This window comes from Lynx canadensis, chromosome A1, assembly GCF_007474595.2.
Source record: "Lynx canadensis isolate LIC74 chromosome A1, mLynCan4.pri.v2, whole genome shotgun sequence".
NCBI lineage: Eukaryota > Metazoa > Chordata > Mammalia > Carnivora > Felidae > Lynx > Lynx canadensis.
The window spans coordinates 228,851,550-229,428,265 of record NC_044303.2 but is presented as its reverse complement, the minus strand read 5'-3'; the positions used below and the strand labels follow the sequence as shown (position 1 = coordinate 229,428,265).

At 40.7% G+C, this 576,716-nt stretch overlaps 1 protein-coding gene, 2 long non-coding RNA genes, 1 other non-coding gene and 1 pseudogene across 4 annotated transcripts; 1 reads left to right on the top strand and 4 right to left on the bottom strand.

The window, feature by feature from the left end:
• Positions 1-269,377: 269,377 nt before the first annotated feature.
• Positions 269,378-293,925, top strand: LOC115525321. The gene is made up of 3 exons (XR_004344081.1): positions 269,378-269,795; positions 287,840-288,278; positions 293,180-293,925. It is a non-coding gene; the product is annotated as an uncharacterized LOC115525321 (long non-coding RNA).
• A 3,413-nt stretch (positions 293,926-297,338) lies between these two features.
• DNAH5 (dynein axonemal heavy chain 5) lies at positions 297,339-529,744 on the bottom strand. Its single transcript, XM_032594188.1, is given in 80 exon segments — positions 297,339-298,040; positions 306,513-306,744; positions 307,404-307,556; positions 309,936-310,148; positions 312,249-312,464; positions 314,612-314,815; positions 315,431-315,636; positions 316,925-317,144; positions 321,092-321,337; positions 324,864-325,013; positions 327,038-327,159; positions 331,448-331,638; positions 332,134-332,248; positions 333,250-333,493; positions 345,856-346,038; positions 347,189-347,344; positions 347,908-348,224; positions 349,033-349,168; positions 353,219-353,356; positions 357,267-357,446; positions 361,809-362,012; positions 365,723-365,899; positions 366,143-366,257; positions 367,377-367,608; positions 377,844-378,111; positions 379,456-379,609; positions 383,735-383,865; positions 388,949-389,121; positions 391,520-391,718; positions 393,997-394,220; positions 395,500-395,713; positions 395,891-396,013; positions 406,672-406,806; positions 407,522-407,664; positions 409,218-409,419; positions 409,821-409,997; positions 413,574-413,815; positions 416,193-416,339; positions 422,464-422,617; positions 424,571-424,678; positions 425,520-425,654; positions 429,076-429,270; positions 429,603-429,790; positions 430,403-430,581; positions 438,924-439,096; positions 440,912-441,136; positions 441,892-442,104; positions 445,697-445,853; positions 451,294-451,457; positions 452,952-453,105; positions 456,217-456,416; positions 458,474-458,714; positions 459,453-459,691; positions 459,984-460,046; positions 461,059-461,277; positions 464,397-464,632; positions 465,187-465,388; positions 469,789-469,922; positions 476,095-476,182; positions 476,270-476,460; positions 477,958-478,194; positions 478,808-478,973; positions 484,604-484,749; positions 487,188-487,359; positions 492,214-492,420; positions 493,361-493,682; positions 494,750-494,835; positions 500,253-500,360; positions 504,090-504,305; positions 504,861-504,983; positions 507,599-507,706; positions 508,893-509,006; positions 509,996-510,172; positions 510,987-511,124; positions 513,759-513,980; positions 515,187-515,307; positions 515,309-515,345; positions 518,570-518,654; positions 522,047-522,176; positions 529,656-529,744. Coding segments are annotated over 80 exon segments (13,896 nt in total). The 3' UTR covers positions 297,339-297,888.
• A 2,767-nt stretch (positions 529,745-532,511) lies between these two features.
• LOC115514486 lies at positions 532,512-532,879 on the bottom strand (annotated as a pseudogene).
• LOC116738354 lies at positions 532,880-549,504 on the bottom strand. Its single transcript, XR_004344214.1, has 3 exons — positions 549,493-549,504; positions 540,114-540,116; positions 532,880-532,938 (listed from the first exon to the last, which is right to left on the bottom strand). It is a non-coding gene; the product is annotated as an uncharacterized LOC116738354 (long non-coding RNA).
• On the bottom strand, positions 539,613-539,675 carry LOC115526784. The gene has a single exon (XR_003972758.1). It is a non-coding gene; the product is annotated as a U7 small nuclear RNA (small nuclear RNA).
• Positions 549,505-576,716: the final 27,212 nt, after the last annotated feature.

Below are 576,716 nucleotides of genomic sequence, written 5' to 3'. Positions count from 1 at the left end.
TCTGTGGGCAGTTACTGGCCTCTTCTTGTCAAGTTTCATCCCATTGTTTTGTAACTGATGGATATCCCAAGTGAATTAATGAGGGGAAAATTCATAATAACATAAACATTCTCTCCTATGTACATATTTAGAATGGAGTGCTTCCTATTTAATTAAAGTAATTCCACCATTTATAAGTCAAATGGCTATCATAGTAAATGACCTTCTTTGTGCAGAATGTTTCTAGGTCCAAAAAAAGGGAACATTGACAATAATTAGGAAAAACTGTCATAGCTTCTCATTCGACCAGGTGTGATCATTAGATATTTTTTTCTCTAAATATTCACTTCCCTCCTTTTCACACCAAGGACAGAGAATACTTTATCACATTACAGATGTTCAGTCCAACCCTGTGACTATTTTGGCCAGTGGAATGTCACTAGACATGGCACGGACACGGAGCTTGCAGATTTCGGGTTGCCTCTTCCATTCTGGTGAAGAACTATAAGATGAGTTTGCAGGAAGTAATTTTTGCCCCTGACACCTAGACCCCAGGACAAACACCTATGTAGCAGGGCTGACTCAAGCTGCTGCCTGGATCCATGCCCAGCCAACCCACATCTCGAAGCAGAGCCACCCATCCTGGATAAGCTAAACATCAGTTCCTCTACAGAGCTGTCTGCATAAAAATAAATGTCTGAGGAAGCCACTGAATGTTTGAATAATTTGTGATTTAATGTTGTCGTGGCAGCATTTGACCAAAATACCAGGTATAGTCAAAAGCATAGTTAATTGGATGGAAACCAAAGGGCCACCAATTATGGCCCAGAAGCCAAATCCATCCTGCAGCCAGTTTTTATGAATAAAAGTTTTATTTATGTATTGTCTATGCTTGCTTTAGGGCCTCAACGGCAGAGCACAGTGATTGTGACAGACACGGTACGATCCACAAAACTTAAAATATTTACTGTCTAGCTCTTTGCTGGAAACATTGCTCAAGTGTAACCAAATATAAAAGGATCATTCACACACAGAGCGATTAAAACTAAGCTCGTCTATTCAGATAGCACAGGTGTTGGAAGGGAAACAGCAGTAGGAGTGCAAGAGAAGCTTAACCAAGGCAAAGCAGAGCTCTGATAGATTTACCTTTGACCATAGTTCTTTACTCCTCCCTGTATCTACCTTCTTTGCTTTCTGACTTTGCAGCTTTTCCCACTAAAGGTAGAGAAAATATTTCTCTGCCCCTTGACTTTAGCTATGTGACTTGCTTTTGCCAGTACAATGAAGACCAAGTGACTGGTACAAGAAGTGCCAGCTCTGATTCCAGACCATAAGACCCTGTGTCTTTCTGCTCGCTCTTTTGCTCAACCATTAACATGCCCAGCTAGCCTGCTGGTCTCAGGCAGAGGATAAGAGACACATATAGCAAAACTGCCCCAGCTAAGGTACCCAAGCTAAGCCTGACTTCCCCCCCAATTTCATCACACATATGTGTGAGTCAAATATTTAGATAAGGCTGCATGCCACTGAGCTTTTATGGTGGTTTGTTATACAGCATCAGTGGGGCCACAGTCAACTGACTATACTAGGCAAAATTTAAGATGGCTGCCAAGATCTCTCACACCCAGCTGTTCATGATCTGCATAATTCCAGAATGTAAATATGATGAATATTACTTCCACAGTTAGGTTATATTATATGGTACAGTTGACTTTTTAAAAGGGAGATTATATGAGTAGGACTAACCTAACATCTGGATCTCAATATCAGAGAATGGCAAAAGTCAGACATCTGGGGCACAGGAAAGATTTGATGTTTTCTTGCTGGTTTGAAGGTGGAGGGAGCCAGGTGGCAAGGAATGCAAGCAGTCTACATACTCTGAAAGTGATCTCCTGGCCGATGGCCAACAAGAAAATGGGGACCTTAATCTTAAAACCATAAGGCACTGGATTCTGCCAACAACCTGAATGAGCTTAGAAGCAAATTCTTCACCGGAGCCTTAGGACCAGAACTCAGTCAAGATTACTCCTTGATTTCAGCCTTACGATAATTCTGAGCAGAGACTCCAACCACACCCTACCAAACTGCTTACCTACAAAACAGTTAGCTGATAATGGACAACTGTTCCAAACCACTAAGTGTATAGCAATTTGATATACAACAATAGAAAGTCAATACTCTGACATGATCTCTTTGTACCCATTTTCATCATGTGTACAATGGGGATTCAAACTCTCTCTGCCTCACAAGATTGTCCTAAGGATTAATAACATAATGTACATAATTTTATTACAGTGCCAAGCCCATAGTAAACACCCAACTGTTTTTAGCATTCTTGATCGCACCATTAGTAGTTTGTAATCCAATACAACCATTAGTGTTGAACCAGACTAATAGACAATGAAGCAATGATAAACTCTACAAAGCACAAAATTCCAATAAATATTTGATGAACAAATTAATTAGTGCATCTGGGAACTGGGAAGTGGTTCGAGCCTACAAGAGGCAATATGTTCTACCTCTGGGAAGGAAAGGGGATAAAGCATCTAAAATCTACCCTTTGATTATGTGAAATGAGAATATTATTTGTTGATGTAGTTAGACTCCATACTCTCAGCAATTATAATTACAAATTTCAGTGTAACTATATCTATCATATAATATATCCAAATTAATGTTCATTAATGTTTATTCAATAGTAAGAGGGTTGATTACAATGGGAAAATTTTATTTCCAAGATTATATTTATTAGACAGTGTTATGGGCTAAATTTATCCAAATATATGTTGCAGTCCTAATTCCCAAGGACCTCAGAAGTCCTTGGGACTTCTGAGTGATTGTATTTGGAGACAAGGTTTTTTTAAAGTGGTCATTAGATAAAATGAGGTCATTAGCCTAAGTCCTAATCCAATCTAACTAGTGTCCTTAAAAGAAGAGATTAAGACACAAGTGCACACAGAAGGAAGACCACGAATGACACAGGGGGAAGACCGCCAACTACACGCCAAAGAGAAGGACCTCAGAAGAAGTCAACTCAGCTGACCACCTTGATCTCACACTATTCACCTCCAGAAGTGTGAAGAAATAAATTTATGTTAAGCTGCCTGTTTAAGCCACCTGGGCCATGATTCTCTGTTACAGCAGCCCTAGCAAACTATTTAGAGCAGAATACAGATTGAACTTAAGAGGGTATTAGTCTTTTGGGGGGGATTTTTTTACCTGAAAAAATAAAGGACAACTTTCTATTCTATTAGTACTGTCTTAATGATCCTTGCCGAGAAGCTTCCTCTAGAATGTTGAAGTCTCTCATATTTCGACTTGAATATGGCTGAATGGCAAAACTCTCCCAGTGGAAATGTTCAATCTCATGTTTAGAGCCATACAACAACCCCCTGCTGAATATGGTCTAACATAAGACTTCTCAGACCACGTCAAATATACTGAACAATGCCTTGCTCATTTAAATACATGCATGCATATATTACAGTGAATGTTAAAAATGGAGCATATACTTATGTATTAAAGTAATGGTTTTCATAATTTTTCACATAATAGCTTTAAAAAAAATCTGTTCTCCGATTATGTGTGGTATGATTAGCACATAACATTTGAGATCAGTTTATTTTGCATTTCTCTACTGAACTACATTTGCCATCTGCTGGCTTACTAAAAAATTATCAAGGCTTTCAACCAGCTTGCACCGTGCTTTAGACTTGCCATTACTTTGAAACACTGATAATACAAATATTCGATTATGAATTCCATTGAATAAATCATCGTGTGGGGCCCAGTCATTTGCTAGGTTTGAGATATTTCACCAAATTTCTTGATAACTGGAAATCTACAACTCGTATCCACCTCAATCAGATTCTTTGCCACCTGAGTCAGTGTACTTATTGATACGAGAGGACACAAGTCAGACTTGAAGAAAACTCCTCCATTTAAGTGTCTCAACAGCAGTGAAGCGCATAGGGAAGGTAAGGAAGCTGGAGCCCAAGAAATGGTAGGACGCAGTGAAAAACTGAGACAAGAATAAAGGTATGTTCAATGACAACATACACATATCTTTGTTCTTCTGTGCCTTGAACTCCATGTCTCCAAAATTGGAGATATAAAGATGTTGGATCGGGGTCTCATCCAGTCAAATGTTGGAGGACTTCAGCATTCAAAGAATGGGACAGTGTCAAAATGGAAAATGCATTTACTCTTCTGGTCGTAACCCAATACCTTGATTTTCTATCATAGCATATTCACTAAACCCATGCCCTTTGGGACCAGGCAGGCCTGTGTTTAAATTCAGACTCTGTCACACTGTTATTGACTGGTTTTGAACCAGCCACCAGTATCACTCAGTCCCAATTCCCTCATATAGAAAATAGGGATGATAATAGTCCATGTTTCATAGTAATTTTTTTTGAGAATTAAATAATCCACTTCAGTCTTTATAAATATAATGTGTGCTATAATATTAAGTACTTTTTCGCATTGCTTTCATTATACCTCCTCTTAATAATATTTATATGAGGGATGGCACTCAGAAGTAGGTCCTCTTTAGGTACCATTTTTATAAGAGATTTTGTTTACCATTGGTTTCAGCTTTCTGGTTTGAAAGACACTGATTTCACCCAGTTCATATCTCCTCAAAAACAATTATCGTAGGACTTATAAAAATGGAAAGTATTAGTAGAAAATAAACTCATTCTATGGACTTCAATACATATAATGATCTATCCATCTAATGCAATTAACTCGAGCATAGAGAGATGTAGACAGACACCTGTACACACAATGCATTGTCGCAGGAACTACAGCTAATGAGCACATGATAGTGCAGAGTGGTTCCACAATTAACAGTTCCTGCAAATCACTTTATTAGAAGGTCCTTGTTCATGAGAGGAGAGGATAAACTCTCTGTCCTTCTGATGTTGACTACTGTGTCATTCTCTTATTTGTTACTGCATCCAACACTAAAATATCCATGTAGGTCACCCTACTTAATGCAGAATGAGTCACTTCACAAATGAGAGATTGCACACTAACTGCACAGTATCCTGGGTCCCCTAGGCTTATATTGCACATGCTTCATCAGATTCACTTCTAAGACTACAGCTAGTTCTCTACTTTTTCTTTCATATGAAAGATGGCTGTCATTCTCCACCAACATACATTCATGCTGTGGATTGCTTGTCAACAGAATCCACTATAAAAACGCCTAGAAAAATTATCTACCATGTCTTTCTTGTTGCATTTAGACAGGAAAAAAGATAACCTTGAACCCAGGAAATATTAGAACATTACTTATATAACCTTTGTTCTATGGTATTCCATCTCTTTCAGAGTCTCCCTGTCTCCCTAGCTGCAGAAACTTGGTTTCAAGATTATCCATTGATTGCCAGGGCAAGGATTTTCACTCCTTACCTTTTCTGTGGCCAGTCACACATCAATTATTCCATGCCTGTGTATGTAGATCTCTTGGTCATGCCTGTTTTACTCCAAACAAAATTTTTGCTCTAAAACTCTATGAGGTGGCATTTTCCATTTAGTACCTTCAAAGAATTGAGCAATGATGGGCGAGCTGTCTTGCCCTACTATGACAAAACTAAAACACTGTTAATCTATACCTGTGCTTTCAATCTGACCCAACCTGAACTCAGCTACCTAAAATTGTCTGAATTCTTGCTCGAATTACAGTAAATGACACTTCTTGTTTCCCTTCAATATATAGTCACCTGGACCTCTGGAAGGTACCCACTCATTCATACTGAATTGTATTAGAGAACACTTGTCAATGGCTCCAATTAAGGTGCATTAACCAAAAAGCGTGAACTTTAGATAAAGATACCTAGAGGCCAGTTGGAAAAGTATCCTGAGTTCCTTTATTTTCTGCTCAAAACATTCTGTGCAAGTTCATATACCATCACGCTGATTTTCCCCTTGTATTAGTTTTCCATTGCTGCTGTAAACAAATTGCCACGAACTTTGTGATTCAAAATAACACATATTTATTTTCCTATAGCTCAGGAGATCATAAGTCTGAAATGGGTCTTATTTGGCTAAAATCAAGTTTCTGGCAGGGTGCACCCTTACTGGAAGCTCTAGAGGGAATCTGTTTCCTTGCCGTTGTATCTCCTAAGGGATGCCCACTTTCCTTGGCTTGACCTCTTCCTCAGTTTTCAAAGCCAGTAAGATTGAGTTCAGTCCCTCCCAAGCCTCTGGGACTCTGGTTCTTTTCTGTCTCTCTCTTCCCCATTTAAGAAACTTTGTGATTACATTCAGATTCATCCAAATAATCCAGGATAATCTCCCAATTTTCAGGTCAGTTGATTAGCAACCTTAATTCCCCACTGCCTGGTAACCTAACATATTCATAGATTCTAGGGATTAGGACATAACATCTTTGGGAGGCCATTATTCTGCCTACCATATCCCTTTATGTGCATAAATATTTTAAAATTTAAGTAGTTCTGATACCCTAGTTCTAGGGAGAAGTAGGTGCAAAGAGTCTTATCTACATGAACTGTTGCTAAAAAACAGTTCAGGGAGGTATGGCTCTTTTTGTAATTGCCTTTGAATAGAAATGATCTGTAGACATGAAGTCAACTCATAATTCAATTCCATTCAACAAGCTGTTCTCTATAGCAATTTGAAGTATCTACTTAGCATAAATTTTTCAAAATGTTTTCTCAAAGGAACTTTGCAACATTTTAATAATTACAAAGTTCTATTAATTGAGATAATGTGAAATTTATTTTTCTTAAGGAATTAACAGTAAGTTTTCATGTGAGTTGCTTGAGTGCAATAGCTTATCAAAACGTATTTCTATCTTTCTTTCAAGAAAATATTTTAAAACACTTCACTGAATGTTTTCAGAAAGACAGTCTATAAGATAGAGTTTGAGTGAGAGTCTCCCAACATACAAATCTTTTAAATTGGCACACATTATGTATAAAACCTATTGGCAGACTGAGGTTTCTAAAAAGAAGAGTAAGGTATACAACATCTTAAAATCTATACTTACTAGGAAACTTTAATCTTAACAATAAAAAAATTGCAAATTATATTAAAATACTAAGAATCAGAAGTCTAAATCAAACCAGAAGCACGTGAAATTCAAATGTGATATTAATAATCACTCTTTGTGGGGCGCCTGGGTGGCGCAGTCGGTTAAGCGTCCGACTTCAGCCAGGTCATGATCTCGCGGTCCGTGAGTTCGAGCCCCGCGTCGGGCTCTGGGCTGATGGCTCAGAGCCTGGAGCCTGTTTCCGATTCTGTGTCTCCCTCTCTCTCTGCCCCTCCCCCGTTCACGCTCTGTCTCTCTCTGTCCCAAAAATAAATAAATAAACGTTGAAAAAAAAAATAATCACTCTTTGTGCATATGCATAAGGAGTTGTCCCTGAAGCTTCATGGTTTGAGGAGGAATTGAAAAGATTCGAAATTAAACAAACACTTGCTTATTCACCAACTTCCAGCCTGAAGCAGTACAGCTGGCTAATGAATTTGTGCTCAGTAGTTTGACACTTGTCAATATTCCAAAAGTAAAATTAGTAGTCTTGCTCTCATTATGATCATATAATTCTATATGATCTATAGATATAATTTGCCACAAACACTGTTATCTATTGGAATATTTTCCATGTTAAAGTAAAACCTACAGAAGGATAGGTGTATATCTAGAAAAAAGTGCTATTTTCCAAGCCATAATATATGATATATGAAGCGATAGGAGTCTTCTCACTTCCTCCTCAACACCTACTTCATTCATGCTTCATATTTGCCCAAAAGAAATACACGTCTGAGCTAAGTATTATACTCCAGGGAGTATCCTTTTTTAAGGGAGATATTGTTGAGATGGCATGATACAGTCATAAGACAAATGATAACGATGATATTGATAGCAATAATAATTAAAATTTACTGAGTAGTGGTGTACCTGGGTGGCTCAGTCAGTTAAGCTTCTGAATTCAGCTCAGGTCTTGATATCGTGGTTCATGAATTCAAGTCCCTCATTGGGTCATCAGGCTCTGTGCTGACAGCTCAGAGCTTGGAACCTGCTTCAGATTCTGTGTTTCCCTCTCTTTCTGCCGGTCTCCTGATCAAGTTTTCTCTCTCTCCCTCTCTCTCTCTCCCTTTCTCTCTCAAAAATAAATAAATAAACATTACAAAAATTTAAAATTTACTGAGTGCTTATCATATAACTGGAATTATGTTAACAAACAAAACATAAGCATGTTTTTCTCATTTTCCCTATAAGAAGTTTCATTCAGGCTCTTGGTCACAAACAACAGAAATCAGTCTGACTAGTTTAACTAGGAAACCAACGTTGACAGAAACATTCTAAAAAGAACATAACTAAAGTACTGGGCACAGTTTTTTTTAAAAACATATTTTTAAAGTATTAATGAGCTAGTTGGAAGCAATGATAACAACATCAAAGGTAATTGATTATCAAGAGTCAATGTTGATGATGAGATTTATGGTTATCTCTACTACACAGATTGCTTCTGAAGGGACACAAGGAAAGAACAGGAGAGAAGTAAGGAGAAAGGAAGGAAGGAGGGAAGGAGGAAAAAGGTATAAGGATTAGAGAAGAAGCATAACACTTGATATACGTGTGTACATAGAAAATTGAAATTACTATAAAATTAATTTGTCTACAGACAAATTATTAGAAAAAGTAAGGTTTTAATGAAGATCTATAAAACGACATTTCACCATCACAACAAATGGTGCTGTGAAAATGGGTATCCACATGGAAAAGAATAAAGCTGGATCTTTACTTCATGCCATATTCAAAAATTAACTCAAAATGGATAAAAAGACCTAGACTTGAGATCTAAAACTATAAAACTCTTAAAAGAAAACATTGGGGAAAAAGTCTTCATAATTTTAAATTTGCAACAATTTCAAGGTATGACACCAAAAACACAGGCAAAAAAGAAAACATAGATAAAGTGGACTATATCAAAATTTAAGGCTTCTGTACATCAAAGGACACAAACAACAGAATGAAAAAACAACCTACAGAATTAGAGAAAATATTTGGAAATCATGTATCTGATAAGGGGTTAAAATCCTGAATATATAAACAACTCCTACAATTCAACAATAAAAAGCAACCTGATAAAAATGAGCAAAAGACTTAAACAGACATTCTTAAAAGGATACACAAATGGTCAGTAAACATTTTAGCAAATATATTTAAAGTCATTAATCATTAGGGAAATGCAAATCAAAACTGTAATGAGACATGACTTCACATCTACTAGGATATATTTTGCCATAGATAGATAGATAGATAGATAGATAGATAGTGAGGGTACAGAGAGATTGGAGTCATTGTGCCTTGCTGGTGGAAATATAAAATGGTGTATTTTCTGTGGAAAACAGTTCGGTGGTTCATCAACAAGTTGAATATAAAATTACCATGTGATCCAGAATTGTCCATCCTAGGTATATATCCAAAAGAATTGAAAGCAGAGACTAGAACAGATATTTGTATACCAATGTTAATAGCAACATTATCCATTACAGTCAAAAGGTGCAGCAACCAAAGTATCCATCAATAGATGAATGGATAAACAAAATGTGGATAAATTATATATTATGTGGATAACATATGAATTTTATTCAGCATAACAAGAAATGAAATTTTGATATATACTACAAAATGGATGTACTTTGAAAACATTACAGTAAGTGAAATTAGACACAAAATGACAAATATCCTATGTTTCCATTTATATACTCATACAAGGTACCAAGAATAGGCAAATTTGTGGAGACATAAAGTAGGATAAAATTACCAGGGGCCGTGGCGCCAGAGGGGGCGGGGTTAGGAGGTTATTGTTTAATGGGTGCACAATTTATGTCAGGGATAGTGAAAAAGTTTTGGGTTTAGATGGGGGTGATAATTATATAATGTTGTGAATGTACATAATGTTACTGCATTGTACATTTACAAGTGGCTAAAATGGTAAATACTATGTTATGTATAGTTTACAAAAATAAAAAGTGACATTCTACACCAACAAAGAACTATTAGAAAATTAAATTAAAACACCATTTTACTAGCAACCAGAAAATAACATATTTGTAATTAAATTAACAAACTGTATGCGTGAACATTTTGTAGGCAATTATAAGATATCGAAAGCCATTAACAAAAAATAATATATATATCCATAGATGGGGAAATCCACTTATTATATACATACTAATTCTCCCCAAATTATTTATAGACTCAATGCAATTCCAATCATAATCACACAAGTGCTTTTCATAGAACTTGGTAAGCTAATTCTAAATCTATTTGGAAGAGCAAGGCTCAAATAGTAGTCAACACACTTCTGAAAAAGAAGAATAATGACAAATAACTTTCACTGATATTAAGAATTGATAAAACAATCTATTGTTACTAAAACAATGTAGGATTGGCACAGGAAAATACAAGCATATCAGTGGAACAGAATGAAAAGCTCGGAACTGGAATGCCTGGTTATCTATAAAGCATAAAAATTAAATGATATCTCTAGCTGATGCTACACACACACACACACACACACACACACACGCACACACTACAGATGGATCATGGACTTCTAAATGTGTAAGAAAAACCTTTAATAAAGGAAAATATAGATAAATAACTTCATGATTCTAAGGAAAGATTTATTTTAAAAAATACATTTTAACAGTTAACTCATAAAGGAAAAGCTTGATACTTATGACTACATTAAAATTAAGATTTCTGTTCATCCTAAGACACCATAAATGGAGCAATAGATAACCTACAAATGGGAACATTTTCAAAGACAAAGGCAGAAGACTGATTTCCAGAATATATTAAGAACTTGTCCAAATCTATCAAAGACAAACTTCCCAAAAGAAAAGTGGGTGAAAATATGAACAGGAAATTCACCGGAAAACACCACCACCACCACCAACAACAACAACAAATGACTAAAAGACATATAAGAAGATGCACATTTCCAGTAATATTAACAGAAGGGAAATTTGAAATCATCACAATATGGTATTGCACATCTACTGTGCTGACAAAAATCCTAAAAGTCTGAAAATAACAAATATTGGCAAGATGTAGAGAAATAGGAACTTTCATAAAATAGTTTGTCATGATTTAGTAAATTTGAACATGAATATCTTGTATGAACCAGAACACTTTATTCTTACATGTATTGTATACAGGAAATATTGCATAGATCCTCAGGAGTTGTGTTTTATAAGACTACCTACACCAACATTGCCTATAATAGTAAAAACTACAAGCAAGTGAAGAGAAAACTAAATGTGGCTTAGTTAACAATGAAATGCTAACAAGCAGTGGGTATCAACTTTAGCTACACATTGGAAACGGGAGAGAGGTTTTTAAAAATACCAACAACTAAGCCTACCCTGGAGATAAGGCTCTCATTGCTTTTGGTAGAATCCAGGCACTGATGGCTTTGAAAAGCTCCTCACTGCCTCAAATTGTGTATTAACCACCTGCGGTACAACATTGGAAATGAAATGAAACTACACACAAGGTCATGAACAAGTTCAAAAAACATAATTGAAAAATGAAAATCACTAAAGAATATGTAGAAAGACTTCATTTATGTAAAGTTCAAAAGAAGACAGAAAAACCACACGATACATTGTTTAGGGATTTGTTGATATGTAGTAAAACTACAAGGGCAGAACGATAATATAAATTTCAAACAGTACTTACATCTGAGGAGGAGGAAGATAATGCAAGTGGCAAAGGATATAAGAGGATTTAAATGTATTCTTAATCCCTACTTTAAAAAAAAAAATTATTATTTATTTATTTTGAGAAGGGAGAAAGGCAGAAAGAGAGGGAGAGAGAAAATCCCAAGCAGGCTCCACACTCTCATCTCGTAGAACCCGACGCAGGGCTGGAACCCACAAACTGTGAGATCATGGCCTGAGCCCAAATCAAGAGTTGGACACTTAACCAACAGAGACACTCAGGTGCCCCTTAATAGTGGTAATATAGGGGTGTGTGTGTGAATGTTCATTATCCATTAAATTACATGTTTATAGATACTCTTTAGGGCATATAATATAAAACAAATGCTTTGTGTTTTTTTTTTTTTTAAGGTTAAATAAAAGCATAATGGAAACTCATACAATCGGTAGAAACTCTGAAGTCCTGGTTTGAAAACTGGAAGTCTGTTGTACTGAGAACACACTGTGATTGGACACCAGATGTGGCTCTGGCCCTCGCCACCAATATGAGACCCCACTGACAGTGATATTTTGTATCTTTCTCTTTCTCTGTATGTTAAAAACAGAAACAAAAACAAACAAAAGAGAAAACAGTAAAATTCACTGGATGTGCTGATGCACTGGCTGCCAGTGCTGCAAAACAAATATTGAGGCTGGAAAACAAATATTTTTTGCTTCCGTGGTGGGAAATGGGCCCTGCCAAAATACAGTAAATAACCCCTACACAAGGCAACCCCAGTGCGTGGGTAGGAGCATCGAGACCTAGTGCCTAAGTAACTTGTCCACAGAAGCCAGCTAATGAATGTCAGAATTCAGGTTATTTACCCTGGCAGGTGCCACACTCCCTCCCTTATGGCTCTGTGTTTTATGAGGGCAGGATCATTTGTTAAACATAAGGGAGGGTAGGACCCTAAGAATAAAGGGTTTTGGTTTCCTTGGTCTTCAAAGGGGAATCATCTGTTTATGAAGGCAGAGACCTGCTACTTTAAGGAGCAATTTCTCTCTGTTGTCACATTTCTTTTTCTTTTTTTTTTTTTTTTAGTGTTTTTATTTATTTTTGAGAGAGAGAGAGAGACATACACACAGAGTGCGAGTGAGGAAGGGACAGAGAGAGAAGACACAGAATTTGAAGCCAGCTCCAGGCTCTGAGCTATCAGCACAGAGCCTGATGCGGGGCTGCAACCCATGAACCGCGAGATCATGATCTGAGCCACCCAGGCACTCCTCTGTGTCACATTTCAATCTCTTCCATCACAGACACTGTTGGGTCGCCAACTGGCCACATACACGGAGGACAAGGAGAGATGAAGGAAAGAGGCAGGCCACTCCAGAGTGCTCAGTGGGAGTTCTGACAAGCAAGGGAACATACTTACAATCCTTATCTCAGGAGGTCACAAGAGGAGTGGATCTCATCACCTGCAGGTCAGAATCTTTAATACAGAGGCTTTCACTGAGTTCAGTCACCTGTGCCATCCAGATGGTCTCAGGAACAAATTGCTCTCTCAATCCTGCGTCCTGCTCTCAATCCTGCTCTCTCAATTTCCTGTGTCCTGGGAAACAGCTCCCAATGTGGGAATGGTGAGCAGGGTGTACATTGCAAGGACAGGGGAGAGGGTGAAAAGCCTCTGATTGCCTGGGTCCAGCATATGGGTCAACCAGAGGTAATGTCTTCTCAATGACATCCTCCAACACACACACACACACACACACACACACACACTTTTTTTAAATGTTTTTATTTTTTGGTTCATTGCTTGTTGAGTTTGTTTTTTCTGCCACCCTTAGAGACACTGCCTTTGGGATATTATTATATGAAAACATTGGATTCTTATTTACAGTTCTTTTTTACATGTTGACATTTGAAATTTTAGTAATTATAGAAAACAGAATCATTCGGGTGATGCGTTACGCAATGTGTTGTGTATACAGACACACACGTGTGCATGTGTATGCTGTTGGCACATATTATCATACAAAAAATGATTAACAGTATCTTCTGGACCAGTATCCCTTTGGGGATGGTAGTGATGTTTCCCTGGGAGCATCGTGAGGATGTAGAAACTGGGTTTTCCTCAACACGAGCGTGTGCCCGGGAGCTGGCCCCAGCACAGCACATGAAGAGGCGCCTACCCTTAAGTGACAGACTGGCAGCAACCACAGCCTCCGCAAGCTCTTCACTGAGTACTGTGTTGAGAAGCCAGAGCCTTGCATGGAAACTAGTTGCTAATGGCCCATGAAACTCAAACTATACTCCACACAAAGTCATAAAACCAAGACTGTTATTCTGTGAAAAGGGTCCCAAATCATGACACCTGCATCATCAAGGCAGACCGTGTATCATGAGATGTCCATCTTTATCCCCAGAAAGGAGAACCTGGCCAATGTCATCAGAACTAACTATGCAGCTTTTTTGTTCCATTATATATAAACAAAGGTGATAAAGGGTATGTCATTCAATCATGGAGTGGGAATGGCATTGCACATCGCATGAGCAAAGCCTCTTAAAGTGGATTTATTACATTTAATTAGACACAGAAATAATAAACGGGCCTTTTTGATGAGTGTAAATTCACCAACGTCTTTCCACTTAGACTCTGCAATAACTAATCTCTTTAGGTCATATAAATGACACCAGCTAAAACCAAATCTCATTCTTATTTATGACAATCTCAGAAAGAAAAACTGCACAATATTAAAGTTATACAAACAAGTGAATAAATCCCATTTGAAGCTAAAATCATTGGAAATATTTTCAAAATGAAGGAGAAAAGCAATATTTTAAAAACATTTTCAAAAAATATAGTGTATCAACCAGTTAAAACAAGTACATTTATTTTAGTTTTTAATAAATTAAGTTTTACTGATAAGTTAAAATTCTAGGGAGGTAATTTTATTTTATTTACTTATTTTTTTTCAATATATGAAGTTTATTGTCAAATTGGTTTCCATACAACACCCAGTGCTCATCCCAAAAGGTGCCCTCCTCAATACCCATCACCCACCCTTAGGGAGGTAATTTTATATAGACATATACACATGTAGCAAACTGAAATATACACATAGCTCTATGTAAGACTGTGACATGTTGAGAGGATTCTAGAAGACTTCATTTGAGTTAAACTATATCTTTAGTTAAAATAATATGCTTTCTGTAAGCTACAAAAAATTATTGTAACAAAATATCAGATCACATTCACACTCTTCGTTCTATTTCCCCACTCCTCAGTGTATGAATGTGTAGATCTCGTTAAATTTAAATTTTACATAAAAACCGAAACCCAATGAGTCTCTATCCTTTTGAAGATACAAGGCTTATGCATCTTCCTCACGAATATGTCTGATTTTCACTGATTTGGTGAAGAGACAATAGAAAACCCTGTGCCTACGTGTGTGTTTATTATCAGAGCCTTCAAGGTGTATGGCTGAGAGAAGTCACAGAACAGACATGGAAAATAGTTACACTGATTTGTTGGGGTGAACATTCTAGCTCAACTGTGCTGCTATAGTTAATATGCTTCTCGGATTCCTTTTTTGACCCTTACAAAGTGAAGATGTTGCCACCTGCTAAATATAAGTGTTTGCTCAAAACCCTCAGCCAGCTTTGCCGAAAGCAGAGTCAGTAAAGATTTAGGCCAGTGTCTTGTCCATCTGTTTCCAAAAATGTTTGTCAGGTAAATACTAGGTGAGTGAGTCTAGGTGAGGATGAATGGATGAAGTTCAGCTACCTTATTCCTTCTTAGAAGAGAAGAGCTGACTGTAATATATAATTTTGAAAAGGCACAGTCACTAAGAGCAAGTCGTTTTTAGATTCTTGGGAAATACATGCTGGAAGAGGAAGCAATTACAGAAGGGTGAGGTAAGATGACAAAGGGGGTAAAAAAGGCATTGTGAGAACAGGAAGTGTGAGGGCATTTGAGAGGTAGACAAGAAATCCGGTCATGCAACCCTAGGCTGAGGTGCTGCTTCCTACATGTATGTTCTTTTTTTCTAATGTTTATTTTTGAGAGAGAGAGAGAGAGTACAGCAAGAGAAGGGCAGGGGTGGGGGGGTGGGAAGTGGATTCGAAGCAGACTCTGCTGACAGCAGAGAGCCCGACATGGGGCTGGAACTCACAAACTGCAAGATCATGGTCTGAGCCAAAGTCGGACACTTAACCAACAGAGCCACCCAGGTGCCCCTCTACCCATGTGTTCTAATCAGCAGTGAGGTCTGTAATAAGCATGTGTTACCAACATGAGTGATGGTTGTGAAAAACTGACATGGTTACATTTAAAGCAGTCTTCAATGACTCCCTATAATCTCTTTGATAGAAAGTGCACTTGGTTACATTCTCTTAAAGAAAAGAAAAAACAGATCTACTGAGAATGGCCAATAGGGGCTTCTTCCTTGGAAACGCATCTCTCATGTTCACTCCACAGAGAAAGACATTGAGAAGTACTATTCTGGAGGACATACGCCCTGACTGAGGCTCCCAGGAACTACTTACATTTTCTGTCACATAACCTTACACAGTTGAAGTCACGTAGAACTCTACATACATTAACTAGCCATCACAGCCTCTGCACACACATATGCTGCATCCAGATAACATATGAATGTCCAAATAATCCGCCCAAATGTATTTTGCATGTCAGTGTTGCATCTGGGGTGGGGAAGGGGCTGCGTGGAGACAGGGTGAAGGTGTCTAAGGAGACAGAAGTGCGGGAAGAGTAAAATGCAGAAGACCTGAAGGTGTTCCAGTCAGGCTTGATGGCTTGAAAGGAATGAACAAAAAGGCCTGTGTGATCCAGCGTAAGGCTGGATCAGGGCCCCATGATACCCCATGAAGGCCCCATGATACTCTAAGAAGGTTAAAGCAAAACTGAACATGCCTCTCTGCAGAACTTGCAGAGGTGGGATGGATACAGGCAATAGGAAAAGAAAAGATCAAAGGTCTCCCCATCTAGAGATTTCATATCCTTGGGGAAGCAAATCCCCACTACAGTCACGTGGAGAATGCGACTCTGTGAATCTTTAGAAATAATCTTTGTGAAAGCTTGTGAAAATAGAGTGGGGGATTATAGGTAGAGTGATTTTTCGGGAAAAGGGGAGTGACAGCTGGGACAGAATGCAGGGTGCAATTGACAAAAGGTGAGGGCAGCAAAGGAAAGATGCGTGCCAGGCGATGGGAATCTCAAGACTCTCTGGCTCATTGTCTCCTGGAGTTGTTAATGACTTGGTAGGTTACCTGGGCTTGACATATCCATTGTAAAAGAGACAACTGAAGAGAGCCATAATTCATCAAAATAAATTATAACTGAATGGTACAATTTAAGGCACGGTGGCACTTGGGATGGCACTTAAATACTTGGGATGTATTTAAGCATACAGAATCCATCCTGTTCCAAAGTCCCAGGCAGACAATTATACTTTCTTTCACCTTCCTCTCCTCCAACCAGTTTTGACTTTTGTTCTCATTACAGATCCACTTTCTTTCTATTCTTTCTGATCCTTCTCTTCCTTATCTCTTCTATCACTCAATCTCTCTATCAAGAGATTATAAGTGTCAGCAGCTGTTTTCTTAGACCCATTTTTTACATCAGATTTTGGAGATGGCAGAGAGAAGACCCAACAGCACCAGACTGACTCACTGCTGAGTCCTGAAGTAGTTTATTTGGACATTGGCCACCTTGGGCATCATCAAGAGATCTCTGGGGAAAATTTTTCTTATTTTTATTCCAAGAGAAATGGCATTCTGTCATGCATCATGATAGAAAGCTCCACTCCTCTAGCAGAAAAAGTTTGTCAAAAGATAAAGGAGTCAGATTGCTGAATCAGAAAGAATTCTTGGATGTAAATACGAGAATTCCCTCTTGTTAGTTGAAGCAGAAATAAACTTACTAAGCAATAGAGATAGCTCACAGACTTTCCAGGAGGGTCAAGACCTGCACTTGGAAACTGTACAGCTAGCTTAAGGCCCAAGTCACACCGTCAGGGGCTACAGTAGAGCCCAGTTGCTCCCACCAAAGACGCCAGTTCTTGAGGGGCGCCTGGGTGGCTGGGTCGATTAAGTGTCTGACTTCGGCTCAGGTCATGATCTCACAGTCTGTGAGTTCGATCCCCACATCGGGCTTTGTGCTGACGGCTCAGAGCCTGGAGCCTGCTTCAGATTCTGTGTCTCCCTCTCTCTCTGCCCTTCCCCCACTCATGCTTTCTTTCTTTCTCTCAAAAAAAAAAAAAAAAGGTGCCAGCTCTTGAGCTTGTACCAGTGATGCTGGCTGAGGAATTCCTCTGCCAGGATCCATCTAATTGCTGCTTTGTCAAGATAGACGTCGCCACCACATGGATGCCTCCTTCAGCTCGCTCTCTTCTAAAATGAAATTTGGGCAGATGCATCTGAATGATGGAGTCCAGGTCATGTGTTAAACTCCAGATGCAAAGAAAGTGAGGAAATGGGTTCCTAGTTCCTACCCTGAGGCCATAGAACTCCTAAGGTGGAAAAGTCTCACAAAGCAAAACATTCACGTGGTGCTAAGTATATCTAAACATGTATGCTAAATGTCCATTACTGTAAGAGAGGTTTAAATAAATACCTCAAGGCCTTTTATATGCCAAGAAAAAAATATCAGAATGTGTATCAAATATCTGTACTCATCATTGCTTTCTAGTTGGTGTCACTGACAATGACATATGCGTGCATTTGATAAAGTGCAAATGGATTCTAGCATCAAGTGACAACCAAAGTGGTCATGTCAGACCTCCAGCTTGTATTTTAAGCTGTAAATAGGCTTAGAGAGCCTCTGAGTGAGCCATTTCATTTGATATGTGCCTGGAGAGTGAATGAATTGGCAAAGATGACCCAAATAATCAGTTGCAGAGGCAGAACTGGAATGATGTAATTATGCATGCTCGACATGACCTCCATGTTTGCTTTTCTCTAGAATCACGTGCTGGCAGAGTCAGTCTGTTGAATTCAATTTCCATTTTTCATCAGCTTTATAATCCTCCAGTTCCCTGTTGTTTGGATGAAGTGCCCGTGCAAAAACCATGCAAACCAACTTTTAGCTATACCGTGTGTCCCTCGTACAACCAGTTCTTTCTCTAACCATGTCTGATGTGTGCTGGGCCCTAGATTGTCCCCGCGCTTCTATACTTTAGACTTTTGTCTTAAGCTGTTTCTTTGCCTAGAATATCCTTCCAGATGTTCTGACCGAATTGATCTAATAGTTCTTAGAAGGTAAATCGAATGTAAACTTAAAACTATTCAGACACACCAGACTCAAGCATTTACTAAACGTGTGTGCTTATGTGTATTACGATATATCTTTATTATTCATTCACACATATACCTCCTGGAACAATGTGCCAGTGGCATTGCCTTTTTTGTCTCTGAATCCATAGTATTTAAAATACTGCTTTATTCATAGGGCCCCATTAAATGTTTGATTCATGAATGATGTTATCCTTCAGTCCATCTTCTATGTCAAACACCCTCATAACAAGATTCTGGGTAAATAAACACATAAATTTAAAATATCTTGTGAGTGTGATTTTGGTAAACATGTTATACTTACTAAATCTTATATGTCAAGAATTATTAGGCCAGATTTTACTATACCTAATTTTCAGGGGTATCATAATTTGGGACTCACTTTTAATCATTGCCAATAGCATTGGCCGAGAAATTAAAACATAGCTTACTATGTAAATTTCAGTTCTCTCAAGGCTATCTTTCAATTCGTTCTTTGAATAAAACTAGTACATATCCAAAAATCTTATAATGTGAATCCAGATAAGCATTTTAAAACTAAGGTTTTGTATCCATACTATGAATGAGTGAAATGCATGAGTTAGTGAAGCAAGTCTTGGATAAAATCTTAATTGGAGAATTTACAGAACCAACTTCTATATTCCAGTTTGATTCAATAGCCATATTATAAAATAAAAGAGATAGAATTTTCCAGGACCAAATTAAGATTACAAAGAAAATGATTTATAGGTTCCCAGTGTAGGACCTTCAAAGTGTGGTTAAATAATAAATATTTCACAAGGCAATAGTCTATCAACTATTGGGCATTAAAATTTAGTGTATGCGAGTTTATGAGTATCAGTGACCTAGAGCCCTGTATTCCTATAAAGATTTTCTCACATCACCTTCTGCATTCTAGAATTTAGAAAATAGCAAGTAAAAATCTCTAATGCAGAGGCCATTACTATTAGGTAGGAAATATGTGAAGGCCTGTCAGCCTTTTTTACCTTGATGCCTTTAACTCAATCACTGATTGTAAGAGATTTCAATGAAGCTAGATGTTAAAGTAAAGACTGTATTCATCACAACGAAGGGCTTTTTTCAATTAAGCAGAATTCTGGGCTGTCTGGAGTTTTAAAAATGTAACCTTCTTATTCCATCTTTCAAGGTAGAGCTTTTGTTTGCAAAAACAAATATGTTAAGCTTTACGACCTGTCTAAAATGAGAAAGGAGACGATCAGTAAAGGATAAAATGCAAATTTCCACAAAAGTCAGTTGGTTGGAATGATGAACTCTGCCTATACACTGAAGAGCAGAAAGTTACTCCCATGCTTCTGATTTAATTTAGACAATAATGGAAGTATATATAAGGGGAAAGGGGAAGTCTGAAATCTTTAAAGATGAAAGAGGTTAACATTTAAAAACACTTTAATAGCTATATTAGTTTGCTAGGGCTGCCGTAACAAAATACCATAAACTGTGTGGCTTGAACAGAAATTTATGATCTGATATTTCTGGAAGCCAGAAGACTAAAATTCAGGTGTCCCATGACTGGTCCCTTCTGAAGACTGGAGGGAAACATCTCTCTTTGGCTTGCAGAAAACCATCTTCTCTCTGGCTCTGCACATCATCTTCCCTCTGCGTATGTCTGACTCGAGGTCAAATCTCCTCTTTTTATAAGGACACCAGTCATATTGGATGGGGACACACCCCAATGACATCATTTTAAATTGATTCCCTCTGTAGAGACCTTATTTCCAAATAAAGTTACATTCAAAGGTATGAGGAGTTAGGATTCGCACAGATCTATTTTGAGGGGACACAATTCAATGAATGACAACAAGGTCATGTGATGATCCCTTGCGTACAAATCTCTTCATCTTGACCTCTGTATTGTTTCTACAAGATCTCTTACCCTCTCTTCCCATTGTTGCAACCCTAGTTAAAACTCATGCCCTCACTTTGGCTACAACAGTGGTCTCCTGTTTAATGTCCTCACTTGGTTATTGTACTTCCTCCAACTCACTCTACAGAACACTGCAAAACAAATCCTCCTAATATGTAGACCAGACAATCCCATCTTCCTATTAAAAAAAAAACCAAACAACAAAAATACTAATGGCTGTATACTGTTTATAATGTAAAATCCAGATGTCCACATATTTTTATGCTATTCAAGCATTGAATGATTCCACCGTAAATTGTTTACCTTATCTCTTATTCTTTGTCTTCACATGTTCTATATCCAGATGTAATGGTCAGGATATGTTAGGTTAGGTTGCAGTAATAAACAACCCCCCAAAATCTCAGTGGATTAAATCAGATAAGCTTTATTTCTCTTTCTCTTATCATGTCCACTGTGGATTTGTCAAGAGTCTCTACTGATCATAAACAACCAGGAACATAGGCCAACAGAACAATCACCATTGCAAACATCATTAGGGAAGAATGCAGGGAATCAGGCTGTTCCCTTAAAATTTCACTTGTATAAATCCATCACATGACCACACCCAACTTCTAGGGTATGCAGAATCCTACCACATGCCCAGGAAAAACTGGAGCATTTATGATCATAATCTAACTGAATTTCTTGCTTGATTGTTGATTAATATCTCCCTCCTTCTGAAATGCCTGCTTCCTTCATATTTACCTGAACACCCTACCCATGAAGATTTATACCAAAATCACCTCCTCCACAGAATGCTTTCTCACTGAACTGCCTCCAATCTTATGTAAACTCCATTACCTCCCTCATGACATTCAGCACAAGTTATCTGGTGTAGTTATTTGGGACATTCTTCTATTCCCTACCCAACAACTTCCACTGGAACCAAGAATAAGGTTTCATTCATTAGAAAATCCGCAAGACATAGAACAAGTGTCTTATGCAAAATATGTGTTCAATGTCCTTTATCATTAGGTGGTAGAGGCTGCTTATTACTGGATGGTAACATTGAAAATAATTTTGTTTTTAACTTTTTTGGGCTTTGTTGCATTTCCAATCTTTGTAGAAATATATTATTTTTATTACACAAATGGAATGATTCAAAATGGTTTTGTTTTGCCACTCATCTTAATATGGATAAAGATTACCACATACAAATAAGCAGAAGCAAAGCAAAAATGTCCTTTTGAGTAAAGCTTATCTCACATAAGGAATTAAGAAATCTGAAAATATACAGCACAGCAAACCATATCAGCCATCCTTCTGGTTCAGTTCTTGCCTGAATTCACTTGATTTGATACTCGCGTCCTTTAGTTGTATAATGTATTACTGAATCGGTTCTTAAAATATAGTCACAGCTGATTATACATATATTTGGTACACACAGTAGCTATATTAGGGTCCCACTGACTTCACTCAATCATGTTCCTCAATTCTAAAATATGCTTCTTTAATATTTGAACCTCTTTGATAGCCGGACATGTCTCACAGTTGGGTTCTTTCCTGTTGCTGTTGGCAATGCAACAGTTGGTATTGTCTGTGAATGCTTTACCATGGATCAGAGTGGTTCAATTGTCAACTTAATTGAGTCTCTTCATTTTACTGATACTGTGTGTTTTGTATGCATTGAAAACATATTCTAAAATATTGCACTGTGATTCAGCATTGAATCACAAATTTACTATTTAAGCGAAAGGCATAGAAATAGAACAGTAAGGCATACAATTGGTGGTAGTGAAATTGATGGAGGAATGACTACAATTTCATAATTTCTTTTTATTATATTTTCCAGTTTCATTAAGACATAATTGGTGTATAACATTGTATAAGTTTAAAATAATGATTTAATATATTTATATATTGTTAAATGATTACCAAATATATTTAGTTAATATCCATCAACTCACATATTTACCAATTATTTTCCTTGTGATGAGGACTTTTAAGATATACTCTCCTAGCAACTTTCAGATGTACAAAATGGTATTGTTAACCATAATAATCATGTTGTATATTAGACCTCCAGAATGTATTTATATTGTGGAAGTTTGTACCTTTTGACCACCTCCACCCATTTTTTTTCACCACCCCACACCTCCTACCTCTGACAGCCACAAATCTGATCTCCGTTTCTAGGAGTTTGGTTTTTTTAGATCCCACGTATATGTGAGTTCATGTAGCATTTGTCTTCCTCTGTCTGACTTATTTCACTTAGCATAATACCCTCAAGAATCATCCATGTTGTTGCAAATAGTAAGATTTCCTTATTTTTAATTGCTGAATAGTATTCCACTGTGTGTGGGTATGCATCATATACATATCACACACACATAAAGATGATAGACAGACAGACATATAGATAACAGATAGATATTACATATACATCACATTTTATTTATCCATTCACCCATTGATGGACACTGAGGTTGTTTCCATATCTTGGCTAATGTAAATATTGCTTCAGTGAATATGGAGGTGCAAATATCTCTTCAGGAGAGTGATTTTGTTTCCTTTGGATTTATACTGAGATATATTTCCTTGGAAAAAAAGTTTTATGGAAACTAAGGGAGGGTAGAATCCACGGGAAGATAAAGCTTTGTTAAAATCTTATTACTGAGATAGGCACAAATTACTGATGTTGGGACTGCCCAACACATACCAAACACCGCCACTGAGAGCGGGACAAATGGCCTCGCCCCTAGAATGGATAAAAAGATATTTCAAGGTAATGAGAGGCTGGTGTGACCAATTAATTAAAGTATAAAAAAACCTCTTGCAAAAAGCATAAAATAGAAAATCTCAATGAGAAGTCATGATTGTGTCACAGTTTAATCGGAAGTGGTTTTTTTTTTCTTTCTCAGTGGAAATAAAATAAGCTCTCCCTTATAATTGATGGCAGCTCAGATTGAATGAAATACAGTAACTGCCAACAAAAGAAGCCAAGGAAATATTTTGAGACTAACAGCCTTTTTCTATTACTCTCAAGGGATGAGGAGTGTTCCAGGGCAACATGCAGCTTAGTGGATTTGCCACAATGCCTCAAATTCAGAATAGTGAATTCCCCACAAATGTGTCCTCTCCCTACTTTTCCATCTCACCTACATCTCATTTCTTGCTGGTCCTTGGTGGGGCATCCACCGTGAGTCTCTGTTACGTGCATTCAGTATTTGCACACTACACTTTGCAGGACACAGACTGTACCCAGTTGTGCTCAAGGCTACCAAATGTAAAACTGTCACCTCTGTTCAAGGCTCTTGATTCTGCAGGTGCCTCAAATAAAAATAGAATAAATATTTTTAAGTGATACACTCATCAAAAAAAAAAAAGGAGATCAATTTTCAAATGATGGTCTAAATTTTGAAAATTCACCACATTTTAGAGAATCTTCTGTTTCATCTTTCATGTCCTCTCTCCTTAGAATCCACGCTTAACCAAATGATAGTTACTTGGAGCACTGGGATTTTTCATCTTTCGTGTAGTTTCACAACATCAACCAAAAAAAGTTGCAGTTCGTGACCACCTATTGCCAAGAATTATTTCCTGAAAGAAGCAGTGTTGCCATTTCTAATTTTTCCTTATCTTGTTTCCAGGCTTGTCTTACAAAGTACACACAGATGTTAAAATTACTGGACTGGGAGAAGTAAGAGGTAGAACAGCCTACAGACTATATGTATACCCTGCCTCCAGATCAAGGAGAGAATTTGCTTAGCAGTCAGAGGCTTGGCTGTAGAACAAGTTTTGAAGCTATCATGGTATCACACTGTAGAGCAAATGTTTACCTTAATAGCTAACCCTGCTGCCTCAACTTGAATATTTTCTGCACCAAAACTTAGTCCCCAATCAATCCACTCATATGGTAATCATACCATAGGCATTTACTTCTGACATAAAATGCTAAAACCAAGAGGTCCAACAACCTCCTCAATATACTTTCCATAAACAGAAAAATAACAGAGGGTAAGGGTGCCTAGAGGCTCAGTTGAGCATCAGACTCTTGATTTCAGCTCAGGTCACGATCCCAGAGTCATGGGATCGAGTCCCACATCAAGCTCCACACTAAGCATGTAGCTGGCTTAAGATCCTCCCTCCCTCCCTCCCTCCCTCCCTCTCTCTCTCTCTCTCTCTCTCTCTTTGAGTCACCTCTGTTCCCTGCCAACACCTTTCATCCCTCAAATTGAAGTAAGTGTCTCCAGGAGTGAGCACTTGAAAAATTCTAAAAATAAATCAAACTCCAAAAAACTCTTAAATAGGAAGAAGATGCTTTTGTAGGAAAATGGGAAAAAGAACACAATTTTATAGCCCTTTTTTAAACATTTCTATTCTTTCTCCCAAATTTTCTGCCTCAGCAGCACCATCTTCTCATTCTCGGTCACCAGCCATGGTTTTTGTCCCCAGAAGTCACTGCCATTCTTCTCATTTTTGCAAGTTGCCCAGACTACTGACTGTGATATATACAGATATAGGTGATGATCCCAACGGCTGTTGCAGCTATGATATTTGTGTATTTCTACACAAGGGAGTCATACTTCAAGCCAGAAAAGATATTTTCCTTACTGTATCTATGCACTAAGAAATAAAGTAGTCAAGAGGTCATTACCACACGAACAATACAGTGCAGTGAAAGGACTATCATGGAGTTAGAATAGCCATGTGCATATATAAACATTACCTATGGCATTGTTATCAAGCGTGTCTACATCCTCATACCATCTACTGGCAGTGTGGGCCGTGGGTGGGGCTGTACAGTAGATGAGGCTCGTCTGCAGCATCGTTACTTAAAGTGTGGTCCGTAGACTGGCACCGGTCTGCTGACTTTACCTATCTCTCGATGAGATAAGCACAGAAATTGGAAGTGGGCATTTAGACACTTGTATAGCAATTTGACAAGCCTGATATTCAAGTGCATCATCATTGTACACAATCTTACTGAACAGGGAGCAAGCCAGTTTGTTACTGTCGCATCTGATATGAACCGACACAAGCATTGGTCTGCAACAATTAGGGGAAAAATAACTGGTTCTTCAGATAGCTTGAAACACTCGTCCGCAGCACTCTCCCATTTCCTTTTCAGGGATCTTCCATTTTATTTCCCCACAGAATCTCCATATTCTTCAGAGGGACTAACACCGACAAATGAGATCCATGTTATGAGCAGTCATTATAAAGATGTAGACATTCTTGATGTGATGTCTTACTTGATGCTTAATTATGTACAAGGATCCTCTGACTCCAATCTAGTCCTTATCCAACACTACATACACGTGCACACACCTATGAATGTAACTCTGTTGTGCCCACCACCTACTTCACTTGACGATCCATAATTTAGCATGCTGGTTTCAACAAATCTCTGATAGATGTGCCCAGTCTAGATACAACCTTCTCCATCCCAGGCATATGACTGGCACCCCGAAGTGGTAAACACACCCCAGTTACAATACCAACACCTTAAACTAAAGGGATAAATTTGAGAGCATGAGTGAAACTAATCTCAGAAGGACACAGGTGTCTGCTGCTCACATCAGATCCTGAGCAAGGACCACAAAGAAGAACCAGACACCCTCACCCCACACGATCAGTACACGTGCACACACACCCATGCACACACATGCGCATGTATAAGGAGACACACACCAGCTGCAGGTTCATACTAAACCAATTGTCTTTTTAAAAATCACCACATGATACCAGCAGACTCAGATTTGGCCTGGGTACTTCATAAGCATAATAAAGTTCACACTTCCATTTAGACATTGTCATTCTGGATTGAAATGGGTATTAACTTTTTTTGCCTAACTTGGTTCAAACATTAAAAATTAGGGGTGCCTGGGTGGCTCAGTCGGTTAAGCGTCCGACTTCAGCTCAGGTCACGATCTCACAGTCCGTGAGTTCGAGCCCCGCGTCGGGCTCTGGGCTGATGGCTCAGAGCCTGGAGCCTGTTTCCGATTCTGTGTCTCCCTCTCTCTCTGCCCCTCCCCCATTCATGCTCTGTCTCTCTCTGTCTGAAAAATAAATAAACGTTAAAAAAAAATAATAAAAAAATAAAATAAAATAAATAGTATTAATATGTTAATATTAACACACTTTGCTACTATTTATATTCGTATTTATGTATTTACATCATTTATGTGATTTAAATAATTCATATTAACATAAATAATATAATAATAAATAATATGAAAAAATAATATATAACAAAAATAACAACATAAAAACTTGGGCATTAAAAATAAACATTAAAAGGAAGGCTGTGTATGAGCCAAAAGACTTGCCTCATCCCCATTCTGTTACTTACTAGTGTATGATCTCAAGCAATCTGCTCAATTTCTCTGAGGACATTTATTCACCCTTCAAGTCAGGATAATAATACATGCTTCTTGGAGTTATGGGGGGAATTAAATTAAATGAACAAACTATCTAGCACATTTCACATGTGTTCAATAAAAACTATCTGCATTTTTAAATTTATTTTTTCTACTAAAATATCTTTTCAACCAAGACTTCTTATCTTATACCCACCCCCTCAGATGTGTCTGTGAAATGCATAATTGGTAAATTTTTCATGTTCAGACAAACATCCACTGTCTCCTCTAGCAGAGCTGGCCCACAAGATAGGCAAAGGATAGGGGAAGAGAGAAGAAAGGATCCATCTGAAAATCTTGGCAGAGAATGGCATCCTGCCCTCCCCAGATTCTGACCAAATACCCCAGGGTCCAACACTGAGGAACCAAGAGGAGTCTGCTCGGTTTGGAACACGACTGAGCTCTTCCTGTGTTTGGATCCCAGATGGAGCAGGTATTTGAAAAGCTCTTCAGGTGGTACTGACATGTTTTCACCCTTGAGAACCACTGACCCGAATGAAAACATGGATACATGTGGAACCTGGTAGCCGCTGGTGATGATGCTATGACAGGACAAGCAGGGAACAGAGGAGAGAGACATGGGATTCTGCTGAGAGCATCCCCACAAGTTTTGCAGAGATGACATTCAGGCTGAATTTCTGGGTGTGACCAGCCCACCAAGATTCACCCAAGAAAGAAGCTCAGATTGAATAAATTTCCCATAAGAAAGAAAAACAAGTTTCGGTGGAAATGAGACCTCGGTGTTTAGAATAACTTTATCAGTTTATTCGTTTCTGCATTGATGTAAGTTTCAAAGATATTAAGAAGACATTAGAAAAGGATTGGCCTCAGGCAAAATGTAAACTCCTTTCCCAGACACCTGGCAAAAAGAAAGATCATTTCCACTTATAGCTCTTTGTAGAATATTTTTGTTTGAGTTTTAATGGTTTCTTTGTTGACTTGAAAAAAAATGAATATTCTTGAATGCAATTATATGAAAGTATTATGGTCTCCCAGAAAAACAATAAATTATCTGAAAAACTAAATTCAGAAAATCTTCATTGGAATGCAAGTAGGTGTACATAATGGACTTCTAATTTGTGTAACCCACTTGTTCCCCACTATGCTCCATGCTGGAAGAAGAAAGATTGCTGTGGTATATACACTTCCCAAAATACATTTCAGCCAGGTCAGTATCTTTATGCTGGCTGTAAAGTATCTCAATAGGAGAAGGTGTATTATTGAAAGGACAAAGTGGTCAGTACTTTATTGGCTTTATATATATATCAACAAGGTAGGATGTTTTCAAATTTAGGATGAATAGTATGTAACTAAAAGCACTCATCCAGACCGTCTGTTTTCTGAGTAATGATATGTTTTTTATGATATCTTTGCAGTTTGTTTTATTGAGAATAAGCCATACAATTCATCAGATTTTACTTTGTCACCCATTTTGATTACTAATATTACCAGCCTAATGACCAAATATTTAAGCCCTTGGAACATACAAAGGATATACACAGATATGATGTCAGCATCACAGTCAAGAGGGACAATGTGAGAGAAGAAACAAAAATATGGGTAAGTGGAAAACTCACAAAAAGATATCCTTCAGAAATTACCTCCTGTGAATGACAATAATCTAAAATACAGAAAATAACAAGTGTTGGTGAAGATGTGGAGAAACTGGAATCCCTTCTGCATTGCGGGTAGAAATGTATAATGGTGCAGCTGCTTTGAAAACTGACTGTTCCTCTAAAGGCTAACTAGAGCTACCATATGACCCAATAATTTCCCTTCTAAGTATATGCTATGGGCTTGTGTCCCCTCAAAATTTTTATGTTGGAGTCTTAACTCCTAGTACCTAAAAGTATAACCCTATCTGGAGATAAGGTCTTCAAAGGGGTAATTAAGTTAAAATGAGTTCTTTAGGGCAGGCTCTAACCTAGTATGAGTGGTGTCCTTATAAGAAGAGATCAGGACACAGACAACACAGTGACTAAGGGAAGAACATATGAGGACACAGCAAGAAGGCTGTGGCAGAAAGTCCAGGGAGAGAAGCCTCAGACACCTTGATCTGCAGACACCTTGATCTTGAACACCCAGCCTCCACAACTATGACAACATAAACTTCTGGTATTTAGGTCACCTGATCCATGGTAGTTTATGGCAGCCCTAGGAAACTAACAAAGGCTATATCCAAGATAAATGAAAACATATCCACCAAAAAATATGTTCATGAATGTCCATATTAGCATTATTGACGATAGCCAAAAGGCAAAAATGACCCAAATGTCCACGAACTGATGAATGAATAAACACAATGTTATATCCATCCATTGGAATATTATCCAGCTAGAGAAATGAAGTACTGATACTTGTTAAAACATGGATGAACCTTGAAAAAATTGCATTAAATGAAAGAAGCAAGACCCAAACCCAAAGATCACATAGTATATGATCCCATTTATATGAAATCTCAGAAGAAGAAGATCCAGAGAAACATAAAGTAGATTAGTGGTTGCCAGGGGTTGGGGAAGAAAGGAATTGGCTAATGGGTGTGAGGTTAATTTTGAGGGTGATTAAAATTTTCTGGAAGTAGATAGTGGGGATAGTTATACAACTTTGTGATACATTTAAAAACCACTGCAAAGACAGTACACTTTAAAGGGGAAAAATTTATGGTATATGAATTATATCTCAATAAAGATGTATAATATAAAACAGAAGAAAAGGAGACAAGTCCCAGATTCTTCATTCTTCATCTAGAAAAAGGATCATATTTCAAAAGAGCTGAAGCAAAGGGAAAAGTTGTCCCCTCTAATATTTGGAAGTAAATACAAAATTACAAGTGACTAGTGAGATTGTGGCTTTTTATTTTATAAATTTAAAATAATATTTTAAAAGTTTTCTTCTTTTTGTTTCAACAAAATCACAAAAGTAAATGTGAATTATAAGAACAAATGCTAAATGTACTAAAAGAAAACAAAAAACCCAAGTTGACCTCCTGTGAACATGATACTAAATAATAAAAGAAATTGAAGGAAGTGTGGGGATGGATATCCAGGGTAAAAGAAAAAGTTGTGAAATGGAAAGGAGAATATCAGCCAGTCATTATTGTAAGAGCTGATGGGGTGCTTGACCAGGTTTTCTCTTACCATGAGAACACAAATCAGGTATTTGCCATCTCTAAACTGGGGACTTCCACAATACGAGTGACTGGAATTATTTTGAGGGCTGGCATAACTATTAGACAGCATCACCTTGTCCTCAAGGTAGCTAGACAGAGTAATGACCTGTGGAGTCCTTGAGGGACAATTAGGAGAAAACTGCCAGTCTCGTGGTGCGGCCACTACCGTAACTCAGTCCTGGGGATCCCAGCTCCTTTCTTCTGCCCCAGCTGCCCAAGGTCGGAAGGTTATATTAGGTCTTAGTGTGTCTTCTCCAAATTTGACTGCCCAAGCATGTTAGCTTCCTTACTACTTAGACCCTTCTTTCCTAAATGATGCCATTTAGACCCTCTTCAGGTCACTGTTGGTGTTCAAGGGTCTCCACTGCCATTTTTGCCTCAGCCACCATCTGGCTGAGCTACCCTGAGGAGGCAGCGCTACCCTGACTGGGACGGGAATAGCACCACTCTCTCTTCAGTGCTGGGGTCTTACCCTGGTCCAAAGTATCAGCTGTATTGATACTTTCAGGTCCTGGGCACTGCTCTCCCACCTCACACCTTCTCTTTCTAGAACCATCAGCTTGCCGCACCTGTCCGTCTATCTCCCTACCTGGGCCACACTTCAGAATAGACAATAATTTTCTGTTTCTTCCTAGACTTTTGTGTCTTTTTTTTTCATTTGAGAAGCAGAGAGAGAGAGAGAGAGAGAGAGAGAGAGAGAGAATGAATCCCAAGCAGGTTCCACTCAGCGCAAAGCCCAATACTGGGCTCGATCCCACAACCCTGGGATCATGACCTGAGCTGGTATCGAGAGTTGGATCCTCAATCGACTGAGCCACCCAGGTGCCTCTAGACTTCTACTTCTTGATAAATGGGCCCCTACCCCACTTCTTTTCATGTCTCAAAAGCATTTCTTCCTATCTCAATGAGTGACAGTGCATTTAAAAACAATAAGAAATTTGAAAGTGTTTTGTGTATCTAAAAATGATTATTTTCTTTCTAGTCTTTCTATTAAGTATTTCATGCTTTTTGTGTTTAAAAAAAGAAAACAAACAAATATTTTACTCTCCTTTTGCCAAAGACTAATGAAAATTAAATGTATACATCAGGCATCGATGCAAGGTAACTAATAGTATACAGAAAGTTTTAGGAAGTTCACAGGATATCTTTTATTTTCTTTTGGTATAGCATATGGTTAAATCACATCTGTCTTCTTTTTTGCTGTGTTATTGATTTCTATTATAAGATGCCAAGGGGTGTTTATGTGATAAGTTGCCCTATAAATGGCTTTGTATTCAGACAATGAAATGAGAAATGTTCATCTATAACCATAGTCCAGATGCTTCCTTGAAGATGTTGGAAGATGTTGCATTTAATTCTGTAAAAAAAAAACAAAAAAACAAAAAAACAAAAAACAAAAAACTTGGTTTCAGAAAAAAACAACAAACTAGCTTCCCTTTAACTGACATACCTTGTCTTATGAAACCACTGTCACGCAGACTGTAAAACTGCATGAGAGAAAATGCAATTTCCAGAGCGGGTATGGGGGGAAAACCTAAGAGAAAATTCCAATATTGAAATATTTAAATTCTGTTTTAAATTAATTTTTTGTAACCAGTTGTTAGATTAAACTCAGAGTTATTACTATAATTTATAGCTTCCAATAAAATGCCATTTCTAATGGCCAGGTACTTTGAGGGCCAGATTTATTTTTCACTTAATTATTTGGCAGATCTGTTCTTGACACATTTCAGAATTAGATGCATTGCAAGTGCACAGAAAAAGTTGAGAAGAATCTAGATCCAGAGCATCCCACAACTTTTAAGAAATCCTTCCTCCCACAGAAACAATGAGCTCAGCATGAAGGGAAGAATAGACAAACTGGTTTGCCATAAAAATCCTGCTTTCTTTCATCTGTGAACATAACCAAAAGCAGTGAACCATGTAGTTATTTGGCTATTACTTCACTTAAAAATATGTGAAAATCTATTCTTATTTCCTCTTTTCATGATCCAACACATTGGACAAAGCTTGTGCCATGCTTTTGAGGCACAGTGATGAAACATGCTGTCCAAATAAATGTCAGAAATGCACCAAGTCCTTATTTCTTTTCTAAAACCAAGAACCTTCCTACCATGTATGGTTGCTAGGTTCTGAATTGGCAAGGAAAGTAAAACACTGCAGATTTCTTAATGGAACAAGGCACAAACAAAGGAAGATGCGACTTAATAAGGGGGTTGGTGTCATCTCATAAAAGTAATGCCAGTTGTGAGGGAGGGACCAACAATACAACTAACACAGATAGTGCCTTGTATACATTGACTAGGACATTACTCATTTCATATGTATAACATGTAGCAGAAAAATACAAAAGAAAAGTGAGCCAATGATGATGAGCCAATGAATTGAGCCAATTTGCTGATGTGTGAGAGCATATTAAACTCATATGCAGATAAGCTTAATGGGCTGTAACAATGAAATCTATTACAAATATCATAATCCCTCAAAAGATTGACTGATAATAGAGATTGATGAGTGATGTATAACTAAGAGGTAGGGAACGTTTGGTATTGCTGAAAGGCTCAGGTTTCAAAGGAGCAGCATACCCACAAGGCTACAAAGATTAGTTTCTTAAAACCTCAAACTATAACACATAGTTGTGTCGATAAAACAATAGAATAAAAAGACAAAAAGGTAAAAGAAGGGTGAATTCATTCTCTGCTTGAACGGAGATATCTGCTGCTTCTAGATATTGGTGCTCCTCCTGTTTCTCAGACTTTCAGACCCAAATCAGGATTTTTTTTTTAAATATTTTTTAAAATTATTTTTGAGAGAGAGAGAGAGAGAACAAGCGCATGAGTGGGGGAGGGGCAGAGAGAGACAGAAACAGACAGAATCTGAAGCAGGCTCCAGGCTCCTAGCTGTCAGCACAAAGCCAACGAGAAGCTAGAACTTGTGAACTGGGAGACCATGACCCGAGCCGAAGTCAGACGCTTAACTGACTGAGCCACCCAGGCGCCCTCCAAATCAGAACTTAACACCATCGGCCCCCAAGCCTGCGGACTTACACTGAATTACACTACCAGCTTTCCTGGAATTCCATCCTGCAAAGTGCAGATTGTGGGACTTGTCAGCCTCCACAACTATCTGAGCCAATTCCTACAATAAATCTATACATGATAGATAGATAGATAGATAGATAGATAGATAGATAGATAGATGATAGAGATACAGAGATAGATGATAGATACATAGAGATGATATAGCTATAGATATAGATATAGATATAGATATAGATATAGATATAGATATAGATATAGATAGATATAGATAGATATAGACAGATATAGATATAGAGATACAGATAGATATATATAGATAGATATAGATATAGATATAGATATAGATATAGATGATATAGATATTGGTAGATTTAAGCCTGTGGCTCAGGGTCTCCCACAAGGCTGCAGTTAAGGTATCAGCAGCGACTGGAGTCATCTCACCCTCAGGCTTGAATGTGGGAGGATCCTCATCCAAGAACAGTCACATGACTGTTGGCAGGGCTCAGGTCCTCATTGGCCAGTGGCCAAAGATACCAATTTCTTGCCATATGGGACTCTCTATCTGACTCTTTGCCACGTGGAAAATTGCTTCTCCCAGAGTGAGGGCTCTGAGAGAGAGAAGGAGAGAGGGTGCCCAAGACAGAAGCCACATTTTATAATCTAATCATGGAAGTGACTTGCCATTCCTTCCGCCGTAGTCTCTCCCTTAGAAACATGTCCATCAATGAGACCACTGTCAAGGGGCTTGTGTAGGGTTGCAAGTACAGGTGTCAGAGGTCACCGGGGGCCATCTCGGAGCCTACCTACCACATTCCACTTTTGCTTTCCTCTCCTTTCCTCTTTTATCTCCACTTCTCTTCCTTCCCTCTCCATCAGGAATTCAGAAGTCAGCCCACTGACCCACACCTAAAGCTGAGTGAGGATGTGTGGAAATGTGGCTAGGGTCCATTCTTGTAGGTCCCCTCACTCCAAACCTCCTGGGCTCTCTATTGTAACATCTCAACTTTTTCCTTCATGACATAAGATCACAAAGTAGAACCTTCCTGAGGCTCTTTATCAACTATTTGTAACACAACATTGCCTCTGAGTGTCTACCCTAAAACTCCCACCCTAATTAAAATAAACAAAGAGAAGGACATCAACAGAGCCGGAAAGGGTTACTGAGATGCAACTCCTTTCAACTGCTCAGCCAAAGACTTTTTTCACTGTTTTTATAGACTATTAAAAATAATTACCTGCTTTAATATACGACTCAGAAAGAGAAGGGACATTTTTATACTGTTTAATTTGTATGCTTTAATATCTAAGTTCCTAGTCAAGTCCTCACTCCGCAGTGGATCTCTGAGAATCCTCCATGTCACTAAAATTTATATTAGATTTGTGCATGTCCAATTTTCCGACCAGCTGCCTCCTCTCAGGTCCTCAGGGTGTCCTTAACACCTTATTTCCCCAAGACTGATAGACTGGAATAGAGACATGAACATAGCCAATAGCAATTTATGTTATTGGCACATAACAGCTAATTTGTCTTCATGTTCGAGCAACTACCACTCTGGCCACCCAATCCTGTCTGGTTGTAGCCAGTATTGGCATTTGACAAGCATACATTTTTTAAAAAATGATTTTCAATGAAGAGCTGACTGCTGAAGCTAAAAATTCAGGAAGTTTTCTGAGGTAAAATGTGGTGATTATCCCATAGGAAACATGAAGCAGAGTGATACTTGTTAGCACATATTCCAAATTTTTTGAAATATGCTGGTGATATATTTCTAAGCTTGTTGGTAAATAATTGCTAGGGTTATGATACAAACATTTCTCTTGGTGTATTTACTGATTAGTAAGTGATATATTAATTCTAATTAGTATTATATACGATAAATCCATGAAATAGGGAAGTTCATTAACTACTGGAGCATTTTATATAATGAGTGGCATGAAATGTCATGTATCTAAATACATTTTGGAGAACACTTAAATTATAATTAGGATTATTGTCACCTATTAATACTGACCAAATACCTTCCAGTGCTAAAGTTGCCTTTCTAAACTTTTTGGCTCTTTACTAATGAAGAGAAACAGAGGGAAATAAAGAAAGGCAAGAAAAATAATATGGAACAAAAATGAAGAAGGAGGAAGAAAAGGTTAGAATGTAAAAGAGCAGTAGAAAAATGCTGTGGAGTAATCAAAACCTCTCTGGAAAAATTGAAAAGAGAACCATGATTAAAATCTAAAAAGATATCACCTCACACTTGTCAGAATAGCTAAAATCAACAACACAAGAAACAAGAAGTGTTGACGAGGATGTGGAGAATCCTTTGCTGGGAATGCAAACTGATGCAGCCATTCTGGAGAACAGTATGGAAGTTCCTCAAAAAATTAAAAATAGAACTACCCTAAAACCCAGCAATCGCACTACTAGGTATTCATCCAAAGGATACAAAAATGCTGATTCAAAGGGGTGCATGTACCCAATGTTTATTGCAGCACTATCAACAATAGTGAAATTATGGAAAGAGTCCAAATATCCATCAACTAATGAATGGATAAAGGAGATGTGGTATATATATGTGTATATATTCCACATATCTATACATATACATATATATACACATATACATATATATATATATATACATATATACATACATACAATGGAATACTACTTAGCAGTCAAAAGAATAAAATCTTGCCATTTGCAACAACATGGATGGAACTAGAGTGTATCACGCTGAGTGAAATACGTCAGAGAAAGACAATATGATTTCACTTATACAGTAAAACCTTGACTTGTTAGTAATTTGTTCTGCAAGTGTTCCACAAGACAAGCAAACATTTCTAACAAATTTTAACTTGATAAACGAACAATGTCTTGCAATATGAGTAGCACGTGTTACCGAATGTCACTTGATCACAACTGAGACATTGGTTCTGGAAATTCGCTTTGATATAAGAATGCTTTGGATGACAAGTTTGTTTCCAGGACAAATTGTGCTCCCAAACCAAGGTTTGACTGTATGTGGAATTTAAGAAACAAAACAGATGATCTTAGGGGGACAAATGAGCGGGAGGCAGACCAAACTATAGGGAACAAACTGATGGTCACCAGAGGGGCGGGGTGGGGCATGGGTTAAGTGGGTGATGAGCACCAGGTGTTGTGTAGAAGTGTGGGATCACTAAATTGTACACCTGACACTAATGTTACATTGTATGTTCACTAGATTTTAAATAAAAACTTAAAAAGAATTTTTTTAATAAATGAAGGAAAAAACCAGCAGAGTTACGTTATTTACTTCATTTCTTCCTCAATTTCCAATGCAGAATAATTGCACTCAGATATTTATTAGAAATATTAAAAGCATAGTTGTAATTGGCTTACTGCTACCCTGTGAATATTATGTATCAGATAACAGATGGCCTGGTCCTCTTCCTATCCGTTGTTGTGCAGCTCAGAACTAAATATTTGACTTGCGGCACCTGGATTGTTCAGTCAGTTGAGCAGCTAACTCAGTTTCAGCTCAGGTCATATCTCATAGTTGGTGGGTTCGAGCCCTGAGTCAGACTCTGTGCTGACAGCATGGAGCCTGCTTGAGATTCTCTCTCTCTCTCTCTCTCTCTCTCTCTCTCTGTCCCTCCCCTGCATGTGCACTTTGCCTATCTCTAAAATAAAAGTAAATAAACTTAAAAAAATTAAACAGGGGCGCCTGGGTGGCGCAGTCGGTTAAGCGTCCGACTTCAGCCAGGTCACGATCTCGCGGTCCATGAGTTCGAGCCCGGCGTCGGGCTCTGGGCTGATGGCTCAGAGCCTGGAGCCTGTTTCCGATTCTGTGTCTCCCTCTCTCTCTGCCCCTCCCCCGTTCATGCTCTGTCTCTCTCTGTCCCAAAAAAAAATAAACGTTGAAAAAAAAATTAAATAAATAAATATTTGACTCACCTCTAACAAACGCATGGATTTTGTATGGTATGCTTTTTACTCTCACTTTTCCCTGGATTTAATTTATTTTTTTCTATCTTTATTTTTAGCTTGGGGGGATTTGTATTCAACGACTTTATTTTTTGTTTGTTTGTTTTTGGAGCAATTTTAGATTCACAGCAAAACTGAGAGGAAATTACAGAGATTTTCCGTACATTCCTTGCCCCCACACAGAACCTTCGCCTTTGTAAATATCCCTCACCAGAATGGTACTTTTGCTACAATTAATAAACCTATATTGACACACTGTGATTATCAAAAGTAAATAGTTTACATTAGGGTTCATTCTTTCTACTGTACATCTATGGGACTGGACAAATGTATAATGACATGTATGCATCATTATGGTATAGACACTGCCCTATTTTCTCTGTGCTCTGCCTGTTCATCCCTTCCTTTCACCAAGCCCTGGTGACCATTGGTAGTTTTACTGTCTCCATAGTTTTATATTTTCCAGAAGGTTACAGAGTTGAAATCATATAGTATATAGCCTTTTCGGCTTTGATCATTTAGTAATATGCATTTAGCTTTCTTCCATGTCTCTTTATGGCTTGATTTTTTTTTTTAAATCACTGAATAATGTTCCGCTATCTGGATGTACCACAGTTTATTTGTTCATTCACCTACTGAAAGATATCTTTGTTGCTTCCAAGTTTTGACAAATATGAATAAAACTAGTATAAACACCTGTGTACAGGTTCTTGTTCGGGCATAAGTTTTTAACTCCTTTGGATAAATACCAAGGAACATGATTTCTGGATTGTGCAGTAAGAGGATGTTTAGTTTTATGCGAAACTCAAAAACTGTCTTCCAAAAGTGACTATACCATTTTCCATTCCCACTAGCGATGGATGGGAGTTCTTATTGTTCCATATCCTGTCAGTATTTGGTGCTGTCAGGGTTCTGGGCTCTGGCCATTCTAATAGGTTTGTAGCGGTATCTCATTGTTGCTTTAATTTGCATTTCCCTGATGACATATGATGTGCAGTATCTTTTCATATGCTTATTTGCCATCTACACACCTTCTTTGGTGAGGTGTCTGTTAATGTTTTTTTTGGCCCTTTTTTTTTTATTTTTTTATTTTTTTTTTCAACGTTTATTTATTTTTGGGACAGAGAGAGACAGAGCATGAACGGGGGAGGGGCAGAGAGAGAGGGAGACACAGAATCAGAAACAGGCTCCAGGCTCTGAGCCATCAGCCCAGAGCCCGATGCGGGGTTCGAACTCACAGACCGCGAGACCGTGACCTGGCTGAAGTCGGACGCTTAACTGACTGCGCCACCCAGGCGCCCCTTTTTGGCCCATTTTTAAGTTGAACTCTTTGGTTTTTTGTTGCCAAGTTTTAAAAGTTCCTTACAGTTTTTTAATACCAGTCCTACATCAGATGTGTCTTTTGCAAATATTTTCTTTCCATCTGTGGCTTGTCTTCTAATGCTTTTGATTTTGGCTTTTGCAGAACAAAAGTTTTTCATTTTAATGAAGTCCAGCTTATCAATTATTTCTTTCATAGTTGTGCCTTTGGTGGTATATCTAAAAATTCATCACCATATCCAAAGTAATGCAGGTTTTCTCCTATATTACCTTTCAAGAATTTTATGGGGTTTTTTTGAGAGAGAGAGAGAGAGAGAGAGGGAGAGAGAGGGAGGGAGAGAGAAAGAACACGTGCATACATGTGAGCAGTGGAGGGTCCGAGGGAGAGAGAAAGAATCTTATGCAGGCTCCACACCCAGTGTGAAGTCAAACACAGGACTCGATATGACAGTGAGATCATGACCTGAGCTGAAATCAAGAGTCAGACGCTTAACCACTTAACTGACAGAACCACCTAGGCGTCCCTGTGATTTTGCTTTATATTTAAGTTTATCGTCCATTTTAAGTTCATTTTTGTGAAGGGTATAAGGTCTGTGTCTATATTCATCTTTTTGCATGTGGATTTCCCAGCTGTCCCAGCACCATTCATTGAAAAAAATATTTTTGCTCCATTGAACTGCCTTTGTTCCTTTGTCAGAGATCAGTGGACTATATTTATGTGGGTATATTTCTGGGCTTTCTATTCTGTTCTATTGATCTATTTGTCTGTTCTTTCACCAATACCACACTGTCTTGACTACTGTAATTTTATAGTAAGTTGTTACATCAGGTAGCATCAGTCCTCCAACTTTGTTCTTTTCCATCAATATTGTGTTGACTATGCTGGATCTTTCAATCTCCATACAAAATTTAGAATCAGTTTGTTAATATCTACAAAATAAATTGCTGGAATTTTGATGGGGATTGCATTGAATATCTACTTTTATTTTCAAAGGTGATTTTATCACATGTATCCGTTAGCTGTTGCTGCATAACAAACTACCAAAATGCAGTGGCTTAAAATAACAAGCAATTAATATATAAGTAATCGTCTATAGGTCATTTGCTGGTTCTTCAGGTCTAGGCCAGATTGGTTGATCTCAATTAATTTACACATGTATCTGAGGTCACCTAGAGTGTTATATGGGAGCTGGCTTGTCTAGGATACCTTAGAACATATCTGACACTGGCTGGATGCTGAGGTACCAGGCCAAGTGTATATTCTCATGATGAGTACCAAGACAGAATGCAGAATTCTGCAACGTCTTGAGATTTAGGCTTAGAACTACTACATCACTTTTGTAGTGTTCTGTTGGCAAAACAAGTCACAAAGCCAGTCCAGATTCAAAGGGGAAATAGACTACTTCTTAATGGCAAGAGCTATAAAATCACCCTGCAAAAGGTATAGATGCCAAGAGGAGTAAGAAATGTGAAGGGATGTGTGTGTGTGTGTGTGTATGTGTGTGTGTGTACATACCATGCAAGGTATTTTTAAAGCTATCTCAAATAATTTTTAATAAGGTGGGAAAAATAAATTAAACATAGGAAAATACATACTCCTTCTTCCACGAATGGCTCTTCTTGTCATGCCGATCTCAGAAAACTCTTGCCCTGTCTCTCTGTCACCAAATTAGAACCAACTCAAATATCATCTTTTATATTACCATAAAGTACTGATCATTATATAAAATTATCTTGTTTTCTTGTTTCCATATAGATTTAGTTTCCCTACTAAAATATGTTTCTCAAGAACAAGGACCTTCTCTGCCTGTTCACTGCTAAATCTACAGCAACTAAAACAGAGCCTGTTATGTAACAGGTGTGAAGGGGAACAAATCCATGTACACTTTTAGCTGTCTATGGGGCTTTTCTCCTTCCCATCTGATGCCAGGCAATAAACCAGCTCACCTAGACCAAGATGGCTTACAGAGATAGCAGGGCTTTTGAGTTATATTAACACTTCCTAAGACTCTCAATATGCAGACCTTAGTCCTTAGTATGCATACTCCCCAGCACTGTTTCGGGGTCTGTAGATTCTTTTTCTGAGTTTTGTTACTTAAGGAAACTAGGTGTTTTTTATCTTCTTGTTAGGAGCTGAATTGTGTCCCTTCCAAAATTCATAACTGCTAGTACCTCAGAATGTTATTGTATTTGGAGATAGACTTTTTAAAAAGATCATTAAGGGGGCAGCTGGGTGGCTCAGTCAGTTAAGTGTCCAATTTTGGCTCAGGTCATGATCTCACAATGTGGGTTCAAGCCCCATGTCGCTCTCTGTGCTGACAGCTCAGAGCCTGGAGCCTGCTTCAGATTCTGAGTCTCCCTTTTTCTCTGCCCCTCCCCAGCTCTACTCTGTCTCTCTCTGTCTCAAAAATAAACAAACATTCAAAAAAATTTTAAACGTCATTAAGTTACAATGAGATTATTAGAGTGAGTCTTAATCCAATACAACTGGTGCCATTTTAAGAAGAGATTAGGACACAGATATGCATAATGGGAAGACCGTGTGAGGACATCAGAAGAAGGCAGCCATCTAGAAGTCAAGGAGGGAGTCCTCAGAAGAAATCAACCCTACTAACATCTTGATCTCAGACTTCTAGCCTCCAGAATTGTAAGAAAATAAATTTCTGTTGTTTAAGTCACCTGATTAAGTCACACAGTCTGTGATAGTTGGTTGTTATGGCAGCCCCAACAAACTAATACACCCCTTCCAGACCGACACGCAAACATGGAGCTCTGCCTGAGATTGACGGTTCTCTCATTGGGTGTTCTCTGTTGTGTGTTCAGGGTTTTGGCACAAACATGCTCCTGAGGAAGAATTATAAAAAATCCCATACTTCTCTCTTATAAATTACCATAACTAATGAAACTTGTTGTCACCAACATCATATGTTTTGGGGGCATGGATAAATTTTAATTAGATAGATAGATAAAAAAGGTACTGGGTAGAACTGGGAATTGGATGAGGCCATTCTGGTATGTGAAAATTGATCAAGACAATGGATAGGAAACTTGTCACTCCTACCAAAAGCAATATTTTACTTACTTGAATCCTGATTTGCTCTATCCTACAAAAAGACATGTTTGATTTATGCATTTAATGAAACCTGCACTGAAGCAGAAGAGTAATAACTGCATGAGTTTAAAAAATTTGTTTTATAGGCTAAAATTGAAGGAATTTGACCCCTACATTTATTAGAAAATGATAGATAATCCTAATAGATAATATAATGCAACTATCATAAATTAGGGTTTTTCAGAAAAGCACAAATCAGATAAAATGTTTCCCATAGGATTAGTCTGTTAACTAAGGGGGAGTACTGAATCAAGAATGTACAATGAGGAAAAAGATCTAAATTATAGAACATGCATTCTCCATGCTTAATTTGCAACAAGAATATATACTGTAAAATAGAATAGTGAACTATTATTAGCTATTAGACTAAATAGAAATAATAATGAGGTATTATAGAAATGAGGTATAATAGAAAAGTACACACACACACACACACACACACACACACACGAGAGAATAAAGTGCTATCATTGGAATTCCCCAGGAACAGACTGAAATGAAGACTTGCATGGAGGAATTTTATTAAGGAGTGTTCTTTGCAGCAACAGCTGTGAGGGAATGAAGTAAACATGGATGGGCAGTGAGAAAAATTGAATTCATATTTAGGCACAATAAAGGCCTCAACTGATCGCATGGAGAGCTATGGGACTAGAATGATCCTTCAGGATTGTTTCCCATTGACATTCTCAAAGCCTACAGAAGGAATCAGAAGTTTGATCTTATAGACCAGTCATTGGATATAGGCTACCCCTGGGGAGGAGCATAGCCTTAGAAGAAGCATCTCCTTTGGCAAAGGGCAAATCTCCAAGATGGACTCAGTTTGGAACCTTGGCAGCCATTACTCTCAGCAGCTGATGAATGAGCACCTTTGTTCTGAGAGAGCGATATGAACAGTATGTCACATCACCCACTACAGTCCACTCCTTGCACGGTTAATTGCTACTTGCTTCATAAATATGTTAACTTTATCAGGGAATACGTCCTTCAAGGTTCAAACTTGTCTCTTTTCCTGGGAAAAAAATTGTAATAGAAAAGATACTGGGATAAGCTACAGCCTACGCTGCTGCTGGTCACAGACCTGCAACCAGTATTCATCATCTTCCTCCTCTATTATCCATTCTGGACTTTGTTTTATCCTTCGTGAGCAGTGTTCCTAGCCCACATAACTTGCCAAATGAATTGACCTCTACTCTTATTCCTGAGAAGTTGGGAACTACTAGACTCTGTGCCCTTATGAGATCAGGAGGGTTTCTCCATTGGGAGGGGATTTCAAAGGAAAATTTTGGTGAGCCATGTGGATGCCAAATACAGTGATTTCCCCCTTATTCCCAGGCCCCCGGTGGATGCCTGAAATCATTCATAGTACCAACCCTATATAACTCTTTTTCCCTGTACATACATACCTATGATAAAGTTGAATTTATAAATTAGGCACAGTAAGAGATTAGTAGTAAGAACTAATAGTAAAATAGGATGATTATGATAATATACTGTAATAAAAGTTAGATGAATATAGTCTCTCTGTTTCTCTCTTAAAATACCTTGTACTGTCCTCATCTTACTTCTGATGATGATGATGTGAGATGACAAAATGCCTACATGATGATATCAAGCAAGGTGAATGACATAGGCATTGTGATGTGGCTTTAGGCTACTATTGACCTTCAGAGGACCATCTGCTTTCATACCACGGTTTACCATGGGTAGCTAAAACCACGATAAGTGAAACTGCAGATAAGGGAGGACTACCATATAGTCTGTCTTCCCTTACTATATAATAGCAGTCCTGTGTACTTTTGATATTCAGAGTCAATAACTCTTAAAGAATGATCATACTTTTCCTTGCCTACTGGTCCTTTGGCACAAGAAACTCAAAGGGATGGGTAGTAGGCATTGCTTAAAATTTAATGGCACCTCGTTTTGCCAACTAGTAGATTTCCCCCACAGGAAGAAGAGGTTTTACCCTACAAAGCCTACAGGTATGTGGCTGAAACATACAAATTCCCCAAGAGGATCATTGGGAGCTATGATAAGCTAGCCAATTCTATCTCCACATTTGATTCTGAGACTATGTATTCTGTCTATTGGGGACACAGTAACATACAATGTGTCACTAATTTAGTTGACCGTTTGGTACTATATTCTAGAGGGAGGATAGCACCCCATTATCACAGGGTATCTGCATCTTCAAAATCTGTTCCAGACCCCAGCTTCTGAATGGTGTAACATGCAATAGAACCAGTGGATACGCTTTCTGTCACATTTCCTTTACTGCAGATTTTATCTCTTGGTCCAATGTAATATTAAACAGGGTCCTGCATTAGTGGATCAAATCCTCTGTGAGCCCTCAGGGAGTGGTGCTGGCTCAGGCGGTATGGGTGGGAAAGAGAAACACATACCTGAAATATATATATTGGCTCCATTCAATACCAATTGCTGTCCCTTCCAGGATGGAACAAATACATTGCAATCAACTTGCCACAAATGGCTAATTGGTCTTCTCAAAGAACAGAGCCTTCTCAGGGGCTCAACACTGATCTCTGTTTCTGGCCAATCGGACACTCAGTGGAGAATTAACTAGATCAGACTTGGTGAGTGAAAGCTTATATTGTTGGGCCTATGCATTGCCTCTTTCTCTGCCACAATGGCTAATCTGTTCATGTGCCAATTGTGCTACCACTGGAGTGGGCAATATTAGAGCTGCCTGGCATATCTGGCCAAATTCTTCCATCCTTGTCATTAAGTGCCTCTTCTAGATTAATGCTTTCCAATGGAAGATAAACATGCGATCCTAAGACCTTCACATTTTATACCCACTCCCATAGGTAGATCCGCATGACTTCACAGGATGTCTTTGTCCTTGACACACCAGTTTTGATTCCTCAAAGCCCATGAACAGCCACTCTTCGTTCACCACTGCTCTTGGGTCTATACAGACTCTGCCTTTGCGATCTTTCTTTTTCCAGACAAAGCAGATTATCATAATGCCTCACAAAGTTCTCATCATTAAGAATATTTTCCTTGATTGCCATTTTTAGGACCATATCAGACAGGAGCTGTAGTGCAGCAACAGTCCATTTTGGGTTTGCACCAAATTACAATACTTATCTATCCATGAATTTTGACTTTTTTTCTTATTCAGTTCGATGGTCACAAGAACCGCCCCCCCTCCCCCCCGTGGCCACAGGTGTGAGCTAAAGGAAAAGTACCTGTGCAATAGTCATAGATGATATAGGGGACTGGGATCCTTGCTCAATGACTTTATTGGTGCCTTCTATCATAGCCTGTACATTATATGAGTTGTATTGCTTTCACCTTACCAAGATATTCTCCTAGACCAGCATGATCTTATGACTTAGGGTGTCTCCTGGATCCCAATTTTTGTGGGAGCCTTTGGATGCACATGGTTAGTTTCTTATTTCTACCAAATCAGGAGCTTTGAAGAGTGTATAACTCTCCATTGAAAAATGCAAGGTCTTTCCTCAGGAAATCTACTGGGTCTAAGGTAATCCTACTGGAGGATTCTACATATTTAAATTCAACACATTTTTTTCCATCACAGACACATCTAATACCATAGGATTGGCCAGATTATATGGCTGTAATGGCAGGTCTGCTGATACTGTAACTTGGACTGGCTGCAGAACACTTTTTTTGTTCTGACCCCACTCAGAGACAGTAGTCTCACTTGTCACTGGCAGTGGGTCACAGCAATATTTCTAAGTTGTAGGAAATACTATCTCCAGATCTTAAATCCTTAGTTGTCATTGTGTTTGTTTGTTTGTTTGTTTGTTTTTGTCTGTCTCTTAGAGTTGGAGGCATGAGATGCAGATATTTGTCTTTTACTTCATATGTTTCAGTATATCCCAGACAACTGAAATCCTTAAAACTTCAATAATGTGATGGCTCCCTTATTTGTCGTATGGCTTATCTTCATACCTCTGGAGTAAATGTGTCTTACCAAGACCTTGAACACAATGGTCACTTATTTTACTCTTAGAGTTGCTTTGTTCTAATAACCATCTTCATTGTTCTTTGTTGGCCAGGGACCCCTGAGCATCACATCAACTTTGCCTTTTTGATTATCATTGTCCCCGTGTTGGTTTTGGCGGTTAAGTTCTGCCATCTGTCTTCTCTTATTTTCTATCATCATATCATCCCCATTGCTATTAGGGAGTCCAGTTCTGTAAGAACATCTCTCTTATCATCTCTGGTGTTCTGACTACAGTCACCAATGGGCTTCTCCACAATGTTGGTTCTCCTCCCACCAACACATACTTCATAGCTTGACGAATCTAAGTGCCTTCATGCCATCCATTAGCATGGATAGCTAATAGATTTTCCAGTTATTTATAGCATATCCTCTCTACAAGCCCCATTTATCTGAGATTTTTATTCCTTTCTTCCACTATTCTCACAGAATTCTGGCATTCCTACTTAGCTTTCAACAGCTGACATAGAAAGCATGTTGGCACCATCTCCTGGTATCCTTTCCAGGTATTTAAGTCCTGTACATGGGAAGGTCCTCAATATATCCTCTCTTATCTAACTTTATGTTCTGTTCTTCCTTCTACTTTGATCCAGCCTTTTAGCATCCAATCCAGCTCAGTACATTTTCTTCTGGCTGCTATATTGTCTATTTCCTACAGCCTGATTCAGGGTAGAGTCTATTTTCTCATTTAGCAGGTGCAGCAGTGCCTTGCTGAGTTATACTGTGACTTAGCCTCAGCTTTTGGTCTGTTGGCTAGAAGGGAGGTGGAGGTAGACCCTAGTAGAGGATGGAAAGGACACATGTTCTCTTGCAAGGAATATGCTCTTGCATCATCTTCAGTAATGCAGGCTTCAACACAGAGGAATAGATCATTTCTTCAGTTCTACAACAGTCAAGAAAAACGAGGAATTCAAGATTGTCAGGCACATCAGCACAGATGTCTCCATCGCAAGTCTGAGTCCTCTCCTTATCAAATTGCTATCACTGGCATAGCAGACTTTCTGAGTTTGGAATTTGACCTTCTCTAGAGCCCCGGAGCCCTTATAATTAAGTTCTGAGACTGATCCTTAGTTTTTTCTGTCCTTGGATTCCAGAATGTGAGACTGTTTATGTTCTCAGGAAGGCTGTGGGAATTTCACACTTGAACCCAAATGGGTAATTAACCACCCTAAGTGCTTAATTTTTTCTTTCTCTAATACATCAGTAGCACCCAGCATGGGCCATTCTATTCTATGGTCCTATTATTATTAATCATCCTAAGCACCTCAAATCCCTATTTCTAAAACCACTGAACTCCTTTCAACTGCATTCCATCTCAATTCAATACTGGTGAAAGTTTTACCATTGCACCATTACAGTATAACAGTTAAAATAGAAAGCTTAGCCCAACCCACAGAAATCTCTGGAGTTTATATGCCCTTAAAAATGTCCTCATTCAAATACAGAGGGCAAGGCCTTTGAAGACCTTCTATCATTAAGACATTTCACGTGAACCTCCCTTTGGGAGTGCACACAACTTCCATGAGGCCATTCCCTTCAGCTTCAGCCAACACTGTATAGGGACTCAGTTGTGAACCGTTGGCAAGCAGCCACATTTTAGAAACTGAGAAAATGAGTGTCTTGGAATCTGGATGCCATGTCATAACATCCACTATACAAGGTTATTAGTAAATATGCATGGGCTGAAATCCACAATGAGACTAAACAAATTTAGCACTGCAACAGAATAAATAAATACGTTTTCAATAGGGAAAAAAATGTCATATAAGCAGTTTGGAACAATGGCAATGTTAATACTAACCTGAAAAAAATAGGTAACAAGTTTCAGTGAAGTCTTACAAGATGTTGAAGCAGACTCTTTTATACTTTCAAAAATATCCTGTTGGGAGAAATCTTACATGGTGATAAAAAGAAATTCAACAATCCCACAGAAGAAATTATAGAGTAAAGGAGTCTTTTAAAAAATCTTTATTTTATAATTAAACTATATCCATTTATCTCAGTTTTTTCCTGGAATGGATTTTTTCAAAAAGTGTGGGTTAATCCTCTCTTTCTCTCTCTGCTCAAAGGGTCATTAATTTTTCTATGGAGGCAATCAAAGGAATATTACAAAAGAAAATTACTCACGTCAGAATGTAAAGGTATTGAAAGCCTGTGCCATATGTAGAGTATAACGGGCAATGATATTCCTTCATGCAACAGTAGTCCACTTGGTTGTGAGTTCTTTGAGAGCAGGGATTATGCCACCAATCTTTGTATACCAAATGGCCTGCCACAATACCCAGCAAGGAAAAATGCTGGATAAATATTTTGTGAGGTAGCTGATTCATTAAGGAATTGAGGAATATCAATTCTGTGCTTACACTCAAAATTTGTTCAAGTGTCTAGTAAATGATTCATCTGGGGTTGACTTAAATGAAGTTTCAAATGTAAAAAGTATCCTCATAGGCTTTTACTATGGGAATTATATAGTTTATTAAAGGCAATTTAAAATGATTTTTCTAAAAATGGGTATATGGTAGCCTGTGTTGCTCAATAAATGCTATCAGAGTCAGTATATATTGGTTGGGGATGAATTACAGGACAAGACGGTGCTAGATGGTGGGAAGTAGGATAAATAATGTACAATTAATTCCTCCAAGGAACTTAAAGTTTTCCAGTGATGGTGGCATTCATGTTAAAGCTAATTATGATCAGGCAAGATAACATAAGAAACAGAGAGTATATAGTTGAGATTGGTAATTCTCTACTCAGCTATCGGTTTTTCCTCCCTGACTAACAGAGTCCAATTTTTAGCTGAATATATAGCACCCCAGAATAATTGTTGCCCAGTCTCCTTTGTAGCTACAGCAGCCATGTGTTGTAGTGCAAATGTTTGTGACACCCCCCTCAAAAAAATTATTTTTGAAATCCTAACCTCCCAGGTGATGGTATTGGAAGTGGAGACTTTGGGAGGTGATGACATCATGAGAGTTGAGCCCCTGTCTATAAATGAGATTAGTAGTACCCTTATAAAAGAGAACCCAGAGAGCTCCCTCAGCCCTCTTAACATGTGAGGACACAATGAGAAGATAGCCATCTATAAAACAGGTAGAGAGTCCTACTAGACATCAAATCTACCAGTGCCTTAATCTTAGACTTGCCAGCCATAAGTGTCTGTTGCTTAACCATTTCAGGCTGTGCTATTTTTGTTTTAGCAGCCTAAGCTATCATGTGACCAATGTCTGGTGGATGGAGTATAAGCAACTCTTCTACAAGAATTCCAAAAAAGTCTCTTGAAAATAGCTCTTTCCCCTCTGCTGAATCCTCAGAATGGGAATATAATGGCCAGAGTTACAGAAGCCATCTTGCACCTGAAGTAACATAAAGGAAGAAATCCACATGCTGAAAACAGTAATTGGTGAATAGCCTGAGCCCCTGGTGATTACAGAACAACCACACTACTCATGGAAAGAAGTGTCTGTCTTGCTTATGCCACTTCAACTTGTTTATATTCGGTTGCATACTCTATTAAATAAAGGCAGACAAAATCTAGTGGATACCAGAGCAGTGAAAAGCAGTCATTTGTTCATGTAGGAGGACTGGGAGTTTTAGGGAAGAGGTATCTTTTGAGTTAGACCTGAAAGGATGAGAAAAATTTGTCTTTCTTAAATTCTGACTCAACTTTTACCATTAGCCTGAAAAAAAAAAATAGAGATGTTTGTCAAAATTTTGTGTCAAACCAATTCCAAAGGAATACTTAGTAATAAGAGCTATATTTATTGAGGTTCAGTTGTTCCAGGCTTCCTATTTAGCAAATGGATATACTTAAAAGTTTTCTTTGAACCCCAGAAATGAAAGCCATAATTTATTTGCCTGTGAAAGATAAAATTACCATTGTAATTTTAAAAGCACACCGTAAAAATATACATAAGAGCCAATTATACTTTCAAAGTAATTAATTTCGAGAGCAAAAATATATAAATGTATATATTTTCATGTGTATGTGAAAATGACCTACTTGATTCCATTAAATATAGAGTGAATTATTTTGGTATCATACTAAATGCATAATAAGCTATGCAGAGCCTTCTGCAGATACTGGTGCAGAACCAAAGGAAAAGTATATGGAAAACCTCTTGCTCTGTTGACACTAATTTACAGACTGCAGCAATTTTTGCAAAGTAGGTTATTGTCTTCCCTGACATATTTTCCTAGACATATGAGTATATATGATGACATGTATTCCTGAAAAGAGCGCATGTGGTGTTTGGAAAAAAGGGGAAGGAGAATATTTGGGAACTATTGCAAATCATATAATGTCACACCTAACTTAAATGTGCCCTTGGAAAGGACCCTGAGGTGAATATTTTTACAGAAACAAATAATGTTTCTGTAATTTTTTTTTGAAATCGTCAAAGCCTATCAAGAGCTGTGTGAAGACTCTGAAATTACCCTACTTGCAAGCTAACAGGTCGCAAGGTAACCATGGTTTGATGGATGCTGGCAGAAGATTGGAGACTCCTGGATCAGAAACAAAGGATATTATTACTCCTGACAAATCCCATGGAGGCAATGCAGAAGGGCACAGGAGGATACTATACACACAACAGGCTGGTGTCACAGAACCCAATTTTTTTTTATAAAGTGCTGCAAAGTTTCCTTGGCCAGTGAGGAGTATATTGTCTTTATTATGCTGGACAGCAAACAAATTTGCTCTGTGCTGCACAGAGAGACAGTACCTCTATTTTCCAAGCTATACAAACATCCTTGAGATGATAGGCAGTGCTTCTTATTATGAGGTGTGCAGAAACGTGAGGAACGCAGGGAGAATTGTCTCTCAGAGCAGTATATTCCCCATTGGAGCAACATGACAAAACCAAATCTTTGGGAGAGGAATCAGACTAGCAAGTACAAGGAACTGAAAGGAGGCCAGGAGACCTATATTTAGAGTAGGTTAAGGAGAAAGAGAGCATGGAATAAGACAAGGATATATAAGTTGGATATATAGGATCAGTCAGGAGCTAGATTGGGAAAGGAGAAATCTATTTGGAAGTCATAGGTAGTATGGTATGTAAAGACACATGAACAGATGAGGATGTTACATAGAGAAAAGAACTGGGGCACCTGGGTGACTCAGTCAGTTAAGTGTCCAACATTGACTCAGGTCATAATCTCACAGTGTGGGTTGGAGCCCCGCATTCGGCTCTGTGCTGACAGCTCAGAGCCTGGAGCCTGCTTTGTATTCTGTGTCTCCTTCTCTCTCTCTGCCCCTCCACAACTCATGCTCTGTCTCTCTCTCAAAAAAAAAAAAAAAAAAAATTAAAGAAGTTTAAAAAAAAGAATAGAGAAGGGAACCTTGAAGCAAAGGCACACAACATGATCAGCTAGGATTGCATAGGAAATAGGCATGACAAGGAGAGGGAAAAAGAGCCAGTAATTAGGTATTCAAGATACTCAAAATTCAAGATAGTTTGGTGCCATGGAAACAGAGTAGAGATATTTCAAAGAGCTGTGTCTCAAGCTTGTGAGAAGTCAGGTAACACAAAGATAGAGAAGTGCCCGCTAGATTTAGCAACAAAGTTTTTTGATGACCTGGGCAAGCTCCGTTTCACTGAGGGCCAAAGCCAAATTAAGAGCAGATTTCACTGTTCCCACCACTAGAAGAAATGATAATCATGTGATGAGATAGAGGTGTCAGCCAATGCTACAATGGCAATCATAGTGCAACATAAATGTATCACATCAATATACTGTACACCTTAACATGTCTCAATGTCTACTCTATGGTACATATCAGTTATATCTCCAAAAAAAAGTGAGAAGCAGGGCAGAGTTTATAAATTGACATTCAGTGGACACTTCCATTCAATACATAGTAGAATATTTATTATAATATGGTCCCATCTATTTTATCACTAAACTAAGATATCTTAGAAGACAGAAGTAGTACCTTTCACCTTGGTATCCAAATGCTGATACGTAATAAACATTTAATAAAGATTTTAAATGAAACAAAGAAAAGGGTGGGTTGAGGCGAAAACAATAAATGAGTAGGTGAAGGCTGAAGAATGGTAAGCACAGACAGCCCTTTCTGCAGATCGGCTCGGACACGAGGCAGAGAAATAGGACTCAATAAGTATATGAGGCCAAATAACTTCTTTAGTGGGAGGTGGTAGAGTGTATTTTCATATTATTGGGAAAGATCCAGAAAACACCAGGATGCTGGGGCTCAGTGTGGAGGCCAGTCTTTGGAAAGGCAAAGAGGATAGGTGGAAAAATTTGTATTCCAAAGGCTCAGAGGCAGTCATTTCACAAAATAGGAGGGTAACTATACCTGAACTAACTAACTATACTCCTAAAATCTGTGCATAAGGGAAATTATATTTGTATCTTTGGCAGGAAAAATAAAGAGCTCTACTATAATAAAACTCCATTTCCTCAATGAAGTATGTTCCTCAGATTTTTTCTTATCAGGGGTTTTATTTTCCCAGTGAAAAATGGAGACCAGGAGTTGAATGCATGGGCGAGGGACAGGTGGGAGGATGAGGAAGAGAAGAGAAATATAGAAAAAATAACATACTAGCAAGAATCGTTATTTTTGGAAGTTATAAATTTGTTCATTTCTAAAGAATGAGCATGACTAATTCTCAGAAGGTTTGACTAGAAGGCATATCAGGATTAGAGTTCAAAGTCAGGGGCACCTGGGTGGCTCAGTCAGTTAAGCTCTGACACTTGGTTTTGGCTTGGGTCATGATCTCACGGTTCATGAGATTGAGCCCTGGGTCCAGCTATTGCTGACAGCAGAGAGACTGCTGGGGATTCTGTCTCCCCTCTCTCTCTCTGCCCCTCCCCTCCTAGTGCTCTCTCATTCTCTTTCAAAATAAATAAACTTAAAAAAATAGAGTTCAAAGTCGGAAGGAATTAGAAGACCTTGATGACGTAAGTTGTTGTTACTGAACCCTTGCTGCTACTGTATATTATTTCAAATTTCACAAATTAAGAGGAAGGGATGATTTTCCCATTTTACACTTGAGAAGACCAATGCTCAGAAATGCAAAGGAGCTTTCTTTAGGTTAACTAAAACTAGTAAACCACAGAATTTGAATTCAGGATCAAGTCTGACTCAAAGCTCACATTCATCCATAGCAGTGGGGAGCCATCAAACACCTTTATTCAAAGAAGGTATGTGAGGAGATCTCTATTTCTGAAATATACTTTTCCAGAAGTGTGGACAAATCAGAGCAACACAGACAAGAGGTAGAACTGAGCTTTGAGGAAGTTGCGTTTGGCTAGTTATTGGTAAATGTGTAATCATGGAGGGATAGAAACTAGGTATCTGTAAGTATGTTAAGTAGATATTGAGGTGATAGACCCCACATCTACCTAATTGTCCTCTTTCTTCCATGTCAGTTTATTCTCTTTTTAACATTTTATTTTTAAGTAATCTTTACACCCAACCTGGGACTCGAACCTACCACCCCAAGATCAAGAGTTCCACACTCTACCAACTGAGCCAGCCAGGCGCCCTCATATCAATTTACTTCTATTCTGCTACCAATGGCTCTAAAAAGGAAAAGTTGGCACCAGTTCACTCTCCCTTTCCTTTTCACCTCCCTCAGCTTTAGAGGAAGGGGTTGAGAGGGAGCAAGGTGAAGAGGGAAAGGAATGGCAGAGGGTGATTACAAAACACTGGGACAAGCCCAACTGCATTGTCTCAGGAAGATTCAAGAATAAAAGTTAGCGTTGAGTAACCTGAAGTAGCTCTGAGTATTAGAAGGGGGTATACAGGGGCCCCAGAACATTAGCAAAACAATTCCACTTTCAAATCCATCCTCCTGGGTTGCGTTGCTTGAAAAACACATTCCCCTATCACTTTTTTCTAACTTTGTGTGTATGTGAGATTTGAGAAAAACTAAAGAGAACAGTATTTGAAGACAGATGATCCAATATTAATTTAAAAACAATCACCTTATGTGGACATGGCCTCGATGTTGGCCAAATGTTAGTAATAAACAGAAATGTTCTCCTAACAGGTGCAGTTGCTGCGATGAACATCACAGCAGGCACGTGTGGCATTTCCTCTACAGTTTGGCCATCGAAACAAAGTGCAGAATAATGAAAATATATGACTGTTCAGATGTATTGGGAGAAAATCATTTGCCCAATTGTAATTGATGCTTACTGAGGACAGGGAAACACAAGAAAAGCATTGTGATGTGGCCCTTATTTCTGTTGCCACCAGTATAATTACTCCACAGGCAGAATAGAAATAGAATGTGAATTTGTCTTTGGGGCAAACTCACATATACCTTCATGTATTTTTTTCTGTATTGGGTTGCCTTTTATTCCTTTTTCACACAACACCTTTCTTTGATTTTTTTAAATGTGCCATGTAGTATACATTTATTTCTCTCTTTCTTTTCCCCTCATGGTGCAGGGGGGAAAAAAATCCCTGAACAGATGTTGCTTTAAGATTGCCAAACTCATTTTGCTTTGATGTGTCATGCTCAAAGCTACTTTCTGGAGAACACATTGGAGGAATGTATTTTGTGTACTGTACATTTAATAGCAGGAAGACAGTTGGAAAAGGATTATAACACCGTTCCTGAAAATGCCATTGTCATTGAGCATTCAAAAATGAGCAGAGAGAAAAATCTGGAAAGGGTTCACATAATGAAACAAAAATGGTTGCATTTATAAGTCTGCTAAGAGTAGTTGAAAACAGATGATCCAATAGTAATTTTAAAACAATCACTTTATGTGGACATGGCCTCCATGGTCACCAAATGATTACAATGAGCAGAAACTTAAGAATAATGCTATATTTTATTTATTTTTTAATTTATTTTTGAGAGAGAGAGAGCACAAGCAGGGGAGGGGCAGAGAGAAGTCGAGAGAGAGAATCCAAAGCAGGATCTGCACCATCAGTGCGGAACTCAATGCAGGGCTCAAACTCACAAACTGTGAGATCAGGACCTGAACCGAAATCAAGAGTCAGGTGCTTAACCGACTGGGCCACCCTGGTGTCCCACAAATAATTCTATATTTAAAAAATCTATATACCATAGTGATAAAATGCTCAGGGCAGGGAAGAATTTAACAACAACTCAAAGATGCAGTTGAATAAGCATTAAAAGTTATAATAAAGTCCATGAAAAAAATTACCAAAATAAACAACAAACAACTAGCAGCAAAATTTGCCCTAAAACCAGTTGGAAGTAAAACTGCCTAAGTTAGGTCTTCATCCTCCTAAACATCGACACACAAACACACGCACACACACACATGCACACATATGCACACATCCCCATACTTTCTTCCTAGCTCAACTGATACTGACACTCAAAGCTATGATAAGAATCCAACTGAAGGTAAGTACTGTATAACCAGTGTATACATTGGTCTATATCGTCTGTAGTGAAAAGTGGGAGATGAAAAGGAGCCATATTGAAACACAGTGTGTCTCTACAGGGAAGCACGGCCAGCCTGGCCATTTTTAGCTGGGGAAACACTGACGTGATGGACAGAAAGGTGAGATACAGGGCTGGATTAAGGATGCCTGAGGGTTTTATTCAGAAATGTATTAGATGCACAGGTGACAGAAAATATTTGAATAACGGGAGGTGGCTATGGAACGCAGATCCTTTGAATGTTTTCAAGAGAGAACTGATGGTATTCTAAAACCGTAGAAATGGTATAAATGGGCACTGTCTTCACTTGGTAGGACTGCTCTAACACAGTACCACAGAGTGGGTGGATTAACAATGGAAATCTGTTACCTCACAGTCCTGGAGTTCAGAAGTCCGAAATCGAGGTGTCAGCAGAGTTGGCTTCATTTTGTGGTCTCTCTCCTTGCCTTGTACATAGCTATCTTCTCACCATGTCTTCACATGATCAACCTCCTGTGCTGTCTCCGTGTCTTAATCTCTTCTTACAAGAACATTAATCACACTGAATTAGGACCCATCCCAAGGATGCTATTTACCCTTAATTATCACTTTGATGACCTCATCTCCAAATACAGTCACATTCTGAGGCACCAAGGGTTAGGGCTTCGACATATGAAATTTTGGAAGGACACAATTTAGCCCATAACCTAACATTGAACTCCTGTGTCCAGAATGGAGCTACACGTGAGGCGTACACGGAGGTAGTCTCTGTTCGTTGTCTGTAAGGAGCTTACAAATGAGTGTGACGTGCGGTGTCTATGGATCCCTATTAGAAGCACCTAAAACATCCTTCACAGAGTTCTAGTCGATGCCAAAGAAATGCAAATGATTGAATAACCAGGTTGATGAAGTCAAGGAAGACACACAGAACACGTGACAGCTGTGCTGTGACTTGAAAACTGAGTAGAAACTCACTAGACAGAGAAGAGTTATGAAGACTACGTCAGGGAGGAACCGTAACAATCCGGGAAAGGCACAGATGTTCCAGAGACATAGTCAAGGCCTACAACATCCCCAAGGAACCACCAAAACACAAGCGAATAAAGCACAGAAGTTGTTCAAATGCCCCCTCTAAGAGCTGTTATATATATTCAAGACAATTAAGAGAAAGCCTACGATATGTGTAAAACTAACTTTAAGGTTGGGTCTGTCAAACTTTGCCCCAACCTTGGAGTCTAGGAACAGTATTTAAAATGAGACACGAGGAATTTCTACTTCTCCTGGAATCTGGAACAAAGAATTCGGTCAGAATCAGGATCAGGCTAAAGCGGTCATGTACGTATGTGAAAGTGGCTTTATGCGCACACTGTACTTATCTGTCAGGGACTCTCATCACATTCAGATGAGACTTGGGAAGGTTTATGACATTTTTGCTCTCAATCATCTTAGAAGAGAAAACTCAAGATTTGGCTGCTTCATTAAACAGAAAGATAATTTTTTTTAGTAAAGATGGTGAACATGGCTGTGTTGTGTGACGGTATACAATCATCAAGTAAAAACATACTCAGATTTTTAGGTTAGTCTATTTCCATTCAGTTTGTTTCTTTGGCCAAGATCAGTCATACAGCCCTTGGAATCCTATTCATGGAACTCAAATGGATTTCAGAGAAGTAGAAACAAACAGGGCATCATGTTGATAAGTAATTTATATCCGATTCCCGCCTTAACTGTGCGTATTAATTTTCACATTCTAGCTCAATCTCTCAAAAACCACAATATTTATTTGTAACATAACTTGTGTCAAAACACCCAGAAAAAGAAAAAAAGCCTGGTTGGTGATTCCCGATAAGGAGCTACCTAACCAATTACTTGTCTGAGGCCTGTGGTTCCTAATTATTTGCCTCTTCTTGTGGCCATTCAACCTAGAGATAGGAATAACTGGAAGATCTTCCCATCGGGACTCTGTGAAGTGACAATAAATAGGTCGAGAAGAACTGAAACTGCTATGTTCACAAAGATCTAAGCACACAAACCACTAAGCATATATAGTCAGTTCTTCAACGTTTATTTATTTTTGGGACAGAGAGAGACAGAGCATGAACGGGGGAGGGGCAGAGAGAGAGGGAGACACAGATAAGCATATATAGTCAGTTCTGATATTCGTCTCAGGTTCTCTTAAAAAAATATACACATATATATTGTGGCTAAGGAAAAAATTTTGAGGCCTGGGCGTCCGGTTTTCCTGATCTCATATGATCTAAGTGGGATGCAAGCTTCCTGACTGAGGGCCACTTACTTAAGCTTTCTATTTGAAAATGTCTGCTTAAAGTACAGACTTTTAAGTACTGCATGTTTATAAGCTGAGTTCTTCAGGATAACTTACTTCCATTTAATGAACTCAGCAAATCAAGATACGTGATGCCACGATACCGTGGTGTTCTTTCTCTTACCCAGCGTGTTGGATGTGGGTCTCCTAGCCCTGCTAACAGGGTGAGATAAGCAAAGTGTAAGAAGCAATTGCAGCAATGCAGGGGCAAAGGATGACAGCTGCTGAAAACCATCTTTAAGATCGCCATCATTTTAGGGGCACCAGAGTGGCTCAGTCGGTTGAGTGTCGGACTTTGGCTCAGGTCATGATCTCACGGTCTGTGAGTTCGAGACCTGCATCAGGCTCTGTGCTGACAGCTCAGAGCCTGGAGCCTGCTTCGGATTCTGTATCTCCCTCTCTCTCTGCCCCTCCCCCACTCATGCTCTGTCTCTCTGTCTCTCTCTTTCTCTCTGTCAAAAATAAATAGTAAAAAAAAATTTTTCAAAAAAAAAAAAAAGATCTCCATCATTTTCTATGTGCCTCATACAACATGTCACCAAGATTATATTAGAACTTTAGTGTTTAATTGTCTGGCCCAAAGTGAAGGATCAATCCAAGCACTGAGGCTTAGTATATTTTATTCAGTAAGCACAGACTGTTTCTTTTTTTTTTTAACTGGGGATATAAGCCTTGATGCAGCCTGTAACAGAGGCATTTCAAATATTTTTTAAGTTAGCAGTAAATCCCACCATCACCTAGGGTAGTGTCTCATTTTTTTGGTCCAAACACAGGACATTTTAAAATGCCAACAATGTTAAAGACTATTTCAGACGTGATATGAAGATTTTATACCTATCTGTATGCGCACAGACAATTGTGTATTTCTAAACAGTGACAATTGATCAGAGAAGTAATGCTTATCTTTCTAGTTAACCAAATTCCAGAAATACATGGGTTTTATTTTTTTTAATTCACAAAGTTACTAAAACTAATTAGAGATAAGTGCTATTTAACCATTAAGTATTCAAATCTGAGAACGTGGAATAGAGAATGTAAGAACTTTCCAATTACCTATATAAATGGCCTTCTCATTTGCACTATTATCCATTTTTGGCAGCCATTATTCTAAAACTTCCTTCCTACTTAAAAAATAAGAGAAGAAAAGCACGTAGATGTGTAAGCTACACTGAAGGAGTGTTGTGATGGCAGAATCTCCAGTTGCTGCAGAAACCAGATCCTTTGTCCGCCTGTCCAAACGGCTTTCTCCGTGGTAAACTGAGACTGGCCTTGCGACATTCATGAAAAATAAGAGTTGAAATTATAACAGATTTGCATATATGTATTAAATGAACGGTACAAAGTTCTACTGACAGACTATGGGCATTCATATTCAGTCAGCACATTGGTTAAATGATCTCACTGTTGTTCATAAACATAGATAATACTACCGGGCATAGCTGAAAATATCAAAGCATTCGTAGATGTTACTTTTACCCTGCAAATTGGTAAATTTTATGTTTTCAGTGGACAAACATTTCTGAGTACCTGTTCTGTGTAGGCCCAGAAGTAAGTATGATACTCATGGTCAATCCTGAATTTGCAGGGATCTTCTTACATACACTAGTCGATATCAAATGAAGTACAACATAGAAGAATTCAGGGGCATATAAAGTCATTATGAGCAACACCTCCTAAATGAGTCAGGGTCAGGGTTAGGGTCGGGGTTAGGGTCAGAATCAGGGTTGGGGTTAGGGTCAGGATCAGGGTTAGGATTAGGGTAAAGTATTGTCATTCCTACTTTCCAGGCAAGAAAGGAGATGGTCAGAGGAATTAAGTAACTGAACCAAGGGCCCCTCTAATCAATTTGTGTACATTAGATGTTTTTTTTTTTTTTTTCCAACTAGATGTATGACTTGGAGAGTATGAAGAATGACCTACCCTGAAAAAGAAAAACAAGAAAAGGCACATAATACCATCGAAATATTTGCTGACTCAACTATGACCTGCAAGTTAGCTTTCTGACTAAGGGTCTCATGATGGTTGGATCACAGATCCAGTCTTCTCCATTCAAGACTAAACCCGGCCTTTGTGTGTTGCTATTCTCTTCCCCTTGATTCCCTTTGTGTATCCTATCCAGTGTGTCTAGCCATCCCGTAACTAATCCTTACCATCATTATGTAACCATGTAGCTGACACTTACCACCATGTGAATATTTTTATGCTTCAGAATTCTTACTAAAAGAGATCACCAAAAAAAGAGAGAGATCACAAGCTGAGTTTCACATTATCTACACCTGCTGTCGAAATTTTCAAGCACTAAATAATTCACTTCCCCGTGCTCTCTCCCCGTTGGCCTTTAGACCCTTCATTCTCAGTGTGATGCATCCTTCATCCATACAATGTTGTTCTCCAGGTGAAAGATGGGCTGCATTTGAATTCTCCACCTGAGATTAACATTATTTACATTGACAATTTGGGTTTTCTTATGAAGAAAAGGAACTTTGTATGGTTTAAAGATCATTACTTTTTTTTTTTTTTTTTTTTGTTACACTCTATGCAAGTGAGCTTTTACAATTAATGACTTGGGGGGAAAAGAATAATGATCCGTTTAGGACAGAGGTATTTGCGCCTGTTTGAATGACCTAAGTTTCGGTTCAAATGGGCTCAAAGCTCTTGTGCATCAGGGCCAAATCATTTCTATCTGAGGGAATACAAAAGAACAGAAATAAGGAAAGAAAGTGATAAAAGAGAGGAAAGAAATAGACAAGAAAACCAGCCACAGGTCATGCATACAGCGAAAAAATTGGTCTTCTGCAGTGAAATTATTTTTCCCTTTTTGCTGTGTGACTTGGCAAGGATAGAAGGAGTTGTAAAGAAATAATCTAAAGGAAAAAATTGAAATCTTTCTCTGAATAATCTATAATCAGGAAATTTTCATTTTCTCCTCCAGGAATGGAAGGATCTAGAACACTGAAATATTATTTGGGCATGCAGAAGAATCTGACAAGAAATCTGAAAAGTCAAGGTGAACTGATGCTCTCAAACCGGGGAGTAAACTAGAGAAAAGTAAACTGCATGAAACAACAACTCATTACAGTGTAACTGGCATTAGTAGTTCATTTCAGCATGTTCGCCTTTCTGTATAATTTTCTGTAAATGTTTCATTTTTTTAATAACTGCAGTATTTCAATGGAACGTTCATTTCTTAAATAAAGAATTATGATACGTTTTGCAAACAATAATTAAGCAGTTAATTATTATATTTCAATTGGAGTTACTCTGGAAGTACAGTTGTTGTACCAGGATGTTATGGCATAAAATGTGCTGTCTAACCCTTGATGGCAAACCCTAATTATGGAACAATCAGAGTGGCATGAACTGCCTCAGGGGTACAAATGATTCAAATCCAAGACTATAAAGAACAACAAACATTACACAGATCAAGTTCCATTCTATAGCTGAAAATGTGTATGGTGTGGAAACACCAGTGTGTAATACCTAAATGCAGCAGAACTACAAGGCGTTCTTGGCCTCAGAAGACGTCATATTGCTGCACCTGGAGTATTTAATCTGTCACAGTTAAAGATCCTCAAGGTCAAATTATAAGAGATGTATTTCTACAGCTATTAACACCTGGTACATCTCCAATAAACTTTAAATAACTTGTAGGAAATGCTTTCTCATAATGAGTTACTATTTATTGTGAACCATGAAGTGCTTTAAACACAAATTACGATTAATAGTAACAACAATCAAAATACAATTATCCTTAGTTTACAGATGTAGAAAATCTCCCTGGGTTTTCCTGTAACTAGAGACGCAGCTGTGGTCCCGGAGACAGAGATCCATTAGGTCACTGTTCCCCAGGGGCCACACAAGGTGACGTCTGGTCAATCCCTTCAGGTCCCACATCAAGCAACTCCTTGCCAGAAGTTGTGTCCTATGATGGCACTGTGAAGTATAAATCAGGGTAATCTGTGTTCTCCCTCCTTTAATCCATCCAGACTTTACATTCTCCTGATCTCTTCATCCATGTATTCACCAGGAAGACTACCCCTGCAGAGTCTTGGGCTTCTAGTTCTGGCTGCCCATTCAGCTTCTCTAGAAAGGAAACGCTATTGCTCATTGGGGGGTATAATTCTGAGTCTGTGGAAGTGTCTGGGCCATCTGTGGTGGTTCCTACAACTTTCCATTTTACAGCATGTAAATGTTTTGGAACTCAAGTGGAGATTTACGACTCTGCTGTGGTCACTTGAAAACCTGAGGAACTAGTTACTGATGCTGGAGATTCCTAAGAACATATTAATGTCTCCACCGTTCTGAAAATTAAGTTACCTCAGAAAGAAACACTTTGCCATTTGGTGAGATTCCTGAGTTGTCAGTGGTATCTTCAGGAATTCATTTACATCTCCACTGAAAGGGAAATAGTGTTTTACTCCTGAAAAATGACCAGTAATGTTACTACTAACGGAAAGAGAATAAGTTTGGTCATAGAGACAGGTGGGCTACCTCCACTTTTCCATTTACTACCTGACTGAGAGTACAGGAAAGCCCTCAATGTCTAGGCTTCAGTTTTAGCATCTGCAAAACGATGCCTCCCTCACAGGATTGGTGAGCATTAACTGAGGTATGGGGCTGCCACACTCTTTATATACATAGGTATATAGCTTAACAGTTAATATAATATCTAAGTGGCTAACCCTACTGTTCCAAATAGATGGAAAGTTGGTGGAGAACAAGCCATGTTTTAAAACTCTTTAGATCTCATGGGACGCCTAGAATGCTGCTAAATGTAAAATAGGCACAAATCAACTATCAGTAATTGGCAAATCCAAACAAAAGATGGCGTAACAATTCAGTCTCCTAATCACTCACATATGTCACGTTCCTTCTCCTACATCCCTTTCATGGACTCTGAGAAGTGACTCAAAAAAGTTACAGTGGCATTTATATGGGAAATTCTTATAAGGGAGACTTGGAAAAGGGAAATTCAGAGAGTTGCAGTGTTCAAATGGCCAGGCTAACACTGTCAGTTCTTGAAGGAAAAATCAAAAGAAATCAGGTGTTTAAGAGTATCCAAGATCTGGCGAAGGGTCAGTCGTGGAAGGGCAGGCCTAGATGAGTCTTCGGTATCATATCCGTGTGCCCAGGGTAACCTCAGCCCTCACACAAGAGGCTTCTGGGAGCTCAGAGTGAGTCTCTTCCCTCAGAAACCTCTTTTGTTCTTATTAATCAAATTCCTCAGTTATTCTACTAAAAGCTGGCAATATTAATCACATTCCAAAAGACAGTGAGCATTAGTAGCACTATTTTTAAAGAAATGAAGAATCTGAAGTACACTGATGTTGCTTTCCTTTTTCAAGGTCACTGAAAAGTCAAGACCAGAACCCCAATGGTGTCAGCTCTCTTGGCCAAATTTTTCTTCATCAGCTTAGGTAGAAGCTATTACTTTGGATAACATTAGCACTAGAAAAACAATTGCAAGATTTAAAAATATCCTTAAAGATTTGAATAGTTAGATAGATAGAAAGATAGCTAGCTATGATGTGGAGGGAATCAATTCTATTTCTATGGTCAATGTAATAATCAGATATAGGAGAATAATAGCTACTCTAACTCATGCAGTATCGGTATTCATTAGTGTTTAAGGAAATGCTCTAATTCCCATGAGCTGTTTCATAGCAAATATACTTCACTAATTTAATTTTTCATATGTGTTTCAAAAAGGTTTTAAAAGATTATCAAGTAAATTACAAAACTCTTTGTCATATTAAAACACAAAAAGAGTTTTAAGTTTGTTAGCTGTTTTTCAGAAAGCTTTCATTTTATTTCAGAATCAGTCCAGTTTACAGCAAACTACCCTCAGCAAACCTATGACAACAACAAACTTCCCTTTATATATGGGTGATTGTGGCATGATAGATTTAAAATCACTTTTCAACCATATTTCTTGTTTCTTTACACTTTTTAATGTTTAGTATTTACTTTTGAGAAAGAGAGAGAGACAGAGTGGGAGTGGGGAGGGGCAGAGAGAGAGGGAGAAACCGAATGCAAGGCATGCTCCAGGCTCTGAGCTGTTAGCACAGAGCCAGATATGGGTTTGAACCCACAAACTGTGAGATAATGACCTGAGCGGAAGTTGGACGCTTAACCTACTGAGCCACCCAGGCGCTCCTTTCTTGCTTCTTTACATAGAAAAAAGTCATAAAATATCTGACTCATAAATCAAGTATACATGATAATTTCCCTTAGTGTGTCAAGAGCCTTTCTGCCCACAGGAAGGCAAACACAAATGTGAGCGGATATGGTTCCCCACTGCAGGTTTAAAAGGTAGGGAGCTTTGAGGATGGAGGTAAAGAACCCAAGGCTGGAATCTCACACTTTGTAAAAGTGTTAGGTTTACACATGTCTCTCCTCTGCAGCTCAGTGACTATCACCTGCCCACACAACCACATCTTTAAGGGCCTCAAGTTCATGTATGTACATAATCACCAAGCCTTCTAGCTTAGTGCATTCTTGAGATGGGTGGTAGAGTACAATTTGACTGTGGCCAAGAGAAGCTAACTAACTTCTCTGGACCACTTTGCACAAAGTTCCAGAGGAGCTGGGGGAGGGAAGCCAAGTGCAGACTGGGTTACTTGCTCCCCAAACCTTCAAAGTCTTCAAATTCCACTGTTCTCAGCTGAGGACAGAGCTAATGTCTGTATATAACCATTTGCTCTCTGATTCAGGGGAACATCAAGAAACGCTTTCCGTTAACAGATGCTCTGCTGTTAGAAATTCATTGCAAAGACAGCTAAAACCCTGAAAAAAATCACAGGAAAACTACCAGCTTCTAAGAAGACATATGAAGCCAAAAGAAACTCTTATTTGTCTGGAAAAATTCCAAACGCCAAGAGACATTCATTTTAATGAGGTGTTAAGAGGTATAGAGATCTGAGCATTGCCAAAATTTGCCCTTCTTCCATGTCTCTCCCTTCTTCCAGAACTTGTACTGCTGGATATAGAAGATGTTTTTTGTTTGTTTGTTTGTTTGTTTGTTTCACTTAGGTCAGTTGTTCTTCATCTAGCTTTGGTCAAAAAAATGAAAACAAAAATAAATATATTTTTTAAATCAGTGCATCTCACAAAACTATTAACTTGGTTACAAAAAAACCTTAAGTCTCTGCTTTGTCCATCTTTTGCACAAAATTTACTTTTGTTTTCTCCTTTTATGCTTTGAAATGTAAATTTTTTGACTACCCTTTCCCCATTGCCTTTGTGAAAATCAGACTATTGATTCAGATCCCAATGGAACTGAACTATATATGCTTTATCATTAATTCCTGTAACTGGCTTGACTTTTACCCATATCATTCTCACTCCTGGTCCTTTTAACTCACTCAACAAAGCTGGTTAAGCACTTAGGATGTGTAAGGCACTATGAAGGAACTCAAGGAAGTTCCATGCACTAAGAGGAAGGCCAATCCTACGGACCACCATTTGAGCTAAATCCAAGAGCACAAAGCACACATTTATGGAGGACTCCAATGGGAAGATAGAACTCTTCCTGCTTCTGTCAAGTTGGCTCTGCAAGCCCCTCCCTCTGTTCAACCCCTGCAGCACCTCCATCACTCTGTACCTTGGACCAACTGGACTAATCTAATTTTGTGCTTTACTCCTGCTCATATTAACTGCCACAAAATACCCATGACACCAAGGTCATCCTTCATTTCTTGAAGGCAAATCCTCATCTGGTTCCATAGGCTGCCTTTTCATAGACCTCATCTACCACCTTCCATTTCCTGAAGCCTTTTTTGTTCACTGTGCCCCTGAAATTCTAGGTCAATCACAAACCCTCTACCTTAAGTTCAGCATCTTCTCTGAAAGTCCTTACTACACTCTTAATTTGTCTGCAGCTCGTTCCCCCTAAGGACACTGATTTTATTCCAGCCCTCCCCAGCAGGGGCTGTCTCCCACTCCCTGTGTGCTGTGGAGTCTAGAGCTGGATTGAGTGCCCCTCTCATGCCTCATGATTATTTCCAGAATATTCTCTCTCCTACCCCATTGCACCCCACCATTCAGTGATCACATCAGACACTTCCGCTGCCTGTTGCAGTCACCTTCCACACCCTCAGGAGTCTACCTCTTTATTTCTAGAAGAGGTTAGTTTCTGGCGACTGTCATTCTTTCCCAATACTTTCCTATTAAAACCCACACTGGCCATCCTTCCAATAGCCTAAACTCTCAATTCCTTGAATTCCTCTTCTCTGAAGCCTTCCCTTTAACCCCACCTTTGCCACTTATTCAGTAGTCATCCCTTACAGTTACTTAATTTCAGTAATCCCCAAACACCAATCACTACTTCTTAACTTTTAGCCCACGCTCTCTACTAACCCAAATCTAATGTCATGGACTGAATGTTTATGTCCTCTCTCCAAAACAAAAGTCATAATTTGAAGCCCTCACCTAACCTGTAATGTGATGGTATTTGGAGGTGGGGTCTTTGGAAGGTCGTTGGGTTAGATGAGGTCATGAGTCATGAGGATGGAGCCCCCATAATGGGATTAGTGTTCCTAGAAGAAGAAGAGAAGCCAGAGAGTACAACTCTCTCTGCATCCTGTGAGGACACGGCAAGAATGCAGGCTGTTTGCAAGCCAGGAAGAGGGTCCTTGCCAGGAACAGAATGTACAGGCACTTCGGTCTTGGACTTCCCTGCCCAGAACCACAAGAAACAAATGTGTGCCGTTCAAGCCACGCAGTCTGTAGTATTTTCTTTTAGAAGGTCGTGCTAAGACATCTAACAATTTAAATGCACCAGGACCTACAATCTATTGATTCAACCACCTTTTAACTTTTATCCAGCTGGGGCGCCTGGGTGGCTCAGTCGGTTAGGCGACCGACTTCGGCTCAGGTCACGATCTCGCGGTCTGTTAGTTCGAGCCCCGCGTCGGGCTCTGTGCTGACTGCTCAGAGCCTGGAGCCTGTTTCAGATTCTGTGTCTCCCTCTCTCTCTGACCCTCCCTCATTCATGCTCTGTCTCTCCCTGTCTCAAAAATAAATACACGTTAAAAAAAAAATTAAAAAAAAAAAAAAAAAAAGAGTTGAAGAGTATGTGCTTTTTAAAGTGCCTGGCCCAGGACCCACAACTTCGTGTCCTGATTTCGCATTCTAAGTCCCAAAGGCTCCTGGCCTCTCTGTGTCACCTTGGAGGGAGATTCTTTGGGTCACAGAGTCGCAAGGACAGACACATAGAAGCCCCTTCCTCTTTGGGACATGAAGTAGGCCCCCCCTGGCCAATGAGGCTGCGGACAGTGTCTCTCCACACCCACAAAAGCCTGGCGCCACAGGACTTACCAGTAACAGCAAAGAGTGACTTGAGCATAAGAAACTCTTCTTGTCTCTCCCCATGGAGTTCTACATAGAAACTCTAGTTCCTGAGAGACGTGGAGCCAGGAAAAGATGTGCCTTTTTAAGCAATCAACTCAGCAGAGAGTGTGGAAAACAAACCTTCAAAGGGGGAGACGGGTTTCACCATGTTTTTCACATTTATTTCTCTCAAAATGGCTGACCAATCTTAGGGAATGGTGCAGAATTTCTGGGAAGCAAGAAAGAGGTTGAAAACTGCTCGCTCAGAGCATGAAGTCGAATGAAAGGAGAAGGAGTTCTTTCCTTGTCTCTAAGAGGAGTAACATTGGAACTGTTTTTGCTTTCAATAATAATGTGAACATGCCGACATAAATGCATCTTGTCTTCAAGCTTGAGATTTCATGTCATAGTAATCGAGGTTTAGGCAGTGTTTATAATTATATAAAATTGCATGGCTCAGAGGGAAAGGGACTAAGTCATCCTACACTGACAAAAAAACAACAGATTAGGAATCAGTGCAATCCCTTGTGAGATACAGCATTTCACACACAGGGACATGTGAACCTGGCCCACTGATGACATTCTCTGCTAATGCCATGGTAAAGGAATCGTGTCATTTTGTTTTGCACAAAAAGTCACTTCTGTGACTAAATCTCAAAGATGTCATTTTTAAATGAAGAGAACACTGTATTAAAGTAACTCAGATAACCCTAAAATTCACTTCCAAAAACAAGGATTTTACTGAAAGCAATTAACAGCATGTTTCCCAAGGTACTTTCCTTTGCAAGAAAGCTGGCCAACCCACGTGATTATGCTTTATATGCTCAAAAAACCCAGAAGTTGTTGCCCAAGGGTAATGTTTGAACAGAGAATGAAACTTCAGCATTTTTATTATATTACATTTGCACACAGTTACATACATATCTATGTATTTACATATGTGTGTGTATTTATACCTAAGATATGCTCAGTCATTGACTGATACCACACATAACTTGTGTCCTATTCATCTTGGAACCCTAGCATTCAGTACAGTGCCTGGAATGTAGTTAGGTGATCCATAAATTTGCTCTATTGACCTGTAATCTTTATAGGTTGAGTTCCATTTCAGGATTTAACAGATTCAAATATGGCAAATCTCTTAGTGAGATAAGGTCAAAAATTTAGAAAACTGACCTCACCAAGTAGGAAATAATTACATTATTTTTTCAAAGGAACAAATTCTTGAGAAATGTGCATAAAGAGTGACTCTTGGGTGCCTCAGTGGCTCAGTTGGTTGGATGTCCAACTTTGGCCCAAGTCATGATCTCAAGGTTTGTGGGTTTAAGCTGCGCATTGGGCTCTGTGCTGACAGCTGGGAGCCTGGAGCCTGCTTCAGATTCTGTGTCTCCCTTTCTCTCTGCCCCTCTCTTGCTCACACTCTGTCTTTCTCTGTCTCTCAAAAATAAATAAACTGTTTTTTTTAAGTGACTCCTGAACAGGCCATAAGCTTCCTTCTAATCTACCAATTTTTGGTTTAATGAAAACTAGTATCCAGAAAATATAGTTTTGCCCCCCCAAAGATAATCTACATTAATTCCTACAGTAATGTCCCTGTGTGTGAAATGCTGTATCTCACAAGGGATTGCACCTGTTCCTAATCCATTGTTTCTGAGCTTTCTCTTCTTCTGTATTTGTCAGCGCAGGATGGCTTAGTGCCTTTCCTCTCTAAGCCATGCAATTTTATATAATTATGAACACTGCCTAAACTATTATGGCATGAAATCTCAAGCTTGAAGACAAGATGCAGTAACAGAAGCCATTTACTGAGATCCCTGGTCAATGTACCATGAGCCCCAGACCAGCAATGCAGGGGGACGGCAGCACCACAGATCTGGTTACTGCCTGACAGAGGGGATGCCCAGTGGGAGAGCAGGTATAGTCGACACTAAGAGGAATGGCTAGAGAAGCAAAAAGTTTACTCACTGTTCAGTGTTTGCATACATACTATGTTCCAGGTGGAATGCATTAATAAACACAACAGGCAAAAATCTCTAGAAGTAGACCAACAGAGGACACAGCAATGAAATAGAAACACAATCGATAGGTTAATAATATAGCTAGAAGGTAATAATTGTTTTGGAAAATAGAGCCGGACAAGCAGAGTCACAGTGGGGAGTGGTTGCAAATTCAGTAGTGCACTCAAGTCAGCCTCCCAAGGAAAGCACCCAGGTGGAAAAGCCCCTAAAAGGGAACAGATCTAGGGGTGAACAAAGCATTAAGGCGAAATAATTAAAAGGGATGAGTGTTTGGATCTAGATATACAGACATAGCGAGAGAAACTGAAAAATAAGCAGAAGTAGAAGCGCATGAGTAGTAGCAAAGAAGAAAATGGAGGGTGGAATAGTAAAGCCTGGAGCTAGAACACCCTAAATGAAGGTTCTGTATAGACTGGATGTCGTGAGGGGTGTGGTGAGATGGTTCTTTATTTCCCCTAGTCAGGCTCCTGGGACAGAGGACAGGGCACTGTACATGGCCACTTGGAACTCTGATTTTGGTTTCTGCTCCTTGTGATATAATTGAGCGTTTCGAAAATTATGGCTAAACCAACTTGTGCGTATGCCAGGATGCCCAGATATGTCTGCACTGCATAGTAATTAAAAGAGGAAAAATAAAGCACTATATTCTGGGAAGAATTCATATTGCTGAAGGCTGACCCTTCTCGAGGAAGTGCCAGCCAACGTTAAGGTGTAAGATCAGGGGGTCTCACAGCTTCAGTGGACTTTTTATGTCTTTCCATCTGTGTCCATCACAGCAAGCAGGGTTAGACCTCCTCTGTTCCCTGCCTGGGATGGTGCTCTCCAGCATTTCTCCGGCAGTGTTCAAACGTTCATTCTGTGCCTATCACCGCGAAGCCCAAATGACATTGCATTACTGTTTTCAGTTACGAAGGCAATCACCGTGCGGAAGGACAGGAGGTGGCGTCTTAGGGAACCTGGAATCTGCATCTTGTTAATGGGGCTCCCTTCAGACTCACTGCAAGGCCAAAACAGCCAACAGATCAAATGAAGAAAGGGCACATGCTCAAGTCGCTTTTTATTTTTGAGAATCCACTTCTGGGGCCTAAGAGGGATGCAAACAGCCAACGGGATCATCAGACAGCTGATGTTATGCCTTTGGGGAGATGCCAAGTGTGGAAAGTTAGACAGACCCGTACTCGACATGTCACAGTCCAATGGGAGATTTAAGAGGGATCCCAGTACAAGTACAGAATGCTACAAGATGTGTGCACAGAGCATTTTTCAGTCATAAATGGAGAAAGCTACAACCTCATGGAGGACAGGGGAGAGAAAAATGACATAGAAAATAATCTTGATAGGCCTTGAAGAATAACTAGTTCACCAGGCAAATAGAGAAGAACATTCCAGACATGCATGCATAGGGTATGTGCATGCACGTGCACGCACGTGTGTGTGTGTGTGTGTGTGTGTGTGTGTGTGTGTATGTGTGGTGAAGGGGATGGATTTGGGGTGGTAGAGGAGCTGTAAGTACAGAGACCAGAAAATGCATGACCAGAGAAAAGTTAAAGGGTTTAGTGAAACTATTTTCCTTCTTTAGCCTCGTTTCAAAAATGTTATATAAAGGGTTTTGCATAGATAGGTGTTTGGATTTTATTTTTAAACTATTAAAATATTTTGATGCGTGTCCAAAGGCATTCTATGCAAGTGTTAATAATGTGTTTCTCCAAGGTGAGTAAACTTGCAGAATCTGGAACAATGTTTAGCACTGAAGTTTTATATCTCACAGAGCCCCAGCTAGTTAGAGAATGAACTCTGCTCCAATCCATCTTGTCTCCCACTTAGTCTGGTTGATAAAAGGCAAGACATCAATCAGGAAAGAGCATAACTATCCAGCGCTTTAGGGAGAAATATGGACACCTTAGCAAGAACATGAAACCATTATGAAATAATTTGAGTTTGGATGAGCATAGGTCAAAAACATAACTTCTTGAAAAATGTCATTGGCGTAGAAATCAGACTCTATGCTGAAGGGATATAGTTCCCTAAGACATTTCAAACTTTCCTCCTCTTAAGACTGAAATGGTAAATAGACTTAAAAAGCTATGCTATTTAGATACACAAAATCGAAATGCTCAATATAAACCAATTTCCTTGCATAAGCACACATATCCAACACATCCACCAGTTCAGTCTTCATGTCCCTTCTCTGTAAATGGCTTCAGCATTAATCCAGTTAATCAAGGAAGGTGAACTCCAATGTCACTGACTCTCCCCTCTTCCTCCTACAGCTTTCCTCCTTCCAACAAAAGTCTCTCCTCCTTTCCATTCCATTTCAGAGCCTCATCTCTGAAAAGACAGTAAGGTAGTTAAAATCTGGTGTTCCTGGATTCTGTAGAGGTGTATTTGAATCTTGGTCGGCTACTAACCCACCCGTGACCTTGAGAAATGACCTTGTTCTTCTGAGTTTCCGTGTCCTCATCTGAACTGGAGATAAAAACAAAACCTATTTCAAAATATTCTTGTGGAAATTAATGAAAATAGCATACACTAGGTATTTGGCACATGTTAAATATTCGATAAAATTTAAATTATATTACTGAACTTATTATTACTCCTAGACAATGGGCTAAGAGGGAGTCAAAAACAGCACATGTGAATTCATGTGAAAAATATTAGAGAGTAATATGTAGAATTGCCAGATCAACATATCGTACAACTGAAACTAATATAACATTGTATGTCAAGTACACTTCAATCATAAATTTTAAAAACATATTAGATACGCTATTCCATATTTTCATTATAATGTCTACAAGCTATAGATACAAGGCATATTTATATTTTCCTGCCTTCTGCCACAATAAGATATTTTGACATCTAAAAACCACAATTCACTGTTTTTGGTTCGGGCAAACAATTGAACACTAAGTGACCGCCCATCCAATACATGCCATGTTGCTTCGCATCTCTGCACGTTCATTGACATTTGTTGTAACAGGGGTCCAATGAAAGAAGGAATGGAAGAGACCCACTTTGAAGGGTTGAGCATGACCCCCTTATGTGGCATTTGCATGACTCAGCATTATTTATCTCTCATTTCCTGCCTGGTGAAAAATCCCAAAAAAGTAAATCACAACACATTCTCCTGTGCCAACAAGCTCCCTGCACCTCCCCTGGAGTCATCTCTCTAAAATGCAGAAAGAAGCTTAATCCCCAACTGCAAAGGTATCACCTGATTCTGTAGAATTTCATTTGAATTCTTTGGCACAGCTTCCAAGGCCATTCACACCCCAATGCTGTGCCAGCCTTGTCTATTGCTGTTTCCAACCATAAAAAAAAAGACTCTAACCATCCCATATCAATCAAAATTGCTTCATTCAAGTACGCCATGCATATGCATTGCTTGGCCCATGCTTTTCTTCTGCTGAGAGTGCCGGGAAAAATTGTTTTCCTTGAGCTGGTAAAATCCACATTGTGGATCTCCTTCTCTGACTGTCCCATCTCACTTTGTATCCGACTTCATCTCCTACTGTATGGGCCTGGCTGACAGACCAGAGTATGGGCACAGAAAGTGGAGGTAAACTTCTTGCTTTTGGATTTTGTGTCTGAGACCACAGTGTAAGTCCCCAAAGTAGTCTCTGGGCCTGACAGTCACATTTGGGAAGTCCAGTCTGCTTTTCCATATACTAATAGATATAAATTATCAAAGACAATCACAAAACTAAGTCACAGAAGGAAAAAGTTTGGGGGGAAGTAGTTGTCAGGAGCCACAGTAGCTGGAAACGCAGAGCAGCTATAGGCTACAGAAGGTCAGGTGACTGCTGGAGATAGTAGTGAATGAGATGTGCTGCCCAGAATCCTTCAAGAAGGACTTTCTGCTAGCTACCAGCAGGCAGCCCCCAGCCATCAGCTCCTTGGGTCTACTTTTCAGCTGCAAAGAACTTCCTTACGTAAGGAATTTTGCAATCATCCTTGACTCCTCTCTGTCCATTATACCCCATATTCAATTGACCAACAAACGTGGCCATTCTGCCTTTAATGTATATCCCAAATCCAACCTTTCTCATCACCTCCACCATTGCCATCTTAGTCTAAGTCAGCGGTTCTCAAATGGGAGTGATTTTCCCCCAAGGGACATTTGACAATGTCTGGAGACATTTTTCATTGTCACGACTGCAGAGATGCTAGTGGCATCTGTGAATAGGGGTCAGTGATGCTGCACTAATTTAGTCCCACAATGCACAGGACATCTCCCCACAGCAAAGAATTAGCCAGCCTCAAATGTCATTACTCCTAAGGTTGAGAAATGCTAACCTGAACCACCATCATTTAGTACCTGGATGATTTCAATACTTTCCTCCAGACTAGGTCCCTGTCTGCCTCATCTGTCCACTCTTCCACTAGTCATCCTTAGAAAACATTCATTGGTTCAGAGCATACCATTCAAAGCTCCAAGGCTCTTCATCACATTTAGAGTCATATTCGAAAAGCTTGCCTTGCTTTCAAGGTCCACTTGAGTTGGCCCCAGACTACGGCTCCAACTCTACTCTGCGCCCATCTTTCCTTGCTCTCTAGAGCGTGGCTCCCAGGCTCACCGGCCTTTTTGCTATTCTTCCTAATGCATACTCTTCCTGACTCAGGGCTTGACTTCTCCCTTCCAGTTTTTCCCAGCGTGTGCCCTCATTTACATCATCTCTATACTTCAGTGGCCTTGTTGAAGAGGGCTTCTATGACTACCTTGCCTCCATCACCCATCACTCTCATTCTGCCGTATTCTTCATAGCACATAGCACCAACTGTGTATATTGTAAATGTATTTTACACTTGCTTATCATTTATCTCCTGCACTAGACAGTGGGGACTTCATCTTCTTTGGTTCCCACTATAGCCCAACACCCCAAACAATGCTGGCACATAGTTGGTGATCAAATATTCACTAAATGAATGAATGTATGAAGCTACTTGCGACAGATCTATGAACATCTGTACGGGTGGGTTGCATTATTTTAAGGGTGGCAAGGAGGGCATAATGGATTGGTAGAATCTGAGTCTCCAGTATAGGCTCCTAGGTCATTTACTGTATGGCATAAACTAGTAAGTTGTATGGGTATTTCCACTATTAAATTGTATGGGTCTTAAGAAGAGGAATTGCTACTTTTTTCTGTTTCCCAAAAAACCGAGTTCTACACCTGAATCACATCAGCTGGCTAACAGTTTATTGAAAATAAAAAGGAAAACATTGTTAGATATTTTAGTCCACAATATGATAATGTGATAAATTTAGTAGATAAATCAAGGAAAATGGCTATTTAGAAATCTCTTTTTAAAACAGTATCTTGATGTGATCCTGAGAGGTTAATTATCTCACCGTACAAGATTCACTACAGATACGTATTTTTTTCTTTAATTATATGTTTGATAAGATCTGCGTTCCTCTGCTGCAAATGTGGTATTTTTATATCAGCACACATGACAGTGGTTATCTAGAAAAAATATTGTCATAAACAAGAGAAACGATGGCTCTTCTGTAAAGTTTTAAGTCTTTAGCAATTCTTCCTTTCAAACCATCTTCTAATATGGAGTATTTCCTAAGGAATTCTAAGGAACTGGAGCCACATGTTATCTACAACTACAACCATTCTGTATTTTCTTTGAGCTCTTATATTCCATTTAAGCTTATTTTCTGACTAGAATTATGTTTAGAATGTAGACTGCCACCTATTTTCCAGTATGTATAGAGTGTAAGTATATAATAATGGCACAACGTCCGCCTACAATCTCCCAAAAGTTTCTTCGGTCTTCTTTGTCTATTCTCTATCTTTCTATCTCTATGGACTTTCTTATTTCAATTTCAGAACACGTCGAATCTTAAAGCAAAACCTGCACTGGATCAAGGTAAGCAGGCAAGGAAGACATTATTGAAGCTATTGCAACAGGCAATAAAAACTAACTGAACTAACGCCACTGAATCAAAAGGCAGGAAAGTTTCAAGCACTAGGGTAAGCTGATGGAAAAGTACTGGAGGGCATCAAGGGTGAGGTTGATCAATAGGATGGGTTGAGCACGTTTAAGTTATTGCCGAGTTTGCAAATGGTTTTTGCTGCAATTACACCCTCTGTGTTTGCTAATTGGCATCCACCCAAGTTAGGCTCCTACCTCCCACAGAGACAGGAGACAGGGGCATAGAGATGCTACCTTATTTGATGTTTAAGTTTCAAAGAGATGGTTCCTCGGGTCCCTGAGGAAGACACTCCCGGGGTTGTAAAGCTGGAATGAGGCTGGAAGATTTGCATACATTTCAAGAAGCAGAGAAAGAATTTTCAGTTGCAACTGTTCTAAAGAAAATACTCTAAGAAAAGGAAGGTCAGGGGCCTACAGTCAGGAAGAAATCTGCCTAAAGTTTAGCCAAGACAAGGGAACAGTAAGACTGATCTGGTCAAGACTTTATCGTTAGAACACCCACACATGCATACATCTCAGTCACTAGAGTTGCCACCTAGAAGACCCCATTATTGAATTCCTGTCCTCATTTCCTAAAATCATCCAATGTGGTGACATATACATATTTGCATGTGTGTGTGTGTGTGTGTGTGTGTGTGTGTGTGTGTTTATAAAGTACTATTTGGGATTTTGAAAGGGTTGTTTTTTCCTGCTTGCAATAGACCTAACATCGGTGTCCCCCAAACTCCATACGTTGAAACTCTAACTTCAATGTGATCATATTTGAAGGTGGGCCTTTGGGAGGTAATTAGGTCATGAGGGTGTAGCCAACACGCGGGATTACAGCCCTTATAAGAAGACGCCAGAGGGCTAGCTCACTCTCCTTCTGCCATATGAGTACACAAGGCAGTCTTTAACCCTCATCAGAAGTGGGCCTTCAGCAGAAGCCATTCATGCTGGCACCCTGATCTAGGACTTCCAGCTTGCAGAACCGTGAGAAATAAATGTTTGTTGTTGAAACCACACAGTCTATGGTACTTTGTTACTATAGTAGCCTGAGCTAAAACACTACTACAAGCTCTAATGTTGCTTTATTTACAACTATCTTATCTTCAATATTATCATCCATATTATCAATAAGTGGACTCCAGCAGTGGACTACCATACTTCGTTTATAAATGATCCAAAACAGAAATTTCCAGGGCAGCAACAACCCCCATCCCCACCCCCTGCCACACACACACACACACACACACACACACTGAATTCCCTCTCCTCTACTTCCTGGGCCTGGAGCATCACAGGTCTTGCATCTTATAAGACTACATTCAATTAGCTTTCTAAAATTGAAAAGCCACTGCCAATTCTGTAATTTAAGTAATTGAGTGCCTGAAGAAAGAAGGACACTGCAATGGAAAGGAGGGGCAAACCTTCAAGCTGTTCTCTCATTTTGGCTGAGTGATGCTCTGGAGCTGATAATGACGATGTGTGCCCTCATGCTTCTCAGAGAAGCCAAAAAGACTGATCCCTCGGTTCGAGAGTAGAGCCTCTTGGGTTCACAGTACACAAAATGAAGTCAGCCAAGACTTCGATTGCTGACCTCATTTTCTACCTACTCAAGAGGAAAAGTAATATACTCTGTTCATCCTAATTAATCTTCTAAGTCATTAAAAAAATAAATTTCATGCAGGCAGATCTTCAATGCAATGATAAAATTAACTGGATAAGGATGAGGGAGAGAGGTTTTCAAGATCATAAGAAAGAAATAAAAGACAATATACAAGAGGCAGCAATATATTTTTTTTCTTTTTTCTTTTTTTAAAGTTTATTTTGAGATACAAAGAGAGCATGAGCAGGGGAGAGGCAGAGAGAGAATCCCAAGCAGGCTCTGCACTATCAGAGCACAGCCCGACATGGGTCTTGATCCCACAGAACCGTGAGATCATGACCTGAGCCAAAACCAAGAATTAGATGCTTAACTGACAAAGCCACCCATGCACCCCATGTATATATTTTTCTTATAACCCCAGATTTCAATAGATGGCAGTTAACAAACAAAGAGAGCACTTTTCACTCATTAGCTAATTAATTCTCAGTACATGCTTCTCAGAGATAACCATCCCCCTCAACCCCTTGCACCTGCCCATGGAGAGATATAGTTGGGTGTTCAAAACACACTCATACATGGTAAGAACAGAAAATTGAATTAGGTACTTATATTTCTGCCTGCTCATTGGAAACTTAAGAATTCCATTTTAGGATGTTTTCTGAAATTGGACCTTCCCAAAGCTTTCTTTTACAAAATGATAAAAATCGATGCCAACTGAGATGACCTCACGCCAATATTAATAAGCTGTTTAACAATGATGTGGAGAGTTGTACAGAATTCCAAACGGGATTTACATCTGTATTCCTCCTTTTTATGATAGTAATAAACCAATTTCTTGTCATGCAATCGGTATATAAATCATCTATATTCTTGCTAATTCTCTTCCCTAATAATAGCATTTAAACATCAATTATGCCATTGCCTAAAATAAAGCAATAGCTATGAACAACAAAATCAGCAGGTAGACATTAGGTAAGGCTTTAGGGTCAAGATTTTACCTCACCCGAAAATGTTACTTTCAGATAATATTTACTAAATGTCATAAGATACCAGCTATTATGCTAAGCATATAAAATTATGTAAATCGTGTAAAGGTGTGAAATTCTGCCTGAGCTCCCCAATTTAGTTTCTATCCTAAGTCATAAACTTTACATTAAATTATATAAAAATTTTAAAGAAGGAATACAGTCACATGATTCAAAGATAGAAAACCTAAAACCAAAGTTTCTTTTTGCATATCCACTATTGATTTTCATTTAATAAATGCTGGTGTAATACAGAGAATAAGCTGATATTTCAAGAGAAGCAAAAACTAATTTTATGACAAAGCATTCTTTAATTAAAGTAGTTCAAATTTTTCCACACCATGTTTTTTTTTTCTTAATACAGCTGAAGCTTTCTAATTATTACTTCCCAGAATGCCATTATAAGCTAGTGGTTCATTCAAGAAGCATACCCATTTGTCTCCAATGGGTAAAATGGAGTTTGGCAAATAACTGAGTCAGACCTGAGGAGTGATCTATTTTCTGGCTAACAAGCATAAACAGAAAAGAAATGTGCAATGTTATTGTCTATTCTAGCTTTGGTGTTTCACAGGGATGCTAATTAATTAGAGGCTAAGACCTTATCAGACCTGCAAAGTCCTTCGAGATTGTGTCTCAAAATAGAGTTTGGTAACTTTCTGAGTTACACTAGTAATTGAGATAGTAACTGCAGAAAAGGTAAAGAAATTATTAGTAATTATCAGCTAAAGTGATAGAATAATTTTCATAAAAAGAAAGTAGGACAGTTTCATACTTCACTGTCAGTAAATTTTTATTGAGCATTGATTTAATGTCCAATATTTATTTAAAGACCACCATTCAAATAGATATTGTTTCTGACTTCCAAAGAGTTACAATCTAGATAAATTTGTGAAAAACTAGAAGTCTGATAACAATTTGTCAAAATTAAAATATGTGTCATAAGAACATCAATGTTCCCTCAATTTGTGATTGTATTTGTCAGCTATTGCTGTAATAACCTCATGTAACAAAACACCCTCAAATTCAGTGGTTTATAACAGCATTGTTTTTCTTCCTTATATTTCTGCAGGTTGGCTATGATGGCTCAATTTAGGCTATTGGTGAGCTCAGCTTGGCTCTAGCCCACAGGTTGAATTCAAGACTGTCATTAATCACTTTCTTGTCCTTGGGCCAGTCTCAACAAAGAGCATATTCTTCTGATGGTGAATGGCATATCCTTGAATAACTATTTGATCATGAAACATCATGCTAGCTAAGGTAATAAAAGTTCTTATTAAACATTAAAAATTAAAATCATGAAAAAGAACCCAAAGGAGCTGTTGATGGGAGAGCTTTGCACCTCTCCCTGGTCCAGGAAGAAACCTGATGACAACCTCAGGTGTAAGGAGGGCAAAGGAAACAGGGTCCCAGTCAGAGGTTAACAACCGCTGTGCTTACTGAGACACCATTTAAGCCCTCCGTACTTCTATTTGCTTTATTCCTTTTTCCCTCTACCTAGACCCTGGCCTCAAAGCAGACATGATGGATGCTCTTGTCATATTGTGAGCTGATAACTGTCACCTCTCCCCTCCCTTCTCACTGTAATTTCCTTTAGGAGGTTTGGCTTGCTCCTGGCTGAGTTTGAAGAGAGCCGTTCTTGACAAACATAGGAGAAAAGAGAGAGAAGAAATATGGATTTGTGACCAGTTTAAATGAAGAGGTAAAACTTTCCCTGAAAGTATTAAATGAAGAGGCCACGATTCAGGCTTCGGGTCTTACTCAAATTACTCAGCTTTCTCATAAAATGCAGGACTTGGAGAAAAAACATGATCTCAATATTCACCAAAACCATTTAGGGAAAACCATTCCAGCACTCCAGTAATAATTAATGAGAAACAGCATAAAAATACATGTTATTTCACAGAATGCCAAGTATCTCAGGTGCCAAAGGCCTTTGGAATCATTAATTGTGAGCATGACCTTCCTAAGGGGACTATGTGAGCTTAGGACAAAAGCATCCGTAGGGCATGTTTCGTGGATCACAAAACAACTGGGAACATCATGGAGGGTATAACTGTTGTGATCAAACCTAAAGCAAGTCTTAGAGGCAGACCAATTAATTGATCTCATTGAAAAATTCAGGGCAGCTCTGACAGGCAATCTGAAACGGACAAAATAGGGAAGATAAAGGTGAGTTTGATTCTGTTTTTAAGATACCATGAAAGCAACTGATCAAATGACATTCAGTATCAATGGGTGCTTACAGTTTGATGTTTAGATGCTACCACAGATGTGTCTGTGTAAAGCTGACAAACATGGAAGCTATGTGGGTGGTCACTGTGGTTCATTAATATCAGAGGAGTGAACCCCTGCTTAAAAACCTCAACATATCCTTTTGACTCGGGGGAAACGTCAGCTTCCAGGTAACCAAGGCAGACAATTCTGATCCTTCAGAAGAGGTGATTTCAGATTGAAGGGGTAATTTCAAAAGGTTCAGAGAGTTTGTTCAGGTAAGCTCCAGTAGGCACCATCCCAATCCTTTGGAGAAACAAAATTATGCTACAAACCTCACCCAGAAGAAACAAAACAAAACAAAACAAAACAAAACAAAACCCTCCTATGAGATGACCTTTCATTTTTTTCAAAACTTGTTCTGTTTTCTAGAATTTTACAGATTTTAACTCAGAGTGGACAGAAAACATTAATATCGAGGTTGCATTCTGAGTGGTAAAGGAAAACTTTGCGTCAGTATCTCGTTGGCTCTGGCGTACTGTTAACACAATTCAAAGTTAAAGACGCTATCTAAAATCCAGGCAGCAATTTTATTACAACTGCCTTCTGAAAGTTCACAGAAGGCTGCAATCATAAATGTCATTTTTATTAGAATAATGTGAAAGGTTACATGCCACATAGAATAAGACAAGGCTCTCCGCCCTTTTCGAATTTCCCAGCATGCAGAGCTGTACCCCGACCTCAGAGCCACAACACCTCACAGGCAAGCCAGGCTGAAGAGACATGAAAGAAAGCTCTAATGGGCAGAAAGCAGAGTCTTAGCAGCAGAAATCCTCCAGAAGTTAAACATTCTCTCAGTTTAAGCAACAACAAAAAAACTCGCCCAATCTTGGGCATTATCCCTGGGAAGACACCTCCAAATCTGCAATGCGTGTTGAGCCCAACAGTAAGGGAACAGCAAGGACGGTCTTTTGGGAACACATGAGGTTATTTAAGACCACAGAAAAGACTACTGCAAGTACGTGGGTGTGTGGGCGTGTGAACGTGTGCACACTCAGGTGTGTGCTGTGCGTTTGTGAGGATTCCTGACAAATGTTCACAATTCTAAAATGTCACCCAAGTCTGATTTCTTGTTGAATCATCTTAATAATACGGATACTCTGTACGAAGATTCCAGGGCAAAACAAAACTTCCTGTGGTGGAAACAAAGTAAGTGAGCACCACTAGGGGGCGTCATTATGATGCGCAGAAGCTGGACTTCACAAGTGATCACATGTCATCACTTTATCCTTTTACATGACACTTTCTTTTTAATTTTTTTAACATTTTTATTCATTTTTGAGAGAGAGAGAGAGCGAGAGAGAGCAAGAGCGAGCACAAGCGGGGGAGGGGCAGAGAGAGAGGGAGACACAGAATCCGAAGCAGTCTCCAGGCTCCGAGCTGTCAGGACAGAGCCCCGATGCGGGGCTCGAACCCACAAACCATGAGATCATGACCTGAGCTGAGGGCGGACACTTAACCGACTGAGCCACCCAGGCGCCCCTATATGATACTTTCAATGAGATACTTCAAGCAACTGAATGGGTTAATGTATAAATCTGAAGATTTTAAGAGGTATGATGGAAATGGAGTAACTTACCCCCAAAAAGGTGCAAAATTATTATCAAGACATAGGTAAGTGGGAGACCCTTACCAATGACAGCCAATGTGTATTTAGATTCCCCCATCTCAAGGATGCTCCTCTCTGGTTTTGTGTCTCCAGTATCTGCACGCTCCCTCTTTTAACTTTATTTGGATCTCATTTCATATAACACCTCCTCAGAGAGCTCACATCTGACCCTCTAACAGAAGGGAATATACCTCTCCTGTGGTGGCTGACTCATAGGTCAACATTGCTAGGCTTCGGTAATGAGTTATTTGGACAAACGCTAATCTAGATGCTGCTGTGAAGGTATTTTGTAGATAGGATTAACATCTACAATCAGTTGACTTTAAGCAACAATTACCCTTGATAATGTAGGTGAGTCTCAGCCAACCAGTCTGAAGGCCTTAACAACAAAACTGAGGTTTCCCAGAGAAGAACAAATTCTGCCCCAAAAGTGTTAAATAGAAACCCTGCCTGAGTTTCTAGCCTGCCGACTTGTCCTACAAATTTTGGACTTAACGACTATAACCTGAATTCCTCCCTGACTTTCCAGCATGCCCCACAGAGTTCAGACTTGCCGGCCCCCACAATTCCATAGTTGTGTGAGCCAGTTCCTTAAAATAAATCTCAAATAGAAATGTGTGTGGGCGTGCGCATCTCCTTTCTCTGCTCCATCATTCTTCACGACAGTTGTCAACACTAGCTAAGATACACATGTATTTGTTTGTTTTCTCACTGGTACCTAGAACAATATCTAGGACTTGGCAGGCACTCAACACACATTTATGGGATGCTTCACTGGTGTGAATTTCACCAGTCACTGTTTTAAATGCTTTGCATGGCATAACTCATTTAGTGCTCCCAATTACTATGTCGGTGGTTGAGGCTGATGTTTTGCTCTCATTTGCAGATGCTGAAACTGGGACATAGAGAGGTAAAGAGACTCCCCCAAATCATGCAGCTGATACTGAGTGCAGCTGACCATTGAAACCATGCAGCCGGGCCCCACAGTCAAGAGTCTAAGACCTTGCCTTCTAAAACCTCTCGTGGGACTTTTCAGCTTCAGGAAGATCTCATTTGGAGGGGGGAGAATCATCTTTTAGAAGTTATAACAACTAATGATGCATAATAATGTTAAAACACACTCTATGTCTGTAATCTTGACACCGTATAACTTGGGGATGTTACAAATCACTCCGTTAGACTAGAAACAGGGAATTTTTAATCTAAAGAAGAAAGAGAAAAGGAAACAGAACACTGAGAGTCATCAGCTGTTCCAAAGACTTCAGTAAAAATAGATTTCAAAAAAATCAAAAGAGCAAATTGGTCCATTGCAAAGACTTTAAAAGGAAACACAGCTGAAAGAGCAGGGGAGACATTTGAAAATGAAACTACATTTACATCATCACAAATATCCTAGTGAGAAAGAAACCAGAAAGGTAGTGAGGGAAACAGAGAGGAGGCATAAGCCCGGAAAGAGTCTGTAGTGAGCCCCAGACTATGAAGCATGATGGAAATAACGGCCACACGTAAAACAACTTTCACTCAGACCACACCTTCCACAAGGTCCTATAGCCCAGATCCTGGTTCTGAGTCTCCAAACCCGGCTAAAAAATCTGCAAGAGTTTCTGGGACTCTGTCCCCACCTAGAGGTCTGACAGTAAATAAAATGAGATCTTTGTAAAGCGCCCAGGGTAGAGCAAAACTCAGTTATTGTAGCTATAATCACCATTGTATAAGTCCCTGATAAGAAAGCATTTGAGTGTTTTGTAATCACTCAGCAGAGAAAAGGGCAATGCCTAGGAAGCAGCAGTCAGAGACCATAGGTTTCTTTCAGGATACTGGGTCTTGCCTTTAGCCAGGTGTTTGACAAAAATTACATGGATAGCTGTTTGGGCACTATAAAAAAATAGATGTGCTTGATTATTAGATGGTTAGTCTGATAACTGATTAAGTGATAGACTAAAAACACTGTGGACTGTCTTTGACAAGCTGATGCTGACCCTCAGTGATAACTGGAGTGGTGTAAGCCATGGGCACTGCAAGGCTGCTGTGGGATTGCCTGTATCTGATCAGAAAGCAGCCATATTTCTCTATTAATAATAGCTGCTCACTCTTAATGCTTCCCCTCTCCTCCTCCTTCTCCTGAGCTTCTGTCTAATTTCTTCTATTACTGGTAGAAAGGGAAGGAAAGTCAGCTTCTGTGGAAGAGGTGAGGTTGCATGTGTGGAGCACATCCACTTCTGGACTTCTGGATGATGTCCAGTTACAGAGATCCAGGATGTCAGGACTGGCTTTATCGACTGATGGAATATTTGCTGTTGGCAAGTTAGCCCAAGACCTCAAGGAGCACTGCCTGTGAAACCTTCTGACCTTGATGGTCTACACGGTGCCATGGTGTGACCCATGCCTCGCCCCTAGCAGAAAGCCCATCCCAAAGCTTTCATATGGAACCCTTTTGTCTTTTAGGAGATCCAGTGGGAGCTGCCTGGACGTCCGGACCTGCCCTAGGTAATCTGCTGCCATGGGAAACCTAGAAATTCTAGTTCCCACAGAAAATACGGAGGAGATGAGGCTCTGGACACGGCCAAAGTCATCTCTTAAGCAGTTCTGCCACCCTGCCATCTTCTACAGGACGTCCCTAATGCCACTGGAGTTTGTCTTCAGGTCCTGCCAACAACCGTCAGGTGAAACTGGACCTCAGGCCCTAAGTTCAAAAACATCACGGTCTTTAGGGGAAATGCATCCAGGGGCTCCTTCCTTGTGGAGAGAGAACAAGGGTAACTTCCCACACTGGAATACTCTCTGAACTCCCTCATAACACTCTTCATCTAGAGACCCCTACTTTTCCTTCCAAATCTCTTTTATTGTTCTTATTTTATTGGGTAAGAACAGTTAACACGAGATCTACCCTCCTGGATTTTTAGGTGCACAATCAAATATTGTTAACTATGGCCGTAATACCGTACAACAAGTTTCTGGAACTCATTTATCTTGCGTGACTGAAATTTTATACCCATTGATCAGCAACTTCTCATTTCCCCTCCGCTCAACCCCTGACAACTGCATTCTGCGCTTCTTGGAGGTGAGCCTGCCTGCTTGTTCAGCAGGGCCAGCTCAGGTTGGCAAGGTTTTCTTGAAGTCAGGGCAAGAGTGGTCAAGATCAGTGTTTAATGTGTCGAGTTGTTGCTACCAAAAAAACTCTTTATAGCACTATGTTACTCAGCTTAACGTAAGCCCATGTGTGATGTGGCTGACTGTTAGTTAAACACTGTAAATATACTGGCATGCTTACATCAGAGCTCTTCCCCTCTTTGACCAGCATCCCTCACTGTTAAATTACACTGTTCTGTGTATGCCATAAATACCTGTCCCCTAGAAGAGTTCAAGAGAGCAGAGACAAGTTCTGGATTGGGTGCTACCAGGAAGGCAAGGTGGGAGCAATCCCCAATCCTATAATAAGCTTCTCCCAGTCTCCCAACTCCCTCTTACCTAGATGCCCCCCTGGTTTCTCTGAGGTGCACTTTCTCACATTGTAACTAAATGAATAAACTTAACCTGGTATGACTCAGGTGTATTCCTATTGATCTTTGGCTGAAGAGGATGGAAAGGATTGTGACATAGTGATTGGAGAGAGGGTTTAGTCTTCTTAATTATCAACGTGCCTATGAATTACCCGAGGATCTCATTTCCTTGCAGATTTGGTCTTAGCAAGAAGGGAGTGGTACCTGAGATTCTGCGTTTCTAGCAAGCTCCAGTGATGTTCCACCCTGCTGGTCTGAGGCACACACTTTAAGTAGCAAGCGTCTGGTCCACTGGCTGTCAAATCCATAGGCTGCCCATTTAAATAACCTGGAGAGCTGCAAACAAACACTGAAGCTTGGGTCTCACCTCCAGGTGTGATTCCAGTATGAAGTAAAGCTTAAGAAATATAGCCTACTATTCTGTGGTAGAATGTAGTGGGCATGGAACAGTTAAATTAGCAATTTCAAAGGAAACTGTACTAATGAGCTAGGTTATGTCCAGATGGAGAGACCAAAAAAAATAAATAAATAAAATAAGGAGAGAAAACATGCAGAATTGAAAAAATAGTTTTCATTCTTTTGATCACAAAAGCAGGTAAGGTGAGCCAAGAATAGGATGTCACTAAGTAAGGCTATAGCTGTAGAGTAGAGTGTTTACTCCATTCTGTGTTACTTTATGATAACGATATTATGATAATAAATCTACATGTAAATTAAATAAAGAGTAATTAGAGGTAGAGTTCTAATTATCTAGCCAGCTGCACCATGGAGAAAGGTCAGGGGAGACAATGGAGGTTTTGAGCCACAAAAAAAGAAGGAAGACATAAAGAAGATAAATTATGTATAAAAGAGCCCAGGAGCCTGTGTTCTTCGAGAGCTTCTGGGTTCCGCTGACCTATAGTTTCTCCCACTTCCTCAGGTCAAATCAATATATGTAATAAATTATGTAGTTGCATGGCTTATCTTTCTGCTCTCCAGTTACCACTCCTGGAAAGCAAAAGGCATGTGCCTACTCTCTGGCGTCCCGCGTAAGTCTGCTTCTTGACTTACTGCCTCAGTCCTTACCTCACCCAGGACACTGGGCTTGACCAGAGTAGGAATATGCATCAGAATTCAAGAGAGTTATTGGGAACCACAACGATGAATCTCCAGCTCCACACACCCTGGGATGGTTAACCCTACTCATGCAAGCATGAAGAAGGTGTAGGAGTTTCTCTACCAGAAGCATCTGCAAAGACCTTTGGGAGGAGATATCTGTGCAGGAGCCCCAGGGTGAATTTATCCCTCTCCAGTAAATCTGTGTTTTAAATCAGACCCTCCTAAACATATGCTCCAATTCCTATAAAGATCTATCCTCTCCTGAGCCAGATAAATGAACTGATACAAATACATGGAGAAATCTCGTATGTCTAGTGTCAGATTCTTATAGATATGGAGAGTGGTATGCACACCAGTGCTGTCCCTTTCCCTTTCCTGGGACCTTTGCTGGTTAAGACCAGCTTGTGCCTTATCCCTTCTGCAACACAACAGGTACAAATAAGTACAAGAGACAGTTGCCTTCCAACATCAAAGGCTCTCCCTTGCTCTCACACTAAAGGAGGACTCAGCTAAATACTCTGCAAGGACCTCAGCCACTTAAGGGAAAGTAAAGGTGACATATCTACTCTAACACTGTTCTGTTCCCCAATTCTCATTTTCTCCACTGATTACGTGCATAATCCCAAGAATAACTCCCATGGCACAAAGATCATTCTCTGATCATGGCTGCCAAGACCAAGCCTTATTTATCTTGATGGTGATTTCAGTTTTGATCGGGATGACAAGACCAGCCTCGTGGGAGGCACAGATGGCCACCTGGGGGCTCAAATTCTACATCACCCAGATTTCCAGTCTTTTCTGGTTGATCCCTTACATTTCATTCTTGAGTGATGATCCCTCCCTCACCTGGAAGCTCCCATTAGTGCTGTACCCCTTATTGTGAGTGAAAGCCTGGAACATGTGTTTTGACTTCTGGCTCAGGAAAGGCAGGAAGATGAGCAGGTGGAGGTAAGTGGGAGACCCTGAAGAATGGCTTTCCCTCTCATAAACTATCCAACTCAAGATGCTGACCTTGTATTCCGTGCACCTATCTCTCTCCCCCAGTGCCCCCTCCCATTCCCAACTGGATAAGAAGCAAGCAGAGGGGCTAGCAGAGACCCCAGGCTGCTTGCGAGGGACGGTGCCCAAGAGGAATGCCAGAGGCTGCAACGGTGACAGATACAACTCATCCTCCAGTCCTCCCAAAGGACAGTCATTCACGGCACACTGATATGTTCTTCCTTCCTCTCACCAGTCTTCGCTGCTTGTACTTAATGGGAAGAAGAAAAGCCTTCGGAGCATGAACAGAAGTGAAAGTCTCAGTGGCATCTCCTCCTCAGCTGCCACAGTACTCTCCTACCTTTCCGCCTTTACCTTGTTCACTCACGGAGCCCACTTCCTTTCCCCCACACCTTGCTTGCTGGCCACGCCCACCCCACCCCCCACCGCACCCCATCCCTGCTCGCTCACTCACCAGACTTCCAAAAGAGACCACTAAAAAGAGCACCAGTTGTAAAACACTGTTTTATGTGTTGTACCAGATAAATGTCTGTCTCAGAGCAGGGAAAGCATTTCCAAGCATAGAGATAAAGAAAGAGAACATAAAGTAAAAGATCAATGGGCTTGATGACATAACAATTTAAAATGTTTATGCAACAAAAGCTGCCAAAAGCAGGATCTGAAAAGCACAAACCAGAAGGAAATTGGTACACCATAAATAACAGACAATGGGTCATTATTCCTAATATATAAAATCCTCTTCCATAAAGGCACGTATATGCCAGTAGGAAATTTGGCAAAATGTGAAGACCTGATGTACAAAAGGAAAAATCTACATGGACAATGAAAATATTTCTCAGAGTTCAAATTATATGCATATCAAAGAAAGGCACTGTAACCAAGAGTGTCATTCCTATCCCATCATATAAGCAATTATTTTTATAGTTCAGGGTAATATTTGGTAGTAATGAAGTTATGAGAAAGTGGATTTTTATATGCTGCTAGTAGAAGTGTTATCTGCTACATTCTTCTTAATGGGAAATACACCAATATTCATTAAGGTCCCTAATATATCTTCATGATCTTTGCCTTCCTAATTCTACTGCTAGTGATTTACTGTGAGGAAATAGTCAAAGATAAATAGACAATTATTTATTAATAAAGATATTTACCATAGGGCTAGTTACAAAGAAGAGAAAGAGAAACAACTTATAGATGGGATGGCCTAAATTTCAAAATATGATGAAAACTCCATAGCAAGGAATATTCGTCCTCCATTATAATTTATGTTTTAAAAGAATATTTGATGACATGGATAAATATTCACATTTTAAAGGATGACTTAAAAAGTTATAAATAGTATAGACCATAAACTTGTGTTTGCATGTTTATGTGAAATTGCGTGTGTGTGTGTGTGTGTGTGTGTATGTATGTGTGTGTGTGTGTGTGTTTAGCCACAGAAGGCTTAACACATACTCGGTGGTGATCCAGGATTTAGGCTGTGACCATTCAAGACTAAAGTTTCTCCTGAGAGCTTTTTCTTGTGTAATTTCCCAATCTGTAATAAATATACATTTATTTATAAATATTCTCAGAAAAAAACAAATAGCATTTAAAAACAATGTACATGTGCTGGGGCACCTGGGTGGCTGAGTCAGTTAAGCATCCAACTCTTGATCTCAGCTTAAGTTTGATCTCATGGTCATGAGTTCAAACCCTGCACTGGACTCCACACTGGGCATGAAGCTACTTTTTAAAAAAAGCATATATATATATATGCTTTTAATTGATAAAAATACCATTCTCTATTGTATTATAAAACAGATTATTCAATCCACTTTCTACAGCATTCCTATCAAGATGCCCATCCAAGATGCATCAGTCCTGAAGGAAGAGAATAATTCTGCCTAATGAACCCAGCAAATGCTACACCCACTACATGTGGTCACATCAGCAGATAACTCTTGGAATAATGTTTGGAGCAGTTATCAGCCTCTGGACAATGAACGTATGCTGCCCAATATCCAAATTAAGGTCCATGAATGACCATTGAAAAGATCTCAAATATTTTTGAAACATTGGCTATATAAAATTAAGTTATAACTACAAAGCTATTCATATATGGCAAAAAGTAAAAACAAAAACAAAAACAAGACTTAGAAAGCACATGGCATTCTATAGGTGAAAAATACCCAATGCAACTGAATTGTGATGTATTTGTGTTTCTTCCTCTTTATTTAGAATTCTTTGCCTAGCATTGTCAGATTGAAAGTGGTTTAGAGACTGAGACTCAATATGGTGAGGAAGTAGACTGTAGGGAGAGGTACTTTGTACACGTTGCAGCTCTAAACACCATTCCGCCGGGCTTAAACATGGCATTTTTATGTATCATGATCCAACCGAAAAATACAAATCATAAAATCATTCTAGGTCTGGTGATAGTACATTTTCCACACAGAATTCTCTGTCAGATGTCATTTAAGATACAATCTCCCAATTGACCTAATTTAATCCAGTTTTCCTCTCATCCTTTGTCCTTCTGAGAAATAGCAGTACCTTCGCAGTTTGTCTCTTATGGTAAGCTGCAACTTCTCCAAAGTGCACTGGTGCGTCGTCCCCCAAAATGTGTTATCCTGGTGAGATTTACCTTTCTCTCCTAGAGCCGTCACTAAATCACCATCCTGCTTCTGGTATTTATCATTTTAATAAGGAACCTTGGAGAGCATGTAGTCAAAACAGACTTCCAGTTAGCACTTTTTAAAAAGTTAATGCCAATTTACTGATCCTTCAATATTTAAGGGTATTTCACTAAAAAAGATTTCTTGAGCCATTTCAAAAAACTTATGTAAGGGCTCTGATTTTTATCTCACATTGACAACAAAAGACTTGATTTAGTCTGATAACCAACCACCTCTCTGGGATTAAATTTCTTTCTCTGAAAGATAGTAGACTGTGTCATGTGTGTCTGTGTGTGTGTGTGTGTGTGTGTGCATTGTATGTGTTGTGTGTATGTGTTTCTGGTGTGTGTGTGTTTTGTGTGTGTGTGTTCTGTGTTCATATATTGAAGATAGCCTAGGAAGAGATAATGAAAATGTTAGCAGCGATCACCTCTCAATAATGAGATGATGGGTGATCTTTTTAAACATACTTTCCCCAAGTACAAGAAATGCTTAAGGAAACAAATAATAAGAAAAAACTCTACTTTTGTATAATCTACATTCCTTTAAAATTTTTAGTTTATTTAGAAGGTTTTAAAGGTCTGTGATTTGGTAAAATAATAGTTTATATACAGCTTTTATTACCAAGGAACAATACAATATTATAATTGCAGTCATGAATTAGTTCCTATGTATGAGGGTAAGAATCCTGAATATTGAATAAAAAAATAAAAACCTATGTAGGTGAGCTAAAAAAAGAGAGAGAGAAAGAGAGAAAACAAATCATTATACACATTGTCCAGAAAGAACAAGATACATTTTCTTTTTTTTTCTTTTTAATATCTGTGGCATAAAATTATAGAATATCGTTTCCAAGTAAAATCTGGAAAAAGAAAGATTATGTGGTGTTTTTTTTTTTTTGTATTATTCAGATTCAAGGAGATTTGGTAAATTCTACCCCTCCTTCTTGCAAGTTATAAACCAATTTAAAATGAAGACAAAACAGGCAGATAGATAAGCAAAATATTGCCAATATTGCTGATAAAGCTAATATAGGATAACATGTCCTGTGTCTAGTATAAGCAACTTTCTAATGCTGCATCCCAAACGTAGGATGACTCATATCTGAACCGCTGCAGGACTCCTGGCCTCCAGGCCTGAACCACAGGAACAGGGCCTCCCTGCTAGGCTAACTATGGCTGCAAATGAGGGAGAACATTCGATCTCGGTAGACAGGCCAACTCCCAAGAAGAAAGGGAGATGACGCAGCAAGTATACATGCAGTGCCCTCCATCCACAAAATTTTCCACTCAGGGACATTTAAGGGGAGGAATAAGTGAGGGAGAGAAGGAGATGTGACTATTACACAGGAAGTAATATAGCAGGGATTAATAAGTTTCTCCAACCAGTTAAAGCAGGTATCTTTGTTCAGTACTCTGGCACCACCGGTGATTAAAATATTCCACATCCAGGAATTTCTCATCTGGCTGAATCTGAACCATCCAATAATCCACATACATGGTTGGGAGACCATTCTAAAATGTGACTCATCAGGGGTGACCGGGTGGCTCCGTCAGTTAAGCATTCAACTGTTGATCTCAGCTCAAGTCACGATCCCATGGTTTGTGGGATGGAGCCCCATGTTGGGTTCTGTGCTGTCAACACAGAGATTCTCACTTGGGATTCTCACTCTCCCTCTCTCTCCCTCTCCCCCTCCCCTGCTCAGGCTGTATCTCCCTCTCTCAAAATAAACATTTAACAATAAAATACAATCAAATGTGACTCATCCTTTCATGCTTTCTTAAATGGAGTTTAGCAAGCATGATAGGAAATTCTTCTGTTGTGAGGTTCGTGGGTATTCCAGCCAAGTGGCTCTTCCTGACTACACAGGAAGGTCTACCTATCCTTATGGATTGGGCCAGTCAATGTACAAACCTCAAAGTTATCCTCACCTAGAACCCAGTGAGTTAGGCAGAACCATGTCTCCTAGAGACGATCCCTTACGGCCCAGCCCAACCTGACCTTAGTTTTCTAGCTTCTGCTCCCTTTGCAGAAGACAAACCCAGTCCCAAACTGGGCACCTATCTAATATTAACAATTAAAATAAAGAGTAAGAAATCACACTCCCCCCCCCAAAATTATTCCCAATAAAGTTGCTTCCTCCAGGACTCCTAGATTCACGTCATTCCACTGCTCTAGCCGGGAATCTCACATCCTTGGACTTAAACAAAAGGGGGGTTCTGGGAGGAGACTCCTCTGTTCACTGGATGGTACAGTTTTACTTTTTCTTCTAATTTTTATTTCTCTGGTGTCTCCATGTTTGCCCTTGCTGCCTCCAGGGACCCCTCACCTCTGTGGGCATGGGAGAAAGAGGAGAAGGTCTAGAATCATAACCTTGCTGTTCTTTCAGACTATTGTAAGTATTCATTACCGCCATGGGTTATTTGTGTTTTGTAACTTGCACAATGAGGCCATGTGATAATATTGGGGCAAATGTTTAAACCCAGACATCTGGAATAAAATTCTTGCTCCACAGATTACTTGGATACACAATGATGTGACCCAGAGCAAGTTAATTCACTTTCTGAAGACTTTCTTTTATAAAATAACAAAAAACACCTCCATCCTAGCAACATCCTAATGATTAAATGATGTGGCTTCCAGCATACAACAGAGCACTTAGTGTGGTACCTTTATCCCCTCCCTGTTGCTTTTAATATTATAAAATACACAGACGGTCTGCGTCTATACATCATGTCCTCGGTAATACAAAATTTCCTATTCTTGCCTCCTCTCCTGCTGCAAGATGTCACTGCTATGTGTATTCAAGCACTCCTAGCCAGCGGCTCCCCCTCTACACAGCAGTTGTTGACTGAGGGCTAAGGATGCCCAGCTCTCCTCTCTTGGAGTGGAGTGCGTAGACTTAGTAGTGGATGATTGTCATTCAGGTACTGTCCAGTGCCTTTTATCACCTTACCCGTGTTTCATGAATCCCCCCACTGGGTCAGTTACTAAGAGTCTATCTCATCTACAAGCCAACCTTGTATATTCTGTTTTGTGATGCTGAATGGGGACCCTCTGAACTGATATCTGCTTTGCCTGGTGTTCCCTGCTGGGCACTACCCCAGGTTCAAGAGGGAGATTGCCAGGATCAAAGAGTGAGAAGGGACATTGTCACTCCACCTGACTCTTGCTCCAATGTGCCTCACTCGAGCAGGGCTTCTTCACCATGGCCGCAGCACTTTGCTCTGGTAGTGGTCATTTGTTTCCAGTTTGCAGTTTTCCCAACATTTTTTTTCTTTGTGCTTTTTTATTTTTATTTAAATTTTAGTTATTTAACATACAGTGCAATATTGGTTTCAGGAGTAGAATACAGTGATTCATTACTTATATACAACACCCAGTGCTCATCACAAGTGCCCTCCTTAATGCCCATCATGCATCTAGCCCGTTCCCCATCCACCTCCCTCCATCAACCCTCAGTTTGGTCTCTGTTCTTAAGAGTCTCTTTTGGGAGCACCTAGATGGCTCAGTTGGTTAAGTGCCTGGCTTCAACTCAGGTCATGATCTGCCGGCTCATGGGTTTGAGCCTCACGTCGGGTTCTGTGTTGGCAGCTCAGAGCCTGGAGCCTGCTTCAGATTCTGTGTCTCCCATTCTCTCTGCCCTTGCCCTGCCTGTGCTCTGTCTCCCTCTGTCTCTCAAAAATGAATAATTGTTTAAAAAAAATTTTTTTAAGAGTCTCCTGTGCTTTCTCTCTCTTCTCTTTTTCCCCCTTCCTATATGTTCACTGTTCTGTTTCTTGCATTCCACATATGAATGAAATTGTATGGTATTTGTCTTTCTCTGATTGATGTATTTTGCTTTGTATAATATATTCTAGATCCATGCATGTCATTGCAAATGGCAAGATTTCATTCTTTTTGATGGCTGAGTGATACTCCATTTTGTATGTATACAACATTGTCTTTATCCATTCTTCAGTTGATGGACATTTGGGCAACCAGACAACCAAAAGAAATAAAAGTCAGGAAAAAGTCAGCAAGGAAGAAGTCAAACCTTCACTATCTGTAGACAATATGATGCTCTATGCAGAAAATACAAAAACTCCACCAAAAAATGCTAGAACTAATATATGAATTCAGCAAAGTTGCAGGATATAAAATCAACATGTAGAAATCTTTGACATTTCTATACACCAATAACAAAGCAGCAGAAAAAGAAATCGAGGCATCAATCCCATCTGTGATTGCACCAAAAACAATAAGGTACCTAGGAGTAAACCTAACTAAAGAGGTAAAAGATCTGTACTCTGAAAACTATAGAACACTTATGAAAGAAATCCAAAAGGACGCAAAGATATGGAAAAACATTCCATGCTCATGGGTTGGAAGAACAAACATTGTTGAAATGTCTATACTACCCAAAGCAATCTACACATTTAATGCAATCCCTATCAAAATACCACCAGCATTTTTCACAGAGCTAGAACAAACAATCCTAAAATTTGTATGGAACCACAAAGGACCCCCAGATAGCCAAAGGAATTCCAAAAAAGAAAAACAAAACCGGAGGCGTGAGGATTCCAGACTTCAAGCTGTATTACAAAGCTGTAGTCATCAAGACAGTACGGTACTGTCACAAAAACAGACACACAGATCAATGGAACAGAATAGAGAACCCAGAAATGGACCCACAAGTATATGGTCAACTAATCTTTGACACAGTTTTTCCAACATTTACATGACTGTTTTCATTGCTTCCCCTCAGAGATACGGTAAGCACTGACCAGCTAGCACTCCTTCCAGGAGTCTGGGTCCCCATCCAATGGGACCCCACCCCGAAGCACATTAAGCATCTACACATAAACAGCTCCAACTTCTTCCTCTTGTCCCAAACCCTAGGGGAAGCCCCCATCTTCTGCAGTTGCTACTCTATGATACATTCATGAATTTTTTTTTTTTTTTTTGCCATTTTAGTTTCTTAGTCAACAATTCTTTATCCCGAGTTAGCAATTCTTTGTACTAAAATATCTCTACCAAAATGACAGTGTGATTGCTTAATCGTAACAGGACTCTGACCGGTAAATACCCCTTTTCAAGTCTCGCCCCTTGAAGGTAGGGATCAAAACTCACTTGCCCAGTGGCCATGCCAGCCAGAGCACAGGCCTGTACCAGAATGCCCAATGTGTCCTAGTTTGTCTGAAACAACCCTGGTTTTAGCACCGCATGCCCCACATCCCAGAAACTCCCCCAGTCCCAGGTAAACCAGACAGTTAGTTGGTCACCCTACCTGTGGCCCACGTGTCACTAATCAGATGTACCTTAACAATATTCAGAAGAGAGCAATCCAGGGATTTTACTTGTAGATCTTTGAATTAAGATGAATAGAAAAAACAGTCTGGCACTTCATTGTTTTAAATGGCTTTGTTTAAATATACAGTAATTGACATCGTAAAAGTTGCACATTTAATGTGTACAATTAATGGCACACTTCAGCACGCAACCAATAAAGATACTACTCTTAAACTATTACAAGTCTATTAAATCTACACTGTAGGATCCTTAGAGTAAGACCCATATTCTGTATGTGCTCTCTAACCCCAGCATGATTTTATTAGTTTGTTGAGGCTGTCACAACAAAATCCCACAAACTGGTTGGCTTAAACAACAGACATTCATTTTCTGGTGGCTAGAAGTTCAAGATGAAAACTCCAACAAAACTGGTTTCTGGGGAAGTCTCTCTTCCTGGCTTGCAGACAGTATCTTCTCACTGTATCCTCACATGGCCTTTTCTCTGTGCACATGTGGACAGAAAGAGATCGCTGGTGTCTCTCCCTCTTCTTATAAGGTTACCAATCCTATCAGATTAGGACCCCACCCTTAAGCCCTCACTTAACCTTTATTACACCTTTAAAGGCCCCATTTCCAAATAGAGTCACAATGGGGTATATAGGACTTCAATATATAAATTTTGGGGAGACACAACTTAGTCCATAATATTGATCATTAACAAACTGGGGAAGGGTGGGAGTATTGTTGAAAACTTATGGACTTGTATTTTGACACTAATACATATGAAATGATGAGGAAAAATCCTTATTTTTAAAACACAGTTTATTTTTTTACTGATTTCAGCATATTAGACCTTACACTTTCTTCCCAATTCCATAACAAACAATTCTCTCTCTTCGGAGATTAGTTTGGGATCCATATCTCTAACACATGCGTTTATACCACTTGTCTGGAAGAGCAACACAGTTTTCCAAAGATTGAATGTGAAGTGTTTTTCATATCCTTTTAGCAGAACAGAAGTAAAATTTAATGGTTTCATGTAATTTACAATCCTCATATCATGTATTCAAAGTGAACAGCATGGGCATGTCTAATCTTCCTGTGAGTACCTGTCTGGAACAGTCCCTGAAATTACTGAAAAGTAACACTGTCTATTGTGCAAAATGCATTATTATGATTACAGTCCCACTTTGGGTACCATTATGTGGTATTTGTCAATGTGAGGTGTCTCATTAATTAATTCTTTCTGAGCTTTCAAATGGGTACCAAGGGATGCCATCGATAGCAGGAAGGAAAACAACTTATCCCATGTAAAATGGGGTAATTCCCACCTCTGCCAGTTTCATAAAGCTTAAAATGAAAATATGGACATTCTGAAAGCATTGGCACACTTGAATCGAAGGTAAATCTTGGGGTGTATATTTTGCAAGTGAACTATGTGACAAAATTTCTGGCAAGCAGGGGAAAGAATGATGACCTAATTTTATCAACACATTTTTCTTAAAGTTAAGGCTTCCCCCTGCCCCCATCACTGCGAAGTTGGGCATTGTGTTAATAATCCAAGACAATTAAAATCTCCCCAGGACTAAATGATTCATTAAGATGAGGGCAGAGTAAAGGGAGTGGGCATATTGGAATCACAGCCCAGGGTGTTACCAACTAGGAGATACGATTTGGCCCTGAAGGATGTGACTGCCCAGTGTGTTACCAATGGAAAGTTCTGAGGACTATAAACGTCACCAATTTCATAGCTATTGTCTTGGCAGGGACAACTGCCGCCCAATGACCAAACTTACAAAATTGTAGTTGAACAATTTACTCAGCTTAAAATCAGTGATAATGCAGGTACTAGTATTAATTCAGGTAAGAGGGAAGCAGTACCAAAAATCACATTCAGTCTTTCAGCTGGCTCAGCTTCCCCGGCCTTTATCAGCCCTGGCATACCCAGAGGTCCATGCCTTGCATGACGTGTTAACTACTCTTCGTCATTAACGTCTCAGTAGAGATCTCACCTTCTCTGGAAAGATGGTTCTGGCAATCACAAGCTAGGAGAGAAATGGAGCTCCAGAGTCCTCTGCTCCATTCTCACCAGGGATCTTCCCATGCTACTTGCCTATTTACTTCTCAGAATCACCCCACTGGACTGCAAGCTTTATGAAGAAAGAGAATGTGTCTCATTTCTTCATTCTTTATTCAGACAGCCAACAGATATTTACAGAGCATGTGTTATGTGCCACAGGCTGTTCTGGGAACAAGGACAGCACAGTGAACAAAATGGTGAAGTCTCTGACCTTGTGAAGCTTCCACTCTAGTAGGGAAGGCAAATAATAAATAAATACACATGTAATACTAGCTCTCAAGCAATACTAGCTCTCAAGCATGAAGGAGATGAGGAGGTGAGTGGTCAGAGAAGATCTCACTGAGGAAGCAGGAGACAGATGGGTGTCATCACTTGCAGATAGAAAACCAAGTGCAACAGTGCTAAGGTAGGAGCAGGCTCTAAGAGCTGAAGGCATAGGAAGAAGGCCAGTGTGATGCGAGAGCAAGAAACAGGAGAAGAACCAGACAAATAAGGCAGAGAGGAAGTCAGGGACCAGACCACATGAGACCTTGAGGACCATGATAAAGACACCGGGTTTTATTCTGGCAATAATAAGAAGCCCATTCAGGTTTTCTACTGGCTGGGGATTAGGCTAAAGATGGAGAAAGAAATGGGACCCCTCAAGAAGCTATTGCAGGAGTCAAGGAAAGAAGGGATTATGGCCTGGAAGGAATAGGGCCTGTAACAGTGTTCCAACCAGTCTTGCGGTTTAACTGGCTTCAAATTAACACACTCTTTACTTGCTGACCTAAGTCCCTTGATCCATAGCAGACAAATCACTCGCCTTGAGGAGAGAAGGACCAGAACTTTCCCAGGCCGCGGAGACAAGCAAGTCTGTATGAAGGCACCTCGGCTTTCTGATTAACCTAGCAATTTTTTAGCAAAAGGTCTTTGTATTGTATTGTTTTATAGGTCACACAAATTATTTTCCTAACCTCACTTTGTGCATCTGTAGACCTTGCCCTCCTTTGCAAAAAGAACAGAGTTCTCCTACACATCTCAAAATGGAAACAAGATCCTCTCACCTGACCCCAGAGCACGGAGATAACCTTTGTAGCTGGCACCAGGGAGTCAGCACAAAATCAGGAAATGTTACAGACTACTGCACTCCCTTTTTTGATCAGCTACCCTGGAACCCCTTTAAAAGCCCCCCGGGCCAGGCCGAAACCTCAGAGTTGGCTTTTGGACAAGAGTCCACCTTCTCCCAAGGTGGCTGGCCTCCTGAATAAAGCTAATATTCCTTTCCATTCAAAACCCATCTCTTGAGTATTGGCTTTTTGAACAACGGGCAGCCATACTGGGGGTTCAATAACAGACCCATAAGAAGCAGTCAGATTTGGAAAACATTTTAAGGGTAGAGCCAATGGCATTGCTGATAAAGTGATAAAGGGCTGTGAGAAAAAGTGGGGAATAGAAGATGACTCCAAGTTTTGGGATTTGAACAACTGGATGGACACAGATGCCATTTACTAAGATGAAGAATTCTAGGGAGGGATCAGGTTTGGTTGGACAAGGAGGAATCAGAATTCTATCTTAAGAATATTAGGCTTGAGGGGCCCCCTGGGTGACTCAGTCGGTTAGGCGTCTGACCTCAGCTCAGGTCATGATCTCACAGTTCATGGGTTCAAGTCCCACGTCGGGCTTGGGTGGATGGATATTGATGGATGTCAGATCAATGAATAAATAAAGTAATGGTATTAATAAAAAAAAAGATTGAAAATATTTTTCATTCCAGTCTACAAATAAATACTTCAATACTATTCTATGACAAATGATTCTGAGGCTACCATGAGATTTTTAGGGGAAAACATAATATTTTTAAACTCATATATGGGTAAGAGGAAAACAGCAAGCTCCAGTCAACTTTCGGTCCAGATTTCCCTCTTAATCCTAATAACAGGTTCCGTATATGTTTAGTGTAGGATCCAGAACAGAGAAGATACTGGCCGAAACAAAAGGACCCAGACTAACACTCCTCTTCACAATCTATCACAGGAGAACATGGGCATTTCAAAAGCTAATCTGTATACTGTCATTTATTCCAGCTTCCCCGGTGGAAATAGGTAAACCTCTTGGCACCTCTCACGTTGCAAGATTATTTTTTAAGACGGACAAGCATTTCTCACATCCTTCAGCTGCATTTGGTATCTGATAGAAAAATCTGCCACCCAGGAAGGTTATGCACTCTGTTTCCCAAGATCAGGCTTATCACCAATCATTCTGTGTAGCAGGTGACCTCTCTCCCTGACGTCACCTGATAGCCTCCCTCAAAAGGGAGACCAAATGACAGAAAGGTGAATAGGGAGGGGGATCTCAGTCAGGGACCCCTTCATTCTTTTCCAAGCTACCTCTGTGTAGTACCCCACCTAGAAATATTAAAATTTCTGTAAAATATAAGGAAATGTATTCAGTGTCAGCTGTAATAACCATCAGCCTGCACTGAGCCCCCTTCTTGCTAAAATGTCTCAGAAAATCCTCACAGGGGTGCCTCTGACTCTTGATTTCAGCTCTGGTCATGATCTCATGGTTTGTGGGCTTGAGCCCCGCATGGGGTTCTGCACTAACACTGCTTGGGATTCTCTCTCTCTCTCTGCCCCTCCCTCACGCTCTCTCTCAAAATAAATAAACATTAAAAAAGAAAGAAAATCCTCACCATTGCCTTTGGAAAAAATTTATTTTCCTTTTATAAAGAAGGTCACGTGGACTCAGACCAAGTGCACCATGGTAAACTTCTACCCTATAATGTAATTTGTAAAGAGCCAGATTTTCCCCAAAGTTTTGTAGGGTTTTCTGCACATCCCTTTAGGCCCCACAAGACACACCACTGAACTATAAATAGATTAAAAAGAACACAGACAATGTTTCTTAGGACTGCATTAAGCCATTTAGGTGCCCACTCAAAACATAGGTCTCATTTCCTTCTGACTTGTGTTAAAAGGTAAACTGAGGCACATTAAACAAAAATTTTTTCAAGACTTTCTTTGAGTATACGTGGATTCCACTCAGGCAGCACTAAACCAGAAGTGCTTAGGACAGGAGCTGTGGCGGAAAGCGTTTATTAAGAAGCTGCAGACACAAAGCAAGGAAATTGATTGGCTCTAGCTTTTTAAAAGGGTGCCTCATTAAGAAGAAGCCTAGTTGGCTGTTTGCAGTGGCTGTTCTTAAATTTCGTTTTCTCAGGTTCACATGCACTTGACTCTGGCTTAGATTTGGGTTTCAGCTTGCAGAGGCAACCAGGGCATTAGGGCCGAGGCACCCTTTGTTTGTTTGTTTGTTTGTTTGTTCTCTTTGTTTCATGGCTTTAAGGCTGTCGTGGGTGGAGAGAAAGACCCAAAGCCAATACATTTGGGAGTAATTAACTTAGGCAGCTTTTAAAACCCACACAAGCTGTCAGTTCATCTGATTGGGTGAGATCAAATAACATTCCCTAATTTAAAAACCAGGCATGGTTACATTGATAAGCTTTTTTTCTTCTGAAATCCATGCCAAGGAAATATCACGAACCAAGAAACTTCAGGGTGCATTTCCTTAATCTTTACTAATTATTCTGTTTACTAAGCACAAACCAAAATCCTTATCCAGAACAAGCCTATTCTGCAAGCACTTTCTACAAATCATCTCATACTCCCTCGGAACCTTTCATAGGCAACAGGCATCTCACCTGATCATCTCTGGCAAAACTTTTCATCCTTTAATCTGTAGGTTTTAAATCCTGTCATTCTGGTTTTTAATCATCATTTAACTTTTGTTCTTCCTGTTTCATTTATCCTGCAGTTCAGAGTGGGGCCATGCGATCCTGCAAGTAATACTCCCTAGTGTGTAGTCATTAAAAAAAAAAAAAAAAAAAAATAGGAGGGGCGCCTGGGTGGTTCAGTCAGTCAAGCGTCATACTTCAGCTCAGGTCATGATCTCCCAGTTCATGAGTTCAAGCCCCGCATCAGGCCCTGTGCTGACAGCTCAGAGCCTGGAGCCTGATTCTGATTCTGTGTGTCCGTCTCTCTCTACCCCTACCCTGCTCGTGCTCTGTCTCTCAAAAATAAATACATGTAAAAAAAATTTTTTTAATAAAAAAATAAGAAAAAAAATACTTCCTCATGCTCTTCAAGTTTCTAAACTCTTCCGATGTACCTATTTGCTCCCAGCCTCAAGAAACACCATTTTTTGTATATCTGTCTTTTAACACAATTTTCTTCACTAGTCTTCATTTATTCATCAGATCCCAGTCAACAGTGTTAAAAGAAGTGAAGTGTGGGCTCTTTCTCTTCTATTAGAAGACACTGGCTAAATTGATTGTAATTCTATAAAACTTTATAAAGAATCTATGATGTACTTTGCATAGGGACAAGAAGTTTGGTAGGAAAGAAATATGTGTATTTCTTTCATAGACATTTATGAATGTTTGTGTCCCTCCAAAAGTCATATGTTGAAAACTGATCCCCAACGTAATGGTATTAGAAGGTGGTGCACTTGGGGGTGAGTAGGTGATAAAAGTGGAGCCTTCATGAGTGAGATCAGTGTCTCTATAAAAAAAACGAAACAAAACAAAATGCTTCAGAGTTCCCTCACCCCTCCTGCCATGTGAGGACACAGAGAGAAGGCAGCCATCTGTGAGCCAGGAAGCAGGTCCTTACCAGACACAAAATCTGCCAGTGTCTTGATCATAGATTTAATAGGCTTTCAGAACTATGAGAAATAAATGTTTGTTGCTTATAAGCCACCAAGTCTAGGTGCTTTGGTTACAGTAACCCAAACAGTAACACAGAAATAAATTTATATAAGTAGTTAGAGTAAACCTTGGATTGCGAGTGTTTCACAAGACGAGCAAACATTTCTAATAAATTTTAACTTGATAGAGGAGCGACATCTTGCAATATGAGTGGTACATGATGCCGAATGTCACATGATCAACAACTGAGCCAATGGTTCTTCTCTCCCTTTCCTCTCTCTTTCTCCCTCTCTCGCTTGCTGTGGGATTGTAGGTGATCGTCTCCCGTGCTCAGATGCTCAGTCTCAGGCCATGGCGTGTGGCAGAAATCAGTGATTTCTCAGAACGTTGGAAGGTGCCCAGAACTGACACTAGTGTATTTTTGTCACTTCTAAGCACTTATGGGCAGTCTTTTTTTTCCATACAAGAGTGAGCTTAGGAATGCTTTGCTTCATTCTAGATCAGGCTGCCCACTGATATAGACCCTTTCCTCTGCTGCCTTATTGCCAGTTATATTAAATACAGTATATGACAAGAGTTTATTAATACTGTACTATAGTCAACATCTGTGTGAGTATATACAATGGCCCCCGTGCAAGAAAAGATTCTATTGAGCCAACAGATAACAGTAATTCCATTAGTGACAGTGAAAGTTGTCCTACACACTAACCCTCCTCTCTCTTGTCTCCCTTATACCAGCCACAAAGGTTTTCAAAGATAAGTGCAGGTTAATTTGTTTATTTTTCTTTATATTTTGTATTTTCTTTATTATTTTGTATTATATTACAGTACTGTAATCATTTTTATGTGAATATTTTGGGTTGTGAAACAAATCATCTGAGTTTCCATTATTTCTTACAGGGAAATTCACTTTGATATACAAGTGCCTTAGATTACAAGCATGTTTCTGGAATGATTTATGCTCACAAACCAAGGTTTTACTGTATATATAAATACATCTTAAATGGGTATTATATTACATATTTATACATAGGTTACAAGATTTGAGATTGTAGTAGAGATGCTCAACTATTCCTGTGAACTTGGTTAAAAAAAAAAAAAAACTTTTTTAATTTCCTGAAAAGTCATCATCTTTGTAGCACTTAGCTGAGGGAGGAAGAGACACCTATATATCTATCCTTTTCTTCTATCGTAGGCAGAACAATGCACTCCTCAACAATATCCACATATGGATTTCTGGAATCTACAGTAGCAGATGTGATTGAACTTAGAAACTTGTGATGGGGAGATCATCCTGGATTATCTGGGTGGTCCAGTGTGATCAAAGGGTCCTTATCAGGGGAGGCAGGGGGGTGACAGATGGGATGTGGTGAGGATAAAGGCAGCGCAGCAACAGACGCAGAAAGAGAGTGGGCTTCTGGCTTTGAAGATGGAGGATGGGCCATAAGTCAAGGAATCCGGGCAGCCTGTTGACTCTAGAAAAGGCAAAGCTGGATCCTCCTCCAGAGTTTCCAGAAGGAACACAGCTCTGCCAACTCCTTTTAGAATTCTGATCTCCAGAGTTATATGATAAATTTGTATTGTTTTGAGCCAGTAAGTTTGTGGTAACTTGTTATAGGAGCCGTAGTAAAGTAACACATCTACCAAATCAACACTGAAGTGACAAGTGTCACAGTCAGATTGCCTTGACAATAAAGACTCATGTGCATAAAGGAGAAAAAACCTCCACTGATGTCCACTGGTGGTGTCTTATGACTGTTGGGTTCTTGTGTAATGTGTTTATTTCAGCATTCTGTGGTTCTGCAAGTGCTGGGCTCTATCTCAAAACACAGAATGCATGGGTTTACCTAACAGGAGAAATCATTGCCTATGTCAATCATACGAGCAGAGGCAGGTCTTCAATGCTATCAGGGCAAGCAAAGGAACCCAGTATCTCACCCTTGATCTGGACTTTGAAGTAACTAACCAGAGTGATGGGAATCAAAGCAAGATTTCTCCTGGAGGATCATGCCAGAGGCCAGCAAAGGGCAGACCTTGGAAGTAGGTGATTTTTCCCAGGACCTCATGATGACATTCTTGGTCTACAATCATTGGAACCAATCATATTTTATAAATGTATTTATACTCTGTCTGTTAGTTATGAGTAAACTAAAAAGAAAAAGAAAGACATTTCTCATGTAAGTCTATAGGATATTTACACAGGATCTATAGAAGATACTTATGAGTGGTCATCATCCCACATTAGGGATGAGTTTTAAGGAAAAAGCCAGCCTGACTGCAGAGATAGCAAGTCAAGAGTAAAGCAGTTTTCAGCGATCAGTCAGGCCAGGGGGCTGGGTGCTCTTTGCCACCAGTTCATTTTCTTTCTTCTGGCAACCTTGGCTATGTCAACTTTGTTTTTATTAAGAAGAACAGCAGTTTATGGAGCTGTGGGAGAAAGAAGCACTATGAGCATGGACTGAAAAACTGTTGAAGGGAATCAGGGAGATGGATGTGAGGCGGGTCTTCAATAGTATAAGGATCTGGATGGGTGAAGAGGAGGAAGGAGAGTTCTGGGCAGAGATGCACGTAGGCACAAAGAAGGCAGCACATGGGCTGATTCACGTGGCGACTAACGCAGGCCCAGGTATGACTGTAAACTGTTACTAACAGGACCACCGCATTGAGCCAATTCTCCCTGAAGACAGTGAAATGATAGGATGGCATTCACATGCCAGGAAAGCAGGTGGAGGCTGAGAGAGAACACAGCCTGGATGGAGACACAGACCAATCTCAGAGGAAAATGCTGGTGCAGCAGTTCAGTTATGAAGAGAAAAGGCTGCAAGACAAGCAAGGCAGAAGTGGGAATAGAGGAGGAGAAGGGTTGAACTTGAGACATAAATAGAAGAAAATTTGCTAAGGTTTACACTGGATATAAGAAAAGGTGGAAATAAATGGTGATGCTTTGGGCCAAATAGGAAGAATTTAATAAGGTAGGTGCATTAGTTTTCTAGGGCTGCCAGAAAAATGTATCAGTCTGCGTGGCTTAAACAACATAAATTTATTTTCTCACAATTCTACAGGCCAGAAGTCCAAGATCAAAGTGTAAGCAGGATTGAGGTCCTTCTCTACGGCTGATAGATAGCAGATTTCTCCCTGTGTCTTCCTATGGTCTTCCCTCTGTAAGTGTGTGTACCCTAATCTCCTCTCATTATAAGGACACCAATCCTACTGGATAGGGCTTACACCAATGACCTTATTTTAACCTAATGACCTCTTTAAAGATCCTTCCTCCAAATACAGCCACATTCTGAGGTACGGTGCGAGGGTGGGGGTGGTTAGGACGTCAGCATATGAATGTGAGGAGGACACAACTCAGCCTATAATATAATAGTAAGATAGGTCAGGAAGAGAGAGGAAGAAGACGGCAAGTTCAGCTTTGGGTATGTTGAATTAAGAGGATGTCAAGATAGCCTCCTATACCTTCCTGCTATGAAGATTTCTAAGTAGCAAGCTTATTTTCAATCCCCAGGTAATGATTCATTTGTTTTAGGAACTGTCAGTGCAATTAAGTGTTGGGAACTCTAGAAGCCAATTTCCAATATATATGCTTCAGTCCAGAGAGGCTCCTAATTCTTTTCAGGGCTCTAAAATATATTGTATATCAGAATGTCTCACAGCGTGTTCCACAGATCATTAGCCACACAAAATGCTCTGCAAAACAAGCTTTCTGGAGCCAAATAATCTGGGGGCCCTGTATGCTGTGGTAGCCTTCCTGAAGAACCACAATGCACAGAAAGAAAGTTCTTTAAAGTCTTTCTGCCATGAAATAGCAGAATTAGTTTTGCTTAATCTGCATTCTCAGTGTGATTTGACCATGAAACACCTTTTTTTTTCCATATACGGTTTATTAATGCACTGCAGAATAGATTTTTGTGAAGAGCTGTCCTTAGGCCTGTTTCAAAACCCACATTCTTGTCTCACTCTCATAAATCAACCCCAAGATTACGTTTTTGAGTGTGACATTGGCTCAGCAGGAGAAAGCCCTCTAACCCCGGACAGTAATGTTGTACCTCATGGGAGAGCACCCATGGCAGGCAGCGTAAGATAATGATGCCACCTGTGTTCTCCAACTCTACAACAGCAGAATGATAATGGCCTCCCCAAGATGACCATGTACTATCTCTGGAAGCTGTGATATGTTATATGGCAGGAGGAAATTCAGTTTGCAAACAGTTAAGTTTGCTAACTAGCTAACTTTAAGAAAAAGAGAGTAGCCTGTATTATCCAGGTGGGCCTAATGTAATCACAATTCCCTCTAAATGGGTAAGAAAACAGTAAAATGTCAGAACCAGAGAGATGGCAGCAGGAGAAGAATTCAAGTGGCCATTGCTGGCTTTGAAGGTGGGAGTGGGCTGGCCATAAGCCACAAAATGCAAGCAGTATCCAAGAGCTGGAAAACGTAAGGAAATAGATTCTTCCCCTTGGGCCTGCAGAGGGAACACAGCCTTGCCCACAGAGCCCAGTGAGGCCCACTTTAGACTTCTGACCTCCAGAACTGTAGGAGAGCAAATTCGTGTCACTAAATTTTTGGTAATTTGTTATGGGAGCAATAGAAAACTAATACAGAACCTCACCAGAATAATTTAGATAGATCTTACAAATTGCTGGTTTCCAAGTGTAAGTCAGAAGCTTGCTAGAGAAGTTAAAAAAATATCTAAATATAAGTGCTTAGTATTCATTTTGCATGCCAGTTATGTGTTAAATATTTATAATCCAGTTTTGATTATATGAGAGCAACAGCAAGGCCATCCTAATTATCAGATATCCTTTGCAGATCAGAGCATAGTATATCTACCATTTGGGGATGGTTTATTTGTTGATTGGAGGTCACATTCCAGAGCAAATCTGTGCTTAGCATTAGTATGCTTCATTTGATTCAGTCAAATCAGGACTCCATGACTCCTGCATTTGTCACTCCCATGCTAGGCCCAACAGCAACAATTCAACAAATATAGATTGTGGTGCACCTACCCAGGCACAGTTCTAGGTACCACAATGGAGATAAACAAGGTACGCAGCTTATGTTCCAGTCAATGAAGGAAGCAGACAAGTAACTATCAATATTTTCCTCTCTAGCAAAGAGTGATATATTAATTTCCTGAGGCTGCCATAACAAAGTAACAAGACTGGGTGGCTTTAACAACAGATATTTATTGTCTCACAGTTCTGGAGACTAGAAATCCGAAATCAAGATATTGACAGAGTCGGTTCCTTTTGGAGGATGTGAAGGAGAATCTATTCCATGCATCTCCCTTAGCTTCTGATAGCCTCAGATGTCTCCTGGCTTATTGACGGTATTCCCCCTATTGATTGAAGAATCATCTTCCCTCTGCATGTATCTATCTGTCTCTATTTCTAAATTTTCCCTTATAAAAAAAGGATACCAGTCATATTGGATTAAGGATCATCCTAATAATCTTTACTTGATTATCTACAAAGACCCTATTTCCAAGTAAAGCCACTTGAAATCCTGGGGGGTTAGGACTTCAACACCTTTGTGGGTTGGCGGGAGACACAATTCAACCCACAGCACGTAGGCAGGAAGGCCCTGAAACCAAATACCTGGAAGCACAGAGGTGCCGACTGAATCACTCCAACCAGCTCTCCCCGGGGTCACACTGGGAGAATGACCCTTAACAGCACCAGCTCCAGCTGTTCTACTCATTCACACTCTTTCAGTTACTCATTCACATTCTCCCCAGCATTAGGTTCTCTCAAGTTTTCCGAATGTCTTCCTCAAATTACTGAGTGGTGTTCACTTTCCCTTGATTTCACCATGACCTTGGATCTGCACAATAAAGATCCACCTTCCACTGGAGGCAAGTCTTACACAACTTCGCCATTCAGATCACAATTAACTTAGGTGTGGCTTACATTACAGTTGGCTTAAGTTATCTTTTTCTTTGAGCATTTACAAATATTGCCTTGTCATGTCTGAAAGTGAGAGGGCAATATAGCAACAAGGCACATATTTGTAATGCCTATAGATATTTTGCATTGAGTCTTCTCAATAACTTTACGAAATGTAAATTAATATCCTAATATAATGAAGACAATCAGCCTCAAAACTCTTAACCCCCAGGTCTGAAGTCACAAAGCTTCTCAATGGAAGGTATGGGATTCAAACACAAGTTGCTAAAATATGGCTTAAGATCATCTGTGCCTTGAATTAGAAAAAAAAGGCGGGAAAATAAAAGAATATGATCCTACTCCTCACTAGACAAATATTTCACCAAAATTATTCTTTCTGGGTACATCACACTCCCTTTAAGTGAACTGAGAAACTGCCTCTTCAGGATCTGACTGTAGAGCTGATAAATCTTTCTTCCCTAGGAGAGACATGTCAGGATCAATATTTTCCTACATTGAAACACCCTATGTTTTATCACAAAGATCTAGCTTCTAACTTAATTCCATTTAGTTCACTTTTATTCTCCTCTTATTCAGACTTTTAAAAAAAATACATATCAAACAAAGTTTTCAAAAGGCAGATTATCATTCCCACACGGGGGGCTGCTCTAAACGGCCTTCAGCGAGAGCTCGATGCTACTGCCGGAGTCATTCAAAAGGCTACACCGTCAGTAGGTGGTTATTAATTGAGAAAGAACACTGTCTGTGTGTTCTAAAGGAGGGGGGAAAAAAGGCTCACTTTTCATTACAGCTCTACCTCTGTTTTTTTCCATGACATTTGTTGGAACTTGCCAGGTGGCAGGGCAGTGGATGAGCTTCAGGCAAAAGGAAGTGAACACTTAGTATGAATAGGTCACAGACTGTACCCCCCATAATGAAAACTCAGACAGAATCCCTTAATTCCAATGCTGGAAACTTTGAAAAGGTTAATAGCAGGGAAAATCCATGGCCAGCAGTCAAGCTCACACCTGGAGAGCATGTACGCTTACGTTAACTGAGAAGAAATCTCTGTCAAGCCTCAGTATGAAAGCCAGGAATCAACTCTCTAGCATGCATGATTCATGCTTCTTCATTCCTTTGATTTTCACCCAAGTTGAATATATTCTTGGGCTTAGTTGGTCTCTCAGCCCTCATTCTGAAAAAATTGCCTGATTTCTGCAGTGAGAATGGTATTGGTTTCTCCATTTCTTCATGTCATACCGTGTCGTGCTCATAAAACAGACAAGAACTTCAGGCAAAGGTTTTATTAGAAAGTTTTACAAACAGAACACCTACTTGTTATAAAAGACAAAATTGCACTGGAAAAATTTCAAAAATGGCTTCTAGGTTCCCCCTGGAAGTAGTACTAAAAGATGATAAGAAATGCAATATTATCAATGATTTAGGAAGAGAAGTTGATCATGAGCTAAGAGCCTTGACTTGCAAAGATCTCCCTATGTAGTGTGCAAATAACCATGATATTTAAAATTTGTTTCTAAAAAAAAAATTGACATCCAATTAAACCAGAGCCTTTAGAAAGCTAAGCAGTTAGGGATACCAGTTTTTAAGTGAATTTACTTGGTAGCACTAAGCAGTGACACAATGGATGTCTTACATCTCTGTAGCTCTTTACAGAATACAAAGGACCGTATAATGTCCTCTGATTTATCCCTCCCCATCAAACCTAAAAGATAGAGAAGACCAGGGCCATTGCTATCCCCATTTTACAGATTAGAAAATTGTGGCTCAGAAGCTAAAACAATTTGCCTCTGTTTCAGTTAGTAATTGGCACAGCCGGGCCTCTGGTTCTTCATCTAAGCTACACTATAACTCACAGATCAATACTATTCTCTTAGCAAAAGTACTATCACACGCTTCCTATATCATCTGCTTTAGTTACTGTTTAAAGATTGATGATACCCAAGTCCATACCTGCAAGCAGACCCACACACTGGACTTCTTACTGGATATCTAAACTTGGGTATCCTACAAGCACCTCAAATTCAACAGGTTCAAAACTAAATGCCCACCACCCAGTGGGCTCCTTCTCATAGCACCGCCACTCACCCAACTGGTAAAGATAGATGCTGCTAACGAGCTGTTGGAGGAATACCCCAGCACTAGGCAAATGTAATCATCCCCTCTCCATGGTCTCGGCATTCATATTGTGTAGCATTATGCCATTCTATATCTCCCCACATCCCAGTGTGTGTTTACACATGTGCCCCCTGAATATTTTAAAATCTTTGAGATCAAGGACTATGTGCCTGTCACTTGGCAAGCATGCCATATGTATCTGCTGAAACTGATCGGAAAATTAACATGATTTTTAGATTAGAAATTCTTTTTTTAATGTTTATTAATTTTTGAGAGAGACAGAGACATAGTGGGAGCAGGGGAGGACAGAGAGAGAGGGAGACACAGAATCCAAAGTAGGCTCCAGGGTCTGAGCTCACAGAGCCCAACATGGGGCTCAAATTCATGAACAGCGAGATCATGACCTGAGCCAAAGTCAGACGCTTAACTGACTGAGCCACCCAGGTGACCCTAGAAAGTCTTTTTTAAATAAAGTTTTTATATCAGAATACTTTTTAGGGAAAAAGTACAAGGATAATACAAAGAGTCCTAATATGCTTCACATAGTTTTCCCTATTAGCATCTTTCATTAGTATGGTATATTTGTCACAATTAAAGAACCAACACTAATCACTATTAATTAAATTCCATACTTCATTCTGACTTTCTTAGCGTTCACCTAATGTCCTTTTTCTTTTCCAGCACCTCATCCAGGATTATATTTACTTATCACATCTCCTTAGGGTCTTCTTGCCCATAAGACTCAGAGTTTCCTTGTTTTTGATGACCTTGACAGTTTTAGGGAGTAGTAGTAAGATATTACATAGGCTGTGCCTCAATTTGGGCTTGTCCGATGGCTTTCTCTTGACTAGACTGTGCCCATGGGTTTGGGAGAAAGACAAAAGAGGTAAAGGGCCACTCTCGTCACATGATATCAAGGGTACCTATTATCAACATGACTTGTCACCACTGATGTTGACTTTGACCACCTGGCAGAGGTAGTGGTTGTCAGATTTTTTCCACCACAAAGTTATTCTTCCCCTCAACCCTTTCCATGTGGTACTTTTAGAAGGATGTCTCTAGGGGCAGCCCACACATAAGAAGAGGAGGTTATGCTTCATCTCTTTGAGGGTAGAGTATCGCATGAATTATTTGGAATTCTGAACAGACTTGTCTCTTCTCTCGCATGTATTAACTCACTCCTTTATGTCAGTATAGACTCAGGGATATTTATCTTATACTCTGAGTTATAGTCCAATACTACTTTATTTATTTTCTTGCTCAAATTGTTCCAGCATTTGGCCACTGGGAGTTCTTTCAGTGACTTCAGGAAGACTTCAGGAAGAAGTCTTTTATTCATAAAAATAAAAATATCATTTAAGGATGCAAGGTAGTTTTTACAATTTGAGAAAATAACATAGGCCATGTAATTTAGATGCTTAGGACCTGACTTTAATGAACAGTAACATTTGGCTTCTGTTCTTTCCTCATGCCTTCTTCCTCCTTTTCTTTTTTTAACAGTTGTAAAAATTTATAACCCTTACTCATCTTCGTATTGCACCTAACTAATCCCCACATCCAGCTTTGCAAGATAATGAAGGATTTTTATCTCTATTTTACAGATGAGAAACTAAGACACCAAACAGCTAAATGGCATGCCCCAAGGCTTTGCGTGCCACACTAGGGAAATCAAATCTGTGATTCATCATGCCCAACCCTCCTTCAGCGAGCTGGGTCACCATTGCCTCCCTCCCGTCTCCAATTATGGAGGGCTTTGCAATCAATGCGGTGGTTATCGTGCCCTTTGCGAAGGCTCCAGCTCTCTGGCAAAGGTTAGCCTGGGTTTTGCAGTTCCTCGGGCATGTATTGCCTTCTCCTGCATGTAGAACCCAGTAGAGCAGGGAAATTTCAGCTGCTTCTCAGGACCACCTGGAGTTCTCAATTCCCAGGTCCCCCAAGAAGCTTCACAAACAAGCTTTTTGTTTTTGCCCTGATCCCACAAGACCTTTATTCAACAGCCAGTTGCCTGTTCAGTTTAGCTTTCCTTTCAAAACAAACAGGACTCATTTCTGTTCTGAAAAGCTAAGCCCTATTAAGCCACTGTCTAACACTGACGGGAGATGAGATTTTGAGCTCCCAGTGCTGTATTACAGAGGGATCGAAAAGGAGGACAAAGAAAGAAGAATGCACACACGGTAAAACAAAAAGTGCCTTCGGTTCTATTCAGGGCTTTGCTGATAATTAGCTTTGTGACCTCAGACCACCCCCTCACTCCCTGTGGACCTCAGTGTCTCCATCTGTGAAATGAAAAGGTTGTGGATATCAAGACATTGTAGCCTTGCATATTAACAATTTGATTCCATACATTTATAAGTGAAAGCAAAGCTCACTAACCAGTACTTACCCTTTCTACATGTGGTTACTATGATATTTTATATTCTCTTCCCTATCACTTTTTTCAATGTGGGTGGTTTGCGAGCCAGTAAAATTGATATCCTGGCCCATGAATGGATCATGGTCTGCAATTCTAAGAATCCTGGGGATGGATGGTATCCGAGATTTTGACCAACACTCCTTCCCCAAACTTCTAAATTGGGGTTGGAATAGAGCTTACTGTCAGAGCCACTAGACGCATCCTAGAATTCTGCCCACTTGGCCCAATTTTGTCCTGACTCTGCGTTAGCTGTGTGACCTACAGCAAGGAACTCTGAGCCTCAGTGTTTTCATCTCTAAAAAAGTCCTGTTGGTAGGATTGTATCAGATAATGCAAGCAGCGATGCCTACACATTACATGCAAAGTGGATGGTGTCGTTACTATTAGAAAAGATGGGGAGAAAAAAATCTAGGATGAGGCATCTTCCATGGGAAGGGAAGATCAGCAGGGGAGACTTCCACACCTGGGGATCACGGAGCACCATGTAAATCCTTGTTGCACTGTTAGGCATCGTTTGTTCTCTCTTAGTTATGCCAACTGGCCCCACGTGAGGATGCTGTGGGTTCGTGGGTGCTGAGTGTTAAATACTCCTCAACTATGTACATGAGGTTGCCATCAGATCTGCAATAACAATATCTAATTTTATCAGGTCATTGTCTGTCATACCTTATAAAATAGAGAAATGTAGACTCAAACAACAGAATCTCTTTTTTTTTTTTTAATTTTTTTTTTCAATGTTTATTTATTTTTGGGACAGAGAGAGACAGAGCATGAACGGGGGAGGGGCAGAGAGAGAGGGAGACACAGAATCGGAAACAGGCTCCAGGCTCTGAGCCATCAGCCCAGAGCCCGACGCGGGGCTCGAACTCACAGACTGCGAGATCGTGACCTGGCTGAAGTCGGACGCTTAACCGACTGCGCCACCCAGGCGCCCCAACAGAATCTCTTTCAAAGCCCTTTTTGCTTTGCCTGGAAATCTCTCTCACCCTGTCCAAGGCCCTTCTTACATGTCCTGAAACCCTTCTTACCATGGGTATTGACTCATTCCAGACCCATCAATCTCCAGGTTCTTCAGCCATCAGGAAGAGTTTTCTAGGAAGAGAACAGCTTGGCCCAACCAAGACAACCAGGCCGGCTGGTATCACCTTTTCTTTTTTAATGTGTATTTATTTATTTTGAGAGATAGCGAGTGTGGGTGCACATATGGGCCAGGGAGGAGCAGAGAGAGAGGGAGAGAGAGGGAGAGAGAGGGAGAGAGAGAATTCCAAGCAAGATCTGCGCTGTCAGAACAGAGGCTGACATGGGGCTCGATCTCCCAAACCATGAGATCATGACCTGAGCCAAAATCAAGGGTCAGTCACTCAACCAACTAAGCCACCCAGGCGCCCTGGCAGGTGTCATTTTAAATGAAGTCTTCTACAGGGAAGGAGAGTTGCTTCTACTTCCCCGAAATGAACAGATATGAGGGTAGATACAACAGAAATGAGAAAAAACTCCTTCCTCCTCCCTTTTCTTAGAGCAATTTTTTAAGGAAAATTTACAATTGTAAGTTCTTTCTCTATCTCTTTGAAATATATGTAAATCTTTTTAAAAGCTAAATGGGCTTCTCAGCTTTAGGCCTCACAGTCTCCCTCAAGGATCTGGAAGCCATCTCTCTGAAATGAGATCACGAAAGAGCCAACCTCTATGGGAGGGTTGGCACTCCAGAGGGGAGGAGTGGGCATGACTCCACAGCTGCCCCCCCTCAGTCGATACTGATGCCCAGGAACCTGGCCAGGGAAAAATAACCGGTGGTGCAATGAATTCGCAGCCTGCTGTAGGGAGCTTAAATAGCGTTGTGAGGAGATGAACTGGGTTTTGAGCAAAAGGCCATCGTGACCCCTTGGACAACTTTAATTCTATTCAGTTGCTTACGAAAAGGACCCTTTCTTCTACCTTGCTCCTTCTCCAGCCTCTGATTCCAGAGGTCATGCTGGGATCAAACAGAGACAAAGTCTGGAAAAAGAGCAACAATGGACAGCCAGCCCTGCCCTGGCTGGTGCCATCCACTAGATGCTACCTCTATGACATACACTGCGCTGAGTGTCATCTGATTGCCACAATAAGCCATGAGATAGAACTCCTAGTCCCATTTTACAAATGAGGAAATCAAAGCTGGGATCCCTTATGCAACCAGCGTTAGTGAAAAATCCAATCCCAGGCCTGGTGATTTCACAGTGCAGGCAGTCACCTGTGCAGTAGAGCAGTAGGGTTCAGAGACGTGGCTTCTTTCCGGCTCAGTACAAACTTGGGAGAGCACTGAACATCTCTGGCCCTTGCCTGAGAGGCGGTGGGTATGCTGACCTGAGTCCTGCTGCCTCACAGGATCAAGTGACACAGCAGATATGAAAGTGCCCGGGAAGGCCTACAGGGTGGTGCCAGTAAAAGCACTGTTATTCACCCTGAAAGCTCAGAGGATAAGAAATCAGGGGAGGGGCCTGCTGAACAGAAAATTTACTAGCACACTCAGAAGCCAACAGAGTGAAGGAGTTCCCGGAGAGCCTCCCCTTGGCTTCCCAGGCACCATGGAACCGCAGAGCAAATTCCAGCCACGGGGCCATGTCCTCCCCACAAGCTCCATCAGAAGCAGCTTCCAGAGGACTCTTCAATGTGCAATCCACATGAAAGACCTGCCAGTCTGGGAAGATCAAGGCCGTAACCCTGTGGCAGAGTCTGTTACAGGGATATTTGATATCTGAGACCCGGCAAGTGGATCCTTTTCAGAAATACAAGGGGGAGAAGATAAAGTTCCCAGACACTCCAGTGCAGTGTCTTTCAGAGTGGTGAGGCAGTCAGAGTGGAGCACCGAGGGAGTGTGTAGAAGTCGGGCAGGTGGCCCCCAGCTCAGAATTCTGGGCCTGCCTTAGAGTAGCGGCTGAGCTGCTGTACTAAGACTCTACCCGCCAGGGACTGAAGTGAGATGGATGGTGTTTCTCACCTATGTGGCCCTTGGAGGTAAGCAGTCCAGGTGAGGAGTCTGTCCCTGCAGATCCAGACTGGAAGGTCAAGGTTGCAATCCTCAGCATAGCACTTTTATCTGGTGATATTGCTGGTAAAAGTTTAAAACCAGCTCTCAAAATAAGCAAAAAAAAAAAAAAAAAAAAAAAAAAAATCCTGATTTGTAGCATTTGCCAACTTCCACGGTGTAAATACTCAGATGCCAAGCTACCAACAAGATGCTACTGAATGCAAAGCGGGGGAGGGGGGGAGGGGGGGGGCGTGCACCGCTGGCCCCCGGTGTACCTTGTGAGCAGTCCTACACATTTTCTTTCCCATCTCTGCATTCCAGGAAGTAGCTCCAGTCTGCCACTGCCCAGCCAATGGAAAGGGAGTGAAGGAGAGTGACAGTAACCATCTTCTTATAAAAAAATGTGATCCCAAAGCTGTGCTCACTCTACACGGTCTAAAACAGGGCCATGTGGCCACCCCTAGCTGCAGAGGAGGCTTGGAAATGTAGGAGTCACTGGATGGATGACATGTTGCATACATTCAGTTGAGCCTTGAAAAAGAAAGAAGGGGGGTACAGATATTGCCCTCTTTTGATTTGGCCCTAGATCCCCCCAATGACAATTTGCTCCCCTTCCCCTCCTATTATCTGTAGTGGAATTATGTGAATGTCAGCATTGGGATCAGAGAAGCCACATCGCCATCCCTACAGGATGAAATGAGCCTGATGAGCAGAATTATCAAAGTCCTCGAGGAAACATCCACATAAACACTAGAAGCTTTCCTTAAATTACTCAAGGTGGGAAATATGGCTGTGATTATGCAGTGATAAATAACCAGGTGAAAACTACAAACGTTTAGCCAAACAAATACTCCTAACCTGGATGTTGGATAAATCCCCAACTGGACAACTTTTTAAGCCAGTGGTGTTTCACGCTTACTCCCTGTGTGGTTTTCTTTAACAGAGGCTGAAGGTGGCGCTCTTAGAGAGTCATGGTTTCCATTGCAGTCTGAGTTTACATTTCATTCATGTAGCAAACTTTCTGAGCATCTGTTACGTTCTGTGCGTGAAGACCACATCAGGTGTTCATGATGCCACATGATTTGAACGTGCAATAATCCAGTTAGTTGAAATTTATTCTGTTGAGAAAGGTCACTAAAAAATTGATCAATTTAGGCAACCCGTATGGAAGGATTTATAGGCAGTATTTTTCAATGTAGCTTCCATTGACATGGAGTGTTGTTACATACTGAATGTTTCTCTCTTCCAGAATCCATATTTTGAAATCCTAAACCCCCATGTGATGGCATTAAGAGGTGAGACTTTGGGGAGATAATTAAATCGCAAGGGTGGCACGCTCATGACTAGGATTAGTGCCCTTACAGGAAGAGGCATGAGAGCCCACTCCCTGTCTCTGCTGTCTACCACATGAGGAGACAAAGAAAAGATGGACATCTGCAAACTAGAAAGCAGGCTCTCATCAGACACCAGATCTGCAGACACCTTGATCTTGAACTTCCAGCCTCCAGAAGTATAAGAAATAAATGTCTCTTATCTAAGCTACTCAGTCCACAGTATACATGAGAGCAGCCTACAATGACTAAAACAGGTTTGCATTTGTTATTTATTTCTGAACAACCAATTACCATAAACCTGAGAGCTTCAGACGGGGAGGGGCGGGGGGAGCCAAGATGGCGGAACAGCATGGAAGTCTTTTGTGTGTATCGTGTCCATGAAATACAGCCAGGTCAACACTAAACCATCCTACACACCTAGAAAACCGATGGGAGGATTAACACAACAATCTGCAAAACCTGAACCACAGAATTCAGCAGGTACGTGGCACAGAGTGGTGAACTTGGGGAGAGAGAAGCCGACGGCGGGCAGGGAACTGCTTTTGCAGGCAGAGAGAGGATGGAGACTGGGGGAGGGGGGCAAGGAATAGGGGAAAAGCACCCCTCCCCAAAAAGCAGCTGGAGAGAAAGTGGAAAATTGGAAACAGCCGCAGGGACTAAAGTAAAAATGGAGAAAGGAGAAGGGAGAAAGGCGAGGGTTTAAATTCCATTAAGACTGTAAACAAGGGGAGCGCAAAGGCTGCAACTCCGCGTTTCCATACCTGGCGGTGCTCTGGTGGGAAGGGCGAATCCCCGGGAACAGAGTGGGGTCTGGGAGGTTCTCTGGCCACACGGGGAAAAGCGGTTCCACTGCCGGAAGGACGTTTGGTGGAGACCGTTGAAGCCACCTGGTCCCGGCAGACCCCAGAAAACGGCCACATTCGCTGGTGCTGGAACAAGGTCGTTAAGGGTGAAGGCTGGTGCCAGGTGTGTGTTGCGATTTTCCATAATCCCTGAAAAGCTGCTGCTACGCTGTCTCGAGAACTTTTTCTGGGGCGGTCTGGCACCCGGCCGCAGTCTCGGGGCACCGGCACCAGCAGGGTCCAGCAGGCGTTCCTGGGCGCAGCTGACGTTCGGCCATCATTCGGCCATTGCTCGGTGAGACCCTCCCGCAGAGGGGCGGGAATGGGTCAAAGCCGCAGTCCTTGGGAAGTGAGGGGCCGGGAAAAACAGCCACATCTGAGTCAAAACTTGGGAGAGAGGTACTACTGCCTGGGGCCTGGTCACGGAGAGTGAAAAAGCCGGGAGTGGAGGAGAGCTGAAGACGGAGGACCAGTGCGCGATTGCAGATCCGGAAGAACAGACCGGGTAGCTGAATGGTGCCAGTTTCACCCCTCCTGCGCATGCGCATAGGCACCTACACCTGCCACAACCCACTCCAGCAGGCTCGCAGCGCCATCTAGTGGAGAATGGAGCCATTACACTGAACCCCGCCCAATTGGGCCAACCTCGTTCTGTGTCAGGAACACAAGTCTCACCGCCTACTTAGTTTATAGACTATAAACTGCTACATAGTCTGACTTCTAGGGGAAAACGAAGTAATTTCAGTCTTATTTCAATCTGTTAGCAGGTCTATCTATTCAATTTTCTTTTTTTTTCTCTTGTACACTATTCTTTTTCTTGAATACAGAAAGAGAAAAAACTCATTTTTATTTTCAATTTTTATTAAAAATATTTTTATTTGATTTTTTTTCCTATGTTTTTTACTTTTCTGAAAAATTTTTCAAATTCTATATCTTACTTCGATCATTCTATTTTAGTCTACTTCAGTGTATTCACCTTTTCAAATTTTCAAACGATTTCTTTTTTGTGTCTTTTTTCTCTTTTTCGTTTCTGTTCTTTTTCTTGAATGAAGAAAGAGAAAAACTTCATTTTTAGTTTCAATTTCTATTAAAAATATTTTTCTTTAATTTTTTACTGTATTTTTCGATTTCATGTAAATTTTTTCAAATTCTATTCTACTTCCACCATTTTATTTTAGTCTACTACATCCTATTCACTTTTTCAAATTTTCAAACGATTTCTGCTTTTTTTCTCTTTTTTCTTTTTTGTTTCTTTTCTTTTTCTTGAATACAGAAGGAGAAAAAATTCATTTTTATTTTTAATTTTTATTAAAAATATTTTCTTTAAATTTTTTCTACTATTTTTTTACTTCTGTGTAAATTTTTTCAAATTCTATTTTACTCCCATCATTTCATTTTAGTCTACTTCAGTGTATTCATTTTTTCAAATTCACAAACGATTTCCTTTTTTTTGTCCCCCCCCCCTTTTTTTTCTCTAATCTGTCAAACCACTTTCAACATCCAGACCAAAACACACCTAGGATCTGGCATCATTTATTAGGTTTGTGTGTGTGTGTGTGTGTGTTTAATTTTTTAATTTTAATTTTTTTAATTTTAATTTTTCTACCTCATTAATTCCTTTCTCCCTTCAAAATGACAAACGAAGGAATTCACCCCAAGAGAAAGAACATGAAGAAATGACTGCAAGGGATTTAACCAACACAGATATAAGCAAGATGTCTGAACCAGAATTTAGAATCACAATAATAAGAATACTAGCTGGAGTTGAAAATAGAGTAGAATCCCTTTCTGCAGACATAAAAAGAAGTAAAAAATAGCCAGAATGAAATTAAAAATGCTATAACTGAGCTGCAATCACGGATGGATGCAGCGGCAGCAAGGGTGGATGAGGCAGAACACAGAATCAGCAACATAGAGGACAAACCTATAGAGAATAATGAAGCAGAAAAAAAAGAGGCAGATTAAGCAAAAGGGCATGATTTAAGAATTAGAGAAATCAGTGACTCATTAAAAAGGAACAACATCAGAATCATAGGGGTCCCAGAAGATAAAGAGAGAGAAATAGGGGTAGAAGGGTTATGTGAGCAAATCATAGCAGAAAACTTTCCTAACCTGGGGAAAGACACAGACATCAAAATCCAGGAAGCACAGAGGACCCCCATTAGATTCAATAAAAACAGGCCATCAACAAGGCATATCATAGTCAAATTCACAAAATACTCAGGCAAGGAGAGAATCATGAAAGCAGCAAGGGGAAAAAAAGTCCGTAACCTACAAGGGAAGACAGATCAGGTTTGCAGCAGACCTATCCACAGAAACTTGGCAGGCCAGAAAGCAGTGGCAGGATAAATTCAATGTGCTGAATCAGAAAAATATGCAGCCAAGAATTCTTTATCCAGCAAGGTTGTCATTCAAAATAGAAGGAGAGATAAAAAGTTTCCCAGACAAACAAAAATTAAGAGTTTGTGACCATTAAACCAGCCCTGCAAGAAATTTTAAGGGGGACTCTCTGAGGGGAGAAAAGATGAATATATGTATATATATTCAATATATATATAAAAGCAACAAAGATTATAAAGGACCAGAGAACACCACCAGAAACTCCAACTCTACAAGCATCATAATAGCAATGAATTCATGTCTTTCAGTACTCACTCTAAACGTCAATGGACTCAATGCTCCAATCAAAAGACATAGGGTAATAGAATGGATAAGAAAACAAGATCCACCGATAAGCTGTATACAAGAGACCCACATTAGACCTAAAGACACCTTCAGATTGAAAATAAGGGGATGGAGAACCATCTATCATGGTCAACAAAAGAAAGCCTGAGTAGCCATACTTGTATCAGACAATCTAGACTTTAAAATAAATACTGTATCAAGAGATGAAGAAGGGCATTATATCATAATTAAGGGGTCTATCCACCAAGAAGACCTAATAATTGTAAACATTTATGTGCCAAATGTGGCAGCACCCAAATATATAAATCAATTAATCACAAACATTAAAAAACTCATCAAGAGTAATACCATAATAGTAGGAGACTTCAACACCCCACTCACACCAATGGACAGATCATCTAATCAAAAAATCAAAAAGGAAACAATGGTTTTGAATGACACACTGGACCAGATGGACTTAATAGATATATTCAGAACATTTCATCCTAAAGCAGCAGAATATACATTCTTCTCCAGTTCACATGGAACGTTCTCCAGAATAGACCATATACTGGGACACAAATCAGCCCTAAGTAAGTACAAAAGGATCGAGATCATACCGTGCATATTTTCAGACCACAATGCTATGAAACTCGAAATCAACCACACGAAAAAATTTGGAAAGTTAAGAAATACTTGGAGACTGAAGAACATCCTACTAAAGAATGAATGGGCTAACCAAGAAGTTAAAGAGGATATTAAAAAGTATATGGAAGCCAATGAAAATAACACCACAACCCAAAACCTCTGGGACGCAGCAAAGGCGGTCATAAGAGGAAAGTATATAGCAATCCAGGCCTTCCTAAAGAAGGAAGACAGATCTCAGATACGCAGCCTAACCTTACACCTTAAGGAGCTAGAAAAAGAACAGCAAATAAGACCCAAAACCAGCAGAAGACAGGAAATACTAAAGATTAGAGCAGAAATTAATGCTATGGAAACCAAAAAAACAGTAGAACAGATTAATGAAACCAGAAGCTGGTTCTTTGAAAGAATTAACAAAATTGATGAACCACTAGACAGTTTGATGAAAAAGAAAAAGAAAAGGATCCAAATAAATAAAATCAAGAATGAAAGAGGACAGATCACAACCAACACAGCAGAAATAAAAGCAATAATAAGAGAATATTATGAGCAATTATATGCCAATAAAATGGGCAATCTGGAAGAAATGGACAAATTCCTAGAAACATATACACTACCAAATTGAAACAGGAAGAAATAGAAAATTTGAACAGACCTATAACCAGTAAAGAAATTGAATTAGTAATCAAAAATCTCCCAAAAAACAAGAGTCCAGGGCCAGATGGCTTTCCAGGGGAATTCTATCAGACATTTAAGGAAGAGTTAACACCTATTCTCTTGAAGGTGTTCCAAAAAATAGAAATGGAAGGAAAATTTCCAAACTCTTTCTATGAAGCCAGCATCACCTTGATTCCAAAACCAGCCAGAGACCCCTCTAAAAAGGAGAACTATAGACCAATTTCCCTGATGAACATGGATGCAAAAATCCTCAACAAGATATTAGCCAACCGGATCCAACAATACATTAAAAAAATTATTCACCACGACCAAGTGGGATTTATACCTGGGATGCAGGGCTGCTTCAATATCCACAAAACAATTAATGTGATTCATCACATCAACAAAAGAAAGGACAAGAACCACATGATCCTCTCAATAGTTGCAGACAAAGCATTTGACAAAATACAGCATCCTTTCTTGATAAAAACCCTCAAAAGTTAGGGATAGAAGGAGCCTATCTCGAGATCATAAAAGCCATATATGAACAACCAAACGCTAATATCATCCTCAATAGGGAAAAACTGAGAGCTTTCCCCTTAAGGTCAGGAACAAGACAGGGATGTCCACTCTCACCACTGTTATTCAACATAGTATTGGAAGTCTTAGCCTCTGTAATCAGACAACACAAAGAAATAAAAGGCATCCAAATTGGCCAGGAGGAGGTCAAACTTTCACTCTTAGCAGATGACATGATACTGTATATGGGAAACCCAAAAGATTCCACCAAAAACCAGCTAGAATTGATTCATGAATTCAGCAAAGTTGCAGGATATAAAATCAACACACAGAAATCAGTTGCATTCCTATACACCAACAATGAAGCGACAGAAAGAAAAATCAAGGAATCAATCCCATTTACAGTTGCACCAAAAACCATAAAACACCTAGGAATAAATCTAATCAAAGAGGTGAAAAATCTATACACTGAAAACTATAGAAAGCTTATGAAAGAAATTGAAGAAGACACAAAAAAAATGGGAAAAGATTCCATGCTCCTGCATAGGAAGAACAAATATTGTTAAAATGTCAATACTACCCAAAGCAATCTGCATAAGCAATGCAATCCCTATCAAAATAACACCAGCATTCTTCACAAAGCTAGAACAAATATTTCTAAAATTTGTATGGAACCAGAAAAGACCTCGAATAGCCAAAGCAATCTTGAAAAAGAAAACCAGAGCAGGAGGCATCACAATCCCAGACTTAAGCTATACTATAAAGTTGTTATCATCAAGACAGTATGGTACTGGCACAAGAACAGACACTCAGATCAATGGAACAGAATAGAGAACCCAGAAATGGACCCACAAACGTATGGCCAACTCATCTTTGACAAAGCAGGAAAGAATATCCAGTGCAATAAAGACAGTCTCTTCAGCAAGTGGTGCTGGGAAAACTGGACAGCGACATGCATAAGAATGAACCTGGACCACTTTCTTACACCATACACAAAAGTAAACTCAAACTGGATGAAAGACCTCAATGTAAGATAGGAAGCCATCAAAATCCTTGAGGAGAAAGCAGGCAAAAACCTCTTTGATCTTGGCTGCAGCAACTTCTTACTCAGCACGTCTCCAGAGGCAAGGGAAACGAAAGCAAAAAATGAATTACTGGGACCTCATCAAAATAAAAAGCTTCTGCACAGCGAAGGAAACAATCAGCAAAACTTAAAGGCAACCAACAGAATGGGAGAAGATATTTGCAAATGACATATCAGATAAAGGGTTAGTATTCAAAGTCTATAAAGAACTTATCAAACTCAACACCCAAAAAAACAACTAATCCAGTGAAGAAATGGACAAAAGACATGAATAGACACTTCTCCAAAGAAGATATCCAGATGGCCAACCGACGACACATAAGAAAATGCTCAACATCACTCATCATCAGGGAACTACAAATCAAAACCACAGTGAGATACCACCTACACCTGTCAGAATGGCTAACATTAACAACTCAGGCAACAACAGATGTTGGAGAGGATGCAGAGAAAGAGGATCTCTTTTCATTGCCGGTGGAAATGGAAGCTGGTGCAGCCACTCTGGAAAACAGTATGGAGGTTCCTCAAAAAACTACAAGTAGAACTACCCTATGTCCCAGCAATTGCACTACTAGGCATTTATCCAAGGGATACAGGTGTGCTGTTTCGAAGGGACACATGCACCCCATTGTTTACAGCAGCACTATCAACAATAGCCAAGTATGGAAAGAGCCCAAATGTTCATCGATGGATGAATGGATAAAGAAGATGTGGTATATATATACAAGGGAGTATTACTCGGCAATCAGAATGAAATCTTGTCATTTGCAACTACGTGGATGGAACTGGAGGGTATTATGCTAAGTGAAATTAGTCAGAGTAAGACAAAAATCATATGACTTCACTCATATGAGGACTTTAAGAGACAGAACAGATGAACATAAGGGAAGAGAAACAAAAATAATATAAAAACAGGGAGGGGGACAAAACAGAAAAAACTCATAAATACGGAGAACAAACTGTGGGTTACAGGAGGGGTTGTGGGAAGGGGATGGGCTAAGTGGGTAAGGAGCACTAAAGAATCTATTCCTGAAATCATTGTTGCACTATATGCTAACTAATTTGGATGTAAATTTAAAAAAATAAAAAATAAAACAAGTTAAAAAAAATGAAGGCAAAGTAAAGGCATTTTCAGACAAACAAAAACTGAAAGAATGTTTCCAGAAGATTTGAGCTACAATAAATATTAAAATTAAAAAAAAAATACCTTAAGACAAAATATGTTTATTTTCTCAGTTTCTCTGGGTCAGTAGTCTGGGCACAAGTTAGTTTGACTCTTCATAAGGCAGAAATCAAGGTATCAGTAAAGACTGGGTTCTCTCCTGGGGCTTGACTGGTGAAGGATCCCCTTCTAAGCCTACCCAATTGTTAGCAGCATGCAGTTTCCTGTAGGTTTCCAGACTGAGGGCCTCAGTTTCTTGGTGACTGTCAGCCAGAGGCCACACTCACCTCCTTTGATACAATGGCCCTCTCCATAGGGCAGCACACAAAATGGCAGCTAGCTTCTTCAAAACTAGTAAGAAAGAGTTCCTTGCAAGACAGATACTACAATCCTTTATAACATAATAACATTCACCTAATCCCATATATTGTGTCACCTCTGCTGTATTCTACAGTTAGAAGTACATAACATGTCACTCCCACACTCAGAGGGTGGGGATTACACAAGAGAATGAATCCCAGGAGGCAAGGGTGCATGGGGGCCATCTTAGAGTCTGTCTGCCACCGGGTGGTATAATTATTCCTTGGGTGTTACTATCCCCTAGTAACCTATCCCCTACCTATCGCCTAGTGCCTCAGTCATTTCGACAAACAAAACATTCCCTGTGCATTTCAAATGCATGTCACGTGGCAATATGGCATTGGCTGAGAACCACTGTGGCCTCTGGTTATGAAAATGATCACAAAACTGCTCAATTTCTATTCACTTTGTGTCCTAGGGATGTGACCGATGACTGACTAGAAAATATATCTTCATCTTTTCACCTCATAAACAATATATCCTAGTGAGACAGTATAACCAGTGCACCAGCCATTGAGTTACATTAAGTAAAGCTCAACTCAAAGGAAGACCTTTATATAAAGTCACCCTAGAAATACATATTGCTTATTTCACCATGAAAAACATAGCTTTTTCACGTAAATGTAACACAAGAGATAATGAATCCAAAGAAATTTTAATTCATAACATATCCACAAACCGAGACCCACCATTTTTTCTGGTAAAAAGCCTCTGTAAACGTCTACTCAGCTCTTTTGAAACCAAAGTATTCACTTCCTCCCACAGCATGGGGATACAATTGGTAGAGCACAGGTTTAAAGTCCCCAAGGGACACGCTTCATTTAATGTCTTTCCAAACTCTCCTTACAATCCTTGATACAAGAAAAGATAATTGTGTCATTTTCCATTCTCATTACACCGGAAGATTGTTCTGACAATGGATTTATTTGATGCCTTTGAGAGCTCCCCTCAAAGACACAATCAAAAGAAGAAGGAGTGCATCAAAGAACTTGGGGCGGTTTTTGTTGTCCTTCATCCTTCACCATGAGGCAAATTAAAAATAGAAAGAGACTCTAAATGAGATCTATTCTTGTTACCTTATGATTCTTCTGGGACGAACCTGCTTGTGATAAAAGCCACCTTTCTGTGTTGAAATCTATTTCTGCACCTGTTTAGGTTAAAAAAAAAAAAGTAGACAGGATTTCATGGCTAACTCTAAAAGCTAGTTGCTGTATAAATACATTTCGTATAAGCTGTGTAAATGTAGAGGAAATTTAGGACCATATTCATTTTAGAAACTCATAGAACCACAAACCTGATAATTCAACATTAAGCAAAAAGTCTTCTTCCAGAACAAGATGAGACACAGACCGAGCAACTCCTGTTTGAAAGCGTGATCTCTTAGGGACATCTGGCAAACTTTAACGTGTGCATGAGTCACTCCGTAATCTCTCTCAGATGCAGATTCTCATTCGGTTAAGTCTGGGATGGGGCTTGAGATCTTCCATTTCTTTTTTTTTTTTTTTTTTTTTTTTTTTAACGTTTATTTATTTTTGGGACAGAGAGAGACAGAGCATGAACGGGGGAGGGGCAGAGAGGGAGACACAGAATCGGAAACAGGCTCCAGGCTCCGAGCCATCAGCCCAGAGCCCGACGCGGGGCTCGAACTCCCGGACCGCGAGATCGTGACCTGGCCGAAGTCGGACGCGTAACCGACTGCGCCACCCAGGCGCCCGAGATCTTCCATTTCTAAAAAACTCCCAGGTGACACTTCTGCTCCTGATCAGGGCTGGGATTAGGGTGGGGAAAGTGAGTACTTGCCCGAAGCACAAAATTTAAGGAGATGCCCAAAACTCACTTATCAACATAAACATTTATTGTATTAAAATACTGTTAACACAATGTTTTTAAAGATCAAAATAAATGTAAAAATATTCCTGATTACAGTGTAAAAAGTGTTAACAAAAAAAAGGCTGTCATTTGCTGGGTGACTCCACACTATTGTGTGACAGGACCAGTTATTTCCAACTCACGCTTCCTTGTAAGACTCCACCACGCAGGATCCCAAGGACAACAGTGGCTCGGGGACAGGTCGGACATGGCAAGGCTATTTATATCATAATCCTTTATTATTATTGTTGCTGTTGTTGTTTTAGTGGTAGAGATTTTATCAACGTTTTCCACACGGTTTGAAATGTGGTAGGATATTGGTAAGTATATTTGGAGGCACGTTTTTCCTTTGGCCTTGAGCTCCTAAATGGCCTGGCAGGAGACTGCTGCTAGTGTTCAGATCACACGTGGGATGGCAAAGCTATCACGGCTCTCTGAGCACACAGCTTTGTGTATATCTGTCTGTATCCGAGGCCTGGCTACTCAACATGCCCTCACCCAGCCAATAGCATGGACATCATCTGGGAGCTTTGCAGAAATGCAGGCTCTCCAGAACTTCTGGAATCAGAATCTGCATTTCAACATGATCCACAGATGATTTTAGACATAACAGAACCTGAGAGACATGGCTGTATGAATTTCCAATCAAGAGACTGGGATCTGTAAGATGGTGAGCTCATCTTTCTCCACCCCCTAAATGTGCTTCTCGGTAGTTCTGGGTCTCCGCATATTTGAGTGGTTTCTGCATGTCTTGGGTAAAGAGGAAAGCAAACATTTATTTCCTGCAGTATCCTTATATCTTTTATATTCCTTATTGTATTTCTGAGCCAACAATGATAAATGACCTCAAGAAAGAATCCTATTCTCATGTGGAAGAAAGAGAAGAAATAAAAACTAAGCAGGCTTTATGGGCACAGGAATGTTTGACATCTGCCCAACACCAACTTCTCTCATGTACAGAAACTGATAATGTTTCAAGAAGAATGTCAGGATTGACTGCATTAACCTTGAAAGATGGGTCCGTCTGGGTTGTAAATTTCTGCAATCTCCCGGGTGAGGCTTTTTGAAAGAGAAGAGCAGGGGGAAGAGAGTGAGGGTGGAGGAAATAATCCCCTGCCTCCCAAGCAGCAAGGAGGGCTTCCTCTGAAGCTAAACTTATGAAGTTTCATGGCCCAAAACACCATTTATCTCTACCGGTCTGCTGGATGAAATGAATGCATTTGTTAGGTAGAAATACAATAATCTACCGCTCCCTCTAGGAAAACCACTCTTATTAGAAAAGGTTTAAAATAAAATGCACTTGTTCTTTTTCATCAATGGGGAAAGAGAATCCTGGCGCATTAAGCAACTTAAAAATCAAAGAATTATAGAACTTTAACGTCAAAGAACCCTTAGATGGCAATGTTCCCGTGACTATTTACGACCCTGAAACCAAACACGGGGTGCCTGGGTGGCTCAGTCTGTTGGGCGGCCGACTTCAGCTCAGGTCATGATCTCGCGGTCCATGAGTTCAAGCCCTGCGTTGGGCTCTGTGCTGACAGCTCAGAGCCTGGAGCCTGTTTCGGATTCTGTGCCTCCCTCTCTCTGACCCTCCCTCGTTCATGCTCTGTCTCTCTCTGTCTCAAAAAAAAAAAAAAAAAAAGAGTCTATTTCAAACATGAGTTTGCCATTACAGGGGATGGATATTTTCAGAGTTCATCGGGAAAAGTGCTATTCAGACAGTAGGACACCATATTACATGAACTCTGCAGTCTATCCTCGGAGGACTAGCCACAATGACACAGATGAACAGTTGAAGGGAGGTGGCCAGAAGAGAGAAGAGAAACCGGATAAAGAAGCTGGGGAGTGGGGCGAGGATGTGAAATTGATGAGGTCCTGGATACAATCTATTTCTCCTGAGAAAAGTGACAAACACGGATGAAAACACAATTTTATTTATATAATGTGCCCCAAAAAGCCACAATTTAATTGGTGAACAACTTTTAGAAACCCTCCACTATCACACTTGACATAAACCAGTTCGTAAAACCTAATATGAGAATGTAAGAAAATACTCACTGATTTAGAGTAAGGTAAATCATCTTCCACTTAAAGAGCTATCTAACAAGGAAGGGTTAAATCTCACAAACCACAGCTGGAAAAAAAAAAAAAAAAACCACCATTTTTCTTTTGACAGTTTCGGTCACGAGCACTGCTGTTCAGTAACACATTTTAAACCTGCAAAATCCACTTTTCCCCTCCAGCATTCTTTCCTTTTATTGCGGTAGATATGCCACTGAGTTTGCTTTGTCTGATATTTGCTTTGACTGTTATCCACTTCATGTTTGCCCTCCCCTTCCTACTTTTTTTGTTGTTTTATTTGGCTCTTGCTGAAGGAGTTGGACTGACAGCCCATGAGACCAAAATCCTCTGTTTATCCAGAGGAAAAGTAAAGAGAAAAGCAATGAGACTGATCTTCACTGACACCCAGCATGCCCTCGGTCTCACTGCTGAGCCCCCAGCTTATCAGAAAGCTCATCCACTGGGCACTCTGATGTTATCCCTCAAGATATTGGTGACCTGTGGGGCAAGGCACAATACCGACTTCTAAGGAAATACCTAATGTCTTGGCATTTAATGTGGGTGGTAGATGAAGACTGCAAGAAGGTATGGAACATACAGATCTCTTACTGTCCCTTTTCTTACCTCCAAACTGGAGTGGATTTGGCACAGCTTGGGTAGCAAGCTTTCAAAGCTGTGCATGTGGGTATAGATATGCCTCTGGTGAATTCTCAAACTTTCCATGTGTTGTATTACCTGGGGATCTTGTTAAATTTCCAAACTTTAAGTTGAATGATCTAACATATGCTTGAACTTCTGTATTTCTAGTAAGTTCTCGGGTGATGTTGGTACTGCTGTCCAGGGACCCCATTTTGAGTGACAAGAGTTAATATGCATTTGGGAAAGACCAGGGTTACTTTGCCACAATCAAGTTCCCTAATCATTTCTACAGTTGGTCTCACAATAGAAATAAGGAGGGTACCTTGATACCTAAGCCACTAAATCCCTCCAGAGTAGACATCATCGCCTTGTGCATCGGTTCATTTCATCATGGTGACAAACATTGATGGGATAAGAAATCTGTGACTCAGGAAGAATGCCAATACTTTATTATTTACAAATCCCTGGATTAAGAATACTAGACCCGTACAGTTTGTAGAGTATAGGATGTGCGTTCCTTGCCCACATCCTTAAATTTGGGCTATATGTTGGTTGGTATAAGCCCCTTAGCTGGTTATGAACTTGCCCTAGGAGTCTCCAGCTGTCATGAATCATTTATTATCCCAACTTCAGCTGGAGACTAGACCAAATTTTATTTTCCAATAACTGTTTTTTGTCTGCTTTTATCACAGACCTCAGTGTGCTTCCATTTTAAGCAACAATGAGAAATATGCATACATTTTTTTTTTAAATAGCTAGAAATGACTCTTGCCCAATAACTAAAGGCTAATGTTTAACTTTGGAACCATCCAATGCCTGATCTCCTAGTCTATTCTCAAAAACAAACAAACAAACAAAAAAATCCGAGGGCACTTGTTTATATCAAGATGTAACAAGGTCTATTTAACATTCCTTAGTCAAAAATTTAAATTTGTTTCCTCATAATTGTGGGTCATAACAGAAAGTTTGGCCCATAACAGAATTATTCAATTTGTCTCCAAAGAACTTCTTTTCCAATGTGTCATAAAATCTATGGATCAAATAAAGAATATTTTTAGGGTTGGAATGTAACAGCACTCCAACTGGTCATAAGGGTTATTTTGCTTCAAGCTTATACACTCTGTGTTTGCTGACCTAAGTCCCTTGATCTGTAATGGAACTAACTTACTTTCTTTGAGTTTTGCAGACCACTGGCCTTGAGGAATAAAGGACCAAATTCCCCAGAAGGCCCGACTACATTTGAAAACAGCTGAGTAACATTCTTTGTGTACCGGTGGACCTTGCATTCTTTTGTAGAAAGAACAAAGTCTTCCTGCACATCAAGAAACAGGAACCAGACCCCCTGGCACATCTCTCCAGCACTGAGATAATGTCCGTACCTGGAACCATCAAATCTGCACGTAGGCAATCTTACAGACCACTTTACTCCCTTCACTGATCAGCTACACTGACACCCCTTAAAAACTCCCTGGGCCAGGCAGAAATTTCAGAGTTGGCTTTTACACATGAGTCCACCTTCTTCCCAGGTGGCTGGCCTCATGAATAAAGCTCAAATTTCTTTCCAATCAAAACTTGTCCCTTGAGTATTGGCTGTTTGAGAGATGGGCAGCTGAACTTGGGGTTCAGTAACAGGAAGTTGAGTTTCTGAATGGAGAATTATCCAAGGGAATGGCAGATCTTTTGGAAAATAATGAGAGACATCCTCTTTCTCCACTTCTAGAACCATCAGAAACCCTGACATATATTTATGAGAAAACAAAATCAAAAAGTAAGCAAAATTTCCTGTCATTTCCCTTTTTTTAAATTTTTTTTACCTTTTTTCATCATTCTTATGTTTTTTAAATCGACCATCACCTTCCGAGACTAATCAACAAGACAATCTTCATGGCACTGCACCCTGTATCTCATGCCCCTGTCTTATTTCCTCTGGGTCTAATTCCCATTTTTTATGGTCTCTCAATGTGACACTATTGTCCATTTATGTCAAAAGAACTGACTTGACCTTCTCTCTGCTCTAGAAAAACAAACATTACATTATGTTGCTTGAGGGTTTCTTCTCGGAGAAGCAGGCCAGATTTTTGCACTTTAAAATCTTTCTAATATTTTGTTTTAAGACTCTTTCTTAAAAACTAAGGGAAACACCTCCTGACTTATGCAATAAACTCTGTTAAGAATAAAGCTATAATAGCTCCTCATATTCAATAGGTATTAAACCTATTTTCAGACACCTCCAGGTTTGAGATCACTGGGTTAGTGAGGTTGTAATTAATACCCTAGAATATGACCATATTATATCTTAAAAGGAACTATACTATAGGTATCAATTTTACTGTCTTAAAAATGTTTATTCATTTAGGTCTAAGATCTTAAAGTCTTTACTTTAGCTAGTGCTCCAAAAAAAGGTGCTATATAACCAAAAGTTTCTAAGAGAGATGCTTAGGACTATTTTCCCAAATTATGTACCTCGTAACACCAGTTATGAGAATTAGCAATAGGTACTCTTCTAAAACTAAAAAATCATGATCAAGTAAGTTTGAAAAGCATGAAGCCAAACACAGCTAAATAGGCATTTAATGCAAGACTTCTCTGAGTTTTTAGAGTTCCAGAGTAGAGACTGCTAGGTGCCAACCACTTGTTTTCTGCTCCTAGACACATGATATTGCCACATTTCCAGCTGCCCTATGACTAAGGTTGAGGCCACGGGATTGGTTCCACCCGATAGAACGTGGTTATGGCGATGTAGGCCATTTCCAGGTCTGACCATCAAATGTCCCACCTCATTATCTTTCCTCACTTCATTCCTTGGGAAGCTTAATGCAGAGGGTCCACTGGGGACTCCCAAGAAGCTGTAGAAGATGGTAGCACCACAAGAAAAAAAAAAGGGAACCACATCCTCAAATCACCACGTGGAGGGCCACTTACCAAACTCCTGATCACATTATGACCAGAGTGAAACTGTGCTTGATTAAGCCAGGAAGATGTTAGGGATGCTTGTTACATCAGATATGCAATAGCCTTCCAATTGTCTTTCTGCCTCCATTTGGCCATTAATCTTTCATAAATCTACTTTCATCACTGGCTTCCCTCTTCAAACACCTTCGTGGCTTTAACCTTATGAAGGATTTGAACACCTTTATTCAGCCTTAAGAGCCCTCCTCCATCTGGGTATAGCTTTACATCCTTCTTCTCAGGGTGAAATCTCTGTGCCAACAGACCCATTGTAAAGCAAAAGGTCATGCCCACATTCATCCATTTTGGTTTTCAACATGAAAGGCATGGTTTAGAGCATTCTAGCTCACAGTGCTTTTTCTCTGCTTGAAATTGTATTTCTGTCCTTTCATTTATACATTCACACCTTAGAAAACCATTCAGTCAGCCAATCAAAAGAAAATGTTTATTAAGCATCCATTAGGTAGATGCTAATCCATTAAGCATCTATTAGGTAGATGCATGATCCATACTAAGTCTTGAAAATGGAGTAGGAAACAAAGAATCTGCCTTTCCTCTCATGAAGCTCACATTCTAGAATAAAACTACAATTTCCCTGAATAGGCAATATCTTACTGACTTCTTTTAATACCTACTGTTTAACATAACTCACTGAGGGTACTCAAAATACTGAAATGCCATTGCAGTTATTGTCTTGGTGTGCTGATAACTTTCCCTTAATTATACATTATCTTGGATCTTTTCTTTGCATCCGTGTATTTTTGCCCAAAGAGACTATGTAGGCACGGTTCAAAATATGTCCCCAGAAGATCCCCCTTATTCAGTAAAACACTAATCTAGGTACTGCTCTGAAGGAGCTCTGTGCATATAATTAAGGTCCTGAATTAGCTGACCTGAGACAGAGAAATTAACCTGGACTACCAGGTTTACCAATATAATCACACAAGCAGTGGAGGAGGGCAGAAAAGTCCATGAGAGTTGCAGCAGAAGGGGAAGTAAAAGAGGTGTGAAGAATGGGACCCACCATCGCTGGAGCAGGTCGCATAGTAGGCATGAAGAGTAGACACTAAGAACAAGGACTGCACAATCCACCCCACCCCGGATGACAGCCAACAAGGAAACGGGACCGGTCCTACAAATGCAAGAAACTGAATTCAGCTGGTGACCTCGAAGGTGATCAGAAGTGCATTCTTGTCAAGGACTGCAGTCCTGACAAAACCTTGATTATGCCCTTAGTACACAGAGATGCCCACACAGCTCTGCTGTACCTGACTTCTGACCGACAGAGCTGGGAGATGATACAGTTGTGTTGTTTGTAAGTCACTAAGTTTGTAGTAACCTGTTATGACAGTGACTAAAAGTTAATGCAGAGATTTGCGTATTTATTTATTCCTTCAACCACACCTGCAGGGTGACTAGTCTGAGCAAGGCTGTAGATGGAAATAAAAAGTTACAAAGACACAGCCACGGACTTTCATCCTGATAGCCATGGCCCCACGCCCTGTGGTGTCAGAGGTCACCCTGGCCATCACGATGTGCCCTCTCCACTCCTGTTGGGGTGGTATCGGCAGTGACCACTCATGCAACCCAAACTCCCAAGCCCAGCTGGTGGAAATGAAGAGTCCCCTCCATCAGGGGTCAGCGGAGGCCAAATGAGGAATCTGAGCCAAGCAGAAGGAGAGTTTTAAAGAGGGTTTGAATCAATGTTTTAAATCAATATCCAGTCTGGCAGAAAAATCAAGTAAAATTATGACTTAAATAACATGTACTGTTGGGGCACCTGAGTGGCTCAGTCGGTTCAGTGTCCAACTTTGGCTCAGGTCATGATCTCACTGTTCATGTGTTCGAGCCCCATGTCGGGCTCTGTGCTGGCAGCTGGGAGCCTGGAGCCAACTTCGGATTCTGTGTCTCCCTCTCTCTCCACCCCTCCTCTGCTCACATTCTGTCTGTCTGTCTGTCTCTCTCTCAAAAGTAAATAAACATTAAAAAAATTTTTTTTAATGTCTTTTAACAGTACCTTAGATTTTAAGTGATTTGTAGCGGATAGTGGTGATGTAGTAGATGACGCTATGACTGTAATAAATTCTGTGTAAAAAAATACAGAGTAGAAAGTGGTTTGTCTTTTTGTTTCTTTTGTTTTGCATTTTATTTTTAGGAAACTTGGCTGTGAAGGAAAGGCATAGGGAGATAGCTGAAGGTAAACAGAAGGTTGTTTGTTATACAAGAAGGTAGGGATTTCAGTGTTTCTATCATAAAGAGAAAGATTCTTCAGAGAACAGGGGCAGAACAACAACAGAGCAGGGATGACTGATTGTGAACTTCTCCAGGAGACCGCAGGACTCCAATTACCAGGGGATTAGCCTTGGCTACGAAAAGGCTTCTACCCCTCCCAAGATCTCAGAGCAGAGAGGAGGACTGAGCAGAGAGACATATGTTTTTAGTGGCAGGGAGTCCAATCAACAGAGTGCTCTCATGATGATTTTGGGATTTTCTCAGTAGGTCAGAGGCACAGTAATTTGCAAATAGAAAAGAGGGGGCGATGTAAGTGTCTCGGCGATAGTCGAGGGCAGTTATGCTCAACCAATACAATTAAGGAGTCATTCTTTGATCAGTAATAATAAATTGAAACAATGATGTCTCAGATAGTTGTTGTTTCTTTTGAGTATTCACATTAGTTTTGAAAAAAAATCATTTCTTCCTTTCCTTTGTAATAATTTCCTTTACTAATACATTAGTAAAATTGCAGTGCTTTCCTACTGGTTTTAAAAAGTGAATTATAGTTCTGCCATCTCCCAGGTATTTTCAGGCAATTTTTGTCATTTATTTGGGGAGCAAAAAAACAAAAAACAAAAAAAAAAAAAAAAAACAAAAAAGAAAATGAAAAAAGTCATATTTTCAACTACACAATCAAGAAAGAAAAATCACTGAATATAACATTTCTCTACTTCAATCAGTGCTGGGCTGGGCATCATCACTTATTGGTAATAAATGTCATGTTCCCCCTTTTTATCCCTCTCTTCATTATTTTCCTTGTTAGAAACCAAATGCTGATGTGTTTTCCTGTTCTAGAGGAAAGGGGTCCAACCCTATTCTCAGGCACTGGAGACACACAGATTGTTCTACAACTATTTGAGAGACAGAATCAACACATGGGAGCTCAGACTGAAGCAGGGAGGGGGCGTGTTACCATCACAACAACCAGTCTTAATCAGTAAGCCCCAGGAGAGAACAGAACGGAATAAAAATGTGACTGAAGACGTGGAAAAGGGCAGAAGCCTGGTTAGAAAGCCCTTTGACCAAAAAAGAAAAAATATACATGCTAATGTCACCTACCAGCATAGGGATGTCTTATACTCTTACCCTGTGGCCTGGCTGAGCTTGAGAGGGATGCCATATACATTTCCAAACTATATATATTGGCATGTTTAAGTATATGAGTCATGTCTAAGATATTCCAGATGTGGTGTCATGCTCTATTCAACTTTACTGTTACCATGGATTAGAATTGAACACCAACCCCAAAATGAAGTCTCATATGGAACACGTTAGAGGCAGGCTGGAAACAGGAAATTCTAGCATGTTATTCCATGCAGTGATAGAGCACCTCTTTGGATTATTACTCTTTCCACTTTATGCACCAAAAAAAGGAGTCACTGGATGATTCTGGAAGAGTCAGGTGATCCTTATGCTAAGTCCACCATGATTCAGTTCAAGAGCTTCTTCAAGTAACTCAGACCTCTTTAGAGCTCAGACTTTCCTTTAAAAGGAAATTAAATTAGATCTTTGAATCATTGAGGTCAAGACACATTCAAAACCCTATTAACAGTGATAGGCCCAACCCCTGAAATATGAACTTGTGTATAGATACACAGATTTCAGATATTCCATGAGTCAGTGCAGTCCAGTTACAGACCATATTGTGGGTTTAATTGTTTCCCCTACAAAGATATGTTCAAATCCTAAGTCCAAGTCCCTGTGAATGCAAATTGGGTCTTTGCACATGTAATCAAATTAAGATGAAGTCATACTGGTAAGAGGGAGGGGAGTGTCCTAAATTCAGTATGTTGGTGTCCTTATATGTGGAAGGAAGACACAGATACCTAGGGAGAACACCATGTGATGATGGAGGCAGAGACTGGAGTGACGAATCTATGAGCTAAAAAATATCAAGTATAGGGGCACCTACGTGGCTCAGTCAGTTGGGCATCTGACTTCAGCTCTTACCCTGTGGCCTGGCTAAGCTTGAGAGGGATGTCATGATCTCACAGTTTGTGGGTTTGAGCCCTGCGTCGGGCTCTGTGCTAACAGCTGGAGCCTGGAGCCTGCTTTGGATTTTGTGTCTCCTTCTCTCTCTGCCTCTCTCTCTCTCTCTCAAAAATAAACATTAAAAAAAGAATAAGAAATGTCAAATATTGCTAGAAACCACCAGAAGCTGGAAGAGGCAAGGATGGATCCTCCCCTAGAGGCTTCAGAGAAAATATGGCCCTGACAACACCTTATTCCAGACTTCCAGCCTCCAGAACTGTGAGATAATAAATTTCTGTTGTTCTAAGCCCTCCAGTTTGTGGTATTTGTTATAGCAGCCCTAGGAACTAATACAGACACTATGTAAGACACCCCAGACAAAATGACTATAAGTCCTGTCTGTGTCACACTCACACATACTCCATCAGCAACTCTGTTGGCTTTACCCGCAAATTATATCCAGAGTCTGACCATCTTCAATACCTCCCACCATGGTTTTCTGGTCCAACCCACTGTCAATCATCACTTGCTTGGATATCGTATTTCTCCACCTTAGTCAGTACAAGGGTACACCATTACTCGTTGCCAATACATGTCATGGTGCCCCTGTTTGCTCACCTCTCCATTTTCGTCCTTACCTGTTACAAATCAGACATATTTTTGTGTCCTTGATATTTGCATCTCTTTGTTCCCAACAGAGACTCGTAAACTAGAGCACATGTGCCCCACCCCAACCAGGGATTCTAGTTAGAGATTTTCTGTTAAACTCCAGGATCCACCTGGCTTTTATCCACTATGCCCCAGCCAGTGTCAAGGCTCCGAAGAGTTTATACAGAAGCTGCTTCCACCACCTGGAATTCCTTGTGTTTGCAAACAAACTTTATGTTTAAATAAATTTACTGGAACACAGCTGTGTCTGGTCACTCATGTATTATCTATGTTGCTTTCATACTACAACAGTAGAGTTGGATAGTTCCAATAGAAACTGTATGGCCCGCAAAGCCTCAACTATTTAGTGTCTGACCCTTAATAGAAAATGTTGACCCCTTATTCTAGACTATCTGGGACGCTTGAATTCTCTGTCCAAAAGTCCAGAATCTCTTTCCAGGGGCTGCACAAGCCTCTTCGACTTCAGGTTCATCCTCTCAAGGACAGATGGCGCCTCAGGCACGTGCACCCCTGTGTGTTGGCAGGGACAGTCAAGAATTGGTGATTTGCTCGGGTGTGGATTATTCTTGGACACACAAACTCCTGTGTTCATGCATACAGGCCTAAGTTCCCAGAGTGGAGGAAGGAGCTGGAAAGAGAATGGCCCCCCGTGCTACCACGTTCCATTAAGAAAATCTAAGGAGTATAAGAATTCTAATTTGAACCTGATCTTCTTGAATGTTACGAAGACATATTCGTCAAGGTCAGAGGAGAGAACACACATTATTTAACCTATTTGAGCATGATGTATAACTTTAAATACAGAGCTATATGGGATATGAGCCTTCTTTGCACTGTGCCCTGGTCCTGCGAGTGGTATTGGACCTGCATGAGGAAAAGATCCTGGTAGAACTGAATTTCCATTTCCTGTAGGTTAAAGTGGGAGTTTAATTCAATAACACATATAGACGTACACACTCTTAAATAGATATTGTATAGAGCCGTGAACTGGACAGTTGATCTAAGGAAGGTAAAACTCCACTGTTTTGTATGAGCCCAGGAATCATCATCGTATCTGCCTTATCAAAAAAGAGTGTTTATAATTAATATTTACAGATATTAACACCTGGCAAAGTTGGAACATGTTTGGCCCCAGAATGAGAGTCTGTTAATCTACAGATGTCATGAAATTCAGCTGATAGGAACAAAGACTGGGGGAAAGACGGTTTTATGTAACCTTCAAGCTAACTTCTTGTTTTGTTGGCATCTGTGACCCCACCAGCAGCCCATCAGAATGTGCTAGTTATAGACAGGCAGCTATAAAAATGAATCAAATCTTAAGATACTTTATTTAAAATGTATTCTTTCTTTTACTTTGTTTACCAACTAGCCATCTGGCAAAGGTAGATATAAATCACAGATGATTATACATACATAAAATGAACACTTAGACTTTGCCAGTCACTACCTTTAGAAGTTACTCTGGTGAAATATTCCTGACATTTGCTATGACAAGAGCCACTGTTGAATTTCCAGCTACAGACTGTCACAACATTCATTCAACAGATTTTCAACGACGATAGCCAGGCTGTGCACATAAATAGAATTGCTAATTATGCACCAGTAGGGACATATCAGGGAACAATATAGATGCACTTCATGCTGTCACGGAGCGTATGGTCCAATGGGTAAGCCAAAAATTAAACAAATTATTAGTATAACAAACACCTACTTGAATTTTTTCTTACATTCCAGAAAGACAGGATTTGAAAAGCAATTAGAAGAGATGAACCACTCTCAGCTGGCAGGGAGGGGGTAGGTCACAGGGGGCTTCTTTAAGGAAATGACATTTAAACTGAGCCCAGTAGAATGCATAAATGTTAGCAGAGAGAAGACGGAGCAGTTGTCGGGGCCCTGAAGCAGAAGAGCTTTGATGAACTGCAGGAAGACGAGTATGGCTGGAGAGGAGTGACCAAGGTGGCAATAATGTTAGACAAGACTGGGGAGGGCCGCTGGACCAGATCAAAGACAGTCCTCTCTGCCAGGCTAGCACACTTTTTCCATAAGGGGCCTGATGATAGGTATTTAGGCTTTGTGGGGCAAACAGCAAAATTAAAGATATTATGCAGGTAACTTACATCAGAAAAGAGAACCAATTCCTGAATTTTTACTGACAAAAATCAATGTAGAAAAATTGAGTACAACTTTTATTTGTTAATACAGACCTAAAATTAAGAAGAATGGAATTCTTTTGGGGGACGGGAGGACAATATTTTGCTTAGCACTCCAAAGTCAGTGTTTCCTATGATCAAATTTGGTTGGATTTCCCATATTTCATCTCTGAAAACATGTTTTCACACAAACAGGGACTACCAAATACTGATATAAATCCATGAATATATGATTTCACCTGAGCATGTCCATCACTTGGAATCAGTCATGTATAGAATTCCCTGAGTTTCCTCTCTTGATATTCGCCTTTCAGCGTATCATTCTGTCTCAGATTAATCACGTCCAATTGAAGGTCAGGTGGAAGCTCCTTAAATGCATAGTTAAATGGATTTTGAAACACTGCGTTTCCTTTGCACACGCATTGAAGTCTGAAAAGCGCTGCTAGAATTAGAGAGTCCGTGGAAATGTCATTTATTATATTAAATGACGTTGGATCATCTTTCTTATCAAGTCCTGAGAGGGGACAAAATCTAAGATTTGAGGCCACAATTAAATAGTAGTTTATCTTCTATGATATGCAGTTTGTCCATTTGTTAAATCTTTGCCTGATTCCCTTCATTTACCAAAGTTTTGGCTTTCCACAATCCAGTGTATATGGCACACATTATATGGAATTCTTTCTGTTTTAGTTAAAATTCGTTTTTATATTTACCGATTATACAGATAAAGCAATCAAAAAACACAGGGGCAACAATCCCATTGTGGAGGAATTCGAACAAAAAATATGTCACCTCACAGATCCACATCTTTGTCGGCTTTTTTTGCACAGCATTGCTCATCAAGGGTGAGTTCTTAGCCAGGACTATCTTTTGCTCTAAATTTTGTTTCAAGAATCTCAGAGGAACTTTCTACCAAATTATCCTAAACACTTAGATGGCAATTGAGACAGCAAGGAAGTGTTCATTATAACAGTTTCACAAGACTCAATCCTACAGACTTTAATGAAGAAGAGAATTTAATGAATTTTTTCAATCTTTGCTGGAAAACATCCCACACACTGACATCACTGGGTGAGAGATTTGCTGAGATACTGCTTCTCAGCCAAATCTTCACCTGCTCATGAGAAAGAAAAGCAAAGGAACATAGATAGATGATAGATAGATAGATAGATAGATAGATAGATGATAGATACATAGATGATAGATGATAGATGGATAGATGATAGATAGATAGATAGATAGATAGATAGATAGATGATAGATACATAGATGATAGATGATAGATAGATAGATGATAGATAGATAGAACATTGGTGGATGGACTTGAGACATGAACACTGACATTAGAAAGAGGCCCTTGATAAATATACTTTGATTTTAGTTTTCTAGGACTGCATAACAAATTACCATAAATTTAGACATGTAAAAAGCACCCATGTATTAACTCACGGTTCTGTAGAAGGTCTAGCATGGTATGAGTGGGTTCTCTGCTCGGGGCTGAAATCAGAGGGGTTGAGTTCTCATCTGTAGAAGCTATACAAAAATCTGCTTCCAAGCTCATTCTTGTTGTCATCATTCAGGGATGTTGGGTTGATGGGTTGGGCTCCACATTTCCTTGTTGGCAGTTAGGGGGTGCCACTCACTGTCTGTCCATATAGGCTGACACCTGCCCCAGCAGGCCCATCCAGAGAATTGTCAATTATGCCATATAACAACCTAGTCAAAGGAGGAAAATCCATCAAAATCATAATCGTGAAGATTATGAAGGGCGTATACACAACAGGAAGGAGAACTAGGGGCAGCCATCTTAGAATTCTTCCTATCACAACAACCATTAGGATTCCAGGAGAAAAACAGAAGTTCAGTACACATGTATGTATACATACATCAGAGTGCAATTCTTTTTCTCTTTTGACTTTTTAGATTTTATTTTCTGAATCTCAAAAAGTAATCTTCATACTGGAAATGGTTTTTCAGTACAAGATTTGTAGCTAAGCACCATGATGGTTCCGTAGATAAAAATGATAAAATATCAGAGGGCAAAAGAGCTTTGTGAACATGAGATCTCAAATAATAATTTCATTTCTAAGGCTAAGATCACTCTTCTTTCAACTAAAAATTTCCTTCTCACCTAAATAGTTTCCTTACAAGGATTATAGTAGTTGAGAGCTTTTAGTACACGTATGTAAGAGTAAATTTGGGGGTGTGTATGTATTCAAAATATTCAAATATTCAGAAACTGTGATCCTGTTTTTTTCAGGAGAATAAATATTTTTGAGTCATAAAATGCATTCTTTTATAGGGAATACATGTTTAATATGTAAAGAGAATCCATTACTTCCCACAAAACACAAACTTTTAACAGAACATTAAAAGTGTGCAGTTTTTAAATTATGGGTGTCATGAACAAATTTATATAGACAATATACATATATGCATATGTTTATTTTCAAGGCTAAATTCAAGGATAAGTCAATGTATTAAGGATCTTTCTATCTATTTACCACTCAAATTCTTATCTCTTTTCTAAAGTATATACATTAGACAGAAGAAGTCATACCGCTATTTTATTTTTACATGTTAACCTAGCTCATATTTGGTGTTCAACATCAAACTGTTTTATTATTTTATTATTTCAGGGCTTTGACTGCACCCAACCCACTTTAGGTATTTGAAGGTAGTTTTATAGCTGAATTGTCTTTCTTTTTTTTTTTTTTAGATGACAAATCGTCTTCTTTTTTTTATAGTAATCTAGTATCAGGCCATTAAGAAAACATTAAAATATTATCATAGGAAATATACAAATTTCTTTATCAATAAAATCACTCAAAATGTTTTTGCACATAAAATACTTCACAGAAATTTTGCTATGGCTATTCAAATTTTCTTTAAAAAAATCAAGGTATAGTTGGTCATACTCTTGTGGGTCCATTTCTGGAGTCTCTATTCTATTCATTGGTCTATGTGTCTGTGTTTGTGCCAATACCATGCTGTCTTGATGATTACAGCTTGGATCCTGAGAAACTTAACAGAAGACCATGGGGAAGGGGAAGAAAAAAAAAAGTTAGAGAGGGAGAGAGCCAAACCATAAGAGACTCTTAAAAACTGAGAATAAACTGAGGGTTGATGGGGGGTGGGAGGGAGAGGTGGGTAGGTGATGGGCATTGAGGAGGGCACCTGTTGGGATGAGCACTGAGTGTTGTATGGAAACCAATTTGACCATAAATTTCATATTAAAAAAAATCAAGGAGTCACCATACATAAACATTAATTTCTGAAAAAAAAATTCACAAGAAGAGAAAGATTGAGTAAAAGGAAGGAAACTGTATTAATCAAGTCAAGATTATGAGGCTTTGCTGCAAGGTTTTTTGCTTTCCACATGAACTTTAAAAGCAAGACTTCATCTCAGTTGCCATGGAAAGTCAGCTTTTCTGTGCTAACATTTGTTTGCAATCTATTTGTTTTTCTGATTAACACGCTCTCAGCTAATATAAGGAAAGTCTAAAAAATTAACTTTTTTGGAGTGAGAAAGCAAACTATTATTAGATATCTCTACATTGCCTGGGAGGAATTTTTTTTTTTCTTCTCAAAGAATAAAACCTATAGGAATCAACTGGCTGCCAGTTTGTCAGTTTCTAGTCTTATTCCAGTTATCTATTGCTGCAAAAATTATTCCAAATCTTAGTCATGTGAAAAATTAACACCTTTGATATGCACATGCATCCTGGGGGTCAGAATTCAAACGGTATATCGTGGCAATGATTGTGTCTGCTCTATGAGGTCTGGGGATTCAGCGGCAAAGACCCATATGACAGGAGGTGCCTCCACAAAGTTGGGGGTAGAAGTCATCCAGAAGCTTCTACACTTACAAATCTTGTGCCTAGGCTGGAATGATATGAAGGGGCTTCTTTCACAGTGTGGCAGCTTCATGGTTTCTTATATGGCAGCACAGCATTCAAAGAGAGAACATTCTAGCAAACAAGACAAAAGCTTTATGAGCTTTTATGATTTACCTCAGAAGTAACATGGCATTATTTCCTCTAAACTTTACTGGTCAAAGTGGTCACAAGATCACCCAGCTTCAAGGAAAAGGGACATTAATCCATCTATGAGTGGGATCAATAAATATTAGGGAATCTTTTGCTAGGTTTTAAAAACCAACACTGTTCACCACTATCAATTCCCTACTAATTATTTTCCATTGCTGTGATTACAAAAACAAGTGCCAAAAAAATAACCGAGTTCTATGTTTATTAACCGTACATCAAACACATACTGCTTGGACATTCCCAGAAACGTGGCTGGGTCTTGAACCCACACAATTTGTTTGATTGTTTTAACTGATCAAGTGATTCACTTTAGCCAGAACAGTACAGTTAAACTGGTTTTTAAACAACTAACATCAAAATAAGTCGGTCAATATGTGATAGACAATAGAATGACTAGCACATAGTAGGGGAATTAAAAAAAAATAGTATCTGAAAGAAAAAAATAGTAATAGTAGACATTCAGTATTTGTTGAAATAAGACCTGAATGTCAATACCACCTCAGCTGTATTTGAACTTTTTTTCAGAAGGATCCTGAACCCGATCTGACCCTCATGCTGATAGTTCTGCAACTAGTCTAATGAAAATGAATAGAAAGTGAACTAAATTTATGCTAAGATATGATTCTAGTCTTCTTCCATTTATTATGTAACCATGGTCATGCCATTCACCTCTCTGGGCCTCAGTATTCTTATCTGTAAAATGAAGCACTTGATCATTAAAAACCTATGAATTCCCTTCTAATGCTGCCAGTTTTTGTTAATTGTTTTCCTTTTACTGACTTTTGTTATATAACTTTACCTATGAAAGCTGGCATATCAAAACCATTTAAAAATTTTTTGTTTAATGTTTATTTATTTTTGAGAGAGACAGAGAGAGAGTGTGAGCAGGGAAGGGACAGAGAGAGAGGGAGACACAGAATTCGAAGCAGGCTCCAGGCTCTGAGCTGTCAGCACAGAGCCCGATGTGGGGCTCGAACCCACAGACTGTGAGATCATGACCTGAGCTGAGGTTGGACACTCAACCGATCGAGCCACCCTGATGCCCCTATCAAAACCATTTTTTGAGAGTTGTCTAGGTGGCTCAGTTGGTTAAGCATCTGGCTTTGGCTCTGGTCATGATCTCATTGTTTGTGGGTTCGAGCCCTGTGTAAGGCTCTGTGCTGACAAGCTCAGAGCCTGGAGCCTGCTTCGGATTCTGTGTCTCCCTCTCTCTCTCTCTGTCCCTCCCCTGCTCTCTCTCTCCCTCTCTCTCAAAAATAAACATTAAAAAAAATTTTTTAAAGCAGTTTTTGAAATGGGTTCACCAATAGAAATGATAATAAATAAAGATGGCTCCCACACTGTCCCACACAACCCAGATGCATAAGATTTCATTTCACCTACTTACGAGTATAAGGCTTTGTTTGGTCTTCCATTTGGGGTAGAAATGGAATGAACTGGGAACCTACCCAAAATGAATAAGATGTGTTTTTGAGGAAATGTGCTCCAAGACAGAACTGAGGACACATGAGACATACAACCTCTTTCCCAATCCCCAGCCATGTTTGCATCAAGATCAGAAATCAAGTAAAATTACATTTTTGTCTTGAAACAACCAGCAGAAACTTGCTAACTAGCCAAAGGGAAATCCCTGCAGAAACTCATAGGGAGACTGGTCCAAAGAGAGAGAGTTTTTATTCTCCAATAACTACCCCACCTCCTTGCGTGACTGCTGCTCACTGGTACCCTGGAGAACATGTGCACCTTTGGGAAGTAAAGACTGCCCTATCTCCCACCTTCATGGCAGATCGCCACTGACCAATTGTGTAAACTTCTCTGTATATCACTCAGCCAGTCCAGTGCCGCTACCCCTCTTTACAGTCCGAGACACCAGTTAGAAATCAAAACTGTGCCTTGAAATCTGAGTTTCTAGAAAAGGGTTTGGTGGTAGTCAATAAAATGATGGTGGATTCATATTGAACAAATCTATCAATGTATTTTCATAGAACTTCTAACATAGATCAGACAAGGATGACAAATGGTACCAGATTGGAACTCATCTTGAGTTCCACAAAGACAATAGGAAATGTGGTAATTTGACAGCAAGGATCCAAACAAGAATTGCCACAATTCTATTCATTGTCCAAAATAAGTGAGCCTTGGCTGCCAGAGTCCAGAGTTCATGTCTCAGGAAGTGTGGAAGAGGGCATCGTCTACCTTGGTCTCCACTACATCCCTAGAACTTAGCACAGTGCCTGGTACCCAGAAAACACTCGATACTTCTGTTGAACTGGGTAAATGTAAAAGGAAGGGAACTGGTCATGTGTATGATGAGCAGAGACACAGGAGACCTGAATTTTAATTCTAGTCCAGAGCTATGAGAAAGGTTTTGAGGCTGTTAATCTATCTGTAAAATCATAAAGTAAAACAAGACCTTCTAATACCTCCTTTAGTACTAACTCATCTGACGATGCTATGCCCTTGAGTTTTGGTTAAAATTTGAGTGAAACCGAAGTACTGAAAATGACCCTCAATCAAAATGCTCATATTTCACAAAATTTAAGACAACCTAATCTCAAAGTCATGTGGGAGGGAATGACTACCGTGGGTTCTGTGTCAGACCCCACTTGCACTGCCATAAACCACAACCCAGGTGAACCCAACGACCCCTCTTCTCTAGAGGGAGACATCAAAAACCCCTTTGCTGTCGTGAAACGAAAACTTCAGAGTTGTATTTCTGGTAGTCTTGAAATCTCTCCTTTACAGAAGCAAATTTTTGTAAACACGATGAGAAACCCTAGAAGACATATCTAACTATCCAGTAAAAATTACAGTTATTCTACACAGACATATCCCTTAATTGCGTCTACTTTCCCTGTAGAGTAGTTGTTGGCTTGCTATTCATCTTTCGTTTATTCTTTTACCTCACACTGATATTAAAGCACAAGATAATTTAATTAACATCATTCTGTTATCACGGTGAGGAATCACTGCATCGACATCTCACCCTTTTCCCTAATAGTCATTTCATGTAAAGCTTTTTAATGAAAATACAGTGATATGAAAAACACAGATGGGGGCGCCTGGGTGGCGCAGTCGGTTAAGCGTCCGACTTCAGCCAGGTCACGATCTCGCGGTCCGCGAGTTTGAGCCCCGCGTCAGGCTCTGGGCTGACGGCTCAGAGCCTGGAGCCTGTTTCCGATTCTGTGTCTCCCTCTCTCTCTGCCCCTCCCCCGTTCGTGCTCTGTCTCTCTCTGTCCCAAAAATAAATAAACGTTGAAAAAAAAATTAAAAAAAAAAAAAAAAGAAAAACACAGATGTTGTGGGTAATGTCATACTGAGGAACTAGGGAGGTAGAGATAATTTTCAATCTACCAAAATGTATGCCTCCCCACAGGCATCGAGAAGTTGCCACCACCATGTCCCTACAACTGGAACTGTGAATCCCAGCTCCCCTTACACCCCGATGGCCATTTTGCGTAAAGAAGTTGCTCTTGTCTATGGAATATGAACCCACGTTCTACACGTCGCTCTTGGACAAGCGTGTCTAAGAAGCACTTCTGCCTTTGGCACCCTCTTCCCCTCTATGCCAGATAAATTCACAAGACTCTGAGTCTGTAGGGGATGATTGGGCCACAAGATGAAATAAATCCGGGTCCCTGAATCCCAGCAAGAAGACAACTGACCAGGAGCACCAATGTTGATTCACTGGACAATGAGAAACCTACTTCCAGTATGTTAAGTCTCTGAAATCTTAGGGGTTGTTTCTTACAGCAACTGGTGTTACCCCAACTGATAGATTTTGAAAGGGAACACAAGTGTCTACCCTCAATTTCCTGACCAGTGATGTAGAGACAGTAAAATCCACCCTGGAGCATTGCTGTGAGAGCAGATGAGGTAACATGGAAAAGCCGGTAGCCGGGTTTCCTGCATACTGCAGGCACTCAGTAAAGAACCGTCACAATATCACCCGTGCCCTTCACTTTCCCAACCCCTTCTCCCACCTGGTTTTAAGAGGAATCCTTCAAAAATGATTACAATTAATTTGGCCAAATAATGATAGTGTTAAATTACTCTGATACCTTCCTTTTTGGACATTATGGGAAAATGTTAATGTAATATAACAGACCACCACCCACTCATCCCCCCCCCCACACACACACACGCACATACGACACGAGCATAAAACCCTCCTTTTCATATAAAGGTGTTTGCAATTGTCAGAGGTTTGAACTGAAAGCAAGAGAGAAAAAAATGAGAAAACAAATAGGATGTTCACAAGAACCCCCTTATTATTAGTTTCTTTCTCATTATTGTCAGTCTAAGAGATTTCTGCTTACAGCTTCATATTAACACACACACACGCGCACACACACACACACACACACACAACTGCAAAATAACAACAATGACGACGACGAAACACGGTTTCCTTCTCCTCGGTCTTGATTACCGTAACTACATCCATCTGTCCCAGTAGCTTCAATCAAGATAACTAATTTTGTGAGAAAATTGTTAAAATATAAATTCTTAAGCTATTTTGAGGGATCGTGTGCCTAAGAAGAGTACTTCTGAATTTTAAAGTTATGCTAATCTTAAATTTCTCTTGCAACACACGACCGGTATGGTATAGAAAATTCAGTTTGTCCTAAGTCCATTTTGAACCCAGACAATGCAGTGCATAGATCAGCAGTAAAACCAGGTATCTCCTTGTGTGGTCTTGGCTCAGTTTACACCAGGCCTGACAGTCCCTTGTCCCCTGCAAAGCTGGCTGACCCCCCAGAGGCATGATGGGTTAGGATTTGGGGTTGGTCAAGTCCCACACATGACTGATCAGTCAAGCTTTTTAAAAGGGAAAACACTATGTAAATTACACACTGGGCTGATGCTTATTGGGTATTTACATTCTTTTACGTTTCTTTAATTTAAAGTCTTTAAGTATGTACTATTTCCAACTTGACTAGAGTATGTATTGGATAAGTTAGAAAACGGAGGAAGAATAAAAATTCCCACTCTGATGTCATTACTGCCAGAGTGTTGCAATTTTTCCTCATTATGCACACGGTTGTCCATTTGCGTCAACGTGGAGTATATGTAGTGTCTTACAGTGTGACACGTACTGGCAAGTCACAATTAGGTGCTCTCTAAAGATCGCCCCAGCAGATGGTCTACAATTATTCCAAGAGTAAAAAATTTACTTTCCAGAGTCACTCTGTGTGCCACAGCAGACCGGTATTACAGAGCTCATGCTGTGTGGTTGAAAGTTCCTTTTTTTAGAAACACCCTACAATAAAAATGTTATTTCTTCAGGCCTGGCATCATGCTGGGTGAGGTCAATCTCTCAGGCCTTCCTCTCCATGGAAAACCACCAGATACCATCCCCTATGGATTCATCTAAAAAAAAAAAAAAAAATGCATGTTTATATTCTCTCTCCAAACATCTTCAAAGTAATTGTATATGAAAGGAAATTTTCCAGCACAGTTCAACTTGTTTTCAGGGTGTGTGCTGATAAACAGAAGGAAATGATGCTCCTAACAACAATAAATGCCCAAAGAAGGAGAAAATCCTCTGTGTGCGAAACTCTCAAATGATGGTAAGTGGTATCTTAAAAGCAACAGTAAGTGAACTCTTAGGAGCAGAAGCTTGGGCAGTTCTTGGATCACATAGAACTCCATATATAACAAAGAGGAATGATTAAGAACCACTTAAAAATCTGCAAAAGGAAACAGTATTCAAATCAAACATTGTAATCACACCATACAAGATTAATGTAACAATTGTGGGGAACCACAAGGGCAAAGAATTAAAAAATTTCAAGAACCCACATGTACCGGTTTCCTGGGGCTGCCATAACAAAGTCCTACAGACTGGACAATTTTAACAGCAGAAATGTATTGTTTCACAGCTCTGGAGCCTAAAAGGCTGGGATCAATGTGTGGGCAGCCTGGGCTCTTTCTGAGGGTGATGAGGGAGAGTGCGTCCTAAGCTTCTCCCCTAGCTTCTGGTGGCGTAAGCCATTCTTGACTTATAGAGGGTGTTCTCCTGGGTCTTCAGGTCACCTTCTCTATATGTGTGTCTGTCTCTGTGTCCAAATTCCCCCCCTTTATAAGGACACAGTCATATAGGATCGGGACCCACTTTAATGACTTCATCTTACCCGGACTGTCTGCAGAGACCCCATTTACAAATAAGGTCACGTTCACAGATACTGCAAGTTGACCATGCTCACTCCTGTGAAATTCCATAAAGAAAAAAAGGGGAATCAGGTGCATACCCGTGGCATTTCAATACCATTTCATTGAAAGTATCATATCACAGAACCAGCACATTGTCTGTGTCAGATTATTTAATAACCCAAACCAAGCACAAGTCCCCAAAAGGAGGTTTTGGAGCAACAACCTAAGACACTTTGTACTATTTTTACTTACTAGTTTCACCACCTATAGGACATGCTGCTGACAAGTTATTAATTCAGAAAAGTGCATGTACAGCCTATCATGAAACTTTCCCTCTTTTTGATAGCCAGCTGAATCTTACGATTTTTTTTCATGGACAAACTCTCAGCAGTTCCAAAAATAGCTTTCGAAAATTCAAGATCTATGTTCTGTCTTTATCTCAGCAATTATTTTACAAACACAAAGAAGTGAGTGGCCAAGTGGTTTAATTTCTCCCCATGGATCTGGATGAACCCCTCTAAAAAGAGATTTTGACATCTGTTTAGGACTCATAATAGGAAATGGGGCAGGTGATGTCACTGCTGCTCAAGAGGCCTTAAACAGCATCTACTGGGACTCTCCTACTTTATAGACGAGCTGGATCCCCCACGCTACAGCTTGAGCCAGACTGGAACACCAACATCTAGAAAGGTCCTGGGATCTTTGTTCGACAGGACCCCAAGAACACACTTCAGGCAGGAGCACTGAATTGCAGTAGGCTTATGTTCCATGCATGCTCTGCCTAGCATCCAGAACTTAACACGGCTTTCCCAGTTTATGTCAGTGTCACCTGTCAAACCCAAGACAATGTGATCCTTCATGATTTGCTGCCACAGAGATTATTTTAAAAGAGGCTGAATGAACTCAGCAACCTTCAGAGCAGCAATTATCACTACATTTTCAGAAGCGGTAAATTGTCAGAGAAAAATTGTGAATTGTTTTTCTCATGCGTTCAGAAATTCTGTTATTGTTTTTTTTTCGTGGGTTTTACCACTGTTACTACAGAGGTGCATGTATACATCCACATGCACGTACACCCCTAACAAGCACCGAAAGGATGAGATGGGAGGGAAGGGAAGGGGAGGCAAAATTCTGAGAAGGCAGATAAGGTTCCCAGGACTGGTGGACACAGCCCATACAATCCCCCCTCCTTGAGTGTGGGCAGGACTCATGAATATGAATGGACATCACCTCCATAATTAGGTTACCTTCCAGGGCATTCTTACAGACATAATCAAGGTCGCCCATCAGTTGACTTTGAGTTCATCAAGTGGGAGATTATCCTGGGTGGTCTGACGTAATAAGATGAGCCCTCAAACGGAACTGGGCTCTTACTTTGAAGCCTAAGAATGAGATTCTCCTCCTGGTTCTGAGGGAGCGACTGCCATGTTGTAGAGAGGGTCTGTGAGAGGGTCACATGGCTGAGAACGGTGGCAGGCCTCTAGGAGCTGAGAATGAAACTCAGCTCACGGCCAGCAGGAAGGAGGAGTCCTCAGTCCCACAACTGCAGCCAAGTGATTTCTGCCAACAACCTAAGAGCCTGGAGAAGGACCCTGAGCCTCAGATCAGAATGAACCCCCCGTGACACCTTGATTTCAGCCTGGAAGGACTCTGGGCCTAGCACCCCGTTAATCTGTGTCTGGCCTCCTGACACCTGGAAACTGTGTGAGGCAACAAATGTATGTTGCCTGAAGCCCCTCAGTTTGTGGTATTTGATATGCAACACTAGACAAAGTACAAAGGCAGTAATAGAAGTCAGAGGTCCTGGAGGAGAGGGGAAGGAAAAGTTAATCAACAGACAGGGTTCGCCTTCCTCCTCCGTTCTGCCTTAAAATTTCCCACTATACGGCAGGCTTCGTACAGCCTGGGTCAAGAGATACACATCTGGGGATCTGGTGAGTGTCTTACTCCTTTTGTCCCCGTGCCTTTTTTTTTTTTTTTTATAATGATGAATGTTACTGTGGCAACATCACAGGATTCCAAACGATTTCTTCTAATTCGTTGAAATAGTCAAAGAGGGCATGCAGTGAGCAATGCTTAGGCTCAGTGAGAGCTCCAGTCACTGGCTGTGATAAATCTGTTTCCATTACGACACCTGCCATCCGAAAACATCCCAATAAAAACTTCAACATAGACTGAACGGTTTTTACGTGTACAGAGGAACCCTGCCTCCCACAGGAGAAATACAACTGTCCGTATTACAGATAGCTAATTATAACCCCGGAAATTATTCTTCATTAAGGTATCTTAAAACTAAACTCCAGTGAAACTGTTGCAATTCTCTTTAGTTCACCGTCAACAAGTAAAAGTCATCCAGGTGTTTAGCCTTTAGCTAATTGCTTCCGTTACAAAATGAGCACTTTTATTAGAAGACTTCTTTTAAGCAAAACTAATAATATCGGAAGGTTTTAAAAAGTTAAATGGAGCTCCCAAATAAGTGAGGTACCGTTCTGAGAGGCATTTGACCACACAGTTTAATAATGGCTCGGTCCTTAAAATGTCTCTCACCATCACGCTAGAAAGAAAAACCTCTAAAAGCCTGCTTGTAAAATGGACTACTGTGTTGCATCCCAAACATAAAATCAAATATTGAGGCCTCCCACGTGGGTTGCTTACCCATCAATCACTGCTCATTCCTTCTGTGTAAACCAAATCTTGTTTTGCGCCTATGCGTTTGGGGAAAGCTGTGTGTCTCCCCAGGACCCCAGGTGAACAGCAACCAGTCTCAACCAGAGATTCTCAATCTTGATCTGTCATCGGCTTCACCTCCAGGGCTTGTGGAACAGTTTGCTGGGCCTGCCCCCAGAGTTTCTGACCCAGCAGGTCTGAGGGGGGCGGGGGGGGGGGGGCGGCGAGAATATGCATTGCTAACAAGTCCCATGTGATGCTAATGTTACTGGCCCCCGGCTATCCAATCTGAGAAAGAAGCAATCATTTCTCTCTCCAGTGAGTGCTTTGTTTAGCTGGGGACCTATGTTACCATTCTGAGCACTCAACCAGGAGGCCAAATCTGCTGAGGGCTTTGGGAAGATTTATTTATTTTTTTAATTTTTTAAACGTTTATTTATTATTAAGAGACAGAGAGAGACAGAGCATGAGCATGGGAGGGGCAGAGAGAGGAGGAGACACAGAATCCAAAACAGGCTCCAGGCTCTGAGCTGTCAGCACAGAGCCCGACGCGGGGCTCAAACCCACAAACCGCGAGATCATGACCCGAGCCGAAGTCAGATGCTTAACCAACTGAGGCACCCAGGCGCACATTATTCATGTTCTAGGTCCTATTGCCTTAGCTATTGAAATAATCAGTCTCCTGCTATGAAAACTGAGCAGAGTCCAAACATTATTTTGGATGGATTATTAGAATTGGAGGAGACAGTGTGGGACAAAAAAATTATTAAGGTGTAAAACTAAACTTAGAAACACTTTTCAAAATATTAGTCTTCCAGACATTTGTAAGCATCTAGTTTATTGCCAACAGAGTAGGTTAAAACGAGTTAACTAATTAAAATTAAGGGGTTAAACAGTGGGCTTGTAAAAGGATGCCATGATCAGTTCATTTTTCTTTCCCAGGTCGTCTGTTTTTCTCAGGTTTGCTTGAGTCCAAGGCGTCAGAGAAGCTCTTTTGCAGGAAAAGACTTAGCACCTGAGTGTGCCCCATCCTACCTCCCCAAGAACCTGTCCCTGACCATGGGTTATCAGCTTCCATCCTTCATGTCAAAGTGGGACTATTCTCCAGCTTCCAAGTCCGGGAAGGGGCCGCACTGCCTCCTAGTTAAGAATTATTCGGGCTGCAACACCAACAATGGGAGTTTTGGCTTTGTGCATTTTGGTGAAGACATTGTCCCTCGAGAGACCGGTAGTGTCACAGGTGAGTTCTGCAGGATCCAAGAAAATCCTGACCACCTCCTCTAGTGGAGTCTTTCCTGGACGAGAAACTCCTTTCAGTAAGTAACAGCAAACACCCCACCTTTCACTAAGCTGTAAATGGAGTATCTTTCTCCTCCCTGCAGTAGTTGGGAAGCAACGATGGCCCAGACTAGCTGTGGACAGTCCCAGGGTGGCATTAAGTCCTGGGCTTGGGACCTGCCATAAGGAGAGGGAAGCACACAGAGCCTGGCAGGTGCAGCCAGGACAGTGGAACCTGTGCATTCCCTCCCAGAGATCCTAAAACCTGGCCCCACATGCATGTCCTTTTGACCTTTCATTTCGAGCCTACTGTAATAAAGCCTACGTTGGCAATCCAACGTAGCCAAGGTGTTTGAAAATGAAAGCCTACGGGGTGATCAGTTTACTACTCTAATTCTGCTAGACTGATCAAACCCCACCTATGAAAAAGACCCTACAGAGTTCATCATGAATCCTCTACTATGGGAAAGACAATAGAAACTTCAGCTTGAGTTCTGTCCCAGTTAGTTCAGTTATTGCAAGGCTACAAGAACCTCATTACTGAGCAGCTCTGGGGCTTGCCGGGAGGCTTCCATATACTAATTACTGTCCACGTCTTTAAAGAAAGGAGCTTAGACATCTTGTCTAAGTTGCCAAAAATGACAGCACACGTACCTGAGTACAGGGAGAAGCTTGGAGGAGTTGACCTCCTGAGGTACGTTTAAATCAAGTTCTATCATTTTTAAGAAAACAATTTATTCTGAAGTCTTCTCCTAGACAAAGCTTTCTTTTGATCTCTGTACATCATTGCTTCTTTATTCTCTATTGCACTTTTGAATTTTCATAGAATTCCCTTTGCCACACACTGTACCATATATAGTTATAAACTACAATGGAATTAGAAAAAATGAATAGTCATTGGGAGCCTGAGATCAGTGTTTTTCAAACTGATGCCCTACAGAAGAGCTTAGGCATTCCCCCAAAGAATAAAGCTTTTTTTTTTTTTTTTTTTTTTTTTTTTTTCAAACAATGACTGTTTGCATAGCCTGAAAAACCCACTCAGTGAACCTACCATATTTATATGTTAGAATTATGAATAATATTTCACTTACTTTATTAAGTCTTCTGCTAAAAAATTTTTAAAAAATAAATTAAATTAAAAAAGGAAAACACAGCCACATCACCAAATCAGTAGACTGAGTATCAGTCAGTTTGAACACTAAGCTTCTTAAAAGAGAGAAACTTCTCTTTTATTTAACTCATTGCTTGTCTGGACTTACAGACTGTAAGTTTTTTAGAATGTGTCCTATTTCCAGGGTTTTTTAAAATTTTTATCTGTACCCCTTTTCACCCAATGACTTCGGAAAAGTCTTGATCAGTCATTCTTCTCAAGGGAAGAAAAACCCTTAAAAAGTATATCTTTAAGCTTAGTTTATTTTTACATAAAATAACCACTCATATCCCTAATACCCAAAGACACACAGCACTAATTCATAGTTTGATAAATCCTCTTTCAAGTTTTTTCTCCTTGTGTTAGTCTCTACATTTTTCAAAACTTAGAAATTTAGATTTCTCTCTGTCTTTGGCTGTGTTTTCTTACAGGGCCTGCCTGGTAAACTCTGGTAGTCTTCAACTTCTGCCCTTCAATCCCTTTTAGTTTCAGTCAACATACCCTCTGGTTCATGTGATCAATATGCCTGGCTTTATCCCATCTATAAGCTGGTAAGTCCCAGATAAATGTCTTCTATTTACACAACTTTCCGATCATTAAATCCATTTTCTTTTTTCATTTCCTTACTGGGTAACTCCAACCGAATGTCTTTAACCTTAAGCATCCAAGCCTTCCCTTTCTTCCGTATTCTCCTAAGATTAGTTTGGTTCACGTAAAAGAACACCAAAGTTAAATGTGTCTTAAATAGAAATAAAACTAAAAATAACGTATTGCCTCCAGGATAGGACTGGCTGCCTGCAGAAGCCCCAGCAGTGATCCAAAGTCTGACTGATCCTTGCCCCCTCTTTGTTGTACTAGTTCCTTTTTCTTTCCTTTTTTTTTTAAATTGCAACTTGAGACTGATCTCCCCAACTCCCCAAACTATATGCTTCCCAAAGCATAGCCTTCTAGGTCCTAAACAGGCAGAAAAGAGTAAACAGACCGGGCAGCTGCTGTTCTCGTGATCTACCCAGGATCCTCAACAGAGCCCTCAGAGGCACGCAGGTGGACTGGCTTCGGTCACATGCTCGGCACTGAGCCAATCACATTTGGCCAGAGGTGCAGTGGGCGGGGTCTCACTCTTCCCAGGGTCCCCGGGCACCTCCCGCTGGACTGAGAGCAGAGGAAGGAGGAACAGAAGCTCACAGGGAAATCCGAGCCGCTGCTGGAGTAGAGCAAGGGGATGCCAGGCGTCAACAGACGCCGACTGCCCCTCCTTGGCTAACGGCACTCACCCAGTTCCCAAACCTGACATCGGGCGGCCGAGACACCTATGTCTGCGGTGCTCGCAAAGGTCCACCAACACCGTCACTTCTCTTTCTGCAATCTAATTCAAAGCCATCCTCTCCCTGCGTTCCCCCTGCTGCTCCCTCACACCCGGGCCTTCCCAGATCCCCACAACCGGTTCTTCCTGCCACTGCTCATTTAGCTACAACTTTAATGGAGCCGCCAGTGCTTCCTCTAAAATGTGCATGTGAGTCAGCGGCTTCACCGGTGGGTGGTTCCCACCGCCTCCCAGAGGCCGGCAACGCCCGCACTGGCCTGCAGGCTGCGGCCTCGCCCAGCCTCGCCACACCGCCTCTGAACACGTCCTCCACTCAGACCCAGGGGATTGTGAGCTCCCGAAACAGCACACACCCTCCCTCTTCGCTGTCTTCTCCCTGCACTTTCTTTCATGCCTCCTCCCCGACTCTCATTTCCCACCACCAGTTGGGGCCATCCAATGTCCACTGTGTAGAGGCTGCTTTTAGGCAACAGGCTTGAGCAGTGGACACCTGAACAAGGCAAAAGGGCCCACGGCGACCACAGAGCTGAACGCAGACAGGCTCATTAAGCGACCCACCTCGAAACAGCCCTTGGCCGTGGCTGACCAATGGGCCGCTTATAACCGGGCACAGTTACCAAAAAAGGGAAAATGCCACTGGTCCCCATACCTTCTCACTGCACCCTATTTGTGACTGTGGCCCCCACCACCACTGCCTCTGGCGCACAGTCTGTCCTTAGCGGTCTTGCCCGAGGATCCCTTGCAGTGTATTCAGTAAACTTCTGTCGCCTTTGTTCCACCCCAGGTGAATTCTTTCACTGCCCGCACCCCCCCCCCACCGGATTTGGAGCCCCACACATTGTATCCGTTTTCTACTGCCCCTGGAAGAAATACCACAAACTCAATGGCTTTGAACCACACAACTGTATTATCTTCAGGTTCGGGAGGTCAGAAGTTTAGAATGGGTCTTATGGGGCTAAAATCAGCAGAACTGCATTCTTTCTGGAGGCCCGAAGGGAGAATCTGTTTCTTACCTTTTCCAGCTTCTAGAAGGTGCCCACATTCCTTGGCTTCTGGCCTCCTTCCATTTTTTAAAGCCTGCAACGGCATCACTTAGACCTCCGCTTCCACCACCATATCACCTTGTATGACTCTCTTCCTCCTGTCACCTATAAACACCCTTGTGGTAATGTTGGACCCAACCACATGATCCAGGATAATCTCCCCGTCTCAATATCCTTCATTTCATCATTCACACAAAATCCATTTTGCCATATAAACTGACACTAACAGGGAGGACGATGCAGACACTTCTGAGGGCGTGATGTTGCGTACCACACTCAGATATTCCTGAAGAACCAGCTTCGGCATGACTTGATTTTGGATCTGTGTTCTGGCCCTATGTCAGATCTGGCTGGCCCCTCTTAACTGGCCTCTCACCCTGTATCCTTCACTCTAGCACTTACCAGCCCCTCTGTTCCCCACGCAACTCTAGGAGGGGTCCCGTGCACAATGACTTTCATTTACTCACTTCTGAATGACAACGCCCCACTCTGTGTCTGATGCAGTCAAGGAAGGTAATAAACATATGACAGTTCTGTATTTCTCTAACCATCAACCTAAAAGTTCTCCACAGTTTTTCATCCCAAATGCCAACTAATCTCAATGTGTTGCATAGTGGCTCACAGTGAAATTATTTTACATTCAAATTGAATTTGGCAAAAGTTCACTTTACTTTCTGCCTCTCAAACAAACCAATTGGATCTCTGAATTTGAGTATTACATACAATGGCATGTAGTTCTTGGTCAACTAAGAAACAGAAACACTAAATCCTTAAAAAGACTTAGTGTTACTTCTTGCTTTGTAACAACAAAGTTACATGCTACAACAAAATTCCAAGGGCTTCCCAGCAAAGAAGTTCTGGGAAAAACAACCAAAGAAACTGTGGAAAGTACCTAGACACTCAGGAATGCGTGCATTAACACGAGTATGCCTTTATTTCCATACTCTATGTCCCATTGACCAAAATGCTCACTCTTCCGCCAGCTTTAGAGCTCTGTCTTGCCATGTGACGGTCACCGCTCAATTCTTGAAGCACACGTACATCAGGAGATGCAGTGGGAACCCCATCTGTATCCATGCAAATCCTAGGACTGAGTGGATAGCCCAAGTCCAGTCACCACCCTTCGGCACACTCTTTCACTGGAAGCTCTGAAGCACTTTCACTCACAAGGCAGAATATGGTCATAATTCGCAAGACAATACTTGGAGCTCAGTCAAATAACAGGAGTCTTAATCTAGATGGTTATGAGTAAGAAGAAGTTGCTGTTCCTGGAGTTTACTAAGGAGGGGACCTGCCAAAAGTGTGTAAGGAAGCTGTGTATGTGGTCATCATGATATTCCGTGGAAATAACATGTTTCACTGTAGGTTGAAAGAGTCAATGCGTCTAACAGTGAGGATGCTGCTGTACAGATTGTTCTAGTGCAAAACTATTATGGAGTCACTTTGGAGTCCACAAAAAAGGAAATGGTACAGTTGTGGGTAAATACAGTTGTGAGTAAAGTTGTTTTTGATTAATCTGCTTGGAATTACTCATTGCCATGGCATAACAACACCTGGAATTCTTGTCTCTTAACTATGATTATAATGCCTTGACATATGGTTGCCAGCTTTCTTTACGTTGCCAATGTCTACTTCCATAGAAAACAGTAGATGAAGCAGCCTAGTCCTCATTTGCTCCATTCATCAAATTAGCCAATATGTCTGACATTGTGTGTGTGTGTGTGTGTGTGTGTGTGTGTTGTGTAGTGCTGTGGATCCAGCTTCTTGGCAATGAAACAGCACAGTAAAACCTTTGATGGTGAGCATAACTCATTCTGAGAACATGCTTGTAATCCAAAGCACTCGTATATCGAAGTGAATTTCGAGAGCCATTGGCTCAGTTGTGATCATGTGACATTCATTGTCACGTACTACTTGGATTGCAAGACATCGCTCGTTTATCAAGTCAAAATTTATTAGAAATGTTTCCTTGTCTTGTGGAACACTCTCAGAACAAGTTACTCACAATCTAAGGTTTACTGTACTTTCTCTCTTTACCCAGGATACTGACCTATATATATGCTGCCTCTTTACCCTTCCATTTGGTTTCAATAGAATTGTAGGGGGAAAAACAGGATTTGTCTGAATAAGCTGTCATTATATAAATTACACAACACATACAGATAGCAATCAGTTAGTAGTGAACCACATAATTTTCAGGTATAACTAGCCCCTATAAATCTGTTTCCTTAAGTTCTTTGGCTGTTAGCTGCTTACCAACAATATGACCTTCTTTTCTCACTTTTAAAACATGTAGTATCTGTTGAGTTCCTGTCCATCCCAGTTACCTGCAAAAAAACACTAATTGGATTGTTATTTTTACCCATGACTATCATTGTAGGAAACTGTAAATGGAGAAGAATTTTGTTTTATTCCCCGGGGATGGAGTGTCATTTGTTGTTAGCTTCTGACAAAGCTAAACATAGTTTCACCATATGATCCAGCAATTAAACTCCTAGATATTTACTCAAATGAGTTCAAAACTTATGTCCACACAATAACCTGAAGGTGAATGTTTATAGCAGCTTTATTCATAATCACCTAAAACCAGAATAAAACAAGGTGCTCTTTAACAGGTAAATTGATAAACAGACTCTGGTACATCAGTACGATGGAATATTATTCAGTGATAAAAAGCAATGATCTACGAGGCCATGAAAAGACATGCATGAATCTTCAATGTATATTGCTAAATGAAATATTCAGCCTGAAAAGGCTAATACCACCATATGATTCCAATTAGATGGAATTCTGGAAAAGGCAAAACTATGGAGATGGTAAAAAGATGAGTGATTTTCAGGGATTTCAGGGGACGGTGAGAGGGTTAAATGGATGAAGCGTAGGAGATTTTTTAGGGTGGTGAAACTAGTCTGTATAACACTATGAGGGCATATCCATGGTACTATTTATTTGTCAAAAACCCACAGACCTTTATCAGCACAAAGAATAAATCTTAATCATATGCAAATTTTTCAAACATCAGTTAGGAGATTGGGGATCCCAGGATGGAACGCAAAATTTGACAAAACCGTCGAACTATATTACAAATGTATAAAACAACCTTACTGATCAGAGTGGGGACAAGAGCACTGACCAATGTAATGATGGAAAAGTATTGAGCCTATAAGACTAAAAATAAAGGAAACTATACATAAACACTGCACTCTAGTTGATAAAGTTTGTCTCCTTTGGCAGATACACATTCAAAAGTCTGATATTTCTGTACATGTATGATGGAATTGGAAAATTAAATGAATAAATGGCAGATGATGGAAGTCAGCTTTCTCACTGTTGGAGCGGAAGTTACAGATAGACAAAGACAAGAGACTATGGTGGTGAATTAGAGTCAGAAGCATTAGTATAAACTCATGTTTAGCTTAATAGAAACACAGATTGTGTTTCTAAAAGTATTTCTAGAGATACATGCATATACCAGTTAGTATATACACATATATTTCCCTGTTCTGTTCAGCTGAACAGGCCTAGAAGTAATGATATCCCAGCAACCATGAGCACACCTAAGGCTCACATCTTGGTTTCTGATACAATTTTCCGATGAAAAGAACCAGGGTTTTTGAAAGAAATGACTGATGCTAGTACTGGAGTAGAAATACACATGGTGAGACTGAAGTGTCTTCTGGTCTTAGAAAGTAGGGGCAGTGCTAGAAGAAGGAGGAGGTGGAGGAAGAGGAGGAGACAAAACAAAGAAGAGGAAACAAACAAACAAAATACATGCATACAATGATGGGGTATGCAAAGGGGCACAGGAGCCAACATAAAAGCTCCCAGTGGCCAAAGCAGGTAAAATTCAAGTAACAAAATAAATGAAAACAGATTTTACACAGCAAAAGAAACAATAAAAAAGTGTAAATTCAACCTACAGAATGGGAGAAATATATTTTGCAAACCATATATCAGATAAGAGGTTAAATATCCAAAATATATAAAGAACTCACACAACTCAATAACAACAACAACCCACAAATAATCCAATTAAAAAGTGGGCTAAGAAGAACTAAATAGACATTTTCTTTTCCCCAAAGAAGACATCCAAATGGTCATCAGGTGTAGCCACTGTGGATGGAAAACTGTATGTTCCTCAGAAAATGAAACTACTATATGATCCAACAATCCCACTCCTGGGTGTATTACCTAAAGGAAATTAAAACACGATACTGAAAAGACACATGCACTCCCATGTTTATTGTAGCATTATTCACAATAGCCAAGATAGAGAAACAACCAAAGTGTGCATCAACAGATGAGTGGATAAAGAATATATGGTGTATATATACGCAATGGAATATTATTTAACCATGAGAAAGAAGAAAATCCTGCCATTGCAACAACATGGATGGACCTTGAGGGCATTATGCTAAGTGAGATAAGTCAGAAAGAGTGATACAAATGTTGTTATGATATCAATGCGGAATCTAAAAAAGCTGAACTAATTAAAAAAGAGAATAAAATGATGTTTACAGAGGCTGTGGGGTGGAGGGATTAGGGAGATGTCTTTTAAGAATACAAACTTGCAACCAATAGATAAATAAGTCCTGGAGATCTAATGCACAGCTTGGTGGTTATAATCAACAATACTGTATTATAAACATCAAAAGTGCTAAAACAATAGATCTTAATTGCTTGCACAACAAAAAAGACATAATATTTATATGATGTGATGGTGCTTTTAGCTAATGCTAAGGTGGTAATCATATTATAATATACAAACATATCAAAGCAACACATTGTATACCATAAACTTATATACTATGTCAACATATCTCAATAAAATAAATATTACAAATATTATATATAACCCTTCCAAATAAAATAAATATCTATGAGTCCATATTGATTTAAATAAATGATTAAATAAACAAATAAAATAGAATAGACAAATCTCCCATGCAAAAAATTTTAAAATAATCTACGGAGATACTCCAACTTTGAGACTTGGAACATAACTCCCCACTTCTTAAAGGTGACCTTCACATGGTGGCTTCTTTCCAAAGAGTATACATAGTATGGAAATGGAGGAAAAAGTAAATTTACAGTGGAGAAGCCTAAAAAATGCCACCTTTGTCAGATAACCAAAGTAAACATCAACAGTGATAAATGGGATGAATACGCACTTGAGAATACATGCTCTTGATATATGATGTGATAGAAAAAGGCACTTCACTTCTGAGGTCTTCTCAAAAAAACAAACCAACAAACCAACAACCCAACAAACCAACAAAACATACCCAAACTAATAAAACAGACAAATCTCAATAATGGAACATCCTACGAGATACCTGGCCACTACTTCTCAACCTTATCAAGGCCATCGAAATTAGATAAGGCCTGAAAAACTGTCATAAGCAAGAGAAGCCTAAGAAGACACAGCAACTAAATGTAATATATTTTAGAGGGGATCCTAGAATGGAAAATGGACATTAGAGTAAAAACTAAGGAAATATAAATAAAGTAATAACTTTAAGTTGAGAATGATGTATCATATTAGTTCATTAATTGTAACAAATGTACCTTTCTGATCTGTTAGTAATAGAATTTAAGTGTGGGTATGTGGGAATTCTCCATACTCTCTTTGAATTTTTCTGTAAAATGAAAACTGTTTAAAACATAAAGTTTATTTTTTAAAATATTAGCATTAAAATTGATAAAAAATATTTTTATTCCCCATTTTATCCTAATCTTTCTCAACTGGTTCAAATTCAGGCATTTTATTTACCACCACCCTCTGCCCCTCATCTCTACAGTGGAATCTATTTTCATCTGTGATACCCATGGGTGAGATAAAGGTGGGTTTCTTTTCTTTTCTTTTTCTTTAAGTTTATTTAAGTAATCTCGACACCTAATTTGGGACTTGAACTCACAACCCCAAGTTCAAGAACTGCGTGCTCCACCCACTGAGCCAGCCAGGTGCCCCAAAGGTGGGGTTCCTAAGAACCAGTCTGAGAGGTACCCATTGCAGTGATGTCCCACAGAACTCAAGAAAGTGAACACGCTTTTGTGGGCAAAGATAAGTCAGAAACATCATTAAAAAAGAATTTATGGAGTATTTGTGACACTATTTGCATTCTCAACCACTTGGAGCATTAGCAGGTTAATAATTTCTGGTCTTCAAACACGACAAATTAAAATGGAATGTGCAGAAGTATGAATCAAGTCTATATAAGATCAGAAGTTTGGTTTCCTTAGAACATTTCAGTTCATTTTCTACACCTGTGTTTCATTTTAAGGGACTGGACAAAATGCTGAAAATTTAATCACCAGTTAGTTTTGATACAATGCAAATATTTATGATAATACAGCTTATTTACTAGATATCCAAAAGATAGACTTAAAAAGAAATGTTCCAACGGATTTCTATTATCTAGTTAATGTTAATATTTACAATTTCTTGTATTTCATTAGAGTTGATGTGTCTGTGCTAATACTTCACGTTTATGAATGATAATACATGTAGGGTGGCAAACACTGTTTAAGTCGCTTGAGGCTGAGTTTGTGGTTGATGCCTTGAGGTTCTTGTATCATTGTAAGTTATATAAGAGCTCTTCCTCAGCGGCATTGGAGAGAACATTCTGTAAAATTCTCCTGGATATTTTCTTAATATCATTGGACTTACCTTTTATTTGCAAGAGGTCTATTATTACATCTGTCATGTGTCTTCCTTGATTTGGTTGGTCTATATTTTGAAAGAAAGAAAGTTCATTAAAACATTTAAATAACATATTCTAAACTACAAAAACTACATCATTTTCTCTCAGATCTAGAGAATAGCACACTTGCTGTTTGATTTTTTGCTTCAAAAGACTTTCTCATTACTATGGACAGCTATGTGTCAGTTAAAACATTTGTCAAGAATCACTGATAAAGAATCATCTAAGCCACGGACTGAATGCAGATTGATCCTTTATGTAGCCACGTACAGAGCAATTATAGCCCCTACCCTGATTATTCAGCCACTTCATTTAGCAAACATCTGAGCAGCTCCTTTATACTGTGGGTGTATCAGAGAGAAATCAGTTAATTCCTGTAAAGGGGCAGAGAACAAATATTTCAGACTTCGGCGAGCCTTAAATAATCTGTCACATTTACTCAACTCTCTTGAAGCATGAAAGCAGCTACAGAAAATAAATAAATGAATGAGTGTGGTATGTTCCAATAAAACTTTATTTATACACAGGTATCGAGTACATCAAGTCAGATTTGGCCAGTGGACTGCAGTTTGCCAACCAGTATCATAAACAGGGAGAGTGGGAGAGAGAATGGAGAGGGCAGAGACTGGTCACTCTGAGGTCTAGAATGGTTTTTTGCTTCCTTCTCTGACTGATTTCTTCTCATTTTACAAGCTCAGCTCATACGTCCTTCTGTCATGAAGTCATTCTCAGCTTCACCATATACAATTAATTCTCTCTTTCTTGCACTGGGCTATTATGGCTATGAGTTTCCAAATCTACCATTCTTTACTACCCACTGAGTTCCTTGAGAAGGGGCCACCTCTGTCGTCCAGCTAAATGTGTACTGTGCACAAAGTGGTCCGTTCCCTTGGAGTTAACTAAGCAACACATGGCATTCCTCCTTGGAGAAGGAAAAATACCTCCTCCATCGCGGTATCTTTGTACATAGCAGAATGCCATTATCTAATTAAAGAACAAAAAAATAAAAAATTAAGTGATGAGAAAAACATATGTAGGGCAACAATGTGCTGCACGAACTCAGAGGAAGTCCTCATTCAAATGGAAGAACAAGAGAAAGTTGCATAGGAAGCTGGTATTGACACGCGGTATGTAAAGGAGGAAAGAGCACCTATTCGAGACCCTGTGTGTGACGAGCGGCCTCCAGCATAACCCACGATGATCCCCACCTCCTGGTTTTTATGCCCCGTGCAAACCCTTCCTCTTGTTTATTGGCAGGACATAATTACTCACTTCCATTGAGTAAAACACAACAAACGTGATGAGATTTCTCTTCCACATTTAGGTTACAAGAATACTGTGCCTTTCATCTCACTCCCTGTCTCCCTTGGTCACTCTGGGAGAAGCTAGCTGACACACTGGGAGCTGTCCTATGGAAGGGCCTCGTGACAAGGAACTGATGGCTGCAGCCAACATCCAGCAAGGACCTGACCCACGGGAGGAAGCCTGGACATGCATCCTTGGCCAGCTCAGCCTTTCGGGAAGACCACAGCTCTGGTTGACCCTTTGATGCAGACTCATCAGAGGATCTGAGCTCCCAGCTGAGTTGTGGCTGGATTTATGACTCATAGAAACCGTGAGATTAAAAAAAAAAAGTATGCATTGTTTCAAGCTGCTAAATTTTGACTGAATGTGTTATAGCACAATAGTTAGCTACCGTAATTGTGTTGAGTGTTTTAGGTACATTTCTCATTCAATCTTCACAATAAACCTATAGAGTACATGTTACTGACAACTTTCCTGATAAGAAAATAAAGCCTCATTGAATGTGTAGATAGCTTTGGGTAGTATTGACATTTTGACAATATTTATTCTTCCAATCCATGAGCACGGAATGTCTTTCCATTTCTTTATATCTTCTTCAATTTCCTTCATAAGCTTTCTATAGTTTTCAGCATACAGATCTTTTACATCTTTGGTTAGATTTATTCCTAGGTATTTTATGCTTCTTGGTGCAATTGTGAATGGGATCAGTTTCTTTATTTGTCTTTCTGTTGCTTCATTGTTAGTGTATAAGAATGCAACTGATTTCTGTACATTGATTTTGATCCTGCAACTTTGCTGAATTCATGTATCAATTCTAGCAGACTTTTGGTGGAGTCTATCAGATTTTCCATGTATAATATCATGTCATCTGCAAAAAGTGAAAGCTTGACTTTATCTTTGTCAATTTTGATGCCTTTGATTTCCTTTTGTTGTCTGATTGCTGATGCTAGAACTTCCAACACTATGTTAACCTATGACCCAGCAATAGCACTGCTAGGAATTTACCTAAGGGATACAGGAGTACTGATGCATAGGAGCACTTGTATCCCATAGCAGCACTCTCAACAATAGCCAAATTATGGAAAGAGCCTAAATGTCCATCAACTGATGAATGGATAAAGAAATTGTGGTTTATATACACAATGGAGTACTATGTGGCAATGAGAAAGAATGAAATATGGCCCTTTGTAGCAACATGGATGGAACTGGAGAGTGTGATGCTAAGTGAAATAAGCCATGCAGAGAAAGACAGATACCATATGTTTTCACTCTTATGTGGATCCTGAGAAACTTAACAGAAACCCATGGGGGAGGGGAAGGAAAAAAAAAAAAAGAGGTTAGAGTGGGAGAGAGCCAAAGCATAAGAGACTGTTAAAAACTGAGAACAAACTGAGGGTTGATGGGGGGTGGGAGGGAGGGGAGGGTGGGTGATGGGTATTGAGGAGGGCACCTTTTGGGATGAGCACTGGGTGTTGTATGGAAACCAATTTGTCAATAAATTTCATATATATAAAAAATAAATAAATAAATAAAAATAAAAAAAAATAAAAAAGAAAAGAATAAGGGGCGCCTGGGTGGCGCAGTCGGTTAAGCGTCCGACTTCAGCCAGGTCACGATCTCGCGGTCCGTGAGTTCGAGCCCCGCGTCAGGCTCTGGGCTGATGGCTCAGAGCCTGGAGCCTGCTTCCGATTCTGTGTCTCCCTCTCTCTGCCCCTCCCCCGTTCATGCTCTGTCTCTCTCTGTCCCAAAAATAAATAAACGTTGATTCTGACTCAAAAAAAAAAAAAAAAAAAAAAAAAAGAAAAGAATAAGAAAAAAAAAAAAACTGAGAACAAACTGAGGGTTGATGGGGGGTGGGAGGGAGGGGAGGGTGGGTGAGGGGTATTGAGGAGGGCACCTTTTGGGATGAGCACTGGGTGTTGTATGGAAACCAAACTGACAATAAATTTCATATATTGGAAAAATAAAAATAAAATAAATAAAATAAATTAATTAATTAATTAAAATAATAAAAAAAAAAGAAAAGAAAGCCTCAGCAGATTATGTAACCTATCCAAAACTTCATAGTGAATAGCAAAAGTGGCATTCAAATGTTTGCTGAAAAAGCTTGAGCTAAACAAAAGATAAAGCTGAAGAAAGAGAGTGCTCTGATACCACCGTGCAAGCTCTGTCCTATTGCAGCAGACCCTGAGAAAACAGGTGATCTTAGCCAGTTCACTACACGAGGAAGGCTCGCGGTGTTTCATCATAAAAGCAACTTTTTTCCCTTTCTTGGCGGTCGGGGTGTGGGGGCTCATACTGTGTCCTTATACCTGCTCAGCAGGGCTGTCCTTCTGCTACAGAAAGAAAACTCTGCCAAGTCTCATACATTTTTGGCCAACTCCTGGGTAATAAAAAGACCTACTTTGTCCAGACACAATCTTAACTTAGTGATGCAAAATCTCCAGTGTAATATCGATCAACCCTTCCGCCTTCATCCAGAAGTAATGCCTTGCCCTTCTCCCCAGCTGCCAGTGGACTGCCTGGTGCCTGAGGCCAGCATGCACCTGACGTTTCTCTCTATCCCATGGACCGCAGCCCCCACCAATAGCTGATGTCTCTATTCCTGCCAGGGTTGAGGGGGTTGGGGTGTGAAGAAAGGCTTGGTGACTGGAAGAATCCATTCTTGTCTAAGCACTGTTGTGAGGTAGCCCAGTCATTGCTGGACCTAACAGCTACTTAAAGTTGATTTCTGCTCAGAGCACTTTCTCCAGTCTCCCATGGGCCCTTCTACCTACAAAATCTATGTCAGGAGCTAGACTTCACCTTTTGTCAGCCTCCCTCTCTCAAGTCAGACCTATCCCCGGCAATACACCTCACACCATTTTACTTGACCCCCACCAGGAACCTAACACTGCTCCCTCAGTCAGACCCCCTTTTGAACCATGCCAGGCTAACACTCCGGCTCAGAGGGGCAGTGGCAGCCACACTCAGCCCTCTATTCTGCAGTGACAGGCTGCTTTAGCTTCCTTGCATGGGAGTCGCCGTCCTGCTGTGTTCTCCAACCACAACAGACCTGAGACCTCTTAGGGGCCCCACAGAAGCTTCATTCTTTAATCTTGAAGACATCCCCATCCCTACCTACTGCAGGCAAGTGGGGCTCATGGCACAGCTCCCATCTTCAGAATCAGCCCCCAACCTCTGAACTCATCAAAATCTCCCTTATGAGTGGAGGATTTCAGAGCTATGAAGCTGATTCTCTGTTATTTCCCTTGAAAATCTGCTCATGGCCTAAAAACTCTTGCTGCTGAAACTTCCATTTGAACATCAAGTTACAGCATGAACAGAGTCTTGCTTAGGGGGGTTCATCTGGTGTGTGTAGGCGAGATTGAGTGTGAAGGCACTGAAGGAGAGAAACTTAATAAGCAGTGATTGAGTAATCTACACTATAGACAAGTGAAATATGAACTGGGGCAGTTGTGGGAATGAAAATGGGAAGATTGTCTCAAGATGCCCGGCAGAGATAGAGCAACAGGAACCAAAAGAATGGAAACAGAAAAAGGGGCTTGAGAGCTGGAAGGAAAGCCTGATCGATGACAGAAGCCAGAATTCAGAAGGAGTGCTTTTGAAGGGAAATGGGATGATCAAGCATGGGGCCCTTTAGGCATCATTCCCATACCAGCCAGAATGAGCAGCAGGGAATTGCAAAATGGGCTTCAGAATTCAGAACGGAAGCCCAGTATCATCCGCAGACAGGCAAGCACTGAACCCACAGAAGTCGTAAGATTGACATTAGAAGTATGTAACAGTAGAAAATGACAGAGAAAAAGAGGAACATCTCCCCCATACAGATGGTAAGAACATTCAGGAAAGTGGAAACACGGGAAAAGACAGGTCTTTGATGAGCGTCAAAAGCTGAAGACAGGATAAGAAAGAAAGGACTAAATATGGCCTCAGGAAGACGTCCATCAGCAGAGATGTTTCCTGGAGTTGCTGAAACTAAGCCCACATCTCAGGAGTTGGAAACTGAAACCAGTTAAGAAGTGGAGGCAATGAGCATAGAATAATTTGGGGGAATTTGTGAACAAGAGGAGACCTCTCTAGGGAACATTTTGAATTTTTTTTATTTTTATTTTTGAGAGAGAGAGAGAGAGAGAGAGAGAGAGAGCATGAGCAGGGGAGGGAGGGAAAATCCCAAGCAGGCTCCACACCCAGCATAGAGCCCAACATGGGGCTCGATTCCACGATCCTGACCTGAGCTGAAATCAAGAGTCGGAACTCAACCCACTGAGCCACTCAGGCACGCCTTGGGAACTTAAAATCGATGCATTTGGACATGTTTGTAGGAAGAGGAGGAAGAGCCAGTGAACAGAAAGTGATTCAAAGAAGCATAAGCTAAGGGAGCCACCAGGGAATCAGAGTCCCCAGAGACATGCAGGAGACAGGACAGGCACAGGAAAATGACACATAAGCACTCCTCTTACACCTCTCCTAAAGGAAAGGAAAGAGAATATGACAGAAAGCCTCAGGTGCAGGAGGGGAACGTTGGGAGACACCAAATTAGAGGGTTTTAAGCTCGCAATAAAGTAGAAAAAGTGAGGTCATTTTAAGAAGACAGGGTAGGGGGTGGTTTCTTGCCAAGAGCAAAAAGTTTTGAAGCCATCACTATGTGGGATGGAATTTTTTTTTTGAATTTTTTAATGTTTATTCATTTTTGAGAGACAGAGAGAGAGAAAGCATGAGTCAGGGAGGGGCAGAGAGAGAGAGAGAGGGAGACACAGAATCCGAAGCAGACTCCCGGCTCTGAGCTGTCAGTACAGAACCCAATGCGGGGCTTGAAACCACAGACTGGGGCGCCTGGGTGGCGCAGTCGGTTAAGCGTCCGACTTCAGCCAGGTCACGATCTCGCGGTCCGTGAGTTCCGAGCCCCGCGTCAGGCTCTGGGCTGATGGCTCAGAGCCTGGAGCCTGTTTCCGATTCTGTGTCTCCCTCTCTCTCTGCCCCTCCCCCGTTCATGCTCTGTCTCTCTCTGTTCCAAAAATAAATAAACGTTGAAAAAAAAATTAAAAAAAAAAAAAAAAAAAGAAACAACAGACTGAGATCATGACCTGAGCCAAAGTTGGCTGCTTAACCGACTGAGCCACCCGGGAGCCCCATATGTGGGATGGAATTTTTAAAAGAGAATCAATTAGACATTGAGAAAGAATTGCTATTCCAAATGGAGGGTTTGACTGAAACCAACCTCTTCCTCACCACTCACTCCATTATTAATGTCATTTTTCTTCCAGGTCAACTAATTGGCATTGGGTTGTGACTTCCTCCAGAAGCGCTTGCCAATCCAAGAAGATCAGAGAAACAAGATAGTACCCTGGGCAGGCCCTTGGCAAAGCAGTTGTTGATGTAGGTCAGGGTGGGGAGAGCGTCCAGCATGAAGAGACAGCAGTCTTTAAGGCTGACCACTGGTCATGCAAAAACACAGTAAGAAGTAGTAAGGTAAGGGAATGGTGAAATCCACAGGGATGGCAGATGGAGATGGAAAGGTGACAGATAAGAATCAAAAAGTTGAGTCCTGAAGGAAACTGTCGAAGTCCCTGATGTTGGTGGAACAGAGAGATGCAAAGAAAGCTCAGAATTATGAGCAATCTCAAAGACCAAGAAAGCTGCCCTTTCTGTGCGGGTAGCCACAGTTAAGGAGGCCACTTCTGCCCAACTCTGGATATCGCCCTTCAGGTGATCTCTCCACTCTGCCCCACAGAGGTGGTGTGAATTTCCTGACTGCTGAATTAGGAAGAAACACCTGGGAGAGTTTAGCTTAGCTTTTACGTCTCCCTCTAAGGTGCAAGCTCCCCTTTGGAAAAACACCTTCTCAACTGCCATTCCATGGACACATGGGCACAACTGGTATCGGGCATTTTCCGTAACTGGGCAGGTAACTGGAGCCAGTCCTGGAGTTCCGGTTCATCTGACTTTTACACTAAGCTACATCCTCCAACTTAGCTGTTATCACTCATTTTACCCTCCAACTGCCACTTAGAAGGGAGGAGAAAGAAAAGTTTTTACTGAACCTTCCAGGAAATTGTAACAGCTTACTGAAACCTCCTGACGTCTGGAATGCTTCTGGTTTATTTCAGCTACAAACTGAATCCATGAAAAATTTCCACTTAAAGTCTTCCTTGTTCTTTTCCATACCCACTTCATGATGTATGTCATGAGCTTAATCTGAGAGTCAAGACTGTGCAGTGCTCTAACGAATGGCCAGGCATTACTGGCAATGCAGAATGTCTCATCCAGCCATGAAGAATACACTGGATACAATTCTTCTAGCTAAGGAAAGTTTGCCAATGAGAGAAAATTATAATTCCATGCAGGTTCTCAAAGAAAAAATATTAAAAGGATTAATATTGGTCATAGTTTAGATCAGAATAAAATATTAAAGTCGGGCAGGTTAAAAAAAGAAATTAGAATGGACACCCAAAATTTTAATGTGATGTAAGAGATAAAGAAGAAATTTTCACAACTTAAAGCCAAATTCCCTTGTGCAGGTCACAGTTAGGCCCTTGTTTTGGATGCATGGATTTATAAATATGCAATGATCTGGCCATTGCCCCAGCTCCATATAGAGAAGCACTTCTAGGTGATTGTCTTTATTTCTAACTACAAAGAGTATAAATTCCAATCCAATGCTTAAATTAAGTTCATATTATATGTGTGAGTCTTTGAAAACTCTGTTTCTGCCAATAAAATTGTTGCCATAGTAACTAATGCACTTCCAAAGAGGGAAAAAACGTGCACCAATCTTTTGCCCTGAAATGGTAAACATTAAACTCAATAACAACAGACCACAGCCATTTCATTAAAAGGCCATTCTCTCACCAATGATATTACACATCTCACACACTTCCTTGAAACAGAGAAATAATATCCTCTTCCCAATCTTTGTGTGTTCTCACTCAAGGACAAGAATAAAAGGCCTTTGAATAGTACACTGAGAGATTCATGAAGCACTCACTAAACTTATGTGAAATAAACAACTGCATGTTATATCTTAACTGCTATTTTGTTTTATGAGATAACTAATTCAATAACAATAGTAATGTCCCTCACATCTAAGGGAAACACCTACACAGGATATTTAGGCATTAAAATTATATTAAATTCTATTTAAGCTCTAAATTTCAGGGACCTAAAAGATATCCTGGACCATGAAAACAAGGATATTCCATATATACCAATGTACATCCAAAATTAATTCCTTTGCTCTTAATTTGTTTACAGCTGTTTTTTGTGTAAAATAAATTTTTGAGTAAATATTTCTTACCTGAGCTTATTTTTTCTTTTTCTCACGTTGAATCACTGTGATATGAAAGGAGACAGTGAATTTATAAATTTCCATTTAATTGTACATTTTTTTAAATTTACTGACTTGTATATTAAAAAATAGTGGGGGGGGGTGGTTTGCAGGACAAATGTTAGAATTTAGATTTTGGTTAATTGAATATGTCCTTCTCTAAAAGACTACAAAAACAAATAAATTTAGTACTCACCCTCAATTTAACAAAAACATAAAGTCCTCCTAAAGCTCAATAGTAATTCTTTCATTTGCTCTCCTATTGCTACTATTTCATCTCTCTCGTTTTTTGTTTGTTTGCTTGTTTGTTTGTTTTTTGCCATTTAGAAATAACACCTCCAATAAACATTGGAAGTATTATGCTTTATATTTTCCAAAAGTCACCAATTTTGAAATTTGTGGGATAAATCTCTACATACATCCTAGTAATCATTCCTGTTGGCATCAGTAACAAGAAATAAACAATGGAGATTAACAGAATAGGAGAAAATAAATTGTATACCAAAGGGTGTGAAAATATCGTCCTTCTTTTATTAACAACTCTAAAGGAAGAGACAGAGTTCTTTAAGCCAAATATTATAGGTATAACTTCAGACTCTAAAGCAATGATAAACTAATACAACACAAAGCAAAATTAGATTTAGATAACCGACAGATGGATGATGCACAGATGTTCCCAGAACAGCTGCTGTAACAATAATACTTGAACAGTCTTTGGGAAAATTTAGATGATTACTTTCTGTTTGTTGAATGAACTGTATTTAAGAATTAGATCTAATAAATATTGCTCCTTCACTCCTGCATGTGCCTGTTAGCCAATCTGAAGTGCAATGAATTGGGCATTTATTTCAAAATGTCTGTGGCTTAGAACAATAAAGACATTCAACCTCATGGCCACCGCTATTATTATCATATTACGTCCCTAACTGATCACAGATTGGCCACAGCTTTCCTGGGAATAATTCTACCCCAAATGTTGTTGATTACTACATACAGCATCCATTTGGAATGATCGATGGTTCCCAGTGCCGTGTACCATGTAAAAACCAGGTACCTTGGCTCCATTTTGGGGCCACCCAATCCATCAGAAATCCAGCCAAGCCCAGAAGACATTTTAGGTTTTGCCACGCATGCTGGAAAACTGACACCTGATTGAGGACTGAGGCTCCATTTTAATGAGTCTCCCTGGTCTTGAATCCATCACTGCCAAGACTGACAAACCTCAAAACTTGGCACCCTCCATCAGAAACTATTTAACCTGTAAGTCTGCCTGGCATAAAGAACTGTGAGCCTGGATGTTTGTAATAATGAAAACTTGCTTAGCTAAGCTGCAAGAGCAGTGATACATCTTACCAATAAGAACTTTGAAGATTGAGGCATTAACACTGGCGTTTCCATACGTTTAGCAAGTATAAGCAATTATTTTGTTTTTTAGGGTTACCAGGATCTATATAGCGAGTACGGAAACAAGGCATAAAAACCCATACATGTAAATGACTTGTGAGGCAATCAGTATTTATAGAAACTAATGCAAATATTCTAAACAGAACACAGTACAGTCCCTTCCAGGATGGTCTGGGCCCTAAAGCAACATCAACCCTTTCCAGTAGAAACTACTATGGATAGTCTAATGATGGGATGAGATCACCCACCCACGTGAGGCATGGTCTTGGGGGCACAGGGAGAGAGACATGTACTGGTCACCAACATCCATGTGCTTCTCCCCATGTCCCAGTTCTCTTGCATTAGCAGGGGCTTTGTGACTATTCCAGACAATACACTATGTGTAGGAATGAAGTGTGCTCCTTCTGACTTGAGGTGTATAAAAGTGGATGTGAATTTTTCATGCATGTGTCCCCTGCTGCACTGATCTACATTCTGAGATGCCAGGGTCACAACATGATGGCACTTCTGTGAGTCTGGGTCTCTGACTACCACCAACAACCTACACTGGTTACAGCATAAGCAAGAAAAAAATCTGTATTACCAACTGAGATACTAAATTAATTCACTGCAATATAACCTAGCCTTACATGGACAGCGAACGCTAGGAGTAAAAATCACCCTCAGGCAGACCGCTGATATCAGGAATGTTCCAGAAAAGAGTAACAGGTGATGTCTGAATACCAGAGCACTGTAGTGAGCAGTCTAGGCACTGGTTGCATTACAAGCTCTATGCTGATAAGCAGGCATAGAGCTTCGGTCACGGGATCTTTTTGCAGGAGAGCTTCATGAGTGGGTGCGTAAGACTTCACAACCAGGATGGCGAATTACAATGAGAGGATGTCATCACAGAAACAAAAGAGGCACTTATTTATCTGAATGGGGACACAATGTAAGGATGAGGACATCTGAGCTACTGAAAAAAGTCTCCGAAAACTCTGTGCAGGGATAAGACTTTTACCAAGGCTGGCATGAGACTAATAACTACCAGTAAAAGACTTGAAATCCCACCTCTGAGCAAAGAGCTTATTCTGAGGCAGAGAGCCAGGCTGGTCATAACAATTACTTCAAAAATTTTAATGAAAAATGTTTAAACAAGGTTCATACAATGATCAAGTCCATGTCTATCATCAACATGATCAAATAAAATGATGGTGAGTCAATTCTCTCATGCTGGGTTGATTCTCACAGACCACATAGGACTAAATCAGAAGGCGCTTCAGGGAGCAGGGGTTGATTCCAAGCCAAATTCATGACAAGGCTAGTTTATGTCTATCAGCATAAAAGACGTCTCTTGGTTCTCCTATATAAAAAGTTTTTCATAGAAATTTAATGTCTTCAGTATTGATAAGCAACTATATCATTTCATGGCATTAATAAAAACTGTTACTGAATGAAATTCATAGCATTTTTTTCTGCTCCCACCTACTTTAAAAAGACATTTTCAGGGCGCCTGGGTGGCTCAGTCGCTTAAGCGTCTGACTTCGGCTCAGGTCATGATCTCATGGTTTGTGAGTTCGAGCCCCGTGTTGGGCTCTGTGCTGACAGCTCGAAGCCTGGAGCCTGCTTCTGATTCTGTGTCTTCCTCTCTCTCTGCCCCTCCACCACTCATGCTCTTTCTCTCTCCCTCTCTCTCTCTCTCACTCAAAAATAAACAACCATTTAAAAAAATTGTTAAATAAAAGAAAAAAAGAAACAAAAGACATTTTCAAACATGTCTGATTGCCTTTGAAATGTGGCAACGTGCCGCATACACACACACACACACACACACACACACACACACCTTTACCTATTGGCTTTGGCAAAGGCAAGAAGAAGCTTCCATTCTTGGGCAAAAATGCATGAGCTCTGTTTTAGCCAATGAATCTAAACATGCCAATAAAGAAAATCAGAAATAACAAAGTGAATTTAGATTTAGACTTTGCCCAGATAAAATTGGTTTGGGCTAAATTTAGAATTGTGAAGAGAATTCAGCAAACACCCATATTGGTCTTTAAAATATTAAATCAGCATTTTGACAGATGTGTTTCTTTACAACTTTGATCTGTCATGTCATAGATAGAACTATATCTAGTTTTACAAACCAACATTCAAATGATTTACAAAAGAAGAAAAGGATTGCCAAAGAGGAAGTCACCCAAAGATTTATGAAAAAGAGGTATACATGAGAAGAAACTGAAATTTCATATGGAGCTAAGTCTTACGGTCAGTAAATCAAATATTATCTGATCATCCTTGGTTGATTTAAACTCATCCTTAAAGCAAATGTGAAAAACTGTTAGTCAGTTAAAACAATAACCAACTTGCAATTGATCAAGTACTTGATAGAAGTATTATTACACGTAGATAAACTAAACCTACATTAAAAAAATGGTTTGATTTGATTTACGATGGTTTGATTAAGTATTTAAAGTCCCTTAAATAAGTTCTTGTAGTATGTATTCTTTTATTGACTTAGTAACAAGAGTTAAGTTCTTTTACTTTATGAATTAGTGTGATACTTATAACTCTCTCAAGCATAAATATTAAAGTGTCACTTTGGTTGTTCAATAACCTGGTGGCAAATATAAATACAAGGTCATAGGTATCATATATACATGGAGATTTAAAAATACCATCCCACCTAAATCAATAGTGTAAAATGTATTGATTTAATTCCATCTCGAAGAGAAGGAAAAATGAGCAGTGGTGCTTTCGTACAGCTTATCATTGTTTCAAATTTGTTTATGATTATAAACAGAGTTTCAAATTTGTTTATGATTATAACGAAACCCATCTACTCCATGGCAAACTGATAAACAAGTGGGCCAGGGAATTATCAAGAGAACCATATCATTTTCAAAAAGTCTATAGATAAAAACCTCGAAAATATTTTGTGGTTAAGGAATTCAAGAACATTAAACTCTTTGAAAACCATATAGGTTATTTTTCTAATTATCACAAAAAAAAACACTTGGGATTTTATTCTAAGTATGGGCAAAATATGTGTGTGTGCATATGTGTTGTATGTACAGACATATACACTCAGTTATACACATTCCCTAAAGCACTGTTGCCACAAGTTTCTTAAGCAAAGTGAAATTAGTTAGCATATGTGTTGTAGATGAAATTAATGTAGCAAATGTGTTCTAGAATATCACTGAATTGTAATAAAATAAGTAACAAAGTAAGAATACAAAAATGCAACTCACCAACAAGTAAAATACTGAGGTACCCTATAGATTCAACCTTCCCACAAAGATTAACCTTCTTCTTCCATGCTTCTCCACCATCCACATGGTCTTAAAATCCAAGGCTACAGATAGGCAGATAGGTCAGCTCGACAACTTTCCTGGGACAAGACACCAGGTCTTGGTAGGTCCAGCCAAGAGAGACATGGGTTGCAGCCCGGGAGCCAAACAGACAGAAGGTGGTAACCAGATGGGAAATATGATATGAGATACCAGATATCATAAGAAAGAAGACAAAACAATGCTGGCTGAAACAAATATCCAGAAGGGAAAGCAAAGGAACCAAATTGGTTATAAGCAGAGTCTATAGGCATCACTGACTTCTATACTATGAACAAAACACAGCACTCCAGATGGGAAAGGACAGCCAATCGGAGTACCTGAATGAAAGCCAAGAATCACATTCCCCTAGGGAATCTCTCCCAGATCAGAACTAAGTCATCATAGAGAGCATAGAAGTAGCAATTCTCTCAATGTACTATCATCCAAAGTGGAGATGACGCCACCTTTTTCTCGCTTCTAGCTAAAACAAGGCTGAAGCATTAAAGACTTTATTAGGATCTAAGGAGAAAAAAAAAGTAAATTAACATAGAATGCTATAAATTTAGTTAATCTGACACCCCTGGACAAACAAGAGAGACTGAGTCCCATAGGCCTTACTAAGAATAGATGGCCAGTGTCAGGAATAACTTGTTTCAGAGGAGACCCTGATCTCAACCCACAGTAGGTCATTTTGACCATTACAAACCTCAACAGGATTCCCACATCTTCTTTCATTCTCTCCTTCCATTGAAACAATAGTTAAGCTTTAGTCTTTAAATGACTGCTATTAACAACTCTAACCTACGTTGATGTTTTTGGTATATCACATATATACTAATTTTGATGTTAAATTCCAGATTCTCCTAAATAATACTTGTTTATTTAAGGTATTTCAACAGGAAGTAATAAGTTCTTTTTGAACACTAATAACAGTAATAAGTTCTTTTTGAACATTTCCTTCATGGGTCCCAGCATATGCTAGGCATTTTGTCCACAATAAATTGAATTATATGAGATTTACATTCTCTACAAAAATTTTACTTAAAATGATCATTAGTTATATTGCATGATTGAGCAGCTTGTCAAAAGGATATTCTTTCCATGCATATTAGAACTATCTTATACAAAAGCATATTCTTATATTCTTATACTCTTATACAATGTAAAAGATGAGGCAAGGATTTCACCATGTCCTCAGGAGGGCATTTGACTACGAACAGTGACCGTATAGGGTTTTGTAATCATTCCCAGGAAATCTGACTTCATGACTTAATAGCAACCGACAATTTCGGGGGCCTATGCCATGACAAGTACTTTTGAATAGCATAGAAGAAATGTGAAAAGTGGTGGGGCACTCTTGGGACACTGGGCACAAAGAGACTAGTCACTCCTTCACCTCTCACTCAACTGTCTTTGTCTACCTCCAGGTACTCCCAAATCTCTGGGAATCAGACCCAATCTTCCTTGTCATTGATTCTCCAATTCATTCACCCACCCAATATTGATTACATGCTATTTTGTGCCAGGCATTCAGCTGGAATAGACCCATTCACAAGACTGTCAAGAGCCCCACCCTCACTTTATCATATTCTAGTGGTATAGACATAAACACATGACTGATAAATAAAAAAGTAACTACAAACTGTGGCAAGTTCTAGGAAGAAAGCTGTCCACCTGAAATGGACAATAAGATGAGGACCCAGTTAAACAGGGCGATCACGTAGGGCTGCTCTGAAACCTGAGTGTTAACAATGAACAAGCCATGCAATGAGGCTGGCAAAGAACATTCCAGGCAGATGCTGGCATCTTCAAGGTTGGACCTTGTCCTTCCTTGGTGCTCTGTATAAGAAGGGAAATTAAAACTAGGCTCAGCACACCATCTATAATGATTATAATTTCAGAGTCAGGTTGTTCCCTGAAAAGATATTTAGATGCCTTCCCGACATCACTCAGATGATGCCACAAGCCAAACTCACAGACATTTTAGTCAAACGCATACGAACGTACACAGAAAAGTAGGTGTTTCAACATAATGAGGACAACAAAGGCAAGAGAAATGTAGGCCAAAGTAAATTTCCTTACAACTTGCAGCCCATTGATAAATACCTGAGACAAGCAGGGCATGACATTCCTCAAGGAACTCATGGCTGCCTTAATGTGAATGCTTTGCTAGAAACTAAAACAACGTTATCTTGACAATGGCCAGAACTCCAAGATCGTGTTACTCTTCTTAAACACAGAGAAACCCTTTTACGGGCACCTGGGTGGCTCAGTCAATTGAGCCTCTGACTTCAGCTCAGGTCACAATCTCCTGGCTTGTGAGTTTGAGCCTCACAAACTCTGTGCGGTCAGCACAGAGCCTGGAGCCCACTTCGAGTTCTGTGTCTCCCTCTCTCTCTGCCCCTCGCCTGCTCACACTCTGTCTCTCTCTCTCTCTTTCTCAAAAGTAAATAAACATAAAAAAAATTTAACATGCAGACATCCTTTTAGAGACTTAGGTTATCTCTCTCCCTCACCCCCCAACTTAAAAGTATATAACCAGTCACTTCTTACTATCCCAGTGCAGCTCTTTCCTGCCCACGGGTCCTGTCTCCATGCTTCAATAAAAACACCTATTTATACCGTAAACATCTCAAGAATTCTTTCTTGACCATTGGGTTTAATGATCATGCATCAAATATATTGACAGTCAGGAAAAAGCTACAAATCTCAATGATCTTTCCATTATAGCCCAAGACAGTTTATAAGCAGAGTAATGCTGGACAGTTGGGCCAGCCAGATAGTCTCTCTTGGAAATAAACTGGGAAATAAATAAATCAAATAGAGAGCTCAAGTTGGAAGTAGGTGGGAAAGCCAGAGTAATAAGGAGGCAACAAAGCCCTAAGGTACAGAAGAGAGTCAGATGGTGGAGAAGTAGGGGGACTGGAATTTCCCTAGTTCCTCAAACCCAGCAGTACTGAGGTCAGAACACTTGGAATACCAGGCATCCAGGCTACAGAGTGATGGAAAAATCTCCACAGGTGGAAAAAGACAGCTTGGCAGGGCAGAGGTGCATGTATGTGAATTGGTAGAGAGAAAATGGGCAGCATAGGCACATAGTGGGGGGAAACCCTTCAGTGGAGAAACAAAAGGAAGAGAAAGAGAGGCTGTGGAAGTATGGGATTGCATGTGGACAAGAGAAAAACCACGGACCGCAGACTGGAGAACAAGAAATACAGAGAGAACCGGTTTCTACTTTGCAAGCAGCCTTAGGCCCTAAAGGTCAGAGTTGTCAGGGTTTGCACGACTTTCTCCGGTCTGGAGACCACAGTGTGCGAGCCGGCGTGGTGGGTAGTGATCTCAGAGGCACACTGAGAGAGAACAGTCCCCTCCCTTAAGTACTGTGGGAAGAGGGTAAATCGCCCCCCCCCCCCCCACCAAAGACAAAGGACCCTGCAGGCACCAACTAGAGGTCCTTTGTCGACTGGGAGGAATGGCACTACCCAGAAACAGGTCCGCAAGGTGCGGGATCCTTTAAAACATCAGGGTTTGAAATCCAGCCGAGCACCCAGGAGGCATGGGAGACTGTGGAGCAAGACAAGCTGCGCTGCTCTCGAGGGCTGCCTACGCAGCGTGGTTTGGGACACGCAGTCCGGGAGGAGAGGTAGGGGAGTCGCCATTTTTCTCCCCAATACCAACATGGTGGGGCTTCAGGGTACAGGACAGCGGCCCCAGTGGAGGGGGGGCCCGCCTACACCAAACCCCACCCCTCCATGCTGGTAACTGTGTATCTACTGGAACTGGAAGGACACTGAGCAACCAGACAGCCTCTCCTCCAGACCAGCACAGCCACCGATCCCAGGCACTGTGAGTTTTACACGTTGATCTGTTTTGTTTTGTTTTGTTTTTCACTATCATTATTTTTTTCTCCTTTCTTTTCTTTACTTCTCTTCTCTTTTCTCTTCTCTTTCTTTCTACTCCCATCTTTTTTTTCTTCCCCCTTTGGAATCAGCCTCATAATTTCTGATTTCATTTTTGATCAATTCTTATCATATATATTTCTTCTTCCTTTTCTTCTCTTCTTCTTCTTCTTCTTCTTCTTCTTCTTCTTCTTCTTTTCTTTCTTTCTTTACTTCTTTCTTTTTTTCCTTCTTTCTTTTCTTCCTTCTCTTTTCTGGTTGTTTGTTTAATCAGTCATTTTTACTCTATTCTTTTTACACTTTTTCTGTATCTCCTTCTTCTTTATTTTCCTCTCACTCTCTGTGGATTAATCCTGTAGTTTCTTTTTGTTTAACGTTTTATTTTTTGAGACAGAGAGTCAGAGAATGAGTGGAGGAAGGGGAGAGAGAGAGAGGGAATCACAGAATCCAAAGCAGGCTCCAGGGTCTAAGCTGTCAGCACAGAGCCCAATGTGGGGCTCGAACTCATGAACCAGGAGATCATGACCTGAGCCAAAGTCAGAAGCTTAACCAACTGAGCCACCCAGGTGCCAGAACTTAGAGTTTCTTTGATTCTCTGCCTGGTCTTTTTTTTTTTTTTTTTTCTGCCCCTGTCCTTTCTCTCTTTGTATGGGAAAAGACTTCTCCCTGCCCCAACCTTTTTCCTTTTTGCCAAGGCTACTTTAATGAACAAATCAAAGCACCCCTAGTGGAAGGTCCAATCCACCACTACAAGCAGTGAGATCAAGCAACCAAAGACACAACAACAGAGGGCATGCAACACACTCCAAAAACACTTCCTGAAGTGCCAGGCCCTGGACAGGGTATGATCCCTTTTTAATACAGTAGTACTTGCAAATGCGGGGCACATAACAAACTATTAAAACACATAAAAGACCGAAAACTAGCAAAAATGACAAAACAGAAGAATTCTCCTCAAAAGAAATTCCAGGAAGAAATGACAGCCAGAGAATTGTTCAAAACATATGTAAACCATATATTTTAACATTAATTTACAGTAATAGTCATAAGACTAATAGCTAGGCTTGAAAAAAGCATAGGAGACAGCAGAGAATCTATTGCTGCAGAGATCAAGGACCTAACACAAATTAAGAAATGCTGTAAGTTAGATGCAAAATAAACTAGATGCAGTGGCAGCAAGGATGGAAGAAACAGAGGGGAGGATAGGTGAAATAGAAGATAAAATTACAGAAAATGATGAAACTGAGAAAAAAAGGGATAGGAAGCTACTAGACCACAAGTGATTCAGAGACCTAAGTGATTCAATGAAATGAAATAATATCTGTACCATAGGAATTCCAGAAGATGAAAAGAAAGAGAAAGGGGCAGAAGGTTTATTTGAACAAATTGTAGCTGATTAACTTTCCAAATCTGGGGAAGGAAGCAGACATCCAAATCCAGGAGACACAGAGAACTGCCTTCAAAATCAACAAACACAGGTCAACACCACAATATAACATGGTAAAACTGACAAAGTACAAAAATAGGGAATTCTGAAAGCAGCTAGGGACAAACGGACCTTAACCTGGAAGGGAAGACACATAAGGGTAGTAGCAGACCTGTCCATTGAAACTTTGCAGGCCAGAAGGGAGTGGCAGGAAATATTCAATGTGCTGAATAGGAAAAATATGCAACCAAGAATCCTTTATCCAGCAAGACTGTCATTCAGAATAGAAGGAGAGATAAAGGCTTTTCCAGACAAATAAAAACTAAAGGAGTTCACAACCACTAAAACAGCCCTGGAAGAGATCCAAAGGGGGACTATGTGAATGGAAAGCAGCAAAGACTACAAAGGACCAGAAATATCAGCACAAGCATGAAACTTACAGATAACACAATGACACTAAATTCATATCTTTCAATAATCACTCTGAATATAAACGGACTAAATGCCCCAATCAAAAGACATACAGTATCAGAATGGATAAAAAACCAAGATTCATCTATATGCTGCCTATAAGAGACTCGTTTTAGACCTGAGGACACCTTCAGATTGAAAATGAGGGGCTGGAGAACCATCTATCAGGCCACTGGATGTTAAAAGAAAGCTGGAGTAGCCATACTTATATCAGACAAACTAGGTTTTAAACCAAAGACTATAACAAGAGATGAAGAAGAGCATTATATCATAATTAAAGGGTCTTTCCATTAAGAAGAGCTAAAAATTATAAATGTTTATGCCCCCAAGGTGCAGTGCCCAAATATATAAATCAATTAATCACAAACATAAGCAAACTTACTGATAATATTCTGTAATTATAGGTGACTTTTATACTCCACTTACAACAATGGACAGATCATCTAGACATAGAATAAATAAGGAAACAATGGCTTTGAATGATACACTGGACCAGATAGACTTCACGGATATATTCAGAACTTTTCATCCAAAAGCAACAGAATATACATTTTTCTTGAGTGCACATGGAACATTCTCCAAAATAGATCACACATTGGGTAACAAAACAACCCTCAACTGATATAAAAGGATTGAGATTATACCATGCATATTTTCAGATCACAATGTTATGAAACTTGAAATCAACCACAAGAAAAAATTTGGAAAGCCTCCAAATGCATGGAAGTTAGAGAATATCCTACTAAAGAATGAATGGATCAACCAGGAAATTAAATAAGAAATTACAAAATATATGGAAGTAAATGAAAATGGAAACATGACAGTCCAAACCCTTTGGGATACAGCAAAGGCAGTTCTAAGAGGAAAATGCATTGCAATCCAGGCCTATCTCAAGAAGCAAGAAAAATCCCAAATACAGAATCTAACCTCCCACCTAAAGGAACTAGAAACACAGCAGCAAAGAAAGCCCAAAACCAGCAGAAGAGGATTAATAAAGATTATAGCAGAAATAAACAATATAGAATCAAAACAAACAAACAAACAAAAACAAAACAGTAGAACAGATCAATGAATCTAAGTGCTGGTTTGTTGAAAGAATAAACAAAACAGATAAACTCCTAGCCAGACTTCTCAAAAAGAAAAGAGAGGGGATCTAAATAGATAAAATCAAAAATGAAAGAGGAGAGGGGCGCCTGGGTGGCGCAGTCGGTTAAGCGTCCGACTTCAGCCAGGTCACAATCTCGCGGTCCGTGAGTTCGAGCCCCGCGTCAGGCTCTGGGATGATGGCTCAGAGCCTGGAGCCTGTTTCCGATTCTGTGTCTCCCTCTCTCTCTGCCCCTCCCCCGTTCATGCTCTGTCTCTCTCTGTCCCAAAAATAAATAAACGTTGAAAAAAAAAATGAAAAAAAAAAAAATGAAAGAGGAGAGATCACAACCAATACCATAGAAATACAAACAAGTATTAGAAAACACTATAAAAAAGTATATGCCAGCTAACTGGACAACCTGGAAGAAATAGAAAAATTCCTAGACACCTACACACTACCAAAACTCTAATGAGGAGAAATAGAAAATTTGAACAGACCCATAACAAGTGAAGAAATGGAATCAATTATCAAAAATCTCCCAACAAATAAGAGTCCTGGGCCAGAAGGCTTCACAGAGGAATTCTACCACATTTAAAGTGGAGTTAATACCTATTCTTCTCAAGTTGTTCCAAACAGTAGAAATGGAAGGAAAGCTTCCATACTCATTCTATGAAGCCAGCATTACCCTGATTTCCAAATGAGACAAAGACCCCGCTGAAAAGGAGAACTACAGGCCAATATCTGTGATGAACATAGAGGCAAAAATTCTCAACAAGATACTAGCAAATTGAATTCAACAGTATATTAAAAGAATTATTCACCATGATCAAGTGAGATTCATTCCTGGGCTATAGAGCAGGTTCAGTATTCACAAATAAGTCAATGTGATACATCACATTAATAGAAGAAACGATAAGAACCACGTAATCCTGTCAACAGATTCAGAAAAGGCATTTGGCAAAATACAGCATCGTTTCTTAATAAAAACCCTCAAGAAACTCAGGATAGAAGAAACATACCTTAACATCATAAAGGCCAGTTATGAAAAGCCCACAGCTAATATCATCCTCAATGGGGAAAAACATAGAGCTTTCCCCCTGAGATCAGGAACACGACAGGGATGTCCACTGTCACCACTGTTGTTTAACACAGTGTTGGAAGTCCTAGCCTCAGCATTCAGACAACAAAATGAAATAAAAGGCATTCAAATTGGCAAAGAAGTCAAACTTTCACTTTTTGCAGATAACATGAGACGCTACATGGAAAATATGAAAGATTACCCAAAACCTGCTGGAACTGATTCATGAATTCAGCAAATCACAGGATGTAAAATCAATGTACAGAAATGGGTTGCATTTCTAAACATCAATAATGAAGCAACAGAAGGAGATATCAAGGAGTCAGTCCCACTTACAATTGCACCAAGAACCATAAAATACCTAGGAATAAATCTAACCAAAGATGTAAAAGATCTGCATGCTGAAAACTATAGAGAGCTTATGAAAGAAATTGAAGAAGACCCAAAGAAATGGAAAAATATTCCACATTCACATATTGGAAGAACAAATATTGTTAAAAAGTCAATACTACCCAAAGCAATCTGCACATTCAATGCAATCTCAATCAAAATAGCACCAGTATTCTTCACAGAGCTAGAGTAAACAATCCTAAAATTTGTATGGAACCATAAGAGACCCCAAATAGCCAAAGTAATGTTGAAAAAGGAAAGCAAAGATAGAGGCATCACAACCCCAGACTTTAGCCTCTACTACAAAGCTGTCATCACCAAGACAGTATGGTATTGGTACAAAAACAAACACATATACCAATGGAATAAAATAGAGAACCCAGAAATGGACCCACAAATTTATGGCCAACTAATTTTGACAAAGCAGGGAAGAGTATCTAGTGGAAAAAAGACAGTCTCTTTAGCAAATGGTGCTGGGAGAGCTGGACAGCAACATGCAGAAGAATGAAACTGGACCACTTTTCTTACACCATAGACAAAAATAAACTCAAGATGGATGAAAGACCTAAATGTGAGACAGGAAACCATCAAAACCCTAGAGGAGAAAACGGGCAACAACCTCTTTGACCTCAGCCACAGCAATTTCTTGCTTGGCACGTCTCCAAAGGTAAGGGAATTAAAAGCAAAAATGAACTATTGGGACCTCATCAAGATAAAAAGCTTCTGCATTGAAAAGGAAACAATCAACAAAACTAAAAGGCAACCAATTGAATGGAAAAGATATTTGCAAATGACATATCAGATAAAGGGTTAGATCCAAAATCTATAAAGAAATTACCAAACTCAACACCCAAAAAACAAATAACCTAGTGAAAAATGGGCAGAAGACATGAATAGACACTTTTCCAAAGAAGACATCCAGATGGCCACAGACCCATGAAAACATGCTCAACATGGCTCATCATCAGGGAAATAAAAATCAAAACCACATTAAAATACTACCTCAAACCAGTCAGAGTTGCTAAAATTAACAACCCAGGAAACAACAGATGTTGGTGAGGATGTGGAGAAACTGAAACCCTCTTGCACTGCTGGTGGAAATGCCAACTGGTACAGCCACTCTGGAAAGCAGTATGGAGGTTCCTGAAAAAATTAAAAATGGAATTACCCTATGACCCAGCAATAGCACTACTAGGAATTTATCCAGAGGATACAGGAGTGCTAATTCATAGGAGCACATGCATGCCAATGTTTATAGTAGCACTCTCAACAATAGCCAAATTATGGAAAGAGCCTAAATGTCCATAGGATGAATGGATAAAGAAGGTGTGGTATATATGGACAATGAAGTACTCCTCAGCAATGTAAAAGAATGAAATCTTGCCATTTGCAACAACGTGGATGGAACTGGAGGGTATTATGCTAAGTGAAATGAGTCACTCAGAAGTAGACAGATTTCACTCATATGTGGAATTTGAGAAACTTAACAGAAGACCATCAGGGAAGGGAAAGAAAATAAGTTACAGACAGAGAGGGGGGCACACCATAAGATACTCTTAAATACAGAAAACAAACTAAGGGTTGATGGGGATGGGGAATTGGGGGGGGGGAATGGATGATGGGCATTGAGGAGGGCATTTGTTGGGATGAGTATTGGGTGTTGTATGTAAGTGATGAATCACAGGAATCTACTCCCAAAGCCAAAACTACACTGTACACATTGTATGTTAGCTAACTTGACAATAAATTATTAAAAAAAAAAAAGCCCAATGGTATTGGAAGGATAAAATAGAGAAGATGCTGATGACAAACAGTATCAGTAAGAAGAACATGCACAAAGACATGAAGACCAATAGAGCACATAAATGGCAGAACATTAGTTTGGAGATCAGATGAGTCTAGCTGCTTATCCCTAGTGCTGCCTCAGATTCTGACCCTCTCAATTAGGCTAAGGCACAAGGTTTCTGTACTGGTGTTCCTGAAGCATTCCAGCTTCCTTCATTGCAACATGTACCCTGACAATAGATATAGTTTGACCCTTCGGAGTTCACTGAGCAGGAATGACTAAAACTATTTCTTGATACAAAGAATGCCTAGCAAATACACCCCATTACATCAACCTTCCCCTTTATGGAACAATGAGACAATTTAAATGTTACAGACATGGTATCATTGCTGAATCTCCGGAACCTAAGGCAGTGGCTGAAACATAAAAAGCACACAATAAAGGTTTGTTTAATAAGTTACTCGATGAGTGAATGAAAGAAATAAGAACTACTGACATTTGTATTCATTATTGAAAAACGATGGTCTTCTCTTCTCAAACCTATGTCTCTACAAAATTGAAGTTTGAAAAAAAAACATAGAAATATTATTTTATATCACAATTTCTGCTAATAAAGTACATTCAGAAATACAGAGACCTTAAGAAATCAGTTCAATATTTTTAGGTATAAACAGATATACAAACAATAAAATGAGTCCCAGATCAGAGTCTAATTTCTCCCTTCCTATCATTGAACATCCAAAGATGTCCCCCGCTTTCTCCTACAGGAAAAGGTATACTACTTCTGGGAAAGAAGGAAAGGAGGGGGAGAGGAAGGGAGGGAAGATGAAGGATCTTAAGTCCCCTTCCTCTCTCCACAACCCATATTTCTCTCCTGTCCCTTATCTCTCTTTTTCCCTTTGTCCTCTGAGAACTTTTCATTGCCCAGAGCACAGAAATGGCACAATTGCCTGTTAATGGCAATCTCTCAACCCCAAATTAGTGATCTGGTCCCTGCTGGTGGGTCTCCAGAGCCCTACTTCTTTCAAACCACTTCACTCTGTTCACTACTGGTTCTGACAATTAAGTCAAGGTCATATGTCAGTGTGAATGAGAAATAAATTGGAAATCTTGAATCTGGAGTGTTTAGATTGGAACAGACATTGGTCTTTCCTCCTTTATTACTTTGTATCTTAAGTAATATTTCTTTACACAAATGAAATAAAAAGAGAAGAAAAACTTACCATGTTCAGAATGAAATGACATTAAGTTTAGAAGTTGTGGGGGGAGGGGGGAGGGTGGAAAGCTGGGATGACAGAACAGCATGGAGGTTTTTTGTGTGTCTCGTGTCCGTGGAGTGAGGCCAGACCAACACTGGATCATCCTGCTGCGCCTAGAAGCTGATCTGGGGATTGACATGGCAGTCTGCATGGCCTGGGCCATGGACTTCAGCGGTGCGGGTTGTGGAGGGGTGAACTTGGGGGAGGGAAGCTGCAGATGTCAGGGGCCACTTTTGCATGGCAGGGGCGGGTAAGAGTGTGGGAAGGGCACCCCTCCCCAGGCGGCTGGACAGAGGGTGGAGGATTGGAGACAGCTGCAGGGACTGACCTGGGGGTGGGAGGGAGAAGGGAGAGGGTTTGAATTCCCTTGGGACTGTGGGCGGAGTGGGGGCAGGAGCGTGGAGTCTGGGGCTCTGCAGCTCCATGCCTGGCGGTGCTCTGGTGGAGAGTTGGGTCCCAGGGAATAAAGTGGGATCTGGGAGGTTCTTGGGCCACAGGGGGAGAGGCAGTGCCACTGCTAGAGGGACATTTGGTGGAGGCTGTGAGGCCACCTGGGCCCAGCAGACCCCAGAGGGTGGCCTCCTTTGCTGGTGCTGGAGCAGGGTCGTTGGGGGTGAAGCCCGGTGCCAGGTGTGTGTTGTGATTTTTCCATGGTCCCTAGGGCGCTGCTGCTACACTGCCTCGCAAACTTTTTCTGGGGTGGGCTGGCGCCTGGCAGTGGTCTCTGGGCATCAGCAGCAGTGCAGTCCCCGGAGTTCCTGGGTACAGCCGACATCCAGCCATTGCTTGGTGGGACCCTCCGGAGTGGGGCAGATCAGTAAGGGCCACAGACCCTCAGAGGTGGGGGGCAGGGGAAGGCAACTGCATCTGGGGCAGGACTCGGGAGAGGGGTGCTGCCCGGGGCTTGGTCACTGACAGTGTAGAAGTGGGGGTTGGGCGGAGGCCGAGGACAAAGGACAGGTGTGTGATTGCTCATCGGGAGAACAGGGTTCTGATGCTGGAGACTGGGTGGCTGGGTGACGCGGTCTCACAGCTCTGCGCATGGGCACTGCAGCAATCCACCCCAGTGGGCTGGCAGCACCATCTGGTGGAGAGTGGAGCCGTTGCACTGGGCTCCACTGAGCTGGGTCAGCCTCGCTCTTCAGAAGCACAGGTCTCACCGCCTGCTTGGTCTGTGAACTGTGGAGCGCTTCATGGGTTTGACTTCTAGGGGAGGTCGGAGTGGTTTCAGCTGTGTTTCAGTCTGTTGGCCGGTCCAACTGTTCAATTTTCTTCCTTAGTTTTTTCTTTTCTCTTTTTTGTTTCTTTTCTTTTTCTTGAATATAGAAAGAGAAAAAAATGCATTTTTATTTTCAATTTTTATTAAAAATATTTTTCTTTATTTTTTTTCTACTATACTTTTTACTTTTGTGTACATTTTTTCAATTCTATTTTACTTCCATCATTTCATTTTAGTCTACCAGATGTAATCTTTCTTTCAAATTTTCAGACGATTTCCTTTTTTTTCTTTTTTTCACCTTTTTTCTCTAATCTACCAAGCCACTTTCAACACCAAGACCAAAACACACCTAAGATCTAGCATCATTTATTTGATATTGTGTGTGTGTGGGTTTAACTTTTTAATTTTAATTTTTTTATTTTAATTTTTTATTTTAATTTTTGTCTACCGCACTACTCCTTTTCTCCCTTCAAAATGTCAAAACGAAGGAATTCACCACAAAAGAAAGAGCAGGAAGAAACGACAGCCAGGGAGTTAACCAACACAGATACAAGCAAGATGTCTGAACCAGAATTTAGAATCTCGATAATAAGAATACTAGCTGGTAGCTGAAAACAGATTAGAATCCCTTTCTGTGGAGATGAAAGAAGTAAAAGCTAGTCAGGGTGAAATAAAAAATGCTATAACTGAGCTGCAATCTCGAATGGATGCCGTGGCAGCAAGGGTGGATGAGGCAGAACACAGAATCAGTGATATAGTGGACAAACGTATGGAGAATAATGAAGCAGAAAAAAAGGGAGATTAAGGCAAAAGAGCATGATTTAAGAATTAGAGAAATCAGTGACTCATTAAAAAGGAATAACATCAGAATCATAGGGGTTCCAGAAGAGGAAGAGAGAGAAATAGGGGTGGAAGGGTTGTGTGAGCAAATCATAGCAGAAAACTTTCCTAACCTGGGGAAAGACACAGACATCAAAATCCAGGATGCACAGAGGACTCCCATTAGATTCAACAAAAACCGACCATCAACAAGGCATATCATAGTCAAATTCACAAAATATTCAGGCAAGGAGAGAATCATGAAAGCAGCAAGGGGAAAAAAAAATCCTTAACCTACAAGGGAAGACAGACCTATCCACAGAAACTTGGCAGGCCAGAAAGCAGTGGCAGGATATATTCAATGTGCTGAATCAGAAAAATATGCAGCCAAGAATTCTTTACCCAGCAAGGTTGTCATTCAAAATAGGAGAGATAAAAAGTTTCCCAGACAAACAAAAATTAAAGGAGTTTGTGACCACTAAACCAGCCCTGCAAGAAATTTTAAGGGGGATGCTCTGAGGGGAGAAAAGATGAAAAAGTAACTAACTAAATACATACATACATACATACATACCAAAAGCAACAAAGATTAGAAAGGACCAGAGAACACCACCAGAAACTCTAACTCTACAAGCAACATAATAGCAATAAATTCATATCTTTCAGTACTCTAAACGTCAATGGACTCAATACTCCAATCAAAAGACATAGGGTAACAGAATGGATAAGAAAACAAGATCCACCCATATGCTGTTTACAAGAGACCCACTTTAGACCTAAAGACACCTTCAGATTGAAAATAAGGGATGGAGAACCATCTATCATAGTAATGGTCAACAAAAGAAAGCCAGAGTAGCCATACTTATATCAGACAATCTAGACTTTAAAATAAAGACCATATCAAGAGATGAAGAAGGGCATTATAACATAATTAAGGGGTCTATTCACCAAGAAGACCTAACAATTATAAACATTTATGCGCCAAATGTGGCAGCACCCAAATATATAAATCAATTAATCACAAACATAAAGAAACTCATTAATAGTAATACCATAATAGTAGGAGACTTCAACACCCCACTCACACCAATGGACAGATCATCTAATCAAAAAATCAATAAGGAAACAATGGTTTTGAATGACACACTGGACCAGATGGACTTAACACATATATTCAGAACATTTCATCCTAAAGCAGCAGAATATACATTCTTCTCCAGTGCATATGGAACATCCTCCAAAATAGACCACATACTGGGACACAAATCAGCCCTCAGCAAGTACAAAAAGATCAAGATCATACCATGCATGTTTTCAGACTACAATGCTATGAAACACAAAATCAACCACAAGAAAAAAATTTGGAAAGGTAACAAATACTTGGAGACTGAAGAACATCCTACTAAAGAATGAATGGGCTAACCAAGAAGTTAAAAAGGAAATTAAAAAGTATATGAAAGCCAATGAAAATGATAACACCACAACTCCAAACCTCTGAGACGCAGCAAAGGCGGTCATAAGAGGAAAGTGTATAGCAATCCAGGCCTTCCTAAAGAAGGAAGAAAGATCTCAGATACACAACTGAACCTTCCTCCTTAAAGAACTGGGAAAAGAACAGCAAATGAAACCCCAAACCAGCAGAAGACAGGAAATAATAAAGATTAGAGTAGAAATTAATGCTATCGAAACCAAAAAAACAGTAGAACAGATCAATAAAACTAGAAGCTGGCTCGTTTAAAGAATTAACAAAATTGATAAACCACTAGCCAGTTTTATCAAAAAGAAGGAAAGGACCCAAATAAAATCAAGAATGAAAGAGGAGAGATCACAACCAACACTGCAGAAATAAACACAATAATAAGAGAATATTATGAGCAATTATATGCCAATAAAATGGGCAATCTGGAAGAAATGGACAAATTCCTAGAAACATATACACTACCAAACTGAAATAGGAAGAAATAGAAAATTTGAACACACCCATAACCAGTAAAGAAATCGAATTAGTAATCAAAAATCTCCCAAAAACAAGAGTCCAGGGCCAGATGGCTCTCCAGGGGAATTCTACCAAACATTTAAGGAAGAGTTAACACCTATTCTCTTGAAGGTGTTCCAAAAAATAGAAATGGAAGGAAAACTTCCAAACTCTATGAGGCCAGCATTACCTTGATTCCAAAACCAGCCAGCGACCCCACTAAAAAGGAGAACTATAGACCAATTTCCCTCTTGAACATGGATGCAAAAATCCTCCACAAGATATTAGCCATCCAGATCCAACAATACATTAAAAAAATTATTCACCACGACCAAGTGGGATTTATACCTGGGATGCAGGGCTGCTTCAATATCCGCAAAACAACGTGATTCATCACGTCAATAAAAGAAAAGACAAGAACCATATGATCATCTCAATAGATGCAGAGAAAGCATTTGACCAAACACAGCATCCTTTCTTCATAAAAACCCTCAAGAAAGTAGAGATAGAAGAGCATACCTGGAGATCATAAAAGCCATATATGAACAGCCCAATGCTAATATCATCATCAATGGGGAAAAACTGAGAGCTTTCCACCTAAGGTCAGGGACAAGACAGGGATATCCACTCTCACCACTGTTATTCAACATAGTATTGGAAGTCTTACCTCTGCAATCAGACAACACAAAGAAATAAAAGGCATCTAAATCAGCCAGGAGGAGGTCAAACTTTCACTCTTAGCAGATGACATGATACTCTATATAGGAAACCCAAAAGATTCCACCAAAAACCTGCTAGAACTGATTCATGAATTCAGCAAATCATTGGATATAAAATCAATGCACAGAAATAGGTTGCATTCCTATTCACCAACAATGAAGCAACAGAAAGGGAAATCAAGGAATCAATTTCATTCACAATTGCACCAAAAACCATAAAGTACATAGGAATAAATCTAACCAAAGAGGTGAAAAATCTATACACTGAAAACTATAGAAAGCTTATGAAAGAAATTGAAGAAGACACAAAAAATGGGAAAAGATTCCATGATCCTGGATAAGAACAAATATTGTTAAAATTTCGATACTACCCAAAGCAATCTACATATTCAATGTAATCCCTATCAAAATAACACCAGCATTCTTCACAGAGCTAGAACGAATAATTCTACAATTTGTATGGAACCAGAAAAGACCCCGAATAGCCAAAGAAATCTTGAAAAAGAAAACCAACACAGGAGGCATCACAATCCCAGACTTCAAGCTATACTACAAAGCTGCAAATAAAACCCATCAAGACAGTATGGTACTGGCACAAGAACAGACACTCAGATCAATGGAACAGAATAGAGAACCCAGAAATGGACCCACAAACGTATGGCCAACTAATCTTTGACAAAACAGGAAAGAATATCCAATGGAATAAAGACAGTCTCTTCAGCAAGTGGTGCTGGGAAAACTGGATAGCCACATGCAGGAAAATGAACCTGGACCACTTTCTTACACCATACACAAAAGTAAACTCAAACTGGATGAAAGACCTCAATGTACGGCAGGAAGCCATCAAAATCCTCGAGGTGAAAGCAGGCAAAAACCTCTTTGATCTTGGCCGCAGCAACTTCTTACTCAACACATCTCTGGAGGCAAGGGAAACAAAAGCAAAAATGAACTGCTGGGACCTCATCAAAATAAAAAGCTTTTGCACAGCAAAGGAAACAATCAGCAAAATTAAAAGGCAACCAGCAGAATGAGAGAAGATATCTGCAAACGACATATCAGATAAAAGGTTAGTATCCAAAATCTATAAAAAACTTATCAAACTCAACACTCGAGAAACAAATAATCCAGTGAAGAAATGGGCAAAAGACATGAATAGACAATTTTCCAAAGAAGACATCCAGATGGCCAACCGACACATGAAAAAAAGGGCAACATCACTCATCATCAGGGAAATACAAATCAAAACCACAATGAGATACCACCTTACACCTGTCAGAGTGGCTAACATTAACAACTCAGGCAACAACAGATGGCGAGGATGCGGAGAAAGAGGATGTCTTTTGCATTGTTGGTGGGAATGCAAGCTGGTGCAGCCACTCTGGAAAACAGTATGGAGGTTCCTCAAAAAACTACAAATAGAACTACCCTATGACCCAGCAATTGCACTACTAGGTATTTATCCACGGGATACAGGTGTGCTGTTTTGAATGGACACATGCACCCCCATGTTTATAGCAACACTATCAACAATAGCGAAAGTATGGAAAGAGCCCAAATGTTCATCGATGGATGAATGGATAAAGAAGATGTGGCATATATATTCAATGGAGTATTGCCCAGCAATCAAAAAGAATGAAATCTTGCCATTTGCAACTACATGGATGGAACTGGAGGGTATTATGCTAAGTGAAATTAGTCAGTCAGAGTAAGACAAAAATCATATGACTTCACCCATATGAGGATTTTAAGAGACAAAACAGATGAACATAAGGGAAGAGAAACAAAAATAATATAAAAACAGGGAGGGGGAAAAACATAAGAGTCTCTTAAATATGGAGAACAGAGGGTTAGTGGAGGGGTTGTAGGAGGGGTGATGGGCTAAATGGGTAAGGGGCATTAAGGAATCTACTCCTGAAATCATTGTTGCACAATATGGTAACTAATTTGGATGTAAATAAAAATAAAATAAAATAAAATAAAATAAAATAAAATAAAATAAAATAAAATATCAGTTATCCCTTCACAGAGTTGATTAAACCAGGAAAGTGAATATACACAACTTAGATTTTTATGCTTATGAGTTCTATTCTTAAAGAATCTTTTGATTAATTCAGCTTAAGAGTAGGATTTGATGGACAGAATTAAATGAAACCCACTAGGTATTAAATAGTCCCTATATGACCCTTATGTCTACCTTGATAAAAGAATGGAGTATTGCCCTGAGTCCATTTTATCTAAGCAATCTCTCCTAGAAGTTAATACGTATAAAAACAGTTCGGTAAACTAACATAAACAAAGTGTCTTGAAATATGAATTGTCATTTTCTTAGCTGCATTCAGTCCCAGATATCAAAGGTCTTTCTGCCTATGTTTAACATGGTAATTCACAGCAGGTAATATTAGTTACCTTTTGAACTCTCTGTGACTTACTCTAATAATATTTTAAATCTTATGATAAAATTAGTGCTCTCTAGCTGCATCCAAATAAAAGATTTTAGCTATCAACTACAGATGGATTTCCTCCACTGTATTTTATTTCAAAAAGGACAAAGTTGTTTGTGAAAAAGAATTTCTTGTTCTTGTTCTCTACATGGATGCATAAATCATACGATGTAACAAAGCCATTCTTTAAAGCTGCTAAAGAACAGCAATAAAAAAAAAAAGTCCTCCATATTTATTTTTCCCTCTTGGAGCTTAAAAAAAAAATGGTCAAACTAATTTTTTTCCAAAACAAAATTGCTTCCGGGCTTAATAGCTTGTACAATAAGTTACATTTCAGCCTTGGAGGGAAATTTGACAAACTGAGTTATATCCTTAGAAAAACAATGCTATAATGGAAAGTTTGGTAAGTTGTTAGCTACAGTTGTACTGTAGCACAAAACGATTATGACAACTAGGAACCAAAAATTATTTGTTCATGTTTTTAGTTCACTGGGCAACAAAGAGTGTATCATCTGTGAAAATTATTAATCTTTACGAAGAGCTACTTTGGTTTTCCTATAGATGCATAGGATAGTAAATACTATCCCATGAATATAACTCACTAAATACATACCAAAGGACAAATAAAGGACAGTGCGGTACAAGCATTTTACAGCATTTAATATTTTCCAAATAGTGCCCTGTGGCTGTTGAGTTGCATAAAAAATGATAACACAGGTGGCTATATTTAAAAGCAAAAACAAAGTAATAACAATAAAAACCCATCTCCCTTAGGAGGGCACAACTCTGGGATTAGTATTCATATACTTCTCATTGGCAATATGAATTTAGATTTCTTGTTATTGGCCAAGAAGAATTTCCCATACTGATTCCAGAGTCTTGCACAAAGTAGGCCAGTCAGTGCCCCACTATGCTCTGTCTTTTAGACCATAAGAGCTGAAAGAGGTCGGCCACATGTCACTGCCAATGGGCGCCCTGAGGCAGGGGTGCAATTATAACTGAGGGGTGTCATGAGTAACAGAAACATCTTGTTACACTCTCTAAAAATCCCTTAACTAATTCCCAAACACAAGTGGAGGAGAATTTTCTCAATAGTAGCTTGTTCCCAGGGAAGAGAAGAGTACAGGGGTTCTGACCTTGTCCTAAAGGCAGATTGTATAAGGTCAGCTATGACTCCCACGCTCACCAACTTCCCAAGTTTGGGCAAGTAACTTACATTCTGCTTGACTAAGTCTTCTCATCTGATTATGATTGCAGCATGATAATACAGTTATGATAATACACTCATACAACTTGTTTTCAATTATGGTGGTCTATTTAATGATATAAAGAAAAATATTGTAATGTTAAAAATGCAAAATATAAAACAGACCCCAAGTTATATATATAATCTTATGTATTTATAAAATTGTTTTTTTTTTCATTTTTTTAACGTTTATTCATTTTTTGATAGAGAGAGACAGAGCGTGAGTGGGAGGGGCAGAGAGAGAGGGAGACACAGAATCGGAAGCAGGCTCCAGGCTCTGAACTGACAGCACAGAGCCCAACGCAGGGCTGGGACTCACGGACCATGAGATCATGACCTGAGCCGAAGTCGGACGCCCAACCGACTGAGCCACCCAGGCACCCCTATAAAATTGTTTTAAACTATCTTGCAAGAAATACAATGGTAGTTATGTCTGGGTGCTGGGAGTCATGAGTGAGGGAGAGAGATGTCAGTGGACTTGTCACGTAAGGAGTGGAAGTGAGCTTCTGAAGGGGGAAGGGAAATAATACATACAAAAATAAGAAGCTCTAGGGGTGCCTGGGTGCCTCAGTTGGTTAAGTGTCTGACTCTTGATTTTGGCTCAGGTCATGATCTCATGGCTCATGGGTTTGAGCCCTGCATCGACCCCATGTAACAGTGCAGAGCCTGCTTGGGATTCTCTCTCTCCCTCTCTCTCTGCCCCTCCCCGACTTGTGCACACACAACCTCTCTTGCTCTCCTTCTCTTTCTCAAAATAAATAAATAAATGTTAAAAAAAAAAAAAAAGAAGAAGAAGAAGCTCCCAGAGAGATTAAAATGATTTTGGCTGGCTAATTTCATTTTGCTGTGAGAAGCCTGGAGGGGTAGGAGAAGGAGACAGGAGAAAAAATTAGAATGTCACTGCAATGTCAGGAGAAAATTAGTAGATGAAGTATTGTGAAAATTTCTATCATTTTGCTCTGTTGTTACTTAATGCTATGAATGCATCATCCATCATCTCATCTCCAGCTACTCTTATGTTTTGTTTTGTTTTCCCCTCCAATAGGCATCACTAACATCCAATAGTGATGGTGAACGTATAAATTATTTAATTGTTTTGCATGCTGGGTTTCATGTTTCTTTAAATCACACAGCATCCCTAGATGGGCCTCCAAGTAATTCTGATTTTATATTAATCATATAATCAAAAATCACATTAAAATTTGCATTTTTATTTTTTGCATAAATAGGATTATGCTATACACATATGCCTATATATACTTTTTTTTCTAACTCAGTAACATACCATGAACATCTTCCCCATCCAGACTCACAGAGGTACTCCATTACATATTTGTTCTTACTGCATAATATTACATAATATGTGTGGACCAGCACTTAGTCACTGTTTGTATTATTTTTTCAATGTTTATTTATTTATTTTTGAGACACAGAGAGAGCACAAGCAGGGGAGAGGCAGAGAGCGAGGGAAACAGAATCCAAAGCAGGCTCTAGGTTCTGAGCTGTCAGCACAGAGTCCAAACACAGGGCTCAAACCCACCAACCATGAGATCATGACCTGAGCCGAAGTCAGACGCTCAACGGACTGAGCCACCCAGTCGCCCCACTGTTTGTATTATTACAAACAGTACCATAACGAATGTCCTAGTAAATGTATATATGAGTGTATACACAAGTATAATGAGTCTGACTCCATTTTTTGATGTTTGACTGCTGACAGCTTTGAAGCCTCACATCACCCTCTTCTCTTGTCCACCTCTGGGGAAATTAATAGTAAAAACCATGTTTTCCCTTCCTTGGTGCTAGTTGAAAATCCAAAATATGCATCCTCTGTCTCCTACACAAGCACCCTCTACCCAGTCCCACCCACTAACCACAATAAAAACCCAAGCCACGACTTCACTTTGCTCTCAATTCATTTCAGACTTGCTTGGAAACCTGCCTGCTATCCCCTGAAAGCCTTATTATGTAAGTAATAAACTTTATCATACTCTCTCAGTACATGTGTGGCATCTAGGCATCTGATGCAAATTTGAGCGGGGGGTTGAACACGTCCTTCCAGAGGGGAACCACAAGACAGCAAGTATTTATGTGGAACCAATTTCTAGAAGTACATTTATAACACTTACAGGCGGTATAATGTCCTGTTTTTCCATATCCTTACCAACTATATGTACTTAGGGTTTTTTTTTAATATCTTTTGCATCCTGATAAGCCAAAAGGGAAAATAAAGATAGAATTTAATTGCATTAGTTTCTAATTCTCTGATTGATAATGAATTTGATATTCTTTTCATTTGCTTTCTGGCCTTTTGTAATTCTTTTACGATGTATTATTTGCACTCTGTTCTCATTTTTCTATATGTAGGAGCACTTTATTAAGTATGTTAATCTTTACCGGTGGTATATATTGCATATTTTTTGTCTCATTCTGACTTTAACTTTTTTTATGGTGTCTTTTTCTGTAGGCAAGTTTTTAATTTTTATATCAATTGGCCCTTTTCATTTTATCTTTTTGGTGCTCAGTCATGTTTAGGAAGGACCTCCACAACCTAAGATTATAAATTTGTCTGTCTCTATTGTCTTTTGGAATATTTACAATTCCATTTTTTGTATTTATACATTTTACTTGAAGTTAATATGTAAATATAGTGATATAATAATTTCATTTTCTTTCCTAATAGGAGCCTAGCTATCTTAAACCACTTATTAAATAATATGAATTTTCTCTGCTGATTTGAAATACCGGTATTATCATACACAAAATTGGCATATTCCAAACACACACACACACATTTGCACTTTGTCTTGTTTCTTGGATCCATGTGACTATTGTGTTTTTACAAAGTCGGGCTTTGTAATATAATCTGTTAGGATTATATTTTTTTCCAAATTTCCAAATTTTCTTGGCTATTGTTTACAATAAGCGTTGGCATTCACTTGTCAGACTCCATGCGAGTTTCCTTAGTCTTTATTTTTAGATCTTCATTTTTAGATTAATTTTGAAAAAAAATTGATATCATTATTATATTTAGTCTTTCCCTCCAGAATATGGAATAGATCTCCATTTATTTAAGTTCTCCACAATTTCTGCAATTAATTTACATGTCCTAGATTCTAATAAGTGCATATTTTCACACCTTATTGTTTCTGAATGCCTAACATATCACATGTAGATGTTTATGATAGTATTTCTTTCGGGGTTTTTTCAAAGTGCCATAATTAAATTGTACATAACATTTTAGAGTCGAGAAAATGTTGTGCCTTTATAATAGAAGCATTTCTTTACATATTTTCAAAATACCACTAGATATTTTACATAATTTTTGACATTGTTTTTTTATCCATCTTTGGCTACCTCCATAAGAGTTTGAGGTTATTTTTGTAGAAAATGCTATAAAAATTTTTTGGATTGTATTTCTAATATATCTGGTAATCAACATTTAAATTACCATGGAGAATCTTTTCATAATCAATTATTCAGCAATCATTTATTTTATAAGCTTCGTGTACACAGATCAGATTTTCTTAAATAAAAAAATCTCCTGTGCTCTTCTATTAATGTTTTCTCTCAACAGTTTGCACACAAATCAATTTGTGAGAATCAACTAACACTCATGACTGTTATTAACCCTCAATATTGCAATTAGCGGCATTAGTGTTAGGGAACAATTGTTTATGGAAAGCAGGTGCTATGACAAGAACATTAGGGATATGATGATGAGAACCATCCTCATTAACAAGGCTATTCATCCCCAGGTCAATGAGGCCAAGTAAATCCGAAGCCAGGATTCTACAGTTAGGAACAGATAAATCCAGTCAGTATCAATATGTGGTAAACCATATTAATTCTTTATAACAGGCTTAACCTGCTGTCTAAAAGAAAATTCTTACGTGCCCTTTGAAAGTTTCTCTGAACTGGTGCCATAGGTGAGGTCTAACTCTTAGGAGGTAATAGCAAATCTATTACGAAGTTTTCCTAGACCTCACAATCCATGAGTACAAAAGAATTATGTTGATATCAACGACTCGGATATCTCAGCCTCCTTCAAATTTCACTCCCAAGAATTTCTGGAGCATGACTACACATGGAGCTAGGAGTCAGTCCACTCAGTTATATGTGACTTTCACTGTTTCTACCATCTGCCTTTGTGGGACTCCACCCACCATCTCCCTCCAGGACTGCCCTAGGTGTCCAGAGTTCCTGGAAACCAAACTTGTATGTCTGATGCTGAGCAGGGACTCTATGCTACCCTCTTGGCATATAGTGGGTGAAATTATCTTTTCAGGAGGTTGAGGTCTTATGTGTGAACAAGAACATACAATGTGTCACTCAGTTATATGTCCATGCTTCCTTTTCTCTCTGACCAGGCATAATATAGATAGATTTCTATCTAATAATTGTATCAAGCATACACACGTGTCAGGGATTGGGCTAAGAGCTACAGATGCAAAAATGAATAAGACACAAACTCTGAATTCCAAAAGTTTATGGTCTAGTAAAGTCGATGCCTGTGTCAGAAAATAAGTTCCATATAAATACAAATCAAAACCACACTCAGGTATCACCTCACGCCAGTCAGAGTGGCCAAAATGAACAAATCAGGAGACTATAGATGCTGGAGAGGATGTGGAGAAACGGGAACCCTCTTGCACTGTTGGTGGGAATGCAAATTGGTGCAGCCGCTCTGGAAAGCAGTGTGGAGGTTCCTCAGAAAATTAAAAATAGACCTACCCTATGACCCAGCAATAGCACTGCTAGGAATTTATCCAAGGGATACAGGAGTACTGATGCATAGGGGCACTTGTACCCCAATGTTCATAGCAGCACTCTGAACAATAGCCAAATTATGGAAAGAGCCTAAATGTCCATCAACTGATGAATGGATAAAGAAATTGTGGTTTATATACACAATGGAATACTACGTGGCAATGAGAAAAAATGAAATATGGCCTTTTGTAGCAACGTGGATGGAACTGGAGAGTGTAATGCTAAGTGAAATAAGCCATACAGAGAAAGACAGATACCATATGGTTTCACTCTTATGTGGATCCTGAGAAACTTAACAGGAACCCATGGGGGAGGGGAAGGAAAAAAAAAAAAAGAAAAGAGGTTAGAGTGGGAGAGAGCCAAAGCATAAGAGACTGTTAAAAACTGAGAACAAACTGAGGGTTGATGGGGGGTGGGAGGGAGGGGAGGGTGGGTGATGGGTATTGAGGAGGGCACCTTTTGGGATGAGCACTGGGTGTTGTATGGAAACCAATTTGTCAATAAATTTCATACATATAAAAAAAAATAAGTTCCATATAGAAATTAACCAAAATTACTTGATTGCTTCTCAAATATTTGAAGAAATCATCTCACTGTAAATCACTATCGCTCATCTTGTCTTGGATGTGATATTACTATTTCATTAATATCTTTGTTTTGGACCCTTGGGAATTATTACCAGCTACGGTACAATTTGACCTTCAGATTCAAATCTAGTCGTGGTCTCTGTTATGCAGAAAAGGAAAAACCAAGCCCACCTTGTTTGTTTGTCCAAAGCTCACCTCTCCATTGGCTTACTCTGCAATCAGGAATTGCCCAGAGAAAAGAAATAATAGTTAATATTTCCAATATTCCTATGTTCTGCTGTATGTTTCCATCTTTATTTTCTTGCACATTATTTGCTCCGGGTATGGATAAATGCTAATGAATGGGAAAACATAACAATAATATCATGCAAATAATTAAAGAATATGCCTTTTTTGTAGCCACTTATTTTCTCTTTCCAAAAACTATTGATAGTGTAGGAGGAAAAAACAAAACAAAACAAAAATAATCTTCTAGTATCCATTTCCACACATAAAAAGGTAAACAGACTGGCCCGAGGATTCAATTTACCACTTTTCAAACCAAGTTTAAGTGCTGACTCCAAATCTGCTGTTAACATAAAAAAGTTAAAAAAATAAATGAAAAAAAAGTCTTTGCAGTTTGGGTTCTTGGCATATGGCCTCCTCCAGACTCCCTAGACTCCAATTTCTAATCTACAATACAGCCTCTGAAAAACAACTGTCAAAGCTCCATACACATTGGAAAAGAGATTTTCTATCCACTGCCAAATGAAAAGTTAAATACCACGCTGAAATGCATAGCAAAATCCTTTATCACTAGAGGGCAAAAGGTGCTTTCAATACTTTATTTAAACTTACATACATTATTACTGCTGGCACAGTGAGTAGCTCTAAAGCTTTCTAGATGTTTCCTTCACTTCTTAGGGGGAAAAAAAAAGGTCTGTTATTTGTTTTTCCTTCCACAACAGCCCCAGACTATAATTACACCAAATCTCCTCATGCTATAACTAGGGGAAAAGATTGGGGGTGTTTGCATGTTTAAATGAAAATCTTAATTCCTTCAAATGCTGCCACAATTTTTTAAAAAATTTTACTTCATATCTGAAGTCCCTCATGACATATGCTACCTAAGAATAATATTTTTAAACCCACATATGCCAAATATGCTGTTACTGTTCTCACATTATTAGTCAAGTAAAGCTCTTCACTAATTCTGCATCACAAAATGTTCCCAACACTTGAAGACACTTGCAAAATTTTATACTTCTAATTCTTTTTTACCTGGAAGTTCACAATATTAATTTTTAACATGCTTGGGGAAATCATGAAACCAAAAGCAGATTTAAGTAGCAAAATTTTGTAACACGTGTTAGGCCTTTCAACCATCGCCTAAGCTGGCTATTTTCATTCAATCTTTCGGTTCACTGCTGCATCAGCTTCTATTCCAAGGAAGGTTTTGCCTTCTCTCTGGGTCTTTTTGTAGGCGGACCTCATTTACATAACACTCGACAACTTTTATTCCAGTCCATTTAGCCTCTAAGATTCCATTAAAACTCTAAAGGGACCATGGCTGAGTTAAGGTGAGCTAGAAAAGCAGGGCAAGTCTGCACCCCTCCCCCCCCCCCACTTTCTGCCACCCAACCTCCCAAAGGACAGAAGCTTTACCCCCTCGGTCCTCTCTGAACACCTGCTTGGCTCCCCTTCCTGGCACCTGGTTTTGCATTTTGGTTTTTCTCATTTGTGCCTTTCTATCTACTTAACCCACTGCCCTATTTCATCTTTCACCTCCTCACTCAATTCCTCTTCTCTCTTTTCACTCAATTCCTTTTCTTCTCTCTTCTGAAGTGGAGACGTACAAAGAAGCAAGAAGTAAAGGGGAGAAAGTCAAATGTCTGTCTTCGGGCTATTAACTGAAGTTCCAGAGACTTTTGTATTGTGCCTTTGTTCCTTTTTCTCCCCAAATATCTCCAGGTTTACATGTTAGTATTTTTTGTCTCTCTCTACTCACTATCCCAATAACTGAAAACTTGTCGTAGCTCCTCCCATCCCCTGAGGGTCTCATTATTTGCCCAGCAGATTTATGTGCTGGGATGAGGGGAAAGGGGAGGCTAGGAAAGAAGAAATGGGACAGATACTGGGGCGCCTGGATGGCTCAGTCGGTTGAGCGTCTGACTTCCACTCAGGTCATGATCTCACTGTTGGTGGGTTCGAGCCCTGTGTTGCATCGGGCTCTGCACTGACAGCTCGGAGCCTGGAACCCGCTTTGGATTCTGTGTCTCCCTCTCTCTCATTTTCCTAACAACAGTTAGCCCCTCAAGGTCCTGGAAACCTTGCTTCCAAAATTCCTTAGAGACTTATGCTGTCCTTAACCCCCTCCCAACCTGAATATATATAATCAGTCACTCTTCACAATCCCAGGGCAGATCTTTCTGCCCATAGGTCCTGTCCCTGTGCTTTCATAAAATCACCTTTTCTGCACCAAAGATGTCTTCAAGAATTCTTTTTTGGCCATTGGCTCTGAACACCCACCATCACCCCAAAACCCCATCACGAAGGCTTCACCACTGCTCTAGTTCTCTTAGGACTTCAGGAACATTCTTCCCTCCATTTGTCCTTCATGATTCCCACTCTGCTAACCCCTGGGTGCCCCAACATCCTCTTCTGGTTTTCTCAACCTTGCCAGGGCTCTACACTTGTCATTAGCGTCTCTCCAGTTGATCAATCTTGAGCAGAATTCTGTTCCTTGCAGACTTCTGACTGATGTACCTGGCTTGTAAAGGGCCAGTGACAACGTTACACAGAAGGCTTAAGCATCAAAGAGCAAAGCAGGAACAGCATTCTTCCCCTGTTCACGTTGTCCAAAATGTGCTATCCAAATGGAAAGCAACATGACTATTTATTATTAGCAGTATTAAATGGAGTGTTGACCCTTTTCCATTAGTCTTATAAAGAATGGTGAGTTGATGGGTCAGTCGGGTTAAGTGTCCGACTCTTGATTTCGTCTCAGGTCATGATCTCATGGTTCATGGGTTTGGGTCCCCCGTCGGACTCTGTGCTGACAGTGCAGAACCTGCTTGGGATTCTGTCTCTCCCTCTCTCTCTCTGCCCCTCCCCTGCTTGCTTGCTCTCTAAATAAATAAATAAATAAATAAATAAATAAATAAATAAACATTTTTTAAAAAAAAGAATGGTGAGTTGATGTTAAGCAGCTGATATGAGCTTTGTTCTTCAAAACTCATTACTTCTTTAATTTTGAATCCTAGAACTTTTTCCGTGAAAAAGTAGAATAACTCTACGTGGGGAGAAGAGAGAGTACATCTGCCATCACAGCTCTTTTTGGTGCCAAGTCCCTGCAGTGGGAAGACGGCAACCTGCTGTAGCTATTAATATTGCAGAAGAAAAATGTACAGTAGAAGGAAATTGCCATCAAATGCCCTAAAGTCAGAACAAAGAAGTAAAGAATTCTTTAGTAAAGAATAGTGATGTACCCATTCTTTGCTGAGGTCCTGATTAAGTTTAGTCTAGATTTGGATTATTTTCACTAGGTTTTCATACCAAGGACATTTGGGGGGTGGGGAGGGAGGCAAAAATATAAGTCTCTAAATCATTTAAGACCTTAAGAGAAATTCTCTTGATTTTTTTTTTATTTAAAAGAATTTTTTTAATGTTTATTTATTTTCAAGAGAGAGAGACAGAGACAGAGACAGAGAGCAAGCAAGGGAGGGGAAGAGAGAGAGGGAGGCACAGAATCCGAAGCAGGCTCCAGGCTCTGAGCTGTCAGCATAGAGCCCGATGTGGGGCTCCAACTCACAAACCAACCCGAGATCATGACCTGAGCCGAAGTCAGGTGCTTAAGCGACTGAGCCACCCAGGCGCCCCGAGAAATCCTCTTTATTTATCAAAATCTTTTTAGCCAAATCTAACAGTAATAGCGCACTTCATAAAATCAAGTATTGCCACAAAATGATGGCAGGATAAAGGACAAGATCTTCTTTTGTATGAAAGCTGTCCCCATGGGAAAAGATGGGCAATATAAATTTAAGCCAATACTTTTGGGAATGCATAGTGCTTAAAAATTCTTAACATGATTGGAGATTGAAAAAAAAAATGTAATGGATTAATGATCAAGTAAACCTGTTAAAGTAGAAAAGTGCAGATATAGGCGAAGAAAGAGATTCTTTTCTGTTACATTTAGTTTGTGTTTTGTAAGTAGGAATCACTATCACTATCTCTGTTGTTGTTAAACAACAGCAACAGCACTAACAGGGATAATCTTGATTGACCAAAAGTTTTGTAAACAATTAAATTAAGGGCTTGTTCTTCACAATGCAGAAAGATTTGCCACTTTCCATAACGTGCTGCTTTCTAGAATGTGCCCAATTAGGGCATAAAAGTTGTTTTCTAGATTCCTAATTACTTCAAAGATGAGTTTTGGTTTTGAGATGAGTGTTGACAAGACAGAAACCAGACTACAGACTTTTGGAAGTTGGGACCAATAATAAGAAATTAGCAATCAAATGTAAACCTTTCAGGAATCAAATAAAAACTTTGGTGAAAATAGGTTTCAAAACAGCACACAAGGAGAAAGTCTTCTGCATAATGTCCAATCCCACCAAAACCTAAAGACAGCATTTAATGCAGATATTTTGGGGGGAAAAATAGGGTAACTTCCAGTTCTGGAGAGCTGACAGATCACAAGCTTTCACCTCTCTTTGAAATCAATATCCCACTGATGTGACTGAAGTAAAACACAACAGAGGCTAAATTAAAGCTGAGTTAGAGAGGGCTTCACCAGCGAACCAAAACAAAGAAAGATTTCTCAAAGAGATTTCTCAAACGGATGCAATCAAACTGATGACAAGTCCCCACAAAGAGAACCCAAAATACAGGCATTAAGATTGGACCAAGACAAAGAACACCTGCACGGAGAACCTGAGGGCAAGTCCTGCGGTCAAGGTTGAGAGAGAGGAAGACTCTGAAATCAGAATGCCTGAATTCATCGGATCCAGGCTCCAACACCCTGCCTGCCTCAGTGTTCTCAAATGAAGAATGCAAATGAGAATAGTATTTACCTGGAGACCTACTATGAGGGTTACATGAGATTACGGAGATAAAGCGTTTCACCGAATGTCTGTCCTCCAGGAAGTGCTGAAGCATTCAGAATGTAACAAAAATGAAAATACCAAATTTCAACACCTAAGGGAGGCAGTTAAAAACAAACAGAAAAATCTCATAGTGTTTTTCTTTAAATAATATATTTTATTTATCCCAGCGGTTCTCAGCCAGGGGAGAGTTTTAAATGCCTTTATTGTTCAAGGACTGGAATGCATAAACTAATTGCAGCAGAGTCTGTGGGTTCCCTGCCCAGATCCTCAGGGACCCTCTATCAGCTGTGGCATGTGCTCCTGCTAATGACCTACCCCTGCACAGGTCTGCAGTGGGCTCCCCTTAGATGATTTCCCCACCCACGGGTGCCTGAAGGACCAATGGCTGACTATAGTAATCCTCCCTTATTTGTGGGGTATGTGTTCCAAGACCCCCAGTGAATGCCTAAAGCCGTGGTTAGTACTGAACCCTACACATAACATAGTATTTCTATATGTACACACCTATGATAAGGTTTAATTTGTAAATTAGGCACAGTAGGAGATTCACAATAACTCAGAATAATCATAATAATATACTATAATAAAAGTTATGTGAATATGGTCTCTCTCACTCAAAATGTCTTATTGTACTGTACTCACCCTTCTTCTTGTGACGATGTGAGATGATAAAATGCCTACCTGATAAGATGCGGTGAGGTAAATGACGTAGGCATTGTGACATAGCTAGCGTTAGGCTTCTATTAACCTTCTGATCATTTGTCAGAGGATGATCATCTGCCTCTAAACCAAGGTTGACCACAAGTACCTGAAATCTTGGAAAGGGAAACCACAGAGAAGGAGGGACTACACTGTAACGTTGGGACACAAAGTTCCTGCGTCCTTGTCACAAGTTAGGACAGACCATGGTGCAATTCCTGCTTGATTTATGCTACAGAGCTCCCCAGAGAATCAGGCTGGGTGAACTTAGACCTCTCCCATTCCCTCCCTGCTACCTCGCTCCCTGCAGGCTCTTGTGAACACTTCTGTAACAAACTAGCTTTACAAGAATTGCCACCTCACGCTCTGCGGCTGGGGAGCCCAGCCTAAGTTATAAGCCTTCAGGTCAGGAACCCAGAAAAAGTCTTCCCCCAAAACTGAACCAAAATAAAAACATAAGCCAATAATAAAATGAAAGTGTAAATTGGTGAAAAGGCGGGGAATTGTGAGCTTGATAAAGTGAACCAAGAATGTGAACTTTTGAGTACTTCTCAAATGGACCTCTCTCTCTATTGACCCTACAGATCATAGTGCTTTATGTAAAAAATAAGTAATTTGGAACTCCAAATAGTTGATGTATGCTCATAAAAAGGCCTTGTCCCTACACCAAAAGTTGTAAATGTATTCCTGTGGGTATATTGTTAGAATACAGTGTGTCTAATCAAATATGATATCTGTTGTCTCTGAACATTGTTTTTCTTTTCTTTTCCAGTTAACCAATCAACAGCCAATTCCATTGAATTGGTGTGCTTCTACTCTACTCAAAAAGACTTCAAAAACCACAAGAAAGGAAAACAAGAAAATATACACATATTTGCTCATTTGTGAAAGAATAAACCAGAAACTAATGTGACTGGTGACTTGAGTAAAAACTGGGTGGAAAAATGGGAGAATGGAAATAGGATACAATCACAAGTGGGGTAATATTCTCTGAACATTCTCTTTTGTATACCTGTGACTTTTAGAATAATTTTCATGTTTCACATGACGAAAGATAAATTATTAAAGTTGAGCGGAATGTGATGGGGGGAAGTAGGGGGAGGTGCTGGTATAGGGTGGAGTCAACTGGGCTTTGTCTTACAGGGTCCACCATGCCCATGGGGAGGGGGAGGAACACACCTTTGGGGCTCCTGGCAGCAGGGTGGGGAGAGTCCACAGGCCTCTGCCCAGTAGGATCCAACGCTGAAACTTGGGATGGGGGACAAGGCATCACTTCTTTGCTGTGCTTCACCTCAAGCAGGGCGGATAAAGTCAAAAAGGTTCTGTTCCATAGATATTTCTCTTGGTCATCTCACTAGAAAGAATGGGCTCATCCTAGGGCTCTTAATGTCTTCTCCCAATAGCAGTTCTGGTTTTCAGGCTTTTCTAGCTCTCAGGGAGAGATAAGTGGGAAGCAAAAGAAAACAGTTCCAAGAACACACTGCCAGGTCATTCTGTGGGTCTAGAGATTTTTACCCAATATGGCTACTTTTTCTACCTTCCAGATTCTTCTGATAGTTGTTTTATTCATTTTGGTCCAGGGCTACTCATTGTTGCTAGTAAGAAACACACAATAAAGTACTTTTATCCCATATTACCTGGACCCAGAAGTTCAAAACCCCCGATTTTTTTTTCCCCTTTCAGAATATCAGGTTCTGCTGTCTTTGGCTCTTCTCTGGTTCTATCTGGCCATTCTCTGGCGTCTGAATTAACCTCCTTGCTTCTGGTCTTTCCTTTTAATGGAGATTCCAAAGAGTGACATTTAAACTTTATTATTCCTGTCTCACACATTGAATGAAATTCTTCTCAAAACAAAACAAAACAAAACAAAAACCTTTCTTTTATCAACTATTTGAATCCTCTGAAATACAGTATTTCAGGACAAGCCAATGAATACTTGACTTATTCCATTACATACCAGCTTTCAGAAAAATGGGTTGTTGCCTTAGCAAACTCCAATGATGACCAATAAGGCTTTGTGGCGGGGAAGTGGTGATAGCACAATATGATGCCCTAGACTTTTAACTACTTGAATCCATTGTATATCAATCCATCGAGGTGAATCTTATTTCAATCCATTGTCATCATTGTTCTTTTTGATATACACACTGCCCCACTTTGACTAAAATGCATCCTTTTAAGACGGATTCTCTCCTGTAACACAATCCCCAGCAGTCCTCGATATCTTCCTTACTTTAAAAAAAAAAAATTTTAACGTTTATTTATTTTTGAGAGACAGAGAGAGATAGAGCACAAGTAGGGGAGGGGCAGAGAGAAAGGGAAGCACAGAATCCGAAGCAGTCTCCAGGCTCTGAGCTGTCAGCACAGAGCCCGATGCACAAACCACAAGATCATGAGCTGAGCCAAAGTTAGACACTTAATCAACTGAGCCGCCCAGGGGCCCCTTCCTTACTTTTTAATGTAACAAGATGTTCTTGGTATATCTTATGCATTTTCTGTCCTCAGACCATCAATTATACATTCTCAAGTTGTTCTAGTTAGCTTCAGTATGATGTAGTACTTGCAAAACGGAGTCTAAGAAAACTGAGTTGTTCACAACTTCTGTTTCTTTTCTCTGGAAATGTACACATTGACAAAGAAAAATAAATCATGAGTTCATAGTGATACTTTTAATTTTATGATTGTATCTTTTTTTATTTTTGAGAGAAAGAGAGTGGGGGAGAGGCAGAGGGAGAGAGAGAGAGAGAGAGAGAGAGAGAGAGAGAGAGAATCTTAAGCAGAGCCCAACTCGGGGTTTGATCTCCTTACCCTAAAGTCATGACCTGAGCCGAAATCAAGAATCAGATGCTTAACTGACTGAACCCTCAGCCACCCCTTTTAAATTTTTTTAATTAAAAAATTTTTTTTACAGAGAGAATCTTTTTTCTTATGACAAAATTGTTGGGTGCTAATGACATTACTATAATTATATATTTGTTTTGCCATTGTATCTATTTGTTTCAAAACAACAAAATTTCTTTCTTTCTACCTTTCTTCCTCTATTTTAAGGATGGCCTTTTGAATTTTTAATTAATTTTTATTTGTAATTATGTAAAACATTCTCATGCTCCCAAAGTCAAAACTATTTAAAAAATAAAAAGATACATTCCAAGAAGTCTAGTTTTCTTCCACGGTCCTCTCTATTCTCTTCTGTCTTAGTCCGTTCAGACTGCTATAACAAAAATACCACAAACTGGTGGCTTAAACAACAAACATTTATTTCTCACACTTGGCTGGAAGTCCAAGATCAAGGTGCCTCCAGCATTAGTGTCCAGCGGGGGCTCTTTTCCTGGTTCAAGGTGGTCATCTTCTCACAGTATCTTCACATGGTTGGAGGGAAGCTCTCTGGGGTCTCTTTTATAAGGGCACTAATCCTATTCATGAAGGCTCCACCTCATGACCTAAGCACCTCTCAAAGGTCCACTTTCTAATAGCATCACATTAAGGGTTAGGATTTCAATATATGAATTTTAAAGGAAAAAATATGCAGTCCATAACAATCCCTCTCTTCAAATAGGTGACTGCCATTGGCATGGGTTTTGGTATATATATATATATATATATATATATATATATATATATATATATATCTAAGATTCCTAAAATTAAAAGCAATATACTCTAGGGGTGCATGGCTGGCTGAGTTGATAGAGCATGCGACTCTGGATCTTGGGGTTGTGAGTTTGAGCCCCATATTGGCCGTAGAGACTCCTAAAAAAAAGCAATATACTTATATGCATAGTTTTGGTATGCCCGTAATTTTTATCAGGGATCCATATGTCCATATATATGTACACCAAATATATCAGTACATGAAGATATTACTCATTCCCCTTTACAGATGCATTGTGCACTTATTCAACTACTCCTTTTTTGATAAAAATTTTATATTATTTTCAGTTTTTTGCTCATGACTATTGTTACAATAAATCCTTTTCTCAGATATAAATTTGTATTTTTTTCCAGTGTATCTTCCAAAACACTGAAGTGAAATTTCATAGATATGAATGCAGAGTCAAAGGGCAAATGCATATGCACTTTTACTAGATATTGCCAAACTGCTCTCCATAAGATTGTCTATTGAACATGCCTGTTTCTCACTTGCTTACCAACAGAGGATATGTCAAACTTGTAGAATTTGGTCAACCTGATAAGTGAGAAATAGTGTCACAGTGTAAATTTATATTTTTATCCACTTTAGATGAATGAGGTTGAGCCTATTTCCGTATTTAATGGTTAGTAACACTTCTTTTTCTATGGAACTTCAGTTTATATTCCTTGCTCATTTTTCTAAATGGTGGTGGAGTATTTTCTTCCTGAGTTTTAGAAGAGTAATATGTTTAGGGATATTAACACATTTTCTGTGACTAAACCATAAGTATTTTTCCCAGTTTGTCATTTGTCTAAGGAGTTCTTGAATGGAAAAAAGCAAATGGTACAAGAGTGTGTAAAATACATGACTTTATACAAAAAATTTAGTGTGTATATAGTTATGCTATTCATATATTATATATAATATATTATACACCATACATTATTGTTGTATAACCTGTTGGTTAACAGTAACAGTTGGTTTCTCTTTTTTTATAATGCAGGTGCCTGACTTAAGCTTTGATATTCAAGGCATCCATTTCAAAGAGGCAACCACTTCAAAGAGGGCTGTCTGGAATAAGCACAATGCCAGCCACAGGACTAGATCAAGAGCCAGGTCTCCTCCCCACCTGCTCAGCCCCCTTTCCTTTAACGATATTGGTAGATTTCCATAACTGGCCATTTGGGCTGCTTCTTTTTTCTCTTCGCACACTTCAAATTCCTGCTCCTCTTTTAAATTCACCAATAAAGAGTGAACCCTTGAAACTCTAACCCCCACCCTCAACTCCAATAAAAGCAGAACCCCAGCTCCATGAGTTCTCTCCACGACCCTGCTGTACGGCCCCCCAGGTGTCCCGTGTGATTTTGAGGACCTTTGAGTAATAGACATTTTACCCCCCAAGGTTTCCTGATGGTTGTTGCTGAGAGTGTCTTGCAATCATAATAAGAACCACAAGGACTGGCCCAGTCACAACATATAGTATAATATATAGTACATTATATATTCTACACTTAGGATATACACCAAACTGATACTAGTGATTATCCCAGTGAATGGGAAGGGTAGCCAGAGAATGGAGGGAGAACTTCCACTTTCTATCATATTAGCTCTGTTTTGCTTGAATTTTTTTCAATGAGCAAATGCACACCTTTTATAGTTTTTAAACAAAAAGAGGAGAAAAAACTCATAATTTCTAGGTGTTGTGACAATACTTCGCCAATATCTAGTCTATTTATGTTGTTTGAGGAGAAAATTGTGCAAGTGAATGCTTAGCATCCAAAGTCCAAAATAAAGAAAGAATGTAAGAATTTCAAAAAAACAGAGGTTTCTTCTTGACCTTGATCCAACTGCCTAAAGAAAGAAAAATCATACTAATTGCTTTCCTGACACATTTGACTTGATCCTATCTTAGCAGAACACTGGTAATACCACTTCCTCTGAGTGTACCATCTCTAACAGTTGCCTTCAGCAGTGACTTTGAAATAAATTTTAATACAAGAGACCCATTTCCTCCATGCTAATTTGGTTTCATAAGGGACAGAGGAGACAAGTAATTGTTCTAGTGATATTATGAAGCTATGATGTATTTTCTCAAATATGTAATTAAAATGTTTCCCTTTTATCTTGGTAAATAAGCCAGGCCAATGAACTCAATCCAAATGATGAGAAATTTTAGTCTGTATTTGGGGAAAAGCAACATTAGTATTCTAAGACTTCATTTACTATCTCTCCATGGAGACATAATAACTAGGAATTACATCATACAATGTAATCTCTTGAGAATTTTGAAGAGAACTTTCAAGCATTCTAAATATATAAGAGAAGGATAGATATGCAGCTTGAGGCATCATATCCACACAGATGAATTGTCAATGCCACCAGAATTTACTTCAGAGGTGATCAACCCTCTCTTATATTTTCTGAGCTACTTTGCAATGTCAGAATTGTTTTACAACCTCATCAACAAAAATGACCAGGCTTGATCGTGTATCAAGTTGCATCACATCAAGGCTTAAGAGCTTACCAAAAACTCAGTGAGAGACTTCACTTAAGTTCTGCCATCTCACTAGCATCTTCTCCAATGGGGGGAACATAAAATAAAATCTGCACTTCCACTGTTGAGGCAACTGCATAACTCTAGCAGTCATCTCTACTGTGATTCCAGAATCACAGAGACTAGCTTCAGGAAACCCATGTTTGGTGTAACTCAGCATGTCAGTAATGGATTTGTGCATGCTGGAGGGTTGGAGGATCAGCTCTCTCAAAATATACACAAAGCACAAATCAAATCATGCTGCACTGATGTTTGCCAGGAAATATTTGCAGTCAACAGAGCCACCAGACTTGCTGCTGGGACCACAGTTATGTTATGTGAATATGACAGCAAAGGAGGTACCAGAACAGTCCCAACCGCTCCCTAAAAGCATTCTCTACACCAGTCGTGCGCAATGCCTATAGCTAGCTCCACCATCACGGCTCTTCCTCCAGCCTAGGACACAGTGCAAACACTCCTGGGAGAGAAAAGGTGGTAGGCATTCATCATTTTTTGGAGGTTAATATAAAACCTTGACCTAAGAGCAGAGAGCATGTGTCGTTGATGCAGTTGGTGTTCTGCCCTGACCACTATCAAGCAGAGCACCCAGCTTAACCTATCCTCCAGATGAGTCTATCCTCCAGATGCTTGGAGTGTTGGCTGCTAATGGCTCACAGCTGCCCCTCCTGCAGACTGCCCCTACTGCAGTAGGCCTTGCCTGAAACGTTAGGCAGCTCTCACCCCGGGGGGGCGGGGGTGGGGGCAGTGGGCCGCCCATGGTCAGTCACTGACTGACACATGGTACAAACAGCCACCTCACATACCTCAAGGCAAAGTGAGCCTATGGTGCAGGTCATGCCCCAGAGCATCCAAGCCAAGACCACATCTATCAGGGTTTTCCCACACACTATCCTGCTTCCTCATTCCACTTCTCCTGAGAGCCCTCCCTCAGTATAAGGCATGCATCTGAGTCCCTGGCTCTCCTTCTAGGAACTCAAAATGCAGTGGCAAGTTTTGATGGAAGGATAATGGAGACATATGCCCACGGCAAAGGGTACAAGACCGGTTAAAGAGCCATCAAGAGACCTTTAGCCAGAGGCCTATAGACAGGTGCTGAGGAGTGGACCTGCAAGATGGTAGAGAAGACAGGGGGTGCAGAGGGGAAAATTCTCCTGCCTCCCTCTCCTCAGGGCAGCCACAGTGACCCGGAAGAAGAGCCATGTTCCACAAAATGGCATCGATAGCCAAAGGTGTGGGGCCACAGAGGGTGGCAGGCTTTGCAAAGACTCCCAGGAACAGCAGGCAGTGGTGCATAGTCCTCGGGAGTGAATGTCTGCCATTTCAGTTCCAAGTCTGGTACATTTTGCTTCAATTGCCAAGCTTCCTCACCAGACTCATAGTTCCATCTCCCAGGAAAATTGCCTAGTTGGCCTTCACCTCCCTAACAAACTCGTTTTTGATGGATTGGCCCCTCTGGTATTATAGTTACTGTACAGAGAGTAAATTTGTTTCGCTTGCCATTCAAATCTGTACTTCCTATAAGTCTGAACCTCTTTCACTCTCTCCTGCTCTCACCGTATCTCCCAGGAGAAATGAACCAGCTGGAGGACCTGTCCATGGTGCGGATGGATGATAACACACCTGATGGCTTTCGGTTTCTCTGTCTCTTGTCTTTGCCTTATTAGGATTGTGTCAGGAAGGCCAAGAAACAAGGGAAATGGAAAACTTGAGTAAAACCCAAGTAAAGTGCAATATATAAGTAAAGGAGTTAGTCTCTGAGTTGGGCGTTTTCCCTCGAGAGTTCAAGCAGGGGAATTGCTAATGAGGAAAGCAATCAATGATTACCCTGAAGGTTAAAGTAGAGTAATTGCAGAATAACGGAAATAAATACAGTCATCCCAAAGAACCCTTCCTAGATTTTTCCCTCAGGGCTCCTTCTAAAACCCTTGCTTATAGTTTATTAACCTAGATGTACCCAACTTTAAGAAAAAGAGATAGAAAGAGAAACAGGTTTTTAAAAATGTGAGTGATCACATTCTCTTCCAGCGACTGAAAAGTCATTCCTGAATTAAATCAAGAAGGTGACAGCTTTGAAATGCAAATTATCACTCAATTTTAATTTACAGAGGTTCGTTTCTCATCATTGGTTTGTGTTTCCAGATGATGTTTCTGTTTTCAGATGATGAACACTTGTGCAAACGCTGACTCCATGATCCAGCTGGAGCTCAACATTCCAACTTGGTTGTACTTGCCGCGTTTCCCTGCTCTCACCCCATGGCCACAGTATCTTTCTTTATTACAAATATTGTCACGTGCCTCTGGTACTTGAAAACCTCTCAGGTGCTCATGGCACCAGGATGGATAGCAGACCCCTCTATAGTCTTGCTTCACTTCTTAATTTCTCCTTCTCCAAGCCCCTCCCTTTCCCCCATCTCATTCCCCAGACACCTGAAAAACACCAAATCCCCTGTGAAGACTCACCTTAAACATCTCTTTTCCATGCCTTTACTAACCACTCTGTCGTTTACACCCAGTGGTACTGTGACTCCAACTTACAGGGCTGCAAAGACCTGCTCGTATACTCTAGCGTCTTCTAGATGGTGGGCTCCCTAGAGGGTAAATCAGGTTTTGAAGTTGAATCTGTAGCACCCATTACAGTATCTGACATTAGCTAGGTATACAGTAAACATTTGCAGAGTTAATTAACGAATTTCACATTAAATTGCAAAACATTCCCTTGTCTCAGGGCATCAGCAGCAATACAGGATTAAATTCTACTTGACCCAATCAACAGCAAAATTCAGAAAGGCCAACTTTCTGCCACATAACCTTTCCATGTTAGAGTCTGAAGACTCAAATTTCCACCAAAAACGTAAAAAGTAGAAACCTGACATTCTGGAATGATACGTTGTTTGATGTTTAATATCTTGCTGGAAAAAAAAAAATCAAAGCTGTAACATCAAAGCTTTAGCTCCTTAATTTCTAACAAATCATTATGTTTTTAACTTTGTCTTCATGGCAGTGATTTGATGTATATTGGACACTGTAGTTTTCAAGGTCATTTCTCAAGTATTTAAACCTAAAAGGAAATCAGAGGGCGGGGGGGGTGGGGGGTGTTCATTTAAAACACCAGAGTTTGATTCTAGTGTTTCTACTCTATTTTAGGTTCTGTAATTCTTTGTTGTACGAATGTGAGGTGGATTTCACCTTGTGGCTTTGGATTCAATAAATCATTGTTTTTGAAAGAATCTCATTGTCTGCCTGTGTAATGCCCAATACAAAATATTCTGACAAAAATGGGGCTCAAGTAGAGAAAAAGCTGGACAATATGTTAAATCTATTTTCCAGTACTACTATTAATTTCAATGTATACAATGAAACTCTAGCTAATTCAGAGTTCTAAGCATTGCTTTTGAAGATACTAATGAGTCACACATCAGTATGCCTACTTTAGAAGATTCATGATGCGGAGAGTCTCTTACTCTAGCTTGAGACCTTAAATAGAAGTTGTGATTACATTCCTCAATGTCTATGGAACTTTAACATGAATACCTCACCACCTTATAGTGATTAACCTTATAGTAGGGCTTTGATGAGCATGTGGAAATATAAAAATATACTTTGCACCAATACCATCGATTACTATGACTTTATGGAGACAAGTGCTCCATGGATAACATCAAAATAATAGTAGCTATGATTTAATCACTACTTATACAATATACCAGCCACAGTACTGAGGCCGTTGCATACCTTGTCCTACTTAATCCCCTCAAAAATCCGTATACAGTAGATACTTTTAAATCTGTACTTGGCCATTGAGGAAACCATGGCTTAGACAGGCTGAATATGGTTTTGAGATTTCAGTTGAAAAAATATGATCAGACAATAGACCAACTCCCAAAAATATAAAGAGGAAATCTTACATTTGCAAAGCTATGTTTCTGAGGAAAGAAGAAAGAGGAGAAGAAGGAGCACAAATGCAGTATTACTGTTCCCAGTATTCCTTCTGACAGACCCTATGAAAGTTGCCAGACTTCACCCCACTCAACTCAAGGTACAGACCACCTAACATACATGCTAGCCAAGAGAATTCCAGGTTTCTTGGAAAGACTCAATAATGCCTGCACAAAATGCCCAACAGCTGTCATGGACTTGTGTGTTGAGTCTGCTATGAGCAATGTATCCTTCCTACACACCAGGAATACATTAGTAAACAAGGCAAGCAAAGCCCCTAATCCCAAATCACCTGCTTTCTGGAAGGGTTAGGCTTGTGCTTGGTTCAGGTTGTGTGGGCCTCCAGCTTATCCAATTTGGGAGATCTCTTTCAAATAGGAATACCAGAAGTTATTAACATAAAATTAGGTGCAAACGTGAATATTAATTTAGAAAGAAACAAATTTTCTATTTTCAAGACCTAGGAAATACCACAAATATTGAAAAATACATAACATTTTTTGAAAGAGAGTATAACATTTTAGTTAATTACCTACTTAAATGCATACCAGATTATTTTTTCCTTAGAGTTTGACTGCGTACTCTTTTTTTATTGTTTATTTATTTATTTTAAGGGAAAGAGAAAAAAAAGAGAGAGAGAGAGAAAGAATCCCAAGCAGGCTCTGCACTGTCAGCACAGAGCCCAACACACGGCTTGATCCCACAAACTGTGAGATTATGACCTGAGCTGAAATCAAGAGTCAGACAGTTAATGGACTGAGCGCCCCCCCCCTCACTGACTGCATACTCTTTATCTCTCATATGACTTTTAAGTATCTTCTCCTATAAACAGAATAGGAAGATAATCTAGTCTTTCCTCTAGCGTGGTTTAAAAAATTTGTATTTGTTATTGATAGTACAGCCAAAGTTTATTTCAGCTCCATAACCTGATACTGGGATGACATTTTTAGCATTTTTGTCAATTTGGGGAAAACCTTTATCACGTTTCTTTCACATATGAGCTGTTAGAGATAACTCTGCCACAGATATGTGCACTGTGAACAGAAGGAATTCTGAAAATTTCTATACTGTGTGAGTACCATCAAAAGAAGAAACTGGCCATACTCCTGACAGGGGAGAATACTCATCTTGAAAGCTGATAAGAAGCAAATCTTCCTTTTAGAATTTTACATATTTAACGTCATAATTTTCCATGAAGTAGCATCTCTCTTCATACGTTCAACTCCTCATACTGGGTGCCATAGGACATGTTCATATCAGGGTGTGATGTCTGACCCTTTACCCTTGTGTGCCTGTTCCAGGTAAGCCAGCACAATGGGCAGAGGACGTACTACTGGAAGCCTCTCCTACACCAGTACAACTAGAAATAACTTCATACTCAAGGCAGTTACCACATTCACACATCCCTCTACACTTAACTAAAACCAATTTAGCTAAATCTCCAACATATATATGGCCACTCGAACACAACGTAAATGGAGGAAAATATAGGGTGGAAAGAGACTGTACCCTTAACTGATTATAGTTCAGGTATCTTACCTTTGGAAAATTATACACACACTCTCCATATGAACACACTGTGGGACCCCTCCCAGAGCCCCGGGAAAGAGCAGCTATACTATAAACCTAGCTGCACCATGGGTTATATAAGTGGTTCTCAACAAGAAAGGAGAGTAGAATTTTTCCCAGGGGACATTTGACAATGATTGGAGATGTTCATTTTCACTTGTCATAACTGCGGTTAGGATGTGAGGATGCTAATGGCAGCTAGTGGGTTAAAGCCAGGGATGCTACTCAACATCTTCCAGTGCACAGGAGAACTCCCTCCAATAAAGTATCATCTGTCCCACAATGTTAATAGTGCTGAGGTCGAGAAGCCCTAAGTTAGGTAAATAAAACACAAGTAACGAAATCAACGAGCAAGATAGTTCAAACAGAGATAAATACTGTAGACCCATTAAGTCACAGAATATGGTAAGGAAGGTAACACCAAAGAGGTGGAGGTGACTTCCGAGCTGAGATCCAAGCAACACGGAGGAGCCAGGGTGAAAAGACATGGAGAAGAAGCACTACAGGCAGAATGAAGGGTTGGTGCAAAAGGCCGAAGGTGGTGATAAGCTTGCTGTATTGAGAAACAGAGCAAACCAGCATAACTGGGTCCTAATGAGCAAATGACAGAGTCCAAAAGTGCAGGGCCTCATAGACCACGGTATAGAATGCGGTAGGAAAGTGAAGTGATCTGACCTAAGGTGCAAAAAGCTATGCTGATGCTGTGTGGAAAATGGAGGACAGAAGAGCAACACAGTTTTCAGGGAGACAGACTCGCAGGTCCTTACAGTGGTCCAGGAAAGTGAGGATGGTGTGGCCTGGAGCAGGTGATACCAACGGAGAAGAAAGGAGTTGACAGAAGAGGGACTTATTTTGGAAGTAGAGCTTAAAGTTCTTGCTGAGGGATTCAATGTAAGAATAAATAAATAAAGACCTATAGAATGACCCCATAGGTGTTGTGGATAGACGTTCTTGAGCAACGTGTTCTTGAGGTCTTCTGAGATGGGGAACAGAGGTTTTGAGGGTGGCAAAATCTAAAATTTCTGTTTGGCCATTGTACATTTGAAACGTCTATTAGACATTCAAACGGAAATGTTAAGGAGGTAGACAACTGGGTGGTATTTAGAGCACTGAAAATTCCATCAGCTATATAGGCTTAAAACTTACATTACAATGAACATTAACTACTATTTATTTCACCTAACAGAATTTGAGCTGTGGTTGGTCAAAAACTGCCAAATGACTCTGAAATTCCAGGGACTCATTATTTAGGGACAAAATATCTACCAGATGAAACTAAATGCACATTCACCTCTCAGGAGCCAGGAAGCTAAAACTGGAAAACCCTAAGCCCACAACCTGAGCCCAGATTAATCCCTTGCATTCCAAACCCTAAATCAAACCACCGACTCAACAACATTCAACACAATTGCCATTTTAAAAGATTTTCCTCTGTGGAGAAACGGGAACCCTCTTGCACTGTTGGTGGGAATGCAAATTGGTGCAGCCACTCTGGAAAACAGTGTGGAGGTTCCTCAGAAAGTTAAAAATTGACCTACCCTATGACCCAGCAATAGCACTGCTAGGAATTTACCCAAGGGATATAGGAGTACTGATGCATAGGGGCACTTGTACCCCAATGTTTATAGCAGCACTCTCAACAATAGCCAAATTATGGAAAGAGCCTAAATGTCCATCAACTGATGAATGGATAAAGAAATTGTGGTTTATATACACAATGGAGTACTACATGGCAATGAGAAAGAACAAAATATGGCTCTTTGTAGCAACGTGGATGGAACTGGAGAGTGTGATGCTAAGTGAAATAAGCCATACAGAGAAAGACAGATACCATATGTTTTCACTCTTATGTGGATCCTGAGAAACTTAACAGAAACCCATGGGGGAGGGGAAGGAAAAAAAAAAAAAGAGGTTAGAGTGGGAGAGAGCCAAAGCATAAGAGCCTCTTAAAAACTGAGAACAAACTGAGGGTTGATGGGGGGTGGGAGGGAGGGGAGGGCGGGTGATGGGTATTGAGGAGGGCACCTTTTGGGATGAGCACTGGGTGTTGTATGGAAACCAATTTGACAATAAATTTCATATATTGAAAAATAAATAAATAAATAAATAAATAAATAAATAAATAGATTTTCCTCAGGGCACCTGAGTGGCTCAGTTGGTTAAGTACCCAACATTGGCTCAGGTAATGATCTCACAGTTCCTGAGCTCGAGTCCCGTGTCTGGCTCTGTGCTGATAGCTCAGAGCCTGGAGCCTGCTTCAGATTCCGTGTCTCTGTCTCTCTCTTCCCCTCCTCCACTCACAGTCTGTCTCTTGCTGTCTCAAAAATAAATCAACATTAAAAAAATTTAAAAGATTTGCCTCACCTTCCAAACCTGGGTTAGTTTCTGTGTGTTCCCAAAATTGCCAATGGAATAATTTAGAGCAACTCCATTTGCTATCCAGAGAAAAATGTAAATGTAGTTCTTTCTACAATAACAGTAACAGCTAATGTTAGTGACCCATTAAAATGAGGTGGGGAGTTTCTGATCCATATAGTCCTACAGGATTCAGATTGAGGAACCCATACATATGGTCATAACTGTATTCAAGGGGACTGGGCAATGTAATCTCAGGCCAAGAACCCACTTCCTGGCAGCAACTCTACACTATGGGAGAAGACATAGATCTCTGGTGCAAACCTAGACACATCTTCTACCCATTTATTGGTCTGTTCCTACCTCCAGAGTATAAACTCCCTGAGCATACGGATTGTGCCTTGTTCAGCTTTATGTGCCCAGCAGTCAACACAACCGCATAGGAGGCATTGATACCTAGTTCCAAACTATGGATTCCAGTGATTACCTAAGCCCCAAATTATTATCCTATAGGTAAGTATCGGAGTCTCTTTCAAGGTTTTGTAGTTATGACTAAGACTGGGAAAAAAATTACTGCCTATCTATATTCTGAAATATCTACTATGGCTAATCCCAGACTTGTCCACCAGGAGTACTGACTTCAGCAGAAAACTTAAGGCTAATAAAATGGCATTAATATTCATATTAAATTAAGAGTAAAGGGGTGACCAATGAAGAACCCAAGAAAATAGAGTGGTTCCCAAACTATAAACAAGAGTGTTTTTCAATGAATGATGCCTTTGTGAAGCATGGCATTGATTTCCCAAAGGGAACTGTCACATGACCTCTGCCATTCTACCTAGCCATGTAGCTCCTCTGTGCATAAAAGCCTTGGCTAGAAGAAATGCCTGGAGGCCCACACTGATTTTGACAGTGAAAACATTAAAGTAATGTAACACAAGACCGGATAGGCGGCATATCTCACCAAACACATTTGTTTTTCTATGGTATGTAGCCAAGCAGTGTTCCCAAGGGTCCAGATAGTCTTTGCAGAACCATTGAGGGAAGAGCATATTGTTTTGGGATATTACTGAGAACTGAAACTCCTTGGTTCCATTCCAAAGCACAACCTCATCTTAGTGATTGGTTTAATGTGAATTGCCAGACATAACACAATCAAATAACAGGTTTCATTAAGTTAGAGAAGCTGTGGGCAGAAACTTTACAGCAAGCAGGAGGCAGAGAAGAAAGCAAGTGTAAAGTCTTATTACACTCAAGCAAAAATTGAGCTCTAAGTTCAGGCAAACATTGAAGGGTGACTTGAAACACATTATTGAGTGGGATTTGTTGAAGTAGAAGTTGGAAGGCTTGGGCATAGGGAAGAACTAGAACTGATTCTGGTTGAGCCTGGAAAAATCAACATGGTGAAGAGGCTGGTCTTGGGAAAGTAAGGCACAGCCAATGAAAGCGTGTGTAGATAGAGACCCAACAGATATGATGCTGCCAACATGATACCACTGACTATCATACAAAGATAACACATTGCAGTGAAAGGAGGTCCATCCATCCATAAGGTATTATGTAACTCCTCTGATCAAAGCCCTCTAATAGCTCACAAGTATAGTCAGGTGAAAACCAGTCTTATCAAAGGTATCTAAGATCCTACCAGGTATGAGCTCATTTCCTTCCACGTGGGCCATACTGACCCCTTTTCTATTCCTTAAATTTGACAATCATGTTCCCACCTTGGGTTTTGTTCTATTTTGTTTTTAAGTAAGCTCTGTGCCCAACATAGGGCCTGAACTCACAACCCTGAGATCAAGAGGCACATGCTGTACCAACTGAGCCAGCCACTCACCCCTCTCACCTTGGGTTTTATATGGCCTGATCCCTCTGCTTAGAAGGTTCTTCCTATGTGTACTGCCTACTCCCTACCCCTTTAAGTCATGTTTCCGTTAAAAGTCACATTCTCAGTGGGGTTCTCCCTGCCTACTCTACATTAAATAGCAGCTTCCCTCCACACATACCTTAGCACTGACCTTACTTTACTTATGCCCACAGTCCTTGTTGCCATCTGACATACTTTAGTTTTCCTATAAATCTATTTGTCTTCCTCCCTCCCTAGAATGTAAATCCTGAAGGAGAGGGACTTTTTTTTATTTACCTCTAGAGCCCCACTGCAAGGACAGTGCCTGTATCTGGGTAAAAAATATCTGCCAAATGCATATGACGGGACTATAGCCCCTGGGCCTCAATGTGTTGTGAGAGTGATTTGTGAGTAGAAACAGGGTGGAGAACTAGTACGAAACAAAAGTACTTGTTAATATTCAATCTACCATGGTTAGATGTTGTTCCAGATATTATGTTAGGTGGGGCTTCCACAAATTCAATGAAATAGGCATTGTAGTATCTACATTAAGGATGGGAATACTAAGTGAGTGAACAGATAGTAGTAAGTGACAGAGCAGGACTAAATCTCAGGCCAGAATGACTCCATGGTAAAGAAATCTTAGATAAGAAGGAGGGAAAACTTGGGTGATTAAATATGCTTTAATCATTATTCCTTTCCCAACCCCCTAAAGTAATACAGAAAAATTGCCAAAATGATCATTTAAAACCTACATAGGTAAACAGAAATTAAGATAAAAAGGCAAAGAAAGACAAAGGGAGGGATCAAAACATTTTGGGACATGGGATGACATTGGACCTGATGCATCTGTAAAAGCTGATTTCTAAGAACTACAGAGGAAGAAGCCATAGATAAGAAAATCTGTCTGAGACTCAGAACCCAGGGAAAACTCAGATTTTGGAGGTGTCAGCTACACAGAGGGTGAAGTTAGTGCAAGAGGCTCAACACAAATGAATTAGTGGAAAGTCTACGTAAGGAGAGCTCACATACCGCCTTCCCCCAGCACACTCTCCCACCACGATTACCCTCCTCCAACCCAACAGGAGATGTACAGTTATTCTGTGGGAATACTGAGCCAGATGGGCTTTAGACTGAAGAAAACAAACAAACAAAAACCAAAACAGCAGGAGAGAAGTGCCTTACTGAAAACAGAAGCATAAGTTAAGGGAGTAATAAAAAGTGAGATCTCCAGGCACTTTCTCCCACTTGACTCCCAGAGATGGCAGCCAGCTGAGAAATGTCCATGGAAAAGTCCAACAAGTACTGACAAATAGTCAGAAAAGTCTCCAATCAATAAGACTTACCCATATCCATACAGCTTCAAACTGGATTTTTAAATGCCTTGATCTTACTTACAAATAGACAGTTCAGGCCACCAGACAAGGGAGGGACATGAATGAGACCAACACAAATCAACGTAAAAACTGAGAAGAATCAGATATAACGTAACAGAAGAAATACTCCTTAAATCTTTAATGAACGTCTCCAGAAAGATGAGAGTTCACCCATGGAATGTGAAAAATATCATATATAAAAGAAATCCAAAACACTCTTAGAAATTAATGATCATAGAAGTAGAATTATATACTAGAAAAAGTAGAAGAAAAACATCACCAGATATAATAAATAAATAAATAAATAAATAAATAAATAAATAAATAAGAAATGGGAAGTAGTAGGGAAACAATAAGAAATTTAGCACCCTTAAACATAGAATCAACATCTACCCAAGTTATCGGTCCAAGTTATAATACATATGAAAATAGAGATGAAACTATTAAATAAGTTATAAAATATAATTTCCTAATTGAAAGAGCATGACAAGTCCCAGTCCAATGAGAGAGAAAAGACCCACACCAAGACTTATCTCCATGAAGATCCAGAAAACCAAGGACAAAGCCGCTATAAGTTTCTAAGGGTTGGGGATTTGGGGAAATTTTGCAGTAAAAAAATAAGAAATAAAATGGAAAGCAGAGGGAAATTGAGCAACAGACCCAAAATTTCAAATAGATTCCAACCCAGAATTTTAGACCCAGAAAGCTCCTAAACTAAGTGTGAAATCATAAAGAAAAAAAAAATCTTATAATATGTAAGTTCTCAAAAAAAGTTACCCCTCAAATTTTTATCTTCTATGATAAGACAATAGATAATGTCTAAAATAGGCAAACATAGGAGCACCCAGGTGGTTCAGTCAGTAGAGCATGTGGCTCCTGATCTTGTGGTCATGAGTTTGAGCCCCACATTGGGTATAGAGATTACATAAACAAACTTTAAAAAAATAAAATAAAATAATAAAATAAAATGGATAAATATGGGAACAGCAAGCATATGCATTTTCCTTAGAAACATGGAAATAAATGTCAGGGGAGGAATAAAGCACTGTTGATTTAGAAATGGTTAGCCCTCTGGAGTGGAACTTAGGGGTGGGAAAGAGTGGGGCAGGGGACAGCTGATTTTCACTAAATCTTCTCCATACTATTTGACTTATTAACCTTTATACTCATATCACAACAATAAATGTTTTCAATTAAGAAAGAGAAAGACTGACAAATAAATTTGCTATGTTATCACCAAAATGGGCTTCCCAACAAAGTTCAATTCTACTGAATTTCTGATGAAACAAAGTTTTTAGTACTGGATTAAAACCATCCAGAAACATTTGACACATACATACAGAACCTGGCTTCTCTGCCTGAGTTCCTGAGCATTTGTGCTACAGAAATCAGTCTGTGCTGAGAATGAAGGCAGGGACTTTTCTACTACTCTAAACAGGGCCCAGGCCTGTCATTATAGATTCTGATACAAATGTCCTGTGTGTCATCTTCACTTCGACTCATGGTGGCAGGACTCTGCCCAGCATAGTATGACAAGAGCAGAAATATCAGCTATATTCTCTGAATCATCTTGTGCTGAATTTTCATTAATAACCACAGAGGACTCACAGAGGTCTCCTTTACCCAGTGAAATGAACAACAGTTCAATAGCCCTTAAAAATTCTGATGTGGACTCTACTCATATCCCTGCACCCAACCCAGTTGGAAACTCAAAAGAGAACTACATATATACTCCTCATAGTTAACAAGCGATAAGTCAACAGGAACTATTCTTCAAAATGAATGGTTGCACTTTGTTTGAGTTGTTGTGGCTCTGTATCATGTAAAGAGGTGGAGGAGAGGGATGGGGACACTTGAGTCTCTTTGGCATCTAATTATAGCCTTTGTTAAAGGTTTGCTTTTGTGTCACCTGCTTTGTTCACCCTGAAAGCCAGCAGAGGAGGAGGTGACAGTTTTTAAGACCCTGATAGAGCAGAATTTCTCTTTCCTTTGCTCTTAAGAATCCTCTGAGAAAACTTATAGCTTCCATGGATATTAAAAATAGACAGCTTTTGGTCAGGAGCTCTCATAGGGGATGAGCTAGTTCCATGCTCTCATCTTTTTTGAGAAGGAGAGATGGAAATCCTTTGGTTCCCATTGGGCTGTCCAAACAAAAAGGGAAATGTGCCACGCTACCTGCCTGCATTGTTGAAAACTGAAAAGCACAATGAATATGGGAGAAGAAACTCTTTCATCAAAATAAAATTTCAACATGCCTTTTACTCTAAATCTCTTCTTCCTAGAAGGTTGTAATCAAAACTATTATTTCATGAAATAATTTAAAATCAAGTAAGATGGTTTGAAAGAAGATAGAATTGATCAAACTCCTATCAAGAGTAAAACACTTCACCATCATCATCACTCTTACCCTGCACAGACAGAACTATTGTCACTAATTTAGAGATAAAGAAACAGATTCTCAGGTCACCTAAATCACCCTAGATGGCTCCATCTAAAGGTAATTGGGGCATAGGGCAATCTCACCTGTGAAATATAAACAATGCAACTTTACTTTTGTATCCCTCTGGCCCTTTAAAATAGTCCTTTAAAAATGGATGAAAAGTCAGGCTGACTCAAGACTTTGTTGGTCACTGTAAGGAAATTAAAGTCTTATAGTCAGTTGATAGTCACAATTCAGTAATCATATATGATCACTTCCCAAGCAAGAAGCACAGAAGGGGAAACTTGATCTCTTTTCCTGGTCACTCTTTCCCCTTCTTCCTGTCTACCAGGTGACCTATCTACCTACACCATGGCTACCTCTAGGTTTCTTCTTGATCAGATATAGGGCGGGAGGAGGGGAAGGGCACAGAGACTTTCTACCTGCTGGCCCTGTCCTCCGCTGACTGCCTGCTAAAGACCTGGCACATGAGAAAACTGAGTCCACCTCTAGCATGCACCTTCATGACCTCTCTGACAACTCCTAAGACCCAGTAGGTGCACACTTTCCCTCTTGGTGTTCCTGGGCCCTCCAGTGCTGTTCACTCCACAGAAATGCTCTGTCCACTGCAGTCCTATCATTCCTTACAGAGATCTTCTCAGGAAAATGGTAAAATGATTCCAGATCAGCTCTTTCACATCAGAGCCATAGAAAAAACCCATGCAGGACCCAAGATAGCCCCTCTTCCATCCATGCAGCCCTCACAACACTTTGCAAGCCACTCTCTTGAGGTAAGATTTCTCAGGTGACTGACAACTCCAGGCTGCTGTGCCCAATCTCAGAAGAACTTCACGCTATCCAAGTGGTCATGTTAAAGCTCCAAATAATTTTATTAATAGCTTGTGGAGGTGGGGTTGAGACTCAAAGAACTCCAAGTACTTTCTTGAAAGCCACTCTTCTCTCAAATGTTTTCTCTCATTTTTTTAAAATCTTTTCATATCCTCCTTACAAGTGACGAGTTTGGGGATTTGTGACACTGGTTTCTATTAAAAATCTTCCTCTCCATCTAGAAATACCTGTTAGAATTTTTTTTCCCAGTATCTCTTGGTGCTTCACTTAATAGTTAGAATAAAACCTTATGGCGTGGGCAAAAGACTGAAACCAGGATTCAAACCCAGGCCCAGTAACTCCAAACCTGTCTCTTTCCTGCAGACTATAATTATTCCAGGAACACTGCTGTCACTGATGAGACCACAAGGACTCCTTATAACTGGCACGAGATTTGTGCACAGCTTGTGTATTGACAGACAAATGGTCAAGGTATTTCAGATACAAAAGCTTAAATAAGGTTGACATTTTAAGAAATATGGGTTTTTGGTAGACATAGAAAGCTGATAACCTTCAGGGAAGCATCAATGACCATAAGACAGCAAGATACTCTATATACTTGGTAATAAATATACTAAACACAGCCTCATCTAATATAGTTATCAACGGGCCTACCTACAGGAGTTCAGCAATTCTGGTTGTGCCATTTCATGAATTATTAGAGCTGGAATGTCTGTTAGAGACCATCTGTCCAGCACCTTCATCTTTTTTTTTTTTATGTTTTGTTTTGTTTTGTTTTGTTTTGAGAGAGAGAGGCAGAGCACGAACAGGGGAGGGGCAGAGAGAGGGAGACACAGCATCTGAAGCAGAATCCAGGCTCTGAGCTGTCAGCACAGAGCCTGACGTGGGACTCAAACTCATGAACCGCGAGATCATGACCTAAGCCAAAGTCAGATGCTTAACCAACCGAGCCACCCAAATGCCCCCAGAACCTTCATCTTAGAGTGAGGAAACTAAGACCCAGAGAAGTGAATGACACATTCAACTAGCGTATGATAGAACCAGAACTAAGATTCAGGATTTAGCATACTTATTCACTATCTTCATAGCTTTCACTTTACATTTGGTGTGGTTTCCCAGCTACTTAAGAACAAGAAAAAAAAAAATCAAGTGATAGTAGGTATGTTTTGAGAAATCGTATTTGCAGTAATGAGGCTCAATGAAATTCTAAAATATCATCCGTATTTCTACTGAGTTTTGCATTATTAATATTATGCTGTCTTCTTAAGATGAGGGTATAAAAAAAGACCAGAGGTAAAGAGGTAATACTTGTTAGATTTCATTCATATGTCGTCTCTCCGATTTTATGAAAAAGCATCCCAAACTATGCATTTTTCTATAAAGATAATTTCCCCAGGTAGGCTGAAAAATGAAGCTAAATGATCCAAAGTATCATTTATGCTCAGCATGACACACCAATATTGTGCTGAGCCTAGTTAAAAAATAAGACTTTATTACAAATTTTATATTTTGAGCATCATTTACATATTTGTTTCCAATCTGTGAAATATTTGTCTAGTTAACATTGACATTTTCTGATGAGACAATCTATTCTGAAAGCTAGACTAAAATGTACAGGTGGGCCAAAATAGGTGTTTTCAAAAGATTATTTAGATACAGGCATCATTTCTATTGCATTTGCTGGAATACTTACTGTCCTGACACCAAACTCATTTGATTTTTCATTTCCTCGACTACTAAAGTGGCCACTTATTAAAAAGGGTCAGGGAATCAATAATTACACACACAGGCATGCACATATATATAATCAACATCCCTTAAATAAGAATGAGAAAGTAGCAAAACTTTATAATTAGAGGTTTTTTTAAATATATTTTAAAATGTTTATTTATTTTTGAAAAGTGGGGAGGGGTAGAGAGAGGGGGAGACACAGAATTTGAAGCAGGGTCCAGGCTCTGAGCTGTCAGCCCAGAGTCCAGTGTGGGGCACAAATCCAAGAACTGCGAGATCATGACCTGAGCCAAAGTCGGAGGCTTAACCAACTGAGCCACGAGGCACCCCGGAGGAAAATTTATTTCCATGAATGGGCTAATGAGCATGCACATACTCTGCGTGGGAGATGGGAAATTACTCTTCTAAGATAAATCATTGATAGTAATTGATTAGATAACGGGGGTCTAGAGGCACCATTTATTTAGCTCAATCTCTTTCTTATACAGATAAGGATAATGAGACCTAAAGATATTAGAAAGAGCCAGCCAAAGTACACACAGCTATCGTCAAAACTAGAGTCCTCTCTCTCAACCTGCATGCATATGTATTATCATTGAACTTTATAAAACATCAAGTACAGATAACAATCCAACAAATCCCTGTGCCCATGGGATTTAACTTTTTAACTTTAATTCTACACTGATTTTAATTTCTATTTTAAATCCCTGCTCTACCAGATGGTATAAACTAAACTGCAGCCAACTTAAGGACTTGCCCACGTTTCCACGTCCCCAGAGTAGCATCTGTGTTCTGTAAAAGCTTTCACAATGCCAAACATGATTGTGTGTGCACACTGTGGGGTTGTGATCCTTGGTCTTTGTCATCCACCCACATCAGCACACACTAAAACATTGTTCTAGTCACTGGTCCAAGTTGGTCACTGTGATTCTTCCACTCCTGACTGTGAGAACTAGCTCAGTCAAACAGCCTCTCCGTTGTTTGCAGGTCCCTCGCTGCTTGCTATAAGGAAAATATTAGGCTTCCATGTCTCTCTGAGACTGATTTAAGCTTCTAAGGTTCTTCTGTCCCAGCACCACAAAACCATTTCTAGGCTTTTGTCCTAGCACCAGGAAATTCCTGAGATTCTGGTATCTTGCCACCTCTCCAAGCTCCCCTTGAGAACAGGGATATAGGTTCTCCTCTGTTCCTGGGTTTTCCAAACCCATCAGGTGTTTGTGTCACCACCACCACTGGCCTGGGGTGAGAGGCCAGACTGAAACCATGGGATCAGGGGAGTTAAGCCAAGGAGGTATATGATGTAAGTTGCATTTTAAAAGATCATTCTGTTCGCTGTATAGCAAGTGGGCTCTAAGGGCACTAAATGGAAGGAGGAAAACACATAAGAAGGTTAACTGCTACTTCTATGAAATGAACAGGAATTACACCAGAGAAGTAGTGGAAAATAGCAAGAGGAGATAAGACATGAGGGATAGGCTAGACCAAAATAGATAGCATAGTGTAGGACAGGATGAAACATATATTTTTGGAGCTGGCCAAACATTTTGATAGCTTAGATGTACACTACAAATGGAAAAGTAAAATCTGGATAAAATCCTAGCATTTTGGTCTGGTGGTATTGCTGGGGAAACAGAAGTTCCCAGAAAGAAGAAATGGTCAACAGTGTCACATGCCACTAAGCAGTTGTGTATATGGTTGTACACAAGGACAGAAAACCAACCATGGATCTGGAAAGATGGAGGGCATCTAATAATGACTTCAGTGGACTTGTAGGGTTGAAAACTGATGGGAGTGGATTGAAGAAACAATAGGAGATGAGAACATACAGAGACCAATTCATTACTGCTAAGGGAGCAGAGAAGTGAAGAGGTGGAGGAAAGTGCGGTGATAAGAATGTTTTAACGAAGATAGGCATATCTGTGTAATAATGGCAGTGTGCCAGTAGAAAGGGAAGAACTGATGAGAAAAAGAAGTCTGGAAAGGGAATAGGAGAGGTTGAAGAAGGCAGTTGTAGGAGGGTAACAAAGTTCTTGAGAAATCAAGAGCAGACATGATCCAGAGCACATGGCAAGTTTGATCTCAGGCAGAAGCCAGCACTTAATGTGGACATTTCATTACAAAAGAAAGTGAAGAACTGGTATTTACAAATCATGTGGGCTAGTAGGTTAAGGACAGAAAGTTAACATTGTTCTTGTCCAACTGAATCCATTTCTTCTGTGAAGAACGAGGAGAACATATCAGCTGAAAGCTTAGGGGGCGGGGGTGTTAGAATTGAGGGAGGGAAAAGAAGTAAGGTGGTTGTCTCAGAGTGTTAATTTGAAGTCTGAAGTCTGAAATGTCCAGTTGTGAGATTTCCCTGAATATTATGTAGGTGCCCGGGCAAGCTCAGGACAAGCACCACTTTTGGTGTTTAGAGAGAGTTGATACAATATATGTGGAGCTGAGAAAACTTTGATGGATCATGCATGTCATGGTGGAAGTCCTGAGGAAAGATAAAGGGATGGTCAGAGGAAAAGACAATAAACCAGGTACTGAAGTCATCAAGGAATGAGGCCAGCACATAACAGAGACGAAAATGTGAAATAAGTGGAGAAGTCCTATAAAACACACTTTAAGGATCCAAAGTTTCCAAAGGAGAAAAAGAAATCAAATGAAGCAATAGGGAGTAAAGAGGACAGTCACCCCTCTACCAGGTCCTGAGATACCTAAGGTACTCAAAGAAATCATAGCTTTCTCCTCAGAGGGGAGTTCTTGGAGGAAATCCAGTTTTCAGGCAAGAGGGAAATGATGAAAGAAATGAACAAGAAAGAGGCTGTGAAAAAAAAAGAGCATAGTGGGAGATTTTGAGAAAGTGGAGAGGGGTGTGAGCTACGGCCCGATTCAGGGGTGTGCAGAGTAGTGAGAAAAAAGGATTCTTGCAATGAAAGATGGTTTGGGAGGTGAGAGCTTATAATGGTGACTCAAGCAAAAAAAAAAAAAAAAAAGTACTATTGTACAAATTCCATCATTTTAAAGTTATTTCTGGATTAAACAAAGCAAACCAGAGCAAGTCTGACTTAACCTATATTAACCTCATCACCCTGGTATTTATCCCATTATGTTGTGTGACTATGAAGCTATGAATTTTTTAACTTATATGACACAAAAGTTCATTAATCATTAGCATATGATTAAGTACAATTATAAAACCATATATTGACTTTTTAACATAATGTTCGATTAACTTATGACCTGGCCAAATAAGACAAAATGTGACAATGAGTGCCTTGGGCATAGTTAATCTCTGACACAGGGATGAAGTTTACAATCAAGTTAAAGAGCTTACATTTTCCATCAGAATGTAACTGAATCTTCCCATTCATTCTCAGGCAATAGGAAAAGCCTATAATTAGCACATGTGTTTCTTTTCATTTCTTTAAATTCCAGCTCTATTTAAAAAAATAGGGGAAGAGATGGGGAGAGGAGAGAGGAGGGTAGAGAAGGGGGGGGGGGGAAGAGAGGAGAGAAGAAAATAGAGGAAAAGGGAAGGATGGAAAGGAAAAAGAGAAGGAAAGATGGCAATGGGCCTGCACAGCAGGAGAGGAGAAAAGAGGAGAGAAGGGGAGGGGAAGACAAGACTCAGGACCGGAGGGGAGGAAGGTGGTGGAAAAGGGAAGAGAAGGGAAGGAAACAGGAGGTAGATCCTGGAATGGATATTCCCTTACGAGAGAAAGAATGATGCCAATGTGCCAGACCCTTTATTAAAAGAGATGCACAGTGTTTAATACAAGTTGCTTTTTCCTTTAATGTAAGAATTAAGGATGGATTGATAGTACCTGGAGTAAACAAAAATTAGAACTAGCTCCACTGGTAGCATTTAACTTGGCCAAAAAGAGAGAAACAGAAAGTCAAGCAAAATGGGGAGACAGAGAAATATGCTCCAAAAGAAAGAACAACACCAACAAAAACTCAGAAAAAAAAATTAAGTGAAACAGAGGTAAGCAATATGCTTGATAAAGAATTTAAAGTAATGATCATAAAGATACTCACTGGGATGGAGAAAAGAATGTTAGAATTCAGTAAGACTTTCAATGAAGAGGTAGAAAATATTAAAAAGAACCAATCATAGTTGAAGAATACAATAACTGAAATGAAAAACATACTAGAAGGAATCAACAGTAGATTAGAAGATGAGGAAGAATGTATCAATGATCTGGAATACTGAGTAATGGAAAGCACACAAACTGAACATCAAAAAAAGAAAGGAATTTTTAAAAATGAGATTAAAAAGAGATTAAAAATGAGATTAAGAGATTTCTTGGACACATCGAGTGAATAAACATTTGAATTACAGAGGTCCCAGAAGAAGGGAGAAAGATATAAAAAACTTATTTGAAGAAATAATAACTGAAAACTCCTCTAACCTAGGGAGAGAAATAGATATCCAAATCCAAAAAGCACAGAGAATTCCAAACAAGATGAACCTAAGGAGGTCCACACCATGGCACATAATATGAAAATATCAAAGATTAAAGAGAGGATCTTAAAAGCAGCAAGGAGACACAAGTTACCTACAGGGGAAAACCTATAAGACAATAAGCTGATTTTTCAGCAGAAACATTGCACACCAGAAGGCAGTGGCATAATATATTCAGAGTGCTGAAAGGAAAAAAACCTACAACCAGCAATATTCTACTCTGCAAGGTTATCATTCAGATTTGAAGGAGAGATAAAGACTTTCCAGACAAACAAAAGATAAAGTAGTTTATCACCACTAAGCCAGACTTACAATAAATGTTAAAGAGATTTCTTTAAATGGAAAAGAAATAGTCATTATTAGACATAAGAAAAATATGAATAAAAAGATACAAAATATGACAACATATACATAAAATGGGGAGAATGGAATAAAAAGGGAAAAGAAGGGGGGAAATAAAAATAAGATTTTCTTCTTTGTTTTTTTTTAACGTGTTTGAATTTAAATGACCATCAAATTAATATGGACTGCTATTTACTTAGGATGCTATGTGTGAACCTCATGGCAACCACAACCCCAAAACCTATGATAGACACATAAAAAATAGAGAAAGAAAACCAAAAAAACACTATCGATACTCATCAATCACAAATAAAGAAAGCAAGAGAAGAAGAAAGAAACAAAGAACTATAAAAACAACCAGAAAACAACATTTTAAAATCATCAAAATTTTAAAATCACTTGAAACCATCTACATCCTGCCTACAAGAGACTCACATCAGACCTAAAGATGCATACAGACTGAAAGTGAAGGGATGGAAAAACATTCACCATGCAAATGGAAGCAAATACACACACACACACACACACACACACACACACACACACACGTGTGTGTGTGTGTGTGTGTGTGTGTGTATCTGGGGTAGCAATACTTACATCAGACAAAAGAGACTTTAAAATAAAGACTGTGATAAAGAGACAAAGAAGGGTATCACATACTGATAAAGGGATGAATCCAACAAGAGGATATAACAATTGTAAATATCTACATAACCAAAACTGGAGCACCTAAATACATAAAGCAAATATTAACAGACATAAAGAGAGCAATTGATGGTAGTACAATAATAGTAAAGGACTTTAACTCTCCACTTATATCAATGGACAGATCATCCAAACAGAAAATCAATATGGAAACAGTGTCTTTGAATGACACATTGGATCAGATGGACATAACAGATATATACAAAATATTTCATCAAAAAAAACAACAGAATACACATTCTTTTCAAGTGCACATGGAATGTTCTCCAGAATTGATCAATATTAGGAACAAAACAAGCCTCAATGAATTTAAGAAATGCATACAATTCAAATTTCCAACCACAAAGGTATGAAACTAGAAATAAATCAGAAGAAAAAGATTGGAAAAAACACAAATACGCGGAAACTAAATAACATGACACTATACAACAAATGGGTCAATGAAGCAATCAAAGAAAATTTTAAAAAATACATGGAGACAAATGAAAATGAAAACACGATGGTCCAAAATCTCTGGGACATAGTGAAAGCAGTTCTAAGAGGGAAGTATATAGCAATATGGGCCTACATCAACAAACAAGGAAAAACTCAAATAAACAATGGAAACTCACACCTAAAGGAACTAGAAAAAGAAGAACACACAAAGTCCAAGGTGAGTAGAAGAGAGAAGATAATAAAGATCAGAGCAAAAATAAATGGCATAGAGACTTAAAAAAATAGAAAAAAAAATCTATGAAACTAAGAGCTGATTCTTGGAAAAGACAAACAAAATTGACAAACCTTTAGCCAAATTCATCAGGAAAAAAAGACAAAGAATCCAAATAAATAAAGTCAGAAAAAAGAGAGAAGTTACAACTGCCACCACAGAAATACAAAGGATTTAAAAAAAGAAATACAAATGATTATAAGAAAATACTATTAAAAATTATATGCCAACAAACTGGACAACGTAGAAGAAATGGATAAATTTCTAGATACATACAATCTTCCAAAACTGAACCAGGAAGAAACAAAATCTGAACAGACCAACTGCAAGTAATGAAATTGAATCAGTAATCAAAAACTACCAAAAAATAAAGTTCAGGACCAGATGGATTCACTAATGAAATCTAGCATACGTTTAAAGAAGAGTTAATACTTATTCTCCTCAATTCCAAAAAATATGAAAAAAGGTAGGAAAGCTTCTAAATATATCCTACAAGACCAGAATTACCCTGATACCAAAACCAGACAAAGACACCACAAAAAAAGAGAACTATAGGTCAACATCCCTGATGAACATAGATGCAAACATCCTCAACAAAATATTAGCAAAGTGTACACAACAATACATTAAAAAGATCATTCACCATAATAAGGTGGGATTTACACCTGGGATGCAAGAATGGCTCAATATTTGGAAATCAATCAATGTTATGTCCCACATCAACAAAATGAAGGATAAAAACCATATGATCATCTCAATAAATGCAGAAAAAGCATATGACAAAATATAACATCCATTCACAATTAAAATGTTCAACAAAATGGGAATAGAAGGAGAATACCTCAACATAATAAAGGCCATATATGGAAAACCCATATTTAACATCATCCTCAATAGTGAAAAACTGAGAGTTTTCCCTCTAAGGTCAGGAAGAAGACAAGAATGTCTACCTTCACCACTTTTATTCAACATAGTACTAGAAGTCCTAGCCACAGAAATAAAACAAGAAAAAGAGGTAAGATAAGAGGCATCCATATTTGTAAAGAAGAAGTTAAATAGTCACTATTTGCAGACGACAAGATAGTATGTATGTATATATATATATATATATATATATATATATATATATATAGTCCTAAAGATCCCATCAAAAGAACTACTAAAAATAATAAATGAATTCAGAGGATACAAAGTTAATACCCCAAAATTGGTAGCATTTCTATTCACTAGCAATGAAGTCACAGAAAGAGAAATTTTTTAAACAACATAATTTACAACTACACCAAAAAGAATAAATACCTAGGAATAAACTTAACCAGAGACGTGTAAGACCTGTACTCTGAAAACTATAAAACACTGATGAAAGAAAATGAAGATGACACAGAAAAACGGAAAGATATTTCATGCTCATGGAATAATTAATATTGTCAAAATGTCCATATTAACCAAAGCAATCTATAGGTTCAATGCAATCCCCATCAAAATACCAACAGCATTTTTCACAAAACTAGAACAAATAATACTAAAATTTGTATGGAATCACAGAAGACCTGAACAGCCAAAGCAATTCTGAAAAAGAAGACCAAAGCTGGAGGTATCACAATTCCATACTTCAAGATATAATACAAAGCTGTAGTAACCAAAGAAGTATGATACTTGTCACAAAAGTAGATACAGATCTATAGAACAGAATAGAGCCTAGAAATAAATACATAGTGGTATGGTGAATTAATCGGTGACAAAGGACGCAAGATTACCTGGTGTTCAGAATACTAGACAACTACATGTAAAAGAATGAAACTGGACTACTTTCTAACAACGTACACAAAAATAAACTCAAAATGGATTAAAGACCTAAACATGAGACTTGAAGCTATAAAAATCCTAGAAGAGAACACAGGAAGTAATTTCCCTGACATCAGCCATAGCAACATTTTTCTAAATAAATCTCCTAAGGCAAGGGTAGCAAAAGCAAAAATAAACTATTGGTACTACATCAAAATAAAAAGCTTTGCACAGCGAAGTAAACCATGAAAAAAAAAACCCAAAAAGACAACCTAATGAAATGGTAGAAGATATTTGCAAATGATACATCTAACAAGGGATAATGTCCAAAATATACAAAGAATTTACACAATTCAACACCAAAAAAATCAAACAATCCAATTAAAAAGTGGGCAGAGAACTTGAATAGACATTTTACCAAAGAAGATATATTGTTAACCAACACACATAAAAAGATGCTCAACATCACTAATCATCAAGGAAATGCAAATCAAAACCACAGTGAGATATCACCTCACACTCTTTAGAAGGACTAAAATCAAGAAGACAAGGAACAACAAATGTTGGTGAGGATATAGAGAAAAAGAAACCCTCCTGCACTGTTGGTGGGAATGTAAATTGGTACAGCCACTGTGGAAAATAGCATGGAGTTTCCTCAAAAAATTAAAAATAGAAATACCATACGGCCCAATAATTCCACTATTGGATATTTACCTAGGGAAAACACTAACTTGAAAAGATACATACACCTCTATATTTATTGCCGCATTATTTCCAATAGCCAAGGCATGGAAACAACTTCAGTGTCCATCAAGAGACAAATGGATAAGGAAACTGTGATATATATGCACAACAGAATATTACACAGCCATAAAAAAGGATGAGATCATGCCATTTGAGAAAACATAGATGGATCTAGAGGGTATTATGCTAACTTAAATAAGTCATGCTAAGAAAGACATATATCATATGATTTCATTCATAAACAGAGACAAAAATAAATAAATGAAAGAACAGAAAGCAGAATCAGAACTGTAAATTCAGAGACAAACTGATGGTTTCCAGAGGGGAGGAGAGTGAGGGGTTGGGGAAAATGGGTTAAAGGGAGAGGGAGATACAGGCCTTCAGTTATGAAATGAGTAATTCATGGGAATAAAAAGTAAAGTATAAGGATTACAGTCAATGAGACTGTAATGGCGATGTAATGGGACGGATGGTAGCTGTACTTGTGAACACAATGTATAAACCTGTCAAATCACTTAGTTGTACACCTGAAACTAATGTAAAATTGTGTGTCAACTAAACTCAAATTTTAAAAACTACATACAAAGCCCTAAAAAAAGAGTTGAACAAATTAAAGAGATCAAGAGAACAGTTTCAATTGATGGCTTTATAGAAAATGTACATTCCATGAGAACTTGTTCTCCATAACTTGTTAAATTTTTAGGGCATCATAGGGAAGATGGGCAATGCTTCAGGTCATTTCATAACATTATTTCCTACCCCTTTTTTTCAACTTCTAGTCGCTTTTTATTCCTTCTCCATGAAATTTGTACTAAAATCACCTTAACTTTTAAAAAATTACAATAAGCCACACAAAAGGACGGACAGTGTAAACAAAGATCATAGAATAACAAACACAAACTAGTTGTTGGCAACATTAATTACCCTCCAATGTGCACAATTTAAAAAATTATACAAACTTTGCTGAATATAGCAGATATATCTGACAAAAATTGTATTTTAAATTAAACTTACCTACTGTTTTTATTTTGTCATGTAAAGTGTTACTTTCTTATTATAAAAACAATGCATTTCATTAGTGAATATACAGATAAACAAAAAGAAAATAAAAAACACCCATAATGCCAGCCACTCAGAAGTGTCCATTGTATACACCAGAAGGTGTCTTAAACATCCTAATAATTGTTTCCATAAAAAAAAAAAAAATTTTATCAGATCACCTGGAGCCACAGCCATTCACATTCAATGAATGCCAGTGCAATTTTTTCCATTAAATCTACAAATCGTCTTCTTGCTTCCTCTTTAACCTACAATTTCAGGTTCTTCTTGGAAGCACCAAGTCATTCTGCTTCCTCTCCACGGGGGCTGGGTTCCTACTATGCTGAGCCGGCAGGAGAGCAGGCTGGATGGTGCCAGTTCATGAATCAGCTCTAGGTTGCTCCTGCAGCTGCTTTATCTCTAGGAAAATTTTAGCTTTCACTTAATTAGGTACTTTTACCTTTATGTATTTCAGTGTAGTCTTTAGTAGCAAAGACTCTTTGGGGAGGAGGGGGGAACCTCAGGATTTGGTTTTGTATGAAAGACAGACAGAAGGCATTCTACCATAGATCCAAGAACGAAAGAAAGAAAGAAAGAAAGAAAGAAAGAAAGAAAGAAAGAAAGAAAGAAGAGAGGGAGGGAGGGGAGGGAGGGAGGAAGGAAGGAAAGAAGGAAGGGAGGAAGGAAAAGAAAGAGAAAGAAAGAAAGAAAGAAAGAAAGAAAGAAAGAAAGAAAGAAAGAAAGAAAGAAAGAAAGAAAGAAGGAAAATGAAGATGTAACAGAGTCAAGAACAGGAGCAAAGTAAAAGATAAAGATGAATTAGGATGAACTGGAAATTGCAAAATGAAAGCCAAACTGTATTCTGAATACTGTGTGCTGACAGAAGACCCTAAATAATCTCCCATAGAGTCAAAATTTCCCATAGGAAAAAAAAAAAAGCTAAGAAAACTGAATCAACAGCAAAAACTACACTCTAAAGTTTGCTTGTGAAAACATGAGTGCATTTTGCAGAAGTGGAAAAAGAATTGACATATAGAGGGTCTTCCAACATTCAGAAATCTAGATAAGGTTTAGAAGCCATGATTTCAGCAGAAAAATGTGAATTATTCATCGACTTAGTCATTTATTCACTCATTATAATTTCTGTTTTTTCAAGTACATGACTACCTCACGAAATGGTTCTGAGTGCACTTATCTTTTAATTATGACAATGGCTTACTATTTTACTATACAACCTTAGCCAAGTGAGACAATCAGTGAAGAATCCTTCAAGATCTAAATTTAGGGCAATGTAATGAGCATTGGCTGTTGTATAAAATTATTGAATGACTATATTGTACACCCAAAACTAATATTATACTATATGTTAACTAATTGGAGTTTAAATAAAAACTCTAAAAAGTAGAAATAAAAAAATAAATAAATCAGGGCAATGCATGATCTAGCAATCCCACTCCTGCATATATATCCAAAGGAAGTGAAAACAGGATCTGAAATAGATATCTGCACTCTCATGTTTATTTCACCATTATTCTAAATAGTCAAGATATGGAAACAAGTGCCTGTCAACAGATGAAGGGATAAAGAATATGTTTGATAGATAGGAATATATAATAATAAATGTATAATAAATATATATATATTAGGAAATATTACTCAACCATGGGAGAGAAGGAAATCCTGTCATGTGCAATAACATGGATGAACCCAGAGGGCATTATGCTGAGTGAAATATGTCCAACAAAGAAAGAAAATACTGTATGATCTCACTCATATGTAGAATCTAACAAAGGAGAACTCATAGAAACAGTAGAATGGTGGTTACCAGGGGCCGGGGAATGAAAGTAAAGGGAAGATGCAAGTCAAAGGGTACAAACTTCTGATTATAAAATAAATTAAGTTCTAGGGTTTTAGTGTGAGATACAGTGATTAGAGTTAATAATATTGTATTATATACTTGAAAAGAGTAGATCTTCAAGGTTCTCACTAAAAAAAGAAATAATAATTAGGTGACATGATAAAGACGTTAGCTAACACTATGATGGTAATTATTTCACAAAATGTAAGCATCAAATCAACACCCAAAACTTACACAATGTTACATGTCAATTATATCTCAATAAAGATGGAAACACCAAATTAATAAATTAGGATGATGCAAGGTCCATTCGTGATTGCTACAGTATACAAGCCTAATCATCTCCAATGGCACATAATCATCTTTATCATCCACCTTTTCTCTCCCACGCTGAATATTACCGCTATAAGGCAGATGGAAAGTTCTTGTGTCCCCCACAATGCTTAGCAAAACACTTGCCAGAAAGTAGACTGATATTAGAAAAATGGCCAATAAAACCAATTTACTCTTTTACAAAGGCTACGCGTACGGCACAATTTTCAGCCATTCACTGTAAAGGTAACAGAAATCTCCATGATGAAACCATGAACTAACCTGGGCTGAAACATTCTAATGAATTCGAAATCATCAAAGGCATCTTATTTTTATTTTCCTTTCAAGATAGAGCTTGCAAGGCACTTACAGAATTGAATAGACTTTTATTTATTCGCTTTTTCACATTGTTGGGTGAAATGTGAATATCTAGTAATGGATTTCATTGATTTCTGTCAAGCGGGACAACAATTTGTAGAGTTAGTCTATCCTTTCAGGAAGAAAGGTAAAAAAAAAAGCCGCTCTATCATACCTTCTCCCTTGTCAGCAAGATATTGGGAAAATATTACTCTGCATTGACTTTTGAAAATGACCAGATGTACATCTCAGGATTCAAGCCATATGGCTCAGGCCACTCGTGATCCGGCTTGTCCAAACAGGGAAATAAAAAGAACCCTCCCTTACTGGTTATTTCTAAGTAGACTGGGGTGCCACAGGAAGTCCATCAGCCAACTCTACGCACTGTTCTGGTTCACAAATGATCATCTGGAATTCCAGGCGAGAGATTTCCAAAGGCAGTTGCTGCAAGACAGCAACACTACAGAAACTGACAAGGAGTGGCCGCCTGAGGGACATAATCTGCCCCACAGTATGGAGCACTCCAGCCCAGTTTGAGACTCAGGTATAGATACCACTTCTTTCAGTCGAAGAACAGAAGTACCATTCAGAGGGGAAAATTCAAAGGTAATAAACTATTAGAAGATGATTATTATAATGCTTTAGGGATCGGACAATTCAAGCTAAGAGGGAGAGGACTCCTGGGCCTCATGGGAAAAGTCTCAAAAATATAGTCCGGTAGTGCAACATTAACCACAGCAGAAGGGTGTTGTCAGGAAGGCCAACACCCTGGCTCAGGCTTAGTCAGGCCTGGAGTCTGTGTCCAAAGTCCAAACATAGAGAACTGGGCTGGACGAGTGATTCTAGCCAAAGCTTTGATTGTTTATTCCTGAATGCACCATAGGAACTAGCTGCCCATGTGTTGCTGTGCACAGCCAGGCACGGTGAGGCTGTTCCTAATACGTCCAGTGAAAATAAAACATCCTGTCAACTCTGTTTTCCAACCAAAGGCAAATAGAAAATCTGAAGTTCAATCAGGGCCAGGACATATATTTCCCCAAAAATAATGCTTCAAGCTCAGCAAAGTAACGGAACTAGAAGTTCTCAGAATAATGCTCTCCTGGGCATGACTCTTATCACTGAAAAACTGTATGTTGACAATTTTTCCAGTTTCCTATATTTATTAGAGTAGAAGCCGGTGGCAAGATACCTAGGTTCTTTTAAAACACCTTGGAAAAAGGAAATCAGACAAGGAAGTTTCATCTGAAGAGTCACGGAGGTATCCCACAGAGTCATCCCATGGAGTCATCTCCTGTCAAGGGATAACCCAGATGTCTCCAAGTATAATACTCAGAGTTTAAAAAGTAGTGGGGTGGGTACAGGACATTTTAGTTTTCAATGCTTTCTTCCCAGGTCAATATCTATGGTGATGGTGACTATAGTTAATAATGCTATATTATATCTTTGAAAACTGCTAAGAGAGTAGATATTAAAAGTTTGCATTACACACACACCAACAAACCTGTAGATGTGTTCTGATGGATGTTAATGTGACTTATTGTGATGATCACTTCACAGTATATACATATATCAAATCATTATGTTGTACACCTGAAAACAATATATCACGTATCAATTATATCTCAATTTAAAAAATCTGTGATGACTCGTTCATGGCAACTTGTACATGTTTGATGCAACTTCAGTATTGAAGTATTCTGCTCCCCTTCCCTGTCTGTAAACTTGGAAGCGGAGCTTTTTGAGTCAGCAGCTCTATTCGACACTCATTTCAACCACTTCCTCAAGTTACGTGTGCACCTCTTGCCTCCTGGACTCTCCTTGGGCCCAATCAGTCTTTTGCCCTTAATTACCACCAGCAGCTTAGCCCATCAGCCTTGGGTGAAATGGGTGCCTCCTGCCTGCTTCCAGAATTCAGACCACAAGGCGTAGGTTAGGCCACCGGTAATGTATACAGCTTGTACAAAATGGGGAAGTAAAAAGAATGCCACTTCACAGGATGGAAGGGGGCCACAGGCAGATATCCTTAGGGGCCACAGGCAGAGTTGAATAATGCAAGCCAAAAGTACAGGGAATTAACTCTCTGTGGAGTGAACTTTGAGCAATGGTCAACAGGAAACAGGAGGAAGCCAAACCCTACCCCATCGTGAACACCACGAGCTGTTCACATAGGCTTCTTTACCTTCTGGTGCTGAGATGCACCTGTAGGGCCCACTGTGTCTTTTCACAGCTCTTTGTAAAGCTGCAGCTGGTTTGGTGATGTAGCCCTACACGTCTTTGCTCACCTTTCCTCTCGCTCTCACCGCCCTAGTGTAGCACCTCCCAAGTAATCATTAGTACTTCAAATCCTTGCCTCAGATTTATTTTCTAAGAAACTGAGGCTAAGACTGAATTTAATTTCACCTAAACTGGATTCTTCAGTTATTTCCTTCATCCAAATCCTAGACCTAAAATATAACTAAGAGTAAGTTCAAATTAAGTGTGTCAGGTCCTTGGGGAAATATTGAGATATATACAAGCTCACTAATTTTAAATTAAGAAAATATCCTTGGAAATTTTTGTAATTAACTATCGTCCTTCAAGCACTCCAAATAGTGTTAATCAAAATTTATTCTCAAAAAATTGACAAGGCTAATATCAAAGATCTATCTCTGAAACTCTAGAGTGAGCAACCAAAACATTGTCAAAGGTTATTACTTCTCCTTCATCAACATCATAAAAATATAGTATTGGTGACATGTACAATCCCCATGACAATGAACTTTAAGGTCTCGACAAATGGATGTCTTGGGGCTCAAAACTTATATACTTCTTAAGTGGCTGGAATTCATATCCCCAGGAAGCTGCGAGTGAAATAGCTACGTCCCAACTTTCTAAAAATGAATTAGCAAATATAAACAACTGTTCTAAACACAGTTGAGAAGATGAAACATAACATGAATTCTCCAAACAAGCGACTCTTCGTACAAATGTTACAAATTGTATAATTTTCTTTTGGAAGGTGATCAGGATATTTGAGAAGGAAGGGGATGATGAGAATCAGCTTTGTAGTGAGTTGGGCCATCGGGACTCAGGAATGAATAACAAACAGTCCCTGCGTTTGATAAACTTAAAGGCTGATAAAAGAAAAGACAAATCAGAATTTAGAACTCACTGCAGTAAGTACTGAAAGTAATAGATTTCCTGTTACAGAAGCACAGATGAGAGTTGCTAATCCAACTTGGAGGAAGTCAGAGATACAGGTAGATGTTCTAGTTAACATGCCACTGTTAACTTGTTTGAGGCACTAATTTGCTTGAGGAAGGAAAATAAGTGGTTTGGTTTGGGACATGGTGAATTTAAAGTACAACATCCAGGTGGAGATAACCTGTAGACAATAGAAAATCAGGCCTGACGTTCAGGAGACACTTCTAGTCTAAAGAAGGAGATGTGAGTTGAGAGGGTACAGATTATAGTTAAGCACACATATGAGAAGGTCCAGGGAGCACGTGTCAAGAAAAGAGAGGGGTGGATTGGGTAGAGGCCAATTGGCCAGAGCCCAATTTTAGAATCCCTGGGAACATAGCTATTTAGGATGAGCAGGGAATTAGATAAAGAAAACAAGAAAGAATAGTCAAAAATTAGGAGGAAAAACAAAAGCATACATTATCTCAAATGAACGTTGGAAAGTTTCAAAGAGGAAACGTGTTCAGCAATTTCAATGCTTATAAACAGCCAATTGAAATAACTGATAAGAGGAAACTTACCACTAGATTTGGCAGTTAGCAGGTCACTCTGAGAGGACTTTTTCAGAGGCAGGATGGACCAAGGCCAAGTTGAAAAGGGATGGAGATAGAAAGGCAGGCAAGGAAGTGGAAAGGGTGATGAGTCACTAGAGTGAAACACTGATACTGCATCACTACATTGGGTCACAAAAGTAAACTGCATAAAACACGTCTGTCGTGTGCATGCGTGTGTGTGTGTGTGTGTGTGTGTGTGTGTGTGTGTGTGATAGCTTGTCATAGCTCTTTCTGGGGTCTGCATCATCGCAGCGGGTCTGGTCCCTTCTGCAGTTCGGTGCTCTTTGTTGGCTGCAACACACGTATCTTTCGGGGACCCTCTGGTTTCTGTGGACTTACACACTCAGCTCTCTTTTTACAGGCTTGAAGCAAGGAGGACTGGGCTGGAGAATGGGGCACAGGGACTCCCTTTCTGCCTCCAGTTTCCCAAGAGAATTTGCTGCTTCCTGCTTTGCCTCACGTTGCCCTCCAGGTACCCCCTGAGGAAGTGAAACACCGTGGCTGTCAGCACTCTCTCCCTCCCGCACCCCCAGCCTGCTTCCCTTACTGCAGGATGCTGACGGGGCCCCTGACAAGAAGAGATGGCAGCTGTAACGGGGAGAGACGTAGACCTCTCTCTGGCACAACAGAGGAGGAAGTAATAACTTAAATACAGATCCCTATTCTTCTGTGCCATTTCAGTTACTTTTCAGTGTTATTATTCCCTAGACCCTCATTTATCATCTACTGGCATAGAATCAAGTACCTTGATACAGAAACTATTTCTTAGAATGAAAAGAGAGACTTCATATGTCATAGGAGATTATCCTCATAGAGAAACTGTGCCGGTCATATACGTCTTTTGCCATCAAATCTGCTTTCCACTCTTCCTCTAAGGAATTTCACTTCCGCGTTTCCCTTGGCACCTGGATTCCGTATAACTGCAGCCAGGGAGGGCAGGAGGAGACACCTTGGGTATCTCTCCCTCTCTTGTTCGGCTGCATACAGCACCCCCAGCAACGGCTGTGTCTTCCCTCCAGGTTCATCGTGTCCCTGCCCCGGTTCTCACTCTCTGAAAGTCAGCCTGGTTTCTGAGTTCTGGGAACACCACTGCCTCCCATTGTCTCTCCAGCCTTATAAGTGGGCACAGAGCCCTGCTGTCACTAATCTTTTGGAGGCATGAACCACCCCCACGTGGCTTCTCAGATCATCCATTACTCAAGAACAAATTCTCTGAATTAAATCCCTTCTGTTGAACCATCTAGAGTCATTTCTGTCCTCTGATTGGACCGTCACAGAGAAACCATCATAACCAAATCCAGGAAGCAGAGTTTTAGAAGGATTATTGGCAAAGATAGGCACATATTTATCTATATCAGCCTTCCTTATCACTTTGCCCTATCCAACCTTCAACCAAAAGTGATAGTGAGCTCACAGTGTCCTTCCTAACTGGAAAGTGTAAATGTATTTTAAAATCAGGAAAACACGGATACAAGGGAAGACAATGCCCTGAAGAACAGAAATGCTGTGAAGTCAGGGCTCTCAGACAGAGGGCTGATGGCCCTAGAGGCAAAGTAGTTGAGGAAAAGGGGGGAACATATTGGAGGCTAAGAGCTATTAGAAAGGGAAGAGATGTGAAGCTGAGATGCATAGAAAAATGTACTGAGCAAAATCAGAGGAACTGGGGTTATCAGTCTGCCTAGTAAAGTTAAAATACCTGAGATCTGTGAGGTAAAGGGAGACAGGGCTCCAGGGGAGGGGAGAGGGAAGGAAAGAAATTGCCCTAGAATATAGAAGAGGGGGTAAGTATATTTTTACTCCAAGAGAAACAGTAAGTATACTAAATAGCTTAAGTCTCTGCTGATATAACTGGACAAATAAAACCTGTGTAAATGTAACCTCTCTCAAGGGCTAAGGACCGTGGTGCTATGTTTTCCTTATAAGGATTATCTGGGGTGATCCAACTGAATCACTATGGAACCTTAAAAATAAAACAAAATAAAAACAAATTCTGGAACGCTCACTCCAGAATTATTGAAACAGACTTCAAGGGGGCAAGGCTTTGACTCTGATTTTTAAAGAGCTCCCCACTTAGAGCTCGAGAGGTCCAGCTGAAGGACTTACCTGCATGACATCATGGTTCGAATGAACACTAGCGTAGTTGAATCATCTCCCAGTATCCAGGAGTACAGGAAAGCTTCTTTAACAGAAGTGGGGAAATCTGTCTGATGTCGGAGATCTCAAGATTTAAAAGACACATTTCACAAAAAATGTTTTTGGACACTCTGGACTGTGATGATGGAAACCTATTTCCAGTAGACCTGGGTAAGCCTTCTGTTTGAAGATTGCCTTGGGAGGAACCTCATTCTAGACCAGAATAAGACTTTGATATCTATGCATACTTCTTTGTTTACGATGTATATGTCTATATGTTGGTCCTCCATTTTTTTCCTGTATTTGTGGTTAGGTCCCGAAATAATTTCACCCAACTTTCTTGAAATAATTTTACCCAACTTTTTTTAAAAAAAATTTTTTTTACATTTATTTATTTTTGAGAAACAGAGTGGGACAGGAGTGAGCGGGGGACAGGCAGAGAGAGGAGACGCAGAATCTGAAGCAGGCTCCAGGCTCTGAGCAAGCTGTGAGCACAGAGCCCGACACGGGGCTCGAACCCACAAACTGTGAGATCATGACCTGAGCCGAAGTCGGACGCTCAACCGACTGAGCCACCCAGGCGCCCCTAATTGTACCCAATTTTTAATTCTCGGTCAGAAAGTTCTGGAACATTAAACAAAATTAAAAGGCTCTTTTAAAAATGGTGTTTTACAGAGCTATTTGCTGTACTTATTCTACATGCAGTATGATGATTACTTCTCTAGGCTTTTTTTTTTCCTTTTTTTTTTTTTTTTGTTTCGAAGTAACTAGATAAGGAATTTTTAGAAAACAGTCACAGACACCCATTACTAAATGCCTAGCACATTCAGGGGAGCTTCAAGACCATTTGTAACACCACTGAAGACATTTTCAATAACTGGCACAATTTTGAAATGGAAATTGCTCTTGGTGTTAAATTTTAAAAGCAATTTTGTTTGGAAATATTAGTGCAGTCTACAAAGAAACATCAAATCATACAGCTACGGGGACTAACAGCCTTTGAAGCTTTAGCTGTAGACTGGAGATTTCTCATTCTTTTCTTTCTGCTTGCTTGCCTTCCTTCCTGCCTGCCTTCCTTCTTCCCTTTGTCATGACAGATGTGAGGAACGCGATAGTGAACAAAACACTCATTATCTCTGCCTTCACCGAGCTGTAGTCCAATGAGAAAATTAGATATTAAGCAAATAATTATGCCAAAAAAAGTAGTTAGAAATGTGAGAGCGCCTGACCATGGATTTTACATAGTCAGGTTGTCAAATGAGAGGTTTCAGTGCCTTTCAGACACCTAGGAGAAGAGTTAGGGAGGCGAATGGTTAGATGGTTTTGAGTCAAAAGATAGGTTGTGGTTAGTAGATTACAGGCTGAAACTATCCTGATTAAAACTTGTTTCCTTTACATTGTCACTGGAAATCTATTCTTTCAAGCAATAATTACTAAGGATGTAGTACAGTGGTAGTTCACATGTGCTCTGCACTGACCTGGGCTTTGGTGCGAGTGAAGGGGAAAGAAGGGTATGTTTGGAAGGGTTACGTAGGAGGGGGGAGGACATGAAAAGAAAAAGTATTCTAGTGAGGGAACAGCTATAGGATCCCCTGTATTCCTGTGAAACCTCTCCTAAGCCAAAATGGCATCAAAGAAAGCCACAGTCACCATTAATTTATATGGATTCATTTTTGAGCATCCCCAGACCAAAAATAACCTCCTTTAGGTTTTCCTGATACCTTCAGACGTATCTTGCTAACGGCTGCACAAAATAAACGGAGACGGAGCCCCGATGCTCACAGAGAGAGTTCAAAGCTCTGGGGGCTGGACACTGAGACGGAGCTTGGTTCCCAGTCCCAAAGGCTGGCCACCGTTGCTGTTTTTCAGCTTGGCAGCTTTTACCATGAAAGTGAAAAGCCTCTCCGGATTTCTTTCAGTTAGCAAAAGCAAGTATGGTGGTGCCCCCCCTTATCTGTGGGGGGATACATTCAAAGACCCCCAGTTAATGCCTGAAACCGCAGACAGGACTGAACCCTATAAATACTATGTTTTCTCCAAACACACACGTCTATGATACAGATTAGCTTCTAACTCAGTCACAGTACAAGATTAACAGCAGCTAAACTATTAACACACTGCACTCACCCTTCTTCTGACCATGTGAGATGATAAAACGCCCCAGTGATGAGATGAAGTGAGGTAGATGACATAGGCACCGACACGTTGCCTTAGGTGACTATTGACTTTCTGACCCAGCGAAGGATCATCTGCTTCCCGGTCACGGTTGACGGCAGGTAGCTGAAACCACAGAAAGCGAACCCCCAGATAAGAGGGGGACTACGAATGCTGGTCTTCTGTAAAACCCAAGTGGTGGAAGCAAACTTTCAAAAAGCGGGGATACCAGTATACCAAAGCAAATACCGGAATAGAAGAAAGAAAGATCCTGGTGTGTATGCGGTGCTGTGAAATGGAGTAGTTGTGAAGTCAGTCAGCTCACAGAGCCAGTAAAGATATTGACTGAAGCCCACATCAGCGGGTGGGTCTGTATATGAGTATATGCATACAGGTATATGCACATGTTTATGTGTGTATGGATATAATATACAAGTATTTATTAATTAGTATGTAAGATGCAAAAATACTAAAAATTTTAGACGAGCAGACTCATAGACTGAGAACAGGTAAGAAGTTGAACCAAACTTTAGAGAATTTAGAAACTGAGCAGATAAGAGTTTAAATAAAACTAGACAACTCCCCCTACCCATCCCTCTCTCTTGCTGCCTTCAAACCCTTCCCCACCTGTTGTCATATTTCACAAAGAAGATATTGTTATGGCCATAAATTGCCCAGACTACAACTCAAGTCAGTTTGAAGGCTTCTAGAAGAGTTGACTAGCAGTGCAAATTTTCCAATACCCACTATTCCATTTTAAAGTCATCCTCAAAAAGAAGGGGAAAGTCTCATTACTGTGTGCATTAGTCCATTCAGGCTGCTATAACACTACCATAGACTCGGCAGCTTGAACAACAAACATTTATTTCTCACTGTTTTGGAGGCGGGAATTCCCAGCTCGCGGCACCTGCAGATTCAATGTCTGCTGAGACCCTGATCCCTGGTGCACGATGCAAGGGCCCCTATGTTCTCAAAACGTGGAAGGGGTCAGGGAGCTCTGTGAACCAGGAGCTAATCCCATCTTGAGGGCTCCACCCTCGTGACCTAATCACCTCCCGTAGTCCCAGCCTCCCAATACCATCACCTTGGAGGTTAGGATCTCAATGTATGAATTTGTTGAGAACACAATCATTCAGTCCATAGCACTCTGTATAGACCTGAATCGAAATGAAAAAAAAAAATGTATCTGAGTATTTTATATGATCAACATCAACTACCAGTCACCAAATTAAGAATAAAACATCAAAAATGTATCTATGTGTATTAAATGCCTTTGTCATCACAGAAATAATCCATCATTAAGGAAAGTCTTTTGATGTCAGAGATAGAAAATGAAAATGTGCTTTCTTTTTTCATAGCGTATTTAAGTATTACCTCTTTTGTAATCATACGCCTCCCAAGGCTATTCCAGAAGTAAGCACAAATAGAAGGCTTTTCTTATACAAATGATTCTTGAAAATGACTTAATCTTCAGCACAATTCTTTAATTATTCATTGTTATTTGTTGCACCCATCAGCCTTTTTCACTTTGTTTCACAATGAAGAGCTAACCTTCCAGAAAGGAAAGGAAAAAAGCACTTTGTAAAAGCACATGACTTCTCTGAGCCAGGAGCTCCTCCAGGGCAGAACAGGGCCAGCAGGGGCCGCTGTGGTGCCCGCTACAGCCAGGAGGCGCCCCAAGCAACTCACACCTATCCACTCGGTCCTCACCACGGAGAAGTGGCCATCCTCCCACGACAGGTGAGGAAACTGAAGTTGGGCTGCTTGCTCTTGGTCACATAGGGAAGGAGGGACAGCAAAGCGAAGGTTCAAGTCCAGGGGCTTCAGTACCAAGGTGCGCCGCTGGTCACGATGCTGCACGGTATAATAAACAAGCCAACCTCCTAGGATTCTTCTGCAGACCAAACCAGACAAATTACATAAAGTATTTCTTACCTTTTCAGGGACCATGCAAAAGTAAGTTATTTTTATTTAAGTGAGTGATGAAATGGAACATTCAAGGCTATTATAAATGACATTACCCCAAGACCTTGACTCAAAAGTTGCCTGATTTGAGATGTCAAATGGGGGTGGGGGGTAGAGACAGACTTTGCATGTTTCATAGTACTATAAAATATCATTACTGACCTTATGACTCACTATGAGTAAACGAAAGCCTTGATAATACGTGATACCTTACAGCTTTGGTGTTCCGATTAAATCATACATGGAAACTAGAACTTATTTTGTGAGTGAGGTCATGCTGGCTCAGGCTATAAAATTTTTATTTAAACTGCTTTATATTTTAGGTTAGTACAAGTTACATTTAGTATATTATCTGTGATTTCCTGAGAAATTTCGAAATCATTTTTTTGTAATTCATTTGAAAATCTGTAGTCCTGCTATGATCAAAATGAATTGTTCAATCTTGAATTTAGGCTTATTCTATCAATAAAGAAACCTAGCTTTCAAAGTTACGCTTTTATTACTATCCATTCTAACTTCAATACTTTAAAAGGTATTCCCCATTGTTTTTCGTCATTTACTTGTCATTGTGGCAGAGGTGAGCCAAAGCCACCTAAATTACCACAGAATACAATTTATAAAAATACAAACATGTGATACACAGTTAAGTAGTCATTAAGGTCACAAAACAAAATACATGATGGAAATTGCTCTATATTGATGCAAAACATCATAGCTTTCATTACCATTACTTTCAAACTTGTAAATAGTTTGATATCCATGAAGCATGCCTTCATAGATTTCAGAATCTTTGTATTCCTTTACACTGTGTCATATTTTAGAGATGCATTTTCTTTTCTTTTGCTGTAACCTGCTTCAAGACATCAGAGCAACTTGAACTTTGTTGAGCATTAGTTTCCCAAGCAAGAAGTTTGTGCGGCAAAATTGTGGAATGTCGAATGGTGTATAATCAAAGGGGCAACCGATGCAGTGTGGCAACATTGAAAAAATCCATTAAGGGTGCAAAATCCTAAATCCTCTTCAGGCGGGTTCTTGTCTGAGTAATTCACTTCATCCGTGGATGACCCTCAGGTAAACAGAAACATCTAAGAAACAGCACAGCCCGAATTCCAACACTACGGTAATTATTTGAGGGGCTGTAATACATGATAATTGTTTCCAGAGCTAAATGATATTCTGATATTAATTGTATTTAAGGATGATATAATTATAAAAAATTGACTAAGTGGTAACTATATTTAGGTACTTACTAAGGGCTTTATGCACATGACAGTTAAAAATAAAGAAAATGTATTCAGCTGCACATACAAGGGACTTATGTAGAGTCAGGAAATGAGATAGGTCATTAGGAAACTGGGTTCAATTTGATGATGTTTGATGATACTTTATTCCAGGAAGCTAAGAATGTTCCTATTTGGCTTTTTCACTAAGGCTAATGATGATTAACAGGAAAAGTGGAAACGAAAGGCACTTTATTAATATTAGCCACTGCCTAATAGACTTCTGAAGCAAAATTCCTGGTGAAGCTGGACAAGAGCCCGCATAGCTCAGGCTGAAGCTTAAAGAAGACTAGCTTTTCCTCCTTGCCTGGATTGCTGCAGGGCCCCCAGTGATGGGCAGAGAAAATCATAGGAAAGAGAAGAAATAGAAGAGTCGCCGCGGGAGCCACAGGTCACTTCCTAATATCACAGAACAGCAGCCAGAGAGGCAGAGACGTGTATGATACATATTTTAAAAATTAAAGAAATTTTCACTATGTTTTAACATATTCATTATTCTTAATGTTGGGAGAGACAGTAGCCAGAAAGCACTCCACAAGGGATTCTATCCTAGTTGGGGAATGTGATGGGTAACTTTATGCATCAACTTGGCTATGCTATGGTGCCCAGCAGTTGGTCAAACATTAGTCTTTCTAGATGTTGCCGTGAACGTATCTTGTAGCTGTGATTTTCATTTACAGTCAGTTGATTTTAAGTAAAGCAGTGAGCCCCATCGAATCAACTGAACAACTGAAGTTTCCTAAGAAGGAATTCTGACTCAAACTGTAATATCAACGGGGTCCTCGGTGGCTTGGCTGGTTAAGTGTCAGCTCCTGATTTTGGCTTAGGTCATAATCTCGTGGTTCGTGGGATTGAGCCCCATGTTGGATTCTGTGCTCACAGATTCTCTCTCTCTCTCCCTCCCTCCCTCTCTGCCCCTCCCCCACTTACGCTTGTGAGCACTCTCAAAATAAATAATAAAATAAAATAAAATAATCTGTAAGATAGAAACCCTGCTTGCATCCCCAAACTCCCAACCTGTTCTGCAGATTTTGGATTTAAGACTACAACATACTCTGAATTTCCAGACTGCCTGTCTTCTCTACTCCACAATCATGTAAGCCAATTCCTTAAAGTAAATATCAATCAATCAATTAATCAATATTCAAAGAGAAGAAAGAAAGAGCAGAATTCTGAATTATTTAGTATGGCAGAGATGGGGCATTTGACAAATATGTAAATGTTAACAATATATTTTATAACCTATCGGTGACATCTTTATTTTCACCTGGCTAAAAAAAAATATTTGCTTAAAATGGTCATATTTATGATTGTAAAGAAATTCACAATACATTCCCATTAGTAGAACTTTTTCTAGCTCACAATGCATTAACTAGTGATATAAGAACAAATGTATATGAAAACTCAAAAAACAAAAATAATAAAGGCAAATAAATATAACACAACCAAAAAGCTCCTAAACTCCTATGTCAAAGAGGAAAGTTACATCTCTAATTAGAGATCTTTGAGAATGAGATATATACCAAATGGATATATTTGACTTCCATACGATTGTGTCCCCCTATTGTGGCAGGATTTGGAGGTGGGGCCAATGGAAGGTAACTGAATTTGGATGAGGTTACAGGGATGGAGCCCCATGATGGAATTGATGCCCATATAAGAGATGAAGGGACCAGAGCCCTCTCTCTTGGTCTTATATGAATACCGTGAGAAGGTGGCCATCTATAAGCCAAGAAGAGAGCCCTCACCGGAACATAACCATACTACCACCCAGATCATACATTCTCAGCCTCCACAACTGTGAGAAATAAGTATTTGTTATTTAAGCCACCCAGGCTATGGTATTTTGTTACCATACCAGTGGTAGCCCACGCTAAAGATACTCAACCACCCTATTTTCTGCTGAAATAAAGCAACCAAAAGAAAGTGGTGGAGAAAACTGTATACCATAGTGGGAAAGTCAGGAGGTATTTTAACTGCTCATTCCAAATGTCAAGGAGCTCTCACTTTTAAATAATGCAGTGAAAATGAAATTATGGGTAAGGAATAGTATCACCAGTGCCACCACTGGCCACATCAGGAAGAGACACCACCAAAGACAGACACCTGCCCTGGATTGTTCCTGCAGAGAAAAATAACCTGGTCAAAAGATAATTTTTCAAAAAAGGGAAAAAAATAAAATTGTGGCTCTCATGCAGGTGTAAAAATGAACATGTTACAGACTTTATTTAACTCATTCATGAGGGAGCTGGAAAGGTGTCACAACCATGTCCAGGAGTTAATATTCGAAAAGTACAGAATTCATTTACATGTGTACAGGCAAGAATGATTTCACATCGCTTCCAGTTACCTGCAACTTACAACGTTGTAACATAGCTCCCACAAAATCAGAATCATACGATGTCATATTTAGAAAACTAGGTAGATGCTCCAGCAAATCACTTGTAGATGCATAATTTAACAGCTCTGGTTATAGTGACTTCTATGTAATATTAATAATCTACTCCGAGTAGATTTCCCTCATCCCCATCTATTTAACAGGTCATGATATTTATCCATTCAAGTTGAATGGTTGATATTGATATTATAGGCTGAAGAGAAAACCAGAACCCACTGCAACCAGAGTCTTTATAGTTTCTTTGTTTGAACACCAGGTTAGTTTCCATGCATCCTAAAATTCTGCCCTAAACCATATAAACTACACATGAAAGCCGAGAAATACTTAGACATGACAAAGGACAAAAGAATGACAAAGAAAATTTACGGGCAGGCTGAACACCTTTACCTGTTCATTCTGGATCCAGCATTATTTTAAGAATCTCTCCAATACGGTTTTTCCATCCACATGCAAATTCTTAGTACAAGCAACAGCATTTGTTTCCCTTTAGTTGCCCTGGCCTCGATTTCTAGGCATTTTAATATCTGTACCAAATTCCTTTAAATTGGAAGAGAGAGGTGTATACACATGGAAAAGAGTTCACAAGGATTAAGATATCCTTGGTTATTTGTAGCTATTCATGATTGCATGTGGATAGTGGGATTACAGGTCTTTTTATTTTCATATTTTTGCTTTATTTACTCCCCATTTTTTCTACAGCGAAATGATGGTGATTCAAATTGAGAACTGATTTTTTATCTGAAAATTTTTGAAGGCCAATGAACAATTTAGGTGTCTCTGAGAAGTTTGTGTTTGTTTCATCTGAATGTACCATGTGGAAAGCCTTAAGCCAGACATTAATTGATATATTACTCACTAAAGACTTGTACAGTTCACAATTTTAATAATTAACTGTACCCTGTTCCTGTTCAGGGGACACAAGTCCCACTCACTCCACCTCCAGAAAACAATGTGTGTCCTCACGAACTTTCATGGACTTCTTGCAGTTATTGAATTAATCATCAACACCATCATCATCATCATCGTCGTCATCATCATCAGAGCTAATTAAGTGTGTACTTTACAGATAACTCCCCAATCTTCATAACCACCCTACATGGTGTCTGCTAACATCAGCCCCATTTCACAGATGAGAACATCAAAATGGAGAGGTAAAGTCCCTTTCTCTTCTAGGTCACACAGCTAGGTGGTGCTGGAACTGAATCGGGTACCAGATGACAGACTCCAGATCCCAACCCCCAACTCTGTTCTGCTGTTGTGTGAAACACAGGAACAAAAAGGAGACGTGGGAGCAACAAGAGCTAACGTGAAGGTCACACACTTAGAACCAAGCAGAAATGAGCAACGTTTCTCCTGCAGCTGCATCCTAAAGTTCACACTAATGAGCTGCCCATCTTTCCAGGCATGAGTACCTTGAGAGTGGGCACTGTAAACCTTGACCTAGAAGTTTTCTGCTGGGCCATAGTTAATACATCAGGCCAAATGGCACATGGGTTAAAGAATGCTCTGAGTCCTTTAACGTAAACTTTGTATATGATATAGAACTGGAATGAAAAGGTAGAGTCCATCCATGGACAGGGAACACCTTGGGATTTTAGGGCACATCCTGCCTTCACAACCCATCTACTATCCCCCTGCTTGTAGCTCCCCTTGCCATCTCCAACTTAAATGCCATTTTCAGTCATTTTACAACCTACTCAACCATGACCACGCCACATTTCTGCTATGCCCACCTTACCATATACCAACCCTGGGGAAAGCTAATCATCTGTTCTTGTTTATTTCCAACTCCTACTTCAAGGCTGGCAGGAAATATGAAAAATAAAATAAATCCATGGCAGTTGGCTTGATTGGTCTCACTCTCCTTATCTATCTACCCCAGATTGGGCTTTCAGAAATGTTCACTACCAGTTTTCATTTAGTTCTTCACTATTTCCTTTTTTCCCCCATGGCAGGTGTCAGAAAACGTTTTCCCTCACGCCATCCTTCCACCTCTACTTCCTTCCCCACACTCAGCAGAGTGCCTGAGTCCTGTTCTTAGAAGGTTGGGGCTGTCCAAATGGGGTTTCCTCCATTTCCATCCTAGCCATTGCAAAATCTGTCTGGCATTCAATCTCTAGGTATTTTCATTCCTGCCCCCGAGAAAAGCATATCCATCCCCTTGACTGCAGCAGTCACCTCTAATTGAGTTCTTTGCTCCTCATCTTTCTGTATTTCCTTTATTCTTTATCCCTTTGCTCTTGGAAATACGTATTGTCTCCTTCTTTCCTTATGCTTTCGAAGTTGGCCATTTCCTGCTATTTAGGCCATAAAGGGTTACCAGCTTTCTGGCTTTCTGTATTTGAGCCTTAGTACTTTTGCTACACATCTTTCTCAGCCAACCAATTCTTTATCACGTTGATTTATTCGACAAATATGGACGAGCACTCCTAGTACCCAGCTCCATTCTACCAAGTAAAATAGGCAAAAATACCTGTCTCTTGAAGCTTACATTGTACATCCAATAAAATGGATGTAGAAGTAAAATATGCCATATGTTAGAGCATGCATGGAAGAAAACTAAATCAGGAAAAGGAGACATAAAATGTGAGGGGATAGGAGGTTCAAGTGACAGAGAGACTAGGAAAGAAGCACCGGAAAGAGGACTTTGAGTAACAGCCGGGAGGATGTAAAAGAACTTGCTGGGCAAACATTTAAGACAGTAGTGCTCCAAATAGGGGAGAAGCAAGTGCAAAACTCTTGAGGTGGGAATGTACCTGATGTACTTAATGAAGAAGCCATGGGGCTGGAATACAGAGTATCCAGAAGAGAGTGGTAGCTGGTAGCAGACAAGGTCAAGAAGACACAGAAGGTGGTAGCAGACAAGGTCAAGAAGACACAGGAGGGAGAGGTGGGAACCACATCAAATAGGGCCCTTGTAGGTCACTGTAAGGACCCAGCTGGCTCTGAAAATCTGTTTCAGTTAGAATGGAGAACTGAACCAAGAAAAGAGTGCCTTTGCAAAACTGGGGGTTAGTTTTCTCATATTCAACAAACATGCAGTTCAGGGACAAATAGTCCAAGACTATTTGGCTTCATAGGACTAGGGTTCCCAAGCTCCATTTATGTCTCTGTTCTGGCTTCATTAGCCTGTGACTCCCATCCTCAAGATTATCTCATAGTCAGAAGAATGAATGCTGGACCTCCAGCCGATGCCTATATCCCAGGCAGGGGCCAACTACATAAGCTCTTTTAAAAGGCATTCTCAGAAACCTCCCAAAGAATGGTTCTGACATATCACTGGCCACCCTTCCTTTATAATACAGGTTAGGAGATGTTGATTTTAGCTAAATACCTTGCCATCTCCCCAAATTGAGAGCTCATTAAGGGATCGAGTGGACAGCTAGCTACACAGTTAACATTTTTATAGCTTTCAGTCAGAAAATGAAGACATCACATACGTTTTTTAAATGGGGAATTCTGAATTTGGCAGTCACTTTATCCACAAAATAAATGTACATAACAAAAATATTATTTAAAATAAATAAGTAAACCAATTTTTGAAGCTATTTCAAAGAGCATTCCATCAGTGGAAATATATTAAGGAAACTTGGAAAGCTCTTTTATTTTGGTATGGGAATACAGCTGAAAACATGACTCTCAAAGATAATTATGAGCACAAAGGCACTCAAGAGAGGCATGGATCTACTCTATGCTTATTATGGCAGAGAAAAATAGTTCAATTATGGGGAAACCATTCCACAAAATGTGGACCAAACTGAAACACTTCGTGTCCAAAAATCCTCAGGAAAGGTTGTTATGCTTGAACGTCATTTTGCCAGCTTAAATGTTACATATTTGTGTGGTGATATCATAGAGAGGCCAAGAGAGAAAAATAGATATAAGAGGTGAACTAAGTATTCACAAAATTAAAATGGAGAGGCAATGTTAAAAATAGAGACAATCATTCAGTATCTCTGCTGGCATGTTGAGTAGAGGAAAGAAAGAGAGAGATGTGCAAGTTTAAGCTCTTCTTTAACAAGAGAACTCTTCGTGTCTAGGCTCTTTATTCCTGAAATCCTCTGTTGAGGTCATAAAATCCACTGAAGCCCTTGGGGCTCCCATTTCCAGGTTAATTTATTTTATAAAACTATTCCAGATCCTATAAGATGTTTTTCACTAAGACTGTACAAACTTCCAGTGCAGGGGAAGTTTCGTTTCTGTCTTCAGGAAGCAGTAAACCCGAGTCATTCTCTGTGGGCGCTCAATGAACATTAATTAATGATGAATGGAGGATACTTTACCATCTGTTCAGCACTGACTCAAAATACACTGTTGTTATTTAATTGGATTATTTTTAGTCTCCTAGTTTCAGCTGGGTGAACACTGATGGCTGGAACTGTGAGATGCCCAGGCAAATCACAACTCCCATTTCGAATTCCTTGTCTGGAAGGGTGGCTAATTATTGAATGATAAGTATCTCCAAATAGCAATGAAAGAAGGTCTTTTCTAACAATGGGTTTTCCAAAAGTAATAAAGCCTTCCCTCTTCAGTAAAATGATTCAGGTCATGTATAACATGAGACAGCCTGGAGCACTGGGAGCTAGTGGAAGAAAGACCAGAAAAATAATAATAAAAGGGGGGGGCGGTGGAGGGAAACAAATGGGTGTTACATCCACAGTAAACACGACAACATTGTCTTCTTTGTCATTAGCAACCCCCCACACCCCCATAGCATCCCCAGCACAGATCAAAGCTGCCATGCTGTGCTGCCCCCTGGAGGAGAGCACGGTGATATGTGGTGGGACCAGCATAACCCGATTTCCATTCAGTCATTTCAAATTTATAATACGATAGCCATTTCTCTGCAAAGGAGAAATGAAGCTGTTTTTAAAATTACCTAAGGCAAGAGGTTTCTGAGAGGTCACATTACCTTTTTTTCAGACTTTCAAATTAGAATTAAGAATAAGAAGTAAAGACATTTACTTAGGCATGCAAGGGGCTGTGGTTCAGTTGTAGTGTACTTTTTTTAAGTGCATGGATTGCAGTCTAGAATAATCAATAGCCCCGAGTGTTTTATTTGCCCCAGTGAAGGACTTTATTAAAGGTGTGATGCCCCCGAGTCTGTTTTCAGCTGCTCCAACACAGCACAGCCATCTCAGATATTTCATGATGTGAGATTTAAAAGACAATCAAGTCATGTTTCTAAGACAGATGCCCAGGTTAGCAGAGTCTATGTGGCACAGAGGTCAACTGCCATTGTTCATATTCTGGTTCCAGCACGTACCAGATAAGGTCACATATTTGACCCTAACCTCGGTAAGTGTCCGTTCTCTCCACTAAAAAAAAAAAAAAAAAAAAAAAAAAAAAATGCACATTTTAATACAACTCAATCACAAGGTTGAGTATCACATTAAACGGTGCATATTGGGTACTTTGTACAGTGCCTGGCACATCCCCTGTTTTCTATAGGTGGGGACCCTCTAGAAAATGCAGACCGCATCACTGTCCCAAGGGAAGCTTAACAGCCACCACCCACTCGGGCCCCTTCCAAAGGGTCATTTTCCCATAGGTCACATGATTTGAACCCAGGCCAAGGTGGCTTTGACCAGAGCAGGGAGCCCAGTCCAAGGACAGTTGATCTATAGGCTGATGAGAGACCCACAAGGTAGCCTAGTGCAAAATCTTTGCTCTGCAGATATGACAGTAACTAACTGAACTAAGAAAAAAATTCCTCTCGGCCAAGAAGAATGAGAGACATGAACAGAATCCAGTGATATTCGGGGCCAAAGCTAAGTGACACATACGTGGAAAACGCAGTCAAGAGACCTGAAGCAAGAGAATGCACAAACAAGCCGGAGCCAGAGGCGAGGAGGGTCAGCCTGCAGCGGCGGAGCTGGTGGGAGAGGCCCAGACAGTGAAACCGGGAGTCCACATGGTGAGCACAGGACGAGATACATGCATGTTGCCAACGGGGCCACAAAATACCCTGGTCCCTGGAGCTGGCTGCCTGTGCCATTCTCTCCAGCTGGGTCCATCCTGTCTGCGCATGGGCGAGGGCAGAGAGGGTGTTTCTGGCAGCAGGGGGCCCACATTCCTCAGAAACGAGGTCACCCTCTACAGGGCAAGAGGACAGCGAGCAGCCACTTTTCCCTTGGTCCTCAGTCCCCAGGGTTTCCACACAGGCAGCAACACCGAAGAGCAGACACGATGCATCTTGGACACGTGTGGACCTTGCCACAAGGACACGTGTGGACCTTGCCAGAGTCAGCAGGAAAAGCTACTCTTTTTCACTCCCCAGAAACTACCTAGAAAATGCATGTTCAAGTTAACCCTTCCTACCAGGCTTTTCACCCGACTCTCTCAACATTTGACTCCCCTCTTCCAGACCCTCACTTCCTGGGCTTTCCTACACCTTTGTGTGTTCCAAGCAAGCACCTCGTTTCCATGCTAGTACCATCCCTAATTAATAATAATTTAATAAGCAAATGGGGGGGGGACATTGAGTGCATCTCTTATACTAGACACTGGTCTGAGCACTCTACATGAATTAAATCATTATATTCCCTACAATGACTCCACCAGTTGGTAATGTAAGAATTTCCATTTATAGGTGAAGAAACTGAAGGACAGCAATTCTATTTTTTTTAATGTGTATTTATTTATTTTTGAAAGAGAGAGAGTGAGTGCATGAGTGGAGCAAAGGCAGAGAGAGAGAGGGAGAGAGAGAATTCCAAGCAGGTTCTGCATTGTCAGCACAGAGCCCGATGCGGGGCTTGATCCCACAAATCATGAAGGTGGGGCTTCAACAAACCTGAGATCAAGGTTTGAGATCATGACCTGAGCCAAAATTCAGAACCAGATGCTTAACCAACTGAGCCACGCAGGCACCCCTGAAGGACAGCAATTCTAAAGAATTCGTCCCACATCAATTCCCCAGAAGTTTGTAGGTATGGCTGTTCATGTTTGATTTCTTTCCCCCTATATCATTACAATAAAATCTGAATACCTGGTTTAACATATATGCTAAAATAACATGTAACATGTCTATTGGTTTCTTGAAGCCTTTAAAAAATGCCTGATTAAAATACTTTAATACATTTTCTATGCATATATCCTTAAATATTTTCCTTTGAAAGCCAGAATCAATACAAAGAGATTATCTGTTGATGGAGGTTCATAAAGAACCACACTTGGGCCCAATACGAGCGACCTTGATATGCTTAGGAAAAGGGGTTCCGTGTGGCATTACAGACAAAAACAAGAAGAGAGAAAGAGGAGGTAAGGTCAGAGTGGGGGCTGCTGGCTAGATCATATAAAGCCTTGTAGGGTGTGGTGAGGAGCTTAGTAAGGCCAATAGGATGGCATGATTTGCAGGACTTGAACAGAGGAAGGGCATAACATGATTTGTATTTTAAAAGGCTAACCCTTGCAGTCGTTTACAGAGCAAAAAACCATTTGGGAAGTGACAGTAAAAGAGGACAGAGCAACCAGCAGTCTGTGAGAATTATCCAAGCAATAAGTGTTGGCAGCTTCAATCTTGAGAGGAAGGGGGTAAGAGTGTTAAGAAGGGATGAGATTCCAGAGGCACCGGGATGGCTCTGTTGGTTGGCCATCTGACTTCAGCTCGGGTCATGACCTCGTGGTTTGTGAGTTCAAGCCCTGCATTGGGCTCTGTGCTGACAGCTCGGAGCCTGGAGCCTGCTTCCGATTCTGTGTCTCCCTCTCTCTCTGCCCCTTCCCCACTCACACTCTGTCTCTCTCAAAAATAAAAATAAGCGTTAGAAAAAATTTTTTAAAAGAAAAAAAAAAAGAAGGGATGAGATTCTGGATGTTTCGGAGGTGACTATCAGGATTTGCTGATGGATTGGGACATGACACGGGCATTCGTTGTCTATTGCTGCACAAAAAATTACCACAAAATTAGCAGCTTGAAACAACGGCCGTGTGTCGTCTCAGTTTCCGTGTCAGTTTCCGTGCACCAGGAGTCCGGGCAGGGTTCGCGTGAGCCCTGTCCTCAGGGCAGCACACACGGAAATCAAGGTGTCAGGTAGGCTGCGTTCCCATCTAGAGGCTCAACAAAGGAAGGATCCACTTTAAAGCCTCCCCGGGTTGTTGGCAGAATGACTTCCCTTGCAACTGCAGAATCCATGGCAGACTGCTTCTCCAAAGGCAGCGAGAGACACAGAGTCTCTGCTATTTAAATTCTCTGACTTCAGGAAATGTCTAGGGCCTCATATAACAGGTCCATCTGACAAGATTAGGGCCACCCAGGATAATCTCCCCTGTGACTAACCTAAAGTGAACTTATTGGGGAATCTTATCTTTTTACTTTTACCATATCACATAACATAATCACAGAAATTACATCCCATGCACTCTGCCATATTCTATAGCATACAAGCACATCAGAGGTACCATTCACACACAGGGGAGGAGAACGCACAGGGATATGCACACCAGGGGTGCAAAAATCACGGGGGCCACCTTAGGATACGACCCCCAGAAACTGTCAGAGAAAAAGAGGAGGCCTGGATGACTTCAGCCTTTTTGTCCAAGCAACTGGCAGAATTAAGCTTCCATTTACTAAAATAGGCAAGATAGGGTTGAAGGTTCGGCATGGGAGCGGAGAATCAAGAGTTTGCTTTCAGACATGTTTTTATTTGATATGTCTATTTGACATCCCAGTGGAGATGTCAGAGTAAGCAGGTGCAAATTGCAGGTGACATGGGGAGACTGCATAATTGTCCAGCCAGAAACCAACATGTGGCACCTGCCTGGGTGAATTACCCATGTTGTGGCTTCCTTGCCTTCCATCTTGATAGTTCTGAAATGTGATTGGGTCAGTGCTCCACTGCTCATCAGCCTGGGTCTTCTCACTCAGAAGAGATGAACATAATAACAAGAACATATTAATTCACTGTAGCAAATGTCACCGTAAAGCAGACTGGATTTTCATCTGAATACAGTGAACACTTCTCCTGAATAGGTCTTCGGCTAATCTTTGATCCAATGACTCCTTTTTTTTTTTTTTTTCATGAATCCATGACTGACCACCCCCCTTACCAATGGACACATTCTTTCCATCACTCAAAAATTTTCACCACCACAAAAAAAGAAAATAAAAATTCACCACCACTACCACCATATAATTCTGAAATGTTTCCTCAGTGGGACTACTCCCTCTCGAAAACCCCTGCCTTGGTTTTTAAATGGGATGCTGCTCCAAAATGTTATATATTACTTTCACAACTATCCAAGAACAATGTTATCACCTTGTTTCCCAGTTTTTTGAGGCTCACCTAATCATTACCACATACTGCCCAATACCTAATGAGATATGCATAATTTCCAAATTTACTGATGAAAATTGAAGCTCAAAGAGGTTGAATGACTTCTCTACATCCTACATCTAGAAAGGATCAGGAAAATTCACACTCAGTTCTAGAAAACCCCAAAGGTCACATTCTTTCTTAAACATATGCATTTTAAAAAGTGTGTTCTGTGGGGGGGGGGGGGGGGGGGGGGGGGGAAGAGAGGAGTAAGCTACAGAAAATTGGAGATGTCTTCCTTCCTGTGTGGGGCAATTAGAAGTTAGGTGAATAGTCCTACAGAACAATTGTCTGTCCTTCTCCCAACATAGTTTCAATAAGCAGAATAAGCAGATTAATACATCTTCAAATCCCTATTTCCTCCTAAAATCACTATTGATCCTTCAATATCTAAGTGCAAATGACTCTTTAGTGAACTCCCCAGACAAAATCAATAGCTCTCTCATAATGTTCAAAATATGCATCTATTTTGGGACCTCCCATATTTATTACAATTATTTCCCTTTCTGGCCGTCTCCCCCTCTAGTCTAGGAGTGCCTTAAAGGTGGATGTTGTGTCTCGATCAGGTTTACACCTTCAGCACTGAACGCAGTTCACCTGAGCCTAAAGGATGCTCAGAAACTGTTGAATGAAGGAATAAACAAATGAACAAATGAACGGGCAAATGAACAAATAAATGTTTTATGGCCCATCACTATCACTATTATTGCAATAACATAACACATAGGGCAGAATGGTCCAATATAGAAGTCTCTACTGTTTGCTATTTGCTAAAGCCAACAAGACACAAGTTAAATTGTAGATTCTGATTTTACAGCTTGAAACGTGTAACTTTAAATGACAAATGGTAATAGCTCTTATAACAACGGCTCTTATTTATGGAGTATATATTCACTCTGTGCCAAACACTGTGTTATACTTTTTTACCTACATCATCAGTTTTGATCCTGACAAAAGGAGTGGGTATTCCTATCCCTATTTCCATATGCAGTAACTGATACTTAAACTATCCTGCAAAATTCACACCTTTAGCATTTTTACCGAGCCAGGATTTAAACCCAGTCTGTCTAACTCTAAAGTTCACGCTTTTCACCACGATTTTATAGTACCCTTACAAATGTTGCTAAATAAATCGAGTTCTGTAGCAATTCAATGTGGAAGAAAAAATAAAACAGATCCAAAAGTCTACTGTTTTGCTTTAGTTTCTATGACTATCCGTTCGGTGCTCCAGGGTGTGTATACCTTCAATAGCTATTTTATTGGGGCACATCTAGAGGGACTCTGGAGAATCTCCTTTATCACTATGCCATCTCAGTTTGGCGCTGGTTTGCAGTTTGTCTGATGAAGCTGTTTCATCCGAGATTTCTTTGCATTTAATGTGCGTGTGTGTTTTCCACTGTGTCCAACCATTCTGGTAGTAGCATATGGTTACTTTTGTTAATTGGGCTTTTTGTTATGCTGTGTCTGCAAAGCTTCTTTTAATTTATATTCAAATGTTTGTCATCCTCTGGCAGTCTGTTTTGTGATGTCTGTGTTTGTTTTGTGACCCAGGACTATAGCATGTTTTCAAGCTGTGTTCTGGCACGTTATCTGAAGATGCCCACCATGTGCTGGCTCCACACTGCAATATCATTCCTGCCCTGTTTCTTTAACAAGCCAGCACAGTTTGCCCTTGCAGAGAGTGGGGGGAGGGGGAGGGGAAGGGGTCACTGTTTCAGCCCGTTCTAGGTGGCTACCTTGTTAAGAATGATATAGATGAGGGGCGCCTGGGTGGCGCAGTCGGTTAAGCGTCCGACTTCAGCCAGGTCACGATCTCGCGGTCCGTGAGTTCGAGCCCCGCTTCGGGCTCTGGGCTGATGGCTCGGAGCCTGGAGCCTGTTTCCGATTCTGTGTCTCCCTCTCTCTCTGCCCCTCCCCCGTTCATGCTCTGTCTCTCTCTGTCCCAAAAATAAATAAAAAACGTTGAAAAAAAAAATTTAAAAAAAATAAAAATAAAAAAAAGAATGATATAGATGAGACAAGAGTTGGCTTGCCTATCAAATACAGAACGCTAGATAGTTCGTGTGGCATCAAACATTCCTAAAAGCCTATCCTTTGCCAGGCACTGTCCACGGGCCAGGCTCAGGAGATTCAGTAAAAGGTAAAGTAGGGAAGCCACCAAGAATGGTACTGATCCCAGACTCTTGAGAACCTAACTGCCTGGGTTCAAATCCCAGTGCCACTACTCACCTGCCGTGTGACCTTGGACAAGATGCTTTAGTTCTCTGTGCCGGAGTTCTACCTATATAATGTGGAGAACTATATAATATCAATCTCATAAAACTGGTGGAAGTGTTAATGAGCTAATATCTACAAAGCACTTAGAATAATGCCTAGGACACAGTAACATTCAGTAAATGTTAGCTATTATTATTATCATTATTTTATATAATTTCTAATAAACATAGAGATCTCGTTAGTGCAAGAGGCACTGCAAAGCAGAAATTAAAAGCCCAAAAGGGTCTAATCAATACTTCTCAAACTATACCCGGCAGAAAATTAATAAATTTAAAGAAGGCTTCCGTGGTTAATATGTATAGGAAATGCTGAGTTAAACAGATGCCGGTGAGCATCAGAGTCTGTGTTATGCGGATGTGGGTTGCAACCATTCAAGAGGAAAGAAAACATGCAACTCCCAAGCTTATTAAATATAGGACCTTCATCTAGACATGGGGTCTAGATGAAGGGACTTATCTAGTCCATTAATCTGGTATTAAGGGACCAGTTTCCATTGCAAAATCTTTGGGAAGTTCTGATCTGAGGAAACTTGTGAATGGTCACAACTAGCAATTAGAGGGAAGTTAAAGTTCAGGAGAGTAACCTTGTTCCTGACTGTTGAAGACCAAATTCTTGGAGATTTAAGTGTGAAAGCGCAGTTATGTGAGACCACGTACACAGGCACGTGTGCACACATACACAGAACCTGCCCCCCAAACAAACAAACCTTGGCGTCACCATCCGAGTGACGTTTTGGTGCGTCATCTTTTATGGAATGGTGTTTCTCAAAGGAGAAGCCAAAGAGCCTCCAAATCCCCAGCATGGAAAAGAGGTGAACTGCGGCTGGAAATCTGCTGACGGCGGAATCATGTGAAATTGTGGAGATAGAGAACTCCGTCTCGTGTTTTGCTTCTGGTAGAAAATGTAAAAAAGAGATCTTGATTTGCTTGTTTGTGCTATAATTTGTCACATGCATTTCTAATCGCGAAAGAGTTGGGGAAGACAGAGGGTAAAGAGGACCCCCAAAGGGGTGGGATGGCAGTAGCCAGAAAGCCGTCATGTTGGGGCCGCTTCGCTGTACAGAAGCACTTCCTCTCAGCTAAGGAACACTTCCATTTGACTTAAGAAACGTTTTTATGGAAATATTTGACCAGTTGTAATGTAACTACCACTCCTCTGCACACTTTCCACATTGTGCTAGATGCTGGGAGGGAAATGATGGGCCACACACAAGAGTCTCCTCCTGTCCTCATGGCTAATCACGCACTTGTAATTCACAGCGAGGTAGCTATGGAGCCAGGTGGTTCAGGAGCTGTGAAGACATGAGTCACTTAACTCAAGTCGGCTGGGAAGAGGTGGGGTACATCCGGGGGAAGCGGGAGCTGAGCCGAGAACTGGAGTGAGCAGGAGGCAGCAAGATGATAAAGCGTGGGAGGAAGAGAAGAATATGACAACACAGAAAAGCCCGAGGGCAAGAGAAAGAAGAACAGGGCTGGGAAGCAGAAATCGGGTTACTGTGGTTGCAACGCAGAGTCCAAAGGGGCAGAGCGGTGAGGGATGAGAGGGAGAGGTGAGCCGGGGGCAGACAAATGATTTCACAAGTCAGGTTACAGGGCTGCAATTGCTCCTGAGGATTACCGGCCGCTACTGAACTCTTTAGAACTCTGTTCTAAACAGAGCAGGGACATGGTCAATTTGCTCTTCAGACAGATAACTCGAACCCCTATGAGGAAAATCGGTTTGGTTGGGAACAATACGGGTGGCCAGAAGAGTTGGTGTCTGTAGAGAAGGCAAGAAATAACAACGGGTGGAGAGATGTGAGAGACGGAGGAGGTAAAGCGTGTGACTGGTGGCATATGGGAGATGAAGGAGAAGAGGGTTCAGGATGACTCACAGTCGCTTAGATGTGGGTGCCACTCATTGGTTGGGGAGAGAGAAACAGAACAGGGTGAAGACAATTAATTGAACTTGAGATACGTGGGATCTGAGATGCCCGGTCAGCTGTCTACATGATGTCAAATGGGCCAGTGGATATGTGGATCTGGGTGTCAGTTGTGAGTCATCCATGCTGGAGATGGTCTCAGTTGATGCCCTCATGGGGTGAGATGATGCTTAGGGAGAGGGTACTGAGAGAGGACCTCTAGGGTAATTCCTGGAGAGACAACCAGAGACAAAGAACCCCCGGGGAGACTCAGAAGTCACGGGAAGAACGGGGAAAGGAAAATCAACCAGATAAATAGAGGCAGCCATCATGTTGTGTGATGCTAAGAAACGAGAAAGCTGAAGCCTGAGAAGCATCCTTTAAATGCAGCACCACTACTCCTGTTTTCGGAAACCAGGAGCAACACAAGGTGAGTGGGCTGGGGGGGGGGGGGGGGGCGGGGGCGGTAAAGATGAGGAAGCAGGACGAAGATGTGCTCTCAGGGTCTGGCCATGAACAAGGGGACTGCGGTGATTGGGGGCTGAGATAGATGCAGGTCATGGAAGGAGGTTTTCTCTTGTTACCATATTCATTTAAAGAGAGGAAAGACTTGGGTGTTTAAATTCTGATGAGAAGGAGCCAGTAGATAGAAAAGAATTTTCTGGAACAATACATTGAGTAAGGTCTCTGAAGAGACAAGAAGGGATGGGAACCTGAACTCATTGGTCGTTGGTTTTGTATTCATGTACCCCTCTCTCCCCCCCCCCCACAATTCACAGGTACACATCTATCGTACTGCCTCTCTGTGGGCCTTTTCAACCTCCTTTGCGATAGCTGTGTATAGTGAATTCCTATAGTGTATAGGAACTATGTCTATCTTACTCAGCACTGTATCCATCGCATCCATAGTAGCTGCTCAGTACACATGTAGTTAAATATAGCAGGTGATTCTTAGTATCTTTATAATGAAAATTTTAGGAGAGAAGACTTGGCATAAGGGCTAGAGGCCATAGCATGTTATTTCAAGGCCTCCAAGTGTCTCGTACTTAGCAGTAGATCAATAACATCCTTTTCTAACTCAAACCTTAAGACCCTCTCAAGAGGCAGCATGGTTTAGTTTAATGTCCAGTCTGCTGCCTTTGGACCCAGCAGGCCTGGGCTATTCGACCACTTATTAGTAGTGATGGGCCTCAGGCACATTGTTCTACATATCTTAACCTCAGATTCTTGATCAGCACAAGTCAGGGGGAAGACAGTCCTGTGGGAGAGGAGACAGGAGCTAGAGCAACCCCACAGAACATCAGAACCTTCCACAGGTTGTTAGGGAGCAGATATTCAGAACCAAAGTTTCTCAGGATTCAGTGGAGAAAAATCTAACAGAGCTCTGCCAGATAGATATTTTTACAAACTTGCTTTGTTCATAACTAAGAATGACGTTTTATATCATCACTGAGATGGTCCATAAGATGTTTCTCATAAACTCTGGTAGTTAAGCTTCTGGTAGACTCTCTGTATCCATCTGTGGTAGACTGATGTTTTCCCAGCCCAGCTGAAATACCACACAGCTTGCAAGTAACAGAGCTAGGACTCAAGTCTAGATCTAACGTGAAAACTAGATCTCACATCCCTCCCACAAACCTATTAGGAAGATATGGAGAGCCCATGGAACAAAGGGCAAGATATTGAAGAGGCACTTGACCAAAAAAAAACAAAAAACATCCAATAGGTAATAAATGTGTGTGCTGATGCTCAACATCATTGATCATCAGGCAAATGCAAAGTAAATCCACAAGCAGAGACTTCCAAACCCTGGAAGAAGCACTAAAACAGGAGTTGCTGGATTAGCTAGGCGTCTCATCCATAGAACACGGGAGTCCCTATGGAGTTACTCTTCAGTTTACCTGAGGCTGTATCTTGGAACACAAAGATCTGAATGAGCTGGAGTTGAAGGAATTTGTATGTGGTCTATGGTGGAGCTGATAACTTGCCTTGGTATGGTTTGGTCCAATTTATCTATATTTGCAAGGTATAGTGCAAGCCCTGTTGAAAATCTGATTTTTCTGTTTCGGTTCTCATTATTCTCTTCACAGTCTAGCTGCCAGCAGGGCACATTTTATCTTTATTGCTATATATCTATACACTATATATTAATTTGAATTTTTTAATGTTTATTTTTATTTGTGAAAGAGAGTGTGAGCAAGGGAGGGGCAGAGAAAGAGGGAGACATAGAATCTGAAGCAGGCTCCAGGCTCTAAGCTGTTAGCACAGAGCCCGGTGTGGGGCTCAAACTCACGAACCGAGAGATCATGACCTGAGCCGAAGTCAGACACTTAACCAATTGAGCCATCCAGGCGCCCCTATGCTGTGTATTAATATTTGCATGTATATTCACTGAATTCTACACTTATGACACATGCACTCTGTTGACCTATGTCATACTTCAATATAAACTCATAAAAAATAAAAAGCCATGAATTTCTCAATCCTACTCTGCCACTCTTCTCTTCATCTTCCCTGATTTCTCCCCACTGCATTGCTCTACCTTTTAGCCCTGTGAACTGGTGGACACTTGGCTTCTACTTAAGCCCTCCTCCAAAATGTGGCTGCTCTGAGTCTACACATCTCCCCTGAGAAAGCAGGTCCCCTGTCCTCTCCTACACCTACCTTCCCCCTTCCCATGGGAAACCCCTCTGGCTATGTGGGACTTTCCCACAACCCCTTACTGTGGCTCATTTTAGATTGGCAGTCTACATATTGGGTTCATTTTCCTCTCATATTCTGTATTTCAAAATGATACTGATATGAGGTTGCACTGTTTATTTTAGAAACTTTCCATTTTTTTTTCTACATGATATTTCAGAATGGGCTTTTTACTACATGGGGGAGAAAAGAATAAAAGCTTTTTTAACCAGAACTAACCAACTAACTAATTAACTCCCTCCCTTCCTCCCTCCCTTCTTTCCTTCCTTCCTTCCTTCCTCCTTCCTTCCTCCTTCCTTCCTCCTTCCTTCCTCCTTCCTTCCTTCCTTCCTTCCTTCCTTCCTTCCTTCCTTCCTTCCTTCCTTCCTCCCTCCCTCCCTTCCTTCCTTCCTTCCTAAATGTACATACCCTGAAATAACATCTTGATCTGAACAGAGGAAAGTTCTTATAACTTATCTAGAAGTGGTTATGAAGCTAGTATGAGAAGCCCCCATGATTATTTTTAAGATTGCTCTGCTGACACCTACTGGACAGAATCTCTTACCAAACACACAACACAAGTAAAGCAACAAAGATTCCCTATTCTAATTGTGATACATGAACTATTTTTTTTCAAAGAATAAAATGGATGAGATTAATTAATTTTTAAACTTTTTGTGTGAGTCCAAATTAATTTTCTTTTATTCCTTTCTTTCCTTTTTTCTTTCTTTCCTTTCTTTCTTTGGGAAGAGAATATATAAAGGTCAAACATTTCCAGTTTTTCAGCTTGGAAAAAAAAAAAGTACCACTTTCCTTTAATACAATAGTGAATTGAGAAAATCTTTTTATACTTAACAAGCTGTATCCAAATTGTCATATTCCTGCTGGTAGATCTCCCAGCTTAACAAAAACGGATGAGATGAAAACATATTTTGTAAATTAATCAGCTGGTTTCCAATGAGAAGTTAATGTGCTCTCCTCAGTCATTTAAAAGGCCCTTTTAATCCCAAACAAGCACTTATGACCATTGGGAATTCCAAACCAAACAAGACTTTTATTTAACAGTTAACTAGGGGTAATAAAGCTCTACTTCTTAAAGCTATAATTTTAAAGACTTTGATAAATGCATAGCCACAATGGAATTTAAAATGTATTTAATTTAAACATTTAATTTTTTAGCTGTAGGGGGAGGGTCCAGGAACCAGATTGACAAGAAATGTCAGAGTTGTGCCTAGAACTCAGAACCTGAATCCCAGGCCAGCGCATCAGGCAGTGGCTACTGTATCACTGGACCTTAATTGTGAACTTACGGTTTATCCTATGACAGCGATGATTCGCATTATATTATGGATTAACATCATTCCTTACTTCAACTCATTGGTTTATTAGATGCTAACAATGGAGCATATCATCTGGTGACAAATTTGGGGAAAAATGTATTACTATTTATTGAGGCATAGTCAATAACCATAAATTTAGCAGCTTAAGACAACACCTACTTATTGTCTATAGTTTCTGTAGATCATTTCTGAGGTCAGGAGTCAAAGCATGACTTAGCTGGGTCTTCTGACTCAGGGTCTCACGAGGCTAAAATCAAGATGTTGGCTGGGGCTGTAGCCTCATCAGAGGTTCAACTGGGGAAGGATCTGCTTCCACTCCCTCTCAGGCTATTGGTGGAGTTCACTTCCTTGTAGCTGAAGGACCAAGGGCCTAATTTTCTTGTTTTATAGGACAGACTCTTGCTCTCAACTACAGGTGACTTCCTGGAGTTCCTTGTCATGTGGGTTTCCCTAACATAGTAGCTCACTCCATGGCAGCTTGTTTCTTCAGAGCCAGCAAGAGTCTGCAAGATAGTGCTACAGTTTTATGTAACACCACCACAGAATCATGTACATGTAATTGCAAACGTCTTGTCTCCTTTGCCACATTCTATTGGTTGGAATCAAGTAATGAGTCCTACCCACACATGAGAGGACACCAGGAGGCAAGGATATTGGGGACTACCCTAGAATCTTTCCCCCACAAAAGAGATACAAAAAATACCAAACTCACATTCGGATCCAACTTGCATTTAAAAATAGAAAAGCACCCACATGTATAATTTTGTCTTGAAAATGTGAGTGTGTGTATACTTAATTTAACAGAAAACAATACTTAAGTGTTGCTGGTATCCTTCCACAAATGAAACAGCTCCTGTGAAGGGGCCTAGAGTAATGGAACCTGTAGCCAGTAACCATCAAAAACCACAGGAATATTCCTGTCCCTCAAATGGGGGTGTGAATGCTCTTCAGAGAGAGATAATAGATGTGGCAAAAGAAAGCTTATTTCAAAACAGCTAAAAAATAGGCAAAAGACAAAAAAGAACAAAATAAATCCATTTGCATGAGCCCTATAGACGCATGACTGTTTTGAGTTTTAAAACTAATTATTCCATGGAAAGTACAGCCAAATACTTATTGCTGATAGTATACCACATTTTTCAACACCTATTTCAATTTTCTTGATTGCATTTTAAAATAAGATACGTTCGAGAAGCTTCTACCATGCACCAGGCAGTTACAGTTTTGTCAACTTATTTGTCCTCCATTAAATCTTGGAATTCGTGGACTTAGATTTGAGTAGCACCACAGATAGCACTAGAACAGATGCAGGGAATGTTTTATTAACGCATATAAGCAAAGTGAAGTTGTTTCCTATATGGATAGAGTTTGGCTATGGCAATATGCGAGAGCAATTTTGCAGGCTCTAAAGATGAGTTACAACTAATTAAGCATTGACTCAGCCAGGTTAGCATACTGCCAGATTGATAATGGATATTCAATAAATCTCATTTAATCTCCAAATAACCTTCTAAGTCACGGTATTACTCTTACTTTATAGATGAGGAAACCAGTGCTTAGAAGTTAGGTAGCCAGCCCAAGGTCAAGCAGATAATGAGTGGAGAGTTCTGAGTTTCTAACTAGTGCCATTTCTCTCATAGAACAGCTACCCAATATTTGCATTTTAAATTAATTTATCTTTTAAAATATCTAAAAGAAGTATCATTGCTCCCAACAGATAGGATTTGCCAGAATTAGCCAAAAAGCGTATACATGTGTTTCTTTTAGGTCAAAGAGTGTGAGCACTTCACAAAAATATTCTTAAAAATAACCAATGGATAAAGAAATAAATGTATGAAAAGGAAAATGTCCTTGGTTGTCCAAAAGTTGCCATGACACTGATCTGTTGGGACAGGAGATCTCAAGTTGACATCTTGGCTCTGAGGGTCCACGAGTTCCTTGGGGTTGTAAGAGCCAATCCAGGGGCCACCTAAAGAAGCTGTAGGGCTCTCATGACATGAAGTACATGGCAGCAAATAGTCCTCTATTTACTCTATTTACTCTGTGTGTATAGATGGCAACTTTTTAAAAACTTATTTATTTAAATTCAAGTTAGTTAACACACAGTGTCGTATTGGTTTCAGGAGTAGAACCCAGTGATTCATCACTTACACGTAACACCCAGTGCTCATCCCAAGAAGTACCCTACCTAATGCCCATCACCCATTTAGCCCATCCCACACCCAACACTCCTCCAGAAACCCTCAGTTTGTTCTCTGTATTTAAGAGTCTTTTGTGGTTTGCCCCCCTCTGTTTTTGTCTTCTGTTTCCTTCCCTTCCCCTATGTCCAATCTGTTTTGTGTCTTAAATTCTACATATGAGTGAAATAATATGATATTCGTCTTTCTCTGACTGACTTATTTCACTTGGCATAATACACTCTAGTTCCATCCATGTTGTTGCAAAAGGCAAGATTTCATTCTTTTTGATTGCCAAGTAGTATTCCATTGTGTGTGTGTGTGTGTGTGTGTGTGTGTGTGTGTGTGTATACATCTTCTCTATACATTGTATAGATGGCAGTTTAGACTTCAAAAACAATATCCATTAAAATCAGTTAAGGAAGGATAAATTATTCAATAATTTTGGGGAAATAGATTCAAAAGATAGCTCTATTTCATACCAAAAACAAGTCCTCATCACATTAAATATAACTGTAAAAACATAAAAAAATGTTATACACTTGTATGATGAAAAGACTTTCTTAGCATGTCACTTAGGTAAATGCATGCATGTGCACACACACTGTAGACACATTCTATTGTTCTTTCTTGTCGGTGTTCTTTCCTTCCTTTTTTTTAGTAAAAGAAAACCTCTGATGCTTTTAGAAACCATTCCTTCCTGTTGCTCTGTCCCCATGACTCACCATCCCTACCCTCCAGTTCTAGATCAAAACCAAACCTGGCCCATCAGAACCACATTCTTCAAGCCACTTCACATTCACGGAGACGTAACCTGAGCCAAGCTAGGCAAAGTCTTCCAAAGGCTTTGTTGGAGTTCTTGGGGAAAAGACTCCCTTTTCAGGGTCTTGGGAAACTAAAGTAAGTCAGAACCTGCTGATGGAATGAAGCAGGAGAGGGAGGGGAGAAGAATTGAAGAGGGAAAGGAGGACAACAGAAAAGATAAAGAAGGAAATGAAAGATGAGGGACAAAAAGGGAAAGGCAATGATCAAGAATCCTCCCTATGCAACATATCTTTGAAATAGATTGTTTTAACTTTGGGATTGTATTTGAACCCAAAAATTATTTTCAATTATGGAACAGAAGGGAGCTACCAATTTCCAAGGGTTGAATTGCTTTAAATAGCTATATTGCTATATCCAATCTTGCTGTGTTGGGGAGTCCCTCAAAATTAAGGCAGAAAAATGGTCCACTGATGGGAGTGAAAAATACTTTCATTAAGAAAGGAAGCTGAGTGTATGTGTTTTCCATTCTGTTTTATCCTATACAGAAGTCTACCTAAGAACCCTCTTCATTTCCCTTCATCACTCTTTATTGAAATTCATGGACTTTAAAAGAACCTTAAGGATAATGAGGAGGATGTGATTTATTATTATTTAGAGAATTTTAATGATCAGAGAAACCAAGAGCTTATGTGAGCATAAAATACTTAACATTACATTCTGTATTTACCAAAACAAATGCACAATTATGTCAACTAATTTTTACTTAATCCATTGTTGGAATAATTTATTTATGAAGATTAACTTGAATAACATTGCAATCAGTAGGAGAACTGGAATGGGGGGAAAGCATAAATAGTATAAATAAATAATGAAGTGAAATAAATAAATGAAAGGAGACTATAGAAACAAGTCAGTGCTGTGTGTTCTCCCCTCATATTAAAGAAGAATACAAAGGATCTCATGTGCCAATGTCACTGAAATGTGGAATGGGCTGAGCTCCTGGCTTTCAGGGAAAGGCTTTATTTTTTTTTAATTTTTTTAATGTTTATTTATTATTATTATTATTTTTATTATTTTAATGCTTATTTTTGAGAGAGACAGAGACAGAATGCGAGTGGGTTAGGGGCAGAGAGAGAGGGAGACACAGAATCCGAAGCAGGCTCCAGGCTCTGAGCTGTCAGCCCAGAACCCGACACGGGGCTTGAACTCACAAACCACGAGATCATGACCTGAGGTGAAGTCAGACGCTTAACCGACTGAGCTACCCAGGTACCCTGGGAATGGCTTTATTTTACACCAGCCAACAACTGTCTTCAAACATTTTCTGCCCACATTCTTGTCCCTGCCTTTTTCCAGTATTTGTGGAAGAATCCATCATTTTCTGGTCATTTTCAGTTTTAACAACTTCATTCAGGAAACTATTAAGGGCACTTATTCTGCACTCTTCACATGTCCAGGGAAAAGAACGTCCATTGAAGGAAACCCTTGCCTGTCTCTGCTACCTCCCCCAGTACTTCTTGAATAGCAGTTGCCCAATATTGCCTTTGACTCAGTGGATGGGTTAATTCTGAGATAATGTTTTAGGAAAGCTACATAGGACACAACAGAAGACTTATTCTACAACCAGCTTTATTTGTAAAATGTTGAAATAGTGATATATTTTAAATCTCCCTCTGCCCAACTTCTGAATCAATCAATCAGTTATTTCAGACAGGAAACCAAACAAGGAGGAGGAATATTAAGTGTTGGCTTCTTGAATCCCAAAGACAATTGGGATGGATTTTTCAGTCATTAGAGTTAGGGTCTCACACTATATTTAATTCAAAACTTCTCCTCTTCCTTCACTCAGGTCTGACCCATTATGCGCACACCTCCAGTGGGGAAAGGGATATGGTTCATTCTTTCACTCTTGTCCTCTCCTCTATTCACTACGCAATGCCCTCCTTCCTGATCTCTGTAATAGCCTTACTCAGCTCTCCTTTCTCACAGACTACAGTTCCCTCACCCTAGTAAGCTGCTGTCTCAGGTGGGCTCTTTCAAGATGGCTTCAGCCCAGTCACCCACCATGAGAGACAGTATGGCAACCAGACTCGTGGTATTTCATTTGCCATCCATGTGACCCATGTAGAAAATGCAAAAGCTAAAATATCAATATCATGTGGTTGCTGAAGGATTAAATAAATTAATATGCCTATTATATATATGCGTATATGTATGCGTATATATATGCGTATGACGCATATATATGTATTAAGCTATATTATTTTGAACAGGGCATGAAGAATTGCATACCTAAGTGTAAAAAACAATGTGGATATTGGTAGTAAGTAATTAGAAGACCTGGTAGTTCCATCATAATGCAATGAATAAAATGGAAGAGCACAGAAGTTTAACAAAGAAAGCCAAGGAAAGAGACAGCCAAGGAGAACCCAAGGATTTCAGCCCTGGCCATGGTAAGGACTGTGTGCAAGCAACAGACTGCAACCACTCAGGAACAACCAGAACAGTTTGTGGGGTAAACTTGAAAGTATTTCCTAAGCCACATTGAGAAGCATTAGCAAAGGACAGAAGCCTTACTGTCTCAAGAGGCTTACTTGGCTCTACACCTGGCCAAACACTGATTGAAAAAGCGATTTCAACACAGAGATGACTTCTAGGAAGCTTAAATTAAAATTAAATGACAGTCATCCCCAGTCTGGAAAACTGTGTGCACGCTCAAGACTGCACCCTCTCAGAGGTGACTAGAAAAGGAAGTTGCAGATATCTGGACCATGGCTGAATGTGGAACAAAACCATAAAATCCCTGAACTGTGAAAGCAGTCTCCAAGTCATACATATATACAACGATAAAGCCTTACATATAATCAGGAAATTCTAACTGGCTGGAGAGCTCAAGCACGGCCTTTGTCCAGTGACTCAGGAGCTGACTCAGGAACTACCCTAGGCAGCTACACTGAAAGACAAAAACAAGGGGAAAAAAATGTAAGCAGAGACTTCAGAGCCTACATACCACTGAGCAAATAGACTTCACAGATCGTGTTCAGCCAAGTCTCTAAACACATAATTGATGAAACAAAACAAAAGCAAGCCCTGAGGGGGAGGAATAGAGTCAGTATCCAGGTTCACTACAACTCATTATCTAAAACTGTCCAGCTTTCAAGAGAAAAATTATAAGACATACAAAGAAACAGGAAATTATCCCGCACCCAGAAGAAAAAAGCAAGCAATAGAAATTGCCTTTGAGGGGATCCAGATGTTGGACTTCTCAAGCAAAGCCTTCAAAGCAGCTATTATAAATATGTTCCAATCAATAAAGAAGGCCCTATTTATTTAAACAATTAAAGGAAGGTATAAAAACAGGATGATTGATCACGTAGAGAAGATTAATAAAAAAGAAATTATTAAAAGAATCAAACAAATTCTGGAGTTGAAAAGCACAATGCTAAAATGAGGGAAAAAGTCTTCAAAGGAGTGTGTATTAGTTTGCTAGGGCTTCTATAACAAGAGATCACAAACTGAGAAGCTTAAACAACATAAAGTTGTTGCCCCACAGTTCTGGAGACTGGAAGTCTGAGATCAACGTATCAACAGAGTTGTTTCCTTCTGAGGGTCATAAGGAAGAACTCTGTTCCATGCTTCTTTTCTAGATTCTGGTGGTTGGCTGGCTTTCTTTGGTGTTCCTTGACTTCTCCATCACCCCAATCCTTGGCTTCACTTTCGCGTGGTTTTCTCCCTGTGTGTGTGTGTCTGTGTTCGAATGTCTCCTGTTTATAAGGACACCATTCACATTGGCTACGGGCTCACCCTATTCCACCATGACCTCATCTTAACTTAGTTAATGCCATCTGAAAAACAAGTCTATTTCCAAATAAAGTCACATTCTGTGGTGCTGGAGGTTTAGGACTTTATACATACACTTCAACAGAATGCAAAAATAAATTTGATCTGATGGATGAATCCACAAACTTGAAAGCAGATCAACAGAGATTGTGAAATCTGAAGAACAAAGAGAAAAAAGAACGAGGAAAAATGAACAGAGCCTCAGAGAAATGTATCAGCAATCAGGCCAATATTTGCATAATGGAAGTACCAGAAGGAGAGGAGAAATATATTCAAAGAAATAATTGGAATTCTTATTGCAATTGATCAGAAATGGATTGGAATTAGAGGGTTGGGGTGGAGAGTGAGAAAACAGGTGGAAGCCAGGAAAGGAGGTGGGGTAGAAAAGTGGCTAAAACATGTTTTATAGCAGCAACATCTGATCGACTTTAATTTCTGTTACATGCTGTACCTTGTTATTCTACTACCATATAACCCAACTCTTCAGCAAAAATCTACTTTACACAACAACATATGCGATGAGTGTTGGGAAAATTAAGGAAAAGAACCATGGAGATGGAGAAGAAAGCACTGGGCACAGGTACTAAACAGAAGAAAGATCAAGAAGTCAAAGCCAGAGTTGATTGAGCCATGAGCAGTCAAGGATCGTCTGATAAACTGCAAGAAATGTTGGGCTTCACGCTGCATTAAGGTGGGATTTAAGCCAGTTTTAACTGAATCTTCAGGGACAAGGAAAAACCAGACAGATTGCAATTCTTATTATAATTTCAACAATAGATAATACAGTTACTGCCCAAATTGTACTAAAAGCTTAATGGAAAAAGAACTTGGTCTCAGTCGCGTTTTCTTAACTTACCACATGGCTTCAAAACACATCTAAACAATGAGTTGCAGAGCATATAGGTTCATATTGCTTGCCTCAGATAAATGCGCGTGTTCTTTTTCCTTTCAGGGTGATTTGATTCACATCACATTTTTGCATACCTAGGGGAATAGGAGTAAGTTGAACTTACAACCGTGAGGTCTGCCGTAAGATCATTTCCCCATCTTTCAATATGAATCTTCTCACCAGTGGGAAAGGATTCCAAACTGCTTGGCTGCGGGCTCACTTCATAATACATCAAAGCCTCAGCCGTATCCCAGCAGCGAGCCTTTCCAGAAGGGACCTGTCATTCTCATCATCTCTAATGTCTTCAAAACTTGTGTACTCATTTTGTTCAATGCGAACTCTTTTGTATAAAAGATAAACACTCTTTAATAAGGATTCTGTACATCTTAGATCTGAGACAATCCGTGAACGGTAAACAAGTGCATGTGAGTGAAGAGAAGAGGGAGCTGAATGCACAGGGACGTCTTTGATTGAAGGGAATTTCAGCATCGGAGATTTTGTATTTTTAATGTCATGTACCATTGCAGCTGTCTTTCTTTCCTCTATAATAATGGAAGGACGGCCTTTTTCTTGAATGGGAGATCCTAACTGTAACATCACCCTTTTTCTCAGAAGAGAAAATTATCTTTCCTAGAGTTAATAAGCAACCTGTAGCTGAGACTCAGTGAGGCCAAAGCACATCTGAGAAATGAGCCATGTAGGCTCTTTGACCTTGAGTGAACCTCAAGGTCAAGGAGTAACTGATGGAGAAAACGTTTGTGTCCAAGCTGAATTTCAGGGTGAGCTGATAAGGACTAGTTCGGATTAACGCAGGGGCAATGGGACTGAATCCTGAGCACCCAGAGGAATGAACAGGAGTGCCAGGAGCACACCATTTACTGCCTGTGTAACCTTGGCCAGTGGCAAAGTTAACTTCTGTGCACTTCCATTTTCTCTTATGTAAAAGGAAGATAATACTTTTTAACTTCATAAGGTTGTTCTGGGGATAAATGAGACGCTGTGGGTAAAACACCTGTAAGCTAACTTGGCAGAGAGAGTGTTTTTTTTTTTTTTTCCCATTGTCATCCCCAACTAATAAAATAAGTCTAAAATAAAATCTTTACAAATAAGGATTGATAATTCCTCGTGAATATCTGTTTTAAGAACAGTGTGTTTGTTATACCAAACATGATGTGGAGAATTCACGAGCACAATTTATGATGGAAGGAGATTTGCAATGAAAACCATTTTTGATGCTCCAATAAAGGACACGGAGGGGAACACGCCTGTCACCTAGAAGCATCACACCTAATATCACTTCCAGAGAAGTTATTAATTTAAACCAGCAAACCAAAGCTGTTGAGAGACAGAAAATGCCACAGAGCCCGTGGACCACAAGCAGGTCCCCACCCTCTTGTGGTGCGGTGCCTGCTTGTCAGTGTTTTCATCTACACAAATGAGTGGGAGGCAGAGGGCAGGGGTTATCCCCTTCTAATTCTAATTGGCACTTTCATTTTCTGCAAAATAAAAGTCATTTCTAGCAATTGCCAATTTCAAGCAAAAAGTCAATTGCTCAAGCAATTGACTAAGTGCTCCTTTCAGCAAGTCTACAGAATTTATCTAGGATGATACTATACAGAAATGCTGTTTCCAGAGAGCCCTGTAGGGCCGTACTGAGTACCTGACTAGTTTGGAGAAGCCTGGAGTACACTAGAAACTCTTGGGACTCACGAGAGCTGCAGGGAATTAGGTTTCCCTGGGTTTCGAACGAGGGCAGCAGACATCCACGGAGTCAACCACCTCCTGCACTACAAAAATGCTCCACTGAAAATTCCGGAAGGCTTTCTGGGAAGGTGAAAGAATAGTGTGAAGTAAAACAAACAAATGTGTCTCTTCAGGTTTGGACTCTATCTCATAAAAGTGATAATTTTGTAGTTTATCTGGCATTTTCTCATGGTTAGAACAGGGACAGCTTTCTTCAACAGCCATCGTTGGCACTGGTGGTACATCAGAGAGGGTTAATGGTGCCACATGGAAAAGGCAGATCTGGCCTGGATCTAATTAAGTGGCTTTAGGCCAGTTCCCCAAACCCTTTAAGTCTTGTGTTCCTCATCTGTAAAGTAGGTGCTGACGATAATGCGTACACGACAGAATATTGATGAGTGTTAAGTAAATTAATATGGAAAAGAACTTTCTCAAAGCTTAATGTTCAGACAAATCAGTAGGAATCTTAGTAATGCAGATTCTGACTGAGAAGATATGATTATGCATCGTAGGTATTTTAGGGCTGCTGGTGCTAGAACAATCTTTTTAGTAGTCAATCTTTACAGATGTTGTCTCAGGCTTGGCACATTGTAAACATTCAGTAAATGTTAGCTTTATTATAATTATTTGTATCCATTAAAAATTCCAAATCAAAAAACCCTGCGTGTTGGCCTTCCTTTCAGCTATGGAATGCCTCTGGAACTCTCTACTAACCCTCAGGAGCAGCAACGTTCAAGAAAAGTTCGCATACAGTGAAAGTAAAATCACATCGGGGTAGTAGGCTGCATATTCTCACCCAAAGAGATCGAGTCCTAATACTTGGAACCTGTAAAGGTTACTTTATAAGGAAAAGGGTCTTTGCAGATGTGAGTAAATTTAGAATTCTGAAATGAGATTATCCTGGATTATCTGGGTGAGCCCTAAACGCCATTACAAGTGTCCTCATAAAGAGATTGACTGGGTGGGGCTGGGGTGGGGGAGCGGATAAATTAGATGTACATACAGAGGAGAAGGTGATGTGAAGAAAGAGGCAGAGATTGGAGTGAGGTGGTCAGAAGCCACAGAGAAACTGGCGGCCTCCAGAAGCTGGAAGAAGCAAAGGATCCTCCCCTAGAGCTCCCACAGGGCACAGCCCTGCTGACACCTGACTTTGGACTCCTGCCTCCAGAACTGTGAGAGAAGAGATTCCTTTTGTTTTAAGCCTCCAAATTTATAATAATTTTGTTACAGCACTGGTAGGAAATGGATGCAACTGGTTGAAGATACAAGCGAAGTTGTGAATATTTCAAAAGCTAAGCATTTGACAGAGTAAATTATTTTTTCTTTACTTAAAGAAAGGTCCGGACCATCACGAAAAGCATAAAGGGACTAAAGGCATTTTAGCAATGAGATTTTATTTTAGGGAATTGGATAAACCTTATATTCTGCACTTGCTTTTTAATGTTTATTTATCTATGCTGAGAGAGAGAGAGAGAGAGAGAGAGAGAGAGAGCAGGGGCAGGGGCAGAGAGAGGAGAGAGAGAATTCCAGGCAGGTCCATGCTCAGCGAGGAGCCCAATGTGGGGCTCGCTCCCACAACTGTGAGACCATGACCTGAGCCCAAATCAAGAGTCAGACACTCAGCTAATTGAGCCACCTAGGCGCCTCCCACTATCCTGCTTTTATGTAAAATACAGAGTTTCAAAGAAAGTTATCCTTATTATAACCATGAGAAAATGCCAGATAAACTATAAAATTATCACTTTTATGAGATAGAGACCCAAAATTGAAGAGACATTTGTTTTACTTCATACTATTCTTTCACCTTCCCAGAAAGCCTTCCAGAATTTTCAGTGGAGCATTTTTGTAGTGCAGGGGGTGGTTGACTCCAAGGGCATCTGATGCCCTCAATGCCCTCCAGGCCCTGGAAGAGGCAGGATTCACCTGTGCTCAGCCTTTCACATCTTAAAGCACCCTGCCTCCCCTCCCTGCCAGAACTGGAAAAGAGAAATGGGCTATTTGGTCTTCACAGACCAAACTTTGTTTTTCAAGTTTAACCATATGTAAAAAGAAGTTTAAAAGAAAAAGCTGGCACCCCAAGATTCTATACACAATGCAAAAAATTAGGTGAAATAGAGATTTTTTTTTTTTTCTGGACAAAAGGTAAAAAATGCCAGCAGAAGTGTTCTTCAGAAAGTCCTCAAAGAATTTCATCAAGCAAAAGCAGTATGGTAGCAGATGCAAACTTAGATCTACACAGAGAAAACTGGAGATAATGGAAAAAGGTAAATATAAAAAATATTTCTATTTGTATTTTTATATATTTTTTAATGTTATATTTATTTATTTTGAGAGAGAGCATGTGCCAAGGGAGGGGCAGAGAGAGAGAGGGAAAGAGAGAATTCCAAGCAGGCTCCATGCTGTCAGCACAGAGCCACATGAGGGGCTTGAACTCACAAAGCATGAGATCATGACCTGAGCTGAAACCAAGAGTAGGATGCTTAACCAACTGAGCCACCCAGTCACCCCAAGATACTTCCATTTTTAATCATTCTAAAAGACATCTGAGACAAAAATAGCTACAATTATCGTGGGGCTTCTAACAGGTGTAAAGGTAAAATGGGTAACAATATGGCAGAAAGGATGGAAGGGAGGGATTGTAAGGTCCTGACCCACAAATAATATAATTTAAAAGTAGGCTGTGATAAGTAAAAATATATTTTGTAAACCCTTCTAAAAGGAAAACTGCAGTATACACCTGTCAAAAACAGCAAGGAAGACTTTATTCAAGACTACAGCAGTAGGTGAAAAAGACTGAACTCGACTCCATTGGAACAAAGGGCAGATCTTTGAATATGGGGCCGAGCTCAGGGAAAAGTACCCGAGGACATTGAGAGAGGTCTGTCAGTGAGCTTGGGCCATGTGTGTTTGCCAGTTGTTGCTTGTTGAGGTTCGGCTCCTCCCTTCCCACAGAGACTGGGAGACAGAGGCTCTCTACCTGTCTCAAGGGTTACATTTCAAAGGGATGGCTCCCAGGTCCTTGAAAAAGACGGGTATCTCAAAGGGGCAGAGAAAAGATTTATAATTACAAGTTTTGTAAAGTAAATGCTCTTAACAAAAGGGAGGTCCAGATGCCCAGAACCAGGAAGAAACCTGTTTCATGTTTAACCAACCTGAAGGAAATGGTAAGGCCAGCTGGAAATTGGTTACCCTAGAAATCCTTCAAAGCAAGAGGGAAAAATGAATGACCTTTAACTAATAAGGCAATACTGGAGATCAAATGGGATCATAAGCAACACTCCATCCAAAAACAGGCAGAAAAAAAGGAACAAAGAAGAGATGGAATAAATAGAAAACAAGTAGTAAGATGATAGGTTTAAATCAAACCATAGCAATCATCACATGAAAAATAAGTGGTCAGTACACCCCAACTAAAACACAGACGTAACCTGATTCTATGAAAACGAAGACTGAATCAAAGAAGCCCACTTTAAAAATAAAGACACAGAGGTGCCTGGGTGGCTCAGTCGGTTAAGCGTCCGACTTCGGCTCAGGTCATGATCTCACACTTTGTGGGTTTGAGCCCCGCATGGGGCTCTGTGCTGACAGCTCAGAGCCTGCAGACTGCTTGGGATTCTGGGTCTGAATCTCTCTCTGCCCCTCCCCTGCTCACACTCTGTCTCTATCTCTCTCGAAAATAAATAAACTTAAAAAAAATTTTTTTTAATCAAAAATAAAGGCAGAGATAGTTTAGAAAGAAAGAAAATAGAAGGATGGGAAAGTATAATCAATAGAAATCTGGAGTGGAAATATTAATATCAAACAAAGAAACATAAGAACAAGGAATATTCCCATAATAAAGAAAATTATTACATAATAATGGAGTATCTAAAAACAGAGTTTCAAAATCCACAGAGATATATGGTGTCATAGCTGCAGCACTGGGAGCTTGCTAAAACTCAGGCCCCATCTGGGCCCTACTGATTGTAATCTGCCTTTATAACAAGATCCCTATGTGATCCGAGGGCAGATTAAAATCTAAGAACACGGATAGAGGGCATTTTACCACATGTCTAATAAAGAATAAACACTCGGATGTCATAACGTGTACAAATACCAAATCATTAGGTTTCCCACCTTGAATATATACAACTTTTAATTTTCAATTACTCCCCAACAAAGCTGAAAAAAGTCAATTAAAATAGATATTCCGCCACAAACCCTCCCATGTAAATATAAATAAGATAAGAGAATTCAATAAACCCATAAGCAACTCAGTCCCGTCATTACAATCCTTTTCATTGTTTAGAAAAGAATCTTGGCTTCCTGGGTTCACAGAGGAAACAGAATTCAGCAACGTAGTTTATAATAAACGTTTGAAAGGTAGAGAATAAAAGAGAGTATTGATATGAAAAATATTCTAATACCAGTTTTTAAAGGTAGTTTTTCCATCTCAATTATCTTTAGTTATGTAATTGCTCTAAGCTGTTTGAACCACAAATAGAAGGTTCCCAATTACCTTCTTGAGGAGAGTTAATAGTCTGAACTCCTTTATACTTTCAAATATGGGTTCTGGCTCCCAGCTGCTTTAAGGAGAGGCCCAGTCCCTCCCCCACATACTCTGACTTTATTAGATCCGAGTGAGGTTCTGACAGCAATATTTCTTTGAAGGTCCCCAAATGACTCTACTGTACAGCCAGGGTAAAGAACCTTTAACAAATTAAGGTTTAAAAAAAAAAAAAATACACAGGAGCGCCTGGGTAGCTCAGTCAGTTGAGCATCAGACTCTTGGTTTTGGCTCAGGTCATGATCTCATGGTTTCATGAGTTCAAGCCCCCTATGGGGCTCTGTATTGGCAGCACAGAGGCTGTTTGGGATTCTCTCTCTCTCTCCCTCTCTCTCTGCCCTTCCCACGCTTGCGCTGTCCCTGTCTCTCTCAAAATAAATAAGCAAAACTTTTACAAAATAAAGCAAAATAAAAATACACAAAAGTAGTAACTTTGATTGCGATCCAATATCTGTTGTTTGTTTTTCTTCTCCCTTTTGTTGTCATTTCATATAGATGGTCACTGGTTGCTGAATGAAATAAATCATCTGTCTCATTAGTCCGGACAAGCACGAAGAAAGAGCAGCGTCGTCTGACATCCACAGTGTGAGAAGCAGCCTCAGACAGCAGCATTAAATGGCATCTTAGTATACCTACTTAGTACATTTAGGACACGCTATGCAGAGAGAGACTGCAGAGGTTCCAAAGCTCTACTTTGGAAGTGACTTACAAACACACAGCAAAACAATGAAGATGAAAGAAACCCCAAGAAATCAGTTCTCTTTTTTAAATTGAAAACAAGCAGGAAATGGCACCGATGGAGCTAAAGCTGGGCTTAATGGTTTACAGTGGAAGATGGCACCCGCTGACCCTCAGGGTCACCTCCTCACAATGCCCTCAAGCCGGCTGACGGCAGCCCACCCCTCTGCTCCTTCCATGACTTGACCTGTAACAGGTAAGGGAGAGCAACCCCCCCTTGGCTGAGCAGTCCTGTCCTAGGCACTCTCTGGTTGTCTGTCACTATTGTCCTTCACAATAGCCTCACGTGGAAGATTCTGTATCCATTTTGCAGATGAGGAAACAACGCCTCAGAAATGCTAATCGACTCTGCCAAATGTGTCCAGCTAGTAACTAGCAGATTCAGGGGTTGAACCCATCTGTGGGCTCCAAACGCTCCTCTTTCTCTGGTCACCCTGGATCTCGCAGGCATCCACAGTGGTCCAGAAAGAGTGTGCCCAGGCAGCCAGCTATCTCAGAGAGGAAGGAGTTTTCCAGGCAGGACCTCCAGAGACTAGAGTTAGTCACACTCTTATTCCTACGGTTCCCCAGATGATGATAGCCACCACCAGGTGATTTGAGCTGGACAAATAGACGGTAAAGGTGGGAAAACTAGAACCTTCCACTGAGTGGGGCTGGAAGTAAGGGCTTGGTATGGGAGCATGAGTTGGCGGGGGGGGGGGGGGGGGGCGGGTATCAGCATCCTCACTTAGAATCTCTGACTCCTTCCCATGAATGTTTTGTTACAGAGTAGGCTCAGAGTAGGCCCTCGTGACTAGTGTCATGATTATGCATAAAGATGCTCATAGTTAACAGAGCCTTTAGTGAGCTGATCAGAGCCCAAATAATATGACCAAATGGAGTGATTAATGAGGCCGGAGATTCCAGGTTTACAACTATCGTCCTGGGGTGCCATTTGGTTTGGACATTCCTGAACTTCTCATTTTAGAACAAAATAATAGTAATAATAATTCTATTGAAATAGGCCAGGATAGGTTTGAACCTCCAGCTTCTGTCATGGGTGGTCTCATGGGTGAGATGCAGAGTTATCCTTTTAACATGGGGTTGAATTTGAAAGACAACCTGTAATATCAACGGGCCCCACATTATAAAGATGCTTCCGTAAAAACTTTGGCTGTGTTTCTGGAAGGGCAGGAGAATAGTCCAGGCCAGTGAAGCATTGCATGCAAAGGTCTCTTTAGATCTCTATCTAAATGCAAGTGTTCCTCCAAGGGCATCTCATCTTGTCATCAGCAGTTCAAGCCGCTGAGAGCCAAGGCTATAACTAAAGGTGACAACAAGGTGGAGGAAAGAGTCTTTATGCAGAGACACAATCTGAGGGTTTCACAACTTGGCAAAGGTTTGTCCCAGTCTACGGAAGACTGTAAACCATCTTGGGATTTACATTAGAGGCTGCAGATCCTGTGAGACCAAGATTCCCCACAAGGGCTTCCCTGAAGCAGAGACTGGGTGCCAGGGACCCTATCCTAGTAGAATCATGAGGACATCACTGCCACAAAACACAGACCCACACCATCGGCGACAGTGTAACAAGGCTCTGTCTGGTGTCATCTTTCCCCGGAAGATCATTATAACTCATTATAAATTAGGAAGAGGCTGGCATGAAATTGTATTGCTAAAGATCTTCTTAACTCCCAGATGATTCCTCATTCCCTTTTACGGTTCATCTAAAGACCCACTCATATGATATAAAAGAGGGATATCAACTTTCCTGAAATCAGCTAGTTGATTTTCATTCAGGGACAAGACGTTGATTTTAGAACATTTCATATTTGTTCTATGTGCTCTACATAATACACATTTATATAAGTAATAGTATACTCCCACCTAAAAGCGAATGTGATAGTGTTAGCAGTGGTCAAAATAATTAAATGTGCAATGATTCTATACCTCCAACATCAACTTCAAAAAAAGTTGTCTCACTATTTTATCTATAAAATAGATTTATTTTAAATCCCAGATTATTCTATAAATTTCCCTTCCTTACCTGGTATCAATATGGGGTCAAATAATGTGCTCTGTTTTTTCCATTGAAGACCGTTAGTAGACGTTTAGCCTGGGGAAAACGGATTAGGAAAACAAACAACAAACACATAAAAATAAATTAAGTAGGCGAAAGCAAACTGGACATTCTCATTACTGATAGCTCCAAATATGTACAATTTCCTGTTTTCTAGCACAATCAAAATACCCAGAAGAAGGGGCGCCTGGGTGGTTCAGTCGGTTAAGCATCCGACTTCGGTTCAGGTCATGATCTCATGGTATGTGAGTTCGAGCTCCGCATCGGGCTCTCTGCTGTCAGCATGGAGCCCACTTCAGAACCCGTGTCCCCCTCTCTCTCTGCCCCTCCACCACTCGTGAGAGCTCTCTCTCAAAAATAAATAAAAACATTAAAAAAAAACTAGAAAAAGATTTTTGTTTTCCAAGAATATGATTCAGCTTACAATGACCATCTTTTATAAAATTCCTCATTTGTACTCCTAATAAATCTTCGAGATCAGAGGTATAATGCATCAGGGGATATAAGACATGAACAATAGCAATTTATTATGTTCCTGAGACACTAAAAACATTTTCCCTATTCACTAGAATAGCAAAAAAGTTTCACTGGGACCATGCAAATGATCACTTTTCAAATGATAAAACACTAAAATGTTTTATAAGCTCTTTTTCTACGGGTCCCCAGGGATTTGCTTTAAGTATTTGCATAAATAACTTATAAATGGATACATCAGAGTGGGCTGAGTGGAGCAAGGACAGCCTCCACAGAGCGCATCTTAAACTGCACCCACTGTAAAGGGGAGTGCTCACCGTCAGCGACAGTACAGGTGTTGCTTCATAATCCTGAACAAGTCTCCCCATTCGGTGACTTTCCAGGTCGTCTCTTGCGTGTCCTTCAGCATGTTTAATCTGTCTCCCTTCTCAAGGACTCGTGAACACCGTAGGTGACCCTCTTAAAAGTGCCTCCTGCACAGAGTAGTGGGGAAAGCTCAACTGGCACGCCAGGCAACTCTGTGATTACACTTGACACGAATGTTATGCCTAGTAGCCTGAGGGAAGAAGACACATGAAGAGAGATACTAACAGGAACCATAAAACCTTACCAGAGCAGGGGCAGAGCATTGTGCCACACAGCATGTCTTGGCTTCGTCCACGTGACGCACAGCAATGAGAAATGCAACGTAATAGCACAATGAAACGCGGTATTCGGCGTTCAAATCAAAGAAGGAACAAGGAAAAATAAAAAAATAAAAAAATAAAAAATAAATAAAAAAAAGAAGGAACAAGGCACCCAATCTTGGCCCTGTACGCGCCCAATATACACTCAAACGTGGAAACAACTCAGCTTGCCTACAAATCCAGAGCCCTGCGAAACTAAATGGAGTCCTATGGAAGCCACACAAGTTGGCTAACAGTGTATACACTATACTCTTGGTTTTGGGGGTAGATTCCCGTGACTCATAGCTCCTATGACTCCTATGACTCATAGCTCACATACAATACCCGGTGCTCATCCCAACAGGTGCCCTCCTCAATCCCCCTCACCCACCCTGCCCTCCCTCCCATCCCCCATCAACCCTCAGTTTGTTCTTAGTTCTTTTATTTATTTATTTTATTTATTTTTATGTTTTATTTTTTCAATATATGAAGTTTATTGTCAAATTGCTTTCCATACAACACTCAGTGCTCATCCCAACAGGTGCCCTCCTCAATACCCCTCACCCACCCTCCCCTCCCTCCCACCCCCCATCAACCCTCAGTTTGTTCTCAGTTCTTTTATTTATTTATTTTTATTTTTTATTTTTTCAATATATGAAGTTTATTGTCAAATTGCTTTCCATACAACACTCAGTGCTCATCCCAACAGGTGCCCTCCTCAATACCCCTCACCCACCCTCCCCTCCCTCCCACCCCCCATCAACCCTCAGTTTGTTCTCAGTTCTTTTATTTATTTATTTATTTATTTATTTATTTATTTATTTATTTTTATTTTTTATTTTTTTATTTTTTTTTAATTTTTTTTTCCAACGTTTATTTATTTTGGGACAGGGAGAGACAGAGCATGAATGGGGGAGGGGCAGAGAGAGAGGGAGACACAGAATCGGAAACAGGCTCCAGGCTCTGAGCCATCAGCCCAGAGCCTGACGCGGGGCTCGAACTCACAGACCGCGAGATCGTGACCTGGCTGAAGTCGGATGCTTAACCGACTGCGCCACCCCGGCGCCCCTATTTTTTATTTTTTCAATATATGAAGTTTATTGTCAAATTGGTTTCCATACAACACCCAGTGCTCATCCCAACAGGTGCCCTCCTCAATGCCCATCACCCACCCTCCCCTCCCTCCCACCCCCCATCAACCCTCAGTTTGTTCTCAGTTTTTAAGAGTCTCTTATGGTTTGGCTCCCTCCCTCTCTGTAACTATTTTTTCCCCTTCCCTTACCCCATGGTCTTCTGTTCAGTTTCTCAAGTTCCACATATGAGTGAGAACATATGATAGCTGTCTTTCTCTGACTGACTTATTTCACTTAGCACAATACCTTCCAGTTCCATCCACGTTGCTGCAAAGGACAGGATTTCATTCTTTCTCATTGCAAGTAGTATTCCATTGTATATATAAACTGCATCCACTTTATCCATTCATCAGTTGATGGACATTTAGGCTCTTTCCATAATTTGGCTATTGTTGAAAGTGCTTCTATAAACATTGGGGTCAAGCGTAAGGCACTGAAATTATAACATTAGATCGTAACACTGTTGGCATTTTGTAATAAAAACTTGAATCCAGGGGATAAAAAAGCTGTTTTTTACTTTTTATTATTATTTTAGAGAGAAAGAGAGAGCAGGAGGTGGGGGGAGGGGCAGAGGGAGACAGAGAGAGAATCCTAAGCAGACTCCATGCTCAGTCCAGAGCCTGATGAGGGGCTCTATCCCACGACCCTGAGATCACAACCTGAGCCAAAACCAAGAGTCATACACTCAACTGACTGGGCCTCCCAGGTGCCCCCAAAAAGCTATTTTTTAAAGGCTCATTTACTAATTCATTGTCTTGATCTCCAGAATGACTGCTAATAATCACATTGTAACAACGTCCGAGGAAAAGAAACCTGACCCTCCTTCTTATCCACCATCCCACCCCACTCAGGATACTTCTTCCCACCCTCAGCTTCCTGCCCTCCCACCGAATCTCTACATTTTAATTTCTTCTCTTCCAAATGAAAGAGTAGGCTCCAACCCACAAGTGCTGTCTGGCTGGCTGCTCTGCGGTACAGCTTTTCCAGGCAGAAGAACAGAACCAGAAAAGCCCCTGGGGTGCAGACTGGCCCGGCAACATGCTCCGCTCTCGCATCGATCAGGTTCATTGTCTCAAATGTAACACAGAATTAGACTCACCATTTTAAGATACGTAAGAACATGTTCGTGGATCCGGGGTCTGAGCCAAGCTCATCTCTGATTCTAAAGCTGACCTTGAATTCTCTCCTGTTTCGTTGTGGACGTATGTGTGGATGCTCAACATCTCATGTTGGATACCACAGAGGTCAGTCAATGGAGCAGAATGCATAAACTTTGAAAATTACTACAATGAAACACTACAAAAATTACAAGCCAGAACTACAAGCTTTCCTCATGTTTTCATCACCTACCGATTTGTTTATTGGTCTTCCAAAGCATTTGCCCGATCTGGAGGACCATATTGTGAATATAAGGGTACCATTCGTTTACCCGTAAGAGGCATTATTTTGATGTGTTGCCGGGGGCTACTCATCAACAGTCATCAGTTGCACAATATAATTATTAAAAATCACCCTGAGTACTTGCTTGAGAAATGTATTTAAAATGTAAAAGTAGTTATGGACCTCACTGGGGTCAGACATGGGGAAAAAAAATGTTGCGATTTAGGGGTGGGGAGGGGAAATAATGTCTTGAAGAGAAAACTGCTCATGTATATATATTTTATTTTTTTATCGCTACCAAAGATTCTTTTGCTGCAACAAATCTGTAAACTACATTATCAGTATACATTAACGTATCTAAATTTTTATAATTCTACACTCTGGAACAGAAATTAGCACTGGAAAAGATATTGCTGACACTGTGCATTTTGTCTACACTGGGGAATCCTGCAAGCTACTTAACTACAACATTTGTGGTTTTCTCGTCCTGTCTCCTAATATTGAATTCTTTACAAGACTTTTCCATCACAAATAGCATTTAACACCAAGAAGTCCTTCGCACTCCAGTGACTTAGAAACACGATTTCCATCAGTCACTACTCTGTGGCTGGCAGTAGTCAAACAAGGCTTGAAATGTCATTTAGAGAGCAGCCCTCCTCAGCTCTCCACTCCAGGCTGGGTTTTCTGTCATCCTCCCTTCCGGCACTGTGCTCATCTCCTCTCGTCAGGGAGCAAGAGAGGAGTCCCCAGCACTTGCAGGTCTGAGACGTTCTCCCCCTTCTGCAGATCTAAGTTTAGATGTCACCTCCCCAGAGCTGCCCTTTCTCGTGGCCCCATCAAATTAGGTCTCTGCAGGGAAAGAACATCCGTGATAGACAGGCGGCTCAAGAATGCCCGGGCTGTGGTTTGCCGTGTCCCCTGATGGGGACGTGGCCTCGTTGATGCTGAATTGGTTCCACGCTTGCCAACATTTCCTTAAAGAGCAGCTCAGAGAAGCCAGAGGTAAGGGGGATGGTGACGTAAGCAGCACGCGTAACAGGACGGTTCCAATGTGGCAAAGTGTTCTCTTTTGCTCCATCCTGGAAGGACCTTACTTGCACAGAGGGAGTCACCGGCAGCTGCAAACCACACAGGAGAACCAGAGGACCAGGAAACGCCAGACAGCGGCTACTTCGGCTCAGGGGAGCTCCTTGCTGCTGTTACATTTTGTGTCCTCAGTCAAAAATAAATGGGGACGCTGCAGTGCGGCTTCTGCCTGCTAATCCACGACACCTGAAGAGCCGCGGTCCCTCCCGCTCCTCTCACTCATAACATCCGGCATTTCCCTTCATAGTGCTAAACTCCCAATCTTCATACCTTCTTCTCTGTCCCTCACACACGTGTCATATTATACAATCATACACTGAGATCATATGAAGTTACGGACCTGAATAATCACCTATTTTCTGTGTCTGGTCTTCTTGCGTGAAGTCCACGAAATCAGGGAATGTGACCGTTTTTTCCCCACCATCATCCCCCCACTGCATACACCAGAGGGCCTGACAACCTAGTTATCAGACACACTTAAGAAAATTTTTTCTAATTTTTTATACTTTTTAAAGTTTAATTTTTTTTTTATTTTTGAGAGAGAGAGAGAGAGAGAGAGAGTGTGTGTGAGTGTGTGTGTGTGTGTGTGTGTGTGTGTGTGTTCAAGTGGGGGAGGGGCAGAGAGAGGAGAGACAGAGGATCTGAAGCGGGCTCTGCACCAACAGCAGAGAGTCTGATGTGGGGCTCGAACTCACGAACCGTGAGATCATGACCTGAGCTGAAGTTGGATTGTCTACCAACTGAGCCACCCAGGCGCCCCAAGAAATTTTGTAAATAAATCAATATTGAGATGATGAAAACGACTACTCTACTACTCTGCAATGGCAGCAAGACACTCGCTGTGCTTTCTGCTCATGCAAGAAGTCGGCGACTCTCTCCATCACCCGGAAGACCCGGTGGGGTGGTCCTCCCTTCACCCGGATTCAGCAGACGCCGAGAACCCTTCGGTAGGTGGGAGATGATGGAGGTGGACCAGAAAGGGGCTTCATTGCTCTTCAACTGCTTCGGCGACATACCTGTCGAATCAGTCCCTAGAAATTTCTAGTTGTGTTCACAGTGTCCTTTTCTACTCTGGGTCTCAAAGGCTTGTCCGTACACACCTACAGGGTGTATCACGAAATTAGATGAATTACGCATTTTCAAGTCACTTGGTAAGAAAGCTGGTTTTGAAAGCTTATTTCTGGATACTCAGTGGCTCTTGCCCCCTTGTAAGAAACAGCCATTACAATTCAGACACCCATTAACAGCTTTCTCTTAACTCACATCATTTCTACATTTCCATTATGTGTTCTTCAAAATAAAATGATTGTTTCACCACAATTCGCACAGTCAACTCATATATATTAATTCAGACCAAAAGACGCTGTTCAAATGAAAACGGTATTGTCCAGGATGGGTGGGTGTCACCTGAACCGCTCGGGCCCAGCTCTGACCATAGTTAGCATAAGATGGCTCTTGTCACAGAGACAGGCCTCGTGAGAGGGACACACGCTGGTCTCCTCGAAACCCTTTGCCACCAGAAACGTGAAGTTAGGCGGACCTGAAGCCAACCAAGCGTTTGTATACCACAATTCTAATTTAATACTGGCCAAGTTTTCTAGTCAATAAGTTATAGATGAGGCAGTTCCTCCTTTATAACCAGGATTTAAAAATAGAAATATATGAACAATTCCTCAGGTAGCATTTTCTTCATTAATAAAAGCCCATGTGGCATCCACACACACCACCTGACTTCTGTCTTTCGTCTGTTTCTTTTTCCAATCATTACACCTTTTCGAGTCAACCTGATATTTTCCTAGCTGTATCTTCCACTTCAGAGTACAGGTTTACCATTTGCCTGCTAAGAAACCTTCTATCCTGTTTTTCACAGCGGCCTCACACCCCCTAACTTCCTTAAGCATAGGCTTATTATTGAACATGTAGGGCGTTTCCACTGTTTTCTGTTACTAAAGACATTTTGATATGTAATTTATTTCAGTCTTTTAAATTGTTTTCTTGGTATAGGTTTCCAGGAGAGAAAATACAGATCAAAGCCTGTGAACATTTTTATGGTTCTTTCTGTGCTTGGTTATTTAATTGTTTTACAAAAAGGATGAGTTGGTTTACATCACTCTAGGAATCTCTGAATGCATCACGTTTACAAAGACCCCACCACGATTCACTTTCAGCTTTAATTTTTTTATTATAACAAATATCAATTAGTATCTCATGATTATCAGCGGAGTTGAACATTATACATTCATTCAATAGGATTACATGAATTGTCTACTCTATTCACATTCTTTTTTTAAAATTTTTTAATGTTTATTTTTGAGAGAGAGAGAGAGAGACAGAGTACAAGTGGGGGAAGGGCAGAGAGAGGGAGACACAGAATGCGAAGCAGGCTCCAGGCTCCAGGCTGTCAGCACAGAGCCTGATGTGGGGCTCGTACTCACAGCCTGTGATATCACAACCTGAGCAGAAGTCACATGCATAACCGACTGAACCACCCAGGCACCCCTCTATTCACATTCTTAATCCATCCTTCTATTTCCTTCCATTTTTAAACAGGTCTTTCCAATTGGCTCTTGGAGCCATGAAAACAAATCTCTTAACCTGATGCAAAAGGGAAAGGCCCTGGAAGCAAAGTCAGCACAAACCTAGTGTTACCTTGGAACCACATTAGCAGAAGAAGAATCCCTTCATTTCAAGGAAATGTCTGCTTGACCTACTGAGGCTTTAGAGCTGAACGTATTACTGTGGATTTGAGGGCCGCACGTCATTGGGAAGTTGTAAATGTTGCTTTTCAATCACCAAATAACTCTTCAACAAACACAGCGATTGGTCATTAAGGATGAAGCAGATAACACGTAATTAAGCATCCAACTAATGAGCAGGGCAAACCTAACCAGCTCATGAACTACATGATCAACCTGATTTAAAAACTGTCCAGCACTCACAGAAAAGTAAAGGTTAGGATAATTCGGATCCTGCATCTTCTGAAATATTGGTGGGGGGGCACACCCCACGTTACTTGACATCACAGAGCAGGGCAACCCCACGGAGCACCCAGTGTTCAGGGACCTGGGCCGTCCTGAGGTCCACAGCGGCGATGTAGTTCAAGTCCGTTCGGACTGGCTTCTTGTAAATGGGACAGGAATAAAACCGAGGATCTCTTAAAGCTACAAAAAATTTCACAAAAACAAAAACAAAAACAAAACTTGGTGAATTTTTAATTTAAGCAGCCCAAACAGCACAGAGCCAAATTTGCGCATTCTACAGATCATTCCAAAGGTCTGGTAGAATGAGAGAAATTCTTTCCGAGGTCAGTCAACCCCTAGATGTGAAGCAGACACAACTGCAGGTCTCCTGCAGGCATGACAAACACCCAGGCGTCTTCAGGTACCCTGCTGGCCCTTTGTCCCATGTCCTTGAAAGTAACACCTGCCCGCTTGCTATGGCCATGAACCTTCAATTGCTTCCTTCCCACCTGTCAATTCACCACGCCCCCTCCACCCTTTCTCCTTTACTTCCCCACCAAATCTTGTGCGTGCACACTCTCTCCATTTTCCCTTCATGGCTTGCCTTTGGCACGAGGCACCTGCCACCTTTAATCAATGTCCAGCACCAATGCTCACTAGGGTTTCACTATATTATGATTATTATTTCAAAATCCTGCCTTCAACGCTCTGTGCCAGTCTAAACTACACGTGAAATCACAGGACAGAGGATGTTCCCCACCCCTATCACGGGCTGGGGATTATCCACGGGTGCAGAGGAACAGAAGTGGCTGTGAAGCAGAGCTGTGATACAGTTCAGCTCCGTGAGATGCAATCTATCCTTTTGGGGTAGATGAACACATGGAGTTTTCAAAACTACACATGCAAGGAAAGGCAACCTACGTACGTCCACCTTGCAAAGATCCTTTCTAATGCATTCATCCCTAAGCAAAGGCTCACTCTCTCCGGTCTTGGACACCCCATGATCAGGGACAGATCCCGGTCTTGTGGGTCCTTATACTTACACAGTGGAGGGGGAGAGGCACAGGGCTTTAAGAAAGCGTAACGTAAAAATACTAAATTAGGCTTTGGAAGAAGCCTCTGCATTGAGTAGCCTTGAAATTCAAGTGCATCAGCTCCTTGTTAAATCTACACTGCTCGCGTAGTTTATCTGCACATCTCAAAACATCCATCTCAGGAAGCAGTACATCATTTCCTCTTCTTTTCTAGATTATAAATTGTTTCAGCACAAACACTTTGTCTGCACCCATCCTTGTACTCCTCTGGAAGGCCAGTATTATAAATGACCCTCATAGAAGCATTGAGATGAAAACACATTTAACTAAGAGGACAACTTTGCTTTGGTGAATTCGTGTGACACACGTGGGCATTGAAACATGGCAAAAGTAACTCTCTACATGCAATGTTAATGTACCGAAGTCACTGAACTTATTTCCCAAAACTAACTTGCTCAATAATTTATCTTTTTCTAACAAATTACAAAAGCAAGCCACTACCTGAAATTAAGATCTTATTTTTTGACCCAATAAAATATTCAACCTGTTATGCCATGTGTGTGTGTGTGTGTGTGTGTGTGTGTGTGTTTAATTTTTTTTAATGTTTATTCATTTTTGAGACAGGGAAAGAGAGACAGAGCATGAGTGGGGTAGGGGCAGAGATAGAGGGAGACACAGGATCCGAAGCAGGCTCCAGGCTCCGAGCTGTCAGCACAGAGCCCGATGCGGGGCTCGAACTCACTGCAAGATCGTGACCTGAGCTGAAGCTGGATGCTTAACTGACTGAGCCACCCAGGCGCCTCTATGCCATGTGTTTTGATAACTCCACTATAATTAATTTTATTGGGAGAAGTTAAACACTTGAATATGATAGTATTATACATAAGTTTCAATATAAAGTAGGCATTCTAAAGCAGTGATTCTTAACCAAGGATTATTTTACTCTCGGGGGACATTTGTGAACATCTGGAGACACTTTTGGTTATCACAACTGTGGGGCTGATACTGGCATCTAGTGGTAGAGACCAGAGATGCTGCCAGCACCCTATAATGCGTGGGAGCACCCCTCCCGACAAAGGGCATCTTGACCAGAAATGTCAATAATGCCAAGGCCGAGGAACCCTGTTCTAAAACAAACTCATAGATATTTGACAGTAATTTAAAACTATGTGTTTGCTTCATCCCATGAAATTTATCCTTAGAAACAATCTACATTAATGTAACGGCGTTATTTTTTAAATTATCATGAGAATATCATTAGTATATAATGATTAGTAGAACTAATATATATAATTAGGAGGCAAATATATGAAAAATTCTGATGAAATAAGTGAATGACAGTGAAGTCATGGAGTGTAGTTAATACCAATAATACCGATGGAGAGACTTAAATCCTTTAATCCTGGGATCTGTAAATGTGGAATAAATGTTAAATATCGTTCTTCTTGATGCAAATTTGACTAACATCATAAATCCAGAAGTAACTAACCCATTGAAGTCTCGCATTTGTACCAAATGATAATTATAATACTTACACCTTGGGAAGTGTTTGACTACTTGGATTTTAGTCCCAAAAGAAAAGAAAGATTGGGGAAAAATAGCATTCTTTTCAATGAGGTGAAAAACAATTCTCTGATCTATTTATCCAATCTTATTTATTTTTAATTGCTTCAGAACCGATGGTGCCCATGCCTAGTCACAGTATGTAGCAAACTTCTTCAGCAGGATGAGAAACCACCAAAAATATAATTTCATAGTCAAAGTGCTGACAGACACTACATAACCACATAAACGGAGGATTCAAAACCATTAGCCCTAGTTAGACAAATAACTTAGAAGACAAAAATACACATGCTAGGTAGGCAGAACAAATCAGCTAAATGGGTTTGAAGCCTCAGGGTTCCCGAAGGAGGAGTAAAGAAAAGAGGCTGTCTAAATTGGTGAGCTCTATGCTTTAAGATCCAAAGGGTTTTAAAAAGACACCTTGAGGGAGTGTTATTTTCTGACTATGTCACTTCCTTCTCTAGCCTACATTTTTCATCCAAATGCTAGTATACCATTATACCATGTTTCTTCTAATATCTAAAACAACCAAGTCACATAGAGATTCCCTAGACCACCTTTAAATCATTCCTTTACTCAACTCCTCTTCGCAAATAACATTTAAGTGATTAAATAGTGCACTCTTGATGTATTTCTTTTCATCCCACGACAAACATGTGAGTTAACATATTAATAACGGTAGTCACAGCAAAATTATTTATTGTATGATAACCATGTGCTAGACATTGTTGGTTTTATGCTCTCAACAAACTTATGGGACAGGTACCATTATTAAATCCATTTTGCAGATGAGAAAACTGGAACATAACTAGGTGAGCCATCCGTCCAAGGTTACGAAGCTGTAGGTGATAGGGTAAGAATCAAACCTGGCCCGAATGGCTCAAGAGCCTAGGCCCTTAATCTCAGCAATAGTTGGGATTAATATGTGTGTGTGTCTACTTCTATGTCTTTGCAGGAAGGTGTGAAAATGAATCAGAGAGAACTAGATACGTGACTTCAATATACGGTATCTTTGAGACTCCTCCAAAGCCACAGGACTAATTACCAGGGTAATAAAACCAGAAACGCAATGCAAATATGCAGGCTGTCTTTTATCTGAGAACCTGTGCCCATCCCTCTGACAGGGGAGGTGACCACCTTTAGCCTGCAGCATGCAGGGAGGGAGCCACAGGGAGTGAGAGCTCCCACCCAAATGGGCAGTGACTTTTTCTCTGTCTACTTCACCATGTACCTGAGAAAAATAAACGCATGACTTCAAAATGTAAAGAAGCTGTCCTCATTTAATGTTTCTTTATTGAAAGAGAGAGAGAGAGAGAGAGAGAGAGAGAGAGAGAGAGAGAATTCCAAGCAGGCTCCATGCTGACAGCATGGACAAGGGACTCAATCTCACAAACCATGAGATTATGACCTGAGCCGGGATTAAGAGTTGGGACACTTAACCGACTGAGCCACCCAGGCACCCTTTAATTTAGCCTTCATTTTGAAGCTTCATCCCTGACAACACAGAGACTCCCTAAATGCATAGTCTGAAGTAGAACATCAACCACAGAAATTGCCAGAGGATTGCATTCATCCGACAACAAACAAACATGATTCTGACATCAGCTTTGGTAGCTGGGAATCATAGGCAAATTACATACATCTCTACACCTTAATATCCCCATCTGCAGATTAGGCATGATATACCTTACAGACTTGTAAAGATGAAGTTAGTTAATATATGAGAACGACTGGCATAGTATAATGCCGGGAATGCAGTAGGCACCCAAGATGTGTTAGGTTTCTCCTCTCTCTCTTTCCACACACACACATGTGTGCGCACACACACTCATGCACACATATACGTGTATTCTTATCTTTTCACTGAAACAAATTTCCCAGACTCATCTTCCTCGTGACGTTAACTGAGTCCCAAGTTTACACACAGAAGGTAGATCAAATGCATGGGGTTCAAGAGTCAGGATGTCTCCACCTCCCGGTCACCCCCTGGGGCTATTCCCACCCCCAGCCCCATATCTGCACACTGTTGGATCAGGATGGGTCAAAAGATATTCTTAGAAACACTTTTCACTTTTTTCCTCATTATCTGTGGACACCTAGGGTGTCCTCACCTAGGGTGAGATCCTTCTCACCCTACTGGCCAAAGGTACATTTCTTTCCCCGTGTCTGCCTCTTTTCAACTTCCTTTGAGGGCAAAGGAGCCTGAGTGGATGTGGGAAGCTTTGCCCTTCTGGTGAATTTCACACTTTTTGGGTGACTTTCTCATGATGTCCTAATCAGAAACACAAATAAAATAAGCATTTGGGGACACATTGCTCAATTTCTAAAGTCAAAATAAATACCTAGACTTCTTTCTAAAACAAACCAGTCTTGTATGGAAAATTCAATGATGAATTATTTAAACTGAAAATTGCCCTTCATGTTAACATGGAAACAATTTATTATAAGAATTTTAACTTTAAATCACTGTATTTTTGGAGTGTCCTTTGGTCTTTAGTGATGCTACACCTCTTTATCTCAATTGGAGCCTTATTCAGTTATCAAAATTAAATGAAAATTAGATTTATAATATGAAAATAGCAATGGAATTTTAGCTTTTCATCGCTAAAAAACACTTCTCTGGCAACAAAGCTATTTGGCAAAACAAGTCTGCACCAACTCCTATTGAAACCAAAAAAAAAAAAAGAAACAAGAATGAAAGTTTGTCTCTCTCTTTTTTTTTTTTTTAGCACTTTTAAGTTAGTCACTTTTTCCTTGCTTTTTATTTTCTCTCTTAACCTGCTGCTAATGAACCTCACCGCTGACTAATTCCCAGCAGGGTGAGTACAATCCTTCTATAAAAATGTGTTCTTAAATAATAAAGAAGTGCCTGTATTATAAAATTATTTTATTAATACCCTGCTGAGATGTTCAAAGTCATGTTGCAATGGGCTTTCACTGCTTAGTCACAAGATATACAAAAGTAACACCTGACTGAACGTGAGGAAGATTTTTCTTTTACTTTCTATGGGAAATGTTTTTGCAACTGGTTGACTAGATCCAGGGATGGGATAAAGCAAATTTTCTAAAATACTAATTTTGGGTAAAAGAACACGTACTGATTATTTCTCTAAACTAACCATGGCCCCAGCCAGGTCTTGACACAACCCAATAAATACGAAGCCGCAGGCAGCGCGCTTGCCCGGGCTCAACCAGACACGTTTATCCTGTCGGATGCACTCGGGGTACGTGGAGCAACACCGTGCATCAAGGACCCTGCCGAGCACCTTCCTTCTTCTTTTCTGATGCCCCGCTTTCTTCACGGGCTCCCTCTTCCTTCATGCGCCATCTTTCTCCTCCTCACACACAGCACATCCATTGCTACCTCACGCATTTGCACCCTCCCCCCTTTGCTCCTGGACATCAGCATGCTGCCCTCTGTCAGCTGAATCTCGGCTCAGTGTTCTTTCCTCACAAGTCTCTCCCCCGGCCCCTAAATCAGCAGATCCCTGGCCTAACGTGTGTGTATTTTCTTCATAAAAAAGAGCTGTCTAAAGCCAGTATGTCCATTTATAGTCAACTGCCATTATCATGGGACTTCTACTGAACCACTGCTCCAAGAGGAAATACAGGCAGGGCAGGTTCTTGCCGGCCTCTGGTCATGACAGCTTCGCCAACCCATCAATACATAGCCTTATTTTAGGCGTGTGTTTGTTTAAAGATATCTTTCCAACATATATTATTGATTCACTGGCTTTGGACTCACGGCACTTGAACTCTCACCTCAGGAAAGCTCACCTAACACGTATTTTCTCCATAAGGCACATCACAGCCTTCTTGTGCTGAGGAACAGCAGATAGCCCTGCTGTTCACCACTGTGCTTGGGCCACCTTAAACAGTGCAAAGTACAGAAGTGTGGAAAATGTAACACTACATAGACCACAAAAAGGACACTTGTTTACAGCATGAGTGGATCAAGGAGGCAGAGTGTCACCTCATTCAACCTCAGGTGGGAACACGCCTGTGGGGCGACTCACATTTTTTTGCTGCTTTGTGCATGCCTGCAAATGACCAAGCCACAAGCATCGCGAACAAATTTTCAAGTAGAGGTGAATTCATAAGCACAGAATCCATGAGTAACAAGGATCAACTGCATTTGCCTCTTTTTGGCTGCCCTTCCCTCCTTGACACTGAGTTCCTTAAGAACATGGATTGTGTATTGAGGAGGGCGCCTTTTGGGATGAGCACTGGGTGTTGTATGGAAACCAATTTGACAATAAATTTCATATATTGGAAAAAAAAAAAAAAAAGAACGTGGACTGTGCCTGGTCTTTTTTCACTGTCGCACCCCCAGCACCTGAGTCGAGCATGGCAGATGGCCAATACCAGATAAATACTCACTGAATGACCAAGCGAGCTAACGCTATTGGCCTTAGCCAAGAAAAGTCTATCGCCAACTTCTCTTACACTCATTCTTAGCCTCAAAGCACTTCTCAAAAGCAGTCTCCGCTGACCTCGCAGGCATCGTCATGTACTCCTTCTAGGCTCCCTGAGCATCGTGACTGTATCTCGATCTTAACATGTGTCAAGTTCTATTTTAATTATTGATTTCCTTGTAAGTCTCCCTCACTAGACGGAATCCCTTCTGGGCAGGATCTGGTTCATCGTCATCTTTGTGACCTTTGCATCTAAGATTGTGGCTGGCATATATTAGGCACCCAGCAAATATTTGCTTAAAAAAGAAATATTCATAGTTTATAAACTCTCTTCCCTTGACCCATGTTTCCAAATGTGGTATTTATCTAAGGGATGGGGATACTAGAAGCTATCTTTCCAGGAGAAACTGTCTTCTCCTTCCTTGTTTAAAGACAAATCTTTTGTGTTTTGGTCACAAAATCAGTACTTCCTTGGCTTCCACTACCATGGCCACCTCCAGAGTGTATGGCTTCTAGCGATCATTTCACCATATATGTATATCACCATATATCACCATACATTTCACCATATATGTATACCAGAACATCATGTTCTACACCTTAAGTATATGCAATTTTTATTAGAGAAATAAAATAAACCTAAAAAAAATGAAATAAACAAGCAATGGTCACATGGGCTGAAAGGTGGTTATCGCCGAGGAGATATTAGCTGAGTAAAATGTAACGAAAGCCTCCAGAACACATCAGGCCAATGGTGGAAACCAGTTTAGGTATTTTTTAGACTTGTCAAACAGAACTTTGCCAAAGTGGAAAAACGTGTGTTTCATAGACGTGCTATGTTCACAGGCTGAAATACGAATCCAGCATTTTACCGCCAGCTACTGGGTGAAGCGACACATCCCTGAATTCAATCTGGCTTTTCCAACCTGGCTTAACTCTCCAAGCTGGTAGAGCTGGCACCTCCGGTGGGCCCTGAGCAGCCCTGCCGAGAAAGCCTTCCTTCCACCACTTGCCCCACCTCATCCTATCCATCCTTCCACCCCCTGTCCAGACCCTGCTCCTGAGACCCCGCCCCTGACCCCTTCTTCCCACTCCTACCCACCTTCCTTTCCTACCATCTGTTAACTCCTCCAAACACTTGCTCCTTATCTCATAAGCTAATGTTTCATGAGCATCCATGCATATTTCACCTGCTTTAATAGACAGGAAAGAACTATCTAGAACCATCGTCTCCCCTCTAACACTCAAAATAGTGCCTAGCAGCCAGTAAGTACTCATTAAACATGGGGCGAGGGGCGCCTGGGTGGCGCAGTCGGTTAAGCGTCCGACTTCAGCCAGGTCACGATCTCGCGGTCCGTGAGTTCGAGCCCCGCGTCAGGCTCTGGGCTGATGGCTCAGAGCCTGGAGCCTGTTTCCGATTCTGTGTCTCCCTCTCTCTCTGCCCCTCCCCCGTTCATGCTCTGTCTCTCTCTGTCCCAAAAATAAAAAAAAATAAAAACGTTGAAGAAAAAAAAAAAATTTAAAACATGGGGCGAATGTGAAGCTAGTTGATAAAATAATAAAGTCCTCATGACATGATAGCAAGAATAATGAGATCTTGTGTTTATAACATTATCCAATCTGATAATGCCCACCGTCCCTGGATGCGTAAGACAACTCACTGTTGTTTTCTGCGTAAATCCTTATGACGGGCATCAATTCAAAGAGCACTTTTGGTTTGGATTCGATGAGTTTCATGTTCCTCTTGTCCCAGCCTGCACCTTCAAGATACAAGCCGTAGACGTAGACACCCTCTGTGGGAGGGGCAGAAATGTCATCCTTCATCCACTTGGTGACTTCGTTGCAAAGCACCATATTGTCCAAGGCCCAGCCTTTGTTGGCCCGAGTTATTTCCTGCTCAGGACAAGAACAAGAGCAAAGGACGAAGGGAACAATTAGAGGTTTATCTTAACATAAAGAGCATCACGGGGATCAAAGCGGAACCCAGGATTACCCTAATGCAAAGGAAGTAGAATTGTACTTAAAAAGATTGTGTCATAAACAGTACCCGTGTCCTAATTTAAGCACTTATACTTTAAAAAAGAAATATCGGGGGCACCTGGGTGGCGCAGTCGGTTAAGCTTCCGACTTCGGCCAGGTCACGATCTCGCGGTCCGTGAGTTCGAGCCCCGCGTCAGGCTCTGGGCTGATGGCTCAGAGCCTGGAGCCTGTTTCCGATTCTGTGTCTCCCTCTCTCTCTGCCCCTCCCCCGTTCATGCTCTGTCTCTCTCTGTCCCAAAAATAAATAAACGTTGAAAAAAAATTTTTTTTTTAAAAATAAAAAAGAAATATCAAATCATATCAAATATAAAAATACCAAATAAATACTTTGAAATTCAACCTAGCGGCCTGAGAACAAGTTGCTGTATTTACTTTCAGGACAATGTTATTGCTGGGGCCAAACAGAGACAGCCATTCTCTGTGTCATTATAGTCTTTAAAACTATACTGGCAGAAGAAAACCTTGTAGAAGAAAACCATAATAACACAACAGGTGCAAATGGGAGCTCTTACCTGACGCATTGCAGTTAAAAATCCTTGGGGGTTAAAAAAGCCTGTCATCCAGAAGCAGTGGGGTCGGCCATTGAAAACCCAGGCGGTGAACTGGCAGTTTCTTTCTATAAGCTCAGTAAACCAGAAACCCAAGGTACTTGAAACCCAGGATGCCTGAAATGCATATGTTGAAATAATCAAATTCTGCTGTGTAACTAGCTATGTTCACAGAAAAAAAAATTATGAAATATCAATTTCACTTTTAGAATTTAGAAGTCCCTAAGACAGGAATTTCCCTTGGGTTTTGACAGTTAAGTTTTCAAATTATTCTTCCTCCTTACTGATATTGAGATACAACAGAATCAGCTAATGATCCCATGAATACCAAATCAATTCAGCGCTCAGTATGCTGTTCAAGGTTCTGATGTCAACAGAATCACCTTCCACGTACAAATATATTCACTGTCAATTCTGCTATAAAGTAATGAAAACAATTAATTGAATTAAATAGGTTTCCACTATTTTTTCCTCAGGTTACATTTTTTCTTTCCCCGTCAGGTTATATTTTTAATAGATACACTGCAAAACAGGATTTCTATTTCCATAAATGTGCTTGTGGCCCCTTTAAAATATATTCTGTGGATGATAAATCATACCTTTCTCCACTTCTCATTTTTAATGAGGCAAACAACAGTTATTTTCTGAAGTTCTTGTCCCTTAGAATGAACTTTTATTTCCTCTGATGAAGGAGCAGAAACGGAAACACAGGTCCCTTACCACCAACAGATTAATTGCATTCATTGCCTGTGACATGCTGCCTGAATTCACATGTGGAACTTCTATTATTACAGTGGGATGGATATGTCCTTAGTGTTATCAGCAGCTGTCCTCGTAGGTATCTCCAAATCATGTTTTATATCATTTTATTATAATTGGAATACTTTATGTATGAATAAATGTAGTGATCATCCTATGTAGATATATACCACTTGAATTTCAAATTCTTAAGACTTAATTTGCCTATTTTTCAAGAGATAATGAGATTCCAAAGACTGATAATAAGTTGAATAGAATACAAACCTGCATAAAAAGACCACACTTTATTTTTTTTATTTTTTTTAACGTTTATTTATTTTTGAGACAGAGAGAGAGAGAGCATGAATAGGGGAGGGTCAGAGCGAGAGGGAGACACAGAATCGAAGCAGGCTTCAGGCTCTGAGCTGTCAGCACAGAGCCTGACGCGGGGCTCGAACTCACAGACTGTGAGATCATGACCTGAGCCGAAGTCGGACGCTTAACCGACTGAGCCACCCAGGCGCCCCAAAAAGACCACACTTTAAAATTAGGTAACTCATTCTATCCTATCTTTATAGACATGTTAACTGAAAGGGATGTGTTTATACGACATTTGACGTGAGGCACAGGGAACTGTTTATGTGAAGGTGCCTCGTGGCAAGGATCCCTGTTCCAGAGCCTTCTAGGTGCTGACCAAGTGGAGAGGGCTGGTTCGGTGAGGAATGAACCCGCAATGGCCAGTGACCAGGAAGGTTCTCCCTCTGTCACTGGCCAATGAGGAAAGTCAGTCCAGATAGAAAACTCTCCGCCTTTGGGAACGAAGTCATTAGAGGTGAGGATATGATGGAGTCTGGGCAAAGCTGATCCTACGTTTCTAAAGCCCTGGGTGAGATGTCTGAGTGCCAGTGCTAAGTGAGTCTCTTCTGGGAGAGGCTGCCAGTCCTAACCCTGTCACGTCTCACCTTCCCATTTACCCGAGCAGCTTCCAAAAGGCCAAAGGTCCAGTCACTGCATGACCCAATCCCTTTTCTAGATGTTGCCCTCCCGTATATTCCCCTACAACTGGTCCCTGCCTCCTGCCCTCTCAAGTCCTCCTGCCACACCCCCAAATCTTTATAACCTCCCACAATGCATGAAATGCTTGGTAAAGATACTCAGGTACTCCTTTTACTACTCCAAGTAGACAAGTATTTACCAAAAGCACATCTTGTCATTTAGCACAAGCACCAGCATGTGATCAGTAAGCATATTGTTAAATCATTTTCTTGTTACCTGGAGATATACTTGCTCACTACCTCCAGGCAGAGCAGGGAAAAAGGTTTCTCTTTGGTGCGTGCATGTGTGTGTGTGCGTGTGTGTGTGTAGGAACACTTCTTTCTATAAATCTAACATCATGGGCTTTGAAGTCCAACGGAGCTGGGGTTTAAATTCTGGTTTTTGGACTTCTTAGGTGTGTGATCTGGGAAAAGACTTAGCATCTCCCAATTTCACATTCTTTACCTGCAAAATGAGGGCAATAAATGCAAAATGTAAATGAAATAACACATGCAATGGCCTAGCAGAGTGCCTGATATGTGGGAGATGCTAAAGAGTCTCCTTCCCTACCTATGCTCCCAAAATACAAGCCAGTAAGGGGATTAGTCCCTAAACAAAAGAACCCTTTTAAGTAAATTACGCTCCAAAAGCTTTCCACCTGCCGATCACAGCTATTTACAACAATAAAGTGATTAGGTGGAATCAGAGCGGACTAAAACATACTTTCTTCCACTGAGCAGGAATTCTGGCATCAAACATGCAATTCAGTGCATCTCGTAGATTTTCGCTCATGATGATAGTGCCGTCGATGGCAAGTTTCAACTCCGTCAGGGTGGTGCGGACCAGAGTCAGCAGCCTCTGCATTCTGTCTATCTCCTGCCTGAGGAAGATGTTCATGGGCTGGAACAGCCCCATCTTTAGCAGCCTCTCTTTCACCTGCCGTGGAGACATTGAACATGTGTTAAAAATGTGACAGCTACAAACGTGTATGTAACTGGTACCCTGGGGCTGCCGAAAAGACCCCAAATCTTACAATCCCATCAATGGTTAAGATTTTTTTTTTTTCACTGCCAGAAAACAAAGAAGAAATATAAAAGGAAACATCTGTTAGATGACCGGCCAATTTTTCATCCCATGTGGGAGAGGACAGGCAGCCATTCATTCGCAGTAGAAGAGAAACACATGACCATAACCACGCAGCCTTCGAAACGGCAATTGCACTTACTGGGAAACATTCACTTACCTGCCTGCCTAAGACTTGCAAACACACACACACACACACACACACACACGCGAGCAGACAGGTACACATGCACAACCATTCTGCTGGCTGCTTCAAAAGACTAGGCTTCTGTTCTAAAAGCTTTCTGTGCTTTCCATCAGAGCATTCACCCGTTCTTCCTCCAACCCACCCACCCAGCCATCCATTCCCATCTTACAAGTATTTACTGAGACTCCTCTATGGATCAATCAGCTACCCTGCTGGGCCGCGTTGCTTTAGCCTCAGGCAGCATTGACAAAGTCAGCCAAAGGGAGCGGACTCTCCTAAACCCCATTAGTTACCGCAGTTATTTATGTTACTGTTATGATATTTTTAGATACTTTTATTGCTTCATAAATATTTCAACCACTGTTAGATATGAATGACCTCTTTCCTGATACAACAATGAGAGGTGCTTATGAAAGCTGATAAGAGTATTGATTTTCTCCAAGCAAGTGATCAGTTTTTTCCAGGGGAAATTATTCCCTTGGCAGTAAGTCCTTGAGTTCAGTCTATAGCACCAGCAACCAAAAGGACATGCTTTGTGGAAAAGAATAGGATGCTAAAGAAACAAAATGCTGCAGATTCCTGTCAGAAAACCAGGTAGAAAAGGTCAATATATAAAGGAACATGATGGTCCTGTGACAAAAGAGTCACACGGTTAGTCTGGGTCATCTATTACGACTATGTGGAAAGTAAGTGAGTCACCTGTGTTCTTATCCAAGATTTAAAAATGTCTTCAGGGTAAATGTTTTCAGTAACGTTTGCTAAACTGCCTAAGAAATTAACTTTCCTACTCATAAATTTTGCTTACAAGTTACTTACATTTTAAAAAGACAAATTAATTTTCAAAACCTGTGAAGCTGCAATGCATTAATGATATAAATACAGGCTCCCTGAAATTAAGAAGCCCGGAATTTTAAGGTGTGCATTATGTTATACAACATTTTTTTTTAATGATCAGGTGCTTGAGGTGCCTGGGTGGCTCAGTTGGTTGAGCATCTGACTCTTGCTCTGGGCCCAGGTCAAGATGCCAGGGTCATGGGATTGAGCTCCACACTGAGCATGGAGCCTGCTTGATATTCTCTCTCTTTCTCCCTCAGCCCCTTTTCCCCACTCATGCTCTCTCTCCCTCTCCTTCCCCCCTCTCTCAAATAAAAAAATAAATGATCAGGTGCTTTACTCTAAAAATACATTACTTTCCTTTGAACAAATGATAATGTGAAGCACCTCAAGGGAAAGTTCTAGAAAAACAATCCTAAACCATTGGTACATACTTAAAACCTAGTTATGAACATCAACATTCTTGTCAGGTTTCTTTTATCATTTATACTTTGAAGTGATTACATTTATAGATTTAAAAACTTTGGGGCACCCGGGTGGCTCAGTCAGTTAAGCGTCTGACTTCAGCTCAGGTCAGGATCTCGCAGTCCGTGTGTTCAAGTCCCACATCGGGCTCTGTGCTGACAGCTCGGAGTCTGGAGCCTGCTTCTGATTCTGTGTCTCCCTCTCTCTCTGCCCCTTCCCCACTCACACTCTGTTTCTCTCTGTCTCTCAAAAATGAATAAGTGTTAAAAAAAAATTAAAGACTTCTTTAACAAAATAAGTAAAAATAAAAAATAAAAACTTCTTTTGCTGGTTCTTCAGGAAGTGAGTTTTTAAATATTCTTTCACTTTCAGAAAAATCACTCTTTGCCCTCCTTCCTTATTCCTCACTCCCCCAACAAGACAGACACGTCCACCATTGACATCTTGCCAGGATGTCATCAACTCACCTCAAATGGGCCATAGTCTGGGGGTAGCTTGTCGAGCATATCGTCAGCGAGCCGGGCCACCACGGCCTCCCGGGTCTCATCCCCTCCACCAGAGCTGTCCTTGGGTTGGATGCTGAGGATGGTGTCCAGCACATCCTTGGCCAGCTTGCTCTGGTAGGTAATGTCGGCATTGGGATGCAGCCCGAACACCTCGGGGCTGTCGCAGGAAGGCAGGCTCTGAGCAACAAAGACCCCAGGGAAGCCCAGACGGCCGACATGAACACCAGGTAAATTATACCGTCTTAAGAAACAAATGTTTTTATTAAGGTAGGTAGGTTTTATTAAGGTAGGTAATGTAACATTGCGTGTCAACTATATTTGAATTTTAAAATAAAGAAAGAACATAAAGTAATCTCCTCCCCAAAAAGCCGAGTAGTTACATGATCTCGTATTTGTGTCAGGCTACAATCTCAATACTTTCTCCAGAAAAGAATCAAAAGTTGCCTCAAAAGAAGATGAACGATGAGAAACATAGTAAGTTGATGGTTCTCTAATGCTGTACCTCAGGCAAATGTAATCAAAGAGACACTGTCTTATTTTAGAATATGTGAAATAAGAAAAGGGAGCTACGGATTAGTACTTTGTTTTCTGAAGGTCTGATTTAATTCGAACCAATCATTTAAATAAATGTGGTATAACTAACAGTAACTATGTTTTTTGAGATGCCAGACAATGACAGTTTTAGCAATTATGGCCCAAAGAAGGCTGACAACAGGAACTGTACTGTCCCAGGGAGAAAGACGAGGACTAGGAACAAAGAGGAATATTGAGAGCAACCAAGTCCGAGGGAAAAGCAGAGACATAGATAAACAGTTTAAAAAAAAAAAAAAAGTTGGTGCAGGGGGTGCGCCTGGGTGGCTCAGTCGGTTGAGCGACCGATTTCGGCTCAGGTCATGATCTCACAGTTTGTAGGTTCGAGCCCCGCATCGGGCTCTGTGCTGACAGCTCAGAGCCTAGAGCCTGTTTCAGATTCTGTGTCTCCCTCTCTCTCTCTGCCCCTCCTCCACTCACGCTCTCTCTCTCTCTCTCTCTCTCTCTCTCTGTATCAAAAATAAACATTTTTTAAAAATGCAGAGACTGCAAGAGACAATCAGAAGCAGAAAAAGCGGGCAAAGAACTCAGCTATTTGAAAGAAAGAAAATGTACCTACAATTTGATATTTGTTTCTACATGTGAATATTATCCTAAACTTTATTATTGTCTTCTTCATATTGTTCCTGCACTCTCCTCCATTATTTTATTCCTTTTTACATAATGTCTTTTATGAACAGCCTCAAGTTCACTGGGCAATGAGGTATATGTAAATAAAGATATGTACGGGCATATCTAAATTTATATCTTCATAGGCACTTTCCTATTCAGTGCTGATGATTTAAAGACATATATAGTACAGTTAAAACAAATATATTTTCTGATGTGAATTAGTAAAAGTGTAGAGGTGATAATATATGATAAACTCATTACATACATAAATCACAGAACCTCTAAATGTACTGATAAATTTAGCCCTTTGGGGCTGTCGTGTTCCAGTTTGTTCAGTTGGAGATAAATCGCAGATAGATGCAAAAGAGAATTCTACATAATGATCTAAAGCATTCAAGGCATAGAGACAGAAAATGTAGTCACCGTGAAACACAAATCAGATCTTTTCCCCTAAATTTCCAGTCACAATCTACCTTATTCCTTCTGAGAGCAGTACTCTTCAGCCTGGGGAGATGCCACCCCCAGGGGACAATGTCTGGAGACATTTTTGATTGTCACAACTGGGTGGGGGTGCTACTGACAGCTAGTGGGGGGAGGCCAGGAATGCTGCTAACCACTCTATATGGTTATACCCCACCGCAAAGAAGAATCCCACCCTGAACGTCACCAGTGCCCAGGTTGAGACAGGAAGTGCTTATGGAAAGCAGGTTCCTGAACATACTCATAGGCCCTCCACTGGGCCAGGATTAAGGAACAGAGGTCTCAGGATGAGTCATTACAGCTGCCTGAAGTCTCACATCCCACAGTGGAGAGCTCCAGGGGATTTGTGTGGTTTCCCTAGTTCAAAATCTGCCCGGCCTATCCTATCCCCAAAGAATCTTCCTCACTGAGGAATAAATGAGAAGGGAGGGAGGGCATTCACACAAAATACACACTCAGAACAAATATAAACATTTTAACCGTTAGGTGAATAGAAACATAGGAAGGAAGCACCTACAGTGAGAGTATGTATCACCATTAAAAATTATTTCAAAAGCAGTATTTGCAGTGTAAATAAATATCCAAATGGTCAAAAGGCTGCAGATATTTGCTCTATGCATAAAATTCTGAAGTTGACAAACCTGGATATATTGAAGATAGCTGTCCACGGTGTTGCATTTGGGAATATTATATCCTTGGTAAAAGCTGAAATCTGATCCAAACATATTTTCACTGAACCAGACCTTAGCAAACGTGGTCAGCAATCTCTTATCGTAGTTATCAGTGACTCTGCCCCCATATTGGATCTCTCCTATCATGTAGCGGACGGTGGTCCAGGAGACGCCCTGAGGGAATTTACAGAAAAGCTGTGTACAACTATGGTCTCATCCTGGTTTTCCCCACCAAGGAACATCTACGTATTTGTGATCATCGATGCCAGTTGTTCCTTCTTTATTAGCAATGTTAAATGTGCAGGAAGAAATCTACACAGACAAACCTGAGCATTACTCAAATCTCATGCTCGTGATTTAAAATAGACTCCTTTGGTGCATCTATATGCTTTCATACTTTAAGTTCAACAGAAAAAAAGAAGATAGTTTTTGAGAAGATTGAGGGAGCTCTTTAAAAGGCACATGCTTCAAAAATTATCTAGGCTTTAATTTTCATTTTTTAGGATTTTAGAAAACAACTTTTCTCAGCCATTTCCCCCCTCAGTAGAGCTTTTCAAGTTGTCTTACATGTAATTTCAACTTGGTTTTGAGAAATAATAACATAATCAAAATTGGTTCATTTTTTTTCATCTGAAATCAAGAGGCAAGTGTGATCCAGTTGCCATGACTTAGAGATATGTCTGCAACCACACAAGATCATCACTCTTACAGGATCAATCCCAAAGCTGGGCAGGCACGGGCACCTACGCTCACGATCGCGAGTGGCATGAGATGGAGGGCACAGAGTACCTTTTTGACTTCCATGTCATCTAAGTGGTTTTGGATGAACTGCACAGTGGCATTAAAGTCGGCTTGATTAAATTCATAGGGGATGTTCCACCCCAGGGGACCAAACTTCCTTCTCTCCTGGACTGTGGAGTGCAGGAAAGCCACGGCATACAGCATGGGCTTCCAATGGGCCATAGCGCTCACATCCAGCAGGTCTTGACTCACACCTGGCGTGGTCGGTGGGGTGAAAAAATGTACCATCACTCACACATCTTTCTTTTTTTATTACATTTATACGCTATTAATCATTTTTGTACATTTCTGATAATAAACTTCACTTACCTTGAATTATTTTTATCACATTCATACAACAACAATTATAATTAACCTTTGGGTGTCCAGATGGTATCTTTCTCTGAAATACCTGCAAAGAGATTGGGGGAGGTGGCCGGGGGCTTGCTAACATGGATCAAGTGCCTGCCAATCTGACAAGATAATGTGGGGGTAAACTAGAGGTAGAAGAATGAGGGCAGTAAAATAAATACTACCACTATTATTTAAATTGCTACTACTAATAATTTTATTATTTTTTTTATTTAAAAAAAATTTTAATGTTTTTATTTATATTTGAGACAGAGAGAGAGCATGAGCAGGGGAGGGGCAGAGAGAGAGAGGGAGACACAGAATCCGAAGCAGGCTCCAGGCTCCGAGCCGTCAGCACAGAGCCCGACGCGAGGCTCTAATTCATGGACTGTGAGATTATGACCTGAGTTGAAGTCGGACACTTAACCGACTGAGCCACCCAGGCGCGCCTATTTTTATTATTATTAGGAGCATGTACTCGGGTTGCAATGGGCTTCTGTATACACTACTAACAATTTACTATTAATTAAAATAGTGTATATAGAAGCCTACTACACGCTGAGTATATTCCCCAAATAACTACAATTATTTTATACATATACATATATATATATATATGTACACTTTTTATTTAGAATTTTGTTGTTTTACTGCCCTCATCCTTCCACATCTATTTTATCCCCACATTATCTTATAGGTTGACGGAAGTTTGAGCCTTGTTAGCAACTCCAAAAAAAACCTGTACATTGTTCAGACGGCTTCATGTGATGGAGGCAGGTCATAACTTTAATTCAGCCTCTCCTCCTGGAAGAGGCTACTGGCCAACTTTACATATGGAGCATGAAGACCATAAATGACAAAATTATGTTGCCATAAAAAGGCAGGTGTCCAGCTGGAGAACGGCACCGGCCAAAGCAGAGTAACGTGGAAAAACAGAAAAAATAGAAAAGGGCTAAGCACGAGCTGACTCCCTCATGCCACGAGAGCATGTTCCACATGGCGCATGACAAAGAGTGCTGTTCTCTCCTCATCAGGTTAAGTAACAGTACAATCTGCTATAACTCTATCGTCGCTAATTGTTTTTATCGTTTCTTTAAGCAAACAACTGAAGCACAAAAACTCCCGTAAACTTGGAAGTATTCCTCAACTCACCACCGTATGTTCTTTTCAATCCTGCCCGGAGGCCCTGTGGAGGCTCATTGGCAAATTTAATGGACATCTGAAGGAGCGTAATGGGAAAGTGCTTATGAACTTCGGTGGTCATCCATAGGCGGAAAGCATCATGTACGATCTCGGTTTCTATAATTATGTCCATTAGCTCATCCATGAAATCGAGCCCCAGATGGCAGTTCTGCAGAAGTGCCCATCCCCCCTAAGTCAACAAGAATAAATGGAAATTAGGCTATTTCATGCTTCACCCAGAGATTCAAACTAAGACATCCTTTAGAAATTGAGTAATTAAAATTTAACAGAGAAGCACTAAATTAATCCAGATAAAAATCTATGGATACAATTACGTTTAGTTGAGATAAGTGTATTTTTCCTGTCCCTCAACATACCAGCATGCCAACTGCAGTGATAATGTATGGTAGGAGCTGTGAAAAAAAAACACAGTGAGGCCTCAAAAGAGGTAACAGCACTGCCATGTACAGATGGTTGGATGAAAGCATCCATTTAGCTCAGCCTCCTCCCATGTTCCGTGAGAAGTACAACAAATGAACATTTATGTTTTACATTTTTATTTATTTTTGAGAGACAGAGAGAGACGGAGCACAAGTCGGGGAGGGGCAGAGAGAGACTGAGACACAGAATCCGAGACAGGCTCCAGGCTCTGAGCTGTGAGCACAGAGCCCGATGCAGAGCTCGAACTCACAAACTGTGAGATCATGACCTGAGCTGAAGTCGGACGCTTAACCGACTGAGCCACCCAGGCACCCCTTCAAACAGACATTTTTAAAGGCATGAACTCTTAAGTACAAGGACAGTGAGGGTGGAGACAATATCAGTAACATTTAAAGCAGACCCAAAGCTGAATCCTCAAGTAGCATTCAAGGAAACCTGAGACGTAACCTGATTTATGCCACATAACATCAAACACTCAAGAGTAGGTGCTAAGATGTTCCTCTGGAAATGGAAAAGACGGGCTCACACAAGAGCCTCTGCCAAAGAAAAAGAGAAAGCTGATTTTTTTAGGGGGCAAAATAGACAGGGTCCAGACTGGAGGACATCCGCACATGAAGGGTCTAGGAACCTCAATGAAGACAGGTGAAAGAACACTTACCTACTCAATTTTGAGGCCTATTACCTCCCTTCTCCCGTGGAGTTCCCAGAATACTGGCAGTAGGGCATATACCCTCTAAACAGTGGGAAAACCTTCTCTGGGGAATCTGACCACTCTAAGGACAAGAGCCTTAGAACACAAAAAGCCCTACTTTTGTATAACGCATTTTATGAGCATAAGAATATTCCTTGTATAGGAGCGCCTGGGTGACTCGGTCAGTTTGGTGTCCGACTTCGGCTCAGGTCATGATCTCACAGTCCATGAGTTCAAGCCCTGCGTTGGGCTCTGTGCTGGCAGCTCAGAGCCTAGAGCCTGCTTCAGATTCTGTGTGTCTCTCTCTCTCTGCCTGCCACCACCCCCCCCCCACCACACACACACACACTCATGCTCTGTCTCTGTCTCTCAAAAAATGAACAAACATTTAAAAAATTTTAAATAAAAAAAAGAATATTCCTTGCATAAAGCAACAGAGGCAATAATTTAGTTCACGTAGTCATAATTTATTCAATATCTAATCTATAGAACGGTTTGGCTAAAATGATCTATAATATTCAGATCATAATCTGGAGTTATTTTCTTGACTGTAACTTCAGATCATTTAGGTTTGACTAGTGCAGCCTGAGTTATTTCTCTTTCCAAGAAATAAACCAAGCACCAAATCTAAAATCTTAGTATAAAACTGATTGCTCTGAAATTTCACATATCCCCTTATATTTTCTTGAGGAATATAGAGTGCTGCTGAATAAGGAAACTATTGTTGGTCCCTTGAAAAATGTAGTTGGCACTGTTCACAATTTTTAAAAAATTAAATGTGAAACATAACAACCACAGAAAGGGTTGAGCTGCTTTCTGTCAGCCGGCGTGTAGGGGAATCTGAGAACTTTGCTGTTTCAACCCTCCCCATGGAATCTGTTAGCTGAGTCTGTTTCTTGGGAATTGCCACATTCTGTATTAAGTGTTTTGTGTTCTTCTTACTGAGTGGATCATCCGTGTTGCCTGTCATATTGCCTCAAACCCTCCTTTTTCTTTTTTTATTAACGTGTTACTTATTTTATGTTATTTTTATGTTTTGGAGCATGTGGGTGGCTCAGTCAGTTGAGTGGCCGACTTTGGCTCAGGTCATGGTCTCGCGGTTTGTGGGCTCGAGCCCCACATCAGCCTCTGTGCTGCTAGTGTAGAGCCTGAAGTCTGCTTCCAATTCTGCGTCTTCCTCTCCTCTGCCCCTTCTCTGCCTACACTCTGTCTCTCTGTCTCTCAAAAATAAACGTTAAAAATTAAGAAAATAGATTTTATGCTTTAACTGATCTCTACGTCCAACATAGGGCTCGAACCCACAACCCCAAGATCAAGAGTTACACGGTCTACTGACTGAGCCAGCCAGGGGCTCCACCTCAAGCCTTTCTTAGAAAACTTGTAAAAAAACTGTAACCTCTGACAATTTATAATCACACTAATAATAATAATAAAGATTTTTTTCTTCTACTTCAAACTAAACTACTAAACAGAAAACATGGATAAACTGACTTATTCCATTTATACTCTAATTTAGTTTCCTGAAACTGTATTTATTAAACACCTGTTTATTTTAAATTAGAGTTAAATAGTGTCGGTGTTTTTGTTCTAAGCATAGTAATATGCGGAGGGAGGAACAGAGGAAGTGAAAAGAAGGGAGGGAAGAGAGGAGAGGAGGCCAAGAGGAGGGAGAGGCCAGGCATTCTTAAATGTAGATGCTTGTTTTCATCTCTGGGCACACTGTGCCCTCCCAACTGCAGATCAAATGCTCAGACGTAGCACGGCATATGTGAGCACCCACTTCCCATCCCGAACCTTCACCAAAGCAGGGGCCGGGCACAATTTGGGAACAGAAGAGGTGCAAGGTAAATGTGGGGGTTCCAGAACCTGGTAGGTTCAGGTCTAGACCGGAGGAAATGGACCAGGACGCAGCACAGCAATAAGGGTCTAGATTGAGCGGCCAGGACCTAGAACCCAGTGGCTTCGTGGTTGGCCTGGCGATGGGGGTTTGGGAGGGCGTGAAGACAGCCAGTTATGTTGTCAGCAGGGGAACTCCCTGGAGGGTACCGAAAGAGGTTTGAGATATGGGAAAGAGCTCAGACTCAGAGAAGAAGGAGTAGGTCTGGTCTAAAAAAAAAGCCAGAAAGGCATCTAGACCAAAACTGCACGTTCTCCAGGAGGAATGAGAAGCCAAGTGCTTCTGCCCTCCCTGCTTGGTCAAAGCGTGGAAGAAGAGGGGAGCAGGGGTGAGGGATCCTACAGGCAGAGCTGGACATGCCAGACCAGAGTAAACACATGAGTGCCCTGTCCTGGAGATGGAATTCTAGAGACGAAATGGAAGAAGGACCTTGAGCATTCAGTTAATTTAAGTCCCTGAAAGTGCCCCAGCTCTGGGTGTGGCTATCCCATTTGCAAGATTACCATACGGTGGCCCCCACGTGAGGCCTGAGTATGGCATGCTCTGCATGCTACAGAATTTGCAAGCATCAGAGGGTTCTAGGAGCCCCGCCTGGAAGGTGACAAGCCAGGTTTCCTAAAACCTCTGGTACCACTGCAGGGTCATGGCAGATTCCTGGCCTCTGAAACCTGGGCCAGGCATGGGGGACTCCAGGGCATAGATTATGCATTCTGGAACTCAAGAAAGGCATGGTATGGTGGATTCTGGAATGTGGGGATTCCAAGAGCAGAGCTGGAAGGGCCGGAGCATAGGGTGGAGGCAGAGTTGGGGGCTATAGACCCCACTGAGGGTTCGAGATCTGGAGTGGGGCTTAGCATTATGCAAACTGGTTGGGAAATAACATGTTCTGGTTGGCTAAGTTTTCCATAAGTCAAGGTTCAGCAGAAAAAGTCTTAAATTATATCTAATTTTTCCATGAAAATTTCCTAATAGATATTATACTTTTCCCTCTTTAGTGAATAACACACAGTACATAAATTTAAATTCTTATTGATGCTCAAGTTCTTTCCTGCATTGCTATTCTACAACCTGCAATATCAACAACATAAGAGTAGACATTTGGCCTCACATTCGCCATGGTCTGTTGTAAGAGCCTGCGGGCATGGACCTCCTGGCCCTGGCCCATGGACACATAACGGGTGTCTATTTTTAATCTCTTCCCCAGGGCAATGATGGAATCCGTGGGATCTGAGCCCATAGACAGGAGACAGATGAGTGGTGTCCGCGGATCAGATTCCTCCCACGTCTTTTCCAAGTCCAGGATAACACCTTCCGCATACTTCTCTCCCATGGAGTCCATGATGTACTTGCGGGCCTGTCAAAGACAGTATAGGAGTCACAAAAAGTGGCTCTATCCCCTTCATGTGCATGTCTGATGCACTGTGGCTTCCAAAGTTCATTTTTATAGATTATCTTGATGCCCAGAGAAATTCTGCTTAGGGAAATAGGACATAGACATTTTTCTTGTTCTATCTCCACTCCATAGGTGGAGGGGCTGTGTTATTTGCCAACACACATCGCACAGTTCAAAGACCAGAACCCAAGTTGGTGGACTCCTTGTCTGGAACCTGGTTCAATACGCTGGCTACTTCCTGGTACATTAAAAAATGTAAAATATTAGGCAACTGTATTCTTTAGGATGCTTTAAGAGAAATGCATATGCATTCCAATAATCAAGTAAGCAGCACAATGCCTGGGGTTTAATGGATACTTACCAATAGATAACTACTGAATGACTTCTTATTGAATGAAATACATTAGACACTCCCTGAATGAATGAATTAATGTTTTAAAGATTTAGTCCATAATTGTTCTCCTAATCATTGTCATATCTTTCCATTTTTGGCTTATCTCCCTTACCGTTAATTTTGGTTTGACTGAAATACATGCTTGCAGTATCACAGGCTATGTCAACTTATCAACCATACATAAATATTTTGACTAACAACACAGTCTCTTTTCAAATAAGGTAAAATAGTTATGTTCGATAAAATACTATTGTGAGTATGACCTTTAGTCTATATTCTCCCTCTGGTAAAAATTGGGTGCCCTCAAAGAAAAACTTCCTTCCATTCTGTTATCTTCTCCCACCCCATTAGAGTAAGACCCACGTTTTTATCCCCGGTGGGATTCCCCAGAAGAATTGCTCTCACATAATAAGCAGAGCCCAGGTGTGGGTACAACATGAACTGTAACTTTTCCAGGTGCAGGGTAAAGTGAGTCTTGGTGAGGTGGACCTTAGTAGGACCCCACTTTCATTCCCAGAGAAACACTGTAGACCTTCTAATATGCTTCCCAAGAAGGTGTCTGGTTGAAAATCACAAAAGGAATATAATGTGAGCATAAGAATTTCAGAGGAGAAAACATTTTTCCAGAGAGGACTTCTAGATCTTAAGACTTGGGTGTTATCATAGGGGCCATGGGAAAGCACTGAAAGACTTTAAAAGCCAAGGAATAGAATATCTTATTTCCATTTCTTCTAGAACATACAGGATTGACTAGGGTGGGCAAGAAGGAGCAAGCAAGAAGGCTTCCAGTTAGGAAGCCATGGCTGTGCCCAGCCTATAGATGGCAGACGCCAGGATGAAGATGACAAAGTTACAAAGGAGCTTGTAGACTTAAATTTTAGCACTGAACCAAATAAAATGTTACATGAGGGGGTAAAAAGGAAGGAAGAGAGAAAGGGAGGGAGAGAATGAAAGGAGAGGGAGGGAGAAAGTAGAGGAAGTAATAAAGAAAGAGAAGGAGGGAGGGAGGAGGGAAAGAGGGGAGGAAGGAAGTGAGAAAGAGGGGAAGAAAGGGAGGGAAGGAGGAAGAAAGAAAGAGAAAGAAAGAAAAAGAAGGAAAGAAGGAAAGGAAGGAAGGAAGGAAGGAAGGAAGGAAGGAAGGAAGGAAGGAAGGAAGAAAGAAAGAAAGAAGAAAGAAAGAAAGAAAGAAGAAAGAAAGAAGAAAGAAAGAAAGAAACGAACGACTTGAACTTTCTACATTGTCCTTAAGGCAACAGTTTGACAATTCTTTTGGGCAAGATAAAAGTAATGAAGCTGAGAAGAAAAACTGAAGGAAGGGTGATCTCAGTTGCCCTGCATTGCAAAACTCATTTTTCTTTTCTCAATAAATCATTGAATCTAGTTGTTTTCATGATTCCTTGGTACCTACATGGATTTTGGAGATGGTTACTCCATACGGTTTTAATGCTCCCTCTGGAGAGTGAAGCGCTGAACTTCCTACATCCCATTATAAACCCAGCCTATTTTTACTATATGGCTTCTTGGGAGAAGCACCTAAGGAATCAACCTGAGCTGAATATTCAAGCTGAGTTTTTCATGTGAAGGCAGGACACCGCAGGTCTTGTTAGCAGTGACATTTCCATGATGGTGGGCCAGCAAATTAACGGTCTTTGAAAAGATGGATCTTTTGGAGGCAGGATTCACATTTAAACCATACGTAAAATTCAAGGAATCTTAAGCCAACTCCTGCCTCAGGGCTGGTGAGACTTTCTGGGATCACAACTATAGATTTGGGAATACTGTGCTACCCTCTCACCTGCCTCTCCTCCTAGTGCCTTCTCATCATTCCTATTTAAAGAAACGTTCTTTTACTACTAACAAAATGGAGCAGGCATATCACGTCTAAGTTAATATAAAAATGGTATGGAAGAGCAATACATCACCTTTACGTTATACCTATGTGACAACTTAAAAACATGGCATTCTCATTCGTTCTTGTACTATCTAGAACAAAGAAGATTAGTAAATCATTTAGCCCAAACGTACACCTCGCTATATTTGTTTATTTTTTCATTTTGCACATAGGTATTGCTAGAAAATTCCAAAGAAGCCTCGAAGAATAAATTCACATTGGGATTAAAATTTTCAACATTTCTTTATATTTCAAAGGAAACTCTCCTTAAAAATATTCTCCTAGGGAAAGGAGGACCCTCTTGCACTGTTGGTGGGAATGCAGCCACTCTGGAGAACAGTTTAGAGGTTCCTCAAAAAGTTAAACACAGAACTACCCTACGATCCAGCAGTTGCACTGCTAGGTATTTACCCAAAGGATACAAAAATACTGATTCAAAGGGACACATGCACCCCAATATTTATAGCAGCATTATCAACAACGGTCAAGCTGTGGAAAGAGCCCAAATGTCTATCAATTGCTGAATGGATAAAGGAGATGTGCTACATATATACAATAGAATATAATATTACCCAGCCATAAAAAATGAAATCTTGCCATTTGCAATGATGTGGACGGAATTAGAGTGTATATGCTAAGTGAAATAAGTCAATCAGAGAAAGACAAATACCACGATCTCAGTCATATGTGGAATTTAAGAAAGATAATAGATGAACATATGGGAAGGGGAAAAGAAAAAAAAGGAGAGAGGGATGCAAACCATAAGAGACTCTTAACTCTAGAGAACAAATGGAGGGTTGACGGAAGGAGATGGGTGGGCAATGGGCTAGATGGGTGATGGGCATTAAGGAGGGTACTTGTTGGGATGAGCACTGGGTATTATATGTAAGTGATGAATCACTGAATTCTACTCCAGAAACCAACACTGCACTGTATGTTAACTAAAATTTAAATTAAAAAAAAATATATATATATATGTATATACATATATATATGTATATATATATATATATATATACATATATATATATATATATTCTCCCAGGTGTGCCTGGCTGGCTCAGTCAGTGGAGCATGTGACTCTTAATCTCAGAGTTGTAGGTTCAAGCCCCACACTAGGTGCAGAGATTACTTAAAAATAATAATAATAAAAATCTTAAAAAATATATATTCTCCTATTTTTTCTAATATGTACTTTTTACCTGGGCAATGGTTCTGTCAGGACACCAGGATCTAATAAGGAGAAGACGTCTAAAGCAGTCAAGAGATTTATCATAGGCATTTGGAAGGGGTTCTTCCTCAGGGTTTTCCTTATCGAACCAAGTTTTCCACATTTTCTCATTTCTTGATATCTGAAATATCAGGGGATAAGAATTGCATCACAGCACAAGAAAATCTTTTAGTAATAGTTCACAGATATTTTTCATCAAACCTTCTGACCATTCCAGACATGTGTGAAAGATATCCTTTGACCTTTTGATTATTTTATATTCTAGTAGCAAAAAGTGTGGAAGCCTAAAATCAAATGTGATTTACGCTAAAGTCACTCTGTATTAATGCCAGCTTACAGCTAGTTTTTGAAGTAGGGAGAGTCTTGATTTGTTTAATATCTTCTAATGCCTTTGTGGTAACAATTTTGTAAGGAATAAAGAAATCAATGAAAACTCATTTTCATTATTTTAAGGAAATCTGATTTGCTCCATGAAATCCTCTCATGATCAAGAACAAATTCATTTAGTTATTCACATATGCTTCCTCATTTCCCAGGACCACTCCTGGCACAAAAGAAGACATTTAATGCATGTTTATTATTGAACAAAAAGCTTTTTGGTCAATATTCTATTAATCTAGAGTAATTTGAAATATACCATTTCATATCATCATCAAATGAATAATGATACACATGTTTCCTATAGGTAATTGAGAAAGAGGAAAAGAATACAGTCCATTATCCTTTAGAGCTTAAAAAACTCACAGAGAGACAAGCATTCTGTCGGTAATCATCTCAAAAACATAGAACAAACAAACAACATCTGAAGATAAATGTAATCCTATGTTCTCTGGTATATTCCCTTCGATTAAAGCCCCTGGTATATTTCTGGGAGGCCTAATCAAAGGAAAAGGCATTCCAGATCTGTATTTAGAAAGTATCATAGGGGCGCCTGGGTGGCGCAGTCGGTTAAGTGTCCGACTTCAGCCAGGTCACGATCTCGCGGTCCGTGAGTTCGAGCCCCGCGCCGGGCTCTGGGCTGACGGCTCGGAGCCTGGAGCCTGTTTCCGATTCTGTGTCTCCCTCTCTCTCTGCCCCTCGCCCGTTCATGCTCTGTCTCTCTCTGTCCCAAAAATAAATAAACGTTGAAAAAAAAAATAATTAAAAAAAAAAAAGAAAGTATCATATACGAGTAAAAAACAATAACTTCCCTCAGTCATCAAAGACTATATGACATGGAGGGATTTCAGCACAAGATAATCTCCAGAAGACAGCAATTGTTACTGAACAGATATCGGTCCAGGAAAGGCCACTAGCAGTCACCTTCGAGGGGAATAAGCTAGAGTGCATTAAAACCTCCCAAATGAAAGTTATTTCACTACATGGTAGAAATAACACAGATCACCAGACATAGGCCAAAACATAAAAATACATAAAAACATACAAAGCATTTTTAAAAAGCTGAACATTAAGCTTCTGGTCAACTTAAACTGGGAGGAAAGTGAAGAACCAACCTTAGCACAGGTTCTGGTCATAAAAAAGCCTACAACTCGTGGCTGAATAAAGCCACCTTGCTGTCAGTGTGACCTCTCTGGTCTTCTGATTTTTAAGAATCTGTTTCCTGGTTTGTCTCAACTGAACTCTCCAGACCCAACTTCCATGATCCCAGTACATACACAATTCATAGGGAATTGGCTGATTGGGAAAGGACGATAACTTGTAAAGATAAGGGGCCAAGCAATGGCATTAGATGTAAGTCCAGATGCCTGGCTAAAGCAATATAATGGTGGAAGGACAAGGAGAGGAAGAAGAAGAGAGACAAGGACAAATGGGCAGGCATTTAGATACAGTCTCTTTGTATTTTTTTTTTTCCATTCAATCTCCTCTTAACTGTATCTAATGATCTAATTAAATCTATCAGTTTCCCCACTTGTGGATCTCCAGTTGGTGATACTGACATATGGTACAGGATAATAGTAGTTAAACTTGGGTGGAGTTCGCTTTATCAGAGAGTTGAGTGAGCATGAGCAAGGTCAAACACTGGTAATACCATTGTATGAGTGACAAAGTGAAAAAAATCTCTCTTCTGCAAATACTGTAGCTGGTGATAAATCAGGAAGCTGCTCCCCGTGACACAGCCATAAGTTTATTCAAAGCACAAGTTACCTGATCAAGGACATCAGAAAACTGTCTAAGTTTGCTGAGTGCCACTAAATTCAGCCAGGTCATGTCCAGGATCCATTTGGATGGTTTAGGAGGACAAGCTTTAAGGTCCAATGAGGCACCTCCTTTAAAATTAAACATATAAAGTTACTAGACTTTTCTTTCTTTACTCTAAAACAGTCTATTTACAAAAGCTTTTGCTTACACTTTTCATTTTAACTATTTTACAACCTTGACATTTTTTTAACTCAGAAATGTGTCATCATAATGGACAAGCTTTAAAATTTAATAAAGGAATAGATGATTTTAGAAAAACACACTTGAGAATCAGCAATATAAGTGTGGCCCAGGAGGATGCTGAATTCTGTCCTAGCCCCATCTGGCCAAGGTCTGGGACAACGTAGCTCATCTGTCTGTGTCTCTGTTTCCAAATATATGTACGCTGGGAATAATGAAGCCTGGATGTTGTGATAATGACAGAATGACAGAAAACACATGTGTAAAGCACACGAAATGGGATCAAGACCAGAGCAGAGGGTCACTAAATGAGTAGCTACTGTCAATGTTAAGAAGTGCATGATGTTCACACAAGCTCTTTCAAGGAGAGAATTTATCTAGAAATGTCAGCAGCATTACATGTGTTTAAAGAGTTCTCATCTATAAATCAGTATATTATCTATATCCATTTTGAGCACATTGAAGGATCCTGTGTTGTATCACTTATTTTTGGTCAGTCTAACCACAGCAAATATTTCCATTGGGTAGTGACTCTTATCTTGCTGCTGATTTACCTAAGCTCATGCGATTCATGTAACTCTCACAGTACCATAAAATAAATGACACCTTAAAATGTTATGGTTGCTCACCTCAGAAAAACTAAATGTGTAAACAGTCATATTTTAAGTCAGAGGAAGAGTTAGAAAGTCTTTATAGGATATAATATACTGTTCAATAAACACCATCTATTAAAATGTTTCAGGGAAAATATGTTCCAAGTATAATTCTTAAAAGAATATAACCAATGCATTTGGTTACCTTTAAAATCCTTTTCTGAACAGAGCAGGTCATGAACAAATAACAATACTCAAGATATTTATTGAGCCAATCTCTACTTTATCCAGGTACCCCATGGACCCCACTAAATTACTATCTTTTGCCAAATCCATCTGAGTATATTTCCAAGAAGGTAAGTGTGGCCTTGAAGCAATTTTGATAAGATTATTAACTCACAAAATCAAAACAGATTGCTTTAATGGCAGGGAGTAAAGACCTAAGGACAGTGGCATTGTGTTGAAAAATGTCATACCAATTTCTATGGAAACCGTCCATTTTCCAACAAACTCAAAAGAATAAGATATTCACTAGAGAGTTAGGGAGAAGCTATTTATGGGAAGGAAAGGGTGTTCCTTGCAACCAAAGCATTATTCATTGTTTTGTAGAGAGTAACTGTGTCATGAATATCTTATCTGCTTTAACAGTGTACAATGGGCCACAGAGAATGATTGTAATGGGTTGGGGACAGATGTGTTCCTGGATAATATGGCACCGGAGTAAATGTACTTCTGATGAATAAATGGTTGGAATAGGAATAATTCAAAATAAATTCTCAAGATGATTGAGACTTACACCGTTGCTTTCATTCTGGAAACCCTTACTTTCGGAAAAAGTAAGTTCCAATTTTTAAGGTAATACTTCGTAAAAATGATGTGTTCTTATAACAAAAAATGTATACTAGTTACACCACACAGTTATAAAGTGGTATAGCCAAAGCAGATTTAGCACGCCATCTGGACTGATCCTTTCCCACCTTGGAGATGAGCAAATTAAAAGACCAGTATCAAAGTACTGTTGCTATCTGAATAACATTTTCAGGGTGCCTGGTGGCTAAGTTGGTTAAGCATCCCACTCTTGATCTTGGCTCAGGTCATGATCTCGCGGTTCGGGAGTTCAAGCCCCGAGTCGGGCTCTGCACTGACAGCACAGAGCCTGCTTGGGATTTTCTCTCTCCCTCTCTATCTGCTGCTCCCCTCCTCCCTCACTCTCTCTCTCTCTTTCTCAAAAAAATCAAAAACGGGGGCGCCTGGGTGGCTCAGTCAGTTAAGCGTCTGACTTCGGCTCAGGTCGTGATCTCACGGTCCGTGGGTTCGAGCCCCGCGTCGGGCTCTGTGCTGACAGCTCAGAGTCTGGAGCCTGTTTCAGATTCTGTGTCTCCCTCTTTCTCTGACCCTCCCCTGTTCATGCTCTCTCTCTGTCTCAAAAATAAATAAATGTTAAAAAAAAATCAAAAACATTTTTAAAAAATCTTTAAATAACATTTTCAAACAAGTGAACTCCCTCTGCAGAGGAGTTCACTCACTGGATAACTGTCACCAAACATAACCAGCAAAGAGCAATCTTACAACGAAACTGCATTCCGAAGTTTCTTCTGACACTCTGTTTCATAAAGCAGCATTCTAAAACTGTTGAATGCCAAAGACCCACAAAAGCTGTCCAGCCTACGCCAGCCGGGGACTAATCAAAACAAACTAAAATACTAAAGAAAATATCACAATGCCTATCATTTGCTGAACACGTTCCATGTGCCGAGATTTACAGAAATTGTATGACTTCTCAAGAATCTGATGATGTAGATTTGACTATCCTTGTCTTACAGCTGAGGAGGCTGAAGCCTGAAAAAAGGTTAAAGAATCTGCTTGAGACACTCATCAAGAAATCAGCAAAGTCACTATTTTCACTTAGTCTTGCTAAACCTAATCCCACATCTGCTATCATCATGCCAAACTGTAACACACTTTACGGTATTTCAACCAGACCTGGATGCATTTCATGAGGAAATGCATTTCGTGCCTGAGTTGAGGCTGTCGGGAACAACTTGCCACAGTAAATGCCCATCAGCTGGAGGACCAGTCAATGAGACAGTATTATTGGAAGGGCTCGGTGAAGAAGTCAACCCCGACACCAAACATTTAAGGGATGTCTCCCCAGTTCATCCACGTGCTCCGATTTAGGAAAACTGAAAAATAAAGAAACCTAAGGAGCAAGAGTTCGAGGGTTAGAGACAAAGAATTAAAGACAGAGAGAGAGAGAGAGAGATTGTCCATAAATCATACATTTCTTTTTTTCTTTTTAAGTTTCTTTATTTTGAGAGAGAGAGAGAGAAACCAAGAGCAGGGGAGGCACAGAGAGAGAGGGAGAGAGAGAGAGAGAGAGAGAGAGAGAGAGAGAGAGAGAGAATCCTAAGTAGGCTCTGGGCTGTCAGTACAAAGCCCAACACAGACCTTGATCTCACGACCCTGGGACACTGAGATCATGACCTGAGCCAAAACCAAGAGTCGGATGCTTCACGGACTGAGCTACCCAGATGCCCCATAAATCATACATTTCTAAGTTCAAGTGTAACCAAATGAGTCTTTGTTGTTTCTATAAGATACATATGCAAATGCATATTTATACAAACACGAATATGCATTTATTCACATATGGCTGTGGACCCACACCCCCCCCCCCCAGGGCACAGCATGTGCCTACCCACACCCCTTCCCTACTGCTCCTTCAGGGTCCTTTTCAAGTTCCTCTGCAAATCTACTCTCCAGGTAAACATGAAAATCTCCCCCCCACCTACTGTAGATAAAATTGTGTCTCATCTATAAAGAGATGGCTTAGAAAGGTGTAGTAGATAAAGCCATTTCGACCCGAGCATCATTTCCACAGTTACTTTAAATATTTTTTGTCCAGACATTCAAGAACGTGACAGCAAATTTGTTTCCTAGCCTTCCACTGGGCTGTATTGTGCAGTGGCACAGGGGACCTGCCTGCGAGCAATGCCTCAACAGATACAGAATCAGTATCTGCAGGATGAGCTCCACAATCACCCCCCCCCTCCACACACACACCATGTCTCCAGCCTCAGTCATGGGAGGCTTGACTCCCACCAGAGCATTGATGCTGTCTTCCTTTGATACTCTTCCTCTGCAAGTCCCCAAGGCCAGCGACCCCTGCTCCTCCAGGCCTTTACTCACTTGTCCATCTCTCAGGGAGGCCTACCCATTAGATACCCCACTAAATATCCCATTTAGAATGTTAATTCCCAGTCCACATACCCTGTAACTCCCCATCCCCCTTTTCCTGCTTTGCTTTTTCTATAGTGCCTACTAGCTTCTCCCATACTACACAATTTACTTGTTGTTTTATGATGTGCCCCAAGTGCCTAGTCTGTGCCTTGGCATACAGTAGTGGGTTCTCAATAAATATTCATGCAATAAACGAACAAATAAAGTATTTCACGTATACGCAATCTCCAATGACGTGCAAGGAAACTACTGTAGCCAGAAAAAAAAAAAAACAACCGCACAAGACCTTCAAAGAATTCCTACATCTGGACCCGTGTACAACGCTTTCTATTGTTATACTGACCTTTGATAAAGGTGAGAAACTCTTCATGCTTCACTCGGTTCCTCTGGATGTCGATCTTCAGGGTAAGCAGCAAGGTGAATAAGAACTTGTGCTCCTCATACAATCCCCGGGCTGCATACTTGTAAACCTCATAAGTCATATGCTCAATGATATTAGCAATCCTCTTGCTTGTAATTGGGCTCTTGGCCGACCTGGAGGAGAGAACACTTAAACCCAGCTTACCCCACCGCCCTTTCCCATTGTCCATAAAAACAACTTCTTTAACGGCAAATACATAACTTTGGTGAGCCAGTTCCTTTGTACACAAGAATCAGCATCCTCAAGCGAAAATAACAAGCATTCTCTCAACATAAAATAACATAACAGAATCCTCAATGTTGCCTACATCGATTTTACCCGCAGGGTACTGTCACTCACAAAAAAAAAAAAAGTCTTGGGAATTTTCTTGTGTAACAGAAACACACAAAACCAAAGGGATCAATCAATGGATGAAGAGTTGATGGGCCTGTCTCTGAGCATAAAATGACAAATGAGAATGATTTGTTAACACCCTGGTAATTACACTACACTTAGATTAAAAAAAGAAAAAAAGACTCAGTAGCAAAAGGAAAAGAAGTTACAAATGCAATGTCATCATTCTAGCCCACAGATATAGAATTAGCTTGGCTTCCTGAGTGCAGACGTACCGGGCTAAGGAAAGGTCAAACAAGCCAAGAAACTGGCGGAGCGAAGTCTGATACATTTCATTAACCAAGCGCATCTCAGTGATGAGGAAGTACAGGATGCTGCCCCGTGTTGCCACTGAAAGACAGAGAGCAAGGTTGCTTGTGCTACGAGGGTGGAAAATAAATGATCTGTGCCCAGACCAGCCTAAACGCTAAATGAAAACAACAAGTTTTATTTTTATCAATGACTATCTACCAGCTCTGAGGGTCTCGAGCAATGCTCATTATATATATTTAACTCTTATTTATAAGCTCTGTGTAAGCACTCTGCTATTTGTGTTTATCACACAGCATTTTTCCATTTTAGAACCTCTTATGGATTTAGAACCCTTATGAATTTCACTATATTTTTTTATAGGTAGAAAAGGTAACTGATGGGATCGCAAACACTCTAACACGCAGCAAAGTGTGTACGCATTTTATGGACCTCATTCTTAAGCTCCATGAGGAAGCCTTGACTAAGCTTGGGGTCAGGTTGGCAAAACAAGGCATCATCGCAAAGATGATGCTTCTGACTCTCCAGCAGCAGACGATGCTGTTTTGATTATTTTTTTCAGAAAGAATGATAATTTTCTAAAGGGAACTGAGTTCTTTTAGCAGGCCCCCCTTGTAACCAATGAACAACACTGCTTTGCAAATTGCTGAGTAAGACTAAAGTACTCCCAGGAGACCAAGGAACTACCTTCCTAATACAAAGACTGCAAACAAAACACCGGCTCATTGTGACCAAATGATAAAGAATTAATGAGCAGCCCACAAACGCTGCACTAATTCCTTAAATTTCAAAACTGTAGTCAGACGTTCTTTAAAAGGTCTCCCTTTTTACTTTCCAATTTAAAAGTAAGTTCACAGGGACCTGAAAGAATTTGCTAACTAACATGGATTATCAGCACCTAGAGAATTTACACCATTAAAAAGTGTTTTCTCCCAGTCTTACTGTATATGTCCCAACACAACGTCACAAAACAGGAACGGCCACCCCACTTCACACAGCCCTTACTTCCTTCAGTTTCTCTGATTTTGGTTTGTTTCTCACTTCATTTTCCTGTGACATTTGTCTTTCATTACCAAACTCACCAGGTCTGTACTCCTCCCGGGCTGAGTTAATCTGAATTTCCGTCTCTGCCGAAATCTCGAGCTTCTGTGTCACCTCTTCCGCGGTCTTTTTTGTGTTGCTCAGCATGACGATGAGACTCTCGTCTTCCACCAGGGACCCCTGGGTACTCGTCAGCCGGTAAAGCAAATTATCTTCTAGCTCCTTCATCCTTCTTTTGTTTGCAGTTACATCTTCTAGGAGATGAGTTCTCTCTTTCTCCAATTCCTGTTAATTTGCATAAATATATTCTCTTCCTTAATTAACAACTATTGTTTGGCCATCCCTGACAAAGTTCACCTAGAGGACTGTTCTCAAGCTCCTGTAATGTAGTTATCATATGTGGCTGCAGGAACTTCATGAAAATAAGAGGGGAGCTAATGGAGGAAAGAACTGGTAGCAAACAATGTGAAACTTACTAAAAATACTATCAATATCCACCGTACCGTCTATTTATTTCCTAAAGTCAAATCACGTTACGTGACTTTTGTGATTATATTGGAGCTTGTTTGAAAAGTGAAATATATTGAAAATATATTGACATATATTTGAAAAGACACACACAGATCTCTCAGAATAGATTCATTGTCTTCCCTTAGTCCCTTACTGATAAGAGCTCTGTTGTTTGACTGTGATTATGTTCAACCTGCTAGTTGAAATAGTATCCAGTTCTCTGAAAAGCAAGGGTCCAAATGACAGGCAAACAACCTGTGCCACTGCTGCAGGTACATTTAAATGAAAAATGTTCTGGGCCTGAACAGGTGCTACTCTCTCCATGACAAGTAAAGTTTTACATCTTTCCTGAAGGATCTTTATAGATAGCTGGGGAGAGAATGGTTTAGAAAGATTATTGTCCATATTGGTTACTTCTTCTTCTTGGTGGTTTGGAGAGGGAGAGTCCGTGGAACAGAAGGAGAAAAAAGATGGGACCAGTGAGGATGGGGAAGCAGGGAACAGCCGTGACACAGAACCAGCCAAAGGCAGGGGCGCCTGGGTGGCTCAGTCGGTTAAGTGTCCGACTTCGGCTCAGTTCATGACGTCACATTTTGTGGGTTAGAGCCCCGCCTTGGGGTCTGTGCTGAACTCTTGCTCAGAGCCTGGAGCCTGCTTCAGATTCTGCATTTCCTTCCCTTTCTGCCCCTCCCCCACTCGCATTCTGTCTCACTCTGTCTCTCAAAAATACATAAATGTAATTTTTTTTAATTTAAAAAAAAAAAAAAAAGAACCAGCCAAAGGCAGCAGGAAGCCCAGAGGCAGGAAGACAACAGAGAGGATGAGCCTCTGGCACCAAGTCAAATTGTACACAAAAGTCAGAGTCATTTAATGAGAGGCTCTAATTCTGAAGCTAGTAAAAGAACCAAAAATGGAAAGGACAGTGAGGGGCAGAAGACATGAATAGACACTTTTCCAAAGAAGGCATCCACATGGCCAACAGACACATGAATAGATGCTCAACATCACTCATCATCAGGGAAACACAAATCAAAGCCACACTGAGATACCACCTCACACCGGTCAGAGTGGCTAAAATGAACAAATCAGGAGACTATAGATGCTGGCAAGGATGTGGAGAAATGGGAACCTTCTTGCACTGTTGGTGGGAATGCAAACTGGTGCAGCCGCTCTGGAATATAGTGTGGAGGTTCCTCAAGAAATTAAAAATAGATCTACCCTAGGACCCAGCAATAGCACTGCTAGGAATTTACCCAAGGGATACAGGAGTACTGATGCATAGGGGCACTTGTACCCCAATGTTTATAGCAGCACTCTCAACAATAGCCAGATTATGGAAAGAACCTAAATGTCCATCAACTGACGAATGGGTAAAGAAGATGAGGTTAATATATAGAATGGAATACTACTTGTCAATGAGAAAGAATGAAATCCTGCCTTTTACAGCAACATGGATGGAACTGGAAGGTATTATGCTAAGTGAAATTAGTCAGTCAGAGAAAGACAGATACCATATGCTTTCACTCACATGTGGATCCTGAGAAACTTAACAGAAGACCATGGGGAAAAGGAAGAGGGAAAAAATAGTCACAAACAGAGAGGGAGGGAGGCAAACCATAAGAGACTCTTAAATACAGAGAACAAACTGAGGGTTGATGGGGGGTGGGGGAGAGGGGAAAGTGGGTGATGGACATTGAGGAGGGCACTTGTTGGGATGAGCACTGAGTGTTGTACGGAAGCCAATTTGACAGTAAATTACATTAAAGGAAAAAGGACAGTGGGTAAATAGTATTTTAAAATTTGGACAGAAAGATATGCATTAGTCAGTTTGCTTGAAAAGCTTTCTAAATATAGTGCCCACTGACCGATGCTTAGACGCATTAATGAAGTAATATGAATTTAAGTGTGACACAATATGGGGAAACCAGGGTTCAACGCATGGTTAAAAGGCATGGTTGGGAGTTCCAGTTGTGCTCAGTGGAGCTACCTGGGCATGTGCTACCAAGCTCAGATTTCCACAGCAGCTTCAGCAGGGTAAATATTCGATTGGGTACTCCGGATATGGCTCAGCAGTTATTGTAGATTCTACTCCCCGCTGAGAGAACTAGAAATCTAAAGTTAAAAATAGTGATTGGGGTGGCTGAATGGCTCAGTCGGTTAAGCATCCAACTCTTGATTTAGGCTCAAGTCATGATCTTGCGGTTCACGGGTTTGAGCCCCGCACTGGGCTCTGTGCAGGCAGTATGCAGGCTGCTTGGGATTCTCTCTCTCCCTCTTTCTCTGCCCCTCCCCAACTCTTGCACACACTCTCTCTTTCAAACTCAATACACTTTTAAAAAGTAAAAAAATAATAAAGTTATGTGCAGCAGTGAATCATATGAAATCATACAAAATATAATGGGACTACTCATTAATTCCATGATTAATTGGGTGACTTCCCTTCGCTCTGGTCCAGTGCCCACACGAACATCATGGGGAGGGAGAAGCTACACGTGGCCCAAACTGCCATTGTGAAACCCTAGTGCAAGTCCTTTCCCTTTAGTGCTTAATTTATGTAATCATTTTTAGGATTTTCTTTTTGACTATGAGAAACATCGCATAACAATTCCACAAACTCTGTCTTGTGTTAAACACCATCGACACGCTGGTAACTGAGAGCTTCTTCCCAGCTCTTCATCATACGTGGTCTCGACATCTCCATGTGAATGTCGAAGAGATGTCCCCCCCACCCCAGCAACACTACCAAAAGGGAAGTCAGGGCTCTTTCCTGCATACCTGCTGCCCCCCAGCCTTCCCCATCCCAGCAGATGGCAGCCCCATTCTCCCAGCAGCTAAAATTTTGGAGGCCTCTGTCACTACGTCCCTTTCCTCAAACTCCACGTCCTGGTCATCAGCAAATCCTATCACCTCTACTTCAGAAACAGACCCCGAGGCTTATCGTTCCTCACCAACTCCACTGCTGACACCCTGGTGCATGTCTCTGTCATTTCTCCTTTAAATGACAGGACCCAAATAGGCCTCCCTGCCTCATCCCTACCGCCCGTTGTCTATTCCCAGCCTACCAGTCAGAACACTGCTCTGAAACATACCTCCTCTCCCCAAACCCTCTAATGACTAACCATGTCTCTCAGAGTAAAAGCTAAGACCTCACCACAGCCTGTGAGGCTCCTTCTTCATTTTGCGCCAGCCACATCCAGTAAGCCCTAAATCAGCAATAAGCCAGAGCAGGGCCCGGGAATCTAACCTACCTCCAGGTGATGCAGGGCTGCTATTCCTGTCTGTTCAGGGCACCACACTTGGAGACCCACTGCCTTAAACACATAATGTACTCTCCTACCTCAGGGCCTTTGCACTGGCTGTTGCTGTATCAGGCCCATCCTACCAGGTAACTTACTCCCTCCTCCCCTTCAACTTCTCCTTAAATGTCACCTTCTCAGTGGAACCTACTTTGACCACCCTGTTTAAAATCATAGCCCACTATCTGATTTCCTAGCTCTCCCTCTTACCCCACTCTGTGTTTTTAAATAGCATTTACCACTTTCTAACATAACATATAAATCACTCATTAGTTAGTCTCCAAGGATTTTTTTGGTTCATTAATACATTCCCTCAACTCTTGGAACGATGCCTGGTACACAGTAGGCTCTCAATATTTTGGAACAAATGACTAAATTCTATACCCTGTTTCAGACGGAAACAAAGAGTGAACAAGAAAATCCAGGCATATCTTGGTGCCAGAAATAGAAATGTGAAAATTCTCACCCTGTGACTGAAAACCACAGATTTAAAACAAAGGCTCTAGTAACTAAACTGCATGAAGACAAAGGGCAAAGGCCACCGGCCACTGCTTCATGTTCTGGCCAATCCATCACCACTGATTGAGCAGCTATGGCGTGTAGAACTGTACCAGGCCCTGAGCACAGCGAGTCGGGTCCAGGGACATTCCAGCAAAGGAAAATTCCCTTGCTAAGCAAGAAAAAGCTCGGAACCTGCATCACTTTCTTAATTTGGGGGGGATGTAGCAATTCCAGTAAAACCTGCCTTTGTCACTTTTGTTTCCTTTTATTCAGTTACGTTTTTTAAAAAAGCTTCCTTAGTGGTTATTTCAACTCATTGATGCACTACATAAGAATCTCAAATTTGAAAAAATGTAAAAATTAGTACAGAAAGTGACATTTCATGGCATCTACAAAATTCCTTTCCATAAGCAGCTATAACAAAAGAACTCACACTACCATTACACTAAGAAAGAAAGTAGGGGCACCTGGGGGGCTGGGTTGGTTCAGCATCCCATTCTGGATTTCAGCTCAGGTCATGATCCCAGGGTCATGGGATCAAGCCCTGTGTTGGGCTCCGTGCTGAGAATGAAGCCTGCTTGAGATTCTCTCTCTCCCTCTGCTCCTCTCCCCATCTCGCGCTCTCTCTCCCTCTAGAAAGAAAGAAAGAAAGAAGAAACGAGGGAGGGAGGGAGGGAGGGAAGGAAGGAAGGAAGGAAGGAAGGAAGGAAGGAAGGAAGGAAGGAAGGAAAGGTAGCTAAAGGGAAAAATTCAAATATTTTTTATTCCCACATTTTGCACACTATCATGATCATTCCTGAGTTCCTAAAGGTGAGCGTTATAAAAATCCTCACCTGAAATAAAGAAGATGTGGTTTCTATATACAATGGAATACTACTTGGCAATGAGAAAGAATGAAATCTTGCCATTTGCAACAACGTGGATGGAACTGGAGGGTATTATGTCGAGTGAAATAAGTCAGTCAGAGAAAAACAGATATCATATGTTTTCACTCATATGTGGATCTTGAGAAACTTAACAGAAGACCATGGGGGACAGGAAGGGGAAAACATAGTTTCAAACAGAGAGGGAGGGAGGCAAACCATAAGAGACTCTTAAATACAGAGAACAAACTGAGGGGGCATGGTGGGATGGGGGAGAGGGGGAAATGGGTGATGGGCATTGAGGAGGGCACCTGATGGATTGAGCACTGGGTGTTATATGGAAGCCATATATATATATATATATATATATATATATATATACACACACACACACACACACACACATATATAAAATAAATGAAATAAAATAAAAATTAAAAATAAAATAAAAAATGACAGCCACTTAATTTGACATAGTAACTGTCAAATGGTTCATGTCAATGTCACATGCTAGCTTTTATCTAGCATTAAGCTGAAATAAATCTGGACATTAAAAAAAGAAAACCTCCTCACCTGAAGAAGGCAGATAAGGGAGGAATGTAAAGCCATGGGAAGAACGATGGTTTGACAACAGGAAGACATAGGTTTGAATCACAGCTCCCAGGATCTAACAGCTGCCTGACACTGGCCATGTTATGTAACGCTATGAGCCTCGGTTTCCTCATCTGTGAGATGGATGTAAAAACAGCTCAGAGAGTGAGTATGAGGATGTAAGTAGGAAAGCAGCTACAACAGTAACTGAATCATGATAGCTGCTCAAAAGATGTCTCTCCTCTCTTATCCCCTCCCTTGATTCATTCCAAGCATGGATTTTTGGAAGCATTATAATACTTATTTGGGAAATAAGCAGTTTGAAAAATAAAATTATAGGTTGGCACAAAATAAATCATACTTTAGAATTTCACACATCATTACAAAAGCATAATAAAGTGGCTGAAAAAGGGATAAAAGGGATAAAAACTTTCTAATCTTGTACTTATGCTAAGGATGCATGTTTTCATGTCTGCTGGGAACAGACAGAGCATGGGGCTGTCAAATCCATAAACCGCACCCTGTCTTATCAGTTCTTCCAACATAATATGTTTTCTTCCTCCATCCATTTCTTCCATTTGCATAGCCACTGCCCTGGTTTAGGCTTTAATTATTCCTCATGGACTACTCTCCATAATTGGTCTCCTTGCTCACCCTCTTCTCTGCCATCACCCCCTTTCCTGCTCCTTCCCTCAGCTGTTTTGAAAGGTCCAAAATTCTCAACACAGTTTGCAAGACTTATTACAACCTACATTTCCACTCCCATCTCCACTTGAGAGCTATGGAATCAGTACTAAAAGCCCCCATGTTGCTTATGAAAGCCATTATTCACAAGAGCGACAGTTACTATAATGTGGACAAAGGGGCAAATTATTCAATTCCTGATTTTAAAAAATAGCAAGTTAAAGCTTGAACATTATTGAGATGGTTGTGGTCAATTCAATATCATTGTCAACACCAATCACTTTGTCATTTAAAGTAACCACCTACATTCCCAAAGAATTACAATGAGGCTAAGAAGTACACTTCCCCCCAAAGATTAAAACTGACAAAATAATATACCCTAAAGTAAATAGTAGAATTTAAAGCAATTTGGATTTTTTGTTGTTGTTTTCTGTTTCTTTTTTTTTTTTTTTAATATGATTTATTGTCAAACTGGCTAACATACAGTGTAAAGTGTGCTCTTGGTTTTGGGGGTAGATTCCCAGGGTTCATCGCTTCCATACGACACCCAGTGCTCATCCCAACAAGTGCCCCTCTTAATGCCCATCACCCACTTTCCCCTCTCCCCCACTCCCCCATCCACCCTCAGTTTGTTCTCTGTATTTAAGAGTCTCTTATGGTTTGCCTCCCTCCCTTTCTGTTTGTAACTATTTTTCCCCCTTTCCTTCCCCCGTGGTCTTCTGTCAACTTTCTCAAGATCCACATATGATATCTTTCTCTGACTTATTTCACTTAGCATAATACCTTCCAGTTCCATCCACGTTGCTGCAAATGGCACGATTTCATTCTTTCTCAATGCAATTTGGAATTATGAAAGCAACCTGTCATGCATCAAATAGTAGGTAAATGACCAAACACTACAATGGGACAATAGTTATGGAAAAGATAAAGTTATCTCTGAAGGAAAGTAGAACAATTTATTCAAGATTTTATTTTTCATTTATTTTTAAAAATTTTTTAATGTTTATTTGTTTTTAAGAGAGAGACAGAGTGTGAGTTGGGGAAGGACAGAGAGAGAAGGAGACACAGAATCTGAAGCAGGCTCCAGGCTCTGACCTGTCAGCACAGAGCCCAATGTGGGGCTTGAACTCATGAACCGTGAGGTCATGACCTGAGCCGAGGTCGGATGCTTAACCTAATGGACTGAACCACCCAGGCATCCCTCATTCAAGCTTTTAAAATGGAAAACCTCTTTGGGGATAAGGGTTTAGGTATAGTTTCATTTGTATGGCTGATATAGACATAGTTCTGTTGAACCATAACTTAGATCCCCCAATATATAATAAGATATAATATATAATAATAAGAAGCAAAATATAAAGATAACAAATATAAGAATAAGAAGCAAAATTAATCAAAATCATTTTGTCTATAAGCATTTTTCCCACCAAAGGGATTATTTCAACACACACACACATACACACACACACACAGAGGTAGACATTTGTGCTATGTATTCTATATACTAAGGCTGTTGTGTAAATGTTTTACATAAACTGTGATAATAAGGGGCACCTAGCTGGCTCAGTAGGTTAAGTGTCTGAATTCAGCTCAGGTCATAGCTGAGTTCAAGCCCTGCATCAGGCTCTCTGCTGTCAGTGTGGAGCCTGTTTCAGATCCTCTGTCTTCCTCTCTCTGCCCTGCCCCTGCTCATGTGTGTGCTCTCTCTCTCTCTCTAAAATAAATAAACATTAAAAGAAATTAACCTGTGGGGCGCCTGGGTGGCTCAGTCGGTTGAGCGTCCGACTTCGGCCCAGGTCATGATCTCACAGCTTTGTGAGTTCGAGCCCCGCGTCGGGTTCTGTGCTGACGGCTAGGAGCCTGGAGCCTGCTTTGGATTCTGTGTCTCCCTCTCTCTCCCTGCCCCTAACCCACTCACATTCTGTCTCTGTCTCTCTCAAAAATAAATAAACATTAAAAAAAATTTTAAAACAATTAATACAGGATGTATTTTTTTAAAAAAATTAACCTGTGATAATAAGAAAAGCATCCACAAAGTGAGTAAGAAAGTACAGTAGTGATTCAGGATGATTTCATGAAACATACTATCTATTAATTAAATGATCAAAAATTAAGTGGCTCAACAAAGATGCAAATGAAAACTAAAATTATTTGTGTACATAAACTGCATCTGTAACCACGGTTTTGAAATCAGTGAAAGGAAACAGATGATGGCCCTCGAGAGCCCTCCTTTCTAATGGATCACCCAGGCTTTCATTCCCAAAGGTTCCATCTCTTCTGCACCTTACACTGGGGGTTACAGTAGAAAGATTAAGCAAGAGAACTCAGATTTATTGTTCTCCATACCAGTGAGCTGATGATAACGACGTCTGTTTAGGGCTTCGTTACATTATTTCTCCTCTCGGTTCCACTGAGTTTGAGTGATTCTTCCACCTCCGAAGGAAATCAAGTGCTGGACCTGCTTGTTCACCTAGGATTCTGAACAAGGTGAGCCCTGAAGCCCTGTGTTGTATGGCCAGTAAATGCTGTTAATCTATGTTAGTATTTTTCTCCTAATAGTATACAGTTCTCTTTCAGTTTCTGTCTTGTTCTCTGGGGGCAAGGTGAGAGTGAATCCAAGGAAGTTGTTGTTGTTGCTGCTGGTTTATTATTATTATTATCATCATCATCATCATTATTTTAACGTTTATTCACTTTTTGAGAGACAGAGACAGCGTGTGAGCAGGGCAGGCGGCAGAGAGAGAGAGAGACACAGAACCTGAAGCAGGTCCCAGGCTCCGAGCTGTCAGCACAGAGCCTGACGCAGGGCTTGAACCCACGAACTATGAGATCATGACCTGGCGCTGAAGTCAGACGCTTAACCGACTGAGCCACCCAGGCACCCCTCCCTTCATTTCTGAAGCAAACAAACCCGAGGCTCCAGCAGGCTGTCCGGCCGAGCACTCACAAGACCAGATCCCACTACCTGTATCTCCAAGACACTGGACAGCTGGTGGGTTTATGGATTCAAAGAATCCCTGGTATCATAAGGTACTGTCCCAAGCCACCTTCCACAAGAAGAATCGACAGACCAGTGAAGGTTTACGTTACTGTGACTGTAGAGAATCACCCTTCATTTCAGCTCCATGCGTAAAGGAAGATGCTTTCTAACACCAACTTCTTTTTCTTTAATGTCTATTTATTATTTAGAGAGAGAGAGAGCACACAGGGGAGAGGCGGAGAGAGAGAGGGGGAGAGAGAGAATCGCAAGCAGGTTTTGCACAGCCAGCGCAGAGCCCAACGCGGGGCTTCAGCTCATGAACCTGAGCCAAAATCGAGACCCCGACGTTTAACTGACTGAGCCACCCCAGCGCCCCCTCCCCACCCTGGCCAACACCAACTTCTTACTGCTGGGGTCTTCCTGGCTTCTGATAGCCCCCCTTGGCTCTATAACATTTTATATTGGTATCGTGTATATAATAATTACCTAAGAGGTGATCATGTTTAGAAAGACTGCCTTGTCACTGAGGTCAAAGGAACAATTCAGACTTAAAAACACTTTTTGAATCTGTTGGCTCTTTTCAAATGAGTTACTCAATTTCAAGAAATGCCCCGAAGGATCCAGATATCAACTCAGACCCACTTGCCACCACCCAGGCTGAGAAGATTCGGCGATGTGAGCTGACGCAGGAATGCGGTGAGAGGACTAGATGCTACAAAAGAAACGGCTGCTTGCAAGAAGTGCAATTCATCAAAATTCATCAAAAATTAAATGAATTAAAATTCATCAAAATTAAGCCCACCAGCTCACTTCTTGCATGAGACCTTGCATTAGAGGAAAGAAAATACAGGTTAGGGTGCCTGGGTGGCTCCGTCTTAAGCATCTGACTTCGGTTCAGGTCATGATCTCACAGTTCGTGAGTTCGAGTCCTGTATCAGGTAAGCTTGAGCTTGGCTTCGGGTGAGCATGAGCTCGACCTTAGGTAAACACGAGCCCTGCTTTGGGTGAGTCCTCCTGCTCTCTCTCTCTCTCTCTCTCTCTCCCTCCCTCCCTCCCTTTCTCTCCCTGCCCCTCATTCACTTGAGCTCTCTCTCAAAAAAAAAAAAACAAAAAACGGTTACATGTTCTATAATAATGTGGTTCAGCATAAGGGACCCTCTAATATTATAAGAGTAAGAGTCACATTCCTATGGCCATACTTTTTCTAAGAATTATCTACTGTGAGGCTGGAATGGATTCTCATCAGGAGACAACAGTAAAGGAGTAATTTTCTCAAGATACTCAAGATACCTTTCCAGGAGGTAAGAAAAAGCCCAGCTTGGGATCCATATTGGATTTTCAAGGCTGTTCACATCTTCAAAGGAGTTGGGGTGGCTGGGTGGCTCGGTTAAGCATCTGGCTTCAGCTCACATAGTGATCTCAAGGTTTGTGAGTTCGAGTCCTGTGTCAGGCTCTGCACAACAGAGAGCCCGCTCCCCTCGGGATTCTCTGCCCCTCCCCCATTTATGCTCTCTCTCTCTCTCTCTGTCTCTCTCTCTCTCTGTCTCTCTCTCTCTCTCGTGTGCTCTCTCTCTCAAAAATAAATAAAAACATTTAAATAAAACTTTTAAAAGCAAAGTCTTCAAAGGAGTTTAAAGTGTTCCTCACTTCATCTCAAACTTCTATTGTAACAATTATGGCTCCGGAGCTGTTTCGTTGCAAACAAAATCTGTCAGGCCAAATTATTTCTTCCAAAGAGACTATATTCATCTCAGCTGAATGTGAGAAAACCAAAGACGAGTACATTATTCAAACTGCCATCAGGGCCCCTTATCTCCTTGAAGCCAACGCCACAGGTGACAGCAGCCTAAGATATGGTGAACGGATGCTGCCCCAGAGACTGTCGGGGTTCCCTGCTCAACACCACAAGCTGTTGATCAGGAATCCCAGTCCTTCCTCAAGTAACGGTATGGCAGCACTAAGCTTCCCAACCGCCTCTACTGAGGCTCCAAAAATAGGCAAGCACGTAGTCTGAAGGCTGCCATTACTTCGAGAGACTTAAGTCTGTGGTCAGAACTCTGGCATCAGTTCCTGCCATACAGAGGTTACTAACCACACGAATCTCCAAAGTCAGATTGAACCTTCCAACCATATGACTCTAAGCAACTTCCAACCATATGACTCTATGATTTATGCGCTATGCACTAAAAAATAAAAAGAAAGTATTTTTAAAAGAAAAAGAAAAGAAAAGAAAAGAAAAGAAAAGAAAAGAAAAGGGTAGGAGGATGGACATAAAAAAGAAAGAGATCAACATACAGGACTCAGAAGACCAAGCATGAAACATACAAAAAAAAAATAATAATAATCAAAATAATGTGAAGGACAGATTCCAAAGATTTTGCCAATAATTTTAACCTAAATAAGCCATTAGGTCGGTGTAGAAGGCGCTATAAAGTAAACTAGACTCCTCATTGCTAATGAACCCAGGAGAAAATCAACAGCAACTTTGAGAGTTCATACGGTTTTACTAAAGCAGTCCTATTGAAACCCTCTAGATTCTTGTAAGATTCACATGCTCCCTAGAGAAAATACTGACTCAAAACAAAGAAGTTTACCAATTAGTGGCCATTTTTTGTTCCTCGTGAAGTTATTCCGCAAAACAGAGGTAGAGAAAACAGATACGGAGTTATACTAGCAGAGCATAACTAAGCCAGCAGCCTCCAAAAGGCACTCCGTGAAGCTCTGAGGCCCCAGATGTGTGTCATGTCAGATCACACACAGAGCTCTCTTAGGTAACAAATGAGACTTGAGAATGTGGTGTGTGATCTGGTACAAAGGTTTAATTTCAGATTCCAAAAGCATAATCATGAATCAAATGAAAGCAAAACCTCACTGTATCCTGGAAACCTAAAAGTGAACAGGTGAGTAGAACTCACAGTAGAGCAAACTTCAGAAAAATAAAGCAAAATAAGACCAGAATAATGATGCCGAGTCTGAGGCTGACAGCCTCATAGTTACATCATTAGTCTACACAAAATCAATTGATTAATGTGATTTATGAGACAGAGAAAACATATGGGCTAATCGATTAGTAATTACCTAAGATACTTGGAAATTAATAAAGGGAAGAACATAGGAATAAAAAGGGGGGACTCAATCCTACTACAACTCTTATCATGCTATTCTCACCAATGAAAGAATCACAACACAATGCAGAAAAGGAGATGGTCACGCTTCACTCACCTGTTTCTCTGTGAGGATGACTCTCCCCAGTAACTGATCTTCCAGACCTTTCATGGTGACAGTGAAGTCGATGATAGAGGTCCGAGCACTTATTTCAGGGGTGTAGGCTGGACTGGGCAGTTTGGTGGTAATGTAGAGTCTGAAGCCATCCATCACATCTACCTCCTTGTCACCAACTTTCACCTTTATTATAAAAATAAAGTTCGGGGCACCTGGGTGGCTCATCTGGCTAAGCATTCGACTCTTGCTTTCAGACCCGGTCATGAACTCCCGGTTTGTGAGTTCAAGCCCCGCCCGCATCGGGCTCTGTGCTGACATTGCCAGGCCTGCTTGGAATTCTCTCTCTCCTTCTCTCTCTGCTCCTCCCCTGATCACTCACTCTCTCTCTCTCTTTCTCTCAAAATAAATAAAGAAATAAACTTAAAAAATAATAAATAAACTTAAAAAAATAATAAATAAATAAATAAATAAATAAATAAAAGTAGTAAAACAAATGCACCTTACCGTGTCCTTTTTTTGCACAGGATCAAGCATTGCTTTAAACAATTATGTAACTAGAGGTATTTGTAAACCGAAAAAGAAGAGGTCATTGGGCATTCACAGGACTTCAAACCACTAGGATGAAAGGGAAGAAGGAGGGAAGAAGGAGGAAGGGAAGGAGGAGGGAAGAAGGAGGGAGGGAGTTCAATGTGCACCAATATATATCATAAATGTAGAATTTTGCACCAAAAGTGGTGTGATCGTACCACAGAAGTGAGATGGATTCTTTACCCAAAATTTGGTTCAGAGGTCAAGACTGATGACATCACACATGCACCAAAAGGGAATGAAAAGGTTTATTGCTCACGTATGGAGATTTGGGGGAAGATGAAGGTAGGCTCCCAAACAGGTCCCAAAAATTGATTGAGAGAGTAGGAAAAAACAGCTGGTGGCTAGGGCGTAGGGGTAGGATGAGAGTCCCCACACAGGGCATGAACAGAGGACTGCATGGCTTGAATGTCCCACCACTGCCAAAGGAGAGAACCCCAGGTTTTCTTATCAGCTTGCCCAGATTTGGGACACAAAGGTGAGGGGCATGGTGGGTTTTGAAACATGTCCACAGTCAACCATCAAAATGGAGTCAGATTCTGTCACACGAGTGAAGTAGATATCTCTAAAAGGACTGCTTTTGAACACTTTAATCCCAACTCAGGAAGTGGAGAGGAGAAAAGCAAATGCCTCTTGCACTGACTCAAATTTGAATTCCTGCCTATTGAGAAAATTCCATCTATGTCACATTTACCTGGCCTCATGGTTATGGCTCTACACATCATTATCAATAGGTCTAACTGACCTTAAAGGTAGACCCAGTCTTAATGAAGTTTCTCTCCAAAACATTATCCAGTGCTGGGTCTAGTTCCTCTCCAACATCTTCAATGAGCAAGGGCCTTCCAAGAGAAAGACTGTCCTCCAGGTGGTTTCTGAAGTACTTGTGATTTAGAGATGTGATCTAGGAACAGGATCCAAGAGTTGCTTTCACAGTATCATGATGCAAGGTGCAGAGATGACAAATACTAAATGGTGCTCCAGCAGTCTATTGCAGAGATTTTTAGAAATCCTCATCTGGAACCCATTCTTGGTGAAATTATACAGAAAGCTTAAACCATTTCCATCCTTTTCCTTAGCAAACTGTTCTTCCCCCGTGCAACCTGTATTCTCACTACCACCACCAATTTGGTGATAAATAATAATGGAAAAATCAGGATGTGTCCTTGTAAAGTGCTGTATACTCAGTGTGATAGAACTCCACCCTGCTCTGTTCATCACGGAGAGTTTTAGGCTCTAATAGAAGAGAGTCTGCAACCTTTCAAAGATGGCATTAGTAGAGATCAACACAAATGTAAATACAATTTTTAGAAAAGATCTTAATATCAGATTTTAGGCTTGCATCTGTTATTGCTCTATTAGGATTACAACTCTACTATTTTCAAATATTTCTTTATTCTCGGACTCCTGCTCATCAGAGACAATAAAACTTGACCAGTAACATAAATATACTTGAACTCAAATTACCTGGAGTTCATTCCGGCTTTCTTTATTTTTAATCCAGATCTTCCCTTGAGTCTGTGGATCAATTAACAAAGGATAGCGAGATGCCTTTGTGACAATAATTCCATTTTGAATGGATAGGTCATCATTTGGCAGACCTTGGAGGTTCCATTCACTAATAGTAGGGGCATCAATCAACATCTCATTGAGATTTAGATTGTCTCCAAATGGGATTTCCCGGACTTTCATTTCCTTCTGCCAGTCATTTAGCAGCAGATTGCGAAACTCTTGGTTAAATGGACCAGAATAAGATAGAAAAGCTGTAGCCAACAATACATCCCCTAAAACGGAAAACAAAACACTACTGAAGTATTTTATAATCAGCCTTGTAATTGTGCAGAATATTAACATTTATTTTTGAGAGAGAGAGAGAGAGAGAGAGAAAGAGAGAGAGGGAGAAGGCGCACACCAGTGGGGGAGGGGCAGAGGGAGGAGTCACAGAACCCGAGGCAGGCTCCAGTCTCCAAGCTGTCAGCACAGAGCCTGACCAGGGGCTAAACCTCACAACCGCAAGATCAAGACTTGAGCCAAAGTTGGACGCTTAACCGACTGAGCCACCCAGGCACTCCAAAGGCAAACATTCTTTTAAACTAACTTCCAGAAACCAAACTGTAACTATGTTGCTGTGCCTTGGTGAATAAGAAGTAGGTTGGTTTCTTGTTAAACAGGGTCCAAATGGTCAAGTGATACCTGCTAGTGTCAAGCACTAGATTATTTCGACTCTTGTTGGATGTAAGAGTATGACCTTGGAGTCTAAGAGATACACAACTTCAGAAGACAGAGCCTCCATTCAAAGTGACCTTGATCAGTATGACCATTCGCTCATAAGGGAATTGAAAAACGACCTGATAAGATGTTGAAGGTCATTAATACATCTACTCAGGGTTGCATAGATGCCAGACCGATATTCATCCTTCTGAAATATCTGGACACAAACACACACACACACACACACACACACACACACACACACACACAGGAATTTGAAGTACTAGAATGTTGGTTTGTATTCTGATAAAAGTTCCACTTTGCTAACTCCCTACCGTGGTCAACATATAATCTGATCAGTAAAGGAACTTGCATACATACCTACAAGTCTTTTTGTTTGTGCAGCAAACTCTTTACTTTGTTCCGTCCACCTTTCCTTTTCTCCTGCCAAGCCACCAATCAGTGTGGAGGCGGTCTGCATCTTATGTCTGCACCTCTCGGCATCTTCGAGCAAGGTCTAAAAAGGGCCATAATCAGAAGGAAATTTATGTTCAGAAAAATACAGCCTCTGGCTCAAAAATATGATTTTAAACCATTATATATTATCTGCCCTTCTGAGACCCGGGAGCCATTTATTTCCTAGGAAGCATAAGATTCAGTGCCTTTGTGCCTGTGTCAGCCAGAGACTGTCTCTTATAAACCTTCATGTAGGGTCCCAAGCCAACGGGTCAGACTCTCCCCACGTGTTAATAACTAAGAGATAATAGAGATCTGCATCATTTATGACTTCCCTATAAGAATAGAAATAAAATACAAGCATACTTACTAATATCATAAAGCACAAAGAAAAGTAAAAAAAAAAATACATATCTCTGCTTGAAAATCAGGAATACTTCTCATGTTAAAATTCTAGCACCATTATTGCCTTATCTAACTCCACATCTCCTTTTTCTTTAGCTGAAACTTTAGATTATCCCCAGACTGTGGTGTTTTGAGGCTCGCTCACAAATCCCAGTGACACCTGGCTCGGCCAGTCCCTCCCTGGTGCTCTGCATGGCAATAAAAGACTTGAGCCAGACTTCCACATGCTGTGGCCACTCAGTGCTCGGTTCTTAGAAACAAATGGGCCTCTCTCGGAGACAACTGCTAATTCTACTTATAAAAACTTATATGTATGAAGTAACAGTGGAAGAGTTAAAGATTTAGCTACAGGACCAGTCACTGAAGTTCATTTAAAACATATGTATACGTTACACATAATATAGTATATACTTATATGTTATATATGCTAAATGTCTAATAAAATAGAGCATTATTTAAATAAATTTTGGTGTGCCAGTGAATAAAAATACTCTGAAGCCATTAAAAATTATCTTGTGAAAATTTTTATAACTAAGAAAGACATTCATGATATATGACCATGTTAAAAATTCAACTTATAAAGCAGTTATGTGTTGAATTATATTTTTAAATGTTATATTTTACACATATTTTTAAAACATATGCAAATCAAGGAATATGTTCAGACAGCAAATACTTTGCTCTTTATCTAAAATGAACTTTTAGAGTTCATTTCCAGGATTACCTATGTGTATTTTCCGCAAGGAACACCAGTTGCTTTTGTAATAACAACCCAATACAGTGTTTTCCAAAAGCAAGATATTTATTCTAGTTTGTTCTCTGGGATTCTAGTCTGCTCTAGTCCTTTCCCCCTAGAGTTAATGCAGAAAACCTAAAACCCAGCTGGGGTGCACCCCCACGTCTATATGGCCCATATTTGTTTGTTTCTCCCCAAGAAGAAAGATATCAGCTGGGAAGTATGACATTGCATCACTTATTTCTGCCTCCCTTTGAAACAAACTTTTCATGTAAAAGCTATTTTTAAGATTAGGTTGTCTTGGGGCACCTGGGTGGCTCAGTTGGTTAAGCGTCAGACTCTTGATTTTGGCTCAGGTCATGATCTCGCGGTTCGAGAGTTCAAGTCCCAGGCTGGGCTCTGCGCTAACAGTGCAGATCCCGCCTGAGATTCTCTTTCTCCTTCCCTCTCTGCCCCTTCCCTGCTTGTACTCTCTCTGTCTGTCTCAAAATAAATAAACTTTAAAAAAAAAAAAAAGATCAGGTTGTCTTCCTGAATTTCATCATCCCAACTCCCAATTGGCCAAATAAGAAAGTGGCCAGGGCCCTCCTCTCTGGCTTTTTTTTTCTGGGACCCCACACTCCTTTAGGGGATGAGGGTACAGGGAAGAGAGAGGAGCAGATTCATGAGAGTTAAAGCAGCTCCCCCCCGCACCCCCGAGCTTGGCGGGGGCAGGGAGCAGAATCCCCTGGGTTCTTTGGGCAGTGTCCCAGCCCACTGTCTGTTAGTACTCCCAGAGAGTGACTAGCTGTCCAGAGGGCCTAGGGCAATGGGTCCCCCAAAAGGCACTGCCCTGTGCAGAGAGGAGCAGGGCACACACTTCTTCAGGGGACACACAGGCCTGAGTCGTGAGCTTATCCATGTGACCATGATGAACTGTGGGCTTGGGTGCCCTGCCCCTCCCTGCCTTCCATAAGCCTGTGAGCCTCCTGGACTCTCAAGGAGCCCTATGCAGGAGAAAGGAGCCACAAAATGACTAACGGTCAGATTCACCAGCATGTGGGAGGTAGATACGCTCACAGCCAGATTTTGTGTTTTTTTAATTTAAAAGCTTGACATTTGTTGAAACAAGTTTTCAAGTCAGAGCCATACCTCTACGGGAGCAGGTCTTGTAGGGTCCTAACAGCAGATGCTCAAAACCAAAAAAGCATATTGAATGAATTAATGCAAAAATGTTACAACTGAAACATAATAAGATGAGGCGTAAAATATTTTTAGTGTATTCAGTAGCATCTCCCAGCATAGGTGAGGGTCCAACATGGTAGAAATGAGTATGCCTTCCCCATAGTTTCTGAAGTAGGCGCTTTCAAATTGTGATGCTAATTGTCTCCTTATATTATGATAAGTGAATCTCATAGAGCATAATTAACAAACCCAAATAGGTTACATAATTACTTCTCTAAAATTTCTACAAAGCTCTTATTTTGCTTTCCGGCGATTTATCTTTAAGCAAAAGTATCACTCGTTCTGCATATAGTGAAACTGAAGTGTTTATCGAAGTTCCCTTGCTGGGACTCCCATAAGAGAATGGACTACCAGAGCAGGAATCTCAATCCTGACAAGAGAGGACTGAGAAGGGGCAGGAGGAAACTCCAGAAAATCATCAAGGAAAGAACAGAGTGAATCTACCTCTTATTTAACAAATGCTGGATTTATCAGAGGCAGATACAGATTTTATGGGACCAGAAGCTTATATAATCTGGGGGGGGGGGGGGGGGGGCGGTCCACTTTAACAAAATTATTAGAGGGACACCTGGGTGGCTCAGTGGACTAAGTGTCCAACTCTTGGTTTGGGTTCAGGTCATGATCTCACAGATTGTGTGTCCGGGCCCCACATCAGGCCCTTTGCCGACAGCATGGAGCCTGCCTGGGAATATTTGTCTCCCTCTCTCTCTGCCCCTCCCCTGCTTGCTCTATCTCTGTCTCAAATAAACTTAAAAATTTTTTTTAAAAAGAAGACAATTAGAGATTTTTTTACAAATACAAAACAGCCAAGTGAACACGTATTTAGACTGAGAGGGAAAAAAATCACTACAAAGTCCTGGTGACTTAGAAACTCTGGTGCCTTTCCTCTGAAATTTCTAGGCATTTTCTCTATGCTTATACACAAATGCTTGCCAGTCATAACCCGGTTTCCCTTCCCCTAAAACACTACAAATCCCAGGAACCCCAGCTCCTAGAAGCCTGGACAAGTGAGGAGCTCTGTAGCATAAGCTACGCTAGGTCTGCATTAACGCTGCCTGCATTTCCAGCCGCAAAGAGTCCCCAGTGGAACTGGAATTAGTATAAGTAAGATAAAGAAGTTGTTAATGCCTAGTGGCTCAGAAATGTATGAACCCAGATTCTGAAAGGTCCTCCAGCTGCAAAGTATGCACGGGCTGAGAAGACGGTAGATGGCCATCAGGAAGCAGCCATGTGGTCAGCCACGTAGGTCCAGCAGAGAGGCCTGGAGTGGACACCAGAAGGCCAAGGTCTAGTCCAGACTGTCCAGCCCAAGACCCGGAGCCAGCCTCTGGACCTCAGTTCCTATCTCCAAAGTGAGAATTAAAATGTCCACCTTGCATCCCTTGCAAAATTGTTTCAAAGGTTAAATGAGATGAAGTGGGAGGTCAGGATTTGAAAACCGTAACAGGAAGTGCCTCATGAGGTGCTGTGCCATTGCCATCAGTAAGGAGACTCAGAATGTTTATGTTCCAGAACCTACTCCTATCTTGGCTGACCATCCTGACCTCTCACCAAGGTCCCTGGCGTGTGTTAGGAACAAACTCCAGGGCTTAGTGAGGGATTATATGTTGTATATGTATCGTGTCCACGCAAAATCAATCCCTTCTGGGAACCAAACCCTTGGAGAGAGAAGGCAGCAAAGGAACACAGGGTTTACAAGAGCCACGTTGGTGTACGAAGGTCCCTCCCAGGCCACAGGACAGTTACCTGCTTTTCAGTCATGGCCTGCTCATACTCGGCCTGCACCACGTCGAGCTCTGCTTGCTTCTCGTCCAGCTCGGCCTGGGCCTTCTGCAGATCCTGCATGGCCAAGACGTAGCGATTCTCCTGCACCACCAAGTTGGCCTGCACAGGACACATCAAGGTGAAGGATGCGCAGCAAACCAAGCCGCCAGCATCTCAGAGTCGGAGAACTCGGCGGTGCTCTTATCTCTTCTCTGTTCTACCCCTAGAGTCTTCTCAAGCTGCATTCAGTCAAGATCAAACCTTAATGTGGACTTGATATAAATGTTTCTAAGCAGAAAATTATAATTCACTAGAAGTCAGAGAATTTGGAAGTGTCAGATAGTAAATATTTTAGACATTTTGGGTAAGAGGCAAAATCAAGGCTATTGTTCAGGCACTTATTTCAAAGCCATGTAAAAATGCAAAAATTCTGGACATCTGTGTGGCTCAGTCAGTGAAGCGTCCGCCTCTTGGTTTTGGCTCAGGTCATGATCTCATGGCTTCGTGAGTTTGAGTCGTGCGTTGGGCTCTGTGCTGGCAGCGCACAGCCTGCTTCGGAATCAATCTCTCTCTCTCTCTCTCTCTCTCTCTCTCTCTCTCTCTCTGCCCTTCCCCCACTAATGCTATCTCTGTCTCTGTCAAAACAGATAAACTTAAAAAAGAAAAAGAAAAAAATGTAAAAATTCTCCTTATTTCACAAGCCATACAAATACAGGTTTGGGCTAGATTTGGCCTGTGGGCCAGAGTTTGCCAGTCCTGAGATGAGAGCATTGCAATATTTAATGCATATAGGTATCTTATAGCACATTGTAATATTAAGAACTGTAGAGAAAGAAAAACCAGAATATTAAGAAGCATCTGCCTAGTAGGACTCCTCACTGTTGATGAGAATGTTAAACCAAGATAAAGGATGGAACATGATTATTCACTAAAAATAAATGTTGTGAGTCGTGGTGATCTTGATGTAGTTGCTGTGCTTTTCATGTATCGTTCGCCTTCCTTAAAACGATTGGTACCTTGAGCTGTGACTAATCAAAAGTATATGTTTTAAGGAAGCTACTACATTTGACTCAAAAGACATATTCAAAAGCAATTTGAGCAAAAGAGATGTAGAAAATAGCCCGTGCATACAGGAATTTAGATGTTTTAACTAATTTTTTGAAATCAATTCTTTTTTTTCCTTTTAAGTCTCCAAAATGTTAAACTTGACTTTAATGGGGTAATCTGCTATAAGGGCCACATTCTTTCTGGGGTGTTTCAGAAGGAAAGATTACCTTGAAAAAGTTTTTTGGAAGTAAAATCATTTTCCTATCTGGAAACCTCAGGCTCCCAAACTTTGGCAGAATAATTCTTTAAGAGAAATTCAAAGTTCCATTACTTACTAGAAACAATGACAGGCTTAACAACTACAGTTTAGAAACGATCTCACTCTTGGGATCATTTCTTTTCTCAGGTCAGCTCTAAACTGCACCTGTTGCGGTGGCTTAAAAGAGGGGCGCCTGGATGGCTCAGTCGGTTAAGTTCCGACTTTGGCTCAGGTCACGATCTCATGGTTCGTGAGTTTGAGCCCCACATCAGGCTCTCTGCTGTCAGTGCAGAGCCCGCCTCAGATCCTCTGTCCTCCGCTTGCTCTGCTCCTCCCCCACAATCTCTCTCTCAAAAATTAATAAACTTTTGGGGCGCCTGGGTGGCGCTGTCGGTTAAGCGTCCGACTTCAGCCAGGTCACGATCTCGCGGTCCGTGAGTTCGAGCCCCGCGTCAGGCTCTGGGCTGATGGCTCAGAGCCTGGAGCCTGTTTCAGATTCTGTGTCTCCCTCTCTCTCTGCCCCTCCCCCGTTCATGCTCTGTCTCTCTCTGTCCCAAAAATAAATAAACGTTGAAAAAAAAATTAAAAAAAAAAATTAATAAACTTTTAAAAAAAAAGATATTTTTGTCCAAGTTTAATATTTAAGGCTCTACTGTTTTTAAACATTCTGTTTATATGGACTGATATTCATGGTTTTCATGGTTTTCAAGGAGAAATCTCATTATCATTAAATTGAGTAGAGTCTAAATCACCATTGTTGTAGCCGGTATTTAAGTTTTCCTCTACGAGAGGTCACTTAGCCCGTCTACAGGGATTGCGGGATAAAGGAAAGCAGCCCCCCAGGGTCTCCATCATGGCTCAATGTTGAGGAGGTTCCAGCTGGCAATGAAGGAAAGTGTCCTTAATCTGTCCTCATTCAGGAAGCAGGGGCTCACGGGTGAAGCCCCTCCGGGGACACATGAAGTCAGAGGCGGCAGTCTGTGTTGCTTCACGTGTTCACCCGGATGACAACCAGCACTCCCTCCCTCTATCTTCCCCGTCTCCCTAAGCGGTACAGACAGAGGATCTCTGTAACTGCAGTTATTTTCAGGACTGAACATTAGCGGGGACCTGATACACTCAAGGCTCCCAGAGGCTGGGTGCTCATTGCACTTCAGGAGGTCACTTGCAGGACCGACTGCTCAGAGAGAAAAGCAGAGTTTCTAGGAGCGAGTAAAAGGCTCCCCCTCGTGACGGTCTTCACTTCCTACTGCATGATCTGGATTGTCCTGGGACCGGGTGGAGGCTGAAATGTACTGGAATTGAAGAGGGGATTTCATTGTTCTCATGCAAGCCTTGTTCAGAATGGCCATTATGTGCTACTGACTTCAGTTCATTTTGTTTAAAAAACAATTACAACGAAAGCTACCCATCGTGCATTCGACAGTAATTCCCTTAAAGACTCTGTATGCTCATTCACTCGAAACATTTGCCAAGGATGCTCTGTATTTTGCGCTTGATATGGTGCTTCTAATTCGTCAATATCAGAATGTCCATTTTTTTTTTAATTTTTTTTTTCAACGTTTATTTATTTTTGGGACAGAGAGAGACAGAGCATGAATAGGGGAGGGGCAGAGAGAGAGGGAGACACAGAATCGGAAACAGGCTCCAGGCTCTGAGCCATCAGCCCAGAGCCCGACGCGGGGCTCGAACTCACGGACCGCGAGATCGTGACCTGGCTGAAGTCGGACGCTTAACCGACTGCGCCACCCAGGCGCCCCTAGAATGTCCATTTTTAAGCTATGCTGGAGTCTTCAAATGGTTCCCAAATTCATAATGTTGACAAAATGACACCATTTACATCCTCTAAAGTTCTCTGAGCCAAGTAAATCTTTGTTCTTTTAAGTTGCCCTAGGACCCCAAGGGGCCTCAGCCACTGAGTAAATGACTCTGGTATGGTAACAATTAGAAAATAAAATCAGATCCGCAACTCTATCCCTATCTTCTTTCCACTCTCAATTATTTTTATCATGATTATTAAGCTCCTTGGGTAGTTTATAAACATAAGTGGATTTTAGTCGATGGTTGAGAGAGATCAAAGTCACACAAAAGTGAAATAATCCACCAGGCCACACGTGTGATCTTTGAGCCATCGGTAGTCTATTTTCCAAACATGTATTTGCCTCTGCATCTGCCAGAGACTGTCAGTGGTGGTGGGGGAGCGTGCACATATGAAGCTTAAAAATGCAATTACTCGAAGGAAAACAGGCATATTCTCAAATCACATTAAAGAACAGAGAACATTCAGTTTCCTTCCCGAGGTAAAGGAGAGGAGAGGGAATACCACATCACACCTTGCAACCAACACCGGCCACCAGTGGTGTGCCAACCCTGCCTCGGTTGTAACATTCCCGGCAGGACATTTATCAGGGTATTCTACGCTATGGTTTTCTGTGTTTCTTTTTTCCAAGTTAACATTGTGGAGGAAAAACATCCAGCAGCCCACAGTCAACGTGGCGCCCTTGTAGAACGGCCACGCGTCGACTTGTACAATTCTGAACTGGAGTGCTATTACAGAGAAGAGAAATGTCCTGTGCTCGGCAGTTCTGTCCCTTGCCCTCCCTGTGGACTTGAGTACAATAACCCCAGAGGCCAAAGGTTACTGTACACTCTGAGAAGACAAGGCCGGTTGGCCTTGGGCGCCCTTGCAGGCGCGCATCACGCAGTTCCAGCGAGCGGGCTCACCTTTAGAGGCAACACTTCTCTGTTTATAGAAAAGAAGGAAGCCATGGCTTTGGTCCAGGAACAAAGGCCAGCTACATTCCCGCATACGCGTTTAGCAGTTTCGATGTTGTAGTCGGCCATTTCAAAGTAAGGATTCAAAAATTCTATCACTTCTTCGTTGATTGTGTCTTTTGGGAATTGCTATGAAAGAAAAGAGTAAAATTAAGTCAAAATGCTTCTTTCCGTGAGGCCACATTCACATTGTGCTCACAATGCCATGGGAATTGTTGAACTAAGGAATGAATGAACGACATCGTATTTTGTTGACATTTCAGGATATTGGACAAAAGTCCTGAAAGTGAGAACAGAGGAAGCAGTGACAGCGAAGAAGTCGGAGCATTCTTTATCTTCTGTGAACAAGAGATACCAACCCTAAATAAATGTTCCAGGATCCAGGGAAGGAGTAAATTATTTAGGCGATGAATACTAACATGGTTATTAAAATTTCCAAAGCAATAACATGTTCATGTCATTAATCCTAAATAGGTGGATTGTAAGCCCATAAAATCAATAATGGAAAACAAATACACTCTGGTATTTTCAGCCTGCAGACAAAACATGTTTAGCATTTAGCAGCAACTAAACGCTTAATACATTCAAACAGAGGTTCTATTAAACTCATCTGAAATACGAAGGAAGGTAACTACTTGGACATTCGGCCTTGAGAGCAATGAATTAATTTTTAATCATAGAATTATCCAGAATATGAAAGAACTGTTAGCTTCTGAAGGGATAAGATTCAAAAATAGTAGCATAAGTGGATTAAGAATGCCTTCCTGCATCAAGAGAAGACTGGCCAAACAATGAAACTGGACCTTCCTCGAGTGGTGTTTGACATCTAAAAGAAGCTGAGTAGGGGCACCTTGGTGGCTCAGTCGGTTAAGGGTCTGACTTCAGCTCAGGTCATGATCTCACGGTTCATGAGATCAAGGTCCACATCAGGCTCTGGGCTGACAGCTCAGAGCCTGGAGCCTGCTTTGGATTCTATGTCTCCCTCTCTCTCTGCCCATCCCCTACTCATGCTCTGTCTCTCTCTGTCTCAAAAATAAATAAAACATTAAAAAAATTTTAAGAAGATGATTCGATTTCTCCAAGTAGAAAGGAATGTGGCGCCTATAAATCAAAGCTTCCACAGAACATGCACGGTACAGGGCGGAGCACACACACTCTCATTCAGACAACCTCCAATGCAAGTTTCTTCTATGAGCCTGGAGAAATGATGAAGGCAGAAGAAAACTCAGAAGAATATTTGGGAGCAGCAGAAGGGCAATGGTGACAAAAGGCAAATGGTGAGGAAGCTTCCAAGAGCAGTGGCCCTGCCACCAGGCACATAGGGCAGGAGCCTGGAGTCACCTGCCAAGATCCCATGAGAAGTCCAATGCCACTGTTGCACTTTTCTGTGAAAACTCCTTGATCTCCTCGGTCACCATTGTCATTTCACATGTGCTCAGAGTTCATCACCACCTGTGACTCCTTCTTGGTGACAACTTATGTCATAGAGTGCCACGTTTTAATTATCTGGGACAAGTCTGTATGGCCACCAGTTTCATAAGCTGCTCACTGTTACAGCTGCTGTAAGGTGCCTCACAAGACGCTCTAGCCTCACAACACTTGGGCATGCGGAATTGAAAACTGAATGAAAGACAGCATGAAGGTTATTGCTTTGGAAACAGATGTGACTTTGGTATTCCCCATTAGTTGTGTCACGGTCCAAATATGAAAGATGAAACAATAAAACTTCTTGAATAAAACATAGAAACACTTATTCTGCCTTAGAGGGAGGGCAAAGATTTCCTGAACAGAACACAGAAAGCACTCATAGGAAAATATTGATAAATTGGGCTACATCAAACTGAGGAATGTCTGTTTATCAGAGGACACCCTTAACGGAATGAACAACCAAGGCAGAATGTGGAAGAAGATATTTGCAAACATATAAATGACAAATTACTCATGTTTCTTATAAGGAAATACTACACATCAATCCAAAATTTAAACAGACAAGAGACCTTAACAGGTACTTAACAAAGGAATCCCCAAGAGGTTCATAAACTGTTGAAAAGATTCTCAGCATCATTACTTACCAGGTCTAATGCAAACTAAACCCACATTAATAAAACACTACTGCAAACCCATCAGAATAGTGAAAAGTAGAAAATAGTTAAGATGTAGAACAACTTACACACTGCTGGTGGGTGTGTAAAAGGACACAGCTATTTTTGAAAGCTCTTTGGCACTATCTATAAAGCTGTTTAAATGTATACAGATGGTAGCTACCCTTGTAGTGAGCATAGCATAGCGTATACAGTTGTCCAATCACAGTGTTGTACCCCTGAAATCAATGTAATAGTGTAAGTCAACTATACTTCTATCAAAAATATTTGCATCTGTTTTTAAAAAGGATAACGTAAGACCCAGAAATTCCATTCCTGGAGTACAGAGCCAATAGAAATTCAAATACACCCACCAAATGGCCCGTAGACCAATATTCACAGTAGCTTTATTTATAATAGCCAAAAACTAGTAACAACCCCCAAGCCCATCAACAGTACAGTGGACAAATAAATTGAAACATATTACAGCATTTCACACTGTGCTGGCTCATACAAGCTCATAGGAAACCATTACTAAATGTTTAGGAGTTTTGCAAATAGGTTGTGAAATAGAACTGTTCTTAAAAGTTAAATTATAGAAACTTATAATTAGACAAATGTTATTTACAACAAAAAGAATATACAATGAAAGTAATCACATTCTCTTACATTACTACATTTTACTATCTATGTTTCTGAGGGCATTTATATCCATTGTACCTACGTAGTGGGAAACGATACTGCTTACACACCTCTCCCCCAGTTGCATTCAGCAAGATCATTTCGCTAGCTTGCAATTGGCCATTGTAGCGATACTTATGCCATGGAAATTGGCGAACACTACAAATCAGACTTTTTCTTTTTCTTTTTTCCTTTTTTTCTCCCCAGAGAACCAGTTGTTTTTAAACATTTAGCACACACCGCTGTTTCATATACTGAACCGCTATATAGCAATGAAAAAAAGAATGAAATACTGTCCTTGCAACAATAAGAATGAATCTCAAAGACTTGTTGAATAAAAGAATTTAACACAGGAGGTCACGTGATATCAATTCGCCTATGTAAATTTCAAAACCGACAAAATTAATTATCAGGATAAAGATGAGAATAATAGTTACCCTAGGGGAGGTTATTGACGAGGTAGGGACACAAGACAGATTTCCAGGGTCTGGAAATACAAATCCTGATCTCAGTGTTCATTAACAGGTATACATATGTGTAAATATTCATTAATCTGTATACTTAAAACTTGTACATTTTATCATATGTAAGTTCTACCTCAAAATTTAAAAGCATGCAAATTACTACTCAAAAAATTACTACTGAGACTTGCAAAATATAAATACACATATACTTGTATTCATATGTATACAATACATGCACATATGTCTTGCTTTCTTAAAATGATTTTTTAAACTTCTATTGAAATAGGTCACTGATGATGTTTTAGTATGCCTACAATCTATCAGGAGAGGTTCTAATGCTTTTTTTTTTAATTTTTTAACATTTGTTCATTTTTGAGAGAGAGAGAGAGCAGGGGAGAGGCAGAGAGAGAGAGAGAGAGGGAGACATAGAATCTGAAGCAGGCTCCAGGCTCTGAGCTGTCAGCACAGAGCCTGACGTGGGGCTTGAACCCATGAACTGTGAGATGATTACCTGAGTCGCAGTCAGACACTTAACTGACTGAGCCATGCAGGCACCCCATCTAATGCTTATTTTTAAAGCTCTAATGTCTTATATTTGGAAAAGAAAATTCTGCTCTGAAAAAATACTTAAATATATGTTCAATACATGTAAGTAGAATATTATTAAGGCTTTAAAAATAAGAAACTCTTGCCATTTGTGGAGGACATTGTGCTAAATGAAATAATCCAGACACAGAAAGACAAACCCTGCCTGTCTCACTTATACATAGAATCTAAAATAGTCAAACTCACAGAAGCAGAGTAGAATGCTGGTTGCCAGGAATGGGGGAGGAGAAAGGAGAGATGTTGGTCAAGGCATACAGAGTATCAAGATACAAGAAGAAAAAGTTCTGGAGACCTAAGGTACAGCAAGAAGAATAGAGTCAACAACACTGTATAGTTGAAATTTTCTAAGTGTTCTCGCCACAAAACAAGAAAAAAAAAGAAAAAAGAAAGGAAAAGAAAATGGTAACTGTGAGGTCATGGTTACTTTAGCTTGACTGTGGCAATTATTTCATAGTGTATACAGATCTCTAAACATCAAGTTGTACACCTTAATATATAGAATTTTATGTCATTCTACCTCAATAAATATGGCAAAAAAATTAATAAGGAAAAATGTGTACGTACAGCAAAATCTTTTCAGAAACTTATTCTATTAAAGGACTCAGATACTCTAACGAAGTCTGAGTCCCCTGTCATCCCAACGTTACTGAACTACCAACCTGCAAGTTCTGTAAAAAGTTTCCTGCGGTCATGAGTTTTAAAGACTCCTGCCAGGAAGGAATTGTACAGCTTCTTTCCAGGTCAATTTTCACTGCATTGACTTTCCTTTGAAACAGGAGCAGCACACAATCCATGATCCTCATGATGAGGTGTGGTGGTCGGCCCAATGTGCGGACAGTGGCGATGTCTGATGGCTTGATAGTCTGTGAGAGGAGAAGAGGTCATCGTGCAATCTCAGATGAGAAATTGTGGACAAACCTGTAATCTCTCAATGCTATTTTGACAGAGGAAAGGAAGCGTATTTGAGCTAGATGCAGTCATAAGGTTGAGATGCATATTTAATCCCAAAGAAACGCATGTCCCAGAAAGTTCAAACTTCTACAATTCAAACTGACAGCAAGAGGAGAGACAGTGAGGGAAATATTGGTGAGCAGATAAGGAGCTGTGACTTCTCCAAAATTGTACAGACCACTTTGTGTCAGAAAAAGAAAAGGGGGGTGTGACCTGAAAGAAAAAGAAAACTCAGCACTCAAGGAGATATGAGGAATTCTAACCCAGGAAAACTCCAGAATGTGCAGTGCTTTTTACTCATTAGTGATGTAGGGCAAGAATCTGCCTCTCTCTTTAGCAACCCAGACTTGTCACAGTGGACCGACACAAGCAGGTAGCCCCAGGGCTGACAGACTGAATAATTAGAGGTTTCTGAGTGGAAGTGACCTTTAAATGATGGAACTTAAGCAATACGAATTTCACTAACTCAGAGAAGTCCTGTTCCATTTCTATCATGGAGATTCTGATAGAGTAAATTATTTAATAGTCAGATAGACCCACTGTGGTTGCTAATAACTGTTCTGTCTCTTAAACACTTTATGGGATAAGTATGGGAAAAAATTCTAAAGATAAGAATCTGATACGGTCCTATTTCTGGGACAAATAGTGTATACTCATTCCTTCCAGATGTTGAAAACCTTCTGTCTTAATTGCATTTGCATCAAAGGAAGGTGACCAGAGACCTTGGTATCAAAGCTAATAACCTTTTCTCTGAGGATTGGGGGAAAAAAATGAAGAAAAAAAAAACCCCACTGAATTTCGGATTGTAACTACATACTTTGGAAATGTTTGTTTCAGTCGATGCGTATTTGTGACGCAAGACAACCGGAAGTGAAGGAGAATTTGTGTTCAAGGGCTAGGAACAGCTGACAGATCTTTATGAGACATGTGGCTATAAAAGAAAGGAGAGAAATATAATAGCAGCCAGTGGGGAAAGTAGGGTCAAATAAAAGTTGTAAATAAATGTTAAGTAAAGGATGTAAGGAGCCGGACATGCTGATTTTACTTTAGCTTTAAAAGGGAAAATTGTCTAACAGAATTGGGCTCAATTATGTTGGGTGCCCAGGTAAAAGGAGTTGGGGGGAGAGGTATGTCTAAAGCTCAACCTATTTCAGCTAAGTATTGGATTCCTCTTTTCTCTGAAGACAAAGCAGTGTGACTGCCACATAATTTCCTAGACATGCTTGCAATATAATAGTTATTTAACATCTGGAGGTATTTTGTTTGTTTGTCTGGAGTCAGATTAGTTTTGAGATAGGATGAGAAATATTCTTTGTGCTTACCTTATTTCTTGTATAGATTTATGTGGCCTGATGCCAAAAGGTTAGTTTGAGGGGATCTAGAACTTCTTAGAATAAATTGGTAGTACCATATTTCAAGATTTCAAAAGCCCACAAGGAAGCAATAAAATGGAGGCAGAACCAATGAAGGAAATTATTGAAAATCTCTCCAATACACCCCATCATGTTACCCCTGTTTCCAGACATTTCTGCATTGATGTTTATGTGGAATATCTTAGTGGTAGAGAACATGAAATTAGGAGGATAAAGAAAAATATTTTATAATACAGAAAAGATGCTAAGCCTTTTAAATCTTGGGAAAATTTACACCTTTAAGCATGATCTAAGACGCCATAGGCTCTTTTTCTATGATGCAATGGGGTATCATGAGTTAAGTAAAGATTTCAAAGATTCTTTACACTATCAATGTCTTCTTTCTATTGATCAGAGACCCACAGTCGGAAGCCAAAATGCCCCAAAAAGGGGGTTGGGTGGAGACCAGGATCTCGAAGAGATATCTAACCCCCACGTTCACTGCAGCACTATTTACAGTAGCCAATATATGGAAGCAATCTAAGTGGTCATCAGTGGATGAGTGGAGAAAGAAATGTGAGATATACATGTGTAGAGAGAGGGAGTGTGTGTGTGTGTGTGCGTGTGTGTGTGCATGTGTGCATATGTGTGTGTGGCGTGCCTATGTTCAATGGAATATTATTCAGCCTTAAAAAAAATAAAGGAAATACTGCCATGTGAGATAACATAGATGGACCTAGGGGCCATTATGCCAAGTAAACTAAATATAGAAAAACAATATGATCCCATTTACATGTGGAATCTAAAACAGGCAGATTCATTGAAGCAGAGAGTGGAATGGTGGTTGTCAGGGTCTGTCAGGAAGAGAAAATGGGGAGCTGATGGTTTTCAATTATGCTAAATAAATTCTGGAGAGTTACTACAGAGCACAGTGCCTATCGTTAACAATACTGCATTATATACTTCAAATTTGTTAAGAGGGTAGATTTTAGATCCTATGTTAAATGTTTTTATGACATGAAAAACAATAACAACAACAATGGCATTAAAGGGAGCAGCGGGGAAACTTTGGGAGGTAATGGACATGTCAATGGGCTTGAAGTTAGGGATGGTTTCAAGGTATATATTTATTCCCAAACTTTCCGAGTTGTATACAGTATACACGTCCTGGTTTTTACATGTCAGTCATACCACAGTAAGTTGATTTTTTAAAAACAGGCAGGGGGGAGATGAGGAGTCCACCAGTCTAAGAGACTGAAGACCCCACGGGGCTTTGAGGATGAAGAAGCACACTCTAGCCGGTGAAAGGAGGAAGACAGAAACAGTAAGTGAAGACACATCACAGTAAGAGTAGTGTGAAAAGTTGGAGGGACAAAGGAGGCGGCCATATCTTCATTATCTCAAAAGAGTAGAAACTCATATTTATATATTGCTCAGGAAACTAAAAGACTCAACTTGGATCAAAAAAGATTTAGAAGTGTCTAAGGCAGTGAGCCAAAGAAGCGATTAAAAAAGTTTGCATTGTCAAGTAACGAGGCATGTTTAGTGGGGGTTCTAGAACTTGAATTAGCTGTGGGCAGATCATCAGGGCTTCATTTCTCCAGCCATTTCCTAGACCAGGAATCAATAACATAAGGCAGTAGCTGAGTAAGACCGAAGTAAAGGCAATCTTCAATCGAGTCCCCAGAAATCTTCAATTGGGCCTTCGAAACTGGACCAGCTCTTTAAGGTGGGGCCTATGTCACTAAACTCATCATATTTTCTCAGAATCCAACCTCCTTCCTAATTTTGCCATTTCTGCTATTGCCACGCAAGTTGGGACCTGTTCAGAACCTGCCATTTACAGGCTACATTAGGTCAGCAGCTCTGTATTTGGGTAAAATCCACAGATACAGTCAGAGAACGTTGTCTCTTACAGACCCATGCCAGGGTCCTCAATGAATGAGGAGAGAAATGTTATTTTAGAAATTTTATGTGACTTTCCCAATGTCACATAGCTTATTGGTGACAGAGTGGAAATGAGAACCCAGGACTCCTGACCGCCAATCTATGACACTGCCCATCATTCAGGAGTGAAGAAAATGAGATGCGAAGTAGCAAAAGCAATATCTATACGGAGCTAATAACATCACCCTGCAGAAACTATTCCTTGAAATAGTTCTAGGGAAGACCTTTGGTCTAGAGCACTAGAGCGTTTCCTTGCTGTTATTCATTTTCCTTCGCCCTCCTCCCAGGCGCTAAACTTGACACCTGCCATATCACACATTTACCTGCAGGGCTGCTTCTGCCTCTTCTAAAGCTGGTTTTGCGGTTTCCAGTTTTTCTTCAGCGATGGCTTTGTCCTTAGAGATGCTGTCTACAATGGCTTGGGCTTTGTCCTTCACCTTCTGTACCTCAGCCTTGACCTTCTCGGCGGCCTGCGCTTTCATTGTCACTTCTTTTAAGACCTAATTCAATATAGAAGGGGAAAAAAGCTCACAGAACAAACCTTGGCAGGCTGAAAATGCACATTTTTTGCCTTGATTTGTTGAGTTGGTCTGGTATCGTTTCCCAGTGAGATTAAGAGTATTAGATTCTATTGGAAATAATTTGTACTTTCACGGTGACAACTCAGTGAATACGCATACGTCGTTAACACTTATTACCAGGAATTTAAAACAAATGTGGCACACGTGTGAGCGCCCACGCACCGTGTCGGCTTTATCATTGGCCACTTGGAGCTCCTTTTCCTTCACTGCTAGTTCTGTGCTCAGGGCTGCAACAGATTCTGAGGCTTCTTTTAGCTTTTCCAATCCAGTATTCATTCTAGGATTGAAAATCCAAGCAAGCCATGGTTAAAATTTGTGGTTTTCCAAGCACTGGTTCATTAACACAGACAGCAATGGTCGTATTTGAAGAATGAGGGTCTGTGCAAATAGCAAATCCAAGAGGGCTTGAGGAAAAGAATATGCATCCAGGGTTGATGCCTAACTAAACACGTCCATATGTTTTTCACACACCGCATGTGGGACAGTGAGCCCATTACAACGCTGCACAACATGAAGAACAATCGTGGGTCTAGAATCTGTATCATGAAGGAAACAGGCCTAATGAAGTTTAGTTAAATGACAAGAGACTTCAAATGCTTGAAACCCAAATCTGGAGGAAGGAAAATAAATAACTTCTGTTTTGTTTTGTTAAAAAGACCAATTAAGTTAAAAGAAGAAAGATTTGGGATTAAGGAATGAAACAAATCAAGGAATGAAGCCATCAGAACCACCCTGCAAAGGGATGCTGCCTGTCTGGGCCTGAGATAATGTAACCTCAAAGACCAGGGCCCTCAGAGTCAGTCAGTCCAATGTCCCACCCAGGGTCCCTTATGAAGCATCCCTGGCTGGTTCTGGCCATATCTAAGCAGAAGCTATAGGTGTTCAGAAGAGAGCTGGGCAGAGCAGTGAAATCTGGAACAGAGTTCAGTGAAGCAGGGTATTCTCCAGGCAGTGAACGTCAGCATTCCAGAGAAGGACAAGTGGAGGGAGGCAGGCAGTCTGAATTCTCTATTTACGCCATTATGTCATTCAGTATTATAGCAAGTAGTAGGTCACATGAACACTTGGCAACACTTTATTCTACTGGGCAAAAACAAAGCTCCTAGCAATCATGGACTAATCCTTGGAATAGGCTTGAGAGGAGGGTGCCTCAGCCTCAGCACTATTGGCATCTGGGGCTGATTCTTTGCTGCAGAGGGCTACCCCGTGCACTGTGAGATGTTAGCAGCATCTTTGACCTCTACTCATTTGCTGCCAACAGCACCCCTTCCCGACCACCTGAGTTGTAACAAACAAGAATGTTTCTAGTCATTGCAAAATGCTCCCTAGGAGCAAATTTGCTCCCCGTTGAGAGCCAATGCTTTAAAACAACTTTATATCCGAACTTCACACTTACCTGTTGGCCAGGGTTTGCACTTCTGCACGCTTTTCTCCATATGTGAGCATATAGCCTTGAATAAAGGAGAGGTACGACTTGGGAGTCACATGAGCAGGCCGTCGGAATCTCTGGAAATAATCAACACACTTCTCAGCTACCCCGTCCTGGAAGGAGCCCATGCATTGGACCACTTCCTTCTTGGTTTCCAAACTGCAGTCAATATCATAGGGGGACAGGAAGTGTTCAGACACTAGAAGGAATAAGGACGGCAGTGTGTGAAATATACACACGAATGACCATCTGAAAAGTTAACTGGCTAATTTTGAAAGATTTAGACATTTTTTAGGACTGCAGACCATTTTTATACCCAAACTTGGTAAATATCTGTCAGCATTTTTGGCCCCAGGCCTATGATTTCAACAATTTTATTTTCCCTTTCATTTATAAAGCTGTAACAGACCTCAAGACCATCATCAGCCTTTGTTTTCTGTTACTTATGCAAAGAAGTCTCTTCTGCATGGCTGCGGGTTCTGGTCAACTGCCAGCCTGTTTTATGCTTCACACAAGGGCAAAAGTGGTACAAATAACTCAGAAATCAGTGCCCACCTGGTACTCAAATTTAACATTCCCATTCATTTTTAAATGCAGAACCTGTCATACCCTTAATTCCCCCAGGCTCTGACTGCATTTGGAATGTGGAATGTTTGCCACTATATTTTTTTAGGCCTGGGTCATCCTGTTCTTAAAAGTGGTGGGTGGCCATTTGCAGTCAATTCTAATTTACGGTGTCCTTTAAAAATGTTTGGGTAAAAACCTCCTGTTGAAGACCTTTGTCTTCCCGATACTGCCAATCATGGGACCCATTCTAAGGCAGCATTTCCTATTATAGGAAGAGGCCATAAAGCCAGACCTAATCAGTCACCACAAACACGCTGAGTGTCTGCGGCACACCAAGCCCTGTGATGGCACTGTGGAGCTAAAGACTAGTATGAAATTTGGCCTCAATGCCAAGGAATTTACAAAGGTCATGCACAATGCAGTTAGAAGTTATCATAACCAACTTTATGTATCTTGGGGGATACAAAACTGCGTACAGATTTGCTTGAAAAGTACTTAAAGCATTGAATAATGTACATAAGAGTTGCAAATAGAAATATGGCCAATAAAAAGGGAAGGAAAGAGAAGCAATCACGTAAACAAACCTATCTGGTGATAGTTGGCAAAGAAATAAAAAATGATTAGCAACTGATCGCTAAATTAAGTTCTTAAAGCAATTGTGGGGTAGTGTTTACATCTATGTAAATAATAGGTACCATTTCTCGGCTTGGTTATAAACAAAGTTTACCATATACATTGAAAGGCCATAAATTAAGACTCAGAAGTCATATTTTCTGATATGAGTTAAGCAATCTCTACAAAGAACAGTTTAACTTCTAGGAAGTTTAAGTCTAGGCACCAGGAACACAGGAACAATCTTTGCCTAGGATAAAGTTTTTGTAGGTATTAACCCCTACAGCTGCAATATTCACCATGCACCAGGCACGATACTAAGTGCTTTACTTGGCATTACAGGGTATCCTCGGGGAGGTTCCCACTCTCTGAAAACCTCCTTGTATTTACTATGTAATGATTTTTTCCCTTCTTATGTGAACAGAGAGTATCAATATGGGGAATTCTTTTTTATGTAGCAAGTGCTGTTTTTATCTCCCTAAAAGTCAAAGAGAATAAAAATAGAGTAGATTCAAAGGATATTTTTCCAAGGACCCACAATCTCTGGTGCAGGAATGGTTATGAAAACAATCAGATCACTTTTACTTAGCGTGACCAAAGCCTGCTAAGCTCAAGCAAGAGGCCATTGAAAACCCTTCCAAGGTCATCTCTATTATCTAATCACCAAAGCAGCAATGCCAGTTTGGGGGCCCATCTTCAGACTGAAGCCTGGGGTTGGTATGGGTTATATTTTGGTGTTGTGTGCTCACAGCACTTGATGGGAATGAGGTGAGGTATGTGTGGGATAGAGAGGAGAATGTTCGGATCACTGCCTGAATTTTTGGTGCCCTTCAATTTCCACTTCATTGAGATGAAAAGAATTGAAGTAACAAAGTGAAAGAGGGACATGAGTTGCCTATCCAGCATCCATCCTCTCTCTTTGTTACTAAAAGAATCTCTATTTTGCTCAAGGTAACAATCTGCCCAAATAAAATTCGTCGATTGTCCAGACTCTCTTACAAGTAGGGGTGACCCAGTTGAGGCCAATGACGTGCAGACAAAAGTTCTTGGGGAAGAACGTTGCCCTGAACTAAAAGGCAAATTTCACAAGGCATCAACAAACATAATGTCTGGAGATGCAACAGCCACCTTGTGCCTGTAAGAGTAAAAGCCACACCCTAAGGACAACAGCAAGATAGAAGGAGTAAGACCCCCCAAATGGCATCATCCTGGACTGCACAGCTCTGTATTTTCTTGGCAGCAGGAGAAGGGGGGAGAAAAAAGTACTTGCTTGAGCAAGCACTTCTCTGGTTTTCTCTTAGAGCCAAACACATTCTTAACCGATACCTTCAGAGGGCAAGCATGTCTAATCTTGACAAAACCTTATCAGTTAATCCTTACAACATCCCTAAGTGATGAATTTTAATATGTACCTTTTGTACAGAAGAATAATGAGGCTTAGAGGAGTTTCCTTGCAGATGGCAGATTGGCGATTCGATCCAAGGATGATGGACTCCAAAGCCCATGTCACCTTGATTTAGAAATCCAAAGACAACTGAACTCTGTAGTCTTTTAGAGTGCTAAGCAAACACATTCAACTGCAGCACCAAGTCCAAAAATATTTATTGACTAATGTGCTTCATAAGCAAAATAGGCTAATTTTCCCAGAAAAAATGTGGATACTGTTGTGGTTGGCATTACTTTCTGAGGGGTTATCACGTGAAGCTGCCTTCTTGATGATGTATCACCAGCTGTGAGTGGCTGCAGAAGCAGGGTGGCTAGCTCATAAGACCATGTCTTGTATATTATAAATCAAGTAATAATTCTCAAAGAGGGCCATTTTATTCACATAATTAAAATGGCCTTCTTTGAAAAAAAATACACCATATATATGCTACTGATTTTGCTTGAGACTTCATTTTCAAGTGAAGATGGCCTATTTTTATAACAATGTGCTTATTTAAAATGTAATCTAGAAGAACATTAAAAGTTACCTTTACCATGGAGAAATCTAAATGAAGTTCATGGGTTTAGGAGTGACATTAGTACCACAGAGTATCATTAAGAAATGCAAGACTACTATCTTAATAATACTGGAATTAAACAAAAAAAAACTAATAAAAAATGAAATAGGAAAGGAAAATCAAAATGCCTCAGCTGATGGAAACCTCTGCTCCTCATTCTCCCAAAAAAAAAAAAAAAAAAAAACAAATTAAAACTGTAACACACCACAAATTGATGCCAGTATCCCCAAAGAAGCCTTTGAATGAGTCATAAACTACTTTGGATCATAAAGTCAAAAGTTAAAAAGAAACTGATCAAATAATGTATCAGGAAGAAATGAAAACAGGAATTGACTGAGCTCAGGAAATAAGAAGAAAAAGACAAAACCATCTTGGAAATGAAGACTAAACTAAAGGTAGCCAAGGAAGGGACAAAAAAGAGAAAAAAAAATACAGACAAGACCACCAGAATGAAGAGAATACAGACATTTAAAGAAACAATTCATTCAAGACAACGCCATATAAAGCTAAAAACAAAGGTTTGCCAAAATGGAGGTTATTAAATGGTGGAAAAGACAAGACTTTACAACATAAAACAAGGCATATTTTTCTTTAAATGCTTTATCAAGAGACTTAGTCAATTTAAATTCACATATGAAAAAACTCACATTTTTCCCAAAAGCACTTTAGTTATGAAAATACTACAAAATCTAGTATTAACCTTCTAAGTAAGCATCTTTAAATTAGAAAAATACTCTGTGCAATAACATCAATCCAAAAAAGAAATTAAGAAGAACTAATTTATAATGATAGCATCCAAAAGAATAAAATATGTAGGAATAAACTCCACCAAAGGAAATGAAAGACTTGTACGCTAAAAATTATAAACTACTAATGAAAGAAATTAAAATAAACACAAATATATGAAAAGACATCACATGTTTATGATTTGGAAGAATTATTATTTTCAAATGTCCATACTACCCAAAACCATCTACAGATTCAATAGAGTCCTGATAAAAATTCCAATGGCATTTTTTTACAGAAATAGAGAAAACAATCCTAAAATTCATATGGAACAACAGAAAACCAAAAAAAAACCAAAGCAATTCTGAGCAAGAACAAAACTGGAGGCATCACACTTCCTGATTTCAAAATATATTACAAGGTTACAGTAATTAAAACAGTGTGGTATTGGCCTTAAAAATAGACATATAGACCAATGGAACAGAAGAAAGTTCAGAAATAAACCCATATATATATTGATTTTCAACAAGGGTGCCAAGAATACACAACGAGGAAAGGATAGTCTCTTCAATAAGTGGTGTTGGAAAAAGTGGAGATCTATATGCAAAAGAATGAAATCGGACTACTGTCTTACACCATACACAACACTCTATGTATTGTTTAATCTATTTTGAGATTAAAATAGATTAAGTAGATTAAAGACTTAACCATAAGACCTGAAACCATAAAACTCTCAGAAGGAAGCATAATGGGTAAGCTCCTTGACAATGCTCTTGGCCATAATTTTTGCACATGACACCAAAAGCACAGGCAACAAAAGCAAAAACAACATGGGGCTACACCAAACGAAAAAATCTCCTGCACAGCAAAGAAATCAATTAACAAGTGAACAAGTAACTTATGGAATGGGGGAGAAAATATTTGCGAACTGTACCTCTGATAAGAGCATGTGAAATAAATAACTCCTACAACTCAACAGCAAAAAAACAAGTAACTTGATTAAAATGGACAAAGTGGGGAGGTGCCTGGATGACTCAGTCAGGTAGGCGTCTGACACAATTTCGGTTCAGGTCATGTTCTCATGCTTTGTGAGTTCAAGCCCCACATCAGGCTCTGTACTGACAGTGTGGAGCCTGCTTGGGATTCTCTCTCTCTGCCCCTCCCCTGCTCACGCTGTCTCTGTCTCCTGAAAATAAATAAACAAACTTGAAAAAAATTTCTAAAAAAAATGGATAAATTAACTGAAAAGAGATTTCTTTAAAGAAGACATACAAATGACCAACAGATATATGAAAAAGTGTTCAACATCACCAATCACCAGGGAAATGCAAATCAAAATAACAATGAGATATCACGTCACATCAGTTAGGATGACCATTATCAAAAAAAACAAAAGATAACAAATGTTGGCAAGGGTGTGCAAAAAAAGGAGGGTCCTCACAGTGTGGAGGGTCCTCAAAAAATTAAAAATAGAGCTACCATATGATACAACAATCACACTTCCAGGCACATTTCCAAAGGAAGTAATATCACTGTCCCAGAGATATCTGTGCCCCTGTGCTCATAATAACGTTATTTACAGTAGCCAAGGTGTGGAAACAATTTAAATGTCTGTTGATGGTTAAATGGATATACATGCAATAGAATATTATTCGGCCTTAAAAAAGACAGCCTGCCAAAAAAAAAAAAAAAAGACACCTGCCATTTGCAACAACATGGATGAACGTGGAGGGCATTATGCTAAGTGAAATAAGCCAGACACAGAAGGACAAATACTCCATGATACCACTTATAGGAGGACTCTGAAGTGTCAGACTCATAGAAGCAGAGAGAACTGTGATTGCCAGGGACTAGGAAGAGGGGGTCCCATTTCCCCCTCCTCCCAGTCAGAAAGTAACAAAAAGTACAAAGTTTTAGCTATTCATGAATAAGTCCTAGAAGTCTACTCTGTATCATGATGCCTGTAGCTAACAATGCTATTTGTATACTTAAAATTACTACAAGAGATCTTACGTCGTGTTCTTATCACAAAATAATAATAATAATAATAATAATTAAGAAATAACTTAAGAACTTCTTACACTTAAGAAGTCAGAAGGAAACTTCTGGAGGTGATGGATTGTCTATGGTACAGATTACGATGATAGTCCCATGGGTGTGTATTTACCTTGAAATACATCAAGTTGTATATTTTAAATATGCTCAGCTCTTTGTATATCATTCATACCTCAATAAACAGGCTTAAGAAACAAAAAATGCATCTTAAAGAATAAAATATTAATCGGGGTGCCTGGGTGGTTCAGTCAGTTGAGCGTCTGACTTCAGCTCAGGTCATGATCTCACCATTCGTGGGTTCTAGCCCCGCATTAGGCTCTGTGCTGACAGTTCAGAGCCTGGAGCCTGCTTCAGATTCTGTGTCTCCCTCTCTCTCTGCCCCTCCTCCGTTCATGCTCTCTCTCTGTCTCAAAAATAAACATTAAAAAAAATTTTTGTTAAAGAATAAAATATCAATAAAATACTAATTATAAAAATATACAATTTGGGGCGCCTGGGTGGCGCAGTCGGTTAAGCGTCCGACTTCAGCCAGGTCACGATCTCGCGGTCTGTGAGTTCGAACCCCGCGTCGGGCTCTGGGCTGATGGCTCAGAGCCTGGAGCCTGTTTCCGATTCTGTGTCTCCCTCTTTCTCTGCCCCTCCCCCGTTCATGCTCTGTCTCTCTCTGTCCCAAAAATAAATAAACGTTGAAAAAAAAATTAAAATATATATATATATATATACAATTTAATATTTTATGGGAAATAGTATAATCTAAATGATATATACTAACACAAATGAAATCATGTATTTCCTTTCTGATGTGGCTGGAGATAATAATTTAATTTAGAATCAGAATCCTGAAGACAACTTGAATAAGGTTGTTTCTAGAAACCTCATGGCTAATTTTCCAAAAAGAATAAACAACACTTAAGTTCCTAAGTATATTAAGTATTTGCAATACCCACACATGGTATTCTTTCCAATTAACAGAAGCAAGGTTAATATTAGGTGCGTAGATGTTGGTTTTCCCAACAAGATTTTGTATTTACTAAATAAAGGAGCTATGTCTTATATCTTATAATTATTTTATCCACTACTGTGACTAGCACAGTAAACACTTACCAGACTAGACTGAAGACATACCACAAAAAATTACAGGTTATCAATAGTTTAAGAATATTTCAATACCAGGTACATGATATAAAGTCTACGTGCTAAGATATAGGAGGTCCAAGATGGGAGGGCAGGAAACTAAATATTCCTTAGAGAACAAAAAAAGAGTGAAGGATGTGATGAGTTCTGACTAAGCTCTGGAACTTAGATAAACAGAGGAGACTGAAGAGAATATTCTTGATCTAAGGGGGACAATGTATGGAGAATAAGTATGATTAAAGCATATTCAGAGGACAAACAAAAGAGATATCTGGGGAGAAAAAGAGAGAGAAGGTTTGTGTAGGGTTAGAGAAGACTGCAAGTAAATGAACTTTGACAGACTGACTCATTCATTCAGCACTGGTAGCTGCCCAGATTGTGAATAAGAGATAGGTAGTCCTTGACCTCATGGAGTTTTTAGTCTAGTGGGCCAGATCAACACACAACTATACAAATGGCAGACTGTGGTTAGCCCCAGGAAGGAAGAGCACAGAGTGCTATGAAGTGATACCATGGGATCAGTTTTGTGGGGAGAAGGGGAGGCAGGATTGTTCCCCTTAGGAAGGGAAGTTTGACTGAGCCAGCACCATCCAGACAAAGGGAGGAGGGTTCAATAGGATGGAGGAGGAGGGTGTCACATGGGAAGAAAAAGCAGCCTGTTCAAGGATCGAGAAGAACAGAATAGGAAGAAAGAGTGACCTCAAGGGAAGATGGGGGGTGGGCAGGGCCACTCTTCCCAGCCTGGGAGGCCAGGCTACGTAACGTGGCCTTTCCCCCAAGAGCACGGGGAGGTCATGCAAGGTTCTAAGTAGAAAGCTGTGTGGTTGGGTTTGTGTTTTCCTCATTCTTCTGTCAGCATTGTGGGATAGATGGCAGACAGCTGGAAGAGGAGGAGAGGTCATTAGAAAGTGATCTGGGTTTTCCAGGTGAGTGACAATGACAGCTTGGCCTGGGACATCTGTGAGAGGGAAAGTGCTAGAGACAGTTCCCCAGTATTTAAAAGATAAAGTCAACTTGGGGTACCTGGGTGGCTCAGTTGGTTAAGCATCTGACTCTTGATTTTGGCTTTGGTCATAATCTCATGGTTCATGAGATTGAGCCCCGTGTCAGGCTACAAGCTGCAGTGTGGAGGCTACTTGGGATTCTCTCTCTCCCTCTCTCTCTGACCCTCCCGCCCCAAATAAATAAATAAACTTAAAAGAAAAAGATAAAGTCAAAGTGATTTGCCAATGGAGCAGACTTGAGAGCTGAAGGAAGCTGGGATGTTCAAGACAAAGACAAAGCTCTCTGATTGCAGAGAGTTTTTGTGGATGATGGTGGGACTTCCTGGGGAAGGGACCAGAGGAGAGGCAGTTCAGCTGCAGACACATGGAGTAGCGGTCTGTAAAGCCCCCATGAGGATGTATCAAGCAGGCAGCCAAGTGCACAGAATGTATCAAGCAGGAGGCCAGAGGACCGACGAGACTAGAGAGAAAAGTTGATGGGGCACATCACCCAGAAGGATGACAATGAGCTTGCCTAGGAAGAGGATCCGGACTGAAGACACAAGCCCACCTTACCCCCTACTATGCCTGGCTCTATAAACAGCATGGAGTTCAATAAATACATTCACAATAAACAAACAAGGAGCCTCATCCGTTGAAAGTCAGGACAGCAGCTAGGAAACAACTACACGGAAATGAAAACTTCCCTGACCTCCATGTAATCCTGGCTTGGGTTGATACGATGAGATTTAAAAGAAAGGGGCAGATTTGTGAGAAATTAACAAAGGAAAGATCAGTGAGGCCTTTGTCTTGTAATAAAAGAGATGATTGAAATACAGACCTAGCAGGAAGGGCTCCATATGTAAATTAAATCATCTTAATTATGGTATATTACAATGTTTGTCACCTGAAATTGTTATTTTATTGTTCGTAATAATACCTTACATGCCACCCTACAAAGTACTTGCATTCTAATTACCATGTTTCATAGTTAACTTTAATATAGCTCTTAAATTCTGTCATTGTGTGCTCTGCATTTATATCCTACTTCAAGGAATTTTAAAGCTTTACCCTTAGTTGTGTTTACATTTTAAGAGGACTTAAAATTTTAAATCACTGGCCTTTTCTCAAACCTTAGAAGACAAAAGAGGAAAATGTACATGTGTACTTTGAATATGTAAAAACATTCTGTGTTTAAAAGCCACAGATTGGAAAAACATTATTGTCAACAGCAGTTTGCAGAGAATAAAATGTCCCCAGTGGATAAGAATTTGTTAAAAATATATATAAATCTATAAAACCTGGGTTCCTCCCCCAGTACAGATCCTAATGCTTCTTAAATCTCTGACAAGTCCCTCGGCTTCAGCGTCCCCCGTGTCTCCATCTGTAGGAGATGGGCTAATCGGTCGTTCTCACACTGGGCACCATAGAACTGGAGCGCCAGATTTGGGTGTGACACAGACGTGGGCTGGGGCTGGGAGGGCAGGCTCCAGCCCCCTCCTCACCTCCTTCACCTCACTTTTTATCTACCAAGGCTACCAGCAACGTATTACTGGGAAATAGGACTCTTCTGAATTATTATTAAAACATAACCAGACAAAAAGTTTGAAAAACCACTGCCGTGAGACAGGGCACCCCTGAGATTCTGATACAACAGGTCAAGGGTGAGTGAGGCCTAAACATCCCGATCACTTAAAATGTCCACAAACAATTTCTCCCCCAAAGCTGAAAAAACATAAACTCAATGATCTCTAACATCTCCTCTACTAACATCTCTTCCACAGAAGTGGAAGCAGCAAGGATCCAAGTCCCAGAACACTCTAGCTAACATTCCTTTCAAGGATAGGAACCATCAGAGGACTGCTGGATAATGTCTTCTTCTTTGATTTCCAGCACTGCAGCCACGAGAACAAAACGTCCAAGAGACATTTGGCTTCAACTACTCTGAGATTGGCCAATCCACTTTGAAAAGAACACAAATGCTGTCAAAGCAGTTAAAACCTCAGTGCCTTCCTGGGACATCCTGGAACGTGTCTGGGGATCCAACAGAGACAGAGCCTTTAAGCATCCCTGAGAAGACTAGAATCACTGGAAATTAATCCAACGGAGTACAGACTGAAGATCACTATCTGATAACCACACTCTGGGAAAAATTAGCTACCTAATATGAAAGAGCAGCATCTTGTAAATATCCTAAACTGCTGGACAAAGTGACTTTTGACTCAATCCAGTACAGAGAGAACAAACAGCACAGAATATAAATAAACACGCGTGCGCGCGCGCACACACACACACACACACACACACACACACAATGTTAACCAAAAACTGACAAAAATGTCCACCACACTAACCAGCAACTAAGGCATCTTTAGGCCATCGGCTGAACCAGTCAATGGTGCATCCTGAAATAAGGGCAGGGAACTTCAAAGCTCGATTTCGAAATTTCTCCCCCACAGGTGAAAAGCAGAGCACAATGTGAAGGTTCTGCCGGACCCGACTCATGAAGTAGTCATACAGGTTCTCATTGGTAGGAGGGCGCCTGGGGTATTCTTTTTTCATGACTGATAGGAGATCACTATTAATTTCATCAATTTCATCACGAGCAAATAGGTTGGAGACCTTCAAAAGAAGTGCAAACATTCAAATTCAGTACAGGCATATACAAACAGATCAAAATATATAGGTCAATACATATGATATCTTTCCTCCATTTGTGTCCTAAAACTCACCTTTAAAAATTAACAAAAGTCCTCATGACACAAACAAATGGAAAGACATTCCATGCTTATAGATTTTTTTAAATGTTTACTTATTTATTTTGAATGAGAGAGCATACATGCATGTGAGCAGGGGGCAGGCAAGAAGGAGAGAGAGAATCCCAAGCAGGCTCCACACTGTCAGCACAGAGCCTGACACGGGGCTCAATCCCATGAACCCATGAGATCATAACATGAGCCAAAATCAGGAGTCAGATGCTCAACCGATTGAGCACACCCCCATACTAATAGATTGAAAGAATTAATGTTATTAAATGTCCATATTTCCCAAAGCAATCTACAGATTCAATGCAATCCCTATCAATATACCAATAGTATTTTCTGCAAAACTAGAATAATCCTAATATTTGTATGGAACCACAAAAGACCCCCAATAGCCAAAGCAACTTTGAAAAGGAAGAACAAAGATGAATGTATCACAATTCCAGATTTCAAAATGAACTGCAAACCCATAATAATCAAAACAGTATGGTAATGGGGAGTCTGGGTAGCTCAATCAGTTGAGTGTCCAGCTCTTGATTTCAGCTCAGGTCATAATCTCAGTTAGTGAGATCAAGCCCTCTGTGCTGAGAGCATGGAGCCTACTTGGGATTCTCTTTCTCCCTCTCTACCCACATTCTGTCTCTTTCTCTGTCTCTCTAAACATAAACAAAATAACTAAACTGAAATGAAATGAAATGAAATGAAATGAAATGAAATGAAATGAAAATGGCTTAAAGACCTAAATATAAGACCTGAAACCATAAAACTCCTAGAAGAAAACATAGGCAGTGGTCTGTGGCATTAGCCTTAGCAACATTTTTTCTAGATGTGTCTTCTCAGGCAAGGGAAACAAAAGCAAAAATAAACTATTAGGACTACAGCAAAATGAAAAGCTTTACACATCCTTTTTTTAAAAAATTAGCCAAGTCCTCAAGATAAGATACCCCACATTTTAAAATACACAAACGATTCTATTATTAACTGCGAAGTCATAGCCCTTGGAGGGGGTAAATGGACATACCAAATATCCAATCAGCTCACTTTTATTCTCCAAACCCAACAGAAAAAGCAATTCTTCCTAATAGGGATCTCCTAATCCCCCATAATAGCACTCATTCAACAACTGTGATGGAAGGACACAGAGAGCTCTCAAGTTGGAGGCCATCTGAAGAGTCAAAATGCATGAAGATATATGAACTCCTACCTCCCCTGATGATAAAACATTGTTCACGTATTCCAAAACTGACTCATCCTTAATCTCATTGTCCGTGAAGATGAAAGTGATTCCTCTGCCTTGCTGTCCAGCCGTTCTATACAAAATCTTCAGGTCTTCCACTAGATTTGATGTGTTGTAGGACCTAAAGAAATATTGTCATTGTGTCGTTAGCTAAATTATTTTGATGGGAAGGAAAAGATCGTTATAACAATGCTTTATGCCATTTGGTTAATAAAAAGAAGTGCTGATATTGTTCCATCAGATAAGAATTTTATTGTATGGGCATGTTACTGGTTCACTGTATTTACTTACAAGGATGAAATTGATTTTTAAAACTTTCTTTCAGTGCTGAATACCTACTCCTTTGGGAGTAATAGAGGTGAACCATTTTGTGAAAATTTTGAGTACTTCCTTATTCGCTAAAGTTAAGAACTATTTTTTTTTCTTGAGGCATAATTGACATATAACATTATGTTAGTTTCAGGTGCACAACATAGTTATTTCCATACTTGCATATATTGTAAAAAGATCACCACAATAAGTCAACATCAAGTCAAATCACAGTATATTTACCTGAAAATATGAAACAGATTTTTAAACTCCACATATCATGAAACAGTATAATTTTCTGGGACACAAAATAAAAACCTAAAGTAAAAAGTCAACCTGAAACCAAAATACTGTTTTTACCACAACGAAGTGTCATCTGAAGCCATATATGTTTCATTTTGAAAATACTTGTTGGTAACGCTAAAACAAAGGTTAAATTGGGATGTTTACTAAGGACCTATCTGCCACTGGAATTGTAATGACAGCTCACAAATTAATCTAAATGAAGCAATTTCAAGTCTTATTCTTTCGGGTGAGGGACATGCCTCATTACAAATGGTGCCCTCTCGAGGCGCCTGGCTGGCTCCATCGGAAGAGTGGGTGACTCTTGACGTTGGGGTTGTCAATTTGAGCCCTGCATTGGGTGTAGAGAAATTACTTAAATAGTAAAATGTTAAAAAAAGAATGTTGCCCTCTCATCCTCCAACACATCTTTGGGGCCCACATAAAAGAGTTTTCTGAGCAATCAGTACACAGTAGGAGACTAGCTGGAAACACGGACTATCACACTCTAAATCTTCTTTCACGATGAAAAGCAATCCTTTAGTGGAAGTCAGCCTGCAATCATGAAATATTAGAGAGGTCCCAATACAGGGCAGCCCATTACCACCAAAAGTAAAAATAAAGATCTTCCAATCCTAGAGATTCAGACTTACTGAATTATTATTTGAAATTTTTTGTCATTAAATAAACTCAGAGTTCAAAGCACAAGAGCAAATGGCCTTCTGATTTTTTTTAAAGCTACTAAATATTTAACTTCTATACTCTGTGCTTTTTTGATCATCTAAACCCTAAATCCTAGAACCAGAAATCCCACTACCAGGCATCAATATTTTAAGAAAATGTCTAGAGAAGTGAGATCTGAGAGATTAGAAAAGAATTTCAAAGATGCAGTTCCCCATTAGAGAGGGAGACAGAGAGGAAAAAAAAAAAAAATACCTCATCCCAGCTTCTCCTGACTTGGAAAAACTTCCAGTCCAGTCCCCTGGATCAAGGGCCCGCTGCCTCAAATAATGACCTGAGCCTTCTTACAAATGTCTGTGTTTCCAGAATGTGAGGCTCTTGCTTCCTGATTCTTGGCCACATAGCTATGCAGAGGTGTAGGCAGTAAGAGGGCCTCTTGAAGGCAATGGGAAGGCTAGCAGGCCTTGGCCCTCCTTTCCATTAGTAACAGAGCGTTCCCACTGTGACGTGCAGAGGAACTAATTTATCACAGAGAGAGGAGATGCAAGATATTTTTCCTGAGGCATTGCGGCACAAAGCCCAGCCAGACCAGAAACCAAAAATACTGTTGGTTAATTCCCAGGTAGATCTGGGATTTCCCACAAGTGATGGAGTCTCCACTGTAAGATAGGCTAATATTATATGCCCTGCTAACCCATAAAGCTCTTTTAAAGACCAAATTAGCCTAGGCATATAAAAGTGCTTTGAAAACTATACAGTTTTAAATAAATGTTGGGAACAAAAATCTCAGAGTCCAGGGATACCTGGGTGGCTCAGTCGGTTAAATATCTGACTCTTGACTTTGGCTCAGTTCATGATCTCAAGATTTGTGAGACTGAGCCCTGCATAGGGCTCTGTGCTGACAGAGTGGAGCCTGCTTAGGATTCTCTCTCTCCTTCTGTCTCTGCCCCTCCCCTCACATTCTCTCTCTGTGTCTCTCAAGATAAATAAACATTAAAAAAAAAATCTCAGAGCCCAGTCTCTTTCCTGTATAGGATATCATTTATCAAATTCTGCTTCTATCCAAACTAGAACAATTATACCCAAGGCAATTAGAATTATTTATCTCTGTCCTAGTACTTGAAAACAAAACAAAAACAAAAAAACAAAAAACAAAACAAAACAAAACAAAACAAAAACCAGCAATCTTTTAGATTTATTCTCCAAGCAGAAGCCTATAATCTGAACCAAATGGAAAGTGTAACAACAACACATGAATATCTGGGCCTTAAACCCAGTGTTTAATCATTTTCGATCTTTGCCCTAGTAGATATCTATTGGTCTCCATCAGTAAGACAGATGGGTACACTTTGCCCTACTGGGCCAAACCAAAACTCTAGAGCAATGCCCAAAAGGCAAGACTTCCTAGTCCCACACCTACAGGTTAACCTCTTATAATTTTCAGCCCAACTAAACTTCGCAAACTGGCCTCCTGTTTCTCATCTTGGTTAATCCTGAAATTCAGCCCCTTTGAATCACCCCTGCTTTTCTCTTCATGCTGACTCTTCACTTCCTGGTTCCGCCCACCCCACACATGTATGTCCAAGAACAACCGTCCTGGGGTTCCCTATCTTGAGGAGTGTTTGCATGAGTGTATGCATCATCTTTCCAAGCCAGAACTAGGATGGATCAAGTCCAATAGTTCAACTTCCCAACGATCTCAAGTCTGTCCTTTTTTCTCCATTCTTACTGCTACCACTCAAGTCCCATTATCTCTTGCTTAGATCCCTGGGACGCCTTATAACTCTTCCTGTTTAGCCCCTTCCATCCATTTTCTGTACATACAAACCCATAGGCCCTTCCTAGGGGTAACTCATTAATGGTTTTCTGTTGCTCTAGATAAAGTCTAAATTCCTTATCATATCTTCAAAGGCCTCCTTTTCTATTCTTTCCCCACTTAGTATCTTATGCTGCACACCCACCCATATTTTCCTTCTTCCAGGGCCTCAATGTGACTTCACATGTGCTGATCTTTTTTGCCTGGAACGTTCTTTATCGTTCCTCTTCTCTGAGATAACTCCTATTCTTATTCAGGTTTCCATCTTTTCCTCCAGAAAGCCTTTTCTGACCATCCCCCACACTAGGTTAGGAGTCCCTCCCTCATGTTTCAATAGGAGCTGGTCTGCATTTATTTCTTTCTCATAGATAGCACCTACATACGACACCTCATTTTTTTTAATTTTTTTTAAAGTTTATTTATTCTTGAGAGAGAGAGAGAGAGAGAGAGAGAGCGTGCAAGCAAATGGGAAAGGGGAAGAGAGTGAAGGAGACACAGAATCCAAAGCAGGCTCCAGGCTCAGAGCTGTCAGCATAGAGCCCGACACGGGGCTCGAGCTGACGAGCTATGAGATCATGACCTGAGCTGAAGTTGGACGCTTAACCGACTGCGCTACCCAGGCGCCCCCTACATACGACACCTTACTGAATGAACTGCTCAGGTGCCTGACCCCTTGACTACTGTAAGCTCTGTGATGACACGAGCCAGACTTGCCATGTGCTCCCTAGCACCTAGCCAGTGCCTGGTGCATAGCTGGTGTTCAACAAATATTTTTAAATGTACAAATAAATGAATAAATACAAATTTTTCAGTTATTTTTCTAGTTTGTTAACATTCTTGAAACCTGAATTAACATCTAGTAGGGAGAAGTTTCTTCCGAAATACACCAAAAGGAATACAGGTAACACTCATGGCATGCATAAGTGCAGGGGGGCAGCTATTTACAACGAGAGGCCGAAATATCTCAAAAGCAAATTATTAATGTGAAAATTTCATATCTACAACAAAGGTCGAAAGGGGACAATGATAACTCAACATTTAAGAAGGAAAATGATTATGATTCCTTATGTTTAAGAAAAATGCATTCTAAATTCAAGTGGCCTCTGAGAACCTGCTATCAAAATCCATTTCAGGTTAATTAAAGTGAAAGCTTGTTACCTTGTCAGAGTGATCTGGAAGGAAGTATAGCCAGCAATGAATGAAGCCAACCTCGTCAGGCTCTGCTTTCCTGATCCGCCCACCCCCACCAGGAGGGCATTTCCCCGGGGCGTGCCAATGACACGTGAGATCTAGAATGCGGAATAGAAAAGACACAGATCATTGTTCAACATGTAAATATTCCATTTTTTCCTCTTTACGCAAAAGAAGCATTTGGGAAGCCATATGTGTCTCAGGATCGGAATGGAGAAAGACGCTGGCTGGATGAAGGACAGCATTTCTGAAATAGAATGGTGTTTGAAGAGTACCAGACAGGGCATATGTTGGGGGCGCCTTTGGGAAACAAGAGGAGATGAGTACAGAGAAGTCAGCTGAAGTCCCTCTTTGGCCTGCTCTGGGTTTTAAAGAAAAGAAATAGAGGAGACTTGGATGTTTCCTTTCAGTCTCCCAACCTAACGCAGTGGGACAGGAAAGAGACTGAAATTTCAAGACAATGTATATCCTTGGAATACAGAAGAGTTGATTAGAATATCTTCCACATTTGAACAATGGCAGAACACTTAAATCGAAGGGAAGAAAATTTCCAAAATGTGGCATTGGTGATGGAATTTTGAAGAGGAAGATGACGAGGAGGAGGAGGAGGAGGAGGAAGAAGAAGAAGAGGAGGAGGAGAAAGAGGAGGAAGGAGGGGAGAGAAGGAGGAGAGAGAGAGAGAGAGGCGGGGGGGGGGGGGCAACACAGAATCCAAAGCAGGCTCCAGGCTCTGAGCTGTCAGCATGGAGCCTCACACGGGGCTGGAACTCACGAACCGTGAGACATGGTGACCTGTGCCAAAGTCAGACACTTAACCAACTGAGCCACCCAGGTGTTCAGAAGCCCATGTTTCTTTAGCTTTATTGTTACTGATGAATTGCTTACACCATCAGGCTTCCAACACCCCCACAGAGGGGATTCAGTGTAGGATTCTCCTGGATGCTTTTTTCTCTTTACATGATAACTACTTCTCTTTCCGACCTAACTGCAGTCTGAGCCTGGGGTATTGGTGTGATACCCACTTTTCTGTAGACTAATGATAGTGACAATGGAGCTGAGACGGATCACCTCTATGTGGCTGGGGTAACCTGGAATTAGCAATATGTTGACGAACATATTGGTAAACATCCTTTCTCAGGATTACCTCCTGCGGCAGGGGCTACACTTTATTCCTGTTGGGACTACTCTTTTTTTCTTTTTATTCAGATATAATAAAATTCTGGGACTACTCGTGGCTGTTGGATTATTTCTCCCAATGTAGTGTGAGCCCCTGGAAAGGAAGATCATGTTCATGTCTCTGTTGTGGACCTGAGAGCCTGTGGCATGGGTGGGTGGCACACTGGTCCTTCCAGGCTCCTACTCAGTTGTAGGCAGGGGAGTTGCTGGAGGCAGGTAAGGAACAGTACTGGCAAGAATGATTTTGCTGCAGTCTATTCATATTCCACACTGGAATCTTCTGTGTCTTTCCTTGGTTAATATTTTTCAAATATATGCCTTTTGTCCTAACCATTTCCTTCCGTTGGTGTTGGTGAATATATTAAGGGTTGAAATAATTGTTGATAATTAGGTACTGGGAACCTCCACCCAATATCTTTTCCTGAAACCAGCCTAGATCTTACATTACAACATTCCATTCCCAGTTTCTAGCACACGTTAAACACTCAAACCGCATACGACAAATGAACATACATGAATAAATAAGTAGAAGGGTTTAAAAGAGATTCAAAAACTCATACCCTAGAATACAAAAAGAAATAAAGGAGAAAACGCAGTCAAATAGGACCTTCAAATGGTACTATCTTTCTCCTACTCTATAGACTGTGAGATAAAACTATTCATTTTTCAATTCCTTTAGCAAATATTTTAAAAACTAACAATGCCCAGCCTGCCCCGCAGGTGCTCATGTGCTAGCAGAGGAGAGAGACCTGCTAACAGAAACGTGGGGATGTACCACGCTGCATGTGGAAACAGGAAAAATGGCGGCAAACGAAACAGTGCTGCTGGGCAAAGGCAACTCTCAGGTGTGGAGCTGGAGCGTGATCTGGATCTTGAAAGATAACTACGAGTCTCCTACAAAGAAGTGGGCAGGCCAGGCAGGAGTTGGGCTACGTTTTAAGAAGAGGGGCTGGGGTGCACAAAGTCTCAGAGTCGACAAAAGGCCTGGGGTACCCCTAGGAGGTGGGAACTTCAGTACTAGGTCCAGAAACATCAGGAGATGAGGCAGCAAAGGGTTGACTAGGGCCTCAGTGGGGACTTGGTTAAATTCCAATCCCATTTATCAAGCATCTCAAGCGTGCCTATTCTCCGTCCTGTGAATACTGAAGTGAATAAATTGGGTGCCCCACACTCACAAGCTTGCTGCCCAGCAGGGAAGACAAACACACAACACAGATAAATTCCACATGACGCGGCACTTGTTGGGAATGCACGTGGGTGAAGTTGTCTGGAAGAAGGGTGCGTTTCATCATGGGTAGCTGATTTTGCTTGATTACACGCTAAGCTGAGCATAAGCCACAGGCTAGAGTGCTAGGCAGGGGCGAGACCACAAAAAACCACACACGTCATGGTTCAAATCTTAACCAAAGAGGCAAAAGAGCTGTCACAGAGATATTCTCTGTTTTGAAAGAAAATCATTATTTTATTTTATTTTATTTTATTTTATTTTATTTTGAGAGAGAGAGAGAATGGGGGAGGGGAGAGAGAGAATCTTAAGCACGGAGCCTGATGCAGGGCTCAATCTCCCAACCCTGAGATCATGACCTGAGCCAAAATCAAGAGTCGGATGCTTAACCAACTGAGCTACCCAGGAGCCCAGAAGAAATCATTAGTTTACTGAAGAAAGGAACTAAGAAATATGCCTGGTCTCATATCACATCCTGTTTTGCTATAATTTTCATCTTAATTCTATGTTGTAGCTTCTATCACATCTTATAACTAGGTCACATATTTCAAGGCTCACATCCATGTGACACTTTGGGTGTATTGTCCACAGGAAACAAGCAGGTAGAAGAGAGGGTCAGCCTAGGAGACTGTGAGGAATGGAGCATCTTAGCTCAAAAACTCCAGTCAGGAATTCTTCAGCCAATTCAAGAGCAGACACAAGAGCCTGAGAGAGAAACTGAGGCAAACATTCAAAGACCCTGTGCTGAGTCACCTGTGCCTCAAACGTCATGTGCCCACAATTCTGAAGTGAAGAAATGCTCATCGCTCATACTCATTGCTCATACTCTGTGTTTGAAACACAGAAATGAGACAGTTCTAGAGAACTTATTCAAGCACGAGACTAACAATAGCCTCATTTCTTTTTTTTTAAATATTTTTTAATGTTTATTTATTTCTAAGACAGAGAGTGACAGCGCATGAGTGGGGGAGGGGCAGAGAGAGAGGGGGACACAGAATCCGAAGCAGGCTCCAGGCTCTGAGCTGTCAGCACAGAGCCCGACACGGGGCTCGAACTCACAGACTGCGAGATCATGACTGAGCCGAAGCCAGACGCTCAACCGACTGAGCCACCCAGGCGCCCCAACAATAGCTTCATTTCAATCTGAGCCATTATGAAATCCTAGGCCAGTCAGATTTTGTCCCCAAGAGACGTTAGTTATGAAGTTGCTTTTGGCATCATTTTCTTTTTTCTTCTTCTTCCTTTTAATCATTAAATATGACAGACTATCATTATTTATATTTGGAAGGATATCTGTGCTCATAATTCAGCACAGATGTCTCAGATTCTGAGAATTCTAAGTGTCCAAGCTAAATGCCTTCATGCAGGGGGCGGCGGGGGCAGCAGTGGGGGGGGGGGTACCCAACCCAGACCAGCCTGTCTTCCTCCCTCTTCCTGATGTCCTGGAGCCTTCCCCACCCTCTTCTGCTTTCAGAGGGAGGGTCGTCTAGATGAACTCTAGATTCAGTAATTATGAGAGGAGACAATTTGCAATTATAAGGTTGCTCCTCATGATTAAACCTAAGCAATGGAATTCAGCCTCAAGCTGTCCTTTTTCTAACTTTTTCTTTCTTCTTCTGAGAAAGAAGTTGACATCAACAAAGTAAGAATATCAGCAACAGATTTAAAATGGCTTTATCTTGGGGCACCTGGGTGGCTCAGTCGGTTAAACATCCAGCTCTTGATTTGGGCTCAGGTCACGATCTCAGGGTCGTGAGATCAAGCCCTCCATGGGGCTCCTTGCTGAGCATGAAGCCTGCTTAAGATTCTCAAGCCCTCTCCCTCTGCCCTTCCCCCACTCACACACTTGCCCGCACTCTAAATAAATAAATAAATAAATAAATAAATAAATAAATAAATAAATAAAATGGGATTATCTACCACCACAAAAAAATTAGATCACATAAGTTATCAAGTAAATAATATATTTTGTTTCCAGTCTTTGAAAATCAACTATCTTAGGAAGAGATACTGAATGACCCCTATGACGAAGCAGAAAGGAAAATGTACTTTCCTGGTAAATTTCATTCTAGCAAAATTTTCACCCAGCTCAAAGTCAATTGTTCATGCAGTATTTTCTTATTATCATTTCTAACTGTGGTAAAATACATGTGACCTAAAACTTCCCATCTTGACCATTAGGCATATCGGTCAATGGCATTGTGGTTCAACCACCACAAAAACTCTCCATCCTGCAAAAGTGAAACTCTGTACCACTAAACACTCCCCACTGTCCCTATCCCTACACCCCTGGCAATCACCATTCTACTTTCTCGTCTCTATGAATTCGACTATCCTAGGTACCTCAGACAACTGGAATCATCCAGTGTTTGCCCTTCTGTGACTAGCTTATGTCACTAAGCATAATTTCTTCAAAGCTTACGCACTACTTTTTACAGCTCTCCTTTGCATAATACAAAAAATAAGCAGACTTTCTGCCTGTGCTTTGAACTCAGATGTCAACCACATTCATTCTACGTAGTGAAAACATTGAGCTGGAAGCTGTGTAGCAACACTGAATAAGATTATATCACACGTTGGAAGTCTACATGCTCTGATTTTCAGGCTGATTTTCCGCCTATAGGTGTTGCGGTTTCGAAATTAAACTGGACTCCAACATTGAGTTGATTTTTTACACTGAATATTCTCTTAGGAGATGAAAACAAAAGAGGGGAAAAAATTCTGGTTTGAAGCCCCGCGTCCGTCACTTTGGGGAGGTGTTACTGGGCGTGGCCACTGACCTTGACTAAGTGAACCATGGCATCGTCGAAGAACACCAAGTCCATGCCGGTGCCACGGATGCTCTCGTTATACAGCTGCAGGAACATAGTCAAACGCTTCTTTAGGTGACCAAAAGATTCAATTGGCTCATAAATTTTGGGCATTTCGGCATCAGCCTCGTCAGATGTTTCACCTAGGGAGTTGGGGGAACAATTCAGTTGTTTCCTCAAATTGCCAGACTTTACTACTTCCTTCAACCTAAATTAATACACTCATAACTCTACAATTTAACACTGAACGATACTGATTTTCACCCAAATGCCATAGTATATATATTTTTAGAAAAGAAAAAAAGCAAACAATAGTAAAAACATTGGAATTTTTGTGGTCATATGCAATCTTAGTTCCTTTCTGCCTAGAAAAGGCCAATTTCAAATAATGTAATATATATTGAATTTAATTTGAATCCATAATTGAATATTGGCATTTCAATGAACCTTCCGGGAATATTCGCTTCATGGACAAAATGAAGGTCAGAAAAACAGGGATTTAGTGTAAAAAATCAGCAAGAGAGATGAAGACTTAAAAGAATTTTTTAATAAGAGGAAAAGAAAAAGGTCATTGCATTTGCTCAGGAAATTCTTATGATTCAGGAGTTTCAGGTTAGCGGCAAAGATAGAGTGAATTTTAGGGAACAGAGGTAGAGGGTTGAGAGAAAACAGAATAATGATTTCCTAAATAAACATATTGAATTGGGTCACTGGGAAAAGATTATTGAAATCAATATGCTTTTTTAAAAATTAGAAACACATAATATACCAGCTTAACACTTTTCCATCTTTGACTATAAGGCATAATGCCAAAGGAAAGCTAAATGAGGTCTCTGGAAGTTTACTATTGGTTCACATTAGTAACAGGAAAAAGAGTGACATCTGAGTTGAATATGCCAGTAACAACTTAGAAATTCACTGGGTACTAGAAGAGTGAGTGGATCTTCCAAATCTAATAGTACATAATTATTGTCAATTGACCTTGTCCTAATATAATAGTATATTAACCTTTTTATAACAAAGCGAGAAAATTGATTTAACATAGCCATGAAGATTGGCTTCTTTGCAAAGCCCTCACTAATTAAATTTCAATAGTCACTTCACCTTTTTTTTTTTTATAAATGTTCAACTCGAGCTTTGAGAAACAAAGCGCTTTGAATCAACAAAGGTCATGTGTTTGCCTCCCACACACATGCCCAGCAAAAGTGCCCCAGTTGTGCTTTGCTGCTTGGAAACCATAACCTAATTATTTAGCCTTCTGAATGAGAGGAAATAAAAGACATAAATTTTTATTATTTACCCTTCTGAATTAGAGCAAATGAGATACATAAATTCTAATTTTAAATGCTCTTACACCTACAGGATTTTTGTACGTAGGTGACCTGATTTCAAGTAAACCGTGTCAGCTTCTTTCTGTGGAAGGATCCTTCCAACTGCATAACTAGCAGTAAACTGCCTTTTGCAATTGTCACTCGGGAACTTCTGATAGATCACACACATCCTTATCAAATCTGGGAAGGGGCTGCCTGGTCACTTTCAACCATTTAGAAGATACAAACAGCATGTGTTTAAATATGGAAATTAACTTAAAATTCACTTCCAGTATTTTTTAAAAAAAAAAGGTAATTAAATGAAAGAGAAATAGTCTACTTACACTCAGTTATTTCTGAAGGAAAAAAGTAATTGGAGCACTACCTCTTTGCATAAGAAGAGAAGCAATATATCTCTCAATTTTGCATAGAACCATAACCACGAAAGCTTATGGCCACATCACCCACCTCTTTCCCATTAGATTCAAAGGCTTTCTCAGGTATTTGAGGCTTTTCTAATTTCAACACTCGGGATGACCCAAATAACAATTACAGGAAAACCACGGACTGCGAGTACCCTGTTCTGTGAGTGTTCCGCGAGATGAGCAAACATTTCTAATGAATTTTATCTTGATAAACAAGCGATGTCTTGCAATACGAGCAGTATGCGTCGCCGAATATCACATGATCTCAACCGAGCCAATGGTTCTTGAAATTCTCTTTGACATACGAGTGCTTTGGATTACAAGCGCGTTTCCGGAACGAATTATGTTCGTAAACCAAGGTTTTTGCTACCTTCCATTCGGCAGACTGCCAAGCCACTCTGCAGATAATATTTCATTTATTTCCTGCAGTGCCCCATGACGCATATATTACTATTTCCATTTTCCTAAGGGAGGAGAATGAGGTTCAAGTCCAGAGAGTCATCCAGCTAACGTGTGGTAGATCCCTTCCACAAACCTACCACTGTGTGACAGCTACAAATCCTGGGCACTTTCTTCTACCCTATCTTGCCTCCTAAATCTACTTTATATGCAGGATTGAGAGGTATAAAAAATAGTTCATCTTTGAGCTCCATCAGTATCCACACATTCTGTATTTATTGAGCAACTACTATGTCCCAGGCTTGTTTCAGTAAACTTTCCTAGCCAGAAACTCAACATCCCTAACCTGAACCTTCTGTCTTCAAGTATCCCTTTGGGGAATTTCAAATTCTGCTTCACTTCTTTACCTGTCACTTCAGGTGCATCCCTCAGGAAATCCACAAAATAAGCATCAGATCCACAGTCCACCAAGGGTTTTTTCTCTTCACCAAACTCCTCCTCCACCAAACGTACTAAAGCCTTATCAAACCAGGTCACATCACCGGAAACCGTGAAACGATCGGCTACAACACGTTTACACTCATGCTTCCACAGCCTTAACAGATCCTGTTGAAAACAGAATTAAAATGTGTTATTCTTTCCTATTTGCCATAGTTGGGAATCAAATTGACAAAATTATAGAGCACCATCCTTCCTGATCTAAGATGCCACATTTTAAAAACTGAAGGTTAGGGGCGCCTGGGTGGCTCAGTTGGTTAAGCCTCCAACTTCGGTTCAAGTCATGATCTTGAGGTCCATGAGTTCGAGCCGAGCCCCACGTGGGACTTGATAGCTCAGAGCCTGGAGCCTGTTTTGGATTCTGTGTCTCCCTCTCTCTCTGCCCCTCCCCCGCTCAGGCTCGCACTCTCTCTCTCTCTCTCTCTCTCGCTCTCCCTCTCTCTCTCAGAAATAAATAAACATTAAAAATATTTTTTAAAAAATTAAAACTTAAGGTTAAAACATACTTCATTTCAGGGTGCCTGGTTGGCACAGTCGGTTAAACATCCAACTTCGACTCAGGTCATGATCTCGATCTTGTCGCTGGTGAGTTTGAGCCCCACATCAGGCTCTCTGCTGTCAGAGTACAGCCCTCTTTGGATCCTCTGTCCCCCTCTCTTTCTGCACCTCTCCAACCCGCACACACACTCTCACTCTCTTTCTCTTTCTCTCAAAAAATAAACTTAAAAAAATATATTTTATTTCAAGTTGGTCTAATCAAGTATATCAAATAGAGTAGTGTCTACTCATGTTCAGTCTTTACATTAAAATGAAAACAAACCTAGACAAATCACTAAAATGACTCTGATTAACCAACAAGGTAATATGCTACATAAAAGTCTTAAACCTGTGATAAATTAGTCTGTTTGGATAAGACACCTACATTCATGTGGCCAGAGCAGAAAATAAAATGTAGGGTATAAACAATTTTCACATATATAACTGAGTATTAGAAGGGTATGTTTACTTAACACGATGTGAAGGAAATTTGCAGCAAAAGTCTGGATTATCTGAACAAAACAATCACCTAGTCTATGTAATCCAAGGTGCAAAGTTCATTGGAAGTTGAGGATATTAATTGCTCGATACACTTGTTTCTATAGCAAGTTCATCTGATATGAAAGACTGGTGGAAATTTCTGAGCTTGCTAACATTTTGCAAGTTAGGGGGTTTTTAAGCTATTATATTACTAATGATAAAATGCTATTGGTTATATTTGGTTACCAAAATTTAAAAGGGATTTAGTAAAATATATTCAATGATTCAGTTAATTAAGACAGAAGTTCATGACAACATCAATTGCTGGAAGTATTTATGATGATTTCAAGTAAGCATCAAAATCTGGCTACTCAAAAAATAATATTGGGGAACGGCATTCTGCATGGCCACTAATGTATCAATGAGTTTGAGGGGGAAAAAAACAAGATAAAATGCTCCCTGCTGCTAAAATTATTTTCCGTTCTCTGTAAAAAGGAAAGTGAGCTTTCCCCAAAACGTCTTTCTTTGGAGTCAGCCTTGTAGTTACCTACTTTGTTAGCATCTGGGGCAAAGCTGGGTTTTTTTTTTTTTATAGTCACTACTCAATATGCCTAGTGATGGTTTGTTTGATATCTCAACTGTTCCTGTGTATTGATGTGGACAAATCCCTAAAGCCAATTTGCTTAATTACCTTCTCCATTCCATAAAAAGCTAAAAGGGAAGCCAATACTACCTTAGCCTGAGCACACAGGCCATGCTTTGGAATTTTTCCATAATGTTTCTAGTTTGAAGAGAATTCTTTTAATGCTAGGAACTGTTATATTCAAGTGTGTGTACAAATGCTCATTTCTCAGCCAAATGGACTTTCTACTTTTCTGCCTCTTCTTAATTATGCCAATATACATAATTGTTTTAGTTCATCTAGTTACACGGAAAAGAAAGATCGTGGATGATTAACAACAAAATGGTCTCTTCAATTTTGAGTGTTTATAAAGATAATTACTTTTTTAAAGCTAAGATGTCAAGTTTAAAATATGGAGACTATCACATAATAAAATCAATACTGATTCTTTCCATTATTTAGTATAAGAAAAATATAATGGGAAAATAAGATCAATTGTTTATTCCATTCATTAGAAAATAACTATGTATACTATTTCCTTAAATATAAATTTAATTGGAATTTTTTAAAAGAAACTTCCTGATGTACTTTTCCCTTATTTATGTTAGTTGAAAGGCAGAAAAAAAATGCATGCTAAAACATCCCAAAATATTTCACCATCCCACTAAACATTACATTACGAGTAACAGTTTAGGGAATAGAATAAATAACGATGCCATTTATTTTCTCCTCTTATATTTCACTTACATCTGGTTCCTTGATAACCTCTGAGGTGGTGTTCAGCATTCCCTGCCAGATCCTAGAAAGATCTCGAAGGTTAAACACATAATGGAATTTTGCAGGGGTAGGGAGCATTTTCATCTTGGTCATCTGCCACAGTCGACGTGTCAGGGGGACCAATTTCTTTACTGAATCTCTCACGCCATCTGAGAAGCCCCTCTGACTGCAATAGTGGCCTACCCCAATCACACCTGAAAGGGGAAAAAAGTCGTAACATTCTGAGTGATGGTTCAAGTCAGTGAAATTAAAATGGAAAACATTATACTATAGAGTTTGCACAATTATTATATACAGTATAATCGATGACCACATATCAAAGAAATTTACATTCGTGTTCTCTTATTTTTTTAATCTAAAAAATAGATATAGGCTCAAGGAAGTTAGCATCCAAATACTGAAAATTTGGTTAAGAAACACTACTGAAAACTCTAGGTAAATGAATTCAGTATTATTAAGTGGGTGACATTAAATATATAAAGGTGCTTTCGAAAGACATAAGGAAAAGGGAGGTGCCGGGAACCCTTAAGATTTCTCCATTCTACTGTTGCCTTCCCAAGCATTACAAAATATTTTAATTTACTTTGTGTGTAAAACTTTCTAGGCAAAAAAAGAATAATTAAAGGAAATTGAAGGCAGATATGGCCAAACCCCACTAGCCCAGGGTGCTGAGATGACATTCTAGTCTGCCAGAAATTAATTAGGGTATCCTAATGCATTTTCTCTCAGTAGTAGTTTCAGAAATGGTAAGTTAACACCTAACACAATGCGTACATAACTTTACACTCTTTTTCTGCAAAGAGAAACCACAAAATCAACTATAAACTCTTTCCATTATTCAGTTTGACAATCATAGTTATCTCCTGGGCTAGTGTCGATATAGATATAGATATAGATATGTAGATATGTAGATATATAGTGTTTATCTATATAGATATATAGTGTTTATCTCCTGGGCTAGATATTATTTCTGAAATACTACATATTTAATCAATCAGTAACTTATTACAATCCTGTAAATTACTCTGATGATCAGACTCTGGCTAATCTCTGCTATGGGCAAAATTATTGCTTTGGCCAAAATCATTATGTGGCTTGGTTAAAGTCTCAGCCACATAAATTTTTGGCATGGTAGTCTATCAATCGGACCTCAAATAGGTATATCCACGAGGAAACAATCTCATCATCTTCACGTTCATTTAATGTTTAGCCTCCTTGGTTAAGAAGCTGGCAACAGTCACCTTAAGAAAAACAAAGGTAGAAAGGATCTACCTAGGCACCCAATTCACTACATATATATAAAAATTCCTTATAGAAACAAAATCCTGATATAAATACTACTTGAGACTACATGGTAAAAAGGACTGAAGAGCCACCCAATGCCCCTTCTGTGTTGACCTCTGGGTAGATATCTTCTCATTGGAATGCAAGTAGGTATTACTCCCTCCCCGTGCCCCACTGACACCATTTTACCAAAGATCTTGTCCATGGAAGCATCAGAAGGCAACGTGCAGTTGAATATAGAGAACTGTCTTTTGAGTCTTTGGGGAATATCATTGCGTCCACCCCCAGGATGGATCATGGCTGCCAAAAATTGGATGTCCACAATGCTGGTGAACTCCCCAGGCTTCTCCAGGTTATAAAACCCATTCTGTTCCATCAGCTGTCGTACTATCTCATTAGTAACCTAAGAAAGACAACGTTCAGAATTTAAAGGTCACTCCTTTACATCCCAGAAGCTAATGCCTTGATGTTGCCAAATAATGGAATTTCTTGGAATTCAGTAACAGCATATTGAAAAAGTAGAAAAATATTTACTCATCAATGTTGAGTTGACATAAAGTGTGCAATGGAATCAATATACCTGATCGCCCCACTCATTGATTACTGGCATATTCACATCATCAATAAAAACAGTCATCTTCTTTCCCGCAGGAGGGCCATACGTTGTACCCATGCGTTTATCCACATAGCTCTCTATTGTCCTCTGCAAAACAAGAAAGCCAACAGAAAGATGTGTGAAAATATACCCTAAGACACGGTGAATGATTTTTAAAATCTAGGAACATGTGAATTGACAGGAATTACTCACAAACACCCCCCAGAACTCTCCTTAATTCTGGAAACCAGGGCATGAAGTGCCTAAACTGTCTTGCATAATGTTCACCTTCGAAAATCTGCTTTAATTTTGGAGTACATGAAATTCTAATTACTGTAAATTTTGAGTGGGATGAGACTCCTTAGTCTATTCCTAAAGATTTTGTCTCATTGTTCTTATAAGGATGACACTGCATTCCCCAGCCCCGTTATTCGAAGAATTTAGCCCTTCTAAAAGTTTCCCTGTAAATCAGGGACAAAATTAAACAGGGCAACTGTCCAAGAAGGCTTCCTAGGTCGGTGCTCCGAGCCACACAGCCCGTCCCAACGTGAAGACTGCTCTGTCTCCATTGAGAAGGCCACCCACGGGCTTCTGTAGTGGACACAATCCAGATCCAACGCTTTGGGACAACTGCAAGTACAGTGAATCACCTTTCACCCCCTGATACAAAATAGCAAACCACGCCCCGCTGGGTCTCTCTCATTTCTCCATTCTGAGTTTAGGCGGTAAAGAAGACTAACTATACTGGGCTCTATTTAAAAAACAAACAAACAAACAAACACAAAAAAATTTTAAAAACCACACTTTTTCCTAGCAATATGAAAAAAGGAGTATTGGGAGAAGTAAGGGAAACCTGGGGAGGGACCCAGACTATCAATCATTTCAAGGGTAGTACCGTGTGGTTTGGAAAGCAACCAGTCATTCAAAATGTATGCCCTAGAAAACATGAATAGACACTTCTCTAAAGAAGACATCCAGATGGCCAACAGGCACATGGAAAGATGTTCAGCGTCGCTCCTTATCAGGGAAATACAAATCAAAACCACACTCAGGTATCACCTCACGCCAGTCAGAGTGGCCAAAATGAACAAATCAGGAGACTATAGATGCTGGAGAGGATGTGGAGAAACGGGAACCCTCTTGCACTGTTGGTGGGAATGCAAATTGGTGCAGCCGCTCTGGAAAGCAGTGTGGAGGTTCCTCAGAAAATTAAAAATAGACCTACCCTATGACCCAGCAATAGCACTGCTAGGAATTTACCCAAGGGATACAGGAGTACTGATGCATAGGGGCACTTGTACCCCAATGTTCATAGCAGCACTCTCAACAATAGCCAAATTATGGAAAGAGCCTAAATGTCCATCAACTGATGAATGGATAAAGAAATTGTGGTTTATATACACAATGGAATACTACGTGGCAATGAGAAAAAATGAAATATGGCCTTTTGTAGCAACGTGGATGGAACTGGAGAGTGTGATGCTAAGTGAAATAAGCCATACAGAGAAAGACAGATACCATATGGTTTCACTCTTATGTGGATCCTGAGAAACTTAACAGGAACCCATGGGGGAGGGGAAGGAAAAAAAAAAAAAAAAAGAGGTTAGAGTGGGAGAGAGCCAAAGCATAAGAGACTGTTAAAAACTGAGAACAAACTGAGGGTTGATGGGGGGTGGGAGGGAGGGGAGGGTGGGTGATGGGTATTGAGGAGGGCACCTTTTGGGATGAGCACTGGGTGTTGTATGGAAACCAATTTGTCAATAAATTTCATATATATTAAAAAAAAAAAAAAAATGTATGCCCTGAGTAACCAGAGCTAGCACACAAATAAAACAGAAAAGGCTTCACGGTCCTCATGCTCTAGAAGCTCAGTCTTAAAGATCTCGTTCCAAAAAAAAAAAAAAAAAAAAAAAAAGATCTCGTTCCATACCTACCACTGTAGCAATTTACTGATCCAAGATTTTAAGTTGTGTTAAAGATAATGTAGGGGCACCTGGGTGGCTCAGTCGGTTAAGCATCTGACTCTTGATTTCAGCTCAGGTCACGATCTCCTGGCTCATGAGATCAAGCCCTGCGATGGGCTCTGGGCTGACAGTGTGGAGCCTGCTTGGAATTCTCTCTCCCTCTCTCTCTGCCCCACCCCAGATGGTGTGCATGCTCTCTCACTCTCTTTCTCTCTCTCAAAATAAAAGAATAAACATTTTAAAAAGATAGTGTATAGGGGCACCTGGGTGGCTCAGTCGGTTAAGCGTCCGACTTCGGCTCGGGTCACGATCTCGCGCTCCGTGAGTTCGAGCCCCGCATCGGGCTCTGTGCTGACTGCTCAGAGCCTGGAGCCTGTTTCGGATTCTGTGTCTCCCTCTCTCTCTGACCCTCCCCCATTCATGCTCTGTTTCTCTCTGTCTCAAAAATAAATAAACATTAAAAAAAAAAAAAAAAGATAGTGTATAAATGTAGGAGAAAGTGGAGATACATTGACCCAAAATGCATCCTCCTCCTATCCAAAAAAGCTTACTTATTTCATGATGAAGAGCAAACTAGTTAAAAATGACTTCAATAATCGAAGACACAACCACAAAATAAGGCCAACATAGAAGCAAAAAGTCATATATTTGTCCTCGGAAATCTTTGCAGTTTGGTCATTTCAAATTATAATTTCCCACCACCATTTTAATGAATAAGGGCAAGAGATATGACATTTTTTCACCATTTCCAAATATAAAGATATATAAATAATCACAACTCATTCAATTACAAAGTAAATCTCTCACGACAACAGTACAATGGCAAAAAGAATTTCTTATTTCCCTGAAATAAAAGCAAGCTGTTTAAAGTAATGAACTGGCTAAATTTAGCTCTGCTGTTCAATGAATTTAAATGTATAAGGCGATTCATAATCTCCTGACACCTTCCTATGGCAAGCTAGAGCCTTCCAGATATTCCCTTGTCTATTAATGAGACCTCATAAACACATGAAGATTTTATGTCTTGGGGCGCCTGAGTGGCTCTTAAGTGTCGGACTCAGGTCATGATCTCGCGGTTTATGAGTTTGAGCCCCACATCGGGTTCTGTGCTGACAGCTCGGAGCCTGGAGCCTGCTTCAGATTCTGTGTCTCCCTCTCTCTCTGCTCCTCCCCCACTCAAGCTCGTTCGCTCTTTCTCTCTCTCTCAAAAATAAACATTAAAAAAAAAAAAGATTTTGGGGCGCCTGGGTGGCGCAGTCGGTTAAGCGTCCGACTTCAGCCAGGTCATGATCTCGCGGTCCGTGAGTTCGAGCCCCGCGTCAGGCTCTGGGCTGATGGCTCGGAGCCTGGAGCCTGTTTCCGATTCTGTGTCTCCCTCTCTCTCTGCCCCTCCCCCGTTCATGCTCTGTCTCTCTCTGTCCCAAAAATAAATAAACGTTGAAAAAAAAAAAAAATTAAAAAAAAAAAAAAAAGATTTTATGTCTTGGGCGCCATCTAAGAGGCAAAAGGCCACAGGTGGGATAGGTGAAGTGATATGGAGTAATAGTCCCACACCTGCACTTTCTTCCCCTTCACGGTGACCCTATTTTTTTTTCAAAATAACAGGAAATCGTTAGTAAGCTATATATGTCATACAAAGGCTAAGCTGACAAAAAAAAAAAAACAAAAAACAACTCCTATTTGATGTATCTCCTCCTCCCTGGACAATGATATTCCCAAGGTCAGTTATTTGTCTTTCTCAGGGGGATTCATGTCACAAACTCTTAAACTGCCCCCATTCTGCCTCCTCCAGCCAGTCCTGATAACTTCTTAATAAGTCATATATACTATGTTGTGTGATTTACAATTTTACCTAGAATTTTCTGTCTCCCCCAAAAAATCAGTCTAAAGAACTACAGATAATCTTTGTTGTGTTTCGCCACCCACACACTCTCGGATTTCCTTCACCTGGGTTCCCACTTCAACCACTGTTTTGGTGAGATGAACCCCGGTGTAGTTAACAAAAATTGGTCTATTTGTTTATCTGAGTACTGTGTCTCCCACTGGAATGTAAAGAGGAAAGACATTTTGTTTATCTTGTTCATCACTACAACCTCAGGGTCCAGAAAGGTATATGGCACAGTGTCCTTATTTGTAAGTATTTGATATACAGATAAATGAGGAAAAGAAACCTGGGAGTCATCCGTAACTTTCTTCTCTCTCTTCTACCCCTCTCTTCTTTTTTTTTTAAATTTTTTTAATGTTTATTCATTTTTTGATAGAGAGAGACAGAGAGTGAGTGGGGGAGGGGCAGAGAGAGAGGGAGACACAGAATCCAAAGCAGGCTCCAGGCTCCGAGCTGTCAGCACGGAGCCCGATGCAGGGCTCGAACTCACGGACCACAAGATCATGACCTGTGCCAAAGTTGGACGCCCAACCGACTAAGCCACCCAGGCGCCCCTACGCTTCTCTTCTAACAACACCTACTCAGACAACAACAGGTGTGCTTCCATTCTAACTTTTGCTACTTGGTCCAGCCCTCACCTCCCAGTTCTCTCTGAAAACACCCATATCTCTTTCATCTTGTCCTCCCCTCTGCAGACAGCATGAGCCTTCTAAAGGGGCAGCGTCACCCTGTAAAATACTCCACCGGTTCTCCAGGAGTGATTTACAAGGAGTGCCATGATGTTCCCACGTACATCTCCAGTCTCACCTCTAAAGACCCCTTAGTCTCTTTGTTCTGGGCCCTCACCATCGTAATTCATTCACATTCAGTTAACAATAAAACACATACCACACAGTGATGCTCAGCTCACAGGCTAGTGTTCGTTAAGGGGTCCTTATTAACATATTCCTAGAGTAGCCATTTCTGAGCCAAAAAATCTCTCAGCATTAGCATCAGCTAAACACAATTTGTCAAAAATTTATTTAGATGAATGATCTTCCATAAATGTCACTTCTCTCAACACAGCTATTGATAAAAAAAAAAAAATTGAGATCTCTAGCAAGAACTTGGACTAAGGGCAGTTTATGCTGTTGTCTGAGAACAAACAAAAACTCTACTCTGAAATCAGAGGATGCTAGTGAGCATGATATCATCTTAAGCACTCTATGGAATCTTAGAAAGATTCTGTTCTTGTTGTCTGCCTATCTCACACATGGCATGCGAGGGCTGGCCCAAGTTGCGACAACAGCATTTTAAGAAGTAACAACCAGAAGGCTAGAAATCCAGACAGACTTCGGAATGCAGGTGAAGAAAGCTGCCCGTGTCCATGCTAAGCTAGGAGCCCTACAACTGGGGTAATTCAATTTTTTGAATTAATTTCTTAATAGTTCAGCCTCTATAATTCCTAAAATATATAATATTAATATGACATAAGTATGGAATTTCCTTAAGTAAAGTCAGCTTTTTCATTACATTGATTTCTGTAATCTTCTGAAGAAACTACTTCCTTCCTCCTCTGGTCTCCACAACACTTTTAGATTACACCATAAGTAGCACTTATCACATCAGTTATACTTGACTGTATACATGTCTATTTCCTCAACCAGATAGAGGGTGGAACACTGCATTGGAAGAGATATTGGCAGGGTAATGTACAGTTGAGAAGGTTGTGCACTGCCCAATTCTTGGGTTTATCATTCACACAATTGTCTGTGTAATAGGACATAGCACAAATCTGCATAACCTGCATAGTCACAAGTGGAAGTGTATATAAAGATATTTAAATTACAGATACATGTGTATGTGTGTATATACACAACACAGTATTATCCATAAATGATATATGTTAAAGTACAGGGTGAGCTTAATGCATTACAAAGATGAAAGATATTTTATTATCACTTCCAGGTAACTCTATATATCAGCATTTAAGTCATTTTCATATATATTACATCCAACTGAATTGAAATATAAAATATGCTTGGGGCGCCTGAGTGGCTCAGTCGGTTGAGCATCTGACTTCAGCTCAAGTCATGATCTCACGGCTTGTGAGTTCAAGCCCTGCGTTGGGCTCTGTGCCGACATCTCAGAGCCTGGAGCCTGTTTCGGATTCTCTGTCTCCCTCTCTCTTTCTTCCCCTCCCCCACTCATGCTCTGTCTCTCTCTTTCTCTCTCTCTCTCTCAAAAATAAATAAACATTAAAAAAATTTTAAATATGCTTAATTTTAGGCCTACATATCTGCTGTTTAGCTAAAAGATAAAAATGGAGAGCTTATGTTCTTATTAAGACATCTATTGAGGGGCGCCTGGGTGGCTCAGTTGGTTAAGCATCCGACTTCGGCTCAGGTCATGATCTCACGGTTTGTGAGTTCTAGTCCCATGTTGGGTTCCGTGCTCATAGCTCAGAGCCTGGATCCTGCTTCAGATTCTTTGTCTCCTTCTCTCTCTGCCTCTCCCCTGCTTGTGCTCTCTCTCTCAAAAATAAATAAACATTAAAAAAAAATTTTTTAAGACATCTATTGCTTGAATAAGATCTTCCCCCTTTTACTATAAGTCACCAAAAGCAAATGAAAAATCTTACATTAGTAAAGTGTAAAATGCTCAATAGCATATTATAAAGAAAAGTAAAATATCTAAAACAATGTGAAAATACAATAACAAGGTAAGTAGAAGCTAAAAATAAAACAAGATCACTAAGTGATAAATCAGTCATTTGAGTATTAATGTGGATAAAGAAATGGGGTGAACTGGAAAAGCACAGAACATATGGGGACCTGGTTTCTCAGCAGTTTCTGCTACGGCTAACTGTGTGAACACAGACAAGTACCTCAGTCTCCCTCGAACTGAGTACATTCATAGTAACAGTAAAACCTGACATTTTTAGAGACCTTCACCGTGGAAACATACTTTCACATATTATCTCTTATGATTCTACTCCAGAAACTCATCGTAAAACTATGCTCTGAAGAATCGGAAGGATTTTCCGCAACCACAGGGGCCTCTGCAGGAAGCAAGGATGATGTCGGGAAGGGTTTCAGGAGTTCAGCTCCAATTCCACCGGAGCAAATCTATGGTCACCTGTCTCATAGCTTAGTCTTCTGTATATGATTTCATTTGGAAAAGTGGTTCTGAGTCTTTAAAAAAAATGTGGCATTTCTTTCTAGGCTCTATGAGTCTCATTTTTTAAAAAGAAAACCTAGTGCCATACAACTATTTAAAAGACAATTATAGGGGCGCCTGGGTGGCGCAGTCGGTTAAGCGTCCGACTTCAGCCAGGTCACGATCTCGCGGTCCGCGAGTTCGAGCCCCGCGTCGGGCTCTGGGCTGATGGCTCAGAGCCTGGAGCCTGTTTCCGATTCTGTGTCTCCCTCTCTCTCTGCCCCTCCCCCGTTCATGCTCTGTCTCTCTCTGTCCCAAAAATAAATAAACGTTGAAAAAAAAAAATTAAAAAAAAATAAATAAATAAAAATTAAAAAAAAAAGACAATTATATTCAAAACATTTTAAGATTATTTTTAGAAAAGATCAACTTTTCCAGAAATTCTCTAAAGAAACTTTCTTCTTAACTTCCTGTGTTGTTTAACTTTTTAAAGGTATGTGTAGATTACCTCTAAAACAGAAAGAAAACACTTAAAATAATATTTGTTGGGGAAAAAATTGAGATCTCTCTCTTAAAAGACTAACTGAATTGCCTTCGCCAAAAAGATCAGGGCATCGTACAACTTTTGCCCAAACTACACACTTTCGATAGTTACAGGGATGCCATTACTTATTAATCCAAGCCAATGGAAGTAAACTAGACTGTTCTAGATGAAGACGGACATATAGTCAAATACTGACAAAAGCTGTGCATGTGACACCTTGGGGAAAATAAAAGAAACCATAAATGAAGACAACCTGTCAAGCAACAGACGTGTGGCCTCGATTGGACCGTGTGCTACCGTGGTAACACAGGAGGGACGCACAGTATCTATTTTCTCGTCTACAATTTCAGTTGCGTTTGGACCCAGGTAAGCAGAAGATACCGAGAAAGATGCTCATCTCCCTCAAAACTCACTTTAGCATGAACGGTGGAAAATTACAGTGAGAAAGTTAATTATAGCAGGCTAGGTAATTGAAACTTTCTAAAATTAATGAGTCTAGCTTAGTAGAAAGCTTGGATACTCAGCAGGTAACAGGCACTGAGCAGACTACATGATCCTATGATGCTTCTGAGCAGGAAAAGAAACAGTGAACTATCGATGACAGCTTGACACCGGGGTCGGAGGGAATTGGGCTAACGTAGCTGGGAATCAGCTAATGGGACCTGAAAGAATACACATGTTTGTGTTCTAAAAGCCTGCCTATTATTGTCCTAATTATTACATTCCAATGTGGTGCAACTTCTAGAAATCTATTATATCATTTATGAATTTTGATATCAACAAACAGGCTGCTTTCCAGATAACATATGCCTTTTTTCCAGGGAATTAATAAATGTCTCATGTTAAAGAGACGTAGCCTACAGATCTTTATCACCCTGAAGGAGTAAATAACACCAAGAGTTACTAATAAAAATACAGTGACAGGGTCTTGTTACATACTAAATGATTTGGCTGGCCTTTGTCCCTGGTTCCTAGGAGGGAGCCTTTAAACACCTGCAATTCCCCGAGTAATAAGAATTTGTTGTTCATGGTGGGTCCCCTCAGTCTACTCTTGCCCGAAAGGCCAACTGTGTGATTTGAGGGTTGGTGCTTTGGACCACGTGACATCAGTGGATATTTGGGGAGGGGAGGGGGCTTGGAGACTGAGTTCAATCACATGGCCAATGATTCCATCAGTCACGCCTACGTCATGAAGCCCGACAGAGCTCTGGACAGTGTCGCTCAGGTGAGCTTACCAGTTGGGGACGCACTTGGATGTGCCTGGAAGACAACACATGCTGAGGACACAAGAAGGTTTCGGCCGGGACCCTCCCAACCATTGCCTCAATGCATCTCTTCTTGTGGCTGATCCTGATTCATATCTTTTATAATAAAACTGTAATCATTAGCACAGCACTTTCCTAAATTCTGAGAGTCATTCTGGTGAATTACGGAGAGAGAGTCATAGGAACCGCTGAACTTTGAGCCAGGTGTTCGGAAATGCTGGTGGCCTGGAAACTGAGGCAGGTGGCTGATACCTGAAGTGAGGGAAGGTCTGGGAGGGGTGGGGGACTGAGCCCTTTGCCTGTAAAGCCTCAGTAACTCCAGGTAGTTACTGTCAGAATTACATTACAGCCCTAAAGATTTACTCCAGTCTCAAGAAATGTGAATTGATAATTACCCAACATAATAGGGGGAAAGAATCACACTTTCATTTAATGTTTGAAAACCTGCATCCGCAAAGAAGTTATAATTAAAACCTTTAAGGGGATGCTCTCCTAAAGTAAAACTAACAAAAGTTCTTCAAATGTGAGATAATACCAAGGGAATGTGCATAATGTCAGTAACAAAGGAAGATGTATAACATTAGCATCTTGCCAGCCTAGGGTAATTTAACGTGCTATTCCCCAAACACAAAAATACCACAGCTCAGTCTTTGCAGTTTCAGGCTGACCTTCCATGCAGACATTCCTTCCCATCACGACACGGTAAATGGTATTCATCTGACAGAGGGCTAGCAGGTATTGGAAATTCCATCTCTAACAGGAGCAGAAAACAGTTGACAGTCTTATTTAGAAACTTAATCAATGGTCTTAGTTTATTGGCACTCTCCAGTCACCAATTACATGAAGGGATAAAAGGTCAGGATGTAGCCAGGCTGTCAACAATTTTCATTGCTCTTTGATATTTTAATTCCAACAACTACAGCACAACAAAGTTAATCAAGACCAAAGTTCTTTGGGTTGGAATTCTCCTAAAAATTCCCCTTCCATCTTCAAGTTATGAAATGTATCCTTTTTATTTATGTATTAATGTTCTAACAGATATGAGGGATGATTTGAAAACAACCCAAGCATGAGTTGACATAGGATTCTCTCCCCAGTTTCCACAGGGTCTTAAACAACTTAGGACCAGAGCAAAACCACCAGGCCACCACTGCGATCCCAGTCATTCTTGGCAGTGTTGTTCACAGAAGCAAAGCAAATTTGAGGGATTTTTTTTTCTATTACTCCTCAATAATACAGTAGGGTAAAATCTTGAATGTGCTAACTCTACGATTTATTCCTGCAATTGATAATGGGAGCCATGGTGTAATGTTAAGTCAGGATACAACAAAATAAATCAGCAATGTCGGGACTGGAGATCAGACAAGGAATGAAAGCAAGACTGGAAGAGAATTAGACTTGCACCAGTCGGAGATCTTTCCACACTAATACCCCAGTGTGGACCCTGAGGATGTGAATTATGGAGAGGTGGGCAGGGAGAATGAAGAGAAAGAAGGAGATGTGAAAAGTATTTCCGTAGCTACATTTTCAGACCTTGATTCAAGAGAGACCCATCAAAGACGACCGGTGTATCTAGCCTAGAGGCTAGAATAATAGTAACAACGACAGAAGAGCAGACACTAGGGAGAGGAAGCAGGTTTGGATGGAGGAATGAATGATATTCCTTTCAGTTTTGGGTTTTACATGTTCACAGGCTTTCTTTACATATTTTAAACAGTACTGAGGCATTTAACACCCTATATAAGCTTTTTATTTCTCCACAATTTAAGATTATACAGTATAACTCAACTAGGGGGAGAGTCTATTGCAGGTAAATAATAGAGATAATGGAAGGCATATGTAGGGGACTTATCACGGCTGGGAAAAAGTGCAGATGAAGTCAATGGGCACAGGCTTCCCAGGGAAGAGAGTGGAGCCTCCAAACTTTATCACAAACTTGGTCTTAACGAGCAATACCAAAGAGCCAGTACCTGAAACATCAGTGGGGTGGTTGCAGAAGAAAAATTCAGACTCTTGGTTATGTGACTTTCAGAATCGTATTTTGACATAAATCCTTTGATAATGACTGTTTTGGCTGTTCCTTGCTCCCCAATTAACAGCACGGCCTAAAAGAGAAGTTGAGAAAGAAACCCAAGGAATGCAATAAAATGATTATGGGCTACATCGTGCTCCCCCTCTCCAAATTCACACGTTGAAGCCCTAATACCCAGGGCCTCAGAATGTGACTGTATTTGTAGAGAGGGCCTTTAAAGAGATGATGAGGTTAAAATGAGGCCATTAATGTGGGCCCTAGTTCAATCTAACCAGCCTCTGTAGAAGAGGAGGAAGTCTGGATACACAGGTAACAGGAGGGATGAGCACAGATAAAGACCACAGATAAGGCAGCCAGCTGCGAGCCAAGGAGAGAGGCCCCCGGGGAAACTAAACCCGCCAGCACCTTAACCTTGGACTCCAAGCCTCCAGAACTAGGAGGAAAGAAAGGTCTGTCATTTAAGCCACCCAGCCTGTGGTGATTTATTTGGGCAGCCCTGGCAAACTAACACAATTATCAGAAGAGAAGAATGTCTCTTTGGACAAACGAGTCAAAATTCACTGTCTCTCAACTAACATGTGAGAACAAATTACTTGCTCATGAATTGGAACCAGGCAACTCTACGGCTGTCAGTGGAGAATAAGAAAAGTAGTATATCCATTTGGGTCATATTTTCATTTCCTCTAGACAGCAACCTAAAGCATTCTAAGATAAATGCAAGATGCCTTGTGTTTTCCAGGGACGTTTGAAAACGTGCTATTGTTAACAATTAAGTTAAAGAGCCGTACCTTGCCCTGTTTAGCGATGGTTTTGATTAGAAAGTCAGTCCTCACGTTGTCGACATTTGGTACCAGGATGGAGCCGTATTCTGGAGTGACGTCAGGTGGATACACATATTCCTCGGTACACGTGTTCCAGTGAAGCCACTGACCTGAGGTGCACACAGAACATTCACATATTCATACGCCTATTAATGATTTAATTCCTAACTGTCACGAGCAGATGTCCTGGACATCTCATAAAGCATCTTTCAAAATCTCCCCGTAAAATAAGATGATTACAATGGTAGCTCTATGTAGTATTTAAGTATGTGTTGGCCGAGTCAGAATTTCCCAAGGAACAATTCCAAAGTGGTAATATTAGGAAATATTAAGAAGTGTCTTGGAATTTTCTCTTTAAATACGTCAGTTTTCAATAATGTCTGAATAAAAATTAAGAATACAGTGATAAGGGACTGGGTGGCTCAGTCGGTTAAGCGTCAGACTCTAGGTTTCAGCTCAGGTCATGATCTCACAGTTCATGGGTTCGAGCCCTACATGGGGTTTGGTGCTGATGGCAAGAGCCTGCTCGGGATTCTTGCTCTCTCCTCTCTCTCTGTCCCTCCCACGCTCACTCTCATTCTCTCTCTCAAAAATAAATAAACATTCAAAAAGAACACAGTTGGGATGCCTAGGTAGCTCAGGTGGTTAAGCGTCCGACTTTGGCTCAGGTCCTGATCTCACGGTCCGTGAGTTCGAGCCCCGCGTTGGACTCTGGGCTGACAGCTCAGAGCCTGGAGCCCGCTTCAGATTCTGTCTCCCCTCTCTCTGCCCCTCCCCCACTCACGTTCAGTCTCTTTCTCTCTCTCAAAAATAAATAAACATTAAAAAAAATTTTAAATAAAAATAAAAAATAAAAAAGAATATAGTGATAGTAGTATGTACCTAAAACCACTTAAAATATCTAATCTCATAAGCTTTTCATTACGTACTTCCTTTAATTATAGAACCAAAAATAAAAGATACATAAATATTGTGTGTATATATATATATATATATATATACATGTTTTATATAGATGTACTTTATATATGCACATATAAATAAACTTAAGGTATATCTGGATAGATCTATAGACATAGATAAACACATATTTAGTAAAAATATACTTCACACTTTGTAATCTTTATGTAAATTTCTGATTATATTATACAAATGACTGAAATAGATCTGATTCGGAGATTTTTCTTTTCTAATTTTTTTTAAAATTTTTTCTTAACATTTATTTTTGAGACAGAGAGAGACAGAGAATGAAAGGGGGAGGGTCAGAGAGAGGAGACACAGAATCTGAAACAGGCTCCAGGCTCTGAGCTGTCAGCACAGAGCCCGACGCGGGGCTCGAACTCACGGACCGCGAGATCGTGACCTGAGCCAAAGTCAGACGCTCAACCGACTGAGTCACCCAGGAGCCCCTCTAATTTGTTTTTAATTCATTAAAAGTTTAGTAAATAGTATACCTAACAAGGGGAAGATATGCATCTGGGACACAAATGAAATAAAGTTTTGAAAAAGAAACAATCAGTTTTCATCACACATAAAGATTTCCCTTTTAATTTCACAGCGTGTGTTTTGATTACCGTTTAGAAAAATAAAAGCTATGTAAACATTAGCCAGTGGGAAAACCTGCTCCCGTGTGTTAGGTAGGAACAGAAGCAAGTGTCCTCACCACTGGACGAGACATGGTAGTCAAACATGGTGTCATCGGTCCCCGCTAGAGGCGGCAAATCCAAGGTCAGCGCTTCCTGAGAACGCAGCCACTGCTCCACCCGACGTCGGCCGTCCAATTCCAGCACGGCCCCGACGCTCCACATGAGGGAGAAGACATACAGTCTCCCCAGGTGCTCTGGGGTGACCTCTGCACCTTGCTCCTGGGCACGGAAGAAACTTTTTGTTTCAGTCACTCAATTCTCAAGCCTAAATTTTGCTTTGAGGTTTCAATAAAAATAATAAAAAATGTCAATACCTTTTCCCAAGACAAGAACAAGGAAAAGATGAGTAAAACTGGAAACATACAGAATTTATCTCAATACCAAGTCAGCGCCCAAAATAAATCTGGATGTTTATTAGATGACTGTGAACTTGCCACTAAATTACAAACCCGTGACTTACTTGGGGAGAAAAGTAATGAGAAAAATAAAAAAGATGCAGGGGGACGTTTGAAACATTCCCCCATCCATAGCTCTAAGAGAGCCAGTTTCAAATACTATACTCTCTGCACAACATGGCTCAGTTAATAAGAGAGAAATTTCTAGAAAGTTGAGCAATTTACCTTTGGAGGGATCAGCCCTTGAAGCATGTCAATGCTCTGCATGATCACAAAGGCCTCAGGTATCTCCATCTTGTGTTCTAAGTTCTGAATACTGAAGCGATACAGGTCGGGAAAAGACTTGATGTACAGCTGACGAAGAATTTCAGCTTCTTGGGGTGAGCGCTTCTTAAGGAAACCCTGTTAATTTACAGATTAATGCACTAATAAATGTATCAGCATGCCAGGAGAATGGCCGTTTTGGGACAAAATTTTTTTAAATATCAATGGACTATAATAACATCTAATGATAATACTGCAGATGGGATGTGCCAGGTCTTGCTACACATTCTTTCATGCGTTAACTCATTTAATGCTCAAAATAATGCTATGAGGTAGGAGCTATTATTATCCTCCTTTTACAGATGAGAAAACCAAAGTCCAGGGGCCTCTGGGTGGCTCAGTCAGTTGAGCGTCCAACTTCGGCTCAGGTCACGATCTCAGGGCTCGTGAGTTCGAACCCCGCGTTGAGCCTGCTTCGGGTTCTGTGTCTCCCTCTCTCTCTGCCCCTCCCCCACTCTCTGCCCCTCCCCCACTCGTGCTCTGTCTCTCTCTGTCTCTCAAAAATGAATAAACATTTAAAAAATATTACAAGAAAGAATGAAAGAAAGAAAGAAAACTGAAGCCCAAAGAGCTTAAGTGATGTGCCCAGGATCCCACAGCCGGTGGGTAGCCAAGTCCAGAATTCAAACCCACATGTTCCGTTACCACCCTACACATGTGCTCAGGTCTTGAAACCAAGATGGACAAAAAGTCTTCAGCTCTTGATTAAAATACACTAGAAGACAATGAGGAGGCATACATAAGAGAAATAATTCAGGAAAAGAAAAAGGACTAAAAGATGAACACAGCAAATCCATACCTACATTTTCGTAAGTGGGAAACGATTTATCAAATTAGCTGTTTCCTTTTATTTCTTCTGATGTAACTAATAACCAGTGTGGAAAAATATCAAAGAACATTCAGGAAAATGGAGAATTGAGTCACTTGGAGAGCCCACTGTAGAAAAGTGCATGTGATCCCTAACAAAATACCATGTAACACACAATATTCTCTGAAGCTGAGACAAGTTCCCTTGGCCTCAAGAGATCGGCTCATTCTTAGACACTGAACAGAAGCAATAAAATGTTGATTCCAAATTATTCATCAATTCATGAATTTACCAGGGTTCCACAGCAACAAAAACAGAACATAGCACTTTCAAGTGATGGAAGCAGAAAGGTCATACACAAGGCCAAGAAATCAGCTTGGCTCCCAGGAGCTGGCAGATTCCTATGAACAAAACTTCTCCACCTGCCTGCCTCTAATAACTCCCTGGAGCTGCCTGATACTGCTCTAAACACTTTCAGTCCGATTCTCTGTGAGTCTTGCCTCTTGCTAATCATTTGTGAGAAGAAACTGCATTATTGAAAAGCATTATAAAAAATTAGGTAAGTGCAGCATTAAGACCTTATTCAGCCTCAACACAGAACATAATAGAAGCTTATTTCATAAAAAGCAAAGTCTAAATATTCATTAGCTAGCGGTGTAAAAGTATTTTTTAAAAGCCTTCGTGGATGCGAAGTATTGGGGGAAAATCACACAAATACTTTTTTTTCACTTGGAGCTTGCTGCCGTATCTGTGGTTGCCAAATCTGAAGCTACTGCAGTGCTTTTAAAAACAAAAACAAAAACAAAAACCAACTCCTGGACCTCTGTCCCCAGAGATTCTAATCTGGTAGGATTGGGGTATGACCCAATCACCTGTATTTTAAAGAACTGTCATTGATGACTATTTTTGCAAAGCTAGGGTTCAGAACCCTTGCTCTGTATTCTCCTTAATGGATGAATAATTTGATTGCGAAATCTGAAATCTTTAGAAGCATGTTTAGTGACACATCCAATTATACGTAAGCAACATTTTGCTATATAATCCCCCCCTTTTTCACATCTTGACACTTCACCAAACCTAAACCCTTGTGCAAGCCAGAGTTCTGTAAATCCTGAGATATTATTAAAAGCTAAGGCATATTGATACAGAAAGACAAGTACAAAAATTTAATGATGATGTAAAATAAACACCTACTTAATTTAAATTATGATTTTATAAGTTTTCAACCAAAATCATTTCTAAAAAAATAGGTAAATAAAATAATAAATTTAACTAACAATGTCAAAAAGAGGTTTCACACGTGGCTACTCTAATAAGCATTCTGCCCAGGGTGCCTGGGTGGCTCTGTCAGTTAAGTGTCCAACTTTGGCTTAGGTCATGGTCTCACAGTTCATGAGTTCAAGCCCCACGTCAGGCTCTGTGCTGACAGCTCAGAGCCTGAAGCCTGCTTCTCTCTCTGCCCCTCCCCCACTCATGCTCTATTTGTCTCTCTCTCCCTCTCTCTCTCTCTCTCTCTCAAAAATAAACATTAAAAAAATTAATAAGCATTCTGCCCTACATTATAGTATTTATTTAGTAAAATATCTAAGTATACAAGGCATTTAATTATAATCTAATTATAATCAATACACTCTATAATGTACCGGTGATAAGAAAATAATATAGCTTTTCATGAATTGAAGAGACATTGTCTGAAATATTATTTCCAAGAACAAACTTAAAACGAATATTATGGCTATTGAATCTCACCAAAATTCCTTATATACAATTTTAATAAATTGTTTTCTCCAAACTAATGTTTCTAAGATGGGTGCTCCCAAACTTTACAGGCATGAGTACCTTTTAAAAATGTCATGAATTCCCAAAGTGATAACAGTAAATCTCACTTATTCACAGTTTGGCGGGATTACTGATTCAGCTAGGCCTTGCGATTACTCCACAACCCACAGTGGACATCACGGGTCTAAGGAGATGCAAAGAGCCCAGAGGAAATCAATCAGAACACCGAGGGCACCTGGAAGGGACAATCAGGGTTTCGATGTCCCGAAGGATACAAGATCTGCCAGAAACAGTAGCAACGAAATGCAACCACACCGCAGGTCTGCAGAAAAATCAGCATGCGCTGTACCAGAACATGAAAAGATCCATTTTCCTCTTTGGGTCCACAAAAGAAAGACTCCATGCTGATTCAAAGGGGCACGTGCACCCCAGTGTTTATGGCAGCACTTTCAACAACAGCCAAATGATGGAAAGAGGCTAAAAGTCCATCAACTGATGAATGGATAAAGAAGATATGGTTTATATATATATACAATGGAGTACTACCTGGCAGTCAAAAAGAATGAAACCTTACCATTCATAACAACGTAGACGGAGCTAGAATGTATTATGCCAAGTGAAATAAGTCAGTCGGAGAGAGACAGATACCATATGTTTTCACTCATATGTGGATCTTGAGAAAGTTAACAGAAGACCATGGGGGAAGAGATAGGGGAGAAAAATAGTTACAAACAGAGAGGGAGGGAGGCAAACCATAAGACGCTCTGAAATAAACAGAACAAACTGAGGGTGGATGGGGAGTGGTGGGGGAGAGGGGAAAATGGGTGATGGGCATTGAGGAGGGCACTTGTTGGATGAGCACTGGGTATTGTATGTAAGCAATGAACCATGGGAATCTACCCCAAAAACCAAGAGCACACTTTACACACTGTATGCTAGCTAATTTGACAATAAATTATATTAAAAGAAAAAAAAAAGCTGGACATGAAAAAAAAATTAAATTAAATTAAATTAAATTAAATTAAATTAAATTAAATTAAATTAAAAAAATGAAGACTCCACTATACCTCAAGAATAGGACTCCAATCGAGGACAGAAGAACTCATGAAAACCATTCCATTTCTTGAGACAGTAGCAGGTGAAGCGTTGTCAATGTTATGAGGTTCAAAAATGATCTTACAGTTTGGAGCCATGGGAATCCGATCACCATTGGCAAGGGTTAGAGTTTTGTTATCATCCAAAACAGAATTCAGATTTTCAATCCAGATGGCATCTACTGGACCATCAAGAACTATCCAGATATGCTCCCCTAGAATAGCCCATGAAAGGTGGGGGGGAAAAATACACACACACATATATACATATACACGTAACTAGTGTACTTGAAGAAGTACTATAATTTGGTATAATTTTCATTAATATTTAAATAAAACTTTGATAGAAATGATTATCTTATTTTGTCAATTAGGACTTTTCCAGTTCTATCTATAGCCATTGTTTAAAGCACATAACCAAAGGAAAAAAGTTATTTGTTCGTTGAACAAATAATCATTGAGCACCTTCATTACAGTAAAAATAAGACACTGTCCTGTCTTCACAGAGCTTACATTCTGAGGGGTAGAGATGATAATGAAACCAATAAGCAAATAATATGTACGATAAGAACAATCAGGAAGAAAAGAGGATGGGGCATTGCTTTTGATAAGGTAATCAATAAAATATTTCAGGAGAATGAAGTGATGTAGGGATCTAGAGGCAGAATTTTCCAGGCAGTAAGAATACCAAGTGCAAAGGTCTCAAAGTGAGTACAAATTGAGGCTGTTCTAGAAAGCAAGAGTTGGACAAGAGAAAAGGGAATGTGAGTGCCATCAGAAGGACAGGTAGAACCACGGAACTGATTCTGGCTGGTACATGTCACATTTGAGATGTCACACACATCCCACAACATTGTTGAGCTGGGGATTCAAGGCAGAAGTCAGGGCTGAAGATTAAAATGTAGAAGCCATTGGCTTAGAGATGGCACTTAAAACCATGGACAGGGTATGTTTCTTCTAGGGAGTACAAGTAGACAGAGGCAGGAGGTCTGAGCACAGAGCCACTTCAAAGTTCAGACTTCTGGTACAGTCTCCTTTGCAGACTCCTTCCTCTGACAGACCCCTCATGAGGCAGAAGTAGAAGGACAGCAAGCAGGTTAAGTTTCCCTGATGTCAAGTGACAGAAGAGGTCCAAGAAGGGGAGTGATCAACCGTGCCAGGTTCTGTGCAAGCCGGACTAGCCTGAGAACCGACAATTTGTATCTGACAAGCTGGAGGCCATGAGCCCCTTGGAGGGGCTACGGGGGACAAAACTGATGGGAATCACTTAAGGAGATATTTGGAAGTAAAAAAAAAAAGTGACAAGCATCAGCAGAATGGTCAACGGAATGCCATCGCAAATTTCGGCACCTGGTTTAATAATTCCTCCTAATTTCTTAATCTCTAGTTTCTCTTACTGACACCATGACCAAGTTTGGAACTCTAATCTTTATTTACTGTGCCACAGCTGTAAAATATTATGTGTCAAATAAAATGCTTTTAAAAATCTTAATTATGCTCAGTCGACTGAATTTAAGTAAAATGATGATCTAAACACCCGAGTCATTTAGAAAAGGTATGTTGTCTTCTTTAAAGAGGGAAAAAAACCACTGCTTTGAGCTCCCATTCTTTGAGGTAGCACTGAGCACTGCATATGTGTTTACATAGGATTACTGGAACAAGACAGAGACAAACTTTCATTTATTTCCAGTAAAACAACAATGTCTAATATGAGCACACTTTAGAAATTATACATGTTCATGTCTCTTTTGACAACTGATGTTAGGTTGCTGAGCTCCGTTCCCTAAATGAGTGGCACCACCTTAAACATTTCTCAGTAGACAGTGTTCCAAAGACAAGACTCATGAAGAAATGTCCCCAGTATCTTTTCCTTCTCCTGCATCCTTCCTTCTCCCCGCAAGTGCATTCACTATGCCTTTCTCCCACTTACTCGAGAGTGAGAAAACACGAGGAGAGGAGAGTTGATATCACCTCTTCCATCTGAGCCTGTATCCCAGGAACATTGGGTTCAATTTAGAGACTCCAAAAGTAAGAGAGCATTCAGAGTGAACCACTAGCCCTTAACGAGTTTCTTCACAGGATAACCAAACATCAGTGTACGTCTAAACAGCAATATTTGTTAGTTCAATAGAGACTTTGTTTTTGATATATGCAATTTTCTTCCCAAAGAAGCTCATTTCCCCCTGCGATTTTATGGGGGCATCAGTATTCTCAAAATAGGCTATGCTTAAATAAAAATAACATTTTTAAAAGACTCAGGGAAATGGTTATGGTAGAGTTACTTTATTCAACACTATCAATTTTCCTTAACAGCTTTTTCTTTCTATTTTATTCTAAGATATCACAGGGATACAAAAACATTTATTGAAAAGGAAAATCATTCCCTTTGTAATAACAACAAAAAAAAAAGGTGGGAGAGGGGGATTTTAAATATACTAATCAATAGTTTCAGTATTTCAACATTGACAAATATACTGATTCAGGACTTGCTGGTCTCCTCGTATGGAGAATACAGTTGTTCTACTAATTCTAAATAGGCACCCTAAGATTTTATCTAGAAGTACAGGTCGAAAATAACACTTCATTTTCTACCTTTCTTAGCTCTCAACGTTTTCCTCCAAAGAGTTGAAAATATCCCATCAGTCCAATCATTTGTGGCCACATCAAGTCGACCAAACATCTGTGGGGCTGTAATCGCTTTGGGATTCATCCTCATTTCCCGGTGTGGTTTTCCACAATCTGTACCAAGTAAATCCAAATTTTAAACAACGCAGATGTAGAGCAAGCCATCATTAGGTAACACTGTACTAATTGCAATGTACTGTCAGCAGGTGTTCAAAATAGGAAAAATACAAAATTACACGAAAACATTATGTCTTACTGCATTCCAAGGTATCATAATTAACATCGTTACATCTTATGGACTAACATACTTTTGTTTCTATCTTCTGTAAAAGCAAGCTGCAGGAAACATAATGGGGGTGGGGAAAGGATACCATGTTGGCATGGATGAAGGAATTAATGTAATCTGGAAGTTCTTCCAATTTCACAGCTCAAAAATCTTTTGATTTATGATATATTGGATTAAGCCTGGTCTCTGAAATACCACCCAGAAGATGCTGCATTCTCTGCATTCCCGACTTCAATTTGCTGAGATGTGTTCTTACTCGTTTGGAAAAAAAAAAAAAACAAAAAACAAAAAACTAAGCGAAACTAATGTTTCAGGAATCAAGGACTTTTCTTTTACAGCCAACTTCAAAAAAGGTCTTTGACTCTTTCACACCCTAAAACTACTTCTAAATAAGCTAGATTCTGTACATAAGGGACTGTGGTTAATAAGCAGAAAAGTGAAGAATAAGGTTTAAAGTATAAAATGATAAAAATCGATGCTGAAACATTACATACTGTGCGAAAGGTTGACAAACACAGGCAAACATACATAATAACTATGCACGTTGAAAAAGGTGTTAAAACCCATTTAGAAAGTTAGACCATAGTTCTCTTTTTTTTAAATCACAAAAAGACTCGGGGTAATTATTTGCAGTATTTTACAACGCTGAAGGGAAACTGCATCACAACGCAGCTTCTTCAATAAATGATATCCATAAGACTAGCAAAACTATATCTTTTACCTAAAGGCCAGCAAACTCTTAAAGAGTATGACAGTATTAGGGTGTCTAGGTGGCTCAGTCAGTTAAGTGTCCAACTCTTGGTTTCAGCTCAGGTCATGATCTCGCGGTTTGTGGTTTCGAGCCCTGCGACGGGCTCTGTGCTGCAGACTGATTGGGATTCTCTGTCTCCCTTTCTCTCTGCCCCCTTCCCTGCTCACTCTCTCTCTCTCTTTCTCAAAATAAATAAATAAACATTTTTTAAAAGACTATGATAGTATCATAAGTAAAAATGTATTGATCATATAAGAAAAACTATCAAAAATGATTTCATTATGGGGGCGCCTGGGTGGCTGAGTGGGTTAAACGTCAGACTTCGGCTCAGGTCATGATCTCATGGTTCAAGCCTCACGTGGGGCTCTGTGCTGACAGCTCAGAGCCTGGAGTCTGCTTCGGATTCTGTGTCTCCCTCTATCTCTGCCCCTCCCTGGTTCATGTGTGTGCTCTCTCACTCTCTCTCAAAAATAAACATTAAAAAAATTTTTTTAATTATTTCATTATGGTAGTATGTAGAATTGTATCATTTCAATTTTAAATACCATAACATTTTTGGTACAGAATTATTGAGTCACTATGTTATACGCCTGAAACTAATATAACATTGTATGTCAACTACACTTGCATAATATTTTTTTAATTTATGACCAAAAAAATGAAATACCAAAACATGTTGATAAGACCACTACAAGAAAAAAATGCTTTACTTTCAAAAGGTTGGTTAAACTAATTCCTTTTATTGTTATTTTTTAATTAAATCCATGTTAGTTAATATATAGTATAATAATGATTTCAGGAATAGAATTTAGGGATTCATCACTTACATACAACACCCAGTGCTCATCCCAACAAGTGTCCTCCTTAATGCCCATCACCCATCTAGCCCATCCCCCCACCCAACACCCCGCCAGCAACCCTCAGTTTGTACTCTATATTTAAGAGTCTCTTATGGTGTGTCTCCCTCTCTGTTTTTATCTTATTTTTGCTTCCCTTCCCTTATGTTAATCTGTTTTGTTTCTTATTGCCACATATGAGTGAAATCATATATGTCTTTCTCTGACTGACTTATTTTGCCTGGCATAACACACTCGAGTTCCATTCACATTACCACAAGTAGCAAGATTTCATTCTTTTTCATCACCAAGTAAATATTCTATTGTGTATATATACCACGTCCTCTTTATCCATTTGTCAGTCAATGGACATTTCGGATCTTTCCACACTTTTGCTATTGTCAATAGTGCTGCTATAAACATTGGGGTGAATGTGCCCCTTCAAAACAGCACACCTGCATCCTTTGGATAAAGACCTAGTAGTGCAATTGCTGGGTCATAGGGTAGCTCTGTTCTTAATTTTTTGAGGAACCTCCATACTGTTTTCCATTCCCACCAGCAATGCAAAAGGGTTCCTCTTCTCTACATCCTCGCCAACATCTATTGTTGCCTGAGTTGTTCATTTTAGCCATTCTGACTGGTGTGAGGGTGTATCTTGTTGTGGTTTTGATTTGCATTTCCCTGATGAGTGATGTTGAGCATCTTTTCATGTGTCTGTTTGCCATCTGGATCTCTTCTTTGGAAAAGTGTCTATTCATGTCTTTTGTCCATTTTTCACTGGATTACTTACTTTTTACGTGTTGAGTTTGATAAGTTCTTTATAACCCTTTATCTGATATGTCATTTGCAAATATCTTCTCCCATTCCATCGGTTGCCTTTTAGTTTTGCTGACTTAAACCGAATCCTCTTAATTCTCTTCCTAGGCATTTCTTGACTGTCCTGATCACTCCACCTTCATGGATTCTGCCCCTAGAGTAGGTACACTTTCTTGCTGCTGCCTCTTTATGGACTCCAGACCATCCCTCCTGTCCCGTGGCCCATTCTCCACATGGCCACAGGATGGTCTTCTACACACAGCATTGATCATACCACTCCCCAGCCCAATGGCTTCCCATCACCTGCAAAATAAAATCTAAGTACTTAGCATAACTTACAAAGCTCTATTGCACTAATTTGAATGCCCCCTAAAAGGAAAGCCTCAAACAAGGATACGGGTATGGGGAGTTTGAAGTCAGGGGAAAGAGAGAATGAAACAGAAAGTGAGAGAAATCCAAGAATGGGCTCATTTGGGAGGTGGCCACAGATATAGTGTCCCTCTAATGGACATGAGGAGGTAGGACACTTGCCTTCAACCCAACTTCTGCCACTGTTTGAGGGTATGGCTGCCTCAGGGGCATTAATGCCCACTCTCTTCCAGGCTGAACCAGCTCCCTAGATTCTAGGAAAGTCATAATGCTGAAAAACTGGGAGACACCCCTGGCATTTGTGGGAGAAACTGACCAACAGCTGCACCTGTACCAGGACAGGGTCAAAGGGGTGTGGTGGTGGGCACCAGGAGCACATACTATATATACCTTCTCACCTTCCCCACTCCCACCCCCACACACAGACTACCTTTTATCCACACCAGTGCACTTTCTGGGCATGCCATGCTCTCTGGAGTCTCTCCTATCTACACAGGCTCTTTGTTCTGCTAAGAATGCCTTGTATCCATCTGCTACTCAACCCTCAATCTTCAGCTGAAGTGGCACCTGCTCTGTAAGCCTTCCTAGAATTCCTTAGAAAGGTTTCTGATCTCCTTTGCCTGCTCACAGCATAACTGTCCAAATCTTCTCATAGCGATTCCATGTTGACTAATAACTGTCTGGGTTATCCCGCTCCTTGAAGGCATGGCCTTTGGTTCTCACGCCTGCTTCCCCACTTCTGCTACAGAACCTAGCAGAACCTCACGTACAGAACATTAAAGATATTTGATAAATAAATACATGATGAATAAGGAAACAGATATACATGGGTCTAGTATAAGTTCAATGCAATTACCTTCTCAATCTTTGGGATAATTAGTGTTTTCGGCATTAGACAATGATTTGCTTAAGATAACGAATGTTTGCCCTACGTATGAAAACCAAGAACAGGTTAATCGACAGCAAGTAGTCTAATGATTAATTCATCTTTGCAAAGAACTTCTCCAAAACCAGCGATGCCATATGGATTACATAATTTAGACATATTATACATAATGTATCACTATTGTTTAATATTTAGTACTCATTTTGTTCAACTCACTTTACCAGGTGCATTTGTAGTTTATTGTTAACAGAAGGCAGCTACACAACAACAACAAAAGTATTATTAAGCATAATTTGAGAGAACACATCATTTTAAAGCTATATAAAAATCCCCAGACAGAGTCTCAACTGCACATGAAAACCGCACGGTAAGTCTTGCAGGTGTGTGCTCTCAGTTTTGGCAAAGGTAAGTGAGAGCTGAGAGCACAATTCTGTCTCAGTGTGAACACTCCGTGCTGGAGTCTTAACGTACAGAACTCACTTTGCCCCCTAGCTGAGGACACCAAGACTAAACCCAACACGTGCAGGTCCCTAGAGCAAACACAGAGCAGTCTCCACCACCACAACTCAGCATCAGTGCACTGGAGTTTCATGAGCGGACTGGAAACCCAGCCAGGCACCTTTTCCCCGTGGGACCATGTGTGATGCAATCCAACGGCTGAAGTTCTGTGAAATTTTGGGACTCAAATCTGCCATGGCTCAGAGCTGCCTACACAGTACTTTTAGTATGGGAAACATCAATGTCCAATCAGAAAATACAGGGATAGTCACAAACGTGGCAATGCCCATAATCTTTGGATGACCTTGGGCTAGGTAGGGAATTAGATATAAGGCTAAGGGAGACCTGGGAATTAAAGGCATCTCTTGAACTTCACCAGAAAAATATCTGATTCTTGGTGGGAAATTAGTTTACGATTAGGATGATTTGGGGAGTTGAAATTGAAATTATTTTTTTTAATTTACTGAGAGGTAGCACATTGTATTAACTCATTGGGAAGTACCATGTTATAATGGGAAACGTCCGGGTTTTTCATTAGTGGGCCCTGACCTTACTGTCTTCACAACCTGTAGCATTTCTGAACTTGAAGCTTGACATTTTTGTACAAAATGGGGATGGTCAGAGCCACATCTCAAGATCATGGTGAAAATTAAATGACATAACATAAGTAAAACACATAACACAGTACATAAAGTCACTGTTTAAAATTTGTTTTCATGCAGCATTATTCATAGAAGCTAAGACACGGAAATGATGTAAATGCCCATTCATAAGAGAAAGAATTCAGGAAATGTGACATATATATATATATATAATTCAACCACACGCAAGAAGGACATCCTGCCATTTGCAATGACATGACGACACGGATGAACCTCGAGAATGTCATGCTAAATGAAGTCAGTCACACAGGGAAAGATAAACCCTGTATGGTACCATTTATGTATGGAATCTAAAAAAAAAATGATCTCTCTCTGTCCCAAAAATAAATAAACGTTGAAAAAAAATTAAAAAAAAAAAAAAAAAAGGGGCGCCTGGGTGGCGCAGTCGGCTAAGCGTCCGACTTCAGCCAGGTCACGATCTCGTGGTCCGTGAGTTCGAGCCCCGCGTCGGGCTCTGGGCTGACGGCTCAGAGCCTGGAGCCTGTTTCCGATTCTGTGTCTCCCTCTCTCTGCCCCTCCCCCGTTCATGCTCTCTCTCTCTGTCCCAAAAATAAATAAACGTTGAAAAAAAAAAAAATTAAAAAAAAAAAAATAAAAAAAAATGAAACCCTGGAAAACAGATTGTAGAATGGTGGTTACCAGGGGTTAAGGTGTAGGGAAATGGAGAGCTATCGGACAAAGAGTACAAACTTCCAGTTAAAAGATTCACAAGGGTGAGGATCTGACATACATTATAGCATAACGTACATATAGCATCATGATCATAGCTAATTACACTGTATCATATGATTGAACAAGTTGCTAGATGAGTAGATCTTAAATGTTCTCACCACAAAAAAGAAATGGAAAGTAACTGTGTGACGAGATGGGGGTCAAAGCTAATGGTGGTAATCATTCTGCAACATACAATTGCTTCAAATCCATACACTGTACACATGAAACTTATCCAATACTATGTGTCAGTTATATCTCAATAAAGCTGCAAAGAAGTTTTCCCCTCCAGTTCATTATTATAATACACTATCTCTAAAATGTGCCCATAATCAGTAGAGCATGTCCCTCTTGGAGCATCCAAATGTGTCACAGTGATTTAAACGTGTTGCCCGGAGCAACACAGCTTGACCACCCCCTTACCTATCATGGCTTTCATCAAGGTGTGGATACAAGTGGTCTTCCCCGCTCCACTGGGCCCCAGGGTCATCATTCCGTGTCGCACTCTCTGTGTCTCAAACAGCTGGATAACTTTCAGTTTCCAAGGAGGATGGTTAATTAAACCAGCTTCTTCAACCTGAAAACATAAACAAAGCCCCACATTGGGCCACATCGACAGCAATCTGGACCTTCCACTGCGCTCAAACTAAGCACAGACATTGACGAGGGGGATAGAGGAAAGATAGTTACTATTTAACGGGCATGGAGTTTCAGTTCGGGGAGGTGAAAAAAGTGCTGAACATGGGTGGTGACGAGGTTTTGCACAATAATGTGAAATGTACTTAATGCCACTTAACAGTATACTTAAAAATGATTAAAATGCTAAATTTTAAATTATATATTTTACCACAATGAACAATATATTGCTGGGGTGCCTGGCAGGCCCAGTCAGTGGAGCATGTGACTTTTTATCTCAGGGTTATAAGTTTGAGCCCTACGTGTGGCGTGGAGTTTACTTAAAATAAAAAATTTATATATATATGGCATAAAAAAAAAATATATATATATATATATATATATATATATATATATATGCAAAGACCATAGGTTGAATATTCAAAATGTTATCCCAAGGCAATAAGAAACCTCTGCATTTGCCTTTGGGAATTAAATACATTTATATTAATACATCCTTGAATATATGTCTTAGGAGCAACTTAAGAATAAAGACTCATGTATCAAAATGTATTTTAAATGTTTAATTTAAAAGGTGATATTTAATAACTGGAAAACTTGGTAGCACACCAAGTTGACTGAAATTCCATCTAAAACTCAAACTGTCTATAAATCTACTGAGTTTTTATCTGTCAAACACACACATGAAAGTTATTCTGCCAAACACTAGTCTAAGTTCAATATTCATAATAACACTACAAGATTAGTACTGTCACTATCTTTCTTTTACAGAGAAGGAAACTGAGGCACAGAGAAGCCAAGCAATTTACCCAAGATTATTACTTGTAAAGTTACAGAGTGGGAATCCGAACCCAAGAAACTAAGCTCCATGGTCCATGCTCTTAACCATCATGCTACGCTTAACCCCACTATAAATGATGTTTTTATTTTTATTTAAATAACTGTTGGATAATCATCACATGTCATTTCATGCTATGTATATGCTCTTCAGATTTTTCATATGCTACAAACTATGCTAACGTTAGTCACCTTATAAATTACTTTATACTAAGCTTTTCAGACAATTAATTCAGCCATAGGATGATGATTCATTTGCAAAATGAATTATCACTCTTACCTGATCAGATTGATTTTTGTAGCTTGATTTTTAAAAGGAAAATATCCATTAAGTACTACCGTATTTGATTTTTGTTAACAAATATCTTAAACAAATTGAAATGTACTTTATAAATGTGAGCCAATCACTATTTCTATAAAACTTTTCTTCCCCCAAACTCTTCTTTGCAGGAAGGTAAACTGTGGCACAAGGTTTACATGACTCGTCTTCATTCCTAGGAAAACTAGAAAAACGTACAGCTGCACCAAGTCTCATAGGAAATCCAGACACCTAATGCCTCACATAACATGGCAGATCCCCAGAGCCTGAGCAAGAAATCACAGGTGATCCTAGGCCTGGGGGAAAAGAATGACAGTTGAGGAGCCACGTGAGATCACTGTGAGTGACACTTCAGGGCGGGAGTCCAGAGATCAAAGCCATGTGGAAGCACCAGGGCCACAGACAAAGCCAAGTCGAGGAAGGCTCGCCAGCCAGCTGAGCCCCACTCGCCCTGCTCGCTCATCATACTTCATTTCAGAATCTGGTGTGGAATGGTTTCCATCCATCGTGGGCCCACTAACATGTGGCCAACTAGATGTGCTTGTGGGACAGCAGGAGACTGTCTGGCTGGAGAAGCTCCGTCAATGGCGTGTAACAGCCTCCCCTAAAACAGTAGCCATCATCTTGGGTGTTGTTCTTGAAACACACGGATCTGCAATACATCAGCTCCACCTGACACCCATGAAATTCAGATGAAAGAGACACGGGCAGAGCTGGATGTCCTTAGAGATACATTACCTGCCTACTAATCGCCATTTCCAGTTCGGGGTAACCTGCTTTGTCCAGAAGAATATTTGGGAAGAGATCTTCAATCAAACTCAAAAATAAGGGTTCATCTTCATCAATCTAAGAGAGAAAAGAAAGAGAAACTGGACCAACTATTTTGGCACAATCATAACAATGCACAGATAAACTGAAAATGCTGAACATACCAAATTATTTTATGATAATAAGTAAAATATCACCTTCATTGAAGTTGAAGAATATTTTCCTCATGTTTCCCATAAATTAAAAATTATTTTAGAAAAGAAAGGGAGAGGAAAAGGGAGGAAGAAGAGAAGAAAATGAAGGAAGGAGATGAAAGAAAAGAAAATAGTGCCCATATGACAACCTCTCCATAAAATAATAATCAGTTCGGGGAATTACCACATAACCTACAATTTCTAATTGAAATTTTAAAAATAATAATTGAAATAAGAGATAGTAACAAATTCATGAATTGGAATTTGCTCCACCCTTTTATTTTGAAATAAAATATACCATCTGTCACCCTGTACATAGATTCACTGACACTGAACAATTGATTTTCAGTCTCACCTATGAAATGAGAGAGTGTGAAATTACACACTTGTTAAATTTACATATAACTTCCTGCTGGGTTCTACAGACTTTAAAGAAGGTGAGATTTAACTCTAAAACCCAAAAGTATTTCAAGGTATTTGGAAACTTAACATGTGGATTTTTAAAAATCCATTTGAATTCTATCGAAATAGGCATATGTTAGACTAGATATGAGTTACCACAAAAGCAACGTCTGAAAAAGTCTAAAGTTAGGCTCTCCAGCACTTTGGCTGATTATTAAGCATTTTAAATGAGTATTTTAAATAAATATTTCTAAATCTCATTTGTGCTTAGTTAGCTGAACTGATATCTAAGTTGGTGGAACATTTCCATCTGTGAATCTTACTAGTTTAGAAAGATTCATGTCTCGCAGAACACGCATGACGATTGTTGATTCCGTATCTGTGGGGTTGGCTCTTTTTGCGGCTCCCAGCGTTCGCAGAACTGACAGAATGTTCCGCAGACCAAAATCATAATGTACCTGAAGAATGTGAGGTACAGTGGGCTTATTTTCAATATTAACTTGTGCATGAAAACGATACAAACTTGACAAAATACCTCTTCACAATAACGAATAAATGCTAATTTTCCTTTAGAAAAAAAGTGTAGTTAGTGAAGCAATAAATTCTTATCAGTATGTATTTTTAGAGCAAACTGAGAATATCCAAAAGAGTTCTCTCATGGACAATCACTAATTTAAGCCCTTAGATCAGAGCTAATAAATATATCTTGACAGGGAGAATTTCCTCTTAGAGTATACACGTCTCCCTGAGCCTCTTCTTAATCAGTCATCCATAGGAAAATGTCCTCATATCTCTAAAGCTAAAACTCTGAACCAGGAATGTGTGTATATATACATACACACACACACTGATAGGCAAAAAGACAGGTTTTAAGAAGGAAGAAAAGTAGTCCTATTCTAGGATTACCTAGAGCCGGGAAAAATAAGGACAAACCAGAAAGCCAAGCCCCAGCTTTGTTATTCCCTTGATATATACCTGTAAAAGCTCAAATCATAACAAATTTTATCACCTATAAAGTGAATAATTAAAAACTGATTATCTAACCACTATGGAAAACAGTATGCCAGTTGCTCAAAAAATTGAAAATAGAACCACCATAGGATCCAGAAACCCCTCTTTTGAGTATATATCCAAATAATTGAAAGCAGGATCTCAAAGAGGCAGTTGCACACCCATAATGACAGCAACAGTATTCACAACAGCCAAGAGACAGAAGCAACCCAAATGCCCACCTTCAGATGAACAGGAAAATGAAAATGCGGCATCCTTTCTTCAGTCATAAAAAGGAAGCAAATCCTGCCATATCCTACACCACGGGTAAACCGAGAGGACATTATGCTAAGCAAAATAAGCCAGTCAAAAAAGACAAATGCTTACAATCCCATTTACATGAGGTATCTAAAGTAGGAAGATGCATGGAAACAAGTAGGCTGTTGGTCATCAGGGGCTGAGAGAGCAGCAAGAGAAGAATTTCTATTTAATGGGTACAGAGTTTTGCAAGATGAAAACGTTATGCCGATCAGTTTCATAGCATTGTAAGTATCCTGAATACTACTGAACTGTACATTTACGAACGGTGAAGATGGCAAATTTAATGTTATATATGCTTTACCACATAGAAAAAAAAAAAACAATTAGGGGCTAAGGTAACTGGGAGCAGTACGCCTCACTTCAGACAAATCATTTGGAGGATGGAGCACATAAAAATATTTGGACTGAGTTCCTGCCTTCAAGGAGTTTAAATTCTAATAGAGGTAAAAAGGTAAAAATATGAGGAAACTCGCTAAAAAGTAACCATGACTTGAAAGTGCTGATGTGTGGAATTAAGGAAAATTTCTCAGAGCTGGACTCAGTTAAATCTGTGGGCATGAAGTGAGATTCATAGAATGTTCACCCAGAGATCAGCACGGGGCCAACTGTTACGGGCACGTTGGCTCATTTCATGACAACGACCTGTGAGCAGGGCTGTTGGCATGAAGAAAAGTAGAAACGAAACAGTAGAGAAGAAGGAGACAGGAGCCAGTGATGTGGGAGTTTTCTACATGCAAGAAACAGCATGGAAAAATATTTCTTTGACAGAAGAAAAAAGGAGAATGGGTGAGTAAAGGCTTCAATAAGCAGAAGAAACAAAGAGCATTTTCAGTGGGAAAGTAATTTAACTGAGCTTGGGCGTATAAAAAAATAATCTAGAGTCAAAGAAGTTTGGAATGGAGACTAGAGTAGAGAGGAACCAAAGTATTATATATGTTAAGAGATTTTATTTGTGTTACAGTTTTATGTTTATTGCAGTGTATTATTATTTAGTGCATTCTTTCAGTAATTTTTATATGTCCCAGAAATTTGTGGGATGATCCCCACCTCCTGGTGTCTGTGTCCTTGCATAATCTTTTCCCTTTGAGTGTGGTAGGAGCTAGGCTTGTTTTAACCAATATAATATAGCAACAATGACTGGCCATATGTGATTTCTGTGTATGTGTTCATGTGGTCACATTACATAAGATGTGTGATGGTTAATTTTATGTGTCAGTTTGGGTCACAAGATGCCCAGAGAGCTGATTAACGTTATTTGTGGGTGTGTCTCCAAAGAAGTTTCTGGAAGAGATTAGCATTTGAACTGGTAGACTGAGTAAAGAAGATGGCCCTCCCCCATGTAAGAGTGCACCATTCAAGTGCTGAGGACCCCAGTAGAACAAAAAGGTGGAGAAAGGATGGATTTGCTCGCTCTGCCCTACTGCTAGGCTGGGATATCAACCACTGCTGTCCTCAATGCTCCTAGTTGTCTGGCCTTCAGACTTGGACTAGAATCTATACCATCAACCCTTCAAACTACACCATCAGCTGGTCTCCAGCTTACAGACAACAGATCATGGAACTTCTCTACCTCCATAACTGTGAGCCAATACCTTATAATAAATTTCCTTACAGGTATATACACATATATCCTATTGGTTCTGTTTCTCTAGAGAATCCTAATACAAGACCATAGCACTCATCTTGCCAGAACCTTTTTCCCTTGCTGACTTTGAGAAGGCAAGTGGCCGTGTTGGGGGATCCCATGTGGCAAAGAATGGCATTCAGCCTGCAGGAACTGAGGTGGCCTTCTCCAGCTGACAGCCAGCAAGAAACAGAATCCCTCAGTCTTTCAACCTCAAGTAACAGAATTCTGCCAACAACGTGAGTGAGCTTAGAAGCAAATCCTTCTCCAAACAGGGAGCCAAGACCTTGTTACCCTCTAAGTAGAGGATCCAGCCAAGATGTACCAGGACTCCTGACCTACAGAAACCATGAAACAATAAATTGTGTATTGTTTTAAACCAGTAAGTTGGTGGAGCCGTTGTCACACAGCAACAGATAACACAAAACTAACACAAAAGTAATACATGATTAATCTCATGCCTCTTAACTGCAAAGCTGCATGATGTCAGAACCTGCTACGCTAAACAGTACAGACAACTTAGCAAAGAAGTTACCATAGATAAAATAGACAATTGGCAAAGCTTGGCCCAATATGTGGAAGATATTGGATGTAAGAGGAGTAAATGATTGAGAGGTTCCTGAAAACCATGAGGACGCACAACACATATTATGATTAATGTACAGGTGGGATAAAGAGCAAGTATTAATATTTATAATTCTTTGGCTCTTAAATCAGTTCAGATAGTACTCATCTCATTTTTATGCTGTAAATATTAATTTACTTAAATGTACTTCAGGAAACTATGCATATAAAATTGATTTCATAACGATACAACTTTGTACTTTGTATCCATAAGGTAATCTGTCAACAACCCCAGTGTACAATTTTTCGAAATGAGCAAATCTCACTGAATAGAAAAACTAAGTATGCATAAGTCCAGAGAGACTTTCAGAACATCACACCTGCTTAGAAAGCTGCTCCTCACACAGCTTGTAGAGAGTATAAAACTTCCTGGCCAAAACGACGTTGTCAATGAAGCCGCAACTAGCCAACTTCACCCTGATGATAATCTGTCGGTCAGGCACCATCATGGCCACGGAGCGGAAGTTAATCTTCAAGTTTTCAGGAAGCTCCTGCCGTCCAGCATAGCCAGGATTCTGTACAGAAAATAAGACCCACAGATGAATGACACAGTCATGGGGCAACACACACACATTAGCACGGCACTAAAAGATTCATTATGTCCACACAGCAAATCTGGACTGACAACCGAAGAACTCATTTACATATCTCACTCTCCTTTTAACTGGAGAGACTACATCACAAGTTATTAACATGAGCTTTGTTTAACACCAAAGGCCTTCACACAGCAGTTAAAATTACTGTCGCAATTTCCATTCATGAAAAATAAGTGACCTAAGACGAGGGAAATGCATGAAAGCTGTGAGATGAAGGCTGAAATTCAGCAGCTCTTCTTGTGGTTCCTTACCATGGTCAGGAAAAGTCCAAATTCAGGGTTCATAGTCACATTATCTCCATCGGTAAAAATAAAAGACTTCTTGCGCTCCTTTTTACATGTCAGAATAATGGAAATTTGCTGGGCTGCCACTGACAGAACTGGTAAATCGATACGGTTAAATTCATCAAAACAACCCCAGGATCCAGACTGTGCTAATCCTTCGAAGGGAAATTAAATAGAAAATCCAATTAGTATATAATTTCGGAAAGCCAAGGAAAAGAGCATTTTGCAGCTGCCAAGACAAGCCAGAGATAAGTCTGCTCAAAAATAAACTTGAACAAATAGATTATGCATAAAGTGCCCCTGAAATAACTCACAATATGGCGCTCTATCTGTAAACAGCCAACCTGCAGGGATAAAGGAACATTACAATGGCAAGTGATGTTGACATTTGATCCACACAAGAGTGGTTAAGATTTGGATTTTCCAAAAAGTTGTACAAAGTTGAAAAATGACACTGAAATACAGCCAGTTGTTGAAAAATAAATCTTTTTTTTAACGTTTATTTATTATTGAGAGAGAGACACAAAGCATGAGCAGGGGAGGGGCAGAGCGAGGGGGAGACACAGCATCTGAAGCGGGTTCCAGGCTCTGAGCTGTCAGCACAGAGCCCAATGCGGGGCTCGAACTCACAGACCGTGAGATCATGACCTGAGCCGAAGTTGGATGCTTTACCGACTGAGCCACGCAGATGCCCCCCAAAATAAATCTTAACCAGATATTCTACCTTAGCTTTAAATTTCTCATCAAATAAAAAATATAACCCTCACCTTTAAAAATCCGTCCAAGTCCTCGGAAATCCATCTGGTCGGAACAATTGAAAACCACGACATACTTCCCGAGACATCGACCCATATCTTTCGTAGTTTCTGTTTTTCCTGTTCCTGCGGGTCCAGTGGGAGCTCCTCCCATGCTCATTCCCAGAGCTTGAGCCAACGTGATATAACACCTGGAGGAATAGAGACATCACTAGAACCATGCCCCCCGGCACCTAGATGACATTTCTGGGACATCACAGTAAAATGAACTGCGCACAAGACTTAAAAATGGAAAATTTAAGCCACTGTCCCTACATAGCATTTCCAAAACTGCACCCTAATATACACTTTCCTTATGGATATTTGTTAAGGAAAAAGGAGGGGCTGGCCTATGGTTAACTCAGTTTGAAAACTCTTAAAAAGTTTCAACAGGCTTTCTCATGACAACGTACAGCGTGAGATTCTCCAACTGTGAAAAAATAGTACACAGCATTTCCAAAACTTACTTGGCAACGTTTTTCACAGAAATCTACCAACATCTAGAGAATAGTGTTCTATGAAACAGATTGGGAACCATTAGATCAATTCCCTTCTGGGAATCTAAGAGTCAATAATTTGATGTACTTGGGTACAAATGATCACATGAGACAAATCACACATTGCTATATAATCATATCTTCAATCTATTTCTGGGAGTGCCTACTGTACCTTGCACATACCTTCTATTATCTCTTATCACATGATATTAACAAATAAAAGACTCTGATGAGGAAATACAAGAGTGCCTGGGAAGGAAAAAACTACCCTGATAACTCACTGATGAATCACTCAATTCTCCAGCATCACCCAGTGCTGTCAAAGTGATGAATCTACAAAGTGATGAAGTTGAGGGCTTTCCTACAGCGAACTCTATAAAGAATTCACCTGGACTTGAAAAAAACTTCAAAGGAAATCAAGTGATAGTCCAATGTGAAAGGTGGGAATAAACAGCAAGCACACCAACCAGAGGTCCTCCAGAGTCTGTATTTCATTGGAAGTGGGTTCCTAAAAAGGCAAGTAAATGACTTAGCCGTGAATGTATATGGAGCCTGGAAATGGAGAGGACAATACAGGAGGACGCCCAAGCTCACTTTGATTTTGCCTTTTAATTCAAAGTTTTATTTCCCGCCTTGCACTTTTGTCATCCCTTGCGGAGCAGTGTCTAAAAATAGTTAACACGTTGTGCTCCACCTACATTATCTCGCTTAAGCCCAGAGAATCCTGCAGGGAAGCTACTGTCGTTTTTCCCACCTTACAGATCAGGAGAAAGGCTCACAGAGATGGAATTACTTCTCTCGAGATCGTGGTAGCAGAGCCGAGATCCGAGCCTACCTGTCTGGCGGCAAGCCCTCAGCTGCCCGGCTCGAGAACACGTCCACCCCGCCAGGGTAAGAAATAAATCTCCGAGAGCTCTGACCCCCAGCTACTCTGTCTTGCAAACCCTCTTTATAACTGGGACCGTTTGGGTTTATATTTGAACTGAAGCAGTAGTAAGTTGTTAGGTTGCCTAAAAGAAGTCATCCTATTCGTGCGGAAAATGAGCAGGCAAGCCAGGCGCTTTATCCCTTACTTCCTCTGGGGGGTGGGGCTTCTGTCCATCTGCTAGGCTGGCACCCGGGCTCTTCGAGGACCTGCCTTTCAGAGACAAGCGTGCATCTGCCAGAAAATCTTCATGTCCTTGTTTACTTGACCATCCCGAGTATTCTACATGCATGTGTACCTCTCTCCCTCCCTTTCCTGCTTTCCTTTCCAGTGTCTTTGCTGATTTCAAAAGTGTCATCATTCAGGAACACAATTTGGACTCTGATGTGATCTAGGGGCCTGCTCCGCAGTTTTCTCTCTCTCCGCTAGGCTGCCGTAAAATCTCTGTTCTCAGGAGCTGGGTCTAGTTCACATTTGTACTTCCAAATATTTGCCTAAACCCTGGCACCTAGGACTCTATGAACATTTACTAAACAAATGGCTTGTGCCCGTCCAGCCATACGCTCCTATCTGGTTCCTCCTATCCCAACAGCTACTGGAGTTAAAGATGCAGAATGTGGGGTGTCTGGCTGGCTCAGGAGGCAGAGCATGAGACTCTTAATCTCAGTCATGAGTTCAAGCCCCAAGTTGGGCATGTAGCCTACTTAAGAAATAATAAAATAAAAATAAAATATGATTCCTTTCTATCACACCAAGAGTTTGAGAGAGAGAGAGAGAGAGAGAGAGAGAGAGAGAGATGCAGAATGTGACCACCATGCTAAACCAGCAATGACCAACCTCATGACCTGGGTCTCATTATGGTATGCAATTTAAGCAAATCTGTCACCAACATTCATAGCACCCTACATGCATTTCATCACATATAAGCCAGTAGTGCCTTTGGTTCCTATTCTTAAACAGTATTGATTGCAAAATGCTGGGAAATTTCCCAATGCAATTATGGTACACGCATCAAGAACATATTTTTCTTTGTTTCTTTTCTTGGGGGGTTTAGTTATAGACTCTGATTATAGGACGTACTTAAGGAGAAACAGAAGGAAACATTGAGAGGCACCTGGGTGGCTCAGTCAGTTAAGCATCTGACTCTTGATTTCAGCTCAGATCATGATCTCATGGTCATGAGCTCGAGCCTTGCATAGGGCTCTGCACTGGGCATGGAGCCTACTTAAGATTCTCTCTTTTCTCCCCCCTCTGCCCACCCCACTGGTACTCTCTCACTCTCATGTTCTCTCTCTCTTTCTCTCTCTCCCAAAAAAAAAAAAAAAAAAAAGGAAACATTGATAAAGAATGTGTTATTGATGATTGGGAATAACCATAGTCATAGCAACAATAATAATGAGTAACATTTACTGAGTGCCAGGCCCTCATTACCTACATCTGTCACCTCTAGTCCACACAGTGATTCCAAAAGGAGGGAATCAGAGAGTTTAGGTGTCTGGGCCAAGACGATGCAGCTATTAAGGGCAGAGTCCAGTGCTCAACACACAAGTATGATTCACAGAAGCTGTGAGAATACTTCAGAGAAAGGCACATGTTTTTCTGTTTAGACCCGTGTACATTTCTTATCAAGCAGATGAGAAACTTCTATAAGCCTTTGATTCCTGCTGCCCTCTGCCTGAGTGACAGTGTAGTAGAATGATTCCTGTCTTCTCTGCTTGTGCCCAGAGTGGAAGGAGGGAACGGCCATGAAAAAACACCACGAGCTTTCAGAGAAAGGCACTATATGTTTTTAGTGAATTAGAATAACTATTTTATCATCTGGAACAATGGCAACTCCATCCATGTGATGTTGAGCTTCCCAGAGACTACAGCCACCAACGTTGTTGACTTTCCACGGGGCAGTCAGCAAAAGACTGATGAGATATCAATGCCTCTGCCCTTTGATTTTTTTAAGGATTAACTTTAGTGAGGAATTCTTCGGGAAAAGGGCAGGAATGCTTACAGTGGAATCTCAGTGACCGGCAAAAAAAAAAAAAAAAAAAAAAAAAAAAGTAACTCACTTCTCCCATAATCAAGAGAGTTAAAGAAAAATAAGCAAATGAACATTGAGGGGGACACAGGCTGAAACAAACCCTGGAATCACTTCCACTTCTATACTTAACAGACACCTGCTGTGTTTCTAAAGTTCTCAAGTTCTCTGGGGTGCGTGGGTGGCTTAGTCGGTTAAACATCCAACTTTGGCTCATGTCATGATCTCACCATTTGTGAGTTCGAGCCCCATGTCAGGCTCTGTGCTAACAGCTCAGAGCCTGGAGCCTGCTTTGGATTGTGTGTGTGTGTGTGTGTGTGTGTGTGTGTGTGTGTGTGTGTGTCTCTGTCCCTCCCCTGCTCACATGGGTCCTCTCTCTCTCTCTCTCTCTCAAAAATAAACATTTAAAAAAAATTTAAAGTTCTCAAGTTTTTTTGATACAGAAAGATGTACAAGACAATGAATATAGTGAAAGAATTAAGATGCAGAGAAGTTTGTAGACTATATACCAATACCTATATGTAAAAATTAAATGTAAATTAAATGTAAAAATTTACCAATACCTATATGTAAAAATTAAAAAGAATTTTGACATACTAGCATTTGAAATTTCTAGAAGAGGAAATAAACTGTTAAGTGTTAAAAAAAAAAAAAAGAAAAAAATTTACTCTCACACTTTCAACTTTATGTCCTTTTGTACTATTTAAATTTTTCATCACAAAGATGTGCCTCTGAAAATAAACATTTCGTTCATTCATTCTGGAAATGCTTATTTAGCACCTATAATGTGACAGCACTCTTGCAGGGGCAGTAAACAAGTCACAGGAAGTCCATGCCAGCTCTTTAGCTGACATGTTAAAGGAAGGTAACAAGTTATTCCAAAATAGGAAACAGAAACAATAAAGTTGGTCAGGAGGGCTAGGGGGAGTGTGGGGGTCTCTGCTTCTTGTGGTGGGTCTGAAGTGCCCTCTGAGGTGACATTTGAACAGAGCCCTGAAGGTGAGGGAGCAAGCCATGCCAGTACTGAAGGGAAAAAGAGTTCCAGCTCAAGGGGACAGTAAGGGCAAGGGCCCCGAAGCAAGAGTGTGCTGTTCGAGAACAGCTAAGGAGCAAGTGGCCGGAGCTGAATGAGGAAGAAGAAACAGAAAAATAGCTGGGGCCACATCATGCCATGCCACATAAGGTCACTTTATTTTGGGTGAGATAGAAAGACAGTGCAGGGAGGGGCGCCTGGGTGGCTCAGTCGGTTAAGCGTCCGACTTCGGCTCAGGTCACGATCTCGCGGTCCGTGAGTTCAAGCCCCGCGTCGGGCTCTGGGCTGATGGCTCAGAGCCTGGAGCCTGCTTCCGATTCTGTGTCTCCCTCTCTCTCTGCCCCTCCCCCGTTCGTGCTCTGTCTCTCTCTGTCTCAAAAATAAATAAACGTTAAAAAAAAATTTTTTTTAATTAAAAAAAAAAAAGAAAGTGCAGGGACTGAGGCAAATAGATGACAGAATAGGACTTCCAGTGTCTGAATTGAGAATAGACCACAGCGGGGGGCAGGGGGGCAGGGCAATGGCAGGAGCAGGGAGACCAGTCAAAATACTGTTGCAAGAATCCACGCTAGAGATTATGGTGGTTTGGAGCAGCATGGTAACAGCAATGGGTGAAAAGTGGTCACATCCCAGGTGAATTCTGGGAATGGTGCTGAGCAAACTTGATGACAGAGGGGGAGATAATAAAGCAAGAGAAAAAGGAAGGTATCAGAGATGCTCCAGGCATTTTGGCTTGAGCGACCCAAGGACGGAACCGCCATTTGCTAAGATGAGGAAGACTAAGGAGGGTGCGTCTGTGGGGGACGATCAAAGCTGTTAACTGTGAATTCCGGGCAAGCATCCGAGTGGACACGTTGGGCAGGTACGTGGATAGATGTGTCTGGAGCTCAGGCGAGAAGCCCGGGCCGGGTGCAGACTGGGGAGTCCACAACTGGATGACACTCGCAGCCACAGGAGATCACCTGAGCAGCGAGCGTAGACGGACAAGACTCCCGGCACATTCTGGGCTTAAACTGGGAAGGTAAAGGGGAAGCAGAACAAGGGTACGAAGGGCCAACTGGAACAGTACAGAGCCAGGACAGTGTGGTGTCTTGGAAGCCATGTGACGACAGTGGGTCACAAAGGACAGAGTGCTCAGCTGTGCACACCGGCGCTCCCTCACGGGTCAGGAAAGACAAGAACAAGAAATGACTAGCACACGGAGCAACAGAAAACGTCTGCATGGTAGCTTCCAGAGAAGGCAGAGAGTATGAGGGGCAGCTACACCCCAAAGAGATCCACATTCGAATCCCCGGAACCTGTGAACAGGTTGCCTCGAGTGACTAACGGGACCTTGCAGCTATGATGTCAAAGGTCTTGCGATGATCCGGGATCACCTGTCGGGACCAATCTAATCTCACGAGTCCTTCAGAGGAGAGAAGGGAGGCAGAAGACCGGGTCAGATGTGGGACTGAAGACAGAGGAGAGTCGATGCCTGAAAGGGTCTCAACCCGCCGCTGCCGTCTGTGAAGATGAACCAAGAAAAAGTACAGCCTCCCAAAGCGGGGAACGGCCTTCAGCTGACAGTCAGCAAGAAAACCCGGCCTCGCGTCCTCCACGGCCAAGATACGAATTCTGCCAACAGCCTGCAAGCACGGGAAGGGGGTTCGCCCTTACAGGCTCCAGGAGGGAGTCAGCCACGCTGACGAGTGTCAGACCTCTGACACACAGACTGTAAAATCATTAATTTGGGTTGTTTAACCTTCTAAGTCTGTGGTGACCTGTCACGGGATCAGTAAGAAACTAACGCAGAGAGGGGCGCCTGGGTGGCGCAGTCGGTTAAGCCTCCGACTTCAGCCAGGTCACGATCTCGCGGTCCGTGAGTTCGAGCCCCGCGTCGGGCTCTGGGCTGATGGCTCAGAGCCTGGAGGCTGTTTCCGATTCTGTGTCTCCCTCTCTCTCTGACCCTCCCCCGTTCATGCTCTGTCTCTCTTTGTCCCAAAAATAAATAAACGTTGAAAAAAAAATTAAAAAAAAGAAAAAAAGAAACTAACGCAGAGAGCCCAACTGGAGTGAATTCCACATAAAAGAGGTGAAAGACAAATGGGTGCTTCCAAGGAGTTGTGATGAGAGCACAGGCGTGGGAAGAAACGCTGAGGCGTCACAGGAGGATTTTCTTTCCGGTAGCAATTACAGCATATTTGCAAGTTGATGAGAAGGACCCAGCCAGAAGTGAAAACTGATGCTGTCCCAGAGAGGAAATCACTGGCGGTGGGGATGTTGGCTTTGGATGGCCGCACAGACCATCCATCCAGAGAACTGACTGCCCAAGAGCAGGTGCCCTGGATAGCCGAGGCGTGAGTGGGGACCGAGGGCGCGGCCCCTCCTGTGACGGCATCTTCCCCACAGGACAGGAGAGGCGGTCTTCGCTAGGGAGGGAGGGGGGTGCTGGGAGCCTAAGAAGACAGTAGGTGTGAAATCACTGCCTGAGCCACAAGCGTCTCAAGGAACTGGTCACGTTTTGTGATTATCTGCCTCTGTGCTTCAAAACAAAGAGAAACACTCCAAAAGGACATCCAAGAGCATCCAGTATAAGTCACCTCCAATCCAGGCATAAGGAGGAATCGAAAGACAATGAAGAGGAGGAGAGTGACAATAAAGTCTCTCGGTTGCAGGTCAGCATTTCATTTAGCATCCGGAATGAGCAGAGAGAACAATCAAGCAGCATGTGAGTAACATGCTTGTGTCAAACTTCCATGTTTTGTGTGAGAACATTTTTTTTTATTTTAAAATATCTTTTTTAAACGTTTATTTATTTTTGAGACAGAGAGAGACAGAGCATGAACAGGGGAGGGTCAGAGAGAGAGAGGGAGACACAGAATCGGAAACAGGCTCCAGGCTCCGAGCCGTCAGCACAGAGCCCAACGCGGGGCTCAAACTCACGGACCGCGAGATCATGACCTGAGCCGAAGTCGGACGCTTAACCGACTGAGCCACCCAGGCGCCCCTTCTTTTTTTTTTTTTTTTTAATATTTATTTATTTTTGAGAGAGAGAGAGAGAGAGAGAGAGAGACAGAGTGCAAGTGGGGGGAAGGGCACAGAGAATTGGAGACAGAATCTGAATCGGGCTCCAGGCTCCGAGCTGTCAGCACAGAGCCCGACGCCAGTCTCGAATTTACAAACCGTGAGATCATGACCTGGGCCAAAGTTGGACGCTTAACTGACTGAGCCACCCAGGGGCCCCTGGTGTGACAGTATTTGTCATCTAATAGCCCAGAAGTTCATTCCATGAAAATAAATGATATTCACCATCAGCTTCCACTGAGGCCAAATACTGCTTTTAACACTCAGCCATTTTGTCCAAAATAAGTGGCAGCGCATCCCTGAACAGAGCACATATGCAATTAGTTGATGCCACAAAGTTCAAAGTGGACTAAGTGAATTACAGAATATGAGCTGCGCAACGACTCTTGGAGACAGACTGGCTCATCTTACAGATGAGGAAACTGAGTCCAGGGAAAGCGCAAGGCGGCTCTGGCTAACAGAGTTGCTACGCAACAGGCAGAGGACAACAGAGAACTCCAGGCATCCTGGCCAATGTCCTCCCCATCACTTTTCACCTGTATTGATACTCAATTTCTTTCCTGCTAGGAAACCATCTTAATCATCTCTAATAACAGCAGGTGCCACCGTCCCCAGTGCAACCCTCAAGGCCAACTGTGATTTGCACCTATTGACACGGCAGTTAATTCCTTTTCTTGCCCCGCTGATGTCCACTGAGGTCGTTTAAACTTAGCCTCCCTAAGACTGAAGGCAAAGGAAGCAAAGCGTTTCGGTCACAAAAACCCAAATCCCATGCAAAGACCCATGGGTAAAGCTAAAGATACCGTATTTCAAAGACTTTGGTATAAAAGAGCCTATAAACCCTAAAGAGACATGAGGCAGAAATCTCCTGAGTGACTCAGGAGGATAAAAATGTAGGGGAGTGGGTGGAGGGAAAGAGGTTGTGGGATCACAGAACCTTCCATCACCTGTCTGTGAGTGGAGTTATAACAAGCCTGTCAGTGCAGCCTAAAAATTCATTCTGGTATATGAAAGCCACATCCGTGATGTGGATCATCATCTTGTCGGAATCTTCGTTAAAATAAAATCTGCACTGTTTCAGCCACTCGAAGTCTGTAGGGCTCTTGATATGCATGTGGCACTGAAACGCAAAAGGGAGATGTTAGAGCTGAGATGAGAACGACCTATATTACATATGCACATTAGCATTCACGTAGATCATAATGGGATGTAAGACAACCCAGCTGGTTTGGAGATATCAACTACATCACCATCCAACCCATTCATTGACTGATCTGCAAAAAGGACACTTGAGAAGATACAGGAATAGGAAAATTCAAGAGGAACCCCTAGTTGTGCCCACCAGTGTAAACAGCATGACACATTTTAATAGATATTCACTTCTCAAATTGCACCCTTAAATGCCCCAAACCACAGCCCTAACCATAAAGTACAACCCATGAAAAATGTTTTGGCATACAAAGACAGAATCAAACAATCTCATTAGGAAAAAGGCATCTCTTGCGATTATGACAAAGTGCAATGTTGGGGTTTTTTAATCCATTCGTTATCCTTCCTAGGATTTGCGGCGGGCCAAAATTTCTAACATCCAAATGGCAGGTTATTGACCAGTAACGCTTTTGTCTGAGTTTTGTAACCAAAATGTTAAGCGGTTTTCATCATTTTTCTTGGATAAATAATCTAAAATTATCCTGGGCCCTTTATTTCTCAGAGAGGCAAACAGTGTGCTTCACTATTAAGAGAGATTAGACCACAAGAGCTTCAATAAGCTGTCCTTCTCTCCGTTACGTCACAACTGATCTTTTATAATCTTTTTCACATAACGGGGTGAGACACGATCCAGAAAGTTATTATGAAAATAAGGGCTTAGAGTGGGAGAGAGCCAAAGCATAAGAGACTGTTAAAAACTGAGAACAAACTGAGGGTTGATGGGGGGTGGGAGGGAGGGGAGGGTGGGTGATGGGTATTGAGGAGGGCACCTTTTGGGATGAGCACTGGGTGTTGTATGGAAACCAATTTGTCAATAAATTTCATATATATAAAAAAAAAAAAAAGAAAAGAAGGGCTTTTTGCCTCTTATCTAATGTTCTATTTTGTAGCAGAGGACAAATTTCACTTCTTTTCACATTTCCTATTTTCCATAACTACTAAACTGCCTTTGCTACTCTGTTTTCTCTTGAAAGGCAAGAATCTGCATGACCTCTGAATGTCACCAGCCATATTAGGAAAGGCCATTTGCAATCAATGACATAAAATGTAGTGAAACTTGTTAAAGATGTGACTTATCCAAAAGCCTCCAAGGCGGGGTGCCTGGGTGGCGCAGTCGGTTAAGCGTCCGACTTCGGCCAGGTCACGATCTCGCGGTCCGGGAGTTCGAGCCCCGCGTCAGGCTCTGGGCTGGTGGCTCGGAGCCTGGAGCCTGTTTCCGATTCTGTGTCTCCCTCTCTCTCTGCCCCACCCCCGTTCATGCTCTGTCTCTCTCTGTCCCAAAAATAAATAAAAACGTTGAAAAAAAAATTAAAAAAAAAAAAACAAAAGCCTCCAAGGAAGCATGAACCAATTCTTCTAGCAGTGTTCCTTGTCATTTCCATAGCAAGAGACTGGTAATCTTTAATAACAGGAACACAAGACCAATGAAAGCTTTTTTCAGGATGTTCCATGGCAGTTTAGCTTCCAAACTGGTCACGTAAAGAATCTAAAATAAAGTCTAATTGATCAATAACATCTTAACAAGAGATCATCAAAATATGACTGAAATTTTGGTTTAAAGACTGAAAAAAAAAAATCTGACAAAGAAGTTCTCATCAGGAAGATGACCCTTTGCCTGAATCTAACCTTTCCTTTGAATTCATTCAAACTAATCCCAGTGGGTAAACACGGATAGTGCCCAGTGTTTGCTTTTCTATAGATGCCATAGTATTTATAAAGCATTTACCAGGTCATCAAAGATATCCCTTTGGTGCACATGGATAGTAATCAAAGTCTCATATTTAACTCGTTCCATGGAACTCAGATCCTTCGTCGTGATGCCTATCAATGTATTCAACAGCTCCAGGAAAGACTGATTGGTTTTCTGCATGATTTTTTTATCAAACTTGGCATTTCTGAGGGCTTCTTCTGAATCCCGTGTCCATATCATTTGAATTCCTAATAATCCAACCTTACGGAAACAAAAAAAGGCTTTATGAGTGTGTGTGACATATTAATATATTTAAATAGAAATTACAATATAGTGAATGATGGTGATTATTATGCAAATGTAAGGACATCCTTGATTATTTCAACTTGATTCATTGTTTGGAAACCGATGGAAACTCTATTCATGATGTTCCCTGGCAGTTACACATATACAACCTCATGATGTGTCCACAACTTTTTCCTTGTAATTTTAAATCATTTACTGTTTAAGTCATATTTCTCCCTAGATAGATTTTAAATTACTGGAAGGGAAAGAACATGGCTTAAACCTGTTTTTCTCAAGCTAGCAGGGTTTACATGTGGTAGATACCCACAAAATCTTTATTGATCATAATGGTTAAGAGAACATCGGTTTTTACATTTTAACACTAAAATACATTTCTCATCTTTCTGGCTAAGCATATGCTCAGTACTTTGTTATGATTTATTTACTAAAAAGATTCAGCAGGAAAAAGAAAACCCTTTTAGGTTAAAGAAAATATAAAGAAAATGTATCTATAAAACATGTGTCAGATGTTATTTATATTTATACATATGTATATAACCAAATAATCTGTAGCTGAAACCTTCAAGCTTATCTATATTAAGAAATCCTTAAGAAAATCTTAATACTGGTCCAGAGTTAAATTATAGTCAGTTGTGTAGTTTACAATAGGCAGTGTACAAGATCTAGTATGACTATTCTGTAAAAAATATTTTCCAATTTAATACACTGACCTGAGCAGGGAAGGAAGAAAGAAATTCAATCAGCTGGAAACCTGTTTCTTGAATATTTGCAGCTGCCTGGCGAATCACAAGATGTAATGAGGACTGAGATTCCTCCAAGAGAGAATTAAGCCAAACTTCCACATTGCCCTCTGCCATCACAGGTTTATCCAAGTCAACCGTCTCACCCTCTCGAGAGGAGATTGACAGAATTCGATCATAGATCTACAATAGAAGCCAAAACAGAAAAGAAAAAAAAAAAAAGCTATATTCACATAAAGAATGAATTCCTCCACTGCCCTCCTGTCAGTGTTATCCTTCCTGAAGGAAGGTAAGCTATAGGTTATAAAATATGATTCAAAATCAATTTCAAGCCAAAAAAAAAGTCACCCATGAAATCGAAAAGGGAATACTTTCGAACTGAGATAAATCAATTCCAAATAACCTACACCTGAAAGGCAAAAACTTACTTCCTAACAGAAATACTCAACATAAATGGGATGATCGAAACAAGTCTAGTTTCCGCCAATGAAATGGGACACTGTAAGAGCCTGTCATCCACACCACAAGCTTATCGAGACATTAGCAACGACCAGGCCAATATGATCAATGCAAACACCTTTCCAGGTAATTCCAAGTCTGTACTAATTGTCCTCTTTACAGGAGCTCCTGGTGGCACATAACGTTTTCTTTTTCTTTTTTTTTTTTTAATGTTGTTGTTTTTTTGTTTTTGTTTTTGTTTTGAGAGAGAGAGAGAGGGAGAGAGAGGCAGAGAGAGGGGGAAACAGAGGATCTGAGGGTGGGCTCTGCGCTGACAGCATGGAACTCAGTGCAGGGGTTTGAACTCACGAACCATGAGATCATGACCTCAGCTGAAGTTGGACGCTTCACCAACTGAGCCACCCAGGTGCCCCGATGTTTTCTAATTCAAATCCAGCTCCTAGTCTGGTCTTCTCACCTCAGTTTCCATGCAGCATGGCATCATGAGGATAGCATGCTATTTGCTAAAATACAGGTCCAAATGGTGCTCTGCTATTCATTGACCATGCGATGGCGGAGGACACATCTCTGAGACTAAATTTCTGGCTCATAACTAGTCATTAAAATCTACGCCTGTGCTGCTTCCCTACTCACTTCACAGGCTGCTCATAGCATACAATAAAATAAGGCAAATGATCAAGTAAGTACAAAGTTCTTTAATAAGTGGGATACTGTTTCCTTGGGCTCCAATGTAGTACCGTATCAATGAATCCTCCTGTGTCGTAGACAGAAGTGGTCTACCAAGAAGCTAATGAGACAGAAGTTCCACAGCCTGTCACTTCCACGGGCCCTTTCCAAGTCCCGACTAGAGTTGTAGATTTATAATTTCACAGCAGTGAGGACCTACAAAAACCGGATCTGCCCCTGGTTGTAGAAATGTTATAGCAAGAGAAAACAGCAAAAAAGCGATGCTATTTACTTTAAGAAGTAATTGCTATGAATAGCGGCTAAAAATGAGGACGTTTAATTGATTCCCACTGTGCAATGAGACCGTGAGAAGCTGCACTCTAGAGCCATTCAGTCCTAGTGCAGAAGGATGTAAGAAAAGCATCGGGAAGAACTTCCTGTGTAATTCAGTGCCTCTTTCAACCCACACATCCAGTAGGTCTACAAGAAACAATGGTTTTGACCCACTGAATCCATACTGCCTTCCCTTCCTCTCTCCCCATTCGCCTTCATCAAGGCTTTGTTGTAGCACCTCAGCCTTTTCCATCCTGACTGGGTTCCATGCCTCCTTCTATTTTGCCTCCTACACCGAGCCAGAGAATCTTTCTGAAACACAGCTGGGTCACCGCCCTGCGTAAAACCCTCCTGCACCTTCTGTCATGTTCAGGATGAAGTAGAATTCTGTAGTGTGATACACTTGGCCGGTTGGAATCTGATCCCATGTCTCCTTCTTCCCCTTCTCCCTTTGCTCATCACTGCCCATCAGGGTTAAAATGTGTACCCCCGGGGTGCCTGGGTGGCTCAGTCAGTTAAGCGTGTGACTTCAGCTCAGGTCACGATCTCGAGGCTCATGAGTTGAAGCCCTGCTTCAGGCTCTGTGCTGACAGCTCGGAGCCTGGAGCCCGCTTCAGATTCTGTGTCCCTCTCTGTCTCTGCTCCTTGCCCATTCATGCTCTGTCTCGCTGTCTCAAAATAAATAAATGTTAATCTTTTTAATTTAAAATACATGTTGAAGTCCTAAGCCCAGAACCTGTGAATGGAACCTTATTTGGAAATAGGGTCTTTGTAGACGTCATCAAGTTACGATGAAGGTGGACCCTAATCCAATAACTGGTGTTTTTATAAGAAGCAAATCTAGACAGAGACACACAGGGACACACAGAGACACAGACACACAGGGAAAATATCGTGTGAAGATAAAAGCAGATTATCAACGTGACGTGGGTATAAGCCAAGGAACATCCAGGGTTGCCAACTGCCACCAGAAACTAGGAGAAAGGCGTAGAATGAACTCTCCTTCAGAGCCTCCAGCAGGAACCAAGTCTGCTGGCATCTCAGTTCAGACTTCTAGCCTCCAGAAAGGTGAGAGAAGAAATTTCTGCTGTCAATCCAGAGCAGCCGTAGGAAACCGACACAACCCGTCACGTAGCCACACTCCCGACACCCGAGGCTGCCCACACTTTTCAGACCCTTGCACCTGCCCTTGCTTCTGACTGGATCATGAACCCCTTTCTCCACCTGCCTGGGTAGATTGCACTTGCCTTCAAATTATCAGTTCAAGTACCATACTGTCCCGCAGGGAGCCTTCCCTGACACCCCTTATACCAGGCTAAGGCTCCCTGACAGCATCCCCATGTTATTTGTGCATAACACTAGCACAGCGAGTCAAGAATTACCAACCGTTAAATGGCCAGATTTCCCATGAATGTTGCACGGCATAAAAACAACTTCGGTGTAATGATAAATTCTTCCTTGGAGCCCCAGGACTAGCACCATGCCTGACACACAGCCCCGGGCATGAACTTAAACGAATGGCTTTTGATCGCGTCCAATGTAATCACTCCACCACGGCACCAGCTGCACTCTAGAAACACCCCCCCGCCCCCGAGTGTGGATCCCGGAGGTCTCTGATTCTCGAGTTCAGCACAACATCTGGCACATGGAAGTTGCTCCCCAAGAGCATGCCAGGATGAATAAGGGAATGAATGGCATTGAGGGTTTCCGGGAAGCCCCGGAGGACGACCGAACACACTGTCAAACTGGAAGGGCCTCTTTCCCAGGGAATTTGGGGTGAAGCGATGGATCGGGCAGTATCTTCTCGCAGCCGTGAAACGCAACCTCCCTTACGTTGAACGCCTTCTCTTGGGTCCCCCACAACTCCATGACCCTAGAAACTTGTAAGGAGTGTTTCAAAAAAAAAAAAAAAAGGCTTCAATCAAGCATGACGAGCACCAGGGAAGACGATCATGCCAAATACTTCTCAAACCTGATTAAAACAATCAAATCACTACGGCAATTCTGCTTGTCAAGGGACTATTTTCTGAGCGATTGGTTTCTTTGTTTCGTTGAATTTCGCAACAGCTAACTTGGCATGTAAAACCATGAATGCTACATACGATGCATCCCTAATCATATTCACACTGTTCTTCAAATTTACACTTTGGATAGTAAGAAATCACACAATTCTGAAGGCACATTGGGCCCAAAAGTTTGTTTTTAATCACTAGCTGGGAGTAACCCTATGCAAACACAGCATCAGAGAGCGATTGTACAAAGACAAGGGAAGTTTAAGATATGGCAATTGCCGGCCAGCAGTTAGAATTAGGCAAACCTTTTCATGGAACTTGACAGTTTTGATGTTGTCAAACACGTTCAGCAAATGGGCTTGTATCGTGTGTGTGTCTGATGCCTGCCCCAGGATCTCCAGAAGGGCGGGGTCCGAGACAAAGAAGAAGCGAGGAAAGCAAAGACGTTTTTTCTCCAAGTACCTAAGTGGAGAGGAAAAGAGAAGCTTTATAAACACACAAAGCAGGCCTTTCTAGAAATAAACTCATCGGGACGGCGAGAAGGGGGAAGGATTGTGAGGCAAACAAATTTTCCCACACACTGTTCGATGTTTTTGTCCTGTGGTTCTTACTAATCTTGCCTAGTAGCATTCCGTATTTGGATGAAAAACAAATATTTTTTCCAGAACTGATAGGAGAGTTTCTTCGTCTGGCCTCAAAGAGGGGGCAGGACAACACTGCCCAAAGAGTCTCTGTTTACATCCCCCTCATTTTCTTAAACTCTTGCTTTTATGCTCGTGTTTGTTTGGGTTTTTTGAACATTTATTTACTTTTGAGAGAGGGAGAGACAGAGCATGACTGGGAAAGGGGCAGAGAGACACGGAGACAGAATCCGAAGCAGGCTCCGGGCTCCGAGCTGTCAGCACAGAGCCTGATGCAGGGCTCGAACTCACACACCTTGAGATCACGACCTGAGCCGAAGTCAGATGCTTAACCGACTGAGCCGCCCATGCACCCCTGTGCTCATTGTGTTTTATGTTGTTTGTTTTTAGCTTTTTATTTTCCTTACTTTAAATAGGCTAGTTTTATTTTAAATATCCCAATCCATCTTATTTGTAGAAGCTTGATCTTTATTCTTTATTGAGAAAAGAATTCCTTATTCCTTGTTCTTTTTTTTAATGTGTATTTATTTTGAGAGAGAAAGAGGGTGTAATCAGGGGAGAGGCAGAGAGAGGGACACACAGAATCTGAAGCAGGCTCCAGGCTCTGAGCTGTCAGCACAGAGCCCAACACAGGGCTTGAACTCACCAACTACAAGGTCATAACCTGAGCTGAAGTCAAACGCTTAATCGACTGATCAAATTTTTTAAATGCTTATGTATTTATTTTGAGAAGAGATAACACAAGCGGGGGAGGGGCAGAGAGAGAGGGAGAGAGAAAACACCAAGCAGGCTCCAAAGTGTCAGCACAGAGCCGCACACAGGGTTCGATCTCACAAACCGTGAAATCACGACCTGACTTGAAATCAAGATTTGGACACCTAACCGAATGAGACACCCAGGCGCCCCTCACATTTTTCTCTAAATTCTAGTTAGCTAACATTCAGTGCAATATTGGTTTCAGGAGTAGAATTCAGTGATTCATCACTTACATACAACACCCAGGGCTCATTATAACAAGTGCCCTCCTCAGGACCCATCACCCATCTAGCCCATCCCCCATCCACCTCCCTCCATCAACCCTCAGTTTGTTCTCTATCTTTAAGAATCTCTTGGGGCGCCTGGGTGGCGCAGTCGGTTAAGCGTCCGACTTCAGCCAGGTCACGATCTCGCGGTCCGTGAGTTCGAGCCCCGCGTCGGGCTCTGGGCTGATGGCTCGGAGCCTGGAGCCTGTTTCCAATTCTGTGTCTCCCTCTCTCTCTGCCCCTCCCCCGTTCATGCTCTGTCTCTCTCTGTCCCAAAAATAAATAAACGTTGAAAAAAAAAATTAAAAAAAAAAAAAAAAAGAATCTCTTACGGTTTATTTCCCTCTCTCTTCTTTCTTTTTTACAAAAATTCTTCTTTTGTCAAATGTCCTTCAACAGTTACTTGACTTGATTCAATAATTTTATGAAACATATCAAATCATTCATACCTGAAAACCTATTTTTCTAAAAAGTTATTTTGAAGGATTTGCTTGCAAATGGTTTTGCTTTAAAGTTAACATTTAAAGGGTGCTTTACCGATGCTTTAATTGCCTATGATCTTCGTGCTTAATAATGTCTTCACAGGACAATTTTCTAAAGGAAAAGTATTAGCATAGGCCCATGGCATAAGCTGTTGGGATGCCCATCACCTAGATTAGAGTAAACTTGCAAATATTTGCCAAGGAAAATCTCGGTCCTTGTTCCACCTCCTACTGAACCTGCCTCCACATGTAGTGGGGTAGACATCCATCTAGGCATGGTCTTGTTTAGGCTCTTCAACTTTCCTAAAAGCATGCCAACTTCATCACCCTCCCAGCTGAACACCAAAGTCTATGGATTTGTCTTTAACCAGCAGTGCCAGTGGTCTATCACCTAGATTCTTGTCAGGGCTTAACATCCCTCACATTTCACACTGCCCCATATCCTCTGTTAACTTGGATATACCGGTGATATTCATGAAGGAGTTCCTGAAGAGTGTGCAGGCATCCCATCGCGACTTCCCTGGATCAAGCCATTCTATCATAATGTCTCCCACTTGACTCACACTGGGGTAAAGCAAGCAGGTGAGGATTCTGCTGAGTGTTCCCATTATAGAGAATGCACAATAGAGTATCGTCCAAGGTGTCAATTTAAAACAAAACAAAACAAAAAATGTTGTTTTCCCGAGCAACTGGAACCTTTCATTTTATGCATCGTATGAATGCTATACCTAATCGTACATCACTCTTTCCTTTGTCCCTGGGAAAAAAAGCCTTTGGTCTCTGAATCTGAGGTCCATTTATAGCTTCTTTTTTTTTTTTTTTTTTTTTTTTAATTTTTTTTTTTTTCAATGTTTATTTATTTTTGGGACAGAGAGAGACAGAGCATGAACGGGGGAGGGGCAGAGAGAGAGGGAGACACAGAATCGGAAACAGGCTCCAGGCTCTGAGCCATCAGCCCAGAGCCCGATGCGGGGCTCGAACTCACGGACCGCGAGATCGTGACCTGGCTGAAGTCGGACGCTTAACCGACTGCGCCACCCAGGCGCCCCTATAGCTTCTTTTTGAGACAAGTTTACCATCTTTGGTTTTTATCCTTTCCTTTCACCTTAATTTTCTCATTACTTTATTATTTTCCAGCAGCCACCTCAAAAGCCACTTAACCAGCCAAGCATAAGTAAGCAAGCCCCCTCCCTTACATGTTACCATACAGGTCACGTTTTTGGTTCAAGTTTAAGCAACACTTCTACTTCACAGAGATCCTTCCAAAGTGCCATTTGAGGCTCAGAATTTTAACCACCACCCATGACTCTGAGCACAGCCTGGCTTAGGTGCCCTCGGGTGCTCAGTGCACAAGACAGCTGCCTAGTCACAGGTGGTGTTATAGGTACTGTTGTAGGTCGTGAGAACATGGGGACGTTGGTATGGGGAGGGGGCATCCATCTCCCAGAGTTAGCCAAGGAGACATCATCACTTAGTTGGAGTCAAAAGCTCAGAATATGTGGCATGTCAGTGTCAATGTACATCTCAGCACAATTAGCATCCCTGATGCTACTCCCACTCGTGACTACAGATGATCGTGACAGGGAATTTTATGTGTCAACTTGGCTGGGCCACGGTACCCACGCATCTGGTCAAACTTTGTTCTAGATGTTTCTGTGAAGGTTTTCGTTTTAAAGTTTATTTACTTATTTTGAGAGAGACAGAGAGAGAGTGAGCAGGGGAGGGGCAGAAAGAGAGAGGAAGAGAGAGAAGTCCAAGCAGGCTCCATGCTGCCAGCTGCAGAGCCTGACACAGGGCTCGAACCCACAAACCATGAGATCATGACCTGAGCCGAAACCAAGAGTCAGATGCTTAACCAACTGAGCCACCAGGCACCCCAGCGTAAAGGTATTTTTAGCTAAGATTAACATTTAATCAGAAGACTTTGAATAAAGCAGATTATCCTTCATAATGTGGGTGGGCCTCAACCAATCAGGCAAAAGCCTAAAGAAAAAAAGACTGACAGCCCCTAGAAGAAGGAATTTTGCCAGCAGACTGCCTTTGGGCTTTAACTGAAGCAGGTCATCCCTGTGTCTCCAGGCTGCCAGCCTTCCCTGTAGATTTGAACTTGCCAGTCTCCTCCATCACATCTCTCTCCCTCAGTCTCTCTCTCTCTTCTTCTCTCTCTCTCTCTCTCTCTCTCTCTGTCTCCACCCCCAACCATGTGTATACACACCCTACTGATTCTATTTCTCTAGAGAACTCTGACCAGTACATAACCAACAGTTTATCCTAAATTTCTCCATACATACTGACTATTCTAAGATTGAAGGGGGGATATTTAGGGACACCTGGGTAGCTCAGCCAATTAAGTGTCCAACTCTTGATTGTAGCACAGGTCATGATCCCGGGGTCAGGGTATCGAGCCCCGTGCCAGGATCTGTGCTGAATGTGGAGCTTGCTGGGATTCCCACCACCCCCCCCCCCGCCCCTCTCCCCTGCTCGTGCTCTCTCTCTCTCTCTCTCTCTCTCTCTCTCTCTCTCTCTCTCTCCCTAAAGTAAAAAATAATTTAAAAAAATGGTTAAAGGGGAGATACTTATTTTTTTAATATGAAATTTATTGTCACATTGGTTTCCATACAACACCCAGTGCTCATCCCAACAGGTGCCCTCCTCAATGCCCATCACCCACTTTCCCCTCCCTTCCACCCCCCATCAACCCTCAGTTTATTCTCAGTTTTTAAGAGTCTCTTATGGTTTGCCTCCTTCCCTCTCTGTAACTTTTTTCCCCCTTCCTCTTCCCCATGGTCTTCTGTTAAGTTTCTCAGGATCCACATAAGAGTGAAAGAGAAAGAGGAGATATTTAAAAGCATGTATATTCCAGCTATAATATAAATAAGTCATGGGGATATATTTTACAGCATGGTGACTATAGTTGAAAATACTCTATTTCATATTTGAAAGCTGCTAAGAAAGTAGATCTTGAAAGTTCTCATTACAAGAAAAATAGTTTGTAACTATGCACGTTACGATGGACGTTAACTAGACTTATGGTGGTCATCATTTTGCAATATATACAAATCTCAAACCACTATGTTGCATACCTGAAACTAATGTAATGCTGTATGTCAATTATATCTCAATAAAAATAAAAAATACAGAAAACCATGTGTAGTTAACTGTTTTTGGAATATTCACTACTATTCAACATATTTCTGCTTACATGATTTATCTTGATTAGCCAAAGGGAAAGAAAAGAAAAATATATGTTACTCTTGGAATTCACCCCGCCTCCTATACACGTATGTGTGTGTGTGCACGTAAGTGTGTGTGTGTGTGTGTGTGTGTGTGTATACACTGATAGATACATGAGGCTCTTGTTTCTGTATAATCTTGACTACTTGTGTACATTACACTGTTCATATTGTTCTTGGTTGCACCTAATGAAATATTTTGACTCTTCAGATGCTTATCCAAGAAGAAAATCAGGAAAGTAGCTGTATCCGTTCCAAAAGGCAAGGACTATATGAGAATTTGCAAGACTTTGTCCCAGTGGATGGAAGAAGCCCTGAGTTCTATTATTCCAACATCAGAACAAATCCAGCAAGGGCTTGGAGATAATATGAGACTCCAAGCTACCGGTTTTATCTATGCAACAACATCAGACACGAATTACGTTTTAGCAAAAGAAAATCAATATGGCTAATGCTGTCTAGTCCCTCTGATCCCTTTCATCTCTAGGACGCTAAGGGGGCCTTCACAGAGCCAGTAAACTTACCCAGTGAGGGATTTCTGGCACATTTCCAACTGGTCCAGCAAGTGCGGTAACAGCTGCCCCATGGTCTCATCTCCAACACAACACTGAACCACATTTGGCATTTCATGAGCCCGAGTCATAATCTTCACCCAAGATTTATCGATGTTGGAAAAGCGCTTGGCTTCCTACAAGAACGAGGTAACAAAGCCCACTTGGACACATCTGTGATCTCAAGGAAAGCGCATCTCACATACCTTCTGCTGAGGCCAGATTTCTCCCCAGTCTGGATATCCCAACTTTACATGCCTAAAATGTCACACATGTTCTATTTCGATTCTCCTTTTGCACCATCCCACCCCCTTTCTTAAATAAGGTCCCCCCATTATGTTAACTGAAAGCAGAAGACAGACACAGAAATGAAAATAACAATATGAGACAGCTTGGAAGAGAAAAGCACTCCCAAGTGTTTTTGCCAGTTATCCCTAAATGAAGTGAATTTTATGTTTTTCAAGTTTTCTACACTGAGCACTGAATTGTTTGTATATTTAGAAATGAAAACATTTAAAAATAAGATACAAAACTAATTACGGTATAACCCTAATACTGTGAAATTTTTAAACATAGATTTTTTTTTTCAGAAAAAAAATTGAAAATGCGCAGAGGACTTTGAGAGAATAGAAATAAGGTTTTCCTTCTTCCCTAAAACTTTCTGTAGTTTACCAATAAGCATGTACTATCAAATATGAGAGCAAGAGACCCCACAGAGCTCCTTGAATATTGAATGTGAAAGTTGCCAGTATTACATCCAATTTGAGATTCCCCACCACCCAGCAAGAAGAAAAACATGCCCAAATATAAAAGCAGAAATAAAGAAATAAGTAAATAAATACTTAAAGTTTCAGTGTGTGGATACATTCCACTGGTAGGTGAAAAATACATCGGCTAACAGATCCATCCTCTGTAATGAAACTGAAAACTCACCACAGGGACAGCTAGGAAGACTGAGCAAAAAAAACACTCAACACAACCGTGTTTCTAAAACTCAAATATATCATTAAAACATTATAATTTTGCAAACGATTTAAGGTAGTTGAATAAGAATCCTTGAGATTTGGTAAGAAAAATGTTTTTGATAAAAATTTCAAAATACTGCATTCCATATTCCCCATAAGATGATTAAATTTGATGAGAAAAAAACATGTTCCACAGTCTTGAGAAGAGGGCCTTTTTGTTCTGGAGTTTCTTTTTTCTGCCTGTTTCCACCCCCCCAGTTTTCCAGTACAGATATAATTGGGTGAATTATATAGCGTGAGTTGTTTTAAACTGTCAGTAGTAACAGAACAAATTATCCTGCCATTGTCGAGATAACTACGCCATAATTCCTCACTGTTCCCAAATTCTACCTTCAAATTACCTAAAGTGTATCAATTATGCAGACACTCCTTTTCTTTTTTAACCCTCTGCTTCCCACAAAACCACACGGTTTTGTAGCCTTCACACCCTTACGTTTCCACAATCGCTCTCTCCTTATAAAACAGTTCAACAACAACGACAAAAACATTGGGGAGGGTGTGGCTCCAGAGAAATTGAAATATTATTGCATTTTTGAAGGAATTATTAGTTATTGGAGAATTCTCTGAGTTAAAACCCTGATGAAACCATAAGGAAAATTCTGAAACCTTGGGAAGCTGCTTGGCAATATCTCCTCCCACAAAGACAGCTTCTAAGTAAATCCACAAGTTCTGCACCATCATCCAGCTCTCAATGATGTCTGTTGAGTTGGAAAGGTGCTGCACCCAGTCTTGGATCTGGGCCTTGAACGGCATATTGTACCTAAAATGAAAAATACAGTCAGCATTTGGGAGGTTTTTTGGAGGTTTTCTTTTTGATTGTTGTTGTTTTCCAACTAAAAGATTTTATTTAATCCTGATTTTTACCTGTTTCTTTACAACTGGGATTACGTTGTGCTGGTTTTGAAAATGATGCTGCTTGGGGCACCCGGGAGGCTCAGTCAGGTCAGCATCTAGCCCTTAATTTCAGCTCAGGTCATGACCTCACGGTTCATGGGATCGAGCCCCGCGTCGGGCTCTGGGCTAACAGTGCAGAGCCTGCTTGGGATTCTCTCTGCCCCTCCACGATTCTTTCTCACACCTTCTCTCTCACTCTCTCTCTCTCTCTCTCTCTCTCTCAAATAAATAAACTTATTTTTTTTTAATGATGCTACCAAGTGGCTAAATCATCATCATTTACTGGACATTGTTCGACTTTTCCTGTTTTGATCCAGAGCATAAACAGGTGGGAGATGTGTCATCTGAGGAGCAGATCAGGCATTAGACTTGATTCCACACAACTGCTAGAGTAATAAAATTGGGGTCATTGTTGCTACAGCCAAGCGAGTAATAGTCTCTCTGCTGACCTTTGTGTCTTCTCCAGCGACTCTCTCTGGTTTCTCACATACTATGGGGCAATTACAGAGACACTGGTGGGGATCAAACAACCAATTCAATTTTCAAACATGTTAATACCTGCAATCTTTCTCTAGCCACCCCCTTTCTGGGTCTCTTTCCAACTTCGCAGCCACTCAAAACCACCCACTCGTGTGTGTATGTGTGTGTGTGTGCGTGTGCATGTGCGTGTGCTTGTGTGTGTATGTGTTAGGGCTCATGCATGTCTACGTGTAATACTCTGATAGTCACTCTTTAGCCTCTCCTATAGTTAATCTATCTTCCCTTTTTCATTCTTGAGAGAGAAACGGATCATGGCCTTCCAGTGTTTTTTTCCTTTTCTCTTTAGATATAGGACCCCATTTCTACCTGGAAACGTAAGTGCCCAGTTAAAATACTGAATTTCCCAGCCTCCTCTGCAGCAATGGGCAGGGCCGGGACTAAGTTCCACATCGGTAGCTCCCAACCTTGGCTGTACTTTGGGGACATCCAGCAGACATTAAAAACTACTTGGGCCTGGGCACCGGGGTGGCTCAGTCGGTTGAGCATCCGACTTTGGCTCAGGTCATGATCTCGCGGTTTGTGAGTTCAAGCCCCGCGCGGGCTCTGTGCTGACAGCTCGGAGCCTGGAGCCTGCTTCCGATTCTGTGTCTCCCTCTCTCTCTGACCCTCCCCCACTCATGCTCTGTCACTCTCTCTGTCAAAAATAAATAAACATTAAGAAAAAAAAAAGCCCTACTCAGGCCTGCCTGGGTCCCACCCCCAAGAGACTCCAATTCAATCAGTGTGAGATGTGGCCCAGGCACTGGGATTTAAGTTCCCCAGGCGTCCAGTAAACAGCCAAGTGAGGACCACTCTCTCGGGTAAGAAGTGGGTGGCAGCATTGTATGGAAGGGGAAGTAAGGGAAAGGGCCACCCCTGGAAAAGACAGAAGGGGAGCCTGATAAAGCTTAGGTCCCTGATGACGAGGTGGAGCCTGCTCTCTACCCTGAACCATCAACCGTGGAGCTTCTTTTACGCGAGAGCCGCAAAAACTTCAGTTTTTGCAGGCAATGTTTTATGAGGTGCTTCTATTATTTGCAGACAAAATTCTAATAATTGTACTCCCTGTCACTGTTTTTCCTTTTTCTTCGCCCTTAGGGATCCCTCCATTCCAACAGACTATGGACTTAAATCTTTCTCAAATATTAGTCATATTCATTAATAAAATTTTCATTCCCACAGTCCTAATTGTGAAACAGACTGTTTTAATATTCCACATCTTTCTGGGTTTTTTTTTTAATTTACGCTTTTCACTAGAATGCAGTTCCATAGCAACAGAGAACATTGTTTGATTTGCTCTTCTGTCCATAGCACCTAGAAAAGTGTATGGCACATAGTAGGTGTTCAATAAATTTGTACTGAATATGTGTTCCTCACACAACTCTCATCTGTGGATTCACTGCCATCGGTAAGGACAGTTTCCCCATCCCTAACATAGTAATTTTTACTTAATTTGTATGTGTTCATTTTCTACCTCCCTAGGATGTGTTATTTTCCATCTGTCCTTCATTTATTTGGGTATGAATAGCAACCAAATTCATTCAAACTCACCAAATCCGAGGTACTTCAGAGTCAAGGTTACCAATGGTCTAAATCTCTAAGACCGAATTTTATATCCCATATTACTCACTTCAAACACTTGGGTGTACCAAGCAAAAGTGAAGAAGAGAAATTTTTATCAAACAGTATTAAGTGGTTATTAATCCCTACATTAAACTTATTCATATACATATACACGCAGAAGAGACTGACGTTCGAAAGACAGAATGCAGTAAACTCGTATCTCAATGATACCCACATGCTACACAATTATTATATATCTGAGAAGATCCTGGTGAACAAAAAATTATTTCAGGAGGAGCAAAGGGAAGCAAGGAACCAAGGAAATGTTAAGCTCATGAGTCTAAGGCATGTGCATCCAAAGCATGATGGTTTTGCAGTTAACTGTCAAACAGAAGTGTTAGACTCGTATCGGTCTGTGCTGTTTTATTTCTCTTTATGAATTAAATTCACTCTCTATCTTAATCTGTCATCTCATTAAAGTATGTACACAACTAAGAGTTTCTAGTCCACAGATGTTGGCACAACGATTTCCCAAGTAGAACGATTATTCTGAAGCTCAGCCTAATTTCCCCTGGACTCCGGAGCCTGTCAAGCTGTCAGCTGTGCGGTGAGGCTTGTCAGCTGCAAAGTTGAAATGTTCCGCAAGATCCAAGTGGCTAATTACATGTTGCATTATTTTGTCCAGTTGATGGTCTCAGACACATCCCACAGTAGAGGATAATGAAATAAAAACAGCATTACACATGCTGTGCCAAGGGCTAAAATTAAAACACGGATTTTTAATGTTAAATAAATTGTATGGGGGCCATTGCTGCATTGTTTAATATGAATTTCCCTTAAAACGTTTGTTGCGGTGGTTCCCACATCTCAGGGGAAAGATGGACGGACTTCCTACCTGTTGCTCAGTAGAGAGCCTAGCAACATCAAGCTGTCCTCCATGCTGGTGATGATTTCTGAGGTGCTGTCTCCCCGCAAGAGGAGCTCTCCACGGGCTTTAAAGCTGCCAAATGTGAATGTTTTGCTGTCCCACTCGTTCATCACTTGCTTCAGCTTGTGCTCGATGTCTCTCTCTTTCACCGCACTGATACAGATGTCCTATTAAAATTGCAAGCTCTAGCTTTACCACATGAAAGTCACACGTCCTTCGTGAACAGTCCAGATTCAGCAGAGGTCCTAGCCTCACTATTTGCTTCATACGTATCTAAAACTACTTTTCCCGCCCAGCTCTAAAATGCAATATAACAAATGGTGTATATGTATATAGATCGAGATTTAGGGAGAGAGATGAAGATGCATTACTAAGTAACAGAACCTTAGTTTGTAAAATTTCCCACCAAACTCTTCCAGAGAGAAAGATGACAGAAAAGGTACGCAACAACGGAACACCGTGAGAAAGGACATCCTGACGTTTGTGACAACGTGGGTAGACCTTGAGGGCATTAGGCTGAGATAAGTCAGACAAGTAAAAATACCATTTGCTATCCCTTATATGTGGAACCCTCAAAAAAACAGAGGGTAGAGTGGTAGTTACCAGACGCCAGGGATGGGGGAACAGAAGAGATGTTGGAAATCTAACACACAGTACAGTGATAATAGACAACAAAACTGTATCATAAATATTAAACTTCCTAATAGACTAGAGCTTAATTGCTACCACCACTAGAAGAAATGATCATTATGTGGCATAACCCAGGTGTTAGCTAACACTCCAATGGCAATCATGCCACAATATAAATGTATCAAACCAATATATTATATACCTTCAACTTACACAATGTTATATGTCAATTATATCTCCATTTGGATAAAAAAAAAAAAAAAAACACATGTGTGATAACTTTGTAAATTTTGAAACTCTAATCAAAGACCCAAAATTTAACGTGTCTCTGATTTAACTCTAGAGCCAAATCGATGCGGTATGAGAGGAGAAAATGAAGAGAAACCTGACTTCTTCCAGGTCTCCCTCCACTTTCCCAGTCTCCTCTGCAGCCACGCTTTTTCCTGGACCATTAGTCAAGCCCCATCCTTGCCTCTTCTCGTCTCATGCTGCACTCCCTCTCTGCATGAGCTCATGTATGCCCACACAGTCTGTAACCTCTTGTATCTCCCAGTAAGACCCCCATCCATTTGCCTATTGGGCCTCTGTGTTTGGATCTAACCAAGGGAATTCCAAACACATTCTGCGAAATATCAAACTCATGCCCCAAATTAAGCTCTTTGCATTTGTCGCTCAACTGATTCCCTTCCAATAATTCCCTATCTCCGTGATGAGCACCATCATCCACCTTGATCTCTCAGCAGGAAATCTAAGGTTTACCCTAGATTGTTTCTCCTACCATGTTCCCTCTCTTGCCAGATTCTACCCGGCTCTACCTTCTAATGATCTCGTTGATCTTTTCTCCCTTCTCCAGCTTCACTACCTGCCCCCTCATCCAACACACCATTGTCTCTTGTCCGGGATATTCTTATAATCCCCTAGTTGGTTTTCCCATCATTCTCACTTGCCCTCCCTCAATCCTTCCTCCACACAGTTACCACAGTGATCTTTACAAAATGCAAATCTAACCATGTCATCTCTGCTCAAAATATATCTCCCAGACGGCTCCCCATTGGTCTCTCCACCCTGGCGTTCCCTCTGGTTCCCAAACACACTTCAGACCCTTCACACATGCTGTTCCACATGCCTGACATTGTCTTCTTTGCCCTTTCCAAGTCCCTCAGCCTCACCACACGAGCACATTCCCTCCCCAGCAGTCATGGGCATGTGTCTCAACTTCCCTACCTTTACCACCCATCACCCCAAACAGGTCAACCCCATAACTATGGGCTGTCATAGAACAGATGCTTTTTACTTCAATGGTATTTACCACATTGTGTAACTATACCCTTCCTTATTTGTGTATATTATTTAACTATGCAAGTTATTTAATGATCTATGAATGAAGGAAAGCATCTGTATGTCCCCAGCACTTAACACAGAACCTGTCATGCAAACATGTGTTGAAGGAATGAATAGCTGGATGCCCAGAAGAGTTTTAATTGTCCTGATATGGTTTACTGGTCCAACATTCCATAATGTAGGAATACTGTCAAAATAAATCCCATGAGACCTTCCAATCTCCCACCACATCAGGTAATCCTATGAACTGTACCTCTATTTCTTCTTTGTATTTCAGAAGAGGTGCCTCCATGATATTTCTTAACTTAAAAGTTTCATTCCCCACATCCAGATTATGGCCAGTGAGAGCAGCTATCCTTTCCCAGTGCCTGTCCATCATGGCCTTACTGGCCATGTGCTCCAGGAGTGGGCAACACTCACTGAAATCATCAATGGTCTTCTTCAGATCCAAGAAAGCCTGCCAGTCCTTCAAGGCCCGGGGCAGCTTCCGACACCTGCAAAGGGAGTCACCGTGAATGGTCATTCAAAGATGAGCCTGAGTGTCTCCACTCCAAGCTTGTCTAATAGCATTCTACCAAAAAACAGTCATTTCAAATACCTACCACACTTTCAAATCTCATGATTCAAATGATATCTGTTAATCTAACATACTTTTACATTAGAGAAAACTGCTCCTCCCAATTGGGAAAGTTTGGTGTTGTTTTTTTTTTCAATTCCCTCGTAACACTTAGCTGGGTAAAAAGGCATTATTTTAAATGACGGAGGTGCCTCCCAATTCAATTCAATTCTACAAACATGTATTGAGATCCTCCTAAGTACAAAGCACAACGGAGTGTATCAGGCTGACAACCAAAAAACACAACAAATGACCCTGTATTTTCTTTGGGTTCAACACTTAAATCATAGGGCTCTTGCTTTTATTACAGGAAGTCATCTCACATAAACTTCAAATGTTTGATAAGTGTAGTATAAAGAGAGATCAGCTCCCTCCAAGATGCAGAAGAGCCCCTGACAAAATTCATCCAGGTTTAAAGGACGCGTTTGTCTTATCACGTACACACAGGGGTAATTAATAAATAGCGTCTGACAAGGGTGACGTCAACGGACAACAGCAATGCAGCCTGATGTGCTTTCAAAACATCTGGGAGTGAAAAGAGAACTTGACAGTCTATCAAAGAAGAAAGCATTTAAGATTCAATAGCTCGGGGCATGCTAAACATTTAATTTCTCACCTGTTCTGGAACTCTGAAAGTTCATTGTTGATTTTTTCAATATTCACTTCCGACCAAAGCATCTCATGATAGCTATTTACAGTTTCTATGACGCTGTTGTATAGAGAGTATATTTTCTGTAGAAGATTTAATTGCTTCTTTATTTCAAGAAGCTGAGGATACGGAGTAACTGGCAGTCCAAAGAGCTCCTCTCCTCCAGTATAGGTGATGTATTTCCGATAGATATTATCAAATTGATTCTAAAGAAAACACCAGTGAAAACTCAGCAAGATGATTTACACATGAATAAACAGGTAAACTTAAAAACTGGCAAATAAGCAAACATGTATGATTTCAGAGCACATGTAAATAAGAATAGTAAATAACTATAGTTAATTAAATAGACACCATCTCCAAATATAATTATCCCAAATCACAATTTTTAAAAATATTCCACAATAGGCTTTTCTATATTAAGGGGAAAAAATGTATGTGTCTAAAACATGTTAAGGTTTTGGTTGTGTAGAAGGTCATAGAAACCAAAAAGATTACCTGAAATATGATAAGCCTATCACTGGCTTCCTGGGGTTTTAAGCCACTAGCCATTGGACCATTCTGAAACAAAGAGTTAAACACAAAATAAAAGGAAGTGTTGTATTCAAATTTCATGAGCTCAAAGTATATGCACATCAAAGCTAGTTTTCATTCACGTCACATCAATGTTAGGAAACTTCGTTCTTTAATTGTAGAAAAGGACTCAGGGAAGTGACTCATTTGGAAATATTTTCAAGTAAAAAAAGCCAAGTTAAAACCACACCTTCTAATTTCAGGAAATTCTTAAAATTAAAAATGAGTACTTCTCATTTCTTAGGCGACCAGGCGAGGAAGGGTCAGTAAGCAGTCTATAGGAAGCACGTATCATGCCTGGTTTTGAACTAAAACACCAATGCCACAGAACTCACAGATTTTACCATTCTAATATTTATTTGCAGAGTGACATAGAATCTTAACATTCCAGTCGGGCTTTCCTACATTAGAACACCTTCAATACGTGGACTTCTGTGCTGTTTCATCCATGTTAGTGCATGGATCCAACCTCATAACTTCGTTAACTTTGTGGTCTTGTGTGTTCCTACTTAATAGGTACAAACTGTACCCTTCACATATTTCCTTTCTCTAGTGTATTATGATCGGTTAGAAGTGGGTCTTAGTGCACATACTCCTAGTGCAGAAGAGTCTGCACTAAAACTCATAAATGAAGGACTAAAACAGGAACGGCATCTGTCTTGTCCACGTTGGTGTGTTCCACACCAAGGGCAGTGCCTGCCACACGCTGGGTGCTCTACAGTGTTTGTGGAACTAGGGAAAGCTGCAGAAGGATGACATTTAACCACATGCGAACAGGATTTGGCCACACAAAGTTAGAAAGCTACCAAACAACTTCAGGAACAGACCAATGATATAATATGGATTGCACTTTTAGATTCCTCATTTCCTGGATTGCTCTCATGAAAATGAAACTCCCATTCCTAGGGAGAGTCATGAAACTTGGCATAGAATCTTTATGCACTTTGCCGGCTCTATTGACTCTTCCCAAAAATACAAACAGGAAAAACCAGAGTTGTACCAAATCATAGTCCAAATAGAAGTGGTGACAGTCTCGGAGGAAGACCTCCACGGTACTAATTAGCTCCTTCCTGAAACGGGGCTGCAGTGAGACTAATTCGTTCTGAACTTCACTGGCACGTGTCAGAAGCTTCTCCCAAGAATAGCGCAGAGTATCAACTTTGTCCATCTCTTCCTTTGTTATGAGAAGACCGTATTTGTTAAGCAGGGCATAGGATTCCTACACAAAAGAAGGAAAATTTAATTTCTGCCAGTCAGACGCGTAAATCTACTCACTCACTTATTAAAGTGATAGAATCGAAAAGATCAGTATGATAGGGAAACTACCCCGAGAGTTCTTTCCTTCTTGCAAACCATAAAAGCTTAAATGAGCAACCGAGCCCCTAAGCTTCAGTTTCCTCTACGGTAAAATGAGAAAATTCCTGGCTGCTTCACAGGATTTTTGTGAATATCCACAAATATCATTTTAAATGAATTTCAAAAACTATAAACCATTATGCAAATAAAAGGTATTTTTATTTAGGCCCCTAAGTTGTATTTCAAGACTTCGAGATGAAAAACATAAGATAATCTAACTGCTAATATTAGCATAATAAAATAAATCAGGGTTTTAACTCTATCCCATTTCATTTTGTTGGTAAGAGGTTCCAATAGTAAGACACACAAGGGTACTGCTGCATCAAAGCCTGAGCCCAGTCATTGACCTCAAGATGCAAAATCCTCGACTACTCTCTTGGCTAAAAGAGTTTGGTTTTCATGAGAAAGGATTTTCCCTAAATATCTCTGCCCTCCTCTCCTGGCATTAGTTCTCTACATACAGGTGGAACGAATACCTGATCATTAATTTGGGTAAAAGACTTGATGTGGGCAAGCCTAGCCCAGTGCCTTTCTCCCTCTTTCTTCTTCCTCCTTGAAGGCAACCCACTGGTCTGCCCTCCAGTGTCAATAGAGTGAAGCAGGGTGGGGTGCCTGAATGGCTCAGTGAAGCGTCCGACTTCGGCTCATATCACGATCTCACGGTTCGTGAGTTCAAGCCCCATGTCAGGCTCTGTGCTGACAGCTCGGAGCCCGGAGACTGCTTCCGATTCTGTGTCTCCCTCTCTCTCTGCCCCTCTACCACTCATGCACGCTCGCTCTCTCTCTGTCTCTCTCCCTCAAAAATAAAGCATTAAATTTTTTTTTTTTAAATAGAGTGAAGCAGGGTAATAGAGGGGCCTGCAGCTTTTCGATTCTGCTTCTGACGCACGAATAAGTTCAACAATTCTGGGATGTAGTCGTCACAAGTAGTGTGTGTGCATGGATTTGGGTGGTAATGGGAATATGGGAGTTGTACACTAAGCCATGTCTTCCAAATAAGTTCTATCAGGAACAAAAGGTTGCATTTTTACCTTGACTCTTTGACTACAGTTTTGTCTGAATGCTCAGACAGGGGGAAACAGGGGTGTCAGTTACTGGGCCTTCCCTTCAAATGCCCAGGGACGCTCCTGGTTCTACACAAAGCAGGGACTCTTTATCTTATGTTTCAATTCCCAAGAAGGGCACAGTGGGCCACATGATTTTCCTGACCCAATACGGCAAAGGTGCAAACATTTAATTATCTGAACCATTTTCATGGTTATTTGAAACTTTCCAAAATTCAAAGAGGGGCACAGAAAATGTGAGACTGGTGTACAATCCTCACCATCAGAATTTAAGTCCAGGGATACCTGGGTGGTTCAGTCAGTTAGGCATCCAACTCTTGGTTTCGGCTCAGGTCATGATCTCATGGTTCGTGAGTTTGACCCCCGCATGGGGCTCCATGCTGACAGCATGGAGCCTGCTTGGAATTCTCTCTCTCTCCCTCTCTTTGCCCTTCTCCTGCTCACCCTCTCTGTCTTTCTCTCAAAATAAATAAATAAACTTAATAAAAAAAATTTTTTAAAGAATTTAAGTCCAGACATTTAAGTTATGAAGTGCTAAAATGGCATTTTTTTTTCTGGAATCATTTTAATGCTATAATCATAGTGGTTTCATTCAAAAGAATAATACAGTGATCCATTCCTGAGCAAACAATTTCATACAGGAGAGAAAATATGATACAGCATAATTATAAAAGAAATGTGTAACACTAATCAAGCTGAATAATTTCTTTGACCCTTGGTTTCCTTATGTTAGACGAGGTGTTGAGTAAGGATTAAATGTGTTAATACAGAATTAATACACGAATGGACACTGTTAGTACCTATAGGGGCCAAAATGTGCCACTTTGCCACATTATTTTGAATAAAAGTCACTTAAGAAATAGCCAATTCAAAAAGAACTCTCTGACACGCTGCCGGACTTTTTCTCCAGAAACCAGGAAATAAATCTCCTGTGTGAAAGGCAGCCTCTCAGAACCAGGAGGTAAAGAAACATCCTTATCACCAGGGATAGGACATTTAGAGCTGAGAAGGCTATATAACAACCCTTGTTTCTTTTTACTAATTTACTACCACAGCCCAAAACTTATTCAGAATTCCTTACTAACTGAAGCTCCCAAAGTTCAGTTTTCTTTATCCTGTCAATTCCTCACGGATTTATTGTCTCTTTGTCTGAAAAGCATAAAAACGGCCTGCCCTGGTCATTTCTTTAGGTCTCAATTTCATTATTGGGCCTCTGTGTGCACATACTAAAACTCTGGTTTTACTCCTATTAGTAGGTCTCATGTCAGTTTAAGTTTTAAACCAACTGGAGAATCTTGAAGGGTGGAGGAAGAATTTTTCCTCCCCTACAGTTGCATCCAGGTTCTGTTTTCCAGCTAGTATTCCCATCCTGACTGCTAGGAGTACTGTCTGGGGTAATGGCAGCTGCCTCTTTCCCTGGAAAACTGTCCTCAGCTAAATGGGAGTCTCCTCTTGGGGAGATGATGGTCAATAACCAACTGTCTCGGGGGTACAAAGGGCAGTCTCCCTTCCCTCAAAGTGGGAGCAACTGTGTGGAATTCATGCTCCAGAGCACCCTGTGGGAAATCTGTCTACAGCTAAGCTCACACCCTCCCTTAGCTCCCCCACCTCCGACCCGAGCTCATCATTCCTATTTCCCTCACACTCCCTTCTCCTATGAGCACTTATCAGTAGATCACTTGTACAGAAATCCTCATCTCAGGCTCTGCAGTTAGGGACTTTGGATGCCAGGCAAAGGTCTAGAACTGGCCCATAGAAGGTGCCCTGTAAGGTTAGGTATCATCATTACCGAAATTATTCTTAGGTTAAGCTTCCATCTGTAACCACCATCCCTACAGTCCACAGCTAGTCAATACTTCAGCTAATATCACTCAACATGATGAGCTATTCCCATAATGAACCGATGATCATCAGTTACCTCAATAGGTCCTACTTGAAAGTCAATGGAGATTTGCTGCTCCCGGATTTCTTTCAGTGCTGCCATAGCAATCCGAATATCATCTAGGTCTTTAATCTGACGATTCAGTTTTTTATTGAATTCTTCAACAAGTGTCAAAATGTTTTCCATCTCACTCCTGTACTTTTTGTTACAGTGACGACCGATGACGACCATCCAGGCCTTTGTCTCAGCAGCCAGAGTGAACTTCAAGTCAGCTGTAAAACCCAAATGTCCACAGTTCAGTTTGAAAAACTTGAACCAGTATGAAAAAACAGAGCACTGCTGTTCACCAATAATAATAAACACTTTGCAACTTACAGCTTTGTGGTGCATAAAAAAAATTAAACTGGAAACAGTTAGATTTCCTACTCATCATTTAGTCATTTATTTTATAAAGCTGGTCTTACAACAACGCGACACATATTCCAAAAATGCTTTAAAAAGTACATATCAAAACCATTGAAGATTAGCCTCAAATGTTTACAATTATTTATTAAAGGAAGGGTGCATTTTAATTGCAAATACAACACACTCATTCTCTTTCTCTGAAATAGCATTTATTTTCAAGGTTTAGCAGCAAAGTGTTCAAAATAGTCCAGAATATATAATTATGCAGAAGGGAATTAAAAACAAATCTACAAATTGGTCTGAAAACTTGAAGCCCATAAAAACTTTAAGACAGCTAGAACTCTCTGGCATACTAATCTAGGTAAAGAGACAGAACAATACAGTTGAATTTTGATGACTGTATGAAAGAAAACGAACCAACCTGTGTACAGAGCAATGGCACCCACACAGATGTACTCCGGCTCGGCATTAATTTCCTGCTCCAGCTTTTGAAAATAGACAATCTGAGATTCAAATTCAGAAAGCAAGGGGTTTTTTGTAATAACCGTCATAATTGTTTCTTCTTTCTCTTTTTGCCAGATATGATTGTAGCGCTTGAAGCAATCCATAGATGTAATAACTTCCTAGAATACAAATAACAGATTTGTGTTCAGAGGGAAGATGTGGAAATGGCATCACGGTATAAGTGAATGTTGCTCAACTGCTGGTGGTTCCCGTGGATTTATTAAATGTTTAATTAGTGAGGCACCTGGGTGGCTCAGTCAGTTAAGCATCCGCCTCTTGATTTCAGCTCAGGTCATGATCTCATGGTTCATGAGTTCAAGTCCCACATTGGGCTCTGTGATGGCAGTGCAGAGCCTGCTTGAGATTCTCTCTACCTCTCTCTCTGCACCTCCCTGCTCGCTCTTCCCCTCTCTCTAAAATAAAATAAAATAAAATAAAATAAAATAAAATAAAATAATAAAATAAAATGTTTAATTAGTGAGCTGTTTAATTATTTAAAAATGACATAGGATTGGTACTAGATACAATATGGGCATAGTAACTCAGGAGTAGTAACAATGAAATTGTTAGCCTTCCTAGCCAAAAGGAGAAGGGGACAATTTCTAGAAACTAGAAAGAGAGTCCATGAAGACTTTTGTGGACAAGACCCTCTTGATTGGAGTTGGGTCTTCATTCAAAAAGCACAGCTCAGGGGCGCCTGGGTGGCTCAGTCGGTTAAGTGTCCGACTTTGGCTCAGGTCATGATCTCACGGTTCGTAAGTTAGAGAGCCTTGTGTGGGGCTCTGTGCTGACAGCTCAGAGCCTGGAGCCTGCTTCAGATTCTGTGTCTCCTTCTCTCTCTGCCCTACCCCTGCTCATGCTCTCTCTCTCTCTCTTTCAAAACTAAATTTAAAAAATTTTTTAAAAACCCACAGTTCAAAATCATGCCACAACAGGGGTGCTATGGAAAAAATTATGCTAAGGTCACTCTCTTTCCCCTGCCCCACACCCCCGCCCCCAGCCCCAGACCTCTGCCATGACTCTGTCGTTGGTAAAATCTATTGGAAGCCTCAATGGAAAACTATTAATTTGTTCCATAAGGTCAGAGGGTGGAGATAAGATCTGGAGGGGCAAACAGAATACATCCTGTATCAAACCCCACCTGGCAGATTGCATGAAACCACGTAAAATGTATAAACTCATTGGATTAGAAGTGACGTCTGTGCAATATTAAATCTTCCCATCCAGGAACACAGTATGTGTTTCCAAATCTTCCAATTTTTTTTTAATTACATGTTAAGTGTTATGGGAATCTTCATAGAGACTCCAGACACTCTTTATTGCGCATATTCCTAGGTATTTTTCAGCGATGCGATTATTGTAAACAGGATCTCTTTTCCACTATTTTTACAACTGGCTATGGATGGCATATAAGTTTAAAAAATTGATTTTTTAATCAACAGTCCTGTTTGCTACAAAGTGTGCTTCTGTAAGATGAACTGGCTCATTCATGTTTGGTAACTAGAGAATGATGTCAACATAATGGGGAGGTGACATTATCAAATGCTATTTTTCCCAGCATGCTGTTCTGTACCAGCTAAAGCAGCTGGCCGCGGACGGGCGCATTTGTGTGTGCACGCCCCTTCCAGCACTTTTTCCTTTGGGGCCAGTTTGGTCCTGCTTTGTTTTGAGGCTGTTCTCTGCACCGTTCAGCCTGATCTTTGGACATCTTATCCTTGTTTCAACTGTTTCTCACACCCACCTTTTACCAAGTTCTGTCACCTTTTAACAGTAAAGCTCTTTATTTACGATACCATTTTTAAATGGGTTAAAATTTTACGATGATTGCCCCTGTTTTTGTAACTACTCGGTTACAAACTTTCCTAGGTTTTGTGTGTCTGCCTCAGTTCTGTTTTTCTCATAATCCGTATGATATTTGATGTGCAACTTTGCAAAACAGTGTTTTCAGGAATGTTTATTGTATGACAGCAGAAATGCCTATAATTACCTTTCAACGAACTCTAACCTGACTCTCATTGGGCCATATTTTTTTTTTAGATCAGCCTCTTGGATTTATATAATAGATAATCATATCACCTATAAATAATTAAAGATTTGGCTCCTCATTTCTTATGCGTCTACCTCTTGGGCATCAACTTTTTCTATTGGCTTATATTATAGTTTCAGAGATACATCTGCGTGAGAAAAAAATGTTTTAACTGGGATAGAATTTAAAATGCCATTATTTGAAAAAATATAGCATACCAACAGCATTCTAAATGGCCCAGTCACTTAAGTAAAGCTTACCAACCTGCACTAAACCAAATGGCTTCACTCCAATCCCCAAATGCAGCGAAAGTGTCCCACATGCCTCGGGTGTAATAGCCGTTGAGACGTCCCAGACTTCAACTGAAATTGGAAAGCTAAGCCCGCCACTACTTATCCCAGCCAAAGTGACCCCCTTGCATGGACTGAGATGTTGACATGCACACCCAGAATGAATTGCAAAAGTATGCAGACATTCACAAGTGTAGGATGACGTGGAGAATGAATTACAGATTACCAAAGATGCCAAAATATGGGTAGAAATTCCAGAATCCTGAGCTCTTTAAACATCCTAGACTTTATAATATTAAGAACATACCCTAACCAAATACGTTGAGACTCTCATTTATCTTTTCTGACGGTGTCACTCTTTATCAAGTTGGGAATTTTTAAAGTGGAGGTAACCTAGGGCTTAAAGGAAAAATTGCACGAACTGCGGGTGTAGAGCTGAAGCTATTTTTATTGCCAAGGTTATTTAAATTGTTTGGTCCAGCTCATCTTTCCAAGCCAGGCAATGTTGTAAGTTGGTGGCTAGCCTACGGATCTGCTGAATGTAGGTCAGGTTTACGATCTGATCCAGTCAGCGATGGCAAGAAGAAAAGGGCTGGGATCATAGGATTTTCCATAGTAGAGCCAGAATCACCCAGAAGGGTCTTTGGCTATAGAGAGCTGATCATGTCTAGTATGATGACGAAGTGTGTATTTATTCTTCCAGAAACACTATGTCCATCTCGTCAGTCTGGAAAAAGTCCAAGTTATTCTAAGTGCCTAAGATTTGCACACTTCCTTCGTGTAATATAAAAGCAAATGCGACAGAAATAACACGGAGATAAGCATTTTGTTGCCAGCAGTATGCTAATTTCAACGACTATGCTTACCCTTAGATTTTCATAATAGTGGCTGCTTATATTCAGAGAAAGTAATGAGCTTCATTATTGATTTGTTTCATTGTATGTTCCATGATTACTGCAACATTTGGAAATATATCTGAATGTTTATCATCACCATAAAATACTTAACTTTATCATGCATACAGAGCTTGATAAACTAAGCACTAGATAAATATTTGTTAAATTGAATTATGTGAACACTGTCCCTAAGGCAAAATTAAATACAGGACCTTCAATATCTTAAGAAAGGAATATTGAAAATGCATAAATGCAAAAGCTTCCAGTTCCCTCAGGAACACATTAAAATTAAACTTAATTAATACTTCTTCACATGGTTACAGCAACGGCAGCTCTCAAAATGTTTTCAAACAAATGAAGCTCATTCTATCAGAACCGAGTAATAGAAAAGATGTATTTGCTGAGTGACAACTATTCCCTCAACACGGAGAGACATTTTTAAAGAGTCAACAGGTATTGGCGGCAGTGTGACTATAAATTGTGCGTAAGTAGAAGCTGACTTCAGGGTTCTGAATCCTTTTGACAAAAACAGGCTTGCCTGAACAGAAAGGGGGGAGCTGAGAGAGGAACAGGTTGGAAGAAAACTTAATCCTAACGTACACCCCTTTCGAGTACAAGTTTGAATTGATAACACCTATTTGCTTTATTTTCCCTATGACCTCGTCTCCGTGTGGTAATACACATACGTTTTCATCTGATAGTTTATGAGATTTACCTGACTACACAAATAGGAAAAATTAAGTATAAGCATTATTCTGCTTCAGATGATACTAGTCAGTACTGACTAGTACTCACTTGTGGTTTGAATTTTTTAAGTTTATATACTTATTTTGAGAGAGACAGTGAACGTGCGGGAGGGCCAGAGAGAGAGGGAGAGAAAGAGAACGCGAAGCAGCCTCCACGCTGTTGGCTGCAGAGCCCGATGTGGGGCTCGAGGCCACGAACTGTGAGATCATGACCTGAGCCGAAACCAAGAATCAGACACTTAACTGACTGAGCCACCCGGCACCCCTTAAAATTTTTTAACAGTTAGGTTTATTTGTACTAAATCAGTAAATACATAGACTTAAAGCATTAAACAGAACACAACATAAAACATAGGAATAATGGTCCTTTTTCACCTCGCAACCTAGAAAGAAAAAGTTTTAGGTAAACAAACATTTGCTGAGCACATCCAAGATTCCACAGCTCCTCACCAAAGGTACCGTGGGTGAGACCCAGGCTATGTGTAGGACACAAGCTTGTGACATTCACACAAGTACATATTGTAAAGCAAAGGGTTCTGGTGGCAAATCCTTTTGACATACCTTTTTGGTGGAGTTGATGATTGTGCTAAGCACAGAGACTAATTTCACAATCTCTTTGTTATCAGACACATTCTTATAATAGTTCCTGGTTTGCACAGGAATGGGTAAGTTTACAGATGCTATTTCAAAGGTATCTAAAACCAAAAAAGGAGAGAGAGAAATTTATATCAACAGCATAGGGAACATGCTTTAAAAAGATGAAGGGGTAGAAATGCAAGCTGGTGCAGCCACTCTGGAAGACAGTATGGAGGTTCCTCACAAAACTAAAAATAGAACTACCCTACGACCCAGCAATTGCACTACTAGGCATTTATCCATGGGATACAGGTGTGCTGTTTCGAAGGGACACATGCACCCCCATGTTTATAGCAGCACTATCAACAACAGCCAAAGTATGGAAAGAGCCCAAATGTCCATCGATGGATGAATGGATAAAGAAAACGTGGTATATATATATACAATGGAGTATTACTCAGCAATCAAAAAGAATGAAATCTTGCCATTTGCAACTACGTGGGTGGAACTGGAGGGTATTATGCTAAGTGAAATTAGTCAGAGAAAGACAAAAATCATATGACTTCACTCATATGAGGACTTTAAGAGACAAAACAGATGAACATAAGGGAAGGGAAACAAAAAGAATATGAAAACAGGGAGGGGGACAAAACAGAAGAGACTCATAAATATGGAGAACAAACTGAGGGTTGCTGGAGAGTTGGGGGGAGGGGGGATGGGCTAAATGCGTAAGGGGCACTAAGGAATCTACTCCTGAAATCATTGTTGCACTATATGCTAACTAATTTGGATGTAAATTTAAAAAAATAAAAAATTAAATTAAAAAAATTAAATAAAAAAATGTTTTAATTAAAAAATTTTTGAAAATAAATAAAATAAAAAGACGAAGGGATTTCTATAAGGAAGAAATTTCTATAAAGTAAGGACCTCTGACAGTCTGCTTCTCTGTAAAAAGCAATTGAAAACTTGTCAATATCAATTTTTTAGGACTCTGGACATTACCCAAAGCTTGCAAGAATCCAAGTAGTGTTTCTTTATTTAAGAAGAAATGCTAAGGGGCGCCTGAGTGGCTCAGTCAGTTGAGCATCCAACTTCAGCTCAGGTCATGATCTCGAAGTCCGTGAGTTCAAGCCCCATGTTGGGCTCTGTGCTGACAGCTCAGAGCCTGGAGCCTGCTTCGCATACTGTGTCTCCCTCTCTCTCTGCCCCTCTCCCACTATGCTCTGCCTCTCTCTCAAAAATAAATATTTACAAAATTTTTAATTATAAAAAAAAGAAAAAATGCTAAAATCTTGGCAACCATAGTGAATTTCGAGGTGTTTTAACTTCCCTAGGTCCACTGCCCCCTCCTTGGCAATGTGTTTGCCTTGAGAAACACAGCCACAGTTTAGCATCACCCAGGAGCCAGACTGGCTTTGGAGCCCCTCAAGAAGCCCCAGAGAATTGTGAGTATTTGACTCATCGTGATGTTCTCTAGAAAAGCCCCATCCAGAGTTTATCTTTATTTGACTTGACTCAGAATTCACTGGGTAAAAAAACAAAAAACAAAAACAAACAAACAAACAAAAACCCTATCACCAAAGCATTTATTAGAAAAAAACGAGCAGTAACAATTAACTTCACAGATGCCTGAGACAATGGTACTCGTTGAGATAAACAAGAGGTTGGCCAAAAAAATTAAAGATCTGAGGAATGAGATAGATATCTACAGAGGGTGTTGTAAAGTCGTGATCCCCTGGGGCTCTAAAAGTCATGCATATGTACAGAGCTGTGCACATGCCCAGGAAAGACCTAAAATGCCTTGATCTTTTACTTTGTCTGAACTCAGGGCCTCGCACAATCAGTAAATAAAGGCTAAGGCAGTCCTGAAAACTTCTTGAGCCGTCAGGTGCTCCAGCCAACATACCATCCCCTAGGCGAAGGGTGTAAGACTTACTGGTTCAGAGGATTAAGGAAATCTCTAGGCAATCGTTAGCTGACCATGAAACTAACCAGAAACTCCAGCTGTGCACACCACAGGAAAGGCAAATTCTACAGAATTAGTCCAGCAGAGTCCATAAAGTCAATAAAGAGACAAACAGTGACAACAACAACAGACTGGGGACAAGACAGCCAGATTTTCAAAGGTGCCACATTCTATTCTTTAAAATATCAAGTTTTTAACAAAAATAAGAATGGTCAGCCATGCAAAGATACAAAATAGCAGTCCCCACACACAGGAACAACAGCAGTGAATAGAAACTCTACATGAGAAAACCCAACTATTGGAATTACTAGACAAAAATGTGTACATCAGCTGTTATAAATGTGTTCAGGGAATAATAGAAAACCCTAACTAAAGAATTAAAGAAGGGGCACCTGGGTGGCTCAGTCAGTTAAGCCTTCAATTCTTGATTTCGACTCAGGTCATGATCTTACGAACGGTTCCTGAGTCTGAGTCCCACACTGGGCTCTGCATTGACAGGGCAGAGCCTGCTTGGAATTCTCTCTCTCTCTCTCTCTCTCTCTCTCTCTCTGCTTCTCTCTCTGTCTCTCTCTCTCAAAATAAATAAATAAACTTTAAAAAAAAAAGAAAGTGTGAGAATCATGTCTCACAAAATAAAGAATAGCAATAATGAAATAGAAATACAAAAGAGTTGAATGCAAATTCTGAGATTGAGGAGAACATAAATGAAATGAGAATTCACAAGAGGGGCTCAACAGATGACAGTCTCTAGAAGAAAAAAATAGTGACCTTGAAAAGAGTTTTGTTAAGACAGAAGACTAGGTAATGGATTTAAGGTATTTCTTCTTTTTTAATGTCCATGTTTAAGATTATAAATTTCCTTCCAAGTGCTATTATAACTACATTTCATAAGTTCTGGTATTTTGTGTTTTCCTTTGCTTTCATCCTAAAAGTACTTCCCAATTTCCTTTGTGATTTCTTCTTTGGCTCATTGGTTATTTCAGACTGGGTTATTTAATTTTTATGTATTTGGGAATTTCCCAAATCTCCTGTAACTGATTTTTACAATACGGTGGGAGAAGGTACTTTGCATTATTTGAATCCTTTCAAATTTCATTTCAATACTCTGTAATTCAGCACAATGCCTATAAAAATCACAGCTGCCTTTTTCTGTAGAAATTCACAAGCTGATTCTAAAATTCATATGGAAGTACTAGGGACCCAGAATAGTCATCAACAACCTTGAAAAAGGAAAATGTTGGAAGATTCGTTTTCCAACTTCAAAACTTACTTCAAAGCTTCAGTAACCAAGACAGGGTGGTGCAGAAGATCAATGAAATAAAACCAAGGGTGCAAAAATAAATGCTTACTTTTACATTTATGGTCAACTGATTCTTAACAAAGGTCCCAAGAAAATGCAGCTGGGAAAAAACAGTCTTTTCAATAAATGGTACTGTCACAAGTGAATATCCACAGGCAAAAAATGAATTTGAAATCCTATTTCACTCAAAATGGATCACAGGCCAAAATATAACAGTTAAAACTATAAAATATGTTAAAAAAATAAAAAACATAGCAGTAAACCTTCATGACCTTAGGTGAAGCAACAGTTTCTTTTTTTCTGTTTTTTTTTCTTTTTTTTTAAGATTTTATTTTTAACCAATCTCTGTACCCAACATGGGGCTCGAACTCGTTACCCCGGAGGTCAAGAATCACATGCTCCGCCAACTGAACCAGGCAGGTGCCCCACAACTGCTTCTTTTTTTTTCTTTTTTAATGTTTTTATTTATTTTTGAGAGAGAGTGAGAGTGTAAGCAGAGGAGGCACAGAGAGAGAGGGAGACATAGAATCTGAAGCAGGCTCCAGGCTTTGAGCTGTCAGCACAGAGCCCAACGTGGGGCTCGAACCCACAGACTGCAAGATCATGACCTGAGCTAAAGTAGGAGGCTTCACTGACTGAGCCAACTAGGCACCCCTGTTTCTTTTTTTCTCTTCAGTTTATTTATTTTGAGAGAGAGAGAGAGAGAGAGTACGAGTGAGGGAGGGGCAGAGAGAGAGAGAGGGAGAGAGAGAATCCCAACCTCTGTCAGCAGGGAGCCCAAAACAGGGCATTGGATGCTTAACAGACTGAGCCACCCAGGCACCCCACCCCCCACAACCCTTTCTTAAATATAAAATCAAAAGCACCAAAAAAAAAAAAAAAAGCAGCTAAATTGGACTTAATCAAAATTAAAACATCTATACTTTCAAAGATACCATTAAGAAAGTCAAAGACAACCCACAGAATGGAGAAAATATTTGCAAATTATCTGATCTTGTATTGAGGTAAATAACTGTTACAGCTCACCAATAAAAAGACAAATAATCCAATATTTTAAAACATGGGCAAAAAATGTGAATAGACATTTCTCCAAACAAGATATACAAATGGCCAAAAACCAAGTAAGATGCTCAACATCATTAGTCATTAGGGGAGGGCAAATCTAACCCCCACTGAGGTGCCACCTTACCCCTGCGAGAATGGCTACAACCAAAGCAGACAAGGGCTGGTGAGGGTGCAGGGGGCTTTTGCGGAAGCCGGACACACCGCTGGTGGGGGTGGAAAATGGCACGACTGCTCTGGAAAACAGTTTGGCACGTCCTCAGAATGTTACGCCTAAAGTTACCCTGCGGACTCAGCCATGCCACTCCTCGGTACAGACCCAACGGAAAGGAAAACAAAACATGTCTGTACAAAAACTTTACGCAGATGTTCACAGCAGTATTATGCATAAGTGTCCAAAAGCAGAAATAACGCAAATGCTCAACTAACGGATGCATCAGGAAAATGTGGCATGTCCATACGATGGAATATGACTCAGCAATAAAAAGAAATGAAGTACTGACATTTTGCTACCACATGAACCTTGAAAATACCATGCGAGGGGCACCGGGGTGGCTCAGTCAGTTAAGTGTCTGACTTCGGCTCAGGTCATGATCTCAAGGTTTGTGGGTTCGAGCCCCGCGTCGGGCTCTGCGCTGACAGCTCAGAGCCTGGAGCCCACTTCGGATTCTGTGTCTGACCCTCTCTCTCTGTTCATCCCCCCTGCTTTTGCTCTGTCTTTCTCTCTCTCAAAATAATAAATAAACATCAAAAAAAATTTTTTAAGAAAAAGAAAGTGTTATGCTAAATAAAGGAAGTCACAAAAGACCATGTACAGTATGATTCCATTTATATCAAATGTCCAGAGCAAGCAAATCCATAAAGACAAAGTAGGTCAGTCATTCCCAGGGGCTGGGGGGAGGGGGATGGGGAGTGATAAAAATGGTCTAAAATTACATAGTGGGTGATGGGCATACAACTCTGTGAATATACTAAAACCACCAAATTGTACACGTTAAAAGGAAAAATTCTTAAATAAATAAAGGACACATTTTATGTAAGTTATATCTCAAAACTGTTATTTTTTTCTCATGCAGCTTATTTTTTTAATTCGTTTGTCATGACAAACACATACAGGCAACTTTTCATTAAACATTTTTTCTTCTCCATTTTAGACATAATTCATGACTGAGCATATTCTGAGTTTAGAAAATTCTGTATTTTAGACTATTTTAGGAAGTAAAGCAGTGTTTCCAAATAATATAAAAATTGAAGTTAACACAATAACATACGCTTTTTTTTTTTAGCTTCAATAAATACTATTGTAAGTTGTGGGCAACACTGTTCTGAGCTATCTTTCTCTTTCTCAGTGACAGACTATCCCAAAGAGGTACCTGTTTCGGTTTCTTGTGATGGTTAGCTGATTTACCATGCAGGAATATAGATAATAATTGAAAATTACATGGCGTCTCCCCTTTGCAGGGTTGCTGTAGAAAGAGTTTGCAGGACTAAAGACAACATTTAATATCGTTAGCAACTGGATATCATATGTTCTCTAATTTTACAGACTATAAATGAAAACCATGAGACATACGGCAAAAATCACAACACATTAGCACAACAGGACACATACTGGGTTAAAGTACAAACTATCTCTTAAATGTCAGAAAATATTCATTGCAATGATGACAAGTTTCTCTTTAAACTGTGAGACTAAAGTCTTCCTTGTCCCCCTGTTCTTTTCATTACCAGGGACCAGAAATCAGTGAGGCAGCCATATCTGTGATGTATACACTAAATATATACCATTTATAATGGCGATATTAAAATACGTGGATCTTCATATTATATTAACTTAAAACTGGCTCATAGATTTATATTCCAATCAACACTGATTTAAGAATTGCACGGAGGGAAAATACATTTTAGCTCCATCAATGTTGGTTTTCAATGACTGGTTAAAAAGGACTAAGGGAACATTTACCTTGAGGTTCATTTTCTCCAATTTCAGCATCAGAATCACTGTCTTCATTATTCTGCAAAGCAGCCACTGCTCTTTCCTGCATCTTTTTCTACAAAGTGAAAGGATATTCTTCAGCTCAGCCCCATCCACAACAGAAGAATCTTCCATACGAAATGATTCCTTCACCCACACCCACCTTAGACAACAGCTCGCTGCTCCACTGTCTGATGCCCTTGGTGACATTGACGATGCACTCCACAGCTTTGTTCAGCGTCTGCTGTATGTCTTCCAGGGCAGGGGCCATGGCAATGTTGGGAATGGCCAGAGTGATGTCCGCCCGGAAAATGGGCAGACTGTTCTGCTTCCTCTTCGATGTACTGTTACTGTCTGAGTTAACACAAAAGAGGGAAGCCTTACTATTTTTTATTTAAAGTGGGTTTTATTTCATTTTAAGCTGGAAAAACTAAAGCACCTAGAACAATACATAATAGATATATATAATCAGACAAATATTTAGTAGATGAATGAAAACTAACTCGTTTTATCCAACATAACAACAGTTCAGTGGGACCGACGCATTTTCTACTGATGCAAGCCACTGGTGCCCCCTCCATAACGGACACCCACTATGTGGGATCAGGCTTAAATATGTAAACTGTTAGCCAAAATACTGAGAAGGATGCTGTTCACATACCACCATGCCACCAAATTAAATGTTAAATGGAGAATAAGGAAGCAAGGCATGAAGAACAAGAATAGCTATCAGAATAAGGCAAAGTCAGAGCACATAACCAGTTGGGAAAATTTCAAATAAAACACCTTTCTACCACAGTGTGTATAATCCAAACTGGGAGCAGTGAAAGAGTGGAGAAGAAATAAGGTGTAACTCACCATTTATAACTAAGGGGCTTTTAAAGTTGCATGTAGGTATAAGTATCAGTATAGCATAGATATATAAATGTGGGGGTGTGTGTGTGCATGTGTGTCTGTAACTTTATATAGTTGGAAATACCTGCAATATATACAGTTGGAAATACATGTGATTTAATATTCAGCATATCAACCAACGCTTGATAAGTTCTAATAATACCCTGGTGTTAAATAAAAGGATTATCTTCCCTTCCAAAGTGAAATAAAGCATAATAAACCATGCTACCAATCAAAAAATCCCTTCAATGTATCCACTGTTACTCATCTACTTTTAATTATTAAAGATGCTTCCCCTTAAATGCCAATATTCAAAATAAATAAAAAGGGTTTATTGCCCTATTATTTTTCTATTCTAATTAATATTTTATTTTAATTTTTAATTTAAAATGTAATTGCAGAATGTCTCTAGATTTGATGGATTTTTGTGGCTCATCTGGGAATACAACATGTGTTTCTGAACTGTGCTGAGGACAGGATGATTGTATTAAGAATGAGCAAACCAGCTGGAAAGTAGCAAATTGACCCAAAAATAGTAAAAACATTTTCTGTTTTGGAAAGAATGGATTAATAAGACCTACTTCACAGAATTATTGGCATAATCAAAGTTCATAAAGTATAAACTTACACGGAGGCTGTTAGTAAATGGTAATTTACTTTTTTAATTTTTTTAATTATGTATAATTTATATTTATAAAAATAATTTATATATTTATTTATTTATTATATATAATAAAATTATATATTTATGTATAATTTATATATAATATATATGTTTATTATATATTATATATAATAATTATATATAATAATTTATATAAAAATTTATATATTATAATTTATATTTATTTTAAAAAAGTAATTTTTTTAAATTATTTACAAATAGCAGGAATATACACACACACAAGCAGCAACCATGCCTGACCCGCCAGTAGGCAAGCTGTGCAGAATTATTACCCCGGAAGTTCACCATGTTGCAGGAATGAATGCGCTTGCGGATGGCCTCCAGTGCGTTTCTTGTAACTTTCAGAAGCGCATCCGTGTTTAGATGGTTAAAATGGGAGAGTAACCCGCAGGCTTCCTCTTCTAATATCTCAGTCTCCTTCTTCTTTCTCAGGATTGTCGCCAAAGGCAAGAGGCCTGCCGGGGCCTTGAGGGATGACGTCAAGGTGTCGGAATTTCCTTCTCTCTTTGCTGTTACAAGATGAGAAGATGGAGGGAGATGGAAAGAAAGAGAACCATCTATCACAATTGAAGAGATACGATAAATTACGTGCAAGTTTAATCATACTTAGACGTCAGATTTCCTAGAAAGTGAGGAAGAGGAAATTGGGGCACCACATGGGTTATTGGAGGCCTCTCTGCTCCACAGTGTGAGGAAACAGGAGGAGAGGCCTGAGCTATGGCTGAAAAAGCAAGACGGGGCCTCAGGGACCTGGGTTCTGATGCTCTCTCTTCTATCAACAGCCATAAAGCCTCGGAGGAATCACTTTCCTTCTCTGCCTGTCAGTGTCCTCATCCCCATGAAAGGTTTGCTTTAGGACAGACAGAGATCCTCTAGTGGGAATTCCAATCCGTCATCCATCCTACTCTACTGACAAGGTGCATGCTTGTAGAATTTCACACAAAAAAATAATGGGACTAATAACAATAGGCTCAGAATCATAACTTCAGATTTATAAATGTCCTTATAAAATTGGGAGAGTGTTTACAGAAGTGTGAAAGTAACTGATATATAGCAAATGAAATTTTAGTTTTCAGCAATGCCCTTGGACAAGTAAGACCCTTCCATTACCCCATCTCTTACCTGAACTTTCGTTTTTTGAATCAGCACTATTTACATTAGATACTTTGTCACTTTCTTCTTTGGACAGAACTTCCACATCCAGCAACATATTTATTAGTTCATTCACTGCTTCCTCCACTAATGAGCTTTTAAAATTTAGTATCTGAGCACCATTTACACAAAGGTCCTACCAAAAAAAAAAAAAAAAGAAGAAGAAAAACAGTGTCATATTTGTTTATCTAGTTCTTTTTTTTCTAATGTTTATGTATTTTTTGTTTTTTGAGAAAGAGAGACAGAGTGTGAGCACAGAGAGAGAGGGAGACAGACTCCAAAGTAGGCTCCAGGCTCTGAGCTGTCAGCACAGAGCCCAACACGGGGCTCACACTCACAAACCATGAGATCATGATCTGAACTGAAGTTGGACACTAAACCAACTGAGCCACCCAGGCACCCCTGTTTATCTAACTCTTAAGACCATATCAGTACCAGTAGTAATGCCATAGATTTAGCCTCTAGATTGGATTTTGGCCTCCAATAATGCAGGGCCACACCCCTCACATTAATCCTGGCAGGCATGTAAAAGAATGCATTAAAGATAAGAAGCCAACTTGATCAGCTCAGGTAGACCAAAATTATACTTACTTCTCCAACAGTAAAGAAAATACCTCCAAATGCTTATCATCAGCCTGTCCATGAAGCTCCCTTTATTTCACATCAATCTGCTCTAGTCAGCCTTCTTTCTCTCCTCACCTTTGACAACAAGCCACAGTCAGCCCCTAATTAATTTCAGATATTCCACTCCCCTCTCGTGAGATTCCATGTTTCTCAAGAATGAGATTTAACAAATATAAACTAATAATGATTGGGGCACTATGATCAGTTCTGTAGGGTGATAGATATAGGTAGATAGATAGATAGATAGATAGAGACAGATGATATAGACAGTCAGCAATTTACCACCTAGTTGGACAATAAGTCCATGCAATAATAGACCCTGTTAGTTGGTCACAGTCTCTGGTTCCTTTCCAAGGCCCACCATTACTCATCTTGAAACTCTTCTAATGTGCTCATGGACCATCTACTCCAAACGTCAGCTTCACGGCTCATTTACCTCCTCATCACCAATGACCTTCACCTCCACTCTGCTGCTGCAGGGCACATGGCATTTTGATACCATTTACATAGGAACACTCTGATGTGTCCTGAAATAAACTATTAAACTTCTTTATCATCAAATAAAGCATAAAATAAGAACTTCACTCCCAACTCACAACTTCACCCAACTACCAATCTCTATCCCTAGCCTTGAGACAATTATGAAAAAGAGGCAGGTCGGAGATTGGGTAAGGGATGAGATAGAGTTAGTACCATCTAGTAACAAGTAGAGACTCCAGCACCAAAATTCCTGGGTTCAGATCCTAGTTCTGGGAAATCTTTGACTCCCAATCTGAAAATTAAGTGGTGATTATCATAGAACCTAACCTTATGTTATTGGGAATATTCCATAAGATAATGTATGTAAAATACTAGAATAGTGCCTGGCACAAAGTAAGTACTCAGGAAGTGTTTGTTTTTATTACTGGTCAGCAAAGCACACATAACCACAGGACCTACATTTGCCAAACTTGCTAATCTCATTCCATATAAATGAGAGCACTTATTTTCTGAGAGCACTAATATTTTTTAGAGTCTGTATCCTAAATCCTTTCACTGTACACACCCTTTCCTAATGACATGCTTTCTCACTTCAACCATTCTTTCATCAATATCCTTACCTCCATCACTCCCTCAGCCTTCCACTGCCCCAGCCCGGAGAAGCCCAACCCACATGAACCAGGTAACCAACCCTTTCCACTTGCATACACAAGTCAAGGCAACGCACGTACTTGACACTGGGAATGTGGTCCCCAAATTCAGTCAGGCCCCTAATGCTACCCAGAATCATTCTACAGGACTACAGTCACATTCTTCTACCAGGCCCCATAATAGCTGTATCCTCAAATCTTTACACTGGCCTCTTCCATATACTCAGCCAGTGACCTTGATTTTTACAGCACAAAGCAAATAAAGGCCAAGAGGTGGGGACTCACCCAAATCCCTGACCCCATGCCCTCACCCAGAAGATAAATTGGCCTCTATCATTAACCCCTTATCCTTTTTCAGTGAATGCGGTAAGTCCCCTTCTGTTTAAGAATAATCACACAACATGAGTTCTAAATCACAGACTCCCCTGCTTCCCAGACACATACTTACTAGCCATTCCCTTTCTCCTTCCCCCTCAGCATAAGAACATACTTGGTGAACTTTAACGCAACATCTTCCTCCAGCTACCATAACAAGTTTCTGCCTCAGGGCACTTATTGTTCCCTGTGCCTGGAATTCTCTTCCCCAAAGTTATTCCCAAGGATTTCTCCCTCATTTCCTCTGCTCAAATGTAATAGCAGAAGTCATCCCTGTCCATCAACATAAATCACAACTGTCTATCAGATACTCCTTTTCTTCATTACCCTCTTAATTTTTTTCCACTGAGCTTATCACCTCCTAACTTGTTGGGTTACTGGCTTTTTTGTTTATTTGCTCTTCTGAATCCTGAACTTGAAAACGGGCTCCATGAAGGCAGGGATTTCATCTGTCTTGCTCATTGCTGTATCCCCAAGTAAATAAATTCTGGGGCGTCTGGGTGGCTCAGCTGGTTAAGCCTCCGACTCTTGGTTTCGGCTCAGGTCATGATCTTACAGTTTTTGGAATCGAGCCGTGTGTTGGGCTCTGTGCTGACAGCATGGAGCCTGCTTGGTATTCTCTCTCTCCCCGTCTCTCTGTCCCTCCCTCACTCGTGAGCATGCACGCATTCTCTCTCTCTCACTCTCTCTCTCAAAATAAATAAACTTTTTTAAAAAAGCAAACAAATTCAAGAGAAAGCATTCACTTAATTGGTAATCACTCATTTTGGTAAGCAAAATGCAAATTAAGATTAGGTTCTATGATTCTGCTACTTAAACTGAAATGAATAAGTTATAATAATTTCAAATTATTTATTTCAATAAATTTATTATATTTTATTTATAATAAATGTGTTGTTTTATTATATAACTTATAATAAAATCTCTTTTATAATTTATTACTATTATTATAAAACAGTATCTGTTGAAAGATAGTGAAATTGGTACCATTACGTTGCCGATGGCATTGGAAGCTGATGCCATCCTTTTGAAAAGCAAGTTGGCTACAAATATTAAGAGCTATTAAATGAAGCCACATTCTTTGATGCAATAATTTTGCTTTGAAGAAAGAAATAGTCCTAAAGGGGAAAACATGATACATATAAATATATTCATTGCAGCTCTTGGCAAAATAGCGAAACTTTGGAAACCACCCAAATGTCCAGCAACAGGGAATGAGTAAGTAAATTAAGGTACATGAACTCAATAGAATATTTTGAAGGCATCATTAAAAAGGTGGCTATAAAAGCCACATAGCAACATGAAAAATAGTTCTTGAAAAAATGTTAAGTGGGAGAGAAAAACACTATTCAAAATCTGCTGGAGGGGCACCTGGCTGGCTCAGTCATTGGAACATGCGACTCTTGATCTCAGGGTTGTGAGTTCGAGCCCCATGTTGGGCATAAAGATTACTTTAAGAAACTATTTTTTTTAATCAAAATATGAGGCACCTGGGTGGCTCAGTTGGTTAAGTGTCTGACCCTTGATTTCAGCTCAGATAATGAATCACACTTTGCGAGTTCGAGCCCTGTGTCAGGCTCTGCACTAACAATGTGGAGTCTGCTTGGGATTCTCTTTCTGCCTCTCCCCTGCTTGTGTGCTCTCTCTGTCTAAATAAATTTTTTAAAAATAAATAAATAGATAATAAAAAACAAATCAAAATCTGCTGCACGTGTAGCAGGGGATCACAACTTTACTGAGAGGCATATAAAATAGTCCGTACCCCAAACTGTAACAAGCATGGTCTAAATGATAAAAAAAAAAAAAAAAGGTATTTTTCCCATTTTTAAAAGCTTGTGCTTAAATTTAAAAGAAATCTATTTTTATAGAATAATACTGATAATAGGGGTAACATTAAAACCATGAAGCTAAGTGATTTCTCAGAGGGCAAGAGCATGACAAATGAGCAGGGGCGTGCGGGCAGGGGGAGTTTGGGGTCTAGACACAGCTGGTGAGTCTGAGAGAAGGAAGAAATAGGAATTTCTAAAATGCTGACATTTAATTTTGGTTATCTAGTAGTAATTTAATGTAAACTGAAGATTACCACATATGCAGAAAAGGTAACATGTGTTACCGGGACGGGACTGAGACTACTATTCTGCTTGGGATGTTGGTCTTTGGCTGGTGTCTGGGGGCCTGGATTTGGGGAAGGTTCCCACGGCTCCCCAGCTGGTAAGACTGGCTCACTGCGCCTACACGGCCTGTGCAAACAGTGTGGTTTATGCTGCATACCTGTTTTCCTTCTGGATACCTGGGATTTTGGTCCATGCTAGGCAGATGGTGCCTATGTGACCACACCCAATGAAAAGCTTGGGCACTGAGTTTCTCATGGACTTCCCTGAGCAGAAATGTTGCAAACAGGTTGCTGCATTTTTGTTGCTAGAGAGAGAGTAAGCTCTGTGTGGCCCCTCATGAGAGTGAGAGAGCAGAAGGAATGCACACATGCATTCCTCCAACCCCCCACCACCTCGTTTCCCTATGGCCTGGGTGTCTTTACTATATCACTCTAGTAAGTCTCAGTCTTTAGTGCAAATAGGTGCTGACTTCCAGGAGTCTTTCTTACCAATCTTCCATTCTTTTTTGTTTTTTTAAGTTTATTTATTTTGAGAGAGACAGAGAGAGAGGGGGGAGGGGCAGAGAGAGAGAGCAGGGGACAGAGGATCTGAAGTGTGCTCCGTGCTGACAGCAGCGAGCCCGATGGAGGGCTCAAACCCATGAACTGTGAGATCGTGACCCGAGTCGAAGTCTGACACTCAACCAACTGAGCCGTTCAGACATCCCTTAATCGGCCATTCTTATAAATCATCCTTCTAGTGGAGGTGGTCTTGAGGACTCCTGACATACCATATCAAAATCATCACTGATGAATTCTCATAATCAGGATGCCCATAGAGAACACTGCAGTGATGCCAAAGTCTCATTTCCAAAGGGCCAATTCATGGAACACTCTTTGTAGGATCTTAATCCTGGTATAAGGAAGAAAGTGTTCCATTTGGGAAAAAAAAAAAAAAAAGTGTAAGAAATAATGGGTCAAAGCAAGTTATAAAGGCTCTCCCAGGAGACCTTCTGAAAGCTGTTGTTTGAATATGTTAATGAGTGAAGAAGCTGCCAGGGTAACTGGGGGAACGGTCCTTACCCTGAGCAATCTGCACCCAGACCCAGCTTTCCCGGTTTCCTGGCAGTGACTTTGGAACTGTGCACCATTGGACACCTGTTTGGGAAGCAGTGCTCCACAGAAATGTTTAAGGAAGAAATTCTGCCCTGAAGATATTTAAAACAATCGCCTTATTAATTAGCATTAGCATACTGGAAGCTCTTCAACAAAATAGCTCTATTTTTCAAAAAATATGGAAAAAACGAGAAATGCGTCCCATGGCAATTTCCCCTCCTACTGGTCTGAAAAGAAATGATCTGCTCTTCGTGTCTAAGTGACTCCTTAGATACGTTCCTCTTCATTTTCAAATTACTGCCAGAAAGCTCTGCGTTTGATCACACCTATCACAGACCAATTACAGACATAAGAAAAATGTGTAATTTATGCTTCGAAACATGCCCTTTATTTTAAAATTTTTAATAAAAACATCAATCTCCTAATAACCTTTGTCATCTGGAGGAACTCGGCGCAGGTAAGTGGCTCCTCCTGGGGAAGCCGGCAAAGTGGCGTGCTGCTCATTTCTTCCAGAATGGCATCAATGCGAAACTCCATCAGATCGTTGACTCTGTCAAGCAGCAATTCCAGGTCCTCTTTGGAAAAAATAAAAGTGAATACAAGGGATGAAGCACTTTTCTTTTTTCAAAAAAAAAAAAAAAAAAAATGTACACGGCCAAACTGCAGTGGTGAAATCAGGATTATGGTTACTGGGGACCGCTGTGTCTCGCTTGGTTTTCTCACACTGTCCTTCCTCTAACTGGTTTCCCGGCTCTGGCTCTCTCGACCTGCCTCTCTCTGACTCAAGACGTCAAGGACTGGCTCGAATGCATCTCCCTCAGGAGGCTTCCTGTGACTCTGCACATATTCGAATTGCCCCCTCCTCCTGCGCTGGCACTGACCCCTGAGCATCCTTCTAGCTCTACGTGTGCCATATTGCCTACTCATCTACTCATGTGTCTTTTCTTCTTCTAGAATTCCTCCTTGTCATCCTTGCTTGGTCAACACAGCTCTGCACCTATTCCTCAGGAGGTATTCAACAGATAATTTTCTGTTAAGATTTTGTTTTTAAGTAATCTCTACACCCAACATGGGGCTTGAACTCACAACCCCAAGATCAAGAGTCACATGCTCCACCAACTGAGCCAGCCAGGCGCCCCAACAGATATTATTGAAGTGAAACAATTCCCTCGGTTTTTTTTTTTTTACGTTAGTATCATAAGGTACATTTTTTTTAAGTTGTGCTGAAGTAATATTGAACACTAAGTTCCAGACAGAAAGGTCAATTCCAGAGGAAATTAACACTTTTACATCAAAAGTAGGAATGATGGTTAATAAAGCTCTATCTAAGGGATAGTATGGTTTTCAACGGATACCACAGAGTCAATTCTCTTTTCTTCTGATACGGTTTTCATCTAGGAAATGAAGTTAAAATTGAATACAGGAAAGTCCATGTTATATACTCATGATGTATCAAAGATGTAAAATGTTTCCTTAAGTAAATACCTTTACTTCCTATAGAATAAGGCCTTAAAAGTTTTCAACCATTTCTAAGTTAATATCAAGATACCAAAAAGTTTTGCCTGGTAAGCTTATTTCCAACTAGAAGAGAGCCAACACTTTTAGGTAAGCATGAATGCTCAATAAAATTCTTTACTGTTTCTGATTCTATAAAGCTTCTTCGAGGACATCTGTGAGCCACCCCATCCCCCAAGATGTCCACATCCTAATCCCCTTCAAATGCTACCTGATATGGCAAAGGGGACTTTGCAGATGTGATCAAGTTAAGTATCTTGAGATGTAGAAACTGTCCTAAATTATCTAGGTGGGAATTATCTACACTAGGTGGGAGCAGTGTAGCCATAAGAGTCCTTATAAGAGGAAAGAAGGAGAGTCAAAGTCCATGGAAACAGAGAAACAGAGAGAAAGAGATTTAAGAATACTATGTTACTGGCTTTGAACATGGAGTGACCATGAGCCAAAGGATGTAGGTGACCTCTGGAAACTGGAAAGGATTCTCTCCCCCAAAGCCTCCAGAAGGAACTATCTGTGCTGATACCTTGATTTTTAACTCCCTAAGAGTCATCTTGGGCTTCTGACATCCATCTCAGATCCTTCGTGTAAATCGCAAAAAGAAAACAGAATACGAGAACTAAGGAGAGCTTCTTTAGAAGCTAGCTCCTGTCCCAGGTAACATAATAATAAGACATCCAAATGCAAACATTCTAATCCTAATATTCTCTAGGGAGAAAAGTACTAAAGTATAGCTTGGTAGAGCCTGTTCTAACTTGGTTGTGATAACTCTTATTATGAAGTTTTTATACCTTTTATTAAATATCTCCTTCTAGAATGTTAGCCTATTTCCTCCTGTTTTAGTTCCCAGGGAGCTGTATTTTGGAAAGAATATTGTTTTGGAGGCAAGGAAACCGGGTTCTAAACTCACCCTTACTGCTTACATCTATATCACATTGGCAGTCACCCAGCATCTCTGGATCACAGTTTTCCAACTTTAAATTGACCATCTTATTGAAAGTCGAATGTCCGGGGCGCCTGGGTGGCGCAGTCGGTTAAGCGTCCGACTTCAGCCAGGTCACGATCTCGCGGTCCGTGAGTTCGAGCCCCGCGTCGGGCTCTGGGCTGATGGCTCAGAGCCTGGAGCCTGTTTCTGATTCTGTGTCTCCCTCTCTCTCTGCCCCTCCCCCGTTCATGCTCTGTCTCTCTCTGTCCCAAAAATAAATAAACGTTGAAAAAAAAAATTAAAAAAAAAAAAAAAAAAAAAAAAGTCGAATGTCCAATAGTAAGTATGATTTTTAAATGCAGTTAGCCTCTGGGAGATAAAATTAAATAGTGAATACATATAGTTTCCAGGAAATTAATGAGTTCGTGTATTTTGGTAAAATTCCCTAAGGAACAGCTTAAGAATAACGGTCTCATTTCATTATTTATATCCCAGTATCTAGAAGAAATTATACCATAGGCGTTAAGAACGCAGCCTTTCAAAAATGAGAAATAATAACTATTCAGACAGACTTACTGATCTTCGCAAAAGTGTTTTTTAAGTACATCTCAATGTTCAGTGATGTCCAGGTCAGTGCAGCCAAGCCAGGCTGGAGAGCTTCGTCCACTTTAGCCAAATGAGGGACCATCAGTTGCTCTATGGTGGGAGGCATTTTTGACTTCACTCTCTGGTATTCGGCCAGCATCATCTGCAATGAAATGGAGGTTAAATGATCAATGAATACCACACTTCTACTATCTCGTTTTTTTCTTGTCCAAAAGGATGGCTTTTAGTTAAAGTCCAGCTGTAGGGCTCCAACAGTAGCCCGGCAGGTAGAGTGGCCAAAACAACACAAGAATGGGAGAGGCAAAATCTCTCCCTAAATACAAATTCCTAATCCAATAAAATACAGCTGAGAGAAATTAAGAGTAGGAGTTTCTCACCCCTTCCCCTGTCCAAAAAGGGGAGAAAAGTTCTAAGGTCAAGTGACTTTCTAGACCAGGTTACCAATGACTTAGTCTGTGCATCACTAAGCTCATTCATTCAACTTTGTATGCTGGCACCACCCACTTCCTGCTCCTCTGGGCAATTCCTGTGGACCATACTCATCACCCAAAATGCTGGGGTCACCAGAAATCTGCCTCAGCCCAAAGGAAACAAAAGCAAAACTGAACTATTGGGACCTCATCAAAATAAAAAGTTTCTGCACAGTGAAGGAAACAATCAGCAAAACTAAAAGGCAAACAACAGGATGGGAAAAGATATTTGCAAATGACATATCAGATAAAGAGTTAGTATCCAAAAGCTATAAAGAACTTATAAAACTCAACACCCAAAAAACAAATAATCCAGTGAAGAAATGGGCAAAAGACATGAAGAGACACTTTTCCAAAGAAGGCATCCAGATGGCTAACAGACACATGAAAAAATGCTCAACGTCACTCATCATCAGGGAAATACAAATCAAAACCACAATGAGATACCACCTCACACCAATCAGAATGGCTTAATTAACAACTCAGATAACAATAGATGTCGATGAGGATGTGGAAAGAGGATCTCTTTTGCACTGCTGGGGGGAATGCAAACTGGTACAGCCACTCTGGAAAACAGTATGAAGGTTCCTCAAAAAGTTAAAAATAGAACTACCCTACGACCCAGCAGTTGCACTACTAGGTATTTATCCAAAGGATACAGGTGTGCTGTTTCGAAGGGGCAGAGGCACCCCAATGTTTATAGCAGCATTATTGACAATAGTGGAAGTATAGAAAGAGCCCAAATGTCCATCGACAGATGAATGGATAAAGAAGATGTGGTATATATATATACAATGGAATATTACTTGGCAACCAAAAAGAGTGAAATCTTGCCATTTGCAACAACATGGATGGAACTAGAATATATTATGCTAAGCGAAATTAGTCAATCAGAGAAAGACAAATATCATACGACTTCCCTCATGTGAAATTTAAGATACAAAACAGATCAACATAAGGGAAGGGAGGCAAAAATAATATAAAAACAGGGAAGGGGACAAACCATAAGAGACTCCTAAATATAGAGAACAAACTGAGGGTTGCTGGAGGGGTTGTGGGTAGGGGGGATGGGCTAAATGGGTAAGTTAAGGGGCATTAAGAAGACACTTGTTGGAATGAGCACTTGGAGTTATATGTAGGGGATGAATCACTGGCTTCTACTTCTGAAATCATTATTGCGCCATATGCTAACTAACTTGGATGTAAATTCTAAAAAAGAAAAAAAGAAAAAAGAAAAGAAATCTGCCTCAGCCCATTGCTGGAATTGTAAGCCAAATCTTTTTTTTTTGTTTTAAGGTATCTATATATTTTTGAGAGAGACAGAGACAGTGTAAGAGGGGGAGGGCGGAGAAAGAGGGAGGAGACAGAATCCCAAGCAGGTTCCACACTCAGCGCAGAGCCTGATGCAGGGCTCGAACTCACAAAACCATGAGACTGTGACCTGGGCTGAACCCAAGAGTCAGACACGTAAGCAACTAAGCCACCCAGGGGCCCCACGCCAAGTCTTGATGTAAGACCCAAAGCATATAAGGAGTCAGGAACCAGCATTGATCCCACCAAATGTCATGGCTTTAGGTATCATCTGTATGCCAAAGACAACTAAATTCACATCTCAGCCCAGATCTCGCTCCTCAAATCCAGAAGCAAACAAGGCCTAAGCCTCTTCAATATCTCCAATTGAATATATAAAAGACATTTCGATTTAACATGTCCAAAACTGGAAGTTGGTTCTTCCCCAAAACCTTCTCTGCCCACAGCATTCTCCATCTCAGCTGACGGTGGCTTCTGTCTGTCTCTCCCGCCCACAGGCAATCCATCAGGATATCTTGTTGGTTCCATATGCAAGAGATCCTATATCTGACCTGTTTACCATATGCAGTGCCACCACTATCGCTGACTCTCCTCTAAATTACTGTAACGGTCTACCGTTGTCTCCCTGCTTCCACTAATGCCCCGTACAGACTGTGCTCAATTTAGCCACAAGAATGACCCTTTCAAAATGTAAATCAGCCTGGGTAATACCTCTGCTTACATAGCCACATGCCTTCCCATCTCATCCAGGGATACAAGTTCTTATGTTGGTCTACAAAGATCTACCCGATCTGGTCCCCATTACTTCTTTGATCTCATCTCTAATCATTCTTCTCATCCCTTACCTACTCTTGCCCTACTGTCATCCTTGCTGGTCCCTAGCCTCAGGTCCTTTGTATCCCCTTCAAATAATTACTCGAATGCCATCTTCTCAATTAGGCCTGTCCTGAATACCTACTTCATATTGTAAACCATCACCAAAAACCACCCAAACATTTTATCCTGTGTCCTGCTCCATTTTTTCCCATAGTGCCTATCACGTTCTAATAAACTATGTAATTTATCTATTTAGAATGTTCATTGCTTATTTTCAGTCTTACCCAACTAGAATATAAGGACAAGAGTTTCTATAGAAAATTCTCTTCAAGAATTTTGTCTGCTTTGTCCAATGCACCTGAAAGAGGTGCATATAGGAGGTGATCCATCAATATTTCCCTAATTTATTAATTAGTTGTCATCAGAAGGAGTGCTTGTGATTACAAACTCAAGGGTTCTGTCCTACAATGAAATTTACCTGTTGTATAATATTGAACTGTGTCGGTATTCTGTTCATATATTACCATTTGATAAATTTTTTTAATGTTTATCTTTTATTTTTGAGAGAGAGAGAGAGAGAAAGTGCAGGGGAGGGACAGAGAGAGAGGGAGACACAGAACTTGAGGCAGGCTCCAGGCTCTGAGCTGTCAGCACAGACCCCAATGTGTGGCTTGAACTCACGGACCAGTCCGTAAGATCATGACCTGAGCCGAAGTCGGACACTTAACTGAGTAAGCCACCCAGGTGCCCCATACGTTACCATTTTAAATAAGACTAAAAGTACTTGCAGCCTACCTTTTTTCATAATGTTAGTATTAATAATAATTAATTATAAGAAAGTAAATTTAATGTGCTTCTTGAATACAATTGTTTTTAAGCTCATATTTGTAATGTGCATGTTGATATTAGTTTGTCATTAGATCAACGTTTACCCAAATGTTTTCCCTGAACTACTAGCCCTAAGAGATTCTATAAGGAAAAGTGGTCCCTGGATGAATAAGCTTGGAAACCACTGTATACATGATCCCCCTTCTTGGAAAGTCACAATTAAAATTAATAATTCTGCAAAAACCACAAGAAAGAAGTAAGAAACCCAACGGACTTTGTGAATTTTGTTAAACCCAACATTTCCCAAATGGACCACATAATCCTTTCTTCATACAATACTTTTCTGCAATTTCTCTATATCCTTTCAATTTCCATGAAAACCACTTTGAAAAAGCCTATGTTGGATGGTTCTATTAGCAGCTACTTATACATTTCCTCAATCAATTATCCACGGCTTATCTATTTTCAATGCCCATCACTTATTCTACCTGGAAAGCAAATCAGCAGACCTTCTACCTCTCACCTTAATCCTTTAACCCCATGAGATATTATTCATTTTATGATGACAAACTGAGGCTTCAAAGGGTAAAACAATTTGCCCAAAGATAATGATTTGTATCCAGATCAAACTGGTTTTATAATCCATTCTCATAACTATTAGTCTATGTGGGCTCATTTCTTTCCTGTTTGAACTACACTCCAAGGAACAGATGAAGAAAACAAGCTCTCAGCATAACTGTGGGAGCCTGGGAGCTCTGTTAAATATTCAGCACAATAACTCTGCAACATCTGAGGTGGTCCTCCAACCTACCAAAATATCTGCTCTTACCAGTTACTCATGTTGCACACTTGTCCTCTTCTGTCAGACCCATTAACATTGGGGCAACCTGTAGCCTTCTACTCCACTTTATCTACATTCTCTTCCTTGGAGATCTCATCCAAGACAATGACATTAAATACCAACTATATTTTAAGTTTATCTATTTTTTTTATTCATCTCTACACCAAATGTGGGGCTTGAACTCATGACCCCAAGATCAAGAGTTGCGTGCTCTTCCCACTGAGCCAGCCAGGTGCCCCTAAATGCCAACTATATTCTTAAAATTCTCAAAAAGAAAAAAAAAATTTAAAAATAAATTTAATAAAAATAAAACTCTCAAAACTATGCCTTCCACTTTGACTCCTCCACTCTACTCCAGACTTACATATCTATCTGCATGGATAATATTTCCACTTAGATCTCTCAAAATCATCTTCTACTTCAGATGGACATTATTGATTTCCTCCTGTAGTTAGTTTTTACGATAGTTTTATCGTAAAAACTATCATGCCTTTTGCTCCCACTTGAATTCTTGCAATGTCTTCCTGGTGCATTCAAACTTATAACCTGGGTTTACATGATCGGTGATGAGCTGGCCTCCGCCTTCCCTACAGTCACATTCCCTCTCAATCTCCACCTCAGTCATCCTGAGCACTTGCTATCCCTCAATAGTGACATACCACCAGATTTTTTTTTTTTTTTAATGCAAACTGGGCCTAGCCAGAAAGAGGAAAAAATTAAAGTACCATACCTTCATGTTACTGAAGTTCTTTTTGTATACATCCCGTTTCTGGAACAGGGCAGCCGCCAATGGTGACACTTCCAGACCCATCTGTGACATGCACTCTGTCTCTCTAAATAAGGTTAATATCTGTGGGTCAAAGTTTACAAACAATTCCCCCGTGCCTGGAGCCTTCACCAATAAAGATGCCTCAAGTCCAATGTGAATTTCTTCAATCTGTGTCAAGAGATCAACATTTTTACTATTAGAAAGTTCAGCGCCTCCACAGGGGGTCTAGCTCAGTCATTTCTGGGAATGATGACCAGTAAGTGTTCTTCCTTGGATTTGAGCTTCTCAAACTAAAGACGACACTCTTCTTCCAAGGTCACTTTCAGAAAAGTGCCTTCGAGCTCTTGGTAGTGATGCTATGCAGTCAGTCTGACAAAATGCCTGGGTCATGACCCTCTCACACCCAACAGGTAAGTGGACGCTGCAGAGGCTTCTCAAAACCCGTTTAGCTCCCTGATACCGTCGTGCCCAACTCATTATTCTTCCTAATAAACGTTTTATTCAACCCACTAAATTCGGTTTTAGTTATCTAGAGAAACTATGAATACCACCATGGAGACCTCTCTGTTATTGGCTCAGGCACCCAGAGCTAAACCAGGAAAATGGGATAGCATTTTAGGGGGCCTGTAAGGCTGAATTTCATCCTCTGAGATACTTCCCGTCAATCTACAAAGACATACAAGAGTGGGTAGGGTATGAAATACAATTTGATGAACCTAGGATAACCAAAGAAAATTTAAGATTTCGCTTTACAGAGACATACTAATGTTTAGCAACACATCAAGGAAGTTAATGGATTAGAAAAAAGTCAGAAATCCCAATCGACTAGGTAAAAGAACCAATAAACAGGATCTTCTTTCTCTCTTAGGAGTTTGTAAATTAAATAAAAATGAGTTTCTGTTACCTGCCTTATAATTTTTTTCAAAATCAATCATTATTTTTCTTCATGGACATATTATACTCTTTGACTGATTACCTACATTCAACCAAACCTGTCTTATGAAATACCCACAAATCCAACTTTCTACAGGAATAAAATGCTAGCAGAGGGTTTCCTCTTGACCTGGCAATGAAGACGTCTTTGAAGGGCACACATGTAGAGACTCACTTGTTGAAGCCATGCCCTGTGGTAGAGAACTTCAAACTCTAGGAGGACTTTGGCCACCCTGTTGTAACTGCGAATCACAGGCTTGGCTTCAGCTGTCTGTAGCACAGCCGGGTGCTCCTGGAAAAGCTGCATTGGTTGCTGAATCCTCTGGAAGAGCTGTCGGGCCCACAAAATCTTCCCAGCAATGGGAGGCTGATCTCGACCCAAAGGAGGATCGCATTTCTGCTTCGTATACAGCTTGGAGATCATACCGACGTCAGCCCCATAGTTTTCAAGAATACGCCGATATTTGTCATCAATACCAAGATTAGGTATATTCAACCTGAAAAAAACAAAAAGTGAATGGTTTGAATGAATGGGAAGATACCTAGCAATCTCCTTTATTAAGATTTATGTTAGGGGCACCTGAGTGGCTCAGTCAGTTGAGCGTCTCTGGAACTCAGCTCAGGTCATGATCTCATGGTTCATGAGTTTGACCCCCCACATCAGGCTCTGTCTGCATTGACAGTGCAGAGCCTGCTTGGGATTCTTGCTCTCTCGGTCCTTCCCCCACTTGCACACTCTCTCTGTCTCTCTCCCTCAAAATAAATAAATAAACTTTAAAAAAAAAAAAAAGAAAAAGAAAAAGAAAAAAAAAAAAAAAAAAAAAAAAGGTTCATTTTAAAACCTATGGCAATGGAGGGGTCCCTAGCTGACTCAGTCAGTTGAGCATCTGACTCTTGATTTTAGCTCAGGCCATGATCCCAGGGTCATGGGATCAAGCCCCACATCAGGCTCTGTAATGATACTGCAGAGCCTGCTTGGGATTCTCTATCTCCCTCTCTCTCTGCCCCTCCCCCGCTCACTCTTTTTTTTTTTCTCTCTCTCTCTCTCTCAAAATAAATAAATAAACATTTTTTTAAAAACATACAGTAATGGAAAAAAATGAGATATTTGGTTGGCATATTTAAAAAATCAGAATAGTATCAATCCATCCATTATCTCAATAAAGTGGCTTTAAATAATAGTATTGGGATGCCTGGCTGGCTCAGTAGAGCATGTGACTCTTGATCTCAAGGTCACGAGTTCAAGCCCCACATTGGGCATAGAGTTTACTTAAAAAAAAAAAAAAATAGTATAACTCCTTAAAATCTAAGCAAAACCATTAGCCTGGTAAGAATTTTTTTTAATGACTTAAACATTAAGTAATATTATGATAGACAATCATATGGTAGTTCAAAGCTAACAGGAAATAAAACAAACTCTTAACATCTGAAGAACTTAAAAACTCTGACCTTGTTATGCAGACTGTCGAGAAAGGATTTTAATTAATAATAACAAAATAAGCTAAACTGTGTTCATATGGCCCCAGTTTTAGAAGACAGAATAGAATCTGTTTCAAATTTTTACCTTTCAAATTTCTTTAACATACTTAGAGCTTGATTTGTGTTCTGAATCTTTTCAAATGTAACATCCATGAACTTCTGCAAGTCGTTCTGAAATGGAATAAAGTCTGATTGTAAACAGTGAATTCTCATTGGAAAAGTCCTCTTTCCTTTAATTTTTTTAGAGTACACATTCTTTAGTTTCAGATGTACAACATGTTGATTGAACCAGCACTCACCACATAGGTGTGGCCAACGGCTGTCACCATAAGTTATTACAATATTATTGATTTTAAAAAGTCCTATTTAGCAATAAGACAGAAGAGTTCCCCATTCTCTACGAGCACACATAATATAGGAAAAAGCATAACAGAAAATTTAGTCCTCCCCTGAGCTTGAAAGATAAATGCCCAGAAGCCATAACAAAGAGGGTCTTGAAAGCCAGGGCAATCACAGGACCTGGCACGAAGTCAGGCTCCATCGGCTTGGGTCGGATACAGGGCCTGGGGGGCAGGAAGTGGGGTTTTATCTCAATGTGGGTAGAGAAGCGGTGGGGTCCTAACACTCTCAACAGATCGCTGTAGAAAGCCACAGCCCTTGAAATGCAGCCCGGCCCAAGCAATAATTCTGTCCGCAAGGTAGGGAAAGCAGCATGGGGGCTTGCCATCTGCCCAGAGTCATGAATGGATGAACCAGGCCCCCTGAATCGGGATCCCGCACCTCCTCTGTAAAGGGCCAGACAGTAACTATTTTCGGCTTTGTGGGGCATAGGTCCCTTTCACAACCACTCACCTATCACCATATGCAGAGGCAGCCATAGACAATCCAAAAGCAAAGATGCATGGAGCGTTTGGCCCTTGGGCATAGTTTGCCGATCCCTGCCCTGGAGCAAATGAAATCCTATGTCTGCACCACACCTAAAAGAGGGGTCTGAGTTTAAACTACACACGAGATGGGGGGTGGGGGAGGGGCAGTGTCTAACCCAAGAAAGTAATATAACAGCTGGTCTGGAATAGCGAAACCACTGGGGCCCCAGCAGAAGAAATGCAAAACTACTCTGTAGAAACACTTCCAGAGCCCAGGAACATAAAACCACTACAGAAAAAGAGATTAGTAAGTAATTCCTAAGAATTTCAAAAGGAATGACTTAAATACCAAACTTTTAAGAAATACCTCTTTCATTAAGCTCTCAGATCGATTTTCCAAAATGATTTTCATTATGAGTTGTCCTGAGAACCTCACATATCTTACACTATCATACAATTTTATGTAAAAAAAAAAAAAAAAAAGGGGCGCCTGGGTGGCGCAGTCGGTTAAGCGTCCGACTTCAGCCAGGTCACGATCTCGCGGTCCGTGAGTTCGAGCCCCGCGTCAGGCTCTGGGCTGATGGCTCGGAGCCTGGAGCCTGTTTCCGATGCTGTGTCTCCCTCTCTCTCTGCCCCTCCCCCGTTCATGCTCTGTTTCTCTCTGTCCCAAAAAAAAAAAAAAAAAAAAATCGCACCAAAAAATGAAGCACGTGATTTATTCTTGGTCATTCTAAGATTTAGTACAGTTGTCATTAAAATCTAAATTAATCCGTTAAAGACAAAAAAAATATTTCATTATTTTCTATCTCATGCTTCAAGGTAAAGGTACAACCAATTCTTCTCAATTTTACCAGACGAAAATTTTGAGCCTCTACAATTCTAAAGGGATCATTAACTTACACACAACTGGGAAGCCAGTTGCATATGCAGTGAGAATTAGTACCAAGATGAGCTTGACTGTACACAAATCATTTGGCAAGACCAGTTGGAAATATCCAGGACACCACTGGAAACACTTAACACTTGAAGAAACATTGCTACCTGGGGGGCTCCCTGCCCCATTCAGCAAAGCCCCAAAGCTGAAGGATCACTACACCTATCACAATATATTCTTGCTCTCAATACTTCTCACTACTCCTACTAAAACTATATATACATATATATATACACACACACATATACCATTTTACATATGTTATATATTATACATATATTAAATGACGCTATTTCTTCTGCAAAAACCACATCTTAGGATTGAGAAATTGTCCTGCACTAAATAGTACAGTTAGCCTACTAAATAAACATTCAAATGTTGTCACTACATTAAAAAAAAAAAAAAGAACAACTGTGTATAAACCATGCACAACTAGAATATTTGCAATGCCTCCGTTACCTCCCTAGAAGCTACAGACAGCAGCTTTACTGAGCCCTAACATTTGCACCTGGTTTTCCTTGCTTTCCTACCCTGTGGCTTCACAAAGTCCTATGCTAAGCTCTGTATGAATATTTCCTTAGGCTTTTCCCTCTTCCTTAGGCCCATTCTGAGAGTCTTATGGAATCTGGCCATGGAATCTTCATACTAGTCCTCTTACAAGTTCTGGGCTCTCGGGTCCTTCTCAGTCTTCTCTTGCCTCAGCTTGACATCTCAACAGCTGGTCCTTTGCTAAATACTGCCTTCCTCTGCCTGCTAGGCTCTGCCTGCCAGACTTCTAATAGCTCACCTGGTTCCAAGGCATTCGCTCTCTGACCTGTTAGCACCAGCACGAACCCAGGATTCCAGGCTCTGATCCCCTGGACACAACACTGATCAAAATCACTCATGCACTGCCACCCCCCCCCCCACCACCACCACCCATGCCCTCTAGTCTTTATCTTGGAGATACCAGTTACTGGTCCTCTCTATCTCTTATCTCCAAGGCTCATCACCTCTGTCCCCAACTCTAACCAGAGCTGTAGGAAAGTCAGTATTTTCATCCTGATTTTATAGAGACAAGAGCTGAATTCAGTGAGAGTGGGTGAGTAATTTAAAGGAGAAAGGCAGGGGTCTCCTGAGTGCTTCAGTCAGTTGAGTGTCTGACTCTTGATTTTGGCTCCAGTCATGATCCCAGGATCATGGGATCGAGCCCCTCATCAGGCTCCACACTGAGCATGGAGTCTGCTTGGGATTCTCTCTCCCCCCCTCTGCCCCTCTCCCCTGCTCACAGTCTCTCTCTCTCTCTCAAATAAAAAAATTAAAATTAAAAAATAATAATAATAAATTAAGAAGAAAGGGGCTGGTTAAGAAAAAGAGAATGGAGGGCCACCTGGCTGGCTCAGTCAGTAGAGCATGTGACTCTTGATCTCAGAGCTGTGAGTTCAAGCCCCACATTGGGTGTAAAGGTTACTTAAAAATAAAAATCTTGGCAAACCGTAAGAGAACAAACTGAGGGTTGACGGTGGGGGCGGGGAGTGGAAATGGGTGATGGGCACTGAGGAGGGAACTTGTTGGGATGAGCACTGGGTGTTGTAAGTGATGAATCATAGGAATCTATTCCCGAAGCCAAGAACACACTGTATATACTGTATGTTAGCTAACTTGACAATAAATTATATATTTTTTAAAAATCTTAATCTTGGCATGTTAAAAAAATATATGTACCTTGAAACCATATGGAGAAATAAAGATCTCAATAAAGGCAAATACACGAGCAATTATAAAAATAAATAATAAATAAATAAATCTTTTAAAACAATAGAGACAAAGAAGTCAAAGGAAAAATTGGTCATTCAACCAAAGAAACAAGTAGACCACGTCTGAGGTGTAAGATGAGATAAACAATAGTGTTGAATTAAAAAAAAAAAATTATGAGAATAGGCACTAGTAATCTACAACTGATGCTTTAAAGCCAGGCTGTAGGGCATTTATAAAATTATATTCTTGGTATTACATAAAGTAAGCACAGTCTTGAAAAGGTTTCCCCACTCCTCTGGTGTCCCCCACCCATGTCTGTTCTAGCATCAGCCTCCTCTCCAAAACCTCCTCTCTGAAGCTCCACCAGTCCCAGCCAAGCAGAAGACAGGGTTATTCTCCTAGGCTCACATCCTACCCTCATGGGTCGCCGCAATTATCAAATCCTACCTGTGTTCCAGGCTGTCCTGTAAGTTGCCCTGGGACTTCTTTAGAATATGTCTTTTTATCTTTGAATCCTCACTTCCGGGCACGGTATCACAATATTACACTTTTAGAGTTGGTCATTTTAGCCACTATTTGCCCTTCCTTCAATAAGGTACTCATTATTCTAACATATATGTGCTTGTATTTTAACCATATCACATGTCTGCCTCTGGCTGTGAGCTCTGAGGGCAAATCTACTTGATTTACTTCTGTCTTTATAACCCACAGCAAAGAAGCATAGTTGTTAATTGATGTACAGTAGATGCTTGTTTAATTGCAGTAAATCGAGCTCTTACGAATTCCTTACTCACACACTAATTTGGCAAACATTCCTTCCGCTCTCTCCAGTTAGGTAAGGCGCCCTGGAGACACAAAGAGGAATGAACACAAGCCCTGCCCTCAGGGTGTTCACCGTCCACTTCTATCCACCCCCCCACAAGCTACTAAAGTGCCGTGTGATCTGAAACTGCTGGGAAGGGAAGCTGGAGCAGGGAATCAGCATCACCACTGCCCATAGCTTCCCATCGTCCTCACGTCTAATTGGCCCCCAAACAAGGTCACTGCATAAATTACCATAGGCACTATATCTTCCCATCAACCGAAACATTTATTCTAGCATAATAGTTAAAAACTTGAATGCTAGAGCCAGAATGCCTGGATTTAATCCCGACTCTCCCAGTTGTTATCTCTGTGATGATCAGATGATTAACACCCATAAAGTGCTCAGGACAGTACCTAACATATAGAATTAGCTCATTTTGTTACGATTCCTTTTTACCATTGGACCCACCCTTCAGAGCTCTTTTTCCTTGAAATGTACGAATTGACTTCAAAACAGAACTTTTGGGAAAGAAGCAACAGAATGGTCATTTTCCTTTTCAAATCAGAAAGGCATACACTTCGGACTTCACTAGGATGAAAAGAAGTCTGAATATGAAACTTCGGTAGACACCGATGGGGTCATCTCCCCCTCACCCTCCTTGATTCTTCGCTGATAACACTCACAGCCCGCTCCCCCCTCCAAGAGACCCAGACCCCCCCATATGGGCTGGAAGTCAAGATGGCTGGTCAGTGCGGCGGGGGGGGGGGGGGGGGGGGGGGGAAAGGAAGAGAGAAGTGGGCTGCAGACCAAGAGGGGTCCAGGTGCTGAGTGGGTCCTGGCACCACTGTTTCTAAAGCCAGCTGCAACCCTGGCTTTGCAATCTGGCAGACAGTCGGTCGTAATCATTGCTATAAAGTAACAAACAAACAGAAACAAATTTCTATATTCTAATAACTCCACATTTCAACAGGAGATGAAAGTTAATTCTCTAAGAACTAAGATGGAAGGCATGAAAAAGTATGATTACAGATCATTATCCAAAGCTATATTTATGACCCTTTAATCCATGAAAAAGAGCCTTCAATTATTAATGTGAAATCACAAAATACAGGCTGAGGTTGCGATCGGTCACCTCTATGATGAAGCCGCCTCTCCCTTCTGAATGGTTAATGATTAGCAACAGCATCATACAGAAGGGAAAAAATAAACACACGGCTGTCAACAGGAATTTTATTATACAACTTACATGAAGGTCATTAGTCTGCTTGCAAAACTCTTCATAATCCTGGTCAAAATCCATTTTCCTCTGGTCTAAGAAATTATATTCCTTTTTCTTTATGGTGGCAACAATACTCTGAAATGTTATGAAAGAAATAAGACATTGTCTCAACATTCTCGCAATACTCAATTAAATAGGACCTTTAAATGTAGAACCTATATAATCATCTTTCAAAAATCAACTTAAAAGGAGTCTTATTTCTTTAATTACTCACATGGCTTAATGCTTATCAGGGGCAATAGAATCTTGCCAAGTGCATTCAGAGAAATCATTTAGAAAGCATTTTCATGAGGTTTTACATATTCCTGAAGAAAAATATAAAATAAAACCATAGCTGAAAAGCAGGAGAGGTGTTTTCTCTAAAAATTTCTCTGGGGTGCCTGGGTGGCTCAGTCAGTTGAGCGTCTGACTTCAGTTCAGGTCATGATCTCATGGCTTGTAAGTTCGAGCCCCACGTCTGGCTCTGTGCTGAGAGCTCAGAGCCTGGAGCCTGCTTTGAATTCTGTCTCTCTCTCTCTCTCTCTCTCTCTCTCTCTCTCTCTCTGCCCCTCCCCTGCTTGTGCGCTCTCTCTCTCTCTCTCTCTTTCTCAAAAATCAGTAAAAACATTAAAGAAAATTCCTTTTTAATTTCTTACTAATGATATCTGAATTTTTTTAAAAAGTCCAGAGTAGAATTACTAAAACATTTTTCACTGAAAAGTTTAAGTCTTCTCAGAAAATAAATAGCAGTAACAGAACACAACCAACCTAGGAAGAAAATAGTTGTAGCATCTACAGATGAAAACGTACCTTCTAAGCCTCACATGTCTTAAATAAAACATCAAACCACAATCTGCCGTCTCAAGAATCTCCAGAATTAACTGCTTCCTCCTACCCTGCAAAGCTACAGTCTGTGACTATGAAAGTACAAATCAGGCAACTCGTCTCCTTGAGAATACTATTATCCTAAGTTTTGTTTGCTCAGAATAATGAGCTATAATGCTCTATGATCATTCTTAACCAGGTACTAAGCCATTCTCAAACTCAGGTGCCCACATTGTTGACACAGGCATATAATTTTTATGAAGAAAGTTGGGCCCCCTTCCATCACCTCCTCTTCAAAGTCATTTCCATTTAAACATCAATTCACATCTCCCAATAGACAAGTGTATAAAATGCAGAACTCCTTGAATCAAGTTTACTAACTAAAACAACCTACTCTTTCATGCTGTATAACTGCAAAATTAGCTCTATGTAGACACTATATACATATGGTGCCATCCATCATGTTATGAGCATTGAAAAGCTGCATTACTACATTTTAATGTGGCAAAAAAGAAAGAAAGAAAGAAAGAAAGAAAGAAAGAAAGAAAGAAAGAAAGAAAAAGAAAAAAGAAAGAAACAAAGAAAGAAACAAAGAAACAAAGATTTGGGGTCCTTAGAAAATTCTTTTCTATGTTTGGATTTAATGGTCACTTAAGAGTATTAAACTGACAAACATTAATCATGACCTTCAACCAACTAATCCAACTCAACCTAGTAAACCGTTTACTTGACGGGTATTTATTGTGCACCTATTACATGCTAGTGAACTCTGAAAACACAGGAAGGAGCTGAAAAAACAAATGTCCCTGCCCTCAAAGAACGTCCAGCCTCGGTGTGGGACGGGGTCAGAATCTATGTAAAGCACAAGTAAATGGACAGGATAATTTCACACAGTGATAAAATGAGTAATGTGACATTGAGTGCTTGAGAAGAACAGAGATCAAGGAAAACCTAACCAAAAGGGTCATTTAAATGAAGATCTACAGGCCAAGAAAGAGTAGCCATGTGATGGTCCAGAGGCAGAACTTTCCAGGAAAAAAAGCTCTAGAAGCCCCAAGGTGGACTGAACTGAAATGACCTGTGTCCAGAGAACATCAAAGGAGAAGAGAAGCAGATGAGGAGACAGGAGGGGTGGACAAGACCTTGATAGCTACACAAGGAACCCCAGTTTCACTTCCATGGTCACCATTTTGAGCTTCTAACACTGGTACTAACACACAAAAACCTCACTAGATGCTTTCACGCACCGTCTACATTTTATCTCACTATCCTCTGGTACATCCATTTTAATCAGTATTTCACGTTAGATTTTCAGAACTATTTCTCTTCCCAGTATTTTTATCAGGTTAGAACAGTCTTTATCTGCATTTAGATGTATAGCTCAACTTCTCCTTCAAAAATAAACTTTGACATATGCTCCAAAGTTATTTTTTCATTAAGAATAGAAAATAAATAAATTCCAAGCTGAAAAGTAAATGAATATATTCGGTCTTTGTCTTGCAAAACTGTCGGTTTCAGATATAGATTATGCACCCTGCAGATAACACCCAACCCACCTAAAATGTTTCCTGCTATATAAAAAAGGTCTTTTCTCTTACTCTCCTAAAATCTGGTCTACTCAGGAAATGAAAAAGATTCCTTATATTAGACTAAACTGTTAGAGTACAAAAACTAACGTGTGGCAGTAGATTTTACCATTCTTTTCAAATTCGAGTACAAAAAAAAAAAAAAAAAAATTAGCTTTTAATATCACTGTCCCCAAACAAGAAAAACTTAACTATATCAAGACTAAGAATTCAAAACCCATTTTGTTCGGAAATTGTTTTTCAAAACTCTTCAAAACATTATTAGATCACTGTGCCTGCTTTAAAAACTAAGATTAGGGGGCGCCTGGGTGGCGCAGTCGGTTAAGCGTCCGACTTCAGCCAGGTCACGATCTCGCGGTCCGGGAGTTCGAGCCCCGCGTCAGGCTCTGGGCTGATGGCTCAGAGCCTGGAGCCTGTTTCCGATTCTGCGTCTCCCTCTCTCTCTGCCCCTCCCCCGTTCATGCTCTGTCTCTCTCTGTCCCAAAAATAAATAAACGTTGGAAAAAAAAAAATTTAAAAAAAAAAAAAAACTAAGATTAGTTACACACCTACCCTTACAAGATAAAGCAGTTAAAAATCAAAATAATTAGAAACTGTTGGGCTAGGGGCGCCTGGGTGGCTCAGTCGGTTAAGCGTCCGACTTCGGCTCAGGTCATGATCTCGCGGTCCGTGAGTTCGAGCCCCGCGTCGGGCTCTGTGCTGACTGCTCAGAGCCTGGAGCCTGTTTCGGATTCTGTGTCTCCCTCTCTCTGACCCTCGCCCATTCATGCTCTGTCTCTCTCTGTCTCAAAAATAAATAAACATTAAAAAAAATTTTTAAAAAAAAACTGTTGGGCTAAATTAAAATCTTTTATTTCACTAAAATATGTCCCTTTTATTTTGCTAACATAGGTCCAAATAAAAAGATTAAATGCAGCCATAATCAGATGCACCCAGAACTCAGTGTCAGTTAGTGCCTGAAGCATAGTATATGTTTCATTAAATATTTCTTGCACGAATAAATGAAATAATAAGTTATATTTAAACATTTTTCTTGTGCTAATGAAAATGCTCTTACTAATGATGATTAATTTTAGACTATTGGTAAGTCATTCTCATAATCACATACCTGAGAAGAACATATTAGCACCCTTACACAATTCTCAAATAGATTTAATTTCTTTATTGTTCAAGGGTCATGAGCTTACATCTAACATTACAGATTATTTGAATCATTCTAAATATAAATACTTGTACAAGATATTAAAGTTTTAGTTACAGAAAAGGTAGGAAATTTAGTTTTAAAGGACAGAACCTCGGGGGCGCCTAGCTGGCTCAGTCAGTGGAGCGTGCAACTCTTGATCTTGGGGTTGTGAGTTCAAGTCCCACGTGGGGTATAGATGTTACTTAAAAAAAAATAAAATAAAGTACAGACCTGGTATTTACTGACCATGTCTTCCAGCCCCTCAATTTTAGAATCTTGCAGGACTGAGTATGTCCTGAAGGTTGTAAAGATGTCTATTATCTTGGCAAGACGTCGGTGGAAAGTTTCAAATTTTCCAAAAATATACATCTCACTAAATTCAAATTGTTTCTCATTTGGATCTTGTTTAAGCTTTTGTTTTGTCTTGTGAAAGCAGCGCTGGTATTCCTTAAAATTAAAAACCAAAATATTAGAAAGGGAACATAACCCAGGTTATCAACCTTATTCTCTCACATGGAAGAAGCTGTAAAGTCAGGGTGGAACTTCAAACCCGTCAGTGTCATGCCTTGCATGTGCCCATTCTTCAGCTGGAAATGTCATCATTTCCTAACTCCCAATCTAGCAAATTACTACTTATTCATGAGGCAACTCAAAGGCACAGCCTTTCCACTTGATCCCACTGTGTTAGCATTAGCCTAACTCCGTGTCTAACTCCCAATTCATCCTCAAGAAACTAAAGAAACTACCTCATCTTTGCATTTCTGGGACTGCATGTGGCATCAGGACATCACAGGGCCCCAAAACAGCAGAATAAGTGCATAAATTTTGAGAGCAGATTTATTAACATTCAATTTTCTTCACAATAAAGAATTACTCTTTTACAAAAAGAATTACTTTTCAGCAATCAACAATGATAATTGCTAAATGATTTAAGATGCATCAGCAAAAACCACATAAAAATAATAAAATATTATCTAAACGTGTTATTAAGCTGACCGTTACCTGCTTGAGTTTAATTGCAGATAATATCTTTTCCACAACAACATCTTGCGGCTGGCTCCAGATGGACGCAGTTCCATTGTTGGTAATGTAGGCTTTACATGCAGATATCATCTGATTCGTCACCTGGAATTTCCCAATAAAATGGTGCTAAGTACATAAAACAGCCATCACTCATAAACTGAACTGGAGGGTCCTTGACTCCTCTACCTCTCAGGGTGTGCAATCTGTGACCTTGACACTAGGTTTCTTTTTTTCCATCACAGCCATGATCCAGCACTAACACTTTTTTTGCCCCAGCCCTTTTTTTGCCCCAGCCCATTTATACAAAAGACAAACAAAAATTATTTATATTTCAGGTGTACAACACGATCCTTTATATTCATATGCAGAGTGAAATGATTACCATGATAAACACATGTACCACCTCACAGTTTACCACTGTGTGTGTGTGTGGTGTGTGTGTGTGTGTGTGTGTGGTGTGTGTGTGTGTGTGTGTGTGTGTGTGTATTGAAAAGATGTCAGATCTGCTCTCTTACCAACTTTTGAGTACACAATACAAGTATTATTAACTATGGTAGCTATGCTGTGCGTTAGATTCCCAGAATTTATTCATCTTATAACTGAGAGTTGTAGCATCTCCCTGTTGCCCACACTCCCCAGCCTCTGGCAACCACCCTTCTACTCTCTACTCCCATTTGTTCGTCTTTTTTCGATTCTAATATGTACTGTCAAAATCATTTGTGAAATCACAGAGTTGGAAGCACTGTGGCCAATCAACAATTCAGGCCCCCTGGTTTATGCAGGATGAACATCTCGACCAACCAGGAGAGAATTCACTTCCCTGTCTGAAAGCTGTTGAGAGTTCCCCCAGTCTCCTTAGGTAGGCTGCTCTAACATGTAACTCACAGTCTCCAAGTGCCATGGAAAGGATTGTCCACCTGACCATTTCATGACACCAGGAGCTGTAGCAGAAATGTCAAAAAGGAGAAGAAGAGAATAGAGTCAAGCTGACATCCGTAACCACTAATATTTTATCCATTCCTCCAAACTGCAAAAAAAAACTTCAGAATTTTCTTATGACTTTTTTATAATGTAAAAGGAAAATCAGATGACTATGTACGCATGGAATGGCAAGATGTCTGGGACGGGCAGTGCAAAGGCTGGAGGAGAGTATGGAACAAGAAGGGTGTCGTGCAGATAGAACCTGGGCGACAGGGACTTGGGGGTCTGGTGTATAACTCTGTCCTTTGTACCCATCTCAAAATTTCCATAATGAAAGCTTCTCCAAAATTAGATAAATGATGGTTTCACAGTTTTGTTCAAAAACAAGCCTTGCGGATAATATGCATGAAGTCTGGAGCGATGATACAAATTGGCTTTGGAGGCTCCTTCTCAGGGAATATCCCTCACGACCCTCACATGTCCTTTTAACATGGGAAGAAGTGGAGCAAGAATCTCATGGATTTCCCTCCTTTCTCGACCTGAACTGCCTGACTGAGAGCAGAGAAAAGGGAGCCTCCTGTCCAGTTCTCAGGCTGGACGTACCCCTTCCCAAGAAGAACCATGCCTCCTACTATGCGAGCATTCACAACACAAGTCCTGATGAGGCAGAAATGCCTCTATTTTAGCACAACATTTAAAATTTTCACCTTGGTGATGAAAGTCATTTACTTCTTAGAGACTGTTCAAAATGGGGAAAGCAACAGTGCTCACCATAAACGCTTATGAGTTAGGACATACGGTTTAAACATCGTTATGTTTTTTGGCAGAATCATTATAATTGCTTTAGGATTACTGAAATGTTGCAAGTGGCTTTTATGACCATGATAACTGTTCTAATAACACCAAGTAAACAACTGTGGCATCAAATAAATTTGGAAAAGTGGCACATAAAATATAAAACAGGAGAAAGCCAGTTAAATATAGTTTTTCTTAATTAAAATTTACCCAAAAGGAATAAATAATGTGCTAAATAACATAGGGAAAGAAATTCCAAAAAGACTCTTTGTTAAAATTTTATTATATAAATAACACAATTATTGGGGTGCCTGGGTGGCTCAATCGGGTAAGTGTCCAACTTCGGCTCAGGTCATGATCTCGCAGTACATGAGTTCGAGCCCCGCATTGGGCTCTGTGCTGACAGCTCAGAGCCTGGAGCCTGCTTCAGATTCTGTGTGTCCCTCTCTCTCTGCCCCTCCCCCACTCATGCTCTGTCTCTCCCATTTCTCAAAAATGAATAAACATTTAAAAAAATTTTTTAATTAAAAAAATAGCCCGGGGCGCCTGGGTGGCGCAGTCGGTTAAGCGTCCGACTTCAGCCAGGTCACGATCTCGCGGTCCGGGAGTTCGAGCCCCGCGTCGGGCTCTGGGCTGATGGCTCAGAGCCTGGAGCATGTTTCCGATTCTGCGTCTCCCTCTCTCTCTGCCCCTCCCCCGTTCATGCTCTGTCTCTCTCTGTCCCAAAAAATAAATAAACGTTGAAAAAAAAAAAAATTTTTTTTTTTAAAAAAATAGCCCAATTATTTATTATAATAATTATTTTGGGAAATAATGCTTTATGATTTGCAAGAATCAGCCTCACGAATACACTTAATTCTGTATCTATTTACAGATTAAATTTTTTTTTAATTGTAGGATACGTAGACATTGAATTGTGCCCATATGGTAATTTCTAATTATCAAAAAATCAACATTGCAAAAAAATACAAGTGACCATGGGATCTATGCTACGAACTTACCTTTACAAACAGAGACGTGATCTTCTCAGAGGTGTTATAGTAATGGGAAATACTATAGATCATTTTAATTGCATTTATAAGTGTAGGGATAGCATCAACCATGGATATCTAGAAGACACCACAAAAGTTTTCAGAGAAACAAATACCAAATTCAGCAAAATTCTGATAGTATAACCATTCAATCTTCATTAGAATAAAATTAGCTAAGAGATTTTTAGTTAAATTTTTAAAATATTATCTAACACTCCACACAGATGTATTTAAAGGTAATTTCATTTTTATTAGTCATATGCAGTTAATCAAATTTGTTTCAATGCAAGAAACATTAACTGTCTGTTAATGACAAGGTTAACATTAATTTTGTAATCAATAAAAGCAGGCACTCCCTAAAGTTAAAAGATAAAACACCGGGGCGCCTGGGTGGCGCAGTCGGTTAAGCGTCCGACTTCAGCCGGGTCACGATCTCGCGGTCCGTGAGTTCGAGCCCCGCGTCAGGCTCTGGGCTGATGGCTCGGAGCCTGGAGCCTGTTTCCGATTCTGTGTCTCCCTCTCTCTCTGCCCCTCCCCCGTTCATGCTCTGTCTCTCTCTGTCCCAAAAATAAATAAACGTTGAAAAAAAAAATTAAAAAAAAAAAAAAAAAAAAGATAAAACACCAACCGATAACTTTTCCAACGCCTCTTTAAGTATCATCCAGGATGTCAATTACAATACTCAATGGAAACCGGAATACGCAAAAAAGATTCTAAAATATAATATTGCATATCCATCTCAGAGAGATGGACAGACAGATAGATACAGATAGATATATACATATGTACAGTTGACCCTTGAACAATGAGGGGCCAGGCACACCAATCCCCATGTAGTTGAAAATTCATGCACAACCTTTGACTGCCCCCCAAAACTTAACTACTAATAGCCTACTGTTGACTGGAAGTCTTACCGATAATATAAACAGTTGATTAATACGTATTTTGTATGTTTTATGTATCATATACTATATTTTTACAATAAAGTAAGCTAGAGAAAAGAAAATGGTAAGAAAGAGAAAATATACTTTCAGCAATATACTGTATTTTTTGGAAAAAAACCTCATGTGTAAGTGGACGCACGCCGTCCAAACCCATGTTGCTCGAGGGTCAACTGTATACATATAAAATTTTCTTGAGGCTAAAAGGAGGTTTCTAAGACTTTTCCAACAAACTTTAATATTAATGAACCAAAGTCCATGCTCGATTCCGCCAGTGCAAAAGGTTTACCAGCAGACTAAGCAAGTAGGTTTCTTCAACTCACAGGGTCACTACTGTACAAGGGGTCACAGCATTTTTCAAGTGTGTACAAATATTTGACATTGTCCTTCGCTTCATTAGCTGCATCAGTGATTCGAATATCCAGCTCCCGCCAAGTCTAAGCACAAGACAAGAAAGCAATTTTTATGCAATTATTATAAAGGAACTTCCAATATAGCAGCTGCTAACAGCCACCACAGGTCCGTTGTGTCAGACTTCCAGTTTATCCTGTGCATCTCACATAAAACTGAATCCACAGGAGTGAGGGGTATGGCCACGTTGGAGAGCAATTTAAACTTTTTGGCCGAATGTTTAAAGGTATCTCTTTAAGGCCTTCCCTTATAAAATCTACTCGCTAACTAGGACAGAGCATCAAGAGGGCAGCACCTCCATTTGAACCCACACTTTCTCTCCTCCACTGGCTGCTGGATCCATCGTGCCCCTCACTCCCATACTTTGTATGGTAAGAACCGAAGGAAGCCTCCAGCCCACAGCGAGCAAGAAACTGAATCCTGCAATGACCTCATGAGCAACTTGGAGGCAGATCCTCCCCCCTAGGTGAGCCTCAGATGAACCAACACCCTGACTGTGACCTCAGGAGAGATCGTGAGTCAGAGGCACCCAGCTGAGTTGCCCCTAAATTCCTGACACACAGCACACAGACTGGGATGTAATATATGTTTGCTGTGTTAAGTTGCTAAGTGTTAGGGTAATTTGTTACAGGGGGATATAAAATGAATATACTAGGACTAATATATATATATCAAAGTAATATATATATATATCAAAGTAAGTTTTTGTTATTACAACTCCTGGTTAGTCTGAATTCAAAATATATACATAATCGTGACGTGAAGCTACATCTTAATTACATGCAATGCTCTCTAATAATACATATACATACATGCACACCAGCCAACAAATACTCTTAATTCAAAGGCAATGTCCACAGTACCCAGAATTATAAAAGGGCAAGATTATCCAGCCTTCAAGTTTTTTCATAAAGGTATAACAACATTTCTCTGTTCCTAGTTACTCTATGACATGAAAATACACACAGAGAGTTTCCATTCCCGTTTCATAAAGCAGAAAGAAATGGCTGACAACCTTCAGAAGTTTCGACCTAGCAGCAGCAAGCATTGCCAAGACAGCCTTCACATCCGGGCCTTTTAACTGATCCAAAAGGTAGTTAAATTTGGACAGTCTTTTCTTCCAGTGCTCCAACTCTGCTCGGGGCCCGAGGTCATCCGCTTCCTTACGCAGCTGGTTGTTTTCAGCAAGGACCTGATAATGCACGGCAGAACTGTGAACCACTGAACGGGGCTGGCGGTATGAAAGTTATACACTGGGAAATAAATCAGTTATGCATCATGATATATTTGAATCTGAATCTGAATCTGAATCTGAATCTGAATCATGATATATTTGTATCCATTTGCATGCTTCAAGTGACAGCCTTTTACTTGTATCCATTTTTAAAACTTCAACAAAAATTTAGTGAACATGCTCAAATTGAAAACTACTTATTTAGAAAGTTCTAATGAACTTTTGGAGGACCTGACCTCAGAACATTTCCTTGACTCTTCACTTACCGTATACCCTTAGAGCAATATAACCTTGGAAAGTCTGCATGCCTTAAGTTGGTTAACTTTCATTGTTAACTGTTGGTTAATTTTCATTACTTTTTGATTAAATGTCTGCCGACACTTCGGATTTTTCTGAAAATGTTTTTTTAAGCTTTTTTTTTTTTTTTTTTTTTTTTAAAGTCTCGAGCTCCCTTTTAGAAGGCACACTGACTGGAAAACTCCTTGTACTTCTACAGAGATTCTCTGTAAAATACACCTTGAGAAAAAAAAAATTGACAAAGTGCAGTCTTCTTGTTACATTAAGTATTTAAAGTTACTTGCTTTCCTCTCTTCAATTTTTTTACTATCTCTTCTTAACTAATGACGATAAATGAAGACCACACTGAACTCCTCACCTTTGTAGGGACTCGTCAAATACTTAGGCAAATGGGAATGGCAAAAGATATACCGTCTTCTATTGACTAGTTCAGTAACGTAGCATCTGAAGCTGATGTTTGCTTTCTGAAAATTACCTGTTCTGTCTGTTTGATCCATACTCTCATACAAGCTTCTATTTTCTCCAGAGTCTCAGGGTTATGAGCTAGACTCAAGTAGTCTATCGGCTCCTTCAGGGTTTTCAGTTCAAATATGTCACACTTTTGAAGGCTCACCTAATTAAAATGAAAGTTAAACAATTAAGATGATGCTAATTTTATTTTTTAATGTTGATTTATTTATTTTGAAAGAGAGAGAGAGGAAGGGACAGAGAGAGAGGGAGAGAGAATCCCAAGCAGGTTCCGCACTGCCAGCATAGAGCCCGACACAGGGCTCCAACCCATGAACTGTGAGATCATGACCTGAGCGGAAATCAAGAGTTGGATGCTTAACCAACTGAGCCACCCAGGCACCCCATGATGATGCTAATTTTAAAACACACACACACACACACACACACACACACACACACACACACACACGTAAACACACACTTCTGGTTCATCCCCGGGATCAGAAGGATCTTAAATTTTTCTCTAAACTACCCTGTTCCCTGAAGAAAGATCTCTGAAAGCATAGTGTAATACATAATGCTTAGTCCTCCCTGTGAACTAGAGATGACTGAGGGCAGATTTGGGGTCATAAAACAGAAAGAGTGAACTAAAGAGAGAGAGTCATAATATCACAAATTTTGGGAATTAATAGGGAATTTAGAAATTAAAGAGTCAACTCACGAAACCAAAGAACATGGGGGAGCTTCAAGGTAATTGATTGGGGGAAGGGTAATTTCTAATGCATTACATTCTTTTTTTGAAACTAACCAGATGAAAAGATTCTCCTGTCCTTAACCAATAACATCCATATAGTTTGCAAGTTTAATGGCAAACACATGGATTCATTTCAGGGGAGGAAGGAGGAAGAGGATAGAGAAGGAGATGTGCTGGATTTTGACTTGACAAAGAAACTCAGCACATTTTTGCACACAGATAAATGGACCTCAATATTTGCTCGGGACATTTTCTCCTGGGAAAGTGCACCCGGCATTGTGAATGCCTAAATTCAGGTTTCAGGCCAATCCCACTTTAGCAACAACAGAGCTAGTACGTTTCTCTCAACTGGTTCAGAACCAGCAGGAAGGGGCGTGGTTATTTGTCATCCTCAAATGCCCATATGGTCAAGGAGCCACAACACAAGGCCCAGGCCCTAAGGGCTTCTTGGTAACTGAGATAAAACCAAAGAGTTCACTAGGAGATGTGGCAGGTGAATGGTGCAGGCTGGGAGTGAAGGGCACCAGATGCTGAGTTCAGACCAGCAGAGAGAAGCCTATAGGGCGAGTCAGAGCACCTGCTACGAGGGCCTGCTGCAAGGGGACCCTGTAACCCCTGGATGGCCCCCTCAAGGTTTCTCGTTTCCTTCACTTGGCTTCCTAATAAAGCCCTGCCAGCTCTAACCTTACCTGATGGCCTCTGGCCCTGATGGCCTCTAACCTTACCTGATGGCTCCCATGCCCACCGCTGCTCTATGGGGCTATGTCCCATCTACATGGAGCTCAGAGACACCTCTCCGTCCTCCAAGAACCTAGCCTCCCCACTCTGTTTTTCACTTTGCTGCCCTCCGACGGGGCTCTGAAAACCCACCAGGGCAGGCACGTGCCTCTGCTCCCCTGTGCCCTTGCTCACACTGCCCCCAGCCTGGAGGAACCTCCCAGCATGCCGCCACCCCTCCCCCCGCCACACTGCATCTTCCACCTGCCACTTCTGGAGCCATCTTTGGTTTTACAGGGGAGGGCTCTGCTCTCCATGAAGCGGCACTACCTCCCTTCTATGTGGAGATCCATCCACTTTTTTTAATACCTAGACCACAATATGACGTGGGACCATATGAAAGCAATGCTTTTTCAAGTAGAACAACAATCTAACTTGCTTCAGCTTGCGGTTTAGTATATAGGCCTGCATCAGAGTTCACTACACATAGAACTCAGATATTAGGTGGAATCAACCCGCTCCCATCTGGATGAAAGTTACTCCACTCCCCTATTCCATATCCTCTAGAAAGCCTGATGTCTCTCTCCCAATATCCCAATAGGTCCCAATGCTTCTCAGTCTCCTCTGGAGAGGAGTGAGTAACACACCGTCATTGGTATCACAGGCTACATTTCTGTCTCCCATTCATGCCTGATCGGGGCTATCGCCATCACGGTCTTGCATCCACCACCGTCTGCCCCAAGTAATGTGTAACACGGGCTTCCAGTAGATTGCACACATTTTAAGGAAGCTAAATCTCACATTTGCCAAACTTATTCTTAAAGGCCCTTTTGGTCACAGGCTTAACTGCAGGACCCAACCCACTCCCTCCAGATACGTCAACTGCTCTCTCCTTCTCTCTCATCTTCAGGATTTCCTCCATCCCTACCCATCACCCACTACCCACCACCCAGCCCCCCCCACACACACACACACGCATGGGCACACACTCTCCACACTCTCTGGGTCCAGATTCCTTTCCTTCTAGGACAAACAGTGATGCCACAAGCATTTCATTCACTTCTCTTTGCAGTCAAGCATGCGATGTGACTGAATGAAACCCTCCATCGTGGCCGACACTTCCGATGCATTAATCACTCCAAACCGTAAGAATCTACATCTAGCTACCACCACCACCTCTGGGAGGGGCAATAAAAATGCCCATAAAATTTTTTCAAGATTTGCCAGGCAGAGGAATTAAGACCATCCAACAGAAGCATTACACACTTACATGTTGATTTGTCCACCATCTGATAACTTTTGAAGGAAGAACTTATTCATTCTTACCTTCTCCTTCAAACTCTCCTGTGCGCCCGACAGGACGCCCACAAAGCCTTCCAGAGAGTTCAAGAACTCCTGCCGAATGCTGGATGCTTCCTGAAGACCCTCGAGCTCGCCCCAGCCATGACTCGTGGCCCTGAGAGCGGGAATGAAGATGTCCGACAGCAGATGCCTCACGCTGTTGAGCAGGCCCCCATCCGCGGTATCTAACATATTAAAGCTCACCTCCTGGAACACAGGAGATCCCCTGCTGTAAAAATTATCTGCAATTGCAACACAGCTACTAAGTCATTTCCGAAGTCATTTGCTCATTAACCAAATATCCCGCGTCGGCCAATGAAGACCAACCAAATGAGAAAAGCAAAACTGCTTACTCGGAACTTGCTATAGCAAGAGTCGGCCACCATCACCCGCATTTCGGAAGACACTTAAAAGCAGGCAGGGGAGCGGGAAAGCCTTCTAGTGGAGGAAAGAGAAGCTTTCAGGCATGTCCTGATTGGAGGCTGCTGGTGTGAGGAACCTGGAGGCGGCCCCTAGAAGTGGGGCATCCTGTGTGATCCACGAGGGGTGCATATTTGGCTTTCTCCGGCCCCAGGGAAATAGGCTGGGGGTACGGACAAAAATTAGGGAGGCCGACAGTCACGAAACAAATGCTGGCACTACTGGCCAATTTGTCACAGCAACTCTTGTGTGGCTGCCCCGCAGGCTTCCTGCGACTCTGACAGTGCAGGCTGGCTCCCTGGATTGTTTCCTAGATAAGGGGGTTGGCTCCCTGGACAGGTTGCTGCCAGTTACAGGTCAAAATTCTGCTTTACGTGCAGTCTGGCCTTTGTTTGTATGTTCAGTCTCTCAATCCAGTAAATTATTTTTTGATGCCCTGGTTAAGACCTACGCTTTATACTATTCCAAATCGCAATCATCAAAATAAAGACCTGAAATAAACAGAACACGACACGTCTACCAGTTTATTTGCTCCAAGCAGATAATGCCCCCATCGAGGGCAGAGGAGACATGCACTTTATTTTGCACATACACAAAAAAATTATATATCCATTATTACAAATCTTACTTTAAATGTATGAAATTTGCCATTAAGTAAATAATGTACGGGCCATTATTTTTTAAAGGAAAGACTTCACTGTATCACACACACACACACACACACACACACACGCACGCACGCACGCAAATACATATACATAATGTTATATCAATTTTTGTTAACAAACTGAATATTAAGTCCTATAACTCAACAGATTTAAAGGAAATGTCTTGTTTGCTATGAATGCTTTTAGAAATACTTCTTTGAAAGTAGTTTTAGATAGTTAATGAAAACAGTGGTTACCTCTATAGGGAAGGATTTTTTTTTTTTTTTTTTGTAGAATTTACATGATTTTGGGTCATTTGGGGTAAAGGATTACTCCGGCCCCTTACCCTATGGATGTTCTCAGGGGTGATGGCTCTGGAAGGGTCAGTCCTGATGAAGAACACACATACTCCAGTAAGAGCCACATCTTTTCCCTCGGTCACAAACACCTTCGGTTTTTTATCTTTCAGAAGAGGAAGTCACTCCCCCTGGAGAGCCAAGTTGTCCTACAGATGCAAAAGAATTTTAGTTTCACAAATGCTACTTACGGTCCATATGGTTGTCTCTTGGAATGAGTTTCCTTGTTAAAATAGTGTCGCGTTGACTCATCCATGTGCCCTGGAAGGTCTGCTGCCTGGACCATCTCTAGCCTGAGCCCTGAAGGGATCTAAAAGGAGGTGACTGTTTCCAGATCACAGGTTCATTTCAAAAAAGTGTTGCTCCAGCAAAAAACAGGAATGAGGGGCAGCTGGGGAGCTCAGTCAGTTAAGTGTCAGACTTCAACTCAGGTCAAGATCTCCCAGTTTGTGAGTTTGAGCCCCGTGTCGGGCTCTGTGCTTATAGCTCGGAGCCTGGAGCCTGCTTCGGATTCTGTGTGTCTCTCTCTCTGCCCCTTCCCTGCTGACACTCTGTCTCTCTGTCTCTCTGTCTCTCTCTCTCTCTCTCTCAAAAATAAATAAACATTAAACACACACACACACACACACACACACACACACACACAGGAACGAGAGGCACAGGAATGAGAGAGTTTGGTCCAAAGCAGATTCTTGCTGAAGCTACAATAGTCATTTTCATCCACAACAGGCCACAATAGAGGCAAGGGGGAGGGGCAAAGAGGGAGACAGTACCTGTTGCATGTGCTGGGTGTCAGCTCCTCTGCTTGGTACCTTATCTACATTATTAAAGTCACTACAACCTTAAAGGCAGCGGTGGCCTGTCCCATGTCACAGCCAACAGGTGCTAAGAGTTGAGATCAAAAAACTAGCTTTGACTATAGAACTCCAGACCCCTGCAGCCCCCTCAGTATCGTGCTAGAGTCAGGACACTGTAGAGCCAGGAGAGCAACGGGATGAAGGGCGTGGGCTCTAGAGTCAGACCCCCAAGGCGTGAGTCTCCTCCGCTGCACTTCATGGCCATGTGACCTTGGGAAAGATACCTAGTCTTTCTGTGCCTCAGTCTTCTCATCTGAAAAATTCGAATAATATCCCTAGAAGCTACCATCTGCAATTGTTGTGAGGATTAAATGAGTTAATACATGTGAAGCCCTTAGAAAAGCACATAAAAACACTAGGCCACTAAGCATTACCATTATTATTATTTGAAAATTGTATTTTCGGTCATCGAAGCATGTAGCTCATTGAGTGGACCATTTACGCACACAGAGGGAGCCAGTGCCCTTGTCTGCCCACGGAAGTTGGAGCTCTCCAAGCAGATCGGTAGTTCAAGCAAGGTTACCAGGGGCAGGAGCACAGTGCCAAGGGAGGGACCTGGGGAAGAACGTGGACTGCAAGCTGAATCCTGAAACCCTGCAATTAGAACCTCTTGGAGGAACCTCCCCCCATGCAACCAAGTTCTGCCCCCACGGTGCCGGGCTAGAGACCGGTGCTGGGGCTTTGGCAGCGAACCCGCCCAATAAAGATAACCAGCAGATATGCCTCACCGGGAGGACAACACGTCACCGCGGGATGTGCAGCGAACGCTCCCAGTGCCCACCCAGTGCCCACAAGAACAAGGGCCTGGGGAATCAAGGTCAGCCAACTTGTGACAGTGCCAGTGCTGCTCGAGTAAAAGCTTTCCTGCCACCTCGTCCCTCTTGTGCCTGCCCTACCTCAAGCCAGAGCCGTGGTTTGCACAACGTGGACAGGAGCAGAAGGTTAACTTGAAGGAGCAGAGGAGGACCATATCCTTCTCTCCTCCTGTGAATACTGACCTTCAGAGGTCCCTGCTTGGAACCTTGGGGGATGGTGGAAGGAAGTGGGCGAGCCAGCAGTGAAGAAGATTTAACTTTAGATCAGTTCATTTTGATCAACTGGATAGTTTTAGTTTCTGCACTGAGACGGTATTTGTAATGTGAAGCAACCATAGGAACATTTCCTATCTAAGAATATCCAGGAAAGTCATGGAATGGTCTCAGTGTTGATCCAAGATCAAAAGGTTAAGGCCAGTCCCACGGTAAAGGTCTAAAGGGAGAGCGGGGAATGAAATTAAATTATGTTTATATCCCGTGAACCTTCCTCGTTCACTGTCACATTTACACGCGAACCCTGAACTCCACCCAGTGCACATTTTGTAGATAACTCAACATCCCATTTGATTTTATGTTTGTCAGACTGGGATAGAATTAGGAATTTCTGTATTATTTTGATTTTTCGTTCAAAGTGTAATGGACTTTCTGGGTGCCTCAGTGGCTCAGTTGGTGAAGCGTCTGACTTTGGCTCAGCTAATGATCTATCTCACGGTTTGTGGGTTCAAGCCCTGTGTTGGGTTCTGTGCTGACAGCTCAGAGCCTGGAGCCTGCTTTGGATTCTGTATCTCCCTCTTTTTCAGCCCCTGCCCCGCTCACACTCTCTCTCTCTCTCTCGCTCGCTCTCAAAAATAAATAAACACTAAAACAAATTTTTTTTTTAAAGTGTAATGGACTTTCTGACCACAAAATATCAGAAGAATAATTCTAGGAAAATCCCAATCACTTAGAGTATGCATGCATAATTTTCCCAGTTTTTAAACAAAAGAGCATAGTCATACTATATGCCAACAGCAATAACTATTTTCCCTTCAAAAAGGTTATAAAAAGATGAATGTAATATTTTAATATAATCATAATATATTTGTTTGTGCCCCTAGCTTGGCTTTAAAATTATATGAATCCACATAAACGTAGAATGGGAGATGCCAGTTGAATCCACACAAAGATTTGCAAATTTTCTTAAGTGAAAATAACTAAACTTGTCATTCCACATTACTCGTTTGAATCATAGTCGGTAGAAAATAAACATAATGTGATATTTAACTAGACAACTCATTATGCTTATTGGCAACAATTCCTCTGTTAAAAATAAATGGTGCCTATATAGAAAAGAAACAGATGCCCATAAAAAGTTCTAGAACATCACTGCATAGAATGAACTAGGATGTAAGGAAAAGAAGTCTCAAAATGTAAACTACTTTATTATTCCTCAATTACCAGCACAGCCTGAAAAGGAAAGCAGAATATCTCAAATGAAGTTAGAACAGCCAGGCTAGACAGCCATCATTATCCGTCCCTTTTCCTTGAGAACAAAATGGCACCTTGGCCTCACCCACCACACCTCACCACTGCCCATTCTTCCCATCTCCCAGCGTGGATGTAAGGGGCCTGGTCAGCTCTGAGAGTGGCTTTCTGCTTCAAGCCATTCTCAGATGAATCTGGCAACACGTTTCTGGCTTATGTCGCATCAAATTCGGATACCTGTATCTGCTACCTCCACGTCCTGATAGTAGAATATAAGGTGACGAAAACCTCCAGCAACAAAAAGCTGATCTATTCTTTCAATCTGTGAAAAAAGAAAAGGCAAGGTCACAACTCCGTTCTGAATTAGAAACCATATTTCAGTCAGCATTTACTATCAGCTTTCTTCTTCATATAAAACTGCATCTAATGCAAAGCGTACAGAAGGCGTCATGTATTTTTCAACCAATAAAACCACGAGAGAGTAAATGCCTCACCATAATAAAAATGTAGTTCAAAGAAGGAATCCAATCAGTCATCAAAATATTTGCTACATACATGTTTGAAAAGATTGTCCTTCCATTTTTGCTAATTTCCTAAAGTGTTGAGCTGTTGAAAGCAGATATAAATATAGTGTTTCATTTTCACTCAATTGCAGATGAGAAGGGAGAACAAACCTTTCAAAACCTAATCTAACACACTAGAGGTAATTAATAGTAAATTGGAGTAATCACTGGAAAATGCCATGAGAACACATATGATCATGGAACATTCCATCCAACAGTAGTCCAGAACTCAGTCCCATCCATGAGGTTCACTACACAACCAGAGGTCTGCCAACCGGCCTACTACCAGTGGAAGCACTTTTTAAAATCTTTTTAAATGTCTATTTATTTATTTTGAGAGAAAGTGTGTACATGCAAGCTGGGTAAGGGCTGATAGAGAGGGAGAGAGAGAACCCCAAGCAGGCTCCATGCCCGTGTAGAGCCCAACACAGGGCTCGAACTCATGAACCGCGAGATCATGACCTGAACCGAAATCAAGAGTCAGATGCTTAACCAACTGAGCCACCCAGGAGCCCCAGAAGCAATTTTCTTAAAGTCACTAGCACTGTTTTAAATTCAAATTGGAGGAAAAAGGATAAAATCTACATGCCCGTTAGCATGGCTACTGTCAAAAAAAAAAAAAAAAAAAAGAAAGAAAGAAAAAGATAAATGTCAAGGATGTGGTGAAATTGAAACACTTGTATACCCTTGGTGAGAATGTAAAATGGTGCAGTCCCTATGAAAACAGTATGGGAATTTCTCATAATATTAATATATTCCCCCATGATCCAGAAATTCCACTCCAGGTATATACCCAAAAGAACTGAAAGGAGGGTCGTGCAAAGATATTTGCACACCTCTCCTCATAGCAGCATTATCCACAGTAGTGAAAAGATGGACACAACGCAACTGTTCATTAACAGATGAACGCATAAACAAAAGGTGGCACAGACATATGATATAATATCATTCAGTCTTAAAAAGGGAAATTGTGACACAGGCTACAACATGGGTGACCCTTAAGGACATTTTGCTAAATAAAATAAGCCAGTCACAAAAAGACAAATACTGTAGGATTCCACTTATATAAGGCATCTAAAGTAGTCAAATTCTTAGAGACAGAATGTGGGATGGTGGATTCCAGGGGCTGGGAGAGGCAGGGGGGAGCTGTTGTTTAATGGTATCGATTTTCAGTCTTGCAAGATGAAGAGATCTCAAGATGGGTTACACAACAGCGTGAATAAACTTCACACTACTGAACTGTTTACTTAAAAACGATTAAGATGATAAACTTTACATTCTACATTATTACCACAATTTAAAATAAAACATTTGCGGGGTGCCTGGGTGGCTCAGTCGGTTGAGCATCCGACTTCGGCTCAAGTCAGGATCTCGCAGTTTGAGTTCGAGCCCCGCGTCGGGCTCTGTGCTGACCGCTCAGAGCCTGGAGCCTGTTTCACATTCTGTGTCTCCCTCTCTGCCTCTTCCCCACTCATGCTCTGTCTCTCTCTGTCTCTCAAAAATGAATAAACGTTAAAAAAATTTTTTTAATAAAATGTTTTCAAACAACAAAATCTAGCCTGAAATTTTAAGTGCGAAAAAAATAAGCCCCCTCCAATTTCCACCATATTATAGATAAAACTATTATATATAAGGGAAAGCAAGTTGCCCTGGTTCCTTCATGACTCTTCTTTGATTGAGAATGCTGTCGGGCTGAGTGGGACGCCCTCGTTAAGATTAACTTCCAAGCCAAGAATCTGAAGGAGATACTTCCAACAGGCCAGTACTGAAACTCCTGCCCCTCTACTTTGCTTGGGAGACTGAGCCAGGACGTTTTCTTTCAACCTCCAGGTTTTGACATTCCTGGTCCTGAATACGACACAACAGTTTGACCTGGGCTTCTTATAGTTCAGAACTTGTACTCGTTTATTCCCCTCGCATGATCCCAAATCCAGATGTCTGAATTAGGAAGAGGGGTAGAGTTAAGCATTTCACCTCTCGAAGACTGAATCGGTTAAGTGACTGTCTCATTCTGTGCCTCCATTTTGGAGGAACAATATTATCTACCTCCTGGCATCATGAAAATTAAATGAGATAACAGATGAAAACCACTTAGATGAGACTGACACCTGGTAAATATTCAACAAATGTTAGCCGGAAGGAAAAGGAGAAGGGCATTTCCTCAACCTCCAATTAACTCATCCTGCAGTCTAGCCATTTTAGTGTTGTCCACCCCTCACTGTTCCACTGACTCCTACTGATCCCACCAGACTGACATGGCAGGCAGGAACAAAGCCACCGGAGAATTGGAGCCAACTCATACTGGTTCAGGACAGCCAATTGATCACAACCCTTTCCAACTAAGCCTTCAGTAGCATCATGTTCATAGTCTGGAATCAGCCATTGTGGCAGTATTAACACCACAGAAATCAACACTCAAAATAGCGCCCCCCTCTACCCTCTTGCTCAAAGCTGGTTGTTAAACATTTACAGGTATACCACTAAAAAGCATTATCAAGAGTGTGCCACCCCCATCAACAGAAAGAATTCTCTCTCCCTCTCTCTCTCTTTCTCTCTCTTTTTTTTATGCTAATAAACCAAAACAAACAAACAAACAAAAACAAAAAAACCTTCAGGAACCATCATAGGGCTCCTGATACGCCTTCCTCAATGCTCATGAAATTATATCCTCCCATATTTTGATCTTCCCTCTGTAATCACACCCCAGATTTTGGAAGGAAATCACGGCAGAAAATGGAAGTCAAGCTCAGGAACAACAAAAACCAGATTCAGCTGCCAAAATTCAATCTCCCAGGTTAGAATAGGATAAACGCAAGACAAGATATATCAGAAGCTGAGAGAAGATTCTATTCTCCGACCTCAAGTTCCAAGATGGCACCCGAACCCAGCTTCACTGGATTCAGAAACATGCAGACATTGCTGTCAGAACCATGGAACTTAAGTGACAGTTATAAGTACCCCCATTCAACATGAAGAGCTGGAGAGCCCTAACGTCAATCTGCCACCACCCGTATGGTCAGAATGGAATCCTGTCCATGTTAGAACAGACACCCTCCTCTGCAGCCCAGCACAGATCCTGCCATAGGACAGAGGTCAATAGGTTCTCTGTGCCCTCCATAATCAAGTCTGGGAACACTCAAGTGCATCTCACCTGATTCCCCTCAAGAATGGCATCTTCCACTTCAGTTTTGTCCAGGTCCACGCAGGAAGCTACGATTGCAAATAAGTAGTCATGTCTGCCATCCAAGCGTGCCCGTTTGGCTTCCTTCTCTTCCTTCAGTCTTTGCTGTAAGAAAGGAACAAAAATGGTATGTGACAACTACTGTTCTCAGATGTATTCATTTTGTAATAACCGCATGAGACTGTTGCTTTTTTCAGGTCTTGAGTACTCACATAACAGACACCTTAATGGTACCAGTTTTAATCTTCCATTTTTAGCAATAATGTTATTCTGTTATGAAAAGAAGATGTGCTCATCGTTTTGGAATTGTGTAATGCAGATAAGCTAAAAGAAAAAAAATAAAAATCATCTGCCATCCAGAAATTATTACTGCAATTATTTTGTTCTAAACCTTTAGATTTATTTCTATGCATATATAAACATTCAAAAGACACACAAAAAAAGAGATCCCCATTTTTGTAAACATTCCCCAAGCCTTTAAAGTAATATCGTTCCACATTATCTCCTACCTTTATTGTTTGTCTATAGATTCATATCTGGTCTTGAAATTGATTTCTGAATACTAGTGCTTACCTTTAAACTGATTGTTAATTACAATACTAAGGCATGTGACCAATGTGGGCAGTTTGAAGCATATCCTTCCATATGCACTATGCTCATACAAACGTATGCAAATGTATACACACATCTGTATATTATACTATAAAATTTTCATACATATTCCCTTAATAATACACCACAGACCCTTTTCTACTTTAATACAGGCTATTCCTACCTGTGTGATAGCTGCAAACTATTCAACAATGTGGATGTACCATAATTGATTCAACCATTCTGCCACTGGTGGATATTCAGCTTCCAATTCATTTCTTGAATTAAGTACATCGCCTGAAATGCCAATGAGCAACACTAGGAAGAGAAAAGGTGGCCCCTCTTTTGTCCAACATACAGTTATTAAACCCCAATTATGTACCTGTGCTATAGAGGCAAATGCTACGCAATGACGTCAAAAAATCTCATAGCCTGTTTGGCAGGATCTGAGCGGAAAGTATAAGTATGAAAGGATGGTATTATGGTTGCCACCAGGGCATCAGATCAAGGCAGGGACGTTTATGGGTCTTCAGAGAAGTTGCAAAAAGGAGGGTGCCCCACTCCAGCCTGGGGCTGAGGTAGCGATGACAGAGAACATTTTGGGAAGAGGTGGGTTGAACCTAGACTGGAAGGGCAGTTGGCCACAGTCCCAGAAGGGAGGCATTTCTGCACGTGCAAAGGCCAAGTGGCGTAGGAAAGCAGAGCACACTTTGGAAACCACAAGGTAGCCAGGTTGACTGAACTAAAAAGGACTAGAAAGACATAATGGGAAATGAGAAAGCAGTCTGATCATAAAATATCTTGTGGGCCACATTAGGGAGTTTAAGCGTTATCTGAAGTCCATGGAGAATCACTGACGGGTTTCAGATCAGGGGAGATGTTAGCTGTCCATGCTGCAACAAAAAAATCAGTCATTCTCGAATGGAGATGTGGTTTATATATACAATGGAATGGTACTTGGCATTGAGAAAGAATGAAATCATGCCATTTGCAGCAACGTGGATGGAACTGAAGGGTATTATGCTAAGTGAAATAAGTCAGGCAGAGAAAGACAGATACCATATGTTTTCACTCATATGTGGATCTTGAGAGACTTAACAGAAGACCATGGGGGAGGTGAAGGGGAAAAAAAAGTTACAGAGAGGGTGGGAGGCAAACCATAAGAGACTCTTAAATACTGAGAACAAACTGAGGGTTGATGGGGGTGGAGGGAGGGGAAAGTCGGTGATGGGCATTGGAGAGGGCACTTGTTGGGATGAGCACTGGATGTTGTATGGAAACCAATATGACAATAAATTATATTTTTAAAAATTAGTCATTCATTCTGTCAGCAGTGTGGAATGTGGATTGGAGCGACACAAGCCTGGAGACAGGAAAGCCAGTCAAGTGCCTTATGGTGGCATTCCCAGAGCCCAGGATGCACAGACCATTGGGAATGTGGCTCTGGAACTCAAGGGGAAGCTGCACTGTAGATCCAGATGCAGATACGGGTTCTCAATGCAGCGCAATTGATATTACAGGCCAGATCTTTCTTGTTGTGAAGGGTAGTCCTGCACATTGTAGGGTGTTCTTGGTCTCTTCCTTCTGGATGCCAGGAACTCCCTACTACTGAGCTGTAAGAATGAAAAATGTCTCCAGACTGCCAAACATCCCGTGTGTGACAAAATCACTTCCTGCTGAGAATCACTGATACGATAGAGACAGAGACAGTCAAGACAGTATCTTTTGGGGTTACGCAGTGCACAACCTGCACGATTACGTTATCAGTCCTTTCATCCAGTAGGGGGCATGTGCATACTAGATATTCAGTAAACACTTGTCAAATGAATAAATCGAACTTTAAACCATGAGTGCAGATATGATTTTCTAAGAAAGAAATGGAGAATGAAAAGCGAGGTGAAGAGCCTCGGGACGCACCAATATGCCAGGAGCAAGGAGGGAAAGAATAGCCCATGGAGACAAGTGAGGATAGTGGGCAGACAGGCAGAAAGGGAACCAGCAGGCCGCACCACCAATACACCTCAGAGCCAACAGTGCTAATGCTATAGCGGAGCGGTGGGGTCAGTTAGGGTTTCCTTAGTAACTAACTGTGTTTACAAAAGGGGCTATAGCATCCCCCAGCCCCTTGGCAAAAGGATCATGCCATTCACCTCTCCTCCTCTTGAAGGTGGCTGGCCCTGTGACCAGTTTTCACCAAAAGATCGTGGGGAAAAGTACGACTGTAAACCTGCCTAAGCTAATCCTTAGGAGAGCTTCAGCTTCTGCCTTTGCCCTTGGAAATGCTCCCTGGGAACCCAGCTACCATGCTGTGACAAGTCCAAGCCACATGGGGAGACCACATGGAAGAAAAACCAAGGCATTCTGGTCAATAGCCCCAGCCAACCCAGCCAACACCCCAGAACCAACTTCCCTCCAGGTGAGTAAGCTATCTCAGACATTCCAACCTAATCAAGCCTACAGAGGATTGCAACCCAGCCCAATGCCACCCGAAGCAGAACCACCCAGTTGAGCCCAATTGCCGATATACTCAAGACAGATAATAAGGGACTGCTGTCTCTGCTATAAGCCATTATGATCTCGTGTGGTCTGTTATGCAGCAGTAGATAACAAGGTAATCCTTGTAGAATAATTTCACTGGTTGGACAGAAAGCAAATGGATGTAGGCTTGAGAAAAAGGGGACTGAGAAAAGAGAAATATAAAGATACTGAATATAAACTATTCTTTCCAGAAACTTGACTATAAAGGAAAGAGGTGTGGTAGCAGGAGATAGAGGGGAATTTATAGTCAAGGAAGAATTTTTTAAGACACACACACACACACACACACACACACACACACACAAAACAAACAAACAAACAAAAACCTTCAAAAACAGTGAAGAGGAAAAGGTTGGGGATTTCAGAGGGCTTGAAAGGCCATCTCTGGACCCATGCAATTAACATTTGTTTTCCAGAACCTGAGGGGCCTGGCTGGAAAGAATTGGAGGTGGAAGGAGGAGGGATTAGGGATTTTTAAAATTTATAATATACCTATTTTCTTGCCATTTCTCTCTATAGGAACTAACACAGGTCCTGACACAAAATATACATTCCATAAACATCAAACAGAAGCAAATTTACATCTCTTTTTAAATGTGGCTACAACAAGGATGATGTCCTGTTGTTTAGACTGTTTTCTTCTTGCTTGGCAGGGAGGAATAAAGTGCTTTTCAAAGCGAACTCTCTGGGTTTGTACTAAATGGCTTCAGCAGATTGAGGACATGGTGGGCAACCAGGGGAGCCAGAAATCAGGCATCAAAACAACCATCTTGCGGCAAATGCTGGGGAGTGACAAAGAAAGAAAAGAACTAGAAAACCAGGAAAGTCAGGATGTAAAGCCACTGAAGCCTTCCGAAGAATAGAGAAACTTAAATAAGACTCTGCCATGGCAACACATTCTCTATGACCTGATTTTATGAGACTCCAAAGGGGAAAAAAAATATATATATATGTATATACAGATATATACATATATATATATTCTAGTGGAGGAAAGGAGTGATTGGTCCCTAAAACAGAACACTAATGATTCTATTTTTACTTAAATATCACAGAGGAAGAAAAATTCCAAAGAAGCGTCATGTGTACACAGTGAATTATCAATGTGTTTTTAAAGTAAATGTTTTCTGAGCTGCACGAAAAAGCATGTTAAGCAACAAATGTGTTCTTGCATAAACTGATCGTTGGTTCTATCTTTGCTGAACAATGAGGGAATTGTTTTTTAACTACCACAAGAAGTCAGTAACATCAAACAAACATTTAGTGACCAGACCAGGGCATTGTCAGCCCATAAACTTAAACCCGGAGCTTTCTGGCTGCTAGGGAATGGCAGCAACAAGCAGTCAGGTGACAAGCTGTCTGGAGGTGGCTGTCCTGTTGGCCTTTGAAACATGGAGGGCAACTGGGGAGGGATTAAGATGGCAACAGGCGGACAACGGAATGGCTTTTTTTGGAGTCACATTAAAATTGTTTCCTGTTGCATGAACAAGCACCGAGGGATGGGGGCGGGGGGGGAGATGGGAGGAGGGGGCTGGGAAACCTATTCAACGTCCACAGAAATCTCGAAAGTAGTAAAACACTTCTGCAATGTGGTGGCAAGCTATGTCACTGCCATCCTTGGAGAAAAGAGTCACTAATGCGCTAACTCACAAGAAACAAGTGCTGCTTTCAAGGCTGGACAATTCTGCGTGGACAAATGAGCCCTGGTCCCGATCTTAGGTTCCTGTCCCAGCTCTGTCACTTGCATCTGTCAGTCAATCTGCCCAGGCTTCAGATTCCAGAACTGCAGACTCGAAGTGTTAGACTAGGGATGCCTGGGTGGCTCAGTGGGTTAAGCAGCTGACTTCAGCTCAGGTCATGATCTCACGGTTTGTGAGTTCGAGTCCCGCTCACAGTGCAGAGCCTGCTTCAGGAGCTCTGTCTCCCTCTCTCTCTCTCTGACCCTCCTCCACTCATGCGCTTGCTCTCTCTCTCTCTCTCTCTCTCTCTCTCGCTCTCTCAAAAATAAACATTTAAAATAAAAGCATTGGACTAGATGACAGCTAAGCACCGTTACCTTCTCTGCGGTCGGAGCTTCTTGCTGGTTCAAAAGTTAACACAGACGAGAGACTTGAGATTTTAAAATACAAATCCCAACAAAGACCCAATGCATGAGCTTTCATAATAAGCTCTGTGATGTTTTCTCATGATGAGCCTACCCGTCCAACTTTTTTTTTTTTAACACGGTATACCAACTTCTGCCTTTAACTCTATGGTTAAGTGCGAGTCTGCGTGCTTGTTCACGTGAGACCGTGCAACTTCCTTTTGGCTCCAGACTGGTAATCCCTGAGTATGTGAGAGACCTTACTCTCATCTGAAAAATGAAAATACAAGTCCAAACCTGAAGGGCATTTATGAAGATTAAAATGGGAGCAGTCTTGAGACAATACCGTCAAGCAGCACTTGAATTAAAATGGCATGATCAAGGCACTGACCCTGGGCATCAAAACTCAGGAGAAGCCAAACTTTTCAATCATATATTTTTTTTAATTCTACAAATGTTTATATTCCCTCTACCCTTAGAAAGCCCAGCCCCATTAGCAGGTTTGTCTCAGACCCAGGTCCACGCCACAGATGCCATGACGGCCAGAAGTGAATGTCAGGTCCAGGAGCCCCTTTGTGCACAGGGACACCCTTTTCCCCAACTCTCTGAAGGTGTCACAGGACACTTTGCTCTGTTCGCCCTGGTGGCATTGCTAGCCGTGGCTCTGCCAGTCATCATTTCCTTACCGTGCTTACGTTTAATTGTCACAAAAGCCTTATGAAGCAGCAGTATTACCTCCACACCAGGAAGTTGAGACTATGGACCATTAACAATTTCCCAAGAGCACACAGCTAAGTAAGTAAGCTAAGAGCTGGGCTGCAAGGCCATGACACGGTTGCCCCAGGCAACTAAGAGTTTCGCACCTATTCAAACTGGTATTCCGTAAACATGGTCTCTTTATATTCCCACCCAAGAATTATCTAGGGCCCTCTTGGAGGGTGTCCCCATATACATTGCGTGAGTTATATAAGGAGTGGTGGGTAGAAACTGGGGTTAACTGGCACCATTTTCTGAGTTACACCAGTGACATTTTAGTACCAGGATACACTGGTGCCCACTTGGCTTCCAGTTGGCATGCCTTGTGTCCAGCTCTCTCATGACGCTCCTGTGTCTCAGCAGAAGGTAACCTGCCATCCTCAACTCCTAGAAGTTCCTAGAAGGTGGCCTCCCTGCTTGGGCAGCCAGGAGGCTGGGCTCCATGCTTTCCCCACCTGTTGCTGCTTCTGCCTGAACAACTTCACTTTCATCTATGTCATCCTCATATGATGCCTTTGCACGGCCAAGTGTATGGGGAAAGGAATGGGTTCTGCAGCCAAAAATTTATTTCTTTGTTTAAAAAAAAAAAAGTTTTCCTAGGTGACATGATTAGCCTTGTTGCAGGTCTGAATGTGAGAAAGAGGAAGAGATCTGTTTTAATGAGGGTCTGTTGCATATGTTTGGATGAATATCTTTCTATTTTCTTCATTTGGGTGTTTTGTTCTTTTATGTATACAGATGCATACAGCAATGTATCAAGTGTGTTACAGGAGAGTATAATCTAGATTTACATCCCACTGGAGATACTGGAAATATCGTGAGTCTATGAATTACGGGTGAAACTCCTTATCTTAGATCGCCAAAGTAAATTTGTCTAAGACTGATTCTGCTTTGGCTCTCCATATCAATCTCAAGTCCACACATAATTAAGCATCTGATGAAACACAGTACCAAAGAGGCCAAGGACATGGATTTGATCATCTCAGGCCAGTTGGCTTCACTTTTTACCATCTTCCTCAACCATGGATGAATGAAGACAAATCCAGAAGGAGAAATTACTCAAAGTGTATGCCCAGCTTTCTGAAATGCCTCATTATTGGTAACCTGCCATACGTATAACCTGATCCTTCTTATCTCTTGCAGGTTAAAATAAAATAAAAATCAACCGAGTCTCATCATTCCTGCAAGACGATCAGCTCCACAGAAAGGGAAGTTTTCTATTTTAATTTTTGCAATATCCCCAGGGCCTAGAACAGTACCTGGGACATAGAGAGCTTCAGCTGATACCTAGTGAGTGTATAAAGTAACCAAATTAATCATTTACAAGTCACTTTCAAATAACGAAGGGCTGGAACAAAGTATTCTAGCTCAGTCTGAGTCCATGATCACAGACTCAGAATTCAGTCTATAAGCTCCTGGGTCTTCAATGCTGTTGTGTCTCGAGTATAAACCATCGCACAAAATTCTACCACTAATATGGACTATAGCCCTCTCTCATTTTACAGCAAATATGACTAAGCTCCCTTAGCCTACATCCTACTTAAATGTGTTGAATTACAAAAACTGAGGGAAGCGGTTCTCCTGTTCACTTCCATGTAGAGCCCTCTCTACAAAGTCAACTTCCGTTCCATGTCTTCCAACAAAGAAGGGCCTCCTCCTTTGTCTTCCAGCATTTTCGTTTTACCCCACAGGACCCCCATTCCTCTGAGAGAGGCTACTCTGTGGTGCTTCCTGGAGCATCCAACCCTGCTCTTTAACCGGCTGGGAGACCCACAACCTAGCACCTCCCCACTTTTAACTGTACTTTTCACGTCTTGCCCTTTCTTATCCCCTTTCCCTTTCGTCTCTCCCAGTGAAGCATCACAGATGCAGAGGATGCACTCCTTCCCACATAAAGAGCACTTCAGCAAAGTGGTTTTCTGGAAGGGAAAGACACTCCACGATGGCTAATCCCACTCACAGCAGGTGCTACAGTGAAGTCCTCCTTTATTCAACAAGAGCTACACTCCCCTCCATTGCAAAGAGACAGCGCTTAAACTGAGAAGTTCCCATCAATCTTCTTGTCCTAACAGTAAGCTCTGGAATCTTGTCTATTTTTCACTGGAGTTCTCAGGACCCTCAAATCTCCCCATTTAATGGCTCTCTTGTCTGTCATTCTTTCCAAGCCAATAAAAGATACCCTCTTGACTTTTTACTCCATGTGGGTTTGTCACCCAAATCGATCCAAAACCTGCTGTAGGGATGTCCTCATCGCCACAGCCTTCTCTGCCCCAAACATTTCAACCATCCAGACTTACAGTCGGTTTTCTGCACACCAAATTTGGGGATCTGATCGAAGGTCCTTAGTGGGCCTTCACATGACTCCATATTCTATCTTCCTTCCCACCCCACAGCGGTTTTTCTCCAAATCAGGAATACCTCTCTTGCAGAATTCCAAGAGTTACCTCTGGCAGCAGGGGTCATCTAATTTCACTCCCAAGCTAAAATATATATAACGTCACCATTCACGTTACATAGGGCACAGGGATGAAATTCAAAAATGCCCTTATTCATCACAATAAACTAGATGGGGACTTTCGGGGCGCCTGGATGACTCTATCAGTTAGGTGTCCTACTCTTGGTTTGGGCCCGGGTCATGATCTCATGGTTCATGAGATTGAGTCCCGTGTTGTCGGGCTCTACGCTGACAGCATAGCCTCTGCTTGGGACTCTCTCTCTCCCTCTCTCTGCCCTTCCCCTACTTGCGTGTGCACATGTTCTCTCCCTGTCTCTCTCTCTCTCAAAACAAATAAACATTTTTTTTAAAAAAAATCATGGGGAGTTTTAAAATACTGATGCCTGCCCCTTCCCCAACACTCTAACTTATCTTCTCCCAAGGAGGCCTGAGCACTGGTATTTCTCAAGAGTTCCCTTGGCAATTCTAACAGGCAGCCCAGCCTCAGAACACTGCCCCAAAGGAAATGATCTTATGGATTGATCATGACTGATTAGTAGGACCAGGTTCTCACTTGAGGCAGGAACTTCACAGAGGAAGTCCAAGGGCATAAACGTGGGATCCTTCCAACCCTAGACCTCTTTTGTCCATCTCGTTACTGGCGTTGTACAAAAACCGATAGTTGTAACGAGGTTCCAGCTCTCAACTCCATGAGGCCCAGAAGTGCTGTTGCATGCCTGATCACAGAGCACAGCAGCGCCTGGCACAAAGTAGACATTCAACAGATTATTTGTGGACTGGATGCATTTTGCACTTGGCCACACTCTCCCAGGGTCCAGCTAGGGCGTGATTATGATGTGGGCATCTGGAGCATTCACTTGCTCAAGCTCAGCAACACTCACCTGGGTATTAACAAGCAGCACTGGTCCCTTCCTCCCCCGCCAGCTAAATCCTAGAGCCATTCACCTCCCCATCTGCAAGGGAATTGTTTTCATTTTGTCCGCTGTATTGTAGATATGAAACGTGTTCACCGGCCAAACATGCCTGGGCCTGATGAACAGAGGACACCGAAACCTGTTTGGCTGTTTTGCCCGAGGATAACGAAACCCACACCCTTTAAGCTTTCAAAAGATATCTGAGAGCAAAGGTTCTTTTCTGTCTCGGTTTCTACCCACGCACTCCCAAGGGAACAACGGCGGCCTCCCAGCAGAGTTTCTCAGGGGGGGAAGGCATAGTGCATCCCCAGAGGAGCCTGCACCCTCCCTTCCCCCACAGTCTCTATGCCCTCGAGAATCACTGTTTAGAGAAGCCTAGCCATCTGAAATGCAACGAGCAATGATATTCCCCAGCTTAAGTACATACAGTGAAAACCACGAACAATATATATCCCTGGGGCGAGGAAGAGAACTGTTCTCCGTGTGAAAATCAGCTTTGCAATTAGGTAAATTTAAGTCCTAATTTACTTAAATTAGTAAGTAAATACAGTTCAGTTTAATTTGAGGGACGGAAAGGAAAACAGAATCCCTAAGTCTGGAACTCATGTCTGTTGTATACTTGTAAGTTGGTGCTAAGCAGTGTTCATCCATGACAAAAACAGAGAGAAGGCAGACACATCTGGGCCACATTTTTTGTAAATAAGTGAGTGAATAGACACAGAATTATTTCATGTTTTTTCACTGAAAAGCATTTACGTTCATTAGACAACAGAAAGGAGGTATGGCTTCACCTTTCTAAACCCAGGAGCTATGGTACTTTTGGTTTTAATTTTAGGTATAAGCCGGATAAAGTCAACTATTATATTACAATAACCTAGTTCAAATACAGCATCATTGTAGTAATAGTTCCAGACCAACGTTATGGACATAGAGAATTATAGTTTTTATGTCACGTAGCTTTGGAATCTTTGCCATTGATTATTTTAGGTCACAAAGTTATAATTTAATAAACCATCATACCAGTGCACCATATAGAAAATGTGTAATTATTTTCACAATACACTGCAACATTATTGAGGTAATTCTCTCTCTTTTTTTAATCTACACCTTTATTTGCTTACTTTTCAGTTAGTTTAAATCCTTGGGGGGTACAGCATCACACGGATTCCGCGACCAATGTCTTTAGCAGGAAGGCTGCTTTGGAATTTGACTCGAACCATGCCACTGTTCCCATGAGCACGAGTTACTTTTCCCCAGGTTGCTCTGGTTTTACTCGGTTCACCACCAGGAGTCACTGTGTTGTCCTTTGCTTTGTACACATAAGCACATCTCTTACCTAGATAGAATTCAGCTTCATCTTGAGCATGAACATCTTCAATTTTAAGAAGAGCTATGTGCTCCCTCTGGGGAGACCCCACTTAACAGCCAGCAAAAATGGCTTTGGACCACAGCCTCCGGACATATTTGTTGTTTTAGGAGTCCTGTTCCCCGCAGGCCTCCACAGGTTCCAAGATGGCGGAAAGAGCTTGAGGTAATTCTCTTAATCTCATTCTTCAGAGGGGCAAACGGAACCAGCACCCGAAATATATAAATGAACCCCCCAAAAAGCCCAGCCCCAAACGGTAGCTCATGCCAAAGAAGAATATAATTAATTAATCAAGATTTTCGGTCAATTAGTCAAGATTTTTACCACTGATTTTAACACTAAAGACTCAGCAGGAAGATATTCAGTGAGAAGTTTAATTCATTCACTTTATTAACCAAGCACAAAATTAAGGTGGTTCAGCACCAGGCTCCGTGCTAGGAGAAGGCGGTCTACAAATGGAGAGCCCATCATCCCCGTCCTCCAGGGACTCACAGTCTAGTGAGGGAAGGGGATAGGTAGACGAACGTCATTTCACTGCAGAGATGTGACAAGGGGCTAGCAGATGCAGAAGCACAGTGCTGGGAGGGCTTCTCAGAGGAGGCGCTGCTGGCATTTGGTCGTAAAAAATGAGTGTTTAAGTCCCAGGGCTTGGCTGGAAGACGTTGACCTTGGAACGGATGCATCGGAACTGTGGGGCTGGGGAAGGGAAGGTGACTGGTGGCAGAGTGCTGAGAAATGCAGAGACAGCATCCCTGCCGTTTTGTGGTGAAACAGCCGGTTGCAAGGCTAGACAGAATCATCTGGGCTGCTGGGGTGCGTGACAGATAGTGATCCAGCCCTGAGGAAGCACGGGTTAATGTGGAGAATGGGGTCCTAGAGCAACCACCATTTTCTTCTGACATTAATTGGCAGCGGAAGAGGTTCCAAATCCCTCTCTGCATTTGCATAATAAAAAACTGCTGAGCTGAGCCCTATGCCAGGGAAGCTCATTCTTCAATGTGACTCCAAAGGCACATCCTTGTGTGACCTCATTTCCAGGCCTATAGAACCGGGGATTGATTCCAAAGAGCAGAGAAAACTTGCACCCCAGAATCTGCCTTAACTCTCTCCCATCACCAACACAAGCATCCAGGGCTGAAAGAATGCAAAGTCACCAAAGCACCCTGAATGTGCTTTTTCCCCCTCAGACAAGCATTGTCCCCCCCAAAAAAATGCAGGCATGTATGTCTACAGGTAGTTATAGTTCAGGCAGCAACGTGCAGAAAAGCCAAAAGATACGGTCCCCTTCCCTCCCCTTTTTTTTTGGATGTGAAATATCAACGCGTAACATTATGAACGACCCCAAATTAGTAAGCAAACATGTTGCTCACAAATTCATCACGATATAACTCTGACATGTTTTTAGGTATTTTGCCACATGGTGTGAATGATGATAATCCAAGACCCACGTGCAAGTTGACGGACAACAGCCCCTTACCGTTAGAATGCGGGTGACGCTCTGCTTCCAGAGCTGTCTCCTACCGATCCGAAACATCACAGCAGTCTGGTCAGCAAGTGGCAAGAGGTCTTCCTAAACGATCCTGTAACTCCTGGAGGCCTGCCCCTCACCCAACAGGCTTTCAAGTGAACCCTGCTCTGGAGGACCAGAACTTCACCTTCACATGTCCACTCTGCATGCGTTACTCACCATATGCACAGGATAAAAATTAAAAGTGCACCTGTACTATTCAAGTTTTCCTTCTAGAGTCTCCCCCCTTGGCCTCTCCTCTGCTCCGAAGCCTGTGTTGTTAGGGCAATACCGTTTACATCCCTACAGTGCACTGTGTCCCTCACTTGTGTTTATCAACCAATCAAAGCATTTGAACTGCTCGGTTGCGTCACTTCTGATGTTCGTTGAATTCCATACACTGCCCAACAGTACGCTTGGAGTCAACAGAAGTATTTGAGTGATTTCCTTGAACAGTGAGAAACTTTAAACCACATCAAAATAGAAAGCAGAGAAAGCCACTCTGAATGAATTGCTCAAGTCAAGAAATTCAGTATTACTTGGACTGAACAACTTTATGTGCACGATTAACTGCCAGCATTGTGACTAATTGTGACTAATTGTCAGATGGGCTGATTGTGCCCCAAAGGAGCCGTTTCCTCCCATAAAGGGAAGCCTATTTCATATGCAAATGCAAAATGATGTCCATAAATTACTTTTGCTCACCCGGTTGTACATACAAATAAACCAACGTAATTTTTCTATGTGACTAAATATCTTGATCATCCTTACTGTGAAGACATGAATGGGAAACCATGGCCAACGTGATTTGAGAGATCCAATTTCTCTCATCAAGACGAATAGAGAGCAGGACATTTAAGGTAGGTCATTGTTGGGGCGCCTGCATGGCTCAGTCAGTTAAGCATCCGACTTTGGCTCAGATCATGATCTCACAGTATGTGAGTTCAAGCCCCACATTGGGCTCTGTGCTGACAGCTCAGAGCCTGGAGCCTGCTTCAGATTCCATGTCTCCCTCTCTCTCTGCTCCTCCCCTGCTCATGCTCTGTCTCTCTCTCTCTCCTTCAAAAATAAATTAAAAACAAAAAACAAAGGTAGGTCATTGTTAAATCCAGGATTTGGTCCTTGGAGTTCAAGTCTCGGGAACTCAAATCCCAAGGATAATCAGGAAATAGGGGACTCGTCTTACTAATATTCTACTAACTAACCTTACAAGACTGACTGGAAAACCAAGATGCTAATTTGGTTTGAAACACCAGGTGTTGGGGCACCTGGGTGGCTCAGTCGGTTAAGTGTCCGACATCCAACATCGGCTCAGGGCCTGATCTCACGGTTCATGGGTTCAAGCCCCGAGTCGGGCTCTGTGCTGACAGCTCAGAGCCCGGAGCCTGCTTCCGATTCTGTGTCTCCCTCTCTCTCTGCTCCTTCCCCCGACTCATGAAAAAAAAAAAAAAAAAAGAAAAAAAGAAACACCTACTGCTGATTTGGATGCTAATTTGGTATCTGAACTTGGAAGTCTGACCTGCTACTAGGGTATGGCCTCCACATGTAGGGTTAACACAAGAGAGAACACTTAGACCTGAATCTTATTTGGTAAGCAAAGCACTGGAGCATAGAAAGTTAGACTTTGCTTATGGAACATTTTTTAAATCAACCTCTGGGTATTGGTGAGCGGCTGTTACCTGTTCTAATTGTGAATGAAGAAGATGTCTAGACTAGAAGTCATTCTCCTCTGTGCGGGGTTGAAAGGTCACCAGCAAATAGCAGTGTTTTCTCATCCTCTTTGTTCAGCCTCTTAGTGTCAGTCCCAAGAACCCTCCGTCAACGCATGACCTCTGGACAGAGGTTACGCTTCATTATATGTGTGCTTATCTTTCATTAGTTACATTCGATGGCGCTTCCCTAATGGTGTGTCAGGCACTATCTTTGTGCCAGCAGCCCATTTACAACATTATCTCTTGGGAAGAGTTACTTTCTGGAAAAATTCCCGCAGATGGCTGATGGTATTCATTTTGTGTTTGGCAGGCATAACCATGGCTCTCTCGAGGCTCCGCGGTTAAACTGCAAAGTCTTCCAACCCCTGTCGCTGAAATCAACCCCCTTTGGGCAAGGCAGAGGCAGGTGCCTTCAGGGATCCCCTCAAACGAAGGAAGCTAACCGAGAATTGTCGTTAGCAGCACAACCAAGGCAAAGCACAAGCCTGAATCTACATCTGACCATCTGCCCCTCACTGTCGGCCTGAAATAAAATTGATTTCTGGTTGCTGGAGAGGAGTTATCAATCATTACTTGGAGGGAGTCTCAGGAGGGTTTTCATATGAGTAGTTTCCACCAGGCGACGGTGGGCAAGACTCCTCCTACAGGAACGGTTATGCCAGGGACACCCCAGCCCTGTCTGTGTGGACAGCGCACTCTTCCAGCCTACGAGTACTGGCCATAAACAAATCTTACATCAGACTTAATGAGGAAACAAGGGTGGACAATGGGCCTCATGGAGGGAAAGGACTTCATCCAGAAATCCAAGTACCTTCAGGCAAGGTTTGAAGTTCTACTTCCATTCATTCACTCATTCATTCATTCATTCATTCATTCATTCATTCAACAAATGTCCGTGAGTGCCTTTTTATGGGGCCGGGCAACTGTGCTACATACGAAGCATACAGCAGCTAATTAAAAAACACACTTAATCAAACAGCAAAAACTGAACTGTGATATGCGTAATTATTTTATGGAACACTCAAAGAGAAAGATAAAATGCTGCCAAGTAAACCTGAACACCACCTCAATGTTAAGATGCATTCTGGATCCACAGATGTTAAAATGTGAAAACTGTGTATCTCAGAATCGGTGACAAGCCGTCATTCCTGCCTTCGTTGGGGGAAGATATTAAATAAACCACATAGTAATAAATACATAATTATAAATAGGATACCATTACAAATTGTGAAACGTGCCCTTAAGAAAGAAAATAAGGTGCAAGCTTCACCTGGATCTGTATTCTGAATAATTACCATGTCAGGCTTACGTTGCTGAACTCTCCATCCCTGAATTATGGAGACTCACCTACCTTGGGCCTTGCAGCCCTATGTGTGCAACCTATGCCATGTGGCAATATAGAAAAGCACAAGCACTGAGGTCAGATAGACCTGGACTTAAATCCCAGCTCTGTTCTCTTGTAGCAAGAGGACATCAGAGGGAGCTTTTGTTTCCTAAATTGTACATTAGAAATAAATCCACCTGCCTAAGAAACAGGTGATATTTCAATGTATGTAAAACTCCTGGATCCTCATAGGCACGTAAGAAATGAAAAATGTGACCATATTTTTTCTTTGCAAAAATGTTATCACTACAATTAGTGGCAACAGCAAGGTAGGGGGCAAATTCTCAAGGGATTTAGCCTGCCCCACAAACTCCAGTCTAGAGCTATTTGGAAATTTTGGTCTTGATTTCTATGTCCCAAAAAGGTATTGGATCCAAGTTTTATCAGTTACCATCTACACATTTATCCTAGATTTCCGTCTCTAAGAAACGCGTTCCTGAGGCCAGCAGGATCAAATGCGTTTATCAGTTTAATGACCTTCTAAACAATGATACAGTGGGCAGCGTATAAAAATGGCAAACAAGTTCAGTGGGATGAGAAAGTACCATATTTCATCAACTGTGAGTTGCATCTTTTTTGAGCTTTTTATTGTATTGAAATTAGGTGTATCTGATAGGCACCCTTATGACGGCTGTTGCTCGGCAACCACCGTGACATGGTTGTCATTATCAGAGTTTATGCAGACTCAGTAGTCACTCCAGGTGGCATGACAAGGCCATAGCTGCACCTGATGTTAGTTAACAAACCACTGAAGATGCATTTGAAGAAGGAAGATGCGTCCTGGTTGTTTTCTGAAAATCTTCCACTGACACCTTCTGGGAAGATCAGGAAAACACCAGCATCACAACTTACAGAATGAATGGCAGTGGATGGAAAGAATCCCAGAAGGGTCACACCCTGACATGAAGAAGCTTTAGAAATTTCTTAGCCAATTCATTGCACTTACATTTGTATGGATACACCAGGGTGACAGGTGATTTTTTTAATCTATGGTCAAGTAAGTCTCAACAAGCTTTTTTCAATTAAATTAAAATTCTGGAAAAGCAATGTATCCGATCATGGTGCCTCAATGTATCATGATCCCATGCTTCGTGGGTTCGAGCCCCGTGTCGGGCTCTGTGCTGACAGCCCAGAGCCTGGAGCCTGCTTCGGATTCTGTGTCTCCCTCTCTCTCTGCCCCTCCCGTGCTTGCATTCTGTCTCCCTCTCCCAAAAATAAATAGATATTTTTTAAAATTTTTTTTAAAAAGGAAACAAACGAGCTAAATAAAAAGAGGCAAATCCTCTTCTCCCAGCCTCCATTTTGCTACCCCTAAGCTATTTTTTTTTTTTTTTATAGAAATCCTGGTTGACGAAGGAATGGGGAAAAAAACACAGATGGAATTTGACCGTCCGTGATGGAAGAAGGAAAACCCAGGGGTCAAAGATAGGTTCAATTTTGTCAAGCTTGGGTAAAGTGAAGAACCATAATAATTCAAACAGGAACAGGGGGATCTGGAGAAAGAGTATATTTTGGAGACTAGGTGACTGAAGAAATGTAAGCAAAGCTCTCATTCTTTACTTTTCCTATGGGTCTTTTCATCTTGAAAACATGACATCTGTGCCTCCAAGGCCAAAACAGTACTTATATTCTTGAGTCCATCATCATTTAAAAAATCATAACAGAAGAACAAACTCATAATAAAAAGGAACTAAAAATATATTCATTCAACAATCATTTGAGCTGCCTCCCCTCAAAAAGCAGTTATCTTAAAAGCTCCAGGTGAAGTGATACGGGTTGTTGCTTTTACCCCCATTTCCACGGGTTGAAATTGTGCAGCAAAAGCTGAAAAAAGATGCATGCATTTTCTGAAAGTCTCCTCTGCCTGAGTTCAAAGAAGAGGAAGGGGGAAAGGCAGGAAAAATCCCAGAGGAGGATACAGAAAGCTGATGCATTTCGAGGAGAGCATACACTAAACGGAACATCCACGTTCTGCAGGCGGAGGCCGGAGAAGGAGGGAGGCTCTGTGCTAAATGCGCCTTCCAGATGTTGTTCCTTACAGTGCCTCTCAAGTGCAAGTGTAAGAACTGGGAACTTTTGGCACCAGGAGAGGGGCATGCCAAAGGAAAGAGAATCTCAGGAACATTCTTCCACCTTTTCTCGTCTTTTCCTTGATGACACTTCCACTTATGTCCAGAGAAGTAATGTTGCCCTGGCTCTGGGGAGCCACACTTCTTTTTTTTGGGGTGGGGGGGGTCCTTCGGGTAAGGACCGGAAAGCCTGCTAGACAAATCCTAAAAGATCTATAACACTAGAGAAGCCACACTTCTGATCCTGACGCCCACGTACTGGTTGGTTGGACGACACTGATAAACCACCAGCCACGCTGGTCACCTCTTCCCTCGTGAACAACACGAGGTAGGTGGCCAGATGATCTTGCGGGCATCACCCGGCTCTAAACAAAATGCGTGGCCTAAGTGAGTGATCTCTGCTGCTTGGACCCTAAATATACATCATGCTTAAAGTTACAGAAATGTTATCTTAGTAGGAATTGGGCACACACAATCTTATAACATGGCATACAAAACACTGGAAAAATTTTGATATCATTGGCGTCATCTGAAATGATGCTGATCACTATAACATTGCAGTGCTAGGACACCTTTAATAATACTGTTTTCCCCATAGGCATTTTCCTTTCCATTCTAGATGCTGATGGCTTGAACAAACGATGCTCCCTGGACCATGATACCTGCTCCTTGTGTATAATGCTGCAGTGTTTTACAAGATTCTTCTCCCAAACATAACCCAAAGCTCAGGAACTCTGAATAGAAATGTAGAATTCAAGTTTTAAATGCATTTCATAGAGTTCCTTCTAGTATGTCCTCCTAGCATTTGGCTTTGGGGTCGGCTGCTTATTAGCATGGTTATATTTTCACATTGAGCCTTCCCAGACCATACTGTCTCGCTTAGTTACCCCAGTCACTCCTTGTTTAGGACCAAAATTTCAGCACCATATCACATACAACGGAGAAAAATAATGCTTCTTTAATCAGAGCCTGTTTACAGTGATAATCACAGCTTGGGGATGATCCTATGCCTTAATTACTTGTTCTTTCAGAAATGCAAGGTCCGAGCACAGAGAAGACCAGTATCAATTAGAGGCAGGAAGAGAACCCTTACTAATGTGATAATTTTTGCTTTGTGAAAGCAGTAAATGCAAATATTTACTTTTATGTTACCTTTGAGTTGCTGTTGTTCTGCATGGGCATACTAGGCACCAGGGCATGATCATTTTTCCAAATATAAAACAACAAAAACTCCAGCTCATAGTCCTTCTTTTGTTTTGGTTCTGATTTAGTTTACCAGGTATTTATTTAGGAGAAAACTCTATTTCGTTACATCAGTCACTACCCATACCAAGACCTGGTCTCTGGGATTGAAGATGTTTAGGAACAACAGATAATATGGAGATATCCCTCAGCTCACATCCACCTGTTCCCGCTGACTCCCACCAACAGACACGCACAATTCTGCAGGAACCCATGACTCCAGCTGCAGAAATGAGGGTCAGGTGCCCAGGTCTCACTGGGCGATCATTTTGAAGGCATCTGTTATTATCATAGTTGTGCTTATTTTTGTTGAATGAAGGAAAAAGGTAGAGAGTTAGGTTCACCAGCAAACATAAGAAACCTCACTTAATATTGCATTTATTTCCTCTTTGCTTTTCTCTCGTGCCAAAATATTGTAACGTGGTAACCTCAAAATCTTGCTCCCTTCCTGTGGAGAAATATTTAAAGAGAAAAGCAAAACAAATGCCATTCAGTGTAAAATTGAGTCCTGTTATTAGAAATTATTAGTTGATTCACTCAAGAGGCATCTTCTAAAGGTGATGAAAAATAATTCCAGCCCAGGAACATCCTCCTATTGGAAGCATATTAATTAGCTGCCATGGTATAGGAACTTCCCACCTTAAGATAGCTCAACTTTGGAAACCCCTGCTTGCTATGATTTTTATCATAAACCTAAACCCATGAACATAATCGAGACATATTTATAAATATGCTAACCAATGGTTAACACTCACAACCATGCCAAGGAGTCTGTCAGTAAAATGAGATGCGCTCACTTGTAAAACAGAAAAACTTTTGACTCCAAGAATATGATCAGATAGAGAAAATCCATGCATCTGAAACCAAGCAGTAATTTCTGGAAAGACTGTCTTGCCCCTCTTTGAAATGCTTAAGGATAAACTTGAGGAGACAGCCACTGAAGATTTTCCAGCCAGAGCCAGGAATGATTTGGTCACCTCAGAAAGAGAGTTATTGGCAGATCAGAGTTCAAGGGAAAGTTCAGACACTTTGCTTTTGGTGACCCTGAACCGCCATTACAAACTCCCAGACACCAGGCATGGATCTGTCCCGTCACAGCTATATTTCTTCAATGAATGGAGACAGTCCCATTTATAGCCTCATCCACGAGCTTATTAGGTCTTTAGACCCCAAACTACCCACAGTTACAAATGAGTTACTCTGCTACCAACAGAGCAAAACGTATATCGCCAAGGAAGACAGAAATAACCCAATGTATTTACGTGTTGCTGTTTTCTATATTTCACCTTTCTTAAAGACCGTAATACAACTTGTAATAAATGTCATTACTACCTATACATTTCACAAGGCAAATTTCAAACACTGGTGTTTCTTTCCCCAGCAAAAATGCTAAAATATGATTTCAGAGAGCAAATGCAAGGTCTATTACCACATACGTAAAGAATAAATTTGTTTTTACTGTTAACAAAACTAAATTATATAAACACTATGCAGACCAAATGTGCTTTCGAAGCTTCTTTAAGAATGAGTTTCAATGCTTACTTCTTACCAAAACCAGCACAGCAACTTTCCTGACAGCAGAGATAAAAGGACCCAATTAATATTAACATATACACACATTTCCTATCATAAGTACATTTAACAATGCTTTATAATGCAACATCTAGTTCCTGCTTCCCAGAGAACTGCCAGCTTCCTGGTTTTCTATTACTAATTCTTCCACTGAAAACAGTCAACACTGGGCCTTGTATTCAAAGGTAACCCCCCAGGTAGTTTCAAATATCCAAATGAAATGGTACAGTTAATTACATAAATCAACTTTCATTGAGTGAAGTGAATTCAATTATCACGGGGCTATAAATATACCAGGTGCAAAAAACATAAAGGCCAGAATAAGGCAAGGTTTTTGAAAATGTAGCCCATTCATGGTGATTTAGTCTTTGACATGAAATTAATCTGAATGATTACTTTATTTCAATTGTTTTAACTTTCAAATATTACATCATCAAAAATGCAGAAGGTTCCTGTTCCAATAGGAAGCAAAGGTAACAAAGAAAGACCCTAAGGATCAAACCTGGTGGTATAACTCCTTTCCCATGTGGTAAGGAAATTAATTCTGTATTTTAGATGTGATGCAAGAAGAAGTATTACGTATTTTAAGAAACTGTTTTTGGTATGGCTCATTAATCCCACCAAAGTCAACCACCATTATATTTATTGAGCTTCTCTGATATGCCCAGCACAATGTTATTCAAATAAAACATACGAAGGGCCTCCTGGGTGCCTCAGTCAGTGACCGACTCTTGATTTCAGTTCAGGTCAGGATCTCACAATTTGTGAGATCGAGCCCCACCTCAGGCTCTGTGCTGACTACTGACGGCATGAAGCCTGCTTGGGATTTTCTCTCCCCCTCCCCCCCCCCCTGCTCCTCCCTGGTTCGTGCTCTCTCTCTCTTTCAAAAATAAATAAATAAACTTAAAAAAAAAAAGAAAGAAAGGTAGGAGCAATAGTACACCAAAAACTAAAGGGAAAAATCAAAAAGCTAAATAAAGTCTGTACTATTTATTTTCCTTTCATAACTGAAGAAAATAAGGGGAAATATGTTCCTGAGGTAAGTGTCCTGAAAGTGAGTTAGAGCAGGCCAGGAAAAAATACTTCCTTTCTGCTTTTTCACTTCCTTCTTTCCCCTTTCCCAAAGCAAAGGGTGAACATTTGAATCTGCTCCAATGGAAAATTCTAGAAGAGCAGTGTCTCCCTGTTCCCCATGACCCCCTCCCCCAGCACTGTATTGCTGCCACTTCCGGAGTGAGCGAGGGGGGTGGCCACTCCATTTTCTAAGCCTAGGTCTCCCTTGCTCTCTGGAAACCTCCCCATGAGCTTGTCTCCCTCCTTCCTTATAGGAAACCCTAAAGGGAAAGTATCTCCCAACCAAATCTCGCACATTCTCCTTCACATCATCGCCAGTTCCCTTGCCATTCAGAACATCATTTTGAAACCAATTAGGACGGAACCATCAACCCTAAGGCTAAGGCAGACTGAGGGAGCAGACTGTGTGGTGAGTTTCCCTGCCAAACAATGGAAGAAAGAAAACACGAGGTGCCCAATTGCTTATTACATAATAATAACAAAATGGGGGGAAACGAAAGTTGAAGGTGTTAATTCATTGAGTGATATAGAGCAGTAGGAGAAAATCTATTGCTTTTCTAATCCAGGAAATGCACAAAGCTGAAAACCACAGTCTCCGAAGAGAAAATCTTAAGGCAATTACCACTAAGAGAACGATAGTTGAAGGCAATTTTTCTCCAAACTGTTATCCCCATTTGGGAATTACATTTCTTTCTCTCTCTCTTTTTATAGAAAATTAATGAAATGGAAAACATTTTTTTTTTATTATTAAATTTTTTTTTTCAACGTTTATTTATTTTTGGGACAGAGAGAGACAGAGCATGAACGGGGGAGGGGCAGAGAGAGAGGGAGACACAGAATCGGAAACAGGCTCCAGGCTCCGAGCCATCAGCCCAGAGCCTGACGCGGGGCTCGAACTCACGGACCGCGAGATCGTGACCTGGCTGAAGTCGGACGCTTAACCGACTGCGCCACCCAGGCGCCCCGAAATGGAAAACATTTTTAAATTACAAAAGTTTGTTCTGTAGAAAGGTTTCCAAACGGTAAGCATTCGATTTAGAGTTCATTTTTCCCTAATTAGTTCTATCCAACACTTGTACAGATTAAATCTTGTTAACCTCAGTTCAAAACTCTTATTTAAGTATTAAAATTTTATTCTAATATATAGGGAAAAGCGAGACCTACATATATATTCTAATATATAGGGGAAGATAGTTCCTTGTCCATAGTGTGCGACAACGAAGAAACAGCCTCAGGCCACTTCAAACACCCCCGAGTCCCAGGCCGTCACCCCTCAACCACTCATGCCAATGGGGATACACGTTGGTCTCGAAATGTACCTTCAAAGTCTGTCTGAAAGACACTCCCCTCCTTCTGTACAGGCTACAGTTCCACGCATGTGTCAAGAATCTGTTCCTATATCCCTTCCTCAATGGAATTCTTCTGGGGTCTCAGGAGTCCCTTCTCTGAAATTCTATTGCTCATTCCTTGAATCTAATCATTTTCATCCTGAATAATAATTTCATTTTAGAAATATAATTTGTACTAGAATTTTTTTAAAAAAACAACAGCTTTGACTAACATGATTAGCACAGCATCTGACACACAATAGGTGCTCATTAAGTATAGATCAAGAGATCATTTTTAAATCACTTCTACTCTCATAACCAAAATGACATTTATTTTTAAGTACTACCTCTATTTTTTAATCTTCTTAGAAGTATCCTTTTCCATGCCATTGTTGCTGTTGTTGTTGTTTTTATTTTTTAATTTGTTGATATAGATAGTGAGAGTGGTGTCTGGGGCGTGCAGTACAAGGAATCGTTGATGGGTGTAAAAGCCAAATTCCGACCCCTCCTATCAGTGTCACTTTGGTCTGCTCCATTAGTTGAATGGAGGACATACGCTTGCTTGTTCTGTATTTCCATTTTCCTCTATTAGCCTAGACTGAAGCATGAGGTTGACACGTTGATCAACTTTCACATTTTTTCTTGCATTGAAATATACAAGCCAGAGCTCTTTTTCATTATCATTTTACTGAGTGATTATCAAATGGGATAGAATTGCAAACCGGAATTCTGTGAACTGAATTATTCATTTGAGTGAATTTCAGTATAGCAAGCATCAGCTTACCATTGCTCTGAGCGATCAGCTAAGGTTTCCAAACATTTCCTTATGGGGGACTGTTGTTGCGATATTATTTGCAGTGTGGAATGTCAAAATGGTAAAACTCTACTATTAATAATGAATCTACAGACTCAGGGAGGAGCACTGTGTCTGCAATCAACAGGCTTAGCTTTATCTGGCTTTTTTCTTTTCTTTTTAAAAAGAAATCTTCAGAATTCCAGTTACAAGATTTAGAGCATTTCAATCTTATACCCTATAAAATCTTATGTGCGGAGGTTAATAAAATGAGATTAATCCAGAGATACTACATGTTGCGTTCTTTTCTTTTTTCCTTTCAAGCACAGTATGCTAAATGATGCCCAGTCTACACTATGGAAGAGGGATTCTGGAAACAACTTAGTAATAATGGAGGTTAGCTGCCATCCAGTGGCTGGAAATATAACTCACTTCCCAGAAGAGCTAAGGAAACGCAAAGTGGACCCACGTCTCATGAGTACAAGGGCTACCAAGAATTTACATTTACTGTCTCATATTTACAAAAAAAAAAAAAAAAAAGGAATGATGGGAAAATTGTCGAACCCTTTAATGAGAGAGAAGCCTCTTTTGTAACTCTAAGCCATAAGAAAATTTACTCATTTCCCTTCCAAAAATCCCCAGTTTAGAAACTTTGCCTACCTATATCATATGAGTGAAACTAATGAAATACTTGTAATTTAATTTTTTTAACTTTATTTATTTTTGAGAGAGAGAGAGTGTGTGTGCGCACGTGCACATGCACACAGGAGCAGGGGAGGGGCAGAGAGAGGAGGGGAGGGACAGAGAGAGAGAGAGAGAGAGAGAGACAGAGAGAGACAGAGACAGAGAGAGAGAACCCCAAGCAGACTCCACACTGTCAGTGCAGAGCCCAAGGCAGGGCTTGAATTCACGAACCAGGAGATCATGACCCGAGCCAAAATTTATAGAGTCAGACGCTTAAGAGACTGTGCCACCCAGGTGCCCCAATAGTGAAATAATTATAAATGATAAAACAGATCTGACCGCGTGAAAGATGGTACATTGGAGAGGCAAAAAAAAATATATGTATGTATGTGTGTGTGTATATATATATATATATATATATATATATATATACATATATATATATGTTACATCAATCTCTAAAGAATAAAAACATGAAATATATCCATATAGTGATCCCAATGTTGATAGTTACATAGTGAATTCACTTTGAACAATTTTTATCATTTCCTGCTGTGTAAAACGCAGTATCTTTCCCTCGCTTAAACTCTTTAACCTATTCTAATATGAACAATTCTAATATGAACATTTTTAAATAGTTTTTGTTTGTTTTATTATAAAAATAATGAACATTTATTATGGAAAATATAAGTAAAAACTAAATATCACCAAAATCTGAGCACTATTAACATATATTCTGCCGGTATGCTTTCTGTCAGAAATGCCCTGGCTCTCCCATCTCCCACTTTCCTAAAAAAAATAATTAAAAAATATATATGTATATATACATATGTATGTGTGAATATGTGTGAATACATATGTTAATTATATGTATGTATTCACACATACATATGTATATATACCTATTTTTAATTTATAAGATATTAAAAAACTTTCTCATATTACTCAATATTCTTCCAAATATGATTTAAGGACTACATACCATATTGATTAGATAGACTCTAATTTATTTAGCCTGTACATTTTTTCTTAACTTTTAGATCGGTTCCAATTTTGCACATTATAAGCACTATAAAGAATACCTTTGGGGAAAAAAAAGAATTATCTTTGTATACAAATCCTTGTATAGATCTCTGCTTATTATTTCAACAAATTGGTAGAAAAAATATTCCCTCAAATTATGCCTTTGGTTCCCATGAGAAATGTACATATTTCATCTTTGCCTACATGATAGATGGGAAATGGTAGCCAGCTGTAACCCCATTGCTAGTATAACTTGCCTGTCTTTAGCCATAAGGGGCTGAACATTTTTAAAATATTTATTAGATATTTGGTAGGGGGAGGTGTTGGGGGGTGTGAATTGCCAATTCTTGTCCCTTCCTATTGTTCTCCTGGTGATATTCTTTCTGTTGATTTGTAATTGCACTTTTTAAGACTAGATAAAGATACAGCACACACACAGAAAATGAAGAGCTGCTTCGACATTACTATCATACAAAGTCGCATTAAAGACAAAAGCCTTAAAGATTTAGACCAAGATAGACGCTTCATTTTTATAAAAGGTATAATCCACTATCAGTATATGGTAGCTATGTTCTAAAAACAAACAAAAAAAAACAGTATTAACATAAAATAAGCAAAGCACAACCTCTTAAAAATATAGGCAAAATTAACAGAAAAATGATAATAAAAGGATGTTCTAAACAATGTGTTAATAGAAATATATTAACTCTTATACAATGGAATACTACTTGGCAATGAGAAAGAATGAAATCCTGCCATTTGCAACAACGTGGATGGAACTGGAGGGTATTCTGCTAAGTGAAATAAGTCAGTCAGAGAAAGACAGATATCATGTTTTCACTCATATGTGGAATTTGAGAAACGTAACAGAAGACCATGGGGGAAGGAAAGGGGAAAAAATTGTTTCAAACAGAGAGGGAGGCAAACCATAAGAGACTCTTAAATGCAGAGAACAAACTGAGGGTTGATGGGGTGGCGAGCAAGGGGGGAAGTGAGTGACGGGCATTGAGGAGGGCACTTGTTGGGATGAGCACTGGGTGTATGTAAGCGATGAACCACGGGAATCTCCCTCTGAAGCCGAGAGCACACTGTATACACTGTATATTAGCCAACTTGAAAATAAATTATATTTTTTAAAAAGACAGAAAGGTAATCATCAAGAAAGATAGTGACCCTGCCTTCCAGTCTCTAAGATTATAACTTCAGTTAGCAAACAGTAAGCTTAATCACATTGACTATCCTCTTTAACAATTTTCAAATTTTCCTTTACACCTCCATATTTAAAAAGCCTTCTGTTTTTTGTTTCAGTGGTGTTGTGCTCAATTTAAACTGACGTCTGTCCCCTACTGGAGTAGTACTGAATAAAATGTGTCTTACTGCCTTAAAAAAAAAAAAAAAGAAAAAAGAAAAAAAGAAATATATTAACCCTTATACTCTCCAAATAATATTATTCTTTTATATTGCCATAGATGGTTAACAAAACTAATTAAGCCAAAGAAACCTTAATACATTGTAGAGAACAAAAATCACACGAGTCACAACCTGTTACAATAATGTTATATATTAGAATTAATCATGAAGGAACTGCATATCCCTTGACTGCTTTAAAGCTTAGAAAAATAGGGGGGCACCTGGCTGGCTCAGTCCATAGAGCATATAACTCTTGATCTCGGGGTTGTAAGTTTGAGCCCTCATTGTGTGTATACATTACTTAAAAATAAAAAAATATTTTTAAAAAACTTAGAAAATTGTCTTTTAAATTGCTACCGAACCCCTACAGAACTCCAAACTGCAAATACAAGCCATTTAGAATATGACAGATCCCACTAAAGACTCAAGAGGACCAATAAACAGAGAGAACGACAGAGGGACATATGCGGATTCACTTCCAGGGTCCTGGGAAAGGCAGGCAGAGAGGGCTGGGAGAGGGGTGCCCCTAGTCAGGCTGAGTTTGTCAATTCACCCCTGAGAGGCTCTGACCCTTGATACTTTGAGTGCAAGTCTTTCGGGACCAGCCCAGCACCCAAGACAAGTCCTTGGGGCACCCCAAGTGCTTGAGAGAAGAAATGGGGCACAAAGGTGGGTCCGGAGAAAATGCATGCGAACTAGAGGTCGTACTACCACTTAAAGTCTCCGGATTCATTCCTTACCTGGTTCCCAGGTCCCCTCTCTGGAATTCTAGCTGTGTTCCATCAAGATTCCTCATTAACCTCTCCAGGAGAGGCATCCCAAATCTGGACTCACTCCATGCTACACTTGAATATGAGGATCACAGTGGAAAGCAGGGACCCAGGTGAAGAAACACAGTCAGGTAGGTAAAGTGACTTGTCCAAAGCCCAGAGACAAAATGTCTTCATGTTCCCAACACGGCATTATAAGTCCTCTCTTAAAGATGCTTCTCACATTCTTTCTACTAATCTTTGACCCTCAACTCCTTTGCCATCTGACTCACAACTTGCGTCCTCCAAGAAGGATGCCCTGATTGACACTATCTCCTGACCCTGAGTACTCTTCTACATAAAGGTCAATCCTTAGAACTTTCATTGTTTGTTTATATTATTTTATTTGTATCTGTTTATGTTTTTGCTTTGAATTCAAAACAGGTGGTAATGTGTACAGATACCTTTATGTAAAAGATAAGCAGCTGAATCACTGTGTGCAAACTGAGTTTTAGAAAGCCAAATTATATTTTCTCACTTATACGTCATCATTTTGGTTTCACACAGAAATGACTGCAATAGGTTTAAACAGAAAATACATAAGATCCATGATTCCATGCTGATACTTAAAAATAAAAACCAAAAAAAGACACCATTTTTGTCGCTTCTGAAGGTTGCAATGGTACCAACTCACTTTGAAAACTTATAAAGGGAAAAAAATCATTTTTCCTGCTTTTCCAGAACAAACTGTATTTCATAGCAATCAGTTTATGATAGTTGTTTTTAGAGAGGAATTCTAGGGTTTTTTTTTAATTTTTTTTTAACGTTTATTCATTTTTTGAGAGACAAAGACAGAGCGTGAGCAGGGGAGGGACAGAGAGAGAGGGAGACACAGAATCCGAAGCAGGCTTCAGGCCCTGAGCTGTCAGCACAGCGCCCGACATGGGGCTCAAACTCACGAACCGCGAGATCATGACCTGAGCTGAAGTCAGACACTTAACCAACTGAGTCACCCAGGCACCCCCAAGGAATTCTAGTTTTTAAATGCAGAACAAATGAGAGTAAGTCACCATTTTGAGCTCTTAATGAAATACTACATTGAGGCAGCAATGATCAATGCATGCTAAAACCATCAGGTGAAAGACTAATGGGGAATTTTGTAGTGAGTAAATGAGGAGAAATTCATTGATCGATCCTAACGTAACTAAATGTAAGATAACAAGACATTATGCCCCTTGATGTGATGGAATAGAAACCAAACAGCAGCACCTATGAAATACTCCTGTAAAAAAAAAAAAAAAATCAGTTCTAATCAAGTGTTTGCCTCAAACTACAAGTTAAAGACAAAGTAGGGAAAGAGGAAATTGTCAAATGACACCATGAGGATAAGGTCAGCCCAGTTCACACAGGGAAACGTTAACGGGACAAATGACACTGTTTCTCCAAACACCATAAAATGACAGTTTAAAAAGGAGCAGGGGAGGTGCAAGCGTTACAGGTTAAAAGAAAAGTGTCTTTACAAGACACATCAAGCAACTATAATACACAGTTCAAACAAGCCAACAGTTTTGTTTTGTTTTGTTTTGTTTTGTTTTGTTTTTAATGTTTAAACAAACAGGGCATGGGGGCGCCTGGGTGGCTCAGTCGGTTAAGCATCTGACTTTGGCTCAGGTCGTGGTCTCGCAGTTGGTGAGTTCAAGCCCCGCGTCAGGCTCTGTGCTGACATTTTTATTGAAATGAACATAAAAGTTATGAAACTAAAAGTACAATAAATAAATAAATAAATAGGCTATATACTGATATATTTGTACGTGAAACAATGGGAAGATTGGTATTTGCTTTAAGATCCTCAAGCCACAACAATGGAGAAGAATGAATACAAACAATTCTCCAAAACTGTCAGAGAATGTGGGTTCAGGTGGGTGATAAGTAACACGGAGATTCCATTAGACAGTTCTGTCTACTTTCGTGTCTTCTTGAATTTTTGCATAATAAAAAGCTAAGAGTTTTACCCTGGTTTACAGTGTTTAGAGCTACACACAGTCCAAGCAGGATGAGGTCTGAGATTAGTGACACAATGATGTGAACATTATGAACTGAACAGACCCCACATGGTCTGGTTGCTTTGGGGCTTCAGGCTTTCTTCTCACTCCGTACCCCAAACCTCCTCCCCTTACGCCCCTTCACACCGTCTGCTCCAGTGATACCACAAGGTCCAAAACACCCTGTATGTATGGGGTTCCAATATTGCTATTTTGTGAAAAAAGGCCCCCACCTTGTCTGCTTGGTAAGTTCCTATTCTTTGCTTCCCGCTTGTTTCAGACTCACCCGCCTCCATAGGAGAGCCTTCCCAAATGTCACTCCCTGCTCTCCATCACAACCCCTTCCATCCTTGCTTAGAGCACAACCCAGTGTAATTGTGTCTTCACATGATTCATTTCCTCTACTAGAATGAGCCTTTCAAGTACTCATTGTTGGGAGATATTAATAATATTTAACAACCTATACACTAACAAAAACTAATATATGAATCAACATATAAATCAGTTCTTACATTCTCTTTTATCTTCTAGATAAACTAAACTAGATTTGTTACGAAACAACTAACAAAATCTTATAACACGTGTCAGCTTAAAATAAATGCCTAGTCTAAGGTATTGCCTGACAAGGACAACTGCTTCAATCTCTTGCAACAAATTCCCCCATTAATTTCACAGTCGTTGGGTAGCATAGTCTTAGAGAATTTACCAGCTATATTTGTTATGGTGCTGGATATTCACTCAGTTTCTACTGAATTAAGAGCAGATACTTTCAAAACTGCCCTAGTCCTCGCAATACTGAGATTTTTACATATTCAAAATCGCCAGTAACAACATTATCATTCAGCCCCTGGACACATCATGTCTTAATCCCATTAATCTGCAGACATATTAACTGGCATGGAAAAAGGAACTTTGCACACGTGAATATATTAAGGATTTGGGAAGGGGAGAGACGATCCTGGATTATTCAGGTGGGCCCAACATAGTCAGCTTTTGAAGCAAGAGACAGGAGGGGCAGTGAGAAAGAAGCAAATGTGATAGAAGAAGGAACATCAGTGTGATGCAAAGAGGTGCCACGAGCCAAGAAAGTCAGCGACCTACGGAAGGTGGAAAAGGAAAGGAAATGGATCCCCCCTGAGAGGACCCAGAAGGAATGCCTACCAAAACCTTGATTTTAGCCCAGTGAAACTGACTTCGGACTTCTGATTTACAAGACTGCATGAAAATAAATTTGGGTTGTTTTAAGTCACCAAGTTCGTGATCCTTTGTTACGGCAGCAATAGGAAACTAATAAACAAGTTAAGTCTTCAAGGATGTTTGTTGGCCTGTCATGTTTAAAAATCAAACCCCACCACTCAGGTTCCATGAGCAATGGTGCACTGGTGTGGTTAGGGACAGCTCCGGGGCTGAGCTGCCTCCCCTACTGCTTTGGTATAAAGTATCTTCTCGGTGCTTCAGTTTCCTCCTTTGTAAAATGACAAGGGGAGGAGAATACTAATTCCAGTACCCAAATGAACCTTCTTTTAGAACATGGTTGCCCTAGACCAATGCTATATATATAGTATCCCAGCCTTCTTATAACCAAAGTCCTAAGGAGAACACAATTTCTGCAAGAGGGCACAACCACAACTTCATGGGCTCAGAGAGTGTCAGGCCTTTGCCCATTAGGGTACCAGTGCTACCATCACTGTTTCTCCACTGCTTCTGAGCCCTTCTGGCCCGGAGGAGACACACAGCTGGCCCAGAAGCCATGGGAAACTGGTTTAGGCAGGTAGGAGGCTTGTAGGGACCAGGGGGTCCCTATGGCAGGCTGCACTAGGACTTCCCAGAAGCTGGTGAGTATCAGTGGAGCAGACCGACCCTCTGAAGTCCACGGCAGGGCGCAAGTAGCAGGTATCCAGAAGGCAGAAACGTCGGGGCACTGAGGGTCTTGGACACAAACACACTAAAAGAGCAGATGTCAGCCCATAGCTCTGCGCCGGGCCTTTGTCCTTAAATTAGTGGGAAAATGAGAAAGTTTGAAGATTCCAAGTGAGGAGACATCATGGCCAGGGCAACAATGAGGCCCTTGAGGGTTCTGAGGCAGGGTCTACTTACACACGAAAGGAGGGACTGAACCTTTTGCAACAGTTAGTGTGGCTGTACCAGGACACGCTTGCTCATTTTAGCCTTACGTTAAATTCTGTTTTGTGTAACCGTAGTGGATATTGAAGACCGGTTCCTTCAACAGCCATGTCAATCCACTTCCAGTATTTGTCTGTTAGATTTTTGTTCAGGTTTTTTTTTTTATATTTACTTTTTATCCAACTCTATTTGACATATAATATGAGGTACATTGGAGGTATACAACGTGTTAATTTGAGGTATCTATACGTGGTAATGATTGCCATTATTCCAAATTTTGCACCTCTATCACATCACATAATGATCATTTCTTTTTAGTGCTTTGAATAATTTCCAGTCTCCTAGCAAGTCTCTAGGGCTTATTTACTACTCATTGTAAATTTGTCCCCTTAAACAGCATCTGTCCTATCCCCCAACTCTCCATCCCCTAGTAACCATTTTACCCTCTGTTTCTATGAGTTTGGATTTTTTTTCAAATCCCACATATGAATGATAGTATAATCTCATCTCACTTAGTATAATGTCCTCAAGGTCCATCCGTGTTGCTGCAAACAGCAGGATTTCCTTCTTTCTCAAGCTGAATAATATTGCATTGTATATACATCACATCTTCTTGCTTTTTGCATGGTAGCAACCTAAAAGTTAAACACTACATTTCTCAGACCCCTCTGCAGCTCTCTTGCAGCTAGAGTTCTACATGTAATGTAGGTTCTTCCATTCAGATGAACTTTCACGAGATCTTAAATCAAACTGAGCTTTGGGGCAACGTAGGGTGTAAGATCTCCACTTCGCCAGGGCGAATTATGGCCAGACGTGAAAGATCTTGGAGCCAGAAGCAGGACAGCAGCTCAGTAGTCGTGGAGAGGTCACACTTCCCACACTGGCCCAGTTCTGTAGTGTGGTTTTGGAAGCTCAACCTAGGTTTATTTTATTCAAGACTTCCAGTGATTCAGTATGATAGCTGTAGCCCTCAATAAAGTCCCTTGTGCTTTAAACAGCTAAAGTGAATACTAATACCTATAACTGAGAACAACCACCAGGTAAATGGTACCAAAAGTGAATTCAGGAAACAGCTCTCCTGGAATCTGAGCTTGGCGACCTGATTTGTATCCAACTGCCTTCAGACACTAGGACACTGGAAGTCACGGCCCGTGGGGACAAATCAGTTGCTTAAGCTGTCAGTTTTGGTCGTCTGGAATGAAGCTGACATTGAAGCCCCATGGATTTAGAAGCCCCAAGGTCTCCTGCAGTTGCCGATTACGGGGAACATAAAGAATATGGAACTGCGGGTCGCAGCCACGAGTAGCGAGCGAAACTGCACTGAGGGAAAGAGAGTCCCAGATCCTTGGAAATTACTGAATCTAGCTCTGAGCTAGCACAGTATGCACTGTGGGCCATCAGTTAAAGTGGGGGAGCGTGGGGTTAGTGATAAATGATGTTTGGCACCATATCTATCTCACAGTGACCCAGTGGATACATAAACTCGTTCTGTGACCCAGCGGACATGCGAACACATGCTGTGGTCACTTCCACAATGCCTAAACGTATGGTAACAAGAGATGCCCTCGGCAAATGGCAGAATCCTCCATTCTTCCAGGTGAGGACTTTCCTAGAACAACTTTTCCCTTTAAAAACAGAAAGCAGTGCCACCACCGAAGATGAGACAGAGGCAGGTGGTGATCCCGACCACAGATCCTTTAAAACCACTTGTTCTGCTAGGACTTGTCTCAAGACACAAGATCTCAGAGCAGGGCTCCCCAGTCCTGGTTCTGCTAGTATTTGGGGCTGGATAATTCTTGCTTTGTGCAATGTTGAGCAGCATCCTTGGCCTCTAGCCACCACATCCCAATAGCACAGCCTCTCCACTTGTGACAATGTCTCCAGACATTCTGGGGAACAAAATTGCTCTTGGTAGAGAAGCACTGAAATGACATGAAATAAGCTTAATCAGGGATTGATTCCAGTTACAGCTGCTATTCTAAATGGGATTTCTTGAACTAGAAAGAAGCATAATTCTCGTTGAGCTTCTTTGGTTTTGGAGGTAATATATCCTAAATTGGGGTATACTGTCCCTGCCGTGTGCACAGTAATGTACAAGGTTTCCAGCTTTGAGTGGTCCAGAGCAAGACACAGCTCCATCTGGTACAAGTCTCTCTGACCTTCTGACCTACCTTGAAGTTTCTGGGGAAGATGGGATGCTGTGGGGAACTGAGAGCAGAAAATCCTAACAGAGGCCCCTTGCCCACTTTGGAAATAACTCTTCTTTTGAAAAAAACCCTGGCTTGCTACTGAGCCTGATAGAAAGTTCTAGTATCCATGGCATCTGAAATTCCCATTATGAGTCCAGTGTTTGCTAATCCTTGGGGTCATAAATTTGGGCTTACATAATGACTGCCCACCAGGTCCTGAAGGCACAGGTAAATTCTTTGAGCAGGGAGGTCATATTCTCAGTGAACTTACACCTGTACACAGTTACTTTTCTCAACCCACACCTGGTGTGTCTTGGGAGGCAGGCCACTTTGCCTCTCCTCCTATGCCCCAAACAATGTTTCTGGTTTGACCCAACTCCTAGAACTTGAAAGATGGAATCTTACAAGGTCATCTTTCCCAATTTCCTTACAGGACAGATTAGGAAACCCAGGCCTGGAGGAGTCTAGTCCTTTCCCCAAAATGATAAAGACAGGTGGTAACTGGCTAGGATAAGAACTTACCCACGGTCTTTCTGCATATTTGATGGTAAAGAGTTGGTCTAAGATTCTTGAGTAAGAAACGATTCTGCATCCTGCTTCGGCCCTTTCCTTGACACTTGTCATACCCAGAGAAAGAAAACCTATCAATCTGTTGCATTTCACAACACTGTCACACTTCTACAAAAATAGAGAAAGTTTTGACTGTGTAACTCAAAACCCTCCCACCAGTTCAGCTCTGCCTCTTGTCTCTACCCCTAGGTGGTTTACCTAGCCTCACAGAGCTTATAGGAATCCTTCCTCAAGTCCAAGGTGATCATAAACACACTTGGTCCTAGATTTGCTTAAAACTGAAATAAGGAATGCATTACTCTTGTGAAAATAATGCTTGGTCAAGAAATTAAGGGTAAGACCGTAATCCATAAAGCATAATGACATTCACATTCTAGGGATCTCAGAACAAGAGAGAAAAGGCGGGGGGCAGAAAGTTTATTTGAAAAAATAATAGCTGAAAACTTCTCTAATTTGGGGAAGAAAATAGATACCCAGATCTAGGAGGCACAGAGATCTGCCCAAAAGTTCAACCCAAAGAAGTCCACACCAGGACACATAGTAATTAAAATGGCAAAAAGTAGTGATAAATAAATAAGTTTCAAAGCAGTAAAAGAAGTAAAAAAAGACATACAAGGGAAACTCCATGAAGCTATCAGAAGATTTGTTGGCAGAAACTTTGCAGGCCACAAGGGAATGGCATGATATATTCAAAGTGCTGAAAGGGAAAACTCTGCAGCCAAGAATACTCTATCCAGCAAGGCTACCATCCAGAATATACGGAGAGATAAAGAGTTTCTCAGACAAACAAAAGCTAAAGAGGTTCATGACCACAAAATCAGCCTTACAAGAAAGGCTAAAGGAGACTCCTTAAGTGGAAAGAGAAGACCATAAGTAACAGTAAGAAAAGTAGGAAACACAAAAGCAGCAAATGTAAGTATACCTACAAAAATCAGTCAAGAGATTCACAAAATAAATGGATGTAAAATATGACATCATACACCTAAAACATGGCGGGGGGGGGGCTGGGGAGGAGTAAAGAATGGGTTCAAACTTAAGCAACCATCAACTTCAAATAGACTACTATATACAGAAGATAATACATACAAACGTAACAGTAACCACAAATCAAAAACCAGTAATAGAATGCAAAGAATAAGGAGAAAGGAATCCACGTATACACTTAAGAAAGACAACAAACCATGAAAGAGAGCAAGAAAAGAAAGGAATAGAGAAAACCTATAGAAACAACCACAAAACAAGTAACAAAATGGCAATAAATACATATCTATCAATAATTACTTGCATGTTAATGGACTAAATGCTCCAATCAAAAGACGCAGGGTAATGCAGTGGAAAAACAAACAAACAAACTACAAAAGACTCATTTCAGACCAAAAGGCACCTGCAGACTGAAAGTGAGGAGATGAAGGAATGTTCATCATGCAAACAGATGTCAAAAGAAAACCAGGGTAGCAATACTTATATCAGACAAAATAGACTTTAAAACAAAGACTGTAACAAGAGACAAAGAACGACACTATATAATAATAAAGGGGACAATCTAACAAAAGGATATAACAATTGTAAATATTTATACACCCAACATGGAAGTACCCAAGTACCTTTAACAGTTAATAGTAAATATAAAGGACGTAATTAATAGTAATACAATAACAGTGTGGGACTTTAACACCCCATTTGCATAGATGGAGAGATCATCCAAACAGAAAATCAACAAGGAAACAGTGGCTTTTTGAATGATACACTGAACCAAATGGATTTAACAGATATATTCAGAATATTCCATCCTAAAACAGCAGAATATACATTCTTTTCATTGCATACAGAACATCCTCTAGAAGAGATCACACATTAAGCTACAAAATAAGTCTCAACAAATTCAAAAAAATCAAAGTTATACCATACATCTTTTCTGACCACAATACTATGAAACTAGAAGCCAACCACACAAAAAAATCTGGAAAAAGCACAAATACATAGAGGTTAATTAACATGCTACTAAATAATGAATGAATCAACCAAGAAATCAAAGAAGAAATTAAAAAGTACATGGAAATGAGCAAAATTGGAAACATAATGGTCCAAAACCTTTGGGATGCAGCAAGAGTGGTTCTAAGAAGGAGGTTTATAGCAATATAGGCCTACCTCAAGAATCAAGAAAAATTTCAAATAAACAACCTAACCTTAAACCTAAAGGAGCTAAAAAAAAAAAAAAAAAAAAAAAAAAAAAAAAAAAAGAACAAACAGAACCTAAACCCAGTAAAAGGAAGGAAATAACAAATATTAGAGTAGAAATAAATGATACAGAAACTAAAAAAAACAGTAGAACAGATTCATGAAACCAGGAGCTGGTTCTTTAAAAAAAATAATAAAATTGATAAAGCTCTAGCCAGACTCATCCAAAAGAGAGAGCAAGAGAGAGAGAGAGAGAATCCAAATAAAATCACCAATGAAAGAAAAGAAATAACAACACCACAGAAATATAAACAATTATAACAAAAAATTATGAAATCTATATGCAACAAATTGAACAACTTAGAAGAAGCAGATAGGTTCCTAGAAACCTAAAATCTACCAAATCTAAAGCAGGAAGAAATAGAAAATTTGAATAGACTGATTACCAGCAAGGAAATTGAATCAGTAATCAAAAAACTCCCAAAAAACAACAGTCCAAGAACATATGGCTTCACAGGTGAATTCAAACAAACATTTAAAGAAGAGTTAATACCTTTTCTTCTCAAACTATTCCAAAAAATAAAAGAGGAAGGAAAACTTCCAAATTCATTCTATGAGGCCAGTATTATCCTGATACTACAACCAGATGAAGACACCACAATAAAAGAGAACTACAAGTCAATATTTCTCATGAATATAGATGCAAAAATCCTCAACACAATATTAGCCAAACCCAACAATAGATTAAAAGCCAAACCCAACAATACATTAAAAACAATCATATACCACAATCAAGTGGGACTAATTCCTGGGATGCAAGGGTTCAATATTGACAAAACAATCAACTGAACAGTATTCGCAAACACATCAATAACAGGATAAGAACCACATGATTATTTCAATAGATGGCAGAAAAAGCATTCAACAAAATATAACATCCATCCCTGATAAAAAACCCTCTGCGGGGTGCCTGACTGGTTCAGTGAGAAGAGCATGTGACTCTTGATCTCAGATTCGTGAGTTTGAGCCCCACAGTGGGCATAGAGAGTACTTAAATAAACTTCTTTAAAAAGAGAAAAACTAAAACAACAAAAAACAAAACAAAACAAAAAAGGTCTGCAAAGTAGGTCTCGACGGAACATACCTCAACATAATAAAGGTCTTATACGAAAAACCCACAGCCAACATCATACTCAAGGCTGAAAAAATAGATCTTTTCCCCTAAGGTCAGGAACAAGGCAAGGATGTCCATTCTCAGTACTTTTATTCAACATAGTACCGGAAGTCATCGCCACAGCAATTAGACAACAAATGGAAATAAAAGGCATTCAAATCAGTAAGGAAAAAATAAAACTCCGTGTGCAAATGGTACGATACTCTATATAGCAAACCTTAAAGATGCCACAAGAAAACTACTAGAACTGATAAATTAATTCAGTAAAATCACAGGATACAAAATCAATGTACAGAAATCTGTTGCATTTCTATACACTAATAATGAAGCAGCAGAAAGTGAAATTAAGAAAACAATCCAGGGGCACCTGGGCGGCTCATGTGGTTGAGTGTCCAACTCTTGACTTCAGCTCAAGTCATGATCCCAGGGTGGTGGGGTGGAGCCCCGCATTGGGCTCCACACTGAGCATGGAGCCTGCTTACGATTCTCTCTCTCTCTCTCTCTCTCTCTCTCTCTCTCTCTCTCCTTCTGCCCCCCACCCTGCTCACACACACATACTCTCTCTAAAAAATAAATAAATAAATTAGTTTATTAAAGAAAACAACCCTGTTCACTATTGCACCAAAACAAAATATCTAGGAATAAACTTAACCAAAGAGATAGAAGACGTGTACTCTGAAAACTATAAAATACTGATAAAAGAAATTCAAAACAATGTAAAGAAAGGGAAAGACATTCTATACTCATAGACTGGAAGAACAAATACTGTTAAAATGTTCATATTACCCAAAGCAATCTACACATTTAATGCAATCCCTATCAAAAAACCAAAACAGCATTTTGCACAGAACTAGTACAAACAATCCTAAAATCTGTATGGAACCACAAAAGACCTCAAATAGCTAAAGCAATCCTGAAAAACAAAAAGTGGAAGCATCACAATTCAGATTTCAAGTTATATTACAAAGTGGTAGTTGTTAAAACAGTATGGTTCTGGCATAAAAATAGACATGTAGATCAACAGAATAGAACAGAAAATGCAGAAATAAACCCATAATCATAGGGTCAATCAATCTTCAATAAAGAAGCCAAGAACATACAACAGGGAAAAGGCAGTCTTCAATAAACGGTGTTGGGAAAACTGGACAACTACACGCAAAAGAGTGAACCTGGACCACTTTCTTAAACCATACACAAAAATAAGTTCAAAGTGGATTAAAGACCTAAATGTGAGACCTAAAACCATAAAAACGCCCGAAGAGAGCACAGGCAATAATTTCTCTGACATTGGCCCCAGCAACATTTTTCTAGATATGTTTCCCGAGGAAAGGGAAATAAAAGCAAAAATAAATTATTGGTATTGCATTAAAATAAAAAGTTTCTGTACAGCAAAGGAAAAAAATCAACAAAAGTACAAAGTAACCTATGGAATGGGAGAAAATATTTGCAAATGACATATCCAATAAAGGGTTGATATCCAAAATATATAAAAAACTGATACAACTCAATACCAAAAATCCAAGTATTCCAATTAAAAAATGGGCAGAAGACATGAACAGACAAAAGAACAGACAAAGAAGACATACAGACGGCCGACAGACACCTGAAAAGATGCTCAACATCACTCATCATCAGAGAAATGCAAATTGAAACTGCAATGAGATATCACCTCACACCTGTCAGAACGGCTAAAATCAAAAACGCAAAAAACAACAGGCATTGGCGAGGATGTGGAGAAAAGGAATCCTCATGCACTGTTGGGGGGAATGCAAACTGGTGCAGCCGCTGTGGAAAAGAGAATATGGAGATTCCTCGAAACGTTAAAAACAGAACTACCCTATGGCACTACTAGGTTTTTACCAAAAAAAATACAAAACCACTAATTCAAAGGGACACATGCACCCCTATGTTTATTGCAGCATTATTTACAATAACTAAACTATGGAAGCACCCCAAGTGTCCATCAACAGATGAATGGATGAAGATATAGTATATATACATATAATGGAATATTACTGTCATAAAAAAGAATGAAACGTTGCCACTTGCAACAACATGGATAGAGCCAGAAAGTATAGTGCTAAGAGAAATAAGTCATTCAGAGAAAGACAAATAACCATAAGATCTCATTTGTATGTGGAATTTAAGAAACAAAACAAATGAATAAAGGGAAAAAGAAAGAGAGAGACAAACCAAGAAACAGCATTTTCCAAAAAGAAATAAAGGCTAAGGCATCTGGAGGTGTCTCGTTTCCTTTTTTAAGAAACAACTACAGGGGCGCCTGGGTGGCGCAGTCAGTTAAGCGTCCGACTTCAGCCAGGTCATGATCTCGCGGTCCGTGAGTTCGAGCCCCACGTCGGGCTCTGGGCTGATGGCTCGGAGCCTGGAGCCTGTTTCGGATTCTGTGTCTCCCTCTCTCTCTGCCCCTCCCCCGTTCATGCTCTGTCTCTCTCTGTCCCAAAAAAAAATAAATAAGCGTTGAAAAAACAAAATTTTTTTTCAAAAAAAAAGAAACAACTACAGAGTCAGTATCACCTGACGAAGTGACCTCATCACTTATAAAAGTGCTTCTAAGGCATGTCTGGCTGGCTCAGTTGGAAAAGCATGTGACTCTGGATCTCAGGGTCACAAGATTGAGCCCCACAGTAGATGTAGAGATCACTAAAAAAAAAAGAATAAACTTTAAAAATATATATTTAAAATAGTTTCACACAAAATGCATGGTCTGATTATATGTAACTTCAAGGTATTTCCTGAAAAAAAATAACATCAAACTTCATATTTATTTTGCCTCAATTCCTTAACCTCTAACAATACGTCGGTTTCATTCTTTTTAGGCTCCTCCACCAGGTGGAGCTAATCTCCAAGCAATTCTGTTGCTGAGGAGGGAGGCATTGGCATTTTGGAAATACCTGATTATGAAGTGTCACTCACATGAGCATTCTTGATAGCATGGCCCATTAACAGCAACTCTACGAGTCATTAATTAAGATAAAGGAGAGGGGCGCCTGGGTGGCTCAGTCGGTTAAGCGTCCGACTTCGGCTCAGGTCATGATCTCACGGTTCATGGGTTCGAGCCCCACGTCGGGCTCTGTGCTGACAGCTCAGAGCCTGGAGCCTGCTTCGGATTCTGCGTCTCCCTCTCTCTCTGCCCCTCCCCTGCTCACGCTCTGTCTCTCTCTCAAAAAAATAAATAAATAAATAAATAAATAAACATTAAAAAAAAAAAGATAAAGGATAAACACGTCCAGCACATACGGGGAGCTGTAACTTCTCAGCCTCTCCTCGTTCAGGGAATGGTCTTCCAGTGCAGGCTTGCCTTCTACACCTCCCCAGTTCCCGACTTCGCTGGGAACGCCTGGAGGGGCGTGAGAAGCATGCCGTTCTTCCATCTCTGTTCCTGTAACTGGCACGTCTGTAGCCCCCACCCACCGACCCCCCCCATCCCCTCAGCAGCGAATGCCACGCCAAGAGTCAGCGGTCTTTAGAAGATCTCCGTTCTCCATTAGCAGAAGCAGAACATGGAGTCAGGTTCATGTAGATGATGGGCAAGGCAGGAAAGTGGGAAGACTGAGGGAAGGCTTAGTAACCACTTCTGGGTAAGTCCCGTGTGCCACACTGCACGCCTCAGGTCACTGCATCCCCATAACAACCTCGCAGGGTGGCCTGACTCACCCCACCTAACCTGTGAAAACTACAGCTTCGAGAAGTATCTCACTGTAGGCCACCTAGCTGGAATGTCAGGATGTGTCTGACTGCAAAACCTTCTTACTTTTTCTACCACACGTGATCAAGCAGACACTTGTCACCCTACTTAAACAACTAGGTGGCTCAGTCTCCCCGTGGAGCCCTACATACAAAGTATCAGCACCCAGGAGCCAAAAGCGGTCTCAAAAAATTCTGATCATTGTACACCTGAAACTAACGTGACATTTATGTCAACCACACTCCAATAGAAAGAATCTAATTGTTGCCTGCATATCTCCAAGAATATGAAAGGGGGGTTGACTCATAACCCAGAGCGACGTTTCTCAAAGGCCCCTTCCTTCTGCTGCCCCATTCTCCTGCACCCCAGTGCTGTTGCAGATTTCTCACACGCAGACATCCACAGCTCCTCTTCCACCCTCCTCTTTCCTAGCCCTGGCTAAATCCCGCCCCGTCATGCCTCTCTGGTTCGTCGCCAGACTGGCAGCTCCCCGGTCTCCTTTGAGGCTGGAGGGAATGGTCATGGGTCTCTCACACAAATATCCTGGGCCCCAGCCCGAGCCAAATGGGAGTCAGACACATAAGGACACAACGGGACATCTGAAATAAGATGCCCTCAGGGAGGGTGATTCCTAGGAGTTGAATTACATAAGGATTTTAGGGGGTTTTCTTCTCTTTCCCTTGTTTTGGCCAATGGAGAAGGAAGGCCCACAGAAGGTTGCACAGCATCTCAGAAGAGAGCCAAGGAGACAAGATGAGAAGGACAAATCTCCCAAATAAGATTCAGGCCCTGAACTGCGGCTCAGGCCTGAGGACGGGGCCGCACATGAGCTCCTTGGGGATTCTGAGAGAACTGAGGGGAACAGCTGGTGCAGTTGTGATGTTCATGGGGCCAAGCACCATCCTCCTGAGAGGAAGGTATCATGTACATTCATGCACAGACACGCCATGGTTTTTAGTCTGGGACAGCACCTGCCTCCCAGCCAGGTTATAAAAACCTAGAGAGGTAGATGCCGTGGCACCTGAAGCCAACACCTTTTCACACTGTGGTGATAGTGAATTTAATATGTCCACTTGGCTAGGCACAGAACCCAGATATTTGGCCAAACACTCGTCTAGGTGTTGCTGTGAAGGTATTTCTTAGATGAGATTAACAATGAAACAGTAGATTTTGAGTAGAGCAGATTACCCACCATAATGGGGGTGGGCCTCATTCAATCAGTTGTAGGCCTCAAAGAAAAAAGTTGGAGATACCCCAAGGAAGAGGGAATGGCCCCTCCAGACTGCCTTCAGACCTCAGCTGAGCATCAACTCCTCCCTGGGGAGGAGGAGTCCTCCAGTCTTCTGGCCTACCCTCAAGATACCAGATGCATGAGGCTCTACAATTCTGTGAGCCAATTCCTTAAAACAAATCTCTCTTGATATATAGATGGATAATATGGCCAGCCTATTGGTTCTGTGTCTCTGGGGAGCCCTAAATACAACTACTGCCACCCGGTTCCCACCACCAACACCCGTACTGACCCAGCCAACCCCCTCTGTTGCCCAGTGGTTCCCTGTGTCACTAAGAGTAAAAACCAAAACCTTCACAAAGGTCTCCAAGACCCCTCACCTCATTTACACAAACCTCCCAGCCCCCCTCTACCTCTAGGACCCATCTCCTCATTAGCTCACGCCCCTCCAGCCACACTCCAACCTGGGGCTGTTGCAGCCACCGTCCCCTTTGCTACAGTGGTCCTTCCCCACATGTCCCCTTGGCCACCGCCTACACCTCCTGCAGGTTCCTGCCTCAAATGTCACACGTCACCATCAGGCTAACTCAATCACTGCTGTTGAAATCCCAACTCCCCTCCCCCGCCAGGCAAACTTGAAGCTCCTGACTCCTCTCCCTCCCTTTTATCCACAGCATTAGCATTCTTGCCACAGGTAAATGAATGTGCTTGTTCCAGGCCTCCCTTGACTAGAACTAAGCTGCACCACCGGGAGGATTCTTCGAGTAATAAAAATATAGATAAAATTACTGCCCCGTGCCAGGAAGCCACTGGGAAACAGCTCCACAATGAGATGGCCTATTAGTACAAACAAGGTTCTGATCTCAAGGGCCCCCTGGAACAAGTTGAGCCCCGCCCCCACTCTGTGATCCCTGGTGGTACTTAGAGAACCTCTGTGCAATGGGAATGGACAGGAGCCCCAGGCCTCCTGGGGAACATGGACGGAGGCATGACCAAACTCTGGCTGGTGTCGCCTCCTGCTCCGATTGGAAGCAAGGAGAGTCTTAGGACGTGAAACCTACAAGGCGATCAAGCTGAAGCGGTACGCAGGGTTCAGCATCGGAAATGCTCCCTGCCTGCCTCTTGCTCAGTCCCTCGGACAGATGTCGGACCCAAGTGTAGAAGATACCTGTTGTAGCAGGCAGAATACCAGCCCCGAGAGATGTCACCTCTTAACCCCTAGACCTGTGAGTGTGTTAGTATGCACAGCAATGGGAAACTCCGTGCAGATGGAATTCAGGTTGCTAATCCGCTGACCTTAACATGGGGAGAGTATTCTGGATCACACAGGTGAGCTGAGTGTAATCACAAGGGCACTGAAAAGTGGACGATGGAGGGGGCACCTGGGGGGCTCAGTTAAGTATCTGTCTTCGGCTCAGGTCATGATCTCACAGCTCCTGAGTTCCAGCCCCGCGTCAGGCTCTGGGCTGACAGCTCAGAGCCTGGAGCCTGCTTCAGATTCTGTGTCTCCCTCTCTCTCTGCCCCTCCTCCACTCGCTCATGCTCTCTCTCTCTCTCTCTCTCTCTCTCTCTCTCTCTCAAAAATAAATGAACGTTAAAAAAAAGCGGATGACATAGGCGAGAGAGGGGGTCAAAGAAGAGATGTGACTGAAGAAGAATGATCAGAGAGGTGGTGCTGCTCTCTGGAAGGGCCACGAACCAGGGGCCAGACCATGGTGGGTTCATGAAGCCTTCTACTCCTTCCAGTATTTTTCGAATGGGCATGTTTTGGGTTTCAGCGGGCCTGTTCCCACCACCATTCCATGCTGAGGATGACTAATAATTTAGCACTTCGTCCCCAGTTCTAGAGACACTCCTCGCCTGGATCATGGCGACACCAGAGCGAGCACCATCACCAGGAGACCTGAAGACATCACCACTAGCTGCAAAAGCTGGACACAGCTTCAGGGTGCCTCCTGGGGCGGGGACAATGCACTCATTACGGAACGAATATTGGAGGGAGTACGTGTGTCCATTCTGAGCAGCCCAGCAGGCCAGAGACGGAAAATCATGCACCAGTCAGTGTATCAGCCCCCTGCACTGGGTCACAGTAAATACCTCCGGCCCCAGTCACCTCCCCTCCACTGCCTCTGGGCCACGGGGAGTTATTTCAGAAACGGCCTGGGGGGCGCCTGGGTGGCACAGTCGGTTAAGTGTCCGACTCGGGATTTCGACTCAGGTCCTGGTCTTGCGGGTTCGTGAGTTCGAGCCCCACATCAGGCTCCGCGCTGACAACATAGAGCCTGCTTGGGATTGTTTCTCTCCCCCTTTCTCTACCCCTCCCTGGCTCAAGCTCATGCTTTCTCTCAAGATGAATAAACAAACTTAAATATTAAAAAAGAAAGAAAGAAAGAAAAGAAAAAGCAAAAGAAAGAAATGGCCTGGCTTCTCTACCCCACCATGGGGCCCGTTGGATCAGAGAAGAACACCTGACCAGCTAGAGAGATTTCCTCCCCGGAATTTGGAGTTAGAGCTGACAGAGAACGTGTCTCCTGGGCGGCTGTAAATGTGGGAGCTCAGAACCACGGGCGGGCCTCTTCTGCGTACGGGCAGGCTGTGGACGCCAACAAAGCCAGGCTTCAGAAAGAGACGAACAAGAGTGAAGCACTCGCGTGTGCAGCATCCGGTCAGGTCACCTGCCAGTCCTGACTCGGCGCCCCCTGGGGTCCAGCACCATCGCCAGGCACGTGGGGATTCCCTGGCACGACCCTGGCCTGTTCGCTTTTCCCGCTTTGGTTGGCGTAGGTTTCTTGCGACCAAAAGAATCCTGCAAGAATCCTGCAGGAAGCATTTACTGGAAAACATAAAAATCCGTGACCAGTCTGTATTCAGCTCTTCAACATGTTCCTGTGAGCAGAATCCGGGGGCAGCACACTAAGAAGGTCGTGGAGCCCCAGGCTTTCGTGCACCGCCTCTCAGGCCCCAGCCTCACCTGCTCCTGGGGCCCTGGGCCACTTGGTCTGCCCCAGCTGTTGCGGCTCATCCACCCCTGCGACATCTCTTGTTTGGTGCCCGGGGTACATGCCTCTGGCCTCCAGACCATGATCACAGCCAGAAGAGCGGGGGAATTAAAGCCAATGAAGCCAATGTTACCAGTGGGAAAGGGAAGCACGAGGTGAATGAATTCTCACGTCTTTCCCTCCACTGGACTGCCCTAGGCTCTTGCAGGCTTATGGCCCACAGTCCCAGCAGACGGCTTCCAGAAGCGGCCAGAGACAAGACACGCCCTCATACTGACCCTCCCTCCTCCCCCACCTCACTCTGCTTTTCCCTCGTTCTTGCTTCCCTAGCACTGCACTTTTTTTTTTTTAATTTACATCTGAGTCACTTAGCATATAGTGCAATAATGATTCCGGGAGTAGAAACCAGTGATTCGTCCCCTACATATAACGCCCAGTGCTCATCCCAACAGGTGTCCTCCTTAATGCCCCTTGCCCGTTTAGCCCATCCCCTCACCCAATACCCCTCCGGCAACCCTCAGTTTGTTCTCTATACTTAGTAGTCTCTTATGGTTTGTCCCCCCTCCCTATTTTTATATTAATTTTGCTTCCGTTCCCTGATGTTCATCTGTTTTGTATTTTAAATTCCACATATGAGTGAAGTCATATGATATTTCTCTTTCTCTGACTAATTTTGCTTAGCATAATTCACTCTAGTTCCATCCATGTTGTTGCAAATGGCAAGATTTTATTCTTTTTGACTGCTGAGTAGTATTCCATTGTATATATAAACCACATGTTCTTTATCCATTCATCTGTCGATGGATATTTGGGCTATTTCCACACTTTGGCTGTTGTCGATAACACTGCTATAAACATCGGGGTGCGTGCCTAGCACTGCAATCCTAATAAACTGGTAACACAAATCCATGCCTTCAGGCTCCGCTCTTCAGGGAACTCATTGCAAGATGTTCTTATTTGAAATGAGGTCTATGGTAAACTCAGAAGCTGAATATGGTAGAGATAAGAAGAAGAAAAAAAAATTCCTGGCTAGTTTTCTTTTTGGTAACTGAAGATGTAAGAGTAGATACCATAGTAATGAACACAAGACATAAAACAATTGACTCCCTCCCAGTGTTACTGTTGTAACAAACCACCAATCTATTTCTCACACAAGAGATGAAAGTAAGATCCTCTTAGCAAATATACTAAGTTTAATGCAGCGTTATCTACCAAACATGAGACAATTTAATCAGAGGCTTCAGTGGGACTCCTCAAATAAGGACGACTTTGGCCTGGAGGAAAATGAACACAGTGGTGAACGACAGAAACCTGCCCCATGGAAATCAAATCTCCAAAAGGCTAAATTCAAGGAAGCCACGTCCTGAACAGCCACTAGGTGGCGGGCTTGAACCATTTCTTGACTTCCTTACCTAAAGAGTCACTCCAGGCTTGGCCCTGCTCTTACTCTGGTTGATAAGAATTTGCTCTTTTGACAAAATGAAATTTACTTGTGATAACCTGAGAATGTAAGAAATCTCTAAATTTTAAAAGTTGAAAATTGTCTTATTAAATCATAGAGAATGTTTTCCTTGTCCATTTGCCATGTGTATTTTACTACGGCTCGTCTGAGCTTCCTATTCTTGAGAGGGAGGTATTTTTTATTCTAGAGTGTTTGATGAGGTCTTTGGTTCTATTTTACCTTAATTGGGAGGAGTTTGTGTGTTTGCTGGTTAAACAAGGTATTCTGAATTACAGCCTCTCCTGGAATAAGAAGCATTTCTCAAACAGAACCAGGGCAGAAATGGAGGCTGTGTAATGAGCTGGGTCACTGGACGCCCAAGGCAGGTAGAAAAGCCAGGGAGTGGAGGGTGTGTTTGTGCTGCGTGCAGGGTGCAGGATGGGAGGAGAAGCAGGGGGATATGTGGTGACCATATATATACAATAAATGAACTCATTTCTTTATAATTTTGTTAGGAATACTTATTAACAATCCTTCATAGCTTCACAATAAGAAATTCATAAAAATAATTTGCTATAGAGCTGTACAATGGAATTCTACACAGCTGTTAAAAATCGTGTTGGTGCACTTGGCTAGCTCAGTCGGTTAGGCAGGCGACTTCCAATCTTGGGGTAGTGAATTCGAGCCCCACACTGGGTGTAGAGATTTCTTTTAACAAACAGTCATGTTGATGGGGGGGGTGGGAGGGAGGGGAGGGTGGGTGATGGGCATTGAGGAGGGCACCTGTTGGGATGAGCACTGGGTGTTGTATGGAAACCAATTTGATAATAAATTTCATATATTGAAAAAAAAAAAAAAAACCAGTCATGTTAGGGGCACCTGGATGGCTCAGTCGGTGAAGCATCTGACTCTTGGTTTCAGCTCATGACCTCATGGTACATGGGTTTGAGCCCCACATCAGGCTCTATACTGACAGTGCGGAGCCTGCTTGGGATTCTCTCCCTCTCCCTCTCTCCTTTGCCCCTCCTCAACTCGTGCTGTCTCTCTCTCAAAATAAATAAATAAACTTAAAAAAAGAAAAAGAATCTTAAAAAACAATCATGTTAAGGAAGCATTTTCATGAAACTGAAACATGTTTATGACATGCTATAAAGTGGGAAACAAAATCAGGCTCCAAGATTACGAATGAATGTTTGTTAAGAAAAAAATTTTCAAAATAAAAATAAATTTCAGTGCACCTGGGTGGCTCAGTGGGTAGAGCGTGTGACTTCTGATCTTAGGATTGTGGGTGTAGAGATTACAAACATAAAATCTTTTTAAGAAAAATAAATAAATTTTAAAAGTAACACAAATAGGGGTGCCTGGTTGGCCCAGTCAGTTGAGCATCTGACTCTTGATTTTGGCCCAGGTCATGATCTCACAGTTTGTGGGTTCAAGCCCTGTGCTGGGCTCTGTGCTGACAGTGCAGAGCCTGCTTGGATTCTCTCTCTCTCTCTCTCTCTCTCTCTCTCAAATATAAATAAACATTTAAAAAATAAATTAATTAAATAAAAATAAATTACCTGTACATACATATGGGGAAAGGACTATTCATAGTGATTATTTGTGAGACTGAAAGATAGGCCTACATATTATTTTTTATGTTCTTTTTGTCCATATTTCCTAGGTTTACTTCTGTCTTGTTTTTATTTTTTTATTTTAATTATTAGCATTACACTTTACTGGGCCCTGTTCTAAGCACTTTATAAATACCAACTCGATCCTCACCACATGACTATGAAGTCGCTATTGTTACTATCCCCATTTTTTATACATTAACACATTGAAGCACAGAGAGGTCAAGTTACCTACTCGAGGTCACACAGCTAATGAACAGTTTGGCCAGGATTCAGACCCAGGAGATCTGGCTCCAGAGTCTATGTTCTTAACTAATAAAACAAGAGAAAAATAAATTAAAATAAAAATGAAAAAGAAAGGAAGCAAAAGAAGAATGAAGACAGAAGGGAGGTCGGGAGGTAAGGCAGAGGGAAAGAAACCGTGCCACGGGGAAAAATACGCATGGGCTTTAACGAACTTTAAAAGATCATTTAATGCCTCTAAAATTTTATTATTAAAGGGAATCTGGCTTTTTAAAAAGGAAAAGGAAAAAATTAAACTGAAAAACAGGTAACAAACATTGAAGTGGTTAATCCTAAATAAATTAACTGGAAGAATCCAGAAACATGCAAGTGAAATGTCTTAAATAAGAGGCTCTGATTTTTCCTTTTCCTTTTCCTTTCTCGTCCCCCATTACTTCACACTAGCTCCCCGCCCCTCTCAGAGCACAACAGTGTCGAGGGGCTGCATCTCCATCACTACCCTACAAGTCTGGACCGTGCCCCTACAGCATGCCTCAACCCAACTAGCATGGAAGTCACAATTTTTTCTTAACTAAGTGAAAGAAAACCAAAATGTGTTAAGAAAAAAAAAAAAAAAGAAAGAAAAAGAAAAGAAAAAGGAAAAGGTGTTATGCCCGGCTGAACGCATAGGAAACCATAAATATTAGCTGGTACTCTTTTAAGTCTGTCTCCTTCAAGACCAAGGGCTGAAAGTTAACCAATGAAGTCTATGTGTGTACAGACCAGCAGGCTCCGCCAGACAGCCGGAAGGGCTGGGCCACCCAGGACTGTCAGAGGAGGGGACATGGGCCTGAATCATTCCCATTGGCCCCACGGAGCTCCGCAGGGAGATCAGAGCCCAGGGGACAGGGTGGAGGGCCGGGGGAGAGCCAGGGGAGGAAGGGGGGAGGAGGGACAGAAAGAAGCCTGGAGCAAAGGAGGAGGGAGAAGAGAGAAATCAGCAGGGTGGGATGCGGAGGCTCTTAACAAACAATTCCAGTGCTGGGGTTTCTGATTTGAGGCAGAAGACGCAAACACAGGTCAAAACTCATGAAGTCTGAAAACAGGAGGAGGACCATCTCTTTACTTCCTCGGTCCCTCAGCATGGACTTTGGGCAAAAATCCCCCTCTGCAAAAGTGGTGAATGCATCTTTGTCTCAGAATCATGGCCAGGATTAAATTTTGTAAAGAAGTTTGAGTGTCACCTGAAACAAACATGAAGTAAGATCTTTATTTCGCTGTGATACCCCCTGGGACACAAAGCAGGAATTAACTGACTTTTTGAAGAGGTAATCTTAACACAAACAAAGCAAGTGCTGTTTAGGAGATGAAGACCCAAGCCCAAAGCGTGGCAAGGTGGTGTCATAAACTCACAAAAAGTGAGTTCATGTGGCCCTTTCAGCTCATCTGCTAACCTACCTTCCGGGAAACGGGTATTTTTTTAAATAGTCGAGGATTAAGCTGGGTTTTTTTTAAAGGATTAAATTGTTTTAAAATATATCATTTGTGTCGCTGCAAACGCCAAGTCTTGTTACAAGGAACTCTCCAGAGAATGAGGGGTTTGTCTGGTCCACGTCCACAAAGACTGGATGGGCAGCGGCTGCTGCTTGAGCAGCTTTGATACTTGGAATTCCTCAAAACCCAGTGGTCGGCCAAAGACGATCGATTATCTTCATCCTCTCCCCGACAGGTATACTGATCCCACTGTGCACCTCAGACCCTCACCGTAACATCCACCGTATTCCCAGACTACCCAGAAGACCGCGCATAGCACCTTTAAGAAACCCAGACAAGGACAGAGATAAAGAATGAAGGAAAGACCGTAATATGTCTTTTCAGAATTTCTGTATCACTGTCTTTAAAAGATCATTTACACCTAATCTTTGCTCTTTAGCCTTTGACAAAAATGCATAAAAATCTTTTCTTTTAATGTTTGTTTATTTTTGAGAGAGAGAGAGAGGGAGGCAAAGTGCCAGTGGGGGAGGGGCGGAGAGAGAGGGAGACACAGAATCGGAAGCAGGCTCCGGGCTCCGAGATGTCAGCGCAGAGCCTGACGTGGGGCTCGAACCCACGAACCAGGAGATCATGACCTGAGCCGAAGTAGGACACTTAACCCACTGAGCCACCCAGGCGCCCCAAAAACACATAAAAATCAACCTAATTTCTCTGCACTTACCAATTTACTAGTTATGTGCTGGGCCTTGTTTATTTCACATTGGTGCCATGGCCTAAAAACGCTGACTTTAAAAGTCTGTGTTTAAGAAATTCCACCGCAAGAATTTATATTTATGTCCAGGGGATTCCCCTTGTGATGGATCTGTACCTGTGTAACATACTTAATGAAGAAGTGCCAGGCTATTGGTATTCATTCTCATCTGATGTGATTTCCTAATACTAAGAGATCAAGAAGGTAAGAGTACATTATTAGCCATTCTTAAATCTTATAATAAGATTTAAAGTATTAGTTCGCTGGGCATATATTCACATAGTCACCGAGACAATTACAACTTCTGAGGTAAAACGTATTCAGTCAGACTCCTCTACTGAACAAACCACCCAAAAGACACCGCTAGGCAGTGACCCATTTGCTCCTTCAGATGCCTTATTTATCCCAGAAACACTGAAGCTCTTTTTTGAGAAGTGAAAATCTATTTTTGTTATTCATTAACACCCTAGAAGTATATATAACCCAATGAAAGGGCAATGGGAAGTCACAAACATGGGGTATGATTAACATCCTCAATGAATAGGCAATGTGCACCCACCTGTTTCCTTGTTGGTGCCTGTCTGCACATGCTTAGCTTTAAAACGGAGAATCTAAAATTCTAACAGAGATCAGAATAGGTCCCTAAGTCATTATGAAGGTAACAAAGCCAATGTAATCATGATGTCGATGCTACAAGACGTTCGAAAAGAAGTTAAATATACTATACATTACTCCCTCTAAATGTTCTCATTAAGCAGGTAGAACATATTTTAGTTTGTTTTCTTTTTAATTGTTTTTAATTTATTTATATTTGAGAGAGAGACAGAGCGCAAGCAGAGGAGGGCCAGGAGAGAAAGGGAGACACAGAATCCAAAGCAGGCTCCAAGCTCTGAGCTGTCAGCACAGAGCCTGACGCAGGGCTCAAACCCTCGAACCATGAGATCGTAACCTGAGTCGAAGTCGATGCTTAAAGGACTAGGCCACCCAGGCACCCCTTGGTTTGTTTGGTTTTTTTTAATGTTTATTTGTTTATTTGGGGGGAGACAGAGAGTCGGGGAGGGGCAGGCAGAGAGAGGGAAAGAGAAAATCCCAAGCAAGATCCATGCTGTCAGCCCCAGAGCCTGACACAGGGCTCGAATCCACGAACCGCCAGATCATGGCCTGAGCCAAAATCAAGAGTCGGACACTCAACCAACTGAGCCACCCAGGCGCCCCATGGGAGAACATATATATATATTTTAATGTTTTTATTTATTTTTGAGAGAGAGACAGACAGACAGACAGAGTATGAGCAGGGGAGGGGCGGAGAGAGAGGGAGACATAGAATCCGAAACAGGCTCCAGGCTCTGAGCTGTCAGCACAGAGCCCGATGCGGGGCTCGAACTTGTAAACTGTGAGATCATGACCTGAGCTGAAGTCGAACGTTAACTGCTTAACCAACTGCACCACCCAGGCACCCTTAAGAACATATTTTAAAGGTAATAAATAAACTGATGGGGAGGGGTTTCTCATTGTTAACTTTCTGGGTCTACACAAGCCTAGGAAAAGAGAACTAAATACCCAAGCATTCTGAAATTAATTTTCTCAGCAAAAGTCAAATATTTTGACTCTCAGAAAGTCAAATATTTCATCCACTCTATTGTTACTGAAACGGTAACAAAATGCAGAATTCACAGAATTTGGTCTCATGAAAAGACTCTTTGGTTAAACATTTTTAAGCATTTATACTCCGCATCAGAATAGAGATAGATGTAGGTATTTCCTCTCATAGCATAAGAGCATAAATAAAATGAATCCTCAAAAACAGTTTAAAAAGCCTGAGTATGGCTATAGAAAGATTTACTTCATGGTAAATCTGGTTCTGGAATCAGCATCAGTAATTCATAGTCACATCCCCACACAGTGAGAGAGCCAGCAGTTAGCTGTGATGGGCTAGCCTCTTGCGATCAAGATGAACCAGGCCAGAGCACCCATTCTGTGCGCTCCCCAAGACTTCAACCGGCCCCCAGGGGACTGAAGGGCTCAGGATCACCTCCAGCTCTGAGCTTCTTCCTCCAAGGTTCAGAGGAAGATGTGCAGGGATGGAGACAAAAGTATAACATGGCCCATGGCTCAAACTCCAGAAAGCACACAGTGGCTCATGCATATGGCAGACCCCTCCCCCCAGAGGTCAGAACTGGGAAGACAATTTCCAAATGAACAGCCAGCATTCCCTGGCCCGGCGTGGGGGTTCCTTCCATGACTTCCAGCGCACCTGTCTAACCTCCATCCATGGGCACCCCAGCCTTCCCTCCGGGGCCTTCACATCTCCTCCACCCCTCACCTCCCACCATTGCCAGACAATGAACTTGCCACAAGCCATTTTCCTGGCTGTCCTGGCTTTACCCTCAGGTCTCATTTCCTTTCTCTGGTGACTTAACTGCATTCATTTGTTTTTCCCAAACAAAGACAATTTCCTCCCTGAAAAGGAATTCTACCACTGAGATCTTTAATTATTTATATTGACCTTCCTGGAAAATCACCATCCTCAATTCTCTAATAGCCGAGAAAGTTTGATACGTTAAAGAAACACAGACCTTTAAAATCATGACTACAAGCAACTTCGGCAAAAGAGTCCATCGCACCACGAAAAACAAAGACAAAAGAGTGGGAACCCTGCTATAAAATGACTCCCGCTACGTGGCAGATACGAAAAGATACCCAACCCCAGACACAACAACTACCTACGATCAAAGCCTGACCGGACACAGAAAACAAGGTTATCCTACCCTTTGGCATTATTACTAAAGGAGCCACCCAGAGCTGACCGTCTTCTCCACTTACAAGCATGGATGGAAAAGGAATCCGGTTCGAGAAGAACGACCTCCATCTGAGAGCTCCTCACCAGGCTCAGCCTCTTTGCTCCAAGTCGGCTGCTCACCTCAGTTGTCCGTCTGCTGCCATCACCACATTGCCTGGAACGTCTCTTCTCTCCGCGAGGCCAGCTGTTTGCTTCCTCGGGGGCACCTGGAACAGCTGTGCAGGTGCGTGGGCCACGGTCCATGTTCAGCAGCATCCATCCATCACACAAGGGGCACTGAACCCGGATGGATGCAGGTGGGCTGACCACGTTCCAGAAGTTCCCCATCAAAAGACGGTCATTAGACAGGACTCCGAGGGGCTGACGGAGGGCAGTTTGAGGTCTTGCCCCACACTGATGCCCCTGTGCCGTGCGGCCATGACAATCACACACGTTCTGTGCCGAGTGGGTTTGCACTTTAACATGTCGGGGATTTTCGGCGGTGTGTGGCGTGCCTGTCTTCCCGCTGGGATGGTGAGCTCGTAGCCTTGATTTTCTCAGCTGTGGAGATGAAGATCGTGACGGCACCTACCTCACCACGCTGTAACCGGGATTCGCTGAGATAATCCGTGCCAACTGTTTGGCATGGTGGATGTTTGCTCAGGCTACTGTAACAAAATACCGCCAACTAGGTGGCTTAGCAGAAATTGATTCTCTCACAGTTACAGAGTCTAAAAGTCCAAGATCAAGGAGTCAGCAGGCTGGGTATCTTCTGAGGCTTCTCCCCTTAGCGTGCAGACGGCCACCTCGTCACCATGGCCTCCTGAGGTCTTTCTGCGTCGGTGGCTTAATGCGTTCTTCTTCTAAGGGTACC